The sequence below is a fragment of the Purpureocillium takamizusanense genome, chromosome 8 (assembly GCF_022605165.1).
Source record: "Purpureocillium takamizusanense chromosome 8, complete sequence".
NCBI classification, from domain to species: Eukaryota; Fungi; Ascomycota; class Sordariomycetes; order Hypocreales; family Ophiocordycipitaceae; genus Purpureocillium; species Purpureocillium takamizusanense.
This window is the reverse complement of record NC_063075.1, coordinates 537,215-1,040,915: the sequence shown is the minus strand read 5'-3', so window position 1 is coordinate 1,040,915 and position 503,701 is coordinate 537,215. Positions and strand designations below refer to the sequence as shown.

General features: G+C 59.0%; 157 protein-coding genes across 168 annotated transcripts in view; 89 read left to right on the top strand and 68 right to left on the bottom strand.

Moving 5' to 3' along the window:
- JDV02_008360 (uncharacterized protein) overlaps positions 1-1,397 on the top strand; it is a 2,046-nt gene extending 649 nt beyond the window's left edge. The window contains exons 1-2 of the mRNA XM_047989947.1: positions 1-301; positions 382-1,397. The exon at positions 1-301 is cut by the window's left edge and continues 649 nt beyond it. Of these exons, the coding sequence (XP_047845952.1) occupies positions 1-301; positions 382-1,302 (1,222 nt within the window). The 3' untranslated portion in view covers positions 1,303-1,397. The remainder of the gene's footprint in view (positions 302-381) is intronic.
- On the bottom strand, positions 1,307-2,425 carry JDV02_008359 (uncharacterized protein). The gene is made up of 2 exons (XM_047989946.1): positions 2,102-2,425; positions 1,307-2,034 (listed from the first exon to the last, which is right to left on the bottom strand). The coding sequence occupies exons 1-2, from the start codon at positions 2,337-2,339 to the stop codon at positions 1,409-1,411; spliced, it is 864 nt and encodes a 287-aa protein (XP_047845951.1). The 5' UTR covers positions 2,340-2,425; the 3' UTR covers positions 1,307-1,408.
- Positions 2,426-2,562: 137 nt separating this feature from the next.
- On the top strand, positions 2,563-3,407 carry JDV02_008358 (uncharacterized protein). The gene has a single exon (XM_047989945.1). The coding sequence runs from the start codon at positions 2,758-2,760 to the stop codon at positions 3,274-3,276; it is 519 nt and encodes a 172-aa protein (XP_047845950.1). The 5' UTR covers positions 2,563-2,757; the 3' UTR covers positions 3,277-3,407.
- vps5 (Vacuolar protein sorting-associated protein vps5) lies at positions 3,304-5,241 on the bottom strand. The gene is made up of 2 exons (XM_047989944.1): positions 3,681-5,241; positions 3,304-3,629 (listed from the first exon to the last, which is right to left on the bottom strand). Exons 1-2 carry the CDS (start codon positions 5,184-5,186, stop codon positions 3,483-3,485), a joined length of 1,653 nt encoding a protein of 550 aa, XP_047845949.1. The 5' UTR covers positions 5,187-5,241; the 3' UTR covers positions 3,304-3,482.
- A 186-nt stretch (positions 5,242-5,427) lies between these two features.
- Positions 5,428-8,566, bottom strand: TAF5 (Transcription initiation factor TFIID subunit 5). The gene is made up of 4 exons (XM_047989943.1): positions 8,186-8,566; positions 7,719-7,901; positions 6,866-7,671; positions 5,428-6,816 (listed from the first exon to the last, which is right to left on the bottom strand). The coding sequence occupies exons 1-4, from the start codon at positions 8,324-8,326 to the stop codon at positions 5,715-5,717; spliced, it is 2,232 nt and encodes a 743-aa protein (XP_047845948.1). The 5' UTR covers positions 8,327-8,566; the 3' UTR covers positions 5,428-5,714.
- Positions 8,567-8,996: 430 nt separating this feature from the next.
- Positions 8,997-10,166, top strand: JDV02_008355 (uncharacterized protein). The gene has a single exon (XM_047989942.1). The coding sequence runs from the start codon at positions 9,095-9,097 to the stop codon at positions 9,587-9,589; it is 495 nt and encodes a 164-aa protein (XP_047845946.1). The 5' UTR covers positions 8,997-9,094; the 3' UTR covers positions 9,590-10,166.
- On the bottom strand, positions 9,765-10,064 carry JDV02_008354 (uncharacterized protein; the record flags this gene model as incomplete). Its single annotated transcript, XM_047989941.1, has 1 exon — positions 9,765-10,064. The coding sequence occupies one exon, from the start codon at positions 10,062-10,064 to the stop codon at positions 9,765-9,767; it is 300 nt and encodes a 99-aa protein (XP_047845947.1).
- A 1,081-nt stretch (positions 10,167-11,247) lies between the features above and the next one.
- Positions 11,248-12,801, top strand: JDV02_008353 (uncharacterized protein; the record flags this gene model as incomplete). The annotated part of the gene is made up of 4 exons (XM_047989940.1): positions 11,248-11,322; positions 11,395-11,472; positions 11,537-12,382; positions 12,451-12,801. 4 exons carry the CDS (start codon positions 11,248-11,250, stop codon positions 12,799-12,801), a joined length of 1,350 nt encoding a protein of 449 aa, XP_047845945.1.
- Positions 12,802-13,124: 323 nt separating this feature from the next.
- On the top strand, positions 13,125-13,463 carry JDV02_008352 (uncharacterized protein; the record flags this gene model as incomplete). The annotated part of the gene is made up of 1 exon (XM_047989939.1): positions 13,125-13,463. One exon carries the CDS (start codon positions 13,125-13,127, stop codon positions 13,461-13,463), a length of 339 nt encoding a protein of 112 aa, XP_047845944.1.
- A 613-nt stretch (positions 13,464-14,076) lies between these two features.
- On the top strand, positions 14,077-15,648 carry JDV02_008351 (uncharacterized protein; the record flags this gene model as incomplete). The annotated part of the gene is made up of 2 exons (XM_047989938.1): positions 14,077-14,170; positions 14,234-15,648. The coding sequence occupies 2 exons, from the start codon at positions 14,077-14,079 to the stop codon at positions 15,646-15,648; spliced, it is 1,509 nt and encodes a 502-aa protein (XP_047845943.1).
- A 945-nt stretch (positions 15,649-16,593) lies between these two features.
- Positions 16,594-18,697, top strand: JDV02_008350 (uncharacterized protein). Its single transcript, XM_047989937.1, has one exon. The coding sequence runs from the start codon at positions 16,975-16,977 to the stop codon at positions 18,292-18,294; it is 1,320 nt and encodes a 439-aa protein (XP_047845942.1). The 5' UTR covers positions 16,594-16,974; the 3' UTR covers positions 18,295-18,697.
- JDV02_008349 (uncharacterized protein) lies at positions 18,308-22,695 on the bottom strand. The gene is made up of 2 exons (XM_047989936.1): positions 21,589-22,695; positions 18,308-21,533 (listed from the first exon to the last, which is right to left on the bottom strand). The coding sequence occupies exons 1-2, from the start codon at positions 22,598-22,600 to the stop codon at positions 18,574-18,576; spliced, it is 3,972 nt and encodes a 1,323-aa protein (XP_047845941.1). The 5' UTR covers positions 22,601-22,695; the 3' UTR covers positions 18,308-18,573.
- Positions 22,696-23,116: 421 nt separating this feature from the next.
- Positions 23,117-24,585, bottom strand: JDV02_008348 (uncharacterized protein). Its single transcript, XM_047989935.1, has one exon. The coding sequence runs from the start codon at positions 24,582-24,584 to the stop codon at positions 23,238-23,240; it is 1,347 nt and encodes a 448-aa protein (XP_047845940.1). The 5' UTR covers position 24,585; the 3' UTR covers positions 23,117-23,237.
- Positions 24,586-26,503: 1,918 nt separating this feature from the next.
- Positions 26,504-28,311, bottom strand: JDV02_008347 (uncharacterized protein). Its single transcript, XM_047989934.1, has 2 exons — positions 27,386-28,311; positions 26,504-27,264 (listed from the first exon to the last, which is right to left on the bottom strand). The coding sequence occupies exons 1-2, from the start codon at positions 27,735-27,737 to the stop codon at positions 26,816-26,818; spliced, it is 801 nt and encodes a 266-aa protein (XP_047845939.1). The 5' UTR covers positions 27,738-28,311; the 3' UTR covers positions 26,504-26,815.
- A 311-nt stretch (positions 28,312-28,622) lies between these two features.
- Positions 28,623-31,796, top strand: JDV02_008346 (uncharacterized protein). The gene is made up of 6 exons (XM_047989933.1): positions 28,623-29,620; positions 29,680-30,082; positions 30,137-30,139; positions 30,216-30,411; positions 30,471-31,582; positions 31,645-31,796. The coding sequence occupies exons 1-6, from the start codon at positions 29,413-29,415 to the stop codon at positions 31,679-31,681; spliced, it is 1,959 nt and encodes a 652-aa protein (XP_047845938.1). The 5' UTR covers positions 28,623-29,412; the 3' UTR covers positions 31,682-31,796.
- Positions 31,741-35,001, bottom strand: JDV02_008345 (uncharacterized protein). Its single transcript, XM_047989932.1, has 8 exons — positions 34,623-35,001; positions 33,809-34,560; positions 33,730-33,736; positions 33,509-33,670; positions 33,089-33,396; positions 32,463-32,961; positions 32,259-32,368; positions 31,741-32,200 (listed from the first exon to the last, which is right to left on the bottom strand). The coding sequence occupies exons 2-8, from the start codon at positions 34,229-34,231 to the stop codon at positions 31,847-31,849; spliced, it is 1,863 nt and encodes a 620-aa protein (XP_047845937.1). The 5' UTR covers positions 34,232-34,560; positions 34,623-35,001; the 3' UTR covers positions 31,741-31,846.
- Positions 35,002-36,264: 1,263 nt separating this feature from the next.
- Positions 36,265-37,138, bottom strand: JDV02_008344 (uncharacterized protein). The gene has a single exon (XM_047989931.1). The coding sequence runs from the start codon at positions 36,905-36,907 to the stop codon at positions 36,689-36,691; it is 219 nt and encodes a 72-aa protein (XP_047845936.1). The 5' UTR covers positions 36,908-37,138; the 3' UTR covers positions 36,265-36,688.
- A 737-nt stretch (positions 37,139-37,875) lies between these two features.
- On the bottom strand, positions 37,876-39,830 carry JDV02_008343 (uncharacterized protein; the record flags this gene model as incomplete). Its single annotated transcript, XM_047989930.1, has 2 exons — positions 39,465-39,830; positions 37,876-39,382 (listed from the first exon to the last, which is right to left on the bottom strand). The coding sequence occupies exon 2, from the start codon at positions 39,361-39,363 to the stop codon at positions 37,876-37,878; it is 1,488 nt and encodes a 495-aa protein (XP_047845935.1). The 5' UTR covers positions 39,364-39,382; positions 39,465-39,830.
- A 2,841-nt stretch (positions 39,831-42,671) lies between these two features.
- On the bottom strand, positions 42,672-43,584 carry JDV02_008342 (uncharacterized protein). The gene is made up of 2 exons (XM_047989929.1): positions 42,983-43,584; positions 42,672-42,917 (listed from the first exon to the last, which is right to left on the bottom strand). The coding sequence occupies exons 1-2, from the start codon at positions 43,440-43,442 to the stop codon at positions 42,688-42,690; spliced, it is 690 nt and encodes a 229-aa protein (XP_047845934.1). The 5' UTR covers positions 43,443-43,584; the 3' UTR covers positions 42,672-42,687.
- Positions 43,585-44,519: 935 nt separating this feature from the next.
- JDV02_008341 (uncharacterized protein) lies at positions 44,520-46,855 on the top strand (the record flags this gene model as incomplete). Its single annotated transcript, XM_047989928.1, has 4 exons — positions 44,520-44,877; positions 44,949-45,846; positions 45,915-46,371; positions 46,439-46,855. Exons 1-4 carry the CDS (start codon positions 44,871-44,873, stop codon positions 46,853-46,855), a joined length of 1,779 nt encoding a protein of 592 aa, XP_047845933.1. The 5' UTR covers positions 44,520-44,870.
- Positions 46,856-46,891: 36 nt separating this feature from the next.
- On the bottom strand, positions 46,892-47,779 carry JDV02_008340 (uncharacterized protein). The gene is made up of 3 exons (XM_047989927.1): positions 47,654-47,779; positions 47,176-47,544; positions 46,892-47,077 (listed from the first exon to the last, which is right to left on the bottom strand). The coding sequence occupies exons 1-3, from the start codon at positions 47,747-47,749 to the stop codon at positions 46,928-46,930; spliced, it is 615 nt and encodes a 204-aa protein (XP_047845932.1). The 5' UTR covers positions 47,750-47,779; the 3' UTR covers positions 46,892-46,927.
- A 51-nt stretch (positions 47,780-47,830) lies between these two features.
- JDV02_008339 (uncharacterized protein) lies at positions 47,831-51,100 on the bottom strand. The gene is made up of 3 exons (XM_047989926.1): positions 49,758-51,100; positions 49,258-49,671; positions 47,831-49,133 (listed from the first exon to the last, which is right to left on the bottom strand). Exons 1-3 carry the CDS (start codon positions 50,246-50,248, stop codon positions 48,452-48,454), a joined length of 1,587 nt encoding a protein of 528 aa, XP_047845931.1. The 5' UTR covers positions 50,249-51,100; the 3' UTR covers positions 47,831-48,451.
- An 817-nt stretch (positions 51,101-51,917) lies between these two features.
- Positions 51,918-53,908, bottom strand: SUMF1 (Formylglycine-generating enzyme). Its single transcript, XM_047989925.1, has one exon. It carries the CDS (start codon positions 53,619-53,621, stop codon positions 52,284-52,286), a length of 1,338 nt encoding a protein of 445 aa, XP_047845930.1. The 5' UTR covers positions 53,622-53,908; the 3' UTR covers positions 51,918-52,283.
- A 504-nt stretch (positions 53,909-54,412) lies between these two features.
- On the bottom strand, positions 54,413-56,454 carry JDV02_008337 (Alpha-galactosidase; the record flags this gene model as incomplete). The annotated part of the gene is made up of 6 exons (XM_047989924.1): positions 54,413-54,872; positions 54,900-55,320; positions 55,421-55,663; positions 55,787-55,998; positions 56,082-56,352; positions 56,446-56,454. 6 exons carry the CDS (start codon positions 56,452-56,454, stop codon positions 54,556-54,558), a joined length of 1,473 nt encoding a protein of 490 aa, XP_047845929.1. The 3' UTR covers positions 54,413-54,555.
- Positions 56,455-56,674: 220 nt separating this feature from the next.
- JDV02_008336 (uncharacterized protein) lies at positions 56,675-57,847 on the bottom strand. Its single transcript, XM_047989923.1, has 3 exons — positions 57,418-57,847; positions 57,165-57,347; positions 56,675-57,073 (listed from the first exon to the last, which is right to left on the bottom strand). Exons 1-3 carry the CDS (start codon positions 57,766-57,768, stop codon positions 57,005-57,007), a joined length of 603 nt encoding a protein of 200 aa, XP_047845928.1. The 5' UTR covers positions 57,769-57,847; the 3' UTR covers positions 56,675-57,004.
- Positions 57,848-59,957: 2,110 nt separating this feature from the next.
- JDV02_008335 (uncharacterized protein) lies at positions 59,958-61,571 on the top strand. The gene is made up of 2 exons (XM_047989922.1): positions 59,958-60,529; positions 60,639-61,571. The coding sequence occupies exons 1-2, from the start codon at positions 59,985-59,987 to the stop codon at positions 61,510-61,512; spliced, it is 1,419 nt and encodes a 472-aa protein (XP_047845927.1). The 5' UTR covers positions 59,958-59,984; the 3' UTR covers positions 61,513-61,571.
- A 2,180-nt stretch (positions 61,572-63,751) lies between these two features.
- Positions 63,752-65,571, top strand: JDV02_008334 (uncharacterized protein; the record flags this gene model as incomplete). The annotated part of the gene is made up of 2 exons (XM_047989921.1): positions 63,752-64,010; positions 64,154-65,571. The coding sequence occupies 2 exons, from the start codon at positions 63,752-63,754 to the stop codon at positions 65,569-65,571; spliced, it is 1,677 nt and encodes a 558-aa protein (XP_047845926.1).
- A 186-nt stretch (positions 65,572-65,757) lies between these two features.
- JDV02_008333 (Phospholipase C) lies at positions 65,758-67,709 on the bottom strand (the record flags this gene model as incomplete). Its single annotated transcript, XM_047989920.1, has 2 exons — positions 65,758-67,514; positions 67,595-67,709. The coding sequence occupies 2 exons, from the start codon at positions 67,707-67,709 to the stop codon at positions 65,758-65,760; spliced, it is 1,872 nt and encodes a 623-aa protein (XP_047845925.1).
- A 1,288-nt stretch (positions 67,710-68,997) lies between these two features.
- Positions 68,998-71,222, bottom strand: JDV02_008332 (uncharacterized protein; the record flags this gene model as incomplete). Its single annotated transcript, XM_047989919.1, has 3 exons — positions 70,625-71,222; positions 69,800-70,568; positions 68,998-69,739 (listed from the first exon to the last, which is right to left on the bottom strand). Exons 1-3 carry the CDS (start codon positions 71,001-71,003, stop codon positions 68,998-69,000), a joined length of 1,890 nt encoding a protein of 629 aa, XP_047845924.1. The 5' UTR covers positions 71,004-71,222.
- A 455-nt stretch (positions 71,223-71,677) lies between these two features.
- Positions 71,678-72,178, bottom strand: JDV02_008331 (uncharacterized protein; the record flags this gene model as incomplete). Its single annotated transcript, XM_047989918.1, has 1 exon — positions 71,678-72,178. One exon carries the CDS (start codon positions 72,176-72,178, stop codon positions 71,678-71,680), a length of 501 nt encoding a protein of 166 aa, XP_047845923.1.
- A 283-nt stretch (positions 72,179-72,461) lies between these two features.
- Positions 72,462-74,177, bottom strand: JDV02_008330 (uncharacterized protein; the record flags this gene model as incomplete). The annotated part of the gene is made up of 5 exons (XM_047989917.1): positions 72,462-72,597; positions 72,657-73,336; positions 73,388-73,882; positions 73,942-74,064; positions 74,127-74,177. The coding sequence occupies 5 exons, from the start codon at positions 74,175-74,177 to the stop codon at positions 72,462-72,464; spliced, it is 1,485 nt and encodes a 494-aa protein (XP_047845922.1).
- On the bottom strand, positions 73,725-76,305 carry JDV02_008329 (uncharacterized protein). The gene is made up of 4 exons (XM_047989916.1): positions 76,074-76,305; positions 74,127-75,991; positions 73,942-74,064; positions 73,725-73,882 (listed from the first exon to the last, which is right to left on the bottom strand). The coding sequence occupies exons 1-2, from the start codon at positions 76,279-76,281 to the stop codon at positions 74,874-74,876; spliced, it is 1,326 nt and encodes a 441-aa protein (XP_047845921.1). The 5' UTR covers positions 76,282-76,305; the 3' UTR covers positions 73,725-73,882; positions 73,942-74,064; positions 74,127-74,873.
- Positions 76,306-77,979: 1,674 nt separating this feature from the next.
- On the top strand, positions 77,980-79,567 carry JDV02_008328 (Salicylate 1-monooxygenase; the record flags this gene model as incomplete). The annotated part of the gene is made up of 3 exons (XM_047989915.1): positions 77,980-78,092; positions 78,166-78,366; positions 78,456-79,567. Exons 1-3 carry the CDS (start codon positions 78,002-78,004, stop codon positions 79,565-79,567), a joined length of 1,404 nt encoding a protein of 467 aa, XP_047845920.1. The 5' UTR covers positions 77,980-78,001.
- Positions 79,504-82,419, bottom strand: JDV02_008327 (uncharacterized protein). The gene is made up of 9 exons (XM_047989914.1): positions 82,216-82,419; positions 82,017-82,123; positions 81,686-81,951; positions 81,142-81,618; positions 80,898-81,090; positions 80,696-80,845; positions 80,170-80,639; positions 79,912-80,121; positions 79,504-79,859 (listed from the first exon to the last, which is right to left on the bottom strand). The coding sequence occupies exons 1-9, from the start codon at positions 82,294-82,296 to the stop codon at positions 79,609-79,611; spliced, it is 2,205 nt and encodes a 734-aa protein (XP_047845919.1). The 5' UTR covers positions 82,297-82,419; the 3' UTR covers positions 79,504-79,608.
- A 1,819-nt stretch (positions 82,420-84,238) lies between these two features.
- JDV02_008326 (uncharacterized protein) lies at positions 84,239-84,649 on the top strand (the record flags this gene model as incomplete). Its single annotated transcript, XM_047989913.1, has 1 exon — positions 84,239-84,649. One exon carries the CDS (start codon positions 84,239-84,241, stop codon positions 84,647-84,649), a length of 411 nt encoding a protein of 136 aa, XP_047845918.1.
- Positions 84,650-84,990: 341 nt separating this feature from the next.
- JDV02_008325 (uncharacterized protein) lies at positions 84,991-85,914 on the bottom strand. Its single transcript, XM_047989912.1, has 3 exons — positions 85,653-85,914; positions 85,422-85,543; positions 84,991-85,282 (listed from the first exon to the last, which is right to left on the bottom strand). Exons 1-3 carry the CDS (start codon positions 85,720-85,722, stop codon positions 85,052-85,054), a joined length of 423 nt encoding a protein of 140 aa, XP_047845917.1. The 5' UTR covers positions 85,723-85,914; the 3' UTR covers positions 84,991-85,051.
- Positions 85,915-87,831: 1,917 nt separating this feature from the next.
- RIM2 (Pyrimidine nucleotide transporter, mitochondrial) lies at positions 87,832-89,646 on the bottom strand. 2 transcript variants are annotated; one of them, XM_047989910.1, is made up of 3 exons: positions 89,165-89,646; positions 88,358-89,096; positions 87,832-88,302 (listed from the first exon to the last, which is right to left on the bottom strand). In XM_047989910.1, the coding sequence occupies exons 1-3, from the start codon at positions 89,365-89,367 to the stop codon at positions 88,090-88,092; spliced, it is 1,155 nt and encodes a 384-aa protein (XP_047845915.1). In that variant the 5' UTR covers positions 89,368-89,646; the 3' UTR covers positions 87,832-88,089. The 2 variants fall into 2 exon arrangements, with proteins under 2 accessions (XP_047845915.1, XP_047845916.1); XM_047989911.1 differs by having other exon boundaries at positions 88,358-89,646.
- Positions 89,647-89,930: 284 nt separating this feature from the next.
- JDV02_008323 (uncharacterized protein) lies at positions 89,931-93,392 on the bottom strand. Of its 2 annotated transcripts, XM_047989909.1 has the most exons (3): positions 92,139-93,392; positions 91,595-91,708; positions 89,931-91,536 (listed from the first exon to the last, which is right to left on the bottom strand). In XM_047989909.1, the coding sequence occupies exons 1-3, from the start codon at positions 92,251-92,253 to the stop codon at positions 90,206-90,208; spliced, it is 1,560 nt and encodes a 519-aa protein (XP_047845914.1). In that variant the 5' UTR covers positions 92,254-93,392; the 3' UTR covers positions 89,931-90,205. The 2 variants fall into 2 exon arrangements, with proteins under 2 accessions (XP_047845914.1, XP_047845913.1); XM_047989908.1 differs by lacking the exon at positions 92,139-93,392 and having other exon boundaries at positions 91,595-91,857.
- Positions 93,393-95,639: 2,247 nt separating this feature from the next.
- On the top strand, positions 95,640-96,896 carry lsm7 (U6 snRNP-associated protein Lsm7). The gene has a single exon (XM_047989907.1). It carries the CDS (start codon positions 95,813-95,815, stop codon positions 96,470-96,472), a length of 660 nt encoding a protein of 219 aa, XP_047845912.1. The 5' UTR covers positions 95,640-95,812; the 3' UTR covers positions 96,473-96,896.
- Positions 96,897-96,917: 21 nt separating this feature from the next.
- Positions 96,918-100,139, bottom strand: PAN3 (PAB-dependent poly(A)-specific ribonuclease subunit 3). The gene is made up of 5 exons (XM_047989906.1): positions 99,949-100,139; positions 99,699-99,819; positions 99,388-99,642; positions 99,239-99,336; positions 96,918-99,182 (listed from the first exon to the last, which is right to left on the bottom strand). The coding sequence occupies exons 2-5, from the start codon at positions 99,766-99,768 to the stop codon at positions 97,662-97,664; spliced, it is 1,944 nt and encodes a 647-aa protein (XP_047845911.1). The 5' UTR covers positions 99,769-99,819; positions 99,949-100,139; the 3' UTR covers positions 96,918-97,661.
- Positions 100,140-100,620: 481 nt separating this feature from the next.
- On the top strand, positions 100,621-103,291 carry ucp10 (UBX domain-containing protein 10). Its single transcript, XM_047989905.1, has 2 exons — positions 100,621-100,988; positions 101,049-103,291. The coding sequence occupies exons 1-2, from the start codon at positions 100,854-100,856 to the stop codon at positions 102,474-102,476; spliced, it is 1,563 nt and encodes a 520-aa protein (XP_047845910.1). The 5' UTR covers positions 100,621-100,853; the 3' UTR covers positions 102,477-103,291.
- Positions 103,292-103,821: 530 nt separating this feature from the next.
- Positions 103,822-104,754, top strand: JDV02_008319 (uncharacterized protein; the record flags this gene model as incomplete). Its single annotated transcript, XM_047989904.1, has 1 exon — positions 103,822-104,754. One exon carries the CDS (start codon positions 103,822-103,824, stop codon positions 104,752-104,754), a length of 933 nt encoding a protein of 310 aa, XP_047845909.1.
- A 5-nt stretch (positions 104,755-104,759) lies between these two features.
- Positions 104,760-106,508, top strand: JDV02_008318 (uncharacterized protein; the record flags this gene model as incomplete). The annotated part of the gene is made up of 4 exons (XM_047989903.1): positions 104,760-104,820; positions 104,935-105,008; positions 105,094-105,501; positions 105,582-106,508. The coding sequence occupies 4 exons, from the start codon at positions 104,760-104,762 to the stop codon at positions 106,506-106,508; spliced, it is 1,470 nt and encodes a 489-aa protein (XP_047845908.1).
- Positions 106,509-112,174: 5,666 nt separating this feature from the next.
- On the top strand, positions 112,175-114,142 carry JDV02_008317 (uncharacterized protein). The gene is made up of 3 exons (XM_047989902.1): positions 112,175-112,364; positions 112,437-112,690; positions 112,750-114,142. The coding sequence occupies exons 1-3, from the start codon at positions 112,194-112,196 to the stop codon at positions 113,948-113,950; spliced, it is 1,626 nt and encodes a 541-aa protein (XP_047845907.1). The 5' UTR covers positions 112,175-112,193; the 3' UTR covers positions 113,951-114,142.
- A 16,536-nt stretch (positions 114,143-130,678) lies between these two features.
- JDV02_008316 (uncharacterized protein) lies at positions 130,679-132,195 on the bottom strand (the record flags this gene model as incomplete). The annotated part of the gene is made up of 2 exons (XM_047989901.1): positions 130,679-131,458; positions 131,533-132,195. The coding sequence occupies 2 exons, from the start codon at positions 132,193-132,195 to the stop codon at positions 130,679-130,681; spliced, it is 1,443 nt and encodes a 480-aa protein (XP_047845906.1).
- Positions 132,196-144,027: 11,832 nt separating this feature from the next.
- Positions 144,028-145,298, top strand: JDV02_008315 (uncharacterized protein). The gene has a single exon (XM_047989900.1). It carries the CDS (start codon positions 144,199-144,201, stop codon positions 144,523-144,525), a length of 327 nt encoding a protein of 108 aa, XP_047845905.1. The 5' UTR covers positions 144,028-144,198; the 3' UTR covers positions 144,526-145,298.
- Positions 145,299-150,984: 5,686 nt separating this feature from the next.
- JDV02_008314 (uncharacterized protein) lies at positions 150,985-151,987 on the top strand (the record flags this gene model as incomplete). The annotated part of the gene is made up of 4 exons (XM_047989899.1): positions 150,985-151,022; positions 151,099-151,243; positions 151,324-151,410; positions 151,550-151,987. The coding sequence occupies 4 exons, from the start codon at positions 150,985-150,987 to the stop codon at positions 151,985-151,987; spliced, it is 708 nt and encodes a 235-aa protein (XP_047845904.1).
- Positions 151,988-152,082: 95 nt separating this feature from the next.
- SHB17 (Sedoheptulose-bisphosphatase) lies at positions 152,083-154,622 on the bottom strand. The gene is made up of 4 exons (XM_047989898.1): positions 154,063-154,622; positions 152,831-153,094; positions 152,517-152,729; positions 152,083-152,368 (listed from the first exon to the last, which is right to left on the bottom strand). Exons 1-4 carry the CDS (start codon positions 154,248-154,250, stop codon positions 152,284-152,286), a joined length of 750 nt encoding a protein of 249 aa, XP_047845903.1. The 5' UTR covers positions 154,251-154,622; the 3' UTR covers positions 152,083-152,283.
- A 1,098-nt stretch (positions 154,623-155,720) lies between these two features.
- JDV02_008312 (uncharacterized protein) lies at positions 155,721-156,323 on the top strand (the record flags this gene model as incomplete). The annotated part of the gene is made up of 1 exon (XM_047989897.1): positions 155,721-156,323. The coding sequence occupies one exon, from the start codon at positions 155,721-155,723 to the stop codon at positions 156,321-156,323; it is 603 nt and encodes a 200-aa protein (XP_047845902.1).
- Positions 156,324-156,415: 92 nt separating this feature from the next.
- JDV02_008311 (uncharacterized protein) lies at positions 156,416-156,900 on the top strand (the record flags this gene model as incomplete). Its single annotated transcript, XM_047989896.1, has 2 exons — positions 156,416-156,541; positions 156,736-156,900. The coding sequence occupies 2 exons, from the start codon at positions 156,416-156,418 to the stop codon at positions 156,898-156,900; spliced, it is 291 nt and encodes a 96-aa protein (XP_047845901.1).
- An 83-nt stretch (positions 156,901-156,983) lies between these two features.
- UBP6 (Ubiquitinyl hydrolase 1) lies at positions 156,984-159,157 on the bottom strand. Its single transcript, XM_047989895.1, has 2 exons — positions 158,984-159,157; positions 156,984-158,913 (listed from the first exon to the last, which is right to left on the bottom strand). Exons 1-2 carry the CDS (start codon positions 158,997-158,999, stop codon positions 157,217-157,219), a joined length of 1,713 nt encoding a protein of 570 aa, XP_047845900.1. The 5' UTR covers positions 159,000-159,157; the 3' UTR covers positions 156,984-157,216.
- A 565-nt stretch (positions 159,158-159,722) lies between these two features.
- Positions 159,723-160,151, bottom strand: JDV02_008309 (uncharacterized protein; the record flags this gene model as incomplete). Its single annotated transcript, XM_047989894.1, has 1 exon — positions 159,723-160,151. The coding sequence occupies one exon, from the start codon at positions 160,149-160,151 to the stop codon at positions 159,723-159,725; it is 429 nt and encodes a 142-aa protein (XP_047845899.1).
- A 945-nt stretch (positions 160,152-161,096) lies between these two features.
- On the top strand, positions 161,097-162,649 carry ARC19 (Arp complex subunit). Its single transcript, XM_047989893.1, has 5 exons — positions 161,097-161,258; positions 161,327-161,653; positions 161,712-161,837; positions 161,890-161,934; positions 161,992-162,649. The coding sequence occupies exons 1-5, from the start codon at positions 161,256-161,258 to the stop codon at positions 161,998-162,000; spliced, it is 510 nt and encodes a 169-aa protein (XP_047845898.1). The 5' UTR covers positions 161,097-161,255; the 3' UTR covers positions 162,001-162,649.
- A 624-nt stretch (positions 162,650-163,273) lies between these two features.
- JDV02_008307 (uncharacterized protein) lies at positions 163,274-164,098 on the top strand (the record flags this gene model as incomplete). The annotated part of the gene is made up of 2 exons (XM_047989892.1): positions 163,274-163,582; positions 163,643-164,098. 2 exons carry the CDS (start codon positions 163,274-163,276, stop codon positions 164,096-164,098), a joined length of 765 nt encoding a protein of 254 aa, XP_047845897.1.
- A 70-nt stretch (positions 164,099-164,168) lies between these two features.
- JDV02_008306 (uncharacterized protein) lies at positions 164,169-166,091 on the top strand (the record flags this gene model as incomplete). The annotated part of the gene is made up of 5 exons (XM_047989891.1): positions 164,169-164,177; positions 164,237-164,809; positions 164,869-165,285; positions 165,352-165,738; positions 165,858-166,091. The coding sequence occupies 5 exons, from the start codon at positions 164,169-164,171 to the stop codon at positions 166,089-166,091; spliced, it is 1,620 nt and encodes a 539-aa protein (XP_047845896.1).
- A 2,246-nt stretch (positions 166,092-168,337) lies between these two features.
- On the top strand, positions 168,338-170,632 carry SFH5 (Non-classical phosphatidylinositol transfer protein (PITP)). The gene is made up of 2 exons (XM_047989890.1): positions 168,338-169,540; positions 169,607-170,632. The coding sequence occupies exons 1-2, from the start codon at positions 168,888-168,890 to the stop codon at positions 170,379-170,381; spliced, it is 1,428 nt and encodes a 475-aa protein (XP_047845895.1). The 5' UTR covers positions 168,338-168,887; the 3' UTR covers positions 170,382-170,632.
- A 3,808-nt stretch (positions 170,633-174,440) lies between these two features.
- JDV02_008304 (uncharacterized protein) lies at positions 174,441-178,458 on the top strand. The gene is made up of 4 exons (XM_047989889.1): positions 174,441-174,960; positions 175,055-176,654; positions 176,742-177,124; positions 177,193-178,458. Exons 2-4 carry the CDS (start codon positions 175,451-175,453, stop codon positions 178,015-178,017), a joined length of 2,412 nt encoding a protein of 803 aa, XP_047845894.1. The 5' UTR covers positions 174,441-174,960; positions 175,055-175,450; the 3' UTR covers positions 178,018-178,458.
- A 2,004-nt stretch (positions 178,459-180,462) lies between these two features.
- JDV02_008303 (uncharacterized protein) lies at positions 180,463-181,254 on the bottom strand. Its single transcript, XM_047989888.1, has one exon. It carries the CDS (start codon positions 181,153-181,155, stop codon positions 180,526-180,528), a length of 630 nt encoding a protein of 209 aa, XP_047845893.1. The 5' UTR covers positions 181,156-181,254; the 3' UTR covers positions 180,463-180,525.
- A 599-nt stretch (positions 181,255-181,853) lies between these two features.
- Positions 181,854-196,379, top strand: JDV02_008302 (NRPS; the record flags this gene model as incomplete). Its single annotated transcript, XM_047989887.1, has 4 exons — positions 181,854-182,285; positions 182,337-185,769; positions 185,860-195,915; positions 195,983-196,379. The coding sequence occupies 3 exons, from the start codon at positions 181,854-181,856 to the stop codon at positions 195,417-195,419; spliced, it is 13,425 nt and encodes a 4,474-aa protein (XP_047845891.1). The 3' UTR covers positions 195,420-195,915; positions 195,983-196,379.
- On the bottom strand, positions 196,006-196,197 carry JDV02_008301 (uncharacterized protein; the record flags this gene model as incomplete). Its single annotated transcript, XM_047989886.1, has 1 exon — positions 196,006-196,197. The coding sequence occupies one exon, from the start codon at positions 196,195-196,197 to the stop codon at positions 196,006-196,008; it is 192 nt and encodes a 63-aa protein (XP_047845892.1).
- Positions 196,380-196,793: 414 nt separating the features above from the next.
- Positions 196,794-197,153, bottom strand: JDV02_008300 (uncharacterized protein; the record flags this gene model as incomplete). The annotated part of the gene is made up of 1 exon (XM_047989885.1): positions 196,794-197,153. One exon carries the CDS (start codon positions 197,151-197,153, stop codon positions 196,794-196,796), a length of 360 nt encoding a protein of 119 aa, XP_047845890.1.
- A 944-nt stretch (positions 197,154-198,097) lies between these two features.
- Positions 198,098-199,978, top strand: pfa5 (Protein S-acyltransferase). The gene is made up of 3 exons (XM_047989884.1): positions 198,098-198,289; positions 198,374-198,811; positions 198,877-199,978. Exons 1-3 carry the CDS (start codon positions 198,172-198,174, stop codon positions 199,557-199,559), a joined length of 1,239 nt encoding a protein of 412 aa, XP_047845889.1. The 5' UTR covers positions 198,098-198,171; the 3' UTR covers positions 199,560-199,978.
- Positions 199,979-200,706: 728 nt separating this feature from the next.
- JDV02_008298 (uncharacterized protein) lies at positions 200,707-201,213 on the top strand (the record flags this gene model as incomplete). The annotated part of the gene is made up of 1 exon (XM_047989883.1): positions 200,707-201,213. One exon carries the CDS (start codon positions 200,707-200,709, stop codon positions 201,211-201,213), a length of 507 nt encoding a protein of 168 aa, XP_047845888.1.
- A 2,765-nt stretch (positions 201,214-203,978) lies between these two features.
- Positions 203,979-205,522, top strand: JDV02_008297 (uncharacterized protein; the record flags this gene model as incomplete). Its single annotated transcript, XM_047989882.1, has 2 exons — positions 203,979-204,710; positions 204,770-205,522. The coding sequence occupies 2 exons, from the start codon at positions 203,979-203,981 to the stop codon at positions 205,520-205,522; spliced, it is 1,485 nt and encodes a 494-aa protein (XP_047845887.1).
- Positions 205,523-206,405: 883 nt separating this feature from the next.
- JDV02_008296 (uncharacterized protein) lies at positions 206,406-206,981 on the top strand (the record flags this gene model as incomplete). The annotated part of the gene is made up of 1 exon (XM_047989881.1): positions 206,406-206,981. The coding sequence occupies one exon, from the start codon at positions 206,406-206,408 to the stop codon at positions 206,979-206,981; it is 576 nt and encodes a 191-aa protein (XP_047845886.1).
- A 1,740-nt stretch (positions 206,982-208,721) lies between these two features.
- On the top strand, positions 208,722-209,009 carry JDV02_008295 (uncharacterized protein; the record flags this gene model as incomplete). Its single annotated transcript, XM_047989880.1, has 1 exon — positions 208,722-209,009. One exon carries the CDS (start codon positions 208,722-208,724, stop codon positions 209,007-209,009), a length of 288 nt encoding a protein of 95 aa, XP_047845885.1.
- A 598-nt stretch (positions 209,010-209,607) lies between these two features.
- Positions 209,608-209,901, top strand: JDV02_008294 (uncharacterized protein; the record flags this gene model as incomplete). The annotated part of the gene is made up of 1 exon (XM_047989879.1): positions 209,608-209,901. The coding sequence occupies one exon, from the start codon at positions 209,608-209,610 to the stop codon at positions 209,899-209,901; it is 294 nt and encodes a 97-aa protein (XP_047845884.1).
- A 791-nt stretch (positions 209,902-210,692) lies between these two features.
- Positions 210,693-211,682, top strand: JDV02_008293 (uncharacterized protein; the record flags this gene model as incomplete). The annotated part of the gene is made up of 2 exons (XM_047989878.1): positions 210,693-210,712; positions 210,827-211,682. The coding sequence occupies 2 exons, from the start codon at positions 210,693-210,695 to the stop codon at positions 211,680-211,682; spliced, it is 876 nt and encodes a 291-aa protein (XP_047845883.1).
- Positions 211,683-213,988: 2,306 nt separating this feature from the next.
- Positions 213,989-214,811, top strand: JDV02_008292 (uncharacterized protein; the record flags this gene model as incomplete). Its single annotated transcript, XM_047989877.1, has 2 exons — positions 213,989-214,559; positions 214,804-214,811. The coding sequence occupies 2 exons, from the start codon at positions 213,989-213,991 to the stop codon at positions 214,809-214,811; spliced, it is 579 nt and encodes a 192-aa protein (XP_047845882.1).
- A 1,781-nt stretch (positions 214,812-216,592) lies between these two features.
- JDV02_008291 (uncharacterized protein) lies at positions 216,593-220,564 on the bottom strand. The gene has a single exon (XM_047989876.1). It carries the CDS (start codon positions 219,714-219,716, stop codon positions 217,269-217,271), a length of 2,448 nt encoding a protein of 815 aa, XP_047845881.1. The 5' UTR covers positions 219,717-220,564; the 3' UTR covers positions 216,593-217,268.
- Positions 220,565-222,869: 2,305 nt separating this feature from the next.
- JDV02_008290 (uncharacterized protein) lies at positions 222,870-224,688 on the top strand (the record flags this gene model as incomplete). The annotated part of the gene is made up of 9 exons (XM_047989875.1): positions 222,870-222,981; positions 223,048-223,158; positions 223,312-223,455; positions 223,519-223,644; positions 223,697-223,822; positions 223,878-223,970; positions 224,030-224,070; positions 224,135-224,295; positions 224,364-224,688. The coding sequence occupies 9 exons, from the start codon at positions 222,870-222,872 to the stop codon at positions 224,686-224,688; spliced, it is 1,239 nt and encodes a 412-aa protein (XP_047845880.1).
- Positions 224,689-226,697: 2,009 nt separating this feature from the next.
- JDV02_008289 (uncharacterized protein) lies at positions 226,698-228,215 on the top strand. The gene is made up of 2 exons (XM_047989874.1): positions 226,698-226,955; positions 227,315-228,215. Exons 1-2 carry the CDS (start codon positions 226,849-226,851, stop codon positions 228,093-228,095), a joined length of 888 nt encoding a protein of 295 aa, XP_047845879.1. The 5' UTR covers positions 226,698-226,848; the 3' UTR covers positions 228,096-228,215.
- Positions 228,147-229,968, bottom strand: JDV02_008288 (Carnosine N-methyltransferase). Of its 2 annotated transcripts, XM_047989872.1 has the most exons (2): positions 229,611-229,968; positions 228,147-229,427 (listed from the first exon to the last, which is right to left on the bottom strand). In XM_047989872.1, exons 1-2 carry the CDS (start codon positions 229,730-229,732, stop codon positions 228,308-228,310), a joined length of 1,242 nt encoding a protein of 413 aa, XP_047845877.1. In that variant the 5' UTR covers positions 229,733-229,968; the 3' UTR covers positions 228,147-228,307. The 2 variants fall into 2 exon arrangements, with proteins under 2 accessions (XP_047845877.1, XP_047845878.1); XM_047989873.1 differs by having other exon boundaries at positions 228,147-229,968.
- Positions 229,969-230,115: 147 nt separating this feature from the next.
- On the top strand, positions 230,116-230,609 carry JDV02_008287 (uncharacterized protein; the record flags this gene model as incomplete). The annotated part of the gene is made up of 2 exons (XM_047989871.1): positions 230,116-230,310; positions 230,367-230,609. The coding sequence occupies 2 exons, from the start codon at positions 230,116-230,118 to the stop codon at positions 230,607-230,609; spliced, it is 438 nt and encodes a 145-aa protein (XP_047845876.1).
- Positions 230,610-231,819: 1,210 nt separating this feature from the next.
- JDV02_008286 (uncharacterized protein) lies at positions 231,820-235,733 on the top strand. The gene is made up of 4 exons (XM_047989870.1): positions 231,820-232,023; positions 232,150-232,372; positions 232,438-235,077; positions 235,130-235,733. Exons 2-4 carry the CDS (start codon positions 232,271-232,273, stop codon positions 235,229-235,231), a joined length of 2,844 nt encoding a protein of 947 aa, XP_047845875.1. The 5' UTR covers positions 231,820-232,023; positions 232,150-232,270; the 3' UTR covers positions 235,232-235,733.
- Positions 235,734-239,040: 3,307 nt separating this feature from the next.
- JDV02_008285 (uncharacterized protein) lies at positions 239,041-239,364 on the top strand (the record flags this gene model as incomplete). Its single annotated transcript, XM_047989869.1, has 1 exon — positions 239,041-239,364. The coding sequence occupies one exon, from the start codon at positions 239,041-239,043 to the stop codon at positions 239,362-239,364; it is 324 nt and encodes a 107-aa protein (XP_047845874.1).
- Positions 239,365-247,707: 8,343 nt separating this feature from the next.
- Positions 247,708-250,021, top strand: JDV02_008284 (uncharacterized protein; the record flags this gene model as incomplete). The annotated part of the gene is made up of 6 exons (XM_047989868.1): positions 247,708-247,742; positions 247,799-247,831; positions 247,914-247,955; positions 248,020-248,322; positions 248,500-248,727; positions 248,890-250,021. The coding sequence occupies 6 exons, from the start codon at positions 247,708-247,710 to the stop codon at positions 250,019-250,021; spliced, it is 1,773 nt and encodes a 590-aa protein (XP_047845873.1).
- A 114-nt stretch (positions 250,022-250,135) lies between these two features.
- Positions 250,136-250,456, top strand: JDV02_008283 (uncharacterized protein; the record flags this gene model as incomplete). Its single annotated transcript, XM_047989867.1, has 1 exon — positions 250,136-250,456. The coding sequence occupies one exon, from the start codon at positions 250,136-250,138 to the stop codon at positions 250,454-250,456; it is 321 nt and encodes a 106-aa protein (XP_047845872.1).
- A 4,907-nt stretch (positions 250,457-255,363) lies between these two features.
- On the top strand, positions 255,364-255,801 carry JDV02_008282 (uncharacterized protein; the record flags this gene model as incomplete). The annotated part of the gene is made up of 1 exon (XM_047989866.1): positions 255,364-255,801. One exon carries the CDS (start codon positions 255,364-255,366, stop codon positions 255,799-255,801), a length of 438 nt encoding a protein of 145 aa, XP_047845871.1.
- A 2,904-nt stretch (positions 255,802-258,705) lies between these two features.
- Positions 258,706-261,505, bottom strand: ssh4. Its single transcript, XM_047989865.1, has 3 exons — positions 260,571-261,505; positions 260,203-260,508; positions 258,706-260,148 (listed from the first exon to the last, which is right to left on the bottom strand). Exons 1-3 carry the CDS (start codon positions 260,818-260,820, stop codon positions 259,193-259,195), a joined length of 1,512 nt encoding a protein of 503 aa, XP_047845870.1. The 5' UTR covers positions 260,821-261,505; the 3' UTR covers positions 258,706-259,192.
- Positions 261,506-263,185: 1,680 nt separating this feature from the next.
- JDV02_008280 (uncharacterized protein) lies at positions 263,186-264,331 on the bottom strand (the record flags this gene model as incomplete). The annotated part of the gene is made up of 1 exon (XM_047989864.1): positions 263,186-264,331. The coding sequence occupies one exon, from the start codon at positions 264,329-264,331 to the stop codon at positions 263,186-263,188; it is 1,146 nt and encodes a 381-aa protein (XP_047845869.1).
- A 1,646-nt stretch (positions 264,332-265,977) lies between these two features.
- On the bottom strand, positions 265,978-267,831 carry JDV02_008279 (uncharacterized protein; the record flags this gene model as incomplete). The annotated part of the gene is made up of 1 exon (XM_047989863.1): positions 265,978-267,831. The coding sequence occupies one exon, from the start codon at positions 267,829-267,831 to the stop codon at positions 265,978-265,980; it is 1,854 nt and encodes a 617-aa protein (XP_047845868.1).
- A 4,774-nt stretch (positions 267,832-272,605) lies between these two features.
- Positions 272,606-273,718, bottom strand: JDV02_008278 (uncharacterized protein; the record flags this gene model as incomplete). The annotated part of the gene is made up of 1 exon (XM_047989862.1): positions 272,606-273,718. One exon carries the CDS (start codon positions 273,716-273,718, stop codon positions 272,606-272,608), a length of 1,113 nt encoding a protein of 370 aa, XP_047845867.1.
- A 4,110-nt stretch (positions 273,719-277,828) lies between these two features.
- Positions 277,829-278,779, top strand: JDV02_008277 (uncharacterized protein; the record flags this gene model as incomplete). Its single annotated transcript, XM_047989861.1, has 1 exon — positions 277,829-278,779. One exon carries the CDS (start codon positions 277,829-277,831, stop codon positions 278,777-278,779), a length of 951 nt encoding a protein of 316 aa, XP_047845866.1.
- Positions 278,780-282,680: 3,901 nt separating this feature from the next.
- JDV02_008276 (uncharacterized protein) lies at positions 282,681-289,165 on the top strand. Its single transcript, XM_047989860.1, has 2 exons — positions 282,681-283,211; positions 283,410-289,165. The coding sequence occupies exon 2, from the start codon at positions 283,421-283,423 to the stop codon at positions 288,830-288,832; it is 5,412 nt and encodes a 1,803-aa protein (XP_047845865.1). The 5' UTR covers positions 282,681-283,211; positions 283,410-283,420; the 3' UTR covers positions 288,833-289,165.
- Positions 289,166-290,273: 1,108 nt separating this feature from the next.
- On the top strand, positions 290,274-292,244 carry JDV02_008275 (uncharacterized protein). The gene has a single exon (XM_047989859.1). It carries the CDS (start codon positions 290,807-290,809, stop codon positions 291,836-291,838), a length of 1,032 nt encoding a protein of 343 aa, XP_047845864.1. The 5' UTR covers positions 290,274-290,806; the 3' UTR covers positions 291,839-292,244.
- A 562-nt stretch (positions 292,245-292,806) lies between these two features.
- Positions 292,807-297,553, top strand: JDV02_008274 (uncharacterized protein). The gene is made up of 5 exons (XM_047989858.1): positions 292,807-293,259; positions 293,421-294,244; positions 294,301-294,984; positions 295,039-295,332; positions 295,384-297,553. The coding sequence occupies exons 1-5, from the start codon at positions 293,135-293,137 to the stop codon at positions 297,069-297,071; spliced, it is 3,615 nt and encodes a 1,204-aa protein (XP_047845863.1). The 5' UTR covers positions 292,807-293,134; the 3' UTR covers positions 297,072-297,553.
- Positions 297,410-300,433, bottom strand: DCR2 (Phosphatase dcr2). Of its 4 annotated transcripts, none has more exons than XM_047989856.1 (3): positions 300,146-300,433; positions 298,627-300,074; positions 297,410-298,546 (listed from the first exon to the last, which is right to left on the bottom strand). In XM_047989856.1, the coding sequence occupies exons 1-3, from the start codon at positions 300,158-300,160 to the stop codon at positions 298,165-298,167; spliced, it is 1,845 nt and encodes a 614-aa protein (XP_047845861.1). In that variant the 5' UTR covers positions 300,161-300,433; the 3' UTR covers positions 297,410-298,164. The 4 variants fall into 4 exon arrangements, with proteins under 4 accessions (XP_047845861.1, XP_047845859.1, XP_047845862.1 ...); XM_047989854.1 differs by having other exon boundaries at positions 297,410-299,153; positions 299,232-300,074; XM_047989857.1 differs by having other exon boundaries at positions 298,627-300,433.
- A 1,117-nt stretch (positions 300,434-301,550) lies between these two features.
- JDV02_008272 (uncharacterized protein) lies at positions 301,551-302,365 on the top strand (the record flags this gene model as incomplete). The annotated part of the gene is made up of 2 exons (XM_047989853.1): positions 301,551-301,698; positions 301,764-302,365. The coding sequence occupies 2 exons, from the start codon at positions 301,551-301,553 to the stop codon at positions 302,363-302,365; spliced, it is 750 nt and encodes a 249-aa protein (XP_047845858.1).
- A 2,944-nt stretch (positions 302,366-305,309) lies between these two features.
- JDV02_008271 (uncharacterized protein) lies at positions 305,310-311,366 on the top strand. Its single transcript, XM_047989852.1, has one exon. The coding sequence runs from the start codon at positions 307,053-307,055 to the stop codon at positions 311,022-311,024; it is 3,972 nt and encodes a 1,323-aa protein (XP_047845857.1). The 5' UTR covers positions 305,310-307,052; the 3' UTR covers positions 311,025-311,366.
- A 335-nt stretch (positions 311,367-311,701) lies between these two features.
- Positions 311,702-313,742, top strand: JDV02_008270 (uncharacterized protein; the record flags this gene model as incomplete). Its single annotated transcript, XM_047989851.1, has 2 exons — positions 311,702-312,817; positions 312,867-313,742. The coding sequence occupies 2 exons, from the start codon at positions 311,702-311,704 to the stop codon at positions 313,740-313,742; spliced, it is 1,992 nt and encodes a 663-aa protein (XP_047845856.1).
- A 190-nt stretch (positions 313,743-313,932) lies between these two features.
- On the bottom strand, positions 313,933-315,041 carry JDV02_008269 (uncharacterized protein). The gene has a single exon (XM_047989850.1). The coding sequence runs from the start codon at positions 314,763-314,765 to the stop codon at positions 314,100-314,102; it is 666 nt and encodes a 221-aa protein (XP_047845855.1). The 5' UTR covers positions 314,766-315,041; the 3' UTR covers positions 313,933-314,099.
- Positions 315,042-316,257: 1,216 nt separating this feature from the next.
- JDV02_008268 (uncharacterized protein) lies at positions 316,258-318,371 on the top strand. Its single transcript, XM_047989849.1, has 4 exons — positions 316,258-316,526; positions 316,643-317,122; positions 317,214-317,485; positions 317,548-318,371. The coding sequence occupies exons 1-4, from the start codon at positions 316,449-316,451 to the stop codon at positions 318,044-318,046; spliced, it is 1,329 nt and encodes a 442-aa protein (XP_047845854.1). The 5' UTR covers positions 316,258-316,448; the 3' UTR covers positions 318,047-318,371.
- Positions 318,047-318,961, bottom strand: JDV02_008267 (uncharacterized protein). 2 transcript variants are annotated; one of them, XM_047989847.1, is made up of 3 exons: positions 318,743-318,961; positions 318,358-318,664; positions 318,047-318,280 (listed from the first exon to the last, which is right to left on the bottom strand). In XM_047989847.1, exons 1-3 carry the CDS (start codon positions 318,901-318,903, stop codon positions 318,146-318,148), a joined length of 603 nt encoding a protein of 200 aa, XP_047845852.1. In that variant the 5' UTR covers positions 318,904-318,961; the 3' UTR covers positions 318,047-318,145. The 2 variants fall into 2 exon arrangements, with proteins under 2 accessions (XP_047845852.1, XP_047845853.1); XM_047989848.1 differs by having other exon boundaries at positions 318,047-318,664.
- Positions 318,962-320,501: 1,540 nt separating this feature from the next.
- JDV02_008266 (Sphingomyelin phosphodiesterase D) lies at positions 320,502-321,506 on the top strand. Its single transcript, XM_047989846.1, has 2 exons — positions 320,502-321,064; positions 321,139-321,506. Exons 1-2 carry the CDS (start codon positions 320,629-320,631, stop codon positions 321,207-321,209), a joined length of 507 nt encoding a protein of 168 aa, XP_047845851.1. The 5' UTR covers positions 320,502-320,628; the 3' UTR covers positions 321,210-321,506.
- A 100-nt stretch (positions 321,507-321,606) lies between these two features.
- JDV02_008265 (uncharacterized protein) lies at positions 321,607-323,177 on the bottom strand. The gene is made up of 3 exons (XM_047989845.1): positions 322,797-323,177; positions 322,247-322,726; positions 321,607-322,177 (listed from the first exon to the last, which is right to left on the bottom strand). The coding sequence occupies exons 1-3, from the start codon at positions 322,987-322,989 to the stop codon at positions 321,738-321,740; spliced, it is 1,113 nt and encodes a 370-aa protein (XP_047845850.1). The 5' UTR covers positions 322,990-323,177; the 3' UTR covers positions 321,607-321,737.
- Positions 323,178-323,759: 582 nt separating this feature from the next.
- On the bottom strand, positions 323,760-326,211 carry JDV02_008264 (uncharacterized protein). The gene is made up of 2 exons (XM_047989844.1): positions 325,670-326,211; positions 323,760-325,598 (listed from the first exon to the last, which is right to left on the bottom strand). The coding sequence occupies exons 1-2, from the start codon at positions 326,165-326,167 to the stop codon at positions 323,835-323,837; spliced, it is 2,262 nt and encodes a 753-aa protein (XP_047845849.1). The 5' UTR covers positions 326,168-326,211; the 3' UTR covers positions 323,760-323,834.
- A 1,840-nt stretch (positions 326,212-328,051) lies between these two features.
- JDV02_008263 (uncharacterized protein) lies at positions 328,052-330,420 on the top strand. Its single transcript, XM_047989843.1, has 5 exons — positions 328,052-328,731; positions 328,800-328,982; positions 329,066-329,290; positions 329,351-329,619; positions 329,674-330,420. The coding sequence occupies exons 1-5, from the start codon at positions 328,166-328,168 to the stop codon at positions 330,261-330,263; spliced, it is 1,833 nt and encodes a 610-aa protein (XP_047845848.1). The 5' UTR covers positions 328,052-328,165; the 3' UTR covers positions 330,264-330,420.
- Positions 330,421-331,950: 1,530 nt separating this feature from the next.
- Positions 331,951-333,796, top strand: JDV02_008262 (uncharacterized protein; the record flags this gene model as incomplete). Its single annotated transcript, XM_047989842.1, has 6 exons — positions 331,951-332,066; positions 332,121-332,170; positions 332,265-332,929; positions 333,014-333,210; positions 333,278-333,490; positions 333,577-333,796. 6 exons carry the CDS (start codon positions 331,951-331,953, stop codon positions 333,794-333,796), a joined length of 1,461 nt encoding a protein of 486 aa, XP_047845847.1.
- Positions 333,797-333,888: 92 nt separating this feature from the next.
- On the bottom strand, positions 333,889-336,893 carry JDV02_008261 (uncharacterized protein). The gene is made up of 9 exons (XM_047989841.1): positions 336,768-336,893; positions 336,321-336,709; positions 335,910-336,264; positions 335,687-335,844; positions 335,501-335,635; positions 335,325-335,446; positions 334,688-335,275; positions 334,528-334,632; positions 333,889-334,472 (listed from the first exon to the last, which is right to left on the bottom strand). Exons 2-9 carry the CDS (start codon positions 336,365-336,367, stop codon positions 334,075-334,077), a joined length of 1,908 nt encoding a protein of 635 aa, XP_047845846.1. The 5' UTR covers positions 336,368-336,709; positions 336,768-336,893; the 3' UTR covers positions 333,889-334,074.
- A 1,535-nt stretch (positions 336,894-338,428) lies between these two features.
- Positions 338,429-339,805, top strand: JDV02_008260 (uncharacterized protein; the record flags this gene model as incomplete). Its single annotated transcript, XM_047989840.1, has 2 exons — positions 338,429-338,542; positions 338,645-339,805. The coding sequence occupies 2 exons, from the start codon at positions 338,429-338,431 to the stop codon at positions 339,803-339,805; spliced, it is 1,275 nt and encodes a 424-aa protein (XP_047845845.1).
- Positions 339,806-340,323: 518 nt separating this feature from the next.
- Positions 340,324-341,529, top strand: JDV02_008259 (uncharacterized protein; the record flags this gene model as incomplete). Its single annotated transcript, XM_047989839.1, has 1 exon — positions 340,324-341,529. One exon carries the CDS (start codon positions 340,324-340,326, stop codon positions 341,527-341,529), a length of 1,206 nt encoding a protein of 401 aa, XP_047845844.1.
- A 29-nt stretch (positions 341,530-341,558) lies between these two features.
- JDV02_008258 (uncharacterized protein) lies at positions 341,559-343,265 on the bottom strand. The gene has a single exon (XM_047989838.1). The coding sequence runs from the start codon at positions 342,906-342,908 to the stop codon at positions 341,673-341,675; it is 1,236 nt and encodes a 411-aa protein (XP_047845843.1). The 5' UTR covers positions 342,909-343,265; the 3' UTR covers positions 341,559-341,672.
- Positions 343,266-343,754: 489 nt separating this feature from the next.
- Positions 343,755-346,269, bottom strand: JDV02_008257 (uncharacterized protein). The gene is made up of 6 exons (XM_047989837.1): positions 345,949-346,269; positions 345,866-345,888; positions 345,231-345,800; positions 344,844-345,172; positions 344,438-344,770; positions 343,755-344,371 (listed from the first exon to the last, which is right to left on the bottom strand). Exons 1-6 carry the CDS (start codon positions 346,082-346,084, stop codon positions 343,801-343,803), a joined length of 1,962 nt encoding a protein of 653 aa, XP_047845842.1. The 5' UTR covers positions 346,085-346,269; the 3' UTR covers positions 343,755-343,800.
- Positions 346,270-346,381: 112 nt separating this feature from the next.
- Positions 346,382-348,229, bottom strand: JDV02_008256 (uncharacterized protein). Its single transcript, XM_047989836.1, has one exon. The coding sequence runs from the start codon at positions 347,725-347,727 to the stop codon at positions 346,600-346,602; it is 1,128 nt and encodes a 375-aa protein (XP_047845841.1). The 5' UTR covers positions 347,728-348,229; the 3' UTR covers positions 346,382-346,599.
- A 695-nt stretch (positions 348,230-348,924) lies between these two features.
- JDV02_008255 (uncharacterized protein) lies at positions 348,925-349,245 on the top strand (the record flags this gene model as incomplete). Its single annotated transcript, XM_047989835.1, has 1 exon — positions 348,925-349,245. The coding sequence occupies one exon, from the start codon at positions 348,925-348,927 to the stop codon at positions 349,243-349,245; it is 321 nt and encodes a 106-aa protein (XP_047845840.1).
- Positions 349,246-349,569: 324 nt separating this feature from the next.
- On the bottom strand, positions 349,570-350,367 carry JDV02_008254 (uncharacterized protein; the record flags this gene model as incomplete). Its single annotated transcript, XM_047989834.1, has 1 exon — positions 349,570-350,367. The coding sequence occupies one exon, from the start codon at positions 350,365-350,367 to the stop codon at positions 349,780-349,782; it is 588 nt and encodes a 195-aa protein (XP_047845839.1). The 3' UTR covers positions 349,570-349,779.
- A 909-nt stretch (positions 350,368-351,276) lies between these two features.
- JDV02_008253 (uncharacterized protein) lies at positions 351,277-352,362 on the bottom strand (the record flags this gene model as incomplete). The annotated part of the gene is made up of 2 exons (XM_047989833.1): positions 351,277-351,906; positions 352,003-352,362. The coding sequence occupies 2 exons, from the start codon at positions 352,360-352,362 to the stop codon at positions 351,277-351,279; spliced, it is 990 nt and encodes a 329-aa protein (XP_047845838.1).
- A 7,163-nt stretch (positions 352,363-359,525) lies between these two features.
- JDV02_008252 (uncharacterized protein) lies at positions 359,526-362,421 on the top strand (the record flags this gene model as incomplete). The annotated part of the gene is made up of 4 exons (XM_047989832.1): positions 359,526-359,897; positions 359,968-360,910; positions 361,015-361,573; positions 361,683-362,421. The coding sequence occupies 4 exons, from the start codon at positions 359,526-359,528 to the stop codon at positions 362,419-362,421; spliced, it is 2,613 nt and encodes an 870-aa protein (XP_047845837.1).
- Positions 362,422-362,880: 459 nt separating this feature from the next.
- Positions 362,881-363,630, top strand: JDV02_008251 (uncharacterized protein; the record flags this gene model as incomplete). Its single annotated transcript, XM_047989831.1, has 1 exon — positions 362,881-363,630. The coding sequence occupies one exon, from the start codon at positions 362,881-362,883 to the stop codon at positions 363,628-363,630; it is 750 nt and encodes a 249-aa protein (XP_047845836.1).
- A 378-nt stretch (positions 363,631-364,008) lies between these two features.
- On the top strand, positions 364,009-364,341 carry JDV02_008250 (uncharacterized protein; the record flags this gene model as incomplete). Its single annotated transcript, XM_047989830.1, has 1 exon — positions 364,009-364,341. The coding sequence occupies one exon, from the start codon at positions 364,009-364,011 to the stop codon at positions 364,339-364,341; it is 333 nt and encodes a 110-aa protein (XP_047845835.1).
- Positions 364,342-365,549: 1,208 nt separating this feature from the next.
- PDB1 (Pyruvate dehydrogenase (acetyl-transferring)) lies at positions 365,550-367,524 on the top strand. Its single transcript, XM_047989829.1, has 2 exons — positions 365,550-366,279; positions 366,360-367,524. Exons 1-2 carry the CDS (start codon positions 365,878-365,880, stop codon positions 367,116-367,118), a joined length of 1,161 nt encoding a protein of 386 aa, XP_047845834.1. The 5' UTR covers positions 365,550-365,877; the 3' UTR covers positions 367,119-367,524.
- Positions 367,525-367,695: 171 nt separating this feature from the next.
- Positions 367,696-371,800, top strand: SKI2 (Antiviral helicase ski2). Its single transcript, XM_047989828.1, has 2 exons — positions 367,696-370,895; positions 370,961-371,800. The coding sequence occupies exons 1-2, from the start codon at positions 367,755-367,757 to the stop codon at positions 371,639-371,641; spliced, it is 3,822 nt and encodes a 1,273-aa protein (XP_047845833.1). The 5' UTR covers positions 367,696-367,754; the 3' UTR covers positions 371,642-371,800.
- A 201-nt stretch (positions 371,801-372,001) lies between these two features.
- DID2 (Vacuolar-sorting protein SNF7) lies at positions 372,002-372,731 on the bottom strand (the record flags this gene model as incomplete). The annotated part of the gene is made up of 2 exons (XM_047989827.1): positions 372,002-372,280; positions 372,387-372,731. The coding sequence occupies 2 exons, from the start codon at positions 372,729-372,731 to the stop codon at positions 372,002-372,004; spliced, it is 624 nt and encodes a 207-aa protein (XP_047845832.1).
- Positions 372,732-373,835: 1,104 nt separating this feature from the next.
- Positions 373,836-374,401, top strand: JDV02_008246 (uncharacterized protein; the record flags this gene model as incomplete). Its single annotated transcript, XM_047989826.1, has 2 exons — positions 373,836-373,986; positions 374,070-374,401. 2 exons carry the CDS (start codon positions 373,836-373,838, stop codon positions 374,399-374,401), a joined length of 483 nt encoding a protein of 160 aa, XP_047845831.1.
- An 819-nt stretch (positions 374,402-375,220) lies between these two features.
- Positions 375,221-378,379, top strand: JDV02_008245 (uncharacterized protein). The gene is made up of 7 exons (XM_047989825.1): positions 375,221-375,796; positions 375,855-376,618; positions 376,676-376,884; positions 376,933-377,075; positions 377,125-377,245; positions 377,299-377,341; positions 377,392-378,379. The coding sequence occupies exons 2-7, from the start codon at positions 376,469-376,471 to the stop codon at positions 377,953-377,955; spliced, it is 1,230 nt and encodes a 409-aa protein (XP_047845830.1). The 5' UTR covers positions 375,221-375,796; positions 375,855-376,468; the 3' UTR covers positions 377,956-378,379.
- Positions 378,380-383,051: 4,672 nt separating this feature from the next.
- On the top strand, positions 383,052-385,948 carry TPN1 (Vitamin B6 transporter). The gene is made up of 3 exons (XM_047989824.1): positions 383,052-384,125; positions 384,279-384,502; positions 384,667-385,948. Exons 1-3 carry the CDS (start codon positions 383,433-383,435, stop codon positions 385,565-385,567), a joined length of 1,818 nt encoding a protein of 605 aa, XP_047845829.1. The 5' UTR covers positions 383,052-383,432; the 3' UTR covers positions 385,568-385,948.
- Positions 385,949-385,967: 19 nt separating this feature from the next.
- On the bottom strand, positions 385,968-388,577 carry JDV02_008243 (uncharacterized protein). The gene is made up of 3 exons (XM_047989823.1): positions 387,845-388,577; positions 387,148-387,716; positions 385,968-387,092 (listed from the first exon to the last, which is right to left on the bottom strand). Exons 1-3 carry the CDS (start codon positions 388,258-388,260, stop codon positions 386,239-386,241), a joined length of 1,839 nt encoding a protein of 612 aa, XP_047845828.1. The 5' UTR covers positions 388,261-388,577; the 3' UTR covers positions 385,968-386,238.
- A 2,265-nt stretch (positions 388,578-390,842) lies between these two features.
- HAC1 (transcription factor that binds to CRE motif) lies at positions 390,843-392,864 on the top strand. The gene is made up of 2 exons (XM_047989822.1): positions 390,843-391,427; positions 391,479-392,864. The coding sequence occupies exons 1-2, from the start codon at positions 391,093-391,095 to the stop codon at positions 392,752-392,754; spliced, it is 1,611 nt and encodes a 536-aa protein (XP_047845827.1). The 5' UTR covers positions 390,843-391,092; the 3' UTR covers positions 392,755-392,864.
- Position 392,865: 1 nt separating this feature from the next.
- On the bottom strand, positions 392,866-393,954 carry CSM3 (chromosome segregation in meiosis- protein). The gene has a single exon (XM_047989821.1). It carries the CDS (start codon positions 393,884-393,886, stop codon positions 393,005-393,007), a length of 882 nt encoding a protein of 293 aa, XP_047845826.1. The 5' UTR covers positions 393,887-393,954; the 3' UTR covers positions 392,866-393,004.
- A 203-nt stretch (positions 393,955-394,157) lies between these two features.
- JDV02_008240 (uncharacterized protein) lies at positions 394,158-395,853 on the top strand. The gene is made up of 4 exons (XM_047989820.1): positions 394,158-394,275; positions 394,341-394,357; positions 394,456-394,661; positions 394,756-395,853. Exons 1-4 carry the CDS (start codon positions 394,201-394,203, stop codon positions 395,031-395,033), a joined length of 576 nt encoding a protein of 191 aa, XP_047845825.1. The 5' UTR covers positions 394,158-394,200; the 3' UTR covers positions 395,034-395,853.
- Positions 395,854-396,103: 250 nt separating this feature from the next.
- Positions 396,104-396,403, top strand: JDV02_008239 (uncharacterized protein; the record flags this gene model as incomplete). Its single annotated transcript, XM_047989819.1, has 1 exon — positions 396,104-396,403. One exon carries the CDS (start codon positions 396,104-396,106, stop codon positions 396,401-396,403), a length of 300 nt encoding a protein of 99 aa, XP_047845824.1.
- Positions 396,404-398,055: 1,652 nt separating this feature from the next.
- On the top strand, positions 398,056-399,374 carry JDV02_008238 (uncharacterized protein; the record flags this gene model as incomplete). Its single annotated transcript, XM_047989818.1, has 4 exons — positions 398,056-398,594; positions 398,651-398,728; positions 398,791-399,288; positions 399,341-399,374. The coding sequence occupies 4 exons, from the start codon at positions 398,056-398,058 to the stop codon at positions 399,372-399,374; spliced, it is 1,149 nt and encodes a 382-aa protein (XP_047845823.1).
- Positions 399,375-399,571: 197 nt separating this feature from the next.
- Positions 399,572-402,330, bottom strand: JDV02_008237 (uncharacterized protein). The gene is made up of 5 exons (XM_047989817.1): positions 401,634-402,330; positions 401,297-401,565; positions 401,209-401,234; positions 401,120-401,149; positions 399,572-401,064 (listed from the first exon to the last, which is right to left on the bottom strand). The coding sequence occupies exons 1-5, from the start codon at positions 401,712-401,714 to the stop codon at positions 399,743-399,745; spliced, it is 1,728 nt and encodes a 575-aa protein (XP_047845822.1). The 5' UTR covers positions 401,715-402,330; the 3' UTR covers positions 399,572-399,742.
- Positions 402,331-402,503: 173 nt separating this feature from the next.
- JDV02_008236 (uncharacterized protein) lies at positions 402,504-402,806 on the top strand (the record flags this gene model as incomplete). The annotated part of the gene is made up of 1 exon (XM_047989816.1): positions 402,504-402,806. The coding sequence occupies one exon, from the start codon at positions 402,504-402,506 to the stop codon at positions 402,804-402,806; it is 303 nt and encodes a 100-aa protein (XP_047845821.1).
- A 3,916-nt stretch (positions 402,807-406,722) lies between these two features.
- JDV02_008235 (uncharacterized protein) lies at positions 406,723-407,967 on the top strand (the record flags this gene model as incomplete). The annotated part of the gene is made up of 1 exon (XM_047989815.1): positions 406,723-407,967. The coding sequence occupies one exon, from the start codon at positions 406,723-406,725 to the stop codon at positions 407,965-407,967; it is 1,245 nt and encodes a 414-aa protein (XP_047845820.1).
- Positions 407,968-408,195: 228 nt separating this feature from the next.
- On the bottom strand, positions 408,196-409,257 carry JDV02_008234 (uncharacterized protein). The gene is made up of 3 exons (XM_047989814.1): positions 408,919-409,257; positions 408,595-408,789; positions 408,196-408,510 (listed from the first exon to the last, which is right to left on the bottom strand). Exons 1-3 carry the CDS (start codon positions 409,070-409,072, stop codon positions 408,413-408,415), a joined length of 447 nt encoding a protein of 148 aa, XP_047845819.1. The 5' UTR covers positions 409,073-409,257; the 3' UTR covers positions 408,196-408,412.
- Positions 409,258-412,250: 2,993 nt separating this feature from the next.
- On the bottom strand, positions 412,251-414,605 carry JDV02_008233 (uncharacterized protein). Its single transcript, XM_047989813.1, has one exon. It carries the CDS (start codon positions 414,130-414,132, stop codon positions 412,336-412,338), a length of 1,797 nt encoding a protein of 598 aa, XP_047845818.1. The 5' UTR covers positions 414,133-414,605; the 3' UTR covers positions 412,251-412,335.
- A 308-nt stretch (positions 414,606-414,913) lies between these two features.
- On the top strand, positions 414,914-418,191 carry JDV02_008232 (uncharacterized protein). The gene has a single exon (XM_047989812.1). The coding sequence runs from the start codon at positions 416,301-416,303 to the stop codon at positions 417,972-417,974; it is 1,674 nt and encodes a 557-aa protein (XP_047845817.1). The 5' UTR covers positions 414,914-416,300; the 3' UTR covers positions 417,975-418,191.
- Positions 418,192-419,238: 1,047 nt separating this feature from the next.
- On the bottom strand, positions 419,239-421,626 carry JDV02_008231 (uncharacterized protein). Of its 2 annotated transcripts, XM_047989810.1 has the most exons (12): positions 421,254-421,626; positions 421,057-421,095; positions 420,904-420,994; positions 420,826-420,848; positions 420,751-420,769; positions 420,567-420,695; positions 420,489-420,511; positions 420,393-420,430; positions 420,196-420,333; positions 419,849-420,111; positions 419,559-419,715; positions 419,239-419,446 (listed from the first exon to the last, which is right to left on the bottom strand). In XM_047989810.1, exons 1-12 carry the CDS (start codon positions 421,302-421,304, stop codon positions 419,410-419,412), a joined length of 1,008 nt encoding a protein of 335 aa, XP_047845815.1. In that variant the 5' UTR covers positions 421,305-421,626; the 3' UTR covers positions 419,239-419,409. The 2 variants fall into 2 exon arrangements, with proteins under 2 accessions (XP_047845815.1, XP_047845816.1); XM_047989811.1 differs by having other exon boundaries at positions 421,057-421,626.
- A 961-nt stretch (positions 421,627-422,587) lies between these two features.
- JDV02_008230 (uncharacterized protein) lies at positions 422,588-424,592 on the top strand. 2 transcript variants are annotated; one of them, XM_047989809.1, is made up of 6 exons: positions 422,588-422,879; positions 422,990-423,186; positions 423,247-423,596; positions 423,646-423,771; positions 423,825-424,308; positions 424,369-424,592. In XM_047989809.1, the coding sequence occupies exons 2-6, from the start codon at positions 423,043-423,045 to the stop codon at positions 424,495-424,497; spliced, it is 1,233 nt and encodes a 410-aa protein (XP_047845814.1). In that variant the 5' UTR covers positions 422,588-422,879; positions 422,990-423,042; the 3' UTR covers positions 424,498-424,592. The 2 variants fall into 2 exon arrangements, with proteins under 2 accessions (XP_047845814.1, XP_047845813.1); XM_047989808.1 differs by having other exon boundaries at positions 422,588-422,884.
- Positions 424,593-425,420: 828 nt separating this feature from the next.
- On the top strand, positions 425,421-427,638 carry JDV02_008229 (uncharacterized protein). Its single transcript, XM_047989807.1, has one exon. The coding sequence runs from the start codon at positions 425,756-425,758 to the stop codon at positions 427,448-427,450; it is 1,695 nt and encodes a 564-aa protein (XP_047845812.1). The 5' UTR covers positions 425,421-425,755; the 3' UTR covers positions 427,451-427,638.
- Positions 427,295-431,487, bottom strand: JDV02_008228 (uncharacterized protein). Of its 2 annotated transcripts, XM_047989805.1 has the most exons (3): positions 430,947-431,487; positions 430,819-430,890; positions 427,295-430,763 (listed from the first exon to the last, which is right to left on the bottom strand). In XM_047989805.1, exons 1-3 carry the CDS (start codon positions 431,251-431,253, stop codon positions 427,888-427,890), a joined length of 3,255 nt encoding a protein of 1,084 aa, XP_047845810.1. In that variant the 5' UTR covers positions 431,254-431,487; the 3' UTR covers positions 427,295-427,887. The 2 variants fall into 2 exon arrangements, with proteins under 2 accessions (XP_047845810.1, XP_047845811.1); XM_047989806.1 differs by having other exon boundaries at positions 427,295-430,890.
- Positions 431,488-432,605: 1,118 nt separating this feature from the next.
- Positions 432,606-433,495, bottom strand: JDV02_008227 (uncharacterized protein). Its single transcript, XM_047989804.1, has 3 exons — positions 433,419-433,495; positions 433,109-433,316; positions 432,606-433,023 (listed from the first exon to the last, which is right to left on the bottom strand). The coding sequence occupies exons 2-3, from the start codon at positions 433,200-433,202 to the stop codon at positions 432,773-432,775; spliced, it is 345 nt and encodes a 114-aa protein (XP_047845809.1). The 5' UTR covers positions 433,203-433,316; positions 433,419-433,495; the 3' UTR covers positions 432,606-432,772.
- Positions 433,496-435,616: 2,121 nt separating this feature from the next.
- On the bottom strand, positions 435,617-436,894 carry JDV02_008226 (uncharacterized protein). The gene is made up of 2 exons (XM_047989803.1): positions 436,581-436,894; positions 435,617-436,512 (listed from the first exon to the last, which is right to left on the bottom strand). Exons 1-2 carry the CDS (start codon positions 436,850-436,852, stop codon positions 436,017-436,019), a joined length of 768 nt encoding a protein of 255 aa, XP_047845808.1. The 5' UTR covers positions 436,853-436,894; the 3' UTR covers positions 435,617-436,016.
- A 5,291-nt stretch (positions 436,895-442,185) lies between these two features.
- On the top strand, positions 442,186-443,019 carry JDV02_008225 (uncharacterized protein; the record flags this gene model as incomplete). Its single annotated transcript, XM_047989802.1, has 1 exon — positions 442,186-443,019. One exon carries the CDS (start codon positions 442,186-442,188, stop codon positions 443,017-443,019), a length of 834 nt encoding a protein of 277 aa, XP_047845807.1.
- Positions 443,020-443,413: 394 nt separating this feature from the next.
- On the bottom strand, positions 443,414-444,280 carry JDV02_008224 (uncharacterized protein). The gene has a single exon (XM_047989801.1). The coding sequence runs from the start codon at positions 443,947-443,949 to the stop codon at positions 443,476-443,478; it is 474 nt and encodes a 157-aa protein (XP_047845806.1). The 5' UTR covers positions 443,950-444,280; the 3' UTR covers positions 443,414-443,475.
- Positions 444,281-444,572: 292 nt separating this feature from the next.
- On the top strand, positions 444,573-447,332 carry JDV02_008223 (uncharacterized protein). Its single transcript, XM_047989800.1, has one exon. The coding sequence runs from the start codon at positions 444,864-444,866 to the stop codon at positions 446,805-446,807; it is 1,944 nt and encodes a 647-aa protein (XP_047845805.1). The 5' UTR covers positions 444,573-444,863; the 3' UTR covers positions 446,808-447,332.
- Positions 447,333-449,128: 1,796 nt separating this feature from the next.
- Positions 449,129-450,604, top strand: JDV02_008222 (uncharacterized protein; the record flags this gene model as incomplete). The annotated part of the gene is made up of 4 exons (XM_047989799.1): positions 449,129-449,242; positions 449,316-449,622; positions 449,688-449,783; positions 449,841-450,604. The coding sequence occupies 4 exons, from the start codon at positions 449,129-449,131 to the stop codon at positions 450,602-450,604; spliced, it is 1,281 nt and encodes a 426-aa protein (XP_047845804.1).
- A 677-nt stretch (positions 450,605-451,281) lies between these two features.
- Positions 451,282-453,866, top strand: JDV02_008221 (Glucan 1,3-beta-glucosidase; the record flags this gene model as incomplete). The annotated part of the gene is made up of 5 exons (XM_047989798.1): positions 451,282-452,041; positions 452,104-452,333; positions 452,410-452,675; positions 452,732-452,842; positions 452,918-453,866. The coding sequence occupies 5 exons, from the start codon at positions 451,282-451,284 to the stop codon at positions 453,864-453,866; spliced, it is 2,316 nt and encodes a 771-aa protein (XP_047845803.1).
- Positions 453,867-454,046: 180 nt separating this feature from the next.
- Positions 454,047-456,557, bottom strand: JDV02_008220 (Alpha-amylase; the record flags this gene model as incomplete). Its single annotated transcript, XM_047989797.1, has 4 exons — positions 455,888-456,557; positions 455,277-455,712; positions 455,107-455,216; positions 454,047-455,054 (listed from the first exon to the last, which is right to left on the bottom strand). Exons 2-4 carry the CDS (start codon positions 455,530-455,532, stop codon positions 454,047-454,049), a joined length of 1,374 nt encoding a protein of 457 aa, XP_047845802.1. The 5' UTR covers positions 455,533-455,712; positions 455,888-456,557.
- Positions 456,558-457,609: 1,052 nt separating this feature from the next.
- JDV02_008219 (Amidase) lies at positions 457,610-459,430 on the bottom strand (the record flags this gene model as incomplete). The annotated part of the gene is made up of 4 exons (XM_047989796.1): positions 457,610-457,712; positions 457,772-458,755; positions 458,822-459,097; positions 459,149-459,430. The coding sequence occupies 4 exons, from the start codon at positions 459,428-459,430 to the stop codon at positions 457,638-457,640; spliced, it is 1,617 nt and encodes a 538-aa protein (XP_047845801.1). The 3' UTR covers positions 457,610-457,637.
- A 332-nt stretch (positions 459,431-459,762) lies between these two features.
- On the top strand, positions 459,763-461,944 carry JDV02_008218 (uncharacterized protein; the record flags this gene model as incomplete). Its single annotated transcript, XM_047989795.1, has 5 exons — positions 459,763-460,238; positions 460,305-460,486; positions 460,556-460,913; positions 461,001-461,298; positions 461,357-461,944. Exons 1-5 carry the CDS (start codon positions 459,952-459,954, stop codon positions 461,942-461,944), a joined length of 1,713 nt encoding a protein of 570 aa, XP_047845800.1. The 5' UTR covers positions 459,763-459,951.
- Positions 461,945-462,377: 433 nt separating this feature from the next.
- JDV02_008217 (uncharacterized protein) lies at positions 462,378-464,872 on the top strand. The gene is made up of 2 exons (XM_047989794.1): positions 462,378-463,035; positions 463,110-464,872. Exons 1-2 carry the CDS (start codon positions 462,431-462,433, stop codon positions 464,749-464,751), a joined length of 2,247 nt encoding a protein of 748 aa, XP_047845799.1. The 5' UTR covers positions 462,378-462,430; the 3' UTR covers positions 464,752-464,872.
- Positions 464,873-465,716: 844 nt separating this feature from the next.
- JDV02_008216 (uncharacterized protein) lies at positions 465,717-466,482 on the top strand (the record flags this gene model as incomplete). The annotated part of the gene is made up of 3 exons (XM_047989793.1): positions 465,717-465,927; positions 466,051-466,198; positions 466,320-466,482. 3 exons carry the CDS (start codon positions 465,717-465,719, stop codon positions 466,480-466,482), a joined length of 522 nt encoding a protein of 173 aa, XP_047845798.1.
- A 535-nt stretch (positions 466,483-467,017) lies between these two features.
- On the top strand, positions 467,018-468,269 carry CHA1_3 (Aspartate ammonia-lyase; the record flags this gene model as incomplete). Its single annotated transcript, XM_047989792.1, has 2 exons — positions 467,018-467,109; positions 467,192-468,269. 2 exons carry the CDS (start codon positions 467,018-467,020, stop codon positions 468,267-468,269), a joined length of 1,170 nt encoding a protein of 389 aa, XP_047845797.1.
- Positions 468,270-468,465: 196 nt separating this feature from the next.
- JDV02_008214 (uncharacterized protein) lies at positions 468,466-469,381 on the bottom strand (the record flags this gene model as incomplete). The annotated part of the gene is made up of 3 exons (XM_047989791.1): positions 468,466-468,685; positions 468,778-469,072; positions 469,144-469,381. 3 exons carry the CDS (start codon positions 469,379-469,381, stop codon positions 468,499-468,501), a joined length of 720 nt encoding a protein of 239 aa, XP_047845796.1. The 3' UTR covers positions 468,466-468,498.
- Positions 469,382-470,360: 979 nt separating this feature from the next.
- JDV02_008213 (uncharacterized protein) lies at positions 470,361-471,290 on the bottom strand. The gene has a single exon (XM_047989790.1). The coding sequence runs from the start codon at positions 471,023-471,025 to the stop codon at positions 470,420-470,422; it is 606 nt and encodes a 201-aa protein (XP_047845795.1). The 5' UTR covers positions 471,026-471,290; the 3' UTR covers positions 470,361-470,419.
- Positions 471,291-471,576: 286 nt separating this feature from the next.
- JDV02_008212 (uncharacterized protein) lies at positions 471,577-472,924 on the top strand. The gene is made up of 2 exons (XM_047989789.1): positions 471,577-471,626; positions 471,713-472,924. The coding sequence occupies exon 2, from the start codon at positions 471,863-471,865 to the stop codon at positions 472,859-472,861; it is 999 nt and encodes a 332-aa protein (XP_047845794.1). The 5' UTR covers positions 471,577-471,626; positions 471,713-471,862; the 3' UTR covers positions 472,862-472,924.
- A 1,142-nt stretch (positions 472,925-474,066) lies between these two features.
- JDV02_008211 (uncharacterized protein) lies at positions 474,067-475,932 on the top strand (the record flags this gene model as incomplete). The annotated part of the gene is made up of 1 exon (XM_047989788.1): positions 474,067-475,932. One exon carries the CDS (start codon positions 474,067-474,069, stop codon positions 475,930-475,932), a length of 1,866 nt encoding a protein of 621 aa, XP_047845793.1.
- Positions 475,933-476,733: 801 nt separating this feature from the next.
- On the top strand, positions 476,734-477,631 carry JDV02_008210 (uncharacterized protein; the record flags this gene model as incomplete). The annotated part of the gene is made up of 3 exons (XM_047989787.1): positions 476,734-477,442; positions 477,502-477,550; positions 477,610-477,631. The coding sequence occupies 3 exons, from the start codon at positions 476,734-476,736 to the stop codon at positions 477,629-477,631; spliced, it is 780 nt and encodes a 259-aa protein (XP_047845792.1).
- Positions 477,632-479,998: 2,367 nt separating this feature from the next.
- JDV02_008209 (uncharacterized protein) lies at positions 479,999-482,083 on the bottom strand (the record flags this gene model as incomplete). The annotated part of the gene is made up of 6 exons (XM_047989786.1): positions 479,999-480,584; positions 480,642-480,989; positions 481,044-481,372; positions 481,433-481,488; positions 481,781-481,788; positions 481,863-482,083. 6 exons carry the CDS (start codon positions 482,081-482,083, stop codon positions 479,999-480,001), a joined length of 1,548 nt encoding a protein of 515 aa, XP_047845791.1.
- Positions 482,084-487,208: 5,125 nt separating this feature from the next.
- On the top strand, positions 487,209-488,529 carry JDV02_008208 (uncharacterized protein). The gene has a single exon (XM_047989785.1). The coding sequence runs from the start codon at positions 487,385-487,387 to the stop codon at positions 488,255-488,257; it is 873 nt and encodes a 290-aa protein (XP_047845790.1). The 5' UTR covers positions 487,209-487,384; the 3' UTR covers positions 488,258-488,529.
- Positions 488,530-489,459: 930 nt separating this feature from the next.
- On the bottom strand, positions 489,460-490,878 carry JDV02_008207 (uncharacterized protein). Its single transcript, XM_047989784.1, has one exon. It carries the CDS (start codon positions 490,804-490,806, stop codon positions 490,156-490,158), a length of 651 nt encoding a protein of 216 aa, XP_047845789.1. The 5' UTR covers positions 490,807-490,878; the 3' UTR covers positions 489,460-490,155.
- A 1,175-nt stretch (positions 490,879-492,053) lies between these two features.
- On the top strand, positions 492,054-495,521 carry JDV02_008206 (uncharacterized protein). 2 transcript variants are annotated; one of them, XM_047989782.1, is made up of 5 exons: positions 492,054-492,513; positions 492,735-493,867; positions 493,955-494,085; positions 494,155-494,404; positions 494,510-495,521. In XM_047989782.1, the coding sequence occupies exons 1-5, from the start codon at positions 492,454-492,456 to the stop codon at positions 495,045-495,047; spliced, it is 2,112 nt and encodes a 703-aa protein (XP_047845787.1). In that variant the 5' UTR covers positions 492,054-492,453; the 3' UTR covers positions 495,048-495,521. The 2 variants fall into 2 exon arrangements, with proteins under 2 accessions (XP_047845787.1, XP_047845788.1); XM_047989783.1 differs by having other exon boundaries at positions 492,054-492,647.
- A 386-nt stretch (positions 495,522-495,907) lies between these two features.
- Positions 495,908-497,025, top strand: JDV02_008205 (2-dehydro-3-deoxy-D-gluconate 5-dehydrogenase). Its single transcript, XM_047989781.1, has 2 exons — positions 495,908-496,254; positions 496,333-497,025. Exons 1-2 carry the CDS (start codon positions 496,132-496,134, stop codon positions 496,990-496,992), a joined length of 783 nt encoding a protein of 260 aa, XP_047845786.1. The 5' UTR covers positions 495,908-496,131; the 3' UTR covers positions 496,993-497,025.
- A 1,425-nt stretch (positions 497,026-498,450) lies between these two features.
- On the bottom strand, positions 498,451-500,804 carry GNA1_2 (Glucosamine-phosphate N-acetyltransferase). Its single transcript, XM_047989780.1, has 2 exons — positions 500,015-500,804; positions 498,451-499,888 (listed from the first exon to the last, which is right to left on the bottom strand). Exons 1-2 carry the CDS (start codon positions 500,704-500,706, stop codon positions 499,645-499,647), a joined length of 936 nt encoding a protein of 311 aa, XP_047845785.1. The 5' UTR covers positions 500,707-500,804; the 3' UTR covers positions 498,451-499,644.
- Positions 500,805-503,701: the final 2,897 nt, after the last annotated feature.

Genomic DNA, 503,701 nt, shown 5'->3' with positions numbered 1-503,701 from the left:
CGATCATTCACACTGTACCATGGTAATCTGCAAGCGCCCCTACAGTGCGTCACGGCCGCCGGCCAAGAAGCAGAAGCTCGCCCACCCTCAGACGATGCCCGAGTCGTTCTGGAACTGCCTGGCCAATCCGCCGCTCACCCGAGGCGCTCTCGAGGAGCAGACTCGAAGGCTCGGGGCCGTCAAGCCCGACTTTCACCACTCGGACGAGTTTCTGTTGAGCCCCGAGTTGCCGGAGGACAGCTGTGGCAAGCTGCGCAAGTTTTCTATGCATGGCGGCCCTGACATGCGGGACGTCATAGGCGTACGTTTCCTTTGCTCGATTTCTACCTCCATTGTCACAAGTATATCACGTCGATCTGGCTAAATCTAACAATTGTGTAGTATTGCTGCTACATTGACGTCGACGAGGACGAGGATGACTTGTACGACCCCGCCAGCAGCACGGCTCCAGGCGTCCACGTCGATGAGGACGGCCCCTTTGACGATGCCTTTGCGCAACACCTCGTCAACCATGGCGTCTTCCCCAAGGACGTCTTCCCACACGGGTTTGTTTCGGGCAGTAAATCTCCCCCACCGCCAAAGAACGTGTCCGAGCTTCACAAGGTCTCGCGTCGTCGACGAGCCTCCCTCGCCGGCTCCGATTCCGGCTATGACGAGTTCATCAAAACAGATGACTTGGTCAACGACGGCAAGGAGACACCCGACGCACTCCTGTCGCTCCTTGAGAACTTAGACGAGCAATGTCCAACCGTGGGTGGCGGCGTGCCCTTTACCAATCTCGACCATCTCACCGACGGGTCCCTCGTGGCCGCAGAACCCACCACGTACCACGGCGTGCTCCGGAACTGCTTCAACCGCCGCTTCCTGGCGAAGCAGCACCAGCAGATCGTCCCTTCGCTCGACCACCTGGCCCCTGTGCTCCCCACCGTCTTCCTCGAGGCCAAGTCGCCCAACAGTTGCGAGAAGGCGGCCGTCTGCCAGTCCCTCTACGTCATGGCCCTCGGAGCGCGTGGCTTCAGAAACCTTCAGCGCGCCGCCAGCGGTTCGGACTCGGCCGTTGTGGACGACGACAGGGCGTATACATTTGCCGCCGTGTACCGGTGCGGCTGGCTCCTGCTCTTTGCGTGCTACGTGCGCGACCAAACCAAGAAGGGCTGGTGCGTGCCCGTATTGCTGGGTGAGTGGGATCTGCGGGCGAGCCGCCAGAGCTTCTGCGACGGCGTGGCGGCATATCGCAACGTGAGGGACTGGGCGGCCGCGAAGCGGGTAGAGCTCGTGCAGCGAGCAAACAAATGTTGCTAGCCCGAGGAGGTGGATGGTATGTGGCTTGCATTGCCATGAGCGTTAGGCGTTTAATAGTACAGTCTATAGAAAGCAGATGCATCAACTCATTACCCTCGCATCTCCCTCAGTCCTTTGCAATGACACCCCCAACAAGTCTGTACTTCCTGTCCGCGTATGCCAGTCCAAATTCGTCCGACCTCTTCCCGGATATCATCTCGACAACCTCCCCAACCACGATGACGTGGTCGCGCACCTTCATCAGCCCCCCATGCGGCCCGTCGCTCAACACCCTGCACCTCAGCACCCACAGCACGCCCTCGCCCTTGAGCAGCGGCGGCCGACCGGCCACGATCTCCACCTCTGCGTCACCGCCATCTAAGTCATCGAACACGCCCTCGACGTTGCCGCGCGTGAAGTGGTCGGCCACCGCCGCACCGGCCTCATCCCCAGCAAGGACATGTATATTGAATTCGCCACTCGCGGCCACGGCATCGAGGCTGCGGCTCGGCGTCGCGACGTTGAACGTTACGAGCGGCGTTGGAGAGAGCGTCAGCGATGTAAATGACGACATGGTCATGGCGCGCGGCATGGCGCCGTGTGTAGCGGTGCACACGACGACAGGGTTCGTGAGGAGGCGCATCACGGACCGGAGTTGCTCGGGGAGCGACGTCTCCGCGTCCGGATCGGCGGTCGGTGGCGACGGCGGCGAGACGTGGAATGAAGGGTGGTGGGTTTTCGAACAGACAGTTGCTGCTGATGTTAGCCAATTCAGCAGACGATAGGTCTTTTGAGGCTAGGGAAGGGGGAAGGTGTGTACCTGGTGATGGCGGTGGTCGACGAGACGTCGAGGCATAAGGAAGCGGCTTCTTACCCGTCAACCACGCCCCAATCTCCAGCGCGCCCATGACCCCATCGTGGACACCCCTCGCGACGCTCTGGAGGCTCAGCGTCCGGGCTTGCACGCACGCTCCAGCCAGAGGAGGAACTCTGCCGGGGCCCGGTCGCAGGTTAGGTGCCGCGCGCAACGCATTGCGCATCGCCCTGCAGGTGTTCATCACGCCCGCGAGCGCATTATGCAGCGATGAGACGCAATTGCGATTGGCGAAGGGCTCGCGAGCGGCGGCGAATGTGTGGTGTTGATTTCTCGACGTCACAGAAAATACACACAATGGTGGGTAGAGTGGGTTGTTGGTGTTGGCTTATCGATAAAGAATTGGAGCACCACACCACCAGCCGCAACTTCGACACGGCCATTTGTCCAGTCTCCACGCCGGCCCGGAAATTTTGCGACCGCATCCCCAGACAAGCTCGCCGCCCTCTTCAACAACCGTCCAACACGACACCCGCTCCAATCCCTCCGCCATCCAATATTCTCGGTTGATAAACCACTTGAATCGTCAAGGCCACGCGCAGAGCGCGCGCGCTCGCACACACACGCACACACAGAGACATATATCACCTCGACCCGTCATCATGGCGAAGCTTCCCTCCCTGACGCCGCCTTGTCGAGCCCTCTGCTCCGGCGCAACCACCTCCCTACGCAACCCCCTCGCCCGAGCGCCGCCATCGCCTTCCCTCTTCGCCGTGCAGGTCCGGCACGCGACCTTCATCCCGCGGCCCCGCCGGCCCTACACCTTCACGCAGCTCGTCCAGCTCTCCGACGGCTCCACCTACACCATGCGCAGCACCTCGCCGCTGCCGCTCTACCGCGCCGTCAAGGACACGCGCAACACGCTCATGTGGCAGCCCTCGGAGAAGTCGCTGCGCAACGTCGAGCTCGACGAGGCCGGCAAGCTGGCTGCCTTCCGCGAGCGCTTCGGCCGGGGCTACGACGCGTCCGCCGAGGCCGAGGGCAACGAAGGTGCCGACGGCGTGCAGGATGATGCCCCAGCGGGTGACGTGTTCGCCGATCTGATCACCGGATACGCGCCGCAGGATGCCACCGCGATGAGGGACTCTGGGCCAAAGAAGTCGCCCACGAGGAGGAAGTAGATTACTGTTGGGGGAAACGGGGACAGGTGGCGAGAAACGACTAGTACTGCGGTTGTACGATACCGGGAGGTTTGAAGAAAGTGTATATGTACAGCACAGCCCACGGCTCATCAAAACAGCGTTGATTCAGCACCACCAATCGCCCCTGTGATTGCTTACGCACGCCCCATTGCAACAGGTTCGCCATCGCCGGCTACGTCTGACTACTAGTCCGAATCGTCCATGTTTGCCCGTGCCCGGTCGATGGCCGTGTCGCCCGGTGGCTTAGCCTGGTATACCGGGGGCCTGTAGAACGCCGACTCGTCGTCCTCGGCGTCCAGTTGCATGAGGAATGTCTCCCACTTCTCGATGAGCTGCAATAAGTTAGCCGACGGCATGCTCTCAAGCTTAGATGTGTAACTCACCTCCTTCTGCGCCTCGACTGCGCTCTCCAGGAACGTCTCAACACCGCTTTTGAAGTCCTCCACCTTTTCCTTTTCGAAGCGGTCCAGCTCCGAGCGCATGGACCGGCCCATCTCCTCAAAGAGCAGTCGTGCCTGGTGCACCTTACGTTCAGCGTCGCCGACCTCGGCGTTCATCTGGTTCAGCCGGTCCTGCTGGCTTTTGCCCTGACGAAGCAGCTTATCCTGGGTCGCTTTCTTCTTCTGCAGTTCCGATTCGGCCGAGTGCCAGGCATAGAAGCCCTTTTGGCGCTGAGTGAAAGCCTGTTTTACGGAGCCGATAAGGCGGATGTACTCCTCGATGATGATGCCAAAGGTCAGCACGTCCTGCTGCGCCTGGCGGTCGTAGACGTCCCGAATGGTGAGCTGCAGGTCGGAGAGGGCGTCAAGCGGGCCGGAGAGCGACGGGGACAGCTCGACGGTGGAAAGGGCATGCAAAGAGGCGGAGAAGTCGGAAGCGGCCTCGGCCATCATCTTGCGCTGGCCGACCATGGTCTCCATGGCCTTGAGCAGGCCGCGCAACTGGCCTTCGAGTGCGTCCAGGTACACCTTCCGATCGTGGAACCAGTCATCTTGCTCAACAAACTTGTTTCCCCCGCCGACATTGATGCCAAGGGAGCCCAGCACGCCCTTGCTCTCGACGGGCAGCGGGTCCCTCCGCTCCTTGTGCTTGACGTCAACGTTGAACGCCTCACTCTCGAGGAAGAGCTTCAGATCCGCATCATGTTGCAGCGTCGGGTGCGCGGCAATCTTGTTGAGCATCTTCTCCAGAGCCGCTCGCCGACTCTCGACGAAGTTGCTGTCGAACCGGCCGACGGCCTGCTTCTCGGGTGGCGGCGGCACCACGTAGCCCGGATTGTTCCCGTGCAGCGTCGTGTAGAGCCACAAGAAGTCGCGGTATCGCCGCTTGACCTCAAACTCTGGCTGCTTGTACGCGCGAGACGTCGTCTTCGTCCGAACCGAGTAGACGATGTGGGAGCTCGTCAGGTCGCCAATCTTGACCGGGTCGCCGACGGTGATGTGGAAGCTTGGCTTGGACGCCTGCTCGATGCTCACGCTCGGCTGGGTGCTGCTCCGGACACTGCTGGGGCGAGCGGCGTCGACGGGAGGCGGGGGTCGCGGGCCCCTCTGGCCCTCGTTGTCGTTGTCGTCGTCGATGTTGTGCGGATCCGCCGGGCGCCGCTGGTGCTGGGGCGACGACATGGTCGTGCGGATCACCATCTGCTCCTTCTGTGGCGGAGGAGGGGCGGCCTCGCGCGTCTGCGCATCGTCGTCGCCGCCGCTGAGGGGGCCGAGGGGGTCTTCCACTGCCTCGAGCCGTGTCGGCTGCGCGACAAGGCGACGGGGTCCGCGCGATGGTCGCGGCGCCGCGGCGGTGGCGGGCGCGGGGCTCGACTGGCTCGGACGCTCATTCTGCAACGCCTGCTGGCTGTTGCCCGAGTCGGCCCACGGCGACTCCTCGACGTCCATTGTGCTGATGCTTGGGGGGGTTGACGAGCTGCGTGCTCACTGCTGATGACGATGGAGGTTGCAGGAAGCTCGGAGGTGGGGCGGAGCAACGTCAGTGTCGACGTCGAACGAGCTCCACTTTTTCGCTCGTCGGCCAAGAACGTACTCCGTACGCAGCACTTTGTAAGAAGCGCAGCATCGAGCAACGTAGCAACTGAACGAAGTCATCATGACTCAACAGGGCACAAGGCATCACAGATGCGCGCTAGTAGTCAAACATTAAGGTACAAATCTAGCTGAATCGCGTCTCCTCAACACGGCGGCCTCGCCAACGCAGCCCGGAAACCTTGCGCCGCATCTTTTGCCAAACTCCGTAACACCTCACGCCGCAATATTTGCCTCGCTGGCCTTTCTCTTCTGGCCTCTTGCCCTAGCCCTGGCCCTGAGATTGGCACCCTGCGTCTCTGCATCCGGTACCATCTTCGTGAGCAGCATCTCCCATGCCTCCGCTCGCTGCATCTGGCTGGTCTCCTCGCCTGGTGCGAACTCCTAGCGCTCCGGGTCGTAGCAACCACCAGCCACCACGAGGTTCATTCTGGTGAACTTGACCTTCGTTACAGGCGTCTTCTTGGTTGGGAAGGCGCTGATCTGGTCGGGAGTCACCATGACCTCCTTGCCCTTCTTCTTGTGGGTTCCGGTCGCGGGCGCTGGCTGCGCGGTAGTGGCGTTGCCCTGCGCGTTGCCCGCTCCGGCAGCCGGTGCGTCCGGAGCAGCTGGATCGAGGCCCACCTGCTGGGCTACTTTCTGCGGGTCCACCGGCAGCTCCACGTCCCAGAGCCTCACAGTACCGTCCTGTCCACCGGACACAAGCACGTTAGACTCGACGCTGAAGCTGAGCGACCAGATGCCGCCCCGTGCATGACCACGCGACCGCTTGATGCGAGTGCCCTTGTTGATGTCCCAGAAGATGATGTTCCCAGAGCAGTCAGCGCTGGCCAGGAGCGTGCCGTTGGGCGCGCACTCGAGGGCGCTGATGTAGTCGGTATGACCGGTGAAGACGCGCACACACTGGCCCGTGAGGACCGACCACATCCGAATCGACTTGTCAGTCTCGTCAGATGCCGAGAAGACGTACATCCCGTTGGGGTGCCACGTGATGGCAGAGATGGATGTGTCGTGTCCGACAAGGAGCCGTTGCGGCGACGCGTGATCCTGCATCCAAACGCGCGCAACTTTGTCGTATCCGCCGCTGAGGAAGTAGTGACCGTGAGGACCCCACATCGTGCGGTAGACGGGGCCGTCGTGCGACTTGTACAAGCAGAGGCAGCTCCAGGATTCGAGAGACCAGAGGCGGATGTGGCCATCAGCGGCGCAAGATAGGAGCAGCTTCGGTCGGCCGTCGATAGCAGGCAAGTGTCGACCATCGTCTCCAAAGAGCTTCTGCGGCGGGCCTGACGCGGAGTCAGAGAAGGACACATCATAGACAGGGCCCGAATGGCCGATAAGCTTGCGGCTGTTGAATTTGGCGTCTTTTTCGTGCGGGTTCATTGTCGGCAGCTCCTTGCCGTCGAGAGACCAGACACGGATATACGACTCGCTCGTGCCGGCGGCGACGAGCCGGCCGTCGTCGGAGAAATCCAGGCAGGTAACGCTGAGCCGGTTAACAAACAGTCCTGCGGTTGCCCACACGGAGTACTTACCCGCCCAGCGTGTTGTGAAAGGTGAACATGCACGCGCTTACAGATGTTCCAATGCCACCGGTCCGCCCTTCGATCTTGAATCGGTCTCGATTCTCCCGCACCTTTTGCATCTCCAGCATGATATCACGAGGTCGTGACGGGGGCAGCGGCAGGTCGGCGCGGCTCGGGGCATCTGCACTCTCCTCACGCTTAATCTTCTGGTCAAACTCGTCGACCAGGCTGGTGCTTCCCTCGGGCGGCGGGTTGCGCTTCTCTTCATCCTCAAGCTCGGCCCGCACATCCTCGCGAAGCTCCGGCTCCATCGGGAGCGGACCAAGCTTCAGCGGCTGCGCGGGGTCGAGCACGTCTCGGTTAGCGAGCCCGATGTTGACACCCGGGATGCCTTCACTGGCGTCGATCTCTTCAATATCTGCATTTTTGGATCTTCGAAAGACGGCTTCGAAACTGAAGGGCGTGATGGGGCCGCGAGCGGTGGAGTCAAGTTGGCACGACGAGGCGATGAGCTGGCGGATGACCGATCCGCCTTGCTCGGACTCACGCTCGAGAAAGTTGAACAAGTCACCCGTAGCGTGCTGGTTTAGTGGAATGCGGTACTTGTTTTCTTTGTAGAGCTTGGCCATTTCGTTCTCCTCGACGTGCTGGGGCAAGGTGATGGTTGCAAACGTCTTGAGGTCGTCTGCGTGCACGGGTTGGAAATGGTGGCCGAGCTCCTTCAAGAAGGCCTTGGCATCATCTGCATATCCGAGCGTGACGAGCTCCAAGAACGAGTAGACAAACAAGGGCCAAAGGAGCTTCGACAGCTCGAACTGTGACGGTCAGCGGTGGCCATCGGCTAGAATGGCGACTTGCTTACTTTGTACAAGTCTAAGTTGTTGTCGACCCATTCCTTCAAGAGCTTGAAGGCCTTTTGATACTTCTTGGGCCCCATGGTAGCCAGCTGCTGGATGGGCTTGCCATCGGGCCCGAGATGTTTTGACTCTTGCCGGAACACTTCTTCGGTTCGGTTGAAACCCCGCTTGAGCAGGTAATCCGTCACCTTCGTTTTATCAGGGTCAGTAAAGAAGCGCTGGGTTGCATGGCTTGCTGTCGCGGTTGCGGTGCGCATTACTGCACTGTTGATAGCGGTACACTTGTCCGCGTCGCCGCGGCTCGTGGGCGGGGGAGGAGGCATGACGTGAGATGCAGGAGGGAAGTGTGGCCAGTGATGCGACGCATGGCGGCTGTTTGCATATGTGTACAGTATACACGGAAACAGCTGTCCGCCAGCTGTCTGAACACTGAGAGGCGAGAGGGGAGGACAGGCAGGGATCGGGCACGTACTATCTGGTTGAGGTTCTGGTTCGACATGGCACCCCCCGTTGACCCGGCAGCGGTGGTCGTCTGTGCCGCGGGCGCCGCGGGCGAGGTGACCGGCTGGCCGCCATAGTTGGCCGTTCCCTGGGTAGGCGTCTGGCCGGACATGCTGGCAGCCTCTGCGACGCCCGAATGAACAGCTGCTCTGAGGTCCGACTTGAAGCCTATGCGGAACTCGTCACGGGCAACGGTGGGCCGCGCGCCGCGTGTTTTGGTGCGACGCGGGGACGGTGGTTCAAATCGTGCAACCGGCGGATATAGTTAGTGCTTCGAAGCAACTAAAGAGCGGTAATCGGCGGAGATTGATGAGGACGCGATGCTTTGGCGATGAGATGAGGTGGTGAAGCCCTGGCTATGTGGAGTCGCCTGGTGAAGCAGCGACTCAACAGCAGGACCATGTCATCCATGTCTAGCACGAAGAACGGGAGAGAAAGCCGATGATTAAGCGACACTAGCAAATATGTGTGGGTCAGCTTAACACACTGCCTAGCAAACTCCAGGAGTCGGACAGAAGTCAAAGAGGCCAGACTTTGTCTTGTCTGATGCGACATCATTATCATCTTCTACAGGATTTTTCCGCCCAAGAACAGTTGTTTGAAAGTGCGCGGTTCGAAGTATACTGGAAGTCCATGCACCTCCCAGCAGCGAGCCTGTGCCGTGGCGGATGGTGCCAGCTTTACAGGGAGGGAGATTCGATCACCACACCACTGGAACCAAGTGGATGCCCCACTGCCCAAGTCCAGGGCTCTATCAACAACTCATCATCCCCACGTCGCATCTTACTTGCTCCTTGACTTGGGTCCTGGACTGAGCATCGCCCAGCGTGCACTGCGACTTGAAATACGCACTCTTGACTGAAAATCCACACTCGACGCAATGGCATCTCCAGGCGACGTTGACATGGGCCAGGACGACCAGTCCCAGCCCTTCACCGTCGAGGAAAACATCCAGCAGCTCAACGCCATCGACAAGTCCATCGTGCAGCTCATGAACCACGCCGCCACAGCCCTCGGCGCTCTCACCACGCCAACGGCTGAGGGCTCAGCCAAGCCCGCGCTGGATCCGCCCGCGCAGAAAGACGCCTTTCGCTCTGCCACCGATGCCTTCCTGACGACGCTGCACGGTGTGGACGTCCGCATGAAGCGCCAAGTGCTCGCGCTGGAGGAGGCCGGCATCGTACGGCTGTCTGCTGCCGCATCGCAGGACCCTAAAAGCACCGTCAAGGCGTCTCTTAGGCCGAATGGCGTGGGCAATGTTGGAAACCTGGACGTTGGCTGGCTCAACAGTAGGGGCACCAGGGTCGAGCGGGACATGGAGGCGGAGCTATGGAGAGACGCTCGCGAACTTCTTGAGAAGCAAGGCAACAATTGAGGCTCATTACCCCCGCAACAGAGCTTCCACTACCAACTGCGTCACACAAAACCACTATACTCCGAATGTCGTCCCCCTCAAGCTGTCATTGACCCGGAACGCCGATCAACAGACCGAGGCTTAAAACAATGCAACCCGGACAAAACTTCTCGGCCAGAGGTGTCCAACGAAGGGATCAATCGTCGTCTTCGGGCCGCGGCTCAGGGGCGTCCGGCTCTGGTACAGGCACCCGTTGGTGTCCGCTGGCTGCCCCTTGCGGTTCGAGCTGGATATCGCCCCGAGGGTGAAGCTGCAGCTGCAGCGCGCGGTACTTGACACGGCACCGGCTGTAGGCGTACGTCATTACCAGCACGACGACGAAGAGTACGCCACAGCTAACAGACAGGCCAATGATGGCTCCGACTGTGTCCGCGTCACATGGGCCGTTGAACTGCGGAGTGACCGAGGTGACGGCCGTCTGAAGTACACGCTCCATGACTACAACGAAGTCGAATTGTCCATGTCAATACGTGGTCAGAACGAGCATATTTATGAGGTCAATATCAATACAGTTTGCTCCAAATGTCCTGAATGCTCCGTGAAAGAACTAGGACAGGAGAGGACATGCATCATGTGCCGGTCCATCGTGATCCGCGATTGCGTGCAGTTACCCTACAGCCCAGCAATCCTGCAGGAGTCACGCATTGCACAAGCAACAGCCAGGCGTTGGTCAAGTCGAGAAGGCCGGGTAAGAGCAAACAGACAAAATAGTAAGGACAGAGCTGCGCACCCGTGTAGCGTGTGTGTTCGCCGAGTCGACGCACAGTCCGTGTGAGGAGTCGTCATCGCGACACATGGTGCGGCGAAGTTGCTGAGGGGTCGTGAAACATGCAGCGAAATTGCGGACGTGGTCTCGGGTGCATGCCACAAGTTTGATCAAGTTTAATATCATTGGGCCATAATGGCTATGCAAAGGCCTTTGCGAGGTAGGTAGGCTGACCAGAGGTGTCTGTGTCAGTGGAAGCATCACCAGGCCAGATTACCTCCATACCTCAGCCTATTCACAGGCACAATTAAATTGAAGTGGGCCACCAGATAACCCGTGGGGCGTCATGGTCGTGGCGGGCAGGTAATGACAGGAACATCGGGCCTGCGGACAGCGAGCTACAGCAGGAGACGGGCGACTTCTAGGGAGCGAATGTCCCCTGGTGCGGCGCCGCCAAGCTGGGTTGGGAACGGAGTGCTTGGTAACAGGCCAGGTCAATCCTCTGCTGGCCAATCACAACGTGCGCATAAGCCATGGACTGTCCGCCCCGGGAAAGGGCAGTCGAGGGCCGATGCGTGCTGCCGAAGCCTCCGCCGTCTTTCTCCCTTTTCCGTCGTCTGCGTCCCCCTCATCCTGCATCGCCATCGCCGTCCTTGGTCGTCCCTGTGAGGTCTGCTTGCCCGTCCGGACCTCGCACGCGTCTAGCGCTTCCTCGCCGTCGTTACAAACTCTCCGACGCCATTCGCCAGACTTGCAACCGCGACCCGCTCCGGCCGGCGGTACGCTCAGGCTTCAAGGGGTCCGAGCCACCGAACCATCGGACGACGCTGAAACGCACACTGCCGGCATGGCTTCCTTCGCTCGCCCGGGGAGGCCTTCCTCCCTCTTCTTCCTTCTCGCTGCGCTGGCAAACATGTCGTCCGCTCACGACCATCACGATGGCGAAAGCAAGATCCCCACGGGGGACACTGTGTCCAAGGATCCCATTGTGCGTCCTCCTGCCGCGTCCTCCTGCCGCGTCTCCCGAAGGTGCAAACGCTGACGTGACACTCGCTGGTAGGACGCAACACTATGGATTCACATCTTCGTGCAGATGTTTGCCTACGGCGTCATCTTCCCGATAGGCATGGTGCTTGGGGTGAGTGCGATGCCAGCTGTCCGTCTTTCGCGCCCCGATCGTCCGCTGACCGTACCGTCCGCAGATCACCAAGTCCAGGTGGCACGTTCCGACACAGGCCCTCGGCTCCCTCCTCGCAATCCTCGGCTTCTTTCTCGGCCACGCGCACGGCGGCCGTGAGTTCGTCGGGAAAAATATTCATTCCGTCTTCGCCAACATCCTCCAGCTGCTGCTCATCGGCCAGGTGGTGCTCGGCCTGTACCTGAAGGGCCACTGGGAAAAGGGCCTGAATGGCAGGATCAGGAAGCTCATTCGCCCGTTCCACTCCATCATTGGCAAGGCGATGCCCATACTATCTTGGACGCAGATGATATTCGGCGGCATCACCACCCTCGGCTTCTGCCAGGGCGAACACCTCGGCCAGTGCCTCGCTCACTTCATCATGGGCAGCGCCTTCATCGCGTACGGCGTCCTGCTGACCATCATCCTGCTGGTCGGCCAGGTGTGGATGCGCCGCTGTGGTCGATCCCAAGAGTTCTTCGACAGCGCCGTCATTGCGGCGTGGGGCTGCGTCAACACCTTCACGGAGCACCGCTGGGGCACGGCGTGGGTCAGAAACGACTGGCAGCACACAACCATGGGCGTCATCTGGTGGTGCGCGGGCCTTGCCGGCATGTGGCTCAGCAGGGATCGCGATGGGCAGCCGAAGCGCAACTTCATCCCAGGCTTTGTCATCTTCATCACTGGCTGGGCCATGTCGGCGCACCCCCAGGAGCTCATGGTCAGTGCCATGACGCACAGCACCTTTGGCAAGACGCTGATGGCTGCCGGCCTCACGCGCATTATTGAGATCGCCTTTGTGCTCCGGGACGAGCAATCCCTTACCAAGGACGGCCGCACGTGGAATAGCTTCCAGTACATTCCTGTTTTCGTAAGTTGATGAATCCCTACGTCGCGTGCGCCGTGCGTGATCAGCGAGCCGTGCTAATTCGCTGCTAGCTTCTCTACGCCGCTGGCTTCCTCTTCTTGGGTGCCACCGAGGAGCAGATGGTGCTCGTTCACAACTCGGACATGGATGGCGTCTCGTACATCCTCATCCTCTTCTCGCTCGCCTCGCTCGTCTTTCTCTTCTCCAACATGCTCATTCATCTGTACGACCGCCTCACCCCGACAGAGTCCAAAGACCTGGGCGAGTACCGTGCGGCGAACGACGGCCGCCTGCGAGACGCTGAGGAGTTTGAGCTGGATGGCCTGGTTAGCGACGATGAAGACCACCACATGCTGCACGACCGCACCAGCCTGGACACGCCCAGCACGCTGGGGAAGAACAATGAGCAGTCTGTGCACTGAATGACATAGAACAAGAGGACATTTTTTTTTGGGTAAACGACATTGAAGAGTCGCAGCATAGGTAGGCGTTAGCAATTAAAGCACCTCATGAATACATTGTTAGGTTGCTCTCAAGCACGCGCTGGCAAAAGTGCTGCGTAAATGGAAGCACGATCTGTTGAGTTTTATTTAGCCACGATCACTGGGAGAGATGCCGCTGCAGGGTCTGTGGGGCTGTGGGGCAGAGATTTTCAACGTCAAACAGCTTCACCACCTAGAACTCATCTATTCTTGTCACATCATCAATACACTTTGACACAAACACCCAACACTGAAAGATAAAAATGCCGTCAGTGAAGAATCCCAACGGCCCGTCCAAGAACCGCCTTGCGGCGCGAGCGACCAAGGCTAAGTCGCAGCGGCGCAAGAAGAGCGAGGAGGCACGCAACAAGATCTCCAAGGCGGACTCGACGCGGGGTGCGCGGCCGGGTTTGCTGCCGACGAGCGGGCCGCGAGCCACGCTGAGCGCTAAGAAGGCGCGCAAGCTGGAGAAGAAGATGGGATACGCGATGCGGCGTAAGATGGAGGCCGAGGGCGAAGCGGAGATGCGGGACGCGCCCGAGGTCGAGCAGGAGGAGGCGGTGCAGCGGCAGATTGCCGAGGAGGACATGGAGATTCGGTAATGGAGGTGAGTGAGGATCGTGCCACCGGAAGAGAGGTCGGAGAAGGGAAGAGAGAAGAATGCTGACGGAATGGGAGCAGTGCTCACGTGTGGTGGTTTCTATCCGGATGGTGTTGATGTTTGGCGATGGTATCATGAGAGGGCCGCCTTGAGCGGCACGGCACGACTCACTGCTTCTGATGTGCACGTTTGCACGGGCCTGGCATATTTATGGCTTTCGAACAAGAGGGGGAACCAGCTGGCACGTGTGCGGGTGGAGGGCATCGGTTCAATGCGGCCTTTTGAATCGAAGGCGGTGGAAGCGGCGCGGTCATTGTTTTGGAGTTTGCATCCGTCACTCACTTTGGCGCCTCGCTCTATTATCTCTGCGCTCATGAATATGAAATGAATCACTGACGGCAATTCCATCTCTTCTCGTTTGCACCCAAGTCCTCGCACACCTCGCCTTTCACTCCTTCACTCGTGTTGCCTTTCTCCCTCACTCGCTGCGTTTCCCCTTCATTCGTCGCGTTCCCTCATTCACTCTGCTCCAGTCGGCCTACCTCGCCCTCAATACCAGAATCAACGAGTCATCCGCAACAATTGACTTTTAGGTGTGGCTTGTTCATCGCGTCATGGCCCCAATGAGTGCTTCAATACCTTCCGACAATGTTATCCGCGGAGACGACACTGAGCCGAGTGAGGATCCTCGCCACGCCCGTGACAGACGTGCGTGCATTCACCGCCGCGACGATGCCCCCCACCCATCTTATGACTGATGAGCCGAAACAGACGCAGCCATCGCCAGTGCCGCCCGTTTCGCCGAGTTCCTCCACAACACGGTGCCCACGGCGCTCGTCCCCGCCGAGCTGCACACCTACATCCGCCGCGAGGCCAACGCCCGCCTCGACGCGGCTCGGGAAGCGGGCGTGTCGCTCGAGCAAGTCACCATCGGCGTGGATGGGCTCCCGACGTGGCCGGGCGGCCTGGCGTGGGACCCAGACGCCGAGTCACTGCACGCGCACCTGCAGAACCGGCTGATTGACTGGGACGCGGCGCGCGAGCTCGGCGACCTCGTCCGCGGGGATATAGTCTCCAAGGGGCGCCTGAAGCTGGCGCAGGCGCGGGAGATGGGCATCACGCTGCGGGACGTTTACATCGGCCGGAACCTGCTGCCAGAGTGGACGTTGGGACGAGCCGTTTCTACCGCTGCTGCTGCTGCTGCTGCTGCTGCCGACAACAAATATAGCGACTTTGACGACGACGACGACGACGATTCGGACATGGAGTCGATCACGATGGGATCACGGCAGTCGTCGGGGGAGTCGGCCCAAACCCCTCTCACCGACGTGTTCGACACGCACCCCGGCGGCAGCGCCGTCGAGGGGCCGCCCAGCAACAGCCCCGTGTCGGCGTGTAATAGCGACGACTCGAGCGACTGGGACGACACTATTGGGATGAACAACTTTGTGCTGCCAGTTCCCGAGTATGAGGAGCCGGACGAGGATGAGGACGAAGTCGAGGGCAACGACGTGCGGGTGGCGGTGGGCGACAGCAACGTTGTGCACAACGTACAAGTTGTGGGCGGCCAACCCGGAACGAGCCATGAATTTGACCTTGAAGTCTACTTGCTTGAGGACGATGACGAGGACATCGCGCATATGCCCGAGGTGGAACTCTTCATCGACGATGGAGACGCCTACGAACATCACTACGGGGCCGATAAGGCTGTTGACGTGGAGCTGCCTGTGGGACATTACTTTGTCCCCGCCGGCGTGGAGGAGGCCGGCGACGACGATGACGATGACAGAGATGGGGACGGAGACGAGGCGCACTCATCGGTCACAGAGCCAATCTACGCGCAGACACAACCTATTGCTGTCCACGACGATGAAGAAGAAGAAGACAACATTTACGACGACAGCCGTGCGGGATCACCCGTGCCAAGAGCGATAGAGGAGGAAGATGGAGCCTCGTCACAGCATTCGGAGGAGGTAACGGACGACGAAAACGGCCGCGGTGACGAAGGAGAAGAGGCGGCGGCGGCGGCGGCGGCAGCGGCAGAGATTGTGGGTGGTCATGGTGGCGAGAGACGGGAGGTAGCTGCGGCCCAACATCAACATGAAGGCCTGGTGATGAAGAGGCTGAGGAAGCGCAGGCAGGGAGAGGGAGAGGCATCATCATCGGCTTATGAGAAGACGTCATGAGGCAGGCAGCAGTCACTTTCACTTGGGACTATATCTCTTTCTTTATTTTTTTTATTTTTGGAACGGACGATTATATGGCATTTGGGAGCCGTGCGGCTGTGGAATGCGCTCAGCATGGGATTCGTGGGATGGGAACAGACAGCACGGGTAAGGGGGGGGGGGTTTCGGCGCTTTGCTATTCATTTCACACATTCACGCGTACTAGGGAGGTGCAGCTGCAGCAACTAATACGCTTTTGCCATCATGTTGTTGTTATCTGGGACCACAAAGCCCTCTGGAACCGCCCTTGACGCATGCCCAGAAGTATCGTCGTCATCGCTGGTGCATGCAACACCAGACGACATGTTGGGGAACGAACAAACGCCGTCCGACACCACCTACATGCATGGCCTGACTTGAAGCGAAGGGTGTTGTTGCAAAACGTACGTATCTGACAACCGGCGGGTTGAATGGGGGGTGGGGGAGTCGTAGTTATCTATTTATTGTTACGGCCCATACTGACAGCCCCTCGGTTGTTTGCTACTGGTACCTAACCGATGGGGGAATTATCTCGCGGCGCGCCGGCGGGGGAGTTGGTTGTACGATGCAATCATAAACTCTCCGAACTGGGCATATTTCGGCGACGTTTCTTTGCCGCTGGTTGACGCGCCCGCCAACATGGCGCAAACGGGCTGGCTGGGGAGCGAATGGATGGGCCCTCCCCCGCAACTTTCGTTGGTCAACAATGTCATCCTCACCCACGTCGAATCATCTGCGTGCTAAATACGTACGTAGTACGAAGTAGGCAATGGGCACGCGGACTCGGGCGGGCTTGGCGCCCTCTTAGACTGACGTGGGATGATGAACATGGCGGAGATACCCCACAGAGTAATAAACCGCGGAGAGTTGGGTTCATCAATGCCACGCACCGAGCCAGGCTCAACTCATCACGATGGCCCCTTTTGCCCTCGCCTCCCCGCACCTCGAAACAACTCGTCCGTCAACCTAGCCTAAACACCATATATCAGCAGCAACCCAGTCAAAACTTCCTTTCCTAAGAAACAAACTTATCTACGTGCTGCTGCTTCCCCCGACAGTTGCCTCAGAGCTGCTTGCATATCGTGGCGAGATCTTAAATCTTCCCCCGCACCTAAAACCTCCAGACTCGCTCATCAGCAGCACTACACAACAATTGACCATCATCACATTTCAGTCAGGCGCACTCACTCACCCATCCACTCACTCACCACCCCCGCACTTCCTCAAGAGTCAAAAAAGAGTTCAACCCAAAGCCAACCAACCCGCGTCTTACAACCAGTCAGTCAGTCAGTCAGTCAGAGTCACACAATGGCAGGCATCGAAACAACCCACACCCCAGCCGCCTCCGGCGCCCCCGTCCCCGTCCCCGTCCCCGACCCGCCGCCGCGACGCCTCTACTCCGCGTCCGATGAGCCGCCTTCCCTCGACGCCCTCAAGTCCCTCTGCGCCCAGACCGCCACCGCGGCGCAGTACCCCCTCGCCGCCTCCATCGAGCTCAACGTCCCCGTCTACGCCCTCCCCGCCTACCCCGCCGCCACGCCCGCCCTGCGCGCCGCCCTGCAGGACGAGTGGTACCGCGTGCTGCTCCGGGGCCCGGGCGTCTTCGTCGTGCGCGCCCTCGTGCCCGACGGGAGGCTCGTCGACGCCGCCAGCGCCGTGTTTCGCGACATCATCGCCCGCGAGAGGAGGCGGCAGCGCTCTTCCGCTGATGGGGACCGGGGCGGCGGGGATGGTGGAGACGGGAGAGAAGGAGAGGGAGGAGAGGGAGTAGGAGGAGGAGCAGGAGGAGGAGATCACTTTGCCGGCGCGGGCCACAACGACCGCATCTGGAACTCCTTGGGCAAGCACGCCCTCGCCGACGCGTCCTCCTTCGTGCGCTACTACGCCAACCCCTGGCTCGCCCTCATCGCCGCCTCCTGGCTCGGCCCGGGCTACCGCCTCACCGCGCAGGTCAACAACGTCCGGCCCGGCTCCCGCGCCCAAGTCTGCCACCGAGACTACCACCTGGGCTTCATGTCTGCGGCGCAGTGCGCGCGCTTCCCCCGCGCCGCCCACACCGCCACCCAGTTCCTCACCCTGCAGGGCGCCGTCGCCCACGCCGACGCGCCCCCCGAGAGCGGCCCCACGCGCCTCTTGCCCTTCAGCCAGGCCTTCGCCGAGGGCTACCTCGCCTTCCGCCGGCCCGAGTTCGACGCCTACTTTCTTGGTAGCTACGTGGCGCTGGCGCTGCGCAAGGGCGACGGCCTCTTCTTCAACCCGGCTCTGTTCCACGCCGCGGGTGAGAATAACTCGCACGACGTGGAGCGCATGGCCAACTTGCTGCAAATTAGCAGCGCCTTTGGTAAGCCTATGGAGACCATCGATACGCGGCCACTGGTCGAGAGTTGCTGGGATGAACTGCGGCGGCTGCACGCCGAGCAGGGTATGAGCGATGAAGTCTTAGCAGTTGTCGCCGCTCTCGCCGAAGGGTACCCCTTCCCGACCAACCTCGACAGAAACCCACCGCGGTCCGACGACATGGCGCCCCAGTCAGAGCAGGATGTGATTCTGCGATGCCTCAAGGAGCATTTCAGTAGAGAGGATGTACTCGCCGCATTGGATAAGCACAGGTTCACGTCACAGGCATAGCAGGCAGGTACATGTCATCTTTTACCCACTGAATGGAGGTTGCTTGTTGGGGGAGCATCCTAGGGAGTTCCCTGATAATGGCCCATGGAAAGGCGTATATGAAAAGGGCTTGAGCTGGACTGTGGCAGCACTGAAAGCGCACATGGCCCAGGGCCTCGTCGGTCACCATCGTGACCAGACGAAGAAAGTAACTGTTGCATCACCGCGTATCTTGTGAGCAGCCGCTCTCGTGCCTAGGTTTGACCCGGCAACAAGTAGCCTGCGCTCATGACCACGCGATCAGCGCCTCGGCCAGCGCAGCAGCACCGCCGCGAGGATCACAGGCAACACACTCACCAGCTCTCCGAGCCCCGCGAATTGGGGCGGAATTCTGGCCTTGACAAGAGCCCCAGACGCGAGCAGCACGGCTACCGTATTGTAGACGAAGCTCCACGCAAAGTTAAACCCGATGCGGTTGACCGACCGCCTGCTGATGTCCAGGATGACCGCGATGCCTGAGAGATCTGGGCGCATGAGAACCACGTCGGCGGCCGACTTGGCCATGTCGCTGCCCTCGTTCATATGCACGCCGATGGTGGCCTGTGCCAGCGCGACGGCGTCGTTGGTCCCGTCGCCACAAAATATGACAACTGGCTCTCGTCCCTTGCTGGGGGACATGAAGAGCTTGTTGATATACGCTTGTTTGTCGGCAGGAGACTTGCGGGCGTGCGCGTTGCTACTTGGGACGTCAAGCTTGCTGGCAACTGCCTGAACGGCCCCGTCATCATCGCCCGAGACAATGTGAACCGAAATACCCCGTGCCTGCAGATCCGACACGACAGCCTTTGCGTCGTTCCGTAGCGAGTTTTCGAGTCCGTAAACGGCAGCGAGCGTGCCGTCGATCGTAAAGCAAAACACGGTCAGGTTGCTCGCCAGGGCGGATTGGACGGGGGATACACATGACAGATCGAGCCACCGGGCGTTGCCCGCGCGCAGAATCCGCCCAGCCGCGTGCGCCTCCACGCCCTTGCCGGTCAGGCTCTTGGCATCTGGCACAATGGCTGACTCAATGTTCTTGCTCTTGAGGTAGTCTGCGACTGCCACCGATACGGGGTGCCTGCTGCCGCTGATGAGCCCCAGGAGTAGCGATTGGCACGCACTCTCCTGCGTCAACAAATTCTCGGAGACAACCTTCATTTTCCCTTCTGTCAAAGTACCAGTTTTGTCAAAAACCACGTGGGAGGTGCGGTGTGCCACTTCAATGGCGCTCGCAGACTTGAAGATGACGCCACGTTCCGCAGCGACACCGCTCGCGATGACGATGACCATTGGCACTGCCAGGCCAATCGCGCAGGGGCAAGAAACAATGAGGACCGTGATGGCATATGTTATGGCGTCTACCGTCGCCTCGGACCCGGACTTCCCGCGGACGGTCTTGCCAACGGCGACCCATATCACAAACGTAAGGATGGTCAGCCCGACAACGACTGGCACGAAGTAGGACGCCACTAGATCTGCGAGTTCCTGAAGCTTGGGCTTAGATAGCTTCGCTTCGTCAACCATGGTGGCAATGGTTGTGATGGTATTGTCGCCCGGGAGGCGAGCAAGCCGGATGACGAGGGTGCCAGACCCGTTGATGGTTCCGGCAATGACGGACGACTTGGCGTGTTTCTCGACTGGCATTGACTCGCCGGTAAGCATGGATTCATCGACCTCTGAGGAACCCGATATCACTGTTCCGTCTGTGGGGATTCTGGAGTCTGCGAGGACCTTGAATATGTCACCATACTGCAGTAGGCGAGCGTCAATCTGTCGCTCGCCGCCGCCGAGGTCATCGACGAGCAATGCGGTCGCGGTCTGGAGTGAGCGAATGGAGATGGATTCGACGGCCTTTTGTCTTGCTAGAGCTGCCATGTATCGGCCGACCATGATGAGGGTGACCAGAAGCGTGCTCGTCGCGAAAAACTGGCCTGTTGACAGCGGCCGGGCAGCGACCAGGTAGCCAAAGGAGACGACAGAGAAAATGTAGGCCGCGCTAGTGCTGAGGACGATGAGCAAGTCCATCTCAATGACTCTGGAGAAGACGAGAGCTTTGAGCGCCTTGGGATAGAAAGGCCCGGCGATGACTACCTGGACAATGGTGGCGAGCGCGAGCGACGCGGAACTGTATGCGAGCTCTCGATCCGGTAGCGGGGCCCAGGCCAGGACCAAGACGGGAACGGTCAGTACAGCGGAGAGGAGAGTCATGTATCCAACGTGACGGACGTGCTTGCTGCCGGCCTCGAGCCCTGGGTCGCCACGTATGGGGGCAAGCTTGACTGGTGCTCCCCAGTCCCTGTCCATGAGGTCGCGAGCGCCGAGGAGCTTGGGGTCGAAGACGACACGAACGGTGCCCTTGGAGGTAGCGGTCACGTCGATGACTCCGGACGGCCACGTCTGGTCGACGAGAGAGTCCGCATTGCCGTCGACGATGAGGTCAAGGGTTGCGCCCTGGTTCGAAACTCGTTCGCAGGTGAACTCGGTCGTCCTCTCCAGGTGCTTTATGACGCTCTCCACACTAGTCAGGGTCAGGTCAACGTCAAACTCGGCGCGTGACAGAACGAGACTTGTTTTGAGGCTGCGGACGCCGGCGACAGTCGCGAGGGTGCGGTTGAGCTTGGTCTCGCAACCGGTGCAGGTCATGCCCGACACGCACAGCACAACATGCTCCACGCCAGCAACCTGGTTCTCTGGGTCAACTACTGCGGCCTGAATCTTCCCGACAGAGGGCTTCTCGCCCGAGGAGCAGCAGGTGTCGCCGCCGCAGTCGTCCTTTGGCATAGCCTTTGACTCGGAAGGGGTGAGCCGCGTTGGGCTACAGCAGGAAGCGGCACAGCCTACGCCCGCCGTGGGCTTGCGTGTCTCGCAAGAGGGTTTCATGGAGGATGATTTGCACGCCTCCTCGCCACAGCACGGCGCCTTTTGGCGGCGGGCTCGAATTGTCGCGCGCGGCGTCTTGATGGATGCCCCGCTCGCACAGCAGAGATCGAGCGACGAGCGCGAAGACGTCAGCCCGGACTGGCGCTTGGTACACTTGTTCCTGCTCAGGGATGACCTCTTCTTCGTATCACAACACGACTCTTGTCCGAGAGCGATGAGGGCGCGGCAAATGCAACCGAGGGCCTCAAGGGTGGCTCCGTATCGCTCGCGTGTGGAGCGTCGGTGGCGGCCACAGGCCCTGTTCTTGGGAACAGAGGAAGAAGACGTGTCGCATGATGAGGCTGGAAGAAAGAGTTAGTATGTGACGAAGAACGGATCAAGGCCTCAATGGCTCACCATCACAGGCCTTGCTGTCGCATTCACGGAGAGCCAGGCGGTCGAGGCAGGACTCGTCACAGCAAGGAGACGGCTTGTCACGGCAGCAGTCGGTCACGTCACGCGATCTGGTGTCGTCAGGCTGTGAGTTGCAGCAGCCTTCGGTGCAGGCTTGCTGGTCGTCGGTGGAGGCATCCGCTAGACTCGTCGAAGGGTTCGTCTTTTGCTTGCCAGCGGATGACTCGTCGCAGCAGCCATCGCCGCAAGTCTGCTTGGCACCGTCCGTGGCGGCACCGCCTTTGGCAGTCTTATCTCCATCGCAACAAGTGTCGGCGGTGTCTGTAATTTTGCCAGAGACAACTGTGTTTACCCCGCAGCAAACACGAGCACAGGGCTGCTCATTGTCGGCCCTGTTGTCGAGGGGGTCATCATCGCAGCAGTCGGTATTGGCGCTCTCCACGGCAGTATTGGCAACGCAGCAGTCACCATCCGAGCAAGTCTGCCCGTTGTTTGCGACATTCATGGGCTTGTCAGCGCAGCAGCAGTCGGCGGCGTGTGCCGTCGGGGCTGAAGTAGTCATGTCTCCGTCACAGCACTTAGAGCTGTAGGCCTGGTGGGCGGGCGCAATGGCGGAAACATCGACAGACGCATTGCCGTGGCAGCCTCCCGAAGCGGCGGTGCTCGCTCTGGCTCTCGCGGTGGGGGGGAGGACGACGGCCTCAGTACCGCCACAGCAGCCAGCAGCGCAAGGTGGTTCGCTGGCCGGCTCAGGAGCAAGCTGGGCGGGACGGTCTTCGCAGCAGCCGTGCTGGTAGGAGTGAACGGCGTCCTGGACAGCCATGGGCACATCGCTGGGGCCGCAGCGGGAGTCTCGCGAATCCCCGTGTCCTTGTGCGTCACGACTGTTGGACGCTGGTGCTGCCTCGTCGACCACGGCCCCAGGCGTCGAAGTGTCGTCCTGCGATTGCGGTAGCGAGGGCGAAGGCGAGGGTGAAGAGGGCCGCTCGGCAGTGCCGCAGCACGAGCATGCCATGATGTTGCTTGGTGTTGACGAACAGGCTCGAATTGCAATCTGAGCGCGTTGATGAGATGGTGTCGTGCAGTGATCCAACGTAGAGCGCGGTCAGGTGCACACCGAATACCTATTCACGTACCTAAGTACCCAGATGCCTTACCTAAGGTACCTATCTGTTAGTAGTAGGGAACTGTAACGACTCGGGACTTATCAGGAGTTGGTTGTGACACAGGCGCTTGGACCCTGAGCTGAGCCTTCCCCATACGGCAACATGGCGCGTCCAATCCAATCGGCTACGTATACTGTCCAGTATATTTACATCCAACCCAAACCAACAAGTGACGACGGCGAAAATCGCCTGTCGGTGTGGCCACTACAGTTGCTCACGGTGGGCCCGTCCATGCTGCAGCGCGAGAGGAGGAGGACGGGATGTTGCCCGCCGCCGCGACAGCCACCGCGGGAGCATCATCACCTTCGTATTGCCGGAAACAAGACAGAATGCCCACTGCACTGCACGTCCGGCGAAACATCATGCGGCATACCACGGTCTTGATGATCAGATTGGCTAATGGATCTGCTGTTGGTACAAATATGCCTTCTTTTCCAAGGTGTCCAAAGTATCTACAAGTAGATATCTCGGTGTCGAGGTCTATCCTCAAACGCGGGCCTTGCGGGAGCGCTTGCAGATCTTGTTGCCCTTGACCTTGCGAGAGATGTCAGAAGCGACCATCTTCCGGACATTGTCCAACTGCTCCTGCTGGAGCTTGCCCGTCCCCTTGGCTTCCTTCTGGACTCCCTTCAGCACGACAATGTCCTTGGTCGTGGTCTTCTCCTCATGATGACGAATGACAGAAGTCGACTCCTTGATGCTGACCCGAGCGTTCACCTTGCAAGTGGTGCACACCCGCAGGCTCTTCTTGTCCTCATCCGTGGCGTTCTTGGGCACAGCACCGGGCGCGACCTTGGGCGGAAGCGCGTAGGAACCATACACGAAAATGTCGTCGCCCTTGGGCTTGAAGAGGCCAACAATGTTCTGGAACATCTCCATCTTGACCACCTTCTCCTGGTGGAAGGATTCCGTCTTCTCCGATGTTTCAGAATGGACCAGACGAACAATGTACTGCGGAACTGGGTCGACGACCTTCATAGTCTCGTTCTTGGGAGCCTCGGCACTAGGGCGGCGGGTGAGGGGGCCGTGGTTCTGATTCTTGGGGACCTGGCAGTTGTCCGGGAGCTTGGTGACCTTGGCATTGGGATCGGGCTTGGGCAGAGTATCGTAAGTGGTCCAGTTCATGTTTGCCTGGAAGGCATCCCACACTGTGGGCGCCTTGTTCGCCTTCAATGTAGCATAGCTTGCGATCTGTGTCTCGCGGAAAAAGTCGGCTCGCTCCTGGGTGAGCTTGTTGTTTGCCACCTTGCAGCTCAGACAGCATTCCTGGTCGATCTCGAAGGTGCTGCCATCACCGAAAAGGCACTTGTTGCGAGCGTCGGCGTCGGCGGCCTCCTTCTCGCAGGTCGAGCGAATCCATTGCTCAGAGATGCAGGGCGGCACGGAGCTGTCGCCCCCGAACTTGTACTCGCCGATGGGGTGGCACGCGTCGCCAACATCGGGAAGTTGACCCTCGAGATTTTTGATGTTGAAGGTCTCCTCGCCCTGGGGGAGGGCACTGGAGAGCGCCGCGAGGGCGCCCGTGACAATGGCGATGTTATTGAACATGGCGAACGACAACAACAAAAGGTCGTGCGAGTACAAAGTGTAAAATAAGAACAAGGCGAGTCTGCTAGTAACGAGCGACTGAAAAAAAAAAAAGAGAGCGAATCGTGTTTCTAACTCCTGGTAGAGATAGATGTCGCAGTGTGTGCCCCAGAAACGAATTCCGACGATGCTGTCTCTCACGCTTCTTTTATAAGTGTTTGCAACACCTGATAAGTGCCAGGGTCGGGTCTTGTCTCTTACTGCGCGCGTTGACCAATGAACCAATTTAAAGCGCATTGAAATCATGATGATAATATCGCTCCACACTGACAGAGGCCTCATATACTGGCATGAACCTTACGGCGAGGGAGAGATTTTCGGACCATCATGCTCAATGCGCCCACGTGGTCTGATGTAGGCGATGAGGGCATGAAGACGGCTTGGCGCCCCAGCTTTGCTCCATGCGGTAGGCAGCCGAGGAGAGTAGTCAAGGCGGAAAAGGCACAAGCGCGCAAGCAAGCGCGGCACTTCATGCATTCGGGTGCCGAAATCCAAACAAAGTGTTTATTCCGGCGCCAAGCGGCTGATAACGGGACTCCGGCATGTCAACACGAATCCTCCTTGCGCCTTCGCAGTGGGGATCGGACGCATCAAAGCTCAATGGCCCGCGCCTTGACGCGGCGACATTGCCTCTATGCAGATGGCAAGGCCGTGCACATAAGCTTTTCCTTGAAGAGTTCAGCTGATGATGACCACGTTGAATGCCAGACCGTTTTTTGCGGAAGACTCTGTCGGGGACTTGATGCGACAGCTCAGACTTTCCTATAAAACGGAGCCGCGCAGCCGTATTACACGCGAGCATACTTCATACTTGGTACATGGAATTCGAGGGTCACAACAGAATTCGAATTGATATTTTCTGGAAAGGAAATCAAGAATAGGGGCACTGGCTCATGAAAGCATGATGTAAGCATCCACACATTGCCTAATATGTCGGTCAGTCCGTCCGCCTCGCGCGACCCAACTCCCACTCGGCAACGGGGGGGACCTTGATGAGGCGCGACGGGTACTGTATCAATGACGCCTTACCGGGGAGGGGAACAATGCTGTAGGGCAGAAGGTTTAGACTGGCGTCGACACACGCAAATCGGCTGGTTCCGTCCCTCTCTGGCTTGTTGGTGTTGGTCGTCGCGTGGGTACTGCACGTCAAACCGGCCCTCCCCCCCCCTGTCGTCTTGGACATGCATCCTGCATCTCATCACACATCACCGATACCGCCCCCTGAGCTGGACCCAAGCTGTCCTGAGAAGTGGATTTCTCCCTCCGTCTCTCCCCGATGCGTCTAAAAGCGACGGAAATCTTTCCTTGCTGGCCGCCTGTATGTGTGTGCGTCACGCCAAGGGACCACGCTCGCCTGTGAGATGTTGAGAAAGTCGTCGTGCGGAGGCCCCCCCAGGTTCAGTCCCCCCATCTCCTGTAATTATGCCCGTCTGGAAGCTGGGCGGCAAGGCGGGGGGACCTATGATCTCAGAATACCGCTGGGCTGTGCGTGGGCTGACGCGTCTTCGCTTCGCTGGATACAGCCGTCGTGCTGCTGCTCTCGAGCGGGTATTGGATCGCATGCCAGTTGAGGCGGCCGTCTGGCGGCATCATGCTTCAATATCATGAGAAAGGCGGCGAAAAACATGGCGCGGGCTGTGTTCTGACTCCTCGTGACGCTTGCGCTTTGTTTGATGCTCGAGGCTCGTTCAGAAAACGCGCCAAGAGGAAGTGAACGTATGAAACCTGCTGATTTCGAGCTCGGCGGGTGAGGAGGAGTTGCCCGTCCATTTGTAGGGCTGGCCGTCGATGATGGTGACCAACACAGGGTTGCATGAGACACGAAACCTGTTACGCCCTAGGAAGGAAAGCTCGCCTCGATGCACATCGATGAATCCGACCCATGTCCATGTGGCTCAGCACTGCTGTCGAGGCAGTTGGTGAGAGGTACCGGCCACGAACATTATAGGCATATAACAGCACTTTTGGGTAGCACATGATGTGCTTGATCGCGCAAGGCGACCACAACCCAACGCCGGGAAGCACTAGTCGCCGCCGTCAGAGCCAGGACCGGCGTCCGCGACTCCTTGAATAAGATGCTGATGCCTTACAAGGACAATGGAAGTCAATGTGCAGAGAGGCCTTGGGATAGGTCGGTGCTTAGGTAGGCTCGAGTAAGAATACATGGCACAGGGTAGCACACCGGACGACTTGCAGTACCGGCTATGGCAGGCGGGAAAGAGGCGAGACGCTTAACTATCTCAGAGTGCCAATTATGTCGATGACAAAACCAGCATCGCTTATTGATACATAGTTTGCACTGATATCGTATCGACTGACTGGATACTCGCAAGTTTCCGCATGTTGCCAGCGTACTATTCAGACGTCCACTCAGTCAGGGGACCATATTCAGACCAAGACCAACCATCAACGGCAAACATTGTTTCTCAGCGCTGTACGCCAAGAAGAACTAGCTTGGAATGCACACACACTGAACGTCAACGCGAGGCATGTCGAAGCAGCGACTCCATCCACGACCCTGGCCTCTGGGCGCGCTCCTGGCTGAGCATCATGGCCTTGAGCATCAGTTCCTCGCCACCCTTGTTGGGATCGGCGGGCAGGGCCACGGGCCCAAAGTCGGCGAAGCCCAGGCCCGAGAACAGGATGTAGCCCCTGGCCGCCGACTGCAGGCACACGGTCAAGCGCTGCTGCTGGGCGAGTCTGACGGCCTTGGCTGCCAAGGCCTTGCCGTAACCACGCTGCTGGTAGTCTGGGCGGGTGGCGAGCAGAAGCAGGTGGAGGCACGGGTCATGGCCAAGGAAGCGCTGCGTCTTGCCCCTGGCCATGGCCTGCACGAGACCCGCGACGCTGCTGGGGGCGTCTGCGAACGTGGCCTCGTCGTACGCAGCGGAGCTTGTGGTGGTGGTGGTGGTGGTAGTCGTGGTGGCTGCAGCGAACAGATGAGTGGCTGGCCAAGACCGTTGTAAGTGAAGGGTTGCAGCGTCATGGCGGGAGCGGTGCGGTGCATTCATCGATCTGGTGTGGGATAGGTGACAACGGGCACTTACTGTCATCGTCGACGCCACTCATCTTTGATGGGCGGCGGAGGCGCGATTCAGGAGCCGGGGCGTCCCACGCGACGGCGGCGACGACGAGTGGGCCGCCGTCACGGCAGCCGACGTCGGTGCCGGACAACTCCAGAACCAGGAAGCAGCCGTCGTCGCCCGAGTCAGCTGCCGCCGCGGCAGGGCGGACGAGGCTCCTCAGCGCGGCCTCGGCATACTCAACCAGGTCGGCACGGCCCTGCGCCTTGCGTGGGACAAAGGCGCGCCAGGGGGACTCGTCCGCCAGGGCCGCGAGGACGAGCCGGGCGACGGCGGGGACGTCATGGAGGGTGGCCGGACGGATCTTGATGCCCATGCTTTCGTTCAACCCCTGCTCTCTCTCTCTCTTGCTCTCTCTTGCGTGCTCGTGTCATGGGGTAGGGGGGACGGGCTGTTGGTTGTGCCTGGGAGTGTGGGCAGGGGCAACGACAGCAGCAGCGGCAACAACGAGGACGACGACAACGATGACGATGAAGGCAAGCAGACGGCCCGGTTGAAGGTCCTTGAGTGTTGGTCGGCCAGGGTGGAATGTAGCGCGCCTCGTCGACCGTGACCGCCACGGGGCCCGCGGGCCCTTCGGATGAATACGAGAGACAGAGAGAGTGAGTGAGAGAGAAAGGGATACGGAGTTCTCCTCGTCCCTTGATGAGGGATGACGTACGGTAAAAATCCCTCGCCTCGGGCGCCTCGCGGAGAGGAGGGAGAAGGAGGCAGCCCACGCAACTGCGGCACGAGTCCAACCCAAAGCGGCTCGTGATGCTGGACGCGAGGTGTTGAGCGGCCGGCTGGCCCAAGGTACGGAGACTCTCTGCGTGCAAGAGGTTGCGGCTTCTAGCACGGTACAGCGGCTGTACCCGCGCCGGACGCGGGTCGGGCGCCAAGTCAGCGAGTCGCAGGGTGGAGGGGGCCAAGTACAGCGCCATCAGGGCTACCAGTGGGCAATGGTACCTCCGGTCCAGCGCCTGTAGCGCCTGTCTCTAAGGACCTGGTAAGCTACAAGTACCGTGGACCCTTGGTCGTCCGCCCGGCCGGCCGAAACGACCTGGGGTCGGGCGTGGCCTCCTCCCATTTGCTATTAGCCTGCCGGAACAGCAACGCCCGGGATCCGGTAATAAGTACCAAGGTACATGTTCAAGTCAGAGCAAACCAACAACACAAGCTAATTCGAGGCGAGGTGATGAGGGAAGAAGGGTCACCTTTTTTTCCCTCATCACGCTGCTGCTCACCCAGTGCCCACTCCCTCCCCCCCCTTTGGCGAATTCATCCACCCGCCCTCCCGTCATCCATCATCTCGCCGTCTCGAGCATCGTCAAAAATCCCTCAGCGCCAGACGCGCTGGGATGTGCGCCCCCCCTCTTCTCTTCGTCCTCGCGGGCGCCGTGCTTGTGTACGAAGTACGCTCGCTTGCATATGCCTGCCGCTGTCCAGCATCGCCCAGGCCTGGTGTCGACATGGCGGGCTTCCTCCGCCTCCTCCCCGGGCTGTTGGTGCCCAGACAGGCGTTGCTCGTGCGACCCTAGTCGCGTGAGCTCGCTCGATACGTGGGGAGCTGCTGAGAGCTGAGCTTCCCCCCGGGGTGACACAGGTATAAGCATAATCCAATAAAGACATGCGCGGTCTTATTATCGTTCGCGGGCGGCTCCCTGCTCCATTTCTGCTGCGACATTTGCCCGCGCCCGTGTCCCATCTCTGTTCAGCCTGCGTACCGAGTGCTGTGCTGTACGTTCGTACGTGCAAAGTACAGAGACGTACGAGCGCTCGTAGGTGTCACCAACGCCATCCTCCTCCGGGCTCGCTTGTCCCACCCTCGCCCGAAACGTCACCACCGATCGCCCTGTCCCTGTCCTCTCCGTTGCCCGTCCTACCTCCCCCCTGAATCGACTTGCCTTGCCTTGCCTTGCACCGCCTCGCTGCGCCCCGACTCTCCAGCGAGCCAACGGCTTCTTTCAACTCTCCCAAATCAGTCTAGGCCCCCCCTTTCCCCCAGCTACATGGAAGCAGCCACCTCGGCAAGTCTCCGGTGCGATGCTCAGGCAAACGACATTGGCAGTGCGGCTGGCAGTGACGACGGCGGCGGCGACGGCGACTGTTCGGACGGCGACGGTTTATGCAGCCAGCACGATCCCGGGAGAGACGCTGATATCGTCGAGGGCGAGCCCAAGGGAGGACTCGGCTCCATCCTAAACATCCCGATGAAAGGTGACGAGTGGTCGGTCCGTGTTCCATGTCTTTGTCTGACCGCTAACGGGCTTCATCAGATGCTTTATTGCGATTCATCGAGACCTGGGCCTCGCGGGTGGACAGCCTCTGCGGCGCGTCCGAATCCCCCGAGTTTGAGGCCCTCCACCAGTTTGGCAGCCCGGACATCGTCACCGAGCACCACGGCGGTCAACTCGGGCGAGTGGGCGCCTACCTTGGCTTGCTGCGAGACATCATCTTCTCGTCATGGCTGAATTCGCTCCTCGTGTTCTTGCCGGTAGCTCTGCTCAGCGTCCATGCGAGGCAGAGCCCGCTCTTTGTCTTCGCCTCCAACTCCATCGCCGTCGTGCCGCTCTCGGTGCTGCTGACGGACGCAACGGAGAGAATCGCGGTGCACGCAGGCGACACCATCGGAGCGTTGCTGAACATCAGCCTCGGCAATCTGGTTGAGCTGATCCTCTTGTAAGTGGCCCGAGAGACACTGGCGCGTCGACCATTGCTAACATTGTCTCAAAGCGTGTAAGTCTCATCCAAAGCCTTGGGGTCAATGACGATGGCTCGTGACCTCTACCCGTGTCACTGACACACAGCGCAGTGTTGCGCTTCGAAACAACCAAGTTGAAATCGTCCGGGCCTCCATCCTGGGGTCGATTCTCGTCAACATGCTCCTCATCCTGGGTTCTGCCCTCGTGGCAGGGAGTATCCTCAACTGCGACCCGACGTACAACACGGCGGAGGCACAGCTGCTCGCGTGCCTCTTGTTTGTCTCCGTCTTTGTCTTTCTCGTGCCAGTAGGTTACACCAGCCCTTTCTTCCCTTTCCCCCCTGAATCGGCGGCTAATCAATATAGACCGCGTTCGACTACACCTTTGACCCGGCCAAGGGCACCAATGCCGCGAGCCTGCACATGAGCCGAGTGTCGTGCATTCTGGTCCTGGCAATCTACGCCATTTACGTCGTTCACGAGCTCCGCTCCGGCTCCCGCAACCATACTGGCACCGTGCCCTCGGACGACTCGGACCTAGAAAGCACGCACTCGGCCCAGTCGTCCCATCCCTATGGCCGTCATCCTCAGCCCATGCCTCAACCCGTGTCCGGGTCGCAGATCCTGCCGCCACGCACCATTCGCTTCGCTGACGAGGGCCCATCTGGCAGTTCTCTGTCTCAGAAGCCTAGCGTGAGCCGAATAGAGTTGGGGACGCTCCAGCCCCCCGAGTCGGAGGACTACCCGCCGTCCGACTATCGCGAGCGCCGCAGCTGCGACTCGGACAGCGTCTGGTCGCGCCCCAACTCGCACCAGCCGCTCATTCGGTCCCGCATGCATTCTAGATCATTGTCTTCGGTCAGCCGAGGGCGGCGCATGAGCCGCGAGTCGTCCCTGAACAGAGGCTTCTCCCGCTCCAACTTAACAACCCTGCACATGCTCCGCGATTCCCATCGCCAGGATCGCGAAGCGTCGGTAGATCTCGGGACCGCATCGTCAGCGATGGACGGGCCACGGCCTTCGGCCTCTGCCGAGGTCGTCATCTCCATAGCGGTGCTCGTCGTCTCATCGGCCCTCATGTCCCTCTGCGCCGAGTTCCTCGTTGGGACCATTGACGAAGTCACCAGCCAGACCAGCCTCTCGTCCTCGGTCATAGGCCTCATCATCCTCCCCATCGTCGGCAACGTCGCAGAGTACGTCACCGTGGTCGCCGTCGCCACGCGGGACAAGATGGACCTCGCGCTTGCCGTGGCCGTGGGCTCAGCGATCCAAATTGCGCTGTGCGTCACGCCCCTGACGGTACTCGCCGGCTGGGCGCTCGGCAAGGACCTCGCGCTGGTCTTTAACTTTTTCGAGATGGCAACACTTCTGGGAGGCGTGCTGCTGGTCAACTTGCTGGTGTTGAACGACGCCGGCGGGAGCTTGAGGTTGAGCGGGCTCAAGGGCGGGCTCATGTGTGCCTGCTACGTCATCATTGGGTAAGTCAATGTCATTGAAATCTCGCTGCAGGCTGTTGCTGACATTGTATGCTCGTGATAAGACTTGGGGCGTATTTTGCACCGACAGCTAGTGGGTGAGCATTTCGACAGTACCATCATCAGAATCACCTCGTCTTGAAGAGCGCGCATACTCGGAGTATAGCTGGCATCTACATGCATTTTTCGTATCTAGTAACTCGTATCTCATCATGGATCGCAACAGTGGTTCAAATCGCCCGCGCCTCCTCGCTCCCTTCGTGACACTCATACCAGGTCTTCCCACCGCGCCTCAAGGGCTTCGTCTACTCCAGTGGAGCCATACGGGATGGGCGCCAGCGCGCCCTCAGCCGACGTGATGTAACCATCCAGGCACTGCGAAAAGGTGACCTTTTCCTGCTCGTGCAGGAAGAAGTGATCGTAGCGCCTGTCGAGAGCCTGACGCAGGTTCTTGACGTTGCCCTTGGGGAAGAGCGTCTGCCACGGCTCCCGGCAGGCCTTGCCCTTGCAGCTCTTGAGCGTCAGCAGCAGGGCGTCGAGGCGGGCCGTGAGCTCTGGGATGGGGAAGCCAGAGGTCTTTCCCTTGGCACCGTACAGGTTCTTCAACTGCGCGGGGTCGTCCTGCGAAGAGTTCAGCATCTGAAGCCACGCAGGCGTGCTGAACGGCGCGCGCGCTTACCTTGATGTTGTACAGCTCGTGCTCGCTGGTGCACCAGACGCTGTAGGAGAAGTCGTACTCGCCGCCGACGACACGCACCGTCTTGTACGTGTTTTGGGTAAATTTGTTGCCTACGTTTTCTCGTCAATACCCACTGAGCCTGCGAGCCTCTCGCCCCAACACCACACCCAAAGCAGACTGAGAAGGAGGGGGGGGGGGGCGTACTCAAGTTGGGGAAAGCGGTGCCCTCACCCAGTCCGGAGCCCCAAAACTCTACATTAACGTGCTCATGCTTGGCCTTGTTGTGTTGCAGACTCTTTTGCGTCAACGGGATCGGGATGCCGTCAAAGTCGTCGTGCAGCGGGATGCCGGCGAGCTCAAAGAAGGTGGGCACGAGGTCCGTGTGCGAGGTCGGGAACGAGGCGACCTTGCCGGCGGCGATGCCGGGCCCGCGCGCGATGAAGGGGATGTTGATGTCCTCCTCCCTGCTGCACGTCTTGCCCGGGGGCAGGCGGTGGTTGCTGATATGGTAGCCGTTGTCGGATGTGTAGAACAGGTACGTGTTGGCGAGGACGTCGGGGTGAGCCTCGAGCTTGGTGACGATGTTGTCGACCAGTTCGTCGACGGCCTGTAGGGATTGCACGCGCCGGCGGTAGAAGTTGTCGTTGTACTTGACTTGGTCGTCTGTGAGCTTGGGAATGTCGAAGAAGCTGACGGCGCCGGGCTGCGCGTGTGTTTTGAATCAGGTCAAGTCAGCCGTCAAGGGTCTTTGCACTGGCAGCTCAGAGTTGAACCCATCATGTTGCGTAGCAGACTTTGCAGTCATACCACCCCATCTTTGCCATACGTACCTGATTGGGGTTAAAATTGCCTCCGCGAGGGACCTTGGCGTGCGGGAAGAGGTCCTTGTGGCGGTCTGCCGGGATCGGGGCCAGGAATTTGGCGCCGCCGCCCTCATCGAGGACCGTCTCCGCGTGAGGCCCAATGGGCGTGACGCCGAGGAAGAAGGGCTTCTTGGCGTCGATGGCGTTGCCCAGGAACTCGACGGCCCGATTGGAGACGAGGTCGGTGGAATACTTGCCTGGGTTGAATTGGAACTCGCCGTTGTCGAGGACTGTCGACGCGTTGAAGTAGCGATACGTGTTGGGGTCGATGAGGACTTGTGAGTCGCAGAGTGAGTTTCAATGAGTTGGTTTGCCACGGCAGGTGCATTGGTCATGGAAGGGGAAGGGGGAGGGGAAGGGGGAGGGGAAGGGGAGGCGCTCGCGTACAGTCGGATCTAGTCCAGCCCTTGGCCACTGGCTTGTTGTAGGTCCGGATGGTGTGGCCGTTCATGAGCTTTCCGGTGTAGTAGGTGTTGTAGCCCGCCGCCTGCAGCCAGACGGGGAGGTACTTGTCATTGAGGCCCTCGGCGACAAACTTGTTGTAGCCGCCTACATGGATCCCCATCAGTACGACAGATCGCAGGTATGTTGGCGTCTTTCCATCTTACCATAAGGCTAGAACGTCCTTGTGTCAGCAACGTGCTCGTACCGCGAGGTATACAATGTTCAGCAAAGAGGAAGACTTACAGTGCTGACATCGGTGACGTTGGTGTTGTGCGCAGCCTTGCCAGTGAGCAGCGACACACGCGAGGGGCAGCACAGGGATACGGTGCAGAAATGCTTCTTAAAGAGGGTGCCCTTGTCGGTAAAGTGCTTCTTGAGCAGCGGCTGGTAGTCGAGCGAATTGAGGTGCAGGTCCTGGTCGTCCGTCATGATGAAGATGAAGTTGGGCTTGCCATGGCCGCCGGACGCGGTGATATCATCCGCGGAGACATGGATCGCGTTGAAGGCCAGGAAGAGTGCCGAGAGGAGAAGGACAGGGAGGCCCATTGTGACGAGCGCCCTGCGTAGCACAAAGTGTCTCGACGGCGGGACACTGTTCAGGCCAGCGGGTGGTTGCTTGCGCTCAGATGCTAGTTGACGTTGTGGCTCTTTGATCTTCGAGTTCATTGTAACACTCGGGACGGGAAGAGGTCGTCTATTAAGTACGTCGCCGTCACTGCATCACGGGACGAAGCGGGAGGATGAAGAGGGGATGTCCCAGCAAGGGCCGCCGACGTTCCGACTGTCCAGGCGGGAACCGACGCGGTCATGGTACATGTAAGTTTGCCGGTCGACCATCTGTGGCATCGACGGTGGTTGCTAGGGCTGCCGATTCACGGCCGCCCGTTGCGTGTTTACTATCTGCATCGAGGCGAATCCCTACCTGCATTGGCGGCTCCAGCCCGCGGGCTACATCCAGTCTTCCAATGGAGGTCTCTAGCCCGATAACTTAGTTCCTGCAGCTCCAGATTTAGTGAGCTAGTGTTAATGTTATTAGAGGAATGCCGCCGGTGCATACAAGCTCATATGTAAGTAGCTCAGATCAATGACATGACGCGGTCTGGTCCTTCATGTTGTGGCCACCATCATGAGGTCTGGATGATGCTTAATACACCGTGAACATGGTCAACTCGAGGTCACGCCGTCGAGGAAATATGATGCTGGAGCTATTAAAGTATTTGTCACACGTCATATAATGTTGCAGCCATACCACAGACTCCAACCGAAGTGGAGTGGTGGCGGCAGGTGGTGGGCGGGCCGTGGAGAGCTTGTTATCAATTGGTGTGGGTGCGAATAGAAGCTGCCGGCGCCGCAGATAGCAATATGGACGCGTCTGTCTGCTAAGTACCCATTAGTAGTTCTTTAGACAGCCGCTTAGTTAGTCTCGGACCGCTTATAGCACCATGGTCTCTCTGCCGCTCAGTTGGTCTGCGAAAGAACCTACCAACGGGCAGGTTTAATGCTTCAAACAGTGTTGCTGGCACTACTAGTCTGCCCTATCCCCTACCAACCAGCAATAGGCAGGAGCTGCGTCGACTAGACATGGGTTCGCTGCCGGGGGCCCACGCGGACGCTGTGCCAGAGTGACGACGTCGCAGTCGTGCCACCCACTATAGCGCCATGACGCACCGCATCACGAATATCACGACATCGCTCCCACCAAGGCCGCGGGTTCGCACCAGACATTGGTGCCGCCTCACTTGGTCAAAACAGATTAATTCGCGCGCGCTGTCCCTCGGGTCGTCGGCCTGACGTGCTACATGTACCGTCACCGGAGGAGTTTCATTAAAGGGTTTTTTCTTCTTTTGCTTTCTCCATGTAGTAGTACACATGCATATCGCTCGTCTTGCCCGGTTAATATCGGAACGAGCAAGAGGTTGCACGACTTCGCTTCAGCTCGATTCTCCCAAACCGGTCAATCTGGCCGGCCAGGAACAGGGGTCCATTCGTATTCATTGTCGAACCGACATTCGTTTGGCCATCTCTCATCTGCGGCTGGCCGTACTCGAAACAGCCTCTAGGGATAAAGTTACGCCCGACCGAGCCTTCTGTGGACCAAGAGATACCCATCTAGGCGTCCGAGCGTTCCTCAACTCAGTGCTCTCTCTTGATGCTATAATCTGGGGTAGCCCGCCCCGTTCACGTGTTACTTTGAGGGTGGAACAGCGTCCACCCCTGACCCAACTCGTGGTCTATATAGGCAAGGTAATTGCGGCCCATACGTCGTGCGCGGGCGTTGATCCTGCGATGGGCTTTATAGGCGCTCGTCCGAGCCTAACTGGCGAGTGACGACATCAAATGCGTACGAGCTAGCCGCAATTTTGGCCGCCTACTATTACATCCATCTCGTAGCCTTGCAAAGCCTGATACTTGACGCAATCGGTCCCTTGTCATAGTTAGATCAGAGCCATTCGGTCTAGTCAGCGCTAGCGCAGAAGCCTTGCAATGTGTTCCGCTTCTGATCTGCATGTACCAGACGGCGGCAGCATCTCGCAGGACAGCTCGTGCCCACCGGCGCGGTATACGTAGTTCCGACGCTGATGAGTCTTAAACCGGGCAGCTAATGCGGGAAATGGACATGTTAAATGTAACGTAAATGCACAATACTCGAGGTACGTGCAGCGTTCAATGTGTATCATGTGCTCAATCTTGCTTTTGACCAGCCACAGTAACGTGAAATCCACTGGTACAAGCCCAGACTAGAGATGTCGTAGGACGTCAGTGATTTACCAAAAGCAGAGACGGGCGCCAATATATTCGTGCAACGTCGAACACGCAGCTACAAGGCTTCTTATCATAGTATTGAATCGAGTTGCCTAGCCATGAGTCCCAAAAGGAATGCGCAAGCGTTTAACCATAGTGACCTTCGGTGCCCGCAGCAAGTAGCCTGTCACCAGACATTGACCAAGTAGCAAAACACAGTCGTCACAGATTCCTTCTGCTTCTGGTCCCAAGTGAATTGACCAACTTGAACCTTACGCCAACCTCGTTAAATCCCAAAAAGGTATGTCGTACGACGCGACCCCCCCCCCCAAAAAAAAAGAACCGCACCTCGATAGAAGTACCGTCGTGCTACCATCAAGATCAGGGATGGTTCATTGGACCGGCGGGCTGCTGAATAGAGGGACCATTGTATGTAGGTGGAGGTGGTTGCGGAAGCCGGTATTCTGTAAACGTCTCGGCCTGTTCAATGTCCTTGGCTCGACGCTTTCTGGTACGAAAGAATATGATGAGGAACGCGGCGAGAACAACCAGGACGATGGGTATGGCGATGAACTTGATTGCGGCTCCAACGGCACCCATGGCGGTAATTTCGTTGTACAAGGATTTGATGTGATGGCCCCGACGGTGTTCGTATCGATCGGGAGGCGGTAGAATACAGGAGCTGAATCGCAGATCGGAGGAGCTGTGCGACCACAAGACAATTGAGGGAGTGGAAACTGGTTTACATTTACTACATCCCGCGATCAATGGTAGCAAGTGGCCCAGGGTCACGATTTATACCGGCCCTGGGCCGCACCGAGTGACTCTCATGTCCTCATAAACGCTGAACAACGTTGCGATGCTTCAAGAACAAGACCGACGTACGCGTTCAAACCGTAAGCAGTGCCGGCAGTGCACAAGGGGCGCGTGCAGAGCATCTCCAGTTGGCTGCCGAAGGGCCCCGTCCCTGGCTGCACAGCCCCTCGACCGTTACACTTACGGCAGCCGTCACACGCATTCCAACTGTGACCCAGATCGTAGCACCAGGAGTCAGGATTCCTACTTGCAAGTATAAGCCGCGATGCCGCGCCTGCCAATCATTGCCCGAAGCGCCCATCTGGCGCTAAATGTGAGATGCCGAGATATCCAGAGGGGCTGGTACCGATATCCGACGCCAGCGAAGAACCAATGTCCTGCGAGCTACGGCTGAATATGACGACTACCAATAGCGATTCTATCTTGTGACATTATCTATGCCTAGACCATTCGATGGTCAAGCCACCGAATGCAGTATACACTGTCGTGGACTGCATGAAGTGATCGACATGGAGTGGCTGCTGCCAAGCTATGCGCCGAACTTCAATTCGCGAAACAAAGTCATATATTCCAATCTATGTTGTAACTAATATGCGAGCAGCACATTGCAAAATACCCAAGAAGAACGTTGAAGTTCTTCCCATCTCCGCCATTCTGCCGTTGAAGGCCAAGGTTTTACTTTGCATAAGGGTGATACAAGAAAAAAAAGCACACCCGCTCATGGAAGTGCAGATACTTTTACTCAAGGTTCTTTACGCCTTCAGACGGCTGACATAGTCGTGCAGGTCCAAGCGCCTCTGATACAGGTTATTGTAATCTTCCCGCCGCTTGCGCTCTGAGAGGTTGTGTCCCGTGATGAGGATCATCATGAAGAAGGACTCGACGATGCTGGGCGGGATATTGCAGAGCAGCTGGCCCGTGGTCGTCCACCTCATGGCGCTCGCACCGGCTAGGAGGCCGATGATGAGGACGACACCCATGATGACGGTCACCTCGTGTGCGCAGACCGTGCCCATGCGCATGGACAGCCGGTAGGTCACCGTCTGCTTCGGGACGTACGGCACCGCCGGGTCGGGCTGTCCGATATCCTCGAATATGGCCTTGTCGGCGAGGTCAACCTCGTTGAAAGCGGAGACCTCGTAGTCGTCGAACTTGCTCTGGACGTTGCGCAGGACGAAGCCGTCGTTGAGGCCAACGAGACCCGCGTACGTGCCGATCAGCAGCCACCAGTTGTCGTTGAAGTGCATGGCCGGCCCGATGGCGATCCACACCGCCATGACGATGATGAGGATCGCAATGCCGGTCAGCGTGCCGACGAGGTCTGCGTAGTAGAAGATGGCGCGCTGGATCCTGCTCATCTTGGGCGCGGGGACTACGACCACCTCGTTGGGGTTGTTGTCGCCGGTCATGACCCGCAGCTTGGATTCGATGGCCGAGTCCACCTCGAAGATGCACTGCAAGCACTGGGAGATGTATGCGTTGTGCCGTTCGCGGATGTTGGCCAGGAACGCAAAGATGAGAACCATGAGCGCCGACGTTGCCGAGTTGATGTAGAGCTGCCAAGTGTCGCTCCAGCCTTCGGAGTGACCGAAGCCGATCCAGACCAGAATGCATGCCCAGTACAGACCGACAGTCACGATGTGGCCGAACCCAAACGCAGCAAGCGTGCTCACCCGGCCAACCCAGCTCTCGGTCGGAAGTTCGGCCGCAAAATGAGTCTGGCTGACCTCCTTGCTATCCGCCGGCGGGACGTATCGGTACCGCCCCTGGTCTTGAATGTCTCGCAACATCCTGCGGTTGCTGATGTTGCGAGACCTCAGACTGGCGGAGACACGCAGGGAAGACTCGTACGAGTTGAGCTGCTGTCGCATCAGGAGTGAGTCGAAGAGGTAGCTGATGATGGCCTGTACATCCGAGATCAGGACTGCCCAGTCGGTGGTGTGCCCGTAGGGAATGCCTAAGAAAGCCCATGTGAGGAGTCCGAGTACGATGCATAAGAACACGGGCTCGGAGCCAGACGTCCGGACGAGCCAGTCAAGCCCACGGTCCAGGGCTCGTTCATGGACTCTGGCAACATAGCCAGTGACATTGGAGTTCACGGCCTCCACTGCCACTTTGACCTCTCCATCGTCTTTCTCACTCGAGCTCTTGGACAGAGGCTCTATGTATTGCGTCGGTGCTGTCCCCTCAATCGCTCCCTTTGCGCCAGGCGAGGTGAGAATCTCCAGAATCGGCTTCATCTTGCGTTGCACACTCAATCTATGTCGATGAATTTTGCTGTCAGTTCCGGTGGATTTAGCCAACCCACATACAAGTATGCGCTCGCCATCATAACACCAACCTTGTTTCATGTATCAGTCAAAGTTGTAGAAGTGTTAGGTCAAGTTTGCATCGAACTTGGATCAACACGGTCTATGGGGGCCAAATCTCCTCTGACAGTGGGAAGTCGCCGGCGTCGATCCGTGGTCGGCGGACAGTTGTTACAGTGTCCGCCAGCGTCGCAGATAGTCCCAAGGCGATCATCAGTGTATGATTTGGTTGACGACGAGTAGCCAATTCTGAGCTCCAGGTTACGATCGTGAAGGTAGTTGAACAGAGATGTATTGAAAACGATGGTGCATTGAACGACCCAGACCAGACGGCAGTGAAGGGCAACCACCACGGAGACATGAAGCGCTATATAAGCCCGCACGTGCATAACTGCGATTCTCACCGACAACATGAAGTAGCTCACAAATTTTCTTTTCTCTGGCAATAATTCCCTCGTTGCAGGATGAAGCCCAACGCTGGCACTGAAAGTGGCTAAACCGGCAGCCGAGCTCCATATTACCGCGTGGTGGCACCCAATCTACGACCCTGTCGTTGGCCTCGACTTTCACCAGGATGGCTGCTCAGCCTCTCCCTGGCCCGCGGGATGGGGGCCGGTCAGCACATAACGTGAGGCCAGGCCAGACGCAACCATGGCAAAACATGAGTCTTTGCGGCAATTTCCGCATAAGTCCCGCGCTGTACTATACAGTACATGCGTGGGCAGCACCTGAACCTTTGCCCCAGACGTACTCGACATGTAGCAACGACAGAGGCTCCGAAGCCGCGCAGCGCGTTCTGTTGGGTTGGGAGCAAATACGATCCGGATACTAGTTACCGTCTAAGCCCCCCTGAAAGCTTGTCTGGTCCAATCTTCAGGTTCGGCAACCGTCCGGGACCCGCAGTTCATGTTCCCCCCTTCCCCGGCTTGGCATCGGCCTCGCAGCGGCCAGTCCCGCCTTGGCTGCGCCGCCGCCGTCCACGAGTTGGTGGTCCGTATATATACCGCAGAACCTCTTTCTTTTTTTTTTCTCTCTTTCTTTTTTTTTTTGGGTGGGGAAAAATACGCAGTTTTTCAACTCCTTCAATTGTTCAACTGGGGCATAGCGTTGTCTAGCGTTCAAGTCTTTTCGTATCCAGAGTGCACCGATCGGAGAGCCTGTGGGCAACATTTTTAATGTTCCCAGTGTCATTTGTTGATGGAGCATTCTCTCCGGACGTGGGAGTAACTGATCCCATTTGTTCGTCCGAAAATGACCCCCTGCCACATACTGATGGGCCTGGTCTGTGCTTCTAAGAGGGTATGTAACACTTGGCTCACGCATGCGTCCACGAATATCCACCTTCCTCGTGTCTCAACAGCACAGTATATATCGTACCGTCTTGGTTTAATGTCTGGTTCAATAAGGATGCCTCGTGGCGGACTCAAAAATAAGGGAAAACTTCTCACGTACATGGCGGACCCAACGCATGTGGACCGGATACGTGACTGTACCAGACGTAATGGGCTCAATTGGCCAGGAGGCTCTGCCCTTATCTCGTCGCGTCTCATCAATCGATCAATATCTTCGAGAAGCTGGCCAAACAAGTTTGGTTCAAGAATCATCAACCATGCGATGCACAATATCGCTGTACAGTGTGTCCGACGGTCCATATTGAGATGCACACAAACCCCCGAGTCTAAGCACATTAAATATGTGCAAATTCAACGTAAGAATGCTTTGTTTCCTCGCTTCAGTTATTGAGGTGTTCCTGCCCGCCTGTAGTGAAATGGGCACGGTGCACGATAGTTGAAATAGTACATACTGCCCCCAGTCCCTCGCTCCAGATGTCTCTACGCATGCTAATATGAACCCGGCCTAGTCAATTATTCCTCGTCAATTATTGGCGCTCGCACATGTCTCGGTGTGACCATGGGCTGACCAACTGATTAGTGCGCGTGACTGCCGCTGCCATTTGATCGACATTACATGCATATCATGGCGGCCAAGCAAGCCAACAGTGAACACAGCCCACAACAATGAATGGTCGTTGAATCCAAGATAAATGCTGTCTACTCCACCATGGTAACTTTTATTTTGGCAGCGTCTATACCTCCATCGCAGCATATAAGATTGAAATCTGGATCTACACACAATGAGTCGTCGTCCATTCATATAGTCATGGAGTATTCCGGCCGTCTCACGGGACATTAGGATTTGGGCGAGCATGAGCCTCGTGTTTAATGGCATCAAGTCGAATATGCACTTGAACCGGTGTACGTTTTGAAATTACCCTTTATGTTGACATCTCTGATACTGCCGACCTTGTACATATACGAAATTGTTGACTAGACCGAACATGAACCATAGCATCTTTGATTATTTGCCGATTGCACTATCGTTTTATAGTAGCAATACTTTGTCTGATAGTGATGTCGTATTATCTTGGTTTTGTTGTTTGTGTCAACATGAATTCAACTCTGGACCGGCTGCATGACGCCTGCATGCGGTTTGCGGCGTACACATTGATGTATGCGCCCGCACTCCATCAGCATTGGTGATGTCTTCCGTGATCAAATAACAGACCGTCCTAGAACGGGCGTCCTGCCATCTTCAACGACGTGAACCAGCAGCATGGTCCCCTCACCTAGCCTCGATAGCTGCTGGTAGCGCTTCATCGAAGACTATGTGTACCACTTGACGTGCCAGAGGCACCAGCTCGGACATGCATGAAGCCCATGCAACTCCTCTGCGTCGGCCCATCACGATCCGGCACCGAGTCACTGCAACAGGTGCTGAGAACTGCCTAGAGAGCACTGTAACATGATCCGGAACCTCGTGCCCATAGACAGGTTTCTGGAGTGGAGCATCGGCGACGGCTTGGAACCGCTTCATGTTTGCGCGATCCTTGACCATCCCGTGCTAGAAATGGACTTCCCGCATGTTAAAGCTACGGGAGTGGGATGGAAACAGCGGAAGGAGCAGTTGCTGAAGCTAGGGTTGGCAAGGATATACGCAACACGGCAGTCATCTGTGGCATTGCATGTATTATCGGCATCGGAGCGGTGTGCTATATGTATTTCTGATTCATGTTTCTAGCCATTGAACCACCGTACTCAGCATACGTGCTGCTTATAGTTGCTCCGTAGTAAATACCAAATACCCAACTCTTCTGATTCAGCACCGTAGTTACAGACCAGTCAATCGTAGGAACGTAGTATATTGGTGGACGCAATGTCCCTAGAAAGGACGGCAAGCACGTCGCTTGGGTGATTGTCATGGCCACCTGGCCGTGTCCCTGAACATCAGATATTGGCCTTCGCCGGCTCGAGATCCCTCGGCCAGCTGTTCGAAGCCGAGCGAGAGGTACATGGCGCGCCCCGAAGGCGCGGATATGAGCCAGATGCTGCTCCTCTGTGCATCTGCCGCATCCATGCCCCATCGCGTAAGCGCCCTGCCAATGCCTTGCGATCGGTATCTCGCGTCGACGGCAATCGAGTTTAGGGCTACGCAACGTCAGTGCTTTTGGGGAGAGTGATGAATCGTCGTCCGACTTGACTCGGGGACTTACTCCACATGTGGTTGAGCTTTCTGTGTCCAGGCAGAGGCATTGCGGCTTCCATCATCTGCGCAACTTCCGCGTTGCAGCGCTCTACTGCAGCTTCGTCCAGACACCCCGGCGCCGTCGTCACCACCGCCTCGTCGGTGCCAGAAGTCGTCGCTTGTGGAGGCGCAGCTAGGGTGCGGTGTTCGTCGTTCTGGGGGGCAACCCAGTGTGCGAAGCCGGCGATGACCTCGCTTCCCGACTCGTCGTCCATGATGACGGCGACGAGATAGTGGTGGCATGGATCTTGCGCGCGTCTTTTCATGCGTGGCTCGTAATAGTCGAGCTGGTCCTGGAGACCGGGCTTGACACGCAATCGCTCAGGGAATATGGCTTTATGGTAAAGACTGTCTGCAAATGACCTCGTCTTGATGGACACCATGGTTGGGATGTCGTCCTCTCGTGCGTGGCGAATCGTGAACTGCATGGTGGGCGTGGTCCGACCATGCCACGTAGGGGACCGTAGCAACAGGCTGACGGGACTTGAAATTCTCGATGATCGATCGAAACAGGAACAAGTTGAATGTTTCTTTCAATGCAAGGTAGTTTAGTTACCTAGCTAATGAGGCTGACACACACGTGATGGCGCGGTTCATGTTCAATATTTCAAGCCAATGCCAAAGAGACCTAGAGCATTCGCTCGCTGGCTGCATGTCATGTGGCCTGGCGTTCGATGCCGACTTGTCTTGGCCAGGCTTCGCGGTGCTCCTGCGTGCACTCTAGCTTCAGACGCAAAGCAAGGCTTCTCGGAATTCTCCTTTGGTGCACCTCTGCCGCCCGGGACATGAAGTTGGCAATCAACATACTTGCGCCAGACGGCAAGAGGCGACCGACATCAGAGTCAGCTGTATATCTGCTTCGCAGCTGCTGTAACACCGGCCAGGGTCGGGAGGATCCACTGGAGCAACGGAAGCTAACAATGTGTTCGTCGCTGACGGCTTTATTGATTGATGCCCCCTTGCCCCCCTGACTGTCTGGTCTCACCTCGAGTAAAACACGAGCATTTGCGCTCCTCTTGTGACACCCTCGCACTGTTAGAGCCTGGGCGAGATGTCGATTCATAGCCAGCTCGCCAGGGGCCTTTCAATGCCACTTGTCAAGCTGTCTGGTTCCATGCAACTCCCGGAGACCGCACGCTGGCAAATCCGTCTCTCGAGGCCTGCAGGCTGCAGCCCGTCAGCCGCCCGCCTTGCCTCCCCCTCACATGATCCTCAAGCCAGGACAGTTCAACGCCCGAAAATTACCCCAAACGGCTAGCCAGGGGACCCCGCAGTGGGCTCGTTGGGGATGATGCCGCCAGGCCATGGTGAGGCAAGCGCGCCATGGCAGCTCCGTCTTCCCATGAATGTCGCGCGCTGGATCAGTTGCCGTTGGTGCAGAGTCCGGGCTCCAAGTATCAACGTAGTTAGGTTGGTCGTGCCTGGGGAAGCACGAGTACTACATCAAATGCAGGTTGGTTCGTGCCCAGGCTTCTGCACCGACGGCTAGTCTATGTAGTCTTCGGCCAGCTTATGTCGACGCCGAACGCGGAGACCGGGGCTCTCTTGCCTTTTCAGTCGCATCACTGCCCCCAAGCCGTGATGTGAATGAGGCAGACGCGGAGCTCGTCCGAGAAATCCATCTTCAGATATGTACCGCTGGGCCGACGATTGCTGAGTCGCCGCTATGGAAGCGTCTTGAGGAGTATATGACGTGCGCTGCGAACGAGATTCGATCAATTGCATCGTCACCTGCCTCACGGCTATTTCGTCTCCGCGCATCATATCGCGTCTGATACGACCAAACATAGCTGCGCAACCAACAGTCGCAGCCCTCGTGGGCCCAAGTCTCATCACAGCGTTCAAACGGGAGCGTCATGTCCGGTGAGCAAGACCCCCTTCTGGGTGCAACAAGCTTATGCCCGACCTGACTGACAGTCGTGTGTCCCGCCCAGCAGCTCATACTCCTCCCATGGCCGCGTCGTTCGCCTCGCCCGGCCAGCTGCGAGCGTCGCAGCAGGTCTGCGACAACTGCCGGTTCCGCAAGACGAAATGCGACCGCGGACTCCCCTGCAGCAGCTGCGTCGCCTCGTCCATCCGCTGCCAGTATCTTCACACGCTGCGCCGCAAGGGCCCCCGTGGAGGCAAGGGACGGCGTCTGCTGCAGATACGCCAGGGCCTGACGCAGCTGGACAAGGACCATATCGAGGTCAGCACCCCGGCGCAGCTCCAGCTCGAACATGTGGCCGCCGCCGCCGCCGACGAGCCGTCGCGATCCTCGGTGCATGCGCCCACGTCGTCGTCCGCCGCCGTCACCGAGCACGAGAGCAGCAAGCACCGGCTGGCCGTCGCCCTGGCGGCCAACGTCCAAGTCTTCTTCAAGCACCTCTTCCCCATCATGCCGGTCCTCAACGACGCCGAGGTCCTGGCCGACGCCTTGCAGTTCGACGAGCTGCCGCTGCCGCGACAGGCGTTTCTCCTGTCGCTCTGCGCCGCGACGCGGATTCAGCTGAAGCTGGACCACGTCGAGGAGTGCGACGACTTGCATGCGTCCGTCAATGCCCATCTTGGCTCCCCGCTAACGGGCGAGGGTCTTCTCTCGGCGGCCAAGCGGCTGCGGCGCCAGTTCGACATTGTCGACAACCGAGGGCTCGATGCCGTCCTGACGTCCTTCTTTCTCTTCGCGGCGCACGGGAACCTGGAACAGCGCCATCACGCGTGGTTCTACCTCAACGAGAGCATGACGGTGGCCTTTTCGCTGGGGCTCGACAACGAGGCGACGTACTTGAGCCTGGCCAAGAGCGAGCGCGAGCTGAGGCGGCGCATCTTCTGGCTGCTGTTTGTGACGGAGAGGTGCGAACCCCTTTCCGTCGATGGTTCCTGTCGTGCTGCTTTCATGTTTTCTGACTGCCTCGTATCAGGACCTATGCCCTCCAGCATCGCCGGCCCGTCATGCTGCGCAGCACCATCACCAAGCCCCAGGTCGTCGATTCCGACTGCCCCGTCGTGATGCACGACTTCGTCAACCACATCCGGCTGTTCGAGCTGCTTCCACACTCACTATACGACTGGCTCCCCACCAGTGACCCGTCGCAGCAGCAAGGGTCGAGCATCGTGCTCAGCCAGCGCGTTGGCGACAAGCTGTGCGCCGTGCAGGCCGCCGACTCGGTGCTGGAAAGCCAGCGCTTCGACACGCTCGTCACGCAGCAGTGGTTGCGCGTCGCCATGTGGCGCCTCGCGTATGGCGTCAACCCGAGCCTCATGTACGGGCATGCCGCGTCGCCGAGCTTGGTCGTGCCGTTTGAGGCCGGAAAGACAATCATGATGCAGCTGGACATGGTCAACCAAACGTCCAAGGACTGTCACGGCATCGGCATGGTACGTCAATCATGCATGGCCTTCCGATCGGACGTCCAGTTTAAATGTTACTGACATGCGCTTATAGGAACAAAAATTGTTCGACATTGGCATCAGTCTCGCCGACGCGTCCATGGCGACGTTCCCTACGTCTTCGTTCGAGTTTGGGTCATTGGATCTACTGTCTTCCATCGTCAAATGCCTCGGCCGTATCCGAGGTGGCAGATCACATCTGTTGCCCGAGCTGCTCAAGCATTCCGAGGGCGTCTTAGCCTGCACCTCGCCCGCCGCTCAGATTGACATGCAGTGGGCACTGGGCGACGAGTCGTCCGGCTCAGACCCAGACTCAGTCGCGGATGGCGCAGCTATGCAGCTCGAGGACGCGCCGCCACCGCCTGGACAGGACGCGTGCACCCTGTCACAGTTTGGTGCCGTCGGGGCCTTCATGCCCGCGTCTTGCGATAAGCTGGGCTTTGATGAGGTTGCCGCGGGAGAGCTGGCGTAACGCCGAATGGCAAAAATATCTTGCTTCTAGCAAAGTGTCTATGATAAATGACGGGCTTCTTCCTTGTCGGCCTCAAACATACATGAGGTTGATATAGACCCCCCAGGCCAGCCCTACGGCGCTCCCAACCAGCACGCGGTACTCGAACGGCACGACTGTCAGGTTTAGCAGGCATACAAAAGGCCAGAGCTTGTAACCGGACAGGAGCATGGGCAAAAAGTTCTCGCCGCAGCAGTCAGCACCCATGTATGACATGCACGCTCGTCAAATGCCGGTTCGCCACTTCCGAGGTGCGTGTGGATGAGAGACATTGAACATACCTGTCCTAGGTTGGATCGCGCACTTGCGAAGCTGTTGGTCTTCATGTATTCCATGAGGCAGATGAACAAGATGGTGTTGACTACCGCTCCAAACGTCTGGTCGAGGAAAAACTTGGCCACAGTGTTGGCGACATTCAGGCCTGTTGGTCCATCGTCTGGCTGTGGATCGCGATGCTGCTCGCTGCGACCCGCAGCAGCCCACTTTCCGGGCGACTGAGCAGCGGCCGACGACTTTGGGCCATGATTGATTGGCGTTTGCGTTGGAAAGGCAGACTCGAGGAATTGCTGCCACTTGTGATTCGGGGGCGTCGTGAGCGCCGTGTAGACTAGGACATGCGTGAACGCGACAATGTCGACTTCTCCGAAGCTCTGTCGCCCTCATCAGTACCGATCTTCTACTACAGGCGCAAATCATTTTCACACGACGATCCCCATCATGTTGTTTGTGTTTCAATTGTCGAGCACGCGGGCGGCGCACCTTGGACTTGTAAGCGGAGATGGCTTGGGCTACGACGCTGGACAAGCCGCTCAGAAAGACGGCTTGTGTCGTTGCCGATGCGACGCTGACGTTCATTGTTTCCGACGACGACGACGAGCGCTGCAGAGGCGCCGAGAGCAAGAGATCCAAGGCATAGTATTTGAGTTATAACAAGGACCTGGCCGTAAAGGAGCCGTGAGAGTGGACACGCCATGTCGGCCCCGCGGCGGCGAATAATTCGGGCCCGGGTGCAGGGGGACAGACAGACCCGTATCGGTTCCCCTCAACATGACGGATCGTCCCGTCAGCTCTAGCATAAAGGTTACTCGATCTGATATACGTAAATCAAATGCCCGAGTTGTTCTAGCTGATTGCATAATACTTGTAGATAATATCAATGACCCCAATGCCTGTCCACATAGTTTCAGTGCATGTGGCAACATACGTAACGACATGACTCCACGCGTCCTGTGCAACATACCGTAGGCAATAATACTAACCCTGCGCGTGCGGCCTTCTTCATGTCCATCATGTCCATCGTTCCATCGCATCATGATGTCTGATACCTAACAATACTTCATGTTGGGGGTAAGGGATACTGGGTGCGTCCGATGCGCCGTTTGACCGCATAAAATTTCTTTTCTCACTTCCACATGCCGTCGTTGCAATATACCTGACTATACCGTCCAAGGGTCCTCATAATGTGCGAGCTGGCAAAATTCGAAAAACACGATGCAGCATGAGACGTGTGTCCGGCGTTAAGCCTCCGGTGCAGACTGGATGGGGGTCGACAGCCTGTCACTTCTCGCGATCGTCGCGCGATTCCGGCCGGGACTCGTCACTACTTGTGACGTCGCCGCTGTCTTCACGGAGCTGGCGGATCGTCTTGCTGCTGTCGCGAATGCGCCGGCCATATCTCCAGAACACAAACGGGATCGGAATCATGGCCACCTCGAGCACGCCGCAGAGGGTCCCGGCGAGCTGCGGCGTCATGGCCTGGTACATCCTGGCCCCCGCGAGCGGCAGGCCGGCGCCGAACAGGCTGCGGATCACGGCGTTGCTGGCCAGCGCGCTGGCGGCGTAGATGCCGTACGCGCCCGCCAGGTAGTTTGACGAGTAGATGAAGCTCAGCGTGTTGCCGGCGCCAAAGGGGATCCCGAAACATATTGGGATCGCCCAGTGGATTGTCTTGGGCAGGCACGTCCAGGCGAACCCCAGCTGGCCGATGGGCGTGAGCAGGGATCCGATGGCCATGATCAGGGCCGCCGCCTCTGGGAGCGGTTTCCCCGTCTTCGCGTCGCGGCCCTGGGCGTTGATGAGTCGTCGGATCAGGGGCTCTGCCACAATGGCGAGCACGATACCCAGCCCGATACCGAGATAAGACATGCCCGTAAATCCGGGGCCCCAGCCGCGGTGATGCGAAAAGACGACAGGGTACGCGATGAAGCAGAGATACAGTATCCCGTAGATGAGCGCGTTCCTGAACCAACCAAGCCAGCCAGGCCCCCCCCTTGTCAGCGCACGGCATCAAAAAGCAACGTCACTCACTCGCCACAGGGGTTGGTTCCCCGTGCAAATGAGTCCCGGGCGGGGGGATCCCTTACCAGACATTGATGAACCAAACAATCGGCTCCGTGAAGAACAGGACGCAGGGGCGACGCAGGTTCACCCAGACAAGACGCATCGACGAGCACCTCTGGTCGTAGCGACACCACCACCGCGGATTGCCCGATTTACTGCGCAGGCGGGCCGCCTTGCGCCTGAGAATCTCGGGCGCGTACGTCTCTTTGACAGTCAACATCATGACGATGGAAAGGCCGCCTAGAATCAGCACAATCCAGTTGGTCCACCGCCACCCCAGGCTCTCGTACGTGAAGCCGCCGATCAAGGGTCCCAGGACCGGCCCGTTGAAGGGTCCGAGACTGTACAGCGACATGCCCATGGCGAGGTGCTCGGGCTTGGACACATCCACGATTGAGCCAGGGCCGTTTGAGACCAGGGCGGCACCGAAGAGACCACTATTAATAGGGGTCAACAACGGATGCGTCTTCAGTTTTTTTCGTTTGTCTTCATGTCATTTCACACTGGAGAGACGTTGATTTACCTGATCAGCCGGACGGCGATGATGGCGGCCAGGGACTGCGCCAGGCCGCCCGGGACGACGAACAGGGCCCAGCAGCAAAGGCACCCCAGGTAGACGACGCGACGCCCGTAGAGCTCGCTCAGGGGCGGCGCGATGAGGCTGCCCACCGCGAGGCCGAGGAGATAGGCCGTCATGCCCATGGTCCCCGCAACCTTGGAGACGTGAAATTCTTCCCGCAACCCGGGGATCGCGCTGCTGTAGCTCGTGCTGTAGAGGACGACGACCCACGCGCAGAACGAGACCGTCACCATGACCCAGACCCGGTACCACGTGGGCCAGTTCTTGGGATCCTCGGGATCATCGGCGTCAAACGTGACCTGGAACTCCTCTGGCCGTTCTGAGGCCAGGTCACTCAACATGATTGCCTCTGTGGAAGTTGTTGCTGGAGGTGTTGGACGGCCGTCGTGTTGCTGAGCTGCCGCTTCCAGTCTCCCTGCTGAGGCGGTAGCCATCGTGATGGAACCCTGGGGACCGGGCCTGCCGTGGGGTTTTGAGCACGGGAGACGGGGAGGGGTTGTTTAACCCGTCTCACATCACGACTGCAAGTGCTCTCGCTTAAGAAGAAATGCGAGACCTGGCGTCTCGCCGCTGGCAGTGGTGGTCTCGTCATCGTCGCTGCCGCGCCCGGGCCCTCCACCCTCCGCCTCCCCCAGCCTTGTCGACAACCTTGAAATGGAAGTCCCCATCTAGTACATAACGCCGAGTGCATTCTTGTCCGAGACCTAGTAGAAGGGAGGGGGGGTTTCCGGCGGAGCCGGGGAGCGCCGACGCAACCGGCATATGGTGGACGCCACGGCAAAGGCAGAGCGGACTTGGGATGCGGGTAAACGAGGCGTGCCGTCAGCATTCCAGCTTGGAGCAAGTGATGCTGTAGCATGAGCCTGTCGGACAATTCTGCGGGAATGGGGGCATCTCCGTCATGCTGCTCCCCGTTCTACTACATGAGGTAGCCTCCGGCGAAGCTCGCCCATGGTTGATCGCGGGATTGGGCGGACGGGCGGCGCGCGCGACGACACCGCCGCCGGCTGTGGAGCTCGACATGGCCCGTGACGCAGTCATGGAAGGCCGGTAGCGTTGTGCCAGCGATGCCCCCTTCGATGACCCGCAGCTCGGGCCCGTTGTCGACAACCGCCGGAGGTGTATCGAGTTCAGCCCGGCAGCGGCGACGCCCAAGCGACGATCCCTGAAGTCCTTTTGTTGCTCCGGGGCCACGGGAATGACTCTATTCCGGCGCGTTGGCCACGGGGCTGACTCGATGAATGACGCCTGACCGGGGGGGGGGAGGGTTGCGCAGGACGAAGTAGGGGGGGGGGGGTGGCGATGTGCGGTTTCTTCAGCACAGCCCGCGGTGGTGTTTGATGAGACCAACATCGACACGTGGCCGACAGCGCAACTGAGGCAGACGGGAAGTTGTCAGTCACGGAAAAAAATATATATGACGGGCAGGGGGTTGCATTGGACAGCCGCAGTGCCGCATCAATGTGCACAGCTCTGCTGTTGTGACCCCCCCGTCCCCGTCGTGCGCGCGCGCGCGCACGCACCTCGTGCATCCATGCATTACATACGACGGCAGCCCGTTTGTGCTCCTGCGGACTCTTGCCGACACGAGCGTTGCTCAGACGTCGGGAAGATTCTGTTCTGAGCCTGAGACCGATGAAGGGGGGGAGGCTGAGGCCGACGCTGGGTTGATCGTATCTGCTGCCCCTTCGGTGCTCTCTCGGAAGAGCATCTCGTGTTGGCGGGCGGGCATCACGCTTCCATGACGCGCTCAAGGTAGATGTCTGAGACAAGAAACGTCGACGGGGGGGGGGCCGGATAGAGCAGCGTTAGTAGTAGCACAGTAGTAGTATTAGTAGTAGTACAGTAGTAGTATTAGCAGTAGTAGTGGTAGGTAGTGAGTAGCTCGTACTACCACTAGTACCACTTACTAGTTATCTCGAAAAAGGTCTCAGTCCACCAATCGTGCGTTGCGCGCGCACGGCCAACCTCCTTTCGTTGCCGCATTCCAAATCAGGTACGCCTTGAATGATCGAAAGACGTCAAATGGTCGATGGGGCACATGATGGGGGTCAAGCTGAGATGTGGGCAATATGCTGGCAATACGACGCTGGAATGCAGTTGCAACATGAGAAAGGGGGGCTCGGGTACTATTGGACAGGCCAGATGTTTGCTGGTCCTTGAAGCGCGTGTATTGAGGCGGTTTGTTTTTCTTTTTTTTTTTGGCCCCGTCTTCCTTGTCCGCTTAACTTTTAATATTCCAGTCGTACGTACATACATGAGAGCTGCTAAAGTGTGTTACGGAGAAATGAAAAGGCAAAGAGACGTGGACGCAAAGAGACCAACGAGGTCATCAGGCGTCGGTACATCATCACATCAACAGTTGCGGGAGCGGCTCCCCCCCCCCCTCTTCCTTTGTGGCTATGTTCTTTCCCCTTTTTCCCATCCAATCCCACCCGATCCCGCCCCTCCTCCTCCTTCAACCCGTTACTAAGTGAGCTCCCGAACCAGTCGGATGCCAAACATGTTGGTGGCAACCTCGCTCGAAAAGTAGGCAGTCCGGTAGTTGAGGCGCAGGTTCTGCGGCTGGTAGTTCCAGGCGCCGCCGCGGACGACGGGGAACGGCGCCACGGGGTCCGGGTGGACGGAGCCGTTGTTGGGGGAGCGCGCCAGGTCCGGCACCCACGAGTCGGCCATGAACTCGCGGGCGTTGGCCGTCACGTCGTAGAGCCCGAAGGCGTTGGGCCGGAACGAGGCCACGGGCGCCGTGTAGGGGAAGCCGTCGGTCACGTTGGTGGCCACCCAGGTGAAGTTGTTGGCGGCGCGGGCCGTCTGGTCGTACGAGTTGGCGTACAGGTTGACGTGGTCCAGGTCGTGGCCCCAGAAGAAGGAGTCGTTGGAGCCGCCGCGCGCCGCCCACTCCCACTCGTCCTCGCTGGGCAGCCGGTACGTCTGGCCCGTGATGACGGACAGCCACCGCGCGTAGGCCTTGGCGTCCTGCCGCGTGACGGCCACGACGGGCGAGTCGGGCGTCTGCGGGAAGCCCGGGTCGCTCCAGCCGAGCGAGGGGTTGAACACCATGGCCCCCGGGTCGGCCGGGTCCCACCACCGGGCGCCGCCGCGAGGCTCGTAGTCGGTGTCACGGAGGAAGGCCTCGAACTGCCGGACGGTGATCTCGGTCCGGCTAAAGGCCAGCGGCGTGGCGATGTGCACCTGGCGATGCGGCAGCTCGTACTGCCGCCGGTTCACGGGCACCTTCCAGTGCTCCTGCTCCTCGTGGTCCGAGCCGGCCGTGTAGGTGCCCGTGGGGATGACCACCATGGTCGGCCCGGCGTCATGGTCGCAGAACTCGGTACCCGGCTTCGTCGCCTTGGATATGTCCCCGGCCTTGCTGCGTCCAGGCGGCGGCTCCCGGTAGCTGGACGGCTGCCGCAGCTTGTCGCCCATGAGGTTGACGGTGTAGTGCCACTCATTGACGCTGCCGATGAGGAACATGGCCGAGTCCAGCACCCCGGCCTGGTAGTCCCGGGCCCGCGAGAGCTCCGTCAGGTAGTGGCTCTCGGCGACGAGACGGGCCAGGGCGTCGGCAAAGAGCGCGGCCTGGGGGACGGCCTCGGGGTCGCTGCCGGCGATGGCGGCGAGCGTCGAGTGCGCTGCGCGAGCGGCCGGCTCGACATGGGCGTAGGTTGCATGAGTAGTGCCGTTCCACCGCAGAGTCTCAGAAAGTTGGTAGAGTTGGGCTTCCAGTTGGCGGATATCTGGCGCAGCGGCGACGGCCGAGCCGGCGACGCTCAGGGTTAGAAGCGCCAGGGCCGAGACTCGCATCATTGTGGCGATTGGATGGGGAGCTGAGCCGTGTGTGGTCCTTTGTTGGTTGGCCGTGACTCTTGTCCGTCTGTCCGTCTGTCTGTCTGTCGAGTCGTGGCCGCGCGCCGGATGGACGACTGTGCTTCAACTGGAACGGGTCGAAGCTATCGACTCGAGGATGCCATCAACCGACACCTCGATGATCAAGGGGGCTGGCTGGGTCTTCTACAATTCAATCAAACGCAAGACGTGCCGGCGCGTGTGGTTTTTTTTAATACAAAGGAGCGCCCCCCGAGCTGACTGCCTCCCTCGTGTTTATTGTTGTCGCGGACATGCCCCCCCCTTCCCTTGCCGTGATGTCTCTCCTGGCTCGTGTTAGTCTCGAGCTACTACCATGGCGGCGGACTCGGGCTTCGGCACCTGCACCATCCATGTATGTTTCTCGAGGGGGCGGCAGACAGCACAGACGCACGCCTTGCTGTACAACTGACTGACCTGGGCTGAATGCATGCGCGGGCGTTGCCAACTGTCATGCCGTAGCGTTCTGGGCTGTCGTACAAGGTACGCGCGCGTGCACATACGAAGGCCCGCATTGCATGCGACTCGACGTACATGGAGTATTGTATTGTATCTGCGGCAAGCCCCCGCCCGAGCATCATCCATGTACATACGTATTGAGGTAAAAGCAGGCATGCTGGGGTGGATAAGATCAAGTACCAAGTGTCTTATTGCACCACCACCATGCAGTCATACTATGGCAAGACATTGTTAAGAGAGCCCGGCAACTTGGCACGCTCCCCATCGGGCACCACGTCTTGCTGTGCCGTCTATCCGTCGCACAAAGGCTGGGGGCCGGGAGAGACTGGAGAGGGCTGATCAAGCATCAATCAGCTTTCGCTCATCATTCATTCAGCAGCAGCTCAGCCGCCATCCATCCTACCATCCATCCATCAATTCACAGCTCGTCCTTGCCGATGCTACCATCATCATCGCCCCCTGTCGAGCCGGCATCCGCCTTGCCGCCGCCGCCCGCTGCGCTCTGCAGCCGAAACACCTTGGCTGCATGTCGGCCGACTCTTGCCTCGAGCCGTCCGCCGGCCTTGACGGTGCCGACGCGCTCGCCCAACAGGCGGGCGTCCCCCTCGGCGAGCCCCTCTGCGTAGGGCTTCTCCGTAGCGTTGTACCAGTTCGCCCTCCTGAGGACGGCGCCGCGCTCGGCCTCAGACGTTGCATCCAGCACGGCCTGTGCGTCCGCCCTGCCCATCCTCGCGCCTCCACCGCCGCCGCCGCCGCCGCCGCCGCCGCCGCCGCCGCCGCCGCCGCCCGAGCCGCTGCTGCTGATGCTACCCCAGAGGTCCCTGACGGCCCAGTCCCGCTTCGCCTCGGCCGCCGAGCCGCCCGGCCCCTGCAAGACGAAGAGCTCCGCCAGCGACGCCGACATGTCGAGGTCCTCGTCGGCCGCGTTGAGGAAGATGACCACCTGGTCGCCGTTGGCGAGCGGCCCGCTCCAGACCTGCGCCTCGCCCACCCCGTGCTCGTCCTTGGGCACCGTGAGGTTGCGCGCGATGCGCATCGCCGCCCGCCCGCGCGGGTCCTGGCTGAGCGCGATGATGGCCGGGTTGTTGACGATGGAGAGCGTCGTCGCGTCCATGGCGCGCAGGTCGTTGCCTAGCAGCAGCGGCGACTTGAGCGCCGCCCACATGGAAAAGTGTGCCTTGTACTGCGCCACGATGATGATGGTCAAATGGTCAGTCAGCGTTCAAAGATGGAAAGGGGGACAGTGATGGAGAGCAGCAGCCTGCCCGCAAGCACGCACGCACCTCTTCCTCGGTCATGCCGCCCAGGCCGACCTCGAGCATGTCCAGGTCGTTCCAGGCGCCCGGGAGGCCGCGGTCAATGTAGGGCGCCACCTTGTTGATGATGGCCAGGACGGAGCAGTGCGTGCCCGGGGCGACGCACGCCGGGTCCGCCGCGTTGTTGCACGCGCAGAGGTCGTCGGGCCTCGCAAACGAGTCGTAGATGTCGCCCGAGACGCGCCACGAGTTGGCAATCGACCCTCCCCACTAATGGACGTTGGACATGGCCGTCTTCTTGTCAGCTTTTGCTGCTGCCTGCCCATCGGAGCAGTATATGGGGGGCGCGCGCGGTCCGCCCAGAGAGGGAGCAAACATGGATGGGCAACGCACGGTATGGACGTAGTCCTCGCCCCAGCTGCACAGACTATAGAGAATTGCCCGGCCCGTCTTCTTGAGCGCCTTGGCCATCTCGTTGTAGCGGTTGAACGAGATGAGAGGCGTCCCCATGCGCCCCATGTGGTAGCAGTTGTCGTACTTGAGGTAGTCGACGCCCCAGGAGGCGAAGCTCTCGGCGTCCTGCACCTCATAGTCGAGGGAGCCCGCTGCGAGCCGGGGCCTGTCAGCTATCATACTACTTTCGTACACCTTCTGTCGGCTGTTCTCCATAGCTCGAGGGCTTCAATACCGTATCGCGCGCACGTCATCTCGCCGGCGCTCGAGTACATGCCAAACAGGAACCCTTCCTTGTGCAGCTCGTCGGCCACGGCGCCCATGCCGCGGGGGAACTTGGCCGTGTCGGGGATGAGATAGCCATCGTCGCCGCGCCCGACGGACCAGCAGTCGTCGAGCACGACGTATTGGTAGCCCAAGTCCTTGAGGCCGTAGTCCCCCAGGAGCTTGGAGGTCTCGAGGAGGAGCTTTTCGGAGACGTCGCAGGCGAACGTGTTCCAGTTGTTCTGGCCGCGGACGAGCATGCAGATATAAGTGTAAGCTGCTGACTGGGTCCAGAGACTTGCGCTTCACCATGGTATGATATGGGTATCGCTCACCCATCCCATCTGCGGTGTCCGCGCCAGGCCATTGTTGACTGCGCGCACCAAGGCCGCGGACATCGCCGCCGCCGCCGCCGCCACGAGAAGCCGAGCTTTCATTATTTTCTTTATGTCTTTTTAATTTTTGGTTTCAATCGCCGTCGTGTCCGATATGTCTTGTGTCGCCGGGAGAGCACTCACACACGACGGATGAGTGAAGATGGGACAGCCTGAGGACGGGCTACTTGCTACATATATTTATCTTGCACACACAAAACAAAAACAAAAAACACTTTAAAGTGACTTATCCCAGAGTCCTCCACATTGATGGATCAATTGATCCCAAGCGAGCGGCTATCGTGACCTTCCAGGACCATGCTGGTGAAATGAATGAACACTGACGGGGATGACCGTCTCCGCATCTGACAAGCTCTCCGCTCTCTGTGTGCTCCGAGGAGGTTTATTCGGGGAATCCACCCGGTTCCAGCGCCGGACAACTCCAGTCCTCTCCACCACGACTCGGCATGCATGCCCGTCCTCCCCTTCCATGGCAGCCTGCCTGGAGCAGCATCAATAGTCAGCCCGAGCCACATTTGGCCCAGTCTTTGCCCGCCTTCAGCGAGCAAGACCCTCCTTCGCTCTCGCACTGGCGCAACAACGTTAGGAGCGACCACGTAGGGTGACGACAGACTGAAGGGATCAGAACGCCATGGGAACAGGGGCGAAATAAAACTCACAAACGAATCATAGTCACATTCTTTGTCTAGATATGACGTCGTGGATGGGGGGAAGAACTCCGTCTTGGACGCAATATCGTACTGCTCCTTGGTGTACACCCCGTTATGCAGGTAGTATAGACCGTCGTGTAAGCCCTGGTACTTTGCCACTACACAGCGGCCCGGCATGGCGCCGGAACAACACTGCGGCGCGGCAGAGCACAATCAACAGTCAGCTTCGGTTGTCTTCTATGGCAGCCTGTGGATAACTCACTCCGTGCCAAGTGGCTGTGGCAATCTCCATCTTGGGGGACTTCGGAGGGCAGGGAGGCTCGGGAGAGTAGGGGGGCGGGGGGGGCACGGAAGAGTAGGGGGGCGGGGGGCCCGTCTCGTCCATGTACTTGGGTGGGCGTTTCCTGAACCAGTTCGCGGGCTTCCAGTTGGCCTTGTTCCGTAGGCTACTGAACAACGAGCCGGGTGCGGCAAGACTCAGGGTACACAGGGCAGCGATGACAAGGAGATGGTATTTCATCTTGGACTGCCCGACGTTGTAGCGAGTCTCGGGCAGTTCTTGTAAGCCGATGGATGTAGGGTGAGTGGCGAGTCGTTGGGAGCGAGCGCACATCGGGCAGAAGCAGCCCGTCTCGGGTTTTTATCTTGCTTCATGGAGTTGTTGATGTCGACTGCCCAACATGAACTTGGCCCGTGAGTGTTTGTGAAGCCAGATTGGAAAAAAAAATTGCAGAATAAGAATAGCATTGGAACGATGCCGGGGCCAACGCCCTCGGCCAGACCGCGACAGCCCGTGACGTAATCGGCGCTGTCTTCATGTTTGGCTCGTTGCTTCAGCGTGAACAGCACGGGCACCGCCCGTGGTCCATTCGCGATGCAAACACTAAGTTATGGCCCCGACGAACCGAACCGTTTGCTCACGTCTAGTCTAGCCGTGTGGCTGAGCGCACGCATCAGAGTATACTTTGCAGTATCGCCAGGTATGTCGCATGGTCCATCTGGGCCCAGCCCTCATGCGTGTATCATTCTTGTATTGAAGCCACCAGACTCCCCGAGAACACCATCGTCAGGTAGCATCATACTGCGGACACGGCAGAAGCAGTCATTAAACATATTCGATTAAAATCCCATTTGTCTCTGAAATAAACTAGTCGTCATATGCTCATGTCCGCTGGCTAGCCCATTCACCTATTCAAACGCCATCCGCTTCGTGTTCTGGTCCCAGCAACACATATCGTGACTGGCCAGTCCGGCTCCAGTCAGCGAAGCTGTCCTCTGCAACTCCCCATCTGGTATATCCATGTTTGACATTCGTAAAGAAACGTAAGACAATCGTTGAAACAGACTGCGCCATGTCCGCCTCTCGATGCATGCGCTGGTCCGTGCCCGTCAAGAGGCGACATCCGGACGACCGAGAGGTCCCAGCTCGGAATCATGAGGCGTAATCAGGGATCCGTGAAGAGCGGGAGACCTCTTCAGTGAAACTGCAATGAGCCCCGGCCGGCGAGTGCTTCCTTGACGCGAGACATGTTTTCTTCCTCTTGACGATTTTGCGATGACGAGCTGCCGCCGGACCCTTGCGTGTGTGCGGCGGCCGGAGCCTGTTTGACGCCCGGCTTCTCACTGAGGCGAACGTACCCCGCATTCGGCGACTTGAAACCGTGTTGGATCTGTTGGGCAGGCATGGTGGTTGGTTATTGTTATTGGTGGTGGTGGTGGTGGTATTGATGCAGTGGTGCGGCGGGAGTGACTTTGGTGCGTGAAGACTTGCGCTCAATGAGGCAGGTGAACAACTCTAAAGTGCTGGTGTTGAAGAAATGCAACGGTGCTTGGCAAGACAAAACAAAAGTCAATTGGGACAGACATTTCACTCCCTTTTTATCAGCACAAAAAACATCAAATGCGCTGCCATTTGAAGGCTCCGACCGTGCTTACGAGGTTCTACACGCGTTTGTGAGTCGCCTAGAGAAAGCCTCATGGCGTGTTCAAGCCACCAGCGCGGATTACCGAGCAATTTCGATCACGGCTGCGCACCGATTGAGTCACAGGTTCGATTTTTTTCGCACGCCAAAACGCACTTGATGGGCGGGAGGGCGTGTGAGTGACGCACTGGCGCGCATGGGGACGCGAGGCTCCCACGTGTATTTCGTCATCCTGCCCCCGCAGTTGACGCTGCCCGATGACGGGTGACTCGCGTGTGCTTACGCCGACTCGGGAGGCCAGCCGGGAATGGTACCCTCCTCTTTGCTTGGACAAGGAAGGGCCCAATTGGAGTGGGATTCCAATTCGGCCGGCATCATCCGAAGCTGGCAACAGTTGAGCTCCGGCATTGTAGTCGAGGTCAGCCGGGCTGGGCTCCATGGTTGTTTTTCGTTCATCCGTTATGTTCTTGGGGCCAGGGACGGACCATGATGCGGGCACGGGCAGGCTCATTCCTCTATGGCCAATTGAGGAATATTTATCGGACGTTCTTGGACCTTGACTCTTTTCCGATTTTCTCGCCGGCGCTACGACCTTGTCCGGGGGGGGACTGCGTCTGGGTAAATACAACCAAGTGACGAGAGGGTCGCGTTATTGTCCGCGGACAGGAGGGGCTGGAACACGACTAGGGATACATCGCGCAGAGAAGCGGCGTCAATCGTCCACGTAGGAGGAGCCTGCCGCAATGCTGCAATAGATACATAAGAGTCTAGCCGCGATGCTTGATAAACGGCATTGGATGACGTCTGCAGTAAGTGACTGCGCCGGTGACCAATACCGGCAACCTCTACAAGCAGCATAGTCGTGAAAGGAAAAACAAAGAAGCTGGCGCCATAGCCCCCCGTGGCAATGCTTCTGCTGACGCTCACCAACCTTGGGCTCGTCGCCGGAGCGGTGGCGGCCGCCGCCACGTCCCTCAAGGTCGTCACGATCGGGACGACGCCAGACGGCACCACGGCCCCCATCCGCGGCTGGAACTCCTGGGGCACCCAGGCGGGCAAGTATCTCAGCGACGCAGACTACAACGAGGGCCACGTCCGGGGCATATGCGACCGGCTGGCCGGCGACCTGCGAGGCAACTACAGACTCTGCGGCCTGGACTCTGGCTGGTCCGTCGGCGATCATGGCGACGACCACGGCCGCATCAGCTACGACGACAGCAGGTTTGACATTCCTCGCTTCGCGCGCTACCTGCACGGCAAGAAACTCCTCATCGGCATCTACATCGTCCCGGGCGCGTTCCTCAACGACTTCAACAAGACCATCGAAGGGACCAACACCAAGATCAGCGACATCTGCGGCGCAACCAACGGGCTCGCGAGATGTCGACTGAAATACGACCACCCAGACACGGAGAAGTGGATCGACTCCAACGCCAGGCAGTTTGCCAGCTGGTACGTGTCCTGAGCCTCTTTGCAGCGGGCGCGAGCTCATCAAGCGCTTGCCTTGCATATTTACGTCTGGGTCCAGTCCTTTATGTTTTGCTGAAACCGACTGAAATAGGGGCGTCGACTACATCAAGCTCGACTTCATCACGCCCGGCTCCAACGACAACGGCGTCGACCTGCCCCCCGACGAGAGCCCCGAGGTCCAGCTGTGGCACCGGGCCATCGCCAAGACGGGCCGCAGGATGACGCTCGCCATCTCCTGGAAGCTCGACCGCAGCAAGCCCTACTTTGACATTTGGCGCGCCAACGCCGACTCGATGCGCGTCGACCAGGACATACAGTCGTACTCGCGCACGCCCTTTACCGACTGGTCGCGCGTCCTGCGCACCCTGGGCAACTACCTCGAGTGGATCAACGCCGCCGTCGCCCACGAGTACTACTCTGACCACCACCGCGCCGGCAGCGGCGGCGGTGGCATCGGCACGCACCCCAACCTCGACACCATGTACGTCCTCAACAACGGCACCCTCAGCGGCCTGAGCCTGGACCAGCGCCGCTCCGTCTTCATCCACTGGATCGGCTCCTCGGCCGAGCTCAACCTCGGCGACGACCTCGAGCAGCCCGACCCGGACGGCCTGGCGCTGCTCAACGACCACGACGCCCTCGCGGCGGCGGGCTTCACCGCAAACTACCCCATGCAGCCGCGCAACCCGGGCTCCGGCGGCAACGCCTGGCTCGCGCAGAACGCGTGGATCGCGGGGCCCGCGCCGTCTGGCGAGTTCATCGTCGTGCTAGCAAACTACGACGACGGCGACGCGGGGACCCAGACGAAGACGGTGTCTGCGTCATTCGCAGACCTGGGCGTCTCGGGCAAGTACACGTGCTTTGATGTGTTTGGCAAAAAGTCCGTGACTACGCAATCCGGCCTGAGCGTCAGCCTCAAGGGGGGACAGAGCGTCATGTACCGCTGCACGCGCGCCAAACACTGAGTGCCCGAACCCTGACCGAGTTGGAGCAGAGCAAGAGAGAATACAATTCCGATGAAGAAAGTTCATGACGCTGCTGCATTAAAATTCTTCGTACAAAAATGACCAATACGTGTACCATGATCGATCCTCTTGCTGCATGTAGCCGCCATCACCGCTGTGGTGAGCGAAGCTTCGGGAAATGTGTGACCCACGTCATGCTGGAACTACAAAGGCGGGTGCGAGCGAGAATTTTTCCACTGCGCCGGCGGCCTGGGCTGATGTGAGCGTGCCGCCGACATCGCGGCACATAATCGTCAGTAGCTTCGCCGTCATCCATGCTTGCCTGTTGAAATTGACGTCAGTAAATTCGGCAAACCCGAGTCCAGGTCGCGAGCCAGCAACCCGGCCCAGAACCGAACGAGCGAGCTATTGCCAGACTGCCTGTTGCAAGTGCCGAATGGAGACATGTTCGGAAGCTCGATTCATTGGTGCGTGATGCACCAGAAAAGCCCAGGCTCGTGAGAGAGCGAGCCAGTGAATCCGCGGCATGTCCCCCGCAGTGAAGTAAGTGAGGCCTTGTAGAGGCGCTCCCAATCGAGCGAGCGCGAGTCTAGGATTGGTGCGGTTCGAACAGCAACTGGACCCTGGCTTGGAGACTTGCCCGCGTGTTGAGGAGTGTTGTTGCTGTAACGGAAGGTGGGGAGCTGAGAACAGATTCATATCGCTCGACAACGTCCGTCTGACGCCACGTCCGCGGAAGTACATGTAGGTGACCTGGGGCAAGCATTTGGTCAAGTCTCGAACGCTGGCCTTTTCGCCTTGCTCGTCCTGATGGATTGAACAGCTCCGCCTTGCTGGCAGCAAAGCGAATGACATGTTGTTGAGTTGAGGCTATGCAGACAGAGGCTTGAGACTATGGCGAGGTGCGGGCTCAACTGGCAGCAATCGAGTTCGCCGAGGCACATGCATGAGGGGTTGGGAAACGCACAAGTACGGCGCAGACGGAAGAAACTGGAAGTAATCGACGACGTTGCAAGCCGCCCACGTGCGCTTGTAGCATCCCCGGACTATGAAGTTACTCCGTAGACTCTGGGGGTTAGATGGGCTTCTCCACATCACCCACTCACCGCTGGCCACAACCTTGCTCTCGAGCATATGGACACACAGGCTCGTTGAGTCTAGGTGAAGTGCAGAACCCATTGTTGAACAGACTTGAAAAAGAATGAGGGGGCGCGTGCCCGTCCGTTGTTGCGGCGCCGACGCCATATGTGAACCACTCACTGTTCATGCTGTGGTGAAGGGTTTAAGACTCATGCCAACTGCGAAACACGGACGGCTTGCCTCGACGAGCATGCAGCGTTGAGCCTGGCCTGCACCAGCGATTGTCGCAGCGTGGCTTCCATACTGTACACGCTGGAGCAACATATAGATAGAGCAAGCAAGCAGGTACGTGTGCCAAACCAGGATCTAGAAAAGCCGTCTTTCCAAAAGCCAAGCCTACACTCGACAACCGAGCATCATCACGAGTCCCTCGGCGTCTGGCGCTCCCGGCGGGGTCCATTGCTGATGATGGAATCGACATGCTGCCGAAGGCGGGGGGGGCCATGACTGGAATTGATGCGGAGAACAGACGAGCCCAGACCCCAGGTTCCCTCGCCCTTCTCCCGTCGGCTGTCGGTTGCGGGGAAAGAAGGCCGGCCGGGGCGGGCGGGTTCCTCAGTGTCTTACACAAAAAGTGGTCGCTTTCGGCAGCGACAGCATTCTTCCCCCGGTTCATCTCTGCCGGCCCGACAAGGTCCAGTCCTTCCTTGGCCCCTCTGCCACCATCCCCTTCCCCGCGAGCTTGTTTGTGCCTTTGCCCGAATATATCCCCATCCGTGGCGGCGGGAAGGGGAGCTGCACCTGTTGCCCAGGCCCGCCCCCCCCCCCAAGTCCAGTCCATGGTGACGAGAACCCCTCGATTGCCAGCACCGACAGGGATGATGGGGGCACATGGGCCCCAAAACACCAACAAGCCGTGGCTAAACACCAAGTCACGAACTGCACACATGCGCCTTGGCCATTTTGTTATATAATGCAGCTTAGCGGCATCAAATGCAGAGCTGGCGATCAGCAAATCCGTTTCATGCACGCACATAGAATCTGTGGTTCCCCCTTGCCCGGCATTCGTGTCACACCCGGCTCTCGTTCCATCCGTCTGCTCATCGTCAGTAACAGCAGCTAAAGAAAAAGGAAAAAGGCTGGTGATCCCATCCCAGCCATGGAGAAACACCACGACCTCGGCATCGCCGAGCAGGTCGAGGTCGGGCGCACCCTGACGCAGGCCGCCAAGGATGCCACCCTCACCGACGAGGCCCTCAACCAGGCCGCCCTCGAGGGCACCGCCGACGAGCACGAGCTCACCGTCATGGACGCCCTCCGCGCGTACCCCCAGGCCGTCGGCTGGGCGCTCGTGTCGGCCACCTGTGTCATCATGGAGGGCTACGACACCAACCTCTTGTCCAACTTTTTCGCCTATCGTGAGATCCCTCCGCCCCTCCTCCTCCTCCTCCTCTCCCTTTTCTACCCCTGGAGAAACGTCTGGTCTCCATGTCCACGTCCCGCCCGCGCACATGTAGATGATGTACATCGCCAACCGATAACGGATTTGAATTAAGCACAGCTTCCTTCCTCATCCGCTACGGGCACTTCGTCGGCGTCACGCCCGAGACCCCTACGGGCTACCAGCTCACGCCCTCGTGGCAGGCCGGCCTGTCGCAGGGCTCCAACGTGGGCTCCATCCTCGGCTGCCTCGTCAGCGGCTACCTCGTGTCCAAGTACGGCTCGCGGCGGGTGCAGCTCGGCGCGCTCCTCTCCCTCACGGCCTTCATCTTCGTCGTCTTCTTCGCCCCCAACCTCACCGCCCTCGTCATCGGCGAGATCCTCTGCGGCTTCCCCTGGGGCATTCTCGCCACCACCGCCCCGGCCTACGCCTCCGAGGTGCTCCCCATCGCCCTCCGCACCTACATGACCTCGTACACCAACATGTGCTTCATCATCGGCCAGCTCATCTCCGCCGGCATCCTCAAGGGCCTGTCCACGCGCGAGGACGAGTGGGGGTACAAGATCCCCTTTGCCATCCAGTGGGTGTGGCCCGTCTTCCTCGTGCCCCTCATCTACCTCTCGCCCGAGTCGCCGTGGTACCTCGTCCGCATGGGCCGCCTCGACGAGGCCGAGGCGTCGCTGCGCCGCCTGCAGTCCCCCCAGGCGACCAACGTCGATCCCCGCAAGACGCTCTCCGTCATCGTCTACACCAACAACCTCGAGAAGCAGCTGCGCGTCGGCACCAGCTACTGGGACTGCTTCAGGGGCACGGAGCTGCGCCGCACCGAGATCGCCTGCGTCGTCTTCGCCGGCCAGATCCTCTGCGGCATCTGCTTCGCCTACAACAGCTCCTATTTCTTCTCCCAGATGGGCCTCGGCACGAGCACCACCTACTCCCTCGCCCTCGGCGGCACCGGGCTCGCCTTCGTGGGCTGCCTGGTCAACTGGTTCGTGCTCATGCCCAACTTTGGCCGCCGCACCATCTACGTCTGGGGCATGGCCGGCATGTGCGTCGTCCTCATCCTCATCGGCATCCTCAACGTGTGGACCTCGCACTACTCCGTCGCCCTGGCGCAGGCCTGCCTCACCATGGCGTGGACCTTCATCTTCCAGCTCTCCGCCGGGCAGCTCGGCTGGGCTCTCCCGGCTGAGATGGGCTCGACGCGCCTGCGCCAAAAGACTATATGTCTGGCGCGCGACGCATCCAACATCATGGGTACAATCGGCGGCACCCTGCAGCAGTACTTCATGAACCCCCAGGCCTGGAACCTCAAGGGCTATACCGGCTTCTTCTGGGGCGGCACCTGCTTCTGCGTCTTTGTCTGGAGTTACTTTCGCCTCCCCGAGACGTGGAACCGGTCGTACCACGAGCTCGACGTGCTTTTTGCGAAGCGAGTCCCCGCAAGGAAGTTTGCCGCTACGCCAGTCGACCCCTTCGACGAGCACGACATCAGCAAGATAACAGGCAAGATCCAGGATGCAGCCGACCGAGCGTGATGCGATACAAGCCGAAAGCCCCCCCACGTGTCTCTGGCACCGTGCAGGTTATGTGACCTTGTGACATTTATGTGCCTATGTACATGAGTCTAGGTATGTGCGCAAGATGCCTATACAATATATGCCATGTCCAGAAAATCCAAATCATGCGCTTGCTCTGTGAATGCGAATGCCTCCGCCTCGCCTTTAGTAATTGACGCTGAAGATGCTCCAAGTCCCTTGCTTCCCGCTCTCTGATAGTATCCCATTGGAACTGGAGACATACTTGCCCGACGAGCTTCTCTCTAGGGAATATCCCCTGCTGGGCGTGAACCCGACCTCGAACTTCATGGCGCTGCCCGGGTCGCTACAGAGCTTCTCGCTCTCGCAAATGTACCGGCCATCCACGCTGCTGCTGAGGGCAAACTCGCTGCCGCCCAGCTCCGAAACGTGCGCGACCCAGCGTTGTGCCTGTGAGTCATGTCTATCCGTGGCGCGCGTCACGCAAACCCCGTCGTTGGAGCCGCATGAGCTGCCAGCCGTGAGGGCATAGCCGCTCATCTCGAGGACGAGGAAGCGGCCCTCTGTGAGCCTGCCCCTGATGGGCTTGAAGCCCTTCTCCACGAGACCGGGGATGTCATCGACGACGCCGTTGCCCCTGTACGGGACGGGGGGCTGCTGCGTCGGGTACAGGCCCTTGCAGTGCGAGGACCCGTCATAGTTGCCGTTGCCGTCCCTATGGGGCTCCGCCGCGTTCGGCAGGTTCGGCAGGCTGGTATCTGGGTGCTCAAAGTCGAACGCAGAGACGAGGTCACCCATGTTGTCTCGCCGCCAGTCAACCATCTCGTGGGTCGTCACGTTGCGTCCCTTGGCGGCCTGCCACTTCTCAATGAACAGCAGCTGTGAGTTGTGGTCCGCGTGTTCCGTATACACGCCACCATGGCGCGTCCACGGCGAGATGATGTAGAAGGGGACGCGGAAGCCAGGGCCGGCAAAGGTATGCCCGACCTGGCCATACGGATCATCGAGCCACTCGCCAATGGTGCCTTCAGGGGACCGGAAAGGGTCCACGTGGTCGAACCAACCTCCCGTCTCGTCGTACGAGACGATGAGGGCTGTCTTGGAATACTTTGGCGAGTTCATGACGGCCTGGGCGATCTTGGTTTGCAGCCAAGCGCCATCATGCGGTGAGTAGGGAGGGTGCTCCGCCAGTTCCATGGGTCCGATGATGTACGAAATTTCCGGCAGCGTCCCGCTGGCAGCCTGAGAAAAGAAGGTATCGAGAGACCGTCCCTTCATACCCTTCTCATGGAGACTAGATCCGCTCTGGGCCTTTTGGAATTGATCAAACCAGGCCAAGGGGTTATCGTCAAAGTTATCCGTGTCTTGAAAGACTTGCCAGCTCACGCCCGCGGCTTCGTAGTACTCGGCGGCGGTCTTCCACTTGAGGGGGTAGCAATTGATGCCACCAGATTCGCACCCGGGGGTTTCGTTGTTATCAATGTACGGGTTACCACCTTGGTCCGGCCGTTGAGGTGAGCCAGGGACGTTGATGGAGCCGGACGCCCAGACGACACGGTTCGGCGACGTCGAGGCCACGACGGCCTCCTGGTACATGTCGCCAATCACCCAGTTCTCCGCCAGGGCCCACTGCGTCGGTATATCCTGCCGCTTGTAGAAGCCGATGCTGTAGGGGCTGTTGTCCTTGGCCCAATGGTCGTTGGATCCGTGATTCCACGCCGCGTGGTTGTTGTACCAGCTGTTGCTGCCGGACAGCATGCACTGGGTGGCCTCGCTCCAGTTGCCTCCCAGGTAGTTGATGTACCAGGGAGTAACGTAGTCGGCCTCATTTGATGGCGACACTTGCTGCCAGACGGGTCGTCCATTGTTGCTCTGGAGGTTGGCGTCGTTGAAGCCGCGAACGCCGGCCATGGTGCCAAAGTAATGGTCAAAGGCTCGGTTCTCTGTATGACATGAGGTTAGATTCCGGTCGTTTTGTCCCGACACGGGACGGCAGTGAGTGGTAGAGATGGCTTGAGCGAACCTTGCATGAAGAGGATGACATGGTCAATATCCTCCAAGCCACCAGCGCTCGCCGGCGTGGCGACTGTTGCCAGCAAAGCCGCCGCAACGGGCGCAACGGACTTGAAGCCCGTCATGTCGAATTATGAGCTCGCGAGACGAACTTCTTTTCTCTCCGTGGTGCTTAGCTCTACCTACCCGCTCCATGTCTTGGATGGGCGGCGACGGCACATATATACGTGGAGGTGTAAGTCAGGGTCGGAATGCGCTTGATGCGCCTGTGTCGGGAATGCAGACAACGCTTTCAACCATCGCTCCCTGAAACCCCCCCCCCCCCCCCTTTGGAGACTCCATCCCTCCGCCGAGCGCGGTCGAGGGCAGCCAGCGCAGTCTTGGCAATGTCCTACCCCGTCACAAGACACCCCTCGAGGCGGAGGTTCGATCTGCTGGGTGCGATGAAACAGGAAGTTCGAACGGGCAAGTGGAACGTTGCCTTAAGTGGTGGTGTTGGGGAAACGGCCGAACCGTCTGAGCTCTGCCGTGCTCGAGCCAGGCCCTGGCAGTAAGTAGTATGGGATTGCCGCCGTCGTCCGATACTCGAAAATAGAAAGGCCGATTCTACCGAGGGGGTCACGGCCGAAACGCACGCGACGCACGCACCCCATGGTGTTCTTATCGCCGTAGCAGATTCCGAGACTCGACGCCCACGAGAGTCCGCAAAACGGACAGCGTCTACACCATTTGTCTCTCCGCCTTGCAAGTTGAAAAGCCATGTTCCATGATGGCTGCCGTGCGCAACAACGAAACAAAAATACTTGGTCGCCGAAACAGCGAATGGTTCGGTTCCCTCCGCCACGTGCTGAGGTCCTCACCAACGAAACGACGGGCTCGGCACTCGTCTCCGGGCCGCCCCCGTTCCCGCATGCATGCATGCAAGGTCGACAAGGCCGGACGCACAAAGAATGAACAGTAGGGCAGGCAACCTTGGGTGGGTCACACCGTCGTGCATCATCGGCCGCAGGCTGCAGGGGTCTCATTCGCGTGCCCCTCGCAGGTGCATCGAGGATGGGCGATCTCAAAGCGATCGCTTCTCTGCCACACATACTGTACAGTGCGCGACCGTACAGGGCAGGGCATTACGAAGTATGCTAGCGACGACTTCGGCTCAATGACGTCCCTTGCCGCGCCCACCTACCGCGCAGCGCGGTCCGGGCCCTGTCGACCACCGTCGCGTCGATGCCATATGTGACGACATCGCGGATACGATGCGCCGGCGAGGTGCCGCCTCGGCCCGGCGATGCTCCTGCCCAAAGCGCAATAGCCTGCGCAGATACTGGAGCGGGTTGAGCGTTGAGTCTGAGTGCCCTATCATCATGCGTGTGTTACAGCACTGCCATCTACCCTCGGGGCCTACGACTGTAACACCTATATCTTCATACACATCGTTGATGCGGAGGGGTCCAAGCCCCGGACATGATCAAGGTCATCCTGTTCCCCAACATGCAACCCGGCCACCATGCCCGTGCCCATGTGAACCAGCATGTGACAATGTAACATCCATAGCCCAGGGTTGTCCGCCATCAAGCGCACTACAACATGCCCTCTCCGTGGCACACTAATTGTGTCTTTGATCACGGGGTTCTTCAGGTTCAGTCCGGCGGGCGGGTCCCCCAACTCGTACGGGTTGTAGCTGCCCCATCCGGCGCGTCCATCGGCCCGGAACGAAGATAGGACGTAAAACGAATTTCCATGAAGGTGGATCGGATGAGCACCATCATCGAGGTTGTTAATGACCAGGTCAACCGTGGTCGGCTTTTGCGTGTCCGTCGCCACAAACGGGAGAAGCTGGTGCTCGTCCCAGGAAGTGCGATTCAGTGACAGGAGGGCCGGCGTCTGTGCCTGCCACGTCGTGTGGTTCACGAAGCCCAGGGGCTTGTTCTCGAAGTGCGATAGCTTCTGCGTCTTCACGTACAAGAGAATGGTCTCCTGAGCCTTGGCCGGCAGGGCTGAGGTGCGAGTTGACGCCGCGGTTAGGGTTGCCAGGTCGCGATGATCGTTGCCAAGTTGCAGCGTGGTGACCTCTTCTTGCATAGTTACATTGTCTGCAGGCAAAGCATGGAACGTCTGATTCGGATTCAGCGCCTCGTTAGGAAAGCCACCAAAATTCCTAGAGTTGCCCAGTTAGGACTCGTGTGTCCAAGGCCCTTGCAAATGGCAGGCGACTTACTCCTCGTCAAGGTAAATGTTCAAGCGGGGTAGTCCGCTATCGTCGTCGGTCCACCTGAGCAGGACATCGGCTCTCTCGCCGGGGTAGAGGATGCCAACTGATTGGCCCGCATCTTGATTGACGGTGCCAGCGCCATCCACGGCAACGGGCTCCAGTGTCGCGCTGTCCATCTTGATAGAGAAGCCCGCGAGTGAGCCCGTGTTGATCAGGCGTAGCCGCGCTGGGCCGTCGGACCGCCGCGCAAGTAGCGGGGCGACATCGGTCTGCCGCCTCTGGGTGCAGTTGAGTGGCCGAGCGGGAACGGCCATGGAGCAGTCGTACCGCCCATTGCCGTTGACGAGGAGCGAGTCCGGCACGGGTTCGTTGCCGAGACTTGAGAAGTCGGCGAACCAGGCCAGCACTTCTGCTTGAGCGCGATGATACCAGTCGCCGATCAAGACTAGGACGTCGTCCCCGTGCTGCGAAGCGGCCGCCGCGGGATCGTGCACGACGAGTCCTCCATAGAGGCCGTCACCGCGTTGAACTTGGTTGTGGCTATGCCACCAAAAAGTGCCATGCTCGTCGTCCCCAATGGTAAAGTCATAGACAAAGTCGCTTCCGGGCGGGATGGGGCATTGCGTCAGGCCAATCGCCCCGTCCATGCGGTTGAAACCCTTCATGCGGAGGCCATGCCAGTGGATCGACAGGCCCTCAGACTCAAGGCCGTTGAACACATTGACGACGAGTCTGTCGCCTGGTCGGGCTTCGATGGTTGGGCCGGGGAAAGCGCCTGTACTCTGTTAGTGATGGGAGCCAAGGCATCGAATTCGAGGCAATGTATGGTACCGTTCACAAGATAGACCAACTTCTCCACCCCGTCGGGCGCGCGCAGGTCTCGCGTGATGTTCCAATTGAACGTCAGTGTTGTTGGTGATCGCGCCACGTGCTTGTCTGGGTGAAGGCGGATGGCGAGCTGGTCACCGTCTGGGGCGTGCGAGGCCACCGCCGGTGATGCGCCACGACCAAGAAAGGCGAGTAAAGGTAACGCGAGCACCGATGTCAGCACCAGGACTCCGATGATGGTCCATCTCGAGGAGCTCGCGATGCAGGCTGTGAGGGCGACGGCGGCCGAGTCGCTCCGGCTTGCGTATCGTGGAGGCGGCTTCACCTCTGTCTCGTCCTCGTGCAGCAGGCCGCGGTCTTCCTCGGAGTCACGGCCCCTCATCTTGGTGGTTGGGTCGGGTCAAAGCGTCGCCAATGGACGCTTTCCTTAGTAGCCAGAGCCCATCGCAGCTGCCACTGCGCGCTGCAGCGGGATCATGGGATGAAGATGGGATGGGGTGAGGAGGTGAAAGGGTGAAAGGGCATGCGCGACACGACGTACTGTTCTTGCCGTGAGCTGCTCGGCGTCCAGAGCTACAAAGCACAGACAACCTAGTAAAAGCGTTGGCGACAGCGTGGCGGCGTGGCCAATCTCTACAGGCTTGGTCCTTACTGTAACTATGCAGAGGTATGTTAGTACTACCTACGTTAGTAGCTAGCGGTGGCGAGGCGGGAAGAAGGGACCCAAGGGACCGCCCGAGTGCCCACACGCGACTTCCTCGTGCACCAACACGCGCCCAATCAGCATGCCAGCTGGCGCCCCCGTGCGCATCGCCTGGGGCAGGTGCGACGAACTGGACGCGGCACATGTCCACCGACTCGGGCCGTTAGAGCATCAACCACTTTGAGAGCCCTCGTTTTGGTTTTTCGCGTCTTCAACCAACTGCCAGAAAAGCAATGCAGGTCTATTGACGGCCATTCTCTATTCCGCACCTATCATCTGAGAGCGCTTCGTACCGTAGTCCAAGTCGCCTCGACATCATTCGCGGTCCCGGCCCCGCCGTTTCTTCGCGCAAATCACAGAGCCAGTTTCCACGTCTCCGCTTGGGTCCCAGGCGCAAAGATGAGCGAATCTTCCTCCTTCACCAATCGGAACCCAAACGCCTTGTAAATTTGCCGCGCGGGTGTCAAGATGCTGTTCGTGTAGAGGACCAGATCCTGGTACCCGGCCTCCCGGGCAAAGTCAATGCAGTTCTGCACCAGCCGCCGGCCGAGGCCCAGTCCACGCGCCGTGTGCTCGACCAACAGCGCTCGGATCCTCGCCGTCTTGGGCATGTCTTTGTCGCTGACAAGAAAGACACAGCCGAGGAACACCCCGTCTCGCTCTGCGATCCAGCTGCGCTCGATCTTCGGGTTGTATTGATCGACGAAGTCCGCCATGATGCGCGCGACCATGGCCTCGAACCGCTCGTCCCAGCCATAGTCTTCGAAGTAGACGATGGCGTGTCGGCTGATGATGTGGCCGATATCGCCGGGGCGGTGCGGTCTCAACACGGGAGGGTTGGGCTTGGCCAGCATGGCGGGGAGCGTTGTCCGTTGAAGGTGATCACGCTGGATGGACAAAGCCGACCGAGCACCACGGCCTTTGTCAATCTACCACCGAGGCACGTATGGAGCGCCATGGCTCTTAAATCGGAATCCATTGCTACCTTGGGCGCGTGTCTTGAATGTCGGCAAAAGGCGCGCCATCTGGCAGATTTGTCAAAATGGGCCCTGTTCCTGAAGACTTGTCGATCCAAGGGCGCGATCTTGACGAGCGCCACGACGCGGCCAGGGTCCGACAGATCTGTTAGACCCCACATCATGCCGCTTTCCGCCGCCACCTCTCCCCCAGCCCCTGGAGCAGCATCGTTGGAATCACCGACACCCCGACTATCATGGCAACGGGAACGGCAGTGCTGCGCGCGAATCCAAGCGCGTTGATCATTTGGGGGAACCTGTATGCCGTCAGCATCACCTCAGCTTATGTCTGGGCACTTCAACCCTAGGGACGCACCAGAACGGCCCAATGAACCCCCAAATGTGGCGCACAAAGATTACAAAGGTGCCGATTGCGGCTCCGTCGTGCGGGAGGCAGTCAACGGCGTACGTTATCATGACCGTCGTCACGACCTGATTGCCAGCTCCCCCAATCGCCATGCCCACGTCTGGCGTCGCGTCCCAGGTATCCGAAGCCGCACCAAGCCGCACCAGGAATACGACGACACCGCCAATGGTCAGTAGATACCCTAGGTAACTCAGCCATAGGCGAAATTCTGGCTTCGGTGCGGCGCCGTTGCGTCTCAACGCCGCCCTCATCCATTGGTCCGAAGCGAACCCGCCTCCAAGTTCGCCAATGACAGTCCCCACGATGAATGCGATATACTGCAATCCCACCTTCTCTGCATCAAAACCCCAGATCTGCGGGTAGATTTGTGGGACCATGAGCGTGGTCATGACGCAACCCCAGAGAAAGACCATTGCGTACGTGACAGTCGCGATGGTTACGTTTGGGTTGTTGACGAGTGTCAAGGGGTGCAAGAAGTCGTACCAGGCAAGGCCAGTCGGGTCGACACGTCGGGGCATGACAAGGTACTGCGTCGCTGAAGGCCGAGGCCTCTCGTCGAGGGCGAAATTGTGGACGTATCGTGTCTCGGACCCCAAGAGCGCGTATGCGATGAGCTGCGCACCATTTATCTATTGCACGTTGTCAGCATGGGTGCAGCTCACCGGTTCGAGGAGGCGCACAATGGCGAGAACCCAGTATATCCATCGATATCCGACCCTCACTGCAACGAACCCAAACACCAGCGGGCCAACCGGCACGCCAAGGGTCATCATCATAGCCCATACTCCCATATACTGCCCTCTTTCTCTCTTGAAGAAGGTCTCGCCCACGACGCCGCTTCCGAGGGCGAGTGGCGGGCTGATGAAAAAGGCTGTGAAAGCACGAAAGAAAGCCATTGCCGAGTAGTTATGCGCGACAGCGCACCCGACGTTCCCGATCAGGCTGAAGAGCAGAGAGGCGAGGAAGACGGGTCGTCGGCCATAAACGCGAGACAATGGCTGCCAAATGAGCGGCGCGACGCCGAGAACTGCGATGAAGACAGAGACGAGGTAGCTTGCGTCTTGCACGGATACGCGGAGGTCTTGGGCGATGGAGACGAAGGTGCACTGGATAGCCGACGCGGTGAAGAGGCCGATGAAGGAATGAAATGCAACGAAAAATATGTTCAATTGTTTCTGCGCGCTGTCAGAGGCATCAACGTGGAGGCGGTCGTCGGGGATCAGCCAGCCCTCACCTTGGGCCGTGACCAGTTCAGCGGGTCGGCATCACTGGGAGACGGCACTGGGTCCAGCTCGACAGTTGCATAACGGCGAAGCAAAAACTCGCGATGGAAGCCGGTGAGTTCGGCTCCCTCGTGCTGCAACAAAACTGGCAGTCAGACTATGTACGTGAATCGGACGCTTTGAAGCATAAACTGACGGTGACACACACAAGACTTGCATCGACGTGGCCGGCCTCGGCTTTTGCCATTGTTGGCTGTGGCTCATCCATGACTGAAGCATTAAGCGGGACAAATTCTCATGGAGAGAGGCCCAGGGCCAACTCCCTATTAATGATGGCTTTGCATGATCTACTCCATGGGGGCACGACCCTGGCCATGTTGCAGCAATGCCGGATCAGGACTGGTTCGAGACGCTCGCGTGCGCCGTGAAGCAGCAACTCTCGAAAAGCCAAGACATTGCTAATAAATGAATGAACGAGTATCGGACAATTCTTACGAATAGGGGCGCGTAGCTCGCCTGTGCCCACGGGGATGGGTGGGCGAGCCCGACGTGGGATGCGAGCCGCGATGGCGGTGGAGCGATTTCTGAAACGCCATCCCGAGGCTACGATCCACGCTTGACGGGGGATCTCGGGGAGCCCCAATCGGAGACTGGTGGACCGAGCGTCCAACTACCGGGCGGGCGGGGCCGCACCCCCGGATCCATGGTTCGCGTCTATACATACTGTACAGTATACAGTATACGTATGTCGTCAATCGAATTAGGCGACGTGCCGCAAGACGCAGTGGCACTACTGTATCAGGACGAGGCCCCCTGCACGGCTTGAAGGCGAATCTCTCGCGGGGGCACCAGCAGCGATCTTGGCGGGCCTGGACGAGACGTCGGCGGAGTGCGAAAAGGTCAGGCCGAGAAGAAAGAGAGCACATGTCGATAGTACGTACGCTCAGCTCGCTTCGCCTTCCCACACAAAGTCCTGTTGCACGCCAGAGACCAACGGCCGCAGGGCCATGCCGTAGTCGCCCGCGTTGGGCGTGCGCAGGATCGTGTGGATATGGAACCGGGCCGGCTGGTCGTTTGTCAGGAAGACGCCCGAGTGATGGTCAAACTCGACGAGCACAACGGGACTCTGGATGCGGTAGTAGAACGCTGGGCCGCCTCCGTCGTCGTTATCGTCGTCGCCATCGGTACCGCCCTCGAAAGGCCCGATCCATGAAAAGTACGTTTCGTGGAACCAGTCGCGCGCCTGTGCGAGGCGCATCTCGCGTGCGCGGGCCGGCAAGGACAACAGAAACTGGGCGATGATGTCGCTCGCGAGATTCTGCAGCGACGGACGCACATGCCCGAGACATACGCCCTCGTATGGGACCACGCGGTTGTCGCGGAACGCGCCGCACAGGTGGCGCTGGTCGTCGTGGTTCCAGCGGCCCCGCGGCATCGCCGGATCCCTCATCTGCGTGTACGTCTGCGCGCGATGCCGCATCTCGGGCGCGAGGCCGCGCATCAGGCGCAGGCCCAGCGCCTCCTCGTCGTGCAGGATACGCGTACCCCGGTAGGGCCCCGCATCGATGGCGTTGGGTTCAGCGCCTGTGAAGCAGGGGGAGAGCACCATCTGCGTCTTGTAGAAGAAGGCGTTGATGCAGAGGTGGTGCCCGTACAGGGAGAAGCCCCAGGGCCGCGTCGTCGAGGGTGCGTCGCCGAAGAGCACAAAGTTATACGAGCGCTCGTTCATGATGGCCGGGGCTTGGACCAGCTCGCCGAGGAAGCCGTTGATTCGCATGGCCGCCACGGCCTTGTCGTAGCCCTCGGGGGACAGGGCCGCACGGAGCACCTGCATGACGGCGTCGCGGAGGCTGTCGGACACCTCGTCCAGCCGGATGCCCTTGTCGCTCAGCAGAAACTCTGGGTTCGACCACGATCGCCACTCGGGCGAGTCGATGTGATGGCGCACCCGTCGGCGCTGCGTCTCGTCCATCTCCGCGACAGCACAGTTCGCCGCGTCGACGATGCGTCCGATCGGTACGCCCTGATCCTCGAGCCCGAATAGCCCCGGCCGAACGACGCCTACCATTCCATTCCGCCCCACCCTGTCAGCATCAGATCTCGCGTGAGTTTTGCACCGCGGCATGCGGCCTCGCCTGCTCACCGTCCGAGGTGATGCCCTTGAAGGGCTCCGCGTGGAGGCGCTGCCAGTGGGTGTACAGGGCGTGCAGCCACGGCGGCGATCGCCCGTCTCTGAACGTCTGCGCGTACTGACGCGGGTCCTGGGACCGCATGGTCACGAACCGCGGCGACGAGGGGTCCGGGAGGTGCTCTCTAAAGGCGCTCTGGCCATGGCTCTCCGGCCCGGCCATGTTGAATGAGGTCGATGTGAGCGATGAGAAATATATGAACGAGCACGGCTTGAACGGTGACGACGCTCGATACCTGTTTGATGATGCATCCCACGTCAGTTCCATAAACCAGTGCTCCTTTCCGTGCCGTTTGCACGTATATGTGATGTGATGCCCTTCAGCTATCCGTAGTTAGGCGAGGATGATGCCGGGCCGTCATGGCAAGATGCCCGAACTTGGCGCGCTGTCCCGCTCCCCCCACCAGACTTACCAGACGCCCCGCCGCCGGGCCGGGGGTTGGGTTGGGGTTGGGGTTGGGCGTCGCGGTGATTCGCGTCCCCATTGGACAGGACTCTCTGTCTTTACGTTCCCGGGCGCCGAGGGGACGCGGCAGACGAGCGCCCGGTTCGATGCGCGTCCAGAGGCTGGCGGCGCATCGGCTTTGCCAGTTCCGCCATTGGGCCGCGAGCAAGAAGGTGACCGTTCTGGCAGAGGCGGTTATCGCGCCATGTTTGTACGAGGGCGGTGCGAAGAACGGGGCAGCCTTCTTTTGGTCAACCTCGGGAAGCTGTCCCTTGTTGAGCAATTGCTGGTAACTACTGGCGTACCCTACACCCACGATCTTTTCGTGCTTTGCCAGGACACACGTTCGCGTAGGGCATAGGCGCACAAGAATGAAAGCGGCCTCTTCCCTCGCGCGCCAAATGTTTCTCATCTTTGCCCGAGATGAATGCCATCCTCGTCAGCGCTCCTTTTGCTCGCGAGTCTATTATCACGACGGCGGTATCAGGTTTGAATGATGGATGCTGTCTGGCCCTATCTAACAGTCTCTCTACAGTACCTAGCGCGTGGGGGATCTTGTGTGTGACAAGCCGGCGCACCGTCGCCTACTCGGATGAATACTCTTATGCTGCAAGCACGTGTCTGCTATCCATCCTGGATGGCCATGCCGGTGTTTTGGCTGCTCCCCAGCTCCAGTGGCGGACCTTGCTTTCCGGGCGGTGCTGCTGGCGTTCCTCCCGATCCGCCCGCCCGCCCGCCCCGGGCCGTGCAGTCTGCGAAAGCGGCGCCTGCCGGACGGACCAATGGCATTACACGAACCTGGCCCCAGCGCCCACGCGGCCGCCCCCGCGGCCTTCCACTCTCCGATTGGGCTGGCCCGCCGCCTCAGCCAGTCAAGAACACTTCCCATGCCATCGTAAAGGTGCCTGCCTGGCTGCATGCCTGGTTGTCTCCCTCAGTACCGGAGGATATAGATAGAAACGTAGTGGACTGTTGTTACTCATTGTTTTGCCGCGGCGCCAGACTAAATGAGGCACAAGGAAGAGGGGGGGGGAGGAAAGAACGAGAAAAAAAAAAGGCTCTCTCTCCGCAATCTTTGCGTAGGCTTGCTGCGCGGGGGTAGGTGGGTTAACTATTACCAGTCGTAATTGAACCGGGACAGACATCAAAAGCCGCCTCCGATTGCGCAACCAAACATTGAATCCCCTCCGCCCCCCCTTCCCTTCCCTCTCCTTTTCTGCCTCGTACATGAATATATTAGAAACCACATAGCCGGGGGCCCCGACATAGAAACACTCGACCCTTCATATCAGTATTATATCCGTACAGTATACTAGGGAGTCGGGGACAGCACTGGGCGCAAACCTGGCAGGGCCCCCTTACTTTAACTATTGACCGATACCCTTTCCCCCCTCCTACATTCTCAACTCTCGCAACTTGAAACACATCGCCCAAGCCCATGTCGCCGCACGCCACAGACCACCCGCCACGCCCCGGTGGTCCGACTCCCATCGAGCGGGAGCATCTGCGCATCGCCATCATCGGCGCCGGTACGCCACCCCCCGGGGGCCTGCCCCCAAATCTTCCGCACGTAGCTAACATTGCGTCACGATGGGTGTCAAGGCATGGGCGGGCTGGGTTGCGCTCTGGCCCTTGCGAAAATGGGCTTCGGCGACATCCACGTCTACGAACACGCGCCCGGGCTGGGCTTCGTCGGGGCGGGGATCCAGCTCGCGCCCAACCTGGTGCGCGTGCTCGACCGCCTGGGCTGCTGGAAGGGCATCGAGGCCGAGGCGACCGATGTGCTCGAAACGAGCATCCGAGGTGGGCAAAACACTATCAAGCTTGTATTGCTGCTGGGCTTAGAGGAGGTGTTCATGGGTCGTCAGACTAATGCTGATGAAACCATCTAGACGGCTGCTCCAACGAGGAGCTCACCCACGTTTACATGCCTGACATACGACAAAAATATGGCCATCCTCATTGCACCGGCCACCGCGCCTCCCTCGCCGGCGGACTTTACGAGGCGTGCAAGGCCCAGCCCGCCGTCACGTTCCATTTCGGCCACACATTGTCCAGCATCGATGCTTTCGAACCAAAGGCCGTCTTCACGGTGACACCTCGCCAAGGCAGCCCGTGTCAAGTCATTGCCGACGTCCTTCTCGCCGCCGATGGCGTCAAGTCTGTGGCTCGAACGCACCTGATGCAGCGTCTCGGCGCAACCGTCCATGTCGAGGATACCGGACAGGCCGCATACCGTGTCATGCTGCCCCGCGACAAGATGGCCGCCGACCCGGAGATGCTGGCCCTACTCGATAGCAACCAAGTCACGCGATGGATCGGAGAGAGGCGCCACTGGATATGCTACCCCATCGCATCGCGGACAATCTACAACATGTCCTCGATCCAGCCAGACGTCAACTTCGCCTCGGTACCGTCCGTGACGTACACGACCAAAGGATCCAAGGCCGCCATGCTTCAGACGTTTGACGACTTCTGTCCGTTGGTCCGCCGCATGCTGGGTCTGGTCCCAGATGGGGATGTCTGTGAATGGAAACTGCGGGTGCACAAGCCACTGCCGGCATGGGTTCACGGCTCCGTGGCCCTCGTTGGCGATGCATGCCACCCAACGCTGCCGCACCTGAATCAAGGCGCCTCCATGGCCATCGAGGACGGCGCCGTGCTGGCAGAGGTCTTGAGTCGAGCACCAAGCTCGTCGCCTGACGCCATCAACAAGTGTCTCCGCGTGTACGAACTCCTGCGAAAAGAGCGCACCACGACGCTTGTCGACCTGGCGGCTCACTCGGGGCGCGTCTTACACCTCGGCGAGGGCAGGGCCAAAGACGAACGCGACCGGGAATTTGCTGCATCCAGGGCCAAAGGATCCAGCGTCCCGGACAAGTGGGCCTCGCCGGACGTGCAGAAGATGATATACTCGCACGACTGCATGCTCGAGGCCGGGGATCGATTTGAAGCGCTGTTCAGTCATCTCAACCAACAAGAGCCCCCTGGAATCGAGAGGTAGTGGGAGGGTGATGGAGCGAGGCCATGGACAGCACGGGCACCTCAGATGAACCCTGCTGCATCGAAGTCGCTGATGCCCTCGTGCTGGCCCACAGAGAGAAAACCGGTACCCATAAACTCCTCTTGGCCGACGGCTCCAAACATGTCATCGATGCAACTCGAGATAACCTCTGGCCGGAATGCCTGCGGAAGTCCATTGGCGCTGGCAGGGGTTGGCTGAGACCACTCAACAACCCCCGGTGCTGGTGCGACTGTGAGCGCCGCATCATGGGCCTGGTCGTCGACGCCGAACGCTTAGATACTACAGTCAGCCTTAGCTTCGGCCGAGGACACCAAGGGCCTTACCGATATTCTTGAGAAAACTGAGATAGCGGTGAAGGCAGCGGTGCGCCTTGCGGCTCATGATGCTGGTGCCACCCAGCGTTCGCAGCGTATCAAGGCTGGTTCTGAGCATTGCCTCCGCGTCTGGCGTCGTGATGCCTATCGTCCCAATGCTGAATCTCAAGTTGGCTGCGAGCAGCCAAAAAGCAAAGGAATGGATGCTGGTTGATAGCACTGCGACCCGTCAGTCAAGTGCCACGAGTCCGACCTGGAGACACGCACTCATGTAGTTGCAAGTCCACCACACGGCATTGCAGTTCAGAAATACCCGCCTGTGTTGCAATAGACTAGTGATGAGCTGCAACCACTCTCGCAAGGCCCACAGGTAGTTTTTGAGGAGTGACAAGGCGGCATCCTGCAATACGCCGGAAGATGCGGTCTCACCAGTGCTCGTTATGCGCTCCAGGACTCTCATGAGCAGCGACCCGTGGATGAGCATCATGGCGCGAAAATGGAACATGGACAGCAGTATTGTGTAGCGTTCTTGGTCCATGGCAGCCGCCGAGTACATGCTAAAATCGGCGTTGGAGGTCATGACGCCGGGTGGTGCGATGCCGTCTCGCCACTGCTCTAGCTTCCACGAGAGGTCAATGGTCCTGGCCACCAGATCGCCAAGCGCCAGTCGGTGAGAGGAACTGATATTGGAGCTGTAGAGCGAGTCGACGGTGACCCCTAGAATCTCGTGCAATGCCCTGTGCCAGTTAGCACTGCCACGTATCGCTCGCAGTTGCACAAGAGTCTGTCATACGTGAGATGTCGAAAGTAGACCAGGCTTTCCCGCGAGCATGACCCATCCGTTGCTCTGCTCGGACGCGCCGGGTCAAGGAGCTCCAAAAGGTCCATGCGAACGTGTTGCAAGGGAATTAGGGAAGGACGGGCGAGACCAGCGGTCAAGATTCTACCCAAGCGCATTAGCATGTACCGCCGGTCCCACAGCCAAGTGGTCATACCTATCCTGATTGACGACAGCAAACCACAGGCGTGATCGGATCTCCTTGTCTTGGAAGGCTAGGTACTCGTACGACGCAGGCGCATGGATGCCAAGCTGGTAGGCCACACGCACGGCCAAGTAATGCGGCACCCAGCTTTCCATCGACCTCTGCGTGTTTTGCTGAAAGCTTGCGAGCAGCAGCAAGGCTTGCACTATAGCGAGTCAGTGGCCGCACAGGCAGGTTCGAGGAACCGGGCGCCTACGTGAGTCGACGGTAGGGATGTACAGCGTCTTTTCGTCCAGCAAGCCGAGCGCCCTACGGTAGTACGGCTCTGGAGACCGATCGTCGAGTGTTTGCAGCGCCTGGGCAAATACGATGCTGAGTAGGGCCTGCGATGACCTCGGCGCCATTTGCCAGCCCTGATCGCGCGCGTCGATGACGTCGATCTCTCTGAGCACCTGCGATTCGCTGAGATAGGGCAGGACGGAGCCTACAGTGTCGAAGAAGCGCGTCGTCCACTCGACGGCCAAGGCACGGCCAGGAAAGGAGTCGTTGTCAGGCTGAAGGTTGCGGTAGGTCGACGGCGGGAGCATGGGAAGTGGGGGAGCACGTGAAGCCTCGTCTGCGTGGGCGGCTTGACTCTGTCTGGACGGTTCCTGGTACCGCACGGTGCTCCGGTGGCTCACATTCTCGATACTGGCGGAGAGAGACCAGAAGAAGGCATGGTTGGAGCTCGAGCCTGACCCGAGATGAGCTGGGTGGACGTGCAGGGAGGGGGATACACAGCTGAAGGGCCAGAGACTCACCAAAATAGCCAATGTCGACAACCGGGGGGTGGTCAAAGAGGCCGGTGGCGATGGCGTCGGCCGTGGACTCTGGCGTCTGGGCCGTGGCCTTGCTACCGACGTCGGAGAAGCCGCCGTGGCTCGTCTGGCCGGGCGACTTGTCGTGGTCGAGCGGCTGCACCGGGGGATAGGCCGAGGCGGGAGTATCCGCGGCCTGCGTGCCGAGGCCGGCGGCGGCCAGCTGGGCTTCGAGTTCCTTGACGCGGCTCCTTAGGGCCATGTTGGCTCTACGAGGGGTCCGCGATTAGTCGTCATCGTCGCGGTACTCGTCATGGGCAGGACACGCTCTCACTTCCGTTCCTCTTGCCGGTCCATGCGCTTGTCGCGGCCGCTCTGCGTATAGACGCACTCGGCGTTGCACTTGGCGCAGCGCTCGCACGTCGGCCGGTTGCCATCACACTGCGGGCAAGGGCAAGCCAGTAGCACATCAAGTCAGCCAAGGTACGAGCGGCCACAGACGAGACGAGACGAGACCAGAAGCTCCCTCTCACCTTGGACTTGGTCTGACGACACGCATTGCAGGCCAGCGACGCGCGGGGGCGCTTGGTCAGCGGGCGGCTCGTGTGCTCCATGTGGCGAGTGCTATGAGCGCTGTGGCAGCCATGCGGCGAGGTGACGACTGGCGAATGAATCGATCGAGGCGTAATGACGAAGGAGGGCGAGCGAGGTTGACGCGTAGGTGGTGAGTGTCCGTGGTTTGTAAGAGGTGAGGTGAGCAGTGAGAAGTGCGTTGAGGATGATAGACGGGGGTGGGACAAGGAAAATGTGGGGCATCCATCATTCAATAAACTGCCCGCACACGCTAGGCGATCCCGCCATCCATCCCACCGGCAGCGGCTGGCTGCCTGCTGAAGATGCCCTGGCCTGAATGCTGAAGTGGCCTCCCGTCCAGCTCCCATGGGATCTGGAACACCCATTGGGTGGTCCATTGCGATGGAGGCCGGGGGGTGGCGCCTCTGCTGCAACGCCCCCCCGGGGTTTTCGACTACCAGGGTCCAAGACTGCATTCCCCCCAGGATGCACCGCCGCGCACCCGCAGGGCCGATCATGAATGTGCCTCCGCGTGCCCGGCAGTTGGTTTATCCCATGCTGCTTCAACACACGGAAAAACCATGCGTCACGTACCGAAGACTTGGAATCGGCCTCCTGCAAACATGACCAAAAAAAAAAAGACAAGGTGGCAGAGCACATCGCGTCTGGTCGCTGAGCCATTTACACCAAAAACCCTCGCACTCGCACCGCGACCCCTGTTTCGCCTTCGTTCGACTGTCTGTCCACTCCACCCGGCTCCCGGGTCCGGACCAACGCGCCTTCTGTCCAGAGTGCGGGCAGAATCAATACATGTAGGTCAAGGGAAAACAGGAATCCTCATCCATGTGTCGGCCGTTTCCATCGTCCGAAATGGTTCGTATACCGCATGTTGTCTTGTTCGCCAGGGCATTCAGCCGCAACGCGGGAGCGCTAAAACACCAGGGATTGGAACCTGCCAGTGCAACGCTTAAGACCAAGGTGGTGACTATTCTCCTGCCCCCGATGGCTGGCGTTGCTGCCTCTTCCTCCTGCTGCTGCTGCTGCTGCTCCTACTGTCACGGCCGGGCACTCGGAGGGAGATGTGTAGCTGCACCTCCACGGCATGTACTGCAGCCTAGCTGATAACATGGAGCCCTTAGACGAGTAGACACTACGTTCTATTTAGAAAGAGGGAGACTCTCGGACCGGGGAGTGGTCACGGTTTCATGTTCGGCCCGAACGCCGCCTACATCGAGTTTCAACATCCCGCCGCATCCCCCCCGCCCGGGCTATCCCTCGCTCCGTGAGTTCCAACCCCCCGGTCTGGGTCCACGAGCGCTTAGCGCCCAAGAAAGACGACGACGTCAGAGTTTGACAACGAGCGCCAGATTAATTCCGCACTCGACGGGGGCCATTCAGGGTTTCCTGGGCTCGAGCCCGCGGGCGGACTGACCACGCCGCCCAGCCTGGGCGAGGGGCTTACGTTTAGTCGAGACGCCTTGCTGGGTGCCATTACGATTCCACGATGCGTGACTATTTCCATGAGGTATATGTATTTGCTGTCGACACGGCCTCCGCCGCGACCGACGCTACGTGTATGAAAATAGGCACCCAGGTATCTCGTTGACGCAAACGTGCAACGTAAAGGATATCTTCTCATGACGCAAAAGAAAAAGCCTCGCAAAGATGGTGCTATAAGAATGCCCCCCGTTCCTTTTGCCCGAAAAGACGACGCTTCTGTGGCTATGTTCAATAGTTTCTGGGCTCCTTCCTTGATCCTTTGCAACAAAGACTTCCAACGTCAAGCTTCCCCCGTCTTACCGAGGAGACTACAACGCGTCAGCACCGTCACCGCGTACGCATAGCTACAACGCTCATGCGAACGACCCAGCGCCCCGTCAAGACCCCCACAGGGATAGACATCTCCTGGCCATTGATTATTCCACTACGTTCTCTCTTTTAAATTTCCCGCGGATCGTGTATTCACGTCCGTCACCCCCGGCCATGATCACCATGCGCCGTTTCGCCCGCTCGGCCACGGCTACTCCCGTTCAGCGGGTGTTGAAAAAGCACGTGGTGGACTACGTCATCCACGAGGGTCCATTCATCAACGCCGAGGAAGAGCAAAAGGCCATGCAGAAAGCCATGGACGCCATCACAAGTTTATGCAGACACAGGGTCCTATACTGGTGCGTCGTTGGGTTCGACCAGGAAGGCGACAACCTCATCATGCGCGTCTTCAGCTCTGGGCTCGAGTGGTGGCCCCGAGTCTTGGGTTTACCCGAGGAGAGAAGTTCCAGTGAATACGAGGGCACGCAGAACGGTGCCCAGCAAGAAGTCAGTCGCTTCCGTTGCGGCCACTTCTTCGTGCGAGGACCGAAGCGGCCGGCGGAAACAGACGTGGCCATCTTGTGACACGAAGCGTTGTGGAGGAAGGGTAGGGGCATGGCACCAGGGGTCCCGTCACTCATATGCGCAAAACGCATCATTTCATGGGGCTTACTTAACACAGTCTTGGCCTTAAATTCAATTCCTCAAATGTTCTGCTCCTAATGTTCAAAGCCATTCGCAAGTTACACGGTGTCGTCTATATTGTCTGAGATTTACAATCGTAACAGGACGAGCCATTCGTTGCGCTCAGAGAAATACCGAACCAAGTTCCGTCGGCCTCTTTGGCCAACCCGTGCCGAATATTTACAGAGAATCAAGGTCAAGTAGGCCCCACGGCACTCATTGCCACCAAAGATGACTCAAAGGGGAAAGCAGATATCAACCACCGTGCCATCCATCCAGTGCCACTTGTTGGTCGGCGGCGGCTCACTTAATTCCAAGCGCCTTCTCAATGTCCGTCACCCCCAGCGCGTCCTCGAGCGAGGTAATCAACCCTCCCGTCGCGCTGTCGAGGAATGCGTTGACGGCGTCGATGCCGAGCCCGGACAAGAGCATCCCGACGGCCTCGCCGATGGCCTGCAGCGTGCCGGGCGAGGCGCCCCTCTCCGACAGGCCCAGCAGCTTCTCCGCAAAGGTGACGCCCAGGGCGTCCTCGAGCTGATCATTGAGTGTCAGCTCCGGAACTCTTTTTCTCGTCTTTTTGTCTTTTTGGAGGGAAGCAGCACGCTAAAAAAAAAAAAAAAAAGGTAAAATGGAAACGAACGAAGACGGGCAAGGAGGATGCAAGATTTGTTACCTTGGTGAGCGTGCCGCCGAGCAATTTGTCCAATATGTCTTCAAGTGCCGTCACGCCGAGGGTTTTCTCCAGACCGGACACTGCTTTGCCGATCTCTGTGATGAGAGACCGCTGCTCTACTTCTGTAAGAAGACATCTTAATCAGCACATTGGGTCATTCCTCCGTTGAGTGCCTTTTTTGTTGGAAAGGGGGGTCAGTCATGATGCAGCGCGTCTGTCTCAAAAACGTACGAGGAGCAGGAGCAGCAAGGGCGCTGCCTGCCAGGCCAGCGAACAGGACGACAAGAGTGTTGAATCTCATTTTGAACGAAGGATGGGGGGAATGTTTTCTTCCTGTCTTTACAGCGACTGTATTGTTGAGTTTATGAGCAAAAGACTTGATTTGGAGGACCTGATCGAGACTGGAGGGTGAGAGGCTTGGGGTCTTGGCTCATGGCTCAGAAGAAATCCAACAGCTGGCGAGCACATCTACTTTATATACGCACGGCCAGACGACGAGACGACAAGCCGGAATCACACGCAATGCCCTTTAAACTCAAAAGACACGTCCAGAGACTTGCGTTGTTTCTTCCTTCCTTCACATTCACATTCACATTCACATAGACATGCTCCTGCCTCCTTATCAACACCATCCCCAAACTAACTTTGTTCGTACTAACCAAGCCAAGTAGGGCGTCCAAACCCCGGCGAACCGCCCGCCGACGGACTTCAATCGTTCGGCTCCATCTCCGTGGCAATTCTCTTTTTTCTTCTTCCTTACACGTCGTGCGACGGAGCATTGAGCCAACCAAGGATTTGAGGCTAGGGCATCGGCACAGACAAACATTGGGACATTGTGATGTCTCAAAGATAAGAATCAGCCCACCGTCCGACCGACCGTCCGGGTTTGCCCTTCCCCCATCTTCCCGGACCCCGGGGGGAGGGGGGGGAGGGGGCCCTCCCGGGGGAGAACCCTTGGTCGGCGTTGTTGGAGCAAACAGCCATGGGCCCGGCCGGCCCATCTATGCCCGGCCCGGCCGGCTGGTCGGACGGGTGAGCGAGCGTGCGGCGCCCCCACCGGCAGTGCAACGGCATCCTCGGTGCAAGTGCCGTGCCACAATCTCCGCCCCTTTCACGCCATGCATGTCCGTACCGACGCCAATCCCGATAAAATGGGGCTCAATCGAAAGATATCGGATGACAGCCGTCGTCGTCGTCGTCGAGCGCACGGCCACCACCACGCCCTCACGAACCCATCCATGTCGTCCAGTCTCCTCCCAGAAAAGCTTATTTCGTGCACCAGTAACCACTCCAGTGCAATCTACACACCTACTTAGTAACGTAGGTATCCCGAAGGAGGTCTAACAGTCTCCCGGGCTCTGCCGACAGATTGCGGCATCGCCCGCGTCCGTCTGGTACCTTGCCCTTGCATCCAATCCATCCATCCATTTCGTTATCCCCTCTCTGCGGCCCAACCCTACAAAGCCAAGTGGGCTGCAAAAAAAGAGGCACTGCAGAGGCGGCATGCCTACCAATTACCCCCCAGAACCCATCAATTTCAACGAGTATTCCCTGCTTCTACACGCGGAAAAGGGGAAAACAAAAATAATATGTTACTTGATAGATCTTCAAGGTTATCTGTATGTATTTCCTTTTTTAGCGAGGACGGTAAGTCGCTGTGAAAGTGAGGTTGAATGCTTCGCAGTGCCTCTATTTTTGCAACCCACTTGAAAGCCTTATCTCTCCGATCCCGCCCCCCTCCTCCCTTCTGTCTCTCTCGCGCGCCCTAGCGTTCAAATTTCCGGAGCGCCCAACAATATTTGTACCTACTTACCTTAGTACTCAGAACGCTGCTTCGTTACTGGCGTGCGCCGATCGCTTATTACGCTGAACTCTGCGTTAGTGAATGTAACCGAAAACATGAACACAAGCCGACCTCGAGAGTCGAAAGCGAACCCCGTCGGCAGCGTCCCTATCAAAACCGGGCCCCCGACTCGTCAAAAGGACACTCAGTCTGTGCCTGGAGTGCCATCCAACATCACCACCACCAGCACCACAGCACCACCACTACCACCATCGTCATCGTGTCGTCCACCACTACCATCGCCCCCCTCTCAGCCTCGGCTAGCATGACCGATCCATCAGCTGGCTCGTCGGTACCAGTGCCAACGCCGATGCCGCCCACCGCCCTTCGCGACAACGAACTGATAAGCGAGCGCGCGCGCGCGCGGATAGGCTTGGCTTCAGCTGCTGAGTATTTAGATCCTTCGCCTACGGCCCTCAGCTGCAAAAAGTAAACTCGCTTAATGTCGTAGCGGCGGCGGAGGGCCCGTCTCATGACCGCAGATGCGGAGCACCGTGAGGAGGCACGCAGAACGTAGGAAGCCAAGATGCCAAAAGTCTATTAACCGGGTGTGGCCAATGTCCCCATCCCACCCACCCAAACGCCAGCCTCAATGCCCTCGTCTAAGGCTCGCAACTCATCGGCGGCCGGGCATTGCCTATCGTACATCAAAGGCGGGTATTCCAAGCATACATACAGCGTGTGTGTTCAGCCGAGCGGCAATGACATGTCCTTCCCTCTTCCGCGTCTCACATTTCCCTCCAACAATATACACACCGACGTCCTCCTTCGGGTACGTCAAGGCGAAACGGCAATCGTCCGAGTCATGAGAACCGTGGGCGTCTTTTAAGCCGGCGTGTTGAACAGGCGCAGAATGCCCTCGTACATGCCAAACATGATGGCCGCGCTCGGTACCGTACGCATTAGATGCGGCGTCAGTCCGCCGTACAGGCCCATCAGGCCCTCCTCCTTCCACACCAACTTGAAGCACTGCACCAGGCCCGTGTACTTGGGGCGGCCGCCGTCCAGCGGCACCTGTCGAAGACGCGTACGCGCGACCTGACTGCGAGTCAATACCGCACGTTCCAAAACAAGTATGGCTCAGAGCACTCACCTCGTGTGGATAAGCCAGGACGGCGGCTATCAGCTTGGCACCTCCTGCGGCGCCCATGTTGCCCGTCCAGTCGATGACGCGATCCGTCAGCGTCTTCTCGCGGCCGCTTGCCACGATGCGCTGCTCCCTGCGCGCCAGCGACGCCTTCATCTGCTCGTACAGCATCCACTGCAGAGTCGACTCGGCGACGCCTAGGTAGCTCGCGCTCATGCCCTTGTACAGACCGCGCATGCCCTCACCGCGCACGATCTGGCGCACGCAGTCGAAGCTGTTGCGGTACTGCCTCTGCATCGCTCCGCCGCTCCGCTCCGACACGTTCTTGTCGAGCTGAAGCCGCGTCTTGACCATCCAGATGGGGTTGGTCGCCGTCGACGTCGCCACGCCAGCCATGACGCCCGCCACCAGGTGCACCCACGGCGCCTCTTCGCCGCGGTTCCAGTGCTCGGCCAGCAGCCGCTTGCCATTACCGTAGACGTAGAAGTTGATGCTCCGCGCCGGCACCACGCCAATCAAATTCGGACCCAGGCCCTTGAAGAGCGCTCGCGCGCCCTCGGTCTGGTATACACCCCGCAGAATCTGGATCGTGTCCGTGAGGTGGTACAGCGCGGCGCGCGCCGGATTCAGCGGGCCTATGGTGTGTGCCTTGGCTCGCAGCTGGGCCTGGTAGATGTCGGACTGCAGCCTGGTCTTGAGCACGTCGAGGGGCGCGGTAAGGGTCGCAGCCGTCATGCCGCCAACTCTGTCATGAGGGCTATGCGTCAGCAAGGCTCAGGAAGAAGGTCCTGCGGGCTATATAGCGAGACCTACGCTCCGGCAAACAGGTGAACCCAGGACTTGGCGAACGGAAGCGCCTTGACCTGCCCCCGCGGACTATCTTCTGGGAGCACGTCACCCGTCTCGCGAGACTGGATGAGCACGGCATGCTCTGCGGGCGTATGTGGATGTTGAAACGGCCTTGTGTCGTCACGGCTCGCCATGATAGATGCCGCCGACGGCTGTGGTTGCGCCATGGCCGCAGCGCCGGGGGGTTGAGGGGGGTTCCCGAGCGACAGCGAGGCTCGGTTGATGCGATATGGGAAGCGCTGGACGCTGATATGGGACGATGTTGGAGGCGGCTAGTAGCCCGCCATTGAAAGTGATTCGTATCCGCTCGTGTGCGTCGTCGTCGTCGCTGCGGTCTTGGTCGGCGCAGCAAAGGGGCGCACGTTAGGGAACTGGGCGCGGCAGAAGATACCGATGATGAATGGAAGTGACCCAACTTTTTTTTTCCGCCGCGACGCGCGCAAGCCATTTGAGTCGTCAGCGCCGGCATGGATCCAGCCACAGCCCAGGGTCCAACACAAGGCCGCCGGCTTTGTCAGCGGCTGCGGTGGTCAGCGCAAAGTACCCAGTACTTACGATAACCGCAGCCTCTGCCGGCCGTCCCGGGTTGAGGTTACTCAGGCCCCTCAGTAATGCGATACAGCGATCCGGTGCTTTCTCGAGTCCTCGACCGGCAATGCACGACTGTCCCGCCATGAGCTACGAAAGTATATGATCTTGATACCGGCATCAACATGAGTGTTTAGATATCCCTCGCATTATCATTATCTGTCTGTCGATAGCCTAGACGCCGCGTGGCTCTGCCTGTCATCTCGACTGCGATTCCGCGCAGCCTACTTCGCATAGCGCTGATTCCGCGGCCATATGCAACCCTACATCAACAACTGCCCGTGCCTCCAGACAGGAACAGGTAGCTTGATTTCACATTCAATAAACCCTCTGCAACCGAAATACCGTGTCGCACGAGGAGCAAGGTGGCAATCGATACATAGCCTCCCACGCCCTACCGCCACCAGCCAGAGGCAATCAACGGGATGGTGGATTGGAACCTTCGTGTTGTGGCGGCCGCCCGTAATCGTGGTCGCATATGAGAGACGAAATGTTGGTCACGCGGGGGTGCTCTCGCGGCGGTGGAGTCCCCAGCGGGCCACGGGCTAGGTGCGGCCTTCGCGGCTCTTTATGCCCGCCCTCTTGCCTGCCCATCGACATCGGATCCGGGCTGTACACGGGGGGTAAGCCGAGTTCCGTGTCGGCCCTGCTCGCCGGCCGCGACACACCCTCGACGTTTAGCGTCACGGGTGTAGTGTCCCCGGCTCTTGTGATCAGGGCCTCTCGTAGGATAGGCAGGCTAGCGTCTTGCTCGCATTCCGGCTCGTCTTCAACGCCCATGTCGTACTTGAGACGCGCAATCTCGTCATCCGTGACCGTCTTCCAGCTGCACTTGGCGTGCTTCTTGGTGCACCCCTGGCAGGCTGTGAGATGCTTGACGCACTGAAGTCTCAAGCGCCGGCACCGATCGCACGGCGGGCTGATGACGTCGCCTTTGCCGAGTCTATCCGTGCTCTGGGTGATCAGCGATCTGTACATCTCCCCTCGACTGTCTGCCACGGCTTGGGCGGCAGCATCTGGAAGGTTGCCTATAGACGACCGGCCCGACTGCCCCGACAAACGATGTTGGTTGCAAGGTTGTATAGATGGTGACACCGGACCGAGGCTGGTCACGGACACTTCGGCCCCCGAGGTTGATCTCGACGGAACTATGGAAGAGGCGGGGGCTAAGAACTGCTGCAAAAGATCTGCATGGAGGTCATACGAGGGATTGAAGCCCGATGACCGCGGTGGGTGGTTGGCCGCATGGAACTTGGTGCTGCCAGCATCGTGTGTCTTCCGCCGCCGGCCGAGGTCGTTCTTCCTGTGGCCCAGCTTATGGTGCAGGATGCGGGCCCGTGCGGCCACTTCGTCGGCCTTCTTGTACAACATGGACGTTCGCTGCTCCAGTATGTCTAGCGTGGCAAGTTCCGCTGTCTCATCCTCCTCAAACGGGTGCTCGAGCGGAAACCGGTCGAGCGCCCCCGAGGATATGAGCCGCCAGTCGTCTTCTGTGATTTCTGTGCGTACGCCTTTGCACATGAAGTGGCAGCAGCGCGAGCCGTCAGGCATAGCCGTCAAGACAAAGTCGTTGGGGTTGGCCTTGGCAAAGGATACAACATCGAGCCAGCTGATGGGACTGGAGAAGGGCTGAGAATTGTTGGTCTTGATCGGCCCATCGAAGAATCTTTCGATGCCCTTTAACAGCCGTGGGCCCGTTAGCTTGGCGCCCAGGCTGGCGGCCAGACTTTCCTGGCGATCAAGCACGCCTTTGCAGGCTGGTCAGCATTGCGTGCGCAACGATCTTGAGAAGTAATCGAGACATGCCTTCGTATTCGCCGATGAGGCCAATTATGTCGGCAAAGGTATCTGCATCGCCTTGTACGAGCGGTAATCGCTCGGTGTTCGCCTTGGGCAGGTAATTGATGTACCCAGCCGTACCTGCACGTTCCAGCGCGTCAGCCAACGATGCTCCAGATCTCTAAGGTGTTGGTTAGCGACGCGCAGCATCGACAATGCAATGCAGCCGCCCGACGCTCGTCGGGTCAAGGCGCAGGTGATAAGAGGTGTTGTGGGACGGTGGATTGACATGATAACCCAGTGTGTCAACTGTCAGGCGGAAACAGGGTAAGACTTTGAGTGGCATGCACGCGTCGCGCCGCCGCCAGTCACGGGCGGCGCAAACTCTATCGGAGAATTTACGCCCATGCAGGCACCGTTTGGCCTGGTAGGGCCAGAACACGCGGGTCCGCTTCCCCAACAACCCGGCAGTGCGAATGGGGTCACAGTGTCTGCCGGTTCGAGAGTCTGGGGTCGCCAAGATGGCGAATTGCGCATGAACCATCGGGGGGCTTAAGTTGAGCAACCGTACCTTGTTGATGATGGCCAGTCGGATAGTGGCCGTGGCCGTGCTGTAGGCCGCTGTCGTCGAAATCGCGTTTTCGTTTGTGCAGGTCGGCGTCGGCGCCGGCAGTTACATGCGCCATATTGCAGTCGGGGCCCGCCCGCGCTCGACGGCCGAAGGCTGCTTTTAAGACAGCCGGGGCAGGTCTCAAGACAATCGAATCGTCTTCTAAGTGGGCAACTGGTTGTCGCTTCCAACACGGTGTTGTAATGGCGCGCCCGACCGCGACGTGACCGGGTGTCGCGGGACCAGCCCCGAGATTTCGTGCCTGACAGGCCGCGCTGAGCGAAAGGCAGCAGCAGCGACTGTGAGCAGAAGCCGTCAAAGGGGAGTGTCTTTATTAAAGTCAATCGCTCGAGAGGGGGAGGGCGCCGGGCCGGACGAGCGAGGAGAGACGGCGCTGCAGATGTCTCGACTCGTCCGGTTTGCCGTTGCGCGTGGAGGACGGAGGAGCAGGCGAGGCGCACACAAGAGCCAGGGCCCTAGGCCACAGTAATATGTCGCAACACAGGGAGGCCAGAGGAAAGGCGAAACCATCAGCCGTGCATGGCGGAGCGGTCCCAATATGGCCAGTGGGTCCGGTGGAGGACTGGAGAGAGTGGCTTGCGCTCGACGGCGTCAGGCCCTTTCGTGCATGGAGCCGCAGCTTGTGCGCGTGTAAGTGGGAGATGGCCGCGGCCGGGGGGCAGCGGGCTGCTGGCGGGCGTTGTGCGACCCAAGAGGCGAGGCGAGGCGAGGCGAGGCGACGGAAGCAAGGAACGGTGCCTGTCTGCAGGGTGTGAGGTGTGTGCGATGCTGTGGCAGGCAGGCAGGGCGGCGGCGGCGGCGACGTCGTGTGTAAAGGGTGCGGGCGGAGGGAGCAACTAGAGGAGGAGATTGGTGTGATGAGAGTGTACGACGAATGAGTCAAAGAGGGGGGGCGAAGACGAGCGAAGCAGCGGGAAAACGTTGAAACAACGCCTGCAAGGCCGTGTCGCGTCGAGTATCTAGGTCGCGCCGGATACGTGCAACGCTGGGAATAACATCAAGATGCAGGGCTTGCCCTTATTCAGGTGGTAGGTACCTCGTACTTGTAGGTTGGGACTTGGCACTCTGGCCGACAGGGGCGGGATGGGAGGCAGGGTAGGTAGTTATGGGATGGCGGGCCGGGGCCCCCTCTTCTTCGCACCTGCTGCAGGTGCCGTCGTGCAGTGAGTGAGTGGGTGGTGCTGGAAACCTGAGTACTACTAACGTTAGTAGTGGTACGAAGTACTTCGCACGGGGGCAAGGCGACTGCACGCGTGCCAGGCAAGAGCAGAGAGGGCAGAGATGGAGGAAGGTGCCACTCGTGCGAATCCAATCGCGCCAGGAGCAAGCAGGCCCGACAACCTAGGCACCCAGCCAGGATTGGATCCTCATAAACTGTAACCATTCAGCTGTTCCGGACCTGACATCACCTCTCCAACAACTAACTCACCCATCAGTTCGCCTCGGCGCGTGCCCTCAGTGTCCAAGTTGGCTCTCCGTCGCGAAACTCCCCCCACACGACAGCCGCCGACGACGCTCGAGCAGTGAAAAAAGGACCCGTCCCCGCACCAGGCCACAGAGAGGGGTTGACTCGTCGGTGCACAAAGACTTTGCTGTGGAATCAAATGTGGAAAGGCACGGCTAGCAGCGTTGCACCAGGGGGAAAGGATTTGCGGCCGGCGTGGGGCAGCTTCTGGGAAGCACCTCAACCAAACTGCACCACCACGGCCAGCATGGCAATGCGCCCGCAGTGGATTGAGTGGGTGCGCTGCGGTGCGCTGCACTGATGACTGGCCTGGCTTGCCTGGCCTGGCTTGGGAGCGATTGCCGGGCAGGCCAGGCCCGTCCATCATCTACGAAGTACTAAGTTAATGGCGGCTCAGGTTTCTAGCGTCATCCAGGCTTCCAGACGGGAGGGGTCGTCGCAAGATCCACAGTGCCGCACCACCACCGACCGCCGCCGCCATGCCGGGGCTGTGAGCCAAAGACGTGCCTCCAGAGACGTCACCGATGCCAAGTGGTTCCCGAAATGCACATTGCTTTTCCCGGCTAGCATCCACAAGTTCTAACCCTCGATTGGTGCTAGGACATCGGGGTCGAGCATGGACGAACCGAGGCCATACATAACATACGGGTAAGTTACTGTCTGATTCGATTCCAGGGCGTCTCACCCGATCCCGCGCGCTGCGCCCGCAAGGCCACGAGCGAGCGTCCGCGAAGGCGGGCGTGGGTTCCAGTCGCCGTGGCCTTGTCGGTGCCCGCTTTTGCCTGCCTGCCAGCCAGGAATACCCCAGGAATCCAGGATGGAGCCCCCGGTCAGGTCCGCCCACAGTGCTCTGCCGGCATGGTCTTACCCGTGTCCCCGGCCACGTTGTTGTTCTCTCGGCTGGGGCCTCTGTGCGCTCACGCGGTCAGACGTGACTGCTGGCCTGCATGTAAAGGTGCCGCGCTGATGCGTGTCCCCAGGGGCGCATCACAGCCGGTCAGCCAAGACTTGTGCCCCCAGATTGCGCAGGGCTGTCGCGTCTAGTCCCAATCTCCAGAGGGAGCACAAAGAACATGGTAATACATGTCATGCATTTGCCACTTTGGCTATGAAGGATGCGGCCGTGGCGAGGGCCGCGATCAGACAGACGCGCCATGACGACGTCAGGGAGTGGAGTTACTTGTGGGATAGCGAGAGAACACACACCTGGCCACCGCAGATCTACTCGTAATCGGGGCGCGGAGCGGTGCCCTACCACGGATTGGCGCGCGGAGAAGTACGAAGTATCGCCCAGGGACCTCTGGTGACCAAACGTCTTACACGCTCGTCGGGTCGGGATGGGCATCAGCGCGTTGATCCCGGCCCATCTCTCAACCATCGCCGACCACACGTGATCCGTGACGGCGGCCTTGTCCCCGAGTCGCTTCGGACAGACTGGTTTAGCAGAGCCCACAGCCTTATCCATTGCCAAAAGACTTGGACGAGCCATTCGCCACGGGACACGACAGGACAAGAAAGCGCATCATGGGGTGGTGCTCTCGAAGCAAGCTAAGCAACCATTGCCTCCGCTCCTCGCCTGTTCGACGGGCATCACAGGGACCTTGACGGCCCAGGGACATTGCTCCTCAGCAACTACCTACGTAAGCAGGCAAGGCAGGTAGGTTTCGGTGTCCTGGTGCCAGGTCTGGATGTGTTCTTCTGCGCCGGCGCAAAGGGGGGGGGAATGCGGCTCATCGAGCCCCTCCACGACTCTAAACCTAAAGCAGGAATTAGCTACTGGTGAAGGCGGGCTCTGGCTCTCCTTCTGAGCGGCTCCCGTTCCTTGCCTGGGGCTCCGTTCCAAGTTTCATTGCTGCTCGCAACCTAACAATGTTCTCCCGCACCGCGCCCTGTAGTCTGTACTGCAGTGCTGTAAGGCCCTGTACTGTCTGGGCTGCTGGCCAGCACCCAGGCATGGAGGCTCCAGTGGGGAAGATGGACGCTGGTGCCCCCACCCCTCGCCACGCCAAGGTAGGCACCGTCGATTGAGCGGGCCGACATTTTTTGCCGCCAGCCTGGTCACCACCTTCCAGCTGGTTGCGCCAACCGCAGCACCTGCAGCAACCACCGTCTCTGCTCGAGTCCCCGATCACACTCACCCACACACATCATGTCCGAACGACCCATGCACCGAGGCGGGGGACGCGGAGGCGGAGGCGGCAACTTCCGCGGCGGGCGCGGCGGCGGCCGGGGAGGAGGCGCCCACGGCCCGGGCGGCGACAAGACAGGCGGCGACAAGGGCAGCGAGCGGCCCAAGAAGGAGAACATTCTCGACCTCGCCAAGTACATGGACAAGCAGATCACGGTCAAGTTCAACGGCGGCCGCGAGGTCACCGGCACCCTCAAGGGCTACGACGCGCTCATGAACCTGGTCCTCGACGACGTCAAGGAGACGATGCGCGGTACGTGCCGTCGACTGACCCATCGGACGCTTTGCCCGTGCCCTGCACTCCCTCCCCTTCCTCCCTTCTCCTTGACCCATCCGTCGGTCATCGCAGCGACGGCCCTCGCAGACCACAGCGCTAACCCTGTGTGTGCCGACCCCCAGACGATCAAGGAAACGAGTCCTCCCGATCCCTCGGCCTGGTCGTCGCCCGCGGCACACTCCTCGTCGTCATCACCCCCGTCGACGGCAGCGAAGTCATCGCCAACCCCTTTGCCCAGCCCGACGACGAGTCTTGAGCGTGGGAAGGAGATCACCTCGCCTCCCTCTCTCTTTTTTTCCACGCGCGCAATACGTAGCAGCTCCGGATATCGCGGGAGCTGTTGATCGAACAGCAAACGGTGGTTCTTGTCCTTCATCGGCTGAAGTGGCACCTGCTGGACCACGCAGACGAAGAAGCAGAGAGATAATTCGCCTCTGTTGGAAGGCGCGTGACGACTGGCGCATCAACCACCTGCGGCCGAGGCTCGCTGCATACTTGAGGACCAGGCTATGGGATTGGCACGGCGAGACCGCGACTGCCAACCCCACGAAACGGGCATAAGATCAGGATGGATGGATGGAGTAGGGTACGACCCTGCGGCTGTTCATAACCGCGCTCACGTACCTGGGCCACGCTCTGTTGGTCACATCCCCACCGAGCTCAGTGGTGCCTTTTCACGTTGTGAATAATACTACTGCTATTCGACTGCTTCTGCGCTTCCTTGTACACTTTACTTTGCTGGGGGCCAAGATCCCTCCTCGTTCCCGGTACCGCTTCTCACCAGACCAGACCAGACCAGACCAGACCAGACCTGGTAGAGGGGCCATCCAGGGGCCATCCACACCCGCGTGGCCGACGCCCCTTGTACAACCGAGTCCGAAGGCTCGGCCCAGACGCGCTCCAGATCCTCGCTCATATGTTTTAAAAAGAAGGAACGGAAACACGAGGCATCTTGTCGTCCGCCGGCTCGTCCTCCCTCTGTTCGATACCGACAACAGCCTCCCACCCACATGTACCATGTTCGGTCGCCCATCAATCCAAAAACTAGGTTCCTGCGCGTCGTAGCCAAAGCCCCCATCGTCTTCAGCCCGCCGTGTGCGAAATCGGTCGTCTGTGTGGTCCGTTCAGAGTCACTGCCTGCAGCGGGCGCCGCCGGGCCACCCTCGGAGACGCAGCGGGGCGGTCCGCCGCTCTCCTCGACTGTGTGTTCGCGAGCGTCTGCTGCCCTCTTCCCCCTCTAGTGCCCAGTACTGTACCCTCCCTTCTGCGAGAAGCCGTAGATGGCGCAGATATATATGGTACCCCGATAGAATGCCGAGGCCTAGCAGCCCCCCGCATCATCGTGCGTGTAGCCCTCCGTGCTCCGGCAGCCGATTCCCTGCCGGCCGCGCACCACTCATCGTATCTCTGAGTATGAGTGATCAAACACCCACCTTCCAAACCATGCTTGGGCCTGAGGCTTCGGCTGAGCGCCTGTCCCCCTCGGAGCGGCCAGATGAGGAGAGGTACTGGGATATCGAGAGTCGAGGCCGACTAAAGCCCTCGCCCTTGCTTGCCACCCTTTTGAAGCTCGCCAAAGGCATTGTTGAGCTGCTTCTTTAGCTCCTTATAGCTGACCAAAAAGCTGGTTTGCTCATCGCGGCTGGTCAGGCAGATCCGCTCGTCCGTACCGGCGTCGAGGCGGTTGAGGCAGCGAAGCATGTGTCCCATGTCCAGGACCGGGCTCCCGTTGCTATCCACCTGATGGAACACGTAGTCGCGGAAGAGCTTCAGCATGTATCTCTCTCCGTTCTCCGACCAAGAACGGTCACCGTCGAATTCCTGGCGCTCGTTAACTGTGCCGAGTTTGAAGAGGAGCCGCGCAATGCGCCCATTTTCCAGCTCGCGGAAGAGTTCCGTGTTGAGCTCGTCGGCCCTGTGTTGGCTCTGATCCAGCGTTGCCACTATATGGCCAGCAATACCACGAACGAACTCGTCGATCGTCTTCTGAGCCGGGGCCTGGGGCGGTGCCAAGAGCCACACGACCGTATCGCGAAGCTCCACCGAGTAGGAGCGGCTCAGCTGCTCGACCGCCGAGTTCAGGTTGGTGAGGTGAACGGGCAGTGTGTTGGTTGCCAGGCCGAGGACGGTGCGTCCAAATTGCAAAAAGTCATCTTGCTGAAGCTCCTGAATGGGACGCCTCATGTCAAACTGCACCACGTCCAGTACCGAGCACGCATTGAGTCGGACGCGGTTCTTGTCTGTCAGGATGATCTTGGTGACATCAATGCACCGAGCAGCCAAATTCGCGCCGTGTATTGCCCGCAACGCGTTGGCAATCTGCGAGATGTAGGTCCAAAGGACGGCCTCTGATATGGGGCCCTTTGGTTGGAATCGGTTCCCAGGCCCTGGAGTGGGGGCGAGGTGGACCTCGGAGAGTGTCTTGGATAAGGGATGGTAGTCCTGCACGAATATCAGGGAGCTGTCTCCAAACGCCCTGGTGGTGAAGGCGTCATGGATCGTCACCACGTTGGCGTTGTCGATCTTCCTCCACTCCTTGACAGACCGGATCGCGTGCTCGTTGGTTAACCTGAAGCCTTCGAGGCGACGCAGGCAGTATAGGTTTCCAGTCTTGGATGACATTGCCTTGTAGACCCAGCTGGGGTAGCCATATATGTTTGCGTTCTTCCTGTGCGACGTGTCCAGCGCGACCAACGAGTGATAGTTGTCTAGCTGCGGGAGCTGCGAGTTGGGCATGACCTGCAGCGATGCCTCGGCCTTCTTCTGCAGATCCTCTCGGAGTTTGTCGGGGATGAAGAAGTCGTGTGTGAGGCGCTGGTAGGGCATCAGGTCATCCCTGTGGGGTCCAACAGGGGCGTAGAGATGATACTGGAGTGGTTGAAGCGGCGTGGTGAAGGCTCCTTGGGCCGGGAAGAAGGACGCGGCCCCGCCGCCCAAGGCGTTGTGGTCCTCGGCATAAGGGTTGTATTGGGGGGTAGGCAGGTTTTGCCCGACGGCCGCCATGGTAAAGGGATCGTACGAAGCTCCGTCATGGTTGGAGCCGTTCGCACCCGTCTACGAGCAATATTAGCTTGGTTTCGACGGGGGGCCACCCAATTGAGCATGCGTACCTGCGAGCTGACGTCGAAGCTTGGAGTGAATTCGCGGATAGTTGCGGGATTGAAGACGGGGGATTCGGTGTCGGCAGTACTTCCAGCGGGCGTCACTGCTGCATTGAAGTCAGGACATGACCCCTCATGGGTTGACAGGGCAAACATACCTCCGACTGAGCGTGGCGTGAATGCCGGGGCACTAGCGGCCTGGGTAGAGAATGTTGGCTTCTTGGTCACCGCCGGCTGGATGCCGGCCGGCGTGAAGGACGGCGACTCGACATTGAGAGCCTTCTTGGACATGTCGGCCTGAGTTCCGTTGTTGCTATTGTTCTTGTTCAAGTCGTGGGAGAAGGTGCACCCTTGGTCCTCGTATCGACAGTGGCCGTAGATGAGGACGTTCCGGCAGAGCGTCTCCTTGTTCTCTATGGCAAGGGTTAGTCTGCGTAACATGAGCAGCAGTCTTGCCCTGGAGCCGTACCGCGACCTTTGGGCCTCGGAGACCCGACCTGACGCCGCAGATCTGACTGTTGGAATCGCGATGTCGCCATTTAGATAGCAATGCTCGAGGGGGATCGTCCTCGGGGCCGGGTCTACGACGTCTTGAATGCAGTCAGCAATTGAGATCAGGGGACTGGTAGAGCCATGCCGGCAGCGGTTGCGCGACGAGCGGGCAGGGCGGCGTCGGCGAAGCGGCAGTTCACGACGGGGACGGGTGACGCGACACGCACCTCGCTGGGGCAGCCTTATGCCATGGCTCAATTGACGACTGCGACGTCGCGCCCATGTGTGAGGAAAGCGAAGTACGCAGGACAATGGCAAGGCCCTGCCGGCTCGGACCGTGGCGCGCGACGAGGATCCGGAGGCGGGCGAGTGGTCAAGAGCCTGGGCGCAGAGGCTGCCGCAAAGAGGTTGAGGTTTGTCGTGGTGGGGGAGGGAAACGAGGCGGGCGCGCCGAGTCGAGACGACATCGTTGTCTGGGCGGGAGAGCCACGGATGCATGGATGGGATTGGCGGATTAGGCAGCGGGCTACTGCTGCTGCTGCTGCTGCTACTGTACCTTAGTACAGGCTGCCGCTGCTGCTGCCGCCTCTGCGGCTGCCGCTGCTCACCTGCCGGGCACCTAACCCTCGGGCACCCTCGCCCTCGCCCACTACCCTTGGCGCTGGGACAGGAGTGCTGGGGCCCTGGATCAATGCTGGAGCGGGGCAGCTTGCCTGGCGAGAAGAGGAACTTGTACGGTACTTACTTGTTGCTGGTCTCGCTGAGATATGTGCAACAAAATGGTGGAGTCAGCTGGGAGGAGGGCTCAGTGCCAAAGTATTTTTGAAGTACCTAGCAGTTCTTACCTTGTCCTTTTTGGCGCGGGCCGCACAGGCCACCTCGGCCGGATCAGGAGCTCTTTCTTACCTTGGCTCCATTCATGACACTTCCAAGGTTGACGTAGCTGGCCTCTACGACTCCAGAAAAAGCCACTCCGATCACGCAACATACATACCAGCAGCCACGTCTCTGTCGCCAAAAGTCGACAAAAATTGAGCGTCCCGTCTTTATACTTTGTCGCCTTGCCTGTTGATGGCACATCCAGCGCTTCTCTGTTTCCACACCTGGTGAGGCGAGGCGACGACTGTGCGCCATGGCCGACGCGGGAGACGACGTAGGACAACTGTCCCCGAGCCAGCAGGAGGCTCTCCAGCAGTACATTGGCGTCACGAACCAGGAGGTAAAAGATGCGATACCGCTACTGCAGCGGTCGCAATGGAATGTTCAGGTATGGCCTTGCTCGTGTTCTCCCAGCTGTCGTAATCGCCATGGCTAATGTCTGATACAGATTGCCATTGCCAAGTTCTTCGACGGCGAGGGGCCCGACCCCGTCGCCGAAGCCATGGCCGCTCAAGACATCCCCCGGATGGCCTCTCGACACGAGAACCTTCAAGAGAGCCTGATGGCCTCGTCCGATCGCTCGGTGCTGGGACGGAGAGACCACACGGACCCAGCACCGAGAATAGTTCCCCAGCAGCCTGTCACACACCGGTCGCCGTGGCTCCTGGGCCTCCTACTTGCGCCACTTGGCTGGGGATGGAGGGCGGCGGGCGCTCTCTTCAGGACCTTCTGCTACGTCCTGTCGTTTCTCCCCGCGCCGCTGCGGCCTCGCGCCATTACTGCTGGCCTTCGGCGCACAACAGGCCGACGGATGTTGATGCCGCGCGACACGGCCGCAAGATTCAAGCGCGAGTTTGACGAGGAGTACGGGCCCAACGAGCTTCCGTTCTTTGAGGGTGGCCTGGCGCAAGCACACGATCTGGCGAAGAAGGAGCTCAAGTTCCTGCTTGTCTTTCTCATGTCACCCGAACACGATGACACGGCTTCTTTTGTGCGCGGGACACTTCTATCAACCGACGTGGTCGAGTTTTTCAAGAGTTCGTCCAACAACATGGTCTTGTGGGGAGGCAACGTGCTGGACTCGGAGGCATACCAAGCAGCGACCGAGTATAACTGCACCAAGTACCCGTTTACGGCCCTGGTGTGCCTGACGCCCAAGGAGGGCAGCACAAGAATGGGCATCGTCAAACGCCTGGTCGGCCCCATGCCCGCGGCGACGTATCTGTCGGAGCTGCAAGGGTCGATGGAGAAATACGGCTCAGACCTCGAGGGTGTGCGCGCTGAGCGAACTGCGCAAGAAGTGGCGCGTAGCCTGCGAACGCAACAGGACTCGGCATACGAACGGTCGCTGGCCATTGACAGGGAACGCGCACGAGAAAGGAGAGAGGCCGCCGCCGCCGCCGCCGAGGCCGAGAGGCGGGCACAGCAAAAGGCGGAGGCAGACGCGCGGTTGGAGGAGAGACGGGCGCTCTGGAAAGCGTGGAGGGTGCGCCAAATCATGCCCGAGCCCCCTACTGGCGACAGGGACGTGGTACGCGTCGCCCTCAAGATGCCGGAGGAGTCTGGGGCGGGGCGGATCGTGCGACGCTTCCCTCAAGATGCGCCGCTCGAAGAGCTTTACGCATTTGTGGAATGCTACAACCTTATGCAGGACTTGGACGCGACCACGGAGGCCCCTCGGCCAGCTGGATATGAGCACAAGTACACGTTCCGGGTAGCATCGACGCTGCCCAGAGTCGTCTACCAGCCAAGCACAACAGACACGATGGGGGCCAAGATTGGCAAGTCAGGGAACCTGATTGTGGAGCAACTTGCCCCCGAGTCAGACGCAGAGGATGACGACGACGATGAGGAGGAGGACGAGGAATCTCCATAGACGGCGCTGACGATAGGCACATAGGCGAACCTGGACCAACCCCCGAGGGGATGAACATGGACGCATGCCGTTGCCCTGTTATGCGAGCCTGACGAATCTCCGCTACGGCCAAGTACACAACACGTGAGCGTCAGGGGCCGCGCGAGGGAGGGAAGGTACTCGTGATTTGTACAATATACGGGCATGTATGCATGCGGGCGCCGATTGCTTAGCCGGCAGTTGGAGCAAGCATGGCATTACGTAGCAATCGATGATTTGGCATGAAGCGCTCGGAGATGACGAGGTTGGCGTCACGAGATTCGGCCAAGGCGTCCGTCTGCCGCGCACGTCAGGCCGACGCGTGCCATTGTCATGAGTGGATGTGGTCGGTCCGGTTTTTAACGTCGTGCCAAACCCCGTCGTGGTGTGTGCCTGCGTTGCGTTGCGGGCGCGGGGATGCGGTGAGGAATGGGTGGATGGATGGAGGGGGGGGATTGCGTAGTTGGTGTGGCTGTGCAGAGAGCGTGAAGCGCGTGTCGCTCGTGCTGGTGCTGGTGCTGGTGCTGGTCCGAAGTGGTGGTGGTGGAGGGGCTGTGTGTTGCGCGGAGGAACAGTTGAGCGCGGTGAGTGGATGGCTTGGGCGGAGGCGCAAGACCCGTGGCGAGACCGGGGACAAGAGTGAGGATGAGGCGGCGACGGCGGCGGCGGAGGCGGAAAGTGGAGGTCGGCCGGGGATCATGGTGGGAGTGACAATGGAGGTGGAGAGGAGGGGGATGATGCGCCGGCGGGCCGGGCGTGGGAGAGGAGGAGGACGACAGGACGCGCGACTTGGAAACGTTGATATACAGCGGTAGCATTCGCAACAGGCGTTGGAACGGTGGATCTGAAAGATGGTAGAAGCTGCTACTACAACGAACGCATTGGGAATCTTCAGCGGACAGGAGACGTCAAAATATCAAAGCTGCCAAGGTACTAACTAGCTCTGTATTCGGCCTTGAAGAGTCCCGCGCTTCAAAGAGGTGGGTTGTGTCGTTGGCCCCTTGGGAGTGCTAAAAGTTTCGCTGCTAATGGACAGCTCGGAGATGGGATGCTCCACTCACAACCCATGGAAGGTACTAATACTGTACGATATGTACCTCCCAGAGGATTGGGGGGGGGAGGAACTCTCATGCAGTGCCCGCGCGTCGATGCCAACTACCTCTACTAACGTAAAGCTGGAACCCCTCCAGCGCCCTGCCCCCGCTACAGCAGCAGCAGCAGCAGCAGCGACCTCGACCCTCTTGGCACACGTGCTGGTGGTGCTCGACGGCGGGTGGGACGACGCACACGCAGCTCCCTTCCCCAGGCGACAGACGCGGTCAGACAGATGCAGTGCCCATGCTTCCCACTCATCGTCGGTCAAGTCGGTCAGTCAGTCATCCATCCATCCCACTTCACATTAGTATATGCTCCGCGGACGCCTGCCTCCTGCCCTTTAATACCTGCTTTGGTGCCGCCGCCGCTCAGCTTCCTCCCTATCGCGCATCCATCAGCCAACGCTGCTCGTGACCCGACATCCCGCCGCCAGCCTCCTAGCTCGCTGGAATCGTCGGCGCTCGCCATCAAAAGGCCAGCCTACAGTACATCTTTTTCACCCCATCAGAGCACAGACTCGCTCGCTACGTCGACTGTTCCTCCACTCATCTTGCCACGCCGCCTGAAGAAACACCCACCATCGACGACGACAGCAGCAGTAGCAGCAGCAACCGCCCACAACAAAAAGGCCCTGACAGGACAAGACGCAAAACCCCCCCGCCACGTGTGGAGGCAGCCATCAGGCTCGGGGCGACGCGGACCCAACGAGGACCCCTGCCGTCCGCCCGCCACACCCTGGCCGTTGACGGGGTTGAGGTTGTTACTGAAGACTGTTCCCCTCCCCCAATCTAGACAACGCCGATCCGCGAGCGACCGACCCCCAGGGGAACTCAACCGTCCGGTTCACGTAGACGCAGGCTGCCAACGCCATCTCCTTCGCCGCACCGACGACCCTCGGATAGCCTCGCTCGCCTTCCACGCGATAGGCACCCTCGAACTTCGGCTCGTACCTGCCACTGTTTGCTGCCCGCCCCTCGCGAAGGCCATCGACCCATCCGTGTCCTCTCGGCCGATCGCGACACCACATATCCGCTCACCTAATCCCCGCGCTTCCCTCGTCCACGAGACGCCGACGACCCAGCGCGCGGCGATTGACACCCCTGACCACCGTCCTCGTTGCGAAACGGACCCCACGGCCCGTGGTCGTGCGAGCGCCAACACGTAGCAGTCATGAAAGGGCTCAGCATGAACAAGATGCTGGGGAGCATCAGAAAGAAGACTGGCGGCGGAGGTGTGTTGATCCCAAGCTCCCCTTGGCCCGGTGGCCACCAGCGCCTTGTCGCGCAACATCGCCAAAGACAATACTGCATCCGCGTTGGGGACGCTAACTCGCCCGTGGAAGCAGGCAGCTCAGAGATTCCCCCGGCCTCGGCCGCGACTCCCGCCGAGAACCCAGAAGTCACCGCTCATAACAGCGTGGTAGGTGCTTACCGTGCTACAACACGCGCGCCACTGCAACCCCCCGACCGGAGCCCCTTTGACTGACGGAAAATACCAATCACAGAAAGCGTTTTGCGAATCTGGCGGCAACGCGCAGAGCGACGAGGTGCTCTTTCTGCCGCCCATCGTCGATGCCGCCGAGTCCTCCCCCGCAGCTGCCGCCGAGTGCGCTCGCATCATCCGCAAGTACATGGGCAAGGAATACTCGTCGCGGCCCTCGTGGCAATATAACGCCATCATGCTCGTTCGCATCCTCACCGACAACCCCGGCCAGACCTTCACCAGGAACCTCGACGACAAGTTCGTCGACACGGCAAAAGCGCTGCTCAAAAACGCCAAGGACCGCAGCGTGCGCCAAATTCTCATGGAGACTCTCGATGACTTTGAGCACACCAAAATGTACGACGAGGGGTTGGGCCCCTTAATACAAATGTGGAAGAAGGAAAAGGAAAAGGCGCTCAAGGACCACGGTGTAAGTGCCTGCCACCCGCGCCCCTCTCCCGACCTGCGCATCTTCATCACGCAGGACTGACGTTCTTGCTGCAAACCCAGGGCCGCGTTCCCCCGCCAGGGTCACGTCCGCACCTCATGAGCCCACCGCCGCCCATGGTGAACCGGCACTCTCAGAACTACTTCGCCAAGGCACATGCCAACAACCGGCTACCGGACCCCGTCGAGCTCGCCAGCCGGCTGGAAGAGGCACGGACGTCGGCCAAGCTGCTCGAGCAGGTGGTCATGAACACTCCCTCGACGGAGATGCTGCAGAACGAGCTGATTCGCGAGTTCGCCAACCGCTGCCTCAGCGCTTCACGCAGCATTCAGGGATACATGACGTCGGAGAACCCGAGCCCCGACAACGACACTATGGAGAGTCTCATCGACACCAACGAGCAGCTCCAGACGGCGCTCAACCAGCATCAGCGCGCGGTCCTCAACGCAAGAAAACAGCTCGGCCTCAACACGCCGCACGAAGGGTCACCGGGGCCTGAAGCGACAAACGGCACGCAACGGCAGGATAGTTGGCAAGGCACGAGCACGGGTGCTGGCATTGGAATTGGCGCAGGCCTGGGCGCCGGCGCGGCCATCGTATCGGGCGGCAACGGCAAGGGCAAGGAGGCCGAGTTCTACAACGCGCCCGACGGGCCGCCCCCGGTTGGCAAGGCCTCCGGGTCCGGATACCGCCGCGACAACGACAACGTATCCGCCGAGGACCCGTTCGCGGATCCCCACCCGGGCCAGAGCTCATCGGGCGCCTTTGCGGACCTAAGGCTGGCACAGGAGCCCTTTCACCCTGGCTTTCAGGCCGCCGGGCCCAACTTCGCCGACGAGAAGGAGGCGTTGAACGGCTCAGGGGCGTCTAGCACGACAGGTCTGCAGCCGCCACCGGGCCAGCGCAAGGCACCCAGCAACAACGACGACGATGACAGCGACATTTACGAGGCGACGCCGAAAAGCAAGGAGCCCATCCACCGGTACTAGTCGCTGTGCGACAACGACCTTGGCGCACTTGCAAGGGACTCGTAGCGCACCTACGTGCGTGCCTCGCGTTGGCTGATGAGGGCTCGTTCAGATCTAGCCTGTCGTACTCGCTCTCTCCAACTCGCTGTTGAACCCTTTTACAATTTCTTTTCATGTTGCCATGATTCCCCTCGAATTTCGTTGTTTCTTGTCGTTGGAAAAAAGAGGGAACTTGAGACGCCGAAAGAACGGGACAGGTCGGCCGCGAGCGCGCTCGCTCGCTCTCTCGCGAAACGCTGGACAAGCGGCGCGCAGAGAGAACTTGATGAGAGTGAAGAGGGTGCCCTTTTTGGTTGGTCGTCTTGTTGGGGCAAAGGCACGGGAAAGAATGCAGCTTCGCGTTCTGTTTGATTCATAGCGCGAGCATTAGTTCAGAAGCAACGGCAGAAGCAGCAGCAGCAGCAGCAGCAGGGGAGGAAACAGAAAGAGACACCTTTCGTTGATGCACGGCGTCGATCTTCACATCCGCGGTGGGCTGCGACATGCGTTTCCCATGGAGCATGTATGCTGACAGGATGGGCAATCGTGTTCCATGAATGATATCTTGTCTTGACTGACCTGGCGAGGCGTCGCGTTGCCTTTGCGTTTGCGTTGCGTGGCCCAACAACATAACGAGCAAGAGAAGGAAGGCAGGGGGGGTCTCACCCTTGGAGCGTACAATTTCGTAGGTTGGTTGCTAAGTACTAAGGTACTTGGGCTTGTTTGTTGCCCACAGGTATGTAGTATAGAGCACTGCGGCCGTCCAGCACGATAAGGGGGGAGAGGGTATCAGGTAGGCCTCGCCTACTCGGCGGTACTCACACCTCTGCGGCCAGAACGGACGAAACGCGCGCGAGGGAGAGGGAGAGCAGCGACCGACCGACCGACCGATCACATCATGACACGACGCGATGCGCATCCAACATGCATGTATGACATACATAACATACACATACGGCAGGTTCCGAGCCGGTCAAACGACATGACATGTTGGTACGCTCGCAAACAAGAGTACAGCGGACATGGACCCTCCGACTGGAAGTGCCTGACATGAGAGGCGGCGGCCGGGTGCGACAGTGTGAGGGTAACAAACCGGGGAGGCGGCTGGGCCGGCCATCTGCGGGCCATACGAGCACAACGTCAGAAAGCCAAACGGTACTTGTACAAATAGTACATATATCAGTAGGGCGCGCAACGAAAAGTCCGGGATGTCATCAATGTCCGGGGCGTAATACGCTGGGACAGGGGATAGATGGATGAATGCGCCCGCCCACACGCATACTGCGAGTACGTACTTCGTAGCAGTACCTACTAAGAGATTAGTAGTATTCGTACGCTCAAAGGTGGCTTGGTGTACGCAGAATGCTCCCACTGACCCCCTGCTGCGGCTCGGATACCGGGGTCTGCATCCCGGAGGAGCATAACAAAGGGAATAATCAATAAATACGCGCCGACTTCGTACGATCAGTCTGGGCTCCCTCCCATGGGGGCTTTTCTTGCCAGTCCCGTTCAATTATCCACCATATGCCACCCGCTGACACGGCCCTTTGGCTCCACCTTATCAATTGGCTACGTCGTTGGAGTCTTGGTTGAAGTTGGCACTGACTCCGAATCCTTGACCTTGTTATCGGCCTGGGGTCGCACAAGGACCGGGGCGAAGAATATATGGGACGGTTTGATGAACGCGGGGGGCCGATGGTCAACGTTTAAGCAGCCTTGCACGTGCGCTTCCACAAGCACATGTCGTGAGCCGGGTCTCGATGCATTTCCGGCCACGGTTGCGATGTTGGCAACAAGCGAGGAGGATTGCGAGCCGAGCCACCCAAACGAGGACAGGACTGGCAGGCAGGCTTGTCGGGGAGTCGCATCTGTCACAAGACCTCGCGATCCAGCTGTTTGGTTCAATTCCGTCCGTGCGGCGGCAAGTTGGAAGCGAAGACGGGCGCAGCGGCAGCTTTGACAACGTGCGAGCTCCCTGGCGGCTGGCAACGTTCCTTTTTTTCTTCTTCGCCCCGCCGTGGTTCACGAATTTGATGATTGGCGGCTGATAATCCGGTAGTAGATACGCGCGCGATCGAAGCGTGCAAGCGAGAGCTGCGGACAGCCGCCGCAAGGCTTGCAGACTGCATCTGCGGTCTGTGACTCGCATTCTCCTTCGCATAGAGGTTAGCCGGTGAGCCAGTCGCATCCGCGAGACGTCGGGGGGGGGCTGTTGGGGGCTGACGGCAGGCGATTCGAGAAGCGCGCGCGCAAGGGTGTCTCATCAGGGCGGATAACAGTGGGGGGTGCGAGGCCTTCTCATGCTTCCCTAGTTACGAAGTAGCGGTTTCTGGCCAACCGGCATGATTGTCCGTCCTCCTTCCCGTCTGCCTTATCAGCTAGCCATCAAAAGCGCCGTTCAGGGAAATCAGGTATGGATGGAGAGGGTCTCGCGCGAACCAGGACGGACGGATCGATTGAAGATCGTCATTCCCCCACAGCAGAACGCTAGAGATTTGTTTAGTCTTTCTTCTTTTTTAAAGTTCGTCTTGGTCACGGACTCACAGCATGTTCCGCGGGCTTGGTGTCCGTAACACCAACGTCGATAGGGTCATTGTGTGGAGGGACGGCGACGGGGAGTCTTGCTCGAAATGGTTCCCGCATTTGGGGTCAGCCCCGGACTTGTCGTCAACGTTGGCTCGACGTAGCGCGGGCAGCGGGATGGGCGCTAGCAAGAGTTTTGGTGTGATGGATTATCGGGCGCCTCCCGGAACCCGACAGACTGGGTTACTCGTTGGGGGGTGGCAGCCTGCGCCCTGCCCGTACATGGCGACGGAACTCTGCCTCTTGCATCCGGGCCAGCGTCCCCGTGCGGGCACAAGAAGAGTGGCCATGACGCCCGCAGCGGAGGAGGAGGCGATGGCAGCCAGAGTGACCAGGGGGGCCAGAGCCTGTCGCCGGACTGTACAAACGAAGCCGTCACCTGGATGTTGGCTGTGCGTGCGAGTATCATGGACTGATTCATGGTAGGGGAGGGTCCCGGCCCACGGGACGTCGTTTGTCGGTTCTCGCACAACCTTAATCGTCGCGGCGGTACCAGGCATCGCGCATCACAGCAGCGCCTCTGGGAAGCCGCAGCCCGACCGGGGCGGCCCTGCATCGTCGTTCGTTGGTCGCTGCCGTCGTCATCAGGTCGGCTAGCGGCGACTCGCTTGCCAGGCCAGCATCACCTCCCTCGTTTCTCGTACGTACATACCTTGGTACCCAATATAATACGCAGGAGGCGCGCATAAGTGGGATTGTCGGTCCTGCGCGAACCCCGATCGAGGTGCAGGCCAGTTGGACGCCGGTTGGGTATTGGAGCTGTCCTGAGTTTCCCATCAGCGCCGTACAACGGGAAGCGCACGTAAGTTAGTATAGTAACTTATTATAAGACTGTGGGCACAGACCAGTACAGTGCCCTTCTCCCCGGTCATTTGGCACGGGAAGGCGATGAGTACTACTAGGTACGAATTGGACGCCCACAAAGTACGACCTCGGTGAGGCACGACCACCGAGGTCAGGCAGCTAAGTACTAAGTTAATAATGTGCCAAGTGTAGGCAAGTAATCAACATTCGCCATTGCCATTGCCCATGTAACGATGCAGGCTTGGCTATGCGCACCTTCCCGTCCCTGGGCGGGGCTTGGGGGAGCCACTCGAACCCACTGGGCCCTAGGTAGGGCAGTCGCAGGCAGTCGCAGGGCCGTGGCAGGGCGTCTACGACTCTACCAAGGCTCCACTAGCAAGCGTCCCCCGCCCAAGCCAGCCGATTGGGCGCTGGGACTATAACTACTAGCTGGTTGCCCTTTTCGGGACATACTTGCGAGTCCCGACTTCGACGCCTTAGTAGGTTCGGGTTGGGACTCGAGGCAGGAGTCTCCAGCCAGTCAAGGCCGGCCAGCCCAAACGCGCCTGCCGCAGCCCACTTACTTACTGCCTCATCATCATCATCATCACCTAATAAGAGCTCGTCTTCCCAAGTTAGTATTGAACTTACTATACGTAACTGCCCTGCGCCGCCAGGCCGGGCCGGGCATCTGATCGTCTCCGTGTCAGTCACCACATCAATCTAATCAGTCTTGCCTCTGTGCCTCCCTCCTGCACATGCCGTCCATCCACCATCCATCCACCCATCCACCCATAAGTTGATCCACGTCAGCTACATATGCCCGCATGTACAACCTTCTCTCGCCTTCTCCTCAGACGCCCCTCCCCCATTTCTCCTCCAACGAGACACGTCCATCTGTCCCTCTCCGCTTTCCCCTCCCCCTCCTCATCCCCTCCCCCTCATGCCCACCTTGCCTGCTGCCCTACCCAGAGTTGGAGAAGAAGCCCGGTCCCTCCAGCATCTCCGTATGCCGCCCGCGCAGGACGCCTGCTTCACAAGGCCGTGGGCCACCGAAAGCTCTCCCCATCGCGGAAAGGCACCCCGGGCGGCCAGACAGCTGGCGGCGGCACTCACTTCCCACCCGGGCCTGGCGTCGTGGATGAGGCAGCGCCTGCCTTTCCCTTGGTCATAGGGCGGCGAACACAGGACTGGGCTCCATGTTTCTGTAGGCCAAGACACTGTTTGGAGATACGAGGATGCACCCGTTACTTTGACGCCGTCTTTTTCTTCATGTCATATGTCTTTGACTGGTCACACGCCAGGCGGGATCTGACCAAACGTCCGGCAGAACGGCTCTTGAGCTTGGACGCATCATCACCTTAGTCGCCTCGAACCCTTTCTGGCCGAATGCCTTCCGTTTCCGCAGCACGCTACCGCGCCTCGTCCTGTTAGATGCTCCGCGTGCTCCGCAGCGAAAGCCGCCCTTGATCGGACTCGGCCTTCACCATCTTTCCGTTCCAACGTCTGCATCGCTACTGCGAGTGCGACGTAGCGAGCATTGATGAGCATGCCGCATGCCATCATCACCTTTACTCAGCCTTTATTATTGAGCCTTGTCTGCTAGTGCCTGGCTGTCTAGTATCCTTCCTCGAACAGAGCCACGCCAAAAAAAAAAAAGACGACGTACGTTTTATTTCCACCATCACTTTCGTTTCCGGTTGTGTGCCCACAGCGACTGGAAATACTCTTGATTTCCAGCACAAAGTGGCTCCATGACAACAAATTACGGCTAGAGTGCAAAGTATGTTGTATTCACATATGCGTCAGACCCTGGTCCAAGCACCCTGGCTGACGAGGCCGCAGAAACTGGGACTCAGTTGATCAACTGCCGCTTCCGCGACCGCATAGACCCCTAGCCCACATCCGTCCCTGGCCCCCATAATAGTAGGGCTACTTTGAGACTGTCGTCTTGGTCCAGCTAGTATACGCCGCTTCTCTTTTCGGGCTCGCCTTGTCCTCCACCCTTCTCGGTCCCAGGCGAAGAACCTGGATCCTAGACGCTCACAGGACACCACATCTGATGTCCCCTGTGGTCATTCGCGCTTTCTGACGATACTGTGTACCACTCTTGGCTCTACACGCGTGCCTACATACATATCCGCGCCCAACCTTCCAATAAAAATTGCATTACCATCTCCCCCTAACCTAGCCCAGACCGTACCACCATTGCTCGTCCAAAGGCAGTCGTCGCTCTACTCAAGTAAGCCGGGCTGCAAGATGCTATCTACGTCGGGTCCGCCGCTTCCACGACTGCCGCAGATGCCCGCTGGTTATCGTCCGCTGGCCTCGTCAGCTGCTACATGCGGTCAGGAAGCGGCAGCACAGCAGATGGCTTCTTCGCACTTGGATTACGATTGTCAGATTCCCTCACCTCCAGGGCAACCGCTGGCAAAACTCTCTCTGGAGATTCTTGGACTGGTCCTGGATCAAGTGAGTCTGGTCCCCGTGGCAATGGACTACCTCGGCTTGCGAGCTACCGACGTACTGATTGCAATCCTCCAGTTGCGATACATAGATTACCGGTCCTTGTTCCTCCTCCGCTTGGTCTGCCGACAATTCCACTCCATCGCCACCCCGGCGGCGTACCGTGCCATCGAGTTCAACAAAGCACTACTGCAAGCGAACGCCGAGCGCGTTTACCCCGGGGCGCTTGAACACGTTGCTCAATTCACCAGACACGTCATCATCCGGAGTGATCTGAGTCCGCAGAGTGTCAGACGAGTGCTTTCAAGAACTAAAAGACTTTCATCTATCAGGTAAATGCTATGGATGACCTTGAGCCGGTAAGCTCTTTGCTAACAAAAGGAATTGCCAGGTGGCGATACATAACCCAGCGTAATCAGCTTCCCAGGCTATGGCTGCCATCAGACATTCTTGACCCCGCCAGAATCAGCACGGATGGCACCAAAATTTTTATTGAGGGCCTCCCTCTCGGAGGCGCGCAGCACGATCTCGACGAGTCCTACTTCGATGCCACCCTGACCAGGCACTTGGTCTCGCTCAAGCTATCCATCTCGGATCCGCCCCTGACCACCAGGCCAGACTCTTTGAAGCGGCTCATCATGCAATGCCCCCATCTCTTGACGCTACACTATCTGGACCTTGGAATAGGAACGAGCTTTTCCTTTCGTGGAGCAGAGAGACTGCCTCCAGTGGAGGACCTCGTGCTGAAGTCATACAACTGGAATCACTCCCCGGAGGAAGCGGCAAAGCACTGGGACTTCTCGGCCATTCGGTCATTGAAGCTGGTCAACATGCCCGTCTCCAACTTCCTGAACTCGGTCTATCTGCCGGACTTTGGCTCTCTACACACCCTCAAGGTGGAAGATTACGGCGGACACATTCAGGACCTGCGCCCGAGCGCCACACGACGATTGCACGACCTCGTCAAGCACCACGTACAGGCTCTGGAAACGCTCGACATTACTTGCCATACTCAGATATTCGGCATCGACGCCGTCCGCAGACATGGACAGACGCTACGTGTGTTGAGGTTTAGGGATCACGTAGGATTCGAAGAGGAGGGCAAGCCATGTCCGACGCTGCGTGTGAAGGACCTGGCGCTGCTCGGAGAGCAGATGCGGGTTATGCACACGCTCGAGCTCGACATGGACGAGGCCGTGTGTAGTCCCCACGACTTCTTGGGGGTGCTGTGCTCGTTTCCCAGCCTGCACACACTGACGCTCCATGTCCAAACACGCATCCGTCCATCGCAGAGGGTAGACCCGAGCACTGATCCAGATTATGACGCCGCTCTGGAGACGTTCCACTACCTCATTGGGCTTAGGAAGCAGAACCGGCCACATCTGCCATGGCGGTGCGTCACCATCAATGTTGGCGGGTGGCGACGGGCCATGGTGCGACGCATAGGCTATGAGTGGAAACGGCGCAACGAGCAGGGCGTGTTTGCCGAGCGATGTTTTGTGTTGGAGCAGGGCGCGGGAGACGCCCAGTACAGCATCCGAGAGGAGCAGGCGTCGGAGAGCCCACGGTGTCGGTCGCCGGTGCAACTCTGACAGCGCCGGCGAGACGGCTTGGTCGGAGATGTCATGGGAGCCTGTGGTATTCGAGCGGAGCGGAATCACGGTTGGTGCACGCACAAACATGGTCAAGTTGCATACCGCAGAGAGTCGTCAGCTTAGTCAAATGGCAGAGCGGCACGTCTCAGCAAGGCGTTGGATGTGTGTACATAGACGGCACGCTCGGGCAATGCGCATGACGCACCCGACAAATAGCAGCTAATTGCGTTGGTTGTCGATGGATGGCTGACACGGCGTCAGGCTCGGGGATCTTGTTATTTGGCACACCGCAACGAGCCCTAGACAAACAGCAGGGAATCGCCCGCGAGAGGACTATACGATTTGTCCACAGACTCGGGGTACGGAGCTCTGAAATGCAGAGCTACCAATCGGTATCGCTCGTCTTGAAACAGTCTATGCGCAGTGACTGACTCTTTCTGGGGACTTGGCGGAGGTGAGCGACTGGCCAGGCACCAAGGACGCATGATTCCAAGGCCAGAACCAGGTTAGTTAGAGCGCGTCACGTCCAAATTCTTCCGAGACGAGCCGCCCCGAGCAGGAGCAGGAAAAGGGTCAGAAAAAAAAGAGATGCTGAGCTGCAGATGCCGATGCTTTTCTGTCTAGACAGCACTTATTCATGGCTACGATGCCAAGTGGGATGCGGAGAGTGGTGGATAGAATTGCGAGAGTGCAGGGTAGGCTGGTTCAGGCACAGTGGCTGGGCCCGGTGATGGTGGTGGTGACGATGGTGGAGAGCGCGCACAGCATCAGCCGCCAGAAAGTGTGGGATTTTGTGTGGAGGGGGGCGCGGGTGGACGGACGGAAGGACGGACGGACGGGGCGGGCGCATGCAGCGGCGCGGCGGGCAGCCGGTGCGGTGCGGTGCGGTGCGGTGCGGTACGAGGCGAGGCGAGGGGAGGCGATGCGGGCGGGTTTGCCGGTGCCATGCAGCTGGCTGGGCGGGCGGACGGGCGCGGGCGGGCTCGGCTGCCTTAGGTGCCCTGGTACCGGGCCTCAGGGCAGCTAATGCAGGGCCTCAGCATGGGGGGGCGGGGGGCGGCGCCAGGTTCGACGGGCAGGTACCCGTAGGTACCAGGAGGAGATTCGGTACTTGGGTCTCAGAGAGACCTAAGGATGGGGGGGGGTGGGGGGGCAGTGTACAGTACTAAGGTAGGTACTCAAGTACTATAGGTACAGGGCACCTAGCCCGCTAAGCCACAGCGAACGGCAGCGGTGCATTGATTGAAGCCTGGCGCGCAGGGGTCGTCCACTGGGGTGACTACCCGGGGTCAGGTGCGTGCGGCGTGCCTCCACTGAGGGGGCGCCCGGCTCACACCCTCGGCACTGTGTGTCCCGTTACTAGGTAGTTACTGGAGCACTGAACAGCGCCCGGTAATGGACGTATGGTGGGGCGCAGCAGCCCAGTGCGGACCCCCCCGACCTCAATTGGGCGGGGCAGGAGGGGGAGCCTGCCTGGGGGGTGCCATGACGGAAGGGAAACCAGGTTAGTTAGTAGTTATATGCGGACGGGCGGGCATACTTCGTACATGCATGCATGGAGCATAGTTGGACGCATGCGGCGCGCAAACGACAAACGTTGACGACATGCGACTACTAGAGAAAAAGACGCGTGTTTGTGCGCACGTAAGGCCCTGCCAGTTCCGGCGCACTCGGGGTTCAGAAGATGGGGAGATGGAAAGTTGTAGCAGTAGGGCAAAGCTTATGTCGCCTACACTACTAGGGTTCAAGTTCTATATGGGCGTGTAGACGGGCATTTGCATTGCACTGCATTGCTGCATTGGCAGTGGGAGGCCTGTGTGTATGGCTACGGCATGGTCCCCCTCGTGTAAGTGCTGGCGGGAAAGGAATACCTACCAAGGTAGGCAGGAGAGGCCTTGCGACTGACTGCGTTGTGCGGTGGCGCGCAGACGGGACGGAGCTCGCAAAGAGACAGAGCGAGAGAGAGGCCAGTATAACAATTTCTGTGCAAACAATTTCATCATGCTTGCACAAGTCCTGCGTGCATTAAGAAATCCATGGTCATTCCCTTGGGAAGCCGTGGCATCGGTTCGCCCGTGTCTGGTTATTCCCCATGATGCATGCATACTCCATGTCGCCTCCTCGACTCGCAGGAGGAGAACAAATGAGCGAGGTGCAAATGATGGCACCGCTTTTCCAACTTCTCTCTCTTTTCAATTTTCTTCTACACTCATGGATCGGTCTCTCTGTCTCTCTCGACACGAAGATTGGCTTCGTCTGTCGAAAGGGACTCCGCTGTTGAAAACGACTGGAGCAGCGGCAACAAACACCCTTGGCGAGACGACAACTCGCCCACGGCGCCAACCCCGAAGGCAGCACACCCCGGCCGGCCACGAGATCCCATTTTACATCATTATGCACATCGGGACCGCGCGGGGAGTTTTTGCGGTCGCGTCGCGGCGGGCATCGAAAATCAAATCGGTTCGCGGGCGGTTCGACAGGGCGGGCGAAATAGGGGGTCGTCTCTCCTTGTCCAGTATTAATCGGGCGAAAAGACCGACGAAAAAACAGAAAGGGAAACGAGTCGAGACACTGCAAAGGTACGCATGGGAGATAATTCTGCAAAAGACTGAATCTATCCTCCTCGTGGGTTTTCGAGTCGGGGAGGGGATGCGCTAGAGGTGAGACATCGGCGCTTCGCTTCATGTTGGACAGCCTTATATACAAGCATGACATTTCTTTCGCAACCACGCAAAGCAGAAAGAGCAACCACAAATGACAAAATTTAAAGTATTCTGGCATCGCAGTCGTTCAAGGAATTTGCGACCATTGCCTTCCATCTCGACCCCACTACGTGTGTGCTGCTGACTGCACAGCGTCTCCAGGCAGTCCGAATCCGGCGCCGCCGGCGCCGCCGAAGGAGCCTGCCTGACTGACAGGCGGGACGGAACCGCAACCGCCCGCCCGCCCGTCCCCCCGCCCGGGCCGCCCGTCTCCTTGGCTCTTTTTTTGCCTTGCCTTGCCTTGCCTTGCCTCGCGCAAGACCCAGAAGCGTCGGAAGCTTTTTTACTTTTCCCTTCCCGGGGCGTCCGGGTAGATGGGTGATGTGGACGGACTGCAGGACCCGAAAAGGGGGGGGAGGGGGGACGAGGACCCGGTTTAGGCCACGGGGACGGGGGACGGGGACCAGTAAATGCGTGGCAAATGGCGATAGATCGAGGACCATTGAGGTACTTGTGGCCAGAGGGGAGTGTGTCTATGCTCAAGTATCTTGAAAAGGGGGGGAGGAGACTCCGTCTCTCACATGGCTCTTCGGGATCCTTACCTTCTAGAGCAAAGAGTAGGGCAGCAGCCCGCTTTGGCCCAGGCGTGTGGCACGATGGAAGAAGGGACTGACTCGATGCAAGGAGAGGAGGGGATGGGGGATGGGGAGGGGGAGGGCAAGCGGCACAGTGTCGCCCGGCCTCACACCGAGCGGCGTGTTGGGGCCGCTGAGTTTCGACGCTCTCTTGAGTTGGACTTAATTAGGGGGAGGAGGTCAGCTGGACGGAGGGGCTCGCGCGCTGGGACTGGCTCCGGGGCGGAGGGAGGGAGGGAGGAGTTTGATGGCGTCTGGTGTACGTGGTGGTGTGAGCGGGGGTGAGGCGTATACCTGGCGGACATGTGAGGCTTTGGGAGATGGACGGGCGCCTGGAAACGTGCACGGTGGGTGGGAGGTCGAGCATGTATGGCATCAACGACGAGATACAGGTCGACTATGATATTGATGAAGGGCAGGTCTGGCGAATTTCGTTGGAGTTTTGCCCCAATGTGTTTGCTTCGGGGATCTGAAAAAGCGTACCTAACATCGTCACCATCATCATGACCACCACCACCACCACCACCACCACCATTGTCACTCTCTCGTCGTCATCCCAACAAGCGTCCATGCTCGCCGAGGCTGAGCAACCCGCCGCCGCGAGCCTCAGCCGCAGGTATTATCACTGCACGGGATTGGCGACCATGGCAAGCAGCTTTGGCCCGCCCCAGTGAAACAAGCCCTCCTCGTGCCATCAATGTCCCGTCCAGGTGCCTGCCTGCCTGTCCGTTTCCCCATACTTCCTACTACTCCTCCAACTCCCCCCATACTGTCCGCGGAAAGGCACACCTCCCCCCGTCCTCCACCCAAGACTGTCCTCGCCCCGTCGGCTGGCGCTGGGGCACCACCGCCACCATTGCTATCACGCCGAAGGAGCAGCAACACAGCACAACCACCGCCGCCGCCGCCGGCGGTGGGGAGCGGCCGCGCGTTCCGCTCCTCAAGGGAATCAGACTTCCCGCCAAGCGCTTCCGCCCGGGCCGACCAGCGGCAGGTGGCTCCAGTTCCACAGAAGCTACGTATAGGACGCCTCTTGGCCGCTGGCTGGCTGGCTGGCTGGCGGGTGGACGGCGTCCTCGGATGCCTCGACTGGGAACGCTACGAAGTAAATGTCCCGGGCCGGCCTCTTTACCAGGCTCCCATTTTCAAATTATCGGACTGTCATATGCAGCTACAGACTAGTTAAAAATCATGGGACTTGCCCCACGGAAGAAACAACATGGAGAGAGAGAGAGAGAGATGGGCTTGCTTGGAGACTAGGGAAGGGGAGATGTGTTCTGTTTCCAGCACACCAGCGTCGCACAAACTAGAATCGGATGCTGCTATCGGATTGAGTCCAAGTTCACGCGAAAGATACATGTCAAGATCCGGCATGACGGAGCAACATGCTGTCTTGTACGTATGTTGTGCGAGTAAGCCAACATAGTAGTAGAGGCCCTACGCACAAACGTAAACGAATCTGGATGACGCTTTTTGTGCCTCCATCATGCTGTCCCCTTCCGGACGCTCCTGTACATTCCAGTCCAATCCACGGCCCATATCCATCAATCAATCTGTCCTGCTCCACCACCCCCCCCCCCCTCCTTTTCCCTTTTTCCCTTTTTTTCCCCTGCGGCGGACCTCCTCCACCAGTCCCATTCCGGCGGTCGACCCCTCTGGGGGGGGCATGTCTCACCCTTGCCCGTGCTGTGCGCGTGCGTGCGTGTGTGTGCCGCAACTGCCTCGCAACCCGAGCCCACGTAGCCGGGTGAGACACACCACCACTTTCATGCGAGCAAGCGTTTCGTGCGGGCGTGCTGTAGGGCTGGCTGGCTGCTGCTGCTGGGCATGCCGTTGCGGGAGGAACCGGATGCGTGGGCCGCCACCAGATGGACAACACAAGTCGTTCTGTCTGTGAGCCGCCGTCCTGCAAGGTCCATCCCACCTCGCCGGGTTGGGGGGCTGTGTTTTTCCCCTCCATTGAATTCCCCCGCTCCCCGCGAGTCGTCTCTTGCACTTTTCATGCACTGCCTGCTTGCGGTACTGTACAGCACAGTACCAGACTGTACAGTTGGAGACTGGGAGAAGAATCCGGCAGTCGTGGACGGTTCAGGATTTCTTTGATTTTTTATTCGATTTTATATGTACACGCCCCCCTCCCCCTCTACGATTCTTGTCGCCCGTTCTGGTAGTAGTAGGTTGCCCACCTGGTTATGCCCTTCCGAAACGGATGGAAGGGGAGGGAGGGGAGGAAGGGATGGTCTGGACCTTAGCACACACCGCACAGAGTCTCGTGGGCCACGAGGTGGTGCCTTGTTCGCCCGTCCGAGCCCTGTCGGCCCTCACATATCATACTGTGCTGTGCTGTCATGCCAGTCGGCGCAAAGTGAAGTCGGTTCATCTCAGCCTCCCCCTCCCCCTCCACCCTCCCCCAGGCCTGGGCCATCTCTAGCACGCATTGATTTTGGTTTTCCGCGCTTCGCAAACCCTGTTACTCTCTCCCTTGCCACATGTGAATGAATCAATGGATGGATGGATGCGACGGTGAAGATGGCTGCTTGACTCACCGACCACGCGCGCGCGCGCGAGCCGTTACACTCTTGCACAGACGTTGAGGGTCATGCGAACAAGAATGCGTAGAGTCCTTCAGAAAGAGACCACACACATATCCATCACTCCCGGATGTGGCGGCCATTTGCCGGCTTGCCCTGCGTCATCTCGCTCGTCCTATGGTATTGATGTCAATGTTGATGACCGCAATATACACTTATCCCCGCGGCTCGTGCGGAGCATCCGCGCAGAATTCCAAAGACAACATGTCGGGCAGGCAGCCTCTTGGGCGCAATGCAACGCCATGCTATGCAGGAGGCCCAAAAGAAAACTCATCAAGGTTCCCCCTTCCTCAACCTCGCCGTGTGACCGGATTGCCAACTGCCAAGCCCATCCAGACGTATCACATAACACACACACAGACGGATAGGCAGGCACAAACGTCAGCCCTCATCCCCTCTCCCCTCTTTATTGCTTGCTCATTCTCGGAATCGTGTACTACATGTAGAGATCGTCAACGCCTCACGCGGGGCATACATAGATATACAGATTAATGATAGAACGCGATGCTGACTCCGGGCGAGACGTGCCGCCGCCGCCGTTAAGTTTGCAACAGTGAGCGGCAGCGGGCGATTCAGAGGTACATAGTACTCGCTAGGGTCCCTAAGCGTGGCTGTGAGGTGAGAAGCAACTTAGCCTGGGGGGGGGGGGGGCAAAGGCTTACCAGCCTCAAATTCGGTGGGAGGAGCCCGCTTCTTGACACCTCCAAAATGAATACCCAACGGCTAGCGCTAAAAGCCAACCGTTCCGCCTCGACTTTCTCAGGTTTACGCAGGTTCTCTGCCACCTCCAATTCACCAGTCTCCGCGTCTTGCCTGTCGGAGACTGAACATAATTTGTCAAGGCATCCTGACAGACCCCTGACATGGACCCAGCGGTGATGAGTCCCGCCCAGCGGAACGCATTTTGCAAATTATTTGGGCATATAAGGGCTTTACTTCTTCGATGATCAGATGGTGAGGCCTGTTTCTCTCTGTCTTTTCATCGGGCCTACATAGTTCAATGAAGGAACTGGCGGCACTGGCTCAGCTGAGTCACGGCACCGGTTCAGCTCAGTCACCAGCTTCACACAGTCATATGACTGGTACTCACTCAACTTTCTGCAAGGTGCAGAATTTATGCTCGTTACGGTGAAATGGATCCTCGACACAACTAAACACTTGCATTCTTTTCGAGGACATCGCTCCATGACGCTTGAAGTCCAATTTTGAAATAGCAGACTCTCCATACTTCAGCGCCTTGAGAACTAGTTCTTGAGAGCCCTAGTAAGGAGTATCTGTTAAATAATTAGTATATCGCGCCTCAAAATAGACAGACTAGATTACTTACACTATCTCGACGACTTGCCAGATCGTTGATTTGTTTCTCAATCCTCTTCATGAGACTAGAGTGCAATTCTTGCACATGTTCCATCAGCCTATCCCAATTTTTGAGTAAAGTCTCTTGCGTCTCCTCGTTAAAACGTTCTAGAAGATCAGCATCTAAAGCTGGGTAAGTTCTTTCCCACTCTCGCCTCATTTTATAAAGTGACCGAGGCAATACGTCGATATGCCCGCAGAAGGTTTTGAGGAGCTGAATAGTCACAAAATATGCATTCGCCAGTGTCTCGTTAGACATGAAGGCAGAGAGCTTTGGGTTGGGAGAATCCAAATCCTCGATCTGTCTTAGTATTAGCATCTGAACTTCTGATCGCGCATTAGAGGTACGCTAGGAAGAATTTACCTTAAGCTCGTGAAGCCGATCGATATAATTAAGACAATGGGTCCAGCCTCGGTTCCATTCGTCCATACCGCTCCAAAGGAGCATATGGAAAAGGGCGACGCCGGAAGCTCCATCTGGAGACTCTAGCCCTCGCTTCAGCCAGGTCTTATGCTTAAGGTCGCAGGGAAAATGACATGAGTCCCTAACAACAAATGCGACCGTCGCCAGATGTTCCTTCACGTCTCCATACGTCGTGGAAGTTCGCATGCCAAACCAATATCGCGCCTCTTCAAACCTTTTGATACTGCCGTCCCATCCGATAGGAAGCTCAATATTGCGACGCTCACATGGAATGCCAGTACCCACAGCCTCATCATACTGCTCTTCATCAGGGCCAAAGTGGTAGAAGACGAAGTGCAAATACATCCAATGGTCTGGGAAAGTCCCTTGAGAATAAGAAAGATCACGGCTGCTCTCGTTAGGCCCCTTTCGGCGGCAGAATCCATGTAAGGAGTCTAGACACCAAGAGAATTCTCGATCAGGGCAGTCTGGGTTAGAATTAACCTCCTTTGTTGGGTTCGTCATGAGGAGTAGGATTGTGCTGATTACGGGCAGCGAGATGACCCAGTTCTGGGAGCCACCAGTAAAAGACCTAGAACGATAAGGCCAGCCTTTTTCACATGGGCGCTGCATGCTCTAAAGCTATACGAGGACTTACCAAAGCTCAGTGTCGGGATCATGATGATAGCGTCCGTTAGGCTCTGCTGGATGGGAAGCGACAGAAAGTTGTTTCCAGTCTGCTTCTGCGGACGACCTAATAACCAGCCCTCGCTTAAATAAAATAAGTTATTGATCGGCCTATTCAATTGAGATTCTAACGGGCCGTAAACTCACATTTCTCTGTCGTAGTTGTTCAAAACGTCGCCCCTCTGAGACTACGAAATTACTTAGGAAAACACCTTCGGAGACGGGATTAAGCTGTTTCGACGCAAGCCATCGAAAAATTTGGTAGCTTGGCGCTGTATCATCAAAATCTGGGCCTAGCTGGGTCCGCCTGGAGGGGCCAATACTCGCGTCCGGCCAAGCCGCTCGGAGCAGAGTTGCCGCACTTTGAACTGTGGTCATACGTTCATCGGACTGGGGATGGTGATCGATATGACTTAGCGGAACGCATATGTTGCTGCCTCCTGCCTGCTCGAGTCGAAGAACGGCCTCCCAGGCGGGAGGACCCAGAGTATCTGACATTTGGATGTGAAAGTCGTTGCCCGATATGGGCCGAAATTTGTGGCGAATATCAGTTGAGCCATTGACTTCTCGCTGGACCGGATGCAATGGGAGTTCTCGGCATTTGAGAATAGATTCAACTTCAAAAATTGCCAACAGCTTCTCTAGTAGCTCATCAAGGTTCTCCTGGGTCGGCAGCACCTGTTTCATGTTGGTGTATGTGGCAGACATATTTGATGCTGGACTCTTTGTTTTGGGTGTTGGCAAGTTGGTGAAAACGGGTAAATGAAAGCAAAATCTGGTATGGAGAGGCAAAGAAAGAGAGCAGAACAACTAGGGAGGAGAAAGAGGGGAAGCCATCAGAGGAGAAAGAGGGGGAAGTCATCACGTGGGCTGGGATCGTGCATGACGCTGTGTTGGTCTGCAGCTGTATTTCGTGTGCGACCAACCATCCGCAGTATCAGGTGGCAACTTCATTGCGAGAGATCCCTGTTCGCACCGCATGCGGTTGCTTGCTCGTTGAAATTGCACCAGGGATGTGGTGAACCAGGAGACGAAGAAGGGACTCAAACAACAGAAAGCAACAGGCCCGTCAGGCCGACTCCAATCTGTTTGTTGCTATGAAGCTCGTGAATGTGTTGATGATGATCATCCCTCTCTTTCTAAGCAAGGCTATGGCCCTTGTAGGGGCCCCACACGTGAACCCTTCTAGGTCTTAACAAGGGAGATGTAAACACTTCACTGAAATGGGACATGGACGAGGACAATGTCAAACCTGTGACTTTGTGGGCGGATAGTTTGTCTACGCGGTGTGTTTGTGGTCATCAGAAGAGTAGATAGATCTGTCGTTTTCGTCTAAGCCCGCAGTTGGTAACCACCAGGTGAATCTTGACTCTTTCAATGTAAACAAATACAGAAACAAAATGCCGGGGCGTGCAAGATAATGAAAAGAGTGAACCAAGGATTTGGGTTTGCTATAGCAAAGTCCAGAGCTACACCTGACCTATGTCGATGGAGTAAAGCGAAATCACGAAAATTCAGCTCTCCATTTGCTTCGAACGCTCATGTATAACAAGGCTTCGGCCGCGTCGACTTACACATCGAATATCAGCCATCTCACCACCGACAGTTCCAGCTTCAAAACTGTAAATCTAAATCTAAATCTAAATCTCCGCTTAAGAACTGAGGTGAGCTGAGCTTGTTATGGAGAGTCTGCTTGCTGACATGCTAATAACCAATAGCCTCAAGCCTTTTATTCACCATGCCTGTCACCAGCAAAACGGAGTACTGCGGCAATTGCAACAAGGTGACCAATATATACGTTGATAAGAACACGGGGTGCAGGAGCTGCAGTGTTTGTCGGCTGAATTATGCTTAAAGAGTCTGTGGGTTGAATACATACGGTTGACCACTGACATGATGTTAAAGATGATCCGTTACAGAATATAGGAGAGAATTTTATAAGTCACTCATTCTTACCTTTCCATAAATATTCACTCTCGTTCCATAAGAAGGTCACAAATTGACATCTCTAACAACTCAGCTAACGTTTCTGTGGCTAGAGGCCTGACGAGGCCTGCAATAACGCATTACATGTAGATCGACGTAGGTCGGGCATTAAAGCCATGTAAGGAAAAATCACACTGCAATGTAGTTGTAAACAGCCCGCTCCACCTAATTTGTACCGTGCCCGCCTGGCTCGTAGACGTGCCTCATGAATAAGCCGTAGCAAGTCCGAATGCCCCACGCCACGCACAAATAACGCCCAAGTGGCCAAAGCGAAGCTATCGTCAAGTCATAGCCTTCACGCCACGAGGTGAGGTTCGACACTTCGTTACATTTCAAGGGCTATGGAGAGCGGGTACTATAGCAAGCTGCCTTAGCGGTCGGCATATTCATACGGACGCGGGCCTTACCCGATCGGGATGCCACCATCCCCAGTGGGGAGAACGACGCATTAAATCCCAGACTACAACGTACTGTATATACTACACACTGGCACGCCCCTTGGCACACCCACACGATTCACTCGAGACACGCACGCGCACAGCCGCAAAACCCCTCGTCCATTCACGTTGTCTGCCGTCCCTCGGGACGCTTATGCACGCTGCAGGAACCGACGCAAATCCCCCGCGCCCGCCTCGCCCGCGCCGCGATGGAGATGACAGAAACAAAGGGGACAAACGGATGGAGGGGCCCCCGAAAATGCGACCGCCACACCTCCATCTTGGTCCGTGGCAGTACGTAGTACTAGTAGTACATACCTCTACCTACCAGTGAGACGGGTGCGCGCGCGCCGGAGGGAGGAGGGGGAAACCTGGGAATTGTCTCACCTTTTGGGCCTCGTGGTTGTCCTCCACGCACGTAGTCTCCATCCCCAAAACCGCCTCTGCCACGTTTCTGAGACACGACGCCGTTGCGTGCTACGTACGTAGATCTGGGGGACCCGGGCTTCGCCGCTACGTGTACTGCTGCTACTGTTGCTGCGTTTCCTCCTCCCCTTAGCCTCCCTTTGCCCGCCGCCCCCTTTTCCCTACTGTGTGCATATGCACCTACTGCTAGTAACGGTAGTACTAGTGTAGTTGTTGTACTCTTGTACGTAGTACCAGCCTTGCGACCCGTACCGTGGTTCCCCATCCCCCACATGTGCGCGCGTTCCTGCATCATCGTACATTCCAGCGGTCAACGGCAAACCCATGGCTTGGGGCTGCTGGGCTGGCAAGGCTGGTGCGTCCACGTGACGTCTGGCGCACTTTCCAGGCACTCGCACATTCACATGCGAACGGGCTTTTACGTGTACCTACATTTTGGAGGGGAAACCTTTTGGTTCTTTGACGCAGACAGACTGTTCTCACGACGCATGTGCCGTGCTACCATCCGTAGCGGAGGGGGGACTAACTAACATGTGGCCGGACAGACGGACAGACAGCACGCAACACACACACAGACACAGACACTTGAACGTCAGCTGGACATTTCTTTTGCTATCCAGTAACTACGCTTCGCCGGCACCCCTCCCCCTCCCCCCCTTTTCTAAACCATAGCCGCCCCCTCCTCCCCAATCAATGCTCCAAGCCTCAAAACCTTACCGCCTCCAACGTCGTCTGTCCTCTCAGCCTCCCAAGACACACCACACGCACGCACACACACACACACATACACAAAGAGCAAGTGGAAGAGGAAGACGGCGAGAAGGGGGGGAGAAACGCCCAGTAGTCATCCCACCACAGCGCAAACGCTCGCCCACACCCCCCCCCCTTCCAAGACGCAAGCATCAATAGCATGCCCATGTGCAAACTAATACCATGTCTCACACCTTTCTCTGCTTCACCTCGGAGAATTCGAGGGTAGCAGTCACTTTTGTGAATGCCATACATGTGGTTACCAATCACAGTACAGCAGCATCGTGGTGGGAGCTGTAGATGCAGATATTCCGGACCCAAAAGGCAGAAGAACCACACAAGTCGTCCCCCCCAGGCGGCAGAGCTGTCCGTTTCAACACCACCAAACAAGACACCCAGCCCATCCTGTCATGAGGCACGCCGCCGCCCACCACGCCTCTTCTATCTCCTCCTCGGAAGGGAGAATAGCCATCCCCTCCTCCTCCCACCTCAGTGACAGCACTATCAAATCCAAAAATGTGCCCCGCCGGCCGCCCGTCACCGAAGCCTCCGCCGGCGCCGCGTCCGCCGCCAAGTGGGCGTTCTTCCCCCCCTTTCCCTCCGTGGGCTCGCCCAATCCACCACCGGTCGGTCTCCCTTCCACTGCTGTCCTGCGCTTTTTGCCTTTCCACTTCCAGCGCCGCCGCCCATCCATCAACCCCCCTCCCCCAACGCCGGCGGCGGCGGCTGACGGGAGACCGGGAGGTCCGCCCGCCGCACGAGAGGGAAAAGGCAGGACGGAAACCGCGCAAGGCCCGTCGCGAAACGCTCCGCCCGCGGGGACGCTAGTTGAGCGCACGCACGAGGCAGTGATGGTAGATGTAACTGCGTAGGTACGTGGCAGGTACTCGCCCGTCTCGGATACATGCGTACGAACGTACGTAGCGGGAGTGGCGGCGAGACGCTGCTTCTTGTGACTCCTCTCGCCCGCCCATATTTCTGGTGTGTCTTCCTCTTTCTTCCTCTCTCTGTCCCTCCCCTTCTCTCCGTGTCTCCCCGAGCACCTGAACGGGACTTTTCTTCCGGCCGACGAAAGCCCTTCCCCATTTCCACTCTCTCTAGGTAACTGCCCACCACAAACCTGCACGCAAACGTCGGACGGCGGGAGGCTCCCGTCCAACGACAGTCAGCGGTACCAGCGGCGTAGCATGTACGCCGCCTGGCTGGCCGCCACCACGGGGACGGAGGAGCCCCGAAGTGAGGCGTCTGGCTGGCTCGAATCACAAACCACCATCACCAGGTCCGCTCCGCCTCCAGCACCACCACCACAACCACCACAACTACCACACCTGGGGCTGGCACAGGGCTCCTCCGCCCCTTGTTGTAGTAGGGAATCACAGGGGACGCTGTTCCCTGCCCCCAGGACGACTGACTGCCACGCCCATCCTGTCAAAGGTGATTGGGCATCGTCAGACCGCGTCGTCGTCGCCTCCGCCCCGCCGCCGTCTTTCAACCCTGTTCGCCCAATTCATCGAGGACGACTGGCATCTGGCCATTTTTCAAATACCCTTTTCACCGTGAACCCCCACCCCCTCTTTCCAGCGGTCATGGACCGGGGTGATTGGGGGGGGGGGAGGGTGCGATCCAGACCCCTTAACGCGCTCGATGGCCGGTCCTGTCCCCGGCTGAACGGTAGTTAGTATGTGATGATCTTCTCGCACGTGTGCTGGATTGTGTTACCCAGCCATAGTGCGCTGTGGCCCCCTACCTCTCTACCTCTCTACCCTCCGCTCTCCACCCGATTCTACGGCGCTGGGTTCGTAGCGTTCCAAGCTCCGCCACACCGCCGTGACCCGCGGGGCGTTAACGAGGAGTAGTACTAACGTTGGGAGAAGTAGTGGAAGTGGTAGCGGTAGTAGAAGCAGAGGGAAGGCAAGTGCCCTGGCGGGAAGTGCCCTGGCATCCAGGGACTTTAGCTATTCACCACCACCCGCCCCTCTTCTTCCCCTTTAGCGGTAAGAAGAAGTGCCCGTCCCCTGTCAAACTACGCTGACTGACGGCTTCACCCGCCCCCATCGAAAGCTCCCCATGGCCGCCGAGGGACGGCCCCCGCTCGTCCTTCGCTCCTCATGGCTTTTTTATTTTCAACTAGCGACTCGAAATCAGAAATTTCTGTTCGCGCGCCCTTCCACATAGTGACAAGATACGTCGTCGTGTCATGTTGTGTCGTAAATATTAAGACGCGTGCAGCGGCCAGCAGCGGTAGTAGTAGAAGAAGACAAAGCAGCAGCAGCAGCAGCAGCAGTAGCAGTAGCAGGAAGCCTCAGCAGCGACCGCCAGACACACACACACACACACACACACACACACACACACGACACCCCTCATCAACCAAGTAAAGTGTGGCTCAGGCCCGCCCGCCCGCTCGCTCAGCGCCACGCCCATCTGTCCTCACTGCGAGTCATCTCTCTCCAACAGAAAACCCCCAAATCCAAAACCCCCCGCGAGAGATGGCGACCCTGTCCTGTCCTGTCCTGCCCTATCCTGTCCCTGTCCCTGTCCTTGGCTTCGTCTCTGCCCCTTCGCCCCCTCTTCCATACTTCCAGAACGGACACACAGTGTCCTTCTCGTGCTGCTCCGTACTGCTCGTTCCGCAAGACGTGTCATGCAGCAAAGAAGCGAGCGAACGGGACGAACGAACCGAACCGCCCTTGTCCCCCTTTCTCCCCCACACGACAACGCGCCCGTTTCGTACATGCGTACTTCGTAACATACGTACCCGAACGCCAGCCAGCCCAGTCCAGTCCAGTCCAGCCAACCATCCAGCCGTTTTTCTCCCACATCCCCCACCCTAGAAACGGCAATTCCCTCCCCCGCCAAGACGGTGATGGAGGTGGTGGTGGTGGTCGGCGGTCACAGGTACGCACGCTCTAACCAACAAGTCGTTTTGTACATTCGCAGTACGTAGTGTCTGTGTGTCTGTGTGCCCCTCTCTCTCCCTCTGTGCGTATATGCGTGTGTGCGTCGCTGTTCCTCTGCACCCTGTTGGTTGGCTTGGCCCGCGAGCCCTCCTCCCCCCCCCCTTTTTCCTGTCCAACGGGAGGTCCGCGCACGCAACGCAACGCAACGCAACGCAACGCCCGCGGGCGGGTGGTCCCACGGGTCCCACGAACATACCACGTACACGCAAACGCACAAAACAGACAAAAGCTCGCACGGCGATAAATTATCCCCAGTGGATGATGCTTCCTTCAGTATTGCTTCGGATAGTAGGGGGTTGCCGGACCGGGAACCGACCGGTACTCGCCCGAGAAAAAAATCAAAACGGACATGGCGGTGCGGGCCCCGGCTCTCTTGGTCGGTCGGTCGGTCGGTCGGTCGGTAGGTCGGTTCAGTCGTCACAATGGCAGAGGAGGATGGCGGCGAAGGCTACGGACGGAGAGAGAAAAAGCCCCTGAGCCCCTCCCCCCTCCCCATCCGGCCCCGCCGCCGCTAAATAAGGGGGGAAAGAGGCTTGAGTCCACGAACCTACGGCGTCATAAGTTCGTTAGCACTGACGGTATCATACCTTCGACCCGTGGTAGGAGCGTTTGCCCAGCCAGCCAAGGGACGGCATGGCGGACAATGGACCCGGTGAATAGGGAATTAAAAAAAGAAACCCGGGGACTCGACTCGGAGCACGGGTGGCTGGCTTCGTGGGACCATCGAGGGCACCCGCGGCCTGAGGCAAACACACTGCCAAACTGCAGCTTGTAGACATTCCTAACACTTTGGCTCGGCTCGACGCACAGTGCCGTCCCATCCCATCCCATGCAATCGCGTCGAGAGCCATCCATGTACATACACATTGCGGCCAGCCATACCAGGCACCCCCCGACAAGTCCAGCACCGTCTTGCGCCATCGGTTGGGCCGAGAGTTGAGCGCGGGAGAAAGGCGCCCAACTACCCATTCCGCCCATGCGCCCCATATGCCTCCCACCCGTGAGCCAGCGAGAAAACAAAAACCAAAAGTGATCAGAGCGAGAGTTGGAAAATAAAAAAGAGTCCAACAAAAATGAACAAGAAAATCAAAACGTTTGGTGCCGTGAGGCAGGTCCGTCTTTTCTGACATGAATATAAAAGGAGACATAAACATTGATCGTGCCATTACAACTAGCGCGGCAGCAGCGCCAGCCCTCCTCATCGCCGTCATCGGCCGCCGTGGTCGTCCCACGCATCCGACAACATCAACAGACGGACGGACACGCTCCCGATCCTAGTAGAAACAAAGGGTGACAAAATGGGGGGGGGCAAGGAAGGGTGCGAAATGAAAAACCGGGCGTCGCAGCTGGCGCAAAGCAGCGAAACAAGGACGGGTTGTAGTAAACGCAAACGACGTGCGCCCCCAAAAGCAAGCGTGTTTGTTGCCAAACGGGATGGTTGTTCTAAACTTTGGTATCGCCGTCCTGTATCGCCCAAAAGACCTCTGGAGGTTCTGCTCGCCGAAATCCGCCATCATGCAGGTGTCGAGTTCTCGTCAACGAGAAGCCAGAATCGTCTCGAGCGTCTTCCGATGTACCACAAGAAACGTGCGCGCGTAGCTTAAAAGTGACCAACTGTCCGGCAGAGTCGACTTCTTTCTTTTTTTTTCTTCTTTTGTTGTTTTTTCCCTTCTTCTTTGTTAGATGGTGTCTGGCTGTTCCTCCTTCTCCCTCAGCACTTGACGCGGGCGGAAAGGGGTCGCGGCCCCGTTCGACGGGTGCCCTCTGCAGGCAGACGCCTTCTTTCATCTCCTCAACGAGACCCGTTTGCCCCCTTGGAATCTCGCTGCCGGTTGAGCCGGTCAATCATGCCCCTGTCGATGTCGCTCTTGTCCACCAGGTTGCTGAGGCTCATGACAGACGTCGAGTTTTGCGACTGGCCGGACGAGGCCTGCTGCTGCCGAGCGGGGGTCGATGCGCCGCTTGACCCATTGGCGGCCGCGGGCGAGCGTCCGCCTTGCCCCGGTGCCTGCGGTAGCGCGGCAGCGTTGTGAGGGCTTTGCCGTGCGCCTTGGTAAGGTAGGTGAGTGAGGTTTCCGGGGCTGCTGTTGTTGGAGAACTCGGCGGGCGATCGACGGCGGGCTTCCTCGTCTGGGGCGCCGCCTCGAGGCGGGGGCAGCCTGTAGCCTTCCTCGCGTTCCTCGGGCGTGCGACGCCGGCGCCTGCCGGCTACCTGCGCGTCGTCCCCGTACGAGGAAAAGGACTCGGTGGGCGACTGCGTGGGCTGCGCTGAGTGCGGACCCGGCGGGGGGTGCTGCGAGTAGTAATTAGGAGGCGCCGGCCCGGGCGGTGGTGGCCCTCCGTGATGAGGAGGCGGATAGGGATGCCCGACGGGCATGGAGCTGGGAGCCAACGGCTGGCCGTACGCGCCGAACAATTGGGTTCCGGGAGGGACCCCGCCGGGGACTGCGGACACGGGGATGAAGGCGGTCGAGCTCGAGGATGACACGGGCTGGAAGATGCATTCCTGGTTCATCCGGGCGCAGTTCTGACACTTGCCACCCGGCGTGTTCTGGTAGCCGCTGCAGCGGATCTAAAAGGTCTGGTCAGCCCGCACTGCTTCGTGCGTGTTCAAGGTCTGCCCCCTTCAGCGTGGCGCAAACCCACCTTTCTCTTGCGGCAGTACCGACAGGCGATCGAGGTTCGCTGTCTTGGAGCGGCCTGCGCCATGCCCGGGGCGCCGCCTGGCTGCGGCGCATACTCCTGGTACGGTCCCTGTGGCGGCCGGGGATAGCCGTTGGGGGGCACGACTCCCGGAGGCCCGCGATAGTAATAGCCCTCCGCCGCGTACTGCTGGGCTTGGTGAGGGTCGGGATACTGGCCGGGGGGCGGCCGCCGGTCATCGTAGTAGCCGCCTCGTTGGTCCGGGGGATACGCTGGCGAGCGCGGGTCGGCGGGGCCGGTCTGCAAAGGCGGCAGATAGGTCGAGGGAGGCGGCTGCTGGCCCGCGGACGGTGGCGGGTAGCCGTTGACGGCGTTTGGCGAGGCATAGCGCGGATCATGAGGGTAGCCGCCGCGGGCGCCGGGAGGCGGAGGTGGTTGCGGCGGTCCCTGAGGGCCGTAGCCTGCGGCGCCGCGCGCCTCGTGGATGGAAGGGAGCGTGACAGTTGCGGCCATGGCGGATCTCGGGCCCTCGACGGAGCGCCGGCCCTGCTGATGTTCGTCCGTGGAAGGCGGCGGTGGCCCTGGAGGGTAGCGGGCTGGGCCTTGGTGCTTGTCCTCGGAGTGATTGTGCTGAGTACGGTCTTGGCGAAGGCGGTCTTCGGCCATGCTCTGCCGGTCCAGATGGAGTTGCGCGAGGAGCGTCTAGCCTGGCGGCCAGCTGGACAGACGTGCAGCCAAGCGCGGTGCTGCCAATGCTGGGCAAGGATGCAGACGGCGACGGCGACGCGGGGGGGGGGGGGGGTCGGATCGGACAAACTGACGTCGATGTCGGGGGTCGGGGTCCCTGGTGGCGGCGGCGGCGTCGGCGCAAGTGCTGCTGCGGTGCTTCGGGCGTCGGACGGTAGGGTTGAGAGACTTATCTCGCGGGGCGCGGTGCGTCTCGTCGTCGTTGTCGGCAGAGCATGCGCAATGCTGTCGTGGCCGCAGGCGTGGGCAGCGCGCGCGGGCGGGAGAGAGGGCAGGCAGGCGGCGCCCGAATGCGGCAGTCGAGCGGGTGCGGGTGCGAACGGTACAACGAAACGGTGCGGCTTCCAATGGCGCGCGCACAGAGTTCGTCGGCGACGGATCGAGGCTCGCGGATGTTGCTGTCCGCCAGAGGGCCGTTGCCCGCGTCGCGTCTGGGAAATTTTTTTGAGGGGAGGTGGTGGTGGTAGTGGTGGTAGTGGTGCTGAGGGTGAGGGTTAGGGAGGTGGTGGAGGTGAGGAGGGGAGGAGGAGGAGGAGATGCCGTGGAAGTGGAAAGGAAGGAGTTGAGTCGAGTTGGGCCAGAGGCGTGCGTGCGGTGCACGAGACGGCCAGGGTACAAATAATGTACCCGCGGGCCCGGGGGGGGGTGCGCCAGTCAAATGTACTTGGGTCGCTTTCCCTGGTCCTGCCGGGTGGTGGATGGAAGGGTGATGGGGCGTGGGCATGGACATGGGCGTGGGGCGTGGGCGGTTGTGGGTGTGGGTGTGGGTGGGTGGATGGGCGAGGAGCGGGCTGTTGTTACCCTGGGTACCTTGGGTTCCTCAGTGACCCGACCCGGCCTTGCCTCATCAGCGGCAGCTGGCGGCGCCGAGGTGCTGGGCCGGGCTGGGCTGGGCCCAGACGGACGGGCGGTGACCACTTTTTCTTTTTGGCTCTCCCAGCGGGCAGCGATAGCGCCCGGGCGAGGGGGGTGCGGCGGGACCCCCAGGGCTCGCTCACCTTAGGTAAGGCAAGGTCGGGTACTACAAGAGGTAGGAAGGTATGATACTGTACAGGTAGGTACCTAAATGTCTGCGGGCAGGGTGCCTCGACGCAACACCCATTGGCCGCGCGCGCATCGCGAGCGAGCAACGGGGAACTTTGTGCTCGGTGTAGGCAGGCAGGCACGGTACTCCTTCTGCGCTGCAGTTGGGTGCTCGTCGAAATGTAGTATGCAGTACTATACGCAGGTCGCATGTATGTATGTATGCAGAGGCGCGCACCGCACCGCACCGCACCGCCGGGCAAATACCCGTTCTAGCAGACGGTGCTGTGCGTCCCACCACGGCGCAGCCCTGCCGCCGCGCTCGTGAGTCTTGTCGCTTCCTCTGGTACCCAAAGGAGCGCTGATGAGCCGTCGTGTAACGCCCTGCTCCCGGACAGAGGCAGCGCGAGCAGGCTGCAGAGGCGGGCGGCCGCGAGCTGGGCGGGGTGCGTGCGCTCGTGGTGGCACGCGTACAGATACGAGTGCGAGTGTTGCTGCCCTCTCTTCTTTTTTTCTCCCTTTCAACCCGTCAGCCCGTAGGCGGGCCGGGTCGGAGGCGGGGAACAAGAGCAAACGGAGGACGGCGGCGCGCCTGCTGATCCGGGGACCTCGGGTGGCAAGGAAGAGGAGGGAGGGGGACTGTCGGAAAGGTGATGAGCGGCGTGAGATGCGGTTTGACAGGCCTGTGTTGCTGGAGAACCTACTTCGTACCTACCTAGGTACTACATGTTACTGGTTCTCGGCGACCCGGGCAGGTGCAGACAGTACCGTGCCAACAGTAGACGGACGGACGGACGGACGGACGGGACACGGATCTGGGACTCCGGACGGGCAACGACGACATGGGAGAGCAAGGTTTCAGTGGGAGGGCTTGCTTGCGCACTGGGTTGGGCGGGCGCCTGGCTCCTGGCTGGGCTGGGCTGGGCTGGGCTGGGGCTGGGGCTGGGCTGACCTCGGGTCAAGTGCGTCGAATTCACTGCGCTGCGCTCTGCTGCTGCTGCTGCTCGGGCCGTTCTGGCGAACTCCACCAGTACTACTAACGTGCTACTAGGTACGTACCTACCCTACTAAACCTACCCAACTGCCCAGTCACGACGACCAAGGGTGCCAAGGGGGTGGTACTCTTTGCTGTTCCGACAGGGGGGGAGGGGGGAGGGGGGACACAACCGAACGGCATGGGAGCCCGGCGCGGGCGGGAATGCAAGGCAAGGCGGGCAAGGCAAGGTCGAGGTGGACGGATAGCCCGGCGTCGTGCCGTTCCCAGCGCGTGCCGACCCAGCGGCGGCCAGCGGCGAAGCTAAGCTCTGTTTGGGTTTGGGGTTTGGGGGGGGGCCACGGACTCGGGTGAGTTGGGCGAAACCAACCCCCCCCCCCCCCTTCCCGCCAGCCAGCCAGGTGGCTGTCCAGTGCAGTGCTGAACATTGCGAGAAGTGTTAGTCGCCTCGTCGGTGCGAGATGGCCCAAGGCACTGACCTAAATACTCGCCTACCTTGACAACTTCTTTGCGTAAGGTTCTTTCGAGGATCGGACGCCCCGCTGGCTGGCTGGCCGGGTTGCCCTTCAGTACGATCTAGTCGTACAGCCTTGTCTGTTGCAGGCATGCCCGTGGTTGAGCAAGTGAGCCAGCGAGCCCCAATGCTGAGTGAGAGCCAGCCTGCCTTCCACGGGTTTGCAGGCCAGCAACTCCCCGCGTCCCAGTCCCCGATCCCTTTCCATGATTAGCAGTACTGCTGCACCCAGTGTATACTGGCACTCTGGGTACTAACCTACCAAGGTAGGTAGGTATATATGGGGCCGTTCGTTGGCGGCCGTGTTGCATGCTGTCAACCGGCAGTTCGTCTACCGTGGCGCGAGGGAGAGAGAGGGACGAACGGACCCCAGAGCCCACCATTGTGCCCTATGTTTGATCTTGCTTGCTCGATGCGCCCCATTTCGGCCCCCTTCTTTACGCGGGTGGGTGTCATCGGCTTGATGCACCGCACCGCACCGCACCGTACCGTACCGTACCGCTCCGCGACAATGACGTCGAGGGGCGGAGCCGCAACGGAGAACCCCAGCCAGGCACGCATTGTGAAGAGAGAGGGAGGGCCTTCGCCATCAGGCCCGACGACGTCGTCTTCCCTCCCTCTCAAGGGTCACAAACAAACAGATGGAGGATTCAAGGGCATACACGCACGTACGTACGGTCGCATATAGAAACGTACTTGCGTGCGTGCGTGCGTGCAACCCCCATCCCGTCCATCCGTCCGTCCTTGCATCCCATCCATCCATCCGCAGCGGCGCGCATTGCGTTGGTCATGTGGCCAACACACGCGCACGCATGCACTGCACCGCTTTGCACCGCACCGCACAGGCGAGCTGCTCTGCGCTGCTCTGCGCTGCTCTGCTCTGCTCTGCGCTGCGCTGCACCGCATTGCACACAGCCGCCCGCCCAAACAACCCGGCATCCTCAACAAATCGCCATCGCTCGTGCAACCAACAGCAAGCAGCCGGAGCCCCGCGAGCGAGCAACACGCGTAGTGAGTGGCATAAACTAAGTTGCCGTCTCCGGCGTCCCGCACCTGCCTTTAATCCCCCCACCCAGGCACTATCCGGCCCGCTTGGCTCTTCGCCCGGCCCGGCATCGGCTCTGGTCCCCGACGGCACGCACGCACCAGAAGATCGTGCCCTCCCCCTGGCGACGTAGAGACTAGTAGTAGTGCTAGCAGCAAGACTCGGCGGGCTCTCTCTGGGACGCGTCATGGGCAGCGCCCGAAGGCTCATCATCAGAGTCCCAAGATGACAAACCCGTTGTTGGTTCGAGACACAAAAACAACCCCGAGCAGGAGAGGGACGTTCCGTCCCCCGGTGTGCAAGGGTCGGCGGGGAAGTCGGAGCGAGACGATGGGCGGCAGAGAAAGGAAGAGAGAAGGGGGGGGGGGGCAAAGGAGAACAAACGAACGGACGAGGCAGAGCCGGTGCTGCTGCACAGGCGGCGGCGACGGCACATCTTTAGTGATGGGCGGCGGGATGCACGACACGGAGCGGGAGCGATGCCGACGGCAGCGAAGATGTGTGTGCGTGTGTGCGTGTGTGCGTCTGTATGTGTGTGTTTCGCGAGCAACAAACAGGCGCCATGTCCGTCCCGTAGTGCGGTTCGCCGGGGGGGGATGCACAGTGTCGGTCGAGTCGGTCGAGTCGGTCGGTGGCAGCTCTTGTCACAGGCGGACGTGCCGCCGGGCAGGCAGTGGCCATCATGGTGGTGGTGGTGGTGGTGGTGGTGGGTGTGAGCCTGCGATGAGGGGTACCTTGAATGCTTGGGTTCTGTCTCATGTCCCAGCAGCGCCTTGCTGCTGCTACTGCTGCAGCAGGACGCACGCTAGTCTCTGGCGCGTCCCGGCAGGACGGGTGCAGGCTTTGTGGCCACTCAGCGGGGGCGCTGCGGCAGCGCCTCCAGTCCTGCTTGCCCACCAGGGCCCGTGATGGTGCTGTGGAGGAGCAAGAGAGAGAGAGAGAGCCGGATAGTGAGGAGGTGGGTGAGTGATCAGTGAGGGCGGGAAGCCATCACTGCGAATGGAGCCGTGTCGTGACTACTAACTTACTAGCTCCCTCCTCCATGCCTCCTCGTCCCTCGTTCCTTCCTTCTTTCAAGCGCGGGGAAGAGGCCTGGATTTGACTGTACGTGTCTGCGTACGTACATACTTCGTACGATGCAGGCGGACACGATAGGGCGCCCTGGCTCTCTGACCGACACGACTTGAAGCAAGGCAAAGGCAAATTGGCATCCTCCCGGTTTCTAGGTTCCTTCTCCCCTTTCCCTTGCTTGCCTTACCATTCCTCAATGGCCATAAGAGAACGGCGAGGTCAGCAGAGCAGGAGGGTGTGCGCATTTCTCGCGCTGCACTTATCTCTGCCCTACCCTGCTCCCACCGCCTCTCGTCTTCTCCTCCCCATGCACCAGCAGCAGCGCTGGCGGCTTCGCTTCGGTACGGTGCGATGCGCCAGAGCGCCCGCCGTGTGGAATGGCAGACCCCGGGGGAGCCTGGACTGGGACTTGGGAGGGGGGCGTGCACAGACAGAACATGGGGACGTGCCCGGAATCGGCAGGCAGGGGTCGCCTCCCCCCCCCCCTTCTTCTCGCTCTCGCTCGATTTGGGGGTACTACAGTGCGTGCGTGCGTGCGTGCGTGCGTGCGTGCATGCGTGCGCAAAGTATCCAAGTGCAGCCAGCGTCTGCCTTCTCCGTGGGCCAGTCACCGAGCGAAGGGGGGGAGCAGCAGAGCGAACGAAGCTTTTCCCAGCAGCTGCAAGGCACGTCTGTAGCTGGAGTCGAGGGAGGCGAGGAGGAGGAGGGGGAGGGGGAGGGGGACGCCGAGGCCATTCCTCTCTGAGCGGATGAATGAATCGAGTAACTAATCCCCAGGACAAACGACGACAAGGTAAGTAAGGTACTAAAAGGCGGGGGGAAGCTCTCACGAGGCTCAGCCGATTTGCCCAGCCCTCCCCTCCCCATAGACATGTCAGCAGTACGAAGGCCTGAGGTAGGGATGTACAAACTGTACACGCGCGAGCGCACGCACGTACGCACGCACGCACGACATACCCAGAAACAGACTACTACCTACCACTTGGTAGCGTATGTACCAGGCGATCAAACGCGGGGAAGCGACCAAAAAGGCTGGCTGCGTGACGACAGTGTGCGTCAAGACACACTTTGTTTTGCTCTTGTTCTGTCCCGGCACTCATGCATGGGGGGAAAAAGGAAAGCGAGGCCATCAACTCACCTCCAGTCGTGGAAGAGCATAACATACTAGTAGATCCCAAGGGACCCGGCCAGCCGACCCGCACGCAATGGTCTGGCCTAGTCTGGTCGACAGTGACAGATACACAGACAGACGGGCTCAAAACGAGGGGACGAGGGGTGCTTCCCCCAAGAGACGGACGACTCGCAAAAGCGTCGTGTCATGGTTTGGCCCAGTCGCGCGCGCCGTCAGCCAGACGTTTTTTTTTTTTGGTGGTTCCGCTGGTCGACACTGGCGTCTGACTTTTCTTCGCTGCCGCCGCAAGGAGCGGGCCCTTCCCGCTAATAGCAAAATGCCACCTACAAGGTAACTAGGTACAAAACGATTCAGACTGGAAGGCCCGTCTGGGGTCCCGAGACGGCGCGCGCTCCCGACGGCGGCGGCGGCGGCAGGCGGGTGGGCGGGCGGGCGGGCGGCTTGGGTTGCAGAGGCGGCCGCAGCATGCACGAGCTGTGTGCTTCCTGCTGGGCCCGACTCCTCTGGCGCACGGCCTGCTCCTCCCCACCACGCCTGCAGTGCGTCGCGACACCCCCTCTGCCTGATGAGTGAGTGAGCGTTCCCTCTTCTCCCCCTGTCCTTGTCCTTGTCCTGTTCTCGTCCTCCTGTCCACCTCCAGGGCCCCCCTCCCCCCCCCCTGACCCCTGTCCTCTTGTCTCCCCGCTAATCGTTAGCTGCGCTGCGGCCCTGCTGCAAGGCGAGCTTCTGGTAGGTCCGCTGCCGCTGCAGGGGTGTGTGGCCGACGGCGAGGGCATCCAGGTGAGGTGGTTGAGCGCAGGCGCAGTCGCAGGGCAGTCGCAGGGCACCAGCACCACCAGCACCAGCACCAGCACCAGCGCAAGGCAGCGCAGCACAGAGGTACTAAGTGCGTTCTCACCTACTTCGTACCTCACATCACAAAAGGTACTAACTTACTTGGCACCACCACCACCACCGCCCGAAGCCCATCGAGGTTGGGCACATAACGCATGGTAGGCCGATTGACCGTCGCCGCCGCCGCCGCCGCCCACCTTGCCTCGTTCGTTTTCGCGTCCGCAATTGCCGTTCCGGACTGCCTGCCTGCCTGGACCCATCCGCCTTCGTGGCGGTCTGTGGGGCGGGCCCGTCGTCATCATAACCACAACCCAAGCCTGACCGCGTCAAAAGCCAACCGCAGAAAAACAGCCCTGGCGCCCTCGACAGAGACGGGCTGGCTGGCTCTGCTAATAATCCGCCCCTTTGGTCTGCTTCCGCCTCTGTCATGTTCAACAAATACCCATGTCTGTATGTCTCCGCCTTCGTCCAACACCGTCCCTGGATGTACGTACGTAGTAGCAGTCAGTCAGTTACCCGAGATGCCCGCTCGCCAGAGGAGGCGTCCATCGTAAGCGCAACAAGGCCCACGGTTGCATTTCCCACGAGCGCACGTGGTGCACGGCAAAATGGGTTCTCTCGCTCGCGACATGGCCCGAGTGTCCCCCGAACCTGGGCCGCGCCGTCGTTTCGGCCCGCCATGCACGGCGCACCATGTCGGCAGGCCCATGCTCAGCGCGCACCCTCGTCTGCCACATGACTTCTGACGACAACCAGCACCTGTCGGGGGGTGGCAGAGCAACATCACCGTACTATGTCCTGTCTGCGCGCTGCTCTTGAGGAGATGCTCTGGGATTCAATTGGGACCCGGGGGGGGGGAGTTGCGTTTTGTCGGCGACCTGTTCCTTCCCGCAACAGTAGCCTATCCTATCACGGCCGTGTAGTACTTGTAGCACAACCTCCAGACGGACGGCATCCTTCCCGCACCCTGAGAACAGTCGGACCTGGCCACTGGCCTCAGCAAAGGACCGGATAGACAGCTTGACGATGCCGCACAAAAGTTGCATTGCTCACACGGCGACCACGCCAATGGAACCAAGGCACCGCGTCCCCTGCCTCGAGTTGGGTCCTAGTGTAGGCAGTGAGTGCACGACGGCACCGTTGGATTACGCCAGCTGTTGGACAGCGAGGTCATGATTAGGCATGCCACGGCGACGACAATCCCCTTTCCAAGTAGTAATGCCATCGGCGGCCCAACTTGTTCTCTGCGAAGGCGGTCGCCGTCGTGCAGGCGACCGACGACGAACATGACGAAAAGCTCCCCCCTCCCTCCAACAGTCGTGTTTGTTGTGTTGGCGCCGACAGCTGCCGCAGCCCAGTCTGGAGCACGCACCCCAACCATCCAGGGGGCCCTGCCACCAACGTTGGCGCGGGACAGGACGGCAGGGCGGGCGGGTATCGCCGCCTCCGCGCCCGCTTCCAGGGGCCTCCACTGGTCGGCACGATGAGGCTTCCGTCGGTGGCAGGAAGGGGCCGCTGCAGGGATCCCGCCGCCAGGGCCTTGAGCGCTCGCAGGCAACGCAAAGGCAGGCATGGCGGCACAGACCTACTACCTTGGCCTTCCATTCTTTGCCATCATGGCAACTGCTGTACTTAGAGTACTGTACTGCTCCCCCCAAGTCACTGCCGAAACGTGCGCAGTCGGGCCTTTTCCTGACTCGAGCTCGTGCTCGTGATGCCTCTCGTAGCAGCATCGCCGTGGGACTGTATCCGCGCCCGCCGAGGTTGAGCGCGCGCGCGTGCAAAACATCTCCGAGCAGCCCTGCGGCTCTCTGACTGAGGCCTCTCCTCCTCAGCAACAAGGCGGCCGGCTGGCCAACCAGTCCGTCACATCGTGCAGGCCGCTCCGCTCATGTCATCTGCCTGGCAACACATGTCGGGGCGAACCGGGGCAGCTGCCGCCCGACTGGCGCCCCTGACGCTGTCTCGCGGGCTGCCACGCCATTCATGCCTCGCGACACCACGATGCGATGCGAGCTTCAATTCGATTGCATCCCGGCGCGGTGTCCGGTGCTCCTCCTCCTGTAGTGCGACGCACCGTCCACTATGGTTCGACGATGTGCACATCCCCTGCACCAATCTCTCCGCGACGACTAATGAAGCGAGAAGCGCATGCACGTTCGTCACCGGCACGGCGCGCCGCCATTTGTCATACAGACGCCGTCGTCAACGCAGCATGGTGCGAAGTTTGCATCTGGCGCGAGCCCGGCCGCGTCCACATGCGTGAGAGGCCCCGTCCTCTCCCGCAATGTTGTATATAACTATGGACCGGCAGATATTGTTGCCCCGATCGCCAGAGAGTCGGCCGGCCGCCCGAGAGGTGTCGAAAGCATGCTCGCACGGGCAGCGTGTCTGTGCATCTGTACGTACTCGTCATTCTGTTCATACAGTACAGTATACATCTGCACCCGAGCCCCAGTCTGTGGGATTCTGACCAGCCTGTCTGACCTGGGGGCTAGCGGCCAGCGAAGCCCAGGCTGGCACCTCCATCCCCACGCTCCCGTTTTGTGACGATCTGTTGTCACTGGCTCATGGCCTACCAGGATCTGACAGGTCAGCCATGCCCGGGACCAGGGTCGCCCGTTTGTGGGGTCTGTCGATTCTAGCGCCACGGCCCGGCGTCGCTGGACGCGCTGGCTTGCCAAGTTGGCCTGCCGTCGGTCGCCCTGTCGCGGAGGGAGCCTCCGGCCGCAACTTTCTTGCGACATGCCCAAGAGACGAGGTCTTGCTCTGTTCAAGTCGGAGGGCAGCGTCGTTGAAGTCGCTGCAGCGCTTGCCGTCTCCCGGGCGCTTGTGATTCGGATGAGAGCCTGCACAGCAGCTGGTGCGGAGCGCATGTGGCACAGCCCGCGCAAGGGAATGGAGTACAGGTAGGGTCACAGGTTCCGTGTTCCACTGCAGACAGGCAGGACCCATCCAGTGCACCAGGGCACGCAAGACCAAGGATCCCTGGAGCCCGTCAATGTTGCTCGACAAACCGCCAGGTCTTGTGCACCTCCGACTCGCTGGCGACCCGCGGGTGCTCCTCTGTGAGCGACCGCGTGAGTCCTGTGGTAGGCGACATGGGTCAGAATGGGTGCTCTGTCGACATGAATTACACACGCCTGTTACGAACCGTTACGAACCGTTCGACCAGCCTTTGCGTGATAAGAATACGCAGTCCAGCCTGCGTTAGCCCACATTCAGGCCCCTGAATGATTATGCACCGCGGTTCAGCCCGCCCATTGCCCACCCACAGGCGATATAGACCCTCGTATCCACGATTTGTCCCGTGGGACGACGCAGCGTAGACACATCGTGGCGGAGGCAACGGGGAGAGTGGGGCATCCTCCCCCGTACCGCCTCGATGCCCCGTAGCTATCCATGGCTGTTGATCAGAACTGTTCTAGCGTTCTCGACTATGAACGTATCGCTGTCGAGACGCCTGACTCACGAAGGATGGAAGTGCCCTCGCACTTCCGTTGGCAAAGCTGTGTGTGTGGGTTTATATATATAAAACACGTGTTATAATACCGGCAGCGCCATAGCCGCCTCTCGAGTCCTCGCAGACATAAACATCGTCCTCGTGCCTTAACCTTGCAGCTCTACTATTCGGCAGGGATAGATGTGAATATCCTGTCGGTTAATGGCCTGACGGGAAGGGCTTTCCCATGGAGCAGTGGAGGGTTCCGATGACGATGCTGCTGCAGCTTCTCACAATGACGAACACAGCGAGCAGTACTTGGGTCAGTCACGCTTCTTCGTCTCTTTTTTTTTCTCCAGGCGCAGGCGGGGGAGGGGTTCGGCCTTGTCGGCTAGCGTCGCCCTCGAGCAAAGCCATGCTCGAGGTCTCCAGGTTCGCCCGTTGGTTCTCTCGTCATTGCGGTCATCCAGGGCCAGAGGCGCAGCGCTCACTCGATTCGTCTATGTGCATCATCCTTGACTTACGTGTCGAGCAAGCAGCGAGGCAAGTCGCCAATCAGGATAGCTGGCAGGACGTGGCTGACGGCCTTGTGCTGACAGTCTGCCGCCCACGAACTGCCACCTGGCCCGTAGCCTCTCAAAATCGCGCCATCCGCGTGGCAATGTGGGCTCGAGAGATCCCACCCGCACTGGCGAGGCCGGGCACTTGACGCCATTGCAGTGGGCACGCGAGAGGGGAAAGTGCGCTGCTAAGCCATGTGGAGCCCACCGCCCGCTCGGGACCCGCCTGGAATGGCTGTCGCCTTCTCCCACTGGCCACCAGGTGGAGGGTATCAACTCGTAGCGTTGCGAACCATCTGGTGGAGCGAGCCTAGTGGCTCCCGGCTCTCTGGGAACGCACCGAAAGTTGGCCGCAGCGACAGCGACCTTAGCGCCGGCGACTAGCCGCCGCCCAATCACCAGGGCCATCAGGCCTCTCTTCTGCTTGTCCAGCTCACCCAGGTTCGTGCCATGGCCGGCCGATCGCTGGCAGGGCGGAGAAGGGCAGGGCAGGGCACCACCAGAAACAACCGGCAGTGTCTGTTCCCCGATGCTCCGTCCATCGGGTCCAGGGCGGACCGGGGGCGAAACCGACACAGGCAAGGAACCAAAGCTTGCGCGCCAGATGATGCCGTACCCACGCACAGCCAGTGGTGTTCGCCATCGCCGCCGCGGCATCAATATGCCTTCCATTCGCACGTCAGCACAGAGTCGCGGGTGCCATTCGGGCGGGCGGGGGACCATTGTGGAACTTGCTCAACCGCGGTTCACGCATGCCCGTCGTGCAACGCTCTATCCTGCATGAAGACGCGGCCCCGTCCCCGTGCAGCTTCCCTGGTGGCTGCCGCCATGCTCTCCGCGTGCGACACGACCTTCAACTGGGTCCTTTCGCTTACCGTCGCTGGAGGCGATGCTGCATGGACGAACCGACGACGGCCATTCAATGTCAAACACCACCAGGGCGGTCATTCCTGCGGCCCGCCGTTTCGCCCACTCCCTGGTTCTGGCCTGCCGCAGCCCCGACCCAGGTTCATCATCGGTGGCCTGCCTGCAATGGTCACTGCCTGCATTGACTAGGTCAGTCACCTGTCTCGTGCAGCAATTTGTGGGACGGTGCTGGCGCAGGCGTCATCACCCGGCATCGCTTGCTGCAAGACGGTGCATACCGCTTGTTGTAACGCCCTTGCTCTCACACATTCAGTCCATAGGCGATTCGATTCCTTTGCCGCACGCGGCAAGCTGTGAGTCGAGCAACACTCGCATGACGCTCCTCGGATCTCTGCAAACCAAACAATGAACTCACTGCGCATCTATTCGAATAGCTGTGCATGTCGACGTGTACGCGGGTCCATCAGCCAAACAAAGTGCGACGAAGCCAGTTCAAGGGCCTCATAAGCCAGGAACGTAACCTCAGTCTGGGTTGCCCGAAAAGGTCTGGCTTCGCGAGGGCTTGTCGTCTCCCGCCCAACAACTGGGAGGGGTATCCATCGGAAGCATTTGGTGCTGACCTACGTACCATGAACCCTGATCCTTCCCGCAGCAGCGGGGATCACTGGACGAGCACGCCGAGAGCCAAAATCTCGTTTCCGGGTTCCATGGGCACCACAACAAGCCACCAACCACCTCAGGCAGTGATGCTGACCTCCATGAAGTAGATGATGCCCGACACATGGCCAGGTTCTACCTGGCCATGCGGATCGGGCCCTGGTCCCTTCAGGCATTTGCCGACGTCGATGTCGAGTCGAATCGCCGATGTTTTATCAAGACGAATGAGACACCCACCTTAAAAGTTTTGAGGATTTAGGCCCCGCTGGTATTGCCTTGATCGAGCGACTGGTGAAGAGTGTCTCGTCCAGAGTCTCTGCACAGCTCGCGTCTCAGGGTCGAGGCCACTAAAACCCAAGCTAACGGGACGGCTCGCGACCGCCCGCGTGTGAATTGTGGATGTGCGTAATTCGCGAGCCGGGACCCTGCACCGGGTTTCATCAGTCACCCCAGCAGGACAGGAAATTTATCGACAGCTTATGTTCCGATACAAATGTCTCTGCAGCAGCATCAGGACCGCCCGAACCTTGAGCGAGGAGAACGCAATTTCTGGTGCGCTAATCAGCACGAGCTGTGGAAAAGTGCCTGCTGGGCCGCTGGACAAGGGGTGACGCAGTTATGGCAGTGACTGTGAGCTGAAGAGGGAGGCGTCGCCGCAAAGCCTTTGGTGCCGCTAACGGGCTTGCACCGCGAAAGCATAATGCGAGTAGCTCGGTACGCCGCGACTGGTGGACAGAGTTTCCAAGCTCAGGGCGGTTGCTCGTAATCGCACATCTTTTCAGTCAGCTCGTGCCTGGCACATATGCATTCCGTGTCGACATGGTGCATACAGGTGCTACTGACGCTGGAACTCAGCCTATTAGAAATAAAATATAAGAGATTCAAGAGCATCTTCAGGACGGGGCTAACTGCTCCCACCGTTGTGAAGCAATATCACCAGTTATGGAGAAAAAGGAAGGACGGAGGAAAGGCAGACAGTGTCAAAGTGCAGCGGGATATCCGATAGGTACCAAGGTATAGAGGGGTCAAAGGCAAGCTGAATGCTGCCTTGAGCAATTTTTCTGTCGCACCTTCCTCGAGAGCTGCCGTCACCACGACGACATGAAAGAGAACCCGAGTACGGCAGGCGCACCTGTCTTACGGCACAGTTTGGAAAGAGCGCTGTCGTCTGATCCATCAGGACGAGCAGGACGATCTCCTAAAGCTTTGGGCCATACCTACGCAACTAGTTTTACCTTGACATGGTGCCGCCCTCCAAAGGCATTTTTCTTGCTGCCCGTCATTCCCGCCACGTTCTATACCCACGCCCATGTGAGGCAAGTTTGCCAACGATGGGCGATTCACTCCTAGGCGACTTTCGAATCCCCCGGCCCATGCCACTAGCCTGGCCATTTGTGCTGCGGGCACACTGGGGTGACTGGCTCTGGCGCCGACCACCGCGGACAAAGAAAGCATTCGCGCAAAGGCGAGACATCCAATGCCATGTCAACAAATGGCAACTATCACGAGCGGGCGCCGCTCATCCAAAAAGCAAACAGCGGTGGGCGTCGAGGCACGCAAGGTCGCGGAAGAGGCTTCGTTAGTGAGCGGGGCCCGACAACCTCAAACCTCCAAGTAATAATCTCCAGACCAGGTCGATTTGAGCCGTCACTGGGGCCATGGCCTGAGCACCCTCCGCTGGGCTTCCCGCCAGGCATGGACTGCGGTATGCAGAGCACTGCGAAGCATTGCGGCTGTCACTGGCACGGGAAGGCGACGGGACTCGGCGCACAAGTTGCGACGTGCCCGCCCATGCAGCCGTTGCCTACAACGCCCTGCATCAACATGCTGTGGGGCTCCATTGGCAACGCAAGGCAAAAATCGGCCCCAAGCCTGTTTTCATGACCCCGCCCCGACAGGACGCTGGGCGATACGACGGAAAACGAGCGGGCGACTGCCTGTCCAGTCCAGGTGTGTGGGAAGCTCAGAGCCGCCGTGCGCTGGGACATGTCTCTGCTGTTTGGCATGGGTCTGACGATTGGCTCCAGACAAGGGCCATCCCGCACATCGCACACATCAGCGGGACATCACATGACGAGAGTTGCATGCATGCAAGCGCAGCTCTCCCGCCCGCCCCATTTTTGGGGGGGCCCATTGTTTGCTGGCCAGGCGGGAAGCCCGGGCTGAGCCATGCCCAATCGAGAATGACGAGATGCTGGAAACCCCCCGGGTGACCAGACGATGCCGGCACAGCCAGTGCGACCTGGTCCGCGTCCGCCTATGGCGACGGGAGAGGGGCCGGGCTGCCGGCTGCCACGCCTGTCCTACGGTGCCTTCGCCTCCAGCGCTCCCGCCAGCCAGCCAGCCAACGGCTGGACGGAGCCCGAGAGCAAGGCCCGGGTCATGCCGCACCCGCGGACGCACGACGCGTGCAGAGAGCGCAGGTTCGAGACAGAAAGGGGGGTGTGCATGTGGCAGATGGCGGCCACAGTGAGAGGGTCCGCCACGTCGCAATTTCATGTCTGGAACACGGCGCAACAGCCCGTCTTGAGAGCGAGACACCCGCCGCGTCGCCTGCCTGTCCAGTGACCTTGAGACACAGTGTGAGCGCACAGCCTGCCGTGCAGCGCGCCGTGGTCCAACGCCAACCTCATCAACTGCAACGGGTCCCAAGACAGGGCTCGGCCCGGAGGCGAGCGGGGCGGCCGTTCTCCTTTGGCCCCTGGCCGGCCCTCCATCATCCCAGTCCAGCTGCTCCTGTGGGTGACGGTCCGCCGGCCGGCTGTGCCAGAAGTAAGAACGTTACCACGCATGCACGAATATAACAGCATGCCGATGCAGCCTTTCGGGGGGGGTAGTCTGTCCGTGCGGCCTTGTATGAAGGGCTGACGACAAGGACGGTTGGCCGCCAACAGCCCAGGCAACAAGCCAGGCTAACCATGCCTTTCTGACCACCATTGTGCCAACAGAAACTCAAAGACAATCAAATCGAATGTCCACAACAAGAGTGTCTCAAGGGCCAGCCAGACTCTATCCACCGGGGCCACCGGAGCAGCTTGCCAACGTTGTCATCCCCGTCCGACGGCGACATGCCTTCCACACGGACAGCAAGATGTCGGTCTGCCTCGACCTCGCCTCACTCATCAACCCGCTGCCCGATACTGTCGCGGCTGACGGACGGCTAGCCGTGCCACTCTAACATTTGTACGAGATGGCCTTCAGCCACCGCGTAAAATCGCGTTGGCTCATGCGGACGCCTTGGCCCTACGGCTCGGAACGGCGTGCAAGCATTCTGTCTCTACGGGCGCGAGACGCGCCAACGTCGCAGTGAATCCAGCTGGCTCCTGCGTGGGGGTCAATGAATGGGCCATGGCATGCCAACCCAGTACGGCCCCGGACACGCTGGTGGAGGATTCGTCGACTCCCTTGCGTGCGACAGCGGCTCGGAGTCCTCTCCAACCGTCCAGGGCCTTAAAGGTGACGACAGACGAGCGGCGTTACGACACTATTTGGCCTTGTAAACGAGCGGTGTGCGCCAACGACCAGAGGCGTACAGCCGTTTTGGGACGAATGCATACATCCCTTGCTGCTTGTCGGGATGCTTGTTGGCTCAGGGTTGCGCCCGCGCCGCGTTTGCCCACGTCTGCGCCGCACTAGAACGTGATGAGGCCGCCGCAGCTAGAGGCAGTGATGTCCTCGAAACCCGCATGAGGGGACCCAGAAATGGTTGGCTGTCTCGCGGGCAGCCAGTTCTTGTCCCTCAGCAAACGAGCTCCTCTCTAAAGTAAGTTGAGGCAGAAGGAGCTGAATCCGAGCAGTCTCAAAAGAAGCTCGCGTGCTGCTGGCAATGGCGCGACCACGAACACACACCGTGCGACTTGCCGTCCCCCTAGCCGTGGGACGCAAGCGGCGGGCGCAGGCCTGACGGAGCCGGGGGCTGTTTCCGCCTCTCCAGGTGTGTGATGAACTCAACTAGCAGGATAAGGTGCACTAGAATTGACATGTCGTCTTATTATGCCCACCTACAACGACCTTGGCCGCGCACGGCAGCTCTTGCTCACGCCGGGGCATCTGTCACAAGAGGGCTTGGGCAGCCACGGCTGGGGGAGGGGGCGAACACAAGCTGGCTGGGGGACGAGCGGCGCCGCCGCCGCCGCCGCCGCTAGCTGGAGAAGCCGCCCGCGGAACGGTGCGCTCGTGCAGCTGCATGATCACCCGTGATCGGCTGATGTTTCCTCCTTGTTGAGCCTCCACCCCTGTCCGGTCGGAACCCCCTGCCTCCGCCTTTAGGACCTTCAAGCCCCTGAGAACCGGCCGACGCAGGTGCTGGGCTCTGCCGCTCTCGCGACCGTATGCGTATAGAAACTGGCCACGTTTCGACGCGGCCGGTGACGCTCTCTGCGGCCCTACTGCAAGGCTGCTGCACAATCCTCTTCTCCCTACGCTGATCCTCCCTAGGATCCGCCAATACGCTGCGTCTCTGCACTCTCCTTTATTGCTGCGTACAGCAGTACGCCGCAGCCTCGATTCGGCGCGATAATTCGGGGGCCGTAGACGTGGGTGGGCGACGCGGCGGTCCGGCAATGGCGTCTGATGATCTCGATGGCGGATGCATTTCCCGCCGGTCATGTGAGGAAACTTGGAAATGCCCCCCAGCTGCAGACGCTACCGGCCCTGTCTCTTGGCTGCCGCCGATTGGGAGACTCAAGCGGGGGAGACCTGTTCACCGGTTTGCGCGGGCTTGACAGTGTCCCGTCTCTGGGGTTGCCCCTGGCCCGGCTGTCGGATGCCAAACCTGTGGTGCGAGCTCTGTCTGGGCGGCCCGTCCAGTACGCCATACCGGCCCTCTCCCTCATGCCCGTCTCCGGTGGGGGGGGGGGGCTACTTTCACGGTCGTCGGGGCGGCTGGGATGATGCCGCTTACCATGGCAAGCAACATTTGCACAGAGCGCACGTGGGCACCCAAGAACAGCGAAATACACTTTGGTTCTGCAAACATGAAGCAAGTCCAAGTCCAGCAACCCCTGTCACGCCGACTGCGGGCACTCACGAGAGGGGCCGAGCGCGTTAATAACGGGCATGGTGCTAGGAGGTGGGGAGGGCATGTCACTCCGCCAAGCACCCACGCCTAGCTACAACGCCAGCGCCATACGTCAGGGGATGATGCTGGGTGACGAAGTCTGAGCGCGGGTCGCCAGCAAGACGCAACTCTGACATATGCGGCCTGGTAGCTGCAGTGGCTCCGGTAAGGTCCGCAGCTTCAATATGATACAGTTGTGGGACATTCACACCTGGTCACCAGGAGATTCAGCAACATGCGGCAGAGGTTGAAATTGGAGACACGGTTACAGGGACGGAGAGATGCATCGGGCGTGGTGGGCCCGATGCCGTTGCTTTGGTCAATGGGCAGTTCCGTTGAGCGCCTTGGCGACATGATGCCGCGTGCCGTGTCCCGGGGGGCGCTGAGAACAACTGTTGGAACGAGCGGCCTTTCTACTCCATTTCATGGCGCCTTTTTGACTGCAGGTCGATCCTGGACAGTCACATTGTCCGAGGCAAGGGTGTGAGCGACTCGAGACAAGGGACACACCACCAGAGAGCGACGTTTTGCCAGCCACGGCTTCCAACTGCCTAGCCACCCCTTGGCAGCAACAGCTCATTCTCCCCTCCACGACAAAGACGAGTATGCAGCAGCTCGATGGTTCACGGCATACCGCATTGAGACTGGATACTCTCCGTCGGACTGCCTGTAGACAAAAACAAGCAATGGTGCTGCGGAATCTTGTGAACGCTGGAGAGCTCGTTCGTTCGCGGCACAAGCCGGCGTGCCAAAGCCGTCGGCATCAATGGCACCGCGCAGCACTCCCACTTCCACAGCGCGCACTCTGCCTACCGGATATGAGGGCTGCGGGCTAGAAACGATGGGGCGGGGCTCTGCAGGGATGTCTCTGTCGGTGTCTCGCTGTACAGCTTCAACTTCCAACGACGGCTGGCCGCTGAGAGGCCACACGGTAGTCATGAAAGGGGGGTTGTCTATCACATCGTAACTCAGGCCAATACGCCAAGCTTGACAGTGACACCACAGCCCACCACATGTCGATTTCACCTAAGGGTTCTAATCTGAGGGGCAACAGTCCAGCGGAAGGCTGCTGCCTCGTGCGCAACCGGCCAGAGCTATTGATGCCAGACGATCCTGGGACCGGGCTTCTCAGGCAGTGGAGGCCCTGCCCCCGCTGAAAAGGAGCTTTCGAACAGCCCCGCAAGCTCACCTTCAGGGCTCAACATGGAAGCTCCTCGGTGCGCCGCTCAGCCGGCGGAGTCCGGCTCCGGGCCTCGCGAGCTCTCAACCGCTCTAGTGTCCGCCCGTCAAAACCTCCCGAGAAGTGTCCGGGGCGCAGATAAAAGCGATCTCACGGACAGCTCCATCTCTCTCGTCACAAAAAGCTGCATTCGACGAATCGCATTGCCGCAAATTTTTCAAACCACCCGTCACTGTCCCTGTGACACTGTGTTGTGTATGCGGAACGGCGACGACGACGTCATAGGTCGAGAACCAACATCACCTACTAGTTCCAACAACGGGGCCCAACATGACGGACACCACCGCCGTGAATCAGGCGTATTTCAAGTGCGGCTTTCTCTCCTTATTCAACGTGACCTGTGGCAGGTTCGTTCGCCCTGCTGATAATTGCAAATCATCGCAGCCAGCTTGCCGCAGAGTACGACTCAAGGTTCGAGAAGACGGTGGGCAGGCTGGAGAAGGAGGTGAGGGGGCTGGTCGACTTCATTGGCGCTCCGGAGGGCGGCCGCCTGCTGGACTATGCCTGTGGCACGGGGCTTCTATCGAGGGTGCGTAAATGCCTTTGAAGTTTGATCCTCTTTTTTGGCGTGACCTGAGAAAGTTGCATTTACCAACTCGCCGGTGGCAGGCTCTCGGAGATGGCATGAGCCAATGCGTCGGCGTCGACGTCTCGGAGAGCATGGTCGAGCTCTACAATGGCAAAGCAAAGAGCCAGGTGAGTGCTGCCACGTTATTAGATCGCCGGTGCAGCGACCTGCCATCGTCACCATCACTGGTGCGCCAGGGAGGACATGACGATTGCCGCAATATGTACGCTGACCACGAGGCCTTCCCCGGCTCCCCTACGCGGTTAGGGCTTCACTCCTGAGCAGCGCGCGGCCTACGTCGGCAACCTGCTCGACCCGGCCGACGTCTCCCCCGTGGCCCTCTCGGGCTCGCGATTCTCGGGCTTCGATGTGGCCGGCGTTGGCGCGGGCTTCCACCACTTCGATGACCCGTACCTCGCGGCGTCACGCCTCGCGGACCGCCTCCGCCCCGCGGGCGGCGTGCTCTTCATCCTCGACTTCGTGGCTCATGAGGCGGACGCGAGCGACCGTGAGGCCATTGCCAGGGGCGGCGTGCGGCACCACGGCTTTGGCGAGGCGCAGATGCGCGACGTGTTTGAGTGCGCGGGCGTAGGCAAGGGGTTCGAATTCCGCGTCATGGATGAAGACGTGGTGTTCGAGAATGCGCGCGGCATGGGCGAGCACATGACGCGTAGGGTGTTTTTCGCTAGGGGCGAACGCGCCTGAGGGTCTCTTTTTTTTTGGCCCCATATTACGATGTTTTCGCAGTCATTTTTGCGATATAAAGTACAGTATTTGGCAGGGGATAAAAGGGAGCATCATGACGAAGTGCCTCGTTAGGAGGGCAGGCAGTCTATTTATCTAGCACAGCCTATGCCGGTAAATGACGGCCAGCACGCTTTGCTCGGACCTCTCCGTCTATATAGACCAAATCTGTATTCCTACCACCAGCCGGCTCGGCCGCTCCTCCTGTTGCACGCCCCAACGATACTGCCTATCCTTTCCAGATACGGGCGCTCCCGCTATAGGTTCCCCTCGGGGGCCATGTCCACGACAAATGCACCGCCGAGCAATATTGCCGGCTCATGAATGCTATGGTGCTCGTAGCTGGTTCACGTATCAATCCGCCATCAGCATTCTGAATATGCCGTGAATGCAAAATAAAAAATCAAGGTGTGTGTGAAGGGGGGAGGTAGCAGGCCTGACACGGCCCACCAAGGGGGTTGCAAGGGCAAGGGCGGGCTTCGAGACTCACCTCAGTGTGCCCACGCCGCCGGCCTCGAGCAAAAAGGCTGGCCCGTCCTGCAGCGTCTTGCCGGCCCAACGCATAGCAAAGGCGCGAAGGATGTGTCCGTGGGCGACGACGAGGACGTCGCCGTGCTTGCCAGTGCCCATGGCGGGCTCGTTCCACTTGCGGCGGATTTCGGCGATGAGGCGGTCGAGGCGCTCCGTGACCTGCTCGGGGCTCCTATGCACCAAGAAGCAAACGACGCCGTTTGTCAGCGCTTCTGCGAGTACAAGGCAGCAGCTCCAGCTGAGTGAAAGGCATCGAAGAAACAAGAAACTCACTCTCCGCCGGGGCAGCCGTCGCGCCAAATGTCCCAGTTGGGGTCGAGGCCCTGCTCGGCACGGCGACGACGGATCTCGGGGCTCGTGACGCCCTCGTAGTCGCCATAGTCCCACTCGCGGACATCGTCAGTAACCTCAACGTGGGCGCTGCAGGCGAGGGCGTCGGGGTCCTTGCTGCCGTGGGCGGCCCAGGGGTAGGGGTCCTGGACCCCGAGGTTGAGGAGCTCAAAGGTGCGCTGGGCGCGCTTTCGGGGGGAGACGTAGCTGCGGGGCCATCGTCAGCAAGAGGAGAGGTATCGTGAGAGCATGCTTGTAGTGCGTCTTTTGTCTTGTCTGGTATACAGGGTGTACCCGTGGGCAAGGGGGGGGCGGCGGATGGCAGGCGGTAAGGGGGTGACCGCGGCGATGAAGGAGAACGGGCAACGGTCTGTCTGTTTGTTTGTTTGATTTCCACAGAGGGCCAAGACCTTTGCTGTGGCCTTTGTGTACGATGCCGCACGGGCGATAACGATGACGATGCTAATGCCAGGGATGATGCAGGTGCTCAGAGGGGGGGTAAGTGGGCGTCAGACTGCGACTACGACGACGGGCCGGGCGGGGTAGGACGCAGTGACACGGCCGGGAAGAGGGCTCCACGGAGGGACGGAGGGATGGGCGGTGCAACTTGATGGCGGCCAGACGCAGCAGGCAGGCCGAGCGTGCTGTCGTGCAAGGTCGTAGAGCGAGCAGAAGGCGACGAGAAGGCTAGGCCAGCGGAGAGCTAGGTGGTTGCCCCGCGTGCTGATGCGATGGCAGACTGACTGGTTGACAGGATGGACGCTGCTGATCTGGACACGGACCGGCATGTTATGCAATGCACGTATCATGTTGAAAATTGGCCGACGACGAACTTGGGTGTGTCGCTCGGATGCATGCGGGCTGTCGCAGGCCAGACGGGCCGCCGTGCCGCGCCCGCAGATGCATGGACAGAGATGATGCGGTCCGCATGCGAGTAACGCGGCCATTTTGTTTGTCTGTCCGCCTGTCCGTCTGGCGCAGCTCGGCCGGCCAAGCAGGATGTAGTGCCGAAAGGGGGGTGGGAGTTTGGAACAAGGGGGCATAGCATGAGTAGACGGGAACACATATATGTACGAAGCATATATATGTGTGTGTGTGCCCGCAGTAGTCTCAGGAGTAGCGAGAAGGGCGCGCGCGCACGAGGGAGCAAGCAAGCAGGGACAGAGTAGACTCACATGTGTACGAGCTTCTTGGGAACAATGAGGCGGTCGTCGCCGACGAGGGCCTTGCCGGTGGCGCGGACGCGCTTCTCGCCGTCGGCAGTGAGGGGAATGTCGGTGCGGCCCGTGTGTTTGCCGCTGAGTGACCACTCCGTCTCGCCGTGGCGGACGATGAAGACGCGCGGGGTAACACCGCCGCCCATGATTGCTAGCGGATGAGTTGCGTGTGGTGTATAGTATTATTATTGTGTATGTGTTTGTGTCTGTGTCTCCGTCGGATCCTTCGGGAGGGTGGCTGGGAGGTTGAGTTGAAACGCGCAACACGAAGAGAGAGGGAGTAGAGAAAAGGAACTGCGCTGCGCAGCTTCGCAAGGCAAGGCAAGGTAATGAAAATGAAAATGAAACCGGATATATAATGCAGTGTGGATGAGCGCAACGGAACGAGGGGATGGCGTAGTGGTAATGGATGGGGCGAGGTCGACTGACGTTGGAGTAGGAAATGTATGGATGCTCTGCTACTGGTGGAGGTGGAGGTGCAAGTGGAGGCGCCTGTGCGGCTTCCGGGAGCAACGGGCCATCAATCAACGACAGGGAAGGAGCCCACAATTGCCTATCGTGCGTGCGTGCCTGCCTACCTACCTAGGTACAGTATACATATAGTGAAACCCAGTCATTGCCGCGGGCTTCCATAATAAGGTAGCCAAAAGTTTAGTAGGTAGTCAGTCCGTCAGTCAAGCAAGCAAGCAAGCAAGAGCCCGGAACGGCTACTGAATAGCGATTCTATTCTACTTCGTATACCAACTGACTTACTACTAACTGCCCACCACGGGGCTCCCCCTTCCATACTTGCACTCCCCATTGCCTGATGAGCGCGCTTTTGTCTGGCCGTCCGCCAGAGGGACACGGAGAAAGACTCAGCACAACGCCCGCCGCAATACAGTGGAGCCCGCCCCGAACAGCCGCCCAACCCGACCCCCCACGCAGCCCTGATTGCTTGTCACCATGACGCCCGTGACGTTGAGCGCAAGTGATAATTACGTACCTCCTCCAAACAAGACGCTGACACGGCGCGCGCGCGGCCGCATGCGAAACATGGACATCCGCCGCGCAAAATGTTTTGAAGCCCAGCCAACCGGCTTCAGTAGCATTTCCATTACTCATCAATTGACGTCTCTAGGGTAGGCTGTGCTGCTGCTGCTGCTGCTGCTGCCCTGGACTCGGCACCGCAACGCCGAGCACTTTGTTTCAGAAACGTTTCCATTCGTTGCCCAAAGAGGGTCACCATCCCGACTCGAAAAGTCGGCTCGAGCGCGTCGACCTCGCAAGTTCACACCCGCGCGACTTTTTTTTGTTGACGGGTGGTGGTGGTGGTGGTGCATCGCGTTTCGCCTCAAACTGCGCTCCAAGTTTTATCCCCCGGCAGGGCTTTGCGACACGCGTTGACGAAACTGGTGGTGCGCTTCGCCCTTGTCGCTGCGCCATGTCAGAGAGATGGGAAGAAGGGTAATGATTTTCGGAATAGTAGTATACAATTCTTTTCTTTTACTTTGCTTTCCCTGGTTCTTCTATTCTTCCCATCATCTATAATTCCCATTGACATCGGCAATTAAATGTTGCTGGTCATCCAGGGTCTGCCCCGCCCGCCTGTACCTTTCAGGAGCAAGACGGCATGAATGACCTGCCCGGATTCAATGGAGCGCCTATTACTCATCGCCGCCGCGCTTCCCGCACCCGCGCCGCCCCCGCTGCTGCTGCCGCTGCCGCTGCCGCCATGGCGGGCCATCAACCCTCCGAAATCCACGACGACAACGCACACTGCCTCCGCGGCCGCCGTCCGGGCAGACGACACCGACACCGACAACGATAACGACGACGTCAACGAGGCGCACGAGGACGAGGACGAAGACGAGCACCCGCACTTTTGTTTTCGAGACGGCGACATCGAATTGACCGCCTTTAGCACCACCACCACCTCGCGTTTCAATCGCGCCCAGAGCTCCTCCCTCTGTCCGGCTCTTCCTCCACCGTGCTCGCCCTCGTACACGCGGCGGCGGCGGCGCAGCGTCTCTCGCAGCGTCTCGTCCAGTACCACCACGGCAACCACTTCCTCCTGCTCCTCCTCGACGGGCTCTTCTTCGCCGTCACGTTCAAGGTCGCCCCCACCGCCGACCCCCCCGACATCGTCCCATCCTTCGACACCGACGCCGCCGCCGCCACTCCTGCACTCGTGCGAGCAACACGCACTCTCCCGCCAGCTCTGGCGCGCCGTCTGGTGAAACCAACCAACGAACAAGAGGGGAAAATAGAGAGCCCCCTCTCTCCAGACCACGCCCGTTCTTCTTCCTTTCTCACTCGCTCCGAACCCGCCATGGCGCACGCCTGGACCCGCCAGGACAAGATCAAGCGCGGCATCTGGGCCGCCGCCTTCGCCGCCGTCATCGCCGTCGGCTCCCTGACGGGCGCGCAGCTCAAGTCGGACAAGCAAAAGGAAGAGGTGAGTTTGTCTGGCCTTCTGTACACCTCCTCCTCCCTCCTTCTCTCTCTCCCTTTCCCTCTCCCTCTCCCAGCCCTTGGGTAGGAAGGAGAGGAGGATGCACAGCGAGCAGAAAAGGGAGGAGATTCAAAGGAAGAATTGGCAACACAAACTTTTGCTGACTGGCTCTCCTCGCTGTCACCTGAAACAAACAGACCATCAGGCAGTTCCGCCAGACCACGGCCGCCGAACAAATCGCCATCCTCGAGACGCAAAAGACGCATCTGCTGCAGCAAAAGGCGCAGCTGGAGCGCAAGCTAGACGTCTTCAAGGAGCGTGTCCGCGAGCGGGAGGCTGAAAAAATTGCCAAGGGCAGGTAGTCAGTCAGCCCCCGGGCCCTGTGATTTTGACCTCGGGGATGAGTTTGGGGCTAGCACGGCGTTGGAAAATGTACGACCAGGAGCGACAGAATTTGTGTATAGGTAGTTCTAGTACGTGTTGAGGCTTGCATCGCCACGGCGTTTTGGCTTGAATGATAGATACCCTGGACGCCTGCAATCGCCTTGTCCTTAAAATCCCGACTCAACTCTTCCTCAAACAGTCCTGCTCAACTCAGCCCTCAAACCGTCCTGCTCTACTGACTTCTTAGACAGTCCTGACGCGACTCACTTTTCTCAAATCCAATGCCACGACTCCCTACTCCATTGTGCCGTCTGAGCCTGGAAGCGGAATGGCCCTGTAAAGCAAAATCAGCGCCGAGTGCGACTCGCCGCCGCCCGCCAGCGCCTCCACCTTGTCAACTGTGACCTCGGACACCTTGTCGTCGTTGAACCACCACCACTTGCCGTCCTCTTCGCCCTTCTTGCCCGTCTTGGGGTCCACCTGCGCCGACTTCTTGACGTAGGCCGTGTAGTGGCCGCTGTCGGCGCTCGCGCCCTGGTGCGTCACCACGCCGCGTAGCTCGTACAGGCCTGACTGGTTGGCGCCGTCGTCCTTGCGCAACTCCGGGTCGATCACGGCGTTGAGTTCCTTCTTGGCCGCCAGCAGCGCCGCGTCCCTTTCTGCGTCAATCTCGGCGTCTGTCTTGTACGTCTCGCCCATGGCCGTGTCGGCGTCCGCCGATTTCTCTCCGCCCTTCTTGTTTGCTTCTGCCTTCTTCTTTCCCTTCTCCTCCTTTTCCCTCTTCTCCTTCTCCGACGGCAGTCCGGCTCCACCGGGGATGTCGTCTAGGTCTTGCTCGTGGTTCTTCTTGCGGCGCTTGCGAGCGCGCTCAATGTCCTCCTCGTCCTTCCTGATCTCACGTACTTTGTCGCGCACCGGTATCAACGCCCTCTTGAGGTCATCGGAGCAAAACTCGACAATGTCCAGCTCCTGCGGGAACGTGACCTTGCGCATAATCTTGGCCTTCTTCTGCGTTTCTCGCTTCCAGAAGAACCTTACAAAGTGCACCGTCAGGTACTTGGGCGACCGCGAAATCTTGGACGTCTTGGTGTACATGGCGTCCCGGCCGAGCACCTCCGACTTCTTCTCCATCTTCGCGCTCAGCGCTGCCAGGATGCCGTCTCTGAGGTGGTTTGTGGAGCCGTCGATATGGCAGTTGAGCTTGTAGAAGGGGTCCTTGGACTCCACAGCCCTTTCACCACCGTTGCGAGCCTCCTCCTCATCACACTCCATCAGCGAGGTGAACTCGCCTGACATGTACTTGTCGACAAACGACTGGTTGGGTGTGTCGGCGGCATCCTTGACATTGAGCTTCTGGTTCAGCTGCTGGACAATCTGCGACCACGCCTCCTCGGCGTCTTGCTGAGCGTAGCCGTTGTTGGATTTGGCCTTCTCGGCGAACTGCGGGAAGACCTGCCGCAGGCTGCCGAGAAAGTTCATGGGCGGAAAGGCCTCCTGCGTCTGGCTCATCTTGGTGTACAATCCCGACAGCTGGGCTGCCAGGTCCGTCTGCAACATGGTGAAGCCGCTTGAGCTCGGCGTGTATTGGCTCAAGGCGGATTGAAGTTCGGGGATGGAACGCAGGGTCTGCAGCGTCGAGTTCAGGTAGCAGGTGTTGCCGAGGTTGACAAGGCCGGCCGGAAGAGCGCCGATCTGCTGAGCCTGCTCTGCCTCGGTCATGTCCTCGACGAATTTGACCTGGTCCTTGGGACGGACGAGCTGAGAGGAGCCGGAGCCGGAGCCAGGGCTGCCCATCATCATGATGACCTGTCCGGCCTTGAGGCCGAGCTTGCCCATGTCGGCATCGTCCTTGAGCTGACCGCCTTTGATGAGGATCTTTTGTCGTTCGGGCTCGACATTGGTGAGGCTGAAGAGCTGCAGCTTGAAGTCTTCTCCGGTTGAGCCAGAGTCGACCTCGACGTCGTACTTTTTGCCCTGATGCTTGACGACAACTGCACAGCAACGGTCAGCGTTGAGGCCCGGAGGGGCGGTGGCGAAGATAACCTTTGGAGGGGTTCGTACCTGTTACTGCCGCCATGGTTGTGTTGTGTGCCTCGTGGTTGAAGCAAAAGTGTCTTGTCGGTGATTGAAGGAGTCGAAGGCAGCGAGCACCAGCATGAATGATGGTCGCGTTGCAAACAGAAGAGGCAGGCAGGGCAATGCCTCGTTGGCGGGATGTTGTCAGAGGGACGAGGGTCGAAGGTGGGAGAAGCTCTGCGTCACGTCGCTGGTACCTGGACTGGAGTGGCTAGTGTAATAAGTGTGGCGCAACGAGTGGGGCTCGGCGCCTGCAGAGCTGCCCGACGAACGAATGCCGCCCTTGCCAGGAACTTGATGCATAACCGAATCAGATGCTGCGACAGCGATTTCATTTTATTTACACCACGCAAGTGACGATAACGGTGTCTGTGTCTGACTAGGGAAACCTCGAATCTTTCTTTTCGCTTTTGCATGCACTTTTTGTACCGACTCCATCCCTGAGCTTCACTGAATACAACAGCCGTCCATCCATCAGACCCGGGTTTGAATATCTGTTGTCCATCTGCCCTGTGAAGCGAAGTTAATCGGAAGCCATCGCAAACGGCTGAGGGCGGGGATTCCTCTTTGGACCAGGGGAGCCGCGCTGCCAAGTGGTGGGAGTCGCTGCAAGGCGTCGGGCGACACAGCGTCGCGGCTGCGTGTTGCCAAGGCTCCTGTCGGTGCACGACAGCGGCAAGTCGTGGCGGTGAAGCCGAGCATGCTCCTAAAGTGCGGCAAGTTCTTAGCAGAGGGACTTGGTGCCCATGTCTGGCTTGCGCTTTGGTGCCGGCTTAGTCGGTGGCGGCGAATGCATGCTATAGTGGCAGCTCGCGTAGGGGCAGCCGGGCTGCGTGGAGGCGTAGACAATGCCACACACGGGGCACTTGACCAGGGTCGCCGGCATTTTGTCTTGAGGATGGTTGATTGATGGATTTGAGTATGTCTTGTTGATGGCTTTGATGGTTGTCTCTTCGTGTCCATGGACGTGAAGTCTGGTGCGAGATTCAGTCGTTTGAACAGGACAAGTCGGAGAGTTCAGACTGGGCCGCGGACTTTTTCCCCCTTCTCTCTCGCTTTTATAGTGCCGCGGAAAAGAGGCTCCCATCACAGCAATTGTTGCCTTTGAACAGGTCTGCCTTCCTCCAGACGCCGTGCCGCGTGACCCGGGCATGTTTGCGTCACACCAGGGTGCACCACCAGAACGCAAGTCAAGTTACTGACAGGCTCAGGCTGAACAGCAACCAAGACGTCGGGCTAAGCTCGCGCCGACACTGCACGACGCCGAAACTGTTCGCGCTGCGGAGCATCGGCGCTCGAACGCGTAGTCGCGTGTTGCGTGATCTCCAGGAGCCATTCTGACAGTGCGCATCACCAACTGGTTGGCCAAGCCGGTTCGGCTTGGAAGGAGCGGCATCGGCGACGTCACAGTGGTGCCATCGGCTGGCGGTGAAGATACAGATGCCCAGCAGCCGTGTCTATGGCGAGCACGTGCGCCTCGACGAGATGATGCGACATACTGAGGTGCTGATGGAAACCATCGTAAGCCGACCGTCGAGGGAATCTACGTGATGGGGCCAAGGGTCCCTACCGCCTTCCCTTCAAACAAGGCAGCAGAGTACTTCGTACGCTGAGATAGTCGTCAGACAGCCGAAGCACTCGTACCATTCGGGTCGCATACTTTTCATCGCGGCTCTTGTCATTGCTCAGCGCGCAGCTGGAAACAGCTGGAGTTGGAGCTGGGCGTTGAACTAGTGGCCCTGACGAGGATTCGGAGAACTTGTCTGGGCCCAGCAGAAAAGAGACACTCTCCCCTGCCGCCTATGATTGATGCACACAAGATGATAGCTCGCGATCAGACATCAATCAGGACGATGCCCTTAGTCCGTGGGACTCGACTGTTTGATCAAAGTTGATGTTGAAGCGGGCGACTCGTCTGCATGGGCATCCACAGCAATATTCATCCCCCACACCCCCACCTGATGGAGCTACGTACTTGCTCCCCCATCTCTCCTGGCATGGGTCTCACCTCATCGCGGGTATCACGTGACCTCTCCCCCTCGTCAGCGTCTTCTGTCAGCTCTGTGCCCACTGCCCAGCAACACACGCATTCGCGGCTGCCCCACAGCGCAACGTCAGACGTCGAGCTGCACCACGTCGTCGACCCCGCCAGCTTGCGCCTCTGCCTCCTGGAAGCCGCGACATTGCCCACGAGGACGGCGACGACGACTCCATCCCCCCACGGCCAGCCTCGCTTGGGGCCCCAGCTTCGCCAACGATGGTAAGATGATTCTACGCACCGCGCGATGATTTGTTTGTCGCTCCCGACTGCGTGCTAACAGCTCCCAGTCTCAGTCCCTTCGGCCGTACCTGCAGTGCGTGCGCAGCAGTCTGACGGCCGCGCTGACTCTCTCCAACTTCGCCTCCCAGACGGCCGAGCGACACAATGTCCCCGAGATCGAGGCCCAGACGTCGCCCGAGGTCCTCCTCACGCCCCTGACCATTGCGCGCAACGAAAACGAGCGCGTCCTGATCGAGCCGAGCATCAACTCGATCCGCATCAGCATCAAGATCAAGCAGGCCGACGAGATTGAGCACATCCTGGTACACAAGTTCACCCGTTTCCTCACGCAAAGAGCCGAATCTTTCTTTATCCTACGGCGGAAACCCATCAAGGTAATTGCGGCCGTTCCGGATCCGACGCTGTCGCGGGCCCCCCGCTGACCGTGCGCAGGGCTATGACATCTCCTTCCTAATAACAAACTTCCACACGGACGAGATGCTCAAGCACAAACTGGTCGATTTCATCATCCAGTTCATGGAGGATGTTGACAAGGAAATCTCGGAGATGAAGCTCTTTGTATGTTGTGTACCCCAACCCAGTTGCTTCCCAGTGCTAACAACCGTTACAGTTGAACGCGCGAGCACGATTCGTGGCAGAGTCTTTCCTGACACCTGTGCGTCTATCTCAATCTGCTTCAAGTCTTATTTTAGCGTGCTGACTAGCGATGTAGTTTGATTAAGCTAGAGAGCGAGTTGGTGTTGGCCAGAGGTGACAAGTGCACCCACGTCAAAAATTCGGAAGAACTATCCTACCTGGCATGCATGCGGATGCGCGGCGCCACCACCCGCGACATAGATACTGCTACAAATAATGTAGCGTATGGACTCTTTTGGAACCTTCTCAGTGCACTACCCATCGTGCGGACGAGTGAAATAGTGACATGACCTAACTGCTACTTCTACTAAACAACGGCCTGGGTCATTCTTAGCACGGCAATGGGGATTTTGACGTGTCGGCGTCGGGGAGGCCTTCATGAGACATCCTGAATGGCATACACCGTATCCGATGGACGACTAGACGGCGGTTTTAACGGTATGGCTGCAGAGGGGTAGTGACTGCCTCAGGGCACTCGGCGGAAAAGATAAAGGATATTTTCGATCAAGCTCGAGGATCGTCTTCCATTACTGATCCTCATTCCGTTGGTCGATTACTGGCAGCGATGAGACTCCGGGTTGTATCGTGGTGCCGGTCTCGAACGGGCCCTGGAGCTGAGGGCAGCGACACGAGCACATCAAGCGTCGCAGAGCAATTGTCCATCAGGAGAATGTTGAGCTCTGGATTTACGACCAGACTCTAGCAGCGTGCTCGTTTGGCCGTAGCGTCGCTCCACACGAGTTGCGCAACTCATAGGCGTTGCCAGCCGCGGCCCACCACGCAGCTGTTCAGCCCCCCCGTCGCCAGGCGATAGGCGGCCGCCGCGCACACATTCACTTGTGCTTGGGCCGGCATGCCCCTTGAAGGTCTGAGGCATCAACATTTGCCCTCTGTTGTTTGTCCCCGTGCCATGTGCAGAGTTTTCGCCGGCCAGGGGCGCCCACGCTTTTGCACACCTCTGCTTTTCCCGATCGCCTACAACACCATCTCTTTCTCCTCCTACACTCTACCTACTGCTCTGCCGGTGCTCCAATCTTGGTTCAAATACGGCTTCTCCTCTTTTGGTTGACTTTGACCTGGTTGGAGGCTTTTGGTTTCGCGCTCCGAAACATCCCTCTGTCTCTGTTCCTGTCTTTCGAGTCAGACAAACAACTCGTTGAGGCGATCCTGCAAACCCTGAATATCGTCTCACTGTCGCAAGGTAACTTTTCTTTCTCGACTGAGGAGATTCCATCTCGTTTGTTCCCGCTGCCTCTTCTCTCCTGTCTTGTCAGACCGCTTTCTAGATGATCACGCCCTGATCTGATCTTTGTTTGTGTGCCGAGCATCGCTAACATTGGAACCCGTAGGCTGAAACCATGAGCTACGGCCGTGGTGAAAGCAACACGGGCCCCGTCGAGGATGGCAGTGGACAAATGCTGTTGCCCGACAATGCCGACTCTCGTCCAGCCAACCCTGTCGGTCACCGAGGTGCCGGCCAGTGGTCGTCGCGTGGTCGTGGTCGTGGCGGTCGTGGAGGATACACCGGCCACGCGAATGCTTTCGCCCACCTCGATGTTGGAGTCTCCCGACCTTCTGCACCGGCTGCCTCTGTCGTCAACAGCGTTCTGAACCCAGAGTCGAGCATCTGGGAGCCTCCCGAGGCCATGATTACCCAAGGCCCAAGCGTACGCGGGACCCCCAGACCTTTACGCCCCATCGGACCTTTTCTGACAGAATTTTTTCAGACTGCTGCCGTTGAGCAGAGTCCTCGTTCTTCCGAGGGCGTGGCGGATCGTCCGGCTCAGCAGCGTACTACTCCGGCTGGCGCCTTTGCCTCGTCCCCTCAGGGAGGCCAAATCAACGCGGCCCAGGAGAGCTTCAGCAGCATCTCCTCCCAGATCAGCCATAATGTCTCGATTTTGACGCAGTCCGACGGCGAGAATCCGGGCGCGACTCACCCATTCCCGTACAACAGCCCTTTTCAAACGTACGCCCAGCGTCCCCAGGCTCACCTTTCTTCCTACAGCGAATTTGTCGGCGAGGCCCGCAATGCACACGTCGCCAACAATACAAAGGCCAGAGCCAATACCATCAGCACCGTCGGGGGTGGAGGCGGATCCCGCTCCTTCGACCAGATGACCTTTGACCTGCTCAACGAGACTCTACAACGCACCGATCGCCAGACCGCCGGAGCAGACTAGGACACTGCTTCGTCTAATGCAGCGATTGAAGGAGCCTCCAACACATCTGCAGGCGAGAATCTGCAGGCGTATGATGGAGGTAAACCGTCGGGTGTCGTTCTCAGAAACCCGGTGCCCAAGCCGGCGGGTATCCCGCAGAGCTTCTCCTGCGGTGTCCTTGGGCTCATCAGCCCATCGTCCTCCAAGGTCGGTGACGCCACGGGCAGCGAGTATCCATTCAGCCCCGCGAGCTCGGGCAACCAGACGGAGCCGCGCAACTATGCTCCATGCACCGGCCCGTCGTCGGTTACGAATGAGCCGCCGCCCAAGTTTGACCCCAACGGCATCGTGCGCACGAACGTGCACTCTGCTTATACAACTGCCCCCGCACCCGCTCAGCACCAAGCCGTTGTCCAGCCGGGCACTCATGAATATGCTCCTCAGGGCCCGCAGGCCCATGTTGGATCTTCTCAGTCCGTCGCTGCCCAGCAGCAGCATGAGCAGCAGCAGCTCGTCCGCCTGCTCTCCGCGTCGGAGGAGCCCCAGCAGGCGCCTGTGGCCGCTCTGTCCATGGCGACCAGTGTTACGCGATCCGCTGAACTCACCAAGCTGATCAGCACGCCCGGCGGCCTTCCGCTGCTCTCGGTGGCATTGGCACCGGAGAATTTCCCTTTCGTGGAGTCGCCACGCCTGGCTCAGCCCATCAACCGAGGCGTCGTCAAGCTCAAGAATGTGAGTCTATCGTTCATGATTCGGATTGTTGCGTGCAACTGTGTACTGACAGTGTGTAGATTCCATTCGCAACAAAGCGGTCCGAAGTCATCGCATTTCTCGGACGCAACTCCAAGATTCTCAATGACTCCGACGAGCCCGTGCATATTATCATGGAGCGGGTCACGTCCAAGACCATGGACGCCTACGTCGAGTTTGTCAACCTCGAGGAGGCGATGAAGGCAGTGGACAAGCACCACTTCAACCTCAAAATGGGCCGCGTGAGCCGCCTCGGAGACCGCCCCATCGAGGTCGAGCTCTCCAGCCAGGCGAGCCTGATGAAGGACCTGTTTCCTCTGGCTCGCGGCCTGATCTGGGACGGCGCTACGCCCCACTTCAAGCCATACGACGAGCAGTTTGCGTGGGAGAACTTTCGTGGCTTCATCTCAGAGGAGGAGATGGTGATGTTGATCAAGCACGTGGAGGTGCCTCATCGGGTATGTGGCGTCCCTCCAATAGCAAAGGCCGCGGATGATTATACTGACGTATTGTTATCGACGCAGTCCCCTTACTCCAAGGACTGCCCTCAGCGCCCTTACGAGTGTCTCATCAGCACTCTCAAGAAGTTTCCCTGGTTCGTGACGGACCGTATCACCCTCAGCCAGCGCCATGCCATGTATATGGCCACGGAGAGGCTGCTTCAGGTGCTCGCCGACAAGGTCAGCCGCAATTACGACCCCATCAATTTGACGCAGCAACTTCAGACGCGTTTGACCAACGCGGCGCTTTCGTGCCCGGGCCTCACGCCCCTGATGAAAGACAATTTGTCCTGGATGCTCAACGTTTCGGAGGACGAGCAGCGATACTTTGGTCAGCCGGAGCGCGCTTATTCCTGGCGCCACCAGTACGCACTGGCGCCCCGACCCGGCGCGCCGCTGGATGTCATTGACGTAGGATCTCTTTCTTCTTTCTTCTTCTTTCTTTTTCCTTTCTGGAAACAACGGTAACGTCTGGACCCGATACGTGTAGCAAAGTACTAACATTCGTGATTTTTCCCCCTCTATTATAGTGGTTCATCTCCATCATTCGAGAGCAGACGCAGCGCGAGATGCTCACGCGCCCACACGCAATCCGCCGCGAATTGCAGGAAAAGGGCGAGCAAACGGACATGTACTGGGGATACTTCTGGGCCGAACTGGGCCACAGTTTCGGGCCCCAGTTTGACAAGATGACGCTGGCCGATGTTGCGCACGCCGAGTTCTCTGCCGTGGAGCGCATCCTGTCCCGTGCCCTTCCTCACTGAGACGGCAGCCGGGAGGCGCTTACGACGGATCCAGACACGCGAACAAAAGCCGAAACGAAGGCAGATGGATGGAAGTATGTGCGCGATCAGATTGGAGCTAGCTCTCTCTGTGTCTGCGTTTCGTCAGTCGAGAGGGCCAACCATTACATTGGGACACGCGACCGACCTCTTTTCCCTCCTTCCTTCTTTTTGCTTTTGGGCGGGGTGCGCCTGGATTCGCCGTTGGGATGCGCGCGGGGAACGGAGTTTTTGAGTCGATGAGGAGCGGAGAGGAGCAGAAGAATAGGAGCTGAAGACCAGGACTGGGTACAGTTTACATATACGCGCTGCGGATGAGTCCTGGTGCTATATGTTGCGCGCTTGGGCTGGAGGGTGAGGGAGGTTCCATCGGCTAAGGCTTGCTCTACTACTTCTAATCCTACTGCGTACGTACCCTAGTCTCTGGATCGGGTAAAGCTTGAGTGTAAGAATGGATTGCGACCTGCATCATCAATCATTGATCGTGGAGTGCGTTGTCGTACGAATAGCATGCACGGAGTTTACATTTTGTTTGTGGTCTGTGACGTGTTTGGGGGGTTGGTGGGCGGCGGGGCGGCGGGCGGGCTAGTTGATTTAGCAGTGTCGTTTGTTGTCCCCGTCGTTCAAGCTTCCCCGTCTCTGACGCGAAAAGTGTCAGCTCCTGCCAGCTGTCGGCCAGTGACCTGACAAGTGCCCGGAGCGGACACTCATAAGGAGCTTTTAGTTGAATATGGCCAGCCAGCCAACCACACCACACGGGCGGGGGGGAAGTAACATTGTTGGTGGCGGTCGCTCGAAGCAAGTCAGTCGCTCGGACGGGGTCATCCTCGTCATCCTCGTCGTCGTCGTCGCCGTCGAAGGCCGCGCCCGTGCTTGCTTGCTTGCTTGCAGCCCGCTCGCCCGCCCCCTTTCACTTTGAGCAACAAGTCGACGGACGTCGTCGCCCCCCCACCACCAGCTCGATGGATACGTACTACACCTATGGAGACGAGTGTGATCTGATTGAGCTCCAAGAAAGGGGGACGTGTCATTGGGAGGGGGGGGGAGACCGTCCCGCTTGATATGAGGTCAGAGTAGGAACGGGCGAGGGGCGTGGAGACGACCGAGCATTGCCTTTGTTAGACTCGCGGACGTACGTACTACAGCCAGCTAACCCACGTGCGTGCGTACTTGGCGATGATGCGATCCATGGTTCTGCGCGTATATATATATGTATATATAGGTATGTTGCTACTTTTTTACTTTTTCGCAAAATGAGCTCTTCAGAGGGGCCTGAGAGAAAGGCACGTGGTTGTGAGCTGCCGGGGTCTGGGTTCGTGTATCAGTGGAAGTCACTGCAGGGCCCGTCTGGTTTGTCGCGGCCCTGCAGTGCTCGGCGGACTCTTGAGGGGCACCACTACCTAGTACTAATGCCGGATACACCTCAGTTGATAGAGCTGTAGCACAGCACAGCACAGGCCGCTGCCGGGGCGTTTACCTTCCGTAGTAGGTACCACCTCACTGCCCTGAACAGATGCCCGCCCTGTGGTTGGGCTCAAATCACCCGACCCAGGACAGCTTCACTCTGCTCAGCTGGAGAGCTCCCCCCGGGCGTCGACCTCGCTGACAGCCTCCACGCCCCCGGCGCTGTGAGTACAACGGTCATCTGCACCCTGCATTGACCTGAAGGGTACCTCAGCCCCCTGGATACGTTCAGGTACTCGTGCACGCCAACACGTCGCATCCATCCAAGGATGATGGATCCCGCCCGTCACTGAATCAAATTCAGGCACCACAACCACCACAACAACCACCACCAGCCGCCACCACCCACCCCCCCTTCCGTGCAGCTACCCCTGGAGCTCCCTGGCCTTTGGCACCCCCCCCCCCCAAGGTTCCCATGCAGCCAGTCCCTCCCCCACTGGAGCGGCAGCCGGTGCGGGTCCGCCTGGCGAGGTGAGCCCATCCACACGACAGATCAGGGCATCCCGTGGATTTGCTGCAGCGCTAAGGTGAGGTAGCTTCACGGGGCACCTCCACTGGCACGTTCCCCCCCTGCCCGACCCCGCCCAAACGCCGCCCGCCCTCTCTCCAGTGGAGGTGGGCACCTCACCTCACCTCAGTCAGCTCCCGTCTCGTTCTCGAGCTCTCCAGGGCTGGCCTGCCGGGCCCCACCGCGACTGTCGTATCGTCACCCGAGAAAGATCTATGTATAACCCGGCCATCTTATCGCTGCTACACGCCCGCCCGCTCGCCCGCCCATCCATCCATCCATCCATCATCCCCCATCATCACCTCAACAACCACCACCACCACCACCACCGGCCGGCCGTCGTCACACGGTTCGCCCGCCGCCTCGCCTGCCGTCGCTGCCGCCGCAGCGCGACCACCACCAAGCCCCCATTTCCATCCCACCCGCCCTCTCTCGCCGGAAAGCGATCCGATCTGGCCGGCCGGGGAGCTCATCCGCCGCCCACACACGGACCTGCCTGGACAGCTGCGTGTGCGAGGGCCGTGACTGAACGCCCGCCACCACCCCCCGTTTCCCAACAAACCCCCCCGGAACAAGGGCACTGAAGCGGAAACAAGAAGAAAAAAAGAAGACACACCCCTCCCCCCCTAGGTCATTTCTCATATTCTCCTTCTTTTCCTCTCTTCTTCTTCTCCTTCTCCTCCTGCTCGCAACTTGGGTCTTTCGCCGCCCTCCTCCTCGGCCACTACGCCATTCAACCTCGGGTTCCGTCTCGACTCACTCTCTCGTGCCTGCCTGTCAACCGCCGACCGACCAAAAAAAAAAAGATGACGACTACCGAGCAAGCTCCCGCGTCCAACACGACGCCGGTGGCGGAGAAGCCCACTGCCGTCGACGCTCCCGCGGCGGAGACTGCTGCTGCAGCAGCTGTCCCTGCCGCATCCAACGGCACTGACGCGGCCGCCGCCGCTCCCGTTCCCGCTGCTGCTGCGCCGCCCAACGGCATCGACGCGCCTGCACCCGCCGTCAAGACACTCGCCAGCACCGATGCCGCCACCGGCTCAGGTGTCGCCGGCGCCGACATCACAACCAAGACCACCGTGGCCGCCGAGACGCCCCTTTCTAAGCTCACAGGTCGCCTCCCCACCATGCTCGACCAGGTTGGCCATACCGAGATGTGGGGCGTCGAGCTCTCCGTGTCCCCCGACCACGCGCCCTCGCAGGTCATACTGCAAAAGTTTCTGCGCGCCAACAATGGCGATGCCGCTGCCGCCGAGAAGCAGCTCGTCGCGGCCCTCGAGTGGCGCAAAAAGGTCAATCCTGCTGCCCTCGTCTCCGAGGTCTTTGACGGCGCCAAGTTTGGCGGTCTGGGCTACGTGACGGTTCACGCCGACCCCGCCACGGGCAAGGAGACGGTCATCACCTGGAACATTTACGGCTCCGTCAAGAACAACAAGGCCACGTTTGGCAACGTGCAAGAGTGCGCTCTCCCCGGTGTAAAAATGATATTCCGCATTCGCCATGGTGACTGACACGAGACAAACAGGTTCATCAAGTGGCGTGCCGCCCTCATGGAGCTCGGCGTTCAGAAGCTGCACCTCAACGACATCCAGGAGCGCATTCCCGAGGGCCCCGACGCCGCCGACCCCTACCAGATGCTCCAGGTGCACGACTACCAGTCCGTCAGCTTCTTCCGCATGGACCCCGACGTCAAGTCCGCCAGCAAGGAGACGATCCAGACCTTTTCCACAGCGTACCCGGAGCTGCTAGCCCACAAGTTCTTCGTCAACGTGCCTGCCATCATGGGCTGGGTCTTTGGCGCCATGAAGTTCTTCCTCGCGCCCGCGACGCTGCGCAAATTTCACCCCATGACGTCTGGCACCACCCTGGCGACGGAGCTCAAGGGCATCGTCGGCAGCCTGCCCAAGGAGTACGGCGGTCAGGGTCCGAGCGTCAAAGATGGCGAGACAGTCAAGCTGCAGACGACTTCGGAGCAGCCGCAGGGTGCCAAGGAGGATGGCCCCAAGACGGCGACTGTGACCAAGACCGAGGGCGAGGCCAAGACCCCAGAAGCTGGCAAGCGCGATGACGCCGCCGTGACGGCCGAGCTTCCCGCTGCGGCGCCCGTGGAGGCCAAGACCGATGCCGCTCCTGTCGCGGCATCGGAGGCGAAAACGGAGCCCGTCGAGCCTGTCAAGGCAGCCGAGGTCGAGGAGACTAAGCCTGCCGAGCCGGTCACCGAGCCCACCCCCGAGCCGGTGGAGGCGTTGGCAGAGAAAGCCGATGCCCCGCAGCAGGCCAACAAGGAGGTCGCCGCTTGAGGGCAAACGCTGTCCTTGAGGTTTTCAGTCTGGCAGATCGGGTGGACATCTTTCCTCGCATCGTCTTTTGTCGCTCATGTTTTTTGTCGCTCTTCTTGTTGCTTTGGGCGCGATGGTACAGCGGCGATAATACCCTCCCCTCCGTGTAATTTTGAGCGTCCGCTTAGACACCCCCTATTTCTTTGATTCCGAATAGACAGACGAGACGGTTTCCGTGGCTGACGAACACGTCGACCGTTGTACTTTATGCGACGTTGACCAAAACTACCTGCACTAACTTGAGCGCGCGGCCGTCCGTATCCCGTCGCCTACCATGCGGCTTTGCACTGATACGAGTGCCGCGCGCCGTTTAGCTATGCCACCCAGGGGCTAAATTGAGCAGCTGAACGGACAGCCAGCCCATAGTTCCGAGGCTGGAATGTCGTGGTTTCCCTTATCCCCGGCCCTAAGCGATGACTGTGGCTACTACCTACCGCCCAGCAAAGCCTCTTCTTGGCTTGTTGATGGTTCTTTTTTTTTTTCATTCACGCTGGCCATTAGTAGTCTCTCTCGTAGAAGCCCGGATGGAATTCTACTGGCCGAGCCGAAAGGGGTTTATAAGGATAACATAGTGGGGGCGGCGATACCCATGCGTTCTTGTCCAGGCCGATTTCTCCGCGGACGCGTTTGTCGGCTTTGCGAGCGGGGTTCCGTTCGGCCTGGCCTTGTCGCCTTCACGGTCGGTGGATGGATGATGCGCAGGAACTGATCACTACCTAAGTGCAGCACTCCTGCGCGACGACCTCTTTTGACGACAAAATGGGGTTTTGCTTAAAAAGAACAAAAACTGAAAAATTTCGAACAATAGATGGCGTTACGGTTGGTGTTGGATAGGTGTTGAGGGACTGACTGACTCCTGCGTTGTCGCGTCACGCGTGCGCAAGAACAAAGTGGAGTCGACGCATCCATCTATAAAGTGCACGCGTCTGGGGCAGCAACGTGAGTAGCAAGCATGGCTCAATCCTTTGCGGGCTTTCCTCCTACGCCTGATTTATCTCTGATTATAAGGGTATATGAAGGATGATTGCTGCGTGCGCGGGAGTTAGCCGTGTGCTTTTTTCTTCCTCTTTGCGGCTCTCGGGTAGTTCGTCCGTAATCGGGGGCACGCGGGCAGCGTTTTTGGAATGAAAACGCCATGTTGACGAGAGGCACGGAGAGCTAGTATGTAATATTCTTGCCCATCTTGCTGATCAGGAGACCAAACAGTCCAAGTGCGTCCCTTGCGGCGCTGAAACTTTGCATGAGGACTTTGCTCAGCCTCATGACGACCATGTGGGCGTTGAGCAGGTAGGCAGAAGCTCGAGTTCGTTGCTGCTGCCACTTTCTAGCATGGGACGGCAAAAGGCCTGAGGAGCCAGATGGGATCCTGGGAAAACAATCTAGTTATCTGGAAAGGTTGACGTACAGATTCTGCACTCTGCGTACCACCTGAGGAAGCTATCGCTACTATCTCCGCCAAAGATGGGGCCGGCGAGGTGGCGTAACCTGTCCGGCAGCAGAAGGCGCGCATCACGCGCCTGACGGCGCTCGAAGAAGCGGCACGAGCGAGGAGCCAAGATTGAACAAGAAAACAAGAGTGGATACTCATAGGCAGGGACGGAAATCTCAGGACGCACCGAATTGCAACGCACGTAGTAGCTTCGCCTTTGATATATTGGAAATGGCAATAAGCAGACGCAACATGGGCTAGCCGCCAGTCCATTTTTATTTTTTTGACGGACAGGGCTGCCGATCGAGGTCTACGCGTCCGTTTGTCGGTTGTTACGCAAAAGCGTTGGTCGCGGTCGTCGGAGCTTCCAGGGGGCGCAGTGAGACTGACGAGGCGCGGAGTTTTGTGCGTACTTGGCATGAAGAAGGCAAAATGACTCGGGTTGGCTGATGTCGCCAAAATCTGGTGACTGAGCACACGTTTTTTTCTCTTTCCCTCTCCAACGCGAACGAGGGTAATAACGCTGTCCTGATGGCCGGCCCGGCTACGCGCGCGAGCGGCATCCATCGGGCACATGTAGTGCCGCCGCCGCGGGAGTTTCGTTACGTCCAGTATTGCTCTTCGCGTTATTGTTCCTATTTCCCCCTTTTTACTTTTTCTTTTTCCCGGGGTGGGATTCGTAGGTACGAAGGAAGCACTGTAAGTAATCACGGGCCATGGAGAACCGGAAATATGCTTAAACGCCAGCGGCTCCCACCGTTCATGCATCGCGGGCCTGACTCGGGGAGGCATGAAGGCCTTCGCCGTCCACGTTCCTCCATGCTGCGTGTTCGAGCTCGTCTCTCCTGCTATTGCTCCACACCCACCCCTTCTTTCCCTCCCCCGGGAAAGCCGAGCCCCCCCCTCCTCCCTTCCGTTGTTGGGAGCCTGGCTGGATGGATGGGGCGGCGGGCAGACAACGCGCATTCGCGAACGAGAGGGATCGTCTGCCCAGTGCCGCGAACACATGTGGTCGAACCAACGCGAGAGACCTGCCCTCCCCCGGCGCTCTTCTGAGCACAACCCGGTGGCAGCCGTAGTCTGCGGGAAGGGGATCACGCGTAACACGTAACTAACTAGTGCCCACGACCAAGTCTCGAACAGCGGAGCGTCAATGCCTCCTCAAGCTTTCGTCCCCGTCCCTTTGCGGAGGGGTCCATCATCATCATCACGGTTTGCCATCATGTTCTGAGCCGCGAGTGTTTGCGTCAGTAAGGGCGACTAGGCGCAGGTTGCGCGACTTAGGCCTCAGCCCAGCCGAGCCCAGGTAATAGTAGTATGGATAATTATCGTGTGCCCGCTTCGAATAGACTGATTGGAACTATACGTATATTGCACGTACGAAGCACGTAGTCGAGTTGCTGACGGATCCCTGTCCAAAACGGGCGAGATATATGACGATGTGTTCTTTTTTTTTTTTTTTGTTACGCGCTGCCGGGCGGAACCCAGGCGGGATGAGCTCGCCGTGCGTGGGATTGCTCGACTGATGAAGAGGAACCCCATGAAAACGCATCACGATGCAAAATCGGCCCAAGCGGTGGTCCCGCCGCAGATGCGCGCGCCACTGAACGGTGCACGGATGGGGTGGGCAAAGGTCGGAGTCTTGTAACATGCTAGTACGTGCACACTACGTATTTTTGTACGTGACGAGAGACAAAAGGCAGGCCCTTCCATGGTTTGGTGTCGGTGCGCGCCGTCCCCGGGGAGCAAGCAAGTACGGCTCGAAACAACGATGCGGACAAGGTCATGGGCGCAGTTTTTTTTACGCGCCCATCATCACGGGGAGGGGGCCCTCTCCTGTGACGGACGGGCTTCGTCGTGCCCGGAAATGGGCACACAGTGGGTTGGGCGGCAAATACCGGTGGCGATGAGGACAGCGCCACGAGCAGGCCGGGCATATAACTGCAACGAGCCGACGAGGCAAAATGGCACGCGCACCGGGACACGAGCAAGGAGGAGGAGGAGAGGGGGCAAAGTAGAGAAATGCCAGGAGCTGCTGGGCATGAATGCAAGAGTGTCGGACGGCGAGGCGGGCAACGGCGGGCGAGTGTCAATGAGGGCCGATGATGGGGATGCGAAGACGCGTTCGAGCCGCTTTGCTTTGCAAGGTAAATGAGATGTGAGCACGGGGGGCGGGGAGAGGACAAGGGGATAGATGGATATCACGAGGAGCTCGACTACGGACTCACAGCACGCACGAGTAAGCTGCCTGCTTCGGACATGCGCACGCACGCAAGCGTGCACTTTGATTTCCATCGCGAGTTACCTCATTAGGTAGGGGAGAGGGAGAGGAAGAAGTGGAAAGCGACAGAGGAACAAGGAAGGAGGTCGGCTGCCTGCCTCGCCTCACCTCGCCTCACCTTGGCTCACTCGCCCTTGGACCTGCTTGCTGCTTGCTTGCTTGCTTGCTTGCTTGCCTACTTGCTTGGGGGCCCGTCATAATAAATCCCGCCTGGTGCCCGTTCCACCTCGTTGCACCCTTTTCCCTCTTCTTCCCTTGTCACGGCCACCGGCACGCACGCAGCACATCAACACCACCCCGTCTTCTCCCCTCCCCCCCCCCTCCCCTCCTCTTCCCGCGCGTGCCCGCGTGCCCGTGTTTCTGCCACCTACATTACTTCCAAGTGGTTCCATAACTGCACCACACCGTGAGCTCTCCTCGTCCCTCCCCTCCCCAGCCACGCCAAACGAAGCGACTTCGACGCTCGTGAGAGAGCAACGGTCTTGCGGGACATTCGAGCGCGCCGCATCTCGCACTCACGCACGCCCACATACGCACGCGCGCGCGTCCCGTAACCTGTTGGTGCGTTTGCTGCTGCTCGCTCCTCGACAAGGCGGCTGATGAGGTGGCTGTCTCCTCCTCACCAGACTACTAACGGATGCATGACAGCAGGTACTGACTGCATCGGTCAGTCAGTCAGCAAGACGCGGCGCGTCGACTCTGCTCCATCCAATCCGTCCAGTAGCCGCCGTCCGCTGCTACTACACTACCTCTTATTATACCACCACCTGCTCCGGCTGGCCCTTGTGCCACGAACCTAGAGCCCAGCTCACCTCAGCTCTCGATAGTGGGTGTGTGGCGCCCCGGTACAGAGCTGTATCGCGCTAGAGCGCGTGCCTGCCCTGACAGCCACAGACAGAAAGTGCCCAACTAACAGACCTGGAGACAGCCGCCAGTCCCTGCCAGTCAGCGCTCGACGCTCTCCCTGACCGGCCGCCACAAGGTTGACACGTCTGGATTAGTACCTGGGCTTATTACCCAAGGTACCTGTGCTGCTGCGCCGCGCCGCTCCCGCCCGCAGCAATTGCATACCTACCTACCACACCTTAATATCCCACGCCCGCCTCCTCCACGTCCACCACACGACACGCCAACAACATACACCTCACCACCACCGTCTCCATCGCGAGCCGCCGCCGAGCCTGCCAACACCCGCGACGCTCCTCCATTGCCTGGCTCTTGTGCCTCGCCTCGCCTCTCCTCATTTCCGTCCCCTGTCGCGAATGTTTGCGGACACGCGTTAGGCCCGCGTCCCCTACCCTGGCTCACACGTCTCGCATCATGTCGCTCCTGGTCGAGACGAGCAGCGTCTCCGCCGCCGCGACCGACACTGCCTCGAATCTCGCGTCTTCGGGCTCGACGCCGCCCACCACCGTCGCTGACAGCGAGAGTCTGCACTCAGATACCCCCAAGCACGATGTAATCACCGTGGCCGACGACGCCGCCGACGCGCCCCCCGTCCACCTCGACGACGACAACCGCGAGCCAGCCCTCGTGGCCGTCACGCCTCACCCAGAGGAGTCGCGGGCCCCCTCGGCCCACGAGGAGAGCTCCAAGCCCGCCCCCAATGACACTCCGGCGCGCCGCTCTTCGCGAGCACGTGTCTCGGCCCCCGTGTACAACCTGGCCAAGCTCAGCGGCACCGACGGACATGGTAAGCGACGCGCTAATGGCGATGTCGTGGCTGACCGCAAGCGCCGCCGCACCATCTCGGGCGACACTCTCATCGGCAGCATCGAGGCCCTCGCCAGTCCCTCGAGCGCGACGGGCAAGCAGCACAAGGCTCTCCAGGAAGGCATCGACGCGTTGAACCTCCAATGGTCCCCCGCCGCCCTCTCCGCCCCCGCCTCCCCACGCACGCGCCGCCAGGGCTTGGTTCGCGAATCGCCGCGCGCCTCTCGCCCCTCATCGCGCCTTGCCGGCGGCGTCTCCTCGCTAGGAGCGAAGCTCTCCAGCATTGGCAAGAAGGGCCGCCAGGCCGTCGACAAGGGCGTCACAAAAATGTCCCGCGAGCTGCGTCGCCTCCAGGACACCAATGAGTTTTCTGGCATTGACGAACGCCCCGTTCTGCACACGGTGTGGTCCAATGGCAAGTTCGTCGACCCCAACGCCCCTGTGACCCCCCCGGCCCGCAAGAAGGCCAAGGTCGAGCCCGAGCCCGAGCCTGAGCCGAAGAAGGAGGACTCGGAGCCCATCACCAACACGAAACAGCGCCGCGTCAAGAAATATCTTTCCAAGGGGCTCTACGCCGGCCAGGACGCCCCCGTCGACATGTTCAAGGGCCTGACCATGGGCGAGAAGAAGAAGCTCGCCGGCTTGCCTGAGCTCATCCCCAGCGGTCGCGTCAACAAGACGATGCCCCTGCCCATATACACGGGCTTGCGCATGCTCATCGCCGGCCGCGACTTCAAGCTGCCCTACAACGTCTGCAACCCGCTGCCTCCCGGCCAGCCCAAGCCGGATGAGTGGAAGAAGATGACCAAGAGTAAGCAAGCCGCACACTTCCCTTGCCCCTGGCGCCCTTCGCGCAAGTCACGTGCTCTCATACTCACATGAACATTGGGTTCTACAGATCGGTTCATCGGCGACTCAAAGGAGGTCTGGCGCAAGCTGCCGCACCTTGACGACTATCAATCCAAGTGTGTGTGCAAGCCCGAGGACGGCTGCGGCGAGAGCTGCCAGAACCGCATCATGTTGTATGAGTGCGACGCCACCAACTGCAACATTGGCAAGGAGCATTGCACCAACCGAGCCTTTGCCGACCTCACGGCTCGGAGATCCAAGGGAGGCAAGTATCGCGTCGGCGTCGAGGTCATCAAGACGTCGGATCGCGGCTACGGTGTGCGTAGCAACCGCTGCTTCCAGCCCAACCAGATCATCATGGAGTACACGGGCGAGATCATCACTGAGGAAGAGTGCGAGCGCCGCATGAATGAAGTCTACAAGCATAACGAGGTACGAGAATGGCCTTGCCGCCAATCGGCCTCACACGATTCAGTGGCGGACGCTAATTTCGGTCGCAGTGCTACTATCTCATGAGTTTTGACCAGAACATGATCATCGATGCCACCACCGGCAGCATCGCCCGCTTCGTCAACCACAGCTGCAACCCCAACTGCCGGATGATTAAATGGATTGTCTCAGGGCAGCCGCGAATGGCGCTCTTTGCGGGCGATAGACCCATCATGACGGGCGACGAGCTGACGTACGATTACAACTTCGACCCTTTCTCGGCCAAGAACGTCCAACGGTGCCTCTGTGGGTCGCACAATTGCCGCGGAGTCTTGGGCCCCAAGAAGCACGAGGCTAAGCCGCCCAAGGCGGACTTGAAGAAGGCGGTCAAGGCCACGGTCAAGGCCGGGAAGCGCAAGCTCAAGGAGCTCATCGGAGACGACGAGGTCGACGGCGGCAAGACTAAGAAGCGCAAGATCCAACCCGCGACTGGCGTCAAGCGGTCGCTGTCCAATGCTAGCCTCAAGGCGGCCAAGGGTGCGGCCAAGGGAGCCGCCACGGCCCTCAAAAAGAGCGTCTCCAGCATCGCCGGAAGCGCAAAGAAGGCGGCCTTGGGCACCAAGTCGCCTGCCAACCGCCGCGCCAGTACGGGCGCCGTCATCAAGAAGACGAGCAGTACCAAGGTGGTCAAGACGTATGGCCAACTCGCGCGCACGAAGCAGGTCTCCTCGCGGTCCTCGAGCCTCACCATCGTGGCCGCCGTGGGCGACGAGAACGCGAAGCCGGGTAAGAAGATCTCTCCTGGCAAGGGTAAAGCCGCAAGCCGGCTTGTCTCTTCAACGGCGACGGTCAAGTCGCCCAAGGCCAGGATTCGCATCGTGTCGAACTCTGAGTAGGTAGTGCATCCTCCTCATCGGCCTCACCACGTCCCACCAGGGTTTTTATCAGCCTCAACGCGCCCGAAAACCATTGCAACCACTAAGGAATTGTGTGTTATTGACGGCTGCGCTACGGTTTGTCGGGTAATGAGATAGGGATGGCTCTTGTTGCGGTAGAGGCGACGAAAGCGACGAAACGAAGACACAACATTGGCGTACCGGCGAAAAGGGGCGGCATGGAATGTACACTATGACTGTCTGGCTTTTTGTGCTTTGGCTCTTTTTTGGCCCCCTTTTTTGTTTTGTTTTGTAATGGCTTTCGGACTGCTTCAAAGGTCGAATGTGTCGGTGCGCACGCGGACGTGTGGCTGAAGGCGGGCAAGGGCGAGGACGGCGAGGTTGGGAGAGTGCTAGCCGTAGAAAGCAGCAGTTGGAGCTTGAAGCATGACGCGATATGTCGCAGACTTGTGATGCCGTGCTGGCTGCGACTGCGGCACGTCCCGTTGTGGGCCGGTTTGCGAGCACACCGCTCATATGTGCGATGTATGATGGTACGTAACGCGATGCGAGGCACCGGTTCGATCCAAGACGGCAGAGAGCGGCTGGGTACCGCCGTGTAAAGACAACTACTATGACGAAGTACTACTGCTACTACTACTGCTACCCCCTTCTGGGCGAGTGTCCTGGGCGACGCGTGAAGCAGGGGGGGTTTCTCCAGCTCATCTGCATTCGGGCGGGGCGGCTTCACTACCATGCCGTAGGCGGGGGGAACTACTGCATGCGGAGACCGGGACTGAAATGGCGGGCGGGCGGGCGGGCGACGACGACGACAACGACTGACGATGGGCGGAGGAGCAACGTGCATCGGCCGTCGTGCGTCGTGCGTTGCGGATGCGTGAGACGGACAGAGAGGGAGGGGGCTCGGGACTTTTGCTCCTTGCTGCAAAGTTGACATGCCTGCATGCTTCGTATATGTGTGTGTGTGTGTGTATGTGTGCGCCCGGTGTTTTGTGTGCTTCTTCATAAAGGGTGAGAGGGAGGAGGAGGAGCAGGAGGAGGAGCAGGAGGGGGCCAAAAAAGGGGGGGCGGGGAGGGGAATGGGGACGATGTGGTTCGAAGTGGGAAAGCAAAAGGGCATTCATTAAAAGAGATTCTTTTGGCGAAAGTAATACATATATATCGCGTCGGTAGGGCAAGATATATAATGTATCAGTAGGTTATACGACTCTGTCTGTGTGTTGGTATGCTACGTTGGTGGTGGTGGTGGTGGTGGTGGTGGTGGGTTCGCGCCCGTAGTAGGTGCGCGTAACCCTAGTTGATGCTAGATAGATAGATGAATGGATGGACGAACGGATGAACACCCACCCAGGTGTGCCTTGCCAATGCTGCTGCTGCCGCCGCCGCCGCTTCTGCTGCCGCTGCTGCCGCGGAGAGGGAAGAAGAAGAGGACGAGGAGGGGCGGGAGAGTGGAGGGTAGCAAGCCGTCCGTGGTGGTGGTCGTCGACTCGTCGCACGACAGGCAGGCAGGCAGGCAGGCAGGCAGGCCCGCCGCGTTTCGTTTCCCGCCCTCCCTACCTACCTTATTAGTACCTACCTACCTACCTACTAATCTAACAAAGGTCCCAGCCCTATATTGTACAAAGTTCCGACCCTGCAAAGATCCTACTTGGGCTTCTTCAAGTATACCCATACTTGCTGTAAACCTACCTACCCACCTAGGTACCTACCTACAAACCTACCCACCTAACCACCTACCCACCCAACTACTAACCTACCTACCTACCTACCTACCTCTGTGCGTGCCCACAGCGTGCAGGCAGGCCCTGGCAAGCCCCGAGGCCCTGGGCGTGTGGGTGCGCAGCAGCAGCAGCGCTCGATCGACCGGCCGGCCGGCCGGACGGACGTGTCTGCTGGGCTCGTGTCACCCGCCTTGGGCATCGGATCGGCTCGGATCGGATCGGATCGGCATGAAAGAAGGGTGACATTGGGACGTCAATAATACATACCCACAATGTACAAAATATGAAAAAAAAAGTATGCATATTCGTGCGTAGTACGCAAGTAAGTTACTTTGTATTGGAAAAAGTGGTGATGGGATACGAGGCGCGCTCGCTTGTTGATGCATGGATGGAGCTCTTTTTCCCGCGTGGGACTGACTTATTAGTACTGACTGACGTGGCCCCTCGCGTGTTACTAGGTAGGTAAGGTAGGTAGACTGTATTCCGTCAAGGCCCCTCGCTTCTGTGGCCGGCTTGGCATCCATCCGTCGCCGTTCCATGGTTGCTGGCATGTACTTGCTTTTTGCATCACTCGCGTCATCTACGTAAAAGAAACACTTGGTTCGGATACCTGCACGGTTTGTCCCGCCGCACGGCAGCAGCCACTCGCCATGGCGCAGCTGAAAACAATGCAGACCGGTGTGTGTGTGTGTGGTGCGAGTTTATTAGAGGCGCTAGTACGTACGTCTATTGTCTACTTTGTCTAGTAGGTACCTTGGATAAAGAACGTCACCGCAGGTGTAAACATTTAGACGGCCGCCATCGGTCCCTCTGCCGCCGCCGCCGTCACAGCTTCACCACCAGCACCACCAGCCGTAGTTGCATCCGCGAGGCCTCGCGATGTGCGCATCATCGTAGTCCTCATCATCGCCGTCTTCTTCTTCTTCTCGGTGGCGAGGGCGCGGACGTGCTCATTGAGCCACCAGCGCGCCAGCAGGACCTCCGGGTCGATGGCGCTCGCACCCGCGACGCGCTTGAGGCAGACGCCGTCCCCGGCGCCACACTCGCAGCTAAACGGCTGCACCATGTCCCACTCGGTGCTCGGGTAGAAAAAGGTGAGGGCGTCACCGACACCCAAAGGTCGGTCATCGGCGACGCGCACCTCGAACCGCGTCATGTCGAAGACGAGGCTCGGCCGGCACGAGTGGTTGCAGTAGACGAGGTCCGAGTTGAGCTCGATGCGCGAGTCGGACCCCGTCGCCACCGACGTGTATGTCGTGTGCGGCACCGACGTGGCCGTCGTGATGGCAGCGAAGTGTGCCCCTGCGGGCAGCGAGACGAGCGAGTAGGCCGCCGCCGTGTAAGGGCGGCTGCCCTTAACAACCCGGATGAGGCCCGGGTGGCTGGGCTGCTCCCAGAAAGGCGTGAACTCGGCCATGGCTGACGGTGTTGCTGTTGCTGCTGCTGCTATCTTACGTGTGCCCCGGTGGAAAAAGAGATGGGAAGACGGGCAAGAGAATACAGGGGCGTCTTTTAGTGAGTATGAAAGTAGATATCAACACACCAAGATGGATAGATCGGGCGCCTCTTATAGTATACAGTACTACGTATACAATCTGCAACGTTCCGTGAGGTTGTCCGGAAGTGAGGCGAGAGAGACGGCGATGTAGCCGAGGCGCTGCCGGTGCCCTACATCGTGGCCCTTGCCGCCGTGTGCCGTGTCTGCATTGCATATCAGAGCTACCGTGCGTGCTGTCGCGGGCCGGCATGCCGTGTAAGCATGGCCGGCTCTAGCTTGGCCGTGGACGGAAACGCTTGCGGGGTCGTATCTGCAGCCCCTTGTTTATTCACGTCAGGCGTACGCGACGTCAGGCTACCGAGCCGCGGCTGCACGACCATGGGGGACTCGACAAGAAGAGAGAGACATGCCTCGAATGATGTTGAACCGTGCTGGGGTGTACCGAGTAGACGGCTGGAGTTCCAACCGCATCACAATATACCAAGGCGTCATCTGCTGTGCCTGTCCGTTCTGAGGCCTCGCCCAAGTCTGCAACTCTGTCATCTCGCAGAGGTTGTGTGTGTCACATTGCTGCTTTGGTTTCTTGCAGTTGTCACCTTCCTGGTGGTCCATCCGCCATGGCTCCTATTCCGGCGTCCGAACATAGTCACGACCGCTGGCATGATACCTGCCAGTTCCCTACTCTGCCCAACATTTCCCGCGGACAGGCTAAACGTCAGTCGGTGGACATACTCCTAGAACAACAGGAACGAGACATAGCCCTCGAGTTTTGCAGCGCGCATGGACTTCCCTTTGCTCAATTGCTCCGAGCCGCGTGGTCCTTGGTGCTGCAGGCGTATACGGGCTCCAACCGTCCTGCATTCAGGTTCCTCGGCGAAAGCGTGGCATGTCGGGCTGTCGCCGGATCCTGGTGCTGCGTGGATTTGTCTCGGGACCGGTCGCCCACAGAACTTGTCAAAGATGCCGTCACCGTGGCGAGGCTGGACAAGGAGCCGCAAGTGTCGTCCACAGCCCTTACGTGGAACTATGCCCATGATATCGCAGCAGAAGTAGGTACGGGTGAAACAGCTGTTGTCAGGCGCGGCGCTGACTGCCGGCAGATCGGTGTATACATCCAGGTTCACGCCAGCAGTCTTGACGTGAAGCTTGCCCTTCATTACGGGACTCACATTCTGTCTGAATGGCAAGCCACGGTTATCGCAGACTTCTTCGCATACAGCCTAATCCAGCTCACCCGGGTTTTCTCGCAACGGCCTGGCGCCATGCTCTCGCCAAGAATGACCAGGCAGCTGAAGGCATGGAGCGGGAGACGGCCAACGCTCGTCAGCCACTGCATCCAGGACCTCGTTCTGAGCCAGTGTCGTGATCGACGAGACACGACAGCAGTCTGTGCTTGGGACGGCGACTTGACATACGGGGAGCTGGACCGCGTGTCCGCTCTCGTCGCGGCAGACTTACGGATACGAGGCGTCGGTCCCCAGTCTTTCGTCGGTGTGTACTTTGAGAAATCCAAATGGGCTCTTGTTGCCTTGTTCTCAGTTCTCCGGGCTGGCGGCGCGTTTGTCCTCTTGGACCCGTCGCTCCCACTCCCGAGGTTGACCGATATGTGCGCGCAGCTCAGAGCTGTCACCATCATATCCGCGCCACATCTAATTGAGCAGGCAGAACATCTGGGACCACCAGTCATCGCACTAGACCAGGAACATGTTGAGTGCCTTCGAGCTGCGCCTATGGGAACATTGTCCGAGGCGCCCGACGCACCGGACAACGCTGCCTTTGCCGTCTTCACCTCGGGCTCGACGGGTGCCCCCAAAGGGATCGTGATACATCATTCGGCGTTCTGCTCTGGACAAACAGAAGCCATCAAAGTTATCGGGCTCAACAGCGCGAGCAGAGTGCTTCAGTTTTCCTCGTACACTTTTGACGTTAGCATTGCGGAGCACCTCACGCCGCTGCTTGCGGGTGGCTGCGTATGCATTCCCTCGGAGAAAGATCGCGTTGGTAACCTTGCCGGAGCCGTGCAAAACTTGACTGCGAACACGATGCTGCTGCCACCGACGGTAGCAAGGTTGCTGCGGCCAAGCGATGTCCCGTCAGTCACGACGTTGGTGCTCGGTGGTGAGCGAATTACACCATCCGACGTGGAAACTTGGGCGGGTCGCGTGCGCCTCTTCAACGGATACGGACCGGCAGAATGTTGCGTATACTCGTCGATTCATGAAATCGCTATCGGGCAGGACCCAAACATCATCGGGTCAGGCACAGGGGCGCTGTGTTGGGTAGTCGATCCGGCCGACCACGGCAAGCTCGCACCTCTGGGCGCCGTCGGTGAGTTGCTCGTCGAGGGTCCCATTGTGGGCAGAGGCTACATCGGGCGCGACGACATGACCAGACGGTCGTTCGTTGCCAACCCGGTGTGGCGGTCTGCCTTCTCGGAGGCGCCTGGTGGCGGCGGCATCAAGATGTACCGCACGGGCGACTTGGTACAGTACGTCGAGGACGGCAAGTTGCGTTTTGTCGGGCGGAGAGATAAACAAGTCAAAATTCACGGCCAGAGGTTGGAGCTGGACGAAGTCGAGCACCACATGCGGCAGGCGCTGCCCGCCGGCGCGCTTGCCTTGGCCGACGTGGTCGTGCCTGCCGCTGGCAGTGCCGACAAAGTGCTCGTCGGATTTACCTTCAATCCGGAGACGGCGCACATATCCTGCGACGACAGCCCTGGGACCATGACTGCGTTCTGCCCACCAAGTGCAGAGTCCAGGCAGATTTCCCAGCATGTCGTCCATCAGCTGGCCGCTCACCTGCCGCGGTTCATGGTCCCCGCTGCCGTGGTGCCTCTGCGGATCCTTCCCATGACTCCGACGGGCAAAACCGACCGGCGAGCCTTGCGAGACGAGGCCGCAAAGATGACGAGAAAAGATCTTCTCAAATACATCCAGGCACCGCACAACGCCACAACAACACCATCGACGCACATGGAAGCCGTCCTCTGTCGGCTGGTCCAGGCGGTTCTGCAAGTCGAACACGCAGGGGTCGCCGATGACTTCTTCGGCCTCGGCGGGGATTCCATCCGTGCCATGGAGCTCGCACGTCTTGGGCGCGACGAGGGGCTGGTGATTCCCGTCGACAAAGTTTTCAAGACACCACGCCTCGCCGACCTCGCGGCCAGCATGTTCTACTCTTCGATCGAGACCGACATACCTCCCCTATCCTTGGTCGGTCCACAGAGATCAAGAGATGAGCTTTTGGAAATGGCTGCAAAGGCCTGTGGCGTGCCGGCTGAGCAGATTGAAGACATCTACCCCTGCACGCCTCTGCAAGAGGGCCTCATGGCGCAGTCCGTTATCGGCGTCGAGCCCAAGTACCTTGCTCGTTACGTGTATCGTCTGCCACAAGCAATAGACGAGAAGCGACTAGAACGTGCATGGCACGACGTCCTGAAAGCCACTCCGACTCTGCGTACACGCATCATACCCGACTTGGATACCTCACTGCAAGTGGTCGTGACGACCGGCATCGAATGGAAACACTCCCAGAGCCTAGAGGAATCGCTGACCACGGCGATGCAGGAGATGAAGACTGGGGAACCACTAGCACGCCTGACTCTAGTTAAGGAAAACAAAACCAAAATCCTCATCTTTTCCATCCATCACGCCTTGTACGATGGATGGTCGCTGCCTCGTGTTTTGGAGCAGGTTGAGGCGGCTTACCATGGCGTCGTTCCAGCGTCGAAGCCCTTCAAATATTTCGTCAGACATATCCTCGACGACCAAGAAGACGCGCCGCTGGAGGACTTTTGGAAGAAACAGCTGGATAATTACTCAGGCCAGATGTTTCCGGCTCCCAGGCACAACTACACGCCTCGCCAATTTCAGGTCGCAACTCGCTCAGCCGCGCTGCGTACCACACAACATATCAACGCTACCTTGCCCACTGTCATCCAGCTTGCATGGGCACTTACCACAGCACAATACGCTGGCACGGACGATGTTGTGTTTGGAATCACCCTCGCCGGGCGCAACGTGCCAGTCCCTGGGGTGCAGGAGATCTTGGGGCCGACATTGACGACGATCCCATTGCGATTCAAATATGACCGCTCGCGCACGGCACGCGAAGCTCTGCAGCAAATGAATGCTCAAAATGGGCGCACGATACCGTTTGAGCACGCTGGGCTCCAGCGGATAGCTGCGTTAGGGAATGGCGCGGCCGTCGCATGCCGATTCCAGAACCATCTAGTCATACAACCGCATGACGACAAGCCGGAATCCATGATATTTGGCAATAGGAGCCAAAGGCATTCCATGGAAATTGCGGACCAGTACATTCTATCACTCGAAATCCATCTCGGAGAACATGCCAGTGACGACGCCCTGACCATCATAGCCACCTACGACCCGGAGGTTATCACCTTATGGCTGATGGAAAGAATCATGAATCAGTTCTGCCATTGGATGGACCGCATTACCAGCAACCCGGAAAAGACATTGTCGGAGCTGTCCACAATGAGTGAACAGGATTTTGGAATACTCAGCAGTTGGAACAGACATCTTCCTGAGCCCATGAACTGTTGCGTTCATGATATTATAACTAGGCACTGCGTGGGCTGTCCGAGTGACACAGCAGTCGATGCGTGGGATGGCTCGCTCACATACGGAGACCTCAATACACGAGCAACGATCCTTTGCGACATACTTCGACACAGAGACGTCAGACCTGGGCAGTATGTCATGATCATCGTGGAGAGGTCGCTCTGGACAGTCGTGGCCATGCTGGCCGTCATGAAGGCCGGGGCCGCGTTTGTGCTCATCGATCCTGCAACGCCGACGAAGCGTCTTCAACAAATTCAACAGGTCGTCGCGGCGGAGCTAGCCATAACGTCTGCCTTGCAGGCTAAAAATGCAGAGGCACTGGGCCTGCAGACGGTGCTGGTAGAGCAGAGGCGAGACAGGCGGTCTGGCCCAAGCTCCTCGCCTGCCGCAGTGACACCGGACGAGCCTGTCTACGCCGTCTTCACCTCCGGCTCGACAGGTCGACCCAAGGGCGTCATCATGGGGCACCGAGCGCTAGCCACTGCCGCAATCGTAAATAGTGGCAAGCTGCTTATCGACCGAAATTCGAGAGTCCTCAGCTTTGCTTCTTTTACGTTTGACGCATCGATTGCCGAGATCTTATACCCTCTTGTACAGGGCGGATGTGTCTGCATCCCTGCTGAGACGGAGAGTCGAACAAACCTGGAGAAGGCAATGAACGCCTTTCAAGTCAATTGGGCTACGTTAACGCCATCGTTGGCCAGGGTCTTGTCGCCAACCAAGTTGGAGACGCTCCAGATTCTGGCCCTGGGCGGTGAAGCCGTCACCATGATGGACATTGACAAATGGAAGGACAGGGTGCACTTGATGAACGGCTATGGACCCGCAGAATGCTGTATTGACACGTCTATACAGCCAAATACAACTTTGGAATGTGGTGATTCGAACATCGGCTGGGGTGCTGGTGCGGCATGCTGGATCGTTGATCCAAGAGACAGCAGCATTCTTACGCCGCCCGGCGCCGTGGGCGAGCTTGTTGTTGAAGGACCCATTTTAGCAAACGGCTATCTGAAGGATGAGAAAGCAACTGAAGCGTCGTTTATTGGCTACCCGGGCTGGCTTCACCGCCTCAGGCGCGGCAGGCAGGGACGACTTTACAAGACCGGAGACCTTGTCCGCTACAGCTTCAGCGGCGACGGCTCGCTACTATTCATGGGGCGGAAAGACAACCAAGTCAAGCTCCGTGGGCAACGCATAGAACTGGGCGAGGTCGAACAGCATGTACGGGAATGTCTGCCCGCAGCGCGACAGGTCGTGGCAGACCTGGTGACACCAGAGGGCGAGAAATCGGACACCATGCTCGCCGTGCTCATCTACCTGCGTGATTATGAGTCCGGAACGGCAGAGCCAGTCTTGGGCCAGGCTGTGGCCACTATCGGAAACCAGTTTGAAGAGGTAGAGCGACGCCTTCGCTCTCGACTGCCGAGTTACATGGTCCCATCTCTGTTCCTACCACTCACGCGCGTTCCTCTGACGATGACCGGAAAGGTCGATCGGCGACTGCTCCGGGACGCGGTCTCGAAACTCACTAGGCGTGAACTCCTAGCTTACGGCCTGTCTGTCTCCCATCGCGCCCCAGCGACCGCCGCCGAGGTCGCCGTTCAACTGGCCGTATGTCAGGCGCTCCGCTTGCCTGCAGAATCTGTGGGCATGGATAACAACTTTTTCCACATTGGAGGTGATTCAATTGGCGCGATGAAAGTAGTCGGTCGCCTCAATGAAGCATCGTACTCCCTGTCTGTGGCCGATTTGTTCCGCTTCCCTCGTCTGTCTGATCTGGCATTATCTCTTGGACACCCGACCCAGTGTATTTCCGAAGAAATATTGCCCTTTCAGCTGACGGAGACGGAAAGTCGTGACGATCTCATAACATTCGTGGCGCAGGCTTGCGGCGTTGACCTGGACTCTGTGGAAGACATCTACCCGTGCACCCCCATGCAGGAGGGCCTATTCGCGCTGAGCATGATGCACCAGGACCATTATGTAGCCAGGATGGAGTTCAGCCTACCTCGAAATGCCGACCTTGATCTGTTGCTCCTGGCGTGGACAGCCGTGTATGACGCGAACCCTATTCTTCGCACGCGCCTGGTCCTGGGACCCGTGGGCGACTGTACTCTACAAGCTGTCATTGCAGAGAAGCTGGAGTGGTCATCACGCGACGACCCGTTGGAAATCATGCCCGGAAAACCACTTCAGAGGATCAAACTAGTCAAGTACGGCGACGAGCATAGGCTGCAGCTTTGGCTTCATCACGCCCTGTACGATGGCACGTCGCTGCCGCTCATCTTCCATCAAGCTGAAGCGGCCTACAAGGGTGAAAGGCTCACTGTCCAACCTTTCAACGCGTTTGTGGCTTATTTGAAGACACTCGATGCCAGTGAGAGCAGAGAGTTCTGGAGGCAAGAGTTCCGTGATTTGGACGTCTCGATGTTTCCCGCGCAACCCCGATTCCCAAGCTCTTCCCTTCAACGACAGTCTGTTACACACAGGATCCAGATCATGAACACCGATACTGTGGATGTGACACTCTCAGCCATTATTCAGCTCATATGTGCGATCGTGCTCAGCCATTACACAGCTGCGGATGACGTCGTGTACGGGCTCACACTCTCGGGGAGAAACGCGCGTATGAGGGGCATCGAACAATGCGTTGGCCCAACCATCACGACGGTGCCTTTTCGTATCAGACTGTTAGAAATGATGCCCGTGGAACAAGCAGCCATGTCCATACAAAGACGTGTGCTTGACATGACATCACATGAGCAGATTGGGCTACAGAATATTCGTTCCATAAGCGCTGAAACGGCGGTGGCATGCGACTTCCACACCCAGCTGGTCATCCAGCCAGCAGACCAAGACGTGGAGAGCGACTTCTACAAGGAAGCCTTGGAAACTGACGACGTGTACTCTCGTTTTGCGAGCACGCCTCTGCTGATGATATTCTCCCTCTCGCCGGACAAGCACTCCGTTCAACTAACCGCAAACTTTGACAAGTCGTTTTTGAACGAGGTTGAAGCGCACAATTTGGCTCATCAACTCGACCATGTTGCTCAGCAAGTGATGAGAAGCCCAAAAATGGCGATAAAGGATATTGAGGTCATCAGCCCTCATGACCTGGAGCGTGTCGGGGCCTTGAACGCATCCACGTTGACCTGTGCGGATCGGTTGGTCCACGACCTGGTGTTGGAACAATGCCGACTGCACCCAGAAAAGAAGGCGATTTCTTCATGGGACGGCTCACTTACATACGAGCAGCTACGGAGAGACTGTGGCCGACTTTCGCAACGTCTGATTTCGCACGTTATTGGTCCTGACACAACCATAGCGATTTGCATGGAAAAGTCGCGATGGACCGTCGTGGCTACACTCGCCGTTCTCAAGGCGGGGGCCGCTTGCGCTTTTCTGGATCCCTCTCACCCGCCTGGTAGACTGGAGCAGATGCTCAAGCAGATGCAAGCTGCCGTCATCGTCGTATCACATGCGACGCGAGGCATAGTTGAGGCATTAGACACTGACACTCCCATCGTCATACTATCGGCTGCTCTGCTGGACACGCCTCCTTCTAGCCCACCGGAATCTCCGCGAAAATTAGCGGTGACAGATGCCGCTTTCGTAATGTTTACATCCGGGAGCACGGGGATTCCCAAGGGCATAACCCTGGAACATGACAGCGTTGCCACGGCTCTTCGAGACCTCGCAGGGCCGTTAAACTTGACATCGGACAACAGGACGCTACACTTTGCATCGTACGCATTCGATGCGTCGATCCTGGAGATCTTGACCTGTCTGGCTTTCGGGGGGTGTTTGTGTATCCCCTCTGACGAGGAGCGACTATCTGATCTCAATGGATTTATTGCGCGGAACGACATTAATTGGGTATTCATGATTCCATCCACGTCGCAGGTCCTCACGCCCAATCTTGTTCCATCGCTCAAAACGTTAGTTTTTGGAGGCCAAACCCTCCGAGTTGCTGATGTGGAGCGTTGGGTAGGAAGCAATTGCTGCCTCATCAACGTCTACAGTCCGGCAGAATGCACGCCGGTGTGCGTAGTCGGGCACGCCGACCCACGGAGGTATGCTTCTGGAACACTGGGCACTTTTGCCACTGGTGCCGGGTGGATTGTAAGCCCATCGGATCCATCACGGCTCTGCGCCTGGGGGGCTATCGGAGAGCTCCTGATTGAAGGTCCGATTGTTGGTAGGGGCTATATCAACGATCCTGAAAAGACAGCGGCGAGCTTCATCCCGAGTCCGTCGTGGCTATGCCACTTTCGTGGCGACAAGGACTCACGGCTGTATCGAACCGGTGATCTCGTTCAATACATGGAAGATGGGTGCATACGGTACGTAGGCCGCAAGGACAGACAAATCAAGCTTCGCGGCCAGCGTATCGAGCTGGAGGAAGTTGAAACCAACTTGAAGCAATTTCTCCCCGACAATACGGCCATAGTCGTTGAGCTCGTTCATCAGCCTGAAGCTGAACCTAAGCTCTTCGCTTTCGTTCATCTGAGAGAGGCGGGTATTGCCATTTCAAGAGCAGATGACAAGTCGCTTTTTGGAGTCCCAGACGACACGTTTCGAAAAGTCTGCCACGAAGCGAAGACAAGGCTTTCGGCGTTGCTTCCTCGCTACATGATCCCCTCCTCCTTCGTGCCCCTCAACTACATTCCGGTGACTGACAGTGGCAAAGTCCACCGTCGCATGATATCGCAGCTTGCCACGTCGCTGCCGAACGACGGCTCCGACAGCCGTTTGAGCTCTAGCGCGGCCACGGCTGTCAAGCCTGTCAACGACAAGGAGCGCGTCATGTCTGAGCTCTGGGCCGGCCTGCTGAACTTGCCAATTAGCGACCTTAGCACTGAAGAAAATTTCTTCGGCGCGGGCGGAGACTCAATATCTGCGATGCGGCTTGCTTCCGCCGCACGCGAGAGGGGATACCGGTTGTCTGTGGCAAACGTTTTCACTCACCCGCGGCTCTCCGACATGGCGGACGTTATGGATCGCGGAGCCGACAATTCCCCAGAAAAGCTTGCTCCATTTGAGCTCGTGCATAAAGAAAAGCGTGCGACACTACTTGAAGTAGCGGCCGGGGCTTGCCGCGTCGAAACATCCCAAATTGAAGACATCTACCCGTGCACACCCCTACAGGAGGGGATAGTGTACGGTTCTTTGCGCAAGGAAGGCGCTTACCGGGCCCTCTTCCGCTATCGAATGCATGAGATGTTTGACGTGGAGAAGCTCAAGCGCGCATGGAAAGCAGTGGTGAAGGCCAACCCAATCCTGCGCACGAGGATTATCCAGGATTCGGCGCTGTATCAAGTAGTCCTTGACGACGACATTCCACTGAGTGTGACTGGCATTGACAACATCGAAGGACTGACCTTGACGGTGCCGCGCAAAAGGCTCCAGCTAGGCGACCCAATGGTGCAACTGCATGTCAGCAGTGAGGACGACGGAAGCACCTCCGGGGTGCTTCTCCTCGACATACACCATGCCTTGTACGATGGATGGTCCTTGGACCTCGTTCTCGACCAGATCGAACAAGCGTTCTCGGGAGAACAACTACTACAGCGACCTTTCAATCATTTCGTTGGCTATATGTCCAAACAAAATAACGAATGTACGAGAAGATACTGGTGCGAGCAGCTGTCAGGCGTTTCTGAAACTTCGTTCCCCCCGCTTCCAACAAACGACTACACCCCAGTAATTGACAACTTGACGGATATTAGAGCCAAGCTGCATCCTATTGGGGATCAAACATCAGCAACCACATTGACTCTGGCCTGGACTCTGGCTCTCTCCAGATTCAGTGAGTCGAATGAGGCAGTGTTTGGCCTCATCGGGTCTGGCCGCAACGCCAACATCCATGGAATTGAGCACGTCTCCGGTCCTACCATTACTACCGTCCCTTTTCGTTTCCATCCGAGAAGAGATCAAACCGTCATGTCTGAACTGAACCGAGTGCAAATGCAGCTGGCAAACATGGTCCCGCATGAGCAGCTGGGCCTACAAAACATACGCAAGCTCGGAGGAGACGCCGAGGTTGCTTGCCGGTTTCAGTCGTTACTGCTGATCCAACCGGCAAACTCAGGTCGTGCGGGCTGCCTCTTGGTGCCAGTCGAGGATGAGACCAATGCTGCGGACTTTGGTACGTATGCTTTAGAGATTACCTGCCAGGTTTCAGACGCGGAAGCAATCATCACCTTCCACTTTGACAGTAACGTCTTGGCCGGCGAGGAGGTGCGGCGGCTCTCATCTGATTTCGCCCATATCCTACAGCAGATACAGGACAACTTGTCCAAAAACATTGCGGATCTCAACCTTTTGGCCCCGTCATCGCGGAAGGAGATCGAAGGCTGGAACTCAACCGTCCCCAAGGCCGTCAACCGCTGCGTGCACCACGGGATTGAAGTTCAGTATCTTGGCGCCCCTGACAGACAGGCAGTGTGTGCTTGGGATGGCGACCTCAGCTATCGCGAACTGAACGACCTGTCCTCAAGCCTTGCTTCACATCTTCAGACCCTTGGTGTTGGTCCCGAAGTCTTTGTGCCTATTCTAATCGAAAAGTCCAAGTGGGTTGCCGTGAGCATCCTAGGCGTGGTCAAAGCCGGCGGTGCTGTGGCCCTGCTGGATCCAGCCCTGCCGTGGCAGCGCCTACGGGCTATATGCAATGCTCTTGGCGCACAAGTGATTGTGAGCTCAAAAGTATGCAAAACCCTTGCAGGCCAGCTGTCATCGACGGTTGCTGTGTTAGGGACCGACTTCGGCGAGGCTGCAAACACCTTGGCTCTTTCGAATGAAGTTGGCCCTAGCAACGCCCTATACGCCATATTCACGTCAGGCTCAACGGGTGAGCCAAAAGGTATCATCACCGAGCATGCAGCATTCTATACGAGCGGCTCGGCCCAGCAAACACAACTCTACCTTGACAGAGAGACGAGGACACTCCAATTCGCATCTCACATGTTTGATGTGAGCATCGCGGATTATCTTTGGACGTTTCTTGCAGGAGGATGCGTCTGCGTACCCTCGTCGGAGAGTCTTCGCGACAACCTAGCAGGTGTCATCAACGACTTCCGCGTCAACAGGGTCGATCTCACACCCTCAATTGCGCGTGTGCTGCGTCCAGAAGATGTACCTGGATTGAAAACAGTTCTACTTGGTGGGGAGCCTATGAATCAGCGAGATGTTGAGACCTGGGCAGGTAAGGTGCGACTTGTCAACGGCTATGGGCCGTCGGAATGCTCCGTCTGTTGCGCGCTGGCAGATGCTACGCCCGAATCCAAGCCAGCCAATATTGGACAAACACTGGGTGCTGTATCGTGGGTCGTCGACAAGGACGACGACAGCGTCTTGATGCCGGTGGGAGCGGTCGGCGAGCTCCTTCTTGAAGGGCCCACGCTAGCACGCGGGTATCTCAACAACCCGACAAGAACGGCGGAGGCATTCGTAGATGCTCCCCCGTGGCTAGGAAGAATACGCCCGTGGTCTCGAGTGTACAAGACAGGAGACTTGGTGCGATACAACTCTGATGGCACCCTCACATACGTTGGCCGCAAGGATACGCAGGTCAAGCTTCGAGGACAGCGTGTGGAGCTGGGAGAGATTGAGCACCACATCTGTCACACGAATATTCCCGTCGCCAATGCCATCGTTGAGGTCATACAGCCAATGCAACGAGATGTAGGCGAATTAATGGTGGCTTTCATCCACCAAGAGAGGAACGACGACGAAGAGGCCGAGCCTGAAGACGAACGCCCCTTTCTCCCACCAGGTACTAGGCATCGAGAAACTGCACAGCATCTGGCAGCTCATCTGGGCCAACACCTACCAGTTTACATGGTACCAAATGTTTTCATTCCTCTGACACACGTACCGTTATCCATTGCGGGCAAGGCAGATCGCCGTCTCCTGCGGCATCTAACTGCGGCCATGACCTGGCGCGAGATGCAGCAGTACCGACTGGGCAAAGCTCTACCAAGGCCACCTAGGACAACAAAAGAAAGAACCCTGCAAAAGATTGTTGCCGACGTGCTGACTGTGGATCCAGGGGACGTTGGGATGGACGACAACTTCTTCCGTTTGGGCGGAGACTCGATAGACGCGATCCGGCTCGCACACGAAGCACAAGAGAAGGGCTTCACGTTTCGCGTGACCAACATATTCAGCACCCCACGGCTTTCTGAACTTGCTCTCTTTGTCCCTCAAGGAGAGGCTCTCAGTGGACGCGTCCTCAAGAGCTCCGCGTCAGCATCGTCTAAGCCTCTCGACTTGGCGAGTAAAAAAGTCATTTTTCGATTGCTGCAGGAGCACAAGTCAGGCTGTTCTGCGGAGACGGATATTGTGGACATTCTCCCCGTGTCGCAAGCCGCAGAGAGATATTTGTTCCAAGCCCCTGAATATTGGATCCTGAATCTCAACGGCACAATCGACCTCAACAGACTGCAAGCCGCGTGCTCTGCCTTGGTGAAAAGACACGATGCTCTAAGATCGATATTCGTTGAACAGAGCCGCAAGATGCACAATGTTGTGGTAGACGAGATTGAAACCTTGATACAGCGTCACTTTACGCCTTTATCTGTTGGCAGCTTTGTTGATAGGCAACGGCAGCAAGACAACATCGATATACCGACACTAGGTACTCCAATCACGCAGTTCTGGTACATCGAAAGCAGCGAAGGGGGACAAGCCCTGGTCGTGCGACTGAGCCACGCTCAGTTCGATGGGTATTCATTGCACATCCTCTGGCGCGACTTGAAGCTGCTGTACGAGGGGGCGGCCATGTTGAGTGACGCACCGTCATACTCGACGTATCTGGATATCTGGAGCCAGGCACCTACCGAGGAAGCCTTCACATTCTGGCAAGAAACTTTAAGAGACTCGAACATTACACGGATAGACAATGCGTCTTTTGGCGAAACGCCGTACTCAAACTCCAGCTTTGTCACCGCAAGCCGCACCGTGGACCTTCCCAATGAGGCACCAAGCAGCATAACGCTTGCTACCGTCGTCAAAGTTGCGTGGTCCCTTGTCTTGGGCAACTTGACTGGCAAACGCGATGTTGTCTTTGCGCAGACGTCCAGCGGGCGAAGCCACTGCTCCCCTAGCGCCAAGGACGTGGTGGGAATGTGCCTCAACTTCATTCCCGTGCGCGTAACACTCAACCTAGCGGCAACCGTGGCCGATATTCTCGCCTCCACGCAAGAGCAGCACCACAGGAGCCTCGACCACGAGCTGCTTGATTTCAAAGACATTGTACGCAAAGCGACGCCCTGGCGCGAGGACACATCCTGCCAGAGCGTCTTGGTGCATCAAAACATCGAGCCAGACCTGCCGTTTGCCTTTGGGGAGGCAGAGGCACTCGTCACTTGTTCGTACGACTGGCCACATCCACCGGATGAGATCCTGGTGGAGTCGCGCCCCTTGTCAGATGAGAGGATGCAAATGACTCTCGACACGCGCAGCGACATCTTGACGCAGAAGAACGCAGAATTGGTTTTGAACATCCTCTGCGACGTGGTGACGTCTATCCTGGGCGGGACTGGCTCAGAGACTGTTGAGAGTCTGCTCGCTAGTGTGAGCGCGTCACCATAACATCAGCCCCAGAAGAAAGCGTGGCACGAATCTTGACGTCAAGTGTATTCAAAACAGTACAAGCGAGGTGAACATGACAGGAACAAAGGAAACGAACTTTCAGCCGACCGGCGACCCGCACCGGCCATGAATCTCCCCCTTGGCCTTGTGACCGATCTCTAACCGCCGCTTTTTTCTGCGCCAACACCCTTCATATGCAGCTTCAGAGAGCCGCACGGTTGTAGCAAGACATATAAGAAGCGGAGCGAACGTCCATATCCAAGCACACATTGGGGTGAGCTTCGTCAGCCACCCCTACCATTCACCACCACCATCACCACCTCTGGCGGCGGCGCATCTTCCTCCTCCTCCTCCTCCTCCTCCTCCTCCTCCTACCCGGGACCGACAAGGCTCCTGTCGTATCAGTCGCACGCCCGCAATCATTCGAAGTGCCGCGACCCTGCTTGTGGTGCGGCCTTTACTTCTCAGTTAGTATCCAACGGCTGTCACGTTGCAGGTAGGTAAAGTAAGAGAGAGGGCAAGAGATAGAGACACAGCAAATACGAGTTACTTACGAAAAGTAGTAGCAGATGTCGGGCCAAGCCGTCTAGGCCGTCTCCGAGGTCACATTGCACGAGGTGCAGCGAGGGTGGCCGCACAGAACGCAGCCGGGGGTGGTGGAGAGCCAGAAGGGGCCGCCGCCGCACATATGGCAGGTCCAGAAGTAGTAGACCTGGCGGACCTCTTCCTGGGCGAGGAAGACGACGGAGTTGTTGTTGTTGCTGGTGTGGGAAGCCATGGCGAAGGTATGTCTGCGGCGCGAGAGTTGCTGCGACGAGTGATGCGTCTTGGTGTGATGCGATGAGTGCGCTCCGACGTGAGAGCCCTGGGTTGACAGCTGCGTTGATGGAAGATTGAGAGGAGAAGTTGTTCTGGCTTTGAAGCTCAAGCTAAGAAACTTGTTTGTCTTGTTGACTAGGTATCGAGACTATTCTAAGTCTATATATGTTTGAGCGCGAGCTCTCGAGTTGCCCGCCTCTGTTCGTTGGTAGGGTTGGCGCCTGCCTCTAGGCCTACAATAAACACACACCGACGAGGCGACCGAGAAACGTGACCGAGGTCTGGCCGCTTCATCTCCGCCAGACAAGGACGCAACGAAGCGACAAAAAGGCAAGCATTGTCCGACGACTAAAAGCCAATCGACGACGGGGCGCGCGCACCGCTCGGTGTTATCAGAGCGCAACGAGAGCAAAAACGCAACACCTCTGACTCAAAGCCTCACGATGTCCGTCACATGGCGGGGTCTTATCAGTAACTCAACCACGGAGCAGTACCGCAACGGCTCAGGCTCTCGCCCCATCTGCCGTTACGGGCCTCGTCGCGTGATGACCGACGTCAAAACGGAAGGGGAACGGGAAGCTTTGCCAGGCGGTCGAATGACGGTGGCAGAGCAGGCGCGGTCCTCGGCAACGTTGGTCTGCTCCGCCACATCTCGTCCAGAACAACGAGCCTCACCTTGAAGAGCGACACCGGCGACGTTGTCGCCTCTCTCGGTCGGTCGCCGTCCCTGGGAGCAGGGCGACGGGAGGGACGCTGGGTGCGGTGCAGTCGGCTGGCACGTGCTGGAGGCGATGGGCAGCAAGGATCCAAGCCATGCACTGCTGCATCTTTCAGCCTCAACCCGTCGGACCTCGCCGCCGCGCCGAGGGACCAGGGCATCTCAATTGACGTCAGGTGGAAAAAACGTGACTGCATTGGAAGGGACACGGATACCGTGACCGCGGCTGGACGTCGCGCGGCTGCATAGCCCAGCGATCCGGGGCGACGAGCTGCCAGGAGGGAGGAGGGGCTGTGCTGTGCGGACGCCTCGCGGTGGTGGTGCCGGCGCCGGGCGAACGAGACCGAGCGTTGCACTATCCGCGCTGTCGCGTTGCGGAGGGCGAGCCGATGTAGAAATGGAGGCCGTTTCGGTACGGGGAGCAGCCCCGTTTGGCGCACCTGGACGGGGCGGTTCGCCAGAGAGGCAGCGGCCGTCAAGTCAACGCGCTTCGGTCATGTGGGCCCCCGAGTGGCTGCACCTCGTCGGGGCGCCGAAAGAAGAAAGCTTCTGGAAAGTGCAGGTGCAGGTGCAGGTGCAGGTCCAGCGCCAGCGATGTGCAACAGCACCACCGACCGACCGGAACTGTGCCGAGTCCTGTGCTCCTCCAAGAAAGCGGATTGTTCATGATGGGGCACAAGGCGGCAACTGTTGTGGCGGTGACGTGCTGAACGGAGCATACCGGGAAGGAAATTGCTGCCAGGCGACCGGGACTTTCTTGTCGCCAGGCGCGCTGCTGGGGCTGTGCGCCGTGCGATGAGAGAAGGGAGCGTCGTGACCTCTTGTCGTGTAGTCCTTGAGCGGTGTGCTGGGTGGCACGGTGGTACCGACGCGGGGGCCACCGAGCACCGGGCGGCCGCCCAGTTGCCAATTTCCGAAAGATTTGAAACGGTCGGTGGTGGGTGGCGCATGGTGATTGATGCCTATGGCGATGGGGCTTTGCTGAGGCACCGAAGCTGGAGTCGGTGTTGAGGCGACCACCCAAGCCCCACTTGGGAAATACAGTGTTTAAACTCACAGTGTGGCATGGCAGCGCACTGTCCGTCTGGCTGGCCGTGTTCCTCGTCCAACACACGCGGCCCGCCTACATGTCCACTTACATCATCACTCCTTCCAACCCGGCTTCCATCCCAACTCTCCTCCTCCTCTCCCCCTCGTGGCGCCCACGATGCTGCCATGGCGCGCACCGCCGTCAGCAATCGTGCAGCCACCCGGTGGACGGTGCGCATCATCCCCTTCGTCATAGTCGCCGCGTTCGGCATCGGCACCTACGCGGTCGCGGGCCGCCTGTGTGGTAAGTGAAATCGGTTGCGCGTTCCTGTGCGCCTGCCTCGTCTGGCCTCGCTCGACCTTGGGCTGACCGCTCGCGACAAACCAGTGCAATATCTCTATCGGACAGAGGGAAAGTCTGGGCTCGCAGTCGCCCTGCTCGTGCTCTACTTCTTGTTCTTCGTCCTGTCCGTCGCCACGTACCTGCGCACCTTCCTCGCCGTTCAGCTTAACCCGGGCCTGGTCCCCCTCCTGCACGAGGAGCGCGGCGACCTCGGCGAGAAGCGACGAGCTTCGACCTCGCGGCGCGGGAGAGACCCCGAAGCGAATCCCTGGGTGCCGCCCGATGCGAACCCAGACAGCCCCGGCCTCGAGGCCTTCTACAGCAAGGACGCCTTCGTCTGCGAGGTCGACGGCCGGCCGAAATGGTGCTCCGACTGCAGGCAGTGGAAGCCGGACCGCGCGCACCACTCTAGCGAACTGGGCCGCTGCGTCCGCAAGATGGATCACCTATGCCCGTGGGTTGGCGGCATGGTGTCCGAGACCTGTGAGTCGATGTCCACACGTTTGTCGCGGCCGTGACAAAGCTGACACACATATCCCTCTCGCAAGCTTTCAATTTCTTCGCCCAATTCACAATGTATACCACTTGTTTCTGCTCCGTGTGTGTAGCAATAGGGGCATATTGCTTGAAGCTACAGAACGACGAGGAACGCCCGACTGACGGGTGGGTAATTGCCGTCATCGTGCTGTCGGCGGTGTTCACCTTCTTCGCCTTTGCCATGGCGCTGACATCGCTCCGCTTCATCTTTACAAACATCACCAACATCGACATACTCAGGAAGAGGCAGCAGTTCTACCTCGCGGTGCGCGTGCCCTACGATGTACTCAAGCGAAGGAGCTTCCCGACCATTGTGTACCCTCTCCAGCCATGGCCTCCGGAGCCGCCGCCGCCCGCCAGCGCCCCGCCACCACATTTCGGCACCGCGGCCGGCCAGAGCCTCGCAGCCCGGGACGACCAGGCAAAGCGTATGTTTGCTATCCTGCGCACGGAACCTGGTCAGAACCCGTGGGACCTGGGCTACTGGGGGAACTGGAAATCGGTCATGGGCAACACGCCCATCGAGTGGCTGCTTCCCATCAGGCACTCGCCCTGCTGCAACCACGATAGCATGGCGAGCGACTATCCGTTCGGCCCGCTGCTCGACGATCTGAGGAAGAAGCATGATATTCCGGACCTGAGTGGGGACGGGTCCGGTCGGCCTGAGATGCAGCAGACGGGCCAGCGCGCGTAATAATCTTGTGTTGTACATACTTGGATCCTGGCGTTTGCATGGGTTTGGCGAGGTCTTTGCATTGCGCAGGACAAGAGGAGGGCGAATTGACGAATCGGTTATAGACTAGGCATCATAGACGGACGGGCTCAGTCAGCGTTTACGTCTTCTTTGTAGTGTTAATATACGACGGCACAGTGCAGCAACTAGGACGGTGTATGCCCACATGAGGATGATGCGGGCGAGGGGCCGGTGTCTCTGGGCTTGGCTTCTTTGGACAGCTTGTCTCTGAGGGTGTAGATTGGTTATCCGTGATGTTTGGACTGGTTGTCTCTGCTCTGAGTTCCCGGCAGGTTACACGTATCGGTGTCCGATATGACACCCCCAGGGGCATGACATCGATTCGGAAGCAACCACACAGGGCAGACGACTGCATGCATGCTCAATCTACATACATCTACGTATATCCATGTCCTCTCGCAGCGCCGCGGCCAGTCCCATCAACGCGAGACATCACGCTAGAGCTATAGAACCGTTATCCTAGGGTCTCGGCAGAAGACAACCAGCCTAATGGGATGGGGGCAAATAGGTTGCAACATGGGCCGAGACTTGTTCAGCGCTCCGCTCCTCGACACGGACGACATGGTGATCGGGTCGGACGGAAGGAGGTTCGACGACCCCTTTACGGTTGCAAATCTCTAAGGACCCAGCCGGGCCATGGCAGAGCAGAGTTCACATGGGACGATGCTTTGCGCGGCGGTGATTCAGAGGTAGTGGGGTTCATGAGTAATTAGCACCAGCAGTTCCTGTGAGAGAGCGAGAGAGGATGTGTGTGTGCGTGAATCACGATCGCCGACGATCCGCACGCATTTGCAGGCAGATAGAAGAAGGGCGTGAGGGCACTTGGACCTGCACAAGAGACGGTCGCAGGCGTTGACGATCACTATGCCGTGTCATTGAGCAGAGAGTCGAGATTCTTGGGCACTTGGAGTCAATGCCAAGCAGTGCTTGCATAGTTCCTGCTTCTACTCTTGCGCGACGCAGCATCTCCCACAAGCCCGGCCTCACTGTTGGGGAGCTGTCCAACGCGCAGGTAAACAAACAAGATTTGGCACCATTGCTACGAAGCATGACGGACCAACGATGCGAAGAAGACCGCCACCTAGTCATGGCCGCGCAGCAGCCAGTGGCCACAGACGACGATGAAGCCAGGCAGCAGCTGCTGCAGCAGAGGCGTCCGCCAAACGCTGATACTCGAGGCATGACCGTGGCGCCCTGGTTCCGTGCTGGAGCCGCAACTGCCGGGCCCGACCTGATGGGCGAGCCGGAGCCGGAGACGTGGAAAGCCATGAAGCGCTACTGGGAATCCAAGCTGGCACTCGAGGAGCAGCTGGACCTGCTCCAGAAGCTGCGTGAGGCCGGTGACGGTGGCGTCGGCGACACAGTCAACGACCAGGCCGTCGAGGCAGCACGCGCGCCGCTCGGGGACATGCTCAGCGAGTACGAACTGGCATTCGCGGCGGCCGAGGCGCAGGGATGGCAGCCGGCGTGGTATCCAATTCCGCAGAGCTTCAAGGATGCGCGGGGCCAACGGCGAGCGAGACGAAGCGAGGAGACTAATAATCTGAGCCAAGAAAAGCGAGACAACACATGGCCAGGAGGGCGGGCATCTTAATGCAGCGCAGGCACCGACAAGCGGCCATTCCGGGTTTTTTTTTTCAGCGTGCGGAAAGAGGAGCCCGTCCCAGGAGTTCGGGACAAGGCAAAAAGGGGAGCAGCACTGCGGGGAGACAAAGGGGGTCGCAATGGTGCCCGGTGCTGGAACGGATGGTACTTACCTAGGTGGGTAGGTAGTGCATGGTATTACGTGCCGCAAAGACGCGGTTCTGTAATGAAGCATTGTAATGATGGACACATTGTGCCTGGCCCAAGCAAGGGCAATTAGTTGGTGGAGAATAGGTTCGCGGCGGTCGGACGTGGCTCGGACTCGACTCGACTTGTCGAAGATTGCCGGCGACGTTGTGCGAAAAGGGCGCTACCTGCAACGTGAGTCGTGTGCCTGCATGCGCGTTCCAAGGGCCTTCCATGCATGCTGGCCGTCAAGTGGCTGTCTCACCACCGCGCATCGACGCCAGGCGGGCAAAGTGGTTTCGGGACGAGCAGTAGGTGGGAGGCGCCACGTGTGAGCACGAGGGCGAGGCCGACGCCACGGGCCCCACGAACCGAGTTGCGGGCAGGCAACGGGCAACGTGGGAGGGAGCACGGCGATACAGGGCTCCTCGGCGGGCACTGATGATGCGGTCCCGAAGGAGCTGTTGGTGTGTGCCCTGCAGTCAAAGTACCTACCGTTTGTGCATTGCCTTATTCGTACGAATGTACCGGGTATGGTGGTGCGAGGGAGGCTGACGGGGGGCCGACGAAATGACGGCGCCCGCCTTTGGTTTCTCTCGTGGGCAGGCATCTGGACTCTCGAATCCTCGACTGCTCGGTATGACCGCGGTAATTTGCCATTTGCCAGGCCCGTCGCGACTTGCGAAGATCAATAATGGAGAGGAGCAACCACTTCACGACCGTCCGCGGATGATGGGGACAACGGATCGCGGCAAGACAGACGGGCCCTGCGAGAAAGGCTGTAAGTAAGTTGCGAAGCTTTTTGGGGCCCTGCGAAGAAGGGGCACAGGGGGGGCACGAGCCGCGTGGTGAGCCGGGTGCGGCGGCGCCCCCAACGCCAACGGTCACCGTGTCGGTTGGATGACGACGACGGGGATGAGGTGCTTTCTCTGCTCTGCCTGGGGGAGGGGGAGGGGGAGGGGGAGGGGCTAGCTCAGGAGGAAAAAGAGTCCGAGAGCCTGCCTGCAGACTGGCGCCTTTTGCTCCTCGTGTCTGTTGTCGGTGTTGGCAGCGTTGGGTCACCATGGCATGGCAAGCAAGGGCCGCCAGAGACGGCTTGAGGGGGGGCCCCGGCAGGCTGTCGTTGTTGTCGCAATGAATGGAGTGGAGAGTTGCGGGAGCAGGTCCACGTCCACGCCTGCACCAAGTGTGAGACAGGTAACTACATAACGTACTAAATAAGTTAAGTAAGGTGCGAACCTATAGTTGATACTTTAGTACCTGTATTCGTACCTACACCCACTGTACGGAGTACCTCTAGTGCCAATGTGCCTTTTGTGACTTGAGACAGCCAGGTGGATGACAAATTGGATAGAGAAGGACGTATAGTACGAAGTAGGTAACGTACGTAGCAGGTGCGTGGAACTTGGTACATGTCTCTGAGCAGCGCCTTGCCATTCTCCTCTGACCTGGTGATGGATGTGTCTTGCTGCAGCACTCGAGCCGCCGGGCCTGACATTATTACTTGCGTACAGGGGCCAAGGATCCATGGTCGGGTGAGGCCGTCCTGAGGAGTGCGCTACCTTGTACGGAGTAGTACCTAATACTATTCCATTGTCAACAGCTGTGCCCACTTCATGCGAGGTGCTGTGCTGTGCTGCGTATTGCAGGGCTTCAGCTTCCCGCCGGGCTCACCATTCGAGCTTCTTGCATGCATGCATGCATTGTGGATGTTGGAGTTGATGGCTGAGCTGCCGGGCAGGTAGAGCTGAGGTAACTGTAACTGTAGTTGTACACCTGCCTGCTCGCGGCCAAGTCGGCCTGCCGCTCCTGCCGCGATTGCCCCCTCCGCCTTCCCAAACTGCCACTTGCCGAACACGCTTTTGCCCACAAGACAAGTGGACTGCCCCAGTCTGGAATGAAGCCGGTCGTCCGTTTGGCAGGCGCCAGGGGTGCGTTCCACCTCCTCAGTCGGCGACCAGGGGTCATGGGGCAGGGGCAGGGTCAGGGGCATTGGAGATCCCCCGACGGCCTCTACCTAGGTTTAGTAGTTTCCACATCGGTTAGTGCTTTATACGCCCACCTTGAGATATCGTAGGGCAGATGCGGCATGCTGCTACCCATTGTTGGTTGGTCAGGATGGTATCCGCCCGCCCACGATGGCTTCCTCGACCCTCTGCGCGCTGTCTGTCAGACTCCCTCCGACGGGGCGGTTTCGCCATGCCCAGTGCCCACACCTCCGGCAACGATCTGCCGCCGATCCTACGACCGGAATCCTCATGGCGCTCTTCATAAGCTGACCATGGCCGGTCCGGTCGTGCAGATGTGCGGCGCCGCCTTTTGTTCTGCCTTGGAGCTATGGATGCCACCAAAGCCCAATAACGACAACGGCGACCACGCCAATCCGCGTGGAATCGACGTCAGTCGCCGCCGCATCTTGTCTCGTTGTATTCCATCTCTGAAAGCAGACACTACTTGACATGGGAAAAGCAGAGCACCGCCCGTGGTGGTGAATGGACAAGCACACACGACACAACGCCAGTCGCCGGAACGGCCGCAATCACCGCTCTCCTCTCCTCCGCGTCTCAACTCACGATAGCTTCGCCAGCCATGACTGATACCTCGTGGGGGCTCTTGAAGCCCGAGGGCCGTACGCTGGCCCCGCTGGGCCTGAGCCTCCGTCGTGGCCTCATCGCCATTACCGTCCTCGCCCTCGTCTCCTTTATCGCCTCGGCCACCCTCTTCCTCTACCTCTCCTACAAGATCATCCTGTGGCGCTTCTTTATGCGCCATCCCCCCGCCCGAGAGACTCAGAATCCCCGTCTCCGCAATGCCCTCCAGCCCACAGTCAACTTCAGGCTCGGCATCGACGACATCTTCCCCGATGGTCAAGGACCACAGGCCGAATCCTCAGTTGCCGCCCAGGCGCTGCACCAATCGTCTGAATCACCTCTGCCGCCTTCCTCTTGCTCCAAGAACCCGCCGCCGAATCAGTTCCTCGTCCTCATCTACAACCTTTTCCTCGCCGATATGCATCAGAGCCTGGCCTTTCTGCTCAACACGGCTTGGCTTCAGCGCGACGGCATCATGGTCGGTACGACTACCTGCTGGTCGCAGGGCTTCTTTGTCTCCACCGGCGACTTGTCGTCAAGCATGTTCATCATGGCCATCGCGTTCCACACGTACATGTCTGTCGTCCAGAACCGTCGCCCTTCACACAAGTTGCTCTACCTGCTCATCGTCTTAATATGGATATTCGTCTATGCCATTTCTCTGCTGCCAGTGGGAACCACTCGCAATGGCCGCGACGCTGGCGGCTTCTTTGTGAGGGCTGGTGCATGGGTAAGCTCCAACCATAACTCATGTCGTGACCCTTGATACCTTCCACTGACCCAGCCAAGTGCTGGATGAACAAGGACTACGAGAATCTCCGTCTCGTCACGCACTATCTCTGGATCTTCATGGCGCTCGGCATCACATCGGCGCTCTACCTCTCTATATTCATCTCTCTTCGCCGCCAGCAAATGCAAGCGCGCAAAGCTGCAGGTCCGAACGCGCCCCAGGCCGAGCTGAGCCACAAGCCAGCCTTCCTCATCTACCCTGTCATCTACGTGGCGTGCACCCTGCCGCTCGCCCTGGGCCGCATCGCCACGATGGCGGGCCTGGACGTACCCATCGGTTACTTCTGCTTCGCCGGTGGCATGATCGCCTTCAACGGCTCCTTTGACTGCCTGTTGTTCGGAACCACACGTAACACCATCATCTTTGCGGCGCCCTGCGATGTCGACACCGAGGACACGGGTATCAAAACTTTTGCATTTCTGCAGACGCCATCGCGTGAATTCGGCAACATGGTCTGGATTCAGGGCGGCACAGGACGAGGGGTTCGCTGCATGGAGGACGAGACGGCTGGTGGGTGGTGGTCGTGGAAGCGGCTCAGGACTACTACGGGCCCAGCATGGCCCAGACCGCCGCAACATCGCAACACCAGTCAGGAGTCGCTTCGTGGTACGGCTATACAGATGGATATGGTAACGACCGTGGTCGTAGAAGAGGAGGTGGAGAAGGACACTCAGCAACGGAAAGACCCAGAGGCCTCCCTTAGCGAGATGACGTCGACCAAGAGCGCGGACAGAGACTACTCCGACGGCTAGAGGTATCCATGCCGTGCATCCGGTAAAATCTATCCCTGAACAGACATCAATACCAGCATATCATCAAAGCGAGCATAGCATAGCGAATACCTAGGGACATTTCAGTCGAGATGGGTGGCTTTATGGGCCGGGGCCGACGCCACGGCCCTGTCAAAGGAGACGGCTTGGAGCTTAATAGCCATCAACAGGTTCGAAAACTTACATCATTGGCCAATGTATGGTTCTTGTTGCCTGGCTGAGCATTAGAGACTTGCTTCTATGACTGCTGTGAGTTGTATCATTCTTTCTTGCCCGCCATCTTTGCTGTACAGTGCCATCAGTAGTTGTGTTCATAGGCTAACACGGCTATGAACACCCGAAAGATTAGGTCAGTGAACATGCAGCAAGACGAGAAAACTTTGCCGACTGCAAGTCTAGACGCGCCGCCACCGCGTTGTGGAAGAAAAGGCGACTTCCCGTAGGCGCGCGTGGGGGGGTAGCCCAAGCCCTCCTGCACACTCGTCTCTCCCACCCAGCAAAGCGCAAAGGCAGGCAAATAAACCCACTCAACCCCTTTGGTCCCAAGGTTTCTGGACAGTACAAATCTGCACTACTCTACTGCGACTACCACTCACTTTTACCGAACCAAACTCAAAAGAAAAGCTTTCTCGCTCGTCACCGCGCGTGGAAACCAGACCGCGAAACGAGTATAAAACTCGCGTTTGCGATCCCAAGCCTCTTGTTGTCTTTGAATATTTCCACTCTCTGGATAGGTTTTTGCCCTGCACTGCGACGACACGGTTTTCTGGGACTGAAAGTTCGCTACCAGGGTGCTTTGCCATTTTACGTTTACTGCTCGCCCGTCCCCCCCATTTCGGGCAAAGTTCATCAACGGGTAGTTGTCATGGTGTTTACCTCTGCTGCAAATACCGGCCATTCTGCAGAAGCCTCTGCATCTGGAAACAACATGTTGCAGAACGCCAGCGGTACCGGCGGTATCGGCACCGGCGTCACCCAAGACCAGGCGTCGGCATCCTCGTCAACGTCAATGTCAACCACCACCACCACCACCACAACAACAACAACAACAATGAAAACACCAACAGAAAGCTTTTCGGCTTCTTGTGGTAACACTGCTGCCACATACGAATATCCCATCGCGGCGCAAATCATTGCCCTGCGACACACGTTCAGCACGGGCTCCTCCCCAAGACGACTAGCGCAGGTCGGCCGCCAGCTGTTCACGCTGTACGAGCCCTCGCTCGACGACCCGGCCGTGTTTCGCAGTGATGACATGGTGCGGGATTTTGTGAACCTGAACCTGCAGTGGTCCCGCGCGGTGCGGTACGCGTTCGACAACGCGGCGGAGCCGGTGACGCACGACGTCAGCCTGCGGACTTTGGAGCTGCTTCACCAGGACTTGAACGAGGACTTGCAGGTATGGCTGATTTGCCGTAACATGAAAAGCCAGACGTCGTGATGGAGCGGCATGAAAGAAGGGCGGGGCGGTGTTGGGCTGACTGACAGCTGCTGAGAATAGGGATAGGGGCGTTGAGGGGGTTGAGCAGGATGGGTTTTGGTGGGCTCTTGGAGGCATTGATGGGCGTTTCTTGGGGTACATGGATGGCAGCATTGTGGCGTTTTGGTGTGTTTTATCGTGCATGGCATGGGTGCCTGTGGTACTGACGCTGTTCTGGCGGCTGGGGACAAGGGACTTCTACGTTTGAGGCCACCGACGGCACGGAACTGGAGGCTTTCATGAATAGATCGTCGATGGGTGGCTGGCTTGTCGGTCTACAGCTGTTACGATATCAGAAAAGGGAGTGGACGCCGGAGCTGATAGCACAGACGTCGCATATCAACACTAGTATATTCATTTGCTCTTTCCCCGCTCCCTAGCGTATGGATCATCAGGTCGTAGCTTTGGCCTGTACTGTCGAGCTGTAGAATCTGTTATGAATTTGAAGAGACAACCGCGCTATGCGGGACACTCTGCGAAGACAGAATCAAGAAACAGTCAAGATGTGTCCGCCTTGGCGGCTCTTGGTTCGCCGTCAACCTGCCCTTGTTATGTACGCCATGCGTTAGCACGGGTATCACATGGCCCCAAGGCAGACAGAGTGGTATAACTGAAGAGAATCTTGGTTTTCAGGCACCAGCTTACGGGATGCAAGGGACACGGATGACACGATACATATGTGCTGTCATGTAGGTAGATATAAGAAAGTCTCGACATCGTGACTACAATTGTTTTGGCATGTATGTATGTACATGCATTATGCAGGCCGTCAATGCTTTCCCCCTCCCTGCCCAAGTTGGCGGTGCAGTGTGCCCACACATGCAGTTGTTCTGCATGACAAGGACGAAACGACTGATGGGGGTGATCCGTCCGTAGACTCCACTCTCGACATGTCCACCATCTCTATCTCTCTCTCTGCGTTCTAGAATCCTTTTAGGTAACTTATCCAGCGTGTCTTTGATGGCTCTTTCTACCCTGGTGACGAAGCGCGACGCGAACGAGCCAAGTGTGTTACCAAAGAAATTCCCGATACAGCATCAGCAACCACGGCCCTTGCACAACGCTTTGATCTATCTACAGCCTGGCCTGGGGGCGGGTGCACTCTACTCCCCGCCATCTTACTCAAACGTTTCAAAGAATGTGTCCTCTTCGCGTAGTCGACATCTCCTAGACTATATCGGCAAGCGCGCAAGGAGAGAGCTCGGTGAGGTTTTCCTTTGCTTGTGTGCGCGCCATCACCACCTCGTTCTGATCACCAGGCCACCCTCGAATTTGGGAGGGAGGGGGCTGCATAAGGCGCGTTGTTGCAAAGCCGTCTGCTGCTCCTTGATGTGGACATTCACAGCACGTCTGGTCGAGGGCAGTGACTGTGCTGCGCACCTGGCGCTCTTTCTGCGACTCCGCCACGCACCTCTCCGGGAGCTCTCTCTCTCTCTCTCTCTCTCCTTGTAAATCGCCAGTCTCTGCATCACCACCAACTGACCACATAAAAGGGCCATCAGAGCTCCTCCGCAGCCCACCACAAAGACAAATAGGTTCATCCTCTCTCTGTCTTATCTCTCTCTGTCTGCGCACCAGCCATCGAGTCAACTCAAAGCCCTTCCGCATCGTCTCTCCCGCAACAACAACAGTGAGAAACCCCAAAACCAAAACACCCCATCAATCAGTCCACACAAGAAAACTTGGAACCAACAAAGCAAGATGGCCCTCATGGAGCCCATCGATGCCATCGGCCGCCTCCTCGCCATACTCTTTGCCGGGCCGGCGCCCACCAACGCGGAGCGCATCCAGTACGGCTACGACATAATCGGCTGGTACGAGAACCCGGTCGTGACGGAAGACGAACACGCCATGTTCCAGCTGAGGTCGGTGCGGTTCAGGTGGAAGGCCACGATCCCCAAAGACGCGGACGCGGAGACTCTGGCCACGATGTATTGCCTCTGGGACGAGATCGAGGAGGCTTTTAGAAAGACTCAGCGTCCGAAGTGAGGAGGTTTAGGAGTGTACGCGATGGATTCTTGCTGTCGCGCGCGCGTGAGGTATGTAGGGGACCTGAGGATCAGGGCAAAGGGGGGAAGCCGGCGACGGCGGACATGGATCGAGCACGGAGTCAGGTTGCCGGGTTTTCTTTTGGGGCGTTGGACTTGACTAGATGCGAATATGAAACTTGGCATCGTTGGTGGAGGAGCAAGGAGGGCCCGACTGCTTTGCCTAGCAGCAGCTTGCGTCACGGACGCGCCGCTTAACTATACGTAATATAATATTACGAAATGATAGTCTTTATCCGTATCTTCGCTTCGCAGCTTCGACCCCAGGCTTTTTCAAACACCGCATCATGGAAACTTGTTTTATGATTACCTCGCCGTCAACCCATAGCCCTTCTGTTGCACAACAAGCCAACCTTCTGCAGCTCATCAGGTCCAGATGTCTCTCCGTGATCGATCCTCTCCTTCGACAAAGCTCGCTCGTGCACGCTACCAAGCAGAAACTTGCAACCTCGGAGAATCCCCCGTCCCCCCCCCGCCGCAACAAACATCCCTATCTGCCCTGAGAGAGTCAACAGATATCCGCCGCATCAAGGGTCATCATGCCCGGGTACACGTCCGCTCAAGTGTCCGACCTGCTCGCGGGCCTGAAGGCCAAGCTCGACCCGGATTCTACATGTTCCGAGCCACCAACAGACCAGGAGCTGCAATTCATGGCCCACCAGCTCACGGTGTACTACCACCACTGGGACGTCCTGGACGATGAGACTAGGCACGAGCTCGATGACGCCCATTGCCTCTGGGAGAAGGAGGCTGTCGCGCCTGGCCGGCCTGAGTACGTGTGGCGACTAGCTCTTGAACTGATGGCGAAGCAGTTGGCCGTCCGGAGGAGATGAAGAGGTGTAACGGCCATCGGGGGGTGGGGAGATTGCACGAGATAGGGCAGACGGTGCTTCCCATGAGTGGGTGCGCCTAGGGCGTAGGCTTGTTCGTGAAAGGGTTGGGTTCCCCCGATGTCCTCGTCTTTGGCAGGGAAATCTCGGGAAGAGTCATGTGTCATAACTACCCGGTGCCCGCGTACAGCATCCTGCAGCGAAGCAATACACGCCCTTTGAGAGAGCAAAAATTAATTCGATGTTCTGCATGAAGCTGATGTGATCCCTCCTCGGGAGACACGGATTCCAGCTCAACAGGTTCTCCCCTACCCGACTAGCATTGTATCAGGCGGTGCCTCTTTATCCCAAAGATTGTCTTCTATCTGCACAGCTCTCTCTACACAGCTCTCTAAGACGAATTTACCATTTCATTGACAAACGTTTTTTTGTTGCGGATCAATCTCCTCATGTTTTATTGGCTTTTCTAAACGACTCATGTCTGCTTGGCACGCGTGTGTGCTGAACAGGCTCTGCACTTGCCATCGCGGGTAAAGAATGGCCTTGAGCTGAGAACCAACCAACTTTCAAAACTCTCAAAGGAAAATTAACCGATTGTCCCATATGGACGGCACGTGTCTGACAGGTTCAGACTCCGAGAAGAGTTGTCTTTTGGTCGCTTAGGTCCCGAGGTGTCAAAGGTTCATTCATGGCAACTTGACCACAGCTCACGCAACAAAGACTCACACGAACGGGCGCGGCCTCACTCTAGCCATGAACGCGGATACGCAGCATCAGACCTCAACTACTTAACCATGTCGATCCGCAGCTGTCAGTCAGTCTCACGACAACCCCACGAGACTTGCCGTGCCTGTCTGCCTGCCTGCCTGCCCCCCTTACATTGTCACTCTCTCACTCTCACACTCTCTCTCTGTACAACCACAAGCAGATATCAGCCTGCGTCTAGCTTGATCATGGCCCTTCTCATGCCGGGCCCTAGCCACGCATCATCGAGCGGCAAGCCGCGTTGGCCCGGCCTTCGCAACTGGCTACGCTCCCTCCCTTCGCGCATCGCCAGTTCACGCATCGCCAAGAGCTTCACCGGGGAACAGCCGAGCGAGAAGCCCACCTCAGCAACAACGGAGTCAGAATCAGCAGCAGCAGCAGCAGCAGCAACGGGAGGAGAAGGAACAGAAGCAGCAAGCAGCCCCAAGCAAAGATGGTACGGACCGAACCGGTTACCGCTGCTGTCCAGGCGGGAGAAGACGGCCACGATGCACTCGTATGTGAACCGCCCCCAGCGCCACTTCCGCCTCACCCGCCGTCCCACCCGCGCGTCCCTCTCCGCGCCGCCCCCGACCCCCAAGCGCTCCATATGCGAGCTCCTCGGGCACCTCCTCTGCCAGCGCGGGCGCCGCGCCTGCGGACGCGTCACCCTGGCCACCATCAGGCGGCTCACCCCCTCGGAGCGCGCGTACGTCGCCTCGGCGGGCGCGCACGCGGCCAAGCGCAAGGACGAGATGGCGCGGGACCTGAGCGGGCTGAGCGCCCAGATCGCGGCCGTGGAGCGCAAGCTCGACCTCTACGAGCGGGTGCGCAACGGGCTGCTCTTCCGCCGGGCGCAGCTCAACGACGCCGAGACGGAGCGCCTGCTGAGGGTGCGCACCGAGGCCTCGCAGCTCCAGGCCCAGCTGAGGGCGCTGGAATGGCGCAAGGACATGGTCGGGGAGGACGTGCTGGAGGCCCAGGACCTGGTGACCTTTGCGAGGAGGGTTGCGGCGTATACACCCTCCTCCCGGCGATGACATGTCCAGTCTCTTATCACGACGGGAATCCACCCCTTAATCAGTTTGATTGTTCTTATACAGATGTGGGCTTTGTTGTCGTCCTTTGAACAGGACACTCGGACATTTAACAGAGCCCGAGAGCGACGGTTATAGGCAACAGACCATCGGGGTGCCAGAGCTTTGGAGGTAGGATATAACCAAAAGTTGCATTCACGTACATGCCTACGGCTCGCTAATCATTCAATAGACAGATGCATTCCATCTACATACTCACGACTCACTGATTCTTCAACAGACGCAGTGTAAGCGTTAGTGTCCCAATCCCCTGCTCCTCTTGGAGCAGGACTTGTTCGCTCATTGGTGCGCATCAATGTGCCGCCTCGTCAAACGTGCCTCGGGGCGGCCCCCCTTGCGCAGCTCTTCTCTCTCAGAAAGAACCGATCCGAAAATCCATGCCGTCTAGGTTTGACTTCGCGGCGTATTGCATCTGACCTCGCCAGTTGGCACCAGCGTTACCGGCTTTCGCAGCCCGCTGAAACCCTGTTCGTCACCTCCCGCGGGAGACGGGTCGTCAGCCACTTCGGGATTCAGAGCCTCGTCTGGCAGAACCACGACGCCGGCCGCAAAACTCTGGCTCCCATTGTGGGGGGCCCTTCATTGCCATCTACCTGCGCAGGCTGCGTCCAAAACCGCGCGACCGCCGAGTCTCCCTTCGCCGAGCTCAACCTCGCCGTGTCAGCTTGCCGTTTTGTTGATACGACTTGAGTTGCTCTTGCGCGAGAGAAGGGAGAGCAGCTTACGCTACTCTTGGGGTTTCAGCCTTTCCGCGTCTTCGAGCTGATCACCCGGCATCGTCTTACCCAAAGATTTTCCAGCCAGCTCTCGCCTCTAGACCGATGCCGCATTCTCCCTCATTGGTCGACAGCCCGATATCGACGTTCAGGTCTTCCTGAATATATGTTTTTTTTTTTGGGATTTTCCGTGTCGGAGACGATATGTGCGTCGCTAACCACGATGAGACGCAGCGGTGGCCTCTCGGGTGAGTATGCTCCTCTCCTCACGCGCCACTCGCCTGGGCTGCATGGCCGGCACCCTCCGCCCCATTTCAGCGTCCAAACGCAAGTCCTGGGCTGTTGAGGGCGGGAGAAAACGGACGCTCCGGGCATCCCTGTATGATCTGAGGACCGCGCCGAGGTGGTGCTAGAGGAGGCTATAGATATGCTCCGTCATGAATGGAACAAAGGGGGCGACGGCTCGGATCATGGCAAAGAGGATTTTGAGCAGTGTGTTCAACGCATTTTTTTTGTATTATAGGAACTCAGTCCCGCAGCTCGTTTGAGACGTGGTCGACTGAAGAGGATGTACTAGTCAGTCAAGTTATCGACGCGCTTTAGCAACTCTAGTACCACTCTGTGCAACCGATAGCCTGGGATCCAGTACCTCATGGCATCGTGCGAGCTCGAAAATTTGAACAGATTGCGTACTGGCATACTGGTGTGTTCGAGACGACGGTAAAGGGGTCGGAGCCCAGGGGGTTTGACCGGTTGCACCATCGCCCAGCGCCCGTCCAGCAGGAGCCGCTTGGGCCGGACACGCGTTTATCGCGCCTATCTTACTTGAGCGGGTTTAAGGGGAAGAAACCCTGTTTTGGGGTGATAACTTCCCTGACTTTGTTATTGTGAGAGTCCGCGCCCGTCGTGGCTCCCCTTTTGCACAGGAGAGAGCTGTGTTGAAGCGCCAGCGAGGAGAACGCTGCACCATAAGGCTGGTTGGTGCAATACTTTGATTGTGGCATCGCGACGCATGGCAAGTACGCTGTCGTGCCGCTCGTTAGAGGGGTGAAGGAGGGTTGTTCCCCTGGCTTCAACTGCCTGGACAAGCTTGTCAGCTTTGGGGGAGGAGCGAGGCTCTCACCGCCTCTGCCACCTGCCATGGAGTGGCCAGAGACGTACCGCTCGTTTGCACTTGGACGACTCCTTCTCCTTCTTGCGTTGAATGTAGATGATGGAACGAACGACCTCCCGTGCCTCAATGGTGGACGCAGTGTCAGTCTTCTGCTCCCTTACATGCCTCCCCGACACCTACAAAGACGTCGCTCCCCTGCACATGCACTTGCAGCTCAAGGCCGCCGAGCAACATCTCGCAATATCAAATCCAGCTTCTTCCATTCATCTCACTTACAAAAAGACCTTGCCGAATTTCACGACTATTGCCGTCGCTGCCCGCATTTCACGCTATAGCGCGCCAAACGCTCACGAATCGCAACGACTTTGGACGCAACAAGGCCGCGTGGGCCATCATATGGCGTTAGGCCTGGCGACAACATGGGCCTTCGCGCCGGTACAGCTAGCCAGGGCTACAGCTACGCTACCCTGGCTGCGTGCATCGCGAAGGCGGATCGCGGCGCGGAGAGGCGAAATAGCCGCAGCCAGGCCTTGACCGACTCTCGGCGCGTGTCGCTGGACAGCGTTGCTCGAGCTCGAGTAGGCCGTCGATACTCGAGAGATTCACCCCCTCCCCGTTTCCGCGCCGAGACCGGGCCCCCGTCGGCGTACACGAGCCTCCCGTCCGGCCTGACAGTTCCAAAGGGCATCGTCAGCGGCAGCAGCAAGGACCGTCGCCTCGATGCCCAGTCAAAGGCAAAGGGCCACCACACCGCTTCGCACCAGGCCACAGGCTCGAAGCCGCTGAGGCACAGAGCTAAGAGGGAGCACGAGCCTCGCAAGCGCGCCACGGACCGGTCGCGACGCCGAAAAAGCACATCCAAAAGGTCGGTCGACCGCCAGCAACAACGCCGCCCCTTCAGCCTCAGCAGCGCCCAATCCAAGGACACTGGGCAGTCATCGGTGAAGGCAAAGAAACAACCGCAGCAGAGTAGTAAGGGCAAGTCGAAGGGTATGTTTGGCCTGGGCTGCTTTGGTCTCTGACGGGCCGCTGGCCGTGTTTCAACGGATGCCGAAGGGATTAAAAGTATTCTTCCCTTGGCGGGTGGCCATGATGCTCTCATTTTTTCCTTCTTCACCGCGGTGTAGTTGCTCCTGTTCCCCATTGAGAATGAGCCGAGATTGGGACGCCCCCTCGGGCAACCGACAACTGGAGCTGGAGCATTACACAATATGCAAGGATAATACTTACCTAGAGGACTAAGAAGACAACACCCCGTGAATCTTCCTGGCGTGGCGCATCTGGTGACCTCGTTGCCGGCCCATCTGTAACTAGCCAGCAGACCCCCGCGGCTAATGCACGGTCAGGGCTGCAGCACTTCCACACTCTTAGCATGCATGCCCGCTTCTGCCGAGAGGCGGAAACGCGACTTCGCCTGGGGAGCATGACATGACGTCCTCAGCAGGGAGCTGTACAGCCGGGTGTCACACCAGACGGACATCGAGTAACAACACACAAAGCCAGAGGGCGCGACGGAGGGTTGACTGCTCCATCCCTCCCTCCCTCATGCTTCCCTCCAAACCGTGACCGCGCCGTCCCAGAGCGCGCGTCCAGCACCGCCCATCTAACTGCCTCTTCCGGCGGGTGTCGCGTCTCCATCACACACACCGCACACACACACACACAAATAGGAACAGGCAGGCAGGCAGGCAGGCACATGCAAAAAGGTCCCCATCCCCATGTCCAGGAGTTGGTGTTTCGTCGCTCCCTTGTCGACCGACCGGCTCGCTGCCTTTGCGACAAGCAACCCCCGTAATGAGAAGCCTGGCCGCAAAGACGCGCGCAGGTACAGTATACAGTAGATAGGGGAGGTACCTTGGTAAAAAAGAGTAGGTGCCGTGGGCATGCCAGGTGGCAAGCAAGCAAGCAAGCTGGTAAACGAAAGCTGAACTCCCTTCGGAGTGCTGTGTCATCGTGGCGCGCGCGCGAGATGCTCACGCCCTCGAGTTTTTGATTAAAAACTTACCCCCTACCTACCCTACCTCTCCCGATGGGGGATATTCGTAGGTAGGTACTAAGCCACTGGCATCACGTCGTCACATGGGACAGCAGCAGCCTTCCCCCTCCCCGGTTTGTGTACCGTGTTGCCCCCCATCCACCTTATTAACAGGAGAGGAACCTTGGCCTGGCTGCGTGCCAACTTCAGCAGGCGTGCGTGGAACATGCCCCTTCCCTTCCCTTCCCTTCCTTCCTCCCTCCGAACTTGCAACGGACACGGCGGGGTATGGCGACCTTTTGAAAAAAAAAAAAAAAGAATGGTGGTGAGAGAGTGAGAACCAGGGAGGAGAAGAAGCCCTCTGGATGAGAGAGGATGGGTGAGCCCTGCGAACAAACTGCCTCAATCAAGCCTTATTAGCTACCTAGGTAGTACCTAGTATAGCTGGTCCCGCTCTCCCTCCTCCTCCAAGACCGACTCGGCGCCGCTGTTTTATCCCCGTGTCTTTCGTTCTTGTCCTCTGTACTTGTACTCCTCATCGTTCTTCGCACGTGGACTGGATGGCCGGCCGGGTGGCCGGAGGCTGCGCTGCGCTGAAGGGAGAGGGGGGGGACACACACACACACACACACACACACACACACACACACTTATTTACTTCGTACCTTTGTACGAAGTACGATAGGTAGGTACTACTTAAGGTAGGTGGCATGGTAGATGCCAGGGTAGGTAGTTACCGGGCAGGTAGGTACAGTATAGACATTGGAGGTCCGCACGCACGATCCCCCCTCTCGCTCCAGAAACGTCGCGGCGGGCGTCCCACTCATTGCATGCGGCGCAACAAGCAGCACCACCAACACCAACAAGAGTCCAGCCCACCACCCACCAAGTAAACCACCCCACCTGGCACATCGTGGGGCGGGACGGGACGCGGGGGAGGGGGGGGGGCCTCCAGTGGGGAGCGGGAGCTAAAATGATGGAACCCTAGTCGATAAAGCTCCATCACAAACCACTAGTTCAGTGCTGGGAGGCGTAACTCAGTAGTTAGGTTGGTGTCTTTTGTGCTTTCCAAACAACATGAAACAAATAGAAACAGCCGAAATCAGATGGCGGGGCAGCGAAAAAACGGCCCCCCTTCCCCCGGTCCTGAACGCCACCAACAATGGGTCTGCAGCTCTCGAACCCCGAGATTGTCGCGATCAACATATTAAGAATCCCTATGGCATCACATCCAGTTCCGAATAGTCCCAGACATTACACGACGCGGGCAGTGAACATGAGCCCAGAGCTACCATACGGGTTCGCCCGCAATCTATTTCGCTCACGCCCGCTAAAGCAATCCCGGAATATCATCGAAGAAACCCAAACGAAACAAGACAGCAATCATCATGGAGCAAAATCGGTGCAAATCCAAGACCCGTTTCCGTACAGATACATGTTGAAGTTGCCGTGGAATCCACGTCCACGGCGGGGTATCACATGCCCGTCCTCGCTCTGCGCACAACTGGTGCCGTAAGTGGGAAGGCCTCAAAGTCCTGCTCCATGTCCTTGCCCTTCAAATTTTGTCCACCTGGACCACGTCCACGTCCCACAGAGTCCGCATAGCGAAACGCCTCGCAGCTTGAAAAGGATGCAAGCAGCAAAAATAAAACCAAAAAGACACGCTGTAACGGGCAAACTCCGAGCGCGAAGGGAGCCCGTATCTGGTAAAGGCCGGCTGGCTCTCAGCCGCCCACTGTAATTGCGTCGTCGCTGTCGAAGCGATGCAAGGTGCGCAGCGGCCGGCCCAGCTGCCCGTCCGACGCTGCCCTTGACATCTCTGGTGTCCCTAACCGCGATGAGTAGTCCGAGCCCAGGGTGGTGATGCGATGGCCAGGAATCTCGCCCTCTGTCAGGTCCACGGTGTTGTCACGCCACCAATAGAATATCACGTCGTGTTGCCAGCGCCAAAGATTGCGAATCTTGAGGGATCGGCTCCAGACAAAGGTCGAGTGCAAGAGTTGCACATTAAGCCGCGATAGCCTCAGTTGCTGAAGCAGCCATCTGTTCACAAGGTCTCCTGTGCCTCCGCCTTCTTGTCCGCGCGCGAAGCTGTCGATCGAGTACTCCTTGGCGGCTAGCCGCTGTCTGTCCCGCTTCTGAGGATCGTCATCGGGCAAGGCTGCGGCCGTCGTGTAGGCTTTGAGTGAAGTCTGCGGCTCAGGCTGGGCCAAGACGTGGTTAGGCTGCGATAGGAGCTCCGGGAACACGTCGTGGGCCAGTGACTTGTGCCTTGCGAGAATTGACGCCTTATCCTCGAGCTCCATATCATCGAACTTGGTGTTTGGGTCTAGGGCGTACGCCATGCGCAGAGACATGTGCTTGCGCATGACGCCCTTGTCCTCGCACACCTTCTTCAGACGTTGGACCTTATTCTCCAGCTTGATGACTTCGGCCCTCATCCTCGCCTCCTCGGCGGGAAACTCTTCGAAAAATTCCTCCATATCTTGCGTGGTTGACTTTCCAGTTGTCTTCTTGAGCTCGGCTTCGAACTCGTACTGGTGGTTCACGTAAAACAAGTCTTCGAGCTCCTCCCTCGCATTCTCAAGATCGCCAACGGCAGATGTGAGCTTCACGTAGAGAGGATGGACATCCTCGAGCGCCTTGTCGGAAGCGATACCCCGCAACTCGATGGGTAGGTGGGGCAGGTTGTGAGACGAATCCTCCGACGTGATGGATCGTGGTGCCCTGTGTGCTTTTGTTTGGCCGGCAGCCAACAAGCTGAAGAATCGCGTCTCCAGGTCGTTGAGCTGCTTCTCTTCGTCGTCCATCATCTGCTCGAGGATTTCGTAGTCTGATTCGCGGGCATGGTACTCGTCTCGCAGGTCTTGCATGTCGGCTATTCGACTGTCCAACACTCGCACCGATGTCTGGAGCATCCCGCGCTGGCTAACCAACATCGGGCGGATAAGACTCATAAACGCATTGTCCGCTTCGTTCCGCTGACGGCGCAGGCGTCGCAGCTCTTCCCGACGCTCGGCCATCTGTGCCTTGATCTCACCAAGCCTTGCTCTCTTTTCCTTGAGCTGCTGCCATAGAAGCTCCACCTCTGCGTAGGATGAGACGGCCGAGACGGCCGACTCATTGTCTTGCGAGGCCGCCTCCCCCAGCTCCTTGGTCAACCCAGTACCATCAGATCGCGTGCGCATAGGGCTCTGTGATTTTTCGTACTGAGAGACCCAAGTCTTGATGCGGTTCGTCGCGAGGGATCGGCTCCGCGGAACTGATGGAAAACTTCTCGGGCGCGCTGGAAAGGAGGGAGGAAACTGGCGGGCATTGCGGTAAGCGACGGGATCCTCCTGCGACGACGAATCGGAGCTCCACGACGTGTCTTCCAACCGCTGCCTTGATGACAAGGAAGAATCGGAGTATTCGCTTTTGCTTTGAGGGCGATGAGCCTGTCGACCATTGATCGTAGCATTGTTCAAAGATCGCGTCTGTTGAAACGTGGTTGGCGTGGTGTTGGTCTGAGGAAGAGGCAGTGAGCTTGACAAAGTCTCTTGGGGCAGACTAGACAGGTCATATAGCTCATTCGGGCTTGGAAATGCGGGGGGAGGAGGAGGCGGCGGCGGCGGCGGCGGTAGTACCGTTCCATGCTCGTCCAGGAATCTTGTCCCGTATGCAGCAAAGGGAGGCGGGGGAATATAGTGCGGAGGCAGCTGGCTCGACGGGACCGGATGTCGATTTTGTGGTGTGCTGCAGCCGCGGGTATCTGCATAGTCATTGTCGTGTTGAGGAGGGACAACGGCGTCGGGGGCCTTGTTGGAACGTCGAGACAGATAGATGCCGGTTGGCGGTGGAGGAACGGACGGCGTGGGCAGGTCGACCGCTCGGCCGGCGAAGGGGGCTCGAAGAATGCCTGGCAACGGCACTCGCGGCGGCGGCGGCGGCACCGGATCGGGTGTCGTGACCCTGCTCGACACCGTGGACGCGTCGCTTGCGAGGCGCCAGCCGTCGCTCCCCTTCATGTCGTCGTCGCCATGGGACGATGCGGTCGTGGCGAAGTGGGAGTGAGATACGGAGACATCCGTGTGTCGGTCGTTATCGAAATCAACGTCGAAGGCATCGGCGGGAGAGGCCATGGCATCGAAGAGCGGTACCAGGCTGGCAGGGCTGCAAACGGCGGTTTCCATGGAGGGCGAGCTGGGCGACGGCTGCAGGCGGCCGTCGTCATCGTCGCACCGCAACGGAGCGCAGCGTCGGCGAGGGCGTGGGTGTCAGCGCCAGCGACAAGCAGCGGCCATGTCTTGGAACGAACAGCCTGAGGCACGCGAGTCCTCGAGGCTGCGGATTGTGAGTCGTCGGAGATTCAGGCCATGAGGTGTGCAAAGTAAGTAAGTACCTTGAATGCCAGAGCGGGAGGGAGTGAGGTGGTAGGTGGTGCTGCTGCAGCTGCTGCTCCGAGGTTCCCTTGCCTTACTTGGCAGCAGCAGGGCAGACGGTAGGCAAGGTAGGGTAGGGGGGGGGGGGGGGAATTGGTGTCTGGTCCGTCACACTCGCACGCGCGGGACGGCTGGGTCTAGCTGGCACGCAGCCCTGGGGGCACTTGTGCTCTTACAGCTCGTGGTGAGACTGCGGCTCCAACCAAGGTGAGGTCGCCTCGCCTTGGGCACGAGACGGTAGGGCAGGGCCAGGGCCAGGGTCAGGGCAGACGTCGGTCGCACGCACGCACGCACGACAATGTTGATGATGACAGGAGGAAGGACTGTCAGGCTCCAACGTCGAGTCCAGCTGTCATTTCCTCGGGCGTCATCTGCAGCCAGGTTCTGCCAGTCATGTCAGTCAGTGAGTGCGAGATGGTGCGTCCGGCGTGCCGCCTCGCTTTGACCGCTGGAGGGCAGTGCCTCCTCGCGCCGCGAGTGTGTCTCAAGAGGACCGAGGGTGTGCCGGCGAGATGGTTGGTTAGAAGCGGAGGGCGCATGGGATGCATGGCTGGAAGATTGCCTTGGGTGCGAGGTTCATATTACGAGGTGCAGTCGTACGAATCGCAATCCATGCACCAGCTGCGTCGACGCGCAACAACTAAAGGCCTGTGACTGGTCGCTTCCGGCGGTGCGGCGCTCTGGGGTGTGTGCCCTGCCCTCCCCCCGGACCCGACTGACGTCCAGGGCATACATAGGTGGTACCTAAGGTACCCAGATCCCTGCGCCGTGCGCCTGCTGCCACCTGAGCTTGAGGTGCAAGCGCAGGCAGCCATACCTAGCAAGCATCCATGGACTGGAACAGCCCAAGGTAAAGTAGCTCAAGGTTGGATTGATCAATCGCGCCTGCTGCTGGGAGGGGCGGGGGCGGCTTCTTAGGTTGGGCCCACGGAGCACTCTGGACTCTGGAGCTCGGGCGGGCGCTGCAGCGGGCACCAGCGACGGACCGTCTGCAATCTGCCAGTTCTGGGCACCACCTTGACCCGACGTTCAATGCGACCCCGCGGGGCATCGGCCCGCCGCAACGAACACCTCCCTACCCGCCACCACAAGCGCTGGTCCCACCGACGCCAGGTGCTATGGCTGGCAGGGCGCTAAAAGTTGGCGGACCGGGTAGTGGGCCTGGCCCGGCACCAACTGGCGCCACAGGGGGTCGAGGTGGTGGTCGCGCCAATCCCGGACAGGCACTCTGGCAGGCCGCTGGCGCCCACCACCCCCCTCTCAAGTTGTCCGAAGAGGGGGGTCCTCCAGGCCTTCTATGCATCCCGTCCCATTGTCACTCTGTCTCGACGGCATCATCAACGTGGCCTCGACTGGGCCGGCACCCCCCGCCCCGACGACTCACGCCGCCGAAACGGGGCATCAAACAAGTAACCACGCAAATGGGACGCCGAGCCGTCGCCGTCGCCAGACGGGGGTCATCGATGACATACGGGGCGCGAAGCCGCAAAGCGGGACGACGCCCGGAGCAGCAGGGGAGCAACGAGCCCGACAACAGCAACTCCTGTCCGTGGCCGTGAGACGCGCCCCCGCGCCCGCAACGCGGCGTGCAAATGGCACCACGCGCCAACCAAGGCCCGTCTTGGATCAGCCCACAGTGCCGCCTGTTGCCCGTCGTCAAGCCAGCGCACGCGGCGGGGGTGGAGGACTACTAGTAGTAGTAGGTAAGGCACCTTAGGTATAGTAGGTGAGCCGTGGTCCAGCCGGCGGGCGCACCATCTGGCCCGCCTTGGGCCGCCGGTGCTTCCATTTGGACCCCTCTGGCCGGAGTGCAACGTTCTCTGCCCTAGCAAACCCGTACTGTATGGGCGCTGTGCGCAAGCAGGGGTCAGACCCCGACGCTGTGCAACGTCGACAGGACGGACGTGCTGGAATCAGGTGTCGTCTCGTCTCCGCATTGTGCATCTCGGGGGCCTCGTTGCTGACGACGTCTCAGCAGCACCAGCACCAGCACCAGCAGCAGAGCTGGCCCCGGCGGCACCCATTAGACACCAAACAAAAAAAAGGGCGCCACGATATCAAGCCACCAAACCGGGCACCGACGACAACGAAGCCCAGCGAGGCGCACGCACATGCCACGGTCCCCATTCACTTCGACGCGCAGCTGCTCTGCTCTGGGGCGCGGCGGCCGCGGCGGCTGGCCCCGGTTGAGTTGACGGGACATGCATACACACGAATACATACATACATGGTAGCTTGGATGATAGCACAACAAGAAGCTACCCACGGACGTGCTACTAACGTGTCAACGGGGGGCCTTCGTGCGGAATCCACCCCTCCATCGCAACGACGGGCCCATCCTATCCAACCGTGGCCGGCTCGTCTCGTCTCTGGCGCGCAGATTGATGCCGTCAACCCACTCGCGCTCCACGGGCGTGCAGCTCCCCCATCGCCAGCCAACCCGCCGCCGCACGCGAACAGCCAGAAGAGGGGAAGGCCAGCAGAGACAGGTGGCCCACGGGCCGGCCCAGTTCCCCAGTCTAGCCGTACACGCTCGTCGCTGCAACTGCGTCCGTGGGACGGGCCCTGCTCCCCTCCTCCACCTCGGGGCCGCCGTGATCATTCGTCCCTCGCCCGGCGCATGCTATTTGTACGAAGTACTTCTCCTCACTTGAGCCGCATCGTCTCTTGCTCCTCCTACAAGAACACCTTCCTGCCGTGCCCGACCGCCGGTGCTGCCTTTTTGCTTGTGCTTTTTCCCCTTGACCGGCGCCTCTGTTCCTGTAGCCATCGTCCGCAGTTCCTCGTGGAGCCCAGAGCGGCTGACTCCCTCCGGGTGCCCTCGGTGCTGCCCGGTGCCGTGCCCTCGCGCTCGCCGTCGCGCATCCGAGTCTGGGCGCGGGCAGCCCAGCGCAAGATGCCACCATGCACAAGCACAAGGAAAAGTCAAAGGCTCACTCGCCATGGGGTGCTTGGTCGGACTGGGTCTGGGACGAGACGCATGGCCGCCACTATCGCGTCCGTCAGGATATAAACGGTGCGCGCCGGGACTGCCGCCTTTTACTCTCTCGTCCGCGTCGCACTGACCAGTGATCGCCAACAGGCAAATATGACTACGACTGGGCTGAGCCGCAGGCGATGCCGCGCGACATGGGACATCTCGCGCGGGACTTTGCGCATCTCTCTACAGCAGACTCGTCTTACGAGCCGCAGGGTACGTTGGTTGGCCTTGGCTGCACTGCCTGATCGGACTGTCTTGGAGGACCGGGTCGGGAAGCGGCCGCTCCACGGCGCTCCACTCCGTCGCACAGATAGATAGATGCCTTGGTCGTGGAACAACGCTGCTGACCTTGTGCTCATCATGCAGCGGGGGAATACACCGTCTCCAGCGGCGCCGACGACAAGAGATCGGGCAAGCCCAAGACCAAGAGCTCCTCCAAGCAAGGGACGCAGAAGCGCAGCGATGACCCCGGCATCGGGTCAAGCCGTCCTGGTTACGCCGACCAGAGATGTTCGTCGACAAGTCACGTAATTCCCGCCCGCCCAGAACCGCACTGACGATATATCTCCGCAGACGAATACACCGACGTGGCCGCCAACAGCTACTACCCTCAGTCATCAGGTGCGGCCGACCTGGACATGCGACGTGGCGACCCGCGGACGCCAAGCGCATATGGCGCCACGGCACCAACCTACACGAGTGAGACGCCCCAGTCGTAGGTCAAGCATCGCAATATTGACGGTTAGAGCAGTGGCTTCCCAGAGCAACAGTCACGACCCGAGAGGCGAGGAAGAAATGCAAGCGGCCGTAGCGGCGAGCCATGCAATGTACTACGGTCAGGGCCAGAGGGCTGGCGAGTCTTCTGCGGCAGCATACGGTTAGGCCTCTCATACGAACATCCTTTTACCGGGGTACTGAACACAGAGATTCAGGAGCATATTATGAGGAGGAGGACGAAGGCCCGCCCACGCCTAAGCCTCTGGTCACCGGCGAAGATGAACTGCTGGCCGAGGAAATGGACCCTCGTACGTTGTTGACCAAGGCCGACGCGGTCCGGCGAGGGGCTAACACTAACATGATGCAGGATATCGAGTAGAGCACTCAGCCAAATTCCAGCCCGGAGAGGTAGGTCAGCCTGGGGGTTGCGCCTGTGTTGGTGCGCACCCGGATGCTGATGCACTTGTCTCAGATCTTCAAAGTGCACTGGTCGGAGCCGCAAGGGACTGGCAACGACTACGCGCCGAGCGTGTCGGGCAGAGAAGAAATTCAGAACAAATTCGGCACAAAGTTCTATGTCGGATTTCGCCGCTTCATAGTGGTTGCGAGCGATCTCGGCCACAGCACCTGCGTGTACGTGGACCTTTTGGGCGCGGTGGCATGGCCTCAAGGAGTATGCATGCAGCTGACGTGGATCACAGACCCATCCTCACATATGGCGGCAAGGGGTGCAAGAAAAGGGGCGTCAAGCCAGCCAAGCACGGCATCATCTACGAACGCGGGCACAGACCGCGGCTGTTGGACAAGGAACCGCCGCTCGGGTTCCCCGCCGTCAAGGTGCAGATGACGGAAGAAGGCGAGAGGCTGTCCAAGGAGTCCCGAGTCAACTACTCGAAGCTGGTGACGGTAGAGCACAACATCAAAGTCTTCTTCATCGGGACGATTGTGGGCGACGACTGGGAGCTGGTGCAGGATGCCGTCAACCAGTGCTGGGACCAGAAGAACCGCCACAAGAAGCGGAGGTGAGGAGCGAGGGCAGAGGTGTGCCCGCGATCGACACGTTTCTTTTCCTAGGGTCTGATTTTCCATCTTTGCGGTTGCCGACCTCGACGGCAACCGTGAGTGATATATACGTTTGCTTGGAGAGCAGAGACGAGGGGGGAGCCTTGCCATGCCATGCATCGGCCCTCGTCTCTCGGAAGGAACCCCGAGCTGCACACCAGCGCCTACCGCCGCCGCCACCGCCGCCGCGGGGGCTTTCCCGTCAGAGGGCACGGGCCGACTGCTGCCTCGTGCAACGCGAGCCGGCCAAGTTCGGGTAAGGAGCGCGGAGCGGCGGAGGAGGGGGGTGGCCCGGGGCAGGGGGGAAGGGGGAGGGCATAACGGGCCGCTGCCTGTGCCACTACGAAGTTGCAGCACTGGTGATGATGCGGCGCGAACAAGGAAGAGGGAAGCAGGGCAGATTGGTCGACAGCGCTGTTTGTGTTTCGGATGTTGGTTACCTGCCAACTTGGCAATTGCTCAGCTGGCGCATGCATGAAGGGAGAAAGGGGGCGTGTGGCGACACAGGACACATTATCGCACACAAAAGAGGAGGAGCAGGAGGAGGAGGGAGCCGGGGGAATGAGCGAAGCAGGCCCCTCAATCTCCGCACGAGAGCAGAGCAAGAGGACAGGGCATGGTTTTCCTGGGCATGGTTTTCCTAGCGTGGCACGCACCCGGCAGAATGATGTTTGCTTTAATTTTTCTCATCTTTTCCCCATGTTGTTTTGCATTATATATATATATACTGGCAGAAGCTCCTTGTGTCTCGTGTCAATGTGTTGCGACGACGGGGCGCCCTTCTTAGTATGTTATCCTGCGCGCCGCCCGCCCGTCTATGCTAGCTTATCTACTCACTGTTAGGTACTAAAGCCACTTTTTCGTGGTGCTGCTGTATCACTTGAGCATCACTAAGTTGACCAACTGAGTTGAAAGAGCGACCTGGGTAGTGCTGGTGACGGCGCCGGACAGCGGCCGTCCAGTCGGCGCTGGAGATGGTTCCCAATCGGGCACCGTCCCCGGGGTCTTGGGTCCCTTGGTACTCAGGTAGGTGTTTACTACAGGTACCGATGAGGTACCTCGGGCTGCACCACTGCGTTTGAGACGTTGCAAGTACACAATTCGTACAGATCCATCCCCACACCCGGGGGGGAAGGAAGATGGGGTTGTGCCTCGGCTTCAATCCCCCAGGCGAATCCGCCACTTCCTCCCCCTCCCTCCCGATGGCGCAGCGGGAACGGCTTGGCCGGCTGGGCCCCAGACGGGCGCCGAGGTACGGCTATGTACATGCGTTACCTTACCATAGTAGTAGTACCTACCTAGCACTGCCTGTAGTAGGTGGAGCTGCGTACGGGGACGGGCTTTTTCTGCCAAACCGCCACGGAGTTTATAAATTCTTTTGGCTTCGGATTCTTTTGCGGGGATGGTGTTCTCATACCTGATAGCCGGCGGGCGTAGTTAGTTTACCGTGCGCCCGCCCCGCCCGCGGCCGGCTGCTCGGCCCCGGCCAACGCGTGGTGGGGGTGGAATGGGTTATAAGTATATCATCGAAGCTGTTCCCCGTCACATCCCCTCCCCCCCCCGCAAGAGAAAGAAGAAGCCTCCTCGGACCGCGCGCGCATCTCGAATCATCGTCCAAAACCTAACCTTTTTGCTTTCTGACCCCAATCCTTTCGCCCACCGCCGCTCGTGTCGCACACGTCACTTCTCCTCTGCAGGACAGCAGCAGCAGCAGCAACACCAGCATCGGCTTCCCTTGCCTGGTAGTATACCACACTCGAACTATCATATCGCACTGCGTCGTGCATCAGTAAGACTGTCTCTCGCGGCGCCCGCATACTGTCGATATCCTCCGCTGTCGTCGTCGATCGATCGAGCATCTCTTCTCGTGCGCGCACGCACGCACAACCGACGCGCTCCAGCCAACGACCCTGCGCGGTCCTCTGTTTCACTCACACCTAACTTGGTACCTACCTATCTTGACTGCCTGCTTGCTTGCTTGCTGCAAAGCTTGTCGACAGACCTGAGCGGTAGACGGGAGCCAGCCACAGCGCAAGGCTCGGGACACCACACCAGACGCGCATACGCACACGCGCATCACGTACAAAGCAGACGTCATACAAATTACACGCACACAAACACAAAATGGCAGAGGCGCAGCTCCACGATTTCCCGTCGCTCTTCTCCCTCAAGGGCAAGGTCGCCGTCGTCACCGGCGGGTCGCGTGGCCTCGGCCTGCATGCCGCTTCCGCGTACGACATCCCCCCCCCCCCCCCCCCCCCCCCCCCCCCCCCCCCCCCCCCCCCCCCCCCCCCCAAAATCCCTCCCTTGTCGTGCAACCGACGCCTCATCCCCCACACGTGCCTTGTTGCTGTCTCTCTTCTCACTCATGCTCCTCCCTCACCCAACAATCGCGGCCTTCTTCTCCACGCTGGAAAGCCTCTAGCGGAAGAAGAAGACGAAGAGAGGTGGGTGAGGAAGAAAGGGGTGAGGCGGAGAGTGAGAGTGAGAGACAGAGCAAGACATGAGAGAAAGAAAGACAGACAAACCAGATTAAAAAGAACAAAGGCTAACAGGTGACACGCATCTCACATCTTTCCCCTCCGTACAGCTTCCTGCAAGCCGGCGCCTCCACCGTCTTCATCTCGTCCCGCAAGGCCTCGGCCTGCGACGAGGCCGTCGCCGCGCTCAACGCCCTCCCCAACCTCGCCCCGGGGGCGCGCGCCATCGCCGTCCCCGCCGACTCGAGCACCCAGGCCGGCGTGGACGACCTGCTCGCCCAGGTGCGCCGGCACACGGACAAGGTGGACATACTCTTCGCCAACGCCGGCGCCACCTGGGGCGAGGCCTTTGACGCCCACCCGGACAAGGCCTTTGCCAAGGTCATGGACCTCAACGTAAAGGCCGTCTTCAACACCATCCGTGACTTTACGCCGCTGCTCGAGGCTGCCGCCGCCGCCAACGATGGCCCCAATGGAGGAAGAGGCGAGCCCAGCCGCGTCATCATCACCGCCAGCGCCGCCGGGCTCGGCGTCGGCACCATCGGCAAGCAGGGCACCTACGGCTACTCGGCCAGCAAGGCCGCCGTCATCCATCTCGGCCGCAACCTCGCCATCGAGCTCGGCCCCCGCCGCATCACCGTCAACTCCATCTGCCCGGGCTTCTTCCCCAGCAAGATGTCCAACGGCCTGCTCGAGATCTCGGGCGGCGCCGACAAGGCTGCCCAGGGGAACCCCACCGGCCGCCTGGGCCGCCCCGAGGACATTGCCGGCGTGGTCGTCTACCTCGCCAGCAGGGCCGGCTCCCACGTCAACGGCGAGGCCATCGCCATCGACGGCGGCGCTGTCTGGGTCCGCGGAGAGCTCATGCGGCCCGGCGAGGCGAAACTGTAGCATACATAGCAGCTTGACTGGGCGCGTCCGAGACTGTAAATGGAAAGACGTGGAAAATTGGTAGTCTCCGGGCCATCATGGCCCAGCCACCCTAGGGAATCGAGTCTATTTCTATTCGTGCACGCTATGATTCCTCGCTGCCCTGATGCCCGGATTTGTTCGACGTGCTCCTTCATTTCTGTCTCCTCCATAGTGTGCGCTGTCGTCCCGCTTCATGTCGTGACCGCCGCCGGCTTGCGCGCCACCCATGCGCTGGCCTTGTACGCTGTCTGCAGCATGCTCTCGCGGTCTTGGATATACGGCGCATCGATGCCGGCCTGCTGCCACTCGACCTCAAAGCCTAGCCTCCCCACCAAAGCCATAACCTCATCATTAGACAGCTCGAAGCTTCCCGGGTCCGCGATGCCCGATGAGTTCTTGAGGTCATGCTGCCCGTCGCCGTCGTCGTCCGTCCCGTGGTTCCCCGGCGGGTTGTGCTCAAAGTGCCAGAGCAGGGGCCCAATGTTGATGAGCACGCCGCCGGGCCGGAGGCAGTGGTAGATGACCTCGAGGTATCGAATCAGGTTGGGTGCCGTGTCGAGAAAGAAGACGCTCGCCACTGCGTCGTAGGCCTCTTGGTGTGCGTCGTCGCCGTAGAGGCACAGGAAGTCGGCTGCGCACATGGACATGCCTCCGACTTTCTGGCTATTGGCGGCGAGGGTCGTAGCTGGGTGGATGTCGGGGACCTTGCACCCACGGAGGTGATTCGCCCGCGTGAGGTGATTCGAGAAGGTGTGCACCCAGGGGTATATGGTGTGCTTCCCCGCGGCCTCGCACTCGTTGAGAATGTACGACGATGCCATCAGCTGATGGTACGAGATCTCGTTACCCTCCGCCACGTACCCGCTGCGGCATAGCTCAAATACCAGTCTCCCCAAGCCCGCGCCCGGCACGAGCACCTTGAGCGGCCCCTTGTCCGGCAGCCGCGCCCTCTCCTTCTCCATGGTCCTCATGACCGGTCCATAGCAGGCTTCGCGTTCCGCCGCACCCTCTTCCGTCCAATCCCGGTAGAATTGGCGAATCGTGCTCCTGGCCTTGTCAATGTCGGAGTGCTTAGCGATGCCAACCCACTCCTGCGGCATGGTGGCGAGGGAGCGAAAAGCCGTCAGTCCAACCTCGACAATGGCACGAGCCAGTTCGGCATTGGAGTCTATGGCATCGTCCACCTTGTCTAGCGTTTCGAGGAAGTTGAATGGCTGGTCCGCAAGGAGCTTCCAGTGAGCCTGCGGGAGAGCATAGAATGAGCGCCGTCGGAGGTGGGTGAGGTTGAAGTGTGCTGCTTTGGCGTATTGCCTAGGGGCTTCTCAGCATCAGACTGGCACGGGCGAAAGCGGGCGTAAGCCGATGAATGCTGTGATACCACGGCTCGCATCATTCAGAGTGCCGGTGTAAGTTACAGCTCTAGTCGCAGACGCTGCTCCTCAACCGTCACCTTTCTCGCAGCTGACGTTCAGGTGGATGTATCGCAGTACTCACGAGAACGAATCTAGGGCGCAGAATATGACTCTGACCTCTTCGGGATCCTCGATGCTCTCCTCGACGCCGTTCCAGGTATGGTCATCGGCCGCAGTCGGCTGTGATGCCGTTTCGTGGCTCATGGCAAGGCAGTCAGGCCGCGAATGTTCCTGTGTCAGGTGGCGGCGACGGTCGTGCAATGTCGTGCTCGAGTGAACGCCACGAGAGATGCCGCGGGAACGCTTTTGGGACACAGAGGCCAACGCTGTCGACTTGTGAAACTCGCTGCCCCCAGAGTGAGATCAGTTGTGATAATGCAGTGACGCTGGGGCCATGAGGTGTCGCCGCTTCGCGGAGGAGCTTGGTCGCTCGATCCAATCGAATCAGGCAAGCCAGATGGTGAGCGGGCCAATCATGTGATCTCAACGCTCCTCCATCACCCGCCTCGACTCAACCACACAGCACAGCTAAGAACAACCGTCAGCCGTCTTTCCTGACCACGCGACACCCTCACATCCAGACCAACATGGAATTTGCCGCAGGCGGCGCCGAAGGGCAGACCGCTGAGCTGTCCATCCCACTACCTAAATCACTAGACACGCGCATCTACATTCGCCTCTCCACGCAGGCCAAGGCCATCATGCTCTCCCTCACAACGGCGTCTCAGGACGAGCTCGCCGCCCCCAAGTCCATGGGCTCATTCGTCTACGGCATACCTGATGTGCGTCGTCACTCCGATGCCTTTGGTCGCCGCAGGCATGTGCTAACTACTCGCAGCGATTCAACGCCCAGCAGCCGCTCGCCACGACCCTCTTCTCCCATGAGCCGACCGTGGAATTTACCACGCGCCTGGCAAGACTTCTTGCTCGCAGAGCTAATCTGCCTGTTTACGTCACCAACTCGATGAGCTTTGCCAACGCTGGGATGGGGGGCACCGTCGAAGAGGAGATGGAGGCCCTCAAGGGCATCGTCGAGGTCGTTCTGACCCGCCTTCGAGATGCCGGAATGGTCTCGAAATAGCTTCCGCACAGTCCTCTTGATCGAAGAGAAGGCGATGGCAAATCCTTCCGTCCCAAATCTTTTGATGGAGCGGTGAACGGCATAGCGCCGTCGGGAAGGGGCAAGATGTGGTGCCACTCAACAAGGATGTGCCACTCAAGCCTTTATGCTGCCATCACAGGCCACATGTTCAAGCGAATGGACAATGCGTTGGAATGGACAATGCGTTGGGTCGGACCGTCTGGGATGGCCTTCAAAAACGGGGACATTTGCCGGCCTTGGGCTCTGAGAAAAGCCTTCTGCATGGTCATCCGTGGCCGGTTGCTGACACCGGTATCTCAATGTTGCTCCTCCATCCCGTCTGGTGCGGTGCAGCCTTGACCTGCCTGTCGTCATCAAGCTGTGACGCCAAGACGGTGCGTCAGAGGCAATCACAGGGGTTGCGAGTGGGACGAGGCATGGTGTTTGACAACGGCTCCCAGGACCGGCCACGCCGTGTTAAAGGGTGGCTTTGTCCGTGAGAACCTGTGAGCATCGCAGGTAGCAGATGCATTTGTGCGTCGGTTGCCCTGTTGTTGCGAATAGCCTTTGGCAGAGCATGGGCATGTACCCAAGACACAAGTGCACCCCGCTCTGTTGATATGCACCAAAGTGACTGGAGCCCCGCGCGGCTTGCGGATACGTTAGTACCTGGGAGCTGCCCGGCTGGGTAAGTTTGCAGAGTTTGCCTGCCCGTCCATCAGGTTTGGGTTGAGGTGCTACCCCGAGGGCTGGTCCAGTTGTTATTCGCTGCCATCGGGTCTCAGCGGGGTAGCCGCGCTGCACTTCATTGTACGTACGGGCGAGCTTGCGCCTGTGCCTCTTGGGGCAGGTCGGGCCACTGGAGGCCAGGCCAGGCCAGGCGTGCCGGCCTGGGAGCCAGCCAGCAAACCATGGAATCTATGGCCACAAGCTTGGAGCCCTGTGCATGGATGGCAGGCAGCATGGAAAGAAAAAAAAATTGCTGCCCTCCCCTCCCTCCACTACTTGGTACGCCGGCAAATGGGCGGCCCTCGTGTCCCAGGCCGCCCCCCCTCCCCTCCTCCGCCTCATGTCCCGCAGCCCACCAGCCAGCAGCAGCCCAGCCAGTGGAGCGACCGCAAATTTCCCACCCACCCGCCGGGTTATCGTTATCGCACCCCGCCACCAAATTTGGCGGGCAAGTCAAGACGTGCTGCTCTCCCCGCCGGAGCCCAGAGACCCAGCGTCTGGCCCAGACACAGGCCACTCCAAAGCGCACGCACAGCTTTGGCTCCCTCCAACCCTCGCCCGCATCCAACCCCAGGCTCCGAACCTCGACGCTCCAGGAGATCGAGTGCCCCCTCGCACACCGGGCCACGGACACGGAATTCGTCCTTTGCGGATCTCGCTGCTCTGCCCGTTGACTGCGCTTGTGGTACGCGCCCCCCCGAAGATCGCGGCCCCGCCATCGACGTCCGACGAAGCGACGCCTCGAGGTGCGAAGCTGCTGCCGCCGTCTCGACGTCGCATGCCGATGCGTGGCTGACTCGTGTCTTTTCAGGTTGGCCTTGCACGAGTTCGCGTGATATACGCGGCCCCTTGGCCCTCTCTACCCTCTATCCTTTCGCATACCTTCCTCGCCAAGCTCGTTGCGCGAAGTCGACGCACCATCACTTACAACCATGGCGTGGCAGCCCGCCCCCGAGTCCCTAAGGCAGCTCGCTGCCTGTCTCAAGGACTCCCTCAGCGGCTTCGACAAGAATGCCCAGAAGCAGGCGGAAGTGGTGAGCTTACCCGCATCGTCGCGACCCCTCGCATCGCTCGTACTGAACAGCCCGACCCCTGGCAGATGCTCGAGCAGGCCAAGTCCTCCCCCGACATCAATAATTATCTCGCCTACATCTTCTCCAGCTCCCAGGTGCCCGATGGCCTGCAATGCGGCGAGCAAGATTATCACCTCGTGCGCTCTGCCGCCGGTATCATGCTCAAGAACAATGTCAAGGCGGAGTGGAAGTCCATCCCCGAGTCGAGCCTGCAGCTTGTCAAGCTCGCCGTCCCCCACGCCCTGCAGGACAAGAACGCGCAGATCAGGGGCTTTGCCGGAAATATTGCGACCGAGGTTATCAAGAAGGGCGGCCTGCTAGGCTGGCCTGACCTTCTCCCTCAGCTCCTCGACATGATTGGAAATGCCAACGGCAATGTCTCAAGCGAAGGCCAAGAAGGCGCCATGTCGGCCATGGCCAAGATTTGCGAAGACAACGCCCGCATGCTAATGCGCGAGGTCAATGGCCAGCGACCTCTCAACTATGTCCTACCCCAGTTCATCGCCGCAACCAAGAGCCCGCTGCCCAAGGTCCGAGTGGGGGCGCTTACGGCCATTAACGTCTTTACGCCTCGCGAATCGCAGGCCATGCTTAACTCCGTCGATGACCTCTTGCAGCACCTCTTTGTCCTTGCTAGCGACGAGAGCATCGATGTTCGACGCCAAGTCTGCCGCTCTTTTGTTCATCTCATCGAGACTCGCCCGGACAAGCTCCAGCCCCACATTAGTGGTCTGGTCGACTACATCATCTCGCAGCAGAGAAGCGAAGACGAGGACCTCGCTTGCGAGGCTGCCGAGTTTTGGCTTGCCGTTGGTGAGCACGAGAACCTGTGGAAGGCTTTGCAACCCTATCTCGGCAAGATCATCCCGGTCTTGCTGGAGTGCATGGTATATAGCGGCGAGGACATTGCGCTCTTGGGTGGCGACTCGGACGATGAGGAGGAAGAGGATCGCCCCGAAGACATCATGCCCGCGTTCGCGAAGAAGACCCTCACGAGGGCCATCAACGGTGAGGGAACAGGCGGCGGAGACCTTTCCAAAGGTAGCGACACCGGCTACACAAAGACTACCGGTATGGAGGACGATGATTTTGAGGAGGGCGAGATCGACGACGACGATTTCGATGACGGTGACGACGCCAATCCTGACGAACGATGGACCGTGCGCAAATGCTCGGCTGCGGCTCTCGATGTCTTCGCCCGTGACTTTCGTGGCGCCGTGTTTGAAGCAATTTTTCCCTACTTGTCGCAGAACCTCAAGCACAGCGAATGGCCCCAGCGCGAGGCAGCTGTTCTCGCTCTGGGCGCTGTGGCGGAGGGAGCCATGGACGTCGTGGTCCCTCATCTTCCCGAGCTCATTCCGTATCTCATTTCCCTTCTCGAAGACAGCGAGCCGCTCGTCAGGCAAATCACCTGCTGGACCCTAGGACGATATTCGGCGTGGGCAGCGAACTTGGAGGATCCGGCCCAGAAGGAGCAGTATTTTGTGCCCCTGATGGACGGCATCCTGCGCAAGATGCTGGACAAGAACAAGAAGGTGCAAGAAGCCGGCGCCTCTGCGTTTGCCAATCTCGAGGAGAAGGCTGGTAAGCATCTTGAGCCATACTGCGGCCCCATCATCCATCAGTTCGTTCTCTGCTTCCAGAAGTACAAGGACCGCAACATGTACATTCTGTACGACTGCGTGCAGACGCTCGCTGAGCGCATCGGCCCTCTGCTGGCGACCCCCGAGCTGGCTGAGAAGTTGATGCCCGCTCTGATAAGACGTTACAACATCATTTCGGACATATCTCGCGAGGTCTTCCCGCTGTTGGAGTGCCTTTCGTACGTCGCTTTGGCCTTGGGTCACGCATTTACCCCGTACGCAGCGCCAATCTTTATGCGATGCGTCGATATTATCCATGCGAACCTGGAGCAGGGCATGGCCGCCGCCACCAACTCCGCCTTCGAGCAGCCCGACAAGGACTTTCTCATCACCAGTCTGGACCTGATGAGCGCCATTGTTCAAGCTCTGGAAGGTGAAAAGTCTGCCGAGCTAGTCAAGGGCTCTCCTCAGCCTTTCTTTGAGCTCCTCAGCTTCTGCATGGAAGACCCGACAGATGAAGTGCGACAATCGGCGTACGCGCTCCTCGGAGACTGCGCCAAGTACGTGTTTCCCCAACTGCAGCCTCATCTCTCGGCCATGGTTCCGATTCTGCTCAAACAGCTCGACATGGACAACGTTTTGGATGAGGAGATGGACAGCGGCTTTGGCGTTGTCAACAATGCCTGTTGGTCGGCCGGCGAGGTCGCCATGCAGCACGGCAAGGGCATGGGACAATGGGTTCCGGAGCTTCTGCAACGGTTCGTCGAGGTCATGACAAACCCCCGAGTGCCTAAGGGTCTCACGGAGAACGCCGCCATCGCCCTCGGCCGACTTGGCCTGCACAATTCGGAGCTTCTGGCGCCTGCGCTACCGACTTTTGCGGAAGACTTCCTGAGCGCCATGCAGGAAGTCGACCCGTCCGAGGAAAAGGCTACGGCTTTGAAAGGCTTCTCCATGATCGTGGGTCAAAACCCGCACGCCATGGAGAAGGTCTTGCTGGATTACTTTGCTGCCATTGCACAGTACCAGGACATGAATCTGCGGAGCCCAACCAAGCAGGAGCTTCACGAGGTGTTCCAGAACGTAAGTTACCACCCATCGTGCGGCTCTTAAGCAGGAGCTAACCCTCTCTCAGGTCCTCAACGTGTACAAGCAAATGATCCCTCAGTTCAATGAATTTATTGGCCAGATGCGACCGCAGGACCAGCAGAGCCTGAAGGCGAGCTACGCCATCTGAGGGGATTTGGACGCATCACATGTCACGTCGATACCGCCCACTTACGCGGAAATATCATTAGTGGTTGGGACCATTACTCTGAAAAGCGTTTCTTTGCGGGCGTGGGATAGACTCTTCTATGTACATGGCTTTTTGCGGAGGAGATTGGGGGGAGAGGTCGCGCAAGGCCAGTCCGGCGACATTGCTTGCTAGCTGCATTGCTGTTGGGAGGAAAATACGAGGCATGACTTGAGAATCACGATGGCCGGGGAATGTTCAAGTGGAGCGATATACCAGGCATGACGGTAGGACCGCGTGGCGATTGATCTCGTTTCGGCTGTAGACAACGCAGCCAGTAGATAGTTTTTTTTTTCTGTCCGCGTGGACAACCATAGATAGGCGTCATGCTGGGAAGAGTTCTTCGAGCCATGCGTTGTGGCTGACGCGTGACTTCACTTTCGCGATTATGCGCGCGCGTGCGCTAAATGAGCACGCATTTTCGCGAGTTTCACAATAATTACTGGCACCTGAGATGAAATGCATTTCTAGCTCTGCAATGGACCAATAATTTCATCAAGTATAGATGCATGCGCGGGAACTTGACAGAAATACAGCCGAGTCTAGGGTAGGTATCTACCAGTGACAACGCAGGTATGAAGATAGGAATGTGAAGATGGGAACTCTGTGGTCATGCGCAACTGCTTTTCAGAAAGTGGTCCTATTGTAGCTCGTAGCGAGACTGTGTGCTACATGTTTGCTGTGGTTTACTTGGTGAGGCCCGTGGTGTAGCTAAGTTGGTTTTGCGAGGGAAAGAGTGATCAGACAAAGGTACCTATTACCCCTGAGATTCCAATGACATCGAAATTTTCTCTCCCACACTTGGATTTTTATATCCTTTGCTCACGGCACACACTCAAAGTTCCGACATTACCTCCCCCCTCTAAAAGATATCGAACACTGCCACCTCGTTGATGGCTCTGCCGGGGAACGCGTGCTGCAATCAGGGGTACAGTAGCCCTTTTCAACCTCGAGAACATCCAAGTCGCAGGTCGCTTGTGGCACCCATTGGATATGATGGCGCAGGGTGAGGCGACCCTACAGTGCTACTGCGCATCGGCCAGCTTGTTCGACAGCGGAGCGCCCCTCGGCCAGCTGTTCAGTCTCCAGGCTGCCAGCTGCCAGCTGCCAGCCGCCGACCGCCCAGTCACCCGCCCTGGCGCACACTTTCACTGCCTGCTCACCCTCCGAACAGCTTTTCATCCCATCTTCTCGCCCCAGCAACGCGTTAACATTACTTAAGTGATAACAATGGGTTCAACTTTCACTTAGGAAGCAACCGGTAGACAGCAAATAGTCTAGCGGTATTGCGGCACGTTTTCAAGGAAAGTCAAGCACCTCGCTTCGACTCCTTGGGTATGCAAGCCAGGCCCTCTTAGAACTGCGGTTCGAGCGTCTGGGGACCCAGGGGATGCGCCGCAATCACCGCTTGTAAAATCTAGCATCTACGCTTCCGTTTTTGCCAGTTCGAACAACTTTTCTTTTGCCCAGCTTCTTGCAGGCTGGTAATGCACTCCTTAAGAAAACGCGTTTGCTTGAGGGGCGGTAGTGCGCGTTGAGAACCTGAGCGTGGTGTTGCGAGACGAGTGAGTGCACTGCACCCTGCCACTCCCTTTCCCGCAGTACTGACGTTCAGTAGCCTCATAAAGCAAACGCAATTGCAATTTCAGTCAAAAAACATGTTTCTCGTTCGCATCAATTTTGGTATCGAGAAACGTTTGCCACCAAGCCCGACGGCCGTCTTTGCGTTCGACACGTCCGAGTTGCCGCAACGACTTATGAGCTAGCACCCGAATACCTTCCGATACGCACCAGTAATTCAGGTAGTCTCGATAGACCATGAGTCTCCTTGAATTATCTTCTTCATTCTTTTGGTTCGCTTAGTCTTCTTGGAAGGTATGCCGACTGCGCCAGCGAGGTCGATCGTCCGCTGCCAGGCCCGCTCACACACGACCAGTGAATGGCGCGCAACGACCAGAGCAATACAGATAGGAATGCCTGTCATCTTCAAAAGCTTACAGCACATGAACAGTCCGAAAGTTAAATGGCTGATCCTTGCCATCTACACCAGTCAGCGATCAGAGCTCCCGTCGATTACCCCTGAGCACCCGTCCGACAATGGTCTACGATAATATTTTCAACCAGAATACGTAGAGAGCCATCACGACAGAAGAGAATGCCAAAAATCGCTGATATGTACACCGTTAACGAGTCTACATCGGCAAATGTCCAAATGAGCAGTTTCCCGAGGGTCTCAAGGTTGTCTTCGGTCGGCTTCGTTAGTGGTCATCCAAACCAACGGAGCTGAATATCTGGTCCGACGCCTGCCTACCTGCGAGCGACACTCTGCTTGTGCACAAGAATGGGTTGGTCTAGTCATTCGTCACTCTCCGATGGCACACCAATTGCGGTCCGGGAGAGCGCGCCATTGTTCTGGACGGCCGCCGTGGGGTGACTTGTAGCATGGGGCCTACGAATATTAACAGCTGTCGAAGGTACGCAGCCCAGGTGCGCTCTTACACAAAGCTACAGGACTAATCCGCAGTCATGCCATTGTACAGAACCATGTGAGAGAAACGGTCCATGACATAGTTTTAGCTGGGACATGATGCGACTCTAATGCACGCCTAGAAAGATGGAGACAACGTGTCGAGAGACGACACTGCTCAGATTCGTCCTCCTGACCAAGTCCATCACGTTCTGCACAGGCAGCAAAGTGTGGGCTCGCACAAGCCAATGCCGTCAGCTCGCACTGCTCCGAGCCGGCCGCCACAACGGAAGTGGCCCAGGCCTAGACCACGGTTCTTCACGCCCTGACGTGAAGGGCTGGAAAGCGCATCGTGGCTGTCAGGAGGCGTGTGACTATTTGCTATCACAGCCATGTCCGTGCCGCGATGGGCCGAACTGGTGGCAGTTGTTCTGCGACTCAACAAGTTTCAAGGCGAGACTGTAGGGTCACCGTGGCTGCATCATGGAGCATGGGCAGACTCGCCAGCAACAGACCGAGCAGAGAGCTCGTTGGCTTCTGGAACGGCAGTTCTTAACCCCACATCGAAATTGGCCGCCCCCCCCGAACCAGGCTGTTGGGACAGGACCTACCCGTTTCGCCTTTGGGTGCAACTTTGGGCTCCGTGGCTCTGGCTGCAGACTGGTCCGGCGGGTATTGCCGGCGCCAAAGAAGTGAATGGCCTGACTAGGCTGATGTGAATGATTCAAGGCCTCGCTGGGCTCATAAACACAGTCATGGCGGCTGTGATATTACTCAGAGAGACCTTGAAGGGAATGGGCGGAGCGAGCCCACCCGCGCCGGGCATGATGCAACTCGCCGCCCGCCTGATGTGGGCCTGGAGCAAGGTGTCTCGCATGTCTCTGCGCATCCAGGCGGAGCGTGCATCGTACGTCCGTACTTCGTACGTACTAGCACGATTCCACACGTGGGGGGCTTGCACGCTGGCTCCAGCGACATCCGATCAAAGACAACGATGGATCGACAAACCACATCGGCCCAGCTCAGCTAGTAGTTCTGCAGTCTCAGAACTTGACGGAGCGCTTGCGCCGGTGGTGGCATGAGCAAGAGGAGGACGAGCAACTCAGCGAGGACCAGCCATTTCCGCCATGGCCTTGTCATATTGGCTGCGCAGGGGCGAGGCGTTTCAGAGAGGCGTGTTTCCCGCGGTCAAAGGCAAAACACCATTGGTGGGATCTTGAGGGCGGGCGACGGCGCCAAAGTCAACCAGGCACGCCAAAAAGTCATTCCAGGACCAGGCGGAAGCATGATCGATGGTCATCTGCAAGGCGACGCCCGGAGGCACCTCGAAGTGCAGCTCCGCAACGGCGAGTGGTCTTGGGAACGCGCATCGAGTTGCGGCACGACGCAGACGGGCATGCGCGTGCAGGTGCCCACGCATGAGGCCCAGGCCGCAAGCATGATCAAGAAGGCTCGCGAGGCGTCCGATTGGGTGCAGGCATCGCTACCCGGACGTGGTATATTCGACATGCTATCGACATGCATGCATCGCGATGGTCCCAGAGGAGGAGGAAGCGACGGACATCCAAGCAACCAAGCGAGGACGCACAGGGGCACCGACGCCAGCTAAGCAACAACAGCAGGAGCAGGAGCACGCAGCAGCAGCAGCAGCAGCAGCAGCGAGCAGCACGACCAGCCGTCACATGGACCGCCCTGCGGGCCAAACAAGTCCCCGGCCTGCACTGTTCTATATATAGTCCGTGCCAGCCCAGACGCTACTGCTAGCGCAGCGTCCTCGGCAAATCGGCTCAAAGGGATTCCGCCTGTCGTCATGGCGAGCCGTGGATGACAGCACCAGCCCGCTCTCTCTCCAGGTCGCCCGCGCCTAGGCTGGTCTAGGGAAAGCCCGGAGTAAGGAATTTTTGTCTCGAGTCACCACCGCATCGCATCGTCTGCAGACAGGGCAGGGCAGGGCAGGGCAGGGCAGGGCAGGGCAAACTGGGGATCGCAACGCGGTTGCCCGACACAGCACATTGCTCGGATGGCCAATTGCTCAACATGCCGATCCGCTCGGCCCAACGCCGGCCGATCACGACGACTGTGCTAAGCGGGCGACACGACCAGCAAGCACACTCTCGAGTCCGATAATATACACAAGATGAGATGCTTGTTGACGGCGGTCGGAGCCAAGAGCGCTCATTGCCGGGACGTTTACCCAGCACGGCAATTACTTTTATTATCGAGTAGTAACAGCGGAATGGCCTGGCAGCCAACACGGCACCCATGTCCTCAACCGAGCAACACCATCCACCCCCGCGCGGCTTGGCCATGGTGTGCTATTGTACTGTTCGCTGACGACCGCGGGCTGCACGATGAGCTCACCGCTTCTGTGGAGGGTCTGGAATCCTGCGAGTGCAGCCGGCGGCACAGTGCGGGTGACGCCTGTGCTCGAGTTCACACCACACTCTATGCAAACCGACAGCGCCCAGATGCATCAGGTCATTCATCAAGACGGGTGCACATAGTTCGTCGGTTCACTCCGGTGGCTGCTCTCTTCGACTGGTTGGACATTTCGACCGAGTCTCACCGAAATGCCTTGGCCGGCCTCTCCGGTGAGAGAAGAAACAAATCCGAGCAAAACGAATGAACGGGTGGAAAAGAAAAAAAGAAAAAGAAAAGTCGGTATCCGCCTGTGCTGGCTCACGACTTTCAGGGTCCTTTGCGAGTTCCGACTCGCCACCGTCCGGCCAAGCCACGTACTCCACAGTAGGGGAGGTGAAGGCCGGTCCTCGTTGTGTCTGTCGGGTCACATATGCACGAGACCATCTGCTCCCCGGCGATGATGCCCCAAATTCTCAATCCCATCGTGCTTCTCCGCGACTGGGAGCCGGCTGGCCAACGGGATCTGCCCAGGACCCGCTCCAAGACAAAAGGATCTGCCAACAGCCGATGGTCAGTGCGCCCTAATAAGCATGAAACGTTGTATTTGGCCGCCATGCACCGCCACAGCAGGGCTGAGACGGCCTGGAAGCTTATCACTAGCTCGCGGGCAGCAAGCACGCACCCGTGCCAGTCGACGTCATTCCGCCAGCCCGGCGATGTGACAGCAGCGGCCTCTGCGCGGCATTTGGTCGTCTCTAGCGATGGCGAGGAGGGGTATTCTTTCAAAGTCCGAGTGGTCGTCGAGCACGATGAGCAAGTACTGTACAAGCGCATATAGCATCATCAGGGTCGCCCAAAGCCTTGGAGAAAGGAGCAGGAATAGCAGCGTGCTAGTCCAGAACGAGAATGGCCTGCAAACCGTCCTGCTTCTTTTGCCGCCAATGGTTTGTGGCTGCTCAGTTGCCAGCATGCCCCCGGGAGCCCGGGTCTCACCGGATGCGCCCGGTTGGGTGCGGAGGTTGCGGCCGACGACAGGTCTGACTGGCGGCGAGGCAAGACTACAAGTTCCATTCGACAGCGTGCCGCATTTCTTCACGGATGCAAGGCCTAAGCTCAGGCCCGACGAGAGACACCTTTGACCGCCAGTCGCCAGGTTGAGGTATTGCTCGACTTCACCGTCGACGCGCATTGCCCTTCACCTCCAGCCCGCCACGCGCGACTCCAATATGACACAAGCCCTGACGCAGGCTCGGGTTCTTGTGATGGAATTGGACAATTGGCGAAGAAGAAAACTGCGTCCTGAGACCGTAGTGACTGATCGCCCGCAGCTGCACCAGGCGACGTCCTGATCCGTGGGGGCGTCGACGATAGCCGTACGATTAGCCGTCAGGCCAAAAGAGGCAATCTTGCTACCCACAATGCCACGGAGCGCGCAAGTCTAGCCGGCTTGGTCATTGGTGCCTGGGTCTCGGTATGGACTCCGTAGTCTCCAAGTCACCAAATAGACCCTGAGATTCTAGGGTTCCATCTCGTAGGGCTAGGTAGGTGGACTCGGCAACGGGGCGGGCGACACCGCTGGAGGAGATATTTCGCGTGCTTCCAACGTGATGGAGCAAATGCCCGCGATGCCGTGTCTTGCTTGCTTTCAGGAACGAGCCGGCACGGGAAGGGGCAAAGCGTGCGGGTAGCGGATCATGCATGGCTGCCAATTATGGACACGAGAATCTCAATCCCCACCAGACAGGAAGCGGTAATGCTCGGTGCATCAGATCTCGCCCTTGCACATGGGGCCCTGGTAGGACCGGGGTGATGCTGGCAGCGGGTGCAGGGACCATGGGCCTGAGAGGCAGAGCTGCTGCTTTCATGCCCCAAAACAGGCGCCGTGGCCAGCGACATTGAGAGACTTGGGGCAGTGGGTCGATCTTGATGACTGACGATAGCGGTGATATCGTGGCATGTTTTGGGCTACATTCCCACAAAGAACATTGTCAACGTTTCCGAATTGATCAAAGCTCTTCAGGCCACTAGATTCGACCCATGACCTCATGGTCCCGAAGACCAGTGCTGTCCGCAAGGGAGGGCCAACGGACCCTGGGGCACCCTTGGAGGGGCAAGCAAGCGACGGCAGCCGCAGCAAGACATCGTCATGTTCCGTCTGGGTGGTATCACGGGGCAATGTACGGTCCCTGGCGAGGGCCCGGCCCGGTCGATTCAGGGTTCAAGTTGAGGTGGACACGCTCGGTGCGCAGCTCTTGGTTCCTACTGATGCCGTTCGACATGCTGTTTGGCTATTCCTAGTGCTGAAGCCCGACTCGTGCCAAGATGGCGGAGCAGGCACGGCAGGGAGGGCGGAGAAGAGGAGCCAGCCATGAACCGCGAGGTGACCAGGTGCAGATACGCAAGCTGATTGGGGGGCGACTGACCAAGCCAGCCGACAGCTGGCATTCAGGCACCGAGACTTTGACAGGGAAATCACCGCGCTGGTTGACGAAGCTGAAACGTGAGCTGGGCAGGATGCGGCCGGCAGGGTCATGCGGCCACGGCAGGCCACTGCTGCAAACACGAATGATTGGGGCTGAGCCAGAAGCAGAACATGCCCATAGGCAGCGACACGCCCGTAAACTGCTGGTCGCGAAATACGTCAGTGTGGTCGGCCCCCAGCGCAGGGGCCTCGTGTGAGGAGGAGCGCAAAGCTGGGGCCCGAGAGTGGGAGTCTACGTACTGCATCGTGCGGCGGCGGCCAAAGAGGAGAGGGGGGGGGGGCTTACATACTGAATCACGCCCGGCGAGCAGTGGACGGCGAAAGAACAGGGACGCGCCGGAGAGAAAACGCCAAGGAGCTCGCGGACGCAAAACACTAGCTCTGGCGATCAAGAAGACGAACGGAGCGCGAAGACCAACCCGAAGAAGCCGAGGCCTATAACTACCTACTCGCTTGGACGGGTACTTGTTAAGCGGACGGCAAGGGAGCAATGAATACACACCAGCAGACCCAGCATAGTCGTCAGCCAAGACGACGGGCGGGTACGACGTGCAGGGACGATGGGGAGGGCGGCGGCGGTGGGGGAGCATCAATGAACCACCAAGGCAAAAGTGACTTGACGGTCTTTTTGGGGGCGTTTGGCCGAGGGCCTGCCCGGGGTTAGCACGTCAGGTCGTGGAGACGGGCCCCAAAAAGACGATGGTGACAAATGTCGCATTGGCAGAATTGCCATGCAGGGCTGGCGACAAAGCGCACCGCCGTCATGGTTTTGGCCGCCCGCCCCTGTTGATTCGAGAAAGGCGACCGAAGCTACCGCGCCTAGCTCAAGAGGCTGGTACGTTTTGGTATTGGCCGACGCCTCGGAGCGGGTCTTGCTTGGGTCTTGGATCCCCCACGGCCTGGTCAGCAAGCGGCGCTCGCCCATGAAGATGCGAGGGTGAGGGAGAAAGATTTGTTTTCGGGTGCCCGCGGTCCAGCGACATGGCCGTTCGTACGTACTTGGCGGGCAGACAGACGGGCGTGCGGGCTCGATGGGACCCTGGGACGGGAAGAGGTCCGGCTTGGCTTCTTGGCTGGCGACGGCTCCGTTTTCTTTCGCAGCAGTGGGCATCCACGACCGTTTTGCCATCGCCAGCTGCAACAGGCGCCGACGAGCGTGAGGGTCCACCGGCCAATACCCGGGTGAACCTACGATGCGGAAAAAGGGAGCCAGAGAGTCCACGACACGCCTCGTCAACATGGTTGGCTGGGGGGCTCGACCCGTGGTCTGACGGGAGGTAAGATGAGCCCTTATCGGGAATAAGGTGAGGCAGTAGGGCAGGATGACGGTCCGGCAGCTGGGTAACTTATTCTTGCCCGCGTCCCGGGCTGGTCGGCAGCGGTTCCACGAGGAGTGGGCAATCTACTACAGATCTGTGGTTTGGTTCGGCACTCTACTCTACCGGGCTGCCGTGGCACGACTGGGCCGCTGGCGAGGACGCCGCCTGTTGAAGGAGGGGGGGGGTCTTGAAAGTCCGTGTCGTTTGGTGACTTCGAGGTAACGGTGACGAGCAAATAACAATGGCACAGCACACAGAACAGAGCAGGCCAGAGCGTCGCAACGGAAAGCAGAGCAACAAGCTTCGCAACACACGCACGCACGCACGCACACCCACACGCACAGGGCTGGGCTGTGCTGCGCTGGCGGAGGCGGAGGCGGCGGCTGCTGCTGTTGCTGCTGTCAGAAAGCCGCCGAGTCAGTCCAGCCGCCGCCGGGACTGCTCCGAGGGCGGTGCCGCGAGTGGACAAGACGATGATGACCAACAGCGAGAAGGCAGGGTCCGTTGTGGGAAGTAACCGACATGACAAGAATATCGATACGCATCAGTCGGTCATGATGTCGCGGCGAGTCGGCTCTGTTTCGGGCTGGCTTGACCCGACGGGCGGCGAATAGGCTCAGCCAGACGCGGTGGGCGTCAAGCTCACTCATTTGTGGGACGAGACAAGCAACAGAGAAGAGGAAGAGGAAGAGGAGGAGGAGGAGGAGGAGTTGTGTGTGTCGCGTTTTCGCCTCCTCCTCCCCACCACGGCCGCGCCCAGGAGCAGCAGCAACCGCAGCAGGGGACCAACCACTCACAGATTCAGACTTTCTCACGACCAGGTGGCCGACCTGTTATTTTTACCACAGGCCGTGAGTGGCCGACCGGGGACCCTGGTCTCTTGCTTGGTCGAACCATGTGCGTCATGGCCCCAGAGGCAGAGGAGGCACACACCACCCACACCACTGGACGTATCCGCACGCCCCTCTGAAGGGGGGGGGGGGTCCCCTGCGCCGCACCACATCAGTCCGTCCCTCGGCTCGAACCAGCGCACCACCACGCACACAGGCGCGGCATGGCATCGCATTCTGGCACGGCATGGCCTGGCAATGGCATGGCTGGGCAGCACACTGGAAAGGCTGGCAAGGCAAGCCTGGCTGGCCGGCCAGGAAGGTGAGGTCAGGCGAGCTAGGGCAGAGAGAGGTCACGGCCGCCACGCTCACCACTCACCGATGGTGGCGGACGGCAGGGGAGGAGGTGAGGTGATGTTGGCTGAAGGCATCATGTGTCTGGCGTCAAGCTTTTGTCTGCATCCGAGAGCCACGTCCGCCAGTTGCCGGCCGGAGACAGACTGCTGCGGATGTCGATGAGGGTCTTGTCCGGCTGTCGTCGCTGACCCTCATCTCATGCCTTCGCCCTCGCCGCGCATACGGTCGACCTTTCTGTCGTCGTCGTCGGAGCCCCAGCCCGCGCACCGGATTCCCCAGGTCGCCCGCTGCCTTGCTCTGTCCGCCAGTACGTGTCGAAGTTCGTCTCAAGACACGACACGACACGACACGACAAGACACGCCCCCCCAGCCTCAACGGGGCTCTTGGTCTGTCTACTCATGCTCCTCCTGATGCTTTTGCTGGCCGCCGGCCTCCAAAAGCGTTAGCGGCAACCGCGGCAACCGGGCTCCCGCCTCCATCTGGCCGCAAAAGCGCGAACCTTCAGGCACAGCCCTAGGTGGTGGAGTCGCCCGCACTCCACTGGGCCTGCTCGCTCCCTGGAGTGCATTGCATTGGATTGGGTTCCCTAATAAGCGCGGTGCGGTGCGGTGCAGCGCAGCGCCCGCACGGCGCTGCGCACTGCGCACGGGGGGGCGCTCCACTGACAACACGGGGCGGTGACCTCCACTGCGTCGCTGGTACCTACCTAAGGTGCTGCAGTACCAGAGTTAGAGCAGGCAGCCCACTGCCCATCGAGCCCCCCCCCCCCCCCGTTCGCATCCCATCGCAATCCACCTCGTCTGCTCCATCACCACCATCCACCATCCCTGATTGCCCGTCCGGGCGCCGTCTCGCTAGGGTGCAAAGGATGCCTGTACGTACCTTATCCCATCCCCCGCCCGCGGAGCCCACCTGGCTCACCTCGCCTGGGTTCTCCGCCGTTGCTGTGGGTGCTCGAGGGCGTGCTCAGGCCGACGGGCGGACCCAACCTCGATGCTAACCAACCTGCCTGTGCTTGTGCTGGCTGGCTGCCGCCCCAGGTTGGGCTCGCCTTCGCTCGGTCCAGTCACTTACTTGACTTGTTACATACTCACTTTGCTCAGTCAGTCCAGTTATTAGTTACTGCCTGCCTGCTTGCCCCATGGTGACAGCGCGGCTATCCAGCCAGCTGGCCCTGCGGGCTCCACGACTGACCCGCCCGGAGCCGACTCGGCGGGCAGTTCTCTGCGCTGTGCGGTGCTGCGCTTCCCGTGCCGGCTGGGTCCCGGACGGACTGTGCGTTGCGCCGGGCGGGGTGCAGTGTGCAGTGCACTAAGGTACCTACAGCTGGAGCCCAGAGCGCAGCGCAACACCCGCTGCACAGCACTTCCAATGGATGACTGCACTGCTGCACAGCACCGTGACTGTGTTGTCGGGCCCTGCTTTTTTGTCCGCCCCCCCCTCTTCTCAGTCACCCTCACCCTGGCTGGTGTTGTCAACCTGACGGACGAGGGTCCCGCCCGCCCGCCCGCCCGCTCGATGGCTCACGCGCTCCCACACACACGCATACACACGCACCACGCGCACGCTCTCGCTCACACCCCCGACCCGACCGACCGATGCTCTCAACTCAAGCGACACACCCTCTCCCCAGCCCGCCATCCCTCCGTCCCCTCCCACCCACCCACGCCGGCTGGGCAGTGCTGCTGCTCTTCGTCGTGTGTATTTAACGTTCTCCGTCCCCCCCAGCCCAACCTTTCCTCCACCCCGGCCCATCAGTATCCAGCAACCACACATCCGTCTCGACGTGCTCTCGGACGCTCGCTCTCCCCATCCTCACTCTCGCTCTTAGGAAGTCCTCGTTGACTCCTGTCATTCGCTTAACGGTGTCCTCTGTGTGTGTGTGTGTGTGTGTGTTGCCTCGCGCCCCTCACCCGCCCGACTCCCCGTCTCCTCGCCACATACACCCTTCGCCTACCGTCTCGCCCATCCATCAACGCAACGCAACGCCGAATTTCGCAATCCTCGTTTTGGACGGATCAAGATAGTCAAAGCAGGAACAACCCGAACAGGCTGGTTGAGGAAACGCCCGAGGGACCGCCCATAAGCTTCCACTCTATCACGCCAACTCGACGCCCGTCTTCAAGCTTCGTGACCGACGACACCCCCATGTCTGTCCGGCTCGTGCTGTAACCTGTTGTTCGCAACCACCACGCTCGCTTTTCACAACCAAGAAGGAGGAGAAGAAGAAGAAGAAAACCCACAAAAAAGGCAAACCCCAGCAATCCAAAAACCACTTTCCGGATGCCCTGGGAGGCTTAGTCCAAAGAATCAAGAGGCGCCATATATCGACACGTCCGAGTCTCGAGTAAGCAGCCGTGTTCGAAGCCGCTCCAATCTAGACAACCGTAGCCGTCTCCAGTATTCGACAGCCCTACGTTCGCTACCTCATCACACTGCTTGCTGCTGTGTGATTGTGTTCTTCCGTGCGTCCTCATTGTCCTTTTTCTTCCGTGTCTCGGAGAGGCTGCCGTTCGTGTGCTGACTCGACCTTGCAGGCGCCTTTTCACTTCACTTTCCCATTCTCCAACCTCTTTTTTTTTTTTCGATTCTATTTCACAACATGGCCGGTCCCGGTGGTGGTCCCCCTCGCCGCAGGTTTGTTCCCCTCACTCCCCCGACAGTCCTGGGATTCCGCTGACCAGTGGTGACAGTCACACCAAGTCCCGCAAGGGCTGTGAAACCTGGTACGTCGTTGCTGGGAGAGAGAACCCGCCCGCAGCTCCTGAGTCTTGCTTGGAGTCTAACCCCCCGTGTTCTCGTCCACAGCAAGCGTCGTCACATCCGCTGCGACGAAAACTTCCCGCAATGGTGAGTCTCTTGTCTCTGTCCGCGCCAGTCGGTGGTAACAGGCGTCGGTGCTGACCGCTCGCAGCCGCAACTGCACCAAGCACAAGATCCGCTGCCCGTACAACGACGTACAGGTGCCTGACGCCGAGCGCTCCACGACGCCGGACAAGCCCGACCTCATGTGGACGCCGCAGATCGAGGCGGCCATTGGCGAGTGGCAGGCAACCGGCGTCTTCCCCTTCCCGTCGCTCGGCGTCTACCCGGCCCCCATGCCGCACATGTACCCGGTCGAGGACCTCCGCCTCATCTACCACGTCGCCAGCCTGTACCATCAGCTCGCCTCCATCGACGCCAACAACTTTACTCTGTGGACCCGCCACATCCCGACGTACGTGGTACTCGTCCTCGTTGCCTTGTTCCCCGTGCGACGGTCGTGCTCGTGCTCTTGCTCGTGCCTCGTGCCGTGCCGTGCCGCGTCGTGCCCTGCCCTGCCCTGCCCTGCCCTGCCTTGCCCTGCCCATCTAGTCACCCACTGACCATGATCTGCTGACACTGCTGCTCACAGTCTGCTGCGCATCGGAGCGACCACGCCCTACGTCATGCACGCTCTGCTCGCCTTCTCGGCCATGCACATCGCCTTCCTCACCGACTGTCCCCTGGTCGGCAGCATGGCCTTCGAGCACCGTGGCATCGCCCTGAGCGGCCTGCACGAGGCCATCAACTCCTTCTCGCGCGAGACGTCGGACGCCATTCTGGCCGCGTCCCTTGTGCTCTCGTGGCAGGCCACAGACTGGTAAGCCGATAGTTTCCTGCAGCGTGCCGTTGCGACTCCCTCGTTGCCTCCCCTGCCTTGCACGCACGCGCGTACGCATGTGCCACAGCGGCGGCGGCGGCGGCGGCGGCATGATGAGGAGTGAAACGGAACCAACGCCGGCTAACCGCAACACGCACACAGGCGCAGCTGGACCCAGCTCATGCAGGGCACGTCGACCGTCATCGACGCCATGGACGCCTGGAAGCACGAGTCGCTGTTCGGCGACTTCATCGCCGAGAGCAGCACGTTCCCCACGGCGCCGCCCTCGCCAGCTCCGGACCACCGGCCCAGCCAGCCCCGGGATGAGGATCTCGCCGCCTATCAGCGGACCCTGGAGCAGGTGCAAAAGGTCGAGGCTCACCTCAAGCGCAACAAGGAGGAGACGACGCAGGTCCAGCACCTCATCGGCTTCCTCAAGGGCGCCCGCAAGATCAGCCCTACGCTCTCCATCGCCGGCCAGTACGAGCGCCTCCAGCCGCTGCGCACCTGGCTCTTCTGGATGCCCGTCGGCTACCTGCAAAACTACCACGGCTCGCCCAACTCGCTCGTCATCATTGCCCACCTGTACACTGTCGCTATCCTCATGGAGCGCCTGTTCCCTGAGATCGGCGCCGCCTACTTTGGCAGCCTGTCCATCTCGCCCGTCGAGGAGATCGCCCGCCGCCTCATGTCGTACAGCGTGGCCGGCCATCACACCGCCGACGGCACCCAGCAGCAGACGCCCCTGACCCTCATGGAGTTCCCCATCGACACCGTCGGCGAGTTTCGCTCTCGCATGGGCTGGATCCATCCGGAGAGGACGCCGTCCTTCCCGCAGTTCAACCCGCCCAATTTCCCGACGGCGCGCGGCCTGGGCCTCGCACCGCCTCACTCGGCCGCCGACCAGCAGCAGCAGCAGCAGCAGCAGCAGCACTACATGCCCTACGGCAACGTCTCCTTCAGCTACAGCGCCGAAGAGATGCCCATCCTCAACAGCGCCTCCATCCCGGGCCAGGCCCAGCCACCCTCGGTCAGCCCGCTCATGCTGTCGTCTCCCTTCTCAAACCAGCAGTACCTCGGGATCCCGTCGCCCTCGTACCACGGCGCCTACAGCCCGGCCTCGTCCACCTTTGAAGGGTCCGTCGCCTACAGCGACTCGGAGGACTACTCGTCTGCCTTCGACCTGGCCGGTGCCGCCTCCTACGATCACGGCCATCAGCCGGCCATGCTTGGCGAGGCACATCGCAGCTACGGCGTCGGGTTCGTCCCTCCCCACCAGCCCGTGTGGATCTAGGCACACTTGATGGCGCCCCATGCTACACTCGCGGCTCGGTCCACCTCGCTCGAGGAGAAGAGACACAATCGGATTGACCGTTGACCGTCCAGGAACCACCTTTCGTCCAGCATCATGAGGCCGCTCACCACCACCACCACCACCACCACCACCCCGCCTAGCTACCCGCCCTCGGAGGACCCAGCCGCCTTTGCGGCCACGCTGTCCGCAGCTCCATCGCCTTTTCTCTACCCTGAGCAGCTCGGCATGCTTCCCTTGCCCGAGTCGCCAGTGCCCTCGAGCAGCACTCCGCACTTTGCGGCCCCGAGGCACCACCACCGCCAGACAGCCTCGGTGTCCTCGGGCCTGCACCCGGCCTCGCCCCTTACCCAGACTCCCCTGGTCCCGCCTGCGGACGTGCCGCACGGGCTCGAGGGCAAGCGCCGCGCCGACTGACTGGCGTTGCTGCTGCTACTTCGGCCACGCGATACCGAGCGAAAAGACTGCTTCCTGCTTTCGACGCCAAACCCCGTTTACCCCCCTTGTTTAATCGGCCTTTTTTGACTCTATATCTTTTTGCGCCGCTGCCTTGACGACGGACGGTCGCCATGTAATCACTCCTTTACACACTCGCTGAAACAAATCCCGCGGCGACTCTGACAGTTCAGCCTGTCTCATGCTCGCCCGCAACGACGCTCCTTTTTTTCGAGTTGACCTCGGACGACGATCCTTGCGATGACGACACATCGATCCTAATGTATTAATCGTTTAATACGCGACACTCCTTGCGATGATACCCCCCCAACCCCACATAACATAATCGACACTCCTTCATGATACCCACCAGCATAATCATTACTAGACACTCCTTTGACGACTACACGACTATATAGACACACTCCTTACGGACACACAGAACCAAGCGAGATCCCACACACATGGCGCCAGATGTTTATTGCACAACGCTAGAAGCGGCCTAGCCCGCGCGACTGTTGGTAACAGCATGGCGTTGCACGGAGTTTTTTGTTTTTTGTTTTTGCTCTTGGAAGTGGAAACCATCCCAGTCTGCTTTTTTCTGCTTTTTCTCTCCCGGATTTCTGATCCGTTGCGCGTGCATTGGGAATGGAGTTGGACTTAATGTTCGCCCCCGGGTTGTTGCCCCTGTGGCCTCTATTTGGTTTTATTTTCCGGGACCGGAGTTGGGCATGTGACCTGGAGGAGGAAGGATGGAGAAAAAAGAAGGGTGGTTTCGTTGCTGCCTGTCTCGACGGAAGGAAAGCCTTCTTGACGAACACTACAGTATCTATCTATTGGGAGAGGAGAACTGCAGCCACCGTGCCCGGGCAGGACTAATACACGATGCGCGCTCGCATACGATTACTGTTGAAAACATGAAGTGCCTCCTCGCCCCGTCTCCCCTCCCTCCTTCCCTTCTGTGAGTCTTTTGCCGTTCGTTTTAGGAAGGCTAGGCATAGATACGCCTTCACCGCGATGTCTGTACTATGCGGCATGGCGTCTGCGTCCTCGTTGATCGCCGCCTCCCAACTATCAGCTCCTCAATGGATCGACACCGCGCATGGCCAGTGCCGTCGGCGCGTTTCATAACAACCGGGCAGGCAGGGGACCCATCTCCCCTCCCCTGCTCTGGCTGGTGTTGTCGTCACTGCCCACCGCGATCCATCTCCAAGCGGCAAGCAAAGGCACGCACGCACGCAAGCACGCACGTCCACCCCTAGCTTAGCGGCCCCTACCCAGCCCAGCCCAGCCCACCGGGGGGGGGTTCACAAACCCACGACGTCGACGCCCTTCAGCCGCCCACCCCCCCTGGTCGGGAAGCTCGTATCCCGTAGCCCCCTCCCTTTTTTCACTCCGAACCCATGAATCGTCATTGGTCTTCTTATTTCCTCCCCCCCCCCGGTCCCCCGTGTCCCCTTGCCTCGCTCCATGGGCCGCCCGCGTTGATGGGATGTCCGTCCAAGAGAGCTAGGGTGGGGGTAACGGGGCGGATGAAAAGCACCATCAATGGAGACAGAAAAAGGACAACAATGCCATATTAGGGGGAGCTTTTGCTTGCTCGGCTCGGCTTGGCTTGGCTTGGCTTGATTGGGGCGGGAATTTAGAGACGTGGTGGACCAGGGGGAGGGCTTGCTTGCTGGGGGTGGGTTGTCGTCTATACGAGGTTTGGCAGCGCTGGTCTGGTCTGGTCTGGGCTGGGCTGGGATGCGCGCTCGCCGCCGGGGGCTGGGGCTGGGCTGGATGGCTCGCAGATACAGGGATCGAACTGGCGAGCGTGGCAGCGACAGGGGAGACAGACGGACGGACAGACAAACGGACAACGGCTTCAACAGGCAGCAGGCAACGCAACAGGCAACAGGCAACAGGAAAGGCATGGCATGGCAGGGCAGGGCAGGGCAGGAATATCCCAGCAAGACGCGGCGGGCCACCCCTTGCCATCCCGGTACGTAGGTAGCCTCAACTTCTATTTTTTTTGGCAACACAGATACGAATAGTGCCGCCTACGGATCTAGTAGTCACGTACGGCTTTCCTCATCCTCCCTGCGCAAGGAGGAGAAGCCGAGGGTGCAGAAATAGAGAAGGATGGAAAGTAAAGAAAGAAAGAAAGAAAGGGGTTGGATGACGAAACGGGTTGTTGCTTAGCGAAGAGCTGCTGGAGATGGGCAAAACGGGGAGGAGGGCCATGAACGAATCAGGAGCACGCCGAGCAGGTAGCCAGGGGAGGTGAGGGAGGGTGAGAAAGGAGAATCAGGCATGCCGGATTGGTAGTACGTATACTGTAGATGGAGGGCGAACCACTGGGTTTCTTTATTTGGGTCTGTGGTAGGTGGGGAGGTGGTACGACTGGGCTTTCGTTCCGCGGAGAGGGTGAAGGGCGAGGGAGGGACGGAGAAGGACGGAAGGTAGGAGAGCGTTGTGAATGGAGGATGAATGGATATTGGATGTCGTGCAGGAACATGGACTGGGGTGAGGAGGGGAGGACGTGAGCGCGTGCGTGGGCCGTTGACCATGCGTACAATGTATGCTGGGATGCTGGGGAGGGGGAGGGACAGGGAACGGGATGAGGGGCTAGTGCTACGGCTTTGGCTTTGGCTGTGTGTACTGACGGCGTGGAGGGGAGAGAGGGGCAGAGGTCTGCTGGGTGGGAGGGAGGAGGGAGAGGGACGGCTTTTGGGCCGTGGTGGTGATGTTGAGACGGGTGTGTCAAGAGAGGGACGTCGTTTGTTCACGTTGGACTGTTGCTTCTGCTGCTGCTTCTACTTTCACTTTTACTTCTTCTCTTTTTTCATGTTCACTTTGTCTTTAGCTTCTACTTCTGCTCCTACTTGTTTTGTCACTTCCATTGCTTTTATTCCCATGTCTACTCCTACATGTACTTGTGCTCTTCTGGTGTTTTCCACTCTGCTGCTACTTTCACCTTCTGCCGCATGGCTCATTCTATTCAGAAGAAGTAGCCTATTTTCTGAACGAGACGTGAACAGACCTAGCAAGCAAGCGGAGAAAGCAAGACGGGATGGAAGGCCCTTGGTCATAGGTTCATAAAACCCCAGGCGGGAGTGTTGTTGGAGCCTTTCACGTTATATGCTGCTGTGGGCTGGCAGGGAGACTCAGGCGTACACAGAATGGTTTGAGTCCGAGATGGCCAAGTAGTCGGTGTTTGGGTCAATTTCGTCCCTTTTCTCGCCGAGGGAGCCCTCCCCTCCCCGTCCGCCGTTTCGTGCGGTCTTCGTACATACGGTCTCCCAGTTGCTGCTTGAGAGCCACCCAGGACAGTACTTCACTCAGAGGTTGGGGTGCTGTGTATTTCTGTTGGAATCAATCTGAAGCGCCATGTTCGGTTTGATTTTTCTCTATAGGTATCGGGAGAAGGGCTTGCTGCCATGAAACTTTGGGAGGCTGGTTGTGCGCATGTTTGATATTCTGTCGTTAGTACGGGCGTTATCACAAGAGTCTGTATCTTGGGCAGCCGCGCAGGGCGAGGACCTGTCGGTATTGACTGGACTCGGACGCACACGCACAGCACATTCACCAATTGAGGGCCTTTCAGATACGATACCAACCATTTCTTTTGCCGCAGGCAGTCGTTCCCTTGTGGCACCACCTGGGCAGCAGAGTAGCTTGGTAGATAGAGACGCCCCTGACGCAGGCACAGCCCCCAATCGTCTCGTCCATACAGCCGTGTGAAGGGACAAGTCAGGATCCAAGCGCCGCGCGCTAGATTTCAAACGACGAACAGTCGCCGCATGTTTGCCGACGCCATCATGATGCAGGTAAATGAAAAGTCAACGATCTTGGGTGGGGGGGAGACAGATGGGCGGATGGTGGTGTGAGCACGTCAGCTACGCCGGGGCAACTGCAAAGCCCCCAACTGCGGCCAGACTTTGCGCTGCAACAACGTACCGCATCTCATAGCGTATACCGGGCCTAGGTCACACGCAAAGAGTACCAGGCTGACGGTGCTCGGGCGTACGGGGCTCGTCGAGTGGCACGCCCTGCCGCGCGCGCGCGGGGGCCAGAGCGTGGCCCCGTATGTTGAAATCAACATAACAAGATGCAAAACCGCCCCTCGACTGCTGCCTTTGCCACTCTGCCACGCTTGCAAAGCAGTGGTGAAACCATTCGGACACGAAATTTCTTGCAGCGGGAAGGCAACTCTACAAGCCTTCTATTGTTGGAGAAAAATGGTGGATAAAAACGCATGCAGAAAAGGGGGTCCCTGGCGGGTGGTGGTTCTGTGACTTGCTATGGATCGGTCATCAACATTACCTGTGCAGTGTCAGCGTGTATTATGGGCGAACCGCGATAACAAGCCGAGGCTAAGTGCTTGGATTGTTGTCTTTAGGCACCGCGGGTGCTGGCTGCTCCGTCTTCCGCAGACTTTTGCGACTTGACGCATCGACAGGCCACTATGAAGCTTCAGCTTGATGCTCCCGGGGCGCGGTTTCGAGATTAAATAGCCGAGAACCTGGACGTCACATCATGGCATAGGCTGTCCTCTGCGCTGCGCTGCGCTGCGCTGCATCTGACCCGTGCGCACAACATGACTGAGGCTTTCGATTCAAGACACCCACCCGTCGCTGTCATTCGGTGAGGGGAGGAGTTTCTCGTCTTTGATAAAGTGGCCAAGGGTCGCCACTCGTAACCTTACCTGTTGTTGGTGACCCGACAACAGTTGACGGCCGATGGTGGCTGGTTTTCCATTAGCATTTCTTTTGCACTTTATATGTTGCTTGGTTTCGTTTCGTGTATCGGCTTCGTCGTTTCTTAACCACAAGACTGGTATTTTCTGAACGGCACAATAAGGAAGCCAAAAGCGAAAGAGAGAAAAAAAGGAAAGAAAAACAGACATGAGGTTTTCCGTCGCGCTGCTCGCGCTGGCTGGCCTCGCCACGGCCTTGCACCTCATCGACAACGCCAACGCGGACGGCGTTGCGGACCTGGGAACGCTGCCCGAGGACGGCGAGGAGCTGGTTGAGAAGCGTGGCATCCAGCCGCCGCAGCCCGGCGACCCGCCGCCTCTGCGCTCGCCCGACGACAACGGAGGGGGGCCGCCGCCGCCGCCGCCGCCGCCGCCGAAACGCGGCATCAAGCCGCCGGAGCCGGGCGACGACGGGTCGCATTCGAAACGCGGCGACCCGCCATCGCAGTACGCCGACGACACCGACCCGGACACGATCCCCGACCAGGCCGCCATCGACAAGCTGTTCAAGTCGCGCATCTACGGCGCCGAGTTGGTCGCGGGCGGCTCCCTCATTGCGCGGAACCACCGGCCGGGCGCTAAATAGGTGTATCGTACGTGCATACTTCTTCTTGCCCCCGCCCGCTCGAACCTATAACATAGACAGCCCCTCCCAGTTCTCTCTCCTTGGAGCCGGCCGGTGCTTCTTTGCTCCCGCCTCTTTCTTAGACCTCAAAATGCATGACCCGGGCTACATGTAATGATGAAGATGACTGACTTGGGGGACACGAAAAACCCTTGCAGGCGAGCGGTAAACAGTGCTCTCCCCCTGGAATTGTAGGGACTCTCTCAACCCGTGACGCGTCGGGCGTGTTCGCACGCCGTCGTGGGTTCTTCTTCTGGGCATACCTCCCTTTTTTGCTAATGTATGACAGAACGACAAGTGCTGTTCGACGGTGTGCACATGGTACCGTGGAGATAAAGACTATGTAAGCCAAAGCGGCGTGCACATAAACCTCGTCCCTCCGCCTTTGGCGATCCCCGACGCGTTCTGGCAATGCGTGTCATGTAGCTGACGAGGGCACAAAACATCTAGGGAATATGCCAAACGACCCTGCCATCGCGACACCGATCGAGTTCGTGCCTGGTGTCTTCCAAGGCGGGGCAGCTGCAAAGGGGCGTATGGTGGTCTTGCCATGGTATACCTTTACCTTGCTTTTGAGATGCAGATAGTATCGAACCCGGCTCCGCAAGCTCATGAGTCCTTTTCAACCTCTTATGATCCAAGCCTTTATCGCTCGCGTATGTGTTGGAGTCTGCTATACTGTAGTGCTAGGCTTTTTTTTTTTTGGCGTCCTGTACCTGCTGGCCGGTCTCCGGCAGAGCCATGGTTCCTCCAGCACTCGTTGAGGAAGACAAGGAGCAGATAGCAGGCTCTGAAGCCGGTTGAAGCATGTCACCAAGACCAGTCTCTCCAAAAAGTCTCCAGAGCCTTGATTGCTCATCATTCATCCCTGCGAGCTCACGGCCGGTACAATACCAGCGGAGGCATATCAGCGCAGGGCCATGTAATCGAATAACACAGCAAAAAAGACGGTCCTCCCTCGGAGGCCTCTACGTGTCGAAATAGGCTGACTTGGTATCTGAGAGCAAGGTTTCCACTTGTAATGCGGGTGCTGGCTGCGTCTCGCGTCTAGGAAAAATCAAATCAGCGGCAGCCAGGGGCTTGACCTGACTGACCTCAACCGCGCCGGACACTCGCCGCCTACCAATGTGATGTGATGCTTCTTCCTCCTCCTCCCCCCTTTTCCTCTCTCGCAAGACGACACGACGGCTCCGTCTTGACCACATCCGTGCGATCCCGGCTCTCACCGTCGCATGCCGTGGGCTTTGCAAACCCGCACGCCGTTCCATTCGTGACGTGACCCTGCCTAGGTTATTCCTCCCTTCCGACTTGCTCCAGGATACTCAGCGGAGGGCGGCCGATCACGCACCCCTCCCCTGGCACGCATCACGATTTCTAGAAAAGAAACTCCCCTTTTTACGATCAACAACACCCCTCTTCACTCCAGAGAGCAGAGTCGGCTTTAGATCGACAGGCGTCCGTCCACCTTTCCACCCATTGCGTCGGCCCGGCCCCTCCTCGTTAAGCCACCTCGTATAGCACCCACACTGCGGCGCACCAACCCAGGGCCCGAACCCCCCGTCCCTTGCCGCCCGCCGACCAACGGGTGAAGATATCAAGGGCTATCGTCGTATTTTGTTGCTTCATGGGATCGCGAGAGGGCGGCCTTGGCATGAGCTAGGTGGAGTGCGTGCCACGGGCTGTTCCTCTCACACGCGACTACTAATAACGTAGGTTACGAATACCTCGCGTTCATCCTTGTCGTCTGGCCTGGCCTAGTTTTCCTGGCTGACCCCTGACTTTCGAGCAAAACACTACCTCCCAGCCTTGCCTCGGGACGACACCCCGGTCGTCGACGGACGAAGCCATCGAGGAAGGAAGGAAGGATTCGCCGAGAATGATATCCACTGGTGGCCGTCATGGGTGGCTGTAGCCGCGAATAGTGGAAAGGGGGGGTACATGAGCGAAGCGCCGGTGGTGGTGAGCCGGATCAACAGGGGGAAAGGGGGGAAAGGGGGGAAAGGGGGGAAAGGGGGGAAAGGGGGGAAAGGGGGAAAGGGGGGCGCGCGTGACGTCGTCTAACTTGCCGCAGCAACGTACTTACGAGAGCCCGGGGTGCATGTTCGCATGGCCACGCGCAAATAGCATGGCTGCGGACCGAAGCCCCAGCATCCGAGCGCGAAGGATGCCTTTGTTGTGGTCCTCCTGAGCTGTATACGCGACCTGACATCCGCCGGCCCGCCGGCCCCCCCTCTCCTCATATCCATGGAAGACCTCGGCTTGAAATCACCACCGTCCGTCCAGATGGGAGAGCACACGCACCTATCCAGGAGGTTTAGTTCCGTGTTACCAACAACTATCCCAAGCCCCCTCCCTTCCCTTGTACACCCCAGCCCCGTGCGGCGGCGGTGCTGTGCTGCCGTGACGCGACGCGCCGCCCGTGTGCGTCCTGGCCCGCTCCACGGGCTCCGGCCGCGGGGCGGACTGTTCTCCCTCTCTTGCTTGGCCCGCGCGCTGCGGCGCGGGCTTCGTCTCAGACAAGGCACCGGTGATCATAAAAGGGCGCAACGGGTACGTACGTTAGTACGTACGACAGCGGGGGCAGCGCCCGCGCCTTGACTCGACTCGACTCGGCTCGTTGCGCCCTCGTGCTTGCACAGTTTATGCGTGGCAGTAAGGCGAACAGGAGACTCACAAGGCAGACAGCACAAGGTCCGTCGGTTTGGTGTCACCTTCCGAGTCGGGCCCGCCTTGCACCAGATGGCCCGGCCGCTCCGGCACCGGGCACGCGGGCCCTCCCGGCGGACCCGGGATGCAAGCCCGGGAGCAACACCACACTCCATCGTCACGTCACATCTTCGTTATTGTCACTGAAGCTTTGGGCAGGCACTCATTTACGGCTCAACGTGCTCCCCTTGTTCACGCGGCTCGATAACTTGACATCAACAGACATATTCAGCCGCCGCATGCAATGCCGGCCATCCGCCCCATGCAGTTGCGCTCCCGAAACAAACAGTTGGCTCCGCGCAATCAAAGCGAGTGCATTCTCGTCAGGCAATAATGGGGTATCGCCCACCTCTCAACTCCATCCTGCCCGACTCCCTTCATCCATACAGCAGGTATTCTAAGCAAGCGGCAAAAAAGAAATACAGGTTGTTGTCCAGGTGGCATACGTGTAGGTGCTCGTTCGTGCTAATGAACAGTGCTGCTGCTGATCCTGATGCTATACAAAACTCCGAAGCGCCATCGCAAGACACTGCTGTGTCCGTTTTCCTTGGTAAAGACTTTGCCTCCGACCCGACTTTTTCACCCGTCACCGCCATGACGAGAGCTCGACACTCAGATGTGGGCGGTTTGAGAACCATGTTCTGCATCAGCTGGACTCAGAATCGCCGTTGCTGCTGCTGCTGTCCGTCGAGCTCGTGTCGGGGCTTTCCTGTCGGTGACGGCCAGCTCCGTCACGGACGGCGTCGCTGTAGCTCGGGACCGGAGGGTGTGGGTGTGGCGGCATGCTGTGCACGGGAACCACCGTCGCCGACGAGTCCCCCCGGTTGCGGTTCACCACGCGTATCAGCGGCGCGTCCTCGTCGCTGCTACTCCTCCGACTACCGCCCTCCTCCGAATGCGTTGGGCTCGCGTAGTCCGGTGGCGGGTTCGTCGCATCCTCTAAATGCAGGTGCAGCGGGTTGCCGGGGTGCTCCTCCTGCTGATGCACAATGCCACTGCCGCTCGGCTCGCCGTTGTCATCATTGGGCACCAGCTGCGCCAGAGAAATGTCCGTCGGGCTCCGGATGGGGCCCGGGCTCGTGGGAGGGAGAACTCTGAAATTGCCGCTGCGGGTGCGGCCGTGCTGAGCGTTGAGATGGCTGCCGCCGGGTTGAACGTGGTAGGGCGAGCCGCTGATTGACTGTCCATGCGGGCGGCCGAGGCCCGGAGCGACGCCGTCCTTGGTGCCCGTCTCGAGCAGTATACTACCCTGCTCTGAGCCGTAGGGCGGCGGCGGCGCGAGGCTGCCGGTGACAGGTGCCAAACCCCACTTCTTGACGTTGGCTTCGATGAAGACGAAGCCTGACTGCCCGAGGTTGACGTGCACGACGGCCGGGCCGTTCGCCCCTACCGCGGGAAAGAAGTTTTGGGCCTTGAGCCCGTGTACGACCTCTTCGAGGCGCTTGCCGTTGCGGGTGAAGAAAATGGCACCGGTCCTGGGCCGGTAGCCGACGCCAATGACGTCGCCTTGGACGAGATTTGGACCGTAGGGGGTCTTGCCGAAGGGCTGGTTGTAGTGGCGAGAGCCATCAGAGTGGTACGCGACTGAGTACTTGTGGTAGCCTGAACGTCGTCAGCATGGGCCCTAAATGTTCTCCGGGAAACGTGGCTACTCACCGGGTAGCCGAAACAGTGGATACGGCTTCGTCGCCATGCCGATGGCGAGCAAGGTGTTTTCGGGCTTCTCGTAGACCTTGGCCTCCCAGTAGTAGACGTCGTTTTGTTTGGGCACGGGCAGGTTGCACATGACGGTGCATTCTGAGTCGAAGAACTCAATCTCGGTGCGGGCCTCGACGAAGCAGTTGGCAATCTCTAGCTCAGGCTCAAACTCCCAAGCCGAGACGCCCTTTTCCTGTATGGCGAGGTACTGTGACAGCGAGATGTCGGTCTGCACGGACTCGGGAGGGTTGGCAGTGACGAAGGCTAGATGGTCACGTCAGCAAAATCCCTCTTGGGCGCAAGCAGAATGGACGGGAAAGAAATACCCTTTGCGCGGAGGTACTCTGTTCGAGCCATGTCATCCATGGTCTCGAGCGCCTCCGCCTCCTCCCGGGCAAACGCCTGCTCGTCGTCATACTCGCCGGGCCTGCCGAAGCGGTCCAGCAGGATGCGACCGGAGCCAGCGCATCCCGAAGCCCAGAAGATGAAGACGACGAGGGCGATGAGGATGATGGAGCCAAACGACGACACGAGGCCAATGATGATGCCGGTGAAGGCGGACGACGGGGCAGCCATGACGGTGGCGCCGTCGTCGGGCAAGGCAGGGCTCGAAATCAATGCGGTTGTTGCGGCGGGCTCGAATTCTGTCCTTGGTTCTATAGTGGTGATGGTCTGGTGGAGTGCGTGGCGTCACCGCCGCGACGGGAGCGGCTTGGCGCTTATCGCTGCAGGCGTCTAGAGCGATGGGCGGCTATCGATGGGGTAGAAATGCAGCGCGGTCGGGCGGCGTGTGTGCGTTGCGCGAAGGGCAGCGCAGTCGCGACGAGGGGAAGAGCGGCGATGCAGATGAGGGAAATGGATGGCTCGAAAGCTTCGCCACGTAGTTTTGTCGTCGTCGTCGTCGTCGGTCGGGAGCCCCGGCGAGGCGCGGGATGCGACAGGCGGCCAATAGCGGGAGGGCAGCTGAAGCCCACCCTCGGTCGGTTTTGGTCGTCGCCGGGAAGGCAGGGCAGCAAAAAAAAGAGCGTGAGCCCAGGGGCAGAAAGGGAAGGGATATGGCGAGGGGCGTAGCAGCCGTGTCGGTCGTGGTCGGAAGGGTAGGGGAGGGAGAGAGAGAGAGAGAGGGCGAATGCGAGGAGATGATGGAATGGGATGGGCTGTTGGGCGAGGGAGGAGGAGGCGGAGGAGGATTGAGGAGTGAGTGAGACGACGACACGACGAGGAAAGCGGGCACGAGGCAGGCAGGCGCCAGACAGCAGACAGACTCAACTAAACCAAGTCTAACGCCCTAAAGCCAGTCAGTAGAGATGGGGAGAGAGGCCTAGCTGAGGTAGTAGTGCGGTGCTGACCTGCGTTGCTGAGTGCTGCGTCACCTGCAGGCACCGCCAGTGGCCCGCCCACCGCCTGGAGCGAGCGGGCACTCCACCTGGGGCATCACTGAGGTGCCCGCTGGAGCCCGCCGCGGGACAGAAAATCGTGGATCCACTGATGCCGCGCCTCTGCTTGGGGGGCACGAGTACGCAGGCCTGCGACCCTAGCTGTTAGTGCAATAGCAGGTATGCCCTGCGCGAGGACTAATGGTGCGGCGGGGCAGGACATGTACTGCTACTACTACTACCGGGACCCCGGTCGACGATGACGATGCAGTGGAGTGATGGTGGACGCCACGAAGGAGTGACTTGTGGCAGCACCAGCCGTGGCAGAATGCGGATGCGTCGGTGCCTGTCTATCACCGCCGCCTCGCTGCAACCTGCTGAAACATCAGCAGCAGCAGCGGCGGCGGCAGATGCATCGATGACTGCTCAACAAATAGGCATTTTAAGGTTAAGGTTGGAATATAGGGCAGCACTAAAGGCGTGGTGAGGGCAGTAGCCATCTCTACAGGCAAAGTAGTTAGGTAGGTATTACTAACTCAGGCATTACTCGCATACTCACCTACAGTATACATTACATACACCACTGCTGGCTGTGCTCTGCTGGTGTGCGTGGCAGGTGGGTGTGTAAGCAAGCTTGGTAGTTTCCAATGGCCTGAAAGAGCACAAGCGTTGAAGTGCCAGCACAATCACGTACGCACGAGGCATGTAACTATGTGATTGCTTCATTCAAACCTGTTTTACAGCACGAGGGCTCACGACCACGGCCACACCAACGAGTATAAAGTACAGACTGCACTTTGCGCCCCCTCCTCCTCATAATCATCAGGGCACTCATCGCAGGGGCAGCAGACTCTCTATGCACCTGCTCATTTTCCACCAGCCCGCCCGCCCGCCCTTGAAACAGCCCTGACGCGGCTCCTCCATCCGAGTTCCAACTGAGTCGAGTCGAAATTCGGCCCTTGCCGATCGAACCTACCAAGGTACTACGCACTGAATTAGTTGGTACGTTAAGGTACATGGGTACGGTGGAACAGCTGCAGCAGCAGCAGTAGCAACAGCAAGGGTAGGTTCATAGCAGGTGGCATGGATGACAATGACACTGCCGTCCTGGCAAGGCAAAAAGATGCTCGTGTCATGCACCGCAAACGAGCCGAAAACCGGTGCTTCGTACGTGTGTACTTCCTTACCGTCCCTGCGTGGAAACAAGCTACAAGTTCCCGCGACCGTTTGTGCACCCTGCCCTCCCCCGTGTCCTGCGCCGCCGCCGCCACGTCTCACATGGAAAACGTCCGACGTCTCCGTGATATGAAAGCTCTTGTGGTGCTACAAGCCCCTTGTGGTACAAAAGCACAAAAAAAAATTGTCCAGGAAAAAAACTGCTGGCTTTCATTCTCATGACATATATCTACATGCTTCATTTCCTCCCCCCTTCTCAATTTGGTGGTGTTGCACGCGCAGGCGGTGGTCGAGGCCGCCTCCATGTCCCATGCCCATTTCCGCTCTGCCCTTTGCTGCTGCCCTTGTCTCGCCCCTTGCAAGCCGTTACAAAACATGCACACAGTCACCTACAAGTCATCATCGCCTCGGCCGCGCCGATATCCGCCCCGTCTCGCCCGGCGCTCCTCCCTCTCCCTCTCTCTGTCCCTGCCGCTCCGCTCTCGCTCCCGCTCGCGCAGCTCTGGCATCGGGTGGTGGTAACTCTTGGTGCCTAGGTCGCTGCTTCCCGCTGCCGCCGACTCGAGCAGGCTTTCGCTCGCGGCGCTCTCGCGATTGTAGCTAAAGTCGCGGCGTGCCGTCGTGCGGTTGCGGCTCTCCTCGCGCAGGCGCCGGGCCTCGCTGCGAATCCGCTCCGCCTCGCGCGCCGTGTTGCGGTCCGCCGTCGAGTACACCTTGCGGATCGGCGCCGTCTTCTTGGTCGGCGTCGTGGTCGGCGTCGTCTGCCGGTTCGACAGCAGCTCCGTCGATGCCGTCGACTCGGTTGGGTTTGTCGACCCGTCCCACGTCGAGCCTTCCGACTCCTTGTTGAGCCCGCCTACCCGCGCCGGCCGCTCGTGCCGGTAGCTGCGCAGGTGGTCGCGTGCCTCCTTCTCTGCCATCTCGTCCGTCACCCCGTTGTCCCCCACGTGCCGCCCCTTCTGCTGCTTCGCCTTCTTCTTCTCCTTCTCCTTCTCCTTGGACTCGCGCTGCTGCTTGCGTCTGTGCTTGTCCTTGCGCTTCTCCTCGCGCTTCTGACGTGCTACAATGTCGCTCGCCCCCGCCGTGATGCCGCTCAGGTACGTCGTCTCCGTCACCACCGTGGTGCCGTCGTCGTCGGCCACGTCCTTGTACACGCTGCCGCCGCCCAGGTTCGTCGATGGCGTTGCCCCCGAGAGCAGCGTTCCGTTGGGGCCCTTGCGCCGCAGCACTGTCGATTTGTAGTCGTCCCAATCCGTCTGCTTGAAGTGGAATCCACCGTTCTTGGCCCAGAAGAAAAACCAGATGCCCGTCGCAACAAAGCCCACGCCGATGAGTGCGAAGAGCACGAAGAAGCCCACGTTGCTGATATCGTGCGGGTCGAGCACGCCGTGTGAAGGGTCCGTCGACTCCTTAGCCGACCGCGCGAGCAGGAGCCTGCTGGCCTCGGCCAGGGGACCGTCTTCTCCGCCGAGACTGCCAGCAGTCGGCCCACTGGCAATGATGCTCCGGAGAGCGTGGGCGATGGTGGGCGCCATGCTGGCGTTGGAATGCGGCCTGTCTCGCAGCTCAAGGTGATGCTCGATGTCGCACCCCAACCGCGGGTGCTGTCAGGGCGAGGCTGCCGCGCCCGGCTCAGGAAGAAAAGGCCGGCGCCGATGGAGGAATGAGTGCTGTCTTCGTGCCGAGACGTGTGGTTTTTGACTTCTGTGGTGACTGTCGCCGGGTCTAAAATGCGTGACGAAGAAGAACGAGCACGATTGCGTGCAGCGAGATGGCAGGCAGGTGGCAGGGCAGTTTTGTTCCCCCAGAAACGGTGGCACAAATGGTGTGGCTGGGGGTCCGCCCAGGGTGCAGGTGCGAGGTTGGGCAACGTCTGTGGCTACAACCAGGTTCGCTGCTGGACACCAGATCAATTCAGGCGGCGGCCTACTAGTACCACTGGCACAGCACTCAACCGATTTCCCGCCAGTGATCGCCACAGTCCCGCGTAGGTGGTGACGCAACCAAGTAAACAAGCCCCGCTGGCCCGACAACCACGCCCGTGTTGCGCCACACCCCTGGTCCATGCACGCCCCCAGGACGCCAAAGTATCCGCTTTACCACCACCCCCCCGGCCCCGCTTTCACAACTCCAAATGACCCCTCCATCCGCTTCACTTTTTGCTTGCACGTACCCGTCGTGACCTCTGACCTGGTCGAGGGATCCTGGCCTGGGACTCAAGGCACGGCGCCGCGTGATCAGCCATGCTCGCCAGGGCTGCGCCACTAACGCCTGTGAGCGCTCAACACGTCGCGGCGATCATTGCATCGCGTCCTGCATCGCATCATTCAATCATTTCTCAGCTTGCCGTCTGCCCTGCCTTCTCAAATGGTATGCCATCTACAGACAGACAGAATACATTATACTCCATACAGCAGTCCGCCTTGTTCCCGCATTCATCTTCGCCGCGCATCCCGGGCATGCATGGTAGCCTACCCAAAACAAATCAAATCTATAGTCCCGCCAGCAAAGAATCAAGTAGATGGCATGCCATTGCAAGTAAACTACCCCCGCAGGGCATAGAGAGTGCGGGGGCGCGAACCCCCATTGCCCGTACAGTCTATATCGCCTTGGGGTGTTGAGCGACTCAGAAACAACTTGCTGTCGTGACTGCCGAGGCCGCAGCCTGCACGGCCTTGTAACGCAGACCATGTCGATGCGTCCGGACAAGTTGAGCGTCCGAATGTTCGATGCTGGCAAACAATGCCTTGAACGCCCTCTCTGCGCATACACGCTTCCAATCTGCCCCATCTCGCCATTCATTATTCAAACAACATACCAAATCATAGTCAACAGACTGACATGAGAGCAGCCGAGAAACGCAAAGATTCCCTCATGCTGCCTTTTGGGTATCAAACTTTTCCATGCCGTCCTTTGCGAAGAACGCATGTCACCGCAAGCAGAAGCACGGGGATTAGAGCCAACAGCACACCACGGGTCGAAGCGCAGCGTCGACAACCGTGACAGCAATGCCGTTCACTGCAGAGAAAGGAAAGAAAACAAGATGAAAAGAGCAAATAAAAAGGGAGCCAAGGAAAACTGCAACGCTCGCTTCCATAATAGTCGTCGCCAACCGTGATGAGTGTCGTGAGTCGAGAAGAGTCTCGTAATCGTCAAAATTCGTCATTCTTCGTCCGGGTCATCAGAATACGTTTCCGTGAGCGTACGGGTCATAAGGGGCATGTGGCGGTCCATAACCGCGGCTATGCGAGTCTGCTTGACTCGGCGCACGGGGCCGATGCGGCAAAGCCTTGCGTTCCATGCGGCTACGCGAGTCCTCGAGCGCCATCGAGTCCTCGAGCTGTTGATAGATGGTGCTGGCCCTATCACTCCCGGCCCGCGAGCCCGTCGGACGACTTGACCAGGTAATCTCGCCGCCTTCGTGGCTGCATTCGATCTCAGCGCCTTGAAATCGCACAACAGTGTTGCCAGGGACCTTGATAGTGATTTCCTCATTGCCGCCGTACGACGATTGCGTGAGTCCAGTCGTGTTGCTGCGCTTGTATTCGCTGTCGTCTCGGCTGTCGCTGCTGCGTGTCGATCGGCTACTTGGCACGCCGCCTCGCTTCATCACTTTCCGGAGCGTCTCGGCCGTCAGTGGCATCTGTGACCCGCCGCTAACCTCGTCCTGGTACTTCTTCGCCGCGCTCAGCTTGCTATTCCCGAGACTCGCCCCTCCCGAGGCCAATCCGCCAGGAGTATACATGGACGAACGACGAGTGCGATTTCCAGCCGGGACGATCTCGTAATCGGCCTGGTCGTACACCATAGACGCACGCCTCGCACGAGGAACGACGGCTCGACGCTGGTCATACGATGCGTTGGGCGAAATCTGGAACAGCCCACCATCGTCGTCATCGTCGTCATCGTAGTACTCAGGGTCGTGGTAGACGGGTTCTTCAAAGCCCAGCGACCTCCTGTTCGAAGGCGGTGGCCGAGAGTGAGTCTGTCGCGAAGGGGGCCGATGAGGCGGAGGTCGAAACGGCGTCGTGGGTGGCGGCATCGCCGACTGAGGCCGGGGTGGGATATAGCTTGGCGGTGGCATCCGTCTGGAATCTTCATCGAGCTTTTTGGAACGGGATGGCCGCCGACTAACTCGTGGGGCCGTTTCGTCGGCGTAGTCGTCATGATGATATTCCAATGCCTGCGGCGGCCGCTGGTATCCCATGGCGGACGAGGGACGCGGATCGAAGCGCTGTTTCAAGTGGCTGTGCTGGTCAAAGTAGGCAGCTGGAGGTGGCCCAGCCGGCGAGGGTGGTGGTGGTCCAAAGCCGCCTGGCGAACCTGCGGCGCCTGACCACATGGGAGGAGGCGGCGGGAAGCTTCCAACCGGAAAAGGCGGCGGATGGCCCGCTCCGGGACGAAAGCCGCCGGGCGGCATCATCTGGGGTCCAGCGGGTTGGCCTGCGTAGAAGGTTGCCGGCCGTGTCTTGGCTCGAGGTCGGCCACCTGAAGAGGCAGGCTGCTTCACGCCATAGAATGCTGGGTCCTCGACGCGACCTCTCATGTACCCGGGTTGCTGGACGACGGGTTGCGTGGCCGAGTGCTTTGGGCCAGGTGGCCTGGTTTTCTGACGTGCCTTTGCCTCTCGCTCTTTGGCAGCAACAGCGGCCGCCTTGGCTCGTCTGTCGGCCTCTTCCTCCTTGGCCCGCCGCTCTCGCCTCCTCTCCTCACGGTATTGATCTCGACCATCTGGATCGATTGTGTCCCTCCTCGCGGATCGCCGTCTCGAGTCTGGTGCCCTCTCGGAGGAGCGGGCCGTAGAGTCGGACGACTCGTCCATTAGACCTGCGCCGGCGGAGGACGACGGGGACCTCGAAACGGGCGGTCGCTTATCGGCGCGTGATTTGCCGGTGTTGGGGCGCTCCTTGCCAGGAGCCTCAGAGACGGCATACCTGCGGGTGCTTTCAATCCCCTCGAGGGAGCTGTTGGAGTCGTCCTCCCGGGCATCCTCGACGTGTGCGACCCTCGCGCTCCTCTTGGAGCTGTTGGACATGGTGGGTTGTGCCCCGGCGTGGGGGTGACCAGCGGCCTGCCTGGAAGCCACTCGGAGGCAATGAAAAGAAATTCTCGTCGGAGCTATGGATGTGCCGCACCGAGGCGGATATCCGGCAGAGAGGAGGAAACAGCGAAGGCCCTCGATGTCGGTGTACGACAAGAGGCGGTTTTTTTTGGGCGGTGGAGAGGTCAAGACAGTGGGCGGGGGTACGTCTGGTGCTATAAATTAGGCGAGTCGGGTGCCGAGTGGGGCCTGGATGGAGGTCCAGCGGTCCACGGGTCCAGTGGGTGGTTTGGCGGTGGATCCCTTCCGTCCAGGCAGGAGCACTGCTGGCTGTTGCTGCTGCTCGTTGATGTCGGATCGGGTGCCACCCACTTACAATTGCCAAGTGCCTGTTGTGGGGGGAAGAGAAAGGAAGGAACCACCAGCGGGGGTGGAGCGGAAGGGGGGAGGGAGGGGGGAGGGGGAATTCGGACTATGAGGCGAGCTTGGGGCTGAGAATCAAATGATGTCGATTCGAGAAGACGCCCCAAATCGGTCGCTGCCGTGATACGGCGAGTCGGGTTGGGTTGAGTCGAGGCTCTCACGGCCGTCGTCCCCGTCGTCGTCGATGCTTGAGTACTCCAGATCGTAACCCTGGCGCTGGGACGTGGCGGCGGCGGCGACAAATGGAAAAACCCGATGCTCGAGTGGAAAGAGGAGATGCCAGAGGCAGCAGCGGCAACCTGGATGGCGCGGGCATACCACAGGCGGGCGACGGTGACGGACGACGGGCTGGCACGCCTGGCTGCTCGAAACGGGAAGATGGGCAACGCTCTTTGATGGAACAGGTAAAGACGTGCTCCGTGGCCGCTGTGGCATCGGCGAGGTTTTATTAGTCGACACCGACTGGCGACTGACGCAGCGGCAGCTCAGCGCCGCGCCGGCATTCCCATCCACCCATTTCCAATCTCTGCCACGCCCTCCCTCCCTTTTCACGAAAACGCCAGCTGTCCACCATCCTGGAGCGCAACGTACGTACGTCCACACCAGCCATAAGGTAGGTCGACGGGTAGGGCGAGCGAGATGGCACCCTTAGGCTGTCGGGGGGGGGGGGGGGGGCCTTAGTGCGCCCGCCTGCCCGCTCATACTGACAAGATGCCCGTCGACGGCCCGCCAGCTCACGCAATGGCGGCCCCGACGTGGGCATTCCACGGCGGCATCGAGGTTGGACGAGCGACCAGTACGCGCAAAACATGACCCGACATCCGCGGACGCCCCCAAGGAGTCATGGCACCCTCGCGCCGTGTTACGCTCGTGGCCATGCTCGTCATCAGTGGCCGCTGCCGGATGTCCTTGCCAGGACACAGCACCACCTCCAGCAGACCTTCATAGTAGGTGATGAAAAGGACGTGTCTCAGAAGCAGTCAAGGGCGAACGACGCAATGCGGCGGACAAGACGGACATGTTGCGTGCTCCCACGATGCAATTCGGGCACACGACCGAGAATCCAGGCTGGTGCTGGATGGCCATCCAAAACCGCCAACAACGAGCGCAAGTGGCCTGGGGTGTCCCATGCCTGATTGACCAGCATGAAATGACTAGCTCTAGAGTGGAAGCTCACCTCTTGCAGCGTCTTATACACCGCACCCGACACAGCGGCAGTGGCCAGTCCCAGAGTCAAGAATGACTCGAACCACCCATGCCAACACGGGGTGCTCTCATGAGGGAGAGGCTGCCGGCCCAGCTGCGCTGTTTCCAGGCAGTTCGGCTGCCGTCGCCCTACATACGTGCCTGTACTCACCTCACGAACGACGGCACAAGCACCAGCGCCCAACTGTGGAGCATCCACAACCCCAACTCGTCGTCTCGTCTCGCGTTTCCACTGCAGCATCGCGCCGCGTCTTTCTCGAGCTCGATGTAGGCTCTCGCTGTCAGACCTTGTCGCCACAGGGCGCCAAGCAAGCAGGAGGAGGTCGAGCTGGACTATAAGCCTGGATGTTCACAGATTGGGTTCCGATGCTGCGGCCCTTGGCCAGCACGAGACACTGCTTCGCGCGGCGGGCCGTTGGCGGCATGTCGTCATGCCCCTGTAGCTTCACGGACGCCGTGCTACGAAGCGAGGACTGCCGGGCGACCAGGGACTGGTTAGACCCAGCAGCAGCCGCAACCGCTTCAGTCGAGACATCTGCCCCATCCTGTGCCCTGCTCTAACCCTACTTGTACAGACACGCGCGAGAACGGGCCTGGCGCTCTCGCACCTTGGGGGCAATTTCCCGCTGTTAGTAAGGGACCTCGCCTTCGTTTTTTTTTTAACCCCCTTCATGCCCGAGCAGTCGGAACCCAAGTGGCGGCTGTCGGGTACCAAGACTGGCCACTGCGCTGGGATCCTATTCTCGCCCACCAGCCAGGCCACTGACTCACAAAAACCGACATCACAGCGATGGTCCGGCATGGGCAGCTCCAAGGGCAAATGGACGAGCGTGGCCAGAAAAAATCTTTTCGCAACCCACGCCGATGCCAGCGAGCGGGGACGGTGAGGACGTTTCTGGCATCTGATAGGGAGCCAGACGAAGAAGCTGGCCAGTGGTTATCGTCATGGACGCCCCCAGCCCAGTCGACGACGAGCTCTTCATGCATGGGCCGCCCTCGGGCTCGCTTATAGGGCACCACGCTTCCCGTCATGCTCCGAGTGACCAGTCGGGCCTCACACACCCCAGGGCAACGAATGAAGTCGAGGTCAGGCTGGGTTTGAGGACGAAGGAGGTCCACCTCGACCTCAGCCGCTGATGGAGACGCATACATACATGCGTGCGTACCACGCTGTGATCAAGCTTTTTGCCTCCACTTGTAATGGATATAAGTTGTTCGGGCGGAGTGGGTGCGACCCTCCCGGCTGTTGTTGGGCGGGATCCCGATGCTCCGGGAGGATCCCGCACACGCGAGAACAGAGAGTACTGGTGTCATGGTGTTTCATCGTCGAAACTCTCTCGCGATGACTCGCCGAGACGCTGCAGTCTGTCACCAGGACGACGACGGCCCCAAGTCAATAGGTGAGGACGAGAATCTGCGTTGGTCGTCAGATCTCCTCGAAACGGCCTCTGCTCCTTGAGCCACTTGAGCTCGTACCCGTACCCGTCATGTCATCCCTTGCATGGCATCATCGCCATGAGGGCCGCATGAAGTGTCTCAACGTCCCCGACCTCACGTCCAATCGTACCGTGGGGCCAGCCCTCCACCAGCGACGGCCAGCAAGGATCCTTCCCGCACACGATCTGACCAGGACAATGGGGCGCCTGTAAATCTGTTGCTCCGGCCCTTTGGTGAGGACATCTCGATAGCCACCGCCGTGCACTCACCACTACCACGACATGGCGCATCATCACTACTACTACCACCACCACCACCATCCCCAGTCACGCCGCCCATACCGCGCCGCTGCGACACAGATCTCTCGCCGCTCGTCGTGCGACTGTCAAATTCGGTCTGTCTCCGTCGACTGATTGGAGAGAGACTGTGCAACGGCCTGCAATGTCGCCCCCGACTTGACGCATGCGCTCCTACCTCTTACTACCTACTACCGCCGTATGGGGGTGGGTATGGAGCAGGAGACACGAGTTACGCAGTCGCGGGAGCCGTTGAAAACTTCTGGATAGCATCATCTCGCTGCAGGCCTGGACATGTGTTGGCCAAGCCACGGGGCGACTGGTACGAGTGGAATGGCAGCGTGTGGCTTGCAGCAGACGCTGCTTTAGCTCTGCGCAGAGCGTTGTTGTCATCCAAGCACGTCTATTCAGATGGTCTCTTATCCGTCCATCAGGACAGATGCATATCCTATAGCGTCCATCCAGACCATATGCAGTCCACGTCGAGCCACAAGGCAGTCTCGTCGTCGATGCAAGCAATGACAGCATGAGATCGGGGCCGAACCTTGCAACGAACCAGCAGCCAAAGAGGGGTCGCGACGATCAGCCAGGCAAGGCAAGACGTCGGATGTAAGCGACGCGGATACGTTGCTGGCAACGGATGACCAGGTGATCTGTAGCAACGCAGCAGGCGAGGTAGCATCCCGCAGCCAAAAGTCCAACAGTTCGTTGGCGCTCGCACCCTGTCTCACATCTCAGGACCACCCGCCGTTGTCGCGACGAGCATCTCCGTGCTCCCACGGAAGGAGCCTATCCATGGCAGTGATGATAACCAAGTGACAATCGAGTCAAAGCAAGTACAAACAGCTTCACATCGTCTCCCATCTCCCCATGGCGATTGGGGTGCCCACACCGCCTTTTTGCAACAACCCCTCTCTGGGGCGATTGCGCACTCGGCGCGGCTGGCAGACGCAACGCGCTAGCCGGCCTGCCAATGACGGGGAGGCTCACACGGATGCGGGGAGGCGAGCAACGATGGCCACACGATCCGTGGTTATCGTGGGCGATAATAATGTTGGGTTCCTACATGGATAATGCCGGTAGGACGTGAACCAGTTGTCTGCGGCATTAATCACGAGCGCAGTCGGGCGAACTTGCACGCAGCGCCTGCTTGCCGTGGCGTCCAGCTGAGATCGAACATGCCTCCAGCTCGGCGTAGATCGGATCTGGGTCAAGGCCGTTGCACGGCTCAGCCATGACAGGGTCGCCTCATGCTGTCGGCCACAAAGCCTGGGCCGAACAGATACAAGGGCCAGGCCGTCCCAGCTCGGAGCACCCGAAGCTCCCACGGCTGAACACGGCCGGGAGATGTCCGACTCGGCAGCCGAAGACACAGCCGGGACCCACGCCGGGCGGCGCGACGGGAGCTAATAAGCCTTGATGGTGAAGTCGGCGACAACGGCGCGGTGATCCGAGACGCGAATCTGGTCGTCGAAGCTATTGGATAAGACGCCAAACGTGTCGACCCGGGCAGTATGCGGATCCTGGATAAAGAGAAAGTCGATACGGCTGGGCGTTTCGCTGGGCTCGCCGAAGCTTGTGTAGGTGAGATGATTCCCGTACCGGCGCTCCTCGGGCACAAGATCGGCCACGTCGAGCATCCCGGATCCTCGCGCCGTCATGACCTGGTAAGCCTCCTCGTGGGGCGACGAATTGAAGTCGCCGCCAACAAGGACAACGGACGGCGGGCTGTGGGCGGCTTCGGCCCACTCCCTGGCGAACTTGATGAGCAGCTTTGCGCTGTTTGTACGTGCCTTGACGCCCATGTGGTCGAAGTGGGTGCTCATGACGATGGCGCGTGTGCCGGTTTCGCGGTGGGCAAACTCGCCCATGGTGACGATGCGGTTCAGGGCGGCATCCCAGCCACGGGAGGGCTTCTCGGGCGTAGGGCTGAGCCAGCGCGTCTCGTTGCGGAGGCACTTCCAGACGTCGGCGCGGTAGAAGACGGGGGAGAATTCGCCATCGGTCTCGCCCTCGCCGCGGCCACGGCCGATGTGCGCCCACTGGGGGCCGAGCTGATCCTGGACGTCGCCGATTTGGTGGTGCAGGGCCTCCTGGAGGCAGATGAATGGGCTCTCGTGGCCGGCAGTGATGAAGCGCAGCTGGGCGCCCAGGCGAGGGCAGCGGACGCTCCAGGGCCGCTCGCCACCTGCGCGCTCGCCAGGCTTGGTGGCGTAGCGAATGTTGAAGGTGACGAGGCGCAGGGCCATGGTCGGGCTGTCGGGCGACACAAGGACCTCCTGGTCGGCGGACCTGTCGGCGAGCTGGACTCTCATTCGGTCGGCGGCTTGCGGGAGAGGGTGCGTACGGATGCGTGTATGCGGCGGCGGGTCGCGAGGGATGCTTGAACGTTGGCTGTAGGTGCTGCTGCACCAGGAGAGAACGAGGCAGAAGAGGAATGCGGAGAGGAGGAGGAGGCGGAACTCGAGAGAGGAGCGTGCTTGACGCCGGCGCGCGGCAAAGGCAGTGCGCGGCGACATGGGCCGGCGGGTGCGAGCCCTGGTGGTGGGCGGCGGCGGCGGCACACAGGCGGCTCAGCAGCAGCTGGAGCAGCCCAACCGGGACTGCTGAAAGACGGGCTGGAGGCAGCGGCTCCCACCATCGGCTACCGCAGGCAGCGCAGGCAGCATGGCCTCACACCTTGCCAAAAGGTGGGTTGGATGTTAACGTTCTCCCGAAGCGAAGAAAAAAAGGGGAGGATTCTGATGGAGACGGGGATCGTCGCGTCGCCCGCCGCTGTCCATTTTAATCTTGCTCGGCTCGTGTCGACCCCGTCGTGTCCAGTTTTGTTTGACAGTGGACACGGATGGTTCTAACTTTCTGGGCTGTGTGGGAAATGGCTTCATGGCGTCGCTGCCCAGCGGGCGGGCGCCGCCTCCTGACCCGATCCGTTTCCTCCCGCGTGCCGCTCCACAGAGGTTCTCGCGGCGGCGGCGGCTCCAGTCATCGTGTGGACGGCGGCGGCGGCCAGTGGAGTGACTAGGTTTGATGCTTGAGATGCAGCTGTACCGACGACTGCTGGATCCGGATCCGAGGCCCGGCGCCGCAAGCACGTACAGTATACGCAGCACGGTTCACCGGCCGGAGCGGCCTCCCACGGCGCCTGACAATGTCGTGAGGACATTTTGATGTCTGTACCCCATTTTGAACTACATGCCAACTACGCACGAGTTATTCCCGCACGGCAGCCAGCGGTAGGCGGTAGTTGAGGCAATGGAGCAGCTAACTCGAAACGTGGGTAGTAGCCGTCTCGAGTGATGCTTGGCTTGGGCCGCTTGGCACACAAATACTACCACCTATTACTGACGCCTGCCTTTGTCGGAGTCGGCCCCTCGTAGTGGAGCCGAGTGCAGTAGATAGACGTTGGCAAGCAGTAACTCAGTCGAGGCAGCATCAGACGACAACGAAAGTCTTGGCCTCGACGGCGGCCGTCTGCGACGGGCGGGGGATTGGATGCACGCACGCCGAGAGATGCGGTGCGGTCCCATGCCCCGGCGTCATCTCGCCCAACAACCAACTAGCTTCGTCGCGCTGGGTAGCACCGGCCAGACACCATGAGCGCCGGTCCGAGACAGGCCCGTCGTCGTTGGGCCACACGCGCCGGGACCCCGGGGTGGGGGGCTTCAGACTACTAATAACGTACTGTTGATGGTACGGCACGGGCGGCTCTTGGTGACGTCGAGCTGTACTCACCTGCGGAACATGGAGCGTCGCAGCAGCACGACAAGGGGGCCCATTTCGGTGGGTGAAGACCGCACGCGACGATGGGCTGGACGAGCTTCGCTTCGCCAGAAGGCACCAGACAAAAGCGCATCTGCCGTGATTGTTAGCCTCCGGCTGGACACGTATACGAAGTACATTATGACTTGATGCGGTTTGCAGGCGACGGCGGCACAGCCAGGATGAGGGCCATCCATGCTTTTGACGAGGAGCTCAGCACTGCCAAAACTCAATATATCGGGCAGGGAGGAGGGCCATGTCGCTGTGCGAGGCTGCTCCTGCCAAACGGACGGCTTGCTTCATTCGTCAGCCTTCCAGCACGAGGCTGCGCAGCCGTCGAGGTGCGTCAAGGCTCGCTCGCCATATACGGCCCGCTGTTCGATAGTCCATTCAGCTGCGGCAGCCCCGTCGCCAGGCATGTCCTCATCAGCAAGCCACTCACACATGGCCTCTTTATCTTCCCTTGCCCGTATCTGCATCCCTGCCGGGCGAGGCGGTGACGTCTTTTGCTGCGGGATTGGTACTTCTACTACCACCTACTTCGTACAAGGTTTGGCTATGCGGCTTGGCCCGGGCAGCTGACGGGCCGTGCTCGACACCACCCACACGCGCACACACGACCAGTGAGCGGCTACACCGCTTGGCGCGGGCTGTTGCGGATGGAAGCCTCCCGCGCCGCCGGGGGAATCAGGGAAGCAGGGCAGGGCAGAGCCAAGCAGCGTTCTCATGGGAGGTGGCAAAACGGCCAAGGACAATTTGCGCGTTGCCTGCTTTGGGAGGGAGGGGGAAAAGGGGGGGGATATGGATAGCACATAAAGATGGCCTCACCCAGTGCGTGTGACGCCGCCCACTTGACTGCTGGGCTGGGTTTGGTTTGTTTTGGGGGGGTGCTCGGCGGCGGGCGGCTGGCCGAGCGACAAACAATGCAAGGCACCGTGCATGGGCGGACGAAGGGGTTCCTTCCGTTCCGGCAGAGAAGATCCGATGCGGCGGGAAAAGGTTCGATAGCGAAATGCAGATCATGCAGCAGGATGGGGATTTTTACTTCTCAGTCGCAGCAGGGTGCGTACTAGAGCACGGCACGGCATGACCTGCCTAGGTAGCCGACCATGGGTTTGTTCCCCACCGCGCGGGGGCGGCAGGCGCGTCGAATTTGCGGTCCGTGATGCATGGGTAAGTCAGATGGCCATGGCCGTATGGATGCAAAGTACGACGGTGGTGGCCTCGGGAGGGAGGGGAGGGTGGTGGTAGTTGGTAGTACTACTATAAACTTACTAGCTATACCTAGTAGCTCATAGATGCTGTCTTAGCTTACGAGTTGAGGCGATGATGTGCCCGGGACGTGGAGTTGTTGATGGCCGGGCCGATGATCACGCTGGAGGGAATGGAGGCGTGAGGCGGCGCCTAGGGTTCCGTGGAGGTCGTCGGGCAGGTACGAACTCACCTACCTACGTACCCAAGCGCCCCAAGTAGCCGTAGCAGTAGTGGTGGTGGTGGTGGTGCTACTACATACTAATGTAGTGGCCTCCATGAGTTGGGATGAGCTGCTGCCGCTCGAGTTGCCCCATTCCACGGGCATACCAACTGGATGGTGCGATCATCGATGGCAACCTGGAATACGCAGGCTATGGCAGCGCAGGGGCCGCAAGGCAGCTGGAGCTTCCCCCGTGGGCCGCGTGTGGTGGCACTGGAACGTCCGTCCCAACCCGGTGGCCAGCGGGGGGGAGGGGCCTGGACACCCACTTGGCTCCCGCTGCGGACTCCCCCGCCACGGCGAGGGGTCCTCCGCACCGAGCATTTGATGCCCTGGAGGGGTCCAACTGACGGCAGCCCAGCCTGTTGAGTCCCACTACGGGTGCCATGGATTCAGCTTATGCGGCCGCCACGCCGCTGCGCCGGCCTTTGTTTAGCACCCTCATTGTTTCGTTTTGTATCCACCATCACCACCACCATCACCCACCGGGAGCATCACCATCACCACCATCACGAACCAGCGGCACACCAATCACAGCCTCCGCCTCCGTCCCTCAGCCTCGCAGATCAAGGGCAGGCTGCGTCCGGCCTGCCTCTCACGCCCCTCGTCTCAAGGCCAAATGACTGCGTCGCCGGCCCACGGGTGTTGCCATTGATCGCGCATGGCGTCGACGCTAGCGGCGGATACCCCGCGAGCACCTCGACTTCTCTGCGCCTGATAGGCCCTCCTGCACGTGAACGCCTCTGGCTCCATTCGGATGATGATGATGGGGATGACCACCGCGGCCGTATTTGGCACAAGGCCACCCTTCTTTTCCGAGCCCGATGTGACCGGGGGAAAGGCGACATGCACACTTCCCCTTCGTCGTCTTGCGCGTTCGATGGCGCGGCGGCGGCGTCCTCGGTGTCTGGGGTGTTTACTTGCCCGCGCCTTTGCCCCCCGGACAGGGCGCAGGACTCACGTTCGGTGACTCTGTCTCCCCGGGGGAGGGCGGCCACATGAGATGCACATGTCGGTATGGTCCTAGGCAGGCAATCAGTTATATAAGGCGCCGGCAAGCCACCTCTCCCGGCCAGCCTCGCTCCCCCCGGTCCCCCCCTGTCTTGTCTTCCCTCCAGGCTTCCATGTCGACTCTGACAAGTGGCTTCCTCAGGCTGGAGCAGGTCCATCGCTGAGACAGTCATACGTGCCGGCCTGGCCGGCGAGGATTTCCTTGTCCATCGCTCTTATATACCGTTTATTTCTCTCTCTTGTCCCCGTGTGAGCCGCTCACGCTGCCTCGGGGTATATATTCCTGTTCTCATTTCCCCTTGTATGCTACGGGGAGCACTACGAAACCGTTTCCTTGAGATTTCAGACACGCACACATACACCCACAGGCTGGCAAATCTTCGATATGCCTACCCAGCCCGAGGTCTGGCCTCACCGGGACTCGTGGCCGCCGACCCTGGTGCGCCTCGGCTCCTCGTCCAGCTCCAAGAAGAGAGCCTCCTCCGGCCCGCGGCGCGACGACGATGAGCCTCGTCCGCTGCTCGAGGACATTGACGATAACCCACTCACATACTTCCTCACGCCGCCTCCCCCAGGCATCACCGAAGACGACGATGACATGGACGTACACATGACGGCCGACGAGGACCTCGACTTTGACGCCGGTATTGAGGATGCAGCACACCCGCGCGAGCCCGTACGCAGCGTCAGCCCCTCGAGCCTCAGCGGGCTCCGCAGCAACAACAGCAGCAGCAGCAACCAGCTGTTCAAGCCCCGACGCACCGGGTCCCCAGATCTGGACTCGGACGGGCTGACGACGGACGAGGACGACGAGGACGAGGACTACATACACTTCTTCTCGCCCGGTGGGCCGTCGCGCCTCGCCGCCCTGCGCAACATTGGCATCGATGGGCTGCGGCTGCGCTCGCAGAGCCCCCCCGTCCTCTCCCACACCGGCGGGCCCTCGTCCCCTCCGCGCAGCGGCCTGTTTCGCCCGCCGCTCAGCAGCAGCACCCGACCCGGGCGGGGGCTGCTGTCCCCTGCGTGGTCGTACCCGTCGCCCGCGCTCCCGTCTCCGTCTCTGTCTCTGTATGCGTCCCCGTCATCGTCGCCGCCGCCTCTGCGGGGTCGGTCGCACGTGGCGCGCCCGCGGTTCGGGCAGCAGCGCAGCGCGTCGGCCAGGGCGCGGCCGGGGGGGCGTCTGTGGAGGGAGCCGAGCCCGGACGTGTGGTCCATCGAGGAGGAGACGGAGGAGGAGATGGCGAGAAGCGAGGGGGGCGGGGGCGATGATGCGGTAAAGAAGACGGCTGCGAAGCCTAAGAAGAGGGTGCGATTCGTGCTGCCAGACGCAGAATAGTCCTGGCTCTAAGCATTCTGCGCTTCTTTCCTTCTCTCTTCTTCTTTTCTGTCTTGACTCTTCTATTCTTGTATTCCGCTTCACTGCATCATGGGTTGGATCACTGCTACTTTGCGCTCTGCATGCTCACTGGTGTTGGGTGGATAATATTGTCGCAACCTATCTTACTAGCAGCTCGCGCATATAGCATTGGGTGGCGTTGGAGGATTTCCTTGTTTGTTTTCATTGTTTTCACATCATCATTCTATCTCTCTGGCTCTCTATCACTGTCCGATGCCCATGTGTTTTGTTCTTCTGTTCTCTTCCCCTCCCTCTTGTATTTGTTACTTTGCACTGTATCCTTGCTTGCATGGCTGTGGCTGGACTTTCCACAGGTAATGGCGGCAAACACGACGGATGGACCGGCTGGACTGGAGCTGGGGGGAGGACGTGGTAGGCAGGTGGTTTCTTTTGCTGGTGCTATGCTGTGCATGGAAAGGCTTTGTGCTCTTTAAAATTGACAAACTCTGCGTTACTTGCGTTGTGTTGAGTGTTTGGTGAACCATTTCTCCTGCTGCTGATGTCACTTTGTCAATCGTGTTGTGCATCTACGCCTGAACACACACGGCTCTTGCCCCTTGGACTAGCTAGTCACTGGAGCCGAATCGCTATTTATGAGACAAACATGACTGAATGATAGATGGCATGTTCATAATGGCCTGATGAGGGTTGCTGCAAAACGCTCATCATGGCTTCTCTGCATGTCGAGACTTGACGCCCATATTTCCGTGTAAGTGAGTGGTTGCAGGGTAAGTCTGACACTCCACGACCGTTTCCCGGCAGCGCTGAACGCGGCACGTCTAAAAACCCCCGGTGCAGACGGTACATGCATGGCGCCGCCGCGTCGTCGAAATGTGTCCGGATGTAGCAGCCTGCAGGAGGCAGCAGACCCCCCCCGGCGGCCAAGGCTGGCGCGGCGAGGAAGGCTGAGCCTCGGGGTTCATGCGAAGGCTACTAAGTCGCCGGCTTGGTGTATGTGTGCGTGTGAGTGAGTGAGTGAGTGAGTGGGTGTGTGGGGTGGTGAGTGTGAGTGCTTGTTGGGTGGATGGTGGGTGGGTGTAGTGCGGTTTGGTGTGGCGGGACTTTGAAAGTGGGGGGAAGATTGTTTGGAATGGCTTTGGGGGGAAACTCTCTAGGTAGGTAGCTAAACTAACTATAAAGTAATGACGACTCGTTTGGGAGAGAGGGGAAATCAGCTGGACGCACCGAGGCGAACAAACGGTGGCTTCTGCGTTGCGGCGCGTTGATGGATGGATGGATGGACGGGCGGGCGGACGGGAGGGATGGAGGGCCGCGCGGGCCAGAAACTCTAATAGCAAAGGCTCACCAGAAGGGCATGCGCACCCGGTGCCGGGCAGTGCTAGATAGATACCAAGTAATTTTCAATAGTACGGATTGAAAGAGGAATCAAGGCACGAGGCTTCCTCGAGGTGACTTGTCGGATTGATGATGATTCAAGAACGGGAACGACATGAGCAAGAAAGACACGATGGATGGCCATCTCCCCCTCTCTCTGTTGCTGTCTTGCAGTTTCGTAGTCCACCTATGGTCTCCATAGTCGCGCTCCCTGCCCTCATCGTCGACGATGACGACGACAACGAGGACCTCGCCACTATGGCCTATAGAGTGTCGTGTGGAGTTGGGCGAGCAACCTCGGTAAGAAAGAGGGCAGCAAAGAGGAACGATGGAGCAAAGAGACCGAGGCGGACCTCAGCCTCATGTCGCCTCACGTCAGCGCGCGTAGTGCACATCCCAGCCGCAGCAGCAGCAGCAGCAGCAGCCTCCCTGGCGGCAGGAGTTCGTCGCGCCGACCGAGAAGGGACGAGAGCTAGGAAAGTGCTTCATAGAAACCCGGAGCAGCACGTGTCTGTGTGATGGACGAACCATTACTGGTAGTAGTCAATACGGAGTGGATCCGTGTGTGGATGGCTGGTATACGAAGAAGCTGTGGACACCATACACACACACACACATATGAGCTCACTCCCCCGCGCAAGCCTGATCAGCCCGGATGTATGATAACGGGCAGAGGGGGGAAGCACCGTTGCTCGCACAGCCCGCCCGCTCATGCGCGTAGGTTCGGCCGCTCCGGGGGCTGCCGCCAGGAGCGCCGCCAGGAGCTGTGTGTGTGGGAAGGAGGAAAGCGTGTTGGTTCCGCCCATAGCTCCGTACAAATATACATGTGTGTGTGTGTGTGTGTGTGTACGTATGAGACGGTAAAAGAGCGAGAGAGAGAGAGAGAGAGAGAGAGTGTGTGTGTGTGTATTATACGTGCGCGTGCGCGTGCAGCGTGTGGGTGTGAAGCCATGGATCCTGTGACCTCGAGGCGCGGCGAATGCGGGCGCCGCATCCGAGACATGGGCGGCGAGAGAATTGGACAACGTGCAAATGCAATGCACCAGTAATGGGCCACTCTGCCATCTACGTACTCCTTGGGGAGGGCGGCGCAAGCTTGTGATTGTGTCTCGTCTGTTTCATATGGGTAGCACTGCTGCTGTTTGTATTTGAGTCGTGTCGCTGCCGCCGAGGGCATGGCGGCGGATGAGACAAGACAAGACGAGCCGAGGACGGCCCGCAGACAATGACACCGGAGGAGAGATGAAGCAGCAACGTCCCGTCGTCCTTGAGGGGGGGAGGGGGGGGGGGGGGGGGCAGTCGTGGGAGCCCGCTTTGGGAGAGACATGCGTCGACGTTGGAGATGAGGAGAAGACACAAAGCTGAGCCTGCTGTGGTAGGTAGGTAGGCGTGTTGTGCGTGGGCGGAGAGGGATGATGAATGAGCTGGTGGGAGAGAGGGTTATTCCATGTTGAGGGCGCGCGAGGTCGATGAGGACCATCACAACAATACAATGGCAGCGAGAGTCATGAAAGCAGCATCCTTGAAGGCAGGCGTGTCGTCATGTGTCTGAGCGGGCATTATGACCCGGGTTGCTGCTCGCTGGTGCTGCACGACATACTTTTGGCGCAAGGTATCCATCGCTCGTCGTCGGTTCCGTCCTTGCTTGCTGCAGCATTGGCAGTTGGGCTTGCAGGGGGGGGGGGGGGGACCGAGATGGGGTCTTGGATACTGTAACATCCAACGGATCCTCAGCGCATCAGGTAGTACCTATAGCAACGCGGCGCAGCGCATCACAGCACGGCGCATTTCCGACACTTTTTGGACTCGACAACAGCTGCCGGAGCTGGCAGGCTCCCTCGCCCGGCAGACGGCATATCTCCATCTCCATCCGCTGTGCACTTCATCCATCACCAATCTTCATCATCAGCGTCGGCGGCGTCAATCGCTGGGCCGCTTTGATTGCGTGCATGACGACCCACGGAGCTCCCGACCACGGACGCTGCAGCTGGCCCATTCCGTGGCTGCTGATAGGGTCCTGCGCGCGCCAGGTCCTAGCGCAGGAAGCTTTTCCACGATCCCAGGTGGGCCCGCTGCCGAGCTTCCTTGGTCCGGTCGTGCCACTGAGGCACCCCGCCGCTGGCAACCTGGAAGTCTCCGGGCAGCTCTCACTGCTGTGGTAGGTTGTTTATTAGCGTTTGGTGGGCGGGCACCTAGCTAGGCAGGGATTAATGCCAGGACCCATCACCAAGAGCCGGGGGCCCTGGCAACTACACTCCCTGCAGGTGGGCTCCATCTCTCCCTGGCGTGAGCTCCAGCAGGGCACGCACCTGAGGTGGCTCTCCAGGGCTCCAGGGCTCCAGCTGTCTGCGCTGTGACGGGCGGTGCTGCCCGTGCTCCACTGTGTGGCTCGTGTTGTTTACACTCTCCGGCGCTGGGGGGAGCTCCCACGCTAGCAGGGGGCCCGATTGGTTACTGCGGCATCCATCCATCCCGTCTCCATCTCTGTCGTCGTCGTCGTTGTCGTCGTCGAAGCTCCTGGCCGTCATCGCCGCCAATCTGCACCTTTCGTACATACATACTTCGCACGCACGTACATACGTGGTGGTGATGTTGTGCATGCTGATCGTTTCGCACTTTCGTCGCTGCTCGCTCGCCGCGTCTGCCACCGCCCGTTTGTGCCTTTGCCTGTCGCGCATAGACAGCCTGCTTCCGTCTCGTCCAACATTGATTGATTGAGCTCTCTCTCTCTCTCTCTCTCTCGGTGGCTCTTGCGCGCCCCGCCGCCGCCGCCGACGCCGCCGACGGGCCGCCGCCTTTGTTGTTGTTGGCAGTGCCACCACAACTACGACCACGACCACGACCACAAGCACGAGCACCACCATCCAGCGCCAACACCGCTCTCACTTGACACTCGGGTGCCTCGCCGTGTCCAGACGAGCCACGCCAACGCGCCCCTCCCCCTCCCCCATTCATCCTCGGCGGACGGAGCGGCCATGCTCGCCTGGTAGCACCGTTCGCCTCGCCGACGGGTGCCGCAGCATGCGGCTCGCATATGGTACGTTGTGTACGGAATCTGTGTCGTGTCATGACAGCGAGGCAAAGCATACCAAGGCTATGGATGCCGTAGTCGCCCAACGAGCGTCCGCGCCCGTCCCGGCTCATGCTGCTTCTGACTCCTGTTCTTGCCTCTGCCCGCGCCTTGTTTTGCCCGTTCCCCCCTGTGCCATGTGTACGTTGCTGACCCGGTCTGGAGACTGAGGTACGATGCCTATATCCAACAACCCCCCCGACGACGATGATGCGTCGACCCAGCCCGCGGGCGGCGCCCAACCCGACGGCCACGCGCCCACGACGCCCAAGCAAAAGCGGTCGCCCAGCCCGGGCACGACGCCCAGGTCCGCTCCTGCCGCCGCGGGTGCCGCCGGCCTTGCCGCGGCGTCTCGCCCGCGATCCAACTCCAAGAAGCCCGAGCCCACCCTGCTCGCAGACTTCCTCAAGGGTCGGCCCTCGCCCTCGCGCCAGGCCGCCGAACGCCGCCGCCGCCAGAGCGTCGAGGCCGTCAAGGCCGAGCTGCGCCAGGAGATGAGACAGAGCTCTGTTCGCAAGCTGCAGCCCCCCGGCGGCGTGCGCGACCGCGTCAGCGCCTGGCAAAAGACCAATGCAGCTGCCGCTGCAAAGGGTGATCCTGACGATGCGGCCACGGAGCCCCCCGACGTGGCCTTTGCCGACGAGGACATTGAAAGCGTCACCGAGGAGGACCGCCTGCGCATCAGGATGAGGCAGAGGAAGCGCCCGCCACCCCGCGTGAAGCCAGAGGTGCATCACTCCGCCGATACGCCCGCCTCGACCAGCACCGGCGACGATACCCTCGAATCCCGACCCAATGCTCCTCCCAAGAAACGTGTCGTTAGTGACGAGCACTGGAGGAAGCCCAAAGCCCACAAGAACGCCCTCCGCAAGGTCTCGCCAAAGGCTACGACCAAGTCGCCCAGCCCGAACCCCATACCCCCCGACTTTGTCCAGCGCTCCGCCCCGCACCCTAATGTGTCGGGCAAGATCAAGGCCTGGGCGGCCAAGGTCGAGGTCCCCGACACCCCACCGCCGAGGAGTTACAGGTCGACACACTCCCGCAAAAGCGCCAGGTCAGAAACCACCAGCGATGGGGGCGGGGCGTCAAGCCAGGCGACGGCCAAGCACGTCCCGCCGTCTGTGGACGATGATGGGATCCGGGTCACGCCGCAGAAGCTGGACGATGGAATCCGTGTCACGGGCTCCAAGTCGGTTCCCAAGGACGCTGACGGCGTGCGCGTGCGACCGACGAGTGCGAGCTTTGCGAAACACAAGCCCGCAGATGCGCCGCCTGCATCCCGGGCCCGGAGTAGGACGACCACGTCTGCGCGAGATAGGTCCGACAGGATAATAGTCGAGGAATCGGAGCTCTCGCGGACTACAGAGTCCACATCGCGCAGCGGCCCCGACTATATCGAGGTCATCGAGGAGCCCGACTCCGTTCTTGACACCCCCACTAAGCGTCCGGGACCGCGGAGGCGGCTCTCGCCCAAATCACGGCCCAAGTCGGTAGCCGACACGTCCAAGCTCTCCACAGATCCATCCAGCCTCGACGACGAGGGCTCCAACCTAAGCAGCGCCTACAACGCCTCCGACCTCTCGAGCATCGCGAACAAGTCTGTTGCAGACATCTCGGGCGACATTCCCTTTGGCCACTCGGCCTTCAGCGAGCTCGATCTTTCCCTCAACAAAACACGGCCGAAACGGCCCAAGGTTGATCGCAATTCCAGCCTCAAGGGCATGCCGAATGTCTTCAAGAAGGTTGTGGAAGAGGGCAAGAAGATGATCCACGACATCAACGAACCGTCAAAGGCACCTGTCGTGAATAAGCCGCCAAGCATCGAAAAGTGGTTGAACAACACGGTCGACCCGTTTGTGGACGACTCCAGCACTACGCCAAAGACGCCCGAGAAGCCGCAGAAGCCGGATGAGCATAAGACGCGCCGCCGATCATCTCACGAGACACGGGCTCGCGATTCCACACCCAGGGCGGAGAGCACCGAGGACCAGGAGAACACGGCTCCGCCGACGGAAAGCGCGGACACGGCCACTGACGAAACGCCCAAGGCAAAGGTCGACCACGGCTTGAAGCGCAGCAGGGCGACTAGAAGCCCCTCGTCACCGTTAAAGCCAGGAGTCAGAAGACCCTTCTTGGGCGTGCTGAAGGAGGCGTTCCAGGGTGAATCAAGCGGGCAGAGTTACCCCAAAGCCTACCAAGGGCACGAGCCACGCAAGGACTACGACGACACCGACTCGTACCATTCGTCCGACTATACATCCAGCGGCCTCACCGATATCCGTGACGAGTACGAGCCTCCCAAGATGGCAGGCCCCAGATACAAACCGCCTACGAACGGCAAGCATGAACTGTCAACCATCATGTCTGAAGACGATTCTAGTGCGCTCGGCTCAGACCTGACGGATGCGTCCCAATCGACCCTGACGCAGTCGACGGGCCTCACCAGGGACAGCGAGTCCTCGAAGCCTCACAATCACGCTCCCGGGCTCAAGAGACGCCTGACTCGCCACTCGGATCTGGTCTCGGTGTTATCGCTGCCAGACAACTCAAGCATTCCCAGCGGCATCAAGAACAACCGCTCGCGGCCGAGTCTGAGGAAGAGACGCGCCGGCTCGGGTGACGTGACATCTGACGAGCTGCTCAAAGAGTTTGTCGACGACGAGAACCTGTACCTGCGCGAACTCAAGACCCTAGTGGACGGCGTCATCCCAGTGTTGCTGACCCACGTAGTGAACGGCACGAACTCGACAGAGCTTTTCGGTCCGGGATCGTCCAGCAAGGATGGCCTGTCCAAGTCGGTGGTCAACATGGGCGTCGCCCTGGAAAAGCTCAAGAATGCACACCGCAAGGCGCCAATGTCGGACGTGCGACGGCTGGCCAACTGGGCACACGGCATCGTGCCAATCTACAACAGCTATCTCAGCGCGTGGCGTCTGGGATTCGAGGACGTTGTCGTCAACCTGGCCCCCGGCCAGCTGGACGATGAGGACTCGCTCCTCAATGCGCTGCCCCGGAATGAGCGAGGCGACATCGTCGACTCCGCCGGGGAGCGGGTGGCCGTGGCGCACCTGTTGAAGCGGCCGCTCATCCGGATCAAGCAAATGACCAAGCTGATCAAGTGCCTGGACGCCATCATAGACTCAAATGACACGCATGAACTGCTCCGGGACTTTGAGAATCTCCAAGACAAGGCCCGACGGCGCCATAGAGAGGAGACGGCTCGCATGACGGACCAGGATGCCATCAACACAGACAAGACAAGGGCACGCGATCTGCGTACCCTCGGTCCGGCCCGCGATGTCACCATCGACCCAAATCGCCAAGTCAATGCCAAAGACGTCTTCGCGCTCGACCTGGCGCACTCCAACGGACAGCGGCTGGAGTGCCAGGTCGAAGTGATTCATCGCGACAATCAAAAGGATGCCGACGACGGCGATATTCTTATCCGAGAGACTGGCGAAGGGCGACGATGTTTCCTTCTGTTTGCTCCCGTTCCCATGTCCATGGTCTCGGCACGAACAGGGGACGGCGAGTTGGACATGGTCGTCATGATCCGCGGCACGCACAATGGCAAGTCGTGGCATGAGCTCCTCACCTTGAGCGCAGACAGCGAGGACCAGATCCTCGACTGGCTAGACATTCTTCCCCTTACCCCTGTGCCGCCCAGGGAGCCGGAGCCGAGTGAGGTCGGTGAGCCGGAGCCGACCACTGCGCGGGGCGCGGCGGACATGCCGTTCGGTGCACGCGTGCCGCTGCCTGAATCACCCAGGTCACCAATTTCCAAAAACGTCGCGTCTTCACCCACAACCGACGACAGACGCGCGCTGCCTTCGCGATACCGCCCGCACCGAGCGACCATGCCATCCTCGTTTCCAGCGCAGCAAGCCTCTCCGGAGCTGTCTGATCCAGAAAAGACTCCCACAAAGAATGCAGCCAAGGAGGAGCGGAGCAGGCCGTTGAGCGAGAGCATGCGTCCAGACCCTCGCAGCCTACGCGGAGAGAGCGCACCCCCTAACACCACGCAGTTCCGCGATGATGGCGCGCCGCGGCCGCCGGTCCACCGCACGCTCAGCGTCAGCCCTAAGTCGGCCGACAAGTCTGCGTCGCCGACGCAGTCTCCGCCTCCGCTGCAACCGCCTACCGACGTGAACAGCCCGGAGCGCATCAGACGTCGTGGGTCGTCGCCCCTTAAGCACGAGTACCTTCCCTCAGACGTGTCTTCTGTTTCCGAAGAGTTCTCGGACGAGTCAGATGCCGACTCGAGCGACGACGAGATTGAAAGTATCGACATTCCGGAGACGGAGCTGGGCGTGAGCATCAACAAGGACGCGCGGGCGCCGGCGGTGGGCGAGTCGCTACTGTCGGGATCGGACTACAGCTTGACGCCGTCTAACTCTGCCTCACAGGCCGGTCTGCATGGACCGAAGACAACCGACGAAAAGGCGGCGCGCTTCATAGCGTCGATATCGCGGTGGTCGGACAAGGGCCTATGGAAGGACTTGTCGTCGAGCGTCTGCTCCGTCATGGTTACCGCTGGCCTCATCGAGGTCTATCACTTCCGCAACGGTGAGCACAAGAAGACAGACAAGCCGGCCCTGGCGCTCGACCTGACGCCGCTGGTGCTCATTCGGCAGAGCACTGCACTGGACCTGGAGATTCGGTCCTCGGTGCAGCCTCACAGCTCGCTGTACGAGCACTACAACGGCGGCAACTTCCGCTTCCGCTGCCCCAACCACCCCGAGTGCCAGGGGCTGTACATGGCGGTGCACAAGGCGCGCCTCAACAATCAAAAGTTCATCGAGCTCGAGAACGAGGCACGGTTCAAGAGCTTTGGGGAGCAGCGGGCCCCGGCGGAGAACGAGGGCAGCACCAGCAGCCGCCGGCGGAACTGGTTCGGCAGGAAGAACAGCTACCGCAGCTCCGTCAGGGCGCCATCACATGACGGAGCCAGCACGACGCCATCGTCGACGCCATCGGCCTCGAGCTTCCTCAAGCGGCTCACGGGGGCGGGCAACCTCTCATTCAACCTGGCACGGTCTTCGGTCGACCGGCAGAGTCTCCGCAGCGTGGGCAACAGCCTGTACACGTCGGGATCGTCGTCGGCGAGCGGGACGCCCCCGCGGTCGCCGTCGGTCAGCGTCGAGAACAGCGGGCGCAACATGACGAGCGTCAACCCCGACAACATACGGATCCGGCTGCATCTGCTGGTCGGGGCGGCCAAGTGGGAGGACTACGGCAACTGCAGTCTGCAGATCCGACGGCCGCCGCCGGGGTGGCGGCAGGCGCTGCGGGCCAACCACGGGCTCGAGAAGCGCATCACAGCGACGACGCTGCCGAAGAAGGAGTCGGAGAAGCCGCGCATCGTGCTGGACGCGGTGCTGGGCAGCGGGTGCTTCACGCCAATGGGCAGCCGGGGCATTGTGTGCGGTGTGTGGGAGGAGGTGAGGAATGGAGACGGCGTCGTGGGCATGGTGCCGGCGACGGGAGCGACTGGCGGCAACATCAAGAAGTGGTGTTTCCAGTTTGCCAACGCGCCCGAGGCGAGCTGGGTGCTGCGGCTCGTACACCAGGAGGTGGTGCGGGCGTGAGCTATTGTGCCTTGTTTCTGTTCTGGCGCGCCGGGAGTAACGCTTGATGAGAGGGCACAGTTGCTATTGTTTTGTTGATACCACGGGGACGCCCATGCGTTTGGCAATATTTTTCTCTTTGTTACATGTACGAGGTACACTCGGAGGACACATGGATAGACCGAGGAGAGACGGGGTTGCGTGCGACTGAGAGGTTGCGAAGTAGAGGGCATAGATGGATGGGGTCATGATGAATGAGACGCAGGAAGCCAACTAAATGTACGAACTATCATCACAGTTTGCTTGCTACGCCGCGCGGTGATGACAATGCTGGGAAGCTGTAGGATGTAGAGCAAGCAGATTTTGAGCACATCAGCGCAGCACCGGGTTGAAAGACCAAAAAGCTTGACGATGAACGACAACACAAAGCAAAAAGTTCAAAAAGAATGCTACAAACACCCCCAAAAAAGAATTGTCCTCGGTGAGACTCGAACTCACGACCTTTGGATGGCCCAGATGTAAAATCTGATCACATGTATATGGCACATACTGTAGCGGACTGTTAGTTGACTGTTCATTGTAGACAGTTTTTTTTTCTGGTGTTGGAGGAGAGTCTTACTGAGACCAACGCTCTAACCAACTGAGCCACGAAGACTTTTTTCTCTTATCGGGAGTTATCGGGACGGTGGCCTTATTACTGACTATGAAGGGTTGGGTGAAGTTTTTCTCTCTCTCTTCGTCTGGTGTGTGGACGCCGCCATCCGGTTTTTTGTTAGGTCAGGGTCAGGTACTGGGTGGAGTTGGTGGAGAATGGAAACTTAGGGCGTGGGGAGGCGTACCAACGAGGTGGTGGAGTAGGGCTGCCATGGGGACGGACGGCTGTGGCTTTTTGGGGGAGGGGGAGGGGCGGCGGGACAAGGTGCGTAACGTCGGCGGGGGGGGGGGGGGGGGGGGGGGGGGGGGGGGGGGGGGGGGGGGACGACAGGCCGCCTGGGCAAGCGGGAAGGGGCGCACGAGCGTGGGAGGTTGGTTAATGAGGTGTGAGGGTTAGGCTGATAGAGGGAAGAAGGGGGGATCGGATTCGTGAGCTTCATGTCTGCTTGTTGAAATTGAAATCTGCCTGGCGGGTGACTCTTGTCTGTGGCGCAGCTGGTGGCGGGCAGGGCAGGCAGCCTGGGCTAGACGTCACGGACTGACACCTCAGTGAGGCCCTGTCCGGGCTGTGTGATGGTGGGAGGCAGCCCTGGGGCAGGTTGACAAGCTGTGTACTGCGATACAGCAGCTGCTTTCCATTGCCGGTGGTGAGTGGTGAGGTGCCTGGCCTGTCCTGGCCTGTGGCTGTGAGTGAGCCAGCTTCAAGGCCCGGTTCAGTGTGCCAGCCAGCAGCCAACTTCAGGTTGCATCCGTCCCGCCCCTCCCTGCTCGCTCACCCACCGCACCTCACCTCACCTCACCTCGCCTCGCCTCGTTTCTTTGACGCACCTCAATTATCAACGCCACTGCCGAGGGGCCAAACCTAAGAACAACCACCACCTGCACCCACAAACCACAAGGCAAATACTATATCAAGCCGAGGCAGGACAGACAAAGCAGCACCCGGGTTCGTGACGACTCGCCGCCTGCTTTCCCTCTCACGAACAGCTCACGCGCGCACGCAAACACAGACACACATACACAAACTCAGTACATCCAGCGCACGCACAGCCAGGGCTATTTTCGACGTGCGTCGGTCCACCAAGGAAAAGAAAGCGAACAAGAAAGAGGCGCGACCAGAGAAAGACGAGGCGTCGTCGTTGGCCGACGGACAGCAGAGAGAAGCAAACTAACAGAGTGAGAGCGCACGCAGACGAAAACAAGAAAAAAGCGACAGGCAGCACAACATCACGACACATCCCACCACCCCGTCATCTACCGGCATCACAAAACGCTAACGGCGACACATACTTTGTGTACACATACGCACGCTCGCTCGCACGCACGCACGCTCACACGCACATGTCGCACCACCGCGACGTCAAGCCGCTGTGGCTCATCCAGCCGTGCCTGGACGCCGGCGAGTACCGCGACAAGCTCATCGGCAGCGTCGTCAAGTACCCGGACCTGCCGACGGAGCGGCGCGTGCCCTACCGCTCGGCCAAGCTGCCGCGGGAGCTGGTGGCGGACCTGGACCCCAAGCCGCTGACGGTGCACAACGTCAACTTCTGGAAGCGCAACATCAAGGACGGGGCCGTGCGCGCCTCGGTCGGCGACCTCATCGACGTCTTCGTCGACCGCGCCCGCGGCGACGCCAGCGCCCGCACCGCCACCGTCGCCCGCGTGTGGCACATGGACTCCCCCGGGGAAAAGTTCAAGGAGCTGCTGCGCGACAAGCAGTACTTTGAGGAGCTCTTCGACCTGCTGCGCGACAGCCACGGCCAGCAGGCCTACTTTGTCACCGACGTCGTGACCCTCGCCAACCTCGAGGTGGCCGAGACGTCGGGCTCGCACGCCGGCGCCGGCGCCCAGGCCCGCCTGCCGGTGCCCCTCGACGGGGGTCCGGGCCTCGCGGTGGCGGGCGCCTCCCTGCTGCCCACCTCGCCGACGGCCGTGGGCGCCTCGGCGACGGCCCGGGTGACGCGCGAGGGCGGCTTCTCGGGCACGTACGAGGGCGAGACGGTCGTCTTCCTCGGCTACAGGCAGGTGCTGCTCGAAAAGGTGGACGGCACGCGGGCGAAGCTGCGCCGCGCGGTCCTTGGCCAACAGCGCAAGGGCTACGCCGTGCGCGACAACTTCGACTACTGGCCCGCCGTCGTGGACAAGCCGGCGCCCGGCAACGCCAACTGGATGGGCACGCCGCAGACGCCCGCCGTCGAGGTGCCCGAGGGCGCCCTCATGGGCGAGGCCGGTGCCGGCAAGGACCACGACGGCGAGCGTGCACAGAAAGATGTCCACGACGACGACGACTACGATGACGAGATGCGGGCGCAGGATCAGGCGGACCGCGAGACGGTGGAGCAACTGCAGCTTGACCTGGTCGTGGTGGGCTAGGCCCGGCAAGGGAGACCCGGATGATGGCGTCTTTTCTTCTTTGTGTTGCTTTTGGCTTTGCGGAAGCACGAGGAAGGAGAACAAGAAGAAGAAGAGAAAGACGACGACGACTACGATGAGAACGATGATACTGACGGCGATGCACAGAAATAAGCATCGACGGGGGCATGGCTGGCGCTTTGTGTCTTTTCCATGTGGCATGCGCACATGCACGTAAATCGACGGCGACGGCGACGACGACGGCGGCCAAGGCACTCGGAGAGATAGTATAGGGCTTTGGGAACTGTGCTTGACTGTGCGAGAAGGCGGGTGGCGATAACGGACTGCGTGTACAGAATAGACAAGTGCGATGCGAGCTCGAGGCCTTGGTAGTCGTCAGTGCGAAATATACATTTTTTTTCTCCCCTCAGTGTGGTCAGTCTATTAGAAAATGTGGTTGGCCGATGTGTGCAAACGGAGTTTGTGTACTCGATTGTTTCTGGTGTGCAAGAACGTGCAAACGGATTTGACTATCTCGAGGTGTGACTCAAAGTATAGGTACTGTACTTCGTACAGGAGGCTTTTTGGCTCAACATACAGTATATGCCCAAGTCATCAAACGCCCTCGCTCAGTGTAAGATTACGGGATCCTTTGTCACTGCAAGATATTGATCTTTGCTCTGCTCTGTGGGGTGATCTTACACGAGCACTCGAACTTCGTAGGTAATGAATGGATTTTGACTGTCGTTTGCCACCAGCCTGTCTGCACCTTCAATTTTATTGGGTAATGAAGGGGCCAGCCGCCTGTTTTGGGGGGGCTTCCAAGTTGCCGATGGATGCGCCGCGACTCGTGAGTGACGCGCAGGTGGCGGCAGTCAGCCCACCTCACCACACCCAGTGGTTCCAGGTTTCATGGATGGTGGCCCGGATTTGACTGACCTCTGCGGTTGGCCAGCTGGCGCAGTGAACAGATGGAACAGCACACGCACGCCCAAGCGCCAGCCGGCCGTCCCGTCTGCAGCCCGGACGCCTGCCCGGCCACCTGAGGCCCGGCCCATTCAGCCACTGCAGCGGGCACCCAACCTGCCCTGGCACTGAGCCCGAGGTGACATGGATGGCACGCCCGCCCACTGGAAGGCTAGGCTAGGCTAGGCCAGCCAGTCTTGTTGATGGGCTGGCCGCACTCCAAAACAGCAAACGAACATTAACCTCCCACACGAACCTCAAAACCATCCTCACCTCGACCTTGCACGAAAACACCAACGCTTCCCTCCCTACCCTTTGCATGACCGCCTCGCAATACAGTCGCACCCAACCATGGCCGACGCGCTCGAGCCGGTCAAGGGCTTCTTGAATCGCGTCCGCGGTGCCGTGTCGCGGCGCCGTTTACACAATTTGACGGGCCTCAAGGTCGTTCATGATCCTGAGAATGCAGAGATTGAGTGAGTTTTCTTCTCAGTGACCCCCCCCCCCCTCCCTTCACACCTCATGGCTCCTTGTAGCGTACCGACGACTTCCATGAGAAGCTCGTAGTTGCTCCTCCTTGCGCTTATATATCATGCATATGTGGACCGCAAAACTGACCGTTGTCCGTGCCTCACAGCATCGTCGCCGTCCATGGACTCGGCGGAGAGGGCTTCCGTAACTGGGTGTCAGCAGACCCAGGCGTCAAGGGCAAGCCGCGGCCGTGGCTCGAGCAGCTGCTAGCCCCCGATATGCCCAAGGCCCGCATCATGACGTTTGAGTACATCTCCGACGGCGTCAGCTACAGCTTCGTCGTCCGGACCATCGTCTACGGACAGGGCTACAACCTCGCCCGCTCGCTCGCCCACCGCCGCAACCTCGAGCCCTCGGCCCGCTCTCGCCCGCTCTTCTTCATCGCCCACGGCCTGGGCGGCTGGATCGTCAAGCGCGCCCTCGTCATCGCGGGCGAGGCTGTCGACATGGAGATCAGGGACCTCGAGCTGTCGGCCTGCGGCGTCGCCTTCTTCGGCACCGTGGCCCCCGGCCTCCCCTCGGCGCCTTCGCCCATCGCCCGCGCCCTCCGCCGCACCACGTCGGAGCTGTACCAGGACTCGGGAACGCCCCGCCGGGGTGACGAATCCGAGAAGAAGCCCCGTATCAAGGACATCGAGTGGCTTACGACCCAGATGGAGGCCTTCAAGGCCATCTCCCCCGACCTGCCATGCCTGTCCTTCTATGAGACTAAGAAATCCGAGGAGGGCTTCGTCGTCGAGCAGCGCCACTCCATTGCCGGCTCTGACGGCTCGCAGATTGGCCTCAAGGCCACCCATCAAGACTTGGTGCGCTTCAAGGGCAGAGACGAAAACTACAAAACGTTTATCGACAACTTCCGCCGCATGGTGGACGGCGCCAACACCTCCGAGCTGCTTAAGTCCAAGCGCAAGCTCTACGCCATGAGCACAGGTGAGGCATTCAGCGCCACGAGCGGCGGCAACGACGACACATACTAACAACGACAGGGACCCGTCTGGAAGTCCTCTCCAGCGACTTCGCTATTCCCTATACGCTTCCGGATGCAGGATCAGATGTGCCCCGCGAGCGTCTGCTTGGCCGTCTAAACGAAATCCTCAACCCCGACATAGATTCAGACAAGATGAATCGAAGCATCGTCATCCTCTGGGGTCCATCCGGCACGGGAAAGTCGACCCTGGCGCGACAATACACAGAGAGCAACAAAGAAACGCTGTCGTTTGTGTTCTGGGTTCGCTCCGAGAGTTGGGAGACGGTCATGGCGAGCTATCTCGAGCTTGCCAACACGCTCGTCGAGCACTACTCCAAGTCGGCAGAGCGGGAGCAGGTCGAGAGAGACCTCGGACTCACCGGAGTGCAGGATATGCTCAAGGTGAAGAGCGCCAGGGACCTGGACATCCCGCGAGCCAAGTCGGTCGTGCGTGCCATTAGGAACTGGCTGCTCCGACCGGGCAACACGGACTGGCTCCTCATCTTTGACAACGTCGAGATGTCGTACGACATTTTCCAGTTCATTCCCTTGACGATGTCCGGCAAGATCATCTTCACGTCTAGAAATAGCAACTGTTGCTCGTGGGGCGCGAAGCTCCTTGTGGACACCATGACGGAGCAAGAGTCGATCGACCTGCTGGCGTCCATCATGGGGAAGGGGGCCGTGGAGGACCCTGTGCAGAGTAAGGCGTCTCACCCGATGCTACCAGGCTGGTGAGCCATGCTAACATTCGTAGGGGACGCGGCTGCGCGTGTCGTCAGGCAGCTCGAGTACCACGCGCAGGACGTCAGCATGGCGGCCTCTTCGATGCGAAATAAGGCCTTGACCGTGTTGGAATACCACACGCGGATTGAGTCCAAGCTGCCGCTGAGCGTCTTTGGATCCACCATTGATCAATCTCCTGTCACGCGTACGGTGCTGCGCATCAGCGCTATGCTGTCCGACTCGGTGATTCCCGCGGCGCTGTTTACTGTGTCGTCGCTCAAGACAGTGCCGGCTCGGTTCGCAAACGTCTTTGCCGAGATGAAGGGTAAGTTTCGTGACGCCGTCTGCAGACGGGTAGCGGTGCTGACGAGCGAAGCCTTCCAAGATGACCACCTCGACGACGTCCTGGAGTACCTGCTAGACCACGACTATATACAAACTCCGCCCCCTTCGGAGTCGTCCGACTCCAGCTCGGCATCCTCTCCCTCCTCGCAGAGCTCCTCGTCGCTTGGCTCGTTCATCATGGACTCGGCCGCACGAGACCACGTGCGTGGTTTGCTGACGCCCGAAGAGAAGTTTGACAACGCCTGGCTCGCCTGTAACGTGTGCGCCGACAGCATCCAGGAGAACGAGTCCACGTCGCCGACCCTGCAGAAGGTGCAGGAGTTTGCGAGAATCATGGCCCCCCACGCCAAGACGTGCTATCACGACTGGTCGCGCGTGCTCGAGGGCCCGGACGACGACGTCGACGGCAACGAGGACGTTGCGTGGCACGTGCTGGGCAGGGTCTGCATGACCCAGGGCGCATTGGAGCAGGCCATCGGATGCTTCGAGCTCTCGCGGCAACACGCGTCTCGTCTTAGCGACATGGAGCGCACGCAGGCGGCCCTCTGTCTCTCCGTGCTCCTGCACCAGAATGGCGAGTACCAGCGCAGCAACGAGGTGATCGCAGGCATCGACATCAACCTCGAGTCCGTCGACCGGGCGCTGGGCTTCCGCGTCGCCCTCACGAGGGCCGCGTTCGCCGCCGAGCGGGGCGAGCTCGACTACGCCGGGGACCAGTACAAGACGATTGAAGGCCAGCAGGAGGAGCTGCTGGGCGCGGCGGACATGACGACGGTCGCCACCGTCGAGGCGCTGGCGGCGACGCTGACGCGCCTCAAAGACTTCGACGTGGCGCTGCCCTTGTACCGTCGCGTGCACCTCTCGTACCAGAAGACGTTTGGCGAGAGCCATCCCATGACGCTGTATGCCCTCGAGGCCTTTGCCCGCGCATCCCATGCCGCCTTTTCCTTGGACGAGGCCGAGGTCATGTTCAACAAGTCCATCGACATCAAGACGCGCCTCTTTGGTCCTGACCACCCGGGCATCGCCACGCCGCTCCAGTCCCTCGCCGTCATCGACGACTTCCGCAAGTGCTTCTCCAGCGCCCGCGACCGCTACCTGCGCGCCCTCGGCATTGTCGGCCCCTCCCTCGGCAGGGCCCATCCCCTGTACCTCACCATCATGGAGAACCTCGCCCTCAGCCGCCGCTGGGAGGGCCGCGACCTGCCGCCCCCTCCGCCGACCCCTCCCATGAACCCCCTGGCTCGTCGCCGCCGCAGCGCCTTTGCGCATAAGCGCGACGATGCCGACGACACCGCCGCCGACTCTTTGTCCTTCTCCCCCTCCCCATCGCCCTCGAGCACCGCTCCCCTGGCGGAGCCCTCGCTGTTGAATCTCGACGACGACTACGAAACCTCCACCACCTCCTCCCGCGCCTCTACCCTCACCGCCACCGGCGCTTCCTTTGGCGACAGCGGCAGAATCTCCCCGCAGGCCCTGGCCTTCAACGAGTCGGAGCGCGTGTACATCGAGACCATCCGCATCAAGCAGCTGGCGCCCGAGCTCTACACCCAGCGCGACGTCGTCTCCACGGCCGCCAAGCTCAGCGAGATGTACGAGCACGAGGAGTTTTACGCCACCACCCACCGGCAAAAGGACGCTGAGCTCCGCGAACTGGTCCAGCAGTCTGCCAGACGACGCGTGGGGTGGAAGCGCGGCGACCCGATGCGGGTTCCATGAATCGGCTCTAGTAACCCGCAACACACACACCCAAAAAGGCCAACGGAACCAACTCACTCGTCTACTTGCTTGCTTGTTTTGATTTGTTTTGATCGTTTGTGTTCCCTTTTGGGATTTACGGGGGGCACGCACGGCACAACGACGTCAACGGACGTCCACACGGCGGCACTTCTATCTGTCCGTCAGTCTGCCTGTCTATTTCCTCAGTTGAGACACCATGGCGTTTACCGACGTACGCTCTGGCGGCACCATCCCCTGGTCTGAGCTCCCCCTGGTATGCATACTGCTTGCATCTCATGCATGAAGCGAGCGAGCGAGCAAGTCTTGACCTGTTGTTTATTGGTCTCACTATGCGCCCTGGGGTCGTGTTTTTTTGCCATTTTCCTTTCCTGTCTGAGATACCCCCCCCCCGTCCGAACTGGTACCGCTACCGTACCCGTACGTAGCTAGGTAGATAGCTAGCTGTGCTTTATACACGAGTGATTTTATTTCTACCGGGCCGCCGCGCCCTTTGCTGATTCCGTACTGTGTCCCGCCCTTGCCGTGTCAAGAGGAAGAAGAAGAACAAGAAAGACAGAAACCAGATTCGTGAGAGGAAAAAAATTTGCTTTGAATCACAATGTTTCGTTTTTACCACCCGTCCTCCACATGCGCCGTCAGAATGTTTTGGCCTCCCTCTCCCCTGAATGGTATTATTATACAATAACAACAACAGGAGCCACCCTCCCGCCAGGGACTGCCGGCCCCTGACCCCAGCCGTTTCCGTTGAAAGGCTACAAGCTACCTACCAACCCGTATTTCGGGGGTGTAAATAAGCTTTGTGTATGGGGAGCTTTCCCTCTTGCTGCATGCCCCCAGCTCCGTTGTCAAGATCAAGTGCGCCTGTCCCATATCCTGTTTGTAGGTGTTTTCATGCCGACGTGGATGTAATTTATTGTTGCTGGCCGAAGCCAGCATGAAGTCTGGTGGGGGAAGAGAAGGAGGGGGTATATGGTATCAAGTAACTCTGTCCGTTATATCAGGAACGCTTCCTTCTACGGCTACTCACGCAACCGGTGCCGACTGCCGTCTTACAGCTGTGCCGTGCGCTCGCTCACGTCGCCTTTTCGGTTCCGTCCCCGCCGTGGGGCGGTATCGGCGCGGGAGGAGGCGGAGGGGGAGGTGGCGGGTTCTGGCCTTGGGGCGGGGGAGGCGGCGGTGGCGGCGGTACGGGTTTGCCGCCGTCGACGATGATCTGGTGGTCGATGCGGGAGGCCGTGTCGCCATACTCGACGCGCTTCCAGGTGAGGATACGGCCGATGTTGGTGTCCACCTCGAACAGGCGCACGCGACGGACGTAGTCGCCGTAGCCGGCGTAGCCGCCGAAGCCGACGCCGCCGGCGTAGCACATCCACAGGGCGGGCGTCAGGGGCTTGTGCTTCTCGGGGTCGGGGTCACCGTTGAGGGACAGGAGACAGTAGTCGTTGCAGTGGTCGCTGAGCGCGGGGGGCGGGGGGTTAGTTCAAGCTTGTCTAGACGGGCATGATCGGTGTGCCGGGTATGGATTATAACTCACTGTCCGGCGCTAACCATGACGACGCCCTCTTCGACGAGAGCGTCGCGGAAGCCCGAGTTAAAGACGGGCGCCGTCACACCCTCGCGCCACTCGCCGACGCGGGGCAGCTCGGGATTCGCGTACTCGGTCATGGGGATGTGGATAAAAGCAATGTCCATGTGGCCGTGCGAGTACTCGGCGTGGCTCCGCTTCAGGCTCGCGGCCGTCTTCTTGAACCACTGGATCTGGCTGGGCTTGATCCAGTCGTAGCCGGGGTACTTCCTCTCGTTGGGCGAGTACGCGTGCGTGTCGAAGAGGTAGATTGTCAGTGCCGAGTGGTCAGAGCCGCCGCGGGCGAGCACCTCGATGTAGTAGTTGCCCACGCCGTCCACGTCGGCGGGGCCGGCTTGCGAAAGGGAGTAGGGCAGAGTCTCCATGAGCGCCATCTGCCGCGCGCGCGACATGGTTGCCTCGTCGTCGTGATTGCCAAAGATGCCAGCGTGCGGGATCTTGCGCTCCGCGAGCAGCGTCGCGTACTTGAAAATAGCCTGCGGAGGCCAGTTAGTTACACGCCACCGACCTGCGCTGCGCGGTAAAGAGGCGCTGCATGGGAAGGGAAAACTGACTGTCGGCGCATCGGGCGCTGTGTCGCCATTGACTTGGTCGCCGCCCAAGATCACAAAGTCGGGCTTCTCCTCGTCCAGCATCTTCTCGACAAAACTGAGGGTCCGTGGGTCCGCCTCGCACTTGCCGTCGTGGTAGCTGTTGGGGACCGCCTCACGGCACTCGCCGACGCCGTTGCTCAAGTGCAAGTCGGAGATCTGCATGATCTTGAAGCGGCCGTTGTCTGGGACGCGCGGCTTGGGCTTCTTCGGCTCCTTTACGCTGCCGCGGTGCACCGTCATGTGAATGCTGAGCATCGAGGTGCCGGCAGTGAGCAGCAGCGGAGTGCCCGTCAGGTGCCAGCCCACGCGGGCCTCGACGGCGTCGTCGCCAAAGAGCACGTCGACGTCGGTGATGACCTCGGGCGAATCGCTCGACTTGCGGCTCTTAGAGCGCTTGATCCACAGACCGTTGGGGCGCGACTCCCACTTGGCGATGTCGTCGGGTTTGTTCTTGACGCTCGGGTCCAGCCTGCCGACCGAGACGTCCATGACGACGCTGTCGTCGGCCGTGAGGTCCTCCTCATGCTTGCGGCTCACGTACATGTAGGCGCGCGTGGTCCACGTCTTGCCTAGGTACAGCTCCTTATCGATGCGGTGCCATACCGCGGGATCGAGGTCGCACGAGGAGAAGACGTTTACGCTCGAGCACGATACGATGGTGATATCGGTGACGACGAGGCCCGGGTGGTGCGTGGGCATGTAGCCATGGATCTTGTTGGGCAGGACTCGGTAGTTGCGGTCGAGGAAGAAGACGATGAGGAAGGTGAAGGTGACGGCGACGGAGAGCTGCGTGAGCGTCCGGACCTAGGTAGGGGATGGAGCGTTAGCGGACGAGGAATTTGGCAGGCCGAGCGGCGGGATGGGAGGCATCTCACGATGCGTCGCGTCATGGTCTCGTCTGGAGGGCGCCTCGGCCGCGGATCGTGGACAAGGGACGGCGCGAGGGACGGAGGTCGGGGGGGAGGAATCTATGCGCTCAGAATCGCGCAGTTGGCATTTCCGCCGCTATCGCATGATGCGTGGGCTGCTAAGGGGTGATCGGGTCGGGGAGGTAGAGCGCTGGGCGTGGCGATGAGCAGGTATGGCGACGCCGACGCAGGCAGGCTGGGGATTGCGGTTGATGAAGTTGAAGCTTCAAGGGCGGCTCAATATGGCGTGGCAAGATCTACTCGGGCTAGCACCAGGAATTGGAGACTCGGTGCCCGCAGCTGAATGAACAGCACTCAAATCCACTCCACTGCGCCCGATGTGTTTGTTCAGGGGGCGGTCTTAGCGGCCACCTTGGCTGCCTAGGTAGGTGCCAAGGTGCCTCCAGCTACTTGTTCGCCAGTGGGGCCTGGGCGGCGCGGGTGGGTTCCAGGTTCCCCAGGTGCCCTGACCATTCCCCCCAATTCAGGGTCTGCCGCCGGCGCCCTGGGGCATCGACGTCGGGTGCCGGGGCCGCTGAAACCGCAGCCGGAGCCCTCCAGGCTCTCTGACGACGCCCAAAATAACAACCCAAATTAACCTACCTGTACCGTAAGGTACCGTAGAGGTTACCTCCACTGATGCTGTGCCGGTCACGTCTGGTTGTGCGCCGTGCGCATGCAGCCCAGGCACATTGGGTAAGGGAACAACCGAAAAGGCAGGCACCAATTTTAGGGCACCGGGACAGGAGACATTCGCAGTCCCCGTCTCAGAACAATGCAAAGGATACCTAGTATTTAGCAGCTAGCTCCCTGTGTTCGTCTCATGTTCTGCCCTTTCCTATGTTATCCACTCGCGAGTTCGCAGCTGGTCCCGTCCTCCTCAGTCGCCTGCCACGCCTCGCCCTGAGGGAAAGTCTGAGTACAGGAGTACAAGTGACTTTCGCCAACGGCGCCATGCCGAATCGGGCATACACGCAGCACCCGCACCCGCACCCGCACCAGGACTGGCCCGATTGGTCAGTGCACGCCTGGCCGCCAGCTGGCTTGGCCACATCCGCGCGCCCACCACCACCACCAACGGAGAGGTCGTCGCTGCCGCGCCGGCGCGTTTGTGCAGCAGCTCCTTCAACATCATCCCGCCACTCTTTGTCCGCGTCGCATCCCGCTCACCTCCTTCAACCTTCCCTCTTCCACCCCCGTGATCGACTCGATCTGGCAGACCTCGCGAGCGACACGTCCCTAACCCGCGACACGGCTCCCAGAGCCAAACAAAACACACAAATCACGTTCCAGCGCGAACCACTCGTCAGCCGCCCTCAGCCGCTCCCTCACCTCAAGCAACGAAGCTGACCCGCCGATTGAAGCATCAACAATGGCGGGGTACTCGTCGCTCAAGGTCCCCGAGCTCAAGAAGCTCTTGGCCGAGAAGAACCTTCCCCAGACGGGCAACAAGGCCGATTTGATTGCCCGCCTACAGGAAGCCGATCAGAATGAGGCACCCGCCGAAGCCGACAAGTCCGGTAAGCCGCCGCACGCACTCGTGTTTCCGTCGCTTTGTAAAACACACAGCTAACCATGCCGACAGGCAAGGCAGAGAAAGAGGACGAAATAAGCTACACCGACGACGAGGAGACCGCGCCGCCCGCTGCGCCCAAACCCGCCGCCGAGTCCGAACCCGTCGAGCAAACGGAGCAGGCTGCCGCGCCTGCCGTCGCCACTGAGACTGCTGCCGAGCCCGCCGACAAGGCGACCGAAGAGAAACCCGAGGCTCCCGCTCAGTCGTTTGCTATCGGGCTTTCCGCGACCGCCGCCGATGAGGAGGCCAAGAAGCGCGCAGACCGGGCCAAGCGCTTCGGCCTCGAGGAGGACGATGCTGCTAAGAAGCGTGCCGAGCGAGCCAAGCGCTTCGGTCTCGACGACAAGGAGCTCACCGGCCTCGACTCGGCTCTCCCCGAGCGGCCCCTCAAGCGTGGCCGAGCCCGTGAGGGAGACGAAAGCGCCGGCCGCGGCGCCAAGCGCCAGAGCCTGGACCGCCGTGGCGACCGTCAAGGACGGGGCCGGCACAATGGACAGGGCGACCGTCGGCGCGCCGGTAGCAGCGGCCCGGCCAAAAAGGGCTCTATCCTCGACGATCCAACCGAACGAGAGAAGGCCGCCAAGCGTGCGGCTCGGTTCGCCGCCGCTTAGAGGTCTCGTGACGGGAGAGGCGTCCAGAACGGATTGCCCCAGGGTTGCGACAGCGGATACGATTGCTTGTACACTATACGAGGCAAAGTACAGGGAAAAGGCGTTGGAGGTCGAACAATCGGATTTGGCCAGTCGGGCTTGATATCTCAAAAACACACACCGGTTCTTCCCTACCCTGCAGACTTTTCACGTTGCTATACGTCGTATGTGTAGCCCGCGACGCACAGCCGAAGTCGCTCCTCGCCCGTATCGCAATTCGTTCCACCACTCCTTCATAATGCTGAACTGACAAAGAATAGAGGACGCACCCAGCCAGCCGTCGGTTCAACTCCTGTGCCGCTCTGATGAGCCCACTATCGGGGTATGGCAATCGGGTCAGATTGCGGCAGCGTTACATTCTCGCGCCCGTCTCCACTGCGTCCTTATGATGAAGTCTGTCTCGTCCCGCCTTTGCCGTGTCACCGTATTCGTAACCAGGGACTGTCTAAGCGCTCAGCTGTCACGGGAGCGCCCGTCGGCATGATCTCAGCGGCCCACTCACCGACGCTGATGCTTCAAGCCACATTGGCTTCTGCCGAGATGTGCTGTTCTGGAAAGGTATCAAGGTCCCGGGCTACTTGGGGCGGGCTTGCAACTGGGCTTCATTATGATCGTCAAGGTCATGGGATCACAAAGACACGTCGAATAGTTGCGCCAGACCACGCTCACGAGACTGGTCCAGGCGTTGTCATAGGTTTCGGCTGCACGAGTGCAATAACGGCCACGGGCCCGATGCTTTCGACCGCTTGGTTGGTCACGGTCAAGGGCTCAGCCCGCCGTCTGAGACCAAGCGGCTGACGTCGTCCGCGGCCCTCATGCGGCCATTGCTCCAAGATTCAAACATTGTCATTGCGACAATGATGACATTGGGAAGAGGCGCAGCTGAGGCCCGGCATCCGCGCTGGCCGCGCCTATCCCGCATCACGCCGCCTCGCAACCGAACCCCGGTCCACAGCGCCGGCTCGCCTATTATTTCTTGGTTGCCAGTCATCGTCTTCAACGGGTAAGGGCACGTGAACAGGGCAAGACTCGAAGCGACAGCGAAGTGCCTGGAGCGTGCGAAATCGTCACGTTACTCCGAGACAGGGCGCGGGAGTCGACCGAGTGAGCCAATGGCATGGAGCATACCCCGGTTGAGCGCCTGGCCCTGGTCGCGGGAGCGTCTGGCAGCAGTGATTGGAGCCTTGGCCCCCATGGAATCAAGACTGTAAGTCGCGCCTTCGACTTAGCCTATCCGTTTGCGACAGCTTGTGCTCTGCTCGTATCTGAGGAGGCGAATATTGCCGGCCTTTGGGGCATCAATGATGAGTTGTCAATGAGGCGACGCACCGAGTAGCCGGTACTTGGATCTGCGACAGAGTGACTTGGCAAGGATCAGCCGTGCTCGGCTCCGGAGCCAACTGCCATGACAGGGAACAGCCACAGCAGGGGTCGGCGACTCCAGCCACGAGGACGTGCCACGTCACGGCTTGCCTTGGGATGCTTGCCTTGCTGCCTGTGGCGATGCATCAATCTCTGCTGGCTGCCTCCAGGCTCGCCACAGACGTCGGCAGAGATCCAAGCGATGCAGGTCTCGCAGGATCCGGGAACCGAGGCCGTTGGTTGTCTGCAGCTGCAGCCTTCAGCTCGGTTGCCTAGGCGGACGTCAGCATGACAACTGCCTCGACGTCTGCAGGCGTTGACAATGGATGCTATTTCCGTCCCGTACCGGGTCGCCGGTCAGAGTACTCGGAAAGCGTCGTTGCACATTATTACTGGGTGGTACTTTAAATCGGAAGTAAGGACGAGGCCGCCCCATCCTCGCGACGGGCGCTGCGAAGGGCGGCCGGGCCGTGCCATCAGGGGCCGACGCCATCAGCCCCTTTCCCCTCTCCGTCCCGGCGAACCCTTGCGGCGCTCTTAGACGCGACGAAGTCACGCACGAGAAACGAGACAGAGGAGAGAGGCAATCGTTGGACCTGTGGCTCGGACCGGGCAAAGGAGACGAACGAGACACGGAGCATCTCGGTCGAGGCAGACTCGAAAGTCGGCGAGGGTCGCTGATTGGCAGAAAAATACAGCCAGCTGGACCAATGGGCGGCGGCAAAACAAGGGTGCCTTCAGGCCTGCGTCGATGGTAGCGAATGACCTGGATGCAAAGGTCCTGCGCGAAGCACGCACATGGGGTGGGTTGGCGCTTGGAAGGGGAGCACGAAAGAGGGGGGACGGAGGCGGCGTGCTGGGACGTGGGTTGAGTGATGAGGCGTGGTGTGTGAGATGGAGTGGAGAGAGCACGTAATGTACAGCATACTGTACCTTGCTTTGTACAATCTTCTTCTCCAGCAAGGCGGGAGAGGGAAGAGGGAGGGTCGCGCTTTCCAGAATGTGCGTTTGCTTTGTTGGAAAGAGCAACCCCCCCTGGTGCTGTATCGTACCAACTAGGCAAGTGCGCCGCATTTGACGCTGACATCACGCCCCCGATGCCGCACCCACGAGTGAAGCCATCCGCCTCCATCTGCTTCGTGCAGTCGTGCATATACTGTACACGCCTCCACAAACCTCCCTGTCCAACCACTGCACTCGATGCCTCCTCCATGGCGACACTACCTCCTGCAAGATGCAGCTGATTGCATACATACGCGGAGGCACAGGGCCGTGCTGAGCAAGCGCGGCCAGCCAGTGCGCCATCTGTATCGCATCGCCCGAGGGATCGCCCTCCCGGGCATGGGTACGAAGTAGTAGATCAAAGTGTATACTGCCCATCCTTGCCAAGGCAAATCTGACCCTGCTGAGAGACAGTTTCTCCGTCTTACACGGTGGCCATAGCGCGAGCGTCCAGATCGACAATAGGCAGGAGTGAGGTTACGGGCCATCAGTTCCACGCGGTTGTGGTCACGTCCCTGACCTTCGTCGTCGGCACGGGCGACCACAATCGGCCAATGCCAGACCGAGACAAGCGCCGGGACGCAGCACGCGTGAGGGCGTGGTGGCGCTCATCTTCGCAGCGAGACACAGAGATCGGCCTCTCAGGGCCGCGCAAGTGAGACACGCCGAGCAGCATGTCCTAGACACGCAGCGACATGGCCGCTCCAAGAACAACGTCGCTCGCCGGTCGCAACAAGGGTTTGAAAGCCCGACAGAGGCGCTTTCTCAGCAACGACAAAGAGAGCCTTGCGGCCGAGCGGGGGAGGGAAATTCCCGTCCTAGTTCAGAGTCCAGTCCACGAGCGCCTCGCCTCAAGACGCGCACTTCGAAGCGCATTCAATGGCTTCTGCGACACTGTTGAAGGGAAACAAGTCCAACAACGCTTCACCTGGACCTTCCTGTCTACATCCCAGCAACCCGAGCCACTCGTCCCCCACCCTGGCCGCTGAATATTCACCCACCCCCTTCAGAGCACACCACAAGTTGACAAAGGAGCCAGACGTCGCCAGTCGCTCATTCGCGGCTCCTGACGCCGCTTGCAACGGCTAATCTGGCACACACCAACGAGCGGGCGGACGGGCCATTCCCGCCGTAACGCCTCGCCGGCGGCGCCAGGACCAAGCCAAGCTTCGCAAGCCCACAGACTCCCGCCCATGGACGCTGGTCATCCATCGGCGGTCCCACCACGCCGGCGCCATATTGGGCAGTCGAGACGCTGCTCAGGGTCCTCATCCAATCGTTGCTGCAACCGCCCCAAGCTGCCTCTCACTGGACGCACGCTGCAGCAAGGCCCCTCGACGCGCAGCGGCGCAGCTGCGCCCGCATCTCGTCGACGCTGGGCCACCGGCGTCCCCAGTCGCCGATCCTGGCCTTGCAGAGCTTGACTCAACCACCCGATCTGATCCAACTGCCTGTCCCGTCTGGAAGAAAGGAAAGCCCAGCAAGCCGCAGGTTGGCCATGCTGCAGGATGCTACTGCAGCAGGCAGGACAGGGGTTGTCGCCGCCCTGCTCCATTTCAGCATGAGGTATTGTCGTGCTTCCCCCAAAGTACCATTGTCTGCCCGTGCGAAAACTGGGTAGGCCGAGTCTGTTGCCAGCTAAATATCATGTGTTGCCACCCGGACGGAGGGCAGTGTTGAAATCTGTTGATCCTCTCATACCGCGACGGCCGTGCCGTCTGTCCTAGTTTTGCCTGTCATTCTGCCTCTCGCCGCGCAACCAGCACTCTTCCCAACAACCGAGCCCGTCACGGCTTCATCACACGCACATCGATCCCCGTTAATCCCGTCGAGGTTTAGCCCGTCACTCAGCGCCAAAAAGCCTGCCACTTCATTAGACGCGGGCGGCTCTCTCCCACCCTCCATCTCTGTGTGACCTCGCCCCGGGCCTACCCTAGCCCGCTTACCGGCCAGGCCGCCTTTAGCCCGCCACCCTCCGCATCTGGCGGGCACTTTGTCGTCGGTGGTGCCAGGTCTTCTCTTCTGGTCCTCACTCACCTTACCTTCTTGGTTGTGTTTAAGTTTCTTTGATTTTCCTTCTCACTTGTTGCATTGCGAGCGAGCGAGCGAGTGAGTGTCTTGGCTGCACTGCATTCTATCACACACACGTGCCGCGGAAGTGCGCTGTGGTTCATCATTTTCAGCTTTTCCTCGAGCAACCCTATATCTCATACCACGCTTCATGGGGATGGTTCACGTAGCGGATTAGGCATGCTGGAGAGTCCGGTTTCTCAGGTCGGATATTATGGCGTCACGGACTGGTTATGGTCTCCCGGCCAGGCCCTCCGACGGATACAGGCCGGCGCGGAGGGCCGAAGGACCACGGATGGGCATACCTAGACCAACACATCCAGCAACGGGAGGACCCTCCATTCCAGCGCCGCAGTTCAAGAGCTCCATACCTCACCCTGGCGTGAGGCGTACGGGACTCCCGCAGGTTTCCAAGTCGGGCTCGCAACCCAGCTCATGGGGATCCGCGAGCAGGACATCGGCGGAATCCAGATCGCACGCGCAGAGCGGGTCAGGCTCCTCGTCCTCGGGTCGCTCCTACGATGAGCCACGACTTAGACAAGCGGAGCCCCTGAGGGCTTTCAAAGGGCCCAACCTTGGAGGGGCACGTGCGTATCATCGCAACGACTCAACCAGCACGACCTCGTCGAAACGGCAGTCTTTGGGTTCTAATGAGCCCGGGCTCGGCATTCAGTTCGACAGTGACATCACCGCGAGTCCGTCTCAGATTCACACTGCCGAAATGGTCGATATTCGCAAGTCAGCAACGAGGTCCACCGTGTACCCGGAGCTGGATCGCTATCGAGAGTTTCGGCGACCCGACTACGGACGACACCATATTGTTGACGTGCCGTTTCGCCTGGCAACGCACGATCTTCCACCACCAACGCCGGGGTCGGCTGTCTTCTCGGGAAGCAGCAGCCAAATCAGCGCCATTAGTGGCAGTCCTTCCACCAAGTACTCCGAGTCCCCGGGCCCGGGTCCGTACAGCCGCGACACAACGCCTACCTCCATGTCCTCACAGTCTCCCGTCTTGGTCGCCCCGATACGAGTTGCAGCCCCGCTCCGACTCAGGCAAAATAGCCCTGCCGTCTCGAGGCCGCCCGTCACCCGGAGGAGAGCGGGTAGTACAGGGAAAGCGGTCGACTCCGATCAGGGGCTCGCAGCTGTAAGAGAGTCCATGGCTTCTTCGTCTTCCAATTCCACTGTCCGAGACGGTGACAAGAATAAGAAACGGGACAAGAAGCCGCGACTTCCACCACCGCCTCCAAGCCCTCCGCCACGAAAGTCCTCACAGAAGTTTCGCAAGAACAAAGACGCATCAGCCCAGCCAGAAATTGCCAGTTCAAGGACTAACGGCGAATCAACGAATGGACTCGGAACCTCTCCAAAGGTCGGCCCGCCTCCTCGTCCGAGCCGCGATGGCACGCCAGACATGCAGTCGCAACTGTTCGAGCCAGTTCCCGTCATTCAGAGCAATCTTGTCTCATGGGAGAGGCGTGGGAGTGAGCCGGTGACAATTCGGTCCTTGCCAGGCTCGACAACGTCGCTACCGCAGATGAACAAGAATGCCTCCACTCCCCATCTGCCTACAGCAACGGAAACACGACCCCGAACGGCGCAGAAGCAAGGGGGTTCGAGCTCGCGGTTTCTGTTCTTTGGACGCAAAAAGGCTCCTGGAGATGTTGATCAGAAGGGAGCTCGCAAAGGCCCTGTCGCCGGCACCGGTCATGAGGGGTATGGAAGGGTTGGCGCTGTGCGGCGGCGAAGCGCGTCGAAAAATGACCCCAAATCTTCGCAAGACAGCCTTGTCAGCGATTCGTTCTTGGCAGACCGCGTCAATCCGGTAGTTATTGCGGGTGGCGAGGTTGTCGAGAACCGAAACCCCAGCGCTGAGCTTGCTCGTGTTGGGAGCAACCAAAGTGCCCTGGGGCGGCCGAGTATGGACTCAAAGGCCTCCGCGAGCAATATCGCACGGACAACGCTCTGGCCATCTGCCATGCCACGCGGTACTCGACGGCCATCGGACAGCAGCAGCACTGACAGCGGCACCATGCAGTCTACTTTGGCCTTTCGAAGGTCTGTCCAGCGCCTAGGCTCACCGGGGGATCCGTTGAAACTGCCTCATCCCATCATCACCAATGCTGGGCCCATATCATCTCCCATGACAAGCTTTGACACAAGCATCTTATCAGAGGAGTCGCATTTGGAGATGCAGAAGGAGATTTCACGCGAAGGAGATGTACCAAAAAAGCTCCAGAAAAGACCCCAATCTCCTCGCAAATGGAACTTATTCAGCCGGTCGCAACGATCACAACGCCCGAAGCCGAAGAGCGAACCCGTCGAAGCCGCCGTTGTCTCCGTAGAAAAGAAGCCAATTCCATTTTATGCAATGATGGAATCGGAGCAAGAGGAAGACCTAGACGTTCAAGAGGCCTTGCGCCGTGCAGACGTCTATGCTGCGTCTCCAGCCTTGCCGGAGCAAACGGAGCCACTCTTTGTCGCGCCAGCGCAGCAGATTGTATCGGACGGCGTGAGTGGCGCGGAGGCAAATATTGGGCGATTGCACCCAGTTCCTGAGATCGCAAGACCAAGCAGGCTGCCTCAGGTCGGACGCATCCCGCAGGTGGTCAAGCAGCGTCCGGAGCTGCAGAGCTTCTCTCGGCCGTTCCGTGCCAGCATGCAAGCGCCGCCCGCGATAAACCCTATTTACGATCCTTATTCTATTGCCAAAGGTCCCACTCCGCCGCGGCCATCAACTCCGGCTTGCGAAGCAGGGGAGGCACCTAAGGATCCGTCAAAGCTGTCACCGGAAGTGACGCGTGGCGAACGAGAGTTCCTCGCCTTTTCCCCGCGAAAGAACTCTGATATCACGATCGGAACGAGCTCCAGCAGCTCCGGCCCTTCTTTCATGGCGACGGCAATCATTCCGAAGCCTGACGACCCGCCGGCTGAAGACGAGGTTTGGGACGAGTACAACGACCTGCTCGGCGACGACAAGGTGCCGCAGTCGGCGACGTCTTCCAAAGATCCTTTCCACTTGGAGACATATCACACAAAGCTTGCCAGAGACAAGCCTCTGGACTCGCCTGTCGTCCCAGAGGGCCGCAAGGAGCCGCAGTCCAAGCCAACAAGCTCGACGTATAGTGCCGACATGACTGAGAGGATTCGCAAGGCCTTTCAGCCTCACCTGAGCCCAGCTGCGACAGACGCCAAGGCGGAATCAAAACGCAACAGTGCCTCTTCGGGCAGGACGGTCTTTTCTGACTGCAGCGCGGCGTCAGACGACGCTTCGCCCTTGGCGCAGGTCAACCTTCGAGTAGGCTCCATGACGGTGAGCAAGTGGCTTACCTTTGGGCATGTGTTGTTTAGCGACATCCGCCATGAGCTTGCCGGTAAAGATGCCCCGAGACAGTCGATTGTCGTCATAGACAGCCTCGGTAACGATGACTGGTCTTTCTACGCCGCCGAGACATATCCCGCCGCTTCCTTTTACAACCTTTCCCCGCGCGCCCCGCTGCCGGCCGCGGCGCAATCGCCGACGAGCTTTCCTCTGAGCCCGCCAAATCACCACCAGGTGCAGTACATGTCTCACAGGGACAGGTTTCCATTTGCGGCTCAGAGCTTCGACTGCATGGTCTATCGGTTCCCTTCCGCCGGGTCAGAGTCGCAGTATCGCAACATTGTCAACGAGGCACGCCGCGTCCTACGTCCCGGAGCGTTCATCGAGCTGTCTATTCTCGATGTAGACCTCAACAACATGGGGAACCGTGGGAGACGCACGGTGCGGCGTCTCAAGGAGCAAATTCATGAGCAGGCCAACGATACGAGCCTGGCCTCGGTCGCGGATCTCATGGTTCGCCTCTTGGGAAAGGCGGGCTTTACCAATATCAAGGCCGCCCGCGTTGGTGTCCCAGTCGCGAGCTCCATCACGCGTACCGAAAGCAAGGAAACGGATGCGAAAGCCAAGGACGCCAGCCTCGCTGACATGATGAAGGACAACAGTCCGATGGCGGATGCCAACATCACCAAGATTGTGACTCGCGTGGGGCGCTGGTGGTACACGCGCTGCTACGAGAATGCAGCCGGACCCGCCAACAGTATTTGGGCCGACAGAGCCCTGCTCTCCGAGTGCGAGACCTTTGGCACCAGTCTGAAGCTGATGGTGTGCTGCGCCCGTGCGCCCGACCGAATTGTCAGTTTCTAGCTATTTCCTTGGTCATGAAGCAGATGAAGGGGCGCAAGCCCGCCAAGCCAGACTTGGCCTTTCCTACTGTTGCCAGGCGTGCCAGCTGCGAGGTACGCTGTGCACCTAGGTTATACAAGCATCGGCTCACGCCAATGTTGCGGAGTTTTATATTCTTGCCGCAGGACGGATTTTTGTTCTATGATTAGTAGAAATATTCATAATGGTGGTCCACTGGGACTAACGCGTCATGTCTGGTGCGACACCCAGGCATGGCAGGCTGATGGATGATGAGGGAACGAATGATGAGTTAGGAACATGCATGGTCGATACCCAGTCTTGGATAGCGAATATACAGCAAGCGTGTTTGTGATGTGGGCAGTTTGAAGCCGTGAAGCCGTTCGGGTCATCTTACAGCGAAAGAGATCGACACAGGTGCAGATGCCACAAGCTCTCCCCGACTGATCCCCGCACGGCATGCGGAGATGAGGGCTGCACTCCGCGGCCATTATAGATGTTATTAACCGTCGGCATTCAAAGCATTTGGGTACGGTTGCGGACGATGGTCGTGGGAGTATATAAATGTCTCCAGGCTGGTTGGGCAGCGATTGGAAAAGACGAGCAAGCAACGGGAAGCACCGGCCATGAAACTTATAGTCTTATTCTCCACCCTTGCTGGCGCCCGCGCCGCCTGGCCGATGTCCGGATGGCAGGCCTACCGCGACTACGATTTGCACGTGCTGCGTCCTGGCGAAGAGACGCACCAGTTCTCGTCGTACGACCGCACCAACCATAACGATGACGGCTTCGAAGGGACGTACTCGTGCTTGCGCGAGCAGGGCTCGCGGTGCGTCATCGCAGAAGATAATGGTGCGGGTGAGATTTCCTCCATTTGGTTCACGTACGAGTCCGACAGCGTCGTGCCCATCGGCGACATGGCCATTACGCTGGACGGCAGGGAGGTGCTCCGGGCGAGGGTGCAGGACGTGGTCGACGGAAAGCTGGGTGCGCCGTTCGCGTGGCCGTTTGTGGGCAACACCAACGACACCATGGGCGGCAACGTCATCAAGGTGCCGATGCCGTATCGCGAGTCCATGGTCGTGACGACGGAGAACAACCCACACTTTTACCACGTCGTGTATCGGAGGTTTCCAGCGGGTGCGGCGCCCCCCAAGGCGTTTGACCCCGAGGACAAGGCCGAGGATGTGATGGCGCAGTTTCTGAGCTTTGGGGTGCGCGACCCAAAAGCCGTGGCTGGCGGCGCGCTGAGCAAGAAGATAGGTAGACATGTTAAGGGAAAGATAGCGGGAAAGTCGGGCTCGGTCGAGCTGGGCAGGGGGTGTGGCGTCGTTACGCAGTTGGCTCTCCGTCTGCCATCGGTGCCTGCCACGGCGTATGTGCAGGACGATGGGCGGGCGTTTGGGCCGGGCGGGGGCAGCACGTTCCGGCTCGCCTTGGATCCGAATAACAAGCGTTGCCGCATCACCCGGCGCGTCGATCGCAGCATCGGAAACCAACGGGTCAAGGTGACGGTTGACGGAGCCGAGGTCGCGACCGACAGCGGAGCGGCCGCGAACGGCACCTGGATGGACCAGACGGTCGACATACCGGCGACAGTGACGAGGGGAAAGAGCCACGTCGCGGTTACCGTGGACTGCCTCTCGTCAGACCTCGACTGCAATGAGTTCTTCTACGCGCTGCACTGTCAGGCGGACGGGCCGTGGGCGACGCGGGGATATGTGCCGAGTGAGGAGTGGACGCTCATGGATGTTCTCAACGTGGGATGGAATAACGGCAACGATGAGGCCGCTCATGTTCGTTCGTCCTTTCCGCCACAGAGCCTTTCCGTTGCTGACATGCCAGGGATACAAAATTGAGAACCAGACGTGGGAGGGCTTGCGGCAGTACAAGTACAATGACGATGAGCACACTGAGGCTGCCACGCCCGACATACGCCTTTCCCTCACCTTCGACAGCAACGAAACGGTGTCGCAAGTCCCGCTGGGGGCATTCTTTGGCGCGAGCCTAGCCAAGGGACTGACGCGGTCGCTGCTGCTCTCGGTCGACTCGCTGGCCCCCAACGGCGCCTGGACGTCGTACTTCTCCATGCCGTTCTCCCGCAGCGCAACGCTAACGCTGACGAGCGGAGACGGCTCGCCACTCAACGCCACCGTCGACGCCGTCGTGCAACCGTGCTCCGGCGGGGGCCCGGAGCCGGCCGCCTCGGAGTGGGGCCGGTTCTCGGTCCAGCACCGGCGCGGCCCCACCACACCGGGCGAGCTGTGGCCGATCCTGTACACGCCGGGGCGCGGCGTCGCGTACGGCCTGACGCACACGTTCCGCGGCTCGATCCTGCAGCCGGCCAACACGCTCGAGTTCCTGGAAGGCGACGAGCAGGTGTGGCTGAACCGGAGCACGCCAGGCGGATTCAACGACACGTCGGGGACGCTGCGCGGGACGGGCACCGAGGACTTTTACGAGAGCGGCTGGTACTTCCAGGACGCGAACGCGCCGGGCCAGCCCGTGACGGTGGCGTACGCGATGCCCCTGACGGGCCTGACGACGGCGGCGTACGCCGCGGAGCGGATGGGCTGCGTGGGCTCCTGCCTCGGCGCGCATCGCCTCATGGTGGCGGACTCGCAGGCGTTTGGCGACGGGATCGCGTTTGCGATTGAGCATGGCCCGGACGGGAACAACGTGCAGGCTGAGTATGAGACGTGCGCGTTTTACTACGCGTAGCCACGCCGGGGCGGGGGGGGGATCTGAGTGACTCTGACGATGTTTTTGCTAACAGACGTGTTGGCAGCAGGCCGCACGGAGTTTGCCTGGATTGGTCCGTCTTTGGAAAGGCGGCACGTTTTTTGGTAATGACAAGAGACGTCACGTCCGTGCAGGAGAGCAGGCATCGGGGGACCACATGCGGTTGCGATGGGAGAGGGAGGGGGAAACGGTCCCCTCACGTTATAAATTCAATTCGGTATCATGTCGCGTTTACGTATATGCCACACCAGCTCATAAAACTTGAAAGAAGCACCCGCTGCGTCCTTGTCCAAGAAATGTCTAGCCACCTTCATTAAAAGCGTATATTCCGAGTCTTTACAGCGCGAGCGCAACCGCGAGCACGGCGGCGAGGGCCACGGCGGAGCCCACGACCGGGGCGCTCACGGCGGCGGCGCTATCCTTGCCGCTGCTGCCACTGCCACCGCCATTGCCGCTGCCGCTGCCGCTGCCGCTTCCCTCGCCGAGGAAGATGGTCTTCTTGGGGACATCGACGTTGGAGTACGAGGTGGTCTTGGTGGCGGTCGCGTCGGTGTAGAGCAGGGTGAGGCTGCTGGTGCAGCCCTGAGAGAAGGTGAGGGAGACCTTGTCGGCGCCGCACTTTGTGTTGATGCCCTTTGCCTTGGACTCGATGGTGGAGAAGTAGGTGCGCAGGATGTCGAGGTAGCTGCCGTAGGCGGAGGAGAGGGAGGCGGGGGCGGTGATGGTGCAGCCGGCGGGGACGCCGCCGAGGGTGGCGGCCTGGCGCGTGGCCCAGCTGATGAGCTTGGAGTCGACGCCCGAGGTGGGCGGGCTGAGCTCGGAGACGACGGAGCTCAGGCACTGCCGGTCGATGGCGCGGCGGTCGAGGGGCGCGGCGGCGACGGGGGGCGGCGTGGGCGCGGGGGGCACGCCGATGGCGATGCCGCCGACGGCCTGGGCGAGGTCCGCGGCGAGGGCGGCGGGCCCGGCGAGCAGGCAGGAGAGGAGGATGGGGGAGCGCATGGCGGTGATGATGATTCTGATGATGATGATGGCGGGTATATACTGGTGGTGGTTGCGCGTGTGTGTGAGGTGGGATATGTAAGACACCAGACACCGAGTGAGGGATGGATGGGAGACAGGGCGATGAAGGATATAGAGTGAGACACGGCGTTCATGTAAGTGGGATCCTAGGCCCGTCTTATATGGATCCGAGGGCGAGTCCAAGACTGAGGATACGATGACTCGACAGGCGACAGGATGGATGAGTAACTAACCCCTTGCCCGTGGTTGTTGTTGGTAGACTCGGCCATTCCACAACCAGTCTACTGCCAGTTACTTTTCATACGAACTACTAGCATCGTCTGCTTCGCCCGGTCCTTGAGCCGCATCGCACCACCGAGGGGCCTGCTAGTCGCCCCGCCCCCTGCCCAAAAAAAAAAAAAATCGTGTTAAGCGAAGGAAGTGGCTGCGGCTCCGCGACGGCGCCGTCGATGATATCCGCCCCCCCTGCCCGCCCGCCCGCCCACCACCATCACCACCGACCGCCATCACCACACGCGAGCGGCGCGAAACTAACCAACCAACCAATCCACCGGCCGGGCAACAACAACAGCACACGCCCACAAGTGTTCTCGTCGCTCGCCGCCGAGGCAGAGAGTGTCTTGAACTCGCTCTGCTCTGCCCTTGTCATTTTGGGTGATTACTTAGGCAGAAGTAGTAATAGCACTAGTAGTATTAAGTTGCGAAGTAGCGCCAGCGGGTGACATCACAATGGGAATCGGGGGGCGGGAGGCAGATTGTGGGCGTCTGACAAGCGCGCCCGAATGAGGCAACGGCCGAGCCGCCCGGCGGACTGGCGACGTGTTGGCTTGGTATAAACCCCTACGTCAAGCATATGTCTGCCAAAAAAGGACGGAGTGGTTAGTGGTTAGTTAGTACGTAGAGGGAAGAAGTCGCTAGCTTCGGGGTTTTTATTACTCTCGTGGCCTCGGCGCGTATGGACCATGGACCATGGGCCGTTCTCGTGCATGACTGTACAATTTCCGGCGGCAGCGCTTGACCACGGTCTAGACGGACGAAGTTTTTCCTGCTTTCTCTCTGTGTCCTTTTGCGCTTCCCATCTTGTAGAGGCTTGCGTGCTACAGGGAGTAGTAGGAAGGGAGCAGACGGCTGGAGCGGGCCACGGGGGTGGGTTGGCAACTGGTGGGCGTCTGTGTAAGTCGGTTTCAATGCTGTCTGGGTGGTTGTGCCTTGCGTTCTGCCGGTCGATTACAGGGATTTCGGCCCCAGCCCAAGTCTAAACTCTGCCACAGGGCGAAGGGAGAGGCAGGGAGAGAAAAGAGAGAGGGACAGGTGGACGGAAAGCGTGTGTGGCGTTTCTTCAACGCCACCGCGCTACTAACTAGTTATTTTGGGGATCCATCCGGTCCTCGAGGACGAGCCTGACGATCGACACGCACGCAGGACTCAGCCCCACGATAAGCATTCAGCATGATCCAACCCTTTCTGCTTCGTGCTGCTGGCACACACCCACTCCAAGTCCAAACTACGCCTGACCAGCCAGCCAGCCAGCCAGCCCATCGCATCTCATCCCATCCAAGCCAAACTACTAGCTACCAAGTTAGTGTTGCAGAGAGACGCTCAGCACCAGCGCGGCAACCGGTCTCCTCGCCAGGCACCAGACGGCGGCGCGCGCCCCCCGCCATGAGGCGAGTCGTCGGCCCTCTGGATCGGCGGAGACGGGTGACGCGCTGTCAGCCCTGTGCCCAACGACGCATCAAGGTACGTATGTACGTGAAGGGAGTGCCCGTCCAGCCCAGTCCAAGTCGACGCCAGCCACGGAGATCGACGAGACTCAAGCTCACGTTATATTCTAACTACCTTGACACCCATGGCAGTGCCAGGGCGGACCCCCATGCGACTACTGCGTCCGGGCCAGCAAGACGTGCCGGCCCCAGTCCCCTCGCGCGCGCCCCGACGACGTCACCGCCATCATCGTGGCATGCCACCCGCCGCCGCCGCCGATCAGGACCCGTCCCCGGACGCCCGATGACGCCCTATTCCTGGACTGCTTTGCGTCATTCCTGCGCCGTCGCTGCCACCTCACGCGGGTGTTTGTGGACGCGGCGGCGAATGACCTCGCGCGCCTGGTGCACGAATCCGCGCCCGTCAAAGACCTGGCCGTCGCCATCGGGGCGCTTGATGCGAGCCGCCAGGGGCCGGTGACGGTGGCCGCGCGGGGAGGGCGCGAGGCGCGGTGTACGGCTTTTCGTGCGTATGGCAGGGCGATGAGCAGGCTGCAGACCCGTCTGAGCGACCCGGATGCCGTCGCTGGGGAAGATGTCGTCTGGAGCACCTTTCTGCTCGGGCTGTTCGAGGTGCGTCTTGCGGTTGCCTGTATTCGCGTTGTCTTTCTCAGAGGTCAATGAGGGACGGGCTTGCTCTGACTGTGGGAACTCATTCATCTAGTTGATGGCCGAGGCGTCCGGCGACGGATGGGCGACGCACATGTTTTACGGCACGGCGCGGGTACTGCAGCTCGCCGGGCCTGGCCAGGTCTTGCCGCACCGCAGGGGCCTTTTTGGCGCGTTCCGCGTGCTGGAGGCGACCCGGGCCATCATATATGGGCATGACACGTTCCTGTCCGGCGATGCGTGGCGATCCGTTGTGGACGGCGACGCGGCGAACCCTATGGTTGCGGTGCTTGATCTCATGATACGCGCTTCGTCTTTTAGCAAGCGGTATGTTTTCGTACAAAGCTTCAACGAGTGATATAATTTTTCTCTCACTAACAGCCCAATAGCTTCTTTACAAACATTGAAGGCATCCCGCCCCGCGCGCGTCCCTACAGCCCAGTCATCGACAGCCTCGCGCGGGATGGCGTTGCGCTCTTTGACCTCATCCATGCATGGGAGGGAGCGACCCCTACGGAGCCGTTTGCCGAGTTGGCCAACGCCAACCACCGCGCGCTGGAGCTGTTCTTCTGCAGGAACTTTACCTACTACGATTGCTGGCTCGAGCGAAAAGTCCCCCGACTGGAACCCCGCGAGAGGGGCGCTCACGTGGAGGGGGTGCTGCGCGCATGCGAGGCCGTGCAGCAGTCGGGAATTCCTGGGGCGCTGCTCCTGTTTCCCCTGCGGATGGCGGGCGCGAACACGGCGGATGCGAAACAGAAGAAACGGATCCTGCGGCTGCTGGGGGGAATCTACGCGCAAGGGTTTGTTGTGGCTGATAGGATCACGACTGACTTGCACGAGTATTGGCAGTACCAGGAAGAGGTGGCGCAAGCCTCCATGACCTAGTCCAACGATATGCTATAGAGTATGGACGTTGCAGAACCTACGAGTCTGGCCGCATCATCACCCGATATGGGGAGGCCATACTATATAGTGCTTCGCGCATTAGGTCCCAATGTTGAAAAACTCGGTGACGACCCTGGTGCGTCGGCCAGGCGAAAAGTAGTCATACCCAACCACCACGCCGCACTCATTCACGTACACCGTCACCGGGATCGCGCCCTGGTACATCATGTTCCACTAGAGAATCGCGTCGTCAGCAGTGGCCCCCACCCCAAGACCGCGTTCAGGTGCGTGCGCCCGGTCCAAGCACTCACAGCCGCCACACGCCCGTCGACGAACCGCCGTCCCACGAGCCCGCCAAACACGGCGCCCGCCTTGACGAGCATGTCCGCCGCGAAGAGCGGGTAGTTTGTGTTGACGTAGTCGCGCCACACGTCCGGCTGCGTCGCGTCGTCGCGCCACGTGGTCAGCGTGTTGTCGACGAGGCCGTCGGCCGTGACGTTGGAAAAGTCAAAGAGCGACGAGGCGACGGCGTCGTCAAACACCTCGTGCACGCGGACGGCCTTGTCGGAGGGCGAGTTGCGCATGTACCCGGTCATGATGTGCGACACGGTCTCGTCCCTATGTGTGTGGATTTGCGTCAGCGGGGTCGGAGCGCGTGCATTCCAGTAATCTGGGCAAGCAAGAGCTCGGGCTTACCACTTGTGCTGGACGAAGCTGGTGTTGAACTCGGGCTTCACCATGGGAGGCGTTGGCTGCTTGAAACCGGAGGAGAAGGCGAGCATTGACGCCGGGAATGGGTCGCAGTCGGACGCCCAGACTGCGGCCGCGAGCGGAACGAGGTACTGAACGGGGCGCATGGCTGCTGTGGAGGGATGTAAGTCGGCGGGTTTCGAAAATGCTGCTTGTTCTTGATCTTGGTGCTTCGTGATGTAGTGTCTAACAGCTGGCAGGTTACCTCCACGACCTTGGGCCTCTTATAGCCCAAGACCTGTCTGTTCACCTGGACCGCGATACTACTCTCACGGACGCGTCAGCGGTAGTCGTAAACGCGCCCAAATGGTACCATTTCGGGTGTCTGCCGAGAAGACGAATGGTTTTATTTTGAGGCTTGGAACCACTCGGCTGCCGGCGGCGGCGCGCGTTCTATTACTTCCCGATTCGGCAACATTCGGACGGCACGGGTGGGGCCGTAAGCCAACGGTCCGGGGCCCGGAGCCCGGACCTGGCCCGACGTCACGTGCCATCTCCCTCCGGAAATTTGAGTTCTCTGCTCCATACACTGCAGCCAGCTTCTATATATATGCATATTTTTGTAGAGCAGGTTTGCACATGGCCAGCTTCCACAAGGTTCGGACAGTGGGTGCATCTCTTTGTTTCGAAACTTCGTTCTTCAAGGCACGGGGAGCCGACCCAACAACCCAGGATTCGTCATCGTGCCAAGCGCACGCTCGGCACCGGTTGCCGCGACCGGATCAGAACGCTCCACGTGCATGCGTTGATGAACGCCATCGCCCAGCCACTGCCGTAATTCTTTTCACGTATGTGCATGACATGACACGGAATACCAGAGCAAGGGCATGGTCCAAGCTCTTCAATTACCTACAAATTCGTCATCGGACAAGGTCAAGCCCATTTGTGTTAGCTAATTTATGGTTCAGTCCACGTCGGACGATTATGCTAGGCGCGCCGTTCAGACTACGTCACGGTCCGAGGAAACGAGTCAAGCCGGTGCCACGGCTGACGCATATGCGAGCGGGTGATGTAATGATAACCTGTCCGAGAGCTGGTTCAAGGCGACCTAAAAGGCGAGGTATAGCCTCAGCCTGTGCTGTGCTCTAGGAAGCGTATACTGATAGAAATCTCATGGGCAGCCTGAGATCAGAGAGCACGGCAGTTGCCTGATTGCCACGTCATGCTCAGACGCTGCCCCGACATGGATAAAGGATATATAAGTACTGCAGACGTGGTTTTTGAGGCGGCTGTGTTTTCCACGAACATCTTCATAAAGAGTCTCATGGCCTCTGCTCAAGTCTCATCACGGTCTAGCATCAGCTCCGATGGCCCGGCTTCCGGAATACATGTCATGGGTGATATCGTTACTTTTGCTGCTACAATCCTTTCCTATTATATTATGCAGGCCCCAGCCAATACATACTCTACCCGCGAAGCCGCCGCCAGCTGAACAGCCTGATCCACGTTCGGAACCGGTGTGGCCTCTACCTGAGAAACCGCCGTCTAAGCAGCCTGATCCACCTAGGGAACCGGTGTTGCCTCTACCTGAGAAGCCGCCGCCTCCATCAAATGCTCAACCTGCAGAGCCAGTGTGGCCTCTGCCCGCGAAACCGCCTCCTTGTCCGCCTACGGAGCCGATACTTCCTCTACCCCCAAAGCCACCACGACTACAGAGGCGTGCAGCACCAAGGCCTCCGCCAGTGCACTCTGTGCAGCCTGGACACAGGCCGCCGCCGAAGACTGCGCCGCGGCCCGCGCCGAAGCCGTTCTACGCCATCGCGCATCGCGTGCTCAACAGCGCGGGGGTCATCGCCGCCCTCAGGCATGGCGCCAACGCCATCGAGACTGACATGACGGCCCAGTCGCACGGCTGGTGGGCCGACCACGACAACACAGCCAAGAGCAAGGGCGACACCGCCGAAGCGCTGTTCAAGGCCATTGCCGACCAACGACGGCGGGGCATGAACGTCGTCTTCGTGTGGCTCGATATCAAGAACCCGGACGCGTTCCCCGCCTCCAACAAAGTCGCTAGCATCGAAGCACTGCGGGATCTCGCCCGCAAGCACCTCGAGCCCGCTGGCATCGAGGTCATGTACGGCTTCTACAGCTGGAGCGCCTGGGGTCGCGCCTATAAAGTCCTCAGCGCTAGCCTCAACAAGAATGAGGCTCTCAATTACGAGGGCAGTGTCGCAGAGGCAGAAAACCTCTTCAGGGCCCGCGGGCCCGCACGTATCGCGCAGCGAGTCTTTTCGAGGGGCGATATATACAAGCCATCCGACGACATCGGTACGTGTGCAAGCCATACAACTGCCCTGTGCCCTCAGTTACGTATCGCCGAGCACTCACACAAGTTCGGCCAGGTACTTGGGTGGAACGTGGTTCGAAACAGCGCGAAACAGGCGTATCAGATGATGGGAGAGGCCGGCGTTGATGGGGTCATCTATGGCTTTCCGTCGAGCGACTATGCCAACCACCCGGACACGAGCGGTGCGTTTGGTATTTTAAGAGGCTGGCTCAATAGAAACAGAAATAGACGGTACCTCGCGACCAATGCTAACAGGGCTTGGTGACAAGGGTGGGTGATCCGCCTTGGCCGATGTACTTTTCAAGAGCGACGCGAGGATCACGGGTACAGTTTGACCACATCAGATGTAGAATATATAGTGAAGGCGTAATGAACCGGGCAGGCGAAGCTGCTGTGAGAATGCAGACGATTTGAAGTGTGGTGGCAGGAGGAAGGTGTCTGGTGGATGATGACAGCATCAGGTGTCGTACGATGCCCAATCAAATGTGAGAGCATAGATAGGAGTCGTAGAGATGGTCTTGGGCGCTACCTGAAAATATTGATGGCCAAGAGGGCCGAATGGATGGTTCAAAGTTCATGTACATACTTGTTTATGGCCCAGGTAGTATCAAGTTCGGGGGCAAGCGCAGTGCGTCAATGCGCTAGGCTTCGTCTTCATAACTCGTCTTCGTGTTCTGAGTCTAATTGGACCCCAAATCCAATCATTGCCCCTCTTCTATCCTCAATAACAGCCTGCGAAAGTTGTCTGTGTCGGCATTTGTTCTGATTGGGAAACGAGCCTGATGGGCGGCAGGAGCGACAATTACAGTGCGTGGGCAGTAGTCGTGGAGTCGAACGCTCAACACTGCGGAGGAACTGCTTGTGGTACTCCTCGATGATTGAAATCATTTTCCCCACGCTTTTACCATGAAATGGCAGCGTTGGTCGCGAAAGCGAGTTGTGCAAGACCAACATACTAGTCAGTGCTCCAAGTCTCATCAGGTCGCACTCGGGCGAGCAAGTGCTCCAGGCCTGCCTCGCCAGGCAGTCCAATTCCGTATGCATTTGGGTAAGCAAGTAATCAACGGATTGTATTCTGAAGGCCTCCAGCCTGTCTGTGGCGCGTAAATGGTCAGCAAATAATGATCCCTTAAGGCCTACGTGTGTAGTGACAAAGCTCCCACCTCCAACGCTAGCGGGAATTGGAAGACCCAACGTAAATAGCGGTTGATCCAGTTCACACTGCATCATTTTCGTTATTGCTCGCGCGGTTCCGTCATCTGAGAGAACGTGTGCGATATGCAACCATAGCACAGCATCGCGGCCGTAGGCTGTTGGCAATGGCGCTGCATGTTTCAAGCTCCTCAGCCACATATCAGTGAAAACCTCGAGTGCCTCGTGACACTGATAATAGTCCAAGATGACCGCAATCTTGGCTAACGTCTCAAAGTCTACCTCTCGAGGCACCCTCTTGTTTCGCCCATGAATAACGTTCATGACGATCAGTAGGGCGTCTTGATCCCAGGATTCGGCCGTGACGACTCGGGGCTCACTGCCGTTTGTTTTGCCTTCTTTCCACGGGCCGCAAAGCATGGACTTGAAGTAGGATGAAGCCAGAATTAAATGTCTGGAGGAAAGCCTGAAGTCAACCTCTGATGCGGGCTCTATCCATTTCGCGCGAGGTATGCATCAGTATTCGATGTTACAGAGAAGCCTGACGCGGAGAGCAAATACCGCTTCCTCCCTCCGGTGTTTCCCCGACATCGTGGATGCCGTCCGCCTTGGGGTCATCGGTAGCGTCTCGTTGTCCGTTCGAAGCGACTTTCTCATCCTGTGCCTTGGGCCAGACTGCGAACGGCGCATTCGGATGGGTCAACTTGAGAATGATGTCCCCGTCAGGGTCGATCTCGTGGGTTGCGACGATCATGGGGAAAGCAGGGGTGATTGGACTAGAAAAGGTCCCGAGGCCAGCTCAATATATTGCATACGAGAAAAACAGAGCTATGGGTAGGTGATGTCTGGCGCGGACGGTGGTGGACACGGTACGCAGTGCACATGAACTGGCCAAGTTCGTGACATGGCAAATTTGTGGGGGCGCGTAAGCCGGCATCGTGCCTTTCTGACTTGAAGTGGGTCAGCCTCCCAGTTGACCGGCTCTTTCCCCGCTCTCTCTTTTTCACCCTCGCCCCCCCCCCTCTCTTGGCCACCTACATGGGTCTTCTTACTGCCTTCATAGCCCATCAAGACCTCTTCGTAACCTATGCGCCTATGCCCCCTTTGTCACCTTCATGTTGACGCACCGCAGTCTTGCATACGCAACACGACTAGACTGTACGTGAAGATGCCTACCCACATGCTCACTGAAATCAAGGCCTTGAGAGCGAGCAGAGCGCGCCAGGCTGGAAACCGGGGCCCTGGCGAGGAGCTGTGGGATGTCGAATGCGGCGTGCTGCATATTACTTCTTCGTAGGCGTCATCAAATGTAGGTACGTACTTCGTGTTAAGTCAACACCCCTGGCAACACGGGTTCCTCATCCCCTATACTAGTTGAGACCTCTCTGAGCATCGCCCTGTCCCCGTAGATTAACCCAAATGTGGAACACATAGGGGGCATAGATCTCGACAGCAATTGACAGACTAGACTTCATGAGACAACGAAAAGAAAGTATCCGGATTGCTACTAAAGTCATCAAAGCAAGCATTAGTTTGTGAAACCATGGGACTATATATGTACCTAGCGAAGATTGTCACAACCATATACTTGAGCTATTGCTAAGGCGATAGAGAGGGTACGGGAACGCCCTTGCCCCGGCTCTTGACACTTGGGTTAAACCCGGGCGTCGTGGCTCCCATGGTTCCGTCCTCGTTGACGGTAGATCCAGGAACACACGTTCCGTTCTTGAACGCGACACTGGCCGCCTGGCGCCATGCTTCCGTCACATCCAAGACCATCTCTCGGGTGAAAAAGAGCCTACAGTTGGCCGCCTGGTACTGGAAGTGCAGGGGGAAGCCCGTCGTGTCGTTCTGACTGTACGCGTTGCGCGCGTTGATTGACCCGCCTGCCGGTCCATCCAGAAAGGGGAGCAACGGCGGATCTCCAAGACCTAGTGTTTTTTCATTTTGATCGGGGGCGCGCTGGTACCTGCCTCGTCGCTGCCGACGGCTTTCTTCGAGAGCTTGGCCCACCACTCCCTGAATTTCGCTGTTGGATAGAACTTGCGAGCCCCTGACGCCGCCGATGGCTTGCATGGGCTGGTTCATTGCACGGCCGCCAAGGGCTATCGTGCGGATGCCAAAGTTCCGGACCAAGAGGCCCACGAAAATGGAGCAGGCTGAGGCGCAAAGCCCGTCGGTGAGGATGACCATGTTTTGCGGCTCCCAGAGCGGCTTCATAGGCCTGTTTGCATCACTGGGACCGTATCCTGGCAGGAACAGTTCCCTGTTCATAGTAAGAGGAGCCGTCTTGTCCGATATGAAAGCGGCTGTCATGTTCTGCCCTTTGACTTCCTGGGGCGAGAAGAACGCGTTAGGATCTTCGATGGGACGGTTGTCGGGGCCTTGCGGGAAGCCTAGAGGCGCGACCAGAAACTGCGCTGAATCTCGGTAAGGCGCCACTCGGGTAAAGAAGTCGAGACCGGTGCTGTGGCGGTACCGATCGAAAGCATCGAAGCGGGCGCCTGGGAAGAGAGTGGTGTACGTGAAGTCAGCCAAGTTGAGCAAGCCGCCGCCGTTGGCGGACATGTCGATGATGACCTTGTCTCGACCCTGTTGCTTGGCCACCTTGGCCGTTTGCGTGATGACGTCTCCAGCCTGGCGGACCTGCGCCGCAAATTGCTCTTCGCTGTCGTCGTCGCCGCTGCCGTCTATTGGAGAGAAGCCGAGAAACGAGATGACGGCAGTGTCTTGGAAGCCCGTCTGGTTGAGCATATACCCTGCGATCAGATCGTTGGGGTGCTTGGCAACGGGAAACGGGTAGCCCTTCACGGTTGGCTTGGGAGCGGGAGGCTTGGGCTGGGGTTTTTTAGGTGGGGGTCCCGGCTTGTTGCCTCTGTTCATGGGAATTTCGAATTTCTTCTGGAAGTCGACGCCCGAGCGGATGCCGGCGAGCGACACGGCTGCCGGAACGACAACGGCGTTGGTCACCTGCCGGGACGTGCCGTTTTTGTATGTGATATTGTACGAGTCGGGGATCTCCAGAACAGAGGTAATGGCCATGGATGAGACGCCAACGGCATTCAGGGGTGTCGAGCTGAAAAAGACGTTTAACTGTGCGTCCGGATCTTGAAAGTTCTGCGGATATTTGAGACTTTCGTTCTCGAGGAACTCGTGGATGTCCTGGCCGTCGATGCTGGCAATGGGAGATGACGAAGCTCTGGTGCCGTTGCTTTGCGTATAGATGTCTCGCGCGAAGAAGATCTCTGGCGTCTTTCGCCCGTCTTCGGAAATGGACATGAAATCGAAATCGGGGCGCATCAGGCGGAAGGCGCCGAGCATGCCCGGGGTGTAGATGAGGTGATTATCGTTGGCGGCGATGATCTACAGGTAGTCCAGGCGTGTGAGCCAACAATACTGCTTCGGGTCGGGAAGGGGGGGGGGGTGTCGCTTACGATGTTTTGCAAATCGGTCATGACCTCGTACTGAGACTTATAGCCGTCGCCTTGGAGCTTCTGTTTGATGGCCTGCATTCCCCCGAAGATGTCGACTCCGGGCACAAGGTAGCCCTCTGGTGGATTTTTGAGAATCTCCGTTGTAGAATGCCATTCCATATACGGCGTTAGGTAGTCGACGAGGGCCGCTGCTCGATCTTTGGTGAGAGGGACCGACTTGAGACACGCGGTGGCCACCGAGGGCCTTACGTCGAGGACGACTAGCCCCTTGCCCTTCTTCGCATTGGTGGAGGCAGCGGCTTCGAAGGCTTGGCTGAGGGCCGCGCAGGGCTCGACAGTGTCGTTTGCAACCGCGCTGATTCTGCTGGAGAAGGATCGATGTGCACTCTTGGCCTCGTGTGCCATCCTGCCATTGTCAAGATGGGATTGACCGAGCGCCGTGCCGGCCGCCGTCAGCAGCAGCAGCACCAAGGCTGGCACCATGGCTCTTGGAGTCATTGCCGGCGGAGTTGTTGAGGTCGTGGTGTCGCGTGAGTGTCGATGACCGCAGCTGTATCTGACGAGCTACCAGGCTCGCCACGGCTCCCAAGCTTGCGATGGTAACTGGCCGACATCTCGCTAATAACACAAAATACTCCATGACGACTCCGTGCTTCGTAGTGCCTGCCGGCTCAAGACGGCGATATCCAGCACAGGCGAGTGCAAGGAGACTTGACACCGGAATCCTTCATCCTGCGATACCGGTTTCAAGTCGGCGCGAGCAAACGACTAGTAGCAGCCAAGTGCAAACGAGTCATTGACGGCGTTGCCGTGCCGGGCCCTCTAGCATTGTATACCATAAGCTGAGTCCATGGTCATAGCTGCGTCGGGGCATCTATAGCCCCGTTGGTAGACGAGTAGGATTCGGTGAGATACATTAGACCGACGGGAGCCCACTGGAATCTTACTCACGGCACTCGGTAGCGTCGATCGTCGGCGTCGCATCGGGCGTCCCTGTTGGTGTTTGCTTTAAACTTTTCCCGTCACCGCCAAGCAGTGAAGTCGGAGAGATCGTCCCGTTTCGGCCTGCGCCTTCCCGAAATTGCATTTTCGAGCAGTTGATCCTGCTATGGAAGCCTTCTAGAGCGTGTGCAACCGCCGATCACCTCAAGGTGATAGTAGGGAGACTGGAGGCAGGGTGGGAAGACCCCTAGGCACCCCGTCTCCCCTACGTCAGAACAGCACAGCGGATTCGCAGATCTTTAGGCGCGCTATAAAGTACAAGGCGGCGTGAGCAATTGCCGCTATGAGCGGAAGCGATGGCAGGCGCTCGATGCTGCCAAAGCCTTCGACCCAAGCGGGCTATCCTCAGAGCAAGCCTCAAGGCCCCCTCGTACCCTCGCAAGCTGAATGGATGCTAACTAGATGGCGCGTCTTTGCGGACAAAGACGCGCTGGGCCACAGCTTATCGGACAAGCCAAGTAACCCCAAGCTTGCTAGATGCGTTTCGTGTTCGTAGCCCCCCGCGGGAGCGACCGACCTCTTCACCTACTCTCGCATAGGATTGGGGTCACAGATGACTGGCGTCATTTAGCACCATGAAACCAGAGTGCCTGCTAGCTCCTCTCGGCGTGTCCGGGAAATTTGGCATTTCTCCCTCCCTGATGCCCCCCCCCATCGAAGCTGCAGTGAAACGTCTGGGAACCCTGTTTCAGCAGCAAACGTTAAAGTAAGCGGACGCTGAAGCACAGGGTGCCACCGTCAGCTGATAATGCACGACGGCGATTGAGAAAATCGCCAGTTCTCACAAAAAGAGAGTGTAAAGACGACACCTTGTGAGGTTTCCGACCAGTGATGCGATCCATGAATGGCGCTACGTCGTTGCGTAATGCTGGGTTTGTTTCCGCGAGTTGCATCGTCATTGCAGCTACTCGATTTATTGCTCGACGAACGGTGTCAGGTCGGTTCCATAGGCGTCTAGTCTACTGGAGTTAGTATGCATGCAATCGCACGTTGTGAGCTTTCAAGACTTGTCGTTCACAACATGAATGGCCACCACATGACCGCCAGGTGTCGTTGCGGGTCGGGGACGGCGCGAGGTGGAACTGATACCCCAAACCATGCGTGGGCTAAATTGATGTTACTCATAGCCGTCAGAAAGAGTCAATGTCAACGGATATACTTTGTACACGCAACATTGAACGACAGCCCCTTTGCGGAGTGCACACAGCTATAGGGGACGAATGTTCAAAGTAAGCCAATGGCTTATCCGACTAGCCGCGGATTCAGAGACTGACCCAATTCCGCTCCGTCACTCGTGGGGGTCTGGTAAATGTACTGTCGACGCGCGGCGGAGTTCGCTAACCGCCCTCAAACCCGCCCATGTAAGCGGCATCTTGACCCGTTCCCTCTTGCCAAAGCCCGTCCCCGGATATGTAACAAATCCCATACGTACCTCCCTACACACATATCCCCCCCACCGCGCGGTTCTTACTCAGAAACCTCGATTCACGGCATATGGAATCCGAGAGCGCGGCCGTACGGGAGTCCGCCTCCTACGGGAAAGCGTGCAGCGGCTGCTCCAAGGCCAAGTGCCGCTGCATCGTCCGCGGCGAGGGGCTCAGCTGCGAACGCTGCCACCGTCTCTCCAAGAGCTGCCAGCCGTCGGCCACCGTGAGGAAACGGGCAAGCGCCCCGAGGCCGGTGCGAAGGACAACAGCAACAACACGTCTTGAAGATAGGCTCGATGCCCTCGTCAACTTGCTCGCCGCTCAGGCCAAGTCCGGGGCCGGAAATGCATCCCGGACTCCAGGGCAGTCTGACGGCATATACGTGGCGCGCAGTCCTGACGCGGCACCAGCGGCTTGGCCCGAGTCACCTGCGTCGGAGGCAACCAACCCCAGGGAACAACACCATGAAACGCTTGGCCTGGAGAGATGCCCAGATGCGACCCCTCACACTCGCCCACCTCATGACTCGATGCTTCGGGAGTGTCCCCTAGCCGAGGACGACCAGTGTCTGGAAACATTTCGCGCCCATCATCTGCGGGCGTTCCCATTCCTTCATATCCCGCCCTCCACAAGGTGAATGGCCGCCGCCCCATTGGATGGCGCGGCGACTCCTTGAGCTGACGTCACGAGCAACATGGAAGCGCTGCGGATGTTCAGCGCGAGTGGCCGTTCTTGTGGCTCAATATCCGCGCTAGCTGTTGCAAGCCATATGCACGCCAACAAGCTCTTGAGCTCAAGGTCCGCGAAACTATCGCGCAGAAGATGCTCGTAGACCTAGAGAGGAGCCTAGATCTGCTACTGGGCCTTCTCACGTATCTGAGCTGGTAAGCCCTCATTTCTGTAGAAGGGGTTGAGTTAGGTTGCCTACATGCACGTACTCTGACCTTCGGCTGCATGAGCATAACAGGGCTGAGGGAAAGTATCGAGGGAAACCACTTCTGAGCGCGTACTCGAGCCTTGCCACGGCTCTATTGTTTGACCTTAGACTTGACAGAAGCTGCCGCGAGATCCCTTGTCGGGAGAGCAATGTCAGCAAGGCTTACAGCCACCCGATCAAGCAGGTGGTGGCAGCCGTGGATCGAAATAATGTGGAGCGACGGGCCGTCCTGGGTTGCTACGTGGTGACGGCAACGTGAGTCTCGTGCTGCAGACTTCCCTTGACGGAATTACTTGACGCTGACGTAGTTGGCAGCATCGCCTGGTTCCTCAGGATGAAGCCCATTGGGTGGACAGTCCACATGGAAGACTGCCTGTCCCATCTGGCACAGTATCCCGAGGTGCCTGGTGATTGCAAGCTGGTAGCGACTGCACGGCTGTTTCGAATAATGGAGGAGGTTCATTCTGTGTCGACTTGGCGAAAGGTCGAATCTACCTCGTCACAGCCGCAATTCTACGTCAAAGGCTTACGGGCAATGCTTGACAATGTCAAGGATATTACCCCCCCGCAAGTCCTGCAAGATAGTAAGTTGCCCAACGGATACCAGGTCTCCCGCCGCTGACTTCAATGGGGCGCAGAGATGATAAGATCGTACCTTTGCATGGCTGAAGCACTGATCTGCGAGCTCGCCCTGCACGCACGGCAGCAGCAGCAGCCCGCGAGCGTCGTCGACTTTGAACGAACGAACTGCTTCTACACATGCCTGCAGGCTCTCCAGGGCTGCGTGGACAACTTCCTCACGTTCACGCCCGAGGAAGCGTTCAGTCACCCGATGCCGATGCACCTCCATTTCAGTCGCAGCACGCACATCCTCTACCGCCTCTGCCTGCTCGACGACCCGGCGTGCGACCGCGCGGCGGTCCTGCGCACCGTGGACCTGCTGGGTGCGGTGGAGAAGTGCGCCGCCCTCTACGCGGCAGTGCCGGCGGCGGTCGGCCTGGAGACGGGCGGCGGCGGCGGCGGCGATGATGACATGTTCACGCGGACGGCCGAGGTCTTGAGGGCCATGGCACCCGCGTGGCGACGGGCGCTGGAGGATTCGGGAGCCCTTCCTGGAGCTTCGGCAGTGAGTATGAACGTCATAGGCCAGGATGACATGATGTCGACGGACTTGTTGACGGATTGGTGGTTCGCGGACTTGATGTTTCCGGTCAATGAAATGGTTTAACAGTTTTGACGTCAGGAGAATTAGGGGATCGGTTGAGTTTCTAGGAGCTCATCACCATCGCCGCCGGTGAGCATCCAAACAAGCGGCCCTTGGGCGCGCGGGAGAAGGTATCAACTGATGTAAGCGCCACTTGACACTTGTACAGTATATGTTTCACTTTCTATAGGACCTGTATCTAGCTAATCGGAAACCGCAAACGAGTGTAGGCAGTTGCTGAGATGAGGTCAGACAGGCTCAGCCTTTCTGCCTGCTCCAATCTCATGTGCGTCCCAGTTGCCCGTCTGGTCCCCAGCGCGGGGGGGCCATCGGGGCGCGCGTACAGGGTACATACATGTGGATGCGTTCATGTTCACCAGCAGCTTGGGTAACATGACGGAGTTGGGTATTGACTGCTTTGTAACTTAGTTAAGCTACTGCCGCCCAAACATGAGGCGGTCTGACAGCATGTCAGGTCTTCTCACATGCAGATACTGGTCTCTGGGGCGTACTTGCACTTCAACTCTCGTGGGGCGATTGATGTCGTGGCGCAACATAAACTGCCGTCCAGCCACTTCATGTTGGGTCACATGCCAGACAGCATGTCGGCCCATTCCTTGTGCTCCGGCAGCCAGCAGCGCGTTGTCACGTAGATCATGCGAGTGGCATCATCATTAAGTTGCTTGCACTAGAACTTATCTTCGAGGACCAGCAGGTGCTCAGACCAAGTTGAGCACTGTCCGCCACTTTCACCGGGCGGGACGCCACGGCCAGGTTCCCCGTACGTACTCGAGCAGGGCGCTCAAAAGCCCACATGCATACGCCAAGCCGCGCCCCTCGCCCCGTACGGCAGTAAAAGGGGGGGCTGCCGTGTTACTTAGCCGCGGCACCTGAGAATGGGACAACAGCCCGGGCGAGATGCAGTGCCCATCAACCTCTTGAGCGGTGAGCAACGCACAGGGCTCACACGACGGCATCTTGAGTATGAGGGCCCCGAAAACAGTCTCAAACGATACTGTACGAAAGCTAGAGGCCAACACCCTACGGGGTAGATTGACCTATGTAGCCGGTTTATGCGAGTTGCCTCTCAGCCCTACCCGTAACGGTCGTCAACATCGGGTTCAGCCAGACTCCATTTCGAGGCCGCCCTTGCACAATACCGTGCCGTGTTAGTCTCGCATGCACCTTCCCAACTTAACTCACCTCGATAGATGGTTCCAGCCCATTCATCGTTCTCTTGGAGGCCTCGATCACCAAGTCCGTTGAACTACTTCCCTGCCTCCATGCTGTTGAAGAAAAACGTGCGGCGTCGAACACGACCATTCTCCTTCATGGTGCAACGCGGCGGCGCAATGGCGACATCGAATTGCCCAGAGCCAAGAGACTGATGGCGCCAAGACGGTTGCCCATTCGGTGCGCAGCTGTCAGGACCCAGATAGATCCATGTAGCTCGGCAGCCACGTTCTGGTCCACTTTCGGCTGGGGCCCCCCTTGGCGGGTGCTGCAAGTTAAGCTTAAGCTTATCGGGCATTGACGCGATGGCTTGGCGGGGGGATGCTGCGCCTGGCGGCAGTTACAAGACTTGGGGACTTTCTCGCCCGGACTGTCGCTGCAGGTATAAAGCCAGAAGAGCCGAACGTTTCCGTTGCGACTAGGCTTGTCATGCCATATCACGAAAGCGAGCTTATCTTGGAAGCATTCATAGACATTCATGGCGGACACCAAGGAATTCTCGTCGCATGTGCAGGCGACGCCTCCCGACGGGGAGACGATCCTCACCCGGGAAGTGGACTGGACTGTTCAGGAGGAGTCCAAGGCTAAGAGAAAGTAAGAAAGTCGGCTCCAAGAATGGGAGAAAGCGGAAAGCTAATAATGAGGCAGGCTGGACCTCATCATCATGCCCATTCTGACACTGGGCTTCTTCTGCCTCCGTAAGTACAAGTTTCAAAGCACCTCCGTGCTACTATCTGGTGCCTTGGTATTGAACGAAACCCGTTCTGTTTTCTGACTGCATTGCGCGCGCAGAGCTCGACCGCGGCAACATGGCCAACGCCATCACGGACAAGTTCATGGAAGACGTGGGCATCGACCAAGACCAGTTCAACGTCGGGCAGCAGATGCTGTCGCTGGGCATTGTGCTCTTCGAGATCCCCTCCAACATGATCCTGTACCGCGTCGGCCCGGGAAAGTGGCTCACGCTGCAGCTCTTCCTCTTCGGCGTCGTGAGCACCTTCCAGGCCTTCCAGCGCGGGTACGGCGCCTTCATCGCCACACGCCTGCTCCTCGGCGTCACCGAGTCGGGCTTTATCCCCGGCGGGCTGTGGACGCTGTCGACGTGGTACACGCGCGACGAGACGGCCAAGCGCGTCATGGTCTTTTACTTTGGCAACCAGATCGGCCAGGCGTCGGCCAAGCTGCTGGCCTTTGGCATCCTGCACATGCGCGGCGTCGGCGGCCAGCCGGGCTGGTTCTGGCTCTTCGCCCTCATGGGCTCCTTCACGGTGCTCGGCGGCTTCGTCTTTGGCTTCTTCCTCCCGGACTCGTTCCGCAACCCCCGCAGCACCTTTTTGCCCAACGTGCAGTGGTTCACGGAGCGCGAGCTGCATATCCTGCAGGCGCGCGTGCTGCTGGATGACCCCATGAAGGGGCGCAAGAAGAAGCGCATCGGCGGGGACGCCTTCAAGCGCACGGTGAGGACCCCTCTCCTTTTTTCACACGGCTGCGTTTCTGCTGTCTGCGGCGATGCCCCATGGTACTGATGACGGGTTTCAAAGTTCATGGACTGGCGCATCTGGGTGCATTTCCTCATCACGCTGTGCAACAACGGCCCACAGCGCGCCTTCGACACATACGCCCCGTCCATCGTCACCAGCTTCGGCTTCGGAAGCCTCGTCAGCAATGCCATGGCAGCCGTCGGCCTGTTCCTCCAGGTTCCCATGTCGTTTGCGTTTAGCTGGGTCTCGGACCGTTTGTGAGCTTCCTGCGTTCTGCCCACTCTTTCTGGAAACGCAACTAATCGAGGTCGGCCGCGTGTATAGCAACCGGCGAGGCGAGACCGTCATGGTCGGCTTCTTCTGCCACCTACTGGGCTACATCTTCAACCGCGCCTTCACCGACGTCCCGCTCCGAGGTGTGCGCTACTTTGGCGTCGTCTGGACGCAGACGTTTGGCACCTTTTCGCACCCCTTGAATATTGCGTGGCTGTCGCTCGCCTGCAACGACTCGGAGCAGCGCGCCCTCGCCATGGCCGGGTGAGACCTCTCTTTCTTTTCTTTTCCTTGGCCACAGCTTGTCCATCTCTTGTGCGGCACGGCTCAGCTGCTAACATCATATGCAGGGTCATTATGAACGCCAACATCGCCGGCATCTACGGGGCGCAAATCTTTCGTGCTGACGACAAGCCTCTGTACAGGCGCGGCTTCAGTGTTGCCATCGCTGTACTGTCGGTTGGCCTTGTGCTTGCCGTTATCCGATGGGTCGACGACCGGCGCCGTCGTATGAAGAACAAGCACACGTTGCAGGTGGAGACGAAAGATGCGACAGCGGTGTCGGCCTGACGGATGCTGGGGCCGCTCAGGTACACTGGAGATTGCTACAAGACACACATTAACATGCCTTTGCATCCAGGGTAACGCACATATTTTAGAATGGCTTCGAATATTGCAAAAGTCATTTATACACAAGACATTACGTCAGGTATCAACTTTGAGAAAGGGTATAGCTACACGAAGTGACAGTGCCCGGGGGAAGGTATCTCGAGAGGTATGAGTCAGGAATCACTCTGGTATCAATCGCCAACTACCACCCTCAGTATCCTTCATAGTACGCGGTGCAATCACGCCTTGGGGCCTTGGGTCTCGTCCTTGTAAAGATCGGGGCAGACGGCGGTTCTGTCGACACAGGTCCAGCGCTTGATCCACCAGGGCAGCACGGTGAAGAGCTGGTACTTGGCGTGCGTGCGATCCGGTACCGCAAAAACATAGTCAAGTTCCTCAAGCGTCTTCTGCTTCGTCTCAGGCACGAACAGGAAGATTAGCACGAGCGCAACCAAGTTCAGTCCAGCGTAGAAGCAAAAGGCGCCGGTGGACGTCATGGCTGTCAGCATACGCGGGAAGGTAAGCGACAGGACCGACGCCCAAAAGTTGTTGGTCGCCACAGCCCACGACATGCCAACCTCACGGTGCGACAGGGGGAAGACCTCGGCCGAGTACATGAAGGGAACGGGTCCCTCGCCTATTATCTCATCAGCAACGAGTCCTCTTGACTGCGCTCCGCATTGAGTACTTACCGGGTGAGTAGAAGGCAGCAAAGAGGTAGACAAAAGTGGCCACGGCAGCAATGCGAGCCGTGCTGTGCTCGACATCGGGTTCGATGAGGTAGCAAAGGCCGGCAGCTGAATCAACAAGTTAGCGCCATGTGGTCGCTCGTTCAAGGCGCGTGTGACTTACCCAGCAAGGTCCAGAACATGTTGGGGAACGTGAACAGGAGAAGAGTGCGGCGACCAAAGGTGTCAATGGTCCAGACGGCAGGCCAGGCAAAGATGAAGTTGATCAGGCCAAAGCCGAAGCTGGCCCACAGCGCGGTATAGTCGTCGATGCCACTCTGCTTGAAGATGGTGCTGCTGTAGAATGCGACAATATTGATTCCGCACATCTGCTGCGCAATCATGACGATACCGGCGGCCCACGTGGCGCGGCGAATGCGTGGGATGGTGAAGAGCTCGACAAAGCGAGTGAACAAGTTGCTTGTGACCTTGAGTCCAGCCTCTTCCACGAGCACATCCTCCTGCTCGAGGAGCACGTTGATGTAGAACAGGTCTCGGGCAGCCTGGAGAGGGGTGTTGCGGAGCCTCAGGAGTGAGCGCCAAGCCTTCTCGAACTTGTTCTTCTTGATCAGCCATCGAGGGCTCTCAGGGCAGAAGTATGTGCCGATGACAAGCGGGACGGCGGGAATGAAAGCAGAGCCAAGCTGGAGGCGCCAGGCAATATCGCCAGTCTTGCCGACGGCCAGGTTGGCACATGTGCCCAGGAAAATGCCTAAAGAATTAGCCGCGGTTGACAAGGTAGAGAACTATGCTTTGCTCACCAAAAGCCGTCCAGACCTGCCAAGACATGACAAGACCACCGCGGATGGAGGCGGGTGAGTTCTCGGCCGAGAAGACCGGGACAGTCACCTCCTTTAGACCCATGCCAATTCCAAGAAGCATACTAAGCCCAGTAAATACATTGCGCTGGTCGGAGAGGCAGAATTAATCAACTTACCGGCACACGAGCAGCTGCTGCCAGGTCTGAGAAACCGCCATGCCAAAGGGAGCAAGTAGGGAGAAGATGGCGGCCACAAAGATGACGCCACGGCGGCCCAACAGGTCGTTGAGAGGGTCAGAGATCCAGCCGGCGCTGTCCAGTCAGCACAGCTCAAGTCCAAGCGGAAACAACAAATTCACTTACAACAGGCAGATGGTAATGTAAGGCATGGCGTTGACGAGGCCAATGATCCAGCTGTTCTTGGCGCACTCCCCCTCGCTGGCCACGGGGCCGCAGTCGGGAACCGAGTCCGGAATTCCCAGGGCTACGGGGAAAGACAAGTTGGCGCCATTGGAGCCGGTCTAAGCGATATCTCAGTGGTCTGTACAAGCCTTGTGCCAAATCTGCCTGGTGTAGTGTAACCTACCTGATCCCAACCCTGGATAGCCGCAGCAATGGAGTTGAGGAAGATGGTATAGTAAAGCGCCCACGGATGTTTCCAGCGGTGAGTGACCTCTTCCCTCAGGACAAGCTTGTCGTCATCGTCGAGGTCATCCAAGGTCTCGAAGCCGGAGGGGTTCTGGGCGACGAGGGCACCCTTGCGCAGCAGGGGCAACATGTCGGCCGGCAGGCCCTTGTCGCGGTGGAACTTTTCGACTCTCTCGAGAAGAGCCGCTCGCGGAACGCCATTGAGGGGGTTCTGAATCTCGCCCTCAACGTTCTCAGCGAGGCTCACCTTGCGACGTTGACCCTCGTGGTCAATGGCGAGTTCCTTGGAGACACTGCCATGATGTCAACGGCAAGTCTTAGACAGAGAGGAATGGAACGCTGCACTTACACGGCCTCGTCTCTCTCCTCCGCCACCTTGCGCTCGTGGTCAGACATGGCGCCAGCGAATCACTGGAAAGTTGCTGAGAGATCGCACAGCTGCGCAGGCTCAACAAGCAGAATGCAGAGCGGGATGGGAGCATACGAGGAGGATCCCCTCGATGGCAACAAGGACGGGCATGGCTTAAATAATGCCGGGATCAAGACGAGGGAATCACGCAGGTGGCTGCATCTTGGGAGGTCCGGGACACAACGCCACTGGCCTCGGTTTCCAAGCGTGCCGTCCAGCCCAGCTTTCATCCAGTCCTTGCTCATGACCGGGGTTGGTGCGGCCGTCCCTCCTGCGAAACTGGCCGCACCCATGTCATGCGGCACGCCAACGTTTGCTTTTGGACGAGGCTGCCGCCGCGAGTTAGCGGAGTACGCACGAGAGCCAAGTGCCGGCGCCTGTACTAACAGCTGGCGGAGAGCACAGCGGCGCACTTGGCGGGCATCAGACGGCGGCGTGTTAGTTACACGAGGGCGAGGCGTCGGCGGCCATGTTCACCGCTGCCAGAACGGCCGGGGGCCATCAAGGGTTGCAGCCAACAAGCCATCCGGCGCCCTGCAGTGGAGGCGGCCGCCACCCCCTTGTCGTGAATGGCCAACTCATCCAACAATCCGCAGGCAGCAGCATTTCTCTCCACTCGAGGGGTGCGGCGATGCGGGGATGTGGCACAATTGGGCCTCAGAGTGGACGTCCGGAGATGAGGGCCTCGCGACGTCTGGATGAAGCAGACGTCAGGCAGATCTCAAACGAGTCATTGCGCAACTCACGCCAGGTCGAGACGGACGTTGAATTCGCTCCACAATAGCGCCCTCTGGCGCCATCGTGGGGGCTGAATTGCGGGCGCGGGTGCCGGCAGTGGTGCGGAGAGCCAAAAAAGCCAATTTTTGCTTGCCCTTCCTTGGCTGTCGATCTGATCTCTTGCTAGGGTCACAAAAATAAATGACGGACAAACGAACAGGCGTCACGGCTGGGCGTGTACCAGCCGGTTGTTGCCCGGGCTGAGGCTTGCCCAACAACTCTCCGAGAGGCCGGCTTCACAGCCGCCGCCGCCACCCGCGAACCCTGGGCTGCAGTGAGCACAAGGGAGAGAGAGAGAGAGGAAGGTGCTTCGCGACCTGGGGACGCTCGTTTGCCAGTTTGCTAGCCCGAAAAACGCTGCGCTCGTTTCCGTGGCCACGAACCAACTCCATTTCATCCATAGTGCTGCCTATGTTCGGCTCCCCGCTCCCCCGTATCCGTCCCCAACTCTATCCCCATCCTCCGGGCTGGAACGGGCCAGGTCGTGGCGCCTCTCACCGGGGTAGCCGCAGCATCATCGCCTTCGGTCCACCACCGGTGCTCTTCTGGAAGCGATGCCAAGTCTGTTTGGCGTTTGCCTAATCGTGGAGCTGCAACGGCGGATGCTGATTCGCAGCCGGCACTTCTCCACCGATCCTTCTTGGCTGAATCCACTTCTCGCAGCAGCAGCTGTGACCGGGGTAGGCATCCACTCCACCCGCACGCTGAGGCTTGCATCTGGGAGACCTTGGCAGCTTCCCTGGCATCCTGGTCAGATGTCAGACATCCGCCGTCGGGCAAACGAGCTCACCGCAGGCAATGGCATGACGTTCCATGAAGGGTTGGTTAGCCGGCCCAGCGTTGGGCAGCTCATAACGGCATCTGTGCGTGTGCGTGCGTCTGGTGTTGTGAAGCCGTCGGTGATCATGCGACGGCGAGCGCTTGGGAGTCAGTCGTCTGCCGTTCGAGACCGGTCGCTGAGCCCAAGTCAAGTCAGGTCGGGCGAAGCGGAGCCCGTTCGTTCGGTGCTACCCACACGCTTCTTGTCGTTCCCAAGAGGCTTCGCTTCGCTGGTCGTCGACTCATCTACCTCGTGCTGGAAACGTGCGTGGACAAAATTGATTGGCACCTCCTGCCTCGTGGCAAGGTGGCAGCTACACGTGACATTTACGACCCTGAGTCAGCCACGCATCCTCCATGTCGCGCCCACCCTCAATCCTCCTCCCATCACCTGACACCCGAATCCATTCATCAATTGTTTCCACGCACCACCTTGACTCGCCTACGAGCCGATGTTCGGCGTGTACACATTGGACGAGCCCGCCGACGGGGTCGTCCGCGCGCCCAAGCTCAACTGCAAGAAGTCCCGCTTCGGCTGCACCCGCTGCAAGCTCCGGAGGGTCAAGGTGCGTCCAGAGCTCGCATTCATCCCCTCGCTTGCCTGAAACGTCTGTAAATAGCACAGCGCAGCGTGGCTCGATGCAGGCAGGAGCTCACTGATCCATCAGTGTAACGAGCAACGTCCCAAGTGCCAGCACTGCAGGCGCCACGGCACGGCCTGTGTCTACAAGCACGAGCGGCCCCAGGCAGAGGCGGCGGGCCACAGCTCCAGCTCCAGCTCCACCCCGGTTTCTCAGCGCCGGAAGAATGCGGCCAACGACCCGGACAGCCTGGCGAGCCGCTCGGCAGAGCCGGACCCTCCTGAGTCTCGCGAGCGGCGCCTGCTCGAGGCCGGCCTCATGCGCCACTATGTCGCCAAGACCGGCCCCGGCACGGCAATCGACGACCTGAGCCGGCCCATGTTTGCCGAAGCCATCCCAGAGCAGTCTCTATGCTGCGATTCTCTTCTCTATTCCATGTACTCCATCGCTGCGCTTCACCAGTCCTGCGCAGCGCCAGATGCCACTGCCGCCGCCGTCTCGTCGGACGTGCACCGTCGATACCTGGCCATGGCCTTGCGCGAGCATCAGGCGTCACTTCAAAACATCACCGCGCAGAACGTTGACAATCTCTGCATGACGTCTAGCCTGCTGCGCGTCTGCGCTTACGCTATGCTCCAGACGCGGGGCCGTGTGCCGTACTCGCCCCCTTCCGAGTGGCTGATGATCTGCGGCACCGTCATGGCCCTCTACGAAAAGGCGTGGGACGTTGCCAAGGAGCGGCCCGACTCGATAGCTTGGAAGTTCCTGAGAAGCCCCTACGCCATGGCGGATGAAGGGCACAGTGGCGAAGACAGGTCGACTGCATTCGACATATTGCTCACGAGGCAGGCTGACGACTCGGACCCTTGGGACGCTGAGTCGCAAGACGCCTACCAGCAGGCGCTCTCGTTCCTCGGCAGCGTGCAGTGCGCCATACAAGATGGCGAGCCCGAGGGTCACATATGCAGACTCCTCGTCGTCTTCCCTATGGTGATCAAAAGGCGGCTTTTTGACCTGGTCAACGCGGAAGAGCCGAGGGCTCTGGCGCTACTGGCACACTACTTTGCTCTTCTCAGCGGCTATGGCCACATGTGGTGGATCGGGCCCGGCCCGGCGCAAGAGGTCCTGGCCATTGCCGAGGAGCTGTCCGCGCAAACCCGATGGGCACCGGTACTGCAGCAGCCCATTGAGCAGGTCAAAGCACACTCTAAGGCTTACGGGCGGGCGGCGTCTTCTCCTTCTGGCTGATGAAGGAGGGCTGTGCATAAGTGCGCTTGACGCCAGCCTCCGGGCAGTTCTGCTTATGGGCATCGTGCTCGCATCCGCCAAAAGCGGCTAAGCGGCCCTTGAGTAATTGCCCACTTGGGAAATCGTTCTCGCACGCTCGCGATCGCACCGCCTAGTTCAAGTTCGCGTTCTCGCGCGCATTCACGTCATCTCAGGAACTTGAACGCCGAACGTGCCGCTTTGTGCGTGAATTACCGTGCCTTGTAAAAAGGCAGATTCAATATAAAAGGCTGCCTAACATGCGCGCATGCTCAAGATGGCACTCTTCATGCTCCTATGCTCCTAGATTACGTCCATCAGCCAGTCTTGTCCTCTTTGGCTACCTTGAAGACACTACAATTGGCGGCGACGCTCTCAATTAAACACTCATGGCTTCGATAACTATTCTCTTTCTCCTACTTCTGCAGCTAGTGTCGGGGGCCCCTCGGACTCTCCAACCTCGAAACTCAACTTCCCAAAGCCCGTCCGGCAATCACACAATGCTTCAATTAAGCTCGGACGTCACCTTCAACTATGAGGTCCTGCGGGTGCTGGCCGTCTCCTCTTACCAAGGTGCCGATGTTAGTGAAGTCCTAGATGCTGCTGGCCAAATCCGCCCTGGCGACTTTGAGAGCTGGTACAAGCAGTTTTCCAAAGCTGCCGAGCGCGTCCACGGCATCGCCAAGGCTGTCGACTCGTGCAAGCACCCCGTCTCCGCGAGGAACGCCCTTTTCCGTGAGGCAACGTACTGGCGCTCCGCCGACTTCTTCCTTCACGGAAACTGGACGGACCCGCGCATCAACGAGCTGTGGGTGAAGCATCTCGCGGCTTTCAACAAGGCCATCGCACTCCTCCCCGTCCCCGGCCAACGCGTGACGCTCCAGGGCGACGGGTTCAAGATCCCGGCAATCTTCTATGGCAGTGGTAGCAAAGAGCCCCGGCCGACAGTCATCATGTGCAACGGCTACGACGGCGCGCAGGAGGAGCTGTACCACGTCATGGTCGAGGCTGTGCTACAGCGTGGCATGAATGCCATCACGTTTGAAGGCCCCGGTCAACCCACCGTGCGCCGCGAGCAGAACCTGGGCTTCATCCCGGAATGGGAGAAGGTCGTCACACCGGTCGTCGACTACGCTCTGGGCCGCAAGGAAGTTGACGCCAAGTCCATTGCACTGATGGGATACTCGTTTGGCGGGTATCTTGCCCCCCGCGCCGCCGCGTTCGAACACCGCCTCGCCGCCGTCATCGCCATCGACGGCCTCTACAACTTTGGTGAGGTCATGCTGCACCAGGTTGGCCCTGAGCTTACCGAGCTCTGGCGCCAAGGCAACTACACCGTCGTCGACGAGACCATCAAGGGTCTGCTGGCGAACCCAAAGACGCCGACGCCTGTCCGCTGGGGCATCGGCCAGGGGCTCTGGTCGTTCAACACGCCGTCGCCGTCCGAGTGGCTGAACAAGACGCAGGCCTACACTCTGGACTCGGTGGTCGACAAGATCCGCTGTCCGGTGTTTGTGGGCGATGCCGAGAACGAGTCCTTTTTTCCCGGCGAGGCGAAGCGACTGGCTGACAAGCTGGGCAGTCGTGCGACGCACCACCTCTTTACGGCTGAGGACGGGGCGGGTGAGCACTGCCAGGTCGGTGCGACACAGCTGATGAATCAGGTTTCACTGGATTGGCTTCAGGACGTCGGCTTCCGCCGCTGAAAGTTGGGCGCGTACAGGATATAGCTGAGCTGAGCAGGGTTGTATATTAGATAGATCTACTTTACATTATAGACGTAGGCGCCATTCGAGGTTGCTTTTCACCTTAGAAATTTGACAAGTTCAGACAGACAACCCATCTTCTCTCACGCAGCCAGGGCAGGGTAGTCGGGCAACCGGTACGGGTCGTTGGACTTGAGCAGCGAATGTTGCAACGCTCGGTCCAGCCCCAGCGTCGTTGTGAGGCCCATCAGCGCGTTGATCACCTTGACGCCAAACTCTCCTTTGGGGTACGCCAGCCCCGGCAAGCCCTTGGGGATCCTCTGCACCTTTTCGACGTACGGCCGCAGCTCCCGCTCGTAGGCCTCGCACGCGGCGCGCAGGTCGTCGGGGCTCTTGGAGATCTCGCCGGCGAGCACGTACGCGCCCATGAGCGCGAGGCTCGTGCCCATGCCTGTCAGCGGCGTGGGCGCGTATCCCGCATCGCCCACCAGCACGACCCTGCCGCGGGACCAGGCCCCCGCGCGGACCTGCACCATGGGGTGCGAGTAGAAGTCGTCGGTGCGATTCATCTCGTCGACGAGCCGCTCCGCCTGCCACCCGGCGTCGCGAAACGTGCGCGCGAACAGCTCCTTTTGCGCGGCGTCGTCGTGCTGCTGCAACGCGTCGGCGAACTCTGCTGCGTGCGCCATGGTCCCAAAGTTGACCTGCCCTTGTGCCTGTGAGTGCCACCGTATGAATATCAAGCGCTGCTTGGTCGCCGTGTAGCTGATGGCGAGGTCCGGGTCGGTGGGCTGGCGCGGGATCGTAAAGTAGGCCATGTTGACGCCGAGGTGGCGAGTTACATCTAGTTCGGCCTCGTCCTTGAGCATCATCCTGCGAATGCGCGATCCCTGGCCGTCTGCCGCAACGAGCAGGTCGTATACACCGTTGGTGCCGTCCGAAAGTGTAACCTTGACGCCGTCGTCTTGCTGCTCGAATGCGTCCACGGACACGCCGAACCGGTACTCAGCCGCATCTCCTCTTGTAAGGTCGACCAACACCTTGACCAGGTCCCCACGCAGCATCTCGAACTGGCTCGTGAAGCCCTGCCGGCCGGCGGTGTCGTCCTCGATGCGCGCGAACAGCGCCCTTTGCCGGCCGGTCGAATCGACGACCTGGAGGCCGAGCTCGTCGATGAGGTGCGCGCGAATCGACTCGAGGATGCCCATGCGACGGGCCGCCTCGATGCCCTGCTTGCGCAGGTCGATCTGCTGCCCGTTGGCGCGCAGGCTGGGGGAGCGCTCGATGATGGTGCACGTGTGGCCGAGCCGGCCGAGCCAGAAGGCGAGCGCCGGGCCGGCGATGCCCGCGCCGGAGATGAGGACTCGGAGTGGCGGCATGGCGGCGGTGTGCGAACTTTTGTCACGTATTATTGTCTCAAAGAGTCGGCGGGCGCTCTGACTCTATATCCGCGAGAGTCTTGGCCAGGGACGAAAACGCGAGCCCCGAGACCGAGCCACATGTGTGATGTTTGCGTAGCATTGGAACAACACGCCAACCCGCCCCCATCATCACATAACGACTGTGTGTTACGCCGGGTGCCGACCGCAATGCTCGGTCGCAGAATGCCATCCGTCTCCCTAAAACGGCTCCCTCTTCGGGCCCGAGCTTCGTGGGGCCGGGGCTCCAGTGCGCCAACAACCCCTTGGCTCTCTGTCTGCTGATCCAGGGCAGGCAGGCATACGTGCGTATCCCCTCATTAAAGTACTCCGTACTTTTCGGCAAGTCTGTTGTCAGCTTGACAGCGACATACGCCTGGCCCTGCCGGTGCGATGAATGCTTGCGATCCCCCGCTTACCCAACATAGGTGCTGCAGCGCGAGGCACAACAACACCATGGCCCCAGAGACTGAAAAACAGCCGCAGAGGAGGGTGTGCAGGAACATGAGACGCCAGGCTGTTTGCTGTTGGCCCAAGCGCAAAATCTGCGAACATATCGCTTATGTGACCAGGTAATACGCTAAGGGCAACCATTGTTGGTTCCACCCCTTGCACCAGACATGATGCTTCGCAAGTCTTCGGCCCAACTTCATCCTGGTAAGGCTTCATTCATGCCCGTATTTTACCCACTCACTTTCTTAGCATTTCTGGAGGTCTCCATTTAGTATTTGCACACTTGGCATTGGGTTTCTCATTACTCAGTGTCTGTCTTTTTGAGGCGCCTTTTGGCATTGAGCCCACTTACACACATAGTCTGCCTCCCTTTGCACTTTGACTGCTTGCAGAGGCATTCTTACTCGGGCTCATTTCGAACATACTGACCCTCTCCGTCGCGCTGATCCAGATCTTCCTCCTCCAGTCTTTCTATGTGGCTCCCGAAAGTGACCTGACATGATGGCAGCTCTAGCCCCTCGCTTGCGGGCGTAAACAACAGAGGCGTGACGTTTCTGATGCTGATGCGCCGTGCCAAGGCCGCGCCTGCGTCGAGGTACGGCTTACACGCGTTCGGTATCTCGATGTTCCGAAGGGAGGCTTCGTCCTGGAGAGCCAGGAGAAGGTCGTTTGCCCGGGGCATATAGTGTCCCATCTCGAACAGCAGCTCGCATCCGCGACAGAGAAGGTCCTCGTGAGGACCCGGAAGCGGCAGGTTGGTCAGCAAGCTCGCGACCGAGGCATGGCAGGCGTACACTAGCCAGCACTCAAGCCGCATCCCGAACGAAGCGCGATAGTTCCACAGATGCGAGATGAGGTTTTCGCAGTGCGATCGTGAGAGCGAACGAGCCGACTCACCCCCGTCGAAGCCCAAGAACGAGAGGCCCAGAAACGGCTCCAGGAGCTTTAGGCACACCAGCTCGAACCACACTCTGCCGAAGTTAGCCTGCATCTCCAGGTCCAGGGGCATTCTTGGTGCCATTGGGGCAACGCCATACAGGAGATTTGTCCAGCTCGGGGCCTGAATCGTCTGACATCTGAGCATGTCTGGACTGGATGACTTCCACGCGAGGAAGCGATCGTACAGCTCCTTGCAGCTGCAATAGTCGGGCACCACGCTCGAGCGACTTTCCTCTATGGCAGGTAAAAACTCACAGGCCATTTGCGTGAGCTCGTACTCGGCCGCGCTGACTTGGCTATGATACAATAGCTGCGGCTCCGCTGCGACGGGATAGGGGGTCCATAACGGGGAGACGCTCTCTTCTTGAGGCGGGGGTGTTCCGGACAAACCTAGCGCGGTCGCTGGACGGTTCGCAATCAAGCTCATTCTCCTAAGGCGACGCCAGCCCTGTTAGTATGAGGCCGTCCCAACGCTTTTGTCCTAAAGAGCAAGTCATCATTTACACGTCAAGGCAGTGGAACCCGTTGGCAATGGACGCCATTGCCTGCTCCACCTTGCTCGCCTTTGGGTTCCCACGATCATACCCGAGCCATCCAGGCCCATCAAAAACCGTCGAGGACGACTTGAGGGCGCTGAGCTTGTCGAAAAACAGACTCGTGCCCAGGGGTAAGTCGCCAAACGTCATCTCGTGTACGGAGAGGATGGCCACTCCTTGCATCAGCGACACCTCGATGGGTTCCTGCTGGATGGCAAGAAGCTGGAATGCTTCATCGGCGAAGCTACTACCGCGGAGCGCAAACATGCTCGGGCCATCGCTCTTATAAAAACAGCTCTGGCTTGGTCAGCAAGGTATCATTAACGGAGACGACGACGCATATGCGTCTGCGCACCGTCGAGATTGCGAGGATCGAGTTGATCAGGAGCTGGGAACAGAAGCACGTGTCTATGTGACCGGGAGCCTCTGGATCTGCGGTGAGGCTGTCGAGCAGGAGCTCGCGATGCAGGATCCGGGCCAGTGAATGGTCCCAGGTCCAGAACAAGGCGAAGAGATGGTTCAAAACCCCTTCGTCGCGTGTCACCGCCGTCCACCGCGACAATGGCAATACGGGCCTGAATTCCCCCAAGGCGCTCCAAGTTAGAAACGTTGTCGAGGGGCTTCCTTCTTGTAGGTGCAGTCGCTGACTTGGCTCGCCGTCTGAGACTGAGGTTGGCCGCCCGTCCAAGCCGCTGGCTGCTCGGGAGAACACATCGTCGACTCCCTGCGAGTCTCCGGCACGCCTTGAATGGTCCAGAGTCCTCCATTCCGCAGACTTTCCCATGGCGTCCAGTGATCTCTTTGCATCTGCATATGCACCCTCCAGCTCCGCCAGGCGTTGCTTCAGGGTCGCGCCTGGTCCGGCGTACACGCATTCGGCGTGGGCTGCAAGGCACGACCGGCAGGATGGCCGACGGCCATCGCACTGCTTCCGTCAGAGTTGATGTCCTTTGATGATATACTAGAACCGCGGAAGAGGTCAACAACGACCTTGGCCTTACGCTTTCGGCATCCTGGAACACGCCCTAGTCAGCAGCACCTCACTCGATGCGTTGGGCGATCAACAAACATACGATCACATGCCAGCTTCACTTGGCTGCGCTTGAATCTCTGGATAGCTTCGCCGCGTGGCGGGGTCCCCCCCGGCCCGCCCGGCGGTTTCGGGAGAAGTTGCCTGCTGGACTCTGGGTGGTGACGCTGCGCTCTCATCCTTGGTAGCTGTGCTGGCGTCCAGTTTCCCCGGAGGATCCCCTTGGTTGGGAGCACGCCGGCAGCCAGTTACTGGTCATCTAACAGGCCCGCTGGGAGTCTCATTTATGTCTCCCTCCGCCTTTGGGACGATGACGTCAACTTGACATTGGGCGACAGAATATGGCCCTATGTCGTGTGACCAGAGAGGCGGCCCTCTACCACCAAATTTTTTTTTTCCAACAATGCAATAATAACACTGCCTTTTCTTTCTTGCTGCCTATCCTTTCCCCAAGCCTAGCCGGGTTCCGAGGCCGCACTCGAGATCGTGTGCGTGAGGATAGGTTGTGAGAGAAAACTGCAACCACACGCTGATGTGCGGCCATGCAGGGCGGTAGAGACAACGCAGTTCCCTTTAATCATCTTTTCCTTTGATAATGAGGACTATGCCTAAGAAATTTCACGCAAAAGCCGGGCATGTGCTACAGGACGCTCGCCCGGCAAAGGGCCAATGTTAAAAGGTCGTGAGTCCTCCTTTACCCCTTGCTTTCGGCCTCGGCCTCGGCCTTCACTTCCAATTTCATCTCCACCTGAACCTCCACTCCCTCGATCCAAGCCTGCCGGATCCTTCTCATCGCGTTCAAGTCGGACAGTGGACTACCATAGACGAGCACGAGGTCTGCCCTCTTGCCGCGGTCGACGCTGCCTCGGTCGTGCAGCCGAAACACGCTTGCGGGCACGAATGTGGCGGACCGAAGGGCATCAAGATTCGACAGCCCCGCTCGCGACAGAAGCTCCAGCTCGTCGAGAAGGCTGGTACCAAACGGGATGCCCGTGCTGCGATGCTGGTAAGCAGCCGTGCCCGCGCAGATGCAGACGCCGGCGCTATACAGCTGCCTCACCGCGGCGACGGCGTGGCCAAAGTTGCGACCATTGCGAGTCGTTTCGTCCTGGAGCGCCTTCTGGACGAAAAAAAGCGTGGGAACGACGGCGATGCCTCGTTGCGCGAACCCCTGCGCCGTCTCCGCGCGTAAAGGCCCGTCGACGGGGACGCCTGTGACGATGTCGAAGCCGGCGAGCAGCGCCGCGTCGTACGCCTTAGTTTGCGACGTGTGAGCAATAGCCAGCTTCCCGTGCCGGTGTGCCGCGGCGACAGTGGCTTCCAGAGTGTCCGAGTCCAAGCCCGGCTGGTCCGCGATGGCGTTGATGTAGTCGGCGCGTGCCGGGTCCGCGATCAGCTCCTCCACAAGACGCGTCGCCTCTGCTGGCGTTCTCACGACCCGTACGGCGCGAAAGGAAAATAATCCTTCTGAGGCGACCGTCTCGGGCCCAAGGACCCATCCGCACCCGAGGTAGCTAGGCATCTTCGGGTGCCGGGACTCTCTGCGCATCGCTTGGTTCTCTGCGCTTGTGCTGACCAGGTCTATGACGGTTGTGACGCCGCATGCGGCAAAGGACGGGAGCGCCATCGGACACGCATCAATATCGACCTTGCAGTCGATGAGGCCAGGCATCAACGTGCAACCGGAGCCGTCGATGACCACGTCGGGCGACGACCTGGGCTCCAGGACATTGCCGGGGCTCGCCTGGAAGCACTGGTTGCGCACGTGCTTGATGCCAACGCCATCGAACAGGTCGACGTCTGTTATGGAGATGATGGTCATGCTCTGTGGTGCGTATGTTCAATGGCTTGCGTCTGGCGAACCGCTTCAGGCCCCCTGCCCACGTCGTCATGAACAACGGCACCCGCTGCCTCCCCGCTGGGCGGCGGCCTGGGCCGGCTCCGGCACATCTACTTCCCGGACCATTCGCGCAGAGCTACGTCACATGAAAACAGAGGGTGTAGGGGCCGGTAACAGTGATATCCACCCGTCCCTACCTTGGCAGATGGTCAAGCCTCCTTCATGTTGTGATGGGGCTTGCCGTCCAACGGTTGACCCCGATGAGGCTTGTGGGTATTGCTCAGTCTCATTGCGACGCCCTCCTTGGCAGCTTCAAGCATGACTCTTACGATACTTGGCTCCTGGCGTCTTCCTGTGTCCGCGGACTGGCGCTATTATGACTGACACATGTATATGTCGGTGCTTGGAAGCATTAGCCGAATCGCGGCGCACTTGCCTTACTCGTGCCTCGGCTCCGCCATCGTCTCCTTGGACACCGTTCCCGTCTTTGGACGCCATGTTTTTACAATCTCAGTCTTTTTATCATATATTTTGGCCCAGACAACCGGGGGTTGTCATGGCTTATCGGGGCCACCCGCTTCGAGCACCCCAGTGCATACCGGGGTCGCCAGCACAGCTTGCGCCCCATCCAGGCGCGGCCAACAAAGGAATCAGGGCACACAGGAAGAAGGAAGGTGGCACCACTGTGTCATGTCGGGCTGCGACAACGCCCGGGATAGACTGATCTGTGCCCGTCTGGCATCAGCTGACAGCCAGGGGAGACCCCGCGCCTGACCCCAGTGCCGTCAATGTTGCCCTCGTGTCGGATCTTCCATCGCGATTCGCTCATAGAGTGCCTTGCAGTTCTCTACTATTATACGGGCAAAAGCTTTGAGCAACGTTTCTATTGTCCTTATGTCGCTTTCTCTCGGATACGATGTCATTGCATCGCGATGGCGGCATCGAGAACTTGAGAGAGGGGAAAGGGGTTCAGCTCGGAAGATACTTCCTACTCCAATGATGGAGTCTGGAGTTAATCCCGAAGGACCCTTGTCCAATCAAACATCTCGAAACTTTCCCCGGGCGTCTGGTGGCATATCATTTTCGCCACCTAAGAACGGAGGCGAGGCCGATGTCGTCCTCCTGTGCCTAGCCACATCCGCTCTTGATATTCGGAGCTAAGTCTCGGAGCGAAGTCTAATGGTCTTTACGACAATATGCGTTACTGGGACCAAGTCTATCGGCATCTCTCTTGGTTTTCAAAGGGGCTGGGGCGCCCAGTTCCAGATCCGTTTGGCGACCGGGTGGGAGGAACATGGATACATGTTCACAACAGTCGACTCGGGCCCCGTCGGCAAGGGACCTTCCTTGTACGGAGCATCCAATAAAGAAACCCTCAAGAGGTCTCGCAAGGTTGCGCTTGCAGATTCAGGACTGCAGGTCGCTCAAGTAGTAAGTGGCCCGGCGTTGGTAATGTTCCAGTCGGCCCAGGCCAGGCCAGACCCTCCATGTCGACTTTAGCCTGTCGACAGTCAGTCCCCTCCCGACGATGGGTTGGGTAGCACAGATACCGCACATCCATCACTGTTTTAGTAAGTCTTCAGGCACTTTTGTCGGTCTCGGCGCTAGTCCGGTCATGTCACTGCGTGGCACGGGGCTGCACGATGTGGGAACAGTGAAGCAAGGGGCCAGCACAGCCATCGAGGGCTTACGGTACGCACGCCAGAGGAGTTGGTATATGGAAATACATTGTGTTTCGGTAAACAGCGCATCTTCTGTGCCAAATTGCAAGACATCAAGGTCCTGAAGTGAGGACCGTTGGTACACAAGCGGAAACAGAGACAGCCACAACACAATACGATATTGATCTGATGTCGCGTTGAGAAGATACGCGCAACCATGCGACAAGCACTCAGGCAAGCTTTGACTTCCGGCGATCGTTGATTTCAAATCCCGCTGGCATGGCATGTATGACATGATCCCAGGGGCCCGAAGACCATGCACGAGGTTGCGGTAACATCAGAAGTTGTACAGAGCATACCACACCACGATGTCCTACGACCCCCCTGACCACGACCGCTGGGCCTCGCGTCGCGACTCTTCGTACAATGTCAGACACGATGCCAGCACCATTAGGTCGAAGGCGCGCCCATGTTCCACGTTGACCTGCAGCACGCCGCACGTCCTGTACGTCCTCTCGCTCGTGAAGACGGCGAGCACCTCGCTCGTTAGTGCGTCCTGGAGCTTGAAGTTGCGGGAGCTCATCGACGGCACCGTCATGCCTTGGACGGCAGCGGACTTGGTGCGCTTCCAGATGAGGTGTGTTCTCGTGCCGTCGGGTAGATCCGTCGCCCAGCGCCATCCGGACTTTGTGAGGCGCTCCTTGGCAAGTTCCTCCCAGATCATTGCATCGAGGTGCGACAGGTCACCGAGGCCAATTTTGAAGCTGTTGGACAGAGCAGGCATGTGGGACACAGCGACGATAGGTGACTTGTTATCTGGGCCGTCATGCATGGTCAAGTCGGGCTTTCCGGAGCCAAGACTCCACATGTCCACGTAGTAGAGGTGTTGTCCGTCGGTTGACTCGACATCATAGTGTCCGCTCATATTCTTGCGGCCAATTTTGAATTGTTTCCGAGCCATAGAGTCGTTTACTACTGGTCGACGCGAATGGGTTGACGATGGAGTCAAATGGGGGTCTAACAATATGACCTGGCGGAGATGTGCGCGCCAAAAAAAAAAAAAAACTGCCAGACGAAGACGCTGTCCTCGGGGGAAATGCAAAACGCCCTGCGCTTTTCTATTAAAGGATCTTTGAGGAATCTGACCTTCTGTATCAATTGGTAGTATACCGCAGCGACAATCAGGACAAGGCTGGCTCCCAGACCGTGCAGATCGTATCCCTCGGCTTCTGATGTGAATCGGCCCAAACAGGTAAACGAGACGCCAGCCAAGGCTGGGTCGTCGAGAAGGCGTTCAGCTTTGGGACCCCCTTCGTTCCATCAACGTATTGCGTGGATGGAAGAAGCGGGCCGGAGAATAGGCAACATTCCATCGCAGCGCTATGGCGCCCACAACGAACAAAGCCGACAACAACGTGAAGACAAAAATCTACGCACTAGAAGACTGGTCGTTTGACACAACCGTAATGCTACATCGACATGGGCCGGCAGTTAGCTTGGCTTAATACACCGCGTGACCGCCTCGTCATGCGGGGAGGGCGGTTATGCTTGGCGTTGAGTACGACCAAATGACGATTGGAAACGTAAATGATGAGGCGGCGGCAGCACAGTGCGGTACAGCAAGGAGAGTTTTCCAATCTGGCGAGCGGCAATATGGGTGCCCTCTCGGCGAAACGCATTTCGGACGGCTTCTGACCGGCTCCAGGTCACGGCAGGGACCTCGATGCTGTAGGCCGTGAGCTCGGAGCATCAAATGATAGCTTTGGCTTGGATGGCTTGGCTCTCTTGTGCTGGCAAGGCAGGATGTCTGAGCTATTTGAGACGGCATACACGGTCGCGCACACACAGTCTCGGACCCAAAACACCTCGGCTAACGCATTTCGTCCGACGAGAACGGCTCTCGTCGCAATTCTTTTGGAGGCCCAGGCGGCGAGCTATCCCCCGGCCCAGTGCCAGCGTAGCCGGCAAGTTGGTCGCACTTCCAGGGATGTATTGGCTCGACAAAGGCTGTGCTCAGCCTCCAGCCGTAGACCCCCCTGTACTCGACGGCATCCTCAGACGCTGTCACGGGCGCTAGCTGCGCCTTGATGTCTGCCGTGACCGGCACCGGCGCAAACGCGTCATTCTCTGTTAGCGACGTGTTGAACAGGCGAATGTACCGATCGCAGTGCCGCGGGCCCCCAAACGTCGGCTGGTTCGTGACGTTGCGGATGAACTCGATCGGGTACGGTATGTTGTGGAGATGGGGCCAGCTTCTGATGGACAGCATGCTTTTGCCTTGTTCGGCCTTGGACTCGGCGTAGAATGTCGCCTCGCCGTCGCTTTCGCCGGCGTACGCATCATTGAGTGGCTCGAAGAGGGAGGGGATGGCGGTGATGCCGTACAGGCGCGCCCCTCGGACGGCGATGTGGTTCGCCGTGATCATCATGGTGCCAGTCCAGCGAAATGCCGAGTATCTGTCGCCCAGTCGGTCGACGAATGGAAACTCGAATGAAGCTCGCTATTAATTACTACCGCGTTAGTACAGTAGCGACGAGTGCGTGTGTCCAGTTGGCTTGAAAAACTGCATGTGAGGTCTGTTCCGCGCCAGGCTTACATGAAAGTCGCTGGTCGAGACGCCGTACCCTTTGCTGCCCACGTCATGATCGTACACCGCCGTCACCATCAGCGGATACTTATCGCTGGGAAAGTCTGGCAACATGCTCTGCCACGCCGCCCCGTCGAGGAACTCGTATTCTTTGGGCAGTATCTCGCGGGCGCGCGTCAGGGGGATGGGCACGATGAGCGTCGTGCCGTTGAGATTGCCCGTCACGTATTTCCGATATTGCTCCAGGTCGCCATGGGGCTTCATCTGAGACTGCGTGGGGGACGTATCCAGCGCCTGTCGCGGGAGGAGCACTGACACGGCCGCCCGGGCAGCCAGCACCGCCGTGGTGACAATGTCTTCGAGATGCATCAGGGGCGGGCGGTTGGCCGATGTCAGGCGTCACATATGTACACGGGCCGGGCCCAATTGACTTGACAAGATGCGATCAATGCTGCGCGTTGAAGAGAGAGACGGCATAGGGCGGCCACAGAAAGGGGGGGGAGGGAAGACGAGGGAATGGGCCGCGGGGTTTTCCAGATTTCCCCCATACAAGCCCGACGCAACGAGCCATAACGAATCTTTTGTATTTACAACAGGTCTGGGACATGTTCGATGTCACCGTGTCAGAGACTCGAGACTCGAGACAAGCGCTAGCTGCTGCCGGCTGGTCGGCGTTCCGAAAATGAATCGGCGCTCCAAGGCGGCCACATTGTACAGCCGCCTGGAGGCGCCAATCGACGGCCAGGAAGAGGCGGTAGGGCTCGGCATCGCCAGGAGCCGCGCCGAGCCATTCCCCTTGAAGGTTGGCTAGCGGGCCAGGGCGGGCGTGGAGTTGACGATGGATGGGGTCGATCCACCATCCCCCCCCCCGGACCGCAGTATGGTGGCCGCAATCTGGCCGCGCCACGCTTGCTTCTGCAGATCTGCGTGCGACCAACGGCATCTCCCGACCCTTCCAGTGTTCTTCCACTTACAGAAAGATGCGGGTTTTCTTTCTGCTTGACTAGCAGCGAGCGGCCTGCGTCCAGACCCGGGAACATATATCGAGCAAGACTCTGACGGCGCCCGCCCATTGATCCAAGGATGCGCCGCCATCTCCAATCTCTTCTGTTCCTTGCACGCAGCAGTCGTGTCAGTGTCTTCATAGAGGGGGCCCGGGCCGGTCTGGCTGTGCGCGGCTGTGCATGCCAACTTAATTGCACCCGCGACACCAACGCCACCACCCATATTCATGTTGCTGCTAACGTAGTCATTTGCCATGTCTGCGACCTTGCCTTCGCCCTGCGCCCCAGTGCTCAGTCTTCTTGCCTTTGACTGCTGGTAAGAGCGTGCGACTGCGTCGAGCGACGGCCATGTCGAGTACCAGCATTTCACTGCCACCCATCAGTGCCCTGTCGTCATCACCAATGATCTTGACCCGCGACGCCTTTGGTTGAGCTCAACTGCTTTCGGTCATCAAGCCAGCTCGTCGATCCCTCGTCGTCTCGTCGCGCGGCATCGTCCACGTGCTGTTGGGTCCGCGAATCACACTAATCTGGAGGGATCCCTCCGCGATCACCGTTCAAATGTGGCGATGCTACCCATGTCGGCGCGCGTGCGCTCACAACTCACATGCATCCATGCCCCAGTCGCTAGGCCCGCCGGAATATCAGTGTCTGGTGTCGATGGTCCACCGCTCTAGGTCGGGTTGCGCGCCAGTTCGGCTGTCATCAGCCCTCGCAAAAGGAACAGTTGCTGAACCCTGGGCCCTACATTGGACCGACCTGCAGTGAGTCCAGTGGGAGCAGCGGCACCAAACCGGGCAGTATGAAAGAGCGACGGCTGGGATGTCAATGTTCATGTCGGTAACGGCTACCAGCACCACGTTCACCGTGCCGTGTGCTGACAAGGAGTGGCCTGGTATCGACTTATAGTAGGCAAAGGTGCATCGCATCATCAATGGTGACCTCGGGCAACCGAGTGATATGACCGAACCCTACATGTAGTGTGGCGCCACACAAGGGGTCCAGGTCCTTGGGTGACCGTGACCGGCCTTGTCACCGCCCCAACATGCAGCGATGGAGCATGAGAAGGCGGAAATGAGGCCATCGCCAAGTCGGTAGCGGAATCCGTTGAGCCGTCACGGGGCACATTGTCGTTGCAGCACATGTACATGCGCATCCAACGTTGACATGTACCGCATTCATGTCTACCTAACGAAACATCCGTTCTTACAATGACCTAGTCCTTATCAAAGTTCCTCCGCGTCACGAAGCATCAGTTCATGTAGTACTTATGTGCTCATTTATTCAATTGAGCTCGGACACGGAACTAGCCCGTTCAGTGGATACCGGTGCATCGAAGCATCCGGTAACCCTCGGCCAGTTACTAACTACTAAGTGCGAAATACACGCCAAAATCGAAAGGCTTCAAGGGGGTGGACTGGCTTCAGTCGCACATTCTCTTTTCGACACCATAGATGAACAGGTAGCCTGACAACAGTCTCACCTCGAGCTACTTCTCTGTTATTCAGAAGAGAAAACAAACGCCGTTGGCCGACTTTGCGCCCGGTTTGGGACAGGCAAAGTTTCTGCTCTTCCGTACGAAACAAGCCAAAGCCATCGCGCAGTGCGACCACACCAGCATTGCTCGCATCGTTTCCTCGCTCGCTTTACCAGAACTGGATCTTTCAACGTCATTGTACGGGTTCACTTCGTGCTGCTGCCCATATGTAGCCTCGTGTTGTGGTGCATGTATCGCGCGCCTAGGGACGAGCACAGCTTCCTTGCTTCTCCTCCCAGGTAAATCAGCATCACCCGAACCTCAAGCTGCCGTTTCGCATGTAATCACGCACTGGGAACAGTGTCGGAAAATCAAACAACGAGGCACTTGTATCAGATAATTGGAGGCCATCAAAGCGCATCCTGCGCCCTTGAACAATAAACCTGGGCCTGTACCGCATGGGAACAGAAATGCGGAGCGGTGCTGCTACTCGGTTCATGCGTGCTAGCGGCGGCACACAACCGTGAAGGTGCTACTTAAAGACAGCAGCTTCAGTGCCTATGCTGTCCCTGCATGGACTGCGAAACGGCACATCTGCGCACCATCTCATGGAACAACCAGCACTGCGTGCACACGCTGCAACATCGATGCCTACTTCGTAAATATGTCCTCTACGGCACGGTGCTACATGATCCGGGTACCTTTCCGCAGGGGCTTGGGCATACCCGACATGTAGTATGACCCTTGTGTAACGATACGTGCACGAGCGCAGTTGTACCGTGTGACCGACACGCGAGTTTCGTACATGTACCCACTATGTGCGCGAGCAACGCAAGTAACTTCGAATTGCAAAAGACACAGCACTGCATCTTCCCAGCAACTATCCTTTGTCGCTTGCCACTGGTAGCTGTCGGCGTTCTCATCAGCCTCTCCGCATCGTTGGACTTCATGTTGTCCACTAGCCCTCGGAAGTGACGTCTTCCGCTTCGACATGTCTCCGCTGGCCCTCCAAGTTTCACATCTCGCCCAGGACCCGGTACAATTATACCGTCAGAATCCACAATTGTGCTGATTCGATGTGCAATCGCAAAACCAATGAGTTACCGATGCTAAAGTTGGACCTGATAGAAGCCTGGAGACATAGATTATAGTCGTCATCAACGGCAAAGGTGGCCTCAAGAATTCAGAAACGCGGGCGCGTTACCATGACTCGCACTACACGTAGACGCACTAGCTGACGCTGGACCATGCGAAAGGTTTCTCTCGCCTTCTGACACCCGCGTGTCCCGCGCTACATGGGACGTCGCTTTTAGTACCCTAAACGTCAAGACGGACTCCGTTCGAGCGGTCAACATCAAATTAAAGCAGGTGATACTGGGAACATACTCACTCGGACGCGTCGATCTTGGACCTTATTGCCCCGAGAAACAGGTACGATACTTACAGAGCAATAATCGCACGACTTCAAGTTCACAAGTCAAACATCCTCATCGCCGCAATATCGCGGCCATGAAAGGTGATGCTGCGTGAGTGAACCTCGGGCAACATGAAGCGGAACATGCCCGTAGCGACTGTCAAGTTTCCTGCACCCCTCCTTACCCTCCTCCTAAAAGCAATGTATGTTGTCGCTAACTAACCACTAACGTGCTGGGGACCCAGGACCCTTGTGTAACAAAGCCGCAGGCAATCGAGATGATCCAGATGCGTCACAGCCTGACGTGGCGAGAACTGTCGTCACCACATGCAGTCTTCGCCACCCCGCCCACGGGAAATCGACCTTCTTGACGCCGACAGAAGCCAGAAACATGCTCTTTACAGTGCCGATCTCATGCCAATTTTTCCAAAGTCTATGCCGGGAAAAGAGCGAATTCCTGAGCACAACATGGTCAGTGCTGGCCAAGCGATTGTCGTGACGGAGGCTGCGAAGCCTTCCATGTATCCATGGAAAGGTGCTGAGTGTTATTGTTGGGGTAGTAACCAGCACCTATCTCCGAACACGGACGATACATGATTTTGAGACGAAGAGCCTTTAAGCCGCCAGCCTGCGATAATGGCTCAAAGACGCCTGGCACCATAGGCACGAACAGCTTGTTGGGCGGTGCAGTCGTTACCAACCAAAGTTCAAAGGGGCAAAGGAACGAGGGCTTAGGAAGAGCAAGACCAACCAGGAGTCATTTTCCGATGGTGCCCCGGCCAATTGCACCAAAATATTGAAAATATGTTGTCGACGTATAAGGAGAGCAAACTTGAGGAGACAGGAGAGGCTGCGCGAGGCACAGCGTCGAGAACATGAATGAGGCACAAGCATCAGGGGTGCAGTGCAGAGGGCAGAGTGAACCCCTAGCGCCCCTCTCCGATCCCTCCCATCCAGGCATGGCCGAAAGCCGCAACCCCAGCCCGGTCAGCGGGTCCAGGACCGACGACAGCAAGGCATGGCAACAGTGGAACTGCATATCGATTCTCTGTCAAGAGGCGAAATGGAATCATAGACAATGTATGCCGTGAGCCTTCAAACTCTCACCATGATGAGTAATGATGGGCAGCGTTCTCACGACAAGGTATGTAGACCTACAGGCATCTCGTGCGAATATTGTCTAGACTCTTCGAAGTAAGCGGGCACAAATTCACACACTGACGGCACCCAGAGAGCCCAGTGCAGCTGAGGCAGACTAAGCACAACAAATGAGACGAACTTGACAGCACCATGTTGTCTATCTAGAAGGAAAGCGTTCTCCCTTGCGTCTAGTCAGTCGCCAAAGTCGATCACCCCGTTCTAGAATCCTTGATTAAACAGCGCCTCCCGAGTCGCCAATACTTTCTTCATGATTCGTTTCCACCGATCGCCGCCAGACAGGGCTCGTGCTGCTTTCAGGCTTGACTTGGTCAGGGAAGCATCCTAAGCAGAGCCGGACGCACCCGGGAATCGACCGCCGCGGGTACCCTGAGTACCGGTGTCACCGGGGAGCCCATTGCTCGGAGTGCCGGGGTTACTGCCGGGGAACGGACTGCCCGGAGCACCGGACGGATCCTCGGACGAAGTACCGGGGAACGGACTGTCCGGAGCACCGGACGGATCATCGGACGGATTACCGGGGAACTTCTCAGGCAAACCATTGGGCGAATTGGGCCCGCCATTGGGCCCGCCTGGACAGCTGTCGGGGCAGGGGGGGCAGTCGTTTGTCGAAGAATCACCAGAATCACCAGTAGACTGGTCGTCCGTACTGGTGGTTGTGCCTGTGTCAGTGGGAGAGCCCTTAGATCCAGCCTGACCACGAGCATTGCGCCTCGCGCGCCGAGATGGCAACCCGCCGTCAGCGCTGCCGGGGAATTTTCCACGGCCGCTTCCACAAGGCGGGCAGCTCTTGTCGTTTCCTGTAGGCGATGTCCCCCCAGTCGATGAATCTCCTTCAGTTGGCCCGCCTTCAGTCGATGTCGGCCCCTGAGATGATGGCGAGGAGGAATCGCCCCCAAATGTGCGCGCGACGTGCTTTGCCTTTGGTCGTTCGTGCGTCAATTTGTCAATGACAATGTCATCATTTTTTCTCTTCATTATGATTGGGGACAAGGAGGGAGCGTTGCCCGCTCCAGCTGGCCCTGTCGACTTGAGGGGAGACGACAGCCCAAGGGTCGCAAGGATTGCAACGGTGGCGACGGCGTACTTCATTGTGGCGAATATATGCGGCGTGGCAGTTATCTTGGAATGTCGATATTGAGTTTTGGAGAGATAGGTAATCTCGTTGATCACTTCTCGTGCTGGTGTGCAGAGTTTACTTGTGTAGATCTCCTTGCTTCGGCTTTCTTCAGCAGCCGGACAGTTCGTCGTACTTATACCTTCTTGAAGCCCATTTCATGTTGTGAGAATCGCTCTAAATTCCGATGTTCGGTGGTTTGGCTTCTTTTCTCAGTCTATTTACGACTTTTACCTCTTCCTGAGACACTTGGCGTGTCGCGCATATAGCTGGATATCGGATCGCATAAAGCGCCCAGATCGTAACCGAACTCCGGTCGTTGTAGGTTAATAAGCAACGTGAATGTTTCTTAGGTTCGCTGCGCCACAAAGGAATCAACTCTGTCCACGTAATGCTGTCGAAGTTCCAGTGAAAGAGCCTTCCGCGCTGCAAAGCAAGCACATTGACATTTCGGGACTACAGGATCCATTTTCATGGGCGAGCAAATCGCATGCATTTTCCGTGGGCAGCACAGGTCTATGTCGTCTGCCGTGTCGCTACATTCACGGATACAAGACTTTTGCGGGGACAGAAAATGCCCGAACTACTGCACTTCGGATCCGTCCAAGCCGTATTCCGAAAGCCCAAAGTTCAAGAAACTTCCGTGTCGTCATCAAGATGAGTGGTGTGCGTGATTGAGCGCACGCAGGACACAACAAGAGTGCGTACTTGGAATCACGCCGCACTAACCAGGCTTGGAGTCCTATGTTATGCGAGCCCGTATTAGACGGTATCGAATAAACAGAACACTGAGGCCAAATTTCGACGCACTTTGGCCCTGGATTGTTTCAGTAAGCATATAATTTATGCCTCCGCGAGCCCCTCGCGCCGTGCAGCTGAACAGCGTTTCCAATTGATCCAGGATGAAACATATCTCAAATGTACGCGCGACAAGCTCCATCGGCTTTTCAAAGGCTCGGGGAAGTGTACATGCCCACGGCACGCATCACGTGTAAATTCATACAGCTTGTAGATAGGCCAGCTTATAGTCTCGAGCTTTCCAGGGTACTTGTACTCATCTAAATCCTGCGTCACGATCGAGCCACGTACCAAGATTACGAAGTGGGTGCTGTACGACCTTGGGTGGCTACTTTTCTTGCTTGTTTGGATTCGTCTACTTCATGTTTTGGAATAAATACGAAACTATTAATGTGATCTCATTGTGCACATGCGGTCGCAATGCGTATGCGATGTGGCAAAAGGGCTGGCTTTCTTAAGCCCCGGGTTGTTCCCCTCAACCGCATCAACTCCGCGATCCTACGCGAACATCGGCTTACTTTCGTATTCACTCATTAATTCCATGCAAATATTCTGACTGCTACAATGCTTTATGAGCGATTTTCCTTTGTTCTTCTCTGCATCGTCACGGGCAGCGAGGCCATCGCCAGACCTCCCCAACAACACCAACCGTCGCACGGTATCGATTTCGCAAAGTATCGTGTCAAGGAAAATTCCTTTTACCACCGACCCGACAACGAACTACATAGATTGAAGGCCAGGGATGGTCTCAACCCCGAAAGCCATGGAATTGACTTCTACAATGACATCGCTGCCGCTCTTGTCAAAAAAGTCGCGCCTGGAGCTGAGTTCCGCATCAAGGATTGCTCCTACGTAGACGAGCTGGGGCATGCGTACGTTTACGCGGCGCAAACGCTGCACGGTATGCCCATTAACACGGCCCACATCAATGTCAATGTACGTTTGGCACCGTTGCATTATCTTATTAGCAGGGTACGTGTACTGACAGGGAAATCTCTGCTCACAGATGCGACGCGACGGCTCCATCATCTCATACGGCGATAGCTTCGTTCGAAACCTAGCACCGCAGCGCAATCCGCTCGTGAAGCGTGAATTCACCGATGGTATTGAAGCCGCACACCATGTCACGAAAAGGCTGCAACTCCCGATTCGGGTTTCTGGCGCTGCCGTTGAGCGCCTTGATGGCCCCGAGACTTATCGCGTGAAAGCGACGGACAACACCGGCCATTTGAAGGCAAGCTTGCGATATGTCCCGGTCGATGGCACTCCGAAGCTCGCCTGGTGCATAGAGGCCGTCTCCGAGGGTGGGTGGCTGGAGACTTGCGTCGACGCCAACGATCCGCAAGAGATAATCTCCATCGTGAACCCGAACCCGCACGCCGAGCCCGCGGATGACGCAAAGTACAAGGTTATTAAACGCCCAGCAAAGGACCCTTCCGAGGCCCCACCTCGCGTTGCCAAAGAACCCATTGCACAGGCACGCGACTGGAGTACTGAAACAAACATGAAGGGTCGCAAGTTGGTCTTGGGAGGCAACAACGCGCGCATGTTGATCGAGGGCGTACGCTACCCCATCAGAGCTCGGGGCAAGGACGGTGAGACCTTCAACTTCCGCTACAATGAGCGAAATGCAACTTCTCCGGAATCAGTCCAGGCCTGCGCCACGAACGCCTTCTACGTCGTCAACGACATGCACGACACGTCGGCCAAGCTGGGCTTCACCGAAGAGGCAGGGAACTTCCAGGCTTCCAATGACAAGGTCCGAGGTGGCGGGGGCGATCCGGTCGACATCAACGTGGTGTATACCAGCAGCCAGGGCACAGGCCCCAACTTTATGGCATACCCAGACGGCCAAAGTCCACGCATGACTCTTTCTCTGCTCGGGAACGAAAAGGCTCGCCTTCCCTGCATGGACAACGCTGTTATCATCCACGAATTTGTACACGGCGGTAAGTGATCGCTGCTCAAGTACCACCGTGGGCCGTTGAGGATGGACCCCAAGCCTCTACATGTAAGCTCGAAGCATGTCTACATGGACTGACCCAGCATGCAGTGTCGATTCGTCTGACGGGCAGTCGTGACAACGCAGGCTGCCTTCAGGGAGGTGAAGGTGCGGGCATGGGAGAGGGCTGGTCGGACTTTATCGCCCTGGCGATGCTGCTCAAGCCCACAGACACGGCCAAGACTCCGATTCCCCTCTCACCCTGGCTCACTCGCAACCCGAGGGGACTGCGCTCGCACCCATACTCGACCGACTTCGAAACCAACCCATTAACGCTTGAGGACGTGGCGGCTCGGCAGGAACCGCACGACATGGGTGAAGTGTGGGCCACCATGCTCTTTGAGCTCATGTGGAAGGTTGTTGAACATAAGCCTGTTGAAAACAGCACGGTTCCACGGTTGGGTTCGAATAAAATTGCGACAGATGGGAGGTACTTTGCCGTGCAGGCCGTCATGAACGGCATGAAGAAGCAGCCTTGCAACCCCGGGTTCTATGAGGCCCGAAACGCAATCATGGACTCGTTGGAATCTATGGGTGGCAAGAATATATCCTGTGCTGCCTGGACTGCCTGGGCAAAACGGGGGTTTGGCGCAGGGGCACGGCGAGGGCAGTTTGTCAACGACTTTACTGTGCCCCGGGATTGTCCCAAGCCCTCGTGGGGACCAGAGGGCCCTAAAAGGCCGAGGTCGCCTGGGCCATCTGGCCCGCGGGGACCACAGGGACCGCAGGGACCAGGGACGCCTCAGGGACCTGAGATGCCGCAGGGACCTGAGATGCCGCAAGGACCTGGTATGCCGCAGGAACCGGGGCTACCACAGAGACAAGGTCCGCGTCCTGAGCAGTATCCTGATCCATCAGGTCCTATTCTTCTTCCAATTCCCGATCAACAAGGTACGGTCCGTGAGTCGATTCCTGATACCCAAGGATCTGTTCCTGAGTCGAAGCCTGGCCCATCAGATCCGGTTCTTCAACCAATTCCCGATCCGCAAGGTTCGATTCTTGAGTCAGTTCCTGATTCCCAAGGTTCTACTCCAGAGCCGCAAACTCCGGATCCTAGTCAGCCAAATCCGATTCCTGTTCCGGAGGATGCGAACTCGTCTCGGCCAGCCCAGCGACCCAGGCCCGGGAACGGGATGCCGGCGCCATCTCATGGCCCGCTCCCCTCGGGGTGGAAACTTCCACCGGGACAGTTCTCTTCGGAGGATGTCCCACACGAAGGTGTCCAGGAATCTCAAGAGCCTGCGCCTGATCAGCGCGAACAGCCTGAACTGCCGTCCTCGAACCCGCCAAAGTCAGTCGATGCAGCACGAGATGGGCTTGGCAGCGTCCCTGGCGTTGGTCCACCTGGTCGGCGACGATGGCTGGGGAAGAGAAGGTTGGCAGCGCAAGTGTAGGTGGAGGACGGTCTGTCGGGAACAGTCGATCAAGAAATGGCCTGTCGAGACCAATTCAGTCTAAAATCATCATCGGTCAAGAACTATCGGTCAGGAACCATTGGTCAAGAACCATCGTTTAGAAATCTACTTGGATAGTCGGAAGAAACATTTGTTGTATATACCACTTAGATGTTCTCATACTACGCTACCGGTTTCTTGGTGCCGCATGGTCAGTTATACGAGACATGTAGCTACCACAGCGACAAATTCAGCTGTGCCGCAGTAGTGAGCTTGAAGTGACCCGGCAGCGGCGCTCACTTTGGACTGTGTGGTCCTTTTTTTCGGGGGGGGCATCAGCCGTACTTGGTGGTCATGACGCCGGGGGGCCACAGGGTGCTGGCTGACCACGCGACTTATACGGGCCTCGCGGCATTGCCCCGCAACACATCGTCGTCATCCTCACAGGCTTCCTGACTCGATCGACGTTTTGGGCGCTGCGCAAACTGGTGGCCATTTATCGATCCACTGAGCGCTGTTCATCATGGCCGACACGACAGCATCCCGGCTGATACCGCATATCCACCTCCTCTGCATGGAGAAGCGCTTCATCAGTGCCTTCACGTCGGCGATTGCGCACCACGGCCTCGCGTCCTCCACCGCCCTCACCTTTGACGTCCACAACGCCGCATTGCAGTTCGTCCCCGAGTCGACGCACTTCGACCTCGTCGTCTCGCCCGCCAACTCATACGGGCGTCTCGACGGCGGCTTCGACGACGCCATCTCGCGCGCCTTCTCTCCGCGCGACGACTATCTAGCGCTCACGCGCGTCGCCCAACACACCCTCTACGATGCGTGGCGCGGGTTCGCACCCCCAGGAACATGTACTCTCGTGCGCATACCAGACGAATTCGGCCCGCCGCGGTCGCGCAACGTCTGGGGTGCGCGGTACGTCGCGCTGTGCCCGACGATGCGCACGCCGCAGGAGGTGACGTGGGACCGCGAGGTCGTCTACGAGAGCGTGTGGAGCCTGCTCGTCGCCGTGGACCGGCATAATGAGGCCATCCGAGCTGATGGCACGGGCGGCAATCTCGACGTCAAGATCAAGAGCATGTTGATGACGCCGCTCGCGACGGGCATCGGGAGAGTGAGCGAAGAGCGGTGGGCGCACCAGTGCGTCCTGGCCATGAAACACTTCCTCGAGGCCAAGCAGCGACCCGACAAGTGGAGTAATCTAACGCCCGTGGACATTTTTGAGCATACAAACGAAGTCGTGGATACATGGACCATGTGAGAAGATAGAGTTGGGGCGATGCGCGCCGTGTCGCCGTATGTGACCGCCGTTGATGTCAAGACTGGCAGGAGACGGCCCTTGCGGTTGTCTGTGTTTCCCGGTCGACTATTAGCAGGAGCAACCACTTGCCTCTAGAGTGCCAAGAACGCCGCTACGCGTTCTTTTGAGTTTGGTCGAGGAGGCAAGTCAATATTCAGTACCTGGCCCGGCTTGGTGTACAAATATCAGCATGCTGAAGCAACGAGCCCGGAATATTCTATTCACCACGCAAAATTTTTGAGTCTCGCGTGTCGAGGCAACACGGAATATCACTTACAGTCGAGAAAAACAAAAACAGGTCGAGACACGCCCGCCGGCTTCAGCACGGCGCCTGGAGACATGGCCTTCATATCGCACGTGCCGCCGCGCCGCGCAGTGGCGCGGTTCACCAGCACGGTCCCAGAAGAGGTGCGCGACGCGTGGCGCATCGCCAAACCCGGCATCAAGGACATACTCAACGAGACGGCCGACATCCGGAACAACTGGTCACACCTGATACTCGACGCTCGGGGTGCAGACCACCGCCACCGGCGCTCGAAGCGTGACGTCTGCATTTACATCACGCAAGAGCTATCCGAGACGGCGTGGATCGATGTGACGGACCAGATTCACGACTACCTCGAGACTTTTGAGGTTGGCTTCGAAGTTCGTGTGCGCTACGTCGAAGACTAGGACATTGGCGAGCCAAGCGATCGCACCACCGCCCACGGCGGAGACAACATGGACGACACGCTCGGCCCGGACCCAGCGTGGCTGGGCCTGGGGCAGCAGCGGAGCAATCAACTCGACGATATCTTTTTCCCAGAAGTTAGGACAGAAGGCCGGATGGACAGCGCCGTTGTTAGACGGCCACACTTGCGATTCAGTACCCTTCCACGTGAGGACACGGACATGGCGACCACTCCCCCAGGAGAACGTGCTGAGGCGACGCGGTTGGATGAGGTCTTGATCACCACGATTGGCAGACGCACGGCGAGTACCCGACGACTTCAGACGGCGGAAGAAGTAGAGGAGCACCTTGACCTGTTGCGACGTATGGGCGACTTGATAGCTACTCTTCGCAGCGAACAGGCGACCAGGATTCCCGCGCTTAACCGACCACCAAATTCCCCTCGGCGCAGGTCGTAATGCTGAGGGAGGATACTTTGCGAAAGCGATCGTTTGTGCCAGAGATGCCAGACGCGTTGGGCTGGCAGTCATCCTGAGTATTCACCTGCCGCTGGTGTCAGTCTGCAGCCTGCTTGAGGTACCAAGGCCATGTTGGTGTTCGTCGTGAAAGCGTGGCAGCAGCAGCAGCAGCAGCAGCAGTAGCATGTAGTTAATAGCGGAGGAGCGGAAGCCGAAGCGTTGAGTGTCAATTCAAGGGTTCTTCTGAAAGTCCATCGAAAAGTCCATCGAACCGTGTGTTGTTGCGCGGTGTTGGCGAGGGCACGTTGCGGACAGCAAGCATGCGAGGGGCCGCGTGGGCTTGTGCTGTCGCATTCGGGAATAAACGCCGGCAGCACATCAAGATTGCACCAGCAAGCGGCTGGAAGGGTAAGGGAAGTGAAAGTCCCATCCCGCCACCAGGGCACCACCCGTGGACCCCTGCCAGGTAAGGTAGGTACGGCACGGTACGTGGGGCCTTAGTCATCGGGCGGGGCCTGCCTTTTGTCTCTCTTTCCAGGCCCAATGCCACTTCATTGGATGCTGCCCGCTGATTGCTGGCGCCCCAACAGATCTGTGGCAGGATCAGCCCAGCCCAGTCCAGCACTGGAGCCACAGCACACCACAGGGCGGCTGGCCCAGTCAGTCAGTCAATGCCAGTGGAGTGCGCCGCCCGTCGCCGACCACCAGACGCCGCAATTCAACGGGACGGACGGCCTTTTTCGGCGCGGTGGGGCCCCGTCAGGGGAGCTCGCTGGTTGGCCAGCGCCCCCAATGGAAAAAAAAAGCTTGGGATGCCGGGCTGGCCAGCGACTTCGCACCGCTGCAAAACGCCCAGCGAGCTGCTTTCGCCGTTCTCCGGAAATTCCCTCTCCATCGAGCTCGACGACGACGACGCTCAAAACCGCCTCACCTCCCTCCCTCTACCTCCGCCCCCCGCCTTCCCCCGCCGGACCGTGACGACGTCCCGAGACTCTTTCCTGCCGGGCCCAAGAGCTTTCGCCGTCTCTCCCTCCGCCTCTATCGCCTCGCGCAATTGACTAAGCTCAACGCCCTCCCATCATGTCCCGCCTCCTGCGACCTGCGGTCCGTCTGGCCGCCGCCTCGACGCGCGCCGCCGCCGGTATCAAGGCTCCCGCCGCCAGCACCTCCTCCCTCGTCCTCCCGCGCGCCACGACTCCCGTTTTCTTCGGCGCCCAGCAGACCCGGAGGTACGCCGAGGGCAACGGCGTCAAGGAGTACACGGTCCGTGAGGCCCTCAACGAGGCTCTCGCCGAGGAGCTCGAGTCCAACCCCAAGGTCTTCATCCTCGGCGAGGAGGTTGCCCAGTACAACGGCGCCTACAAGGTCACCAAGGGCCTGCTGGACCGGTTCGGCGACAAGCGCGTCATCGACACCCCCATCACCGAGAGCGGCTTCTGCGGCCTGGCCATCGGCGCCGCCCTCAGCGGCCTGCACCCTGTGGTACGTGTGCCGCCTTTCCGTTGCTTTGTCGCCAAGAGTTTATGCATAAGCTAACGTTTTTCTCCCTCTTATGTCCCCAGTGCGAGTTCATGACCTTCAACTTCGCCATGCAGGCCATCGACCAAATCGTCAACTCGGCCGGCAAGACGCTCTACATGTCGGGTGGCATCCAGCCCTGCAACATCACCTTCCGCGGCCCCAACGGCTTCGCCGCTGGTGTGGCCGCCCAGCATTCGCAGGACTACTCGGCCTGGTACGGCAGCGTGCCCGGTCTCAAGGTCGTCTCCCCCTGGAGCGCCGAGGACGCCAAGGGCCTGCTCAAGGCCGCCATCCGCGACCCCAACCCCGTCGTCGTCCTCGAGAACGAGCTCATGTACGGCCAGTCCTTCCCCATGTCCGAGGCCGCCCAAAAGAGCGACTTCGTACTGCCCTTTGGCAAGGCCAAGGTTGAGCGCGCCGGCAAGGACCTGACCATTGTGTCGCTGTCCCGCTGCGTCGGCCAGTCGCTCATCGCTGCCGAGAACCTCAAGAAGAAGTATGGCGTCGAGGCTGAGGTCATCAACCTGCGGTCCGTCAAGCCCCTCGACGTCGAGTCCATTGTCAACTCGGTCAAGAAGACGGGCCACCTGCTCTCGGTCGAGTCCGGCTACCCGGCGTTTGGCGTCGGCTCCGAGATCCTCGCCCTGACCATGGAGTATGCCTTTGACTACCTCGATGCTCCGGCCCAGCGCGTCACTGGTGCCGAGGTGCCTACACCCTATGCCCAGAAGCTCGAGGAGATGAGCTTCCCGACCGAGCAGCTCATCGAGGACTACGCCGCCAAGATGCTGCGTGTCTGAGCCACGGCGATTGGATGAGAGGGAGCAGGAACAAAACATAATGACGGCAAAGCGTTGGGTCGCGGCACGGATGAGCCCCGACCGCCCGACGAAGCATGAGGGATACGTAAACCCTTTTTTTTATCCGTATTCATAGACGGCGAGGAGTGGGCACCTGTACTTGTATTTGCGTTGTTCGTGTATACACCCTCTTCTTGGCCGCTATTCCCTGGCGCTTGTGAACTGTCAGTCGCAAAGTAGCGTCTTGTCGATGCGCGAACTCTACTGTGAACCCAATGCAGGTCAGCAAGATCCCCGCGATGCGGGCTCAAGTCATGGATTCGCCGGAACGGGCCATGATTGACGCATTGCCTTGTGCTGCCAACTGCACCTGCTATGATGTTGAGTGAATGGTTTTCGCGACGCCAATCGTTCTGTACCAAGCATTGAGCTGTAATAAGGCAGGAATATTTTTGCCCGCTCACCTTCCAGTTGGTGTGCGTCACCGTCACTCCACGCGCCGCTTCAGCGTCGGTGGGGCAAGCTCCCACTACCTTAGCTTGGACCTTATCCTCATCACTTCGCAACCTCACCTGTCGCCCACAGTCGCACTCATTCACACCACTCCACAGTCCCTTCGGCATCAACACGGCCGCCATGTCCGGCATAGACGCGCTCCTGCTCTCGCAGGACCAGCGCGAGGCCGACAATGCCGTGCCCGCACCCCAGCGGCAGCCGCCGCAGGACCCTGAGCATCTCAAGCGCCGCCTCGAGGACCTCTTCCTCTCGCCTTCCGCCGAGTTCTCGACAGAGTGGCTCAACCGCCTGCAGCAGCGATGGGACTTTGAGGCCGACTACTCATCCCTCTTCAAGATTGCGCCGCCGCAGACGCGCACCGTGACGCGCTTCCTGCGCCATGGTCTCGAGGGCCGTGTGACGGGCTACAAAAACGTCACCGTCCCCATGAACAGTGCCACGGCCAAGAACTCGACCAGCCTGCTCCGGAAGCCTGCTAACAGGGCCGACTTTGTGAGGGGCGCAGCGGGTTTCTTTCCGTTCGCGCCGGGCGGCTTGGAGGGCATCGAGGCCACGGCTGCGCTGGAAGACCAAATGCACAGTGGCGGGGTGGCCGAGGACCGACCACGGGCCAACAAGCTCGACAGAGTCATCCAGCTGGGCGAGGGCGGCTTGCTGCAGGTTGCTCCGGGCTTCGAGCGAGGCATCAATTTCAGTAAAAAGGAATCCGCCAACGAGGATGCCGCCGCCGTCCAGCACATGCTGGAGGAGGAGCCTGAGGACGCAGGTACCGCGGAGCAAGACCAAGAAGGCCCCCCGCCAACCGCAGAGGATGATGTCGATGGCGACGAGGACGGTGATGATATTGATGACATCCTGCCCGTCGAGTTCCCCTCTCTTGAGCCCCATGGCGTGCTCGCGGCATCCAGCGCTAGGAAAGCCGGTCGCGAGTGGGCGCACATGGTCGACATCAGGCACGGCATGCCCAATTTCCGAGAGCTTGTGCCCGACATGGCAAGGGAATGGCCGTTTGAACTCGATACATTCCAGAAAGAGGCTGTCTACCATCTCGAGAACGGCGACTCCGTCTTCGTTGCGGCGCACACCTCCGCCGGCAAGACTGTCGTGGCCGAGTATGCCATTGCGTTGGCAGCCAAGCACATGACCAAGGCCATCTACACGTCGCCCATTAAAGCCCTCAGCAACCAAAAGTTTCGTGATTTCCGCCAGGACTTTGACGAGGTTGGCATCCTGACGGGCGACGTGCAAATCAACCCCGAGGCTAGCTGTCTCATCATGACAACCGAAATCCTGCGCAGCATGCTGTACCGTGGCGCGGACCTAATCCGAGACGTCGAGTTCGTCATTTTCGACGAGGTCCATTACGTCAACGACTTCGAGCGCGGCGTCGTCTGGGAAGAGGTCATCATCATGCTACCCGAGCACGTCTCTCTCATTCTGCTGTCAGCCACCGTTCCCAACACCTACGAATTCGCGTCATGGGTTGGTAGGACCAAGCAAAAAGACATCTACGTCATCTCAACATCCAAACGTCCGGTCCCTCTGGAGCACTATCTCTGGGCTGGCAAGGAGATGCACAAGATTGTCGACTCTGACAAGAAATTCATAGAAAAGGGTTGGAAAGATGCGCACGCTGCGGGTCAGGGGAAGGACAAGGCGCAACCGGCTGGCAACACCATTGCGACTCGAGGCGGAAACCCCCGCGGCGGCCAGCGAGGCGGACCCCAGCGCGGCGGCCAGCAGCAGCAGCGCGGCGGTGGACGCGGCGGCGGACCGCAGAGGGGCGGCCAGCAGCGAGGCCGTGGAGGCCCTCCTCGTGCAAGCCACGCCCCCGGACACATGGGCCGCGGCGGGCGACCCGGCGGAATGTCGTCGGCTGCTCAGGACAAGAATCTCTGGGTTCATCTTGTCCAATTCCTGCGCAAGAATACCCTACTGCCCGCCTGCATCTTCGTCTTCTCCAAGAAGCGTTGCGAGGAAAACGCAGACGCGCTGAGCAACCAAGACTTTTGCACGGCATCGGAGAAGAGCCACATCCACATGATCATCGAAAAGTCCATTGCGCGGCTCAAGCCCGAGGACCGCGTACTGCCGCAGATCATTCGGCTCAGGGAGCTCCTCGGTCGCGGCATCGCCGTGCACCACGGCGGCTTATTACCCATCGTCAAGGAGCTCGTGGAGATACTGTTCGCCCAAACGCTTGTCAAGGTGCTGTTCGCGACGGAGACGTTTGCTATGGGTCTCAATCTGCCGACGCGAACGGTCGTGTTCTCGGGTTACAGGAAGCACGACGGACACTCATTTCGCAATCTGCTCCCGGGCGAGTACACGCAGATGGCTGGTCGAGCGGGTCGTCGTGGCCTGGATACCGTAGGCTCGGTCATCATCGTACCACCCGGTGGTTCAGACGATGTTCCCCCTGTCGCGGAGCTTCGCAACATGATCCAGGGCGAGCCGTCCAAGTTGCGGTCACAGTTCCGCCTCACGTACAACATGATTCTCAACTTGCTGCGGGTGGAGGCGCTCAAGATTGAGGAGATGATTAAGAGGAGCTTCTCCGAACATGCCACGCAGCAGCTTCTCCCGGAGCACGAAAAGGACGTTAAGCTAGCGCAGGCAGACTTAGCCAAGGTCAAGCGTGAGTCGTGCAAGATCTGCGACGTCTCCATGGACGAGTGCCACCAGGCAGCGCAAGACTACAAGCAGCTCACCTTGGAGCTGTACAAGGGTCTGCTGAGGATCACTATCGGCCGCCGCATGTTCACCTCACAGAGGCTCATCGTCTTCAATTGGGACGGCATCCGTACCGTGGGCATCCTAGCCACCGAAGGCCCCAGTCCGCGCGGCTCTCTGGACGAGCCCATCCTACAAGTCTGCGCCCTCAAGCCGATGCGCGATCGGCGAGACGCGACCGACCAACTGCCGTTTATTCCCGGCTTCCGCAAGTATATGCCCAAGCTGCCGCAGGGACGGCGTCGCACACAGGTCAAGACTCTACACGTGCCGCTCAGCGACGTCGAGTGCGTGACGCGATGGATCCTCAAAGGCACAATCCCCGAGATCCTTAAGCACGGCGCGGCCGGCATGCAGGCGATGGAGCGACTCCAGGAGATTTGCTCCTCCTGGGACGACCGGTGGGATGAGGCCGACATGAGCAAAATCAAGAGCCTTCAGCTACAGGAGATTGTCGAGAAGCGCACGCAGCTCGTCAAGACGATTCACAGCTCGCCGGCGACGAAATGCCCGGCGTTTCTGAAGCACGTAAGTGAATGAAATCTGGCTCACCCACAGCTCCCGCTGCGAGAGGAATTGCTGACCAGACACAGTTTGCCATGTGTCACGACGAGTGGCTCATCAAGGAGCACATCCAGCAGCTCAAGCAATCCCTGTCCGATCAAAATCTCCAGCTTCTGCCCGACTACGAGCAGCGCGTGCAGGTGCTCAAGGAGCTCGACTTTATCGACGACGCGACGCGCATCCAGCTCAAGGGCAAGGTTGCGTGCGAGGTGCACTCGGGCGACGAGCTCGTGCTGACGGAGCTGATCCTCGACAACGTGCTCGCCGACTTTGAGCCGGCCGAGATCGCGGCGCTGCTGTCGGCGTTTGTGTTCCAGGAGAAGACGTTCGTGGAGCCCACGCTGACGGGCAACCTCACGCGCGGGCGCGACACCATCGTGGCCATCTCGGAAAAGGTCAACGACGTGCAGACGCGTCTGCAGGTGATACAGTCGTCGGAGGACTCCAACGACTTCACGTCGCGGCCGCGCTTCGGGCTCATGGAGGTGGTGTACGAGTGGGCGCGCGGCATGAGCTTCAAGAACATCACGGGGCTGACCGACGTGCTCGAGGGCACCATTGTGCGTACCATTACGCGCCTCGACGAGACGTGTCGCGAGGTCAAGAACGCGGCGCGCATCGTCGGCGACCCGGAGCTGTACCAGAAGATGCAGCAGGCGCAGGAGATGATTAAGCGGGACATTACCGCCGTGGCGAGCCTTTACATGTAGTGGGCGGGGGAAACTCAGCGATGGATGGGCGATTGCGGCGGATGTAGAGTATCTAGAACATGGCGTGGCGCACGGCTCTTTGCGCCTCGACGACCGTTTTATCCTGTACGGAGTAATGAATGAGGCACACGTCTAGAAAATTCTTATCGTGATGTGGCAATCCTAACAATAAAAATGTTGAAAACACAAACCTTTCGCCAAGCGCCAACCATGACCCAAGCGTGCGTTCCATCATGTCATGCATGCGTCTGTCCCATACCTACCCCTCTCTCTCTCTCCATCCTCCTCATCCTCCCCCTATGAACCTTCCCCCCGACCTCCGCGTTGGTCGGTGCGAGCCCCCCCTCCGCAACTCTCCTACTACGCACGCAGCGCACGCAGCCGCTGCTGCAGCTTATCCTCCTCCTCGGCTGTGGGCTCAGCGTTCGCGGTCTGGGGTTCAGCGGCGGCGGGGGTGGCCTTGTTGAGCTCCATGCTGAGCTCGACGCCGGCGTCGTCGGCCAGCTTGCCGAGCAGCTCGTGGACGGCGTCCTCGCCGACCTGGACCGAGGTGGACTGGGTGATGGCGTCCTGGTAGATGCCGTTGGACATGGCGTATTCTTCGTTTTGCTGCTTGAACTGCTCGAGGGTGACGAGGGTCTAAAGAGGAGGGACGAACGAAAGATGGCGAGTCAGCATACGGCGGAAGCTGTGAGAGCGAAAAAGAAGAAGTGGGCAATAGGGAAGGGGGGAGTGCGCAACGCACCTTTTCCGGGTTGGTATTCTTCTGGGCGACGTTCATGGTGCGCGACGACTGGGCCATCATGTGCGTCATGCGGTTCATGGCGTTGTTGGCCTGGATCTGGGCGGCCGAGAGCTCGGCCATGTCGGCCATCTGGTCCATCTGCTGGGCAAGGGCCTGCTTGGAGAGGAGCATCTTGGCCTTTTGGTAGGCCTTTGCCGTCTCGCCCTTCTTGAGCAGGTCCTGGATCTGCTTCTTGAGGACGGGGTCCTGCTTGGCCGCCTTTTGCGCCTCGCGCCGCGCCTGCTTGGCGTTGAAGCGCGCCTGGAACTCGACCTGCATGTCGCGCGCGAGCTGGCGGTTTGACATGATGGGCGGCGGGTGTTTGTGCGTGCGTGCGTGTCTGTGTGTTGTTCTCTTCGGTGCGTACGTGTGTGCGTGCGTAAAGAAGATGTCTTTTTGGCGGCGGGCCTATTCGTGTGTTCGTCGTCGGGCGCTGGCGGACAACGAACGGGTGGCGGATGACGCGCGGTCGGAAGAAGGGGGGGGCACTTCGCTTTGTTGTCTCTTGCCGGGGGGGCGCGCGCGGTTTCAAAGACGGCGATGCGATTTATCGATTGATGGAAGGTGTGGATCGATAGATAGGACGCACGGTTAGGCGGCGACGGGCTATGAGGTTTTCGAGGTTTTGGCGACGCCGCAGATGGTGTGTGGTAGCCGTCGGCAAGGCCGTTCGCTGTCGCTGCGGGCGGCGTCATGTGAGGCGAGACAAGCGCTGGGTGCGGGGCGCCACGCGGTGACGCAACAGCGAGAGCACCGCCACGAGGACAAGCACTAGCCACAATGCGAGCGCCACAAATGATTGCCCGCATGCACGAAAAGCGCTAAGTACTTTCGTAAGCTACCTACCCTACGGCTATCGGTTGTAAGTCAAGCATCGACGAGACGGTCATACGCATGGTTGTCAACTTGGACTCACCGGATTGTTTATTGCCTCTCTATTTATGAATTTGAGATATTGAGTTGTTTGGGTTCCTTCCTTACATCATTTTGCGTTCCGGTGGTAGAATATATAGCTCAGTCGGCGCGATACGTTTTGGTCTTCGCGGCCATCCTGAATTCCACCGCGAGCCAGACGTCGTTATTTGCCTTTTGTCAACCGGATAGCTCTGCATGGGCAGGACGTCGAGTTGAAACATGCTTCACAGCCTGTCCGCGCGTGAAGCCCATCGAGGCGCACCAAGGCGAGGCGCCCCCGATTAGACCCCCACCGTGACGACAGGCGGCTCGGCACGAGATGTGGTGGCGTCGAACCCAGGCATGCCAGGCCCGGAATGTCAGCGTCATGGCTGTCACCCGTGACAGGAAAGCTTGCTTTTTATATTTGCCGCCGTTGATGCCACCTCACGCCCAGGTCCCCTTTGGAACACACACCAGAAAGTCAATACGCAGTAAGCGCATGCTGCGCACATCATGGCCTCCAAACTCAAGCTTGACGTGCAGAGCTTTCCCCGCCCACCTGCCCTGCAAAAGATATCCCGCGACATCCGCATCACGTTTCGAGGCGACGTGATTGCGCAGACCCAAGACGCTTACTGGGTGCTGGAGACGCACCACCCGCCGAGTGGGTTTCCCTTCGCTGACCCCCCGACGTCGGTCGTCGTCGTCGCAGCGGCTGATGATGGATGGATCATGGGAGGGGCACAGCGTATTATTTGCCGCGGGCCTCGGTCAGTCTTGCCCTGACTCCGACTGGGCGAAGGACCGGCTGCGAGTGGAAGGGCACCGCGACGTACTACGAGGCCAAGCTCGGCGACGGCACGGCGGTAACGAACAGGATATGGTCGTACGAGGCCCCGACGCCGGCCTTTGAGCCGATCCGTGGCTACCTGTCTTTCTACGCCGGCCCTCCCTGGGATTGCTTCGTCGACGGCGAAAGAGTCGAGCCGCAGCCAGGCGACTTTTACGGCGGCTGGGTCACGTCCGACATCGAAGGCATTGTCAAAGGCCGCACCGGGAACCTCGACCCGGTAGTCTAACGGGGGCCGGTGTCTGGGCGTCGCCGTTTGATGACGGGTTGCACCCGCCTGATAAGGCGTGTTTGAGGCCGAAGTTGGTAACGCGTTTCGCGCGGCGCCCGGGCTGCTTTTGGTAGGCAGGTAGGTTCATTTCGGCACCAAATGCTCCGGTCGACATTGCCGATTCACGTGTTGGGTCCCGTCCTCGCCGTGAAGAGTTTTTGCTGCATCTTTGTTGGGTTGTGTCTCCTACTTTGTAGCTCTAGTAGGATCGATGTTACACACGCCTAGCACCGTCTCCCGAGCCCTCCCTTGGGCCAGACGCCGCTTCAAAGGCAAAGCAGCTAGACGCGGGCGGTGCGAGAAAAAGGAGGACAGGTGGGGAGGCTGCAGACACACCTTTTTGAAGAGAATCAAGTTTCTTTGAAGGAAAGGGCGAGTCTCGAAGGAACACGTTAACGAGCGGATGCGACGCAGTTCCGTACTGTGTGACTTTTGAGCGTGATTGTGATCCCAAACACTGTGTTGGCTCCTTCCCGTCGTTTGACACGGAACCGCCAGCTCGGCCAGGGTCAAGGTACTTTGTACCTACGTAGGTACTTCGTACTTTTCCCCATCGCCAGCCGAACATGTTGGATTGCGATGCGAGAATGCACAGCACCGGCCGTGACGTTTACCAGGTCGAGACCGCGGGCCGTCCGAGCTGACGATCTCATATCCCCTAGCCACCCGATCGGAGAGCCCACCGATGGGTCTGCGCGTTGCCGAGAGCCACCCGCCAGACCACAAACGCACGCACGGCCTGTGCGCCCGCGTGTGCGTGTCGCAGCTGCTGGTCAGCCCATCAGCGTCACATCTTGGGCAACTTCGGACACAGGCTCCTGGCAGGGGTGTCCACTGGCCGGCGCCCGACGTCACTTTGTCTGCAGCATGTCTCGCAAGTGAGCCATTCCGCCCGCCTACCTGGTTGCGAGCGGCTGCGGTGGCCGATGTGCAGACTCTGGCGGTAGGTCGGTCGACCAGACAGACAGGTATGCCAACGGACATCGCGGGGATCGATCACTCGACAAGACGGCGCAGACGACGCCTTCGCGCAAGCGTCGACGCCGATTTCCACGGCCCAAAAGAACCCTGGATGTCTCCCTGGACGGCACCGGAGTTCGCCTGTCGACGAAGCCCCACGTCGGCCCAGAGATGAGCGACGGGCAAGCCTTCAGCTAGACCCCATTTCGACGGGAGACGGCTGCTCCCAAGCTTCCTTCCTAGCAGTAGTGCGCCTTCAACGCGCAGATCCCGGCCCGCGGAACAGGGGCTGGACCATGCCGGCAGATGGACAGGCTGCCCTGCGCGTGATGGGGGGATCATTGCACTGCATCGCCAGCGTCATTTGGTTTGGCTCGGGCGGAGCATGGGCGGGTACGCATGTCCCAGTGATCTCTCTTCCCTTCGTACACATCGGTAACATCTGTATTAGTGATTTCCTCGGAACGACTTTGACAGTGGCTGACTGCATAATTTAAGCCTTGACGGATCGTGGATGGCCGACCCGCTCTCGCTCCCTGGTAGTCGGGACGCCGTCTTGCCATTCAGCAAGTGCCTAACACGGCGCGGCGAGCTCTCCCGCGACTGTGCGACGGCGTACCTCGTACGAGGTACTGGATACCGGCCAGCGGACCCTCGCTCCTTGCTGGCCGGCTCACACGCGGTTGCACCGCCTGTCTGTGACAAATGACAGGAGCTGCAAGTCGAGCGGCGGGCGGCCATGGGGCACGCCCCAAGATCGAGTCGTTCAGTCCACGGCAGATCCCCTTAAAGACAGTATTGCAACTAGCTGCCACCATGGAACCCTCGGCGACCCAGGGTAGGAATCCGCCTACGACTTTGTTGGTTTCTTACCTGTCCTTATTAAGCTCCTGCAACTTCCAAGTTTGTTTCTCGTCTGCGCTGCGGTGCATCTCAAGCTAGACCAACGGCCGTCACGGCTGCGGACGACCAACGCTCGCGCGGCCTGGCGATAGGAGAAGAAAAACTCGTGTCTTTCCGCCATTGTGGCCAGGCCACCCATGATCTGCTCGCTTCACCGTCACCATGGAGCTCACAACCTCGCTGGCGATTGAGTCATGGATCCTCTACACTGTCGGCGTGGTCGTTGTCATCTGTCGCATGCTCTCACGACGAATCAAGCTGGGGAAATGGAGAAACCTCATGATTGATGACTATCTCATGGTTTTTGCTCTTGTATGTCGCCAGGGGAACCGTGAGCCCGCTCGCTTTCCCGAGCTGACCTGACGCCAGGTCAACTTTACCGGCGTTGTCGTCTCCATCAACGAAGTGGCCAAGAATGGCAGCAATTACATGTCGCCTGAAGATGCTGCCGCGCTCGACTCGGAGGGCGTCGAGCGAGCCGTGTACGGGAGCATCATGACATTTGTTCTCGAAATCTTTACCTTGACGGGCACATGGACCGTCAAGGCGTGTCTCCTGATCCTCTACGCCCGTCTAACGTAGGCTCGCCGCATCCCGCTTCGTTGCAGCTCAACTTACCGTGTCAGGCGAAACACTCTCACCAAGCAGCATTTCCTGGTCAAGGTCGCCGCCGTGTACTGCGCATTGACGTACCTCGTCGTCACCTTCATGTTCGTCTTTTACTGGTGCAGCCCGACTTACGAGTACTGGGCGGTGCCCGTTAGGATTAGTATGGACTGCCATCAGCTGGTCGATGATGCGATGGCTAACACGAACAGTGCAATGTGCGACCTACTACCACCACATGATATTTGCGACTGCATGCAACATTTCCTCCGACCTCTTGCTCTTGTTCATCCCGATACCTATTATAATCAAAACGCGACTTCCAACCAAGAGGTGAGTATCGCGCCGTAATGGAGACGCGACTATGAGAGGCTGACAATGTCAAGGAAAATTATTCTCTGCTGTATTCTAGGACTGGGCATCTTTAACGTGAGTCGTTTTCTGCATGCAACCCCCAGAACCGAAGCTAAGTCGAACAGATTCTTGCGGCGATCCTCAACCGATATTACAACTTCAGCACGCCCAACTCGTACGTCTTCCTCTTTTGGTATGTCGCAGAGGTCGGTGTTGCCATGCTGGTGGGCAACCTGCCGCTCTGCTGGCCGATTGTGCGTACCATACTCGGAAACACGGAGACTACAAAGACGCCATCGTACCATGGCGAAACCATCAGCGGTGCAGGTAGGCAGAAACGCTACAAACACCCTCTGTCCGCCGTGGGTACGACCGTCATGGGCACGACGTGGGACAAGCTGGAGGACCAAGAATACGGCGCGGGAACGAGTGAGGGGGCTCAAACACAGAGGACCCTTTCAGACCAGGGGAGCCAGATCGAGCTGGTGCTGCAGGGGCACAACCAAAACCATCAACACCATACCGCAGTGAGCGCGAACGAGGATCCGAGCCCGGATGCGACCCAGGAAGTACAGCCATCAAGCTCAGCAGGCTCAGGCGGAGCCGAAGACGTTGGCAAGGCAAGCGGCGACAAGATCATGGTGGTTACGACGGTGGATGTATCGTCGAAGTCACAGCACCAGCAATGAGGGACGAGGGTACCTTGTAAGTGGAGGAGATTAACAGGTCATGCATGGCCGGCTAGAGACGACTACCCTCGCCGGCTGAAATGCGTTGCCAGCGGTATGTTGCAATTTGCTGGCACGCTGTAGCAACTTGGCGTTGTACTTTTTGGTGTACGCGATGGCGTTTCTTAGAGCGCAGGATACCCGTGGGCGGCACTCTGAGGGTTTCATGCGCGGCCCAGACTTGAAAGTGTGCGCTCATATTCATCTGGAGAATATTGTGCCTTATCCATCAAACCTTCGTATTACAGGAAAGACAACGCTTAATCGTAGTCATGACACTACCGGACATTACGAGCATCGAGCCAATAGCGGCGCACACGTTTGATTGGGGCAGCTTGGCTTTGCCGAGCATTGAAGAAAAGTAAATTGACAGGACATGCCAGACAGCCTGGGCACAAGAATCATGCCTCGGTATTGATACATGCAAGGCTGATGGGAGGCTTGTGACTTTTGCCTGTCACTGGTAGAGCATCGAGCCACGTAAGGGAAAACCGAATACGCTCGCGAAGACAGCCTGCCACTCGTACTTTGTACCAAGAAATGAGGCCTCGCCCGGCCCGATGACGAACAGTCAAGCGCAAGCGGGTGGTCCTCGGTTCGGCGCACGCCACCACGGGGTGGGAGGGGGCAGCGCGTTTCGGCACCGGTTGCCCTACGTGGGAACGTTGGACCCTGACAGCCCCCCGGGTCCCTGCGGCGCATGAACAACAGCAGCAGCAGCAGCAGCAGTAGCAGCAGGTGGACAGCGACGACCGAGGAGGCGCGACAGCCGAGATGTGGCTGGCAGGGCAGGGATTGGTATTAGGGGTTCCCCGGGGGGAGGTGTGAAACATGGGGGAAAAGGCGCGATTTGGCGAAAGGATGAAGGAATGGATGCCGACAGGATGAGCACTCCGACAAGGGCAACGAGAGCATCGCGAGTGGTGCCTGCCGGGCTGGCGGGTGGTGGTGGTGGTTTACATGGAAGCTGCAGCAACCTACTTCGTACTTCGTAGCTTTGGGACGCTACGAACACTGCCCTGGATGGAGTCCTGCATGCCTCCTACGTAATATTACAGGGCGTCCGCGAACGAGGATCGACCTTCTTTTGGCGAGTGAGATTTAGGAGTAGTACTTCGTACGTATTAGAGCCCCCTGGTCCCTAGGTAAGTTTCCTTGGGTGATTCTATCGCGGCTCCTTCGTACCACTGTTGCCCTGGTCCTCAGCAGCCGGCTTTGGCTCTCTCTGTGCTGACCGCAGCAACGAAAGAAAGTCTCGGGGACGACCAAACGGGGGAAAGAGTTGGGACCCTTGGCCTGCGCCTCTCGCCGATGGGGGGTGGAGAGAAGCGGATCTGCCATGTAAGTTACTTCGTGGAGTAGTTACATACGTAGAAAACTGTTGGGGTTGCAGTGCGGAGGGTCCGCCCGGCGTGTCGCCGGAGCGGGAAGAGGGGGGGAGGGCGACTGGAGGGGCGACTGGAGGCGGCCGGGGCATTTAAGGCGTTATGGCGGTCCGTCCTCGGGTGAGTGGAGAATGAAGATGGATGGACTCCAGGTCAGGATGCCGGGCTACCTAGGGAATTCCCAGATTTGTGTTTGCCGCTCTTGGGTTTGCCTGTCATCAGCCAGGGAGGGTTGTCGTTGTCCAGAAAAGAACCTAGGGGGCCCGCCGCGCCACTCCCGCTAGGAGCTCCTGCTCGGAGACGGCCCGTCACGTCCACTCGCCGAAGAAAACATCCCCTCCTCCCCCTTTCCTTTCCTCTCGTCCCCTGTGGGCACGGGGAACCGGCGGGTTTGTGTGGGTGTGGGTGGGCGGCGACGGCGACGGCGCGGCAGATCAACCTTGAAGAAGCCAAGTCCGCGAGAAGGAGAGAGCGGGCAGGGATCGGCTAGCTGGGCTGATAGCGCAGCCCCCCAACGTCACACTGCGCGGCGGCGGGTTGAGGTTGGTGGAGGGGACAGCCAACCAACTACCTTCCTTATTACTGTAAGTTGGAACGCGCGTACTTGGCAGGTTGGTTAGTTGTAGCAGTGCTGGCTGTGCCCTTGGGGCCCTGCATTGATCCAAGATTTTTTGACGTTTGTTTTTCTTGGATCCTGCGACGCTTTCAAAGCTTCTGCCAACATGTCGGGCAAGGCATTGCACTTTATGGCTGGCACTGCGTCGCGGTCTCTCCTGTCTGTCTCTGTCCCTGCCCCCCCCCCCCTCTCTTCTCTCTTTCTGTCATTGACTGGGGAAGAAACCCCATGGGCCTGGCGGGAACGAACGAAATACGGTGCCATTGAGAGAGCCCAAGCAGAATATCGCCTGCGCCCCCGACGGCTCCGTAGTAGGAGAACAGAGTTGTGGTAAGCATGTAATAAAGTAAGCACCACACACACCTACACACACACACACACATATGCACATCAAGACTACTTCGTACGACTATACAGAGAGCCCACACGTGTGTTACCGAAACATCGAGGCCGCTTCGGGAGCCCGCGCGGGCGGAGGTTCCCGGGTTTGGGCCGGGCGCATAAAGCCCACGACCCCGCGCGGGCGCGCGCGTGGAAGGAACAGCTGATAAAAGTGTGCCCATAATGGTGCGGCTGGCAGTAGCACCACAGGTACTGTACTCGTACTGTAGTACTGTATTTTGTTGGGTTGTGGCATGGGCGCTTTTACTAAGTCATGGGCGGTGTGTCCCCATGTCCGTAAATCGCAAGACGGAGAGGGGCGCAGTCGTCGGTTGTTACACCCTTGTTGTTGTTGGCAGTGTGCTATAAGAATCCGCAACATGTTGTTATATACGTGGGACCCCTTCACCGACTGTCAGAAAGGAATCAATCCCACCGCGGTACTCATCACATCAACGCCCGATCATCTAAAAGTGACGCGTACACGGCGCTGCTTCGGTAGATGCCATGATAGCAGCAAGCCCAGCCTCGCCTCGCCTTGCATCGCAAGCGAGACACTGACCAGCAGCGGCGGGTCATCGTGCCCCCCTACGGGGGTTGGGGGGGCGTCCGTTTGTGTCACGTCAGGCCGCATCGTCTCTCATCACTCGCGGGGTCTGTTTGTCTTGGTCTCTCTACACGACCTCGCATGAAGCCGCCTGTGGGTTGTTGTTACCTACCAGGAGCTGCCTCTTTTTTAGATGCTTATCCTCCCGGACAACACGGTACGGAAGACATAGCCGAGGCCAGGTTCGCTAACAGAACCCCGTCTCTCAAGACAGTATGGAATACGGAAATTATGTAAAAGCGTATCAGGATCCTGCCCCGCACGCGCAATTTTTACTGCAAAGTCGTGGTGCTGGTCTCTGGCCCCTAGCCCATGCAATCGGTGCCGCCATACATACTAAAGTTAGTTACGTAGTAACGTGTGTTAGTTAGTTACCAGGGCGCCCCAAGGGAAGAAACAGATGGGTACCCGTGGGTGCCTCTCCTCTTTATTTGGACGCTGCCCGTGTTTGGTTACATGTCGTAGCATCGAGCCCGGGAGGGAACCTTGCCTGCAGGCAGGGCCAGGGCTGGGCAGGGCAGGTGATACAGTTGAGGGGCAAGTCCCGCTTCGTGCTCTCAAGGGCAGCAGAACCAAGCCGAGTCAGGTCAAGATTCAAGACGGGAAGCTGGGCGGATTGTTTTTTCAACTCGCCCGCAGCACGGGCCGGCCAGCAGCCAAGCAGTCAGGCCGCGTCCCTCCAGCAGAGTTGCGTGAGAGCCAACGTGCGTGAAGAAAGTTGCCCCCCCCCCCCCCTGCCTGCTGCGCCTAGCCATCCTTACCATCAAAGAAAGATCCAGCCTACACCGGCACCAGCCAGCTCCACTTTATTAGGATCTTCTGTGGTGGCTGGTCTTCTTGTCCAGATTAAGACTACGCATGTACGTATGAACATACATTTTCACGAGGTTGTTGGCTCGTCCCCTGCTGGCCTCATGCTCGTTTCGTTTCGTTTTACGGCGGAGTGGCCGTCAGACGCCGATTCCTTCTCGAAGCAGCATGAGAGAACGGCCCCATTTCCATGGCCCCATGGTCCCCTGCTGAAGGAAGCCTCCCCCCCCCCCCCTAAGACCGCCCCCACCCCGCCATTCTCTACTTCGGCAAGGAGACTGCGCGTCTCCGCTTGGTGCTACCTACCACGGAGAGGCGACCTCAGGCGAGTATAGACTTTGGATACTAGACGGATGGGTAGACTAGACGACGGGAACCGAATTTTGGCTTCGCGTTTACCGCCGAAGCTCTGTCTGTCCATCCGCACGTAACCTCTACTCGCCCGACGAGCGCAACCCCCCGGCGAGCCGGCTGTCGTGCTGCTCTGTCTTTTTGCCAGCACCCCGGACTGTCGTCTTCTTTTTTTGTCTTGGTCTGCATGTGTCGGCTGCGAACGCCATCTGCGGCGGTCGCACCGAATGCATATGCGCCTCTTCTAGTAAGTACTCGATAACGACTCTGGACGCGCGCGCCATGTGGGAGGAGCGGCGGCAGGCGGGCGGGCGGGCATGCACCACATATGTATGTAGGTATGCGCCGTCGGTATGCCGCTTGGCCCACGGTTCGGCGTGTGGGCTGAGAGATTGATTGCTTGCTTCCACGCCCTGATTTACTGCCCCTTCTGCTGCTCTGGTCTACCGTTCCTCTCATGGGTTAGCAGCAGTAGCAGCGGCAGCAGCGACGGCGCGGGCGGCGGCCAGTCTGTTTAACCCCCTCCGGCCCCCCGGATGGCATTAGACCAGGTCCTTGATGCCGCAGACAACCCGGGTGGGTTGCTGCTTCGGGCGCACAAACGTCGACAAGGGACACCAAGTCGAGAACTGCTGTACGTACGTCCTGTGCTGTACGGCATGTGCGTAAATCGTATGTATGTATGTATATTGTATGTATCCATGTATATACACCTTTGACTGCTTGGCCGCGCCGGTCGACTTGTTGGACTTACACGCTAGTTCATGTGGCTCCGTCGCTCCAGTCCCCCTCCTCTCTTGTCTCTCTGGGTCGCTCACCCGTCCATCCAGGCCCATCTCGCCGATCCGGTCCCAACTCTCTTTCGCGCGCATCTTTTCTCCCCCTCCGTTCCTTCTTCGCACGCACACACACACACACTCACACTGGGTTCGCAGCCGCTCAGCTAACAAGACTCCCTGCCTATACTGTTGGGCGCTTCTTACTCCCCGGGCAACTTGCAAGGGAGTGGCTCGGGTTCTAGAGACCAATCATCCGATACCCGGCTCTTCGTCTTGAAACAACGTGTTGGCTCGGGACGCGTTGGGTCTGTGACGCCGTGTCTCACATCTGTCCAGCGCGGTGTAGGTGGTGCTGCTGCTGCCCTACAGATCTTCAACGGGGAGAGACAGATACTACTACTAGTTATTGCTCCCACCCCCGCCGCCGACACCTTTCTGGTGGTGCAGGTGACACACTGCCTCCAGTCCTCTCGTGACGGGGGGAAGATCTCGGCAGAGAGCAGCAAGCAATGGCCGTTCCACAGTCGACGTCGGCGTCGGCATCCCCGCCGCCGACCTCACATGGAGACGATACGAGCGGTAACATGAACAACTACAGCAATTACACCACCACTAACAACAATGACAACAACCACCACCACCACCACCACCACGACAACACCACCAGCCTCGAGACATATGATCCGGAAAAGGCCGCCACGCTGAGCACATCGTACCCGTCCTCCGTCCCATCCCGCCATGAAGAAGCCACCGCCCCCAGCTCCGGGACGACTACTACTGCTACTGCTATCGGAGGAGGAGGAGGAGCAGCAGCAGGAAAGGGGTCAAGGAACGGAGACGCCAACAAATACAACGACAATGAGGTACCGCCTCCGCCCGCGCTGGCCGCCGCGGTCCCATCGCGGCTGCGCGCCCTCAACGCGCGCATCGAGGGCCTCGCGGGCTTCGAGGCCCGCGGCATCACGCGCGTGCTGCCCGAGGAGCGCCGCCCGCCGAGCCTCAGCGACGACCTGCAGGTCGCCATCATGTGGTTCAGCGCAAACATCTCGCTCAACAACCTCGCCGCCGGCATGCTGGGCCCGCTGCTCCTCGAGCTCGGCTTCCTCGACTGTGCGCTTCTGGCCGTCTTTGGCGCCTTCGTCGGCAGCCTGACGACGGCGTACATGGCCATCTGGGGCCCGCAGAGCGGCAACCGGACAATGGTAAGAGAGATTTCCAGGGAGGAGGAGAGGAGAGCTCCTTTTTTTCCCTTTCTCTCGGTCGATGTTGTTCAGTGATGTACTCACTCACACACTCACTCACATACACACACACACATACCGTCACAAATGACAAGATTGCTGACAGAGACACAGGTCGTTCTTCGCTTCTTCATGGGCTACTGGCCCTCCAAGATCCCATGCCTCCTCAACATCGTCCTCATGGTCGGCTACGCCACCATCGACGGCATCATCGGCGGCCAGGTCCTCTCGGCCGTCAGCGGCGGCCAGATGACCATCATCGTGGGCATTGTAGTCGTCTCCGTCGTCTGCTGGGTCGTCGCCGTCTTCGGCATGGCCCTCTTCCACAAGTATGAGAGGTACGCAGCAAGCACCGAAATCCCCCCCAAACTTAACACCACGCATCGCTCCATCTACCTCCCCGAGCGTAGCATCATCCCCATCATCATCATCATCATCATCACCACCACAATCATCATCTCAAAGATTGTGCCCCCACCGGTGCTGACAGCTGCTCGTCCAGGTACTCGTGGCTACCCCAGGTCCTCGCCCTCTTCGTCCTCATCGGCGTCGCCGGCCCCTACTTCGACGCCTCGTCCCAGTCCAAGGCCACGGGCGAGCTCCTCGCCGCGCAGCGCCTCTCCTTCTTCAACATCTGCCTGTACGTGCCCAACTCGTGGGCGGCCGCCGCGTCCGACTTCTACGTCTACTACCCGGAGCGCACGTCGCGGCGCAAAATCTTCTTCCTCACCCTCGTCGGCATCTGGACCGCCTTCTGCCTCGTCTACCTCATCGCCATCGGGCTCGGCACCGGCGTCGCCAACCTCCCCGCCTGGTCCGACGCCAACGCCGTCTCCTCGGGCGCCCTCATCGTCGCCGGCTACGAGCCCCTCAAGGGCTTCGGCCGCGTCTGCTCCGTCATCGTCGCCCTCGGCGTCATCGCAAACTCCATCCCCAGCACCTACTCGGCCGCCCTCGGCTGCCAGACGCTCGGCCGCTACGGCAAGGCCGTCCCGCGATGGGTCTGGTCCACGCTGCTCATCCTCGTCGAGTTCGTCCTCGCCGTCGCCGGCCGCGAGCACCTCTTCCTCATCTTCCAGAACTTCCTCGCCCTCATGGGCTACTGGGTCATGATCATGATCGTCATTGTCTTCGAGGAGCACATGCTCTTCCGCAGGGGCAAGTCCGCCTTTGACTGGTCCCGCTGGGAGGACCGTGACTACCTGCCCCTCGGCTGGGCCGCCTTTGCCGCGTTTCTCATCGGCTGGGCCGGCGCTATCCTGGGCATGAGTCAGGCCTGGTACGTCGGGCCCCTCGCGCAGCTGGCTTCGACGGGCGACGTTGGCTTGTGGGTCGCCGTCGGCTTCACACTCGTCACATTTGCGCCGTTGCGCCTGCTTGAGAGGAGGTGGATCGGTCGTTGATCCGTCGGCCCCCTTGTTCGCCGTACTTGCTGGCGATGATGCCACCGTCCTTGTTTCTGGATTCTTCATTTTCAACGAGCATGGTCAGTGGGGACGCGGATGCGGCGGGGTTTTTTTTACCTTTGCCATTCCATACCGCTTACACATGCTTTACGGTTCTTATGAAATATCACATCACCATCATGGAGTCTGGTGTATGAGGTAGACGAAAATTAGACTCAGGTCTCGACGTCTTCACATATCGCCTGACGTCAGCTTGTGTCATGATTTTCTAGAATAATGTCCCGCAGTCCGTGCTTAGTATGAGACGCGGGCGCGCACTTTTTTGCTGTTTCGCAACGCCTTGCTCCATTGTGTATAGGCTTAGTCGACATGTACGCGCATACCTATATAAATCCACGTCATATAGTATACAGCACCACCAGATACCATGACGCAGGACGTGCAAGTTCAAACTCAACGTCACAATCCCAATACGTACTTTGTACTGTATCGCTCGCGTGTCGAGACACCAGTTGATCCCTGTCCAATGTCTCGCAACGCCCGGGCGCACGGTCGTGGTCTAGTCATACCTGGTGCTTACCACTCAAGGTAGTACGAAGTAGTTACGTACGAAGAACACCGTTCAGTAAGTGCCCTCAGTTTGTCAGCGCCTTGAATCGGTCCGTCAATCACGCCTTGAGATCCTCGAGAATCATATGTGCTCCTTTCTCGGCGATGGCGTAGACTGTAGCCTGCAAGTGGGCACTGATCTGGAGCGGCATGATGCTGGCGTCTACCACGCGGAGCCCTCGGACGCCGTAGACGCGCAGTCGTTCATCCACGACGCCGCCTTTGATCCCCTTTCGCCCGCCCATGCCGCACGTTCCCACGGGATGCCAATCAGTGACTGTGTTGCGCACGATCCACTCCTGCAGCTTGGTTTCGCTCTCTAATGTTGACGCATCGGGAGAGACGGGCTGGCGGATGATCCCAGCCAGCGGTGCAGTTGTGGTAATGCTCTTGGCGAACCGGACGCACTCCTTCATGACCTTGACGTCAAGGCTGCCATTCTCCCCGGCATAGTACGCCGGGTCAATGCTCGGTTTGTCCTCCGCCGTTGGCGCTCCGGACCTGCCAGGGCGAATGTGGATAGACCCGACCGAGAAGGGGTACTGGAGAATCTGCAGCATCGTGCCATACTGCTTACCATCTTCGCCCTTGAAGAACGTGCTCCAGTTACCGAGATCAAAGATGAACTCAATCTGCCCGAGATTGGCCGTGCCATCGAGGCGATTGTGCAGGATGGCCCGCTTGTCCGCATCGCCCGTGCTCAGCTTGGCCGCCTTGGTGGATAGCGAAGCCAAATACTCTGCCGACGCAAGCTTCTTGAGCGGCACATACGCGATGGAGCAGGGCAGCACGGTGAGGGGTCCATTGCGGTCCCTCAGGTACTTGTCCATGGCCTTTTCCGCGAGGGATGTGTCAGTCTTGAGCTGGTCGGGATTCTCCAACGCAGGATCGACCTCGAAGATCATGGCGAGCACTGCCACCAGTCAGATATATATATCTTAGACAAGCAATCGAGGCATATAACTCACTGAGATGGTCCTGAAGGTTTTCCCCCACCTGTGGACTATCGACTTTGAGCGGGATGCCTGCCTTGTCGAGCACGGCAGGGTTGCCGATGCCGGACAGCTCGAGAAGTTGAGGCGATTTGACGCTGCCCGCGGACAGAATCACCTCGCGCGTGGCTGAGACGACATGTTCCTCGCCACGATGCGTGAAGCGCACACCTGTGGCGACGTATGCGCCTGAACTGTTATCGAGGACGACTTCCTGTGCCGTGGCCTCGGTCAGGATGTGCAGATTGGGGGCGGGCGATGAGCAGTAGCTCGTCGAGTAGCAGCGGCTCGCCGTCCGCGGATCGACGGCATTGACATTGGTCCAGACACCGACATTGGAGCCGGCAACGTGGGCGGGATTGGTCTTCACGCCGAGCGCATTGAGAGTTTGGTGCCACGTGCGGTGAGATGGTGAATAGTCGGTGGAGTATGAAACTTGAATAGGACCCGAGGTGCCGAAAGAGCTGATATCGTGGGTGACGTCGTACTCTTGCTCGAGTTTTTTGCTCGGAGCATGAAAAGTCTCTGATTTTTTGAAGAACGGCCTGTGATGATGTCGTCAGTTGCATCATCGTCTCTTGCTGATGCATCATGGGAAGGAGAGTCGCTGTATCGCGGCAGCCCAGGCCCGCCTCCCCATCATCAGCCACGACAACGACGGCCAGCCACTTACAGCAGGCCATTCCATCCCCATCCGGCGTTGCCCAAAGCCTCCCATGCATCGTAGTCGTCTCTGCTCGCGCGGTTCCACGTCATGAAATTGAGTGCGCTGGTACCGCCGAGAACTTTGCCCCGGGGCCACGGCAGCGTCCTCCCGCCGAGACCGACTTGCGGCTCCGTTTCGAAGCGCCAGTCATGGCGACCACCGAGAGCGCGGCCATAAAAGGCCGGGATGTCGATGTCGTCCTCGCCATGCGAGACGCCGCCGGCCTCGAGGACGGCAACGCTGAGTGAGGGTTCCGCAGCAGCCAAGCGGCTGGCGACGGCTAGGCCGGCCGTGCCACCGCCAACGACGACGAAGTCGAACGGCCGCTTCGAGAACTCGCCTGCCGAGAGCGGCGTCGTGTGTGGCTGCTCAGCAGCAACCATTTTGTGCCGAAGACGACCTCCTACGGTACAAAGTACAGGACAGGACAGGTAATTGAGGGGTTAAAGCGCGGCCAGCCTCGCGATCCGACTTCTTTGCGTACCTCCCGTTTGTGGAGTTGTTGCTTTCCGTCGTTGCTCCTGCTGCGTCTGCCAACCGAACGGATGTTTGTTTGTAAGGAATCGGCCCCGGTCACTACTTTCGCAGGCATACGACAAGCAACGGCGTCTTGACGCTGCGGATCGCAATAATGTGTGAGGTCACACCTGTTCTCGCACCCACCAACGCGCTGACCGCACAACACCGTTCGAGAAAACTGTAGTTAACAGTTAGACATGGCACCGAGGACCCGTACGTAGCAATCGCCGGCTCCCTGCTGACGGCGCGACATCGCCTGCGTTAGGAGCCTCCACTGTCGGATCAAGCCCCAATGGGAGCATCAAGTAGCGTTGCGTTGCATCTGGCCCCCTAGACAAACGGATCGCATCCGCTCCACGACCGGAGAGGCACGGTGGAATTGCGCTATTCAAAGACTTCCCTCGCACTTCGTGTAGTACTCGATTGTCCCAGCCTCTGCGACACAACGAATCTAGCAGGGTTTGGCGCTGACGCTGCCACCTGCGGTCTCCCTAGGCTGTGTAACTCTCAGGGAACATTATGCGTCTTTGTCTCAAGCTTACTACTCCATGCCTTTGGTCGCTGGTGAGGCAGAGAAGAGGAATCGACCAAACAAGTGAAGGTCTTTAGGGTAGTTTGGAATTACTTCTCTCAATACCATCATGACCCGAGGGCATGACCCCGCCAAAGGTGGCTGGTTTGGAGCCGCAGACAAAGCTGGTGGCTTGTCTTTGTGCGCATGTTGCTCCTGCTGCCCGTGCCCTAGTGCTTTGAACTTGATGCAGCAGGTGCTATTGTCGGGACCATCCAAGCGGAACCCCACAACAGGGAGGGCGCCACGGAGTTGGGGCGAGGCATCCATCTGGATCGAGACGCCGGCCAGCCCGGACCAGGCCCAGCGCAGCGCTGCAGTCGTACGACGAGCATTGACAAGTCATCACAGGCATACTGTATGCCGAACATGCTGCATCTCTGTCTGACAGAGTCCATGCATCATGCTCTATGCGCGGCGCTCCGCCCGTCGCAGGACGACGATGGAGTCGTGCTGCTCCAAGGCGCATGGCGGGCCAAGCATCATGCCCACCGCCCCTTCTGACGGCCCACTGGTCCACATGGGCCCGCTGGTGTCGAGCTGCCCGTTTCAGGCTGCCTTCCGATCAGCATGGAACACGATCGAATATTCCGGGGTTCCGAGTCGAGCGTCGTCCGTTGGGATGAGCCGAACCCCGGATCTACGCGGGCATTCAACGAGCGCTGCTGGGCCGTGGGCTTTGTGACGACGCGGCGAGCCGAGTTTGCCCTCTGGGCTGACCGACGGCAGATGGATGACCTGCGGGCACGGGCCGGCAATGCGGCTGTTTCTTGTGACAGGTACGTATTCCGTAGTACGTATCTCGTAGCTACGTATTATTAGGCGAGAGTTGGTAACGCGAGGGGGTGAACCGGGCTGAGCGAGCACACATTCCATCCAGCGAGCCCCCCCTGGAATCCGTTTCGACTTCGGGCGGCGGCCCGCTCGGGCCAAAACAAGCCATGCCGCCTCGAGTCACAGCCAAGAATGCGTTGGACCCGGAGGCAAAGTGGTCGAGATTGTACTCATAACATATATTGACGGTGGTGGTGGTGGCAGGTTTGGCTTGTGTGCCATGCAGCATTGAATCCCAAGCCCGAACAAGCCGCGGGTGCCCTGGCTGGTCGGCAAGGCACTCGTAGCCAGGTACCCTGGCACCTTAGTAGTAGGTAACATCCCGTTCGTTATTATTGATTCAAGTTGTCGCCGCAGGCCTCGACCGACCGATTACTCAGGGACCTTGGTACCCTGTCACTCCCCATTGCCCGTGCTGGCAGACCCGTGTAGTTAGTTACTGAACGCGCATAATACTGCACCTAGATTACTACCAGGGACCAATATTCCCGTCGCGAGCAATCCGGCAGGTCCATGATCAAAAGCCACGCAACGAGCCATTCACGGACCAGCCCAGCCCAGCCCCTGCGTACGTACATATGTACTTCGCACGAGAGCCCACGAACAGCTAGCCGGGGGGCGCGATGCAACGAGCCAGCCGGGCTGCAGCGCATACGCCAGAGCGTGGCCGTCCCCTCGTGTTGTCCTCGTAAGAAAAGCGTCAGCCCGCTGCGCTTACGGGGCTTCGCCACCTCAGGCGCCGCGGCCACAGCGCCCGCGTTGGCGCACGCACGGCCTGGATTGGCCCGCCACACAGCGTCTGCTGCGCTGTGGAGGTCTCTGCCAAACGCTAAGTCAGGCTGGCCCCCACTCCCCTGAAGCCAAACGCGCAGGTCTCCCTGTTCCTGCTGCCTCCCTCCATCCCCTTCCCCTTTTGCCTGCATCCCTGCCCATCATCAGCCCCCCTTTCTGCCTCAGGCATCAACCCCAAATAACCAACGTGTCCTGAACATAAAGAGGTGCCTGCCCTCCACCACGTCCCGCCTCTACTATCATCGGCCACGACCAAAGGGATCAAGACACTTGTCCTCGCCGTCCTGGACCGCCATCGTCACCTGACTCATCCTGCTTTCGTTGACCACCATCCCCCCCACATCTGGCGCTGACTCACTCGATGGGTCGCTGCCTACGATGCAGTTGAACGTATAACTGCTTTGAAGGGAACTGGCACTCCTTTGCTTGCTACACCACTGTACTCAGATCAATAGCGCTACGTCGCCTGGGCACCGCCTACTCGACAATACCGCACACAATGGCGTTACAGCAAACATCCCCGATGGCCAACCTGGAGGCGTCGCCCGTTGAGTCGTTTGTCTCAACGCCTGGCGACAGCTACCCTTCCCTCTTCTCCACCACTACCCCGTCCTCTCCTTCAGCCACCATCAATCCCATGGACATGATGACTCCTAAATCGTACGTCGATGACGCCCAGAGCTCACGCCTGTCCGTCGTTCCGGAGGATCTCACATCGGCGGAGGCCGAGGCCGAGGCCGAGGTCTCACCCGAGTCATCGGACAAGAAGCCGGCGAAGAAGCGCAAGTCATGGGGCCAGGTCCTCCCTGAGCCTAAGACTAACCTTCCACCGAGGTAAGCTAAATGAAGTCAGACCGTCGCAACGTCGCCGCTAATGTGCCTCAGAAAACGAGCCAAAACCGAAGATGAGAAGGAGCAGCGCCGGGTTGAGCGGGTTCTACGGAATCGTCGTGCCGCCCAATCATCTCGTGAGCGCAAGAGGCTCGAGGTTGAGGCCCTCGAAAAGAAGACAAAAGAGCTCGAGACGGCTCTCGCCAACGCCGAAAAAGCAAACAAGTTGTTGGCGGCCGAGCTGAATCGTGTCCGACGTGCCTCAGGCGTCGGCGCGTGTGCCTCGTCTCCCCTCGACCCTCTCCGCGACAATCAGATCACACTGTCCCAGCAGCTCTTTAGCTCCCAAGACGGCCTCAAGATCATGAGCGACTCCGCTGCCAACCTCGTGGACCAGCTCATGCTCTCCAACTCCAACCCCACTGTCAACCCAGCGTCGCTATCACCCGAGCTCGGCCCCGTCTCCGATGCCAAGCCCGAGTCTGCTGAGTCTAGTGAACAGACCATGGTCACCTCTCCCGACCTGACACAACGTCCTGCAGAGATGTTGTGCGACCTGCCGTGTCACACGTCGGCGGAGGTGCCCAAGTCGTTCACGGACTCTCAGACTCAGTCACCCCTCTTGGCCTGGACTCTGTTCCTCAGGATGACGATGATTTCAGCCTCAGCGATTCTCTCGGCCTGTCAGCGACCTTTGATGCAGATCGCTATGTCCTCGAAAGCTCGCTTCTCGCTTCTCCCAACTCCTCAACTCTTGACGACGATTATCTGGTTGGTGACTCTGCCACCGGCGTCGCAAGTTTCGACCCCTTCAACATCGACGACTTCCTCAACGACGAGGCAAACCACGCCGCCTCTGACATTATGGCAGCGAGCGACTTCGCCGCTGCGGACTACGGTTTCGAGCCGCAAGTCCACGACCCTGAGATTCAAGTCTCTTAGACAGATCCTATCCAGCAGCCCCAATCTGGCGCGTCCCTTGATGGATGCGACGATGGAGGCATTGCGGTTGGTCTCTGCTGAGGGATGCGACGATCGGGTCGAGAACTTGCGGAGCGAGTCCGGAGTGACGCGCGATGAAGTTCGCCAACTGACGCAATGTCTGAGCGACATCACTTTGCCGTCGCAGGAGGTCCTCGTTACCCTCCTCTGGGCCTTGAAGGTCGAGGAGCGAAGGATCCAGAAGCGAAATCGAAGCGAGGTGCTCAGGCCCGATAGTGGCATCCTTTCAGATACAGCAGCCAACAACTATATACTGAAAGTAACACCGGGGACGAAGCGGAGCAGACAAGCCGGCGGGGGCGCGCCCAAGCGTCTCCGCCTCACATGACGGGAAAATATTTGTTTGGGAGCGGACGGTCACGGCGCAAACGGTAAAGGTCTCCAGGAGATGACCACACAGTAGGGGTGTTGTCATCTGTACAATATACTAGCCCTTGGGCTCTGTTTCTTGATTTCATTCAAATGCCCGCTGTAACTCGGAAGTGATTTTACATGCTGCTATGTATACCGATGCTGCGTCAAACTCGCGCTCTATGAACCGCATCGCCATCCATTGCGTTGCCTACCCCTAGGCCCTGTCACGGGCTACCCATTTCCAACATCGCCGCCTCCTCGTCTGCAAACTCATCACCATCACCTGTGCTTGCCGACTTGGTGTTGGATGACGCGGCGGCATCTTGACCCTCTGCCTCGGCTATAAGGGCGTCTAAATCGTCTTCGTCCGGTTCTGTGTGTGATTGTCTGGTTTTATTGGATGGCAAGTCCTGGCCCTCTGCTTCCGCAATTAGGGCATCCAGGTCGTCGTCCTCGGGAACGTCCCGGCGGGTGGCTGTACGCGCTCGCGGCGTCGCGGCGTAGAGGTCGTCATCGCCCGGTACGTCTTGCAGCGGTGTTTGTGGTCTTTCAAGTCCTCCGGCGGTTGCATCCGTGCCATGTTCCACGTCCACGGTGGCGTCGTCGTGCCCATTGTCGCGCGCCTCGTATTCGTCCTCGTCCGCGCCAGACTTGGGCCGGCCCTCGTTTATCCACTCGTTGCGCGCCGTCATGACGCGCTTCTTGTGCCCGGCCTTCTCCACCATGGCCAGCGCGTCGAGGAACCGCGCCTTGGGAAACAGGTCGTCGAGCCATAGCTGGTAGAAGGAGAGGAGGCGCGCCGCGTCGGAGAACTCGTGGCCCTTGCCCTTGATCTTCAGGCTACGGGAGGCCCGCTGGCGCAGGCGCGGGATGCCGGCAGGGCCGAGGAGGCGATCTTCGTCGAGCTTGACGGCTGGTACGCGGGCGCGCTTCTGCACGGAGACCTCTTCGTCTATGCCGAGGGCGTTGGAGGAGGAGGCGGGCTCCTTGCGCTTCTTGGACTGCGGGCTGGGTGAGGCGAAGGGGTCGTCGGAGAGGTCGTTTACGGCATAGTTGTCGAGATCGTCGTGCGTGGGCTTTTGCCCAGCTGTTACTGCGGAGGGCATTCTCGAAATTGTTGTATCACCCTTGGCTGATTTTGTCTGATCAGGATTGTCACCTTGGGACGATGTCGTGAACGTGCCATAACGGGCTCTCTACGCGTCTCGATAGTGGGGGACGCGACTTGATAGTGCTCGGTACGTACCGTGCGTACCTTACGCTGACCCACACGCGTGATTTTATTCGTCCAGTTGAAATCATATAAACAGTCACGTGATGTTTCCTGAGGCACCCACGACCTGCAGCTCGAACTCTCGACGACCTTACCAACAACCGGCTCAATTGAGAGGGGACAGCCTTGGGCGACAACAGCTGCACCATGGCCGATACTACGACGAAGCAGAGCCCGCAAACCTACGTCGGGACGAGCAAGGTCGTCCAGACGGACTACCCGGTATGCGATTCGCCCAGTATTGTAACTCAATGGACGCATAGGAGGCTGACTTGAGATATCTACAGCTCATCGACAATGACCCGTACGTTGCCCCCCGCGATCCCAATGCGACGACAGACGGCTACCCAGGAACAATTGGATGGGGCGTATAGCTAGGGATTGGTCGCTGATCTGAAGCAGTCACTTCAAGCGCGTCGTGGGCTATGCCCGGACCTCCGACTACCTCGCCGGTCTGGCTACCGCGGCGTTCGCCCCCGGTGCGCTGTACACCATGGAGAAGTTTGCGCCCTCGTATGTCGGCAAGGGCGGTTTCGCCAAGGCCATGCGGTTAGCCGGCTTTGTCGGCCTGGCCGGCGGCTTCCTCTTTTTCTACCAGCGCTCCGCTCGTACGTGTTCACCGCCACCACCAGCCCCGACCTGAGACCGTCTCCGAGTCAGAATGGTTGCAAACACGGGCGACACATGCTAACCCGGCTCCAGTGCGGTTCTACGGTGCAACGGAGAACGCTCGCGAGCGTGAGATGGACATGCGGGAGATGGTCTCCAAGGTGAAGGCGGGCCAGCCCCTGTACGGAGAGAGCCGGTTGAGCCCGTACCTGCAGGGCGTGGCCGCTCGGCAGAGCCGGTACTCGGCGCTGTTTATCAGCACGGTGCCGTGGTTCAACTTTGTCAACCACAACCAGCACGGCGTGGACACGGCCAAGTACTATCAGCAGGCTGAGCGGGAACTGGAGGCCGAGCGGGCGGGCAAGGCGTAGATGCAGGCGGTTGAAAGTGGCGTTGTGTATATTAAGCGAAATGCCTTTACGGCGAAGGGCTTCTAAAAGACTTGAAGATACAAGTTTCTTTGTTGAAGGTTTCGCTGGCTGAAACGGGCAGGCGCCGCTTTGATAGAGGCCCCCATCTTGCCGAGGATGACTACGTTGCGGTTAGGGCATGTCCAATTGCTTCACTTCACGGAGCTGTAAACCGCGAACATTTGGGTTGCTTGGGGTGGTACCCGAGGTCTGGATTGTAGGATCCAGTTGAAGTGATACGGGGTCACAGATCGTATAGTCTACGGCGGACCGCGGCCCATCGGTGTGGAAGGAGTTCTGAACCCTCGATAACCACGCGTATCGCATGGGAGCCCATCCTAGACAAGCTGAAGGAAAACACGAAATCCTTCGGGATCGCCAGACCAGACGCCCATAACTGGACGATTCGGGAAGATCGAAACCGAGTCGTTGCAACCGGCCGCCGTGGTCGGGTGTGGTGAGACGGGCCTCGCAGTCGCAAGAGACTGTCGGGCAATACCGGGAGTCGCTCTGATTCTCATTTCAGCTTCCTCGGACGAGATAGAGTCGCCACGGCTCTGGATTTCCAATGGCAGTCTGGGCTTCTCTGATCCGCCCCTCGGCCGTGTGTTGCACCTCGGGAGGGCATCCGAGTCTGTATCCCACACGACTCGGCCGGAGATGATGTGTGTGTGTGTGTGTGTGTGTGTGTGGAGTTGGGTTTACAAACGAGAGGATGCTACGGCATATGACGCTAGATGAAACAGAAATTGGGCTTTGGCTTCAGCTCGTTGGGAACGGGTGTGGTGTATCACGATGATTCGTGGCGAGTCCATGCTACGTGGAAGAAGGCCAGGATCCATGATCTATCAAAGCCAGGCTTGATTGAAGTCGAAAGCGGCTTCGAGTATGGGTATATAAGACAGCAGGACCTTTACCCAGGTCAAGTCTAGAATACAATCATAGCAACACTCTTGACCTGCATTCGCATCTCCCACGATACTTTCCTCACCTGCTTAACATCGACAATCTGCAAAGAAAGACGAGTCACCATGAAGTTCACTGCCGTCACCGTCCTGGCCTCTCTTGCCGGCGCCCTCGCCACCCCTGAGCAGCAGCAGCAGGTCCAGGCGCTGGACCGCCGCGGCGGCGGCGGGATCTGCAACGGACTGTTCAGCACCCCGGCGTGCTGCGACAAGCAAGTGGACATCTTTGACAAGATTGCGGTCGGCATAGACTGCGCCGGAGGTTCGTCTGAGCTTTTACTTTTTCCCCTCCCGTCGTTGAGATGGCATGATAGGCCCATGAGCCGTCGACTTGCCCTTATTACATATATATATGCGTGTGTATAACGAAAGCCCGTGATCAATCTGACTGACGGTTGTTTGTTTGCCTGCAGTCCCCGGCACGCCCACCAACGCGACCGGCTTCCAGCAGACCTGCAAGAAGGAGAATAAGGGGCACGCCCTTTGCTGTTTCATGGAGGGGTTCTCGTTCCTGGCGCTCCCGTGCCTGCACATCAAGAAGACTGTCGGCGCCTAAATAAGGGCGCGTGGTTCGAGCAGGACGGTGCTGGGGGCGAAAGCGAGCTCGAGCCGGCATCGTCTCTGACGTGTCGCAGCGCGGGAGAGACTATGCTCTTACACTTCACAAAGACGGATATTTGCTCAAGAAATAGGCCTGAGTTCGTCTCGTATTAGATGAATGATAAACAGGCCGTTTTTGAAATGAAAACGCCCCAGTTCTGGAACCAGTGTGAACGTTGACAATCCGTTGTGGCGTGACTGAGATCATTGCGCGAGACGTAGTCAAGCCTACCCAGTACCCAAGAAGGTTTGTGAGAACAGTGACCGTCGTGTGCAGAAGGATGAACGGGAGGGCCTTGAACGATGCTTGGACTGTGAAAGCAGTTCCCTTCACTTAGGTAAACTAGCCGTAAAGGTCCCGTCGTACCGCTCGCCTTAAGAAGCCGATTGTCCGAATGCCCAGTTAGGACAGCTCATAAAACACCCCATCTGTAGAGGAAGCCTGCGAACTTCAAGATAGGCACAATTACCAATTTGGGCGGCCCAGACCTCTGGGCGCAGCCACGCATAGCCGCTCATGCCCGTGTCTGGGGCAAAGCGTCAAGGCTGGCAGAGGTTAGTACGTCGTTGGACTTCCATACACACCCGTTTGGTTCACGGAGCTCCATTGCCCTGATGTACGAAGTACTAGGTACTGTACAGGTGCTTCTGAGGCAAGGCGTCTGAGGGAAGGAACGTCCCAGGTTCTTGTGAGCGCCCATGCCATTTGCCTATTTGTTCCACCCAAGGCCTCATCCTTGAGAAGGAAGGAGCCAGCCATATGTGCGTGTGCACTTGCTCATTGTGCACAAGGGACAATCAAACAAGACTCTCGCCATCAAATGCCTCCCGTCCTTTGCATCGTGCTTCCTCTTGCATCTGCTCTCGGCCTTAATAGACCTCCCGCGTCGCCATGTGCCGCTCCGGATCGCGCCGTCGCTGGAGAGTCCCGCAGATGGCCTGACGCGGCTCATAGTCATTAAAAGGCTCCCTCCTGCCGTCCACACGATTCACGGCCCGGCACACCGTCACCTGCTCGAAGTGATGCGGGCACGACACAAAAGCCCCTGAGCCAGCTCCCTACCGTGCAGGGGCGTGCAAAGAGGCCAACCAGGGCGTTCTCGAATCTCAGCACCCCACTGAAAGCCCACTCGTCGGCCGGCTCCGGGGTCCGCTAACAGGCGCCCCTCCAGGAACCCTGGGCGGATCGTTTACCGCATTGAGCTTGTCGTTCATGCCGAGCAAAGCCGTGCCTCTCCCCCACACGTGTGGTGCTGGGGCACATGCATTTATTTGTTCCAGAACGGGAGACACGTTTATTTATTCTTCTTCTTCGTTTGCCAGCCCTCAACGACGGACATTCGACTTTACACCTCCCAAGCCTTGGCAAACGACGAGGCAGAACTTGACGACCCAGAGGCAGCAACCGACCACCCATCATGGATCCGTCTCAGCAGCAGTCGATGAACCTTCCTGTCATCGACTTGGACGTCTACCTTAACAAGCCCCGCGACTCGCCTGAAGTGCAACAAGAGTGCGCCAAGGCAGCCGACGCTCTCATCACCTATGGCGCCCTCGTCCTCCACGACTCTCGTGTGGCCGACAAGGACAACGACACGTTTCTCGATCTGCTCGAGGACTATTTTGCGCAGTCCGACGAGGAGTTGCGCAAGGACGAGCGGCCCGAGTTGAGCTACCAAATTGGCGTGACCCTAGAGAACACGGAGAAGCCCAAGTGCGCTGTCGACGAGCCGTGCCTTGATGTCATCAAGAGACTTCACCCGTCGCAGCGTCCTCTCGATATCAGTGGCCATCAACCCGATCCCAAGTGCCGCTTCTTCTGGCGCATGGCCGAGCCGCCGCCCTACGACACAGAGTTTCCTGGCCTTAACGCTGCCAACGTTACCCCCGCAGCGGCACACATCAAGGAGCGCTGGGCTCCCACCATGAATCAGTGGGGCGCGTCTATGAAGAATGCGTTGGTTGCCCCTCGTATTCGAACATGGGACTCCTCCTGCTAACATAGGCCTTCAGTGTGTCCAAGCTGTCCGAGATGACCGCTGTCGGTCTGGGCCTGCCCGCAGAATACTTTAGCGACGCCGGGCGCTACGGGTTTGTTCACTCAAGTCCCCCTTGGAAAGACGGGGCAATTCTTGGCTGACCCCTTTCCCCAGGCCCCATCTCCTGGCCCCGACGGCTTCTGATTTGGTCAAATACGGCAAAAGGGACACCATTCTCGCTGGCTTCCACACCGACCTCAACTTCCTCACTATTCATGGCCGCTCCCGCTACCCTGGCCTGAACATCTGGGCCCGCAACACTGGCGACCGAATCGCCGTCAAGATCCCCCCCGGCAACTACCTGCTGGTGCAGGCTGGCAAGCAGCTCGAGTACGCAACGGGCGGCCTGATCAAGGCTGGCTTCCACGAAGTAACCGTCAACGAGAAGACGGTCGAGACCATTGAGAAGCGCAAGCGTGACTTCCCCGACCGGCCCCTTGTGCGCATCTCGAGCACTCTCTTCTGGCATCTCAACTCGGACTTTGACTTGGCGCCTGTGCCCGCACTGGCTGAGCGGGCGCAGCAAGTTCGAGACGAGCAGGCCAAGCTCGGCCGCGATGAGGGTGCGGCGGCGTCCTACCCACCCATCAAGGTCGGCCATCAAGTAGAAGGGTAAGCATATGCCCCGAGTCAACGTCATTCTACAACTGACACTGAAGCCCAGAGAACTGCGCCACATTGCGCTTATGGCGAACTGAGCTTGCGTCATGATGTACGATACCAGCTTTACGGAGCTACGATTATGAACGAGAACATGAACCAACGTTGACCATGATGCGTACTGCACTGGTGTATTCTGTATGAGCTGACTCTAGGGCGACGATCGCCACGCGTATCCAGTGCCAGACAAACGCCTTGCAAGTGGAGGAGAAAGATCATAATCATTTATAATATTACAGGCTGACTACCAACGTAACGCCGCGCACGAATGCAATCCTTCGCGCCGACTACACCTCCCCCGCTCCTATCTGTCATCGGGACTGACGCTGTGGCCTTCATCCGACACAGGATGCCGTTCACGCCGGGAAAAACAAGACAAGAATAGAAAGCCGAAGCGACATGAGCCTCACGACTTGACTGTTGCGGGCTCAGCGACACGACCGGTCTCCGAAGCAGCATCCGGATCAGTGCTGAGTTTGGGCTCATGCGCCGGAGTGTCGGAAACTTGAGGATACTCCTCGCGCCAAAAATCCTTCTTTCCCTGGAATAGGCGCACCAGCCAAGGCGGGAAGAAGCCACCGGGGATGCGCCACGTCCAGTTCTCCTTGTCCTCGATATTGGGTGGCACGACACGGCCGCCGCTGGCGCGTTTGATGAGCCAGACAACGGTGTTGATGAGGATGTAGGAGCAGATGCCGCCGATGAGGCCGTCAGCAATGGAGTACGTGAAGGGCATGAGTGCGATGGCGAGGAAGGCCGGCACGGCGTCGCCCATGTACTTCCAGTTGATCTCCGTCACAGCGCTGGCCATCATGGAGCCGACCAAAATCAGCACGCAGCCCGTGGCCCACGGCGGGATGGAGGCGAAAATGGGTGCGAAGAAGATGGAGATGAAGAAGCAGATGCCGGAAACGACGGCGGTCAAACCAGTCTTGCCACCCTCGGAAATGCCAGCACCGGACTCGACGAAAGCAGTGACGGGGGGCACTCCGAGAATGGCGCCGATGGAGATGCTGATGGCATCGACCATGTACGCAACAGAGGAGCCCTCAAAGTCCTGGGTGACGGGGTCGATGAGGCCGGCGAAGCGAGCCATACCGTACAGGGTGCCCGTGCAGTCGAGAATGTCGACATAGAGGAAGGTGATGAGAGCCAGGCCGAACTGGCCGCCGTACTCGGAGACCTTCCATTCCTGAACGTTGAGGATGTTCTCAATCTTGTGGAAGCTGACGACTTGCTTGAAAAAGTCAAACGAGCTATTGCCCACGTCGGTGTAGGGGAAGTAGGTCACGGGGGTGTTGCGGGGCCAGGAGATGATGCTGACGAGGATGATGCCGATGATGATTGCGCCCTTCACGCGGTACATGGTGAGGAGGACGGTAAGGATGCCACCGCAGAAGATACCCACCCACATGGCGGGGTGTCGCATCTTGTCCCAGCTGGGGCAGGTTCCGTCGGGGTTCCGGTTCTCGGGCGAGCAGCCGGCGAGCTCGGTTGGGGTGGCCTGGGAGCCAACGATGAGGCCGATGCCCTCGCTGTACGTCAAGCCGATGACGGTGAGGAAGAGACCGATGCCTACGCCGGTGGCGAGCTTGATGGACTGAGGAATGGCGCGAGCCAGCCATTGACGCATGCCGAAGATGGCGAGGCCGAGGAAGATCCAGCCCTCAACGAAGATGGCCGTCAGGGCAACCTGATACGGGACAAGGCCGCTACCGTGAAAGCCCACTGCCGCACCACGTCAGGCATGTTCACTTCTGCAGTCAGGGACCATGCAGCTTACCGACGGTGTAAGTGAAGTAGGCGTTCAAGCCTTTGCAGCGAAACAGTCAGCACGAACTGGGGACGCAACCGAGCGATGATGCGACATACCCATTCCGGGCGCGAGGCCAACAGGACTGTTGCACACCAGGTTAGCGCGGCGCACAAGCTTGGGCGGCGACGTGTCTCGGGAACCCACAGATTGGCGAACAGACCCATGCAGAAGCTGGCCAGGGCAGAGATGGACGCAGTGGCGGTGACGGCATCGCGCTTAATGTCCTGGAGACAGAGTAGGTACTCCTGATCTTTGTTGCAGATGGGATCGGCCTCGGTGCCGGGACAGACGCAGGTACCGCCCGAGTCGGCGACAATGGATGCATTGACGGCTATGATGTATGCCATGGCGAAGAAGGTGGCGAGGCCGGCGCGGATCTCGGTGAAGAAATACGAGCCCTTGCGCTCGCGAGGCTGCGTACAAAAAGTCAGTCGCACTGGTTGGACGCGGTTGGCCGTTTGCTCGAACGGAACGCGCTTACATGACCGCTGCCGTCGAGGCGGAACCAGCGCCCGACCGGGCTGGCCGCGACCTTGACGTTGATCTTATGGATGATGCCCATTGTGGCTGTTTGGGCGGTCGGGGTCCGGGGACCGTGGCTTGGGGCGCGGGCGACAAGACACAACGTCGGAAGCAACGACGTTGACGATACTGGACGCAACGGAGAGACGAAGCGTACTTTACCCACGACCGAGAGCGATCAATGGTATAGTAGTCGCGAGGGTCGGTCGGCGAGGCGGAAAGGCAAGAAGAAGAAAAAAAAGTCGAAGAGCGGGTCGGGGAGCACGCGAGTCGAAGCGGCGCGACTGACTTGCCAAAGCTCTTTATGGCGAGGCGCGAGGAGGCAGCAGGACAAAGAGGAGGATCGGAGGTGGGCGACGATGTGAGCAAGGCAAGGGACCTGCAGGCCAAGCAACGAAGCAAGCAACCAACACAGCTGCTGTGCCTCGCACGATTGACTGGACTGTGTAGGTTGCAAGACGAGGGACGAGGCGTGGCGAAGGCGCCAGTGGGAGAGATGGATGGCACGACGAGGTGGGTGTGGTATCGCCAAAATTATACGCTGGCTAGGGGTGGTGCGACGGCCGACTACTGGCGCTTGATCCGCCCCTCCAGGGTCTTGTCTAGTCCAGTCCAGTCCAGTCTTTGTCTTGTCGGTATCTTGCTGCTCCTGCGTACTTCGTATGCCACTGCGGTACGACGACGACCACCAGATTACGGTTACAAACCGGCCCAGGCTTGCCGGCCGGCCGCCGACGAGTAGCATCAGCAGCAGCGCGAACGTTGACCATGTGCTGTGACGAAGCTGCGCCAAACGGCCAGTGCGGGCAGGCGCGTGGTTCACCACCCGATGGAGTGGACGAGCCCGCCAGTGGGCCAATACTACATATGTGCGTCTTGTATTGCATGCGCATCTCGTTTGTTGGTTCGCTGCTCCCAGATCAGAACCGAGCCGGAGCCGCAGGAGCAGCAGCAGTACCACCACGACCACCACGACCACCCGGACGAAGACGACGGGCTTCCGCGCGCGCGCGTGCTTATCATGGCGACCGGCACGACGAAGCCGCCGTTATCTCTGGGCCAGGTGGGCTCACACGCGCAATGTGGGCTCTATTCCCGGGGTTCCAAAGGCCTTGCCTCCGCTTGTGGTTAAAACTCTGCGCCGAAATTTTCCTAGGCGGCGCTGCCATGTGCATGGATGTGGGTGAGTGAGGAGGCCCGAAGCCGTTACGGGTGGTGGGGCCGGCGGCGCCGATAACGTTTCCGCCAACGAACGAGCAGCCGTCGATTTGTCGTTGACGGGAGGGCTTCTTTCCTCCGCTTTGCTTGCCCCTTGCGGGCGGCCCAGTGGCGGCGCCTTGGATTGTGAATGGGGTGGACGCGTGCGTGAGCATTTTGGGTGTGCGATGAGTGGGCTACCCATTGCAGGCAGGTGGCAGGTCGAACCGTTCCGTTGTTGGATTATTTCCCTTTGATGCAATGTTTGCGCGCACCACTCTGTGTGCTGTGCTGTGCTGTGCTGTGCGCTGCGTCACGATGCGAGGGGAGAGGCAGCCAGGCGGAGAGAGGGCCAGCAACTCAATTCGACGTGCAAGCGAGGTAGGCAGGCAGGCAGGCGACACTCGGGCTGCCAAACAAGCTTTTTTGGACAAAGCGAGGTCGTTGTGGCTGTTGGACGACGACACGCCCATGATTGCTGGCTGGCATGTTTGGATGGGGGTGGTGGTGTCGTGCCGGAACCTCGCCTCGATCTGATGGGCCCTGTAACTTACTTACCCCGCGTTTCCAAGAAGCCGGGGCCGCCTTGTCCGTGCGTTTGGTGGTGACTTGGACGGTGTGGTTGCGGTTGCGATGGGTGTGTGTGTGTGTGTGTGTGTGTGTGTGTGCATGTTAGCGAGATAGCAGCAGCAGCAGCAGCAGCAACACATGTAGACATGGCATGGGCACGTAGGAGACCGGCGGTGTCCGATGGCGAGCGAGGAGGGTGCGGCTGGACAAGCTGGGGGAGGCGCAGGTCCGTACTACGAACGAAGCATGATAGCTCTGGGAAGCTGGTGCAGGCCAAGGCGATAGTTAACTTAGTACGTAGCATCCCGCCAGTCCCTGATTGCCCCTCATTGCGCATGCGTGCCGATACGACGCAATCGCCATGCTGTGCGATAGCGTTCACGGCGGGTTCCATGGTCACGGGCTGTGATTGCGACTGGCCCGAAGAAGAGGAGGCCGACTATTGAACGACGAGGCTTCGCGATGGCTTGCTTGGGAGGGAAGATGCAAGCCACGCACATGTCAGGCAGTCGGCCACGGGACGTATAGATCAATGGATGGATGGATGGATGGATGGAAGCAGGTGGTAATAACTGGGTGTCAAGACGACACGCCGTGCCCGTTTGATGTACTACTGATACCTCGTGAACTGTAATGGAGGAATGAGTTAGACGGACGGACGGACGGCAGACTAGCAGTAGCCTAGACTGTCCCGGCCCGGACGCGACGCGGTCAGACGTGAGGCAAAGGCAGCGCAGCCTGGCAGGTAGCGAAGGGACAAAACTTTTAAGTTACATGCATGTCGCGGGGCGACTACGATGCCGGTCCGACCGGCCCTGATGACCGGCGGCGGCTGCGAGAGCATCACCACCACCACTAACACCACCCGCGGCACTCACTCCCCCTGGATCCGCACGTGTCTCGTCTTGTTGCATATAAGATTTGCAGCGATACACACATACACACACACACCCACCATCCTCAAGTGGCTTTTTTGGGTAACAAAGTACAAAAGTGTTTTGTATGAAACGACTCGAAGCAAGGCAGGTGTGCGCGGCGGGCGGAATCTGGGCACACACAGGTGGGACATGGACAGACGCTGATGAGCGTTTTGGGATAACGAGGCTTTCGGGGGGGTTGGTTGTGCGACCCGATCTGGATGGATGTGGTGTTTGGTGCCCCGGGTCACACAGACAGACAATTACCAAGTACCTAGTAGTAGTAGTAGTCATAACACCCATTCGGAGTGATGGGAAAGCTTCATGGCAGGCCCAGGAGGAGCAGGGAGGAGGAGGAGCAGGGAGGAGGAGGAGCAGGGAGGAGGAGGAGCAAGGAAGGAAGAAGCACTTCGTATGGATGTTAGGGGAGGGGGGTTCGTTGGTCACACGCGACGTCCGCACTCTAGGAGAAGCCCGCCGACCGTGGCACGCACGCACGCCCACACTCACAACCGCCCACGGTTCACGGAATGACTTGTAAGTAGGCAGACACACAGGCACGGACAGAGCCAAGAAAAGGAACAAAGAGAGAGTCATACGCCAAAAAAAAAAAAACAAAAAAAAAGAAATTGTGTGACTGACTGACTGCCTGCCTCATGGCGCGTACATACGAAGTACATACAGTACTAAGTAAACCCTTGCGCGGGCGAGCCCCAGGCAGGCCACGTTCCTTCCAAGTTTCAGCTGCGGGCAGCCGTGATGGTGCCGCCCGCCCGCCCGTTGCGTGCGTGCGTGCATCGGGCCGCTCCCTGCGTCGTTGTCGTCGTCGTCGTCGACACTTTGTCTGTGTGCGACCACCGGCATTTACGTACTGTAGTAGCTAGCTGCCGCTGAGGACAGAGAAAGTTGGAGCTTGAGGGCGGGCGCCGTGACTGCGGGCGTGCGCAGCGGCTGGCTGCGGGCGTCGTCGTCATCATCGTCTTCGTGATACGGTGGTGACTCGCGCAGGCAGGCAGGCAGTTATCGGGAAAATCGAAGGGCGCAGCATCCCTGCCGTGACTCTGTGTATCGGACAGAATGATGAATCTGTCTGTTTGTCTGTCAGTCTCTGTCAGCCGCAGCTGCCCCTGCCGGGGACGGCGATGCCGAACGTGCATAGGCCGGGTGGATGATGGGATGATGCCGCTGCAAACCACGCCGCTCCGCCGGGCTGCTGGTAACAGTGTGCGGGCGCGTTTGTGGCCGGGTCGGATGGGATGGATGGCGGAGTGGCTTCAGCTGCCTGTGATCAGCAGTTGTCGGAAGCGGCTTCAAGGCACCCGGTGACCCGTCGAGGTGACCGCGGTGAGTGGCACCGCACTGAACTGCCTGGGACAGGACCTTAGTAAGGAGGCAGCCCACCTGGCGCCCAGATGCCCGGAACCTTGACCGGCAAGGGGACGGTTGTGGCCCGTTAGTTCCCGCTCCGTCAGGGGGGCTCTCGGCACCCGACCTCAGCTGTGCCTCAGTGGGCGGCGACCTGGCACAGTATACGAACTTAGTACCTCCCTCCCATCGATCATCATTTTTTTTGTTTTCGCACACGCACGTTGTCCATTGCGGCGGCGCAACGCGGGGGGAGCAGAGTGAGGGACCCCCCTCCAGAAAACGACAGGTACAGGATAGAGCATCTCCTGCGCGGTGACGATGTCTCGCAGACCGCCAGATGCCAACAAGACGCATATGACGACGACGAGGTGCTAACGCGCCTTGACGTCAAGTGACTTTTCCAGTGTGTCTGTCTTGGTCCGAGGCCCTCCCTCTCCCTCCCTCCCTCCCTCGCGTCTGCGAGACGAGTTGCACGTCAGACGCTGCCGCCGCCATTGGCCCCGGTGACGTCAGGTGGGCTGGACGGATGCATGGAGGGGGTGGGTGATGGATGGACCCTGCAGCAGCAGCAGCCGCAGCGACGCAACAGCAGCAGCATCGCCGCCATCCGATACCCATACCTATCCCCATCCCATCCCGGCTCATGCCGCTCCCGTCCACCCCGACCGACGGCCTGATTTTTTTTGGGCGTTTTATTGCCCCTGCCTGACACATATATCTGTTGGCCTTGGCACCCCCGGCTCGTCGATCCTGGCCGCTTCCCGTTGCCTTGGCTCGGTTTTGCCGCTTTCATTCTTACGTATCCCCAAAAGCATCCCTCCCCCTCCTCCAGCAGCTTCTTCCCCGTGAGCCTTCCTGCTCTACACGCACTGCTGCCTGCCTGCCTGCCTTCCACCACCACCACCACAAAAAGAAAAAAAAAAGACACCACAGCGTCCTATTGTCAGATATATCTGTCATTCATCCTATCCGCGCGCGCTGCTGTTGCTACCGCTCATGGCGCAACCGCCACCTCCCCTGCGCCGGCGCGACCGCAACTCCCGCCTCGACGACGACTACTATTACCATCCCTCGCCCACCCGCGACGGCATCGGCGCCGGCCCCCCGCCCCGGCGCCACAAGTCGGAGCGCCGCGGCCGGCCCGTCCCCGACCTGGGCCCCGACGACCCCTACGGCCCGCCGCCCCGGCGCAGTCGCCGCCACCGGTCCCCCGACCCTTTCGAGTTCAAGAAGCCCGCGGGCGGCAGTGGCGGCAGACGTCCGCGCAGCCCGCCTCCATACTACGCCTCGGAGCCTGAGCGGCCCAGGCGAGAGTCGCGCCGGGAGCACCCTGCACCGCCGCCGTTCGACCGCGACGCCGCTCCCTTGGGGCCCGACCCTCGTGCGGACAAGCATCACTCGTCGAGGCGTCGCAGGGATGCCGCCGTGAGCCCGCCGCGAGGCCGGCGCGGGAGAGAGTCCCCGCCGCCGTACATGGACTCGCGGCATCGCGGGGCCAGAGACGGACCCCCGCCCGCCATGTACGGAGCTGGAGTCGGCGCTGCCGCCGCGGCGGGGGCTGCCGCCGCGGGGGGCCGATACACAAGTCCCGAGCCGCCGCGCCCGAGACGCCGCCCCGTGTCTCCCGAGCCGAGGCCGCGCGGCCGCGACGCACACCCGCCCCGCGGATACAGCCCCGACCACCACGATCCGCGAGGCCGTCCACGCTCCCAAGGTAGGCCTTCCGCCGCCCGAGGCACCGCCGCTACCTCGCCACCCCCGGTGACCACTCGCGGACGCGCCCCCACGGCCACCGCGGCCGGGGCAGGCGCGGGTGCCGGCGCGGCGGCGGCCTCGGGTGCGAAGCCCGTGCGGCGCAGCTCGATGCCCGCGTCTTTCATGAAGAAGGGCGCCGCGCTGTGGGCCAACCCGCTGGTGCAGGCGGGCGCGCGGACGGCCTTTACGGCCGGGGCGCAGGCCGCCATGAAGAGCCGCAACGACCCGAGCCCGTGGCTGGGGGCCAAGGGCGCCAAGGTGGCGACGGCGGCGCTGGGCGCGGCGCTCGTGGACGGCTTCATGGGCCAGAAGCACCCCAATAGCGCGCGGCAGGGCGTGATGCGCTCCGGCGTCGAGGCCGTCATGAGCGAGGCCGAGAGGCGGTCCGCCGGAGGGGGCGGCAGCGGCAGCGGCAAGCACCATTCATCAAGCGGCGGCGGGGACAAGCACCGCTCGAGTGGGCGGAGTAGCCGGAGGAGGGACTAATGGATTTGGTCGGACGTGCTATTTTGTTCTCTTTGGTTGTGTTGAGGAAAGAACTTGATGATGATGATGGTGACGATGACGATGACAACATGATATACTATGGTCTTTTTTATTTTTGCGTGGTGTTGGGCGCATTGTCGTTACAAAGCGGTGGCACCTACGATACGAGCAGAATGGCTTATTCGACTCTTTCACAGCACGGGTATAAGAGTACTATGTAAACGGGTTACAATAGGTTACAATATTTTTGGACGGGATAGATAGGACCAGACAGAAAGCTCAATCCAACATGTACAGTATACAGTACTCATACCATCATCACCTATCGAGCGGACAAAACAGGATTATAACAAAGTACACCACGGCATCTCCCGCGAACCAACTCGACCCCCCTTCCCCCCCGGAGGGGCAACGGCCATCCAGCTAACTAACTACCTTGGCAGGATCACTGCTGGCCAATGTTCCACGGACGGCAGCGGGTCGCGGCGCAGAACCCGTTGCAGCACGGCCCGACGAACTGGCCGTTGGTGTCGTAGCACGCGCCTGTCAAGTCAGCCCTCCCATCCATCATTCCTCATTTCGAGAAAAGAGAAAAAAAAGGGCTGGTTAGTTAGTCAGTGCACTCACCGTACGTGCCGACGCACATGCCCTCGCAGCTCACGCTCAGCACGGGCTGCGGCGGGTCGAGCACCACCTGCTGCGTGACGTTGTCGTCGGCAATGGTCGTGGACAGCTTGACGGGTCGCGGCGTGGCGAAGCGGCAGAGCGAGTAGGCGAGGTAGTCGGGCGCGTCGACGAGGCGCACCGCGAGGTCGGCGTGGCCTAGTTACATGCCCGCGTGTCTTTAGAGACGACTGCACGTATATATATAACACGTGTAATGGCAAAGGGGAAAAAAAAAGGACGGGAGAAGAGTCAGTGAGGGAGAAGGGGGGCCGGATGGGCGCGTACCGGTGTCGACGGGGTGGCCGTTGGCTTTGACGACGAGGTCGTACGTCTCGGACGAGGAGGAGGCGCGGAACTTGAGGTGCGCCGTCTGCACGTCCGCGGCGGACGCGGAGGCGATGGCGAGGCTGAGAAGGGCGGCGGAGAGCTGGAGCTTCATGTTTGACGTCGGTGTTGGAACATCCAGGTATGTATGTGTGTGTGTGTGTGTCCAACGTCCGCGACGATCGACAGCAGGCGGATGGTCCCTTCTAAATAATGACTTGGAACATACGCTTATCAGTCCTTGACCTGCGGCTGCAACACCCCTTTCCCCCGGGACTACTAATCAATTTCGTGTTCCCAAGAACGGATGATGACCCGAGCGTTACGCCCCGGTGACGATGATGACGATGATGATGATGGCACCCAATCCCCAGTTGATACGGCCTTGTATTGCAAACTGCCGGCCGTCTTGGCATGCTTCGCCAACAAACCAACTTAGAATACGAAGCCGCAGCCACTCAGGCGGGAGGGATCGTCGCCCCGCGCGCGCCGGGGGCTTCAGCTCTTCAGGCCCCTCCCCTCCCGTCAATGCCCATCATGACAATCCATCCCCCCCCCCCCGGATCTGATAACGAAGGGACTCCGTCGGCGGCAGGCATGATCATCTCCGTGCTCCTCCTTGCGAGATTTCGCATTTTCGAGCACCGCACCACATCGCGGCATGTAGACTGGAGGCGGCGGCGGCGGCGGCGGCGGCACGGCATAGGAGAGCCCCATGACGTTTGTGCCGGCACTTGAGAGTGTAACTCTACCAAGTAACTACGTCAGTACGTACGCGGCGGTCAGTCTCACGGTAGCATCGCACGTTCTTCTTGGGAGTTGTTGGGCCCTCACGACAAGCACGACGACGCTCTTCTCTAGCGCTATAGATGATGTAACGGAACCCCCTCCACGCCCATGACCTTAGTATTTACTAGAACAGGCTCGTATTCTGGTGGAAACGATGCCGAGGAAAGTGCCTTTGCGTCGCCGTCATCGTCGCCGGGGCGAGAAGAAGCCACGCCATCTTCTCCCGACAACTACCGCACGTTTTTCCCCTTTCCCATCTTCAGACGAGGTCTGGTGGGGGAAACTTCCCAAAACAAGCCCCTGCTCCGATCCCTGCGCGTTAAGCACGACGTACACACGCACCACCCATGAAAGAAGGTTTGGCATCGTCTCTGCGTTGCGGATTTGAGGAATGAGCAAAAGGCGAGGGTGATAGAGGCGGGAGCGTCCGGCCGTGCAAAGGTCAAAGCCCCCGGGCCGTGTGTCCGTCCTTGTAGCATGTGAGTAAGAAGATGCCGTAAAAGCTCGGATGACCGGCAGAGGCCTCAGCAGACGCTGACATTATCTCCGGCCAGACCGTGCACATTGGACTTGTTGCATATCTCAGGCAAAAAAACAAAAACAAAAAACATGTATGTATGTATATATGTATGCCCCTATCGAGTTGGGTTGAGAAGCCCGCCCATTTACTTTACTCGAGGTTTGCTAGCCCGTAGTGGAAGATACAATAATGTAACTGCATGCTCGGCTGCGCCCGCCAGTCGTCCACGCAACAGACTGCGAGTTATTACGTACGCGCGGTGCTGGGACGGGAGGACCCTGTGCTGTCGACGCCCCCCGTGGTCAACCACCCATCGTCAGTCTAAGCGGATGCTGTTCCACGGTCTATAACCACTGGTCAAGCCCCACGGATCGCGATACTGCCTCCACCCCCTGACAAGCTGATGCGAACTGCCGTCCGTCCCCTCCAAACCCCGTCATGGGCGGGGGCGAGGGGGTTAAACCACTCCATCAGCCAGGCAGAAAGCATCGTTCTGGTTTGCCTCGCGCTGCATCACGGACCGGGCCATGGCACGAGTGGTTAGGTAGCCCAGCGCAACATACAGTGAGTGGGTGGTGACGCCGCCATCACGTACAAGTTACACGCCGTCGCCGTTTGCCGTCGCGTTTATAACCCCCGAATGTCCTCGTGAAAAACCGGGAGCGTCGCGGTTCAGCTCAGCCATATCATACAGCCACGACGACGCCGACGCTGACGACAACAACAACAACGACATTTGCGACGACGACATTTGCGACGACGACGATTGCGACGACGACGATTGCGACAACGACGACGATAACGGCAGCGGCAACGACAGAGGCAACGGCAACAGACACAACGGAAACCATGAAGATCGCGTGCCTACTCCCCCTCGCAGCGCTCCTGCCCGCATCAATAGCAAAGCGATTACCAGGCACAGATTACAACAGAGGCGAAGGAGTAAGGACAGGATTCCTTTCATCCCTCCCACCCTTCCCCACCTATTCTTCGCTCACGGCAACAATACACGCCCACCAACCCAGTCGTCAGATGCGCCTTTCCTCCTCTATATCTATATCTTCTTCTTCTTCTTTTAAGGCATTTTTCGCTGACTCGTCCGCCTTTCTCCCCCCCCGCTCTTCTCTCCCATGAAGTGGTGCACAAAGGGAAACCAGACTTGCCGCTACCTCCTCGTCAAGGAGAGAACATATCAACGCTTAGACGGCTCCGAGTGGTCAGGCTGCTCGTATATGTACGAGAACCTAGGCTGCGACAGAGATTATCCTGTGAGTAATTCACCCTGTCACTTCTCCCCCCCTCTCTCCCTCTCTCTCTCTCCCTCTCTCTCTCTCTCTCTCCCTCTCTCTCTCTATCCATTTCGTCCCCCCTTTCTCTCTTCCCACCAAAAACCTCCTTTGTGTCTTTCTATAAGGAGGGGGGAAAATAGAAAGGAAGAAATACAACGCGTGCCACTGTGTACCCATCTTCTTTCCTTTCTGTCCTTTTTTCCTTGGGCTGCAAGACCACGGACTGAACCGTTGGAGCTGACCTTCACGCACTCGGTTCCTACTAGTGCATCGAAGAAGAAGGGGACTGCTTCGTTGCCAACGATTGGCAGGCGCGAGCCAAGTGCTCACAGGTCACTCATGCGCCTAGACCGCCCGGGTCAGGGGAGTTTCCCGTGTGGCGGGGCCGAGCAGGCGGCACGCCCTCGGTTTCCATCAGTGCAGCGAAGACGAAGGAGACTGCCTCGTTGCCAACGGGTGGCAGGCGCTAGCCAAGTGCTCACGGGTCACTCATGAATCTACCTAGACCGCCTGGGTCAGGGGAGTTTCCGGTGTGGCAGGGCCGAGCAGGCAGTTGAGGGAGAGGGCGTTGTGGGACATGACCATCGCGCGCCGTGTCCGCAATCTCGTGGCGGTGGTGCTTCGTCAACGAGCACGCCTAATTGCTGTACCTTTCACTGCACCGACTTGAGGCAAATCGCAGCATAATGTAAACCATGAGAATGAGTGGAGTGCACGTCTCGCTGGAGAGGCTCTATCCTGTCCTAATGCTTCGCGTACCCGGCCACCGCACAGTCTACTTTAGGAACTGATCAAGTACACTTGCCCCTCCAATGCCCCCAGCACGCCCTCTCTAGCCTTTCCAGAATGTGTTGACATGATCGGTACCAGCTTAGGCGCCTCTGGGAGACCGAACTCTGCGGCACTGGGCACTTGCCACGACCTGTCCTCCGTGGCAAAATTCAGCACGATGAGAACCCTGTCGCCGCCCTGCAGCGGCTCCTTGACAAAGACGAAGAGCTCCTTGTCTTGAGGTCGCAGGTCCTTGAAGTCGCCGTAGACGAGCAAATCGGCGTGCTCCTGGCGGAAGCGTAGCATCTTGCGCCAAAACGCCAACACGCTGTCCGGGTCCTCGAGCTGGGACGCCACGTTGATCTCGCCGCTGAGCGGATGGTGCTTCATCCACGGCTCCTTGACGTCCTTCCCGGCCGCCTCGGCCGCCTTGGAGAAGCCGCCGTACTTGCCCTTCCCGTTCCAGGGCATGGGCAGGCGCGCGTGATCCCTGGCCATGTACTGCATGGCGGCGAATGCCTTGTCGAGCTCAGCCTTGTTATCGGCACCATACCGCTCCTTGACCATCTTGTAGAACAATGAGCTGTCGATGTCCAGGTAGTTTTCCACGGGATAGGTGTCCTTGGGGGCGTTGACGAGGCCAATCTCTTGGCCTTGGTAGACGTACTGCGTGCCGCTCAGGCACGCCTGCATCAGCGCCAGCAACTTGGCGCTGCGGACGCGGTACTCGGGGCGGTCGTCGGCGAAGCGGCTGACCGATCTCGCCTGGTCGTGGTTCTCAAGGAAGACTGTGGACCAGCCATCACTGCCGCGGATGAGAGCCTGCGTCAGGTCGACGGCGGCCTTGAAGTCAGGGAGCCCAAAGTTCTTGGGCGTCGTGGCGAATCTATGAGTGGTGCCGCCGCCGACGTCGACAACGTCAAACTGGAAGACCATGTTGAGCTGTTTAGCCTTTGCGCTCACGTATCGCAGCACGCGCTGCGTGTCGGGCGTGCAAGGCAGCTCGCCGACGGTGATGGCGCCGTACTTGGTGAGGATGGCATTCATTTCACCCAGAAACTCGTGCATGCGAGGGCCATTGCAGTAGATCAAGCCAGCCGGCTGGTAGGGCGTCCCGGGGTCGACAATGGGCGCGTTAGGCAGGGTGGGCGGCTTGCTGTACATGTTGACCGTGTCGACGCGGAAGCCGTCGACACCACGGTCGAGCCAAAACTCCATGGAGGAGGCGTAAATGGCTTTGCGGGTCTCGGGGTTCTCCCAGTTGAGGTCTGGCTGTTCGACGGCGAAGAGGTGGAGGAAATACTCTTGCGTCAGCTCGTCCCACTCCCAGGCGCTGCCGCCGCCAAAGTTGGACCGCCAGTTGTTAGGGGGCAGACGCTCGCCGGAGGGGGAGTATTTGGCGGGCCTCCAGATGTACCAGTCGCGCTTGGGGCTGTCCTTGCTGGCGCGCGACTCCTTGAACCAGGCGTGCTGGTCCGAAGTGTGGTTGATGACGAGGTCGAGCATGATGCGCATGCCGCGGGCGTGCGTTTCCTTGATGAGCGTCTCCATGTCCTGGAGGGTGCCGTAGGGCCGGTAGACGTCCTCATAGTTGGAAATATCATAGCCCATGTCGACCTGAGGGCTGTCGTACATGGGGCAGATCCAGATGACATTGACGCCCAAGCTGGCTATGTAGTCGAGCTTGGACGTGATGCCGGGGAGGTCTCCGACGCCATCGCCGTTGGAGTCGCAAAACGACGCCGGGTAGATTTGGTAGATGACGGCCTGCTTCCACCACTGCTTCTCACGGGGGGTGACGGTCATGGCGACGACGAGGTTTTGGGGCTGGCAGAGGTTACGTCGCGAGGATAGGGAGCGGTCGACGACGGCCAGCCAACATGGCACCGCAGTCGAGTCGTCTTAAATGGCCTCGCCATGGCTTTCTGTGGAGAAGGATGGACGGACCGGCGTGGGAGTCACCGACTCCCCATCTCCATCTGGCGTGTCACGATGCAGCTGCAGACGGTTATCGTGGGCTCACCGTGGCCAGTCGCCGGGACGTCCGGTCGCGCCGTCGTGTCGGGACGAGCCAATGGACTTGCCGGGCCGACAACGGGTGGCCAACGGATAGGATAGCCCATGGGCAAGGCGGAAACCTGGGGAGCGCCAACAAGGCAAGGCGGAGAATTACCAAGGCGGCACTGGCGTCGTGAGGAGAATCCGGGGATGGTGCGACGCCATCTTGTGCGGGTGAATTGCTCGGGCGAAATCCAGAAGCGGCAATTCACCTGGGCAAGTGCAGTGCAGTGCAGAGCAGAATAACTAAGTTAGAGGGTTGGCTTGGTTTGGTTGGTGACCACCTCAGCAGCACCTTCCTTCCATTCGTCTTCTGCCGGGCCGACGGACTGGGGCCGCCCATGATTGGTTCAATCTCGGCCCGACGCTGGCCAAAGAATGCTCCACCCCCTCACCCTCCTCGTTTATTGCTTCTCCGTTTTCCTCCATCATTGATTTTGGCTTGACTCGCTTCCAAGCCTCGTCGAACGAACCCATGCATGCACGCACGCTGATCCCTCGACGCCATCGCATCATCCGAACCGGTGCTGTGCAGCTCTCTGCGTCGCGAACCTGCATCAGCCGCAGACGCCGTGCCCGAGAGTCTGGCCGTTGAGTTGGTGTGACGCTCGGTCCGACGACGCATATACGACAGTCCTGTTCCTGACGCGCACATTGACTTTGCCCCTGACATGGAACCAAGCACTATGCGTCTTCTGTCCGCCGGCAGGCTCTGGGGCGAGCGCCGGACGGCACGGCATTGAGAACCGGCCAGGACCGGCACTCGCTCACATGACCGTAACCGCGGCCGTAATCAGATGGGGGCCCCCAAACAGTGGTCAAAACTCAAATGGAAAAAAGCTCATATGCCGCCGTGGAGCCCGGTTGACCGCGCCGCCTCCTCGCATCAAGACGCAATGCCTCAACCCCGCGCGTGACAAGGCGTGTCGGCCCGATAGAAACGTATCCAAATCCAAGGAACAAGGGGCGGCGCCCATCGCGTCCCTCGACGGTAGCCATCTCCACCGCTCTCCTGATCAGCAACCCCACGGGGGGACAGCAATCCGGGGCCAAGCTAGCCATGAAGAGCGGCGCCAAATGCCGGCGACACGTGCGGGCCCATCCTTCGCTATGCGCCTGGGGTCTATGGGCCGATAATTCCTCACAGTCTTGGCCGTTCCGCGGCTTGACGAGTCCTTGGCAGCTCTTGCGCGGCGCGGCATCCATGACTTCATGGACGCGCGAGACCAGCGGCCAAACCAACAGTCAGTCTGACGATGCCGGGCCGACGAGACGTTGGCGGTGTTGCCGGAACCACCACCACCACCACCACCACCAGCACACTACACCAACCCGCGCGGGAAAGAGGGTGGTGTAGTGTAGTACAATGGTATGGTTCTTGAGCCAAGCCCAAGCAAGCCCCAAGAAGACCAGCGACGCCTGCCAGGTCCTTGCTGTGTGCTGGACCTGGACCGCCGACGCCCACCACCATCCCTGGCCATAGTCGACGGCCTCGCCGCGCAAAGACGTCCCAAACCGGTACCCGAGCTGCCTCGTGATTGGACCCGTTGCCCCAACAGGCCCTCTCTGCGGAGGTCCGGTGGCTTGCCACTAGTGGCCGACGCTGGTCTCGATCCTGTCTCTCCCAGCAGGGTGGTGCCGTCTGCAGCGGCCAAAACTCCTTGCTGCGACCCCCGACTTGCACAAGACACTGTCTCGACACGCTCCTTGTCCAACTCGTATAAGATGGCACGATACCCCTTGCCTTTGCGTATTCATCTCCGGTGACCAGGCGCTCGGATATCGGCAGCGAAAGCAAATACCCCAGTCAAACGCACGCGGGCTTGCGTCAACTCTGGTCTTGTCTTGTCCCATCTCTTCATCCCCACCCCCAACGTTGCGTTGCGTCCATTCCAGGGCCAGCGGCTGCCGTCAACATGTCTCCTGCAACCCCGACCGACGACCTCGCCGTCCGGCGAGTGTCCGTCATCAGAACCGCCGTCGATGAATCGACTGTCCACGAGGCGGCGGCGGCCACCGAAGCCGAGCACAGCATGGGGCTCCTCGAGTCTCTCAAGCTGTACAAGAAGGCCTGCCTGTGGTCCATCTTCTTGTCAACATGCATCGTCATGGAGGGCTTCGACATTGTCATCCTCAACAACCTCTATGCTTACCCCCCTTTCCAGCGCAAGTTTGGCGTCGAGCAACCCGACGGCACGTACCAGCTCACAGCCGCCTGGCAGTCTGGACTGTCCAACGGTGCGTTGTGCGGCCAAGTCCTCGGTCTCTTCGCCAACGGCGTCATCGCCGACCGCTTCGGCTACCGCAAGACCATGATCGGCGCGCTCATCGGTTGCATCGGCTTCATCTTCATCATCTTCTTCTCCGAGACCCTTGTCCAACTGCTCATCGGAGAGATCCTCATTGGGATCCCCTGGGGCGTCTTCCAGACTCTGACGACGACATATGCGGCCGAGGTGTGCCCGACCCACCTTCGTGCCTACCTGACGACATATGTCAACCTGTGCTGGGTCATGGGTCAGTTCATCGCCTCTGGCGTGCTGCGAGCCATGCTCGCTCGGGACGACAAGTGGGGATACAAGATTCCCTTTGCTCTGCAGTGGATGTGGCCGGTGCCCCTGATTATTGGCATTTACCTGGCACCCGAGTCCCCGTGGTGGCTCGTACGTCGCGGCCGGCTGGACGACGCGAAGCGGTCTCTTGCCCGCCTCACGACGCGAAACTCGGGCGTCCCCTTCCGGCCCGACGAGACGGTGTCGATGATGGTGCACACCAACGAGATGGAGAAGGAGATGACGTCGGGCATCTCGTACACGGACCTCTTCAAGGGCTCCAACCTGCGCCGCACCGAAATCGTTTGCGCGGTGTGGATGATCCAGACTCTATGCGGCTCGACCTTTATGGGCTTCTCGACGTATTTCTATCAGCAGGCCGGCATGGCGGTTGAGAACTCGTTTAGCATGTCGCTCGGCCAGTATGCGTTGGGCGCCGTCGGCACCATGACGTCCTGGTTCCTCATGCGCTGGTTTGGCCGTCGGACGCTATACCTCGGGGGCCAGCTCATCATGTGCGTTGTGCTGCTCACGATCGGGTGCGCCGCCTTTGCCGGGCGCGACAACATTGCCGCTCAGTGGGCCATCGGATCGCTGCTCCTTGTCTATACCTTTACCTATGACGCCACGGTCGGCCCTGTGTGCTACTCGCTCGTTTCAGAGCTGACGTCGACTCGCCTGCGGACAAAGTCGGTCGTGCTGGCGCGCAACATGTACAACATTGTCGGCATCGCCACCAACATCATCACGCCGCTCATGCTCAACCCGACGGCTTGGAACTGGGGCGCCAAGTCGGGCTTCTTCTGGGCGGGGACGTGCTTCGTCTGCGCCGTGTGGACCTTTTTCCGCCTGCCCGAGCCAAAGGGTCGCACCTATGGCGAGCTCGATGTCTTGTTTGAGAACCGCGTCAGCGCCCGCAAGTTCAAGACGACGTCGGTCGACCGCTTCGACAGCCAGAGCGGTGGGGCCGCCTCGGAAAAGGAGAAGGGGTTTGACGAGGTCATGGTCGAGCGCGTGGACAGCCGGCCGCGAAACTGAACTGGCGTCGGGGCGCGGGGAGAAACAAAGGTCGAGCACATGGCGCAAGTTTAAATGCGGGTAAAGCGAGTGGGAGTTTATAGGGCGTTTGGGAGAGCGTCTTGTGATTTGTTTTCTTTTTTTCAAAGCCTCGGGTGGCCATGTGGTAAGGCGTAAGACTTGGTCTGCTGCTGGGAAGGCACTCTATATATGAAGGTATATCATGAAAGTATATATGTTACACGCAACGCTTACACCACCAATGTAACTGCCCTTGTTCGGCCCAGTGACCCACGGACGCACTTATCAGGATAAGGTGCCGCAGATCTCTGGGCCAGACGTCTTGTCGTATTCGTAGGTACTAGGATTAGTTACAACAAAACCCGGGGAAAGGCAGATCGGCTGAGACACGAAGTATGTAACGTGCGCGCGTTATCGTACAGCACGTATACTGTAGGTACTTGCATGCGCTACTACGTACGAAGTATATGCAGTCATCAGTCATGCCACCCGCTGTCTCGCGCGCTTCCCAGCCAGCCCAGACCGGGGGGGGGGGGGGCGAGCTGCGTGGGGGCACGACGCGCTGCGGCACGGCACGGCGCGGCGCGCTTCCCAGCCAGCCAACCAACCAACCAGCCAGCTGACCATGCTACGTACGTACGTACGTGCGTACCTATTTATCAATTGAACCGACCCCTGTGCCCCTCCCCTCCCCTCCCCCGCGGGTTCAAGTTCGGGTTCGTCCGCTGGCATACATACATATATACTTGGGTCCCGGTCTCAATCCTCCGCGCCCGCAGACAAGAAGAAGAAGAGAGAAAGAAAGATAAGTCATCATTGCGCACATGTACGTACGTACGTACGTACGTACGTCGTAACGTTAATTAGTAGATGCGTATCGGACGACGAGCTAGGTAGTTACGCATGGACGGACGGGTGGCGCCGGCGGCGGGGGGACTGTGTGCGTGGGCGTGCATGGAGGGATGGTGAATGGAGGGATCGTGGGCCCCTGCTCGCTGCCTTTAGTGGTGGAAAGAGGGGCATTGCATAAGAGGCAGCGGGACCGCGACGACGACGACGACGGTGGTCGTCGTGTTGGTGGTACGTAGTAGTCTTGGTGGTGAAGGTGGTGGTGGTGGCTCCCGCGGGGCAAAGGGTTAAGGGTTACGAAAGAGTTGGCATAATGCACCGCCGCCGCCGCCGCCCCCGCTGAGCGCATTGAACAAAATGCGCCATGCGACGATTGCTGCTCTCGAGGAGCGTTCCTTGGTTTTGCCTCGTTCTGGGTCATGTCATCGAATTTTCATAAATGTTATGTTAATTTTCCTTGTAACAATAACCAAGGCCCTTCCTTGTTAAATGCACATGTCCGTCAACTTCATGTTCTAATGCCGCCGTCACCTCCAGACCGTCTCCACGGCGGCGCCGTGGGCAAGCCGGCCAAGCCTTTCAGCCGTCATGAACCCCCCGGCTTCTGAGCGTACACGACATATCTACATGGTAACAACAATCATCAGCTTCTCGTAGCTCAAGTAAATATCAGTTTGAAGCAGGGCGGGGCAGGGCAGGACAGGGCAGGGCAGGCGTCAGGGCACTAAAACTCACAGAGGCCAGTAGCCGTGGATGCTGCGGTCCCTCATCTGCTTTCGGACGTCCGTCAGATACACTTCCAGCTCCTCGGGGGACCACCCCAGCGCGCGGGTAAACAGTGCCATGCTCAATCCCGAAAGACCATTGCCCAGGTTCTCAAACGTCCACATGCCTACAAGCCGTGTGTGGGTGACCGGTCGCGTTAGCTCAATTGCTTTGTTTGTTTGTTTGTTTTGTGAAAAAGAGTGGCGAACAAAGGCCATACATGATGATGAGGAGGGAGACGCAACAGCACACACGCCTACCTAATTCCTTGTGTCGGTCGTCTCGCGGCCACGAATTCGTGGGCCACTTGAAGATCCGCTCCGTAACGTTGGTGAACCCCACGTCGATCAGTTGCTGTTGGTAAAATGTCATGCTATCGAGCGGTCGGTTGAGCTTGGCTGCTGCCTCGAGCATCCAGTCTCCCCACTGCTTTAGCGCGCAATCAGCCGGGACTGTCTTGTCGTCTGACTGCAGCTTCAGGTGCACGTCGAGCAGCTCAATCCACCCTCCCGGGTTCAGGTTGCTTGTTCAATTCAGTCAGCAAGTCCGTCGGCCAGTGACCATGATACAAATGAACAGACAACCCCTCTTATCGCGAAACACATACTCGTAGCTTTGTTGCAGGAACTTGGGCCAGTCCGAGATGGAGGCCGTGAGCATGCGAGAGTAGATAAAGTCAAACTTGTATTGGAACGTCCACGTGTCCTCGAGATCGTCAATATAAAACGTCACGTTCGGGGGCACGCTGCATCACTGTCAGCGGTGGTCTTCTCTCCTCTCAAAGGAAGGGGGAGTATCGCATACAACGACGGTTGTATTGGACTCAGGTCGACGCCTGTGACCTACACAGCATGAGACTCTGCGTCGCATCAGCGGTGACAAGGGTGTCAAATCGCTCACATGGATCTCAGGGTGCTCATCAGCTAGTGCATTGAGTCAGTGACTGAAGTTGTGTCTGTCGAGGTCACGGCCACCTACCAAAATCTATGGCCCAGATGCCCGTCCCTGTGCCGGCGTCAAGGACCCTCCCAAGAGGCTCGCCCGTGCCTGCTGGGCAGATGAACAACTTCCCCCCAAGCGTTAGGGTGCAGAGGTGGTGCTGCAGATCTGTGAGAGTTTAGAAGGTCGTTCGTTCCCAAGCGCGTGCCTCCGTGATACACACCCAATCGCTCATTTTCTACCTGCGACTGCTTTAGCAACATCTGCATATCCTCGCAACAAAAGATGTTTGACCTACATCGTCATTGGGAAGAACGTATCCTGACATAACCGTTAGCATATCGCAGCCTGCATAAGGGAACCCAAGAACACATACTGCCTTCCCTGAAAGCATGGTACGTCCGCCCATTCTCCTCACGATATCTCAAAATACTGGACGACAGCGATGTGGACGAACTGGCGATTGACTGTCCGTAGTATGCACAATGTCAGAGGGCGCAATCAGCAGAGATCCTGGGGTCGTGCTCACCGCGCCCATGCCATCGTCGCGATCGTCATCGCCCTCGCCCTAAAGTCAGATACCGGTCAGCTAGTAGTCAAGCGCGGCAACGGGCCACGCGTGGGAAGCCGCGCGGCGCTGCAAAACGGGCCCCCGTCCCGTCTCGTTCATGACCCGCACTTGTCGGATGACACTACCAGCAGTACATGGTAGGTTTGCTCACGCACTTCGGAAGCTACCAAGGGCTCCACAGACTGAGGTGGCGTCTGGTCTACCATGTTGACGACGACCGTACGACAGGACGCGCCAACTGCATGCTCATTGAGCGAGCCCAATCATGTACGCCGCTCTTCTTCGTAGTCAATCGCTGGTGGTCAAAGGCCGAGGCGCGACAGGGCTGTGGACAGTTGGCCGACGCGAGGCGGCTCCCAGGAAACAGAGTTTTGCTGGTCGAGGAGATAGTGGATGGTAAGCGGGGACGGGGGTATGAACAAATGTGAGTATGAAGCGCAATGGCGAGTTGGCCGCGAGGTGTTGGACAAAGCAATATGAGTAAGATTTGCCGCTGTCGCAACATATTTCCCGACTCGCAGGGCCCTTTTTCCCCCCGCGGCAGCCTGCCGACCCTCGGGCGTTTGGGTCCAGCCTGCGTCAAGACGCCTAACAAGCAGGGAACGCCGCGTATTGTTACGAAGCAGGATCAGCGGTCTCACCGTTGTCGAGGGGTCGGATAGGATCAAACAGTCCGCACTCCGCACCCGAGCCGCCCTCCCGCCATCCCGCCCTCCGCCCCAGCGCCTGATGCCTGCTAGGGGGTCGCGTGTGGTTGGTACATTTATGTATGATGGCATTCTTCTGGGGACCTCGAGGCTTTGTGCAGCGTACTTGGTAGGGCTGCCCTCAACAAGTGTTGGAGCCGAGATGCTTGTACCCTGACTTTCTGGCTGACAGATTTGGGCTTCGTCGGCTATCCAACATCGACGAGCTTCTCCGGTGCGTCCAACGCTTGCTGTCACGATCAGCGACGCTGTCCGACTCGATCGCTTCTGTCGACGCCGCAACCGCCTCGGGGCCCGTTGCATCAGCTACTGCAAGAGCCCATCAGCTCCAATGCAGCCAAGGGCAAGATTTCTTGGTGGGACGCGTCCCGCACCATGTTGTTTGTCGGTGCTAAACGTTACTAGGTGCCTCATCCATCCAACCACACCCACGCTCGGCCGGGGGTTGACAATGCTACGGAAACTAGGGAAGCTTCCGCTGTTGCTTTTCTGGGTCCTGTCAATTATTAGTGGTAGTAACTAGTACGTAGCTTCAACGTCTTGCCCACGCCCCTGCTCTCGGCTGCCACTGCACGCAGTGAGGACATGGCTCGAATGATTCGCCTGCACGAGCTGGATTCAGCACCCTGCCAAGGACACGTCGTCTGTGGAAACGGTGTAGCCGAGGGAATGAGTATTGCAAATCTTGTGCATCTCGTTCAGTCAAGAAGTGATAACTTGTGCAGAGGCCCACCCCGGGGACCGCTCTCTCTTCCACGTCTCCCCATCGTGCATCGTTTCCTCCGCACTCTGATCCTGGGACCATCCCGACCGCAAGGCTGACGAGGCGGCCCACGTCTGAACTGCAATCTAGACTCAAGGAGACACAAAAAAAAACATGGCTGCACTGCCCGTGGGACCACTGGCAGCTATTGTGCTTGCAGTCCTTGCATGGAGACTCGTTTTGACGCTTCGGCAGTACTTGCGGCTGCGGCACATCCCTGGGCCGCCAAGCGCTGGCATCTCCCAGTGGTGGCTGATACGGGCCGTGGGTGGCGGTCGGACGCATCTCGACCTGTACGAGGCGTGTCAGAAGTACGGTGAGCCCGCCAGATCCCTTTACACACGATTGGGCCAAGTAGGGTCGTCCAAAGGCGATGATCAATGGGGCCGCGATGACGGTCGAGCTGACTCCGTGCGTCCAGGGCCCGTGGTCCGTGTCGGTCCCAACTATTTGGTCACGAGCGACCCTGATCTTATGAAACGGATTCTCAATGTGCGGACGCCGTACAAGAGGTCAGACTGGTACGACGGCATGCGCCTGGACCCGTCCAAGGACAATGTCCTCTCCCAGCGCAATGACGACAAACACAGCAGGTTGCGGTCGATGATGGCTGCAGGTGTACGTATAAGCGAAGGCACCAAATTTAGATGCCCGCGCTGACCAAGTTGCCAAGAGCAGTACTCGGGGAAGGAGATTGACCAGCTCGAATCAAAGATTGACAATAACATTTTGGCGTTTCTGGACCTCATCGAAACAAAATATGTGTCTGCGAACCGGCCGTTTGACTTTGCACGAAAAGCGCAATACTTGACGCTCGACGTCATTTCGGACCTGGCGTTTGGCGAACCGTTTGGCGACGTGGCGACAGACTCGGACGTGCATGAGTACATCTCGACCATGGAGACCAACATGCCCAACATCATAGTGACGACGGTGATGCCATGGCTCATGGTCGTGCTATCGTCGCCAATTTGCCGCTGGATGCTGCCTTCGGAAAAGGACGTCATAGGTCTCGGCCGCACAATGGCGTAAGTAATGCGGAGCGACCATGGACGAGGTGATGCTGACAGATAGCAGCATCGCCAAGCAGGTCGCAGCTGAGCGGTTCGGCCCAGACAAGAAGGTGCAGCGTGACATGTTGGGCTCCTTTGTTGCACGGGGGCTCACGCAGCCCGAGGCCGAGTCCGAGATTCTCATGCAGATGTACGTGTTGGCGTTGCCTGGGAATGCCCCCTTTTTAACGTGCCATATGACAGCCTGGCGGGTTCCGACACGACGGCGACGGCAATTCGGGCGACAATGCTGCACGTCATTTGCAACGCGCGGGTAGGCGAGATTCTCCGAAACGAGATCAAAGAAGCCAATCCGACGTGGCCCGTCATCACGGATGGCGAGGCGAGGCGCATGCCATATCTCCAGGCGGTAATCAAGGAGGGACTTCGCATATTCCCACCCGTTGCCGGTCTCATGGCCAAGGAGGTTCCCCAAGGCGGTGACACCTTTAAGGGTACGTTTTTCCCCGAGGGGACGCGAATCGGATATTGTGCATGGGGCGTCGTGCGTTGGCCCGAAGTCTGGGGCAGCGACGCCCACGAGTTCCGTCCGGAGCGATGGCTCGAGGCGTCCCCGGAGAAGCTGAGAGAGATGGAGGGCACAGCGGAGCTGGTGTTTGGGTACGGGCGATGGCAGTGCCTGGGACGAAATGTGGCCCTCATGGAGCTCAACAAGGTGTTTGTCGAGGTAAGATGCCCGGGGCCGGCAGGGGTCTTGAGAACGTCATGCTGACGTGTTGAGCAACAGCTCTTGAGACGGTACGATCTGTGTCTTGTCGATCCGACCAAGCCGTGGGAATCGTCCAATTTCGGCGTGTTCCTGCAGTCCGACTTTTGGGTCAAGGCGTACAAGCGGGCTGCTGCCCCAGCTGTGTAGGACTTGATGATGTCGACTGGGTGCTGATATGGGTGTCGTATGGAAGCGCGAAGCACGTGGCGACTTCTATGCTAGGAGTCTGGGATGGATGTGGACGGTAATGATAGCTTTGTGTTGCAGCTGATTCCCAACAGCCAGAGAGCAAGCAAGAAATACGACCTGTGTTGAAAGCGGACGCAAGCTTGCGGCGACACGAGGCGCGACTTATTATCCCTCGGTCCATGACGGCCAACGAAGAGAAAGGCTGCATCGGCCGCGCCTGCCGCAGATGAAGTCCCCGCGCCGCGCCTGCCGAGTGTTTAGATGCCATTGGATCGATGGCCCCGTCGCCAGTGAACCAAGTGAGATGACGTCTCAGCTCTGCGCGGTAGGCGCTACCCGATGCCACCTGCCTTTTGTCCGGCACTGTACGAAGTATTTGTACAATATACTGCACATGATCAAGGTACCAATCCACTACTAACCTAGTACCTAGTGCCCTTAGGTACTTCTAGCACCTTAGTGCCTTAACAAGTAGTAGGGTACTTCAGGTATTGCTCCAATGCCCTCCCTCCCGTGTCTCCCCTCCGATGACCCGGCAGCAAGACCGCAAACCAGGCACATGTTCAGCGGCTCTTGAGGTTGGCCATCGAATACCTTACAGCCCTAGCCCTGCCCGTGGCTGCTGCTTAGGTAGGTAGGTAGGTCCTCCTATTGGAACCCTCACCCTGCTTTCCCGCTGACCCTCACCAGCCCATCACTTCTACAGCATCCAATCCAGGCATCACAGTTGCACAACAGCCACCCGCCAGCCAACAGCCTCAATCCAGACAGGTCCAGCCCCACCATACGTCCGCCAAAGCCCCATTGGGACAAGCGTTGTCCACGAGCTGAGCTTCCCCAGACTCTCCCGATCGGAGCCTCCAACATCGAATCTTGAACCTCCAACCCTCCAGCCAGCCTCTCCCGTACAGCTTCTTCTTTCCCGTTGCCTTGGTACTCGCGGCTCGCTCACGGTGCAGTCCAGAGCACGCCTCGCAAAAGCCTTGCATGCCATCAGCAACGGGAGGCTCTCCGACAGAGAGACATATTCGCGTCGCCGCCGCCGATCCGCAGTCGCGCCCCGCAGTGTCAGGCTCGCTCGCCATGACCCCGCGGCGTCCCCAGCGTGCAGCACCCCGACTATAGCGTCCCGTCGTCGAGGCCTTCCGCGTCCGCTCCCCTTGTTCCTTCCGAAATCCGAACCCGCCCCCGCCGCCAGCGACTCGGCCCTTGCCTTATGAACACCAAGGTCACGCGAGCTTGCGATGCCTGTCGGGTCCGGAAGGTGAGGTGCAGCGGTGACCAACCCTGTGCCCAGTGCGCGCACCTCAACCTCGCCTGTGCTTTCGCGCCTCCTCCGGCGAAGCGCAAACCCGGCGTTCGCGGCCGTCTTGTCGCCCAGCTGCGCAGCAAGACGGCCGCCGAGGTTGCCAATGGGAGACCCGGGGCCGCGCCCGCGTCCTCCATCACCTCGCCCGCCGCCGCGAGTACCTCGTCATCAGCCTCGTCGCCCGCCTCGGGCGGCGCGGCGCAGCTTCCCGCCGTGACCTCTATTGCTGGCATCGTCGACTCCAACCATGCCGTCAGCCCTCGCTACGAGCTGGCTCCCGCCATTGGCGGCGGCGGCTACTCGCAGGACTTCTTTATGAGGCTACTCCCCGAGTACGAGCAGCTCGTCTACCCCGTCAACCCTGTCCTGACGCCCGACGAGCTGCGCGCCGCCATTTCCAACATGCACGCAAGCTACGAGGATGCCGCGCTGGTCCACGCCTTTGGCGCCGTCACCATCAACCTCACGCAGACCTCGTGGACCCTGCACGGCGACATCGCAGCGCAGATGACCTCGCTTATACAGTACAGCCTTTGGGCGCACCGCAAGGCCGAGATGGGCAGAGATACCGACGTCCACTACCTGCAATGCGAGATGCCCATGACGGTCAAGCGCGTCATGGTCGGTATCTGGAATGAAATCTCCCTCATGGCCTTTAAGCGCTTCGATCGCAGCTTCGCCAGCTTGCGCGAGTCCATTACCATGATCCAGATGCTCAATATACACCAGTATTCCGAAGATAGCCCTCGCGGCCTAACGCGCCGCGAGATCTCACGCCAGCAGCGCATGTATTGGGAGGCCTACATCCACGAGCGCTTCATGTGCATCATGTCGGGCTTCCCCTGCACCATGATCCCGCTGCGGACCGGCCTCCCCATTACCGACGCCGACGTGCCCCCTTACGTCACCGTAGGCTTCAACCGCCTGATACGCCTCTTCCAGATCATGGACCCGCCGTTACTTGCCCACTGGACAGCGCAGGCGATGGCCGACGCGCCGACCATGACAGCCGAGTGGATCGAGAGCAAACAGGCCCAGCTCGATGCCGACGAGGCCGAGACGGCCGACGCCGCGCGCGACCTCTCGGCCAGCGGCGCTGGCGCCCTAAGTGAAGAGCAGCATGTCGACCTCTTCATCACGCGCCTCTGGCTGCGCACCCTCGTCTGGCAACTCGCCTTGTCGCACGGCCTCCTCCGCTCCGCGCCCCCGCGCGACGCCCACGAGGGCCTCTCGCTGCACTTCCCTGCCCAGCGCCTCTCCGCCCAGCTGCGCGGCCTCGTCAGCCGCCTCGGCAACAACATGTCGAGCGTCATCATTCACGGCAGCGGCATCCTGCAGAAGCTTTTCGAAATCACCAGCACCGTCGCCGACGTTCTCGCCCTGCCGCGTGGGCCCGGCCAGACGCAGGAGGAGGCCCGCACCCGCATGGAGGACTTTCTCTTCGTCGTCCGCTTCATCTTTGGCTTTGAGCGCACGCAGAAGCACCAGCGCGACTATCTCCGCGAGAAGCTCGACGCGCTGCGGGACATGTACACGGTGGTGGACTTTGGGGACCTGGCTGGCAGTCCTGCTGCGACGAAATGGGGGGCGCCCTCCTCTTAACGGACGGTGACGCGAAGGACTACGGTCACCAAATGTCAAGGCTCAAAAATTATTTCGTTTACAAAGGAAGCGACGGCGTTTTAAGGCGCTAATGTAATCCAAAGTATTATGGCACGGCAGCATCGGGCAGAAACCACTGCTGATCGCAAGTGTAACAATACCACATATTTGTTATGTTTTTATGTAGGTAGCTACGCAGGCATTGTGCAATGCCTGCTTCATCCGAGAAAAAGGCAGTGTCGTCGAATCGAAGGAGCAGCGCGTCATATCCATCCAGCGTCCCGTGTTGAACCAGAGACCCCCCGGCCCAAAGAAAAAAAGGCCGTTTTCTGATCAGACCCACGACGTATTGTTCAAGCCAGCCGCCCGCCCGGCAGGTGTTGGACGTGCCGGAGCTCGTTGGCTTGGCAGCACAACCGTTACAAGCACCCGCGCGTCTAGGCGCCGGCGACGCTGGCGGCGGCAACATCCACGTCAACCTTGATCTTCTTGAGCAGCATCGTCATGGCCGCAAAGATGACGGGCAGAACGCTGACGATCTCGCCCAGGCCGGCGTAAGCAGGCGGGATGCGCGCGTTGACGAGTGCACCCGAGGCAAGCAAGATGGCGAGCATGTTGTACGTGGCCGACCAGCCAAAGTTGAAGGCCATGCGGCGAAACGCCACGCTACTGATCTTCATGAGGAAGGGAATGCCCTCAAGGCCGTTGAGGAGGACCACGTCGGCGGCGCCTCGTGTAACCTCGCTGGCCGAGAGCACGCTGGCGAGTTGGACGCCCACATCGGCCTGGGTGACGGCCACGGCGTCGTTGGTCCCGTCGCCGACAAACATGACCTTCTTGCCTTGGGACATTAGACTCGCGACGTAATCCCGCTTCTGGGCCGGGCTGCACTGCGACGCCACGTTCGGTATTCCCACTTGAGTAGCGACGGCCTCGACAGCACGCCTTTGGTCGCCCGAGACGAGATGGACCGCAATGTTACGACGCCTCAGTTGGGACACAACCTTGATAGCTTCGGCTCTGAGACGCGTGCGCATGGCGAATACAGCAACTGCCCTGCTGTCACGAGTGACAACAAGAAGAGTCATACCGCGTTGCGCTAGGCCGGCAACGACGGCATCCTTTGATGTGGATGTCCATGCAGGATTCCCAGCGCGAATCTTGGCGCCGTCAAAGGTGGCCTCCAAACCAGCGCCCGGGATCGAGTGGATGTTGTCAAGCTTCGCCGGAGTTTCTGCGCGATATTCCAAGTACTTTGCCACCGCGAGCGATACCGGATGCTTGTTTCCGGCGACAAGAGCCTTGGAAATGGCAACAGATCCGGCATCCACAGGGTCAAAGATGTGCTCCTCCACCACGTCAAGTCCGACTTCGGTAATGGTGCCAGTCTTGTCAAAGACGACGTCGGTGACCTTTCGAGACTGTTCAGTACACTCGGCAGACTTGATTATAACGCCGTTGCGGGCGGCGATGCCGCCCGCCACAACGAGTACCATGGGAACAGCGAGACCCAGCGCGCACGGACAGGACACTGCAAGGGTGGCGACTGCGTAGGTAATGGCGTTGGAGATGGCCTTGCCCGCATTGTAATCGCGGACCTTGAGCCCGACGACAAGCCAGACCACGATGACAATAAGAGCCACGGATGTGACAACGGGCACGAACCAACCTGCGACGCGGTCAGCGACGTCCTGGATTCGAGGCTTCGAGTTGGCGGCCTCTTCCACTAGCTGGGCAATGTCGGTCACTGTATTCTTGCCCGGAAGACGCGTTAGTCGAGCCACCAATGTGCCAGAGCCGTTGATGGTGCCCGCGATGACTGAGTCGCCCTCCTTCTTGAACACTGGGACGCTCTCCCCGGTCAACATGGACTCGTCGACCTCGCTCGTCCCATTGAGGACAGTCGCATCGGTCGGCACCGCAGAGTGAGGGCCAATCTTCAGCTTATCGCCGTACTGGAGGAGGCGAGCGTCAATCTCCTTGTCGCTGCCGGAATCGATGATGACAGCAGTGGTTGACTGGAGCGACCGGAGCGACACAGCCACGACTGCGCGGATACGAGCATAAGCGGCGACGAGGCGGCCAAGCAGAACCAGGGTAATAAGCAACGTGCTTGTCTCGAAGAAAGCTTCCGTATCCAGGGGCTTGCCGGCCATCATAAAGCCGTAGGCAACAACCGAATATAGGTAAGCGGCAGTGATACTGATGACGACAAGCATATCCATCTCTAGACTGCCACTGTATACAAGGGCTGAGATGGCTGGGCGGTAGAAGTCGGGAACAGCAATAAGCTGCACGACAGTCGCAAGACCCAGTGACGCGGAAGCTTTGGCTCTCTCGTCTGGGACCAAATCGTCGCCCCAAGCCATGACGACGACGGGGATGGTGAAGCAAGCAGCAACGACCGTCTTTACAAATTGGTCGTACAGCCTCTTTCTGCCGCTGGACACGTTGGGGTCGTCTCTAGGCGGCGCAAGCCCGCCTACCAAGTCACCCACGCGCTCGACCAAGGTCCGCGCGCCAATCATGGCAGGATCGTATGTCAGGCGAACAACATTCTTGTTCAACATGGTGGCCTGCGTTACCCCTGGGATGGCAATGTCGGCGAGCACCTTTGCAGAACCTCCCGAGGCCAAGAGGTCGACCGTCTGGTCGTCATTGGAGCGTCTAGTGCAACGAAACCCGGTAGCCCTCTCAGTTGCCCTGATGACCTCGTCGGGCGTGGTGACGGATGCATCCAAGCTGAACTCGGCGGAGCCCATGACGAAGTTGACCCGAACCAACGAGACTCCAGGAAGTGCCTTGAGGGTTCGCTCCATCTTGTTGCCGCAGCCAGAGCAAGTCATGCCGTCGACGGTCAAAGCGACATGCTCCAGGCCGTCTGCTCGTTCAAGGTCTGTATTTGTGGGCCGCTGAACAGCGTATTTCTTGCCCAGATGGCCGTGTTCAACTTGGTGGCCACCGCAGCAGCTGGCTTCCTTGTCTTCCCTGGTGGGCGACTGAGCATGTTCACGGCGTGCCTTCTTACCACGACGCTTAATTCCATGGTGATGATGCGGCCCGTCGTGGGTATGAGACCCCTGACCGGTCGCGCGGGCGCCAGCGATAACCTCGACAAGGGGAGCGTGGCTCTGCTTGGGCTGCTCGGCACAGCAAGTCGTGGACCAGCCCCGATCGAGGATGCTGCGGCAGATACAACGGGCGGACTCGAGGTACGCGGCGTACTGGTCAAATGCCTTTGCCAGATGGGTGCTGCAGGCCGAGGCAGGGTGCTGTCCGTTCTGGTCATGGGCGTGGTCGTGACTAGCATGGGCTGGGCAAGGTCAGGACGCGAGACATTGAGAGGCCACTTCGTGTGGGCACGGTACCGTCATGACCAGCGACGTCGCTCTCGCAACTCTTTTCACATTCGAGAGCAGCAGCGGCAATGATGCACTTTTCTACCGCCTGGTTAGCGGACGCTGCCTAGGGCACCAGGCGGCGAGAGGATACGAACCGTCGCAGTGCTCTTCGTTGGAGCCGCAGCAGGTCAACGTCGCCGACTTTGTCGAGGAGGACGATGTAGCGTCGCAGCAGCCCTGTGCGTCATCGCAGCATTCGCCGTCTTGGTCGCAAGGGGCGAGGAATCCGGCCTCAGCATGATCGGCACAGCTGTCGTGCTCGTGGTCATCGCCATGGCCGTGGCTGTTCTCAGGGCCGTTGTTCGAGTCACGGTCGCCATGGTCGTGAGAGTTCTGGCGGTCGGCAGGGCGTGCCGGTTTGCCTTGGGCCGTTGGGGCGCCCGAGCAGCATCCAGCCGCCATGTTGGACGGCAGAAGAGGTTTGAGGATTGGTGCGTAGCGACAGGGCAAGAAAGCGAGGCGCTCCAGATGGACGGATGCGAGCTGGTGATTTTGGGAGCTGTCAATCAAGGAAGGTACGCTGGCGATGGGCTCCTTCCCTAATAAAGAAGCAGATTAAAATTATCAAGGTAATACCTAGTACCTGTACCTTAGGTTAGTACCAAGGTCTAGTGCCCAAGATGGTTGACCAAGGCCAGGAGGGCTGTACGAGGACCGGAAGCCCGAGCAGCCCAACTCCTTTCCATCTCAACCCACCTCGGTCTCCGGGATCACGCTCGCACAGCAAACACCAAGCCGTCAACGCCACGATGCAGTCTGCCCCCCCCCCCGCGACCACTTCCACAGTGGTCTGATTGATCGCCGCCGGGTGCGATTCGCCCCGTAGCTGGCTTGCCGCCCAGCCGGAACATTCCATGCGGCACCCACCCACACAGAACCACACAACGGATGGCACATGCTGCGCAAACAGCTAATGAGGTTGTAGCTCGCTAGTGCTGGTGTCGTCGTCAGCTCTTTTCACAAGCACTCCCTGCTGACACTGAACACGGGGTGACGACCGGGTAGCGTTCCCAGACGGCGGGCTCTGCGGGCGGGCTCCGCGACACTCCCGCACCGCCGCCGCCGATTGACCGTCGCCGTCACTTTCGACGTCCGAGGGGCTGTCCCCAGTGAAGTTGACTTTTCGCCGCGCGGCCGCCATGTATTGCGCCCTGGCCAACTTGCCTGTTTGGTCCACCGGCAAACCCTCGATTGGTGCCGTCCCACCCCCTGCGTTGAAGCAGGGGAGCGTCTGCAAGCTGAGCTTGTACTGTTACGTGTCCATCGTCGACTGCGACAGGTCGTGCTACTGTGGCTGTTACTCTCCTGCGACGACGACTGAATGACCAAGTACTTCGTATTACTCACACTCAATAATTTATCACGAAAATCCCTAGACCGGCTACAGCGTGATGAGAAAATTGGTACCTCGGATTGTCTTTGGCCGCCTTGCTCAGCGTCTCTTTGACAAGAGGGTTTAGCTGAGCTGGGTCCGTCTGCTCTTGTCGTGCGGAATACGATGCCGTCGCTCTATCTGTCTGGCGACGGGAACTCGGGCACACTAGCCGATGGCCCAAGCCAGCGGCCTATGATGCTCAATCCGTCGGCTGACGTAACTACAACGGGGCCTCAGCACGCAAATAAGCTTTTGGTCTTTCGAAGTCATAATGCGCTTGTCCCGACTATAGACTGCGATCGCTATGCTTACGTTTGACATTGTACAACAGTAGTAGAGACACATGCGGTCTATGCCCAGGGCAAGCACAACAACAGAGTTACGATATTTCATGGAGGATATATTGATCGAGTTGTTATTTATACCACCAAACAGCATCCTCTCCTCGAATGAACCGCCTCCTCGGCGGAAAACAGAACGTGTATCCCGAAACGCCCAACGATCATTGCCACCTCCGTCGCCACAAGGAACAGATCATGGCATCGCTTAGTTCAAGCCGAGTTTCTTCAGGTTGTATCCGCATCTCCCGAATTCTTGAACGCACTTTGAGTGCTCCTCGGTAAGGCTGTTGGCGGCCTCGCTCTGCGAGGAGTGTGAGCCCTTGGCGTGCCCAGCCTGGGCGGCGTCGGCGTCGGCGTTGGACCTGTACCCGGTGCGGCTGTCGAAGACCCTCTTGCACTCGGGCGTGAGGTAGCAGTGATTCTTGGCGTTCTTGGATAGCACCGAGGGGTGGTGGTCTGCCGAACCGTTAGCTGTTACCCTGCTCGAGCTGATCCTGTCTTTATGCTGTCAAGTGGCGTCTGTCGCGTCGTTGGAACGTACCGGACTCCATGTCTTCATTATTAAAGGACGGGAGGGCCATGCCCATGACAGCGGGCGCGCAGAGCGCGGCGATGGAGAGGAGAATGAACTTCATGGTGGCGGTTGTGGTTTGGGATGGGGGTTGATGCAAGAAGTGAAGAAGCGACTGATGAAGATGCAGGGTGAGTCTGAGCAGGGTGGGAGACAATGATGCGCCGCGACGGGTAGCCTGCTTTATAGTACCATTTCAAATCAGCCCATGCCGCGATGCCACCACGCTCACGTTGCCGATTGTCAACAAAATCACCGATGTAAATGAGGTGTCTATGACCTGGGATGAGCACGAGCTCGGAGTGTGCAAGGGCCCAGCTCGACGCTCGATGCTGATTGGAACCCGACGACATTTTTGCGTCAGGGCGCTGTAGAAGCTTGAGACAATCGTGGGGATGGGTGCCTGGACCGGGCTGGAGGACGACCGGCTGTGCGCGTTCATGCCGGTATGTGTTCGCGGAAGCTGGAATGGAGGGCGATTCGAGACTGAAGAAGTCAACGAGACCGTATATCAGTGCTGGCTTCCAGGCTTGTTCGCTTTTCTTCTACAATGTATGCCCATTCGAATGGGAGTTGTAGGAACGTGTATATCTCTTCATCTACAAGGCTATGCTTGTGGGCCTCTTTGTAACTGCACGTGTCGAGCTATTCCAACATGACGATGGCGTCGCGATTCTTTAACGCAGATTACAGGCTAATGCTATGTAGTCGCTTCATGGCACGCTTTCCTTTTCCATATGTGGTGTCTCACCTTCCAGGCACGCGGCCCAGCCGCTCCCGGGTTGAACCGCGCGCGCTGCAAGACATGCCCGTCTTAGGAACAACATGAACCTTGGCAAGCTCGACTCTTCACAACAAGCAGTTCAGTCATACGTCAAATCCTGGAGCTACGCGTCATCAAGTCCTTCGCTGCCGGGCAGCGCGAATTCGTGGGAAAGCTTGGCAGCAGCCGCTGATTACTCCCTCCGAGAGAGGGAGGGAAACCCGGTCCTCAAATGGTACATAGTGACTATTGAGCAGAAACTGCTCGGCCGCTACATTGCACTGAACAAGGACTCCTCGATTTCCTAGTGCTCGAATCTCTCTTGTGAGCTGTTATCTTCAGATATTGATGTCAATCTACGCGTCAATGAAAGGCTGTTGCCTCACTGTCCGACTGAAGTAAAACCGCCGCACCATCACCAGCGGAGCGTCGGTAATGCTACGCTTGCCCATGGCCATGTCTCAGAGCCGGAGGTTGCTTGACACGCAATTCGTCGGTCTGGTCCAGGCTCCTCCCGTGGTATGTGAGTGTGCACCCGACGCGTCAGGAAGCAGGGCCGGCCGGTTCTGACAGACACGGAACTCTAACGCTTTCTAACCCAGGCTACCGTGTTACATGCCCTGGTGTTGGCATCACATCCGAAATGTCATGGAGCCCCCGAATGTATTATTTGCTGCTTGGACCGTCGGGCGGCGAGTTTATGCCACCGCGGGATGATTTCTCGCTAGATAAGAATAACGATGACGCACGACTAGTTGGGCCCGATTTCTTTAACAACGCTTAGACCAGTATGCGCTCCTTCACGTCAGGATTCTTTCCATATTCACTTTTCGCCTATGTACCGGGTAGCACCCCGTTTATATGTGGAACAGTCCGTGGTGTTCGATGAAATGTTTAAACACCAGTCAGTTCAATGAGTTATTTTGGTGCCAGTGGGTCACACGTATCTCGCCCGTCGTTTCGAGAGCACTGTTGTCAGATTCATCTGTATTTGGTGTGCGCGTGCCTACAGACCACCCCTAGAGAGCAGCCGTCATCGGTGCAATACTCATCATCTTACTAAGAGCACGTATATCGACGGAGTACGAAAGCGAGGTCTTCAGCAGCCAATGTCAATAGGAACCAAGCGTTTACTACAACCCCGAACTCAACATTAAACATAAGCTTATGTGCCGCGGGGCGCAGTCCCCGGTCGCACATCATCACACCACGTAACATGAAGGCATTTTACACGACTACCTTCATGTCTGCTGCATCTTTCGAATATAATTTCTTGACAGTTGCTGGCTAGCTCAAAATTCGTGGCGGCCGAGGATGTGTGTGAGTGAGCACAACGTGTTGACCATGACGATGTGCCTCGCGCGCCGAAATGCATTCCAATCAAATGCGGGTCGCGTCGAGCAAGTAGCATGCTGGGGCAGCAAAAGGGAGGGGTACTGCGCAAGACGCTGGCGCCTTCTCCGACACATGTCATTCGTTTTTGCGATTCTTTGGAAGCATATACGTCTATTGCATTAACATGGGTCGTAACGAGAACTTAAGCACCGAGAAGCAGTTCGCTGACCAAGGTGACCATACCCTACACCATCGTACAATTACCTTCAGTTCGCAACGTTGCCCTTTGGCATGAGCGTCGGGCAAATGATTACCTTTTAGAAACATCGTGTAGGTTCAGTATAGAGCCTTGATGATTGTGGACTAGTTTGAAGTATATTGTTCTGAGGGACAGTATGATATGTGCTACACATTGACGCAGACTAAACGTAGTGTTGTTTTCTGCTCAAGCACGACAATCAACACCAACCGGTGGACGCACTCACTCATCGCGGGTGTAGTTAATGGCCGCACACCGACAAAATCATGTAGGTAGGGTTTGCATTTGCATACGGGGAAAATGTAATGTCGTGAACTATTCATGTCCTCGTTTGCTGCAATCATGACACCCCGTCGCAAATGCCGTCATGCCTCAACCCTGACCACTGTTTGCATACCTCGTTACAAAATCGCATATACGTTCCAAAGAAATTGCGCAGTCGCACTCGCACTACTTCCAATGCCAAAAATCCAGCAGAACCCTGAACCGAAAACCATGAAACATAATTCACCAAACCGCAGTCATCGGGATGTCTCAGGGAAAAACGCGAGCACCGGGCTCAGTGGCTGATCCAGCCACCAGCGTCTCTTCTCCTCTCGCTCGGAGGCCCATTCTAGGTCACTGCTCTCCGCGCCCCACGCCAGGTCTTCGTACTCTTTTTGACTATCTCTCGCTTTCACAATCCCGTAGGCGGATAGGAGAAGCCTTGACCCATATATCGCCAAGGCCAAGAGAGTGAAGGCGAAGCCCGCCTGCGCCAGGCGACAATAGGCGCGATTTTGTCCCGATATCTTGGCACACCCATGTATGAGATACCAAGGATGGGCACAAATATGCTTGGGGTCACTGTAGTCCCCCGATGACTGACCCGCGAGGCTGATGGCCCAGAGCGAAAACAGCAAAAGGTCGTAGAGAATGCTGGTGTACTCTGGCATATAGCTCAAGCGCAACAGAGCGAGGCGTGTAACGAGTACAAACACGGTGAGGACTGCTATGGAGAGATTTGATGCCGCTAGGCTTTGAGGCAGCCCGTCAGTTCCTTTCTCTGCCGCGCTGCTTGGTCAGGGTGGGGGTGGGGGGCTTACCGTTGAGACCATATCAGCGGGATCTCGGGCGGCTCGCGATGGTTGGCGTAAAAGTATATCCGCAGTCGTGGATCAGAATTCCATTCCTGAGCGCCTCCTTCCTCCCATAAGCCGGACCTAAAATGATTTGAATACGCAAATCCGAACAAGGCTAGGAGTGTCACGGCCACCACGACCTCCAAACCCAACAACAGCGCCTGAACGATTCGCAAACGGAAAGGAGACATGACTCTTGGCTTGACGATGATTGCCTTACTACACGTAGCAAACATTGGCAGTAGACGAGTAGACTACAATTATGGCACGCATGGAGGAGTTCGTTTGTCATGAAGGACATTGGGGTGTCCATGAATGGAAATTTGCTCATACTAACGCACTGCACGCGCACGCTCATGACGAAACAATCCCACGCAGCGTTGTATTGTGAGGCCGATTTGATTTGATTGTATTTGAGAGCATTTTCAATTGACTGTCCGGGTTCTGAGAATCCGTGATATTATCGCGAAGCCTTTTGCGAAGGTTGTGGCGACATCATGCTCGTCCGGGTAGTTTAGCGTATCGTGACTGATCGTTGCGGGACACGAAGAGTGTGCGAGATTTTTTTTTGCGTCAGACCTAGATCTATCCATTGGGTGAGCCAACAGTTCAGCTCAATGATTTCTCGAACTTGAAGGGGCTAGTGACCCGAAGAACGGCGTGTCTTCACCGCCACTTCATGTTTTCCCGCTGACACGAACCTCATATGTAGCGATCTCGTACGAACTCATAGAGTGTTGTCTCCACAGTAAACGAAGCACTGCCTACAACATAACTGGAAAAATCAGCTCATGTCTTGAGTAATGTTAAGGACATCTGCGATGTTGAGAGGGATTTCGTGCTCCTCAAAGGTCGATCTTGAAGCAGACAGGGTCGCGATCTCCCAGGATGACGTCGAAACATACATCACGACTGATAGCGTCTAAGCAGTTCCAGTAGGTATGCTACTATACCTCAAAGTGTCTCAGCTATAGGAAAGGCCCGGAAAGAAGTTACAGAAATAGCTTAAATTGACTTGATTATTGAAGTGCACATATAGAACCAAGCATCTGTATTGGATATTTGGTTAGACAGGGTGAGCTCGCGAAAAAGGCCGCAGAGGCCTCGTCTAACCCAAGGTCATGACGTCGAAGAATCCTCATCCCATAGCATGTTTCGCCTGAATAAGACGTCTCAACAATCCTTTACTGCACATGGAAGCAAGAGTCTTTGACGTTGGGGCTCGCCCCCGGGAACGATTGAAAGACCTTGTGAGCGACACGCCAAAACGAAAATAGAAATTGATGCGAAAGCTTCCCTTACGACGGTCGACCAGATAGCTCTCAAAATATGATCCAAATTTGCCCCTTGCATAAGTCGCATGCAGCCTTGAGGTCAATTTGCCACCCAGCACATGTCAACTCATGTGGCAGACTTTGAGATAGTGCTCCGTACGTAGTCAACTAAATCGTTAGGACTGCGGCTCCGTTGCACACCAGAGTCCAGTGCCTGCCGGGGGGACGCATACTTGGCATGGCATGCTGAGTGCACGATCAGGGCCGGCCGAGGCTACATCTCCACGGCAGGCAAATTCTCAGGGGATGCGCAACGATTGAAGAGGGCATCCCACGCCGCCGTTTCGAGAAACGTGTGGCTTCACAACTGGACAGCTGCTGACTCCAGAGCAGCTTCGGGAACTCCACACCCCCTGTAACTTGATTTTCGATCGGATGTTTAGACTTTTCACGGTTGCGTTCGTTCATCAATCTTGTTTGGTGCCGCGGGTGCATGTGGTGGTGGTGGTCTCGATCTCGTGGGGACAGGGGCGGGCGCCAACATGAACATGCACTGATGCCCTTGCCCTGAATCAGCGTGTTGCCACTTGACGAGCCAAGCGTGTCGCCGATGTGACTCGGCGGCCGGGTGAGGCTGTGCAAGCGTGCGGAGGGATCCAGCTTGTGCTTGTGCCTGTTTTTTTAGTGCGTGCCCTTCGCCAGACTCCCGAAGGCCCGAGGGTTGCGGGTGTTACGGATGCTTAGCCCCTGGGCATCGCGATCTACAACGGGTCGTGGCAATTCGACACGACGGCGGCGTGTTTGGAACGTCGCGCATCCGGATCCTGCCCTGGACATGCGCCGTTGAGGAACCTCGGGCGCGGCGTCAGCGTCATCACCACATGTGATAGGGCTGTGGCGTCGGGTGTTGGACGAGCAGGGCGTTGGTCGTGGCCGAGATGCAATGATGTTTGGGCCAACATGCAGTCAGGGCATTCATCAGGAAACCTGGATTTTGCGGCATGAATCCAGCTACGCACGGCCCATCCATGCCGTTGTAAATCAAGGCTCTGGAAAGCTTGGACCATGGCATAATTGGACGGAGAGCCCCTCAAAGCTGGGTGATTGAATCGACCCATTTGACTGATGCAATAGAGACTCTTTGTCGGCCCCCGGTACGGAGAGGTCTCCCCCAACCCACTGGAAGATGGTAATTTTGGAGCTGGGTTAGAACTATTCCCTTGGCTCCGGTGAAGCGGGCGCTGCCTTGGTCTCGTCGCGTCCAAGCGCCATGGAGCCAAGCAGCTAACCCGCGGGCAACGGGATACAGTCCCACTTGGAAGAATTGGTACGCATTCATGTTTGATAAATTCATAAAGCCTACACCGGATTCCTTCTTTTGCCTCGCGCATTTGGGTTGCGAAACTGGTTGGGCGGAGGAAGGTGAAATGGGTGAGACATGATGAAACCCTGAATGTGCCTGACGACATCAGTGGCTCAATGGCGCCAGCCGCTCCTCGAATTGATGACTCTTGGGCGAGTCTTGGCAAGCAGAACCGGCGGGACCACACCTCCCTGGTATCTCCGAGCGTGAACGTCGGGGCATGTGCCATATCCAGCCCCCCCTGGGCGAAGCTGATCAGGATCAGGCCAGCTGCTAGGCAGGGCAGGCTGGGACGGACGCGGAGGTCGCAATAGCTGTGGACGAATGCCTCAACGTCTGCAGCGCCACGCGCGGGCTGGGGTGACATGGGTGGGCCGCACTCTGCTGCTCCAGCATTCGAACGGTTGCATCGTAAGCAGGGGGGGCCTCACAAAGACGGCCTAGTTTAACTGTTTAACTTGCGTGGTCCTGCGCTCGGGCGGCCACGAACACTTTCGGGATGAGGCCGGACACCAGCCTGAGAAGGACTTGCACCGAACTGGATGTACATACACTGGGACCGGGCCGGGCGGTTCGCAGCATGAGGGGCGGCCAGGGAAGGTCAATGGCGGACATGTGAGTTGGTTCGAGGGGCCCGAGATCGCGTGTCGAGTCGCGTGCCAACTTTGCAGCCGTGTAGGAGGTCTTTTTCGCCGAATGCAATTTCCAGCCGGACGGGCATGCTTGTCATAAATCGACATTGGCATCGCCAACGGTCGCCGCAGAGAGGGTGTGATGCAGGATGGCGCAGCGCGTGGGTGGTGTGCACTCGGCTCCGTGGGAATACGAAGGCCCCCCCCACCCCCCCCTGTCTACTAACCCTTGCTGGGCGGCGATGCCGTGCCACACTTGGCTGCTTCTGCAAGCAGGTGGCTGGCCCCGTTGCCAGGCACGCCCGTTGAAAAAAGTGTGGCACCTTTGTTTGCCTTGGCCTTGCCTGTGCCCCTGGGCTGGGTTGGGAGACGGCCGAGCCGCCGGCGCAACGCAAGGCGCCCGTTGTGGCCGGTGGTGTGACTGGGAGCTCCAATCACGTTGGCACGGATGCTTCCCCAGGCCGATGATGGACATGGCTGCGAGTCACTGCCAAATTGTCCGGGGTCTAGTTTGTCTGACGCGGGCGGCGTAACTTGGGCCGCCCTGTGTTGCACAATCTCGCGGACGACGTTGACGACGATGCAGGCACCGATGGCGCACTTATCATGGGCGGCTTTTCCCATCCTCTATCCAGACAGCACGACTGGCAACAAACATGCTCTACGTAATGACCAGGCCAGCCAGCGATTGAACGTCGCTCTCAAGCGGTTTGCGGTTTGCCCGCTGTCGGCGCGCACAACCGACGGGCGGGCCCGAAGCCCCTCCGTCTCCCTCTCTCCTTTCACCCGGCCACAGCAGCCAAGCGAGCGACGGGGTTTCTCTCGACTAGCTAGTAATCGTGGAGCCGTCGAGTTTATGTGGCCCTTGACTTGAGCCGGCCTGCCCGGGGCGGAGATTGCAGACGCTCGACGGGCTCGCGGCCCGCCCCCACGATTGGGCCTGGAAAGAGACCGGCTTTGCTTTGGAGGGGGGGAGCATAATATAAGCCTTCTGATGATGACGAGAGGCACAAACCTTGTGTGTGTGCTCTTTGCTCCGCAACGGTTGTGGTGGACACCCAGGCTGGGAGGGAGGAATCAGGAGGCGGGCGCGCGACAAGAACGAACCGACCATGCATCCATCCCTCCACCAACCTCGCCATTCATTTACAGCACGCATATGCAGCCGGCTGCGCGAACGGGGCTGGGTTGCCGAGTTCAGGCCAAGGCGAAGGAGTGATGCCGAAGACAGGGATCCCCATCAGCTATTATTATGCCAAACAGCGTGGGGAGCATCGCCAGTTTCAAGGCTGGCCCAATCGGATCCTGACTACTGTGTGGCAGCCAGCCCACACACACCCCAAATGCGGGGGAAATAGCGTTGCTAGTATCCAATGCTTCTGCGGGGGAGAGTGGGTTAGAGAGAGAGAGGCGGGACGGCGACTGGGGGTGGTGGGTTTTTGGTTGTCGAAGGAGCATCGCCGAAGCTGTGGGAACCGACGTCGCCCAATTCGATGGCCACTACTACTACTACCACACTCCCCCAACCCTCCCCGGTTTGGTCCAAGCGCGACACACATCTTCACACACTCCACGATCCTTCCACGACCAAAGTGCGGGCCAATGGCACGGGTGGAGATGGGCCTGGTCAGCCCGCTAGGGCCTGATCGCGCAATAACGACGAGCGACGACCCCTGAACGTAGCCTCGCCACACCCCTGGGCCGCCCTGTTGGCTGGCCTTGCTTGCTTGCCTTGCCGCCTAGTCCTTGAAGGGAACACCTGGGAAGCAGAGGCCATTCGTAGCTCGTATGGTCCTCTCGTCGTCCAGGCAGGGGTAGGCAGGTTACCATCACAAGGTCTCAACTCACAGACACACACAGACAGACACACGCCCCCCCCCGGCGGTGGCCTGCTGGTGGCCAGACCTCGGCAGCATCGACGACGGGGACATGTGGGAGCGCCCACGCAGACTGCAACGGGAGCCCGCTCTCGTCGCCATCCAGGGCCACCCCTATTGCATTCGCGCAAGCCTGAGCGGGAGGCAAGAGAGAGAGGAAAGAGAGAGAGAGAGAGAGAGAGAGCGGCGGCGAGAGATCTGATCCCACCCTCCTCCTCTCTCTCTCCCCTTTCCCGTGTTATATAACCCATCTGTCTGCCCCGTATCCCCTCCCCGTCTTCCTTTCCGATTCTTTTCCCTCTCCACCCCGACACTCGTTCTTCAGTCTGCATCCGTGCGCTCAAGCCTGTCCAAGTCAGCCAAGCCTAGCCTCCCCCCTTGCAACAAACTCAAGAAGAAGCAACTCCAACAAATACCGTCAAGATGAAGTTCCTCACTCTTGCCTGCCTTGCCACCAGCGCCGTTGCCGGCGTTGTCGAGCCCCCCACCCGCGTCTTCGAGCGTGACCTCGCCACCGTCACTGGCGCCATCAGCAACGTCGGCAACGAGATCGACAACCTCGACAAGGCCGCCAAGGGTTTCTCCGGCGACCAGAAGCCCGTCGTCGCCGCCGCCGAGAAGCTCGTCTCGGCCCTCAAGGACGGCAAGAGCAAGGTCGCCGGCTCTGACGACCTCTCCCTGGCCGACGCTCTCGGCCTCCAGGAGCCCGTTAAGGCCCTCCAGGCCAAGGCCGAGACCCTCGAGAAGGATTTCAAGGCCAAGATCCCCGAGATTCAGAAGGCCGGTGCCTGCGGCACTGTCCGCCAGAAGCTGAGCGATATCAACGAGAACTCCCAGGCTCTCATCACCGCGGTCGTCTCCAAGGTCCCCAAGGACGCCCAGCCCATTGCCAAGTCCCTGGCCGACGGCCTCACCCAGGTCCTGAACAAGGCCCAGGACGACTTCTCGGAGGCCAACTGCAAGGACTCCGCCGGCGGCGGCTCCTCCTCCGCCTCGGGCTCTGCCACCCCCTCGGCCACTGGCTCTGGCTCTGCCACCCCCTCGGCCACCGGCTCTGGCTCTGCCACTCCCAGCGCCACTGGCTCTGCCACGGGCTCGGCCGTTGTCCCTACCGGCAGCGCCACCACCTCCGCGAAGCCCACTGGCACCGGTGTTCCCACCAAGGCCCCTACCCAGAGCCCCCCCGTCACTGCCGGTGCCGCCGTCATGGCCCCTGCTGGTGTCCTCGCCGCTGTCGTGGCCGCCATCATGGTGTAAGGGTCGAGTCTTCCTTGGTTAGACAAAACAGTGGAATCTGGGTTCATGGACGCGGATCTGCAGACATTCACAATGTAGATTACATGTAACCTGTTTTTCATTCATGTTCGGCCCCGGCGCCGCTGCGGTGGACGTCTTGAGGGTACGATGGATCAGCTACGGTTAATAATAGGCTGGTATGCCGAGTAATGCACGATATTCATGCCTACCTTGTTCCTGGCTGTGATGTGATAGAGGTGTTTCAAAATTTCAGTTCAGTTGTGGCAGTTTTCGGTAGCCTTCGTTTTCGGGAGTGAAGATTTGAGTGCGCAACAGCCTGAGCCTTCGATCCATGTCTTGGGGAGATGACCGCTGGGGCGGGAACCCGGGAAAGTTGCGTGTCGAGCGAGCGAGGGATCGAGGACGTTGATAAGTGAGACGCTTGAAAACTGACATTGAATTCATAAGGTATTCATTCTAGCCGCAGCACACGCTAGGCTCCTCGATGCCTTTCACATCCTGCGACCCGCGGCCAATGCCACCGAGATCGATCTTGACCTCCAACCAGTCGCAAATGAACTTGCCCAGCCCGGCGCCGATGAAGATGCAAATAATGATGAAACCGTTGAAGTACATGGCGAGCAGCATGACAATATACGCCCCGCCAAAGGTCACCGCATGCAGCGCCGACCGGATCAGCTGCTGGACGACGCTGGCGCGGAATGTGACCACCTGAGACACGCTGCCCTCTTGGGTGTACCGCCTTGTCGACTCGCGGTGGAACTGTCGCAGGAGCAAGGCATCGTACTCTTTGCCCAGTCTCCGAAAGAACTCAATCAGGACCACGAGGAAGACGACGCCGATGCAGGTGGCGGCAAACATGCCGCCGCTGCGGATGTGCCAGTTTGAGGTGAGGAAGCAGGCATCGATGGTGTACCAGTTCCATAGCATCTAGCCCGCGTTATTAGCTCTTCTGGTTGATGGGCCGCGAGCCTAGGGTCAGGTTCGTCTTCATCCTACCGAAATTTTGCACGAGTCGCCATCGCCGCCGCCGCCGTGGCCCATGTGATCCATATTGGTTGCGTAATGTGACTGATGATGATCTGGTGATTGTCGACGGCGCTGCCTCGATGCGAGTTATAAAGTTGCGCTCCGAAGGGCAATTGATTGATATGTGAGAGGAGTCAAGAGAGAGACAGATAAGAAGACTTGGCTCCCTATCTAGTGTAGTCAATGGCTGCGCAGGAATGGTTAATAGTATGACCACCGTCAGCTCGGGGAAGGCCAGATACGGTAATATGAAGGATGGCACAAGTTGAGTCAAGGTTAACAAACCAACTCAAATCCCGAAGTTCTGCTGCCGAGGGCGATCCGTGCCGCCATTATTAACACCAGCGCTAAGAAGCCACTCCCGGAACGCAACATGAAGACTCCACAAAACTTGCTCATTCGTGCTCAGCCTAGAGACCTTGATGACCTTGGAGCTGCAAACGGTACGACGCTGTTTCGCCGGGTTGGTGAGCAAATTCAAAAGATCAACGCGCGCAACGGTCCCCGCAAGCGCAGCCGCAGCAGCAACGGTTCATGTCCCTGCGCGAAACTCGGGCTTATTCGACTTTGGTCATCATCCTCCTTGTGCGTGTCCTGACTTCAACTATTTATCGCATTGTGCCGCGACGATCAAGACGACCGGCCCATTCAATTGGCAGCGTTGTCTCAGTTTGCGTCAAGCCCATGTCTCCAGTGTTGATGCTCTCCCGCTGAGCCGCCTCGACGATCCCTCTTGCTACTACACAGGACATAAAGGCAGGTTACATGCGAGGGACCAAAATAAAATAAAATAAAAAATCAACATACCCATCACCATGGATGCGCTGGGACGTCGCCATATCCAGGACCACAGCGGCGATGACGAGACGCAGGCGCACTGGGGCTACCCGGACCGCATCGTGCCCTGCAAGAACGATGCCGGATCGTGCGCCTACCTCGACATCGCCTATGCCGCGCACGATGTCGGCATGCTGTACATGGGCGTGCTCTGGGCGACGCTCGGGGGTATCCTGCTGGTCTGGTTCCTCGCGAAGCGCATCAGCCGGCCGACCATGCATCCATCGCCAAAGCTGATTCGGAACGGAGCCAGCAAAGTGCGGCGGACCGTCGCCGCCTACAGTCGACGATATCTCCTGCCAGATGCGAACCACTTCATCTTTGGCCGCACGACTCGGCTGCAGGTGTTGATACTCGCGCTCTTGTCGGCGTACCTGCTCCTCTGGAGCTTCGTTGGCATCGTGTACGGCACTTGGATCACGCCGGTCAAGAAGATGCCGGGCGTCTTCAACACACGGACCAGCCTCGGCCCCTGGTCTAACCGCGTCGGTGTCATCGCCTATGCCCTGACGCCGCTCTCCGTCCTCCTCAGCAGCCGCGAGTCGCTGCTCTCGGTCCTCACGGGCGTACCCTACCAAAGCTTCAACTTCCTCCATCGCTGGCTTGGCTACATTATCCTCGCCCAGGCCAGCCTACACACCATTGGATGGTGCGTCATTCAGCTCCGGCTCTACCAACCACAGCCCACTGCTGCCCTTGAGTGGGTGGTGCAGCCGTACATCATCTGGGGCATCGTGGCCACGATACTCATCCTCCTGCTCTTCGCCCTGAGCACGCCGTGGGCAATCCGCATCACGGGTTACGAATTCTTCCGCAAGGCGCACTATGTGCTCGCCATGGTGTACATTGGCGCGTGCTGGGCGCACTGGAACAAGCTGGAGTGCTTCCTGGTGCCCGCCTTCATCATCTGGGGCATCGACCGAGGCGCCCGTCTCTTCCGCACCGCCGTGCTGCATTACCACCCCGCGGCGGTGACGAGGGCGGGCTTCCGGCCCCTGCACGCAGAGGTGACGCGGTTCCCGGACGCCGAGCACGGGGACGTTGTGCGTCTCGACTTCGACAACGAGCAGGACTGCTGGGAGATAGGACAGCACTACTTCCTGTGCTTCGCCGAGTGCAGCATCTGGCAGTCGCACCCCTTCACGCCTCTCAACGCCCCGGTACTTCAGAAGGGCGTCGTGCGGCATTCGTACATAATGAGGGCCAAGTCGGGCGAGACGAAGAAGGTGGCAGACGTGGTGGCTAGGAAGTCTCAGCTGGCTGGGGACGCGGGCGCTGCCACCACGCCCGTCATACTCACCGGCCCGTACGGCGAGAACCTCATGGAGAAACTGGCCGTCGACACCAACGTCGTGTGCGTGGCCGGCGGCACGGGCATCTCCTACGTGTTGCCCATGCTGCTGCAGCTCGCCCGGGAGCGGCCAGTGCCCGACCGTAAGATGGAGCTGATCTGGGCGATGCGGCACTCGAGCAATGTCGACTGGCTGCGCGACGAGATGGAGACTTTGCGCAGGGCGCAAAAGAGCCTGAACCTGACCATTCGCCTGTTCGCCACGCGGGACGTGGACTCGGGCGTACGCGAGAAAGACGAGGTCAAGTGCGCAGGCGCAAAGGACATGGACGTGACAGAGATCGGCTCGTCTTCTTCAGAGGACGCGTGCCCTTGCGACGGCGGGGTGCCGGTTGACAGGATCGGCGACGCCGCCTCCGACGAGAGCAGACACCCGGCGCTGGGGCAGTTGGTGGGCGACTTCGTCGAGCAGACGGTGGCGGGGCGGACCGTCGTCTTCGCCAGCGGGCCGGGCGGCATGATCACCGACTTGAGGGCCATCGTGGCCCGCTTGAATGACCCCGCCAAGGTATGGCGGCGACAGGAGAGGTTCGACGTCGACCTGGTCTGTGACGACCGGTTGGAGTGGTAGTTGTGACCAGACGCCGCAATGGAGGACGGCGAGCGGAAGCGAAAGCTGGCGCGGCTGGGACGTGGAGCGAAAGACTATATGAATATACCCATACTCAACATGAAGCGATATATGCAATGCCCATCTATCGTGGGCGCGCCTTGAACGAATGGATGCCCCCATGACCATCTAAATACGCCAAGTACAGAACATTGATGATAATCCCAGGTCCACATCACCCAGCCCTTGCTTCTCCCAGACAAGCACACATTCCTTTGATGATTCGCGTTTGACGTGTCATGCCATGTCCAAACTATGCCAGACGCGACATGAGAAGATGAATGGGGTTCGGTATATGTATTGGAGTGTTGTTTGGTATGCGACGGGAAGGCGACTTGCACAACATGATAAAGGCCGCTCGTTGGTGTCATAGGAACCTATTCCACCAGTCGCGCCCAGATAACATGTTAAGGAGGCGTGCTTGGTCTACCTTCTTTCCCTTTCTGTTGGTCGTCCAAAACGAGTTCGGCCGTTCCTTGCAGAAGGCTTCGTCGTCAGGGTTTCGTATCGCGACGCAGGTATCGCCACTCTTAAGGCACTGCATGGTGAAGGTGTAAGCGTACTAACAAAACAAAAGACCCCGTAAACGTGGAAGTTCCGATGCCAACTGGCCGAGGGGAGGGGGGGATGGGGTTGTTCACCGGCGAGTCGTCCCTGCAAGGCTGGGTCATGGTCAATTGGCGTCTCGGATTCTTTCCTCCTGATGGATTCTTCGACTTCATGTCTGGCTCGGCATTTCTCTTGGCCTGCCTCACCTCTTCAACTTCCTGGATAGTAGCTTCCATGTAGTGGCATATCCCGTAGTCATCATCACCACATCCGGTGACGCATTTCTGGAACGCACACGTGGTCAGTCCATGTCCTCAGCATTCAATGATATCAACCAGGCGGGATGTGTGATTGATGTGGTCTCGGACTCACCCCAACTGAGCCCGAGTGCCCCAAACTCATCCAAAAGTGCTGTCGCTCCTCGTCGCTTGGCGTTTCTTCGTACACGGCATTGCATGATGATACCAGCAGCCACAAAGCCGCGAGGCCAACGCTGCGCTTCATGGGTGCAGCTGGAAGACGATGTAGGCCGACAAGGAACGAGCGAAGCGGCTGTCTGGTGGCAATGCCAGCACAGTTGAGGTTACGCGTTGGCATCGTCTCTTATAGCCACATCATCGAGTCTGACAAGAGTGATCTGTGCTGTCTGCCAGCAAAAAACTCAGTCCATGAGCAGCAGCACATGGGCCAGAGAGTATCTGACACCCCTTTTCCCTTTCAAATGTTGCCCAAAAGAGAGGGATGAGATGCCTCAATCGGGGATTCCGAGGTCGTGTACGAAGTACGTACGACTTGGACTGGTGGGACATCAAGTATTTTCAATACTTCAAGCACGAGCCTGTCAACTATCAAACCGCAGGCCGTTAAACGGCCACCCACATCACAGTCTCGGTTCGGAGCTTTATCAACTCGAGTTCATGTTGTTCAAAATAATGACCAATGATATGAATTAATTTGTGTAGTCAAGACAACTTCAATGGAAGCACGGATGCAAAGCTGCGTGTAGATATTGACACCGTAACATATTTGTGTGAATTTACTGTGTTATCGCCACGACTTTACACATAAATTTGATCATTCATGAGACAATGCCAGGCTTCCCAGGAAGCAGCTTGGACAGGGCGCGCGTGTCATCCGCGCTTCGGTTCGCCAGCGGACATGGACCCCCCGCCACCCGAAAGCTGCGCCCGACCCACCCGTTGGGGCCCGTGAGAGGACTCCCAGACGCCAAGACCCTCAACGAGGTGCTACAACTTGATGCTCTATAGCGGGTTGACCGCTGAAAACTGCCTGCTATACGCAGCCCGTAGTTGTGGCCACTTACTAAACCCCTCTGTAGGTAGGACGCCCAATTCAAACCCAGAGCCAGCCGCGACATTGAGCGAGTAGTGCTACAGACAGGCGGCAAGCTTAGTACCTTACCTTATAGGTACCTAGGTAGGGGGGTTCAACTTTAGCGGTCGACTCGCTGTAGGGCATCGAGTTATAGTGCGTCGGTGGCGGTGCTGGCATCCAACCTTAGGTATGTACCGGAGCTTCTACGGGGCCACGGGACCCGTGACCTATCGCCACCCGCTCCGTTTGTTGGTTGATCGGGGTTCATGTTGGTTCGACATTGACGTCGCGCAGCACCTTCTTCAGTCATCAGCAGTAGGCGTGCAGCTGCCCGGAACGACCATTAGTCTTCAGTTTCATCAAACCTGGTGCCAACGAAACCATAAAAAATATCTCTCATGCCAGATGGGTACATCTCTATCGCGCCAAGTCATTCGGTGGCGCGCGACAACCCGGCCTCAGCCCCCAAAGGTCTGGCCTTTGGGCGGCCCAAGTTTCCTAAGGCATCCAGTGTCCTTTTCTAGTTTCCTCCATTCACGTTCCTCATGTGTGTCGGGCCCGTCTGCTGAGTACGGATACGTCGAGGGGGTAGAGCATCTGGGCGACTACCGACCGGGCGGCTATCGTCCGATTCACCTCGACGATCGGCTTGACAACCGCTATCGTATAGTCCACAAGCTCGGCCACGGCACATTCTCCACCGTCTGGCTTGCCGTCGACAACAAGACATCCAAATATGTTGCCGTCAAGGTCGGCACGGCGGACGCGCCTCGCACTGAGATTGACGTTCTCTCCCAGCTCACCCAGAACGAGACGGTCCATATGGACTTCGAAGGCGAGCTGAGGCTCATCCCTGTCGTGCTTGATCGCTTTGATCTCAGCGGGCCAAATGGTACGCATCCGTGTCTCGTAACCCTTCCGGCGCGGTGTAGCTTGCGAGACGCAAAAGAGCACCAGGCAGTTCCCTATTCCAGCTAGATGCGGCTAGGTCTCTTGCTGCGCAGCTAGCCATGGCCGCATGTCTCGTCCACGCACAGGGCTACGCTCATGGAGGTGAGCATCTCTTCACACCAGACGCCGATAAATCACTCGCCTGAACTCGTCATCTAGACCTTCACCTCGGGAATCTTCTTCTTCAGCTGCCTGCATCGCTCAACAATTTATCGATACGTCAATTGTACGCAGGGTACGGGGAGCCGGAGCAGGAGCCAGTCGTACGCCTCGACACCCAGGCGGCTTCAACGGAGCCCGGAGTTCCTTCCTACGCAGTGCCTCCAGTGTGGCTGGGCATAGAAAGCAAGGAGATCATCCTAGGCGAGGCGAAGCTCCTCCTGAGCGACTTTGGAGTTGCATTTCGCCCCAGCGACAACTCTCGGTTCGAGTCATACACACCACTTGTATACCGCCCACCCGAGGCATTCTTCGAGCCAACAACGCCGCTCACATTTGCCTCTGACATTTGGAGCCTGGGATGTGTGATCTTTGAGCTCCTCGCTCATAGATCGCTCATCGACGGGTTTCTTGCGCCACAGGACGAGATCACGGCCCAGCAGGTAGAATTGCAGGGCCTCATGCCCCCGGAGTGGTGGACGAGATGGGAGAAGCGACCAAATTGGTACGATGAAGTGGGCAAGCCCCTAAGCAACGCCTCTGATATCTGGTCATGGGAAAGGCGGTTTGAGCAGTGGGTGCAAAACCCGCGACAGTCTAAGGGCATGGAAAAGATTGGTGACCATGAGCGAGATGCGCTACTGAAGCTCCTGGCATGGATGCTTGCATGGAGGCCAAGCGAGCGACCGAGTGTGAGGCAGGTGTTGGAAACGGAGTGGAGGACGAGGTGGGCTTTGCCAGCAGCGCGAAGCATAAAAGACTGAGAGACCCGGATGGCGCTGTTCATTCTATAAAACTTACGAAGCATATATACGGGGGATTCTGGCCATGTAGGTTGGTCTAAGTCCAATCTCTCCCCCGATCACCCCTTGCTGCCTGGGCCCCCTATATCTGTTGTCTACATGTACATGTGCATATGGCGAGCCGGACCGGACATCAATACAACGCGCACGGTCGAACCGCCAAACAATCTTGGTCGCTGGAATTTACTCACTTCAAGCAGATGCCCATGTAGCAGCAGGGACGGCCGGCTTTGCAGCCAGCTGCAGGTCGGCACCGGTACGGGAACCGCGTCCACCACGCCGCAAATGGTGGGGGTCACCGGGGAAGCTCGCCTCAAGCGCGGCGCCGGGACACCGGACCCCTCACACTTGGACGCCAACTGTTAGACGGGCCGAAATGAACTGACGATCTCTCGATCGTGAGAGGTGGAATCCGCACAGTCCGTCCGCGTTAGATCTGAGATGCCATCGTTCCTGGCTCTGCCGTGTTTCCGTGCCTGATGAGCGCATCACGCATCAACGACCCCTCTTTGACTATGCTCATGCTCAACCCCTCTGCTGTACCTGGTTTGCACTACTTAGACAAGATGGTCTGTAGCAGGTCTGAAGAGGAGAGGACTTGGAGATAGCGAGAAGCACCTTTCGCAGAGCCATTTAAGATGAAAGCATTGAGCGTGCTACTCGGCCTTGCTTGCTCTGTGACGGCGGCACTGTCTCTCCAGACCAAGGAAACCCAACGTAGGGCCACCCACGGATACTGGTATGAAAAGATCAAACACAATGGAATCAGCCCATTCATCCCCGGTGGCCACGACTGGACCGTCTTCCGAAACGTCAAGACCGACTTTGGTGCGGTTGGCGACGGCAAGGCCGATGACACGAGCGCCATCCAAGCCGCTCTGGACTTCGTGTCCGCAGACGGAGGCAATCAGAGCAGACGCGATGGCGGCTTCGGCACGACAGGCGCCCCTGCGGTGGTCTACATCCCCGGCGGCACATACCGCCTTTCGCGGCCCATACACTCCTACGTGCAGACGGTCGTCGTGGGAGACCCGACGAATATGCCGATCCTACAGGCAGCACCCGATTTCCCCTCGACAGAAAAGTTCCTATTTTACGGCTTCGACTCAAACTACGACTCGACCATCAACTTTTACATCGGCCTGAGGAACGTGGTGCTCGATTCGACGCTCGTGGCCCCGGCACAGAACATCACGCTGCTAGACTGGGCGGTGAGCCAAAACGTGCAGCTTAGCAATGTCGTCTTCCGCATGGCGAAGGGGGGAACGGCGCACACGGGGTTGTCAATGCCCGAAGGCGGCTCCCCGCTGATGATGAACGACCTGGTGTTTGAGGGCGGCTCGGTCGGGATACGGATGAACGAACAGCAGTATCACTTCAAGGGACTTACGTTCAAAAGTCTGCTCGCCCACGTTTACTCGATGTTCGGAAGCCATGGCTAATTTTCTTTTGGCGGGCAGACATGGATATTGGCCTCAAGTTGGACAAGCTTTTCGAGGGCACCGGCCAGGGGCTGCGGTTCGAGTCGTGCAAGGTAGGCATCGAGACGACTAACAATAACACGGGGTTCTTTGCCCTCATCGACTCGAGCGCGTCGAATGTCGGCATTCTATGGAGCTCGGCGGGATCGTCTACCGCGCAGGGCTCCATGGTGTTGGAAAACGTACAGGTGGACGGCTCAGTCAAATCGGTACAGACCACCCCCCTTCACCTTCCCCTCGGGAACTGCTACGGATGAGTTAGAAGCCCTTACTGACGTCCAGTAGACGGTCACGGCCGCAGGAAAGAACATTCTCACCGGGTCTGTCAAGCCGGGAAAGTCTTGGATCTGGGGCAACGTGTACGGTCCTGCGGATGGAGAGCGCGCAGAGGGCAAGCTTTATTCGTCGTCTCGCGCGCCGTCACTCGTGGATTCGTCTGGGGCGTATCACACCGTCAAGGGACCCACGTTTGAGGAGTACGACGTGTCCAGGGTTGTCAATGTGAAGAATGTTTGTGGGTGGAAGGTCGCTGGCGACGGCGTTACCGACGAGTGAGTACAAAGAGACGCCTGGCGCAAGCGTACAAGCAGGTACTGACACGCAACAGTACCGAGAGCTTGCAGCACATCATCAATGCCGCTGCCGGTAAGAAAGTCTTGTTCTTTCCGCACGGCACGTATCTCGTCAGCGATACTCTGTTGATTCCACCTGGGACCAGGTAAGTTGCCTCCAGTCAAGGCACAATGTCTTATGGCATTATCCGCCCTGACCACTAACCTCTACGGTGATATAGAATCCATGGCGAAGCATGGTCGGAGATCAGCGCCACCGGCAACAAGTTCAAAGACGCCAACCATCTCAAGCCGCTCGTCCAAGTCGGCCTCCCCGGCAGCACCGGCGTAGCGCAGTTCGTCGACATGCTCTTCACGGTCGCCGACATCCTGCCCGGCTGCAAGCTGGTCGAGGTCAACATGGCGGGCGGACGCCCCGGCGACCTCGGCTTCTGGAACACGCACTTCCGCATCGGCGGCGCCCGCGGGTCCAAAGTCCAGACCCAATGCAGCGACCCGGCGACGTGTCGCGCGGCGCGCATGTGCGCGCATCTCACGGCCACGTCGTCGTCGTACTGGGAGAACAGCTGGTGCTGGAGCGCCGACCACGACTTGGACGACGACAACGCCGCGAACCCGTCGACGGCGGGCGGGTTCCTGGTCGAGTCCGTCAAGGGCACCTGGCTGCTCAGCATCGGGACGGAGCACAACGTCCTGTACCAGATGAACATCCACAAGGCGCGCAACGTCTTCCTGGGGTTCCAGCAGAGCGAGACGCCGTACTGGCAGGGCAACAACTCTGGCCTCCTTGCGCCCCGGCCCTGGCAGGACTCGCTGCTCGAAAGCGACCCGGACTTCAGCTGGTGCGCTGCGGACGACGCCCAGTGCAGGATGGGCGTGTATCAGTACGTGACCAAGTCTAAGGACGTGAATATCTACGGCGGCGGCTACTGGACTTTCTTCAACGGCATCAACCGCGATGGTTGCAAGGGGGAGTGCCAGGAGAATGGCGTCATCTACGCGGACAATGAAAAATTGTACAGCTTTGGTGTGAGCACACACAACGTCAGAACCATGGTCCTCGAGGGGTGGGATGGCAAGTACACGAGCGTGGTCAAGGACACGGCAAACTCGGGTGGATGGCAGTCCGGCGGCGGCGTCATGGCGGCGTATATGAGGCAGGCCAAGTGAATGAAGGAGCCGCACCAGACGCCGGGCGTCGTGCTACGTGGCTGATGAGACTGGGCTGATCAAGATGTCGTGTCTCGAGCAGAATATGCATCAAAGGATATAGATGCGTGTGTTCATTGCATTCCTAGCTAACAGCCAGAACACGCAATTGATTAGCCAAGAGCATGCATAGCTTCATGTTCATGCAGAAACAAGAACAACAGGCTCTCCGTTGACCACGTCGGCACACAGCTGTCCGCTCCCGTCTGACGTATACGTTTTCCCGTCCAGCGCGCCCTTCCACGACCCATTCTGTCTCTGCGTGTTGAAGCAGTAGTGCTGCGACTTTCCGCCATTGCTCGTGAGCACGACGATCTTGCCGCCCGCACGACTCCACGCATACGCCGTGTCTGCGACGAAAAGATGGACATGGTCGTTTTCAGGCAGCCCGCCGGCGTTCTTGCGCACTCCCGCCACCGTCGCCACGAACTTGTACATGTCACCATCGGTGGGGAACCCGCTGCGCCATAGATCCTCGCGGTTCGCAGGGTCTGCGCCGCCGGCGAAGCCCTGCTCAGTGCCGTAGTAGAGGATTGGCACGCCACGAGCAAGCAGCACGTAGGTCAGCGCGTTGCGCAGCAGGACGGGGTCATTCTTCTGGTTCAGCCACCGGGGGTTGTCGTGGTTGTCCACGAATGTGCCCAACGCAGCGGGATCCGGGAACTTTCGGCTCACCGTGTCGTGCATCTCGACGAGGGCCTGTGATGAGCCCTTTTGCTGGTAAAAGTTGTTGAGCGGATAGTAGATGGCGTAGTTGAGCAAGCCAGACATGAGGCCTGCGTATCCGGCCAGGAAGTCAGGGTTGCCGTCAAAGACCTCGCCGATGGTGTAAACACCGGCCGCGGAGGCGAAATCAGGCCAAAAGTCCTTCTCAACGTGTCTGACGGTGTCGATGCGCACCCCGTCAAAGCCAAACTCGGAGATGAGCCACCTGACCCACGACTGGTAGAGCTTCCTGATGGCGGGATCTTGCGTATCGACATCCGGGAGGCCCCCGATGCGACAGTTCTCAATGCTCGTTTGGTTCGAATAGTCGATTACACAGTCCGGGTGGTACGAAGACGCCTGGTCTAGTGGGGTGGGCTTGTTGTCGGCAAGGTTGGCCTTGCCCATGTGGTTCGCGACGACGTCGACCATGACGTACATTCCCTGCTTTCGGTCAGCTCACGTCGGCTACATGGAGGAGCGGTACGCAGCGCACCTTGCCGTGAGCGGCATTCACAAGACTCTTTAGGTCATCTGCTGACCCGTACTTGGGGTTGACCGTGTACAGGTCCCGAGCCCAGTACCCGTGATAGCCCCCATCGCTGTCTGCAAGATGACATATCAGTATGATCCTGCCAACGACGTTCTCTGGGCAGGGAGACTCACTTGCAACAACCGGCGTGATCCAGATGGCATCAAAGCCGAGACCCTTGATGTAGTCGAGCTTGGACTGCAGACCTTGGAAGGTGCCGCCGCAGTAGTTGCCCAAGTCGCCGCAAGAGCCGCCTCCTGAATCGCTGCCGCTTCGAGCGATACGATCAGTAAGCGCGAAGTAGATGTTGCGGGCCTTCCAAGAGGCAGTGTCCGCAGCCAGGGCAGCGGCACACAATTGCACGAGTGCGAAGAGAGACGACAGCTTCATCGCGAAGAGTATCGAATAAAGGATTTTGTCTGCTGTGCGTCTCGCAGGTGGAGCCGCACAGGCAGAGATTTTTATATTCGACTTCGGGTGGAGTGACGAATTCGTTCGATGCAACCTTTAGTCTGTACGACGCCTTATTAACGACGTTGGACAGAGGGCAGAGTACGAAGTAGTGTGGATCTGCGATGCGTATTAGCTAAACAGCATTCGAGTGCCGTATGTACAGGCAGAAGGGCGAGCTCATGACGGGAGCGAACAAAGCGCATGGGCTGTGATGCCGTGACGCTTGGCTCCGGTCATCACAGTAGGTGCAGGAGCCGAGAAACGCCGTCATGGATGCCAAAGGGCCGAATACCTATATCCGTAGCTGCAATGGGTGAAGTCGGACTGCAGAACATAAGCGCCCATGCGAGATGGGAGGATCGTGTCGATCGGCGGGGCTTGCAGTGCCGTGAGCTTCCCCGTGGGGTAAGACGGCCGAGTCGCGCGTCTCAAGTGCCTTGGGTCTGCTGATGTATGGGGAGGGAGATTAATTGCAGGGCGGGTTGCCGACGAGCTTCGAACCCTCACTTGAGCTGATCGGCCCGAGATTCGCCTGGGAGCCTTGTGTGTGGCGCCCAATGGGCCGCCTTGATCTCGCCAGGTCTGTCTAATCGTCGGTCCGACATGACTTTTGACGTTCAGGGGCCGTGGATCAAGGCAGTCGCTTATATGACCGACTGATCGCGCAGTCTGCATGATGCCGTCATCTGTGTCCATTACATGAGGAGATGGTCTCGCGATGACTTGCGGCAAGCAGTGAGTCCTCGGAGCGTGCCCGTTGAGAGCCGAAGGTCGTCGTCGTGAGTCCGGCCGACTTGGCTCCGCGACTACTGCGGTCGCGTCCATGCCTGCCCGTAGACCCGGTGTGCTTTTTCGCGACGTTCGGTTCTGCGGCTAATACAAAAGCGACCTTGCCGTTGCATCAGTTGGCGGTTCGGCAATTCATGGGTGTCCGTCCGGGTCGAAGGAAGCGCGAGGGTGTCGCAGAGGTTGGTGAGCTGACCGGAGCATCGAACTATACTGACTTTCGCGTTGGCTCTCGTTAATATCACATGCTGCAGAAGAATGGAGACTCGACTCATTCGGGGATTGCGACGCGGCTCGGTCAGTGAACACCTGTGCACTCTGTTCTGATTCAACAAGCGAACTCATTCTTGGCTACATTCATAGACGGTCAGAACGACTGCCTATAGTGAGATGTTCCATTCTCTAAAATTGAAGTATTAAAGGGAAACCGGTTTTGTCAGCTTCACAGGACCACGTGCTTGTTTGCCATTGTAATAAGCCAATATAAAACAGGTGTTGTATGCATGCAAGGCCTAGATGTTACCCCTTGCACGTGCATGCAGCCGCAAAGCACGCGGTGCTCCCTTGTTGCGGAACGATGCTTTGTGGAGACGAGACAGCCTTTTCCCATTCCCCAACGCTGCTACTGCTCCGTGTCAGCAGAGTCACCACCATACCGCGTCATCGATATCAACGCTGCCTGGCATGCTGCACCTGTTCATGTTCCAATCCCCTAGCGGCCCCAAGCGCGCCGCCGGCCGCTCCATGTCTGGCCGGCGGCCATTTCGCGCCCCGGCTATCACTGTTATCGCGGGGTCGGGGACAGCTCGAGCCACACGTATTTATTTTCTTCTACTAAGTTAGTGTGCTTCTTACAACAGGCTAATAATACCGGTCAAATCAACAAAGGCAGAAGAAGCCACACGCCCACCAGCTTATTTGCCTTGTGCACGAGAGCAAATGATTGGAAGACTGGAATAATGTAGAAGGTGTTTCTTTTTTTCTACCCATGTTCAATTGCTTGGTTTTTGTCTATGAAACGGTAGTGTCTACGAGGTCGTACGTTAACGGGCCACAGAATGGCACATGCTCACGACGGAGCAGCCCGCTGACTGGAGTGGGCTGACGCCTGACTTCAGCGGCCGGTTGAGTGGACCTTAGGACCCGTGATGTACTCAAAATGATTTATACGTTTGTGCTATAATAACTGTCCCGATAACTCGCTTGACAAGATGGAACAGCAGAAACAGCTCACTTTGTGGTTCGCAATTTGAGCCTCACGATGACCGAATAATACTTTCAAGAACCTTGGATGCCGCGACAAGTTCCTCATCACAAAACCGTTTCCCGACCTATTTAAACGTCGTAATGTGTTAGCCCAGCTGGGAGTGGCAGGCGAACGCATACGTACCAGCTGCAGGCCGATGGGCGCGTCCGTAAACTTCTCCGGCGCATACGCCCTGTACTCCAACTCGTCTTGCGCGCTTCGTGGATGGTACCCAGTCTCTATCCCATCCAGATGCGGGTCGACCTTCAATCCGCTGGGAAAGACCACACCGGGCATGTCCAGAATGTTCCATATAGCCGTGTAGGCCGAGTATCGCGCCTCGTTGGGCGCGGCGGCAACGCCAAGGTAGGCTGGACAAAGAATATACTCAACGCCTTGCTCCTCCATTAGCGAGCGATACTCCGTTCTATATGTTTCACGCTCCAGATTGACTGTCCAGGTCTCGGCGACAGTCATCTTGCGGGCACGGGTGAAGGCTTCTTTGGTGAGAGGGAGCCAGGGCTCGCCAGAGGCTTCGAGGGCGGCTAGCTGGGCAGCGGCGCCGTCAGGATAAAACAAGTCGTTAATGATGCGCATGCCGTGAGCATGCTTGTATGGCCTCCAGTCTTTCACTAAGATGCCGGCCATCTTCAGCTTCGCTACCGCCTCGTTCATGGCTCGCTGAACCGGCGGATGTGGATGGACGATCATGTCATCCCACAGGATGCCGATGGTGATGTCTTTGGTGAGTGCGCGCTCTTTCCAAGGCAAAGGTACTAGTGATGTCTCCTCATCCCAGGGCCTCCCATCTGTGACAGCCTTCATAAACAGGTCCAAGTCACGTAAGGAGTTGGTAAGTGGGCCCAACGTGCAGCGAATTCCTTCTTGACCTTCTCCCGCCAGTCCGACCCCGTTCCATGGAGTACGGAGAGTAGTCGGTCGAATGCCGTAGCAGCCACAGAAAGCGGCAGGAAGGCGGATCGATCCGCCGATGTCGCTTCCAATGCCGATGGCTGCGCAGCGGAAGCCTATAGACGCGGATTCACCCCCGGACGAGCCACCGGGGGAGAGACGGATGTTGTGAGGGTTGTGAGTTCGGCCCGTGATATTGTTGTTGCAGTCCAGATGCTAGCGGAGCAGCATTAGACTTGAAGGCAAGCGGCTGCTGCGAGTCGAGGGAAGACGAAGGCGTACCATGCATGTTTGTGGTAGGTTCGTGCGGACATGGAACACAGCACCTGCCTTGCGCAAGGACCTGATCATCAAGGCATCCTGGGACGCGGCATTGGACGACGTCCACGAGACGTACCCCGTATTGGTGACCCGACCTCTGAAAGACACCATTTCTTTGACCGAGATTGGGACGCCGTGCAACGGCCCAACAATCTCTCCGGTGCGACGAAAGTGAGAATCAAGGTCTCGGGCCTGAGAAAGCGCATCTTCGACCATGAACTCGGTGGCAAAATTGAGCTGCCGCTATAAGGATACTGAAAAAGATGCAAAGGGACACGACGAACGTACCAGCTGATGCCCGATAGTTGCGCGCTTCAAGAAGGCGATGAGAACCTCTTCTGCTGTCCATGTTCCGCGGGCCATGGTCTCTACGAGGCCCGTCGCGTCGGTCTCCGTAATTTGGAGCTCCTTCTCCGTCAAGATGCCCGACTCTCTGGGGACGTCGAGGACGTTTGTTCGCTCTGCGGATGGGAGCTTGTCGGTAGGAAGCAGCCATTGCTTGGGAATAGATTGGGCGAGTATGTCCCTGGACACTTGCGCCTGACGCTCCCAGTCGTGAACAGCGGCCATTGATGTTGTCTGTAACAGATGTCTCAATACAACTCACACTCGACCTCTGAGCGAGTTGCTCAACAGCAATACAGAAACGACTACATACCCATTTAATACGTCAACGGGCTGGGCCAAGGGGAGACCCTGAGCTAGTGGATGACATTTACCGCATTCGTCGCCGTGTTGCTGCTCCGACGCGACCAATCGGCGCGGGAGCGTCTTATCTTGCATGCTGATTTACCCCGGTGTACCAAGTAACGGACGTCAGAGCTACTCCAGACGTCTTGCAAGACCTAAAGCTCCAGTCCGGAACGAACAAGATCAGAAGATATCACCGACGAGTCCTATCTCTTGCCATTTGCCTATATTCTTATCGCCCCTTCACCTTCCCAGTGTCCCGATATTGATCATGGCCTGACACATTTATACATCAAGGTCCACCAGTCTGTTGCCAACATGTGCTCACCATCCGTGTCATTCGGTTCAGCCTCACCCAGTCTGGTTGCTGCTGTGTCGTGTATTGCACGACAGACACCATAATGGCGCTCACCACGGCCACGTCTTCGGCTGCATCATACTTGCATCGCCGCGTCGGATCACTCACAGACAATGTCAGGCAGAAAAAGTCACTGTCGGGCTGGGTCTTGCCCAAGCAGACAACAACCTTTGCCGATGAAGGCACCTGGTCCAACATTGACTCTGATGTGACTCCGATTGAACGCCGGACCTGGTCAACATGGACCCTGCTGGGCTTCTGGTTCAGTGATGCCCTCAACGCCCAGGGCTGGCAGGTGGCAGCGTCGATCATGGCCGTGGGGCTTACATGGTCAGTCCAATTCCAAGTCTCTTCCAAGCGATTCAACCATTTTAACATGCGGGCTTTCACTCACAGGAGGGAGGCTCTATATTGTCTCCTCATTGGCTATTCCATGGTCATTATCCCTCTCATCCTAAACGGAGCTATCGGAGCGCATCTGCACGTCAACTTTGCGGTCGCCTCTCGCGCATCCTTCGGCTTCTACCTCTCACGAGTAGCAGTCGTTATTCGCATGATCACTGCTCTATTCTGGCACGGTATGTTTAGCATGAGCTGTCGTCCCATGTCCCCTTTCGCCTGCCAAAGTGGCTTACGAATCCGTCCAGCAATACAAACATACACCGGCTCGACCGCCATGACGCAGGTCATTCGTGCGATCTGGCCCTCCTATCTCGACATCCCCAACACAATCCCGGCGGCTGTCGGCATCACCACACATCAAATGTGCTCTCACGTCTTGTTCTGGAGTCTCCAGTTCCCCTTTCTTATGATCCCGCCGCACAAGCTCAGCTGGTTCTTCGTGTTTAAGACGGTCATCGTCATGGTCACCTCGATCGCCGTGGTGATTGCCCTTTGCGTGAAGGCCGGTGGCGCCGGCGAAATCTGGCAGCAGCAGGCATCCGTGTCCGGCTCGACCAAAAGTTGGCTGATCCTGTCGTCCATGTCAAGCATCACGGGCTCATGGTACGTCTGCCACTAGCCACAGTCGCGGTCATCGCTGCATGGGCTCACTCTGGCGTGTAATGACCATGCTAACTGCTTTGCAAACAGGCTTACAATGGGAACCAACATTCCCGACTTCACCCGATACCTGAAGAAGTCGAACGGAGTGTATTGGCAGGCGCTCTTTATGCCAGGATTGGCGTCGCTCATTGGAATCTTTGGCATCATCGCTGCCAGTGCTGGAAAAGTGCTGTACGGAAGGTACATATGGGATCCAGTCGAGTTGGCTGCGCAATGGGATGGACCGGCTGGTCGTTGCGGCGCATTTTTCGTCGGCCTGTGCTGGATCGTGGGCCAGATTGGAACAAACATCTCGGCCAACGTCATCTCTTGCTCAAACGACATGGTAAGCGTCTAATTGATGTAAGGCCTTGTCAAGTTTGCTAAACACTGTAATGCTACAGACGACACTGTTCCCGAAATACATCAACCTCCGCCGAGGCGCCATCATCACAACCGTCATAGGAGGCTGGGTCATGGTGCCGTGGAAGATCATTTCGTCGGCTGCCTCCCTGTTGACCTTTATGGCTTCACTGGCCATCTTCCTGGCGCCCATTTCGGCCATCATCGGTGCCGATTATTGGATCGTGAAGCGACGGCACATTGACATCCCGGCCCTGTACCGTCGTCGGGGCGTGTACCGTTACAGGGGAGGCTTCAACTGGCGCGCAGCGGTAGCTTCCCTCATTTCTGTCGGCCCCAACCTGCCAGGCATGGTGCATGCCGTGACGCCGAGTATTTTGGTCGGCGACGTCGTCCACATCTACGACATCAGCTTCTTGTGGGGATTCACCAGCGCGTTCGTCGTGTACTGCACGCTGAATTACTTTTGGCCGGCGACCGACACCCTCTTTGAAGTCACCATACATGAGGAGACGAAGGTCGTGGACGGAATTGAGTACTACAACGACGGGTTGGCCACGCCAATAGAGGCGGACTATGTTACCAAGTCCGAAGATAAAGGGATTTCGTCTACATCTACGTCTGTTTGAGGTCTGGCTAGTTAGAATTGACTGTATCATTTGCTGTTTACCGTTGACGCCCATGAGGCCTGAATAAAGAATCATCAGTATACCTCTACTCAAGTTGGCATCGTGCCTTGTTCATTGACACTTTTGTCATTCGTTCAATGTTATCTCTCAGCGGAAGAACACTTACGCCACTCTGGCAAGCAGCCACCAACGAGGGCCGCTGGACGATATTGGTAACCTGAGTGAGATCCTAGCGCTGTGCGTTCATTCCCCTCTGGCCATTTTAGCCGGCGCAACGAGTCTACGCTCACCATAAGACCCCTGTATTCGGGAATAAGATCATGCATCTATGGCTCAGGCTTTGATTCAAGATAACTAATTGATTATCATTCTTATCGTTACCCAACGTCATCTCGCCGGCGGCCCGACGCCACGTTGTCGCGCGGGGCTTCTCATCTGGCGCACCGCCATTTCTTTCGAGGCGGACAGTGTGAACTATATGCTCTCATGGTCCCGTCGCACAACTGCGATGAGCGTCTTGCTCTACTGCCATTGCAGGGTCGATCGAAAGCACTCCGTGAGACCGGCGACATGGCGACAACCAAACTGTCATTCCCCAATTCGCGGCCCTACGCCTTCCAGTGTCCGATTGCAACCACGGCGTTGATCATCATCGACATGCAGCGAGACTTTTTGGATCCCAATGGCTTCGGGTACATCCAATGCGGAAACCCCGAGATCTTCTCATCTGTTCGCAAGATCGTGCCGACGGTTCGGAAAGCGCTCGATGCCGCGCGTTCCATTGGGATGCATGTGATTCACACGCGAGAAGGCCATCGCCCAGATCTTTCGGACTTGCCTGCGGCCAAAAAGCTGCGGCAGGTCAGCGCGCCGAATGGCCACCACGCAATGGGTATCGGCGACCAAGGACCCATGGGAAGGCTGTTGGTGAGGGGTGAATGGGGTCACGATGTCATCGACGAGCTGACGCCACACCCTGGCGAAATCGTCATCGACAAGCCTGGAAAGGGGAGCTTCTGGGGTACGGGATTGCATCGAATGCTGTTGGCCAGGGGGATAACCCATTTGCTGTTTTCGGGTGTTACAACTGAGTAAGTCGATTGAGAAGCAAGAAAGCAAGCCGCGATTGATACGCGGGGGCGGTGGCTGACTGGGGAGGGAAAAGGTGTTGCGTGACGACGACATTGCGAGAGTGCAACGACCGCGGCTACGAATGCTGCATTCTCTCCGACTGCACAGGGGGTTTCGACCAGCAGATGGTGACGACCTCGCTGGATATCATTTGCGGCCAAGACGGACTCTTCGGATACATCGGCCACAGCTCCGACTTTCTGTCTCAAGTGGAACAGCTCCCCAAACCCAGCGCGCCTCCTGGCGCTCTTGCTCCGGATGTCGAGCTCCCCTCAGTCTCTGAGCTACAGCGCCTCTACAAGCATGGCCTTGTAGACCCGGCGGCCGTTGTCAATCTGGTCTTTGATAAGATCGACAAGTACCAGGCAACAGACCCCGCGGTCTGGATCTCGAAACAGGCGCGGGACGACGTCCTACGGGCAGCCGCCGCCCTCTCCGCAGAGTACGCCGGCAAACCGCTGTCTCCTCTTTTCGGAGTACCCTTTGCGGTCAAAGACAGCATCGACGTGGCAGGGATCGTTACTACTGTGGCGTGTGAGAGCTTTGCCTACACGGCTACTTCCACAGCTCCGTGTATCCAGCACCTACTCGCTGCTGGCGCCTTGTACATTGGTAAAACGAATCTGGACCAGCTTGCGACGGGCCTGTCCGGATGCAGGTCACCATACGGGACTCCGCACAGCGTGTACAGCAATCGTCACATATCAGGCGGCTCTTCGTCTGGGTCAGGCGTCGCGGTCGCGGCCGGGCTCGTTTCCTTCGCTGTTGGGACAGACACGGCGGGGAGCACCCGTGTCCCAGCCGCCTTGAACGGCATTGTTGGCTTCAAGCCGACCAAGGGGACCATCTCTGCTCGGGGACTGGTGCCGGCATGCAAGAGCCTTGACGCCATCACAGTCCTGGCGCCGTGCATAGCCGATGCGCGGCAAGTTTGGCACATCATTGACCGGCACGATTCACTAGATCCGTACGCCAAGACACCAAACAGCTTGTCGACGTGGAAAGTGGACTTCCGGGGGCCAGAAGAAGGAGGGTTCACGTTTGGGATCCCCCCGTCCTCGCTCTTGCAACAGTGCTCCAAGGCGTACCAGGATTTGTTTAAAGCAGCCGTTGAGAAGCTGCAATCTTGCGGAGGAAGATTGATCGACATAGACTTCACACCGTTCGCCAAAGCCGGTGATCTTCTCTACGATGCAACCCTGGTGCATGAGCGGCTCGCTTCAATTGGACACGACTTTTTCATCAAGAACATCAACAGCCTCCATCCTACGACCAAGGCCCTTTATGAATCTGCCCTTTCTACGCACCTGAAGCCATGGCAGGTATTCAATGACCAAGCCGCACAGGCGCAATACACCATGCAGGCGAGAAACACTTTTGATACCCTGGAGGGCGGCATCGATGTTCTCGTGGTCCCCAGTGTGCCCTGCCACCCCACGATCGAGGAGATGTCGGGAGATCCGATTGCGCTCAATTCTAGGTTGGGCATGTTCACTCATGCGGCAAATGTGGTTGATATGTGTGGTGTCAGCGTCAATGCCGGATTCGTGGAAGTCGAGCAAGGAGTCAAGTTGCCATTTGGTGTTACAATCCTCGGCGGGAGCGGGTACGATGGCAAGGTGCTGGACATTGCCGCTGTCTTTGAGGCGTGTATTGAGGAGACGAGTAGAAGATGAGCATGTGAGGGGTGCACAGCAGTAATGAGCGACATCAGGTGGGAGGCCTGTCTCGATGCTGGTTTGCGTAAGTCGCCTAGTTCAGAGTTATAGAGTTAGATAAGGGTACACTAGAGTTGAAGTTAATTCACGATCAAATAAGCGGTCCCTTGGAAAAACCAAATTAACGGCCCTCCTCGAATGAAATGGGGAGAAACGAAGTCACCACTTGCATGTTCCCACGTAGTTTGTGAAGCGTCGGCGGCATGGACGAAGCAAGTTCATCATGTTCAGGGTATAGCGCAGGCCTCAATGAGGCCACATGCAGCATTTGCCGATTCGCATCGTGTACATATCGGGTTGTTCCCGTACGTGGCCCTGGCGGCGGCTCGTAAATGTTTGGGGGCATTTTCCATGTTGCGTTGGAAGCCAGCATCCGCATCCTTCGAATCCCACCACCGGCGAACCCCGGGATCGCCCCGTGCCCCCTTGCGTCGCATCAGGTACCAAGTCCACCTCGCCATCAACAAGTGTCTCCGTACGCCTCATGAGGTTTGAGAAAGCGCCATTTGGATCTGCAAAGGCCGTCCGGCGGAGCTGCCGCCGCCGCCGATTCCCGGTATAATACGCGAGGTTTGGGCTGTGGAGGGTAGTAAGGCAGGATTCGCGTCCTGCGCAGCGGCGCCCCGATTCCCCCACGTGTGTCGTTTCTCGGGACGATACTGGACCCTGGTAAAGATCGTCTCGATCCGCACCCACTCCGGGCGAAGCGGCGTGTTGCCTGCTGCTGCGCGCGCTGTAACATCAAATGATTACCTGGGGCGCTTCTTACTTGGACACCGAGCCGGGAAGACGGCACAAGGGGCTGACTGACTGCCTGCAAGCCACCGCCCCGGGACCGTGGGCTTATAATAAGGGACACGTCTGCGGCGGCTGACCTGGAGAGCCAGCTGCTCAGCGCACCGACAACACCAGAGAAAGACATCATGAAGCTCGGCGCACTCGTCTTGTTGGCCAGCGCGGCGTTTGCGGCAGCCAAGCCGACCGTGTACCTCATCCGCCACGGCGAGAAGCCCGCGGATGGCGGAAACGGCCTCAGCGACAAGGGCAAGCAGCGTGCCGAGTGCCTGCGCAAAGTCTTTGGGGCGAGCTCGCCATACAACATCGGCCACATCATGGCCCAGACGCCTCAGTCCGGTAAGCAAGCCGTGGTGGTGGCCCTTGGAGGATCCCCGTTCCGTTGCGAATCGAGGACGGCGGCGGGTCGTCTGGCTGACCCTGTTGAGTTGGTGACTGACGTTGCGTACATTTGATGCGCAGACGGTTCCCGCGCGCGGCCTCGCGACACGGTAAAGCCTCTGGCCGCAGACCTGGGCATCAAGATCGACGTGTCGTGCGACCGCGACGACACGGACTGCGTGCAGGACGTGGTTGACGGATACAAGGGCCAGGGCAACATTCTCATCTGGTGCGTCCATGTCTTCCCCCCCATCGCCCCCCCTAAGCGCCGTGCTCTGTTTCCTTCCCGGCGCGGGCAGATGCGGCGTTTCCGTGTCAGCCTCATTACTGACAAAAGTGCGACACGGCAGCTGGGAGCACAAGCAGCTCAACAACATCGCGGAGGCGCTGGGGGCCAAAAAGGTGGACAACTACCCGGACGACGCCTTCAACATCATCTGGACGCAGCCGGCGCCGTACAACAAGATTGTCAAGGTGTCGTCGGAGGACTGCCCGGGATTGGACAGCCACTAAATAGACAATCGGCAGACGGACGCATCGCGTGTGCAAATGTGCGTGCCAGTTCCATGTTCTTCCAAGGCTGCGATTGGAAAGTGAATGTAGGCCGGCCTTGCCCGTCCGTCCGCCAGATTGGGAATAGATGCATGATGGAGGGGGGAACAAGACCCTGGCGCGGTTGGTTTCTCCTGGAAGCGCAATTGATGAATGATCCACCAGGCCCTTACCTTGCCTGACAGAAGGGCGCAATGACGCTGGAAGGGCTCGGCCCCCGCCGCTGCTGCTAGTAAATAATAAAGCGGTGGCGTTCGTTCCCAGAGTGAAGATCGGGTGAAGCAGCCCAACTCCACGTCGCCGCCGGTTTTGCGGCGCACCGACTTTGACGCCACGCCGCTGCCATCATGGTCCAGCCTCCTTGGACATAACTTTGTACATACAGCTCGCATAGCACATACTCTCGGCACTGGAAAGTAGACACCCGCTTCTGTGCCATTGAGGATCTCGCCGCCCCCTGCCGCTCGCGGTTTGTCGCCTGGTCACTGGTTGCATCATGACCGCAGGCAACGGCACGCGCGGCATGAAGATCCCCTGGATCGAGACGCCACTCATCAAGTCCGCCTCGCTGTCTGAGCTCGTTGGCTGGTGAGTTGGCGGCCACAAGGACGCACCAACCCCCCCTTTTCTGCCCCCAACCTCAGCTCTGACGCCCAGAAAACCCCTCCAGCAATGTCCTTCTCAAGCTTGAGAACGTACAGCCATCCGGGTCGTTCAAGTCGCGGGGCATCGGCAACTTCATCGTCGAGCGGCTGGCCGCCGCGCGCGCCGCCGCGGGCGACGACCCGACGCTCGTGGCGCACTTTTACAGCTCCTCGGCCGGCAACGCAGGGCTCGCGTGCGTCCACGCGGCCGTCACGCTGGGCTGTCTCGCCACCGTCGTCGTGCCCATGTCCACGACGCCGTTTATGATTGCCAAGCTGCGGCAGGCTGGCGCATCGGACGTGATCCAGCGCGGTGCCTCGTGGCAGGAGGCCAACGCGTACCTCACTGAGACGGTCATGGAGGACGCCCGTCGCAAGGGCGAGGCCGCCGTGTACGTGCCGCCCTTTGACGCGCCTGAGATATGGGACGGCCACGCGCACATATCGCGGGAGCTGGCGCGCCAGATTCGCGGCGTGACGAGACACTACCCGATCGCCACGGCGGCGGCGAGCAGACCGTCGGGCAATGGCGGCCATGAGGTACATGTAACCGCAAACGGCCTGAACGGGGGTGGGCATTCGGCGACAAACGGCGGCGAACCGGTCATTGACAAGATCGATGCAGTCGTGTGCAGCGTCGGCGGAGGGGGTCTCTTCTGCGGCATCATGCAGGGCCTCGACGAGACGGGCATGAGCGCGACGCGAGTCGTCGCCGTCGAGACAAAGGGCGCAGACGCCCTCTCGCAGTCCCTCGCCGCGGGCCAACTCGTCACGTTGCCGGCCATTACGAGCCTGGCGACGAGCCTGGGCGCGCGGCGCGTCTGCGACAAGGCATTCGAGTACGCGCGGCGCGAGACGGTGTCGACGGCCGTCCTGTCCGACGCGGAGGCGATCCGCGCGTGCCGCCGCTTCGCCGACGAGGAGCACATTCTCGTGGAGCTGGCGTGCGGCGTGTGCCCGGCGGTGTGCTACAACGGGATGCTGCGCCGGCTCGTGCCGGGGCTCACGAGGGAGAGCGTCGTGGTGGTTGTCGTGTGCGGGGGCAGCAATATCTCCTTTGACATTATGGAAAAGTATGCGGCGAGCCATCTAGATGGGAGTTGAGGGAGCTGTAGAAATGAGCAAGAAATACGAAGGGTCAACCCCCGTTGTCAGGGGTCATGAGGCAAACGGTCAGCATACGAAATCATAGAAGACATGTCCTACTTCCCCGGTCTTTACACGGGATCGAACTACTTGGCAGTCGGTTTTAACATTAAACGTGAATGGTCGTATCTGGTGGGACGATATGTATATTGTACTAGAGTTCACAACATAGGGGCTTGACTCCGACTCACTTCTTCTGATACGACACCTCGCCGTCTTTGCCAACCACAAATCTCACATCCCAGTCCCCATCATCGCCTCCATGTGGTCCACGCTGGACGAGCTCGGTGTACACCTGCCCATGTGCCTCTGCCTTTACCCCTTCGTAACGAACAGGGCCACCCTCGTCCGTCACCTGCGACACAAAATAGAATCTGCGCCACAGAGAAACAACACCGTCAGTACACACATTAACTACCACGCCCACACAATTCGGCTAGTCGTCGTCGTCGTCGTCGGCACTTACCGGTCGCCCGCGTCCTTGTACTCCCGGGCCGCAAGCCCAACGAGGTGCACGAGCGCCGCCTTGCCCGCGCCCAGCGTCGTCGCGAACGGGTTGGGGATGAACGGCGTCACGTTGCCCGTCGCGATGAAGACGCCTCCTGCGCGGCCGCCGTCTTCGCGCTGCTTCTTCCACGCACGGGTCGCGTGGTGCAGCGCGGCATACGCGCTCGTCACATTGACGGCCGTGTCTCGCGTAAACGCACCAGGCTGCACGCTGAGCGGATCGCCCTGCTCTGGCGGAAATGTGAGAGCCGCGGCTTCATATTGTTGGCAAGCATGGCGGTAAGCTGCACGACCCCTTTCAAATATACCCAGACGAGAGACTAACCGTTATACACCACGACTTTAGGAACGCCAAATCGAGACTGAACTTCTGCAAACGCAGTCTCCACGGACGACGGGTCGGATACGTCCACGGCCACGGGCGTCACACCCTCCAGACCCGCCGATGCGGCCGTGTTGCGGCGGCCCAGGGCGACGCGGTAGCCCTGCTTGACGAGGGCGACGGCGACGGCGTGGCCGATACGTGGACCGCCGCCGATGAGGAAAGCAACAGGTTGTGCCATGCTGCTCCAACGCACTTTGGACGTATTGAAGGGATGTAGGTAGACTCGTGTCACTCACAATGACTCCACGTCAAATTGTATTCGATGCTGCATCTAGGCTCGATTCACATGGCATCAGTTGAGAGACTACACCACCTTTTTGTATATGCGACGTCGTGTCCATGGTGTATCGCTCAGCCCATGACTTTCCCTGTCGCAGCACGTCGTTCTAGCTGTCGTCAATTTAGCCGTAAAATGAACTCGCTCCGGCTGTATCGCGACATCAGAGCACGCTGACAAATGAGTGATGCACCGTGGCTGCTCGGGGCGGACTCGTGCAAGTCCCGAGGCGCGAGGGCTTATCAATCAGCGCCCCAGGATATGGACGCTTGAGTGTCGACATGCCTACAGCGCAAAAGATACTGGACGAGGAGATCTGGCCGGTTCGCGTGGCATCGCTTGCAATGGCGCGGGGAACGGAACATTGAAGTGCGAGGATCTTGTCAGCATCGTCATTGCCTCCTCCATGTCGCATGGAGTCGCGGGAAGTTCAAGTTGCGGACCTGCACGGTGTGGTCCCGCAACACGTTCGGATAAGCAACGCTTTTAGTACATTGAGGGCAGAGTCGGGATGCGGCACCCTAAGATGGGTTGATGGTGGGAGTTTCATAGGCTCCGAACACACGGCGTAGGACATCGGCGTCGCCCGCGATAGATTCTGCGTGACGCGACGTGACGCGACTGATGAACGCAAGCCATGTCATCGTAGTAAGAAACGGCTCTCACGCCAATCTCTGAGGCCCTCGGCGGGACGCTGTCCAACTCGCTGAAACCCTTGAGGGTTTGCCCCGCTGACAACGGTCTTGCCCGAGCGGATCAACAGGCATCAACACGCCGGTTTCACAGCACAGCAGAAGGATAATCTCGATGATGGACTGGCGAGGAGCCACAGCCGTTGGATGGGTGAGGAAACGAACACACTGAGCCCAACCGGCAAGGCCACCCTAAATGCCAATGATGTCGTCGACGCGTCGTGCCTGTTCCATGTCAATGCAACCATCACTCCCGCTGCTGCTGCTGCTGCTTCTTCTCTTCGCCCGAGACGACCACGACGTTGTACTTTGTGAGGATGATGCCACTGGGTTCTAGGCGCTCCACGTGCTGTAGCTGCAGCCTGTGAGCTCCTCCGCCGCGGGGACGGCTCGCCTCCAGCATCTTGATGCCGTCGCCCAGCACGACAGGCATGATGGCCGCCTCGACCGTGTCCACGAGCCCAGCGTCGAGACACGGCCCGGCGAGCATCCCGCCGCCCATGAGCCAGACGTCGCCCTCGACGGTCGCCTTGAGCGCGCGGACGGCGTCGACGCAGCCGGCGCCCGGCACGACGGTGATGTGCGGGTGGTCGGCTTGCTTCATGGCGCTGCTGACGACCACGACGCTCTCCCTGGGCCGGCCCGTGAGATGGTTCCTGTTGTTGTTGTTGTTGTTGTCGCCAAACGAGAGCATGACCTCGTACGTCTTGCGGCCCATGACAAAGGCCGAGTGCTCGGCGAAGAGGGCGTCAAAGTCGATGGTTGCGTCCTCGACGATCCAGTCGGCCGAGCCGTCGGGCGAGGCGATGAAGCCGTCGAGCGTCGTGGCGACGCCATACCGGAGGCGACCCATCTGGACGCGCCCATCAACTGGTGGGCTAATATTCAGTGTGTGTGTGTGCTGCTTTATATTTCTCGTTGACGCACGCGATCAGCAAAAGGCAAAAGGCAAAAATCAAGAAGATGTTGTTTTCAACATTCAGCTCAGGGGATGTCGCTGAATGTATGAGCTGCTGTTTGGTTCACGCAAGGGAACAGCAGTCGGTGCACTTTACGCCCGTCACCGTGAACAGGCCCGTCCAAGTCGTATTGCTCGTTTGGGGACGACGAGGAAAAAACTGACTGGGCCCATCTGGAATGCCCTTGGCGAAGCAAGCGAACAGAGTCGGTTCCCTCTTACTCGCAGGAGTCAGTTTTGCTACCGCCTGCCACTGCGATTACGGCGCAACGTGTCTGTGCCCTTGCCCCTCATACAAAGTATGTACATCGTCACAGACGAGCGCCGCCGCCGTCGCCGTCAGCACCATCACCACAGGACGCACAGCGGCAGACAGATGCACAGCCTCCTCCTCCTCCTCCTCCTCCTCCTCCTCGTCCCCCCCACTGCCGGCCCGCCTGTCGCACCTCGAATCGGCAACCCCATAAGCAGCGCTCGCTATCGGTCCCACGGCCAGGTGCGGTTTAGCCCCAAGCCCCAGGCGCCGTACCGGCGGCTCCTAACCCCTCGATGCCGTTTATCCGTCTGACGCATTGGCGGCAGCTGAGCGCCCGCTCTAAATAAACGTCATGGCCATCTGACGATGCGATACGAATATATAAACAAGCATCAAGCAAACTTCCGCGGCAAAGAATCATCCCTTGCCTTGCCTTGCCCCATCGTCGCATTCGCAGGAATACAGCAGTCGCTCACATGGCCGACGAAAAGCACCCACCGCCGCGCGATGAGGGGGTCCTCCCCGGAAAGGCGGCCGAGGCCCGCGCCGGGACGGCGAGCTCCAGCGCCGCAGACCCGGCCCCGGCGTACGAGGAAGTTGCGCCGCCCGTCACCGCGCGTGCCTCGTCCGGCAGCGGCGTACCGACTGTCGCCAACCCCTTCAGCTTCCCCTCCGACGCGGATCTGCCGCCCTATGAGGCCCCGCCCAGTTCCGGTTACGGCGGCGGTTCCTCGTCCTCCTCCTCCTCCGCCGCCACCACCTCGGACGGCCGCCCTATCGCCCTCCCCCAGGCCGTACCAGACCCAGCATCACCCTTCGTTGGCGCCTACGCGCCCGTCCTCCTCTCCCACGGCGTCACCGAGGGCACGTGGCGCTCCTTTCTCGAAACCATGTCGGCCTTCCTCACGGCAAAGGTGTCGGACCGCGCCATCAGCCACGCCGGCGACATGGCCAAGCACATGAGCGAGGCGCCCAAGAGCTTCGGCAGGGATGTCGCCAACCACGTCCGCTCCGTGGGCAAGGATATCGCCGGCCACGCCAAGCGCGGCAACATCCTCGGCGCTGCGTTCGGCGCCATCGGCGGCATCGTCTCCATCCCCGTGGCCACGGCCCTGGGCGCGGCGGGCACCGTCCTGCAGATGCCGGGCTCGGCCCTCGGCGCCATCTCCAGGCGTCCCCAAACGCCCTTTGAGCGCGCCACGGCCTACGCCATGGTCGCCAACAAGAAGTGGCTGCACGCGCGGGGGCTGCAGGCTCAGCTCGTCGAGACCACTGGCCTTGCGCAGCATCTAAACGTTTCACTGGACGCCCTCCTCGGCATGGCCAGAGCCGCCAAGAGGGACGACGCGGCGAGTCAGCTCAGGGCTTTGGAGGGACACATTGCGACCTTGGACGTCAGGGGTGATGCAGCGTTGAGCCTCGCGCCGAATACATTATGGCTGGTCTTGCTTCCCGTGGTCAAGGAAGCTACCTAGGTCGTCTAGTCAGCACAGGGATTTACAGATAAACGGAAAGACATAAAAACAAAGATACCACGCAAGCTCTCTGAGCCTACATACTTGCCCACGTGCTACGTAGTCATCGTGACGGGCAATGGGGTTTGGTGGAGTGCATGTGAACTATGTAGCAGTCGGGCAAAGAGGCAAGACGATAACATAATGAACAGCTAGATAGTTTTTCTGGTAAAATGCCAAGCAAAGAGCCAAGTCGAAACGCAACGACAACGACAACTACTCGTAAGCGATATGCAGCAACCCGACTCGTGTGTAGCCAGCAAGTGGATCGCCGCCCGAGACCCGGCAAGCAGGAAGGCACAAGCTGGGGTAAAGGCGCTATTTCTCCGTGCAGTTTCCCCGGATGCGGGGTGAGGCGTGGCCACTGGGTCATCGTGGCTTCGCCGTGAGACGTCATCCGGGGAAATGGCCCAACGCCCGCCACTGCCGGCCGGGGTGGCATGCTAGCTTTTCGCCCAGGAAGACGCAACCAGTCAACGATGCTTGACTTCCTGCGCCTCACTCGCTTCCCATGAAGCAGTACACCGGGCCGATTGAGAAGTGGCTTCTGATGGTTTCTCATCAACGCCACGACCCCACCAGGTGAAGGTGAGAGAAATATTCCATCATCCGCGTTTATGCTTCCTGTTCCTTGTTATGGCCCTGGAGCACCGATCCCCGCGGTTATTGAGGCAACAAGCACGCACTTCAGGCCCATCGCGGACATGAAGGCGACCACGTCGCTATATGTATGCTCCTATATCATCAGGGAAGCAATAATATTCATGCGCTCAAAAACCCTGAATGAGCCAATCTTGAGAAGCCATTAAGGTCAGCACTTTATCGTCCTCCTCCGCGCACGCGGATCATCCACGCCCGCCGGGGGTCAATGGCTCTGGTCATCTCCCGTCGGCGATTATACTAGCGTGGCTTGACGAGTGATCCTTCTTCTCCAGACCCCGCGCATCAACAGAAGCTAGTTCGGCCATAAAGAGTCGGACCGATGATAGAGTGATGGCTGATTGTGATTCATCTTGTCAAGCGCTGGCAGTGTTCGTGCTGGCACGGTTTCGCTTCCGCCCTCGTCCCTTCGACTATAAGATGGGTGAGTTACTCCTCTATACTCTGCATGGCACTTGTATCACAGCTCCAGTCCGTCCACAATTCAACGCAAAGAATAGATACAAATGGCACGACTTGCTCTTCTCAGCCAGTTGCTGTTGGCCTCGCTCATCGCCGCCCAGCAAGTGTATGTTCCTGCCAAAGGCCCTGCTCCGCGGCCCCAGTGTAAACACCCCTACAACGGCAAGCCAGAGTACAGCTTCACCCCTTTCAGTTTTACCTTGACCGAGACTGTGCGGTATGCGACATCTGTGCCGGCCCCGACCTCCACCAGCACTTACGCTGCGCCCCCCGAGGCTCTCATAACGCTGGTCCCTTCTCTGTCTTATACGACATGGGGCAAGTGGAATCCCAACGATACAGCCACGGCGACGGACACGAATGACCCATACGGCCAGGCGGCGTGGACCGCTCTCTGGAGGCATGCCAACCCCCCCAACTTTACAGAGACGGCCGTCTATAGCACGACCGTGTCGCCGACGCCCGTCCCGAGCTCAGAGCTTGTGCTTCCCCCCGCCGACTACTTTGGCCCCACAGACTGCTACACTTTCCCCAAGGGCTTCGAGTTTGGTGTTGCCAGCTCGGCATCGCAGATCGAAGGCGCGACGGCGGATCAGGGCAAGTCGCCTTCGCTCATGGACATCCTGGTCCGGGACGGCCGCCCCAAGTCGTATGTGACCAACGAGTTCTACTACTACTACAAGCAAGACATAGAGCGCGTCGCGGCCATGGGCGTCAAGTACTTTTCCTTCAGCATCGCCTGGACCCGCATCCTGCCGTTCGCCCTTCCCGGCACGCCAGTGAACAAGGAGGGAATCGACCACTACAACGACGTCATCAACTTTATCCTCGAGAAGGGCATGATACCCGTCGTCACGCTCCTCCACTTTGACACGCCGCTGCAGTTCTACGGGAGCAACCTCACGACGGCCGCGGACAAGACCAAGCTCGGGTACGTCAACGGCGGGTACCAGAACGAGACGTTCCAGGACGCCTTTGTCAACTACGCCAAGGTTGTCATGACGCACTATGCCGACAGGGTGCCCGTGTGGTTTACCTTTAACGAGCCGCTGCTATACTCGTACGACGCGCGCTCCGTCGACTCCGTGATTCGCTCCCATGCGCGCACCTACCGCTTCTATAAAGAGGAGCTCGGGGGCCAAGGGAAAGTGGCACTCAAGTTCAACAACAACTTTGGCGTGCCACGCGATCCCAACAGTGCCGCAGACGTTGAGGCCGCGAACCACTTCAATTCAATCCAGCTCGGTACCTTTTGCGACCCCATCTTCCTGGGCAAGGACTACCCAGACTCGTTCAAGAAAACGTTCCCAGACTACGTGCCGTTAACGAAGGAGGATCTGGAGTACATTGGCGGACAGGTCGACTTCCTCGGCATCGACCCCTATACGGCAACGGTCATTACGCCGCCGGTGCCGGGCGAGCAGGGCAGCATCCTCGACTGTGCGCGCAACGAGAGCTCGTCGTTGCGGCCGTACTGCGTCAACCAAACCACGGTCAACGTCTACGGCTGGGACATTGGCTACCGCTCGCAGTCCTACGTGTACACGACGCCGACGTACCTCCGCAGCTACCTCAACTACCTGTACAACACGTGGCGCAAGCCCGTGTCCATCACCGAGTTCGGGTACCCCGTGTACGGCGAGCGGGAGCGCGCGCTGCCGGACCAGCTCTTCGACACGCCGCGCAGCCAGTACTACCTGAGCTTCCTGTCCGAGACGCTCAAGGCGATCCGCGAGGACGGCGTCGAGGTTGCGGGCGCGTACCTGTGGAGCTTTGCGGACAACTGGGAGTTTGGCGACGCCGACTCGCAGTTTGGCGTGCAGACGGTGAACCAGACGACGCAGGTGCGCAACTATAAGAAGTCGTTTTTCGATGTGGTCGATTTTATGAGGGCGCGGATGGTTGATTGAGATGTGATGTGGCACCCGTATAGTTTAGGTGAGCATGGCTGCAATGCTAGCGACACACGTCGGCTTTGATGGGACTGGGCTATTTGTCACCTACATCATCGCCGCAGATCGTTGTCAATGTTGAGACAAGGGGCCGGTTTCAGTGGGATAAGAATCCATGTTAGGTCATGTCGGCATTGGAATTGTATAGGCTCCACGAAACTCATAGTATCAGGCAAACCGGGCTTGATTCGCCACCGACCAAATATGCCGACATACTTAATGCTTCATGGTTGCATGTGTGCTATAGGAAGCATTGTGATACCAAATACTTTGCGTGCTGCCCTTGGCACGCAGAGAACAGGCGGCACTTCCGTGTTTTCTATGGAGCCGGCAGTTGAAGCTGAAGGCTTGTTTAGCTCCATCTGCACAAGGGTCGAGTCGACTGTGAGACATTCCACTGACCAGTCCGGTGCCGTCAGGGCCCAACTCCAGACTAACTTAGCCCATACCACCTGGGCGAACGTCATACATCATCTGGCATTTCTGTGACGACCTTCACCTACCATGACAAGTCTGCGACCGGCCGTGGGTATAATACTATTGTCGTCACTGCTCAGCCACCGCACGCACCGCCTCCGCGCACCTGCCATGCCACGACGGGGCCAGCAGATGGGTTAAGTATGGACTTCCTTCTTTAAGGTTGTTCCCTTCTTCTCCCGCGATCCCGCTGTCGAAGCCGCAACACTGCCCGCACGCAAAGTGCCGTTCCCGAGCTCTCCCCGTCCCCCCACCGTCTCCCGCATCCCGACCGACGTCATCATGGAATCCTGGCAAGACGAGGCCACTCTGCCGCCGCCCTACGAAGAAGATTCGACACGACCAGACGCCGCCACGACGAAAGCACGGCCGGAGACGCTCTTCGTCGCCCAGCGCTTCATTCACGCCGGCAGCGCGGATGGCCCGGCAGTGTACGAGCTCTCCCACCACATCGACTACGTGACCAATACCGACCACAAAGTCGTGATGCAAAAGGTCACCCGCTCTTTACGAGACTCGACGGGCACGCCCTCGATCCGCACGCGCCTGCGCCCCATGTACGACCTCACACACCGCACCATCGCCGAGCTGCCCAACTACTCCTTCCAGGCCGAGGCCCAATCGCGCTCGGCGCCGCCGCACATGGGCATCCTGCGCGTCGGCCACGGCATCCGAAGCAGCGGCAGGCGGCGCTATCACATCCTGCGAACCCAGTGGGGGGACGACAACCGTCTCCAAAAGAGCGACGACGTGCTCTTCGACGTCAGCCAGACGAGGACCGCGGACAAGGCCGGCGTCCTATGGGAGTGGTCCGACGGCAAGGGCAACATGCTCGCCCGCGAGCTGCTGAGCGACGACGGCGTCCTGAGCCTCGCCGTGACGGCCGAAATGAGCTGCCGCAGAAGGGATGCCCTGGCCGCAGCCTGGGTGATGCGCATATGGTGGGAGGTCGCGGAGAGCGGCCCTACGAAAGAAGGTCTACGCAGCAGAGGTATGGCGACTGCTTCCCAGTCTTGTCAAGAGTCTGTAGGCCAAACTAACTTCCTACAGCAAAGCGAATCATGTCCACCACGAACCCGGACATCAAGAACATACGGCGGCAAGTACTAAGCTGCTTCTTGGGCGGACAATGAGACCCCAAGGCTAAACTTGGCGTAGGAAGGGGCTGTATAGTTTCTGACGACGGCACGGCCGCTTGACAAAAGAAAGACAGACTACATGTGCGTACTCATCTCTTCCCAAACAAACAGCGTGCGCACCTTGCGTTTGGTGCGCTGTCTTGGCATTTGAGGGCCAGCTGCCAAGCTGATGCGAGCCGGACTGCTGAATCGCGCTGGCTCCTAGGTCGAAGCGTCCGCATGGAGACCGAGGCCCCTGCCGACACGTTACGCAAACACCGACGGTCACATTGCAGTTTTAATGTTGCACGTGCACGATACCCCCCGTCCGCTGGAAGACGACAACAGCGTGCGTCCGCCCCGACTCTCAGACCCGACTGGAAAATGACTCTAAGACCAGAAGCTTATGCGTGCTGATGCGACATGGCGTCGGCCTGCATATATAGGTACCGACGAACATGCCCCCCGTGCAGCAAAAATAAGCTTAACGCAGCTTGTTACGCCTGGTGTTCAGTGCGGGACCATGCGGTGGTCTGTGTTGGTCCTGACAGTTTCATTCATCACAAGGTGGGGTTTCATGTTGGCGGAATCATCGACAAACTGGAGTGGAAAGAGGGTTCAAACCGTTGCCAGTTCGCCGTGGCCGACAGCTGGACTGAGCGCCCGCGATTTCGAAACCCGCCTACTGCAACGAATCGCAATGGCATCCCCTCGCGAGCACGTCAACGACCCACGGCTCAGCAGGACGGTCGACCTGACAGTAGACGCTCCTAGGCCTCATTCAGGGTTGCGTACACCGACTGTCTGGTGGCTATCGTAATGAACTTCATCCGAGGAAGAGATGGGAAGAGATTGCCCATCTCTTCTTTGGCTCCCTGGGGGGTCCGCGTCTGACATGTCTCCCCAACGATGATGAGCCTGCGAGGGAGCATAGAACGCGGATTATCAATCCAAACAGACCTAGCATGGGTGGCACGGATACCGCAGACGCGGGACACAGAATGGGTCTGTGGCTAGGTGAGCTTATCAAGCCGCGAAAAGCCGTATGCCTTTGTGCAGACCGCGCGTCGCGACGAATTTTCGCCGCAGCTGACCCTGACCCCGAAATAGAAGCTACCCCGGTGCTTCTAGTGCATCTCGGCATCAAGCACGTCCCTTTAGGCTGTCATAGCTGCGGTGTCACCCATGCTCTCTATTTGCTGCTCCATCGCCCGGATCCCTTTGACCCTGACAGACCGTAGTTGGCTGTCTGCGCTCCTTGAATCCTACCCGTGCACACAGGCCATGTCAGGAGCACTTCGCGCGGAGCATTTTCTCCCAGCAGAAATCACCAGCCGAACAGACAGGTTGGCCAGGCCCACCAACAACGATCAATGACGGTCCGCCTGTGAGCACTTACTTCTGACGGTCTCGTTGTAAGAAGTAGGCCTCGCAGCCAAGCTCTCGCCGTCGCCACACTATGCCAGCGAGGACGGGCCTCACGAAGGCCTCGTTTGAAGACCGTGTGTGGCCAGCAAATTTCAAGCGCATGCATGCACGCCGAAGGAGTGCGGGGACATTGCAGACGAAGCCGTGCTCCTCAATGCAGAAACATGGCGGAATCGCCGCGTGGAGCAACTGGGGTGACTTGACGCCCTTGTACCGCGACTCGCCGAAAGGGGGCGGGGGGCGTCTGCGGGTAGCAGGCAAAGGCTCAAGGTTGACGTCTTCTACGCCGAGCATTGGCGGTTAGAATCAAGGGCCAGTGGTGATTTAATGGATGCTGGGACAGACGCCAGCATGGTAATGTCATCAGTGTCCAGCGCACGCCGGTCAAGATGAGAAGTTGAGCATGAACCGACGTGCTTGCAGTGATTTAAACACTCAATCACCGAGTTGAGGGTTCACCTTGAAAGGACTGAGATACTCAGTTTTGGTAAGTGATATAGTATAGTATACGGACATGTAACCAGAATGCGATTTGTTCGCCTGACGTGTGGCCATGCGGCTCTGTGTGCATGTTCGCCAGTGCCGTGTATGCTTTTCCGCAGTTCATCTTGGCAGTCTTGAGAGCGTTTTGGGTCAAGGTGGCCGACTAACTCCAAACACGTATCATTTCACGCTTTACCCAAGGCTTGCCACCCTCCAGTCACGGCTATCTTGACATCCCTAGTCTAAAGCCAGCCCCATCCCAAGCTGCATCTTGATATACATGATTCGAGACACGGATCCGAAGCCAATGACATGGTTTCTCACTTTTTTGGGCGCGGGGGCTTGGTCTAGAAATATTGACACTATTGTCCACTGCGAACACGAAAATCCGATCTCAACTATGTGTCGCTCGTGCCAAGTAGTAACGTAAGGGTATACAGCGCTCGTGGGTTCCGATAAGACTGGTATTTCGAATGGCCAGGTACCGAAAAGAATCCTCGGAATGCACCCACCCGTGGCTATCTGGACTGAGCGCTATCAAACTCATGCGTATAGTCGCCGAGCATGGCAGTGTACTCAAACTTATCTGCCAGGTTCTCTGCCGTTGCGGACTTGGGGTCTGATAGCGCCAGGTCCAGGTCCACCGGGAACTGTGCTCTGATAGGCTCGGGCATCTCGCTGAGCTTCTTCCTCTCGAGGTCCTGGAGGATTTGTCGCGCCATGTGGCTCGAGATGTCTCCGTTGCGTAGCGTCATGGCCAGCAAGCCCTTGGCGACGGCCCCGGTCACACGCCACGACCGCCGCAGCCTCTCGTATCCATACACACAGAGGAGAAAGTAAAAGAACCAGCCCTCCTCCTTGGCGTCGTGCAGCAAGGCGTTGGCGACGTATATCATGGCAGTGTGCCAGAGGATCGTGTAGGTCGACGACTTGTAATGGAGGCGGAAGTTGAGGATCAGGCGCTTGAGCTGCCCCACCGATGCGTTACACACGGCCGCAGGGGAGCTGTAGTTGCTCGTGAAGGTCCGTAGACGCCGTTTTGCGGCGGCATTGGTCTGCACGCAAGGACGAAAGAGTTCGAGAACGGCAGCGTGAAACCAAAGACTAGACATGGACCTGTTAGCTGGTTGATTGATAGAAGCTGATTGAACGATACCTCACTGTAGGATCTGGACGTGATGAGGTTTGTCGTCCCCTCGGAGTAGAGTATATGGCAGGCCATTGCTCCAGGCTAACAACTCCCGGAATTTATACTCTGCGAAACGTAGCGCCGTGCGGTCATCAAAATGCGGATTTCCATCCGTGTGGTAGACAACAGTTATCTCATGAACGATGCGCCAGAAATGGCAGAGGTGAGGGAAAGTGCTGCCCATAAAAGGCGGCAACGGCCGACTTGAGGTCGTCTCAAATTCAGTTTGGTCGTCCGAATGATCATCTCCCGGGATAGGTAAATTCGGTGGCCTGCTCGGGCACTTGAGCCCAGGCTGGTGGTAGAAGAGTGACATCAGCCTAGCATGAACGGTTAGCATTCCGTGGGCGTGGTGAGAATTTCAGTGCACTTGCGTGATCCAGTTGAATACCCCCCATGCCGCGTACATGCGAGCTCGGCTTTCCTCGGCCGTCATTTCTTTAATGGATAGTGTCGTATTAGTCTCATCATTAGTGGAAGAACCGAACAGATTCATCCGACGCGCCATATCAGATGCATGACCCATGTATTGCAAAACTTTGTGGTTTCGGCCGTGGCCGAGAAAACCTAGACTCAAAAACTGCGCCGCGGCGATGTTGACGACGTTATCGTTGCCGAATTCCTTGTCCCACAGGCTCTCGGCTTCTAAAGAAAATCGCATGGCAAGCTCGTCCGTCTTGGGGTCAATGGCACGGTACATTTGCTGTGTGAGAAGTTAGTGGGAGGACAGCATGGAATGAAGATGTTTGGGGAAGGAACAGACCGAGGCCCAGTAGAGCAGAGCATTAACAAGCAGTGGAGAGCAATATCCCGTTTGCCCTGTCGTTAAGTGAGCAAGAAAGAGCTCCGGGTCGAAGTGCCCCAGCAACGGATGGTCGGTCTCGAGGTACAGTGAGATGCATCGCGCCGCCGTGATGTTATCAACTTTTACCTTCGTCCATAGGCTAACATCTAAACTCTGAAGGCGAACATCGCAGAGTTCGGGTCCGTGGGTGGCGACCAGCGGGAACATCGCTTGTGCAGGACCAGACTCGTGAGGTTGCTCCAGGAGGCGGTTCGTTGTTGAAAGTGGGCTCCTTGGAAATTCTTGTCTGTCGACAGACTTGCTTACCAGGGGATCTATTGTTACTCTGGGATACTCTTGTGCCTCCCTGAACACCCGACCGCTCGAAAGTGCGCACGTTTGGACTTACGGCCTGGAGGCCACATTCTCGTCGGCAGCAGCTGTAAGACTACGGTATGGCTCCGCAGTGAAGGATATCGGATCGAAGGGGACCAGGGTAGGATAGGCGACGGGGTTCTGTACTTCGAGCTCCAGCATTTCGAAAGGCGTATGCAGTATGGCCGAGGCGTTGGGTTGCTCAGATACATGTAGCCGCTGGTGCAGATTCAAGCCACTACGGACAGTGGACATGATCTTTGACGGATCACGTTCACCCCTGAGTGAGCTTAATATCCGCACCGACTCTCCGCCTGGAAGGGTATTCAAAATATCGATGACCTCGGCCAGCTCCGAGTGTGGCGAATCCGGCGACACCTCGTCTCGGTATACGCATGGCGTTGTCTGGTCGTGGCACTGGGTGCAGGTTGGTCGGCGGCCGTCACACTGTATACGTAAAGGGTCAGTCTTGCAGCCTGCGAGGGCATGCCGAGTATGCATGCTGCGTCACGTACCCTGATCTTGCGCCGACGACACAAGTTGCAGGCCACGGCAACCCCCACGCGGCGCCTCTTGGGCTCCAGCGACTCGAGGGAGCGCCGTTCCTGCATGCGACTTCCCGCAGCGGCAGGGCGGAGAGGCAAATACCGTCGCTCCATTTGATGGTTGCATCGGACGGCAGCGGCACAGATGTTGTGACAGGTTGACGATGTCGATGCCGCGTTCACTCAAGCTGCCATGGTTTGCGTGGGATGTAGATGTAGATCACAATAGCCCATGGTGCAACTCTTATAGAGCCGCATGCGAAGGACTAGTCCGCACAGCCGCTGGCACTGGGAGGGACGATGAATATTGATCTTGACGGATCGTTTCCACCGCAGAGTGGCGACAGTGACGCTGAGTATGCATCAATATTTGTGTGGAATTGTGGGTGCCTGCGTTCTGGTGGTGCGTAGTGGAAAGAAAGATGGGGGCGGCGAGCGAAATGGTTGCATGACGCCAGACGATCCGACAAGCGATTGTGGACAAGTTGTCGATAAGGATGGATGGACTTTCGCAATTTCCGCTGCTCGGGAGGACAACGCCGCGGCTTTTGTACATGGAGTTCAAGTCGTCGCTCGGTCGTCAGCGCCAAGTGGTCTGGTGTGTTGAGGCTGGACTGACGTCAATCTGATCATTGATATTTGATCATCTCAACATGAGCCCCGTCCAGCAAAGATGCCTCTTTGCCAATGCCAGCACTGTCCAAAGGGTCACGGCGGTTCATGTCGGCCTATAAATGATAAATCACATAATAATTTAAGCCGAGCGCCTACTTAACCCCAGGCGTCGCGTATCCCATTGAGTGTGCGAAGACTGCCCTCAGGTTACGGTCTCCACAGAGAAGTATTATAGCGATATACATGGGTGTACCCAAGAGCAACGAGAAAACCCACCGATGATCATGTAGAAATTAGTAGCTAGCAGCTCAGCCTGGACTTCTGATACAGTAAGATCGACAAGTAAATTGAGGTACTGCTTTCTCTAACGATCTACCATTGGCTCGCATCCCTGCAAGTGACCTGAGGGCAGTCTTCGCACACTCAATGGGATTGTATGTAGCTGTTGGGGGGGAGGCATCAATGTGGCGCATGGCGTAACGGGCCACCACGGCTTTTCACACAACGGATTACCAGGTTAGGCTATCCTCCTGGCACCTCTTGTCGCCAAAATGGCGCTGCCCCCTCAAAAAGAGCAGTAGTCGAGGGTGCGGGTGCGATCATACCGAATGAAAAGATGTTGCCAGCCCCCAGCACGTGCAGATCTTTTGCTTGAACCGTTTTCCCCTGGAAGCCGACGCGCATAGGTGAGGTCTGTCGCTCTTCAGGACAGCCTCTGAATGTTCTGAAGCATCAGCATTGGATCATGGAATCGAGTAACAAGACTGAAGCGCCCGCGACGCGAATGTAGGATCAACCACATGTGTGGGATGACGTGATCCGACAAAACCAAACTTCTCCGCGGCCCGCCCCTTAACACACAGGAAGTAGTCCCGTCGGCCAAGCAGGCAGCGGGAACGCCTCACAACACGCAACCCCGTGCCCGAGAGCTTGTACAGGTACATGGCTGTTCTGGGGAGGTGATCAGCCAGCGACATGAAGGAACAACTCCAGTCATGATCCACTCCACGGGGGCCATTCCGTGGCATCTAGCCAATCACATCTTCCGGACGGGCTCCGGGAGCAACAGCCAATGGGCGAACCTTTATCCCTGTCTTGGGGAGACAACGAGGGAGAGAAGTGGAGGGGCAACGCTCGTTGCTGATTCCAGCCCCTATTGGTCCCCTGCCAGAGACGACAGCCTTTGGCTGTTTCCAATGGGACCCCAGCCAGCGTCGGTTTGTTTTTACTTTGTCGACCTAGCTTCATCCAAACGTCGATCAACATAACCGCATACTTCATAAAATGATTCCAAGTTCGTACGGAGGGCGAAACCTCCTTGCCCTACATCAAATGTGCCCCTACAGTGCAACCAGCCACATACTAGTGCTCGCCACAGATCACCAGTCAACCGACTAATACCAGAGAAGGCATGCTCACAAAGATCAACACCAAGTAGCCACCTTCATCGATGTCACTGTCGACGCCAGGCGTGTAGTATTTCTACCAATGTTCCCTTAGCCGAGTGCCAGTTTGTCCAGCAGTTGGACCTTCAAACTTGGGTCTTCGTAAGTATACCGGCTTGGATATGCCCGCAGTACCCGGTCTATGTCATCAGCAGATGCATCCACCATCGGGGGAGTGCCCTCCGACCATACTTCTCGCACACCCACTGCAGCGGCATGTACGGCAGGATCACCTTTCAGGGCGAAAATGCGCCCCCAGTTGGAGCGGCACGGACTTCGTACGTGTGCTTGGTACGCCCTTGCTAGTAAGACTGTACAATTTAGTGGGTTTGCGGTGTCGCGGCGTTTTGAGTATTGAGCGCTCCCCTCAAGCTGCAATAACGGAGCAACGTATTGCTCGACAATGGCCATTCTTCCACAGAAATGCTGTCACGCATGCAAGAATCCTTGCATTGGGTTGTGCGGCATACTTGATGTGTGTTCATGTACGCAAATGATAAAACGCAACACCGTCTTGCACGCCAGTTTCATGCGAGTGCGCGGAGCCACATCTGTGCTGCGAGCAGGCATCAGGGGCGTGCGTACACGAGGACCACTGGTGCGTGAAACCTCCTCTCCGATGGCAGACCGCCTACGGTGCGTCCGGTACTACATGTAGCTTGGGCTACAGGTAAAATAACACGACTTGTATTGATAATATCAGCGACTGAATGCTTTCCATGCGCTTCTCGCAGCTTCGAGAAAATAACGCCCCACCGGCCCAACTATGCTATCCTTTGAAGGGAATGGCCATGCCTCGCAAAGTTGGATGCCAGGTACACTTAAAAATATCAGGATTCCCTAGTGGCTGAATTTGCGGCCATGTACGTACATGGCGCCGTGATACCCATTGGAGTCTCCTTCCAGCTCTGCGTGCAGGCAAGGAATTCAATAACAAGTGACACGGTAACCCATTACGGTCGTATGCCTGCCACGTATGTTGCATTCCTCCAGGTTGCCTTCCTGCCTGCCCGTCTAGAGGCCTTCTCCGCGCGTCACAGATCTTCAGCCTGAGCGACGGCGGGCCTGCCTCGTGCTGTCACCTGATCGTTGGGCCAAGAGATTTTGCAGCACCCAGCTAACGTGCCAGATAACAACCCAGATTTCTCACAGCAGTCATTACGCCTCACGAGGGGGAGCCGGCGTTATAAAGCCAGGGCACGACCGGTGATGTTTGGCCTCGTGGGGACCTGGAGATGAGTCCCGCCCATATGACACGCAGCAACTATCTTCGACCAGCCGACCGCATCGGAAGGAAAGCCAACGGCAGCCAAGGGAGGGGGCATGGGTCACAAAGTGCCTGCAGAAAATGGCACTGTTGGGTACGCCAAGTGAGTAATCTACTGGATGAAGCTTAGTTTGCCCCAGAGCAGGTTGGCCTGCGAACCCCCGCGCGATGCATGCAATGGCTCCAGTACCTCCTGAGCCCCCCTTCTTCTCTTCCCACCCCAAGGCACTGGGGCACAACGTGGGCAGTGTTCTAATAAATGTGTTGGGGCGGGAAATCATGAAGGCTTCGGGCTCCAATAGGGAAAGACACGAGAGGGTTCGAGCGGGCCTGTGGGCAGCCATTAAGATATCGGCCTTGACCCCTTGTGTGTGGCGGTGAAGTTCTACGGTGCCTGCTGCGTCCTCTGGTCAGACTGGAGACGGCCCCAGAAACCAGCATGAGATGTGGCACTCTTCGACCAAGCAGATGTAAAGGTCCGGAGGCACCCTAAGGGCATGGTCTCCCTGATATACTGCTATCTGAATTGAGGGTCTAGGACGTTCCACCCTTGATCTTTCCGCCTGTCCAGTCGTGGAGGACGTGGAATCACCTTCTAGTTGTGGCTGCAGCAGCCACCGAGTGTCCCTCACGCCAGGGAATATTCAAGCACCAATCCTGCCTCCCTCCCAACCCAGTAGTCACCGTACATGGCGACATGTCGGGAATTGGGAGTCAGTAGTGGTGGAAATGCCGCAGCTGGGCCGGCGGGGCCAGTGCAGTGAAGAGCGCGGCCAGCAGACAATGTTGATAGCTTATCTGAAAGGCGTCGAAAAGGCATGCAATCCTTGGTGATCTGAAGTCTTTGGCTATTGCCTGCATGTTGTGCTCTATGGTCCCTGTCAATTTGACATCGTCTATCCATGTTCCCAGCCCAGTACCAGAGCCACAGTGCAAGTTCAATACAGCTGCATGTCGGGCCCTGCAGCCACAAAAGTTTGGATGCCACGCCAAGGCGGCAGGATGCATCGAGAAGATGCCGTCCTTGTGTGTTTTGAAACACAGGGCCCGGTGGGAAAATCCAAGTTGGAAGTGGTTTTCTTTTTCTTCTTCGCATACTGGACTAAGCAACGAAGTTGACCCCCCAGTCAAGTGACACGCAGTAATAAATTGTACGTACCTGGTCTGGAGTCGGCGTGCTCTGCTCGGAGCAAGTGGTCCGGTGGCGTTACCTACCCAGTAGAGTAATTCCTCTTCCACGTCACCGACCTGTCAACCGCGACCTCCAATCGATTATTATCAATTTTTTTGGGGCTGGTTCCAATCGATCGTTGCCAAAGGTGTCTGGGGCCTGTAACATCTCCTCGCCGCTCCAACTCCCCCCCCCCTCTTCACAGTATCGGTTACATGTCCGCCCGCCCACCTTAATCGTCTTGATTGTGCCGCCCAGACCACGTCTCAAGGGTTCGGTACCACACTCCGCCAGTCCTGCACCTGTACGGCTCTTCAAGATCCCCAGCGATGCATACGTCACCATTTAGGGCGGCTTGGGCTTGTTCCCCGCCTGCATGTGGCTTTGTTTAACGGAGAGTTGAATGTATAAAGGAGTCTCCCACCTCAGCAGCACCCCAGTCACACATGTTGACTTGATGTACTTGAACACTTTCCAAAATCGGCCCCGCTTGGACAAGCACACGAGTCCGGTATGAACTCTTCGCTTTTGGTTTTACATAATCCTTATGACCCACGGGACCTCGACGGCGGGAAGTCGCTCGCAACAACCAACCAACTCGGGGGCCAATGGGGTGACGCGTATCCGCTGGACCAGGGGTTGATGATGAAGGAACAAGAAAGCTTTCCGCCGTCTGGGAATATATTTGGGGAAGACGCCTTTTCGCAGATGTGTATAGACGGACCCATGGCCGGCCTCGACGCCAACGGGTTTAGTGCGGCAGGCGTGAACGGGCGCAGCAACACCATACAATGCATGCAGCTTGGCAACGCTTCTTACGCCCCAACGACGGACACTTCCCTGAGCAATGAGTCGCCTGGCAGCATCAACAGCAGCCCTCCAGAGATGACCATCCACACCGCCTCGTCCTCCGAGTCTCCATCGCCAAGGACCAAGCCGAGCACGGTCAAGAAGCGCGGTCGCCCACGGAAGGCCCAACTAGCTGTTAGCGCCGCGACAGTATCGAAAGACGACGCCGGCAGCATCACAAAGTCCAAGCCCCGAACCAGTATCAAGAGCGAAGCCGACGCTTCGGGGGCCGAGGACCCGAGGGCACTACGAGTCCGCGAAAAAAATCGCATCGCCGCCGATAAATGCCGCTCGCGGAGGCGGCAAGAGGAGGACAAGCTCAAGTCCAAGCACGAGGATCTAGAGCAGGAGCATCGCAGGCTGTCCGGGGCACTGTCAGAACTGATGGCGGAGACGTATGTTCTGAAGAACATGCTGATGGAGCATGGCAACTGCGACTGCCGACTGATTCAAGACTATCTGAAGGAATCGGCGTCCGAGTGGGTGGCCAAGAAGCTAAAAGCGTCAGCCTCGCCTGCTGGGCCAAGTCCTTCTTAACGTTCGAACTGCATTTTTTTTATGGTGGGCGTGTTTGTATGGAGTTGAAACGGTCACGAGATTTTTGAAGCAGCGATTAGGTGTTTCGGTTTGGGTTGGGTGTCTATATCCGTCCCCTCATATCGATTGTTATAGTCGGTTTAGAACTAAGAGGCGACGATTGCCGCGGGGCAGGACCCCTTCGGTTTAACAAGGCGGTTGCAACTTGAAGTCGAACGGTGTACTTTGTACAAACAGCTTTCACTAACATGGAATGGCAACAGATGCACGAGGTTGTTTTGGGCCATATTCCGTTGGCCCCCGCCGTACAACATGAACTGTGCCCACGCAGTGCAACGATGAAGCCATACAAGACCTTCGTGCAACTCGATGATGTGCAACGGGCGGCGTCCATCCGAACCAATGTCTCGACGTCTGTTCAACCTGCAAGACATGCTAATGTCACGTCTCGCGTGGTCTGTGCGGTCGCACAACAGTACTCTTTACTGCGGAGTGGGAGGAAACAGTGTTAAACCTCCGCTCCCACATGCCAATCACGCGGCTATGTCGTTACTTCGTACGTGATGGCCTTGGCTATACATGATTGTGGCTGGAGGGTTTTGTTTGCCAATTAGGGTTTAGGATTATGAGCCAGATCGACCGTCCGTGTGTCTGAAGCACCCATTTTTGAGGCCGAGCCAAGCGTCGCTGCCCTGATGATCTTAGGGGGGAAACGTGTGTCAAAGGCTACACTTTATGCAGCTCATTCATTAGTTATCGGTGTGTCCCGGCTCCAAAGTGTACCCATCAAATGTAGGCACTCGCCCCGCCTGACACCCAGAGCCAAGTCTGACGCGTCTTTTAGGCAAACCCAATCGGCAACTCCACGGTTGTCGTCTGTCTGTTAGCATGTAAGGCCGCAGAAATGGCCTGTCACGACATCACTTCACCCCAGGTATCATTGAATCCTCCGGGCCAAGATGGATGGCAGCTCCGGCAGTCGCATGCTCAGCTGCTTCCCAGACATGAAAGTAGAGTTGCTGCTTGACTCAAACTTCAGAACAGGGTTATCCAGTGATATATTGGGAGAGCGGTGGAGGACCCAGTTCTTACCCAGTCTTCAGCGCCCTCGATGCTGCCAGGAATGCAGACTTGATGCGGCTCGAATTGTTTGTCGCATCCATGCCCGAACCTGGTACTTCTCGACTTTATGACGCTACCAGTGGTCACAACCAAAACCACCATGCCATCATTTCGCGCTTGGGCGCTCCCGATCCCCACCTGTTGCTCCCATCGCCGTCGAGGCGCGACAGGGAGCATCGCCGTCTTTGCGACGAAGGCTTTGGCAGCAGCGAAGATCATCTGGGGGTGGAGGAATGGGAATTTGTTGCGTGCCGCTACATAGCTGGCCCCCGACCTTTGACCCGCTCGTGGTCGGTCCGGCCGGCGACTCGGGCTGAAGTCCAGGCCGCCACCGTTGCTTGCTTCCTCCGGGCCTCTCGACGGGGGGACCGACTGGGCGGAACATCCGGACCGGCCGGGTTCGCTGTCGAGACGTGTTCCCTCTGGCTTGGGAGGCAGCAGGGCGTTGTCGTGATTCGGGTACACAATAAAGTCTAAAAAGCCTAGCTATTGGAGGTTGGCAGGTGTCGGCATTCCACGATGGGGCAGACGAACGTCTTCGCCCAGGGTGAGGTGGCTGGCGTGTCCGGCTGAGGCTCCACGATGGAGCAGTTGGGAAGAAGACTGTCACACTCCTGGGGCCCAGTTGTGCTATTAGTAGTAGTTGTAGTAGTAGGTGTTGTTGTCGCAGGAGCAGACATTTTCCAAATCCTCGTCGCCCACATCCCGACCAGCCAGTCCGGTACTCCGCAGCGCCTCCGAAGGATGTGTGTCAATCATCATGTCGCAATCGCAGTTCAACAAGGTGAAGACGCCTTTGAGGGCCCATTCGCAAGACGATCGACGGCCAAGCCACCGATTGCACCCTCGGCAATGTGCCTGCCCCGCTTGCCAAACTCCCCCTTGCTAACGAGCACGTCCACGGCGGCCGCACCCACGGCGGCCGTAACGGCGCGGGTCGACCGGTTCGGGTTGTGCCGCGCCCGAACTGCCTCTAGCAAGCCCGCCGCCGCCGCGGCAGTTGCCGCTTCGACGAAAGCGTCCCGGGCAGACCCTCCAGCGCTCGAGTGCCGGCGACGGTGGTGGTGGTGGTGGTGTGGGTGCGGGCGGTGATGATGAGTTTCGGGCCTCCTGTGCCCCTCCGCCGACCTGAGCCTCCGCGGGTTGGCAACAGAGTTTCCATCGAAGGCGTCTCTTCCTCGACGGCCGTCCGGCTCTCGGTAGCAGCCGCGCTCGTGGCGGCTGTCGTGCCTGCGCTCGGACCGAGGGGTCAGGGCGGACTTGGGATTCAGTCCGGCCTCGTGGACGTGGCCCTGCACGGGAGCGTGGGCGAATGCCTCGACGTCTCTGTGTCGTGATGGTGATGTTGGGCGGCGTTGTCCATAGTCGAGGTCGTAGTGAGGGTCGCCGTCACGGTGTTCATGGCGGTGAGGCATGGCGTATGTCATCAAATGGGCTCAAGAGGCCCTTCTACTTGCGCACTGCACGGCACCCGAGTTGGTGTGTGTGTGTGTGTGTGTGTGTGTGTGTGTGTGTGGTGGAGTTGACCTGTTGCCGCAAACTCAATTCGCTGGTTGATGAGGACTTCAACAAATGATTCAACGGTCCGCGTCAGGGTCTTTTCCCCCGTTCGGTAGGCAGACAGGTAGGTCTGGTCTAGATATGCTGCGAAGAAGCTGGACCCTGAACAAGTATTATCGTAATAGCAAGCCTCGATCTGCCGTCACCACGACGCAAACCCCCTTCGACATGGAGCCGGTGATGTTTTCTGCAGTCCTTAGAAACATGAATTCCGCCCTGAGACACAGCGGCGCGGCACGTACAGGCTGCGTACTCGTACCTCGCGCCCCATCACGGATTGTCGTTCCGTTCATGTACAATGACGTATGTGTCGCTGCAATACCGCCTCGCTGCCGTACTTCAATGAGATATTGCCCGTCGCTGCTCGAGCACACGGGACCGCGGCGCGGTGCCCGGAGAGGTGGAGCACGCCAACACGTCACAACGACGACATGTTGCCCCAGCTTGTGGTGGGAGGCAGTCCGGGACGGTGTCTGGCTGCGACCAGCGACTGGACATGGATGCGGGGGCCCCCCTTGTCCAAAACTCTCCGGACATTGATGGTTGCTGATCAAGCCAAAACACGGCGTCGAGAGCGTGCAGATGGTGCCCTATTTGATGGTGCCCTGTGATGCCCTGAGAGTGCCTTGGTACAACCGGGTGTAGCTCGACTCAGACACCTGAGGACCCCGAGTGTCGGCCTTGTCATCCGAGGTTATGACGTCTGATCGTTGCCGTGCTGTACGAAGTATGTGCTCAATAACATTGAGCACGGGTACATACATGTAGCTTCAAGACTGCCCGCGCGAGGACCATGAACTGGTCAGCTCATCCGGAACCCGGTCGTACGAAACGGCTTCTGTTGCTCTCCTCTGCAGAAACGTCGAGAAAGAGAGAGAGAGTAGCTAGGGCAGACAGTGGGTTATCCGCCCCCCTGGTCGGTACAGCATCCCAGAAGTCCATCAATGTTTGTGTAGCTTTCTCACCCAGACATACATGCATGCCCCCGTCCACCACAACAAGCGACCCTGCAACGCCCCTGGGGTACTAGGTTAGTTGGGACTTGGCGGTACCGGTACCACTTCCTCCTCCCCTCCCCCAAACTTCTGCCAGAATAGGACACTGGCGGGGGGGGGGGGGGCTCGTCGGGGAAGAGACCATGAGCCACCCGCCCTCACACATGTTCGACCCCTGGAACCAATCACCAAGGTACATGTCGCATTGAGCACCCCTCACCTGTCCTCGCCCCTCTCGCAAATCCTGTAAGCCTGCCAACTACCTACCGTATTTCAAGTTGATCAGGGCCTTGGCCACTGTGCGAGTGTGCTGCGTCGACGGGGCGCCAAACAAACCGCCTGTGAATTTTACACTGCCTCATATCGCATCACATCACATTCGGCAACCATTTCCCATCTTCTACCTAGCCGCATTTTCACATTGATTCGAAGCCCCCCGGCGCATCAGTGGGGAGTGGCATCGCTGTTCGGAGCTTCAGCTTGCAGTGCTCTGGAGGGTCGAGGCGATAAAAGGCAGACATGCCTCGGCGACACCAGGTTCGCATGGCATGCCAGCGCTGCAGGAGAAAAAGAGCCAAGGTGAGCATGAACCCTGGGGATATGCCCCGTTATTTCCCCTTTGGCGGATGCCGTCACTTCCTCTGCCCCCGCGACGTTTCGTCGGAGTCCTGTCCGTGCTGCCCGCTCGCGACGTAGTCCCGTTGATCTCTCGCGTCAGTCACCCGTCACCCAACGCGCATACATCCACCTTTTTGGCCATGACTGCAGCGTGTGCTGACCCCTTCCGACCCCCGTGGTAGTGTGATGGTGAAGACCCTTGCGAAAGGTGCAAGGAGGCAGGTCTGGAGTGTCTCTTCGACCACTCGCGGCGGGAGTCCAAGGACGACCTTCGCGCCGAAATCGAGCGGTTGCGGCGGACCAACGAGCGTAGCGATGCTCTTCTCGACGCCCTCTCCTCCATGGACGATGCCGACACGTACCACATGGTGGCACAGGGCCTCATGGACGGCACCGTCACGCGCCTGTCCATATACAACGACCTCCCCGGCCACATGAGGGTTTCTGGAGCGCCTCTTTCCATTTCAGCCGGCATCATCGCACAAGCTATCCATGGAAATTCGCAGGCGACTTCGTCCACTGACGCCTCCGTCTCTGATATCCGACCGTCAACTTGCCCGCACTGTAGCGGCGCCTTGCCCTCTGCGTCGGCCACAGATGATACATATAGCGACGGATTCTCCGGCCGGACGAGCGAGCGCCTCCGGTCGGTCGACACACTCTCCGAAACCAACCGTATCACGACGACGCCAGGGTCCGGTGCGGGCTCTGTTCCCTCGCAGCTGTCCACATCCGGGGACGAGAACCTACACGGCGCGGCCTCTTGGACCCGCACCGGATGGTCAGTTGCGAAGGTCCGGGACCACCTCGAGTCGCTTCTTACGTGGGACTATCTGCCCTTCTGCCTCCTCTGCAAGGACCCCTTTCTGCGGGACTTTTCCAGTGGAGAGGGGCGTTACTGCTCTCGGGCGCTCGTCAACTCGCTCCTCGCCCTGTCGATGCAGGTTTTGGGCGAGCATCCTCATGCCTGTCCACAGCGGCGCCGGTCAGACCAGGAAAACCACCCCGTCACTGCGGCCGAAATCGGCTCTTTCTCCTCTGCCACGTCTGATAGCCAGGCTTTGTACGAGGAGGCCGAGGCCCTGATAAACGGCCAGGGGCGGCCGGGCAGCCTCCCTGATATTCAAGCCCTCGGCATGCTGGCGCTGTATCAAGTCAGCTGCGGCCGTGAGGCGGAGGCGAGAGAGCTTTCCGAATCATTCGCCGCGGCGATGACGGAGCTATGCCTTCGAGAGCCGCCCGCTGCGGACAAGCATGGCAGCCAGGACGCACTTGTACGCGCGACGACATACTGCGGCGCCATCTCGCTCGTCCGGTATGGCATCCTGCCTCGGCATTCCTTGTACCGTAGTGGGCTTGTGCAATAAGACTGACCAGAAGTATCTCTCTTCTACCACCCCAGAATACTCAAGCTCTTGACAGCACAACCTGCCGGGGTTCACATCGCGATATTGCAGGACGACGGGGTCGCCCTTGACCAGCCCCCTTGCGTCTACGAGCCGAGCAACTCGCCCGTACAGTCTATGGAATGCAGTCAGTGGCACAAGCATCCGCCCGAGCGTTCAAATCATCAAGTACAGCAAGCTGACGGCACTGATATAGAATCACTGACGGCTGAGCACGCGTCCCAACTCAGCAGCCTGCAGCTTATTCCAGCCAAGATCTTTCAACTCACCGAATGGGTATATAAACTCCTCGCGGCGTCGCCGTCGTCATCGTCGCCGTCGCCGTCGCGCGCGACCACGGCCGATGAGGTCGTGTTGACATACTACCGATGCCTCGACTGGTACGAGAGCTTCTTTGCGATGCTCAAGACTGACGGGAGCAACTCTCCATTCGTTCTTTTCATCCAGTGAGGACCCCTATATGCTGATGGAATCAACCCCATTTTCTTATCCCAAGTATTTGGTCATGTATAACGGACGGTCCAATAACTGAGCTGATGCGCCTGCTGCAGCATGTATTACCAATTCTGCTTGCTCTCTCTTTTCCGACCCCACGTCAGCACGCCGCTTGAAGGGCTCAATGCACATCCGCGTGAGATATCTCTGCAAGCCGCGCAGTCGATTCTCGCGCTCTCCCAGTCGTACGCCGGAATGTTCGGCTTGCAGCACGTGTCCCCCCTAGTGCCGTACTTTGTGTGCGCGGCGGGTCTGCTGAGCCTGGCCGTCGAGGAGGCCGGGCACGGTATGCTCGGAGCCGTACCCATGCCCCCCCAGCTTAAGGACCTCGGCGACGAGGCTGCCCTCAGGATGGCCGAGTCGCCGGAGGATGCCATCAAGAAGGAGTCTGACGACAGTGCGATGGACGTGGAACCCGAACACGGGGGCACATCGAGTGGCGGGCAACGCAACCGGCAACTGCGGCGACAATCACACATCATCAACATGCCAGCGGTGGCGCAAGCGCGGCTGTTGCTCTCTGAGATGAGCGCCGCGCACCCTGTGGCCCAGCTCGCGGAAGGGATGCTTCATAGGGCACCCGGCAGGAACTAGACCGACGTGTCGACACCAGACGCGGGCGTCGCGATACATGCAGATTGTTGCCATGGGAAGACTTTATCGTGCTACAGCAAGGTGATGGGAACTTTTTTGTTGCGCTGGGTGCACGCGGTTCAGGTTCCATATCAGGAGAGGTCACGGCGGGTTTCCTGGTTTCCCCCATTTCTTTACAATGGCTCTCAAAGCGAAGCGTTCCAATTGGGGAGGAGCGCATGACGATGACATATGATCGTTCTAAAAAATTTGAGCAAGGCGCACGGTATGTTAGTGGGTATCACGGTGTGGGATGAAGGTCAAGTACGCTCTCATTTTGGAGAGACTTGTATAGATCGGCCCGATGCCGTCTACTCGCAAACTTTTCAATTCAGAGCTGGGTAGCGTATCACGTCGGTATACTATGGCCTGACGGGGCTGACTAGAGCATGGTATGGGTGTAGAAATATTATTACCGAATTAAGGAGGTATCTACCCACAACCTTGTTTTCAGGGTAACTGTGATGATGAACGCCCTCGCCGGTATCCTCATACGCAGACTGGCTTGGTATATGCGTGTAAGATCCTAGCCAGCTAGGACCAGCCAGGGCTACAGCTCGCTAGCGTCTTGCCAGTCCGACTGACACTCGCCCTATCCTTTTGCAAAGAGCGCTCTGGTACTACGCTCCAAGGTGTCACACAATTTAACGTCGACCGAGAACCGGACATGGGGTACAGGGTAGGCTGTGAGGTTCGGAGGCGACGCGGAGAGGAGGCCGTGTGGGGATTGATTGCCTCATTCGGCAAGTGGCGGCGATGACGGTCGATAGCCGCCGGCGCGGCGCCTGACGGACGCTCCTCCTCTCTCCACATACCCTGCCGTCGGCCATCCGTCGGCAAATGCCCCTCGAGTGAGAGCTGCCGCTGGACCCTTTTATCTACCGTCTATCTATCCTCTCCAGCCTTCTTGAACAACGGCGCAAGCTTGCTTGTTGAGAGTGCAGCAGATTGACCGATCCCGGACTGGCGAACATCTGTAGCAGCAGCAGCAGCAGCAAGCACGTCTCCTCCCCCCCCAGGAGTATACTTGTATCTCAGTCATAGAATGGCGTCGTCCCTCTTCTCGCTCGAGGGCCATACGGCCGTCGTCACGGGCTGCACCCGCGGCATCGGCCAGGCCGTGGCCATTGGCCTGGCCGAGGCCGGCGCGGACCTCATCCTCGTCCAGGTGCGTTTTCTCCATGTCACCACCACACGCTCGCGAGCACTCTCACTTACGAGTTACGGCGGCGAGCTCCATGTGTAGAGGGACACGTCCAGCACGGCCACCAAGGAGGCCGTCGAGAGGCTCGGGCGCAAGGCCTCCATCTACACGGCCGACATGGCGTCGCGCGAGCAGGTCGCCGCGCTGACGCCCAAGATCCTCGCCGACGGGCACCAGGTGCGCATCCTGGTGACGTGCGCGGGGATCCAGCGGCGGCACAAGTGCGAGGTGTTCCCGGACGCCGACTTTGACGAGGTCCTGCAGGTCAACCTCAACGCCGTCTTCACGCTCTGCCGGGACATGGGCGCGCACATGCTCTCGCTCGAGCCCTCGCCCGCGACGGGCCGGCGCGGCAGCGTCATCAACTTCGCCTCGCTGCTGACGTTCCAGGGCGGGCTGACGGTGCCGGCGTACGCGGCGTCCAAGGGCGCCGTCGGGCAGCTGACCAAGTCGCTCGCCAACGAGTGGACGGCGCGCGGCGTCACCGTCAACGCCATCGCCCCGGGGTACGTCGAGACGGAGATGAACACGGCGCTGCTCAACGACCCGGACCGCCTGGCGAGCATCAGCGCGCGCATCCCCGCCGCGCGATGGGGCACCCCCGACGACTTCAAGGGCACGGCTGTGTACCTCGCCAGCCGGGCGAGCGGGTACGTGAGCGGACACACGCTGGTCGTGGACGGCGGGTGGATGGGGAGGTGAATGCTGCGGCGGGTTTGAGCTGCTGGTAGGGGGGCAGTTTTGGGGAGACGGGGAAGAAAGGGGGGGCGAGGGGAACAATGGCCCCCTGGAGTCGACTCTACGCGCAGACGTACAGTACAGACAGTTGAGTCGGGGCGTCAAAGGTTCAGTTGTATCAAGAGGCGTGCCATTGTCAGAAGAAAGGCCTATCATAGATTTAGATGTAGACCAGTTGTCGACTGCATCCTGCCATTGCATCTCCTCGCATCTACAGTCATCCCCAATGCTCGCTCCCCTGCTTGAATCAGTCCACACATGACAGAACCGCTCATGTTCATTTCTCATTTTCTGTTTTTATTTCTCTTCTCTTCTCCCGTCTAATTCCTCAGACACTCCCCGCTCGTGCCCGCACCACCCTCCTCTTAGCATGCCTGCACCCGTCCGGGCCCTTGACGGCCGTGACCTTGCTGCGCTGGCTGCGCACGACGGCGCGGCCTGACGTCGACGGGACCCGCGCGAGCGCGCTGTGAGCATTAGCGGTAACACGTGCCCGTCAGCGTATCGTTCAGTACTCTAGCATGCCAGGGGGAGGCGGTCTGTGTACAGTATATATGGATGTGCAGGCAGGTAGGTAGGTAGGTACTACAGGTATTCGTAGGTAGGTAGGTGGGAAGGTAGTTGCGGCTATACGACACGACAGGTTGGTTGGTGGCAGGCCACAAACCAGGAGAATGTGCGCGCCACAAAAAATTGGGAGAGGGACTCGAGGGACGGAGGGTGAGTTGTCTGCGCGCGCGTGTCATGGGTGGGCGCAAAGGGGTGACGGTGACGTGCAGAATTATCTGTACTTGAGTGGTGTGTGTGTGTGTGTATGTGTGTGTGTAACCCAAGCAAGGAAGCAAACAGCATTAAAAGACGTACTCTGCCTGCAAGGCCGCGATGCGCACCCGCGCAATCACGGAGTGCAACTCCTCGAGCATTATTAATGTCTGGACCGCGTTGCCTTTTTGTTCAGTGCCGTGTCCCTTGGGTGGACGAAGAATATGTTCAGTGCCCTGTCCCTTGTTGGGGGGAACAAGAATCATGCCCAAGGGGGCTGTCTGTCGCGTGAGGTGGTAAGTAGGTAGTGTGTATGTGTGGTCCTGGCACTACTAATAAGACGGCGCGAGGGTCTGTCTGGTGCGAGTTGAGCCGAGGCTCGGTGCCCTGATGATGAGCCTGATATCAACCAAGCCTACAGACAGGCCGTCAACGACAACAAACTTCAACTGACAGACAAGGTCAAGAAACGCAGACCGAGGAGGAGGAGGAAGAAGAAAGGAAAAAAAGAGAGCCCTTCCAGACACGAGATGGCGACCGAAAGACCATGCCACCCCCCCCCTTCTTCTCTCTCCCATACAAGTCTCCACCAAGTACGTAGGCCATGGATGCACCCGTCCATCCTCCTCCTTCCCCTCTCCCCCTCACTCACTCTCCCACCCCCTCAGATTTTTGGCAGAGCGACCCCGAACCGACCCCGAACGGGACCCCCCGTCACGATCACATGCCGCGATCGCGCGCGCCGCGCAAACTACAACGTTGGACTAATACCTATTACTACACCACGCAAACACCACTTACCCTTTGTACGACACACCATTTTCGTCCCTGTGCCACCCCGCGTTGCGCCCACGCATGCATACAGCCAAGGTAGTGCGCGCGAGACCACACCTGTGACTTGGGCTCAGCAGCCGTGGCGGGCGGGGGGGCCGCCACGGCGAGAACACCCACCGCAGATGGAAAGGCCATCTGCCTAGGGCTTGCTGGCATTTCTGCTGCGGGCCTATCAAGTTACAATATGCTTGCTCGTGCCGGGTTCGCTAAACGGCCTCGACTCCCGGGCTAGAGAGGATGCATGATCATCTCTCCGCGTCGGCGAGGGTGCCGCAGAACAAGGGCGAGAATCTGGGGAAGCGGGCAGCACGTCCGGCCCGTCCCCTGGTCAAGCTTGCGCTGCCCCTCTCCGGTCGTGCAGGACTGTGCATCGGTCGAGGCCCAATGGGGGGATCTGGCGAGGGCTGACCAAGGTGCGCATGGCAAGCGGCCCATCTACAACCAGACGTCGGGTGACATACCGCGACTGCCTCGACGTCCGACGCGCGCCACCGGCCACGGCGATGGCGTCGCCGACGTCGATTGTGTCGCAGCGGCTCGCTCCGTCTACCAACCATGTTGCATTCAGCTGTCATCTCGCACGCCGGCGCGGCATATCGCACCGCGTCGCACCGCTTGCTCGGTACTCACGGACCTCGCCGCCGGAACATGTGCGTCTTGGGAAAAGCCTGTTATATTGCCCAATCAGCCACCGCGTTGGGCCCGGAACCCAGAACCCTCCAAGCGGGTTGTCCACCTCTCTAGATTTTGCTCCCTGCGCCGTTGTTAAAAAAACGTGGACACCCGAAAAAGGAAGACCGTCGCCGAGGCCGGAGACAAAATAAACAAGAAAACCAATAACAAAAGCCGTATTGCAGCATCGCTCAACTCGCGGCCTGACGATGCCCTGAAACACAGACGGCCGTCGATCCGACGACAACAGCTCAACCAAGCCCCCTTCATCTATTTCCAAATGGACCTCCTTCGTCGGCCCCGACCAAACACGGACGGACGGGCCAAAAATTGTGCGTCGCTAGAGCGCTATTGGGGCTTACTTTTGCTGCCCTCGTAGTAGTGCGCCATCTGCAGGCCGGCTCTGCGGAAGCCGCACTTGATGTAGAAGCCCTCGTTGGCGTCGCTGCAGTCGAGGATGCTCTTGTAGCAGCCAATGCGCTCGGCGACGAAGTCGAGGGCCTGAATGAGGCGCAGCCCGAGCTTCTTGCCCTGCTGGCTCTTGGACACGGCAATGTCTTCGATGTGGCCGACGGCGCCGAGGTTGTGGATGCTGACGGACACGGGGAGGTCAGCTTGGTTGTCATTGGAGCAGGCAGGCAGGCCGGTAGCTTGTTGCCGACACAGCAAGTAGGAGAAGCATCATGGCAAAAGGGGGGACATCATATGGGGCACATACAACTTGCGTTCGACAATCAGGGCGCCCGTGGCAACGACGGCGCCAGCGTCGTCTTCGATGACGATGATGTAGTAGCCCTCCTGCTTGACCATGCGCTCGTACTGAGCCTCAAAGTCGTCCTTGGCGATGTCGCCGACCGTGGTCAGGACGCGCAGGCAGTCGAGGAAGCCCGTGTCGTAGTCGGAGCGGCGCAGAGGCCGCAGCTTGTAGCCTTCGGGCAGGGCGGCCGAGACGTCGGGGGAGACGAGGTACGAGGGGAAGAGGCCCTCGTCGGCGGCCATGGCGTTGAAGGACGAGGCGCCGGGGATGACGAGGCTGGGCATTGGAGGCGAGTCGGTGATGGTCGGCCGGGTGCGGGCTGGGTTTGGTGGTGGATGGTGATGGCTTCGGAGAACGGAGGCGGGCGTGGAGGTGGCAATTGAGAGCTGCTGGGCGGTGAAGCTGGCGGCCGTGACGAGCTGGCTGCTCGTGTGTATGGAGAAGAAGGAGAAGGAGATGAACGAGAGACAATTGGCGGTGGGAGCTGAGGCTGAAAGATGGGAGACGACTGGAGCAGGAGGGGAGGGGGAGGAAGAAAGACAGCCGCGATGAATGAGGTCAAGGCCTCTGGAGCAGCTGCTTGCTGGAAGGGCTGACCTCACCACCTGATGGATGGATGGATGGATGGATGGACCAAAACCCAGCCAGCCCATCGGGGCCCTGCTGCCGTCTGTTTCCAGGGGCGAGGGACACCCACCCTCATGCTGGAGACCGACAACGCGGCACCAGTAGCAGCAGCGGCAGCCATCAGCAGCACCTCGCCTTGCCTCTCTCAGCGCCCTTCAGGTCAGGGGGGAGAGAGCTGGCCCAACACCAGGGCAGCCCCACTGGCACCCGAGCCGCTTCAGGGGTCAAGATGAGCCCGCGTGGTGGGTGAGGTGTGGCTGCCAGGCGGGCATCTGCCTGCCTTGTGCTGCGGGTGCTCTGCTTGCCTGCCCTGGCCGTCAGGTATCCATTCCCCCTGCTGGTGAGTGCATTAGTTACCACCTGCAACGGCACTTTTCCCTGTTGACCGGCATCTCTTTTTTTCTTTCTTTCCCCGTCTGCCTGCCGCGCCGAGGACACCGATGCCCGCATGCGTCCGAGACCCGATGCGACCACTGTGGGTGGATGCGCAACAGCAGTGTGCGTGCTCACTCGCTGAGGTGTGCTCACCACGGCCCGGCAGTGAGACACAGAGACAATGGACCATGGCATGGATGGGATCAGCAGCGACCTCACACAAGACGCCTGATGAGAGTCGCCGCCGGCAGGGCAGGCAGGGCAGGGCAGGGCAGGGGCAGGCTGGCTGGTTGGCAGGCATCTGTACCTGTTCTACGGAGTATCTGGCTGGCAATTGGCCAGTAGCGCATCCCACAGCGGCCACGCCGCGTCCGTTTCGAAGCACCGTCATGGCACCTGGGGGGCATGGGAGCCCCGCAGTGGCTGTGGCTGATGGATGAGGCCCAAGGAGGCTGAGTGCCCTCCTCGTATCTATTCTTGGAAACAAAACGGGTCCCTGCATCATCGTCATCCTCCTCCACCCACGCACTCGGCTATCTGAAGAAGCCTCCCCTATCCTTTCATCTTCACTTCCTCAATTTTGTCTCCGTCTCCATAGTGTCCGCTGTTCCATTGTTGACTCGAGTTCCCCCGTGTGGAGTTTGGTACGCACGTCATACTTCTCGCAGTTAGTTAGTACCCAAGTGAGTTGGGTTGACATCAACTGTCTGAGACACAACTTGTCCGAGTTGGCACTTCCCTGCCTTCACCCGCAAGCGGCCACCCCCACGTCGACCCGCCACACTGACAAAAAATCGCAGCGCAGCATTCTCTCAGTTGACAGTTGCTCCTTTCTGGCCTCTGGGTTTGGGCTAAAGCTAGCCTGGTGCTCGTAACTCGTGCTTCTTCTTTGCATGCACCAATACAAAAGAATATACGGGGAGTATTGAGTATAAGCACGCCTCTTCTCAACCGCCGCATGCTCCCTTCAGCCATTTCCAGAGCATCCATACTCCTCCCATTTCTCGTCCTTGTGATTGTCCTTGTGCTCGTGCATCCCCCGCGCACCGCTCTGTACCTTGAGCTTGTTGAAGCACTCATATCGGCGTTTTGAAGAACACACACCAGGCCCACCCGTCGGTATCTTGGGGCTTGTCGTAGTACTTAAAAAAAAGAGTCCCAACCTATCACGCCCCCACCAACACACATCCTTGTCACCCAGCAGCGTCCTCAGGCCAAAGCCTCATCCCGCCCAACCCTGCCTGTAAACTGTGCAGGACGACCACGACGCCTTGTACTCCCCCACGCTCGACGCATCCGTCTGCTTGTAAAATTTCGGCCTTCATTGTAAACGACTCTCTTTATATATGCCAATTGGGGACCTATTTACTGGTGATGCGATGGCTGAAATTATACTGAAGGTTCTGCTCCGAGTATGTGGCGTGCCGGAATGTAGCATTTATTATACCTGACATTCTATACGCTTTGAACACTATTTGGACTTTCTTCTACCCCATCATGGAGATTGATTCAACTTTCTAGGGCATTTGGGACGACTATAAGTTTTAGCGGCCAAAGGCCGGGCTCGTTCTGTCCCTGATTAAGGCCCCTTCGCCGTGGAAACTGACCAGGCGGAAATGCCTTACTTTCTAAGGCGAAGGTGTGAAAGTAGCCTAGCTTGATCATTTGTCCCTCTTAGCCATCTTCTTGTATCGAAAACCCGGCACCTGTGATGTGATATCAAGATGGGCTGTCCTTTAAAGCCGGGGACCTCATACTTCCTGGCTGCTTAGATCATCACGCTCCAACGGGTCGTAGTTCCCAGTAGACTTCTTGCTGTTCAGCATTTGCCGTAGAAGAACATTGTCTAGATGATCATTGGCGTTTATGGCTTGATGGAGCAATGCTGGGGAGGCATCACCCTGACCGCCCGTTCGAAACAAGTATAGCATAATTGAGCCCCAACCAGTGTCCCCCACCATGAGCGTGCTTCACCTATGTTCTCATATTGTAAGTTGGGCGTTTCTAACGGGAGTTATTCCACGGCAGAAAAAAAAAACCCATGATCCGACAATTTACTCATTCGCGAAGATCTGGCTAATGTTCCCGGAGGCAGCCATGGAGGACCGGTATACGGTTTGCCCGTAGTCTTTCGAGTAAGTGCAGTGAAACGAACCTTGACTGAATGTTGCTCCTGGCCGTGGTTTGCTTTTGGTGGATCCCTAATACCCATGTTGATGTTCGCGCAAGCCCTGCTGGAGCTGCAGCTTTCTTGGTTTTGTGAACGTCACCGAGCACACCATTTTACTGCCATATTAGTGTCACCTCAGTAAAAGTGGCGTGAAGCTCATCGTCGGGCTCTTGGCTGCAAGCAGTAGTTGATCGTTTCCCTGCCAGGGACTTAGAAGTACCCGAGTCCTTCTCGAGCTTAATGGTCTGAGAATGGGTACCATAGCTGCAGTGCTGTAAGTCCCCAAGCTCTAGTCACATATGTATATCGGCTTGGGTTCAATTCGTGATTCCGGCCGTCCCTCTCCGACTATAAGAGCGGGCCTTTGCCTGGATGGAAGCGCCATCCAAGTTTGTGCTATATTTGACAGCTTTGAGCTCATCTCGACAAGGGGCTCAAAGTGCTCGACCTTTCTCTCGTCGGTGATGGGCTCCGGC

What these genes read in the sequence shown, in the direction of transcription:
- JDV02_008359 (XM_047989946.1), bottom strand. Translation starts at nt 2,339, where the DNA reads ATGAACACCTGCAGGGCGATGCGCAATGCGTTGCGCGCGGCACCTAAC. An exon ending in TCGACCACCGCCATCACCAG is followed by an intron (nt 2,035 to 2,101) that starts GTACACACCTTC and finishes TAACATCAGCAG; the next exon opens with CAACTGTCTGTTCGAAAACC.
- JDV02_008358 (XM_047989945.1), top strand. Translation starts at nt 2,758, where the DNA reads ATGGCGAAGCTTCCCTCCCTGACGCCGCCTTGTCGAGCCCTCTGCTCC.
- vps5 (XM_047989944.1), bottom strand. Translation starts at nt 5,186, where the DNA reads ATGGACGTCGAGGAGTCGCCGTGGGCCGACTCGGGCAACAGCCAGCAG. An exon ending in CAGTCGAGGCGCAGAAGGAG is followed by an intron (nt 3,630 to 3,680) that starts GTGAGTTACACA and finishes AACTTATTGCAG; the next exon opens with CTCATCGAGAAGTGGGAGAC.
- TAF5 (XM_047989943.1), bottom strand. Translation starts at nt 8,326, where the DNA reads ATGTCCGGCCAGACGCCTACCCAGGGAACGGCCAACTATGGCGGCCAG. An exon ending in ACAACTTAGACTTGTACAAA is followed by an intron (nt 7,672 to 7,718) that starts GTAAGCAAGTCG and finishes TGACCGTCACAG; the next exon opens with TTCGAGCTGTCGAAGCTCCT. An exon ending in TTTCACAACACGCTGGGCGG is followed by an intron (nt 6,817 to 6,865) that starts GTAAGTACTCCG and finishes TAACCGGCTCAG; the next exon opens with CGTTACCTGCCTGGATTTCT.
- JDV02_008355 (XM_047989942.1), top strand. Translation starts at nt 9,095, where the DNA reads ATGGCATCTCCAGGCGACGTTGACATGGGCCAGGACGACCAGTCCCAG.
- JDV02_008350 (XM_047989937.1), top strand. Translation starts at nt 16,975, where the DNA reads ATGGCAGGCATCGAAACAACCCACACCCCAGCCGCCTCCGGCGCCCCC.
- JDV02_008349 (XM_047989936.1), bottom strand. Translation starts at nt 22,600, where the DNA reads ATGGCATGCTCGTGCTGCGGCACTGCCGAGCGGCCCTCTTCACCCTCG. An exon ending in CGACAGCAAGGCCTGTGATG is followed by an intron (nt 21,534 to 21,588) that starts GTGAGCCATTGA and finishes TCTTTCTTCCAG; the next exon opens with CCTCATCATGCGACACGTCT.
- JDV02_008348 (XM_047989935.1), bottom strand. Translation starts at nt 24,584, where the DNA reads ATGATTTCAATGCGCTTTAAATTGGTTCATTGGTCAACGCGCGCAGTA.
- JDV02_008347 (XM_047989934.1), bottom strand. Translation starts at nt 27,737, where the DNA reads ATGGGCATCAAGATCCGTCCGGCCACCCTCCATGACGTCCCCGCCGTC. An exon ending in GAGTGGCGTCGACGATGACA is followed by an intron (nt 27,265 to 27,385) that starts GTAAGTGCCCGT and finishes TGTTCGCTGCAG; the next exon opens with CCACCACGACTACCACCACC.
- JDV02_008346 (XM_047989933.1), top strand. Translation starts at nt 29,413, where the DNA reads ATGGAAGCAGCCACCTCGGCAAGTCTCCGGTGCGATGCTCAGGCAAAC. An exon ending in CCTAAACATCCCGATGAAAG is followed by an intron (nt 29,621 to 29,679) that starts GTGACGAGTGGT and finishes GGGCTTCATCAG; the next exon opens with ATGCTTTATTGCGATTCATC. An exon ending in TCTTTGTCTTTCTCGTGCCA is followed by an intron (nt 30,412 to 30,470) that starts GTAGGTTACACC and finishes TAATCAATATAG; the next exon opens with ACCGCGTTCGACTACACCTT.
- JDV02_008345 (XM_047989932.1), bottom strand. Translation starts at nt 34,231, where the DNA reads ATGAACTCGAAGATCAAAGAGCCACAACGTCAACTAGCATCTGAGCGC. An exon ending in GCAATTTTAACCCCAATCAG is followed by an intron (nt 32,962 to 33,088) that starts GTACGTATGGCA and finishes ACACACGCGCAG; the next exon opens with CCCGGCGCCGTCAGCTTCTT. An exon ending in ACGAGCTGTACAACATCAAG is followed by an intron (nt 32,201 to 32,258) that starts GTAAGCGCGCGC and finishes AACTCTTCGCAG; the next exon opens with GACGACCCCGCGCAGTTGAA.
- JDV02_008344 (XM_047989931.1), bottom strand. Translation starts at nt 36,907, where the DNA reads ATGGGTGCCGTTGGAGCCGCAATCAAGTTCATCGCCATACCCATCGTC.
- JDV02_008342 (XM_047989929.1), bottom strand. Translation starts at nt 43,442, where the DNA reads ATGCAGTTCACGATTCGCCACGCACGAGAGGACGACATCCCAACCATG. An exon ending in AAAGCTCAACCACATGTGGA is followed by an intron (nt 42,918 to 42,982) that starts GTAAGTCCCCGA and finishes GACGTTGCGTAG; the next exon opens with CCCTAAACTCGATTGCCGTC.
- JDV02_008340 (XM_047989927.1), bottom strand. Translation starts at nt 47,749, where the DNA reads ATGAACGTCAGCGTCGCATCGGCAACGACACAAGCCGTCTTTCTGAGC. An exon ending in TCTCCGCTTACAAGTCCAAG is followed by an intron (nt 47,545 to 47,653) that starts GTGCGCCGCCCG and finishes TGAGGGCGACAG; the next exon opens with AGCTTCGGAGAAGTCGACAT. An exon ending in CGCGATCCAACCTAGGACAG is followed by an intron (nt 47,078 to 47,175) that starts GTATGTTCAATG and finishes TGCTGCGGCGAG; the next exon opens with AACTTTTTGCCCATGCTCCT.
- JDV02_008339 (XM_047989926.1), bottom strand. Translation starts at nt 50,248, where the DNA reads ATGGCTACCGCCTCAGCAGGGAGACTGGAAGCGGCAGCTCAGCAACAC. An exon ending in ATCGCCGTCCGGCTGATCAG is followed by an intron (nt 49,672 to 49,757) that starts GTAAATCAACGT and finishes CCCTATTAATAG; the next exon opens with TGGTCTCTTCGGTGCCGCCC. An exon ending in GTTTGGTTCATCAATGTCTG is followed by an intron (nt 49,134 to 49,257) that starts GTAAGGGATCCC and finishes TGGTTGGTTCAG; the next exon opens with GAACGCGCTCATCTACGGGA.
- SUMF1 (XM_047989925.1), bottom strand. Translation starts at nt 53,621, where the DNA reads ATGATGCGAGTCTCGGCCCTGGCGCTTCTAACCCTGAGCGTCGCCGGC.
- JDV02_008336 (XM_047989923.1), bottom strand. Translation starts at nt 57,768, where the DNA reads ATGTGCGCTCGCTCCCAACGACTCGCCACTCACCCTACATCCATCGGC. An exon ending in CCACAGCCACTTGGCACGGA is followed by an intron (nt 57,348 to 57,417) that starts GTGAGTTATCCA and finishes GCCGCGCCGCAG; the next exon opens with TGTTGTTCCGGCGCCATGCC. An exon ending in AATGTGACTATGATTCGTTT is followed by an intron (nt 57,074 to 57,164) that starts GTGAGTTTTATT and finishes TTGTTGCGCCAG; the next exon opens with TGCGAGAGCGAAGGAGGGTC.
- JDV02_008335 (XM_047989922.1), top strand. Translation starts at nt 59,985, where the DNA reads ATGCTTCTGCTGACGCTCACCAACCTTGGGCTCGTCGCCGGAGCGGTG. An exon ending in GCCAGGCAGTTTGCCAGCTG is followed by an intron (nt 60,530 to 60,638) that starts GTACGTGTCCTG and finishes CGACTGAAATAG; the next exon opens with GGGCGTCGACTACATCAAGC.
- JDV02_008329 (XM_047989916.1), bottom strand. Translation starts at nt 76,281, where the DNA reads ATGGCCGGGCCGGAGAGCCATGGCCAGAGCGCCTTTAGAGAGCACCTC. An exon ending in CAAGGGCATCACCTCGGACG is followed by an intron (nt 75,992 to 76,073) that starts GTGAGCAGGCGA and finishes ATGGAATGGTAG; the next exon opens with GCGTCGTTCGGCCGGGGCTA.
- JDV02_008327 (XM_047989914.1), bottom strand. Translation starts at nt 82,296, where the DNA reads ATGGAGCACACGAGCCGCCCGCTGACCAAGCGCCCCCGCGCGTCGCTG. An exon ending in GACCGGCAAGAGGAACGGAA is followed by an intron (nt 81,952 to 82,016) that starts GTGAGAGCGTGT and finishes GACCCCTCGTAG; the next exon opens with AGCCAACATGGCCCTAAGGA. An exon ending in CAGTTTTCTCAAGAATATCG is followed by an intron (nt 79,860 to 79,911) that starts GTAAGGCCCTTG and finishes GTAGTATCTAAG; the next exon opens with CGTTCGGCGTCGACGACCAG.
- JDV02_008325 (XM_047989912.1), bottom strand. Translation starts at nt 85,722, where the DNA reads ATGAGATTCAACACTCTTGTCGTCCTGTTCGCTGGCCTGGCAGGCAGC. An exon ending in CCTTGCTGCTCCTGCTCCTC is followed by an intron (nt 85,544 to 85,652) that starts GTACGTTTTTGA and finishes GTCTTCTTACAG; the next exon opens with AAGTAGAGCAGCGGTCTCTC. An exon ending in TCGGCGGCACGCTCACCAAG is followed by an intron (nt 85,283 to 85,421) that starts GTAACAAATCTT and finishes CTCAATGATCAG; the next exon opens with CTCGAGGACGCCCTGGGCGT.
- RIM2 (XM_047989910.1), bottom strand. Translation starts at nt 89,367, where the DNA reads ATGGCGCAACCACAGCCGTCGGCGGCATCTATCATGGCGAGCCGTGAC. An exon ending in GTTCACCTGTTTGCCGGAGC is followed by an intron (nt 89,097 to 89,164) that starts GTAGGTCTCGCT and finishes CCCTCATGACAG; the next exon opens with AGTTGGCGGCATGACGGCTG. An exon ending in TCCTGGCTTATCCACACGAG is followed by an intron (nt 88,303 to 88,357) that starts GTGAGTGCTCTG and finishes ACTCGCAGTCAG; the next exon opens with GTCGCGCGTACGCGTCTTCG.
- JDV02_008323 (XM_047989909.1), bottom strand. Translation starts at nt 92,253, where the DNA reads ATGGCGCATGTAACTGCCGGCGCCGACGCCGACCTGCACAAACGAAAA. An exon ending in GACTGGCCATCATCAACAAG is followed by an intron (nt 91,709 to 92,138) that starts GTACGGTTGCTC and finishes TGGAACGTGCAG; the next exon opens with GTACGGCTGGGTACATCAAT. An exon ending in CCTCATCGGCGAATACGAAG is followed by an intron (nt 91,537 to 91,594) that starts GCATGTCTCGAT and finishes CAGCCTGCAAAG; the next exon opens with GCGTGCTTGATCGCCAGGAA.
- lsm7 (XM_047989907.1), top strand. Translation starts at nt 95,813, where the DNA reads ATGTCCGAACGACCCATGCACCGAGGCGGGGGACGCGGAGGCGGAGGC.
- PAN3 (XM_047989906.1), bottom strand. Translation starts at nt 99,768, where the DNA reads ATGGCGACATCGCGATTCCAACAGTCAGATCTGCGGCGTCAGGTCGGG. An exon ending in TCCGAGGCCCAAAGGTCGCG is followed by an intron (nt 99,643 to 99,698) that starts GTACGGCTCCAG and finishes CCCTTGCCATAG; the next exon opens with AGAACAAGGAGACGCTCTGC. An exon ending in CACGCCACGCTCAGTCGGAG is followed by an intron (nt 99,337 to 99,387) that starts GTATGTTTGCCC and finishes ACTTCAATGCAG; the next exon opens with CAGTGACGCCCGCTGGAAGT.
- ucp10 (XM_047989905.1), top strand. Translation starts at nt 100,854, where the DNA reads ATGGCCGACGCGGGAGACGACGTAGGACAACTGTCCCCGAGCCAGCAG. An exon ending in GGTCGCAATGGAATGTTCAG is followed by an intron (nt 100,989 to 101,048) that starts GTATGGCCTTGC and finishes TGTCTGATACAG; the next exon opens with ATTGCCATTGCCAAGTTCTT.
- JDV02_008317 (XM_047989902.1), top strand. Translation starts at nt 112,194, where the DNA reads ATGCCCGCTGGTTATCGTCCGCTGGCCTCGTCAGCTGCTACATGCGGT. An exon ending in TTGGACTGGTCCTGGATCAA is followed by an intron (nt 112,365 to 112,436) that starts GTGAGTCTGGTC and finishes GCAATCCTCCAG; the next exon opens with TTGCGATACATAGATTACCG. An exon ending in AAAAGACTTTCATCTATCAG is followed by an intron (nt 112,691 to 112,749) that starts GTAAATGCTATG and finishes AGGAATTGCCAG; the next exon opens with GTGGCGATACATAACCCAGC.
- JDV02_008315 (XM_047989900.1), top strand. Translation starts at nt 144,199, where the DNA reads ATGTCGACGTGTACGCGGGTCCATCAGCCAAACAAAGTGCGACGAAGC.
- SHB17 (XM_047989898.1), bottom strand. Translation starts at nt 154,250, where the DNA reads ATGGGCGGCGGTGTTACCCCGCGCGTCTTCATCGTCCGCCACGGCGAG. An exon ending in CCCAAGAAGCTCGTACACAT is followed by an intron (nt 153,095 to 154,062) that starts GTGAGTCTACTC and finishes ATGGCCCCGCAG; the next exon opens with CTACGTCTCCCCCCGAAAGC. An exon ending in GGCGGCGTGGGCACACTGAG is followed by an intron (nt 152,369 to 152,516) that starts GTGAGTCTCGAA and finishes TACGTGAACCAG; the next exon opens with CTACGAGCACCATAGCATTC.
- ARC19 (XM_047989893.1), top strand. An exon ending in TACGGCGGAAACCCATCAAG is followed by an intron (nt 161,654 to 161,711) that starts GTAATTGCGGCC and finishes GACCGTGCGCAG; the next exon opens with GGCTATGACATCTCCTTCCT. An exon ending in TCTCGGAGATGAAGCTCTTT is followed by an intron (nt 161,838 to 161,889) that starts GTATGTTGTGTA and finishes CAACCGTTACAG; the next exon opens with TTGAACGCGCGAGCACGATT.
- SFH5 (XM_047989890.1), top strand. Translation starts at nt 168,888, where the DNA reads ATGACGACTACCGAGCAAGCTCCCGCGTCCAACACGACGCCGGTGGCG. An exon ending in ACGTTTGGCAACGTGCAAGA is followed by an intron (nt 169,541 to 169,606) that starts GTGCGCTCTCCC and finishes CGAGACAAACAG; the next exon opens with GTTCATCAAGTGGCGTGCCG.
- JDV02_008304 (XM_047989889.1), top strand. Translation starts at nt 175,451, where the DNA reads ATGTCGCTCCTGGTCGAGACGAGCAGCGTCTCCGCCGCCGCGACCGAC. An exon ending in GTGGAAGAAGATGACCAAGA is followed by an intron (nt 176,655 to 176,741) that starts GTAAGCAAGCCG and finishes TGGGTTCTACAG; the next exon opens with ATCGGTTCATCGGCGACTCA. An exon ending in AAGTCTACAAGCATAACGAG is followed by an intron (nt 177,125 to 177,192) that starts GTACGAGAATGG and finishes TTTCGGTCGCAG; the next exon opens with TGCTACTATCTCATGAGTTT.
- JDV02_008303 (XM_047989888.1), bottom strand. Translation starts at nt 181,155, where the DNA reads ATGGCCGAGTTCACGCCTTTCTGGGAGCAGCCCAGCCACCCGGGCCTC.
- pfa5 (XM_047989884.1), top strand. Translation starts at nt 198,172, where the DNA reads ATGGCGCGCACCGCCGTCAGCAATCGTGCAGCCACCCGGTGGACGGTG. An exon ending in GGTCGCGGGCCGCCTGTGTG is followed by an intron (nt 198,290 to 198,373) that starts GTAAGTGAAATC and finishes GCGACAAACCAG; the next exon opens with TGCAATATCTCTATCGGACA. An exon ending in CGGCATGGTGTCCGAGACCT is followed by an intron (nt 198,812 to 198,876) that starts GTGAGTCGATGT and finishes CCCTCTCGCAAG; the next exon opens with CTTTCAATTTCTTCGCCCAA.
- JDV02_008291 (XM_047989876.1), bottom strand. Translation starts at nt 219,716, where the DNA reads ATGGAAACCGCCGTTTGCAGCCCTGCCAGCCTGGTACCGCTCTTCGAT.
- JDV02_008289 (XM_047989874.1), top strand. Translation starts at nt 226,849, where the DNA reads ATGGCAGAGGCGCAGCTCCACGATTTCCCGTCGCTCTTCTCCCTCAAG. An exon ending in GGCCTGCATGCCGCTTCCGC is followed by an intron (nt 226,956 to 227,314) that starts GTACGACATCCC and finishes CCCTCCGTACAG; the next exon opens with CTTCCTGCAAGCCGGCGCCT.
- JDV02_008288 (XM_047989872.1), bottom strand. Translation starts at nt 229,732, where the DNA reads ATGAGCCACGAAACGGCATCACAGCCGACTGCGGCCGATGACCATACC. An exon ending in TGCGCCCTAGATTCGTTCTC is followed by an intron (nt 229,428 to 229,610) that starts GTGAGTACTGCG and finishes AGAAGCCCCTAG; the next exon opens with GCAATACGCCAAAGCAGCAC.
- JDV02_008286 (XM_047989870.1), top strand. Translation starts at nt 232,271, where the DNA reads ATGGCGTGGCAGCCCGCCCCCGAGTCCCTAAGGCAGCTCGCTGCCTGT. An exon ending in CCCAGAAGCAGGCGGAAGTG is followed by an intron (nt 232,373 to 232,437) that starts GTGAGCTTACCC and finishes GACCCCTGGCAG; the next exon opens with ATGCTCGAGCAGGCCAAGTC. An exon ending in TTCACGAGGTGTTCCAGAAC is followed by an intron (nt 235,078 to 235,129) that starts GTAAGTTACCAC and finishes ACCCTCTCTCAG; the next exon opens with GTCCTCAACGTGTACAAGCA.
- ssh4 (XM_047989865.1), bottom strand. Translation starts at nt 260,820, where the DNA reads ATGGCTGCCCCGTCGTCCGCCTTCACCGGCATCATCATTGGCCTCGTG. An exon ending in AGAGTACCTCCGCGCAAAGG is followed by an intron (nt 260,509 to 260,570) that starts GTATTTCTTTCC and finishes GTGACCATCTAG; the next exon opens with CCTTCGTCACTGCCAACCCT. An exon ending in TCCACTGTTTCGGCTACCCG is followed by an intron (nt 260,149 to 260,202) that starts GTGAGTAGCCAC and finishes GACGACGTTCAG; the next exon opens with GCTACCACAAGTACTCAGTC.
- JDV02_008276 (XM_047989860.1), top strand. Translation starts at nt 283,421, where the DNA reads ATGCCTATATCCAACAACCCCCCCGACGACGATGATGCGTCGACCCAG.
- JDV02_008275 (XM_047989859.1), top strand. Translation starts at nt 290,807, where the DNA reads ATGTCGCACCACCGCGACGTCAAGCCGCTGTGGCTCATCCAGCCGTGC.
- JDV02_008274 (XM_047989858.1), top strand. Translation starts at nt 293,135, where the DNA reads ATGGCCGACGCGCTCGAGCCGGTCAAGGGCTTCTTGAATCGCGTCCGC. An exon ending in CCTGAGAATGCAGAGATTGA is followed by an intron (nt 293,260 to 293,420) that starts GTGAGTTTTCTT and finishes CGTGCCTCACAG; the next exon opens with CATCGTCGCCGTCCATGGAC. An exon ending in GCTCTACGCCATGAGCACAG is followed by an intron (nt 294,245 to 294,300) that starts GTGAGGCATTCA and finishes TAACAACGACAG; the next exon opens with GGACCCGTCTGGAAGTCCTC.
- DCR2 (XM_047989856.1), bottom strand. An exon ending in GTCATGGTTAGCGCCGGACA is followed by an intron (nt 298,547 to 298,626) that starts GTGAGTTATAAT and finishes CCCCGCGCTCAG; the next exon opens with CGACCACTGCAACGACTACT.
- JDV02_008271 (XM_047989852.1), top strand. Translation starts at nt 307,053, where the DNA reads ATGGCGTCACGGACTGGTTATGGTCTCCCGGCCAGGCCCTCCGACGGA.
- JDV02_008269 (XM_047989850.1), bottom strand. Translation starts at nt 314,765, where the DNA reads ATGCGCTCCCCCATCCTCCTCTCCTGCCTGCTCGCCGGGCCCGCCGCC.
- JDV02_008268 (XM_047989849.1), top strand. Translation starts at nt 316,449, where the DNA reads ATGAGGCGAGTCGTCGGCCCTCTGGATCGGCGGAGACGGGTGACGCGC. An exon ending in TTCTGCTCGGGCTGTTCGAG is followed by an intron (nt 317,123 to 317,213) that starts GTGCGTCTTGCG and finishes TCATTCATCTAG; the next exon opens with TTGATGGCCGAGGCGTCCGG. An exon ending in GCTTCGTCTTTTAGCAAGCG is followed by an intron (nt 317,486 to 317,547) that starts GTATGTTTTCGT and finishes ACAGCCCAATAG; the next exon opens with CTTCTTTACAAACATTGAAG.
- JDV02_008267 (XM_047989847.1), bottom strand. Translation starts at nt 318,903, where the DNA reads ATGCGCCCCGTTCAGTACCTCGTTCCGCTCGCGGCCGCAGTCTGGGCG. An exon ending in AGCTTCGTCCAGCACAAGTG is followed by an intron (nt 318,665 to 318,742) that starts GTAAGCCCGAGC and finishes CCACACACATAG; the next exon opens with GGACGAGACCGTGTCGCACA. An exon ending in TCGACGGGCGTGTGGCGGCT is followed by an intron (nt 318,281 to 318,357) that starts GTGAGTGCTTGG and finishes GCGATTCTCTAG; the next exon opens with TGGAACATGATGTACCAGGG.
- JDV02_008266 (XM_047989846.1), top strand. Translation starts at nt 320,629, where the DNA reads ATGACGGCCCAGTCGCACGGCTGGTGGGCCGACCACGACAACACAGCC. An exon ending in CAAGCCATCCGACGACATCG is followed by an intron (nt 321,065 to 321,138) that starts GTACGTGTGCAA and finishes AAGTTCGGCCAG; the next exon opens with GTACTTGGGTGGAACGTGGT.
- JDV02_008265 (XM_047989845.1), bottom strand. Translation starts at nt 322,989, where the DNA reads ATGATCGTCGCAACCCACGAGATCGACCCTGACGGGGACATCATTCTC. An exon ending in AACACCGGAGGGAGGAAGCG is followed by an intron (nt 322,727 to 322,796) that starts GTATTTGCTCTC and finishes CGAAATGGATAG; the next exon opens with AGCCCGCATCAGAGGTTGAC. An exon ending in AATTCCCGCTAGCGTTGGAG is followed by an intron (nt 322,178 to 322,246) that starts GTGGGAGCTTTG and finishes TACGCGCCACAG; the next exon opens with ACAGGCTGGAGGCCTTCAGA.
- JDV02_008264 (XM_047989844.1), bottom strand. Translation starts at nt 326,167, where the DNA reads ATGACTCCAAGAGCCATGGTGCCAGCCTTGGTGCTGCTGCTGCTGACG. An exon ending in TGACCGATTTGCAAAACATC is followed by an intron (nt 325,599 to 325,669) that starts GTAAGCGACACC and finishes GACTACCTGTAG; the next exon opens with ATCATCGCCGCCAACGATAA.
- JDV02_008263 (XM_047989843.1), top strand. Translation starts at nt 328,166, where the DNA reads ATGGAATCCGAGAGCGCGGCCGTACGGGAGTCCGCCTCCTACGGGAAA. An exon ending in CATATCCCGCCCTCCACAAG is followed by an intron (nt 328,732 to 328,799) that starts GTGAATGGCCGC and finishes GCAACATGGAAG; the next exon opens with CGCTGCGGATGTTCAGCGCG. An exon ending in CTTCTCACGTATCTGAGCTG is followed by an intron (nt 328,983 to 329,065) that starts GTAAGCCCTCAT and finishes TGAGCATAACAG; the next exon opens with GGCTGAGGGAAAGTATCGAG.
- JDV02_008261 (XM_047989841.1), bottom strand. Translation starts at nt 336,367, where the DNA reads ATGTCTGACCACGAGCGCAAGGTGGCGGAGGAGAGAGACGAGGCCGT. An exon ending in TACATTACCATCTGCCTGTT is followed by an intron (nt 335,636 to 335,686) that starts GTAAGTGAATTT and finishes CTGACTGGACAG; the next exon opens with CGCCGGCTGGATCTCTGACC. An exon ending in GCAGGTCTGGACGGCTTTTG is followed by an intron (nt 335,276 to 335,324) that starts GTGAGCAAAGCA and finishes CTAATTCTTTAG; the next exon opens with GCATTTTCCTGGGCACATGT.
- JDV02_008258 (XM_047989838.1), bottom strand. Translation starts at nt 342,908, where the DNA reads ATGCCGCCACTCCGAGTCCTCATCTCCGGCGCGGGCATCGCCGGCCCG.
- JDV02_008257 (XM_047989837.1), bottom strand. Translation starts at nt 346,084, where the DNA reads ATGAGAGCGCAGCGTCACCACCCAGAGTCCAGCAGGCAACTTCTCCCG. An exon ending in AGTGAAGCTGGCATGTGATC is followed by an intron (nt 345,889 to 345,948) that starts GTATGTTTGTTG and finishes GGCGTGTTCCAG; the next exon opens with GATGCCGAAAGCGTAAGGCC. An exon ending in CCGAGCTGGACAAATCTCCT is followed by an intron (nt 344,372 to 344,437) that starts GTATGGCGTTGC and finishes TAACTTCGGCAG; the next exon opens with AGTGTGGTTCGAGCTGGTGT.
- JDV02_008256 (XM_047989836.1), bottom strand. Translation starts at nt 347,727, where the DNA reads ATGACCATCATCTCCATAACAGACGTCGACCTGTTCGATGGCGTTGGC.
- PDB1 (XM_047989829.1), top strand. Translation starts at nt 365,878, where the DNA reads ATGTCCCGCCTCCTGCGACCTGCGGTCCGTCTGGCCGCCGCCTCGACG. An exon ending in TCAGCGGCCTGCACCCTGTG is followed by an intron (nt 366,280 to 366,359) that starts GTACGTGTGCCG and finishes TTATGTCCCCAG; the next exon opens with TGCGAGTTCATGACCTTCAA.
- SKI2 (XM_047989828.1), top strand. Translation starts at nt 367,755, where the DNA reads ATGTCCGGCATAGACGCGCTCCTGCTCTCGCAGGACCAGCGCGAGGCC. An exon ending in GCCCGGCGTTTCTGAAGCAC is followed by an intron (nt 370,896 to 370,960) that starts GTAAGTGAATGA and finishes GACCAGACACAG; the next exon opens with TTTGCCATGTGTCACGACGA.
- JDV02_008245 (XM_047989825.1), top strand. Translation starts at nt 376,469, where the DNA reads ATGGAGCTCACAACCTCGCTGGCGATTGAGTCATGGATCCTCTACACT. An exon ending in GGCGGTGCCCGTTAGGATTA is followed by an intron (nt 377,076 to 377,124) that starts GTATGGACTGCC and finishes TAACACGAACAG; the next exon opens with TGCAATGTGCGACCTACTAC. An exon ending in TAGGACTGGGCATCTTTAAC is followed by an intron (nt 377,342 to 377,391) that starts GTGAGTCGTTTT and finishes TAAGTCGAACAG; the next exon opens with ATTCTTGCGGCGATCCTCAA.
- TPN1 (XM_047989824.1), top strand. Translation starts at nt 383,433, where the DNA reads ATGGCCGTTCCACAGTCGACGTCGGCGTCGGCATCCCCGCCGCCGACC. An exon ending in AGAGCGGCAACCGGACAATG is followed by an intron (nt 384,126 to 384,278) that starts GTAAGAGAGATT and finishes ACAGAGACACAG; the next exon opens with GTCGTTCTTCGCTTCTTCAT. An exon ending in CTCTTCCACAAGTATGAGAG is followed by an intron (nt 384,503 to 384,666) that starts GTACGCAGCAAG and finishes CTGCTCGTCCAG; the next exon opens with GTACTCGTGGCTACCCCAGG.
- JDV02_008243 (XM_047989823.1), bottom strand. Translation starts at nt 388,260, where the DNA reads ATGGTTGCTGCTGAGCAGCCACACACGACGCCGCTCTCGGCAGGCGAG. An exon ending in TGGGGATGGAATGGCCTGCT is followed by an intron (nt 387,717 to 387,844) that starts GTAAGTGGCTGG and finishes ACATCATCACAG; the next exon opens with GCCGTTCTTCAAAAAATCAG. An exon ending in AAACCTTCAGGACCATCTCA is followed by an intron (nt 387,093 to 387,147) that starts GTGAGTTATATG and finishes GACTGGTGGCAG; the next exon opens with TGCTCGCCATGATCTTCGAG.
- HAC1 (XM_047989822.1), top strand. Translation starts at nt 391,093, where the DNA reads ATGGCGTTACAGCAAACATCCCCGATGGCCAACCTGGAGGCGTCGCCC. An exon ending in AAGACTAACCTTCCACCGAG is followed by an intron (nt 391,428 to 391,478) that starts GTAAGCTAAATG and finishes AATGTGCCTCAG; the next exon opens with AAAACGAGCCAAAACCGAAG.
- CSM3 (XM_047989821.1), bottom strand. Translation starts at nt 393,886, where the DNA reads ATGCCCTCCGCAGTAACAGCTGGGCAAAAGCCCACGCACGACGATCTC.
- JDV02_008240 (XM_047989820.1), top strand. Translation starts at nt 394,201, where the DNA reads ATGGCCGATACTACGACGAAGCAGAGCCCGCAAACCTACGTCGGGACG. An exon ending in TTTCTACCAGCGCTCCGCTC is followed by an intron (nt 394,662 to 394,755) that starts GTACGTGTTCAC and finishes ACCCGGCTCCAG; the next exon opens with TGCGGTTCTACGGTGCAACG.
- JDV02_008237 (XM_047989817.1), bottom strand. Translation starts at nt 401,714, where the DNA reads ATGGGCATCATCCATAAGATCAACGTCAAGGTCGCGGCCAGCCCGGTC. An exon ending in GCCTCGACGGCAGCGGTCAT is followed by an intron (nt 401,566 to 401,633) that starts GTAAGCGCGTTC and finishes TTTTGTACGCAG; the next exon opens with CCTCGCGAGCGCAAGGGCTC. An exon ending in CTACTTCACTTACACCGTCG is followed by an intron (nt 401,065 to 401,119) that starts GTAAGCTGCATG and finishes GTGGTGCGGCAG; the next exon opens with TGGGCTTTCACGGTAGCGGC.
- JDV02_008234 (XM_047989814.1), bottom strand. Translation starts at nt 409,072, where the DNA reads ATGAAGCTCCAGCTCTCCGCCGCCCTTCTCAGCCTCGCCATCGCCTCC. An exon ending in CGGCCACCCCGTCGACACCG is followed by an intron (nt 408,790 to 408,918) that starts GTACGCGCCCAT and finishes GCATGTAACTAG; the next exon opens with GCCACGCCGACCTCGCGGTG. An exon ending in CATGTGCGTCGGCACGTACG is followed by an intron (nt 408,511 to 408,594) that starts GTGAGTGCACTG and finishes CTGACTTGACAG; the next exon opens with GCGCGTGCTACGACACCAAC.
- JDV02_008233 (XM_047989813.1), bottom strand. Translation starts at nt 414,132, where the DNA reads ATGACCGTCACCCCCCGTGAGAAGCAGTGGTGGAAGCAGGCCGTCATC.
- JDV02_008232 (XM_047989812.1), top strand. Translation starts at nt 416,301, where the DNA reads ATGTCTCCTGCAACCCCGACCGACGACCTCGCCGTCCGGCGAGTGTCC.
- JDV02_008231 (XM_047989810.1), bottom strand. Translation starts at nt 421,304, where the DNA reads ATGGTAGACCAGACGCCACCTCAGTCTGTGGAGCCCTTGGTAGCTTCC. An exon ending in CCATGCTTTCAGGGAAGGCA is followed by an intron (nt 420,849 to 420,903) that starts GTATGTGTTCTT and finishes CGGTTATGTCAG; the next exon opens with GATACGTTCTTCCCAATGAC. An exon ending in ATCCACGGCTACTGGCCTCT is followed by an intron (nt 419,447 to 419,558) that starts GTGAGTTTTAGT and finishes GTTACCATGTAG; the next exon opens with ATATGTCGTGTACGCTCAGA.
- JDV02_008230 (XM_047989808.1), top strand. Translation starts at nt 422,683, where the DNA reads ATGGCTGCACTGCCCGTGGGACCACTGGCAGCTATTGTGCTTGCAGTC. An exon ending in CGAGGCGTGTCAGAAGTACG is followed by an intron (nt 422,885 to 422,989) that starts GTGAGCCCGCCA and finishes CCGTGCGTCCAG; the next exon opens with GGCCCGTGGTCCGTGTCGGT. An exon ending in GGTCTCGGCCGCACAATGGC is followed by an intron (nt 423,597 to 423,645) that starts GTAAGTAATGCG and finishes GACAGATAGCAG; the next exon opens with CATCGCCAAGCAGGTCGCAG.
- JDV02_008229 (XM_047989807.1), top strand. Translation starts at nt 425,756, where the DNA reads ATGAACACCAAGGTCACGCGAGCTTGCGATGCCTGTCGGGTCCGGAAG.
- JDV02_008228 (XM_047989805.1), bottom strand. Translation starts at nt 431,253, where the DNA reads ATGGCGGCTGGATGCTGCTCGGGCGCCCCAACGGCCCAAGGCAAACCG. An exon ending in CAACGAAGAGCACTGCGACG is followed by an intron (nt 430,891 to 430,946) that starts GTTCGTATCCTC and finishes ACCAGGCGGTAG; the next exon opens with AAAAGTGCATCATTGCCGCT. An exon ending in CGACGTCGCTGGTCATGACG is followed by an intron (nt 430,764 to 430,818) that starts GTACCGTGCCCA and finishes GACCTTGCCCAG; the next exon opens with CCCATGCTAGTCACGACCAC.
- JDV02_008227 (XM_047989804.1), bottom strand. Translation starts at nt 433,202, where the DNA reads ATGAAGTTCATTCTCCTCTCCATCGCCGCGCTCTGCGCGCCCGCTGTC. An exon ending in TAATGAAGACATGGAGTCCG is followed by an intron (nt 433,024 to 433,108) that starts GTACGTTCCAAC and finishes ACGGTTCGGCAG; the next exon opens with ACCACCACCCCTCGGTGCTA.
- JDV02_008226 (XM_047989803.1), bottom strand. Translation starts at nt 436,852, where the DNA reads ATGTTTGCTACGTGTAGTAAGGCAATCATCGTCAAGCCAAGAGTCATG. An exon ending in CCGCTGATATGGTCTCAACG is followed by an intron (nt 436,513 to 436,580) that starts GTAAGCCCCCCA and finishes GCTGCCTCAAAG; the next exon opens with CCTAGCGGCATCAAATCTCT.
- JDV02_008224 (XM_047989801.1), bottom strand. Translation starts at nt 443,949, where the DNA reads ATGCTATGGAACTGGTACACCATCGATGCCTGCTTCCTCACCTCAAAC.
- JDV02_008223 (XM_047989800.1), top strand. Translation starts at nt 444,864, where the DNA reads ATGGATGCGCTGGGACGTCGCCATATCCAGGACCACAGCGGCGATGAC.
- JDV02_008217 (XM_047989794.1), top strand. Translation starts at nt 462,431, where the DNA reads ATGGTCCCGTCGCACAACTGCGATGAGCGTCTTGCTCTACTGCCATTG. An exon ending in TTTTCGGGTGTTACAACTGA is followed by an intron (nt 463,036 to 463,109) that starts GTAAGTCGATTG and finishes GGGAGGGAAAAG; the next exon opens with GTGTTGCGTGACGACGACAT.
- JDV02_008213 (XM_047989790.1), bottom strand. Translation starts at nt 471,025, where the DNA reads ATGGGTCGCCTCCGGTATGGCGTCGCCACGACGCTCGACGGCTTCATC.
- JDV02_008212 (XM_047989789.1), top strand. Translation starts at nt 471,863, where the DNA reads ATGGCCGACGAAAAGCACCCACCGCCGCGCGATGAGGGGGTCCTCCCC.
- JDV02_008208 (XM_047989785.1), top strand. Translation starts at nt 487,385, where the DNA reads ATGAACTCTTCGCTTTTGGTTTTACATAATCCTTATGACCCACGGGAC.
- JDV02_008207 (XM_047989784.1), bottom strand. Translation starts at nt 490,806, where the DNA reads ATGACATACGCCATGCCTCACCGCCATGAACACCGTGACGGCGACCCT.
- JDV02_008206 (XM_047989783.1), top strand. Translation starts at nt 492,483, where the DNA reads ATGCCAGCGCTGCAGGAGAAAAAGAGCCAAGGTGAGCATGAACCCTGG. An exon ending in GGCGCCATCTCGCTCGTCCG is followed by an intron (nt 493,868 to 493,954) that starts GTATGGCATCCT and finishes CTACCACCCCAG; the next exon opens with AATACTCAAGCTCTTGACAG. An exon ending in CGTACAGTCTATGGAATGCA is followed by an intron (nt 494,086 to 494,154) that starts GTCAGTGGCACA and finishes GCACTGATATAG; the next exon opens with AATCACTGACGGCTGAGCAC.
- JDV02_008205 (XM_047989781.1), top strand. Translation starts at nt 496,132, where the DNA reads ATGGCGTCGTCCCTCTTCTCGCTCGAGGGCCATACGGCCGTCGTCACG. An exon ending in CGGACCTCATCCTCGTCCAG is followed by an intron (nt 496,255 to 496,332) that starts GTGCGTTTTCTC and finishes CTCCATGTGTAG; the next exon opens with AGGGACACGTCCAGCACGGC.
- GNA1_2 (XM_047989780.1), bottom strand. Translation starts at nt 500,706, where the DNA reads ATGGGCTGGCTGGGTTTTGGTCCATCCATCCATCCATCCATCCATCAG. An exon ending in CTGATTGTCGAACGCAAGTT is followed by an intron (nt 499,889 to 500,014) that starts GTATGTGCCCCA and finishes CGTGTCCGTCAG; the next exon opens with CATCCACAACCTCGGCGCCG.